The sequence below is a fragment of the Ascaphus truei genome, chromosome 5, assembly GCF_040206685.1.
Source record: "Ascaphus truei isolate aAscTru1 chromosome 5, aAscTru1.hap1, whole genome shotgun sequence".
NCBI classification, from domain to species: domain Eukaryota; kingdom Metazoa; phylum Chordata; class Amphibia; order Anura; family Ascaphidae; genus Ascaphus; species Ascaphus truei.
In genome coordinates this window covers 276,886,904-277,407,828 of record NC_134487.1, presented here as the reverse complement: position 1 = coordinate 277,407,828, position 520,925 = coordinate 276,886,904, and the positions used below count along the sequence as shown (strand labels likewise).

The window sequence follows — 520,925 nt, the reverse complement described above, 5'->3', positions numbered from 1 at the left end:
TTGTCTACTCCAACAAAATAGCTTCTATGCTGGAAGTTCTATAGAGTTTGCACTCACGTGTTTAACGTAAAATGAGAGCGTTGTGGTTGTTCAAAGTTATCAACTTATGTCTCCAGACAGGTACTCCAGATCCACATAGAGGGAGGGAAATTCCATATACAAAAAAGTATAGTACTGTTTTTAATGTTAAAAAAACAAAGTATTCCACTTACATAAGTGCCTTTGTTTATGAGCATTCAGACCATCCTTGGTCATAGGGTCAGACAAGGTATTCACAGCAACAGCATCCGCTCCACGGCCGTCACAGCAGGTACTGGGCTGATTAAAGTTGTCCTCCACTCTAGATGTCATCAACAAGGGCTCCTTAGTAGTCACTGATATCACCCAACACGTGTTTCCACTGCAAAGTCTTCACCAGGGGCTTATCTGATAATGGATAAGTGGTATTGCCATTGCCAGGATGTCTTAATGCCTTAAATTACCTTTGCGGTTAGTACCCGAGAAGGCGATTAAGGGGTTCATTGATATGTTAATGTCATTGCAATGTATTGGCTATGTATTATTTTGGCAACGGACCACAAGGATGATGCTGGCGACGGGGCCTTCTTATTGATGAGGTCAGTAGAATTTTCTTTATTTTAATATGCTAGTTAATGTGTTTAATAATGGCCAAATAATGTATTATCCCTATCTGGATAATAGTTATTTGGCACATTATTGTACTGTATGTGTTGGGGTGGGGGGAGGGGGTATTGGCCCCAAGGGTACGTGGTAGGACTCCCTTGTGGGTAGTGGGGAGGGTGGTTAGGCCTCAGGGGGTGGGGAGGTAGTGGGGGAGGGTATGTGGCTGATGGTGGTTTAACCCCTTAATGACTGTAGTGGTTAATAACCGCTATGGTGATTAAAGGGTTAGGGGACATTACATTGGATGTTTTTATTCTTGTGTCTGTTTTGCAGAAGCAGATGGGGCATTAGCAGGATGAATATGATGATGGCCTTCATCATGGCAGCCGGACATGGGTGAGTGCTATATGTATTTAATATATTTATTGTTCTGTATGTATTTTAAATGGACAACTGCACTATTATCCATTTGTGGATAATAGTAATGTTGCCCATTACTGTATTGTATGTTGTGTATTTCTATGTTTATTGGGGGCAATTGTCCCCAATAAACGTACTATTATGCGTTAACACCTTCATTGCCTTAGCGGCTATCCGCTATGGTAATGAAGCAGCATTAATGTATTTTAATAATATTGTGCGGGAGCAGGGGGTCCCCTGAGCTGAACCGCATTGATTTGTGGCTCAGAGACCCCCTGCTTCCCGAGTTACAGGCCGCGGTTTGGGGCATCGGTTACAGTATCGACGCCATATTTATTGCGGACACGTAGCGTATGGGACGCTATAAACATGGCGGCGACACAGCCCACCCGATCACACATACCGGGGCCTGTAACTCGGGAACCAGGTGGTCCCTGGTCCACAAAGTGATGCGGTTCAGCTCGGGGGACCCCCTGCTCACTGTACAGTATTATTAAATAAATATTCATGCTGCTTCGCTACCATAGCAGATAGCCGCAAAGGTAAGGAACGAGTCTTTATTGATATGTGTGTTTCTGTCATAGTGTAGATGTGCAGAGGGTCTCGCAGTCATGGCAGGTAGGTGAATTTCCCAGCCCATATTTAACTTCCAATCTGCCCCTGGGTGCCTTCTTGCTTGCCAAACTCTCACTCCCCCCCCCCCGCGCTCCCTCCTGACCCCTAGCTATTTGCCCATTCCTATGTATTCTGTCTTGTCCATTTCCTCTTGCTTGTCCCTCCCTCTCCTTCCTAGTTTAAAATCTCCTCCAACCTTTTTAACATCCTCCCCTTAGCACAGAAGATCCCTCTTCATTGAGGTGTAATATATCCGTACTGTAAAGATTGCACCTCTCAGAGATGGACTCCAGTGCTCTAAAACTCCCAAGCCTTGCTCCCTAAACCTCTTTCTTAGCTATGCATTAATCCCTTAAAGCTTCAACTGCCTACCTGGGGTAGTATTTCTGAAAATACTACCTAGGAGGTCCATGCATTAAGCTTTCGACCTAGATCTCCGAAATAAATTTTTAGGACCCGCCATCTTTCTCTAACTTTGTCATTGGTGCCAATGTGTACCAAGACCCCTTTCTCAGTCCCAGTTCCTCCCAACAATCTGTCTACACGATCACAATGTGTCAAACCCGCCGAGCCTCTATTCTGTAATCCATCAGTGGGGGCGCGGATGTTGGAGTCATCCATTATCCGCTGCTGTTTAATCCTGGTGCAAGAGACATGTGGATCTCCAAGACTATGAGTGATGGGAATGGTCCAGAGGTCCTTATGCACCGTATGGCTCTGCTCACTTCCTGCGTCCATCGCCAACTGATCCAGGAGATAAAGTAGGGCCTCTACCCCAACTTGCACACCTTCATCGAGGGACTATTGCACACAAGAATGTCATGACCACTTTCACCCACAGTTCTCCTGATCCATGCGCAAGCCCTAAAACACTCAACCCACTCAGTATCCTCCCATCCCCAACCTTAGCAGATTGGAAGACATGTCCTTGGCATGTTTTCGTGGATGTACTTTCTCATGCTCCAAACAGGGCAGTTCCTCATCACCCACCTAATACCATCTGGAGACGGGTACTGTCAGTCATCAGGGATCTGAGTTGTAGAATCTTTCAAGTGGTGCAATGCAAGCCAATCAGAATAAAACCAATTTAAAATAGACTACTGAATAATATACATACCAAAAATGGTAAGTGCTCAATAAGTCTTTATGTACACAAGAAATAGGATATCATTAATAAATATTGTGTATTAACAAAATTTAGTGATAGTATCCGAATTTGAACTAAAAACAATTGTTTAAACTTAAATGTTCTACACTGTATGTAGATCAGAAAAGTACAGTAGATTATGACACAATTAAAGTGTGTAAAATAATAATGAATTTGAAATAATACTAAGGAATTGGTCTTTATCAGGAGCAACAGAATATAGCTCTGAATCAATTTTCACATTGTATAATGGAGTCATTTGTAGATTGAATAGAACAAAAGCTCTCTGGTTCTTCAAATCATTTCTTTCTTGAAAATGCATTTGAAGTTGACAATGAAGTGAGTGGTTTTCGAATGATTGGGTCAAATCGCTGAAGAAAATGCACTGGTGGTGAAATGTGAAATCCTTCCTCCTGATAAGCTAATGAGAGGATCAGCGGCAGCTCTCCATTCCCAGGTTTTGCTCCCAGCCAATAGATCCACTGATCAAAGTAATTCATTGTCCCCCAGAGGCAGTAGTCTTTCATAATGTTCCTAGAAATAGATACGGTGATAATAACCTAAAGAATCTACCAGTAATTCTAGTCATTCTATGTGCTTTTCGGATGCATATTTTAACATCATACAAGCCATGTGGTGAATGAACGTTTACCATTTATATTTCAATTGAGGTAGCAATAAACCATGATATTTTGTATCAAGGTTGTGTGTTGCTGCTAACAGGGTGTGTACAAGAATGTTTTAAAGCAGCATAACATGTAAAATCATATGGTTTATATATATATATATATATATATATATATATATATATATATATATATATATATATATATATATCAATTATGTAGTATTAGAAAATACTTACTGCATTTATTTTTCAACTTTTAATACCATTAGAATATGTTTTAAATTATCCTTTGATTTCTATAGCAAGTTTTAGCACACCTCCCAAGCAACACACGATCTTTGCAACACTTTCCTGTTTGGGATCATTTGTTGCTAAATTTCCCAGCAGTTTGAGCTGCAAACTGTAATAGATAATGTTACCTTAGTGATATAAGGATACATTGTTGCTGCTGAGTTACACTCACTGAAGCAGCCATTATGTTAGGCACACAATAAGGATTTTGACAGATTTATAACAGGAGCACTAAATGATTGCCAGCGTAGGTAAGAATGTAGAATTATACATTGTCACATGCTTTACATATACAAATAAGAAAAAAAGGGAGGGGGGCGGGGGTGGATGTAGTATTGCTGTTTTAAATGGACAGTCAAACGATTTTGGCTGCGTGTAAATAGAACTTTGCTGTATTGTAACCACACCACACCTTCCCTGTTTCTCATTGAGTGGCATTCCCCTTGAAGCTTAAAGTTAGAATTGTGGCTAAAGCCTTATTTTAATCATTTCAACTCCTTTGCAGCAGGGTAATAATGCGTTGCTGTCCAATCTGTCAACGAATGGATTAATTATTATTGTATTTAATGTTGCACTATTAGATAAAGGGGAAAAAATTATTGACAAAAAAATATTTTCTTGTATAAGTCAGTAAAATGATTACTTACCAATAAAAAAATATATATCGTTTTCAAGGGAAAGAAACTTATTTGAGAAAGATTTCAGAAATCGTTGCAATGAGAAAGAGTGAATAATCCCAGAAGGATATTTAAAAATTCAGCATTAAAAAAATCTAAATATTATTACATTGAATTTAATTTTTGATTTAGTTTAAGAAAGCGGTAACCTTAACACAACACCTCTCTGTGTTCTTGATAACTGGTGATCTGGTTTAGAATGAGAATGATGACATTTTTTAAACATATACTGTAATGTACAGTATGCATTTAGTTACCATGGGATACCAGCCATCTTTATGATGTCAGAGAGTGTGAGAGAGTGAGAGAGAGAGAGAGAGAGAGAGAGAGAGAGAGAGAGAGAGAGAGAGAGAGAGAGTGTGTGTGTGTGTGTGTGTGTGTGAGTGTGTGTGTGTGTGTGTGTGTGTGTGTGTGTGTGTGTGTGTGTGTGTGTGTGTGTGTGTGTGTGTGTGTGTGTGTGTGTGTGTGTGTGTGTGTGTGTGTGTGTGTGTGTGTGTGTGTGCGCACCATCTCGTTTTAAGTTATGGTGGGTGAAAAAGGCAACAAGAAACCTCCACCGTATTGCATATAGCAAATAAAAAGATCACTTGTGAGCAGACATGTCTTAGGCAGGTCTGCAACACTGCCTTTGGCGAAAGGTCATGTTAAAACCAACTAAGAAACGTCAGTCACAGGCAAGCAATGCGCCAGCAACAGCGCCTTCTTCCAATAACAGTCCGACCGTCAGTGAAAACCTGGTGACCGGCAACCCTTGCTGTCTGTCCCCACCTGGATACCTGCAGCCTGAGCAGGATTTCGCGTTCAGATACCAGCAAGCTTGCATGTACCAAAGCGATTTCCAGCCTCATCGCTGTCACCTGTCAACTACGTGTATAATCAAGAGTATTGGACTGGCAGTGGCTCGGCGCCAGCTGATTGGCAAAGTCTATGGTGAGTACGGTTGCCGTATTTTATTCTTTTTTTTTAAATATCAATATCAATGCACAGTCAAGAGATTCTCCTGTAATCAATCGCTTTGCTTATGGTTCTTTACAGTACTTTTATTACAGTAGTTTAGACACAATTCGCGAAAAAGTACTGCAGCAATATCATTGGCTGAGCTGCTTCTACAGTAGATACTGAACAATTGGTGGAAAGCTAGGCGCGTGCGCATTAGAACCTTCCTGAAACGCATAGGCGTCTCATCACATCTGCAGTAGGCGCATGCGCATGTGAACAGGAGACGCCTCCCGAGAAAATGATTGCTGGGACTGACTGACGGTGGGTGGGAACCTCTTTAGGGGACCGACTGACCATTACAGTAAAACTTGTACTTTTATTTTTCCTCAGACAAGAAAACTTTGTCATCTCAGGCGGAAACCGGCAAATGGAGGGATTTCGGTGGATAATGTCGCTTTGTGTATCGATGCCTGCACATTGCTGAATCTGATTTAAAAAACCGTGGCCATTGTTATTGATTAGGCTACAACAACTGTGTGCTTAATAGAAAACCTGAAATACTGTAGTATGCTGTTGTTTTCATACAGTATACAATACTTTTTTATATACAGTACTGTACATACTGTATAATAAACCCGAAAAAGAAAAAGAAAAAGTATGCATTTTTTCGACATTTATTACAGTACTAATTTGAATTATATACCCGTACAGCATGTATTGTTTTAATACTCTTGTGATGTACTGTGCATGCCTACAGTATACAGTACAGTACAGTATGCCTGGACAGTACTGTACAGTATGTTCTGGAAACACTGCATTTTGTTATAAAAGGAGACAATGAAACAATTTAAAACAAAATAATATTTTCTTTTATTGGTGGAGTACAGTAAGTACAAAAACATTTATGGAGTAAGTAAAACATTTATTTCAAAATAAAATTTAAAATACAGTTAAAGTGTACATCAATTCAAAACATTTACAGGTGTATGTTGTGTTGCAAGTAAAAACATTTATTTAAAAATACAAGTTAAAATACATTTCAAGTGTACAGCAGTTCAAAACATTTACAGGTGTATGTTGTGTTGCAAGTAAAAACATTTATGGAGTAAGTAAAAACATTTCTTTATTAATACAATTTGAAACAAGCAACGAGTCAAAAATGTATCAACATTAGAACAGTCACGCAAATTCGATCCCCACCAGATCGTCCTTCCAGGGCCGCTTCCATTAATGGCGTCTCTCACGCTTTTCATTAAAGGGTCGGTTATGGAAAAAAAGCGCCACAATTCCTCCACAATAGTCCTTAAATTTTCAGGAAGCGCCCTATTCTCGCGATTTCCCTCGTAGTTGACATTTTGGGCCCACCCGCAGTACACCAAGAAGGGCACGTGGTGCTTGAAAATTAACATGGTATACCTCTGGGGTACACAAGAACTTATTAGCCTATACTTCTCCCTCATTGGCTGGGACAGCTCGCGCAGGGTGATGTCGGGCACCGTTTCAATGCAGGTGTATGTGGGTTGGATTCTGGGAGCGGGTGTGCTTCTGGCGGCAGGCGACGGTAGGATGTCTGGGAGGATGCTTTCCTTCTCCTGTCTAGGTAGCCTTCTCTGCGTTGTCTCCTGGCGTGGTCTTGACAGGGTTGTCATGTAATCCTCGTCAACGGCATACATCAACACATAGTCTTCTGCTGGAGGGGGTGCGCTTGGTGATGGAAGGTTGAAGGACGCATCCATCCCATCCATGCCACCCTCCTGCTCCTGTTCATGCTCCGGTGCCAGAGAAAGAGGGTCATGAACACCAATTTCTTCTTGACATAATAAGGCTTCTGAAAACCCTTAGCCTTTGGGGTCGTCAGAAGGTTTTCATGATTAGCCTTTCGCTTTGGCCTTGGCTTTGAAACGGCAACCACCTTTCGCTTTCTAGGCATGACAGGCACGGCAGAAGCGAGTGGGTTCTTGCGGCCGTAAAATCGGGGTCGATCCATGGAAGTAGGTGGCACAATGCAGTATCTGGACAAGGGCAAATTCAGATACAGATCATCGAGTTGTGGGCTGTGCAATGTGTGTGACCTTTTATGCATGGCAACGACGGCAGGTATTAACGGCAGGTGTTAAAAGTGGGCGTACTCTAATGTGACTCATTAAAGTATAAATACACGATCCATTTTGTTGATTCACTGTGCATTGAATACACATCGACTAAACATTGAATATACATTCTTGTGCTCGTACAGTATCTCTTTCTACTTGCAGCGATGCCTGTAAAAAAGATTTCCAAGAATCTGAGCCTGAGAATTAAGGATATGTACACGAGAGGACACCGAATTGCAGATATCCAATGCTGGTTAGGTGCTTCCTGCCTCGTTGTGCCATCAACCACCGTGTGCTATCATGTCCACGGTAAGACAAAGAAACGCACGAGGACACCAACGGTAACTACCGCGTAAGTATATTATACTGTGTATCTATCTATTATTAATTATATTGCTGCATATTAATGAAACTACAGTATATATTATAGATATATCGATTATTATACAGTAGTGTTCGCTGTATATTTATATAACTATATACTGTATACTGTATCTATCTATTATTGTTTATATTGCAGTATATTTATATAATTACTGTATATAGAGTAATACAGTATACTGTATCTATCTATTATTGTTTATATTGCAGTATATTTATATAACTACTGTATATAGAGTAATACAGTATACTTTATCTATCTATTATTGTTTATATTGCAGTATATTTATATAACTACTGTATATAGAGTAATACAGTATTCTTTATCTATCTATTCTTGTTTGTATTGCAGTATATTTATATAACTACTGTATATAGAGTAATACAGTATACTGTATCTATCTATTATTGTTTATATTGCAGTATATTTATATAACTACTGTATATAGAGTAATACAGTATACTGTATCTATTATTATTGTTTATATTGCAGTATATTTGTGGCCTACTGTAACTTACAGGATTGTTGTTTTTCTTTACACTGTAGAGTGACAACTCTTCTGGTCGACAAAATAAGTGAAGAGAATGATGAGAAGAGTGCCTTAAGGATCAAAGACACTCTTCTTAAAAATCACAATCTCACTATATCCGAGACCAGCATAAAGAAGATGAGACGCAAAATTGGATGGAAATATGGACGTGTGAGGTTAGTACTGCACAGTACAGGAGGTAAATGTGTTGTTTAAGAAACTGTACTGTACCTAAAACATTATTCCTTGTCATTACAGAGCGTACCCTATGATAAGGGACGTCAACAAGGCCAAGAGAGTGGAGATCGACAGTGGAGAAACTTTTCAGGATTGCATCTTCACTGACGAGTCTACTGTATCCCTGGAGAGATTTGCCACCTTTGCATTCCACAAAAAAGGTCGCATCTCTATGAAGCCGCGTCCAAAGCACCCAGTGAAGATGCATGTGTGGGGTGCCATCTCTAGGCCTGGACCAGGATGCATTGTCATCTTTGAAGGTAAAATATGTCACACGCTTTTGCCTTATGCACTTTTCTTTTCTTGTTATAGGAATCATGAATAAAGCTTTTTTTCCAAGAGAAAATTGTGCCTGAGATAGTGGAATACATCACACGTGAGTTCCCAGATGGTCACCGATTCTACCAGGACAATGATCCGAAGCACACCGCATCAACAGCGCATATTGAAGCATGCGGTATCAACTGGGTGAAGATGCCAGCGGAGTAAGTGCGGTAACCGTGTCTCTTTTTTTCCCACTGTTTACTGTGTACAGTATCTCTTTAACTATTTCTCATTTTTGTCCTCCTACAATGACAGATCGCCAGACTTCAATCCGATCTAAATGATCTGGCATCAACTGAAAGATCATATCAGAAAAGTCGTGAAACCCTCCAAAAAGGATGAGTTGGCGCAAGGAATACTGAGCTTTTGGAATGATGTACTCACCGTGGAACGTTCATAGGGGCAACAAGCAGTTCTTCTCATGGGATGGACTTGATCCTGCATATGTGAAATATCAAGCAAAGAGAACAAACATTGCGCAGTATGTTTGAACAAACACTGGTTATTTGAAAGCTGAGTTATCTAAAATGCCTACTTACTAGAAGTGGCTAGATCACATGCAGGGGAGAGAAACTGTTCTTTGTGCCTTCTTGATCCTGGAAGCCTCGGTTATATCACGAACCCCTCGTGGTATCCGGTGTCTCCGTGGATCCTGAAAAGCTGTCTCTTCAAATCTTGTCTTTGAGGAATCCTCCACCTTTTTCTTCGTTAAGGAACAGAAAAAGGACAGAGGATTGCGCAGCACAATAAAAACTTTTAATGACGCCTTCCTAAAAACATAGATAAAAAATACTCACAAGAGAAGGTGAGTATGCATACAATATAGAAGTGCTCGGCCCAGCACATACAAACACAGCCGCCTCAGTCACTGAGAGTCCGTTCAGGCACCGCGTGTACCTCGCGTGTTTCCGGCGCTCTTGGGTGACGTCACCGTCTTCAGTATGACTGGCAGCCGGGATGTCTGGGACACTGCTTCTTAGGCTCCTCCTAAGCAGTGTCCCAGACATCCCGGCTGCCAGTCATACTGAAGACGGTGACGTCACCCAAGAGCGCCGGAAACACGCGAGGTACACGCGGTGCCTGAACGGACTCTCAGTGACTGAGGCGGCTGTGTTTGTATGTGCTGGGCCGAGCACTTCTATGTTGTATGCATACTCACCTTCTTTTGTGAGTATTTTTTATCTATGTTTTTAGGAAGGCGTGATTAAAAGTTTTTATTGTGCTGCGCAATCCTCTGTCCTTTTTCTGTTCCTTAACGAAGAAAAAGGTGGAGGATTCCTCAAAGACAAGATTTGAAGAGACAGCTTTTCAGGATCCACGGAGACACCGGATACCACGAGGGGTTCGTGATATAACCGAGGCTTCCAGGATCAAGAAGGCACAAAGAACAGTTTCTCTCCCCTGCATGTGATCTAGCCACTTCTAGTAAGTAGGCATTTTAGATAACTCAGCTTTCAAATAACCAGTGTTTGTTCAAACATACTGCGCAATGTTTGTTCTCTTTGCTTGATATTTCACATATGCTGGATCAAGTCCATCCCATGAGAAGAACTGCTTGTTGCCCCTATGAACTGTGAACTGGGTTCGTTTCTCAAAAGCCACTCAAGGTTGTAAAATTGGAACTATCACCTTATCACTTATTCATTTGGGACTTTTTCATTACACACATATGCGCCAGGTTTTGTATCTATTTTTGTGTTTATTGATTATGTTTTGAGATATATGAGATGTCTCAATAGATTACCAGGCAGCTTAGTTATTTTAGTATAATATTGTTAATAGTAGGTTTAGCGCTTGTCACAGTATTTTTGTATTTAATACTCACCGTGGAACGATGTACTAAATATATCGACCATATTGCGACTGTGTTGCCCATTGTGATACAGCGTAATGGGTAAGCATCAGGAAGGTAGTATGTTACAGTACTGTACTGCAGTATGGTGAGTACAGGCAGACCAAGTACAGTATGATACAGGTAAGTATGGCACAGATTTTTTTCCAGTATACAGCATGCACTTAACTGCACTCATTTTTTCTTTCCTGAAACAGCAGCACTAGCCATCTGGTTATAAAGTATTTAACAGTTGTTACAGTATACAGTCGTTCCAGTATAGACAAGTTTGACAGTACTAAATGCATCGTCCAATATGGAGTAGCTATACAGTACCCAATGTCATAATATGCACTTAACTGCACTAATTTGTTCTTTCCTGAGAGAGCAGCACTAGCCACCTGGTTACAAAATATTTCACAGTAGTTACAGTATACAGTAGTTCCAGTATAGACAAGTTTGACAGTACTACAGTAAATGCATAGTCCAATATGGAGTGGCTATACAGTACCAAATGTCATTGTATGCACTTAACTGCACTAATTTTTTCTTTTCATGTCTTTTCAGAGAAACGAGGATGGGCCGGGGGAGGGGGGGTATCATGTGTAATTTTTGTGAACTGTGTGTACAGTAAAGTGTATCTAAAGTGCAGTCATGAATTACACAAAACCTCCCCTCTCTCAATGAACTACAGAATGAGGAAGAAGATAAAGACGGAAAATGTGTATTACTGTTTTTATTATTGTCAATGTGCATTATTCATGATTATCCACCGTCCCTAAATTTTCAACTGACAGAAGAACTGAATAAAGACTGCATTTTGTATTGTTCATTATTACAGTATTTATATTTTTTGTTCCTGATAAAATAAAATAAATATTTCATTACATTCACGATTATCATAATGATTTAACCCCCACCACCCCCCACAAAAGCAAAAATTGGTAACTTGCTGTATCAAAAACATGATATACATTATGTTTTTTGTAACTCTCAATTTCTTTCCTTTTAACTTTACACAACAGTACATTAACTTAACAAGTGGTTAGGGCTACACTAATTACAGTACTGTGCAAATCGGATTTAAATAAAGTGCTGTCCTAATCAGATTTACATAAGGTGCTGTGCTATTCAAATTTACATATTAATTTCGAGAAGGGATTATCACAAGCGTTACCGGGTTGGGGGGGTGGATGGATGAGTCATGTGAATGGTGAACAATAGGTGTCGATTCACGCATGTGCAGTAATCATCAATTATCTCCCTACCCAAAGAGGATCACAGGGACACGCAGGTGCAGAGATATTTAACACCAGACTCCGGCCACAACACGCTGCCTCCTGCCTCAGAACCGCGTGGGAGCGGGCGGACGGGTGAGGGAGCGGCCACAACAGACGGAAGGTTTCGGGGGGTGGGGGGGACAGACGACCGGCAAACAGTGGGGGAAGGGGGAGCAAGCGCCTACATGATACATTAATTGTCACTTACTCCCCCCACACTTCCCCCCCTCACCTAACCCCCCACACCACCACCCTCACCTCCCCCCCTCACGTCCCGCACCCCCCCACTTCCCCTCCCCACCTCCCCCTCTCACTTCCACCCCACCCCCACCTCACCCCCTCACCCCCCACCTCCCCCCCTCACTTCCCCCCCTTCACCTCCCCCCCTACCCCTCCCCCCTTCCTCTTCACCCCCCCTCACCACCCCCCCTTCACCTCCCTTAACTGCCCCCCTTGACCTCCCTTCACCCCCCTCCACCTCCCTTAACCCCACCCCTTGACCTCCCCTCACCCCACCTCCGGTATCACCCCTTCTTACCCTGGTGCTAGTGAGTGCTGCCGGGGCGGCCGCGTCGCCAGGGACTCCCGAAGGTATTCGCTCAGGGCGCCGCCATGTTAGGTTGTGCGCAGGTGCAGGACATAGCGCGCAAACGGCTGGCCAATAGAGAAGAGGCTCTGAGCTAGGACTATAACTCCCTTGAGCCTCACAGGGTCACATGGTGCAAGGCAGCCAATAGGGTGCGGAGCTGCTGGCTGACAGGAGAGAGAAGTGGCAGTTGGTGCTAAGAGAGTGAGGGGAGAGGAGGTGCGTAGTGCAGGGGGTCAGTGCATAGGCCAGGAATTACTCCCAGGCCCCAGTGCAGGCCCTGAGTCACCACCAGCTTGTGGTATTGCAGGGAACAGCCATAGATAGGGACAGCATACCCTTTACTGATAGTAGCAGTCAGGGACACAGTATCTTCCTGCGCTGCCTGGTGATTGGTAGTTTAGGATCAAGCTACTGGATGCAAGTAAAGACTCGTGAGAGATCCTCTGTTAGTGAGGAATCAACTGAGAGAGACAATGCTGGATCGGCGGATCCTTTTCGAAGTACAGCTACTCACTGTAGAATGATGGACTTTAAATTGTTTGGAAATGGCCTTATAACCCTTCCCAGATTGATGGGCAGCAACAATTGCTTCTCTAAGATCATTGCTGATGTCTTTCCTCCTTGGCATTTTGTTAACCAGCAAACTGTTAAAACTTCGGCTTTTATAGAGGTGGTCACACTTGCTGATGATCAATTAATCAAGGTAATTTGATTAGCAGCACCTGTCTGCTACGTAGCATCTTAATTCCTATGGAAGCAGTAAGGGTGTACTTAGATTTCACACATAGCTTCACCATTTTGGCTTTATTTTTGTTAAATAAATCATGACACGGTGTAATATGTCATGTGTTGTTGTTCATCTGAGGTTGTTTTTACCACATTTTAAGACCTGCTAAGGAACAGATGATTGTTATTATGTCCTGATATGTAAAACCATAGAATTCAAAAAGGGTGTACTTTCATATATATATATATATATATATATATATATATATATATATATATATATATATATATATATAAATATATATATATATATATATATATATATATATATATATATAATATATATATATATATATATATATATATATATATATATATATATATATATATATATATATATATATATATATATACTTATATATGTATATATATCTAGCCGATTAGTGAGATGAGAAATATTCTTCTGAGAGTTCATTAAGCCTCTATGGAGGACGTGAGATACAGTAGTGAGTCAGAAATCTCAATTGAAACAGGGGCATGTGATTAAACCTATATAAAAGAAAAAATATAGTCAATTCTAAAATCAGTCTGTAAGGATCTCGGTCACAGAATAAACCGGCACAGCACAAGTAATAATCACAAAAAATGGTTTATTGGGTTCAAAATGCACACATATGCCGGATGTTTCGGTCCCCAGGGCGACCGCCTGGGGACCGAAACGTCAGGCATATGTGTGCATTTTAAGGGATGAGTTTTTAATCAAAAGATCACATTTTTTACAGATACCTTTTTTGAAGATATCCCTATTAGAGCAGACGCCACCAGACCTCTCCAATTGTCGGTTTATGACCAGATTAAAGCCCCAACATACAGTACAGTAGAATTATTTTACTGTCCCTAACTTTAAAGAGGCGGTCAAAAAGTCCTACAATTTCAATAGTTTTGTGTTAGGTGGATATATACTATTTGCTAGAGTGTATACAATATTGTCAAAGCCACAATTCAAAATCAAATATCTGCTTTCTTTATCAGATAGTTCATTAAAAATCTTAAATGGGAGGTTTTTGCTAATTAAAATGGCCACACCACTCTTTTTAACATTTGCTGAAGAAAGAAAACTAGTTGTATGGTTCCTGTCTTGGAATTACAGGGTTTTATCAACTTGAAAATGAGTTTCCTACAGTATATACATGTTACAGAATGAGTTCAAGGCAAGACTTCTTTTGGAGGGTTTATTTAAACCTTTCAAATTGTTAGAGATTATTTTAAAACAAATTCTAATGTTTAGTTTATGTGAGAAATAAGAGGCTGGAACATATTATGTTTATAACTGAAAACCAGATGAGCATATACGTTGTGACGTTGTATCACAGGGAGGGTATATAACGTAAAACCCAAAAAGGTAGAACATTAATTAACAAGTAAGTGTTGACTTACCCCCAAGGGGGTAAGGGGTTAAGGGGTTCAACGAGAAAAGCACTGCTTTCAACTAAACAACTTTTAACAATGTAAAAACAGAATTTTATTTAAATCATTAATATAGTAATAAATATAGCAAGAATATATTCGGGTCCTAACCCAAAGTATGGACTTTGTCTCATTTTTGTCAATAATCTGCAAACTCTCCTCCCTCCTCAATCAATGTTTTTTTTGTCCCTTATATAGCATATCTATACATAGAGCTCAATGGAGTTACCCTGAGATCCAGATGCCCCTCCCATAAAACCGACAAAGGCATTAATCTTATATTCTCCCCAGGGCTGGAGTACCCATTAGGCACTGTAGGCACATTCCATGGGGGCCAAGGGCCCCGTAGACGATGGTCTGATTACTTTAACTGGTGCCGTGCTGCCTGGCAGGGCCTTCGATGACACAACGTTGCAGGAGCAGGGCCCTCAAAGTCTTGGTGTCTAGGAGCGCCAGATGGTCTTAATCTGCCACGGGTTCTCCATTTTGGCCATTTCACCGGTATCTCTCTGCAGTTTAAATGTCCCGGTCATGGCTTCCTATTGGCCCACATTTCCCCCTATGGAGGAAATTATCTCGGGAAGCAGGTAGTCCCCAGAAATGAAATCAATGTGGTCCAGCTGTGGAAATCCCCTGCTTCAAACTATTTAAACAAAAAAAGCATTTTGGAATCAGATTTCAGGTTCTTAAAAATCTGCTCTGACTTTTTTAGTGCCCAATCCATGGGTGTTTTTTTGTGGGTGTTTTTTTTGTGGGTGGGAGGAATTTGGCCTAAAATACTAAAATATCCAGGAAACGGATTTGAACTGTTCCCTCATCTCTAATCCTAACAGATTTATTTCTCCAGCTTGTCTCCCGCTATCGGCTCTGACATTCCCTGGTTAGCAGGAGACGTCAGTGTTGCTATTATTGCTAGAAGTTTAAATTCTGTAAGATAAGAATTTTTATATAATAGACTCTCATTTCAACACACTGATACACAAATATGCTTATACACACACAGACACTGATACACAAATATGCTTATAGACACACTGATACACAAATATGCTTATACATACATTACAAAAACACCTTTATATGCTCATACATAGACTTGGACACATACAGTACTGTATACTCATATAAAGACATACACACTGATACATATGGGGCCACATTTATTTAACATTTGGGCGCAAGGAAACTGTAGCTAAAGGGAACTTGACCCCCGATCGCAACTTCTCCACGCCCCAAAACTCAGTAGACTAATTTCCCATCAGGATTAACACAACAGGGGTCCCTGCTTCTGAATGGGACTCCCACTGCGTTAATCCTACTGTACTGTAAACAGTATTTGAAAGGGCAAACGAGGATTAACCCCTCCCGCAGCGCTCCCGGGAGGCCTAACCACCCACCCTCGGGCAACTACAGTACATCCTTCACCTACTGTACACCATTAAAACACCAGTAGCCCCTTAATTACCTTAGTGACATCAGATGCCGTGTGACGCCACGTCGGTGACATACGCGGCATCATTTGATGTTGCGGTTTTGAAGGAGAAGGAGGGCGACAGCAAGGAGGCGGCCGCAACAGCTGTGACTTCCCATCAGGAGAGCACCCCAAATGTTGACGCCCTAGGCCTAAAGGCCCTAATGGGAAATCCGTCACTGCGGGTGGGTAGCGGGAGGGGTTAACCCTTTAATTACCTTAGCTGTAGTAACCACTAAAGTAATTAAGGGATTAACCCCTCCCTCAATGCTACCGGGAGACCTAACCCCGAAGCCGGGGGCAATTACAACCTTCACCCTCTACCCCCCCAAAAATCAGGTGCTTCTTTTTAACCCATTACCTTAGCTGCTAGCCACTAAGGTAAGGAAGCTACTTTTTTTACATTTTTATTTTATAGGATTGAAGCTGAACCGCTTTACTTTCATGTCCGGGGTCCCTGGCTTCCCAATATATAGGCCCCCCAGACCCTGGGACACCGTAAGCTGTCACGTGGGACATTTAAACTTGCAGGAGATACCGGCACTCGATACGGAGGACTGTACCTCGGGAACCAGGGGGTCCCAGGACCTGAAAGTAATGCAGTCCAGCTCAGGAGACCCCCTGCTTCATGTAATATGTATATGTAATATAATAATGAATTTAAACTGCACAATCACCTGTATGGGCTGTGCAGGGAGACCGAGAGAGGGACCACTTCTGCCTGCTCTCTCTGCGCAGCTCTTTCAGACTGCTGACGGCCCTGTAGGATTAACACAGTGGGAATCCCAGTGGAGATTAATCTAGCCTCATCTGTATGTAGACTCTCATGAGACTTTGGTCCAGATTTACTAACTGCTGTGGTCTGGAAAAGCCATCCCGCCTTATCTACTCATCCATTCTACAGTATGGTAATCAGAGTTTTAGTCCCATAGAGTCCCCTTAATGATGAACTTCTGCAAAAGAGCTGGAGGTACTGTAACAGTATCTGTTAAAGAACAAGTAGACAGAAATTCTAGCTAATGACATACAAATAATATTCCTGCAAGCTTTTTACCTTAATAACTACAGTACAAATGTTTTGAAAACAAGAAGAGAACAAAGCACTGAATATCTCTTTTAATATTCACCAATGATGGAACTGTAGTTTTTGCCAGTACAGTGATTGTCAGCAGTGTATATATATGTTATATGTTACTGTATATATGTAAACACTGTGTACAGCTTTAGCCAGCAAGTTGTTTGGGCAGCTCCTGGTGTACTCGGAAACGATATATGCAGGTAAAGTTCTTATTTCCCCAGTTGTTTAGGATTTTAAGCTGGATAACCCTGTATTCAGTGGCATTTGTATTCTGTAAGTAATAGACAGAAATAAGAAAGAGATGAGGATATAATAAAACTGCCATATCTGACAGAACATGTCTTTCTTACAATATACCTGATGTGCTCAAATGTGTTATAAACTCAGCCCACTTTTCAAAAAAGTTACAGGCATATGCTATTCCAAAAAAGAAAAATACCATTTGTTTATTCATGCTATCAGTGTTACTTAAAGTACAAAAGGTACTTTATCAGGATTACACCGTGGAAACATGTACAATACAGTATGATCTTATCCTATAGGAATATAATATAGCAATAGAAATACAAAATAATGCTGGTTTCCAGAAATGATGTACAAGGTGTTGTAATTATCATCGAAGTCCAACCCACCGTAAGCTTAAAGCTCTGGAGAAGCTGTTTCTCGGGTTCGTATCTAAATTGTCCCAATATTTCACCACTATCTGTCAATTCGCTATCAAAACCCTGGGAGAAAGAAGGCAGAAAAATGTAACCTTGAGCACAATGCAGTGGCAAAAAAAAGAATGCATCCATTTGTAAGCCAGTAAGGCTTAAATATATAGAATTAAAATGTCTTAATCTCTGTTGTTACACTCAACATGATTAATACAGCTCTTCTTTGTTTTTTATTGTCTTTATATAGTTGGTCCTTATATAATTGGTCCTGTCAATGGTGGAAAGAACTGAAGAGCATAAGATCTCTCACAAATTGGTTGGGCCAAGTACAGAAAAATTGGCACATTTACTGTAATTAACTATACAGTATGCAGGAATGTCATGCATTCGATTTTCAGGCCACACAAGCAGACAAGGAATTACTACTAAATAGGAGCATTACAAATGAAATGCACCTCAGGCCAATGGTGGGAAATATATTTTCTTTTGTTAAGTAACTTGGTGTGGTGTGAAGGATGTAATTACAATTATAAAGTGAAGTAAAGATCAAGTGTTGTAAATGATCACTAAATATCAACAAAGAGGAGTGATTAAAGTACTCACATAGACAGCAAAGTCTTGAGGAGCACTGCTGAAATCCTTGGTTGGAGATATGGCCTTCGCTACATGCTGGATGGTGACAGCAGCTGGTATTATCTTACCAGACAATCGGATCAATGCATGTCCTTCTCTTCCAGGAAAGGCCCAGCAGTTACCTGGGTGAACGTTGGGCTGCAATGGAGAAATCAATAATACCATTGTTGCCCATAGGTGCTTGTCTCACAATAGAGCCATGGGGCTATTTTTTACTAAACATATTAGAACTATAAGGCCCAGAATAGGTGCCATAATCTGGAATTCATGTGATAAATATTAACAACTGACCAACGCTTGCCAATCATGTGTCTAAAAACTTCTCTTCATGAAAACGGACATAATAAATATAGTTACTGTATGTGTAAAAAGGCTGTGTAGCAGCTTTAATAATGGATGTGCATTGGCATTTGTTATATATCGCTGGCATGTGGGGCAACAAATAACAGGAATGGAATAGACTGTTGTGTACCGTCACCATGTGGTCAAAAATCTCACCTGGAGCATTAGGTCCGGGCTAGGAGAATAGTTCCAAAGAAAGGTGTCAAAAAGGGTCCACTTTAGGTCATCTGCCTGGTAACTCTGGCTGGTTTTACGTCTGATTATGCTTGCACCTGGTACGAGGAGGAGGAGGGTTATTCACATTGTCAGCAAATCTTAGATTGAGAATGTAGCAGAATGTGTAAATACAATAAAGACACTGCGAGGATAAGTGATTTGTTTATGGAAAAAACAGGAACAATTTTTAATAAGGAATTCTGTTGAAATATGTAAGTAGTAGGGGACGAGCAAATAATTTTGCTAGAGTTTGTCAAACATTGGGGGGTATTTAATTCTAGAAACTGGGCACTGATTATTTGATACAAGGACTCTGGAGCACATTACTCACCTGCTGACTGAAGGGCAAAGTCTGCTACTTGAACATGATCTTCCTCAGTTCTTATTAATTCTGTTTTTATCATGTCCACCACTGCACCTTTTGTGATCGTGCCCATCTCATACTGAGTCACAGCCTTTTTAATTGCCTCAATTTGATCCCGTATTATCTTAATTTGCACTGCCACGGTTTCCGTCTCTCTCCTGAAAGGGTTGACATTAGTTTACTTAGAAATTGCTGACCATTTTCTCAATATCGTACATTATAATTTAAACGCCACAGGGAAATGCAGATTCAAAACAAGGTGTGGTAGAAATACTATGGGGTAAATAAATATAAGGTACTTAATTGCAGTTAAGTTAATGAAGGTTTTAGCAATGCGTACTCATATTAGTGTTTCGGGGCCAACATAATGAGCAAAATGCACTTGAATGGGCCATAAAATATCTTAAGGTACTGACACTGCGCAGTAAATATTGGTCACCATCCCTTGGTTGGATATTAGTTGAGGAATTAATCGAGAAGTTTGGCAACCAGTTCAAAATCGCTTCAGTTTTTAAAGAGCCATAGAAAACAGCTGGCATATAATGAGAATAGAGCTAAAAAGAGCACCGTACAGCACCAAGTACAGGCATACCTCGGTTTAAGGACACTCACTTTAGGTACACTCGCGATTAAGGACATATCACCCAATAGGCAAACAGCAGCACACGCATGCGCCTGTCAGCACGTACTGAACAGCAATACCGGCTCCCTACCTGTACCGAATCTGTGCGCTAGCGGGGAGACTATAGAGCCTAAAGAAAAAAGAAATGGTGATAATAGCGCTAAGAACTAAATAATACTTATTGGTGTACAATAATATAAACACTTGAATACCTTAAAATAATAAGGCAAGGCTGCCAAGAGATGCTGACCCAAAAACAAAGTCAGTTATGATACACAAAAAAGCAAAATACAAACCGGCGCCTAAAATTGTCCAAAGATAGTCTATTGGGGATCCAATTGGACCGGGACACACAGATCCACTTCTAGTCTTGTGCTTCCAAAGTTGTGACCACGACCGGGTGTGACGTGATATGTGGAATCAAGCAGAAAAATAAATCATAGTGCAAACTGCTACCAAGAGGGACATACAGTACAAACACTAAACAAACAACAGATGAAACATAATGCAACCTGCTACTATTGGGGACATACAGTACAAACACTAAACAAACAACAGAGACAGATACAGGCAAGGCTGACTAAATGGAAGAGCTAATTTTAATAAAACAAATATTGGTAAAATACAGTTGAGAACACAACAGCAGGCAGCTGGTCCGGTTTGTTCTAAAACCAAAATCCTACTCACGACAAGCCAGAAGTAAATGCGCGGTGGATTATGGACATGAGAATGTAGCAGCTTGTCCACCAGCGGCGTCTGGCTAATTTGGTAGCAGCTTGTCCACCAGCGGCGTCTGGCTGATTTGGAAGCAGCTTCGGCGCCGCAACACCTCCTAGTTCAATCGTCCGTCGCTGGGGGGTGTGCTTGGGGGCAGATCCTTCTCTCACTGCTACAAACCGGATGCGCGTGGCACGCAGCCTGCAAGCGTTCGTGACGGAAGCTCAGAAGGTAAAATCCAACACGTTTCGTGCGCATGCGCACTTCATCGGGGAGTGATGCGCACAAAACGCACATTTATGTTTGTTTAGTGTTTGTACTGTATGTCCCCAATAGTAGCAGGTTGCACTATGTTTCATCTTTTGTTTGTGTAGTGGTTCTACTGTATGTCCCTCTTGGTAGCAGTTTGTACTATGATTTATATTTCTGCTTGATTCCACATATCACGTCACATCCGGTCGTGGTCACAACTTTGGAAGCACAAGACTAGAAGTGGATCTGTGTGTCCCGGTCCAATTGGATCTACAATAGACTATCGTTGGATAATTTTAGGCGCCGGTTTGTACATTATTTTGTTTTTTAGACTATAGCGCCTGTTACACATGTGTTATTTCCATCAGTTATGCACGTATATGACGATTGCAGTACAGTACATGCAGCAGCTTATCGATATAAGTGGAAAAAAGGTAGTGCTTCACTTTAAGTATATTTTCGCTTTACATACATTCTCTGGTCCCATTGCGTACGTTAATGCGGGGTATGCCTGTATATAGCGGGCGAGTAAAAGATATGGAAGCAAACAAACAAAGAGAAAGATAAGGTGGAATATCTTCCGGTGCAAGAAGGTGTATTATAACTAAATACTGCTCAGTAAATATGGGACCCCTCATGTGATTTTACTATGTTGCCCGTTTCTCTGCATATTTATTTGGTAATGTTATAATTGTCCATACTTTTGAAAAAGCCTGTAGTTGGCACACACTGACACTCAACAGAACATTGTACATATTGTACCTCATTTCTTCAACTATCTCATGAACATTCTTGTACTGTGGAAACAGTAAGGTGCAGTAGTACATTAATACATTAATACGAGATGATTCATGGAATTCATGTTTATAGCATAGTCAAGAGCAGAGGTGCTCAGCTTCAGTTCTCAAGCCCCCCCCCCCCCCAAACAAGTCAGGTTTTCAGGATATCCCTGCTTCAGCACAAGTGGTTCAATCAGTCCCTGCTTCAGCACAGGTGGCTCAATCAGGTGCTCAGTCTTTGACTGAGCCTCTGATTGAGCCACCTGTGCTGAAGCTGGGGTATCCTGAAAACCTGACCTGTTGGGGGGCTTGAGGACTGGAGTTGAGCAACCTTGGTCAAGTGTATTGGTATCCAAATGCCTTTGGGTCTTAAATTGAATTCAGCTGGTCATCGAGCGATGTGGGAGTTATTCATTAAATGGCTGACTGCAGATCAGGGCAATATCACACAGAAACTTCCATCACCTTCAATGCTATTTTGAGTATTATATTGTCCCGCTCAGCACTATCCCAGTTTAATGAATAGCCCCCCTATAACTTACAATTGGCTGAGCATTCCAATCTCGTGACAATAAGCAAAATGCGGTTTTATGTAGAGCAGGGGTGGGTAACTCCAGTCCTCAAGGGTCACTACCAACATATCAGGTTTTAAGGATATCCCTGCTTCAGCACAGGTGGCTCAATCAGTGGATCAGTCAATGACTGTGCTTCCGCAGGGATATCCCTATTACCTGAACTGTTTGGTGGCCCTTGAGTACTGGAGTTACCTACCCGCCTCTGATGTAGAGACTGCATCCCGATCTATTAGCATGTCATAACTGCCCCAATGGATCTTGCAAAACAGTTACCTTCAATTCTTGGCCCAATTCACCTTTGCCGAAGATTCTATACTGTTCAACAATATTATCCACCAATGGGTTGTGCGTTAGCAATATTCCTATAAACAGAAGCCCAATAAATAGAACATTGTGTTACAGAACAACATATTGTAGTTTTACAAATATATTTTGCCAATTTAAATGATTTCAATGTAAATATCTGACAGCTCACCACAAAGAACTAATGCAGCGAGAAAGTAGAATTTTGTTGCCCAAAGGATTCTGAAAGACAATGGGAGAAACAATAAGTGTCTCATTTGATAACAAGTAGAAAAATGGAACAGTTTTTTAGGTGATCAAATTATATAACGCTCTATGAAATGTCCAAATATAAACACTTTCCATACTGATTCTCAATTAGTAGTTGAGCAGGAATATTCCCCCTTGTTTCTTCCTATCAATACTAACCTCACAAATGTTTGCATGAAAAGAAGTGCAGAAGTCAGAAGATAAATCAAAGAGGACCGTGCCAAGACGATGATGTGAGCTGAAAAAACAAAGGGGAGGAAACTTGAACTTGTTAATATCAGAACCCAAGGTTCTGCTTAGCAAAAGCATAACCAATGCAGTGCTGGAAGGCTCAGCTAGGCCAGGAGGAGTGCGCAAACTTCTTGAGCTGCGCCCACCTGCCCGGGAGCTGCAGCGTTCGCGTGCCCCCTCTCCAAGGACTCGTGTCAAATGACGTTGTGGGTCATGTGACGTCACGTGACCCCGCCACGTCATTTGACGCGCGTTGCCATGGCGACGCATCGCCGAAGACTCGGCAGAGAGCAGTTAAGGGAGTTACAGAGGCCTCACGCCTCCCCCAGCATTTAATTTAAATGCTGTGGGGAAGAGCGTGGGGCTGCTGTAACCGCCGCGCCCCCCCTCTAGAAATTCTCACGCCCCCCAGTTTGCGCACCGCTGAGTTAGGGTGAGGTCCCAGTCAGCACTGTGGCACGTGCGGCCAGTGGGGGGGGGGGGCGGGGGGCGGCGCGTGCACAGCGCTGCACCGCGATCTGCGGTCTGAGGGGAGAGGGACCATTTGCGACGGGAGGGGGCGTGGCAGTGGATTTGCAGGGGTGTGGCCATGACCTTATGCAGCTGGTTCGCCTTCATTGGCTGAACCGTCGGCGGGGGCGTGGCCACGCCTCCGTCGCAAACTCTGAACTTAAATTCCCCTGCCTGATTGAAAACCTGTCGCGCAGCGCGGGGGAAATGTGCGCGACAAGGTAGGATCTAGGACCGGCCTGACTGGGGGGTCGGGGGTTGACACGCAGGGCACACTTCGGCGTGACGCGGTGCACCTTGACATGGGGCACACCTCGGCGTGCGCTGTAGAAGTGACTGGGGCTGCCCCCTTAGGCTACGGCCGCAGTGCTCCCTGCTGCACGTGCACAGACTACAGCCGCGATCATCGCAGTCTGTATGGGAGCAAAGGAATGCGGCGAGGGGGTGTGGTCATGATGGGGGGCACGGCCATGGTGGAGCATATCTGCCCTTCCAATGGCTGGCCGCCGAGCATGTGACCACGTCGCAGCACGTGAAGACAAAATTCCAGTCACTTTGACGGGCTTTAAGGGGAACAGTGTTTAGGACATCTGTGTCATCCTATCAATGATTCAGAGCTTACAAATAAAAAACGATCTGTTTATTAAAGAAGTTTTTATTTTCCCATTCAGCCAAACCCAAAAACATTTTTTTGTGAAACTCACCCGCAAATGACCCAGAGCCATGATGCACATTTTCGGATATGTTTCCTGCAACATTTTTTAAATTCCTCCTGGAAAGAAGACTGAATGAGAAGCTGTACATAAAGCAGGGTACTTACTAAAGTCTGGGGCCAAACCAGCATCATATTTATCAAAGGTTTTTTTTTTGTTTGTTTTTTTAAGAAATCTGCTGATTTTTGACTGTAAACCCAAGTTTTGTAGCTGGGAGACTTTGCGAACCCCAAAGTTACAGGCTATTGGTTTGTAAAGTAATAAAAATGCCTTTATTAAGCAAACACATAAGGAGATGAGACATTAAGGAAAAATAAGACTAAAAAAAGAGAGGACTAGCTAAAATGCAAAGTTCTTTTTTCCCACAGGAAGTAAATAAGATTTTTACTTTAAAGGTGACTGGAATTTTCTAAACATGCCAATTACATAAAATTATCTAAATTGTTCGAAAAATGGCCTGCTATTTGGGACTTCCCCTTTAAGTACAGCAGAATATAACAAATAAACAAAATCTCCTTACTGTATATTGCCAGAGGCAGCCAATGGCACAGAGATATTCTCTATGTAGTCGTTCTCATTGCTCTCATTGTCCCTATCACGAAGGGTCTTATTCCGAATTCGATCGCTCCTCCTTGGCATTATTGCAGCTTAGCCAACTTGATGTTAACACTGCAACTGCCAAAGAGGTTATCAAGCAAGATCCTTTTTGTTCGGGGATGCTGTATCTATTTTATATAGCTTAAGTAATGTGTTTTTAATCTTACTTTTTGGCTGGTGAGTTCTGCTCCTTTAAGGGGTGGCCGTTCTTCTGATCATTTGCTTTGCTCAAGGCCTTTTTATACCCTGACCTTCAAGATGTAATAAAAAAAACCATCAGGTCTTTAACAAATAATGGAAATACCCACTCAACTATCTCCTTATAAGGAAACAGGTGAGGTCAGTGGTCTTTAAGGTGATGACATCACAGTAGAGTAGGTACAGGCTGGGGGGTGCTGCCATAGAGGTTTCTTGTACAGTATTAGACAGGCTGGTAGTTAAGCTTATCTGCTCTGGCTGGTGAAACGTCGTAGTCTGAGATAATAGTGCTCGCAAGAACAGACCTTTTCCCTATGAGGCCACCCATAGTGCGCGCGACCGCACTAGCAATGCAGAGCGACCACGCTGCAGATTTTTTTAAATACTAGTTATTTTGTCTTTTCGCGCGACAGCCACGCCATGTGAGCGGTTCAGCCAATGAGGGCGTACCAGCCTGGTGACGCATCTGCCATGCCTCCCCATCGCCTCCTCAAGTGCTGGAAGCTCAGTTCACCCATCGCTCGGACAAGAGGCGCGCGCTATGCCATGTGCTCCATCGTGCGCGCCCATTATAATCTCTGCCTAATATTGCACTACCTTTGTAGTGGATGAACCTGGTTGGAATGCTCCAGTCTCTCCTTGTGACCTTGGTCAAGGTCAAGTCATTTTATATTCCTGTAGCTCAAGCAACAACACAATATTGTAAGTCTTTTAGTGCATTGCGTACACTGTCAGTGCAACATGGAAAAGCTCTTATTATTACTAGTTGACATTTCTGACTGGAGGGCAAAGAAGCAAAGGACAGATGCTATTTGGAAAAAGTCCAGATAAGACAAATCCAATGTTTATCTATGGACTGCCCAGTTCATGAAAATCAGGTATTACGTGAACGCAACCTTAATTCTATTTCATTTTTGGGGGCGCCCCAGTCTCAGAGACACTGGTGTAGTTACCACCATACTCCCACGGAATGTAAATGACCATCCAATAGGAAGTCGCAACCAATGACACTGTGGCATTCTATAGACATGGGGACCCGCATATATTCGGCAGTCATTTTGTATTCCTTGTCAAACGAGTATGCTGGTTCCTACATTTCTGTATATCAGGGGTGCTCAACTCATCCATCCTCATGCTCCCCCCCCCCCCCCCCCCAACTGGTCAGGTTTTCAGGATATCCCAGCTTCAGCACAGGTGACTCAATCAGTCCCTGCTTCAGCACAGGTAATTCAATCATCCCCAGCTTCAGCACAGGTGGCTCAATCAGTCCCTGCTTCAGCACAGGTAATTCAATCATCCCCAGCTTCAGCACAGGTGGCTCAATCAGTCCCTGCTTCAGCACAAATGACTTAAATTTTCGACTGAGCCTCTGATTGAGCCACCTATGCTGAAGCTGGGATATCCTGAAAACCTGACCAGTTGGTGGGGGCTTGAGGACTGGAGTTGAGCGCCCTGCTGTATATTATGCACCCACCGTGCCCCTCATCCATTATCTCATATTTGGAGTGCCTTGATATGTATATATTTATTTTGACCTTTTTTTAACGTTCTACTCACTAAGAAAACTCAGTACTAGAGTGCATGTAGGAACTTAGGGAGGAAACCCATCCCAGACCTACAACTGGGACTTATATAAAATGAGCTGAATTACCCAGCATTGCCCGGGGGTGGCAGTGTTCAAAGTAGGGAAGAGTCCAAAATATATATTTTTTCAATTTCTAACAATAGTTTCACTAAAGCATGTTAAGCTATCTGTTCTCGCAACAGTGTGACCCCTACATACCCCCCAAAACCTGCCTGGACCCTGCTCTTTGCCTCCCTCACCCCCACCCTCCCTATAACAAATCACCTACTCCTTCTTCCTCGCTCTCCTGGGGCGCCCGTCTCCTCCACCGCCTCCTAACCGCCATCCATAATTTCTCGAAGCAAGTAAGTCACTGGGTGTTCTACCTGGTAGGCTACATATCTAGCATGTGACATCATAGTGGTGACATCATAATGAGTTGCAGACATCTTATACAACTTAACCTTCTATTTGGAAACATACCTAAGCCTTTTTATTTATATCTATATACAGTATGTATTTATATATATATTTATATATGAAAACACAAAAGAGAAAGAAAACCCATATGAAGCACTCTGATGAAATGGAAAAGTAATATTTATTTAACCAATAAAGACAGAGAATAATAAAACAGACAGATTAAGATCAGGTGGGGACCTGAAAGAGAAACCTTCTACTATGCTGCAATTAGCACTAACCAGAGCTACATGCATACCCCGCATTAACGTACGCAATGGGACCGGAGCATGTATGTAAAGCGAAAATGTACTTAAAGTGAAGCACTACCTTTTCCCCACTTATCGATGCATGTACTGTACTGCAATCATCATATACGTGCATAACTGATGTAGATAAGGCATTTGTAACAGGCTCTATAGTCTCCCTGCTTGCACACAGCTTCGGTACAAGGAGGGAGCTGGTATTGCTGTTCAGGACGTGCTGACAGGCGCATGCGCGAGCTGCCGTTTGCCTATTTGGCGATATGTCCTTACTCGCGAGTGTACTTAAACTAAACCGAGGTATGCTTGTATTTAATACTAAGGGACATATATAACCTTCTCAGAGAAATCCCTTGCAAAACTACATACTGTAGTAGATAGAAATGTCCAGGTTATTACCGAAACTGACAGTGGGATCAACATTGTTCCCATTGAAAGTATAGACCGGCTGGTCCAGTAAAGGCACAAAAATGCAGATAAATTTACAGAGTACTAGACGGAACAGAACTGAAACCGAGCAGAAGGAATAAACAGGGCCAAATATCAGTACAGGGTAGAAGTACTGAAAGATAATTACAACAATAATTGCCACTTGGACTGAGAAAGAGTCCCGAATAGTACTGTATATTGCAGGCTTGAGCAAAATAAACTCCATACTTCACCAAGTAATCCCTCATGGTACTGTATCAGCAAAGTGGATGATGTGCTGGTAATCATACTCAGAGTGCTAGTATGTGCTTTGATTCTTTTAAGAGCACTTGCACTTTCAGCAAAATTAGACATCCATGGAGTCGCGCAGCAGTCAGCTGATATAGAGAACTATCGGGCATCCACTGGGCTCCGTGTGATGTGATCATCGGAGACACAGACACTCGTGCAGCGCTTAGCAGGGGGGAGGTGAAGAAATGAAGCAGAGGTACAGGTCCCGGCAAGAACAAACACCCCGACGCCCGTTTCGCCAATGCAGGCTTCTTCCGGGAGTGATTCTCTGGAGCGGCGGGAGATTTTTCAATAGTAAGCCAGGTGTGACATCGGCGGTCATGAGAAGAAGTAAGCCAATCACAGCGCAGCAAAAAATGGACACAGCTGATCAATCTCACACTAAGCTGTATAGGCCTGCAACTGAATAGGAACACAGAGTTATTTAAAAGCAAATATATACAATGTATGTTTAGCAAACTATTTGCCAGGCTACTGACATATATGACAACACAATACCTAGCCCCAGACGTTGGTGGAAACAGATGTACTGGGAGTCATTACTGTATATACATAGACTCTAAATAATCAGAGGCAAATGTCTTTCATATAAAACCGAAGAAACTAATATATGTATACAAAAAATCATCCAATACAGTGTTAGGAATGTTGATGGAATCCTCAGGAACATAGCAGACCCCATACAGTCATTAAGGCCATGGGGCATCAATGATCCAAGTTGTGCAATCCATCTACATTCTTTTCTAAGGATCCCTATAGTTCACTCCATCTTTTTTCTGGTAATGAATATGGAATATGAATTATGTATATCTTTTGGAAACAGGATTGATTAGTGTGTCCTTTTTTGGTATATGTTTTGCACTTTTTTGATATATGTATTGTACTACTTTTGCTGATAATTTTGCTGATATATGACACGTCTTATGGCAATATACTGTATATGAACTTTCTTATGGAGCAATTAAACATGGACTGCTATAAAAAGATACCGCTAAGTTAAGGGGGGAACTGCACCCATGCCCCTGAGGAAGAAAGGGGAGTCCTTTCGAAACACGTAGGGCTATCTGTGGACGGGCGCAGGGTCAGCACTGTGTTTCGTGTCTATGTATAGTGGTCGAGGTTACCAATAGAAACCTGCAACGTCATTTCCCAGAGATACAGTAGGGCTGACTTGGCAGCCATATTGTTTTTGCAAAAATTGTTATTGAAAATATATCTAACACAGTTTGACCCCCTCCCCCAATCGCAGATAGAGTGCATGTGAGGGGAATCTATCTGTATTACCAGGTGTGTGGTGCTTTTACCTGTCGGGTTCACAGGAAGCCTGTAACCTCCGCCAGTGAGAGCCTGGGGTGTATCCTCTGGAACGGTACTCATATAAACACAGCACCTGTAGGGTTCTAAGGGTAGAATGACCCTGACACAGGACCCACATACAGCAACCAATACACCAAAGGTATATATCAAACAGGTTGCGGTGAGGATTGTGACTTAGTTCAGGGAGCTCACAGGGGGCGCTTCGTGGCGGGGTGTGGAGCTCCTTCCCTGTGCAGCTTGTCCTGTGCTTCCGCTTCCCCTCTCTATCGGGATCCAGGTTTTGCACTGTGTATGTCCAGTTCACATATATTTTGGCCATTTCTCATACACCACAGATTTGTCATACCCAACATGACATTGATTTACGGTTCCGCCCTAATTAAAGATTTATATACAGCAGTCAACATATATCCTTACAACATTTGGGGGGTCATAAGTCCAAGATACCATGATCTTAAAGGCAGTCTCTGATCTTTTAGATGGAAGATGGGCTTGGTGAAGATGTTTCAGATGGGAAGATGTCTTTTTGGTGTGAATTTTCACAGCATCTGGAATAACAGATAATGGACACACTTGATTGCGTAGCGTGTTTTAACATTCAGTCCCTATCTCTAGCTATGAAGAATCTTACTCACATAATGGACGCCTGCATATTCAGTGGAGAGAATCTGTGCTTGATCCACTTCACATCAGCTCTTCTCACGGACCCCACGTGGGATGATTAGCTGGAGTACACCTCGTTCAGTGGCGGCGTCGGTGGTGGTGACAATGCACCCCCACGAATATGGAATAAGGGATAGATACAATATAGTGTAATACGAACACACGCTTTAATATAGGTTAAAAACAGTAAAAACCACACTCACATGTTCCATGAGTGTGTAGAGACATACACAATGCCGTCCGCAACTTGAAATCTCCTCTTTGCGCGACAGAGAGGATCACTGCACACAGACCCGCTGTCGACTGCGCGTGTGACGTCAGTGATGCAGGGAACTCTCTTCGCGTGTGGAGTACGAGTGCTGGGACGGCTCACAAGGCTAGGCTAGGAGGAGCCTAGCCTTGTGAGCCGTCCCAGCACTCGTACTCCACACGCGAAGAGAGTTCCCTGCATCACTGACGTCACACGCGCAGTCGACAGCGGGTCTGTGTGCAGTGATCCTCTCTGTCGCGCAAAGAGGAGATTTCAAGTTGCGGACGGCATTGTGTATGTCTCTACACACTCATGGAACATGTGAGTGTGGTTTTTACTGTTTTTAACCTATATTAAAGCGTGTGTTCGTATTACACTATATTGTATCTATCCCTTATTCCATATTCGTGGGGGTGCATTGTCACCACCACCGACGCCGCCACTGAACGAGGTGTACTCCAGCTAATCATCCCACGTGGGGTCCGTGAGAAGAGCTGATGTGAAGTGGATCAAGCACAGATTCTCTCCACTGAATATGCAGGCGTCCATTATGTGAGTAAGATTCTTCATAGCTAGAGATAGGGACTGAATGTTAAAACACGCTACGCAATCAAGTGTGTCCATTATCTGTTATTCCAGATGCTGTGAAAATTCACACCAAAAAGACATCTTCCCATCTGAAACATCTTCACCAAGCCCATCTTCCATCTAAAAGATCAGAGACTGCCTTTAAGATCATGGTATCTTGGACTTATTAGCGCTAGGAACTTTATTTTGTATGTATATATGTTTGTTACCAGATTTGGAATAGTCTGTAGTATATTGTTCCTGTAGTCGCTCATTCACTTATCATCACATTGATATCACTATTTATTTGCACTTAATTAATTGAATTTGCACTTAATTGAATTGCACTAGCATTTAGGCATCACTGTAGGTCAGCGCTTTTTAGAGGGTTATTTCTATTTGTTTGCCTATATTTGGGGGGTCATGCAGTAAACGGCGGAAAGGCACTTTTCGCCAGTTTCTCGCCAAAAATGCCTGCTGCGATTCAGTAAGCCCTGAGAAGTTGGCGAGAAAGGCAAAAATCGACGGGTTTTTTTGTCGAAATATTTTTTCCGGCAGACGCGTGACGAAAAAACACTTATCGGTGCTGTTTGACCCTTTTTTAAACTTGCTGAATTCTAGTAGCCCCGATCAGCTTTTTGCCGCTACTCGCCGCTCTAAAATGGAGATTTTCTATCCAAACCGTCCCGGCTCAAAAAGTTGTCAGAAGGTGGGGAGAAGCGGAGAGGAGCGGCGAGAGAGGGGACTTAGAAAAACTCAGGCCCTTTTCCTGCCTCTGATTGATGCCGGGGGTCTCCGGAGCTGATACACATTAATAACCAGTACCGGAGACCCCCGGCATGCATCCGATGCAGGAAAAATGCATTTACAGCCACTTCATTAACTTAGCAGCAAACCACTAAGGCAATGAAAGGGTTAACCATCTGTGCCAGGCTTATTGTGGGTAGTGGGGGTGGGTGAAGGGGGTATTTGGCCCTTGTTGGGGGTTTAGGCCTTGAGAGGGGACTGTGGGGACCCCTTCGCTTCCCACAATAAAAACAATACACACTATAGCCCAACTACCCACCTCCTAGACCCTCAATAAACATTACTATATCAAATACACCCCTCCCACTGCACCCCCAACAACCCCTATACCCCCCTCCTATACAGTACTTTTTTTAATGCACAGAAATTATACTAAAGGCCGGCGGTGGTCCCCGCGGGTGTCCGGGGGTCCCTGCTTGCCTGCAGTACCAATTCTGTGCTCCAAACATTGATTAAAAATACATAAATACTTTTAAATAAATACCCCCCCCCCTCCCACCCCCTAACACATACAGAACAGTAATGGGCAAAATTACTATTATCCACCTTGTATTAGGTTCTACAAAGCATATCTTTTCCATTGAATCATCAAGTCAATATATACGTTTATTTGTAGATTTGATTATAGCCGCTTTTTTCTTTCTGCTCTCCCTCCAATTTCAAAATACACAGATTCCCAACAAGCTCTGAGAATTTTTTTAGAAAATTAATTTCAGCAAGCATTCTTTTGTTGCTATCTACAGATTTTGAAATGGCTTTAGCAAGGAGTGTATGTAGAAATTCTATTTGTTTTTATAATTCAGTTTTTTTAGCTAGTTTTATTTGTAGGATGTTTTTTAATCATGTACTGTATTAAAATAATGTTATTTTATAGTTGTGTTTTGTTTATTTTATTACTAATGTATAACACTATGTTATTGTGTAAACATTTGAAATTGTACCAATGTGATTTAGCCCCATTTCACCACCCAAATGAGACAATTGTGCTTTTCTGAGTCCAATACACATTTAGGACCAATTAGTATAAGAAGCTTTGTGGTTGGACATAGTATTATGATAGACCAGCTGAATCAAGTTGGATTGTGTTGATATCTATATATATATAATTGAATTTTGTGAGGTTGGTGTTAGATGTGGTGAATCTGATTGGTCCTCAGCCTCTAGCCAATCAGATTTCGGCTCTATGACGTCACCCAACTGCCACTCTCTTCTTCTCCTCAGGCGCAGCTCACCTTCCCCCTCGGCCTCACCGAACTGACAAACACACACCTCTTCACCCAGCTAACCTCCCTGCCGGCTCCCCCCCCCATCACCCCCCCAGCTCACCTCCCTCCAGGGATTCCACCAGGCTCACCCAAGCCCCGGTCAGTAGCAGCATGCAGGTAGTGTCGCCGCCGACACAGCTCTGCGCGGGGGGGGGGGGGACCGCCGCCGCCTCCAGCCGCCTCTCCCCCACCACACCGTTTCTCAGCAGCGTGTCACCTCCCCACCCGCCGCCGACAGAGCTCCACATGAGGGAGGGGGAACCACCGCCGCCGACGACACCCGCCTCTGCCCCACCACCTCCCACCCTCTCTCAGCAGCGCCTCACCTCTTCCCCACCCGCTGCCGACACAGATGCGCGCAGGGGAGGGGGAACCATCGCCGACGAGGACACCCGCCTCTGCCCCACCAACCCCCACCCACTCTCAGCAGCACCTCACCTCCTCCCCACCCGCTGCCGACACAGATACGGGGGAGAGGCGGAAGGCCAAGAGCACTGCAGCCGCCTCTGAGCCCACCACCACCACCCCCCTCAGTCAGCTCAGCTGTCAAACACACAGGGGGCACGGAGCTGTGAACAGGGGGGGGGGCGGATCTGTGAACATGGGGGTGGGGGGAAGGGGGAAACAAAGCATTGAATGGGGGGAATCGGAGCTGTGAACAGTGGGGGGAGGGGGCGCAGCTCTGAACAGCTGTGAAGAGGGGGGGAAGGGAGTTGAGAGGGAGGATGGAGGAGCCAGAACATTAAATCATGGGCAACGCCGGGTATATCAGCTAGTAGAGTATAAAGATAAGCTACAGAGAGTATACAGCATGACCCCCGGTCAGTAGCAGCATGCAGGTAGTGTCGCCGCCGACACAGCTCTGCGCGGGGGGAGGGGACCGCCGCCGCCTCCAGCCGCCTCTCCCCCACCACACCATTTCTCAGAAGCGCGTCACCTCCCCACCCGCCGCCGACACAGCTCCACGTGGGGGAGGGGGAACCACCGCCGCCGACGACACCCACCTCTGCCCCACCACCCCCCACCCTCTCTCAGCAGCGCCTCACCTCCTCCCCACCCGCTGCCAACACAGATGCGTGCAGGGGAGGGGGAACCATCGCCGACGAGGACACCCGCCTCTGCCCCACCAACCCCCACCCTCTCTCAGCAGCACCTCACCTCCTCCCCACCCGCTGCCGACACAGATACGGGGGGGAAGCAGAAGGCCAACAGCACTGCAGCCGCCTCTGAGCCCACCACCACTACCACCCCCCTCAGCTGTCAAACCCACAGGGGGCACGGAGCTGTGAACAAGGGGGGGGACGGAGCTGTGAATGGGGGCAGGGGGGAAACAAGGAATTGAATGGGGGGGGGAATCGGAGCTGTGAACAGTGGGGGGAGGGGGCGCAGCTCTGAACAGCTGTGAAGAGGGGGGGAAGGGAGTTGAGAGGGAGGATGGAGGAGCCAGAACATTACATCACGGGCAACGCCGGGTATATCAGCTAGTAGAGTATAAAGACAAGCTACAGAGAGTATACAGCATGACCACAGAGGAAGTCGACATACTGACGAAACGCGTCAGGTTTTTGGACTTTCTTTTAAGCGTATAATATACATTAACACATCCATTAAATAGGCAGTTCTTTGAAGTTTAAAAAAAAAATGTGTCCAGTTTTACAGCGGGAAAACTTTAGTAAATAACCCACTTTATGTTGGGTTTGCTTTAAACAGCACAGTGTAACGGTTTTGTCTGTGTTTACATACATGTGATAAGATCTACCCTAGTTTACTTGAAACATTGATTGCAAAACAGTTTCAAGGTCTAGAATGTTTAAACTATTGTATTGTCAACAGAACTGCAATATCACAGACAACATAACATACAGGTTTTCCTGGAACCAGGGTCACGAATGATGTATGAATGATTCCAGTAAGCTCAACTCATGTCCTCCCTCTTCCAAAGCATGACAAGTCCTTAATGTCTTTCTTAATTTTATTGCTGGATTAGAAAACACAGGAACTTGTAGGTGTAGTGTAGGCAGAGAGTGCTTCTCTATGTGGGATGCTTCTATGGGGTTAGACTATGGTAAGAGAGAAAGGCCTTACCAGGGGTGGATGCAGACAGGTCTGTACTCACTGTGATCTAGGGTGGAAAAGGAAGTGAGGGGCAGGGATCACACTAAAGGTTGAGTGAGACTGCACTAACTGTCAGCAAAAGACAGGGGAGAACATGGGAAAGTCCATTAACTGGGAGGACTGGAGAAGCTGCAGTAGCAGTTCACTGATTACGTGCTCAGAGGCAAGAAATGCAACATTGTTGCATGTTACACAGGCACAGTATGTGTGTGCAAACTCCATGCAGCTGAGAATAAGATCTGACAGGCAGAAGCTGCAAAGAAGAGAGGGGGGTGAGTCAGAAATGTAGTTCGTGTTCCATGACACAGGTCACTGGTAAAGAAATGGACTTGGAAATGAGCAGCACCACAAGTTCTCCCGCTTTAGTACCAAATGAGGGTTGGCATGCCAATAGCCCTTATAACGTACCCTGTACGTCATGGCACTATTTTAGTATTCATGGGGTAGAATGTGCAAAGAAGCGCTGACTGCATTCAGCATGGAAGGGGAGGACCATCTGGCACTGAACGGGTTAAGATGATGGGAGTGAAAACTTCCGACTGACACAAACTTGGACCCACCAGATAAGTAATAATAAAACTGGTAAGAGCAGTTAAGAGTGTACAATAGGATTTCAAGCTAAGTGTATCAAGCTATAAATACGAGCTGTAACCACCCATGTCCTATTTCATATTATTAGACATCTCTCTTTTTTCTTTCTTCTTTGCAATATGATAATGGGGGATTTAGTGTTGTAACGTTGTATATATATATCCACTCAAACGTCCCTCCAAATAAATTATGGAGACATGCCTGTGCTGAAAAAGAGGCACACCTGAGCTATAAATACGAGCTGTAACCACCCATGTCCTATTTCATATTATTAGACATCTCTCTTTTTTCTTTCTTCTTTGCAATATGATAATGGGGGATTTAGTGTTGTAACTTTGTATATATATATCCACTCAAACGTCCCTCCAAATAAATTATGGAGACATGCCTGTGCTGAAAAAGAGGCACACCTGAGGTACATGGCTGGGAGATATGCAAAGTGTACTTAAATTATCCCTTTACAAACTTCCTAAAAGGATTTCCATACCAACAATATAGAGTTCATAATAAGCCTAAAGCACCAACCGACTGACTGGAATGGTGTAAGACCCAACAGGACTAGAACCCACGACCACTACTTTTCTAGGCCACAGTTCTAGCAGTTGGAGCTAAACCAGCTGCTGGGTAGATATAGTGAAAGGGGCGTCACCAAGAATGGTGGGCTGTGCAGGAGGAGGGGCTATGCCAAGCATAGATGGTGTGCATCAACTATTGGCCAGGTCTTGCAGTGCTCAGGAAGCCTGTCCTCGTGAACTTTGTTCTGGCTGCAGTTCTGGGTGTAGCCTAGGAAGACTACAACTCCGAGGGGCATTGCAGCCTAGGACTTTCCCTCTTCCTCCTCTGTCCCCTACTTAAACTCCAAGAAGTTACTCCTTCTTGGCATTTCAACTCTGTTTTCTCGCCCTTCCACATCCCTGTACCTTGTTCCTGTTATTGGCCCAAGCTCTTGTCCCTGCTCCAGTTCTGTCCCTGTTTCCCAGTCCAATTTTACCTTGCCTTTTATCCTGTTTACCCAAGAGTGCTTGTATCTACCCTCAGGACCACCAACAGGGGGGCCGCCAACATGGGGGGACAGCCGGTGCTGGCGTTCCGGGCCCCGTGAGTCAGGGGCCCGGCCTCCTGTGCCCCTTGTGCGGCCATGCCAATTTTATTTTTTTTAAAAGTCAAACAATAAAAAAGAAAAAAAATGGCGGTGAACCCCCTGTGCGCATGCGCAGAGCTGAAGTCCCGGCGCACATGTGCAGGGAAAGCAGGGGGTGTCCAGCCTGTGCCTGTGGGCATGCTGCCCCCCCCCCCCGCCGCTCCCAACGTGGGATGAAGGAGAAGCACCATGGCGGGCCCACGCTCACCAACCCAGCTTCCCCAGTGCGTGCCAACCCAGCTTCCCCAGCATGCGCCAACCTACCTTCCCCTGCACACGCCAACCCAGCTTTCCCCACGTGGCTGCCTTCAGCCACGGAATCCACAGTCTCGCCAGTCACCCACCCAATCACTCAGTCACCTACCCACCCACCCAGTCACTCAGTCAACTACATACCCACCCAGTCATCTAGTCACTCTGTCACTCAGTCACACACCCACCCAATCACCCACCCATCCAGTCACTCAGTCACCCACCCAGTCACTCACCCACCCAGTCAATGAGTCACCCACCCACTCACCCACTCACCCACTCACACTCAGCCACCCAGTCACTCAGTCACCCACTGACTCAGTCACTCACCCAGTCACTGAGTCACTCAGTCACCCACACACCCAATCACTCAGTCAGCCACCCACCCAGTCAAGTCACTCTGTCACCCACCCACCTACCCACTCACCCAGTCACTCACCCACCAAGTAACTCAGTCACCCACCAACCCACCCACCCAGTCACTCACCCACTCACCCACTTACCCAGTCACTCACACACCCACCTTGTCACTCACCCACCTACCCAGTCACTCACTCATCTACCTAGTCACTCACGCACCCACCCAGTCACTCACCCACCCAGTCACTCACCCACCCAGTCACTCAACCACCCACCCAGGCAGGCAGTCACCTGTCTTTTGTTGAAAATTTAAAAATAAACAGATTGCATTGTAATGTTTTTTTCCGTATTACAATAAGAAGAAAATAATTAAGTAAAAGTTGCGTGCTAACAAAATATTTTTTCATGGTAGGGGGCCCTGCTCCTTTCATTTGTCCTGGACCCCATGATTTCTGTAGGCGGCCCTGTCTACCCGAATTAAATCCTATTTGTTATAATTTTCCTTTCTGAGTATCTATAATCCTCAGTGTTCTCAGAGTTGGGTAATAACATGCTCCTAGGGTTAGTGGGGAAATAGATGCAGGGGACAAAAGGATAATAGGAAGCATTACATTGCTTAATCCAGGCTTCTGCCTGCTTTATTTCGTCCCACTAAAGGACTGCAGCTTTAACAGATACATTACTGAGGCACTCAGCATTGACCTTCAGCAGTTGGCTCTTATGTCAGTGACACAATATTTAACACCGCCTGTCACTTTAAGAAAACAAAATCATAAAAATAAAGCCTATCCCTTTTAGGGAAACTAATTAAACAGCAGCATAAGCCGCTCTAATTGTTGCTGGCCAACTAACCTGGTTCCCCAGTTTAAATAACACACTCCCCTATAGGGTTACTACTTACTCAATAATGGTCACCGTCTTTAGGCATACAAAAATACATTGTGTTCTTAACTGATAGATGGGGACAGCATCCCAATAGATTCTCTCTCTGCAGTCCTTTTGGATACTGCAACACATGAAGGGGGAGTCCTCCCCGAACTGGATACAGGGGAGCAGTGTGCCTCCAGGCTCTAGGAGAGAGACTGAAAAAGCAAACCTATCTGCCTTAAATACCTGTTCCTGTAATTAGGTGAACAGGTGAGGGGGAACTAGACCCGTTGAAAACTGTGGCCTGGGCTTTCCATCCACCAGCCTGAGTAAATTTGAAGCAGTGGAATGAATCCTTCTAGACTATTTCTGCACTTTCTGACCTAAATCGGACAGAAAGCTCCCTAATATCCTGGGACTATGTCACACTGCCTTTATAGCTTCTGTTTTACCTTTGCCTTTGTTTTGTTGCACTGGCTCCATTCTGCCCACCCTGTTTCCTGACCTGTTCTTTGTACCACGTTGAGCCTTAGTTATCATTAAAGGTCCTTGCCTGTGTTGGCTTATCCCAGTCCTGTTCCTTGCCCTGTGCTGTTCCTGTATCTCAGTGCCCCAGTCCTGTTCCTGTGTTCCCATTCTGTTCCTGCCTCTTTGCTGCCAGCCTTCAACCTCTGCCCGTGTCCCTGATTATGCCTATTCGCTGACTGCCCTCTGACCTCTGCCCGTTACCCAATAACACTACCTAGCCACCTGCCCTGGACCCCTGCCTGGACCCCATTACATTTTTGCTTCTGCCTACTGTTCCGGCCAGTGATGTCCATCAGACACCTATCACCCCATGAGTCCTTGACACTAGCCTGCTCTGGAGTTAACTTCCTCAGTGCTGTCTCAGGCTCTGTAAAGAAGGTTTCCCCTGTCTCACTATCTGCCAGAGGATATACCCTGTTACAAAGCCAGAGAAGTACCGCCTTATACATCACCTATAATACTGTAAGGGTGTATCTGTAAATTGTGCAATAGATAATGCCATGTTTCCTATGCATCATTTGACAGGGTGGTATTTTTGGAGTGGAGTTGCAGTCCTGGCTCTTTGTTGGCAAAAGTGGACATTGCGTCTGCAAGAGGTAGATGGATCGAATGGACTGCCGGTCCAGGTAGAAAAAATGATGGAAACTCACTAGCGTTTGAAAAATAAAATCAATTTAATGAACTATACATTAAAAAAGAGAACAAAACTCCTCCTCCAACGCCCACTATGGCGCTTTCTCAAGGAGGGTGTAGTTGGGAGAGGAAGGTACAATTTATACCTCCCCCAAGAACAGATATGCAACTGGTGTCAATTAATAATCAAGACATAAAACAATTGAAAAAACCAGCACAGAGTAAAGACAATGAAAAGAACAATTAACAAAAAAACAAACAACAACAAAGCACAAAAACTGAATTGGAAATTGTAACAGGGGAGTTATCCCTGTTCAGGTAATATGCCTCTAATCCAGCAGTGTGGTGGTTAACTGCTGGTAGTCAATAACAAACACCACCTGTCTGATTAGATTGCTTAGGAAAGTCTGTCTTTTGAGACAGGAAAAGAGACTCCTTAGCTCACACCTGAGCTGAACTTGGAGAGAGCAGGGATTGTCCTTGACTCTCACAACTTGTCTTGAGCCCTGCCAGAAGAAACAGCAGAGCTGCTTTCAAGACACAGGGGAAACTTCTAAACCTGAATGCTGAGAAAACCTGAGGAAAGGTAGCAACGCAGGAACAGAGAAGATTTTCCCTTCAAACCACAAGTAACAGATAAGACTTTCATTTATGACACTTTATATATCTGCTTATTTTCATGCTATATGTTTGGGGCTGGAAGACATGCTTATCTAAAGTGGGACTGCATACAGTAGTATTTCATTAGAAATACTCCCAAGTGAATGGAAGCTTTGTTCACCCCTTGTTTGGATAGTTTCCTGATGTTAAGGAAACAGGCGCAATAAAAAGCCTTATTTAATTTCACTATAGCCAGACTCCCTTGCATACCTCTGTGAGCGTCCACCTACAGAGATCAATAATAAAAATAAGCTAAATAGAAGTTAATCAAATAATGAAAATATAAATTAAAAATACAAATATATATATATATATATATATATATATATATATATATATATATACTGTATATATATATATATAAAGAAAAGAAAAAAAGCGCACAATCCTAGTACATTACTGTATAAAAAAATGGATTTAATGCTCCAAAAAACTCAATGGTTAAACTCACAAACAATGAAGATAAAAAAGCATGTATGAGATCAATACTCATGCTCCGATTTGTCAGCAAGAAGCTTCTCCTCTGCTCAGCTGCTCCGCAGACCAGTGTGGTCCTCGTGAGTCTCCGTCCAGTGGTTTCTCAAATTCTTACCTCAGGGAACACAAACCAGATGCCCCTGGGGGAAGATGTTTCTATGAAGGGAAGTATTTTTGTTGTTGAAAATAAATCCCAAATGGGATGTTCTCTTCCTTGTTTTCATTTAGAAAAATGTTGCACATTCCTCGATTCAGTAGGTCAGGGAATGATGGAGTGCTTCCTTATTTAGATTACGTTTTGTTTGTAGGGCAAGCAGGCACCAGGGTTTGCAGAAAGTGATTGGGGCAATTTCGGCACATTGCCGCCAGTTTTTGGATCCCGTTGACGGACAATAAGACGGAGGCTCCGGCAGAGGTGTTGACATTTCTTGGCATCGAAATTGACACACGACAAATGGTCTTGCCATTGCCTCAAGATAAATTGAGAGTACTTTTAGAGAGGGTTATGGATGTCTAGGAAGGTTAGTTTGAGCGTGCTTCAGTCCCTATTGGGCAGTGTTTTTTCAATGAGGCTGGCAGCAGCTACAGCTGGGATAAAAAGTCCCCATCAATTCATAAGGGTATCAAAGGGGATTAAGGGAAGACCTAGAAGTGTGGATAGAGTTCTTGGGCAGGTATAATGAGAGTGTTGTAGGAGGCAGTGGAGGTGGATAACAAAGTTTGCCTTAGGGTCAGTGGGTTTCATGGCCTTCTTTACAGTTGGAGGGTGTGCTAGGAGGTGGCCGCAGGCTTGGGTGGGTACAATGTTGTTAAGCATTACATGGAATTGTTCCTGATATTGGTTGCAGTGGGGATATGGGGGCAGCTACTTCCGTTTTAACAATATTGTGAGAGTAGTGGTGATTACATAAGCTTCTTCTCCTCCAGTGGTTTGGCTTCTAAGGCTAATTTCAAGGTGCCTTTATTTTAGCATATAGTTCTGGGAAAAGCACGCACCAGGGGGGGTATTAAACTGTATTGTTGATGGATTATCAAGAGAACAATGTTCTTTGATTCAGCAGTTGATACCAGAGGTGTAGGAGTTGGGTGGGAGTGCCCGGTCTATCTGTGGAAGCTGGGATGCCTAGACCAGGTGTGAGCAAACTTGGGGGCACAACATTTGCTAGGAAGGTTGTGGTGGTTACAGAGGCCCCACGCCCTTCCCCAACGCATTTAAATTAAATGCCGTGGAGGCTGGAGGCTTCTGTAACGTCCCTTAACTGCTGCCAGCCAGGTCTTCGGCGACGTGTCGCCATGGCAATGCAGCATCAAATGACGCCATGGCAAAGCAGCATCAAATGATGCCGTCGCCATGACAACGGACGTCAAATGACAATGCGGGGTCACTTGACATCACATGACACACAACGTTATTTGTCACCGGGTTCTAACTGAGGGGAATGGGAGGCGCAAACACTGGGGCTCCCATGCAGGGGTGTGCACAGCAAAAACTTTGCGCACCCCTGGCCTAGACAGATGGATATTGTGTGGCAATCCATGGCTCCAGGGACTGGAGCAGCATACGAAAGGCATGGGGCAAATAGAGCAAATAGGTCCACTCCAAACTTGCTGGTAAAAAGGTTTAATTTCACAGAATTGCTGGCAACATACCAGTCACAGAAAAGATCAGTCCTCCAACGCGTTTCACGCACCGTTCGCTTTATCAAAGAGTGAAAGTCACAATGCATGCTATGTTTTTTATTGGCACCCCGGCAGTCTGCTAGACATCTGCAATTCACCTGTCATAGCCAATTGAATCACAGTTAGATGGAAGTCCTCAGGTGGAGAATAATGAATGCCTCAGTGATTTGGGCAGGTAGATTTTGGTAGTACCATGAACTGGGTAAAGGGTCTTGGTTAGAAATGAAAGGTTTGTATGGTGTGTTTTCAAGGATTGCCTGAAGTTACAGGGATTTAATGCATTAGAACTGTTCAGTCTGCGCCACCCAACCTGCTCTCCCCCCCTGTTCGCGCCCCCCTCCCCTACCTTGGCTCTGCATCAAATGACGTCACATTGCCATGGCAACATGATGTCACGTGACCCCAAGGCGGCATTTGATGCTGGGTTGCAATGTCAACGCATTGCCCGAAGCCTAGGTAAGGGAATTTACAGAGGCCTTGCGCGGTCCTCTGGCATTTAATTTAAATGCCTTTGGGGAAGCGCGGGCCTTTTTAACTGCCAGAAAATCTCACGCACCCCCCAGTTTGCGCACCTCTGAATTAGCATATGGGTCCCATTCATTCAGGATTGTGGCTGTAACAAAGGCAGCACATTTGGGTTTGGTTCCACAGGTAATACATGGGTTGCATGTTTTCTTTTCCACGATTCTTGGGGCTGTAAGGTTTGTTATGTATTTTCTTTGCTCACCAGGTAGCAGGACAAATCAGGCCCTGGATTTGAGAGAATTCCTATGTGCACTGGGAGGCGATAAGAGTGGGATCATATCATTAAGGGAAGCTCCTTTGTTTTCAAGGTGATCCTTGGGAGATTTGTTGGATGGGGAGAACGGGGATGCGTTGAATACATAAGCTGACTGATTTACTAACAAGTGTAGCCCCCTGTAAACTGCACAGGCTATACATATCTCTCTCCTACTGTGGTAAGTCCTGTTAAGGGCAGGCGCCAGTAGTAATCATGGGTTTTCCCCCTTCACGCCCTGCCCTGAGTGATAGATGCAGGCCCCTAACTCTGCTGCAGGCATGAAACAGAGGGGAGGTCCTGCTGACATTATGAGGGGTGGGGCTGACACTATTTAGAAGCCAGCTCCTGTGAGTGTCGTTAGTCTACTTCCAGTGAGTTCTCCTCCGGGTCTACTCTGGAAGTCTGTCCTGGGAGTTGGAGGAGAGAAATAGGTCGAGCGCTCTCCTGGGAGCAGGAGAGATACTACAAGGACTCTGGCCTATGATAGTTGGCGAGGAGCAGAGCTCCAGTGGGACCAATGCCTCTCACCCTGATGAGGGGGTGATGGGGAGGATCTACTCCCGCCCAGAGGGGACTCTCTGAGGTGGGCACTGGGGTATTGAAGCCCCTCACAGACCATCCTGTGGAGTACCTCTTGGAGGAAAGGAGAGGAGAGGAGAAAGGCTGTACACCTTGGGATTGCTGTGTGTGCTGCTGCTATTGTTGTTGTGTTGCGGCTGTATGCTGCAAGGCTGCTGTGTGCTAAGTAGAGACAATAAAGAGAGACATTGCTGATCTTACTAAAGACTGTGTTGTGATTCTGGAGCATCCACCCTGGGACCAGGGTCCTTTTTTCTATACTGGCTCTACCCCATACCCTGAGAAGGTATAGAGGATGGAGGCGCTGCACCACCACTAGAAGAATGAGGCAACTACCCCAGAAGCCTGGTCCTGTGTCCCCAACAACATCGCGGGAAGCTCAGGCCCTCCTGTTACCGGCAGGTATGCACCACTGAAACACGTGTAACCAGCCCTCACACACCCTAGATATAGCACTTGTGTCTGGGGGGGGGAACAAGGGTTACACAAGTAAGATGGGTAAGGCAGCTTCAGACATTATACTGATTCACATTGGTGGGGGGGTGTAGAGGGAGAAAGGGGGTGGCCCGGTATTAAAGGGGTTGCACCCCATTTGGCCATCCCTGACCTCACCAGGGAGACAAGGGGTTAACTGGGCAGAGGTCCAGAAATGTGATTTAACCCTTGTTATGACATGAAAATGTATATTCCCCTGTTCCCATGCTTTATTGTAATATCTGGTTTAATCAGTGTCTGCATCACACACACACTAGGATCCATCCGGGAGTACAAGGGTTAATAGTTCTTTAGTGATTATAGCCCTTTGTGTAATTTTCCCGCCTTTTCAGGCACCATTTTGCAGGGTCCCATAGGCTGCCATTGGAGCTCCATGCGTTTCAATGGCGAATCTTGCTGTTTTGGTCCTGTTTCCTGTGAAGACCAGCAGGTGGCGTCCGAGAGGAGGAGCGGTGGTTTCCCATTGTAAGTTAATAGGCCCATTGACTTCAATGGAGATTCCTCGACTGCGCTTTCCAGGAACGAGTTGGCTGCCGTCCAAACCACAAAACCGCAAAGCGGATACTTTTCTAAAAGAGAGCTTTGATCACTTAGCAGTCAAGTTCAATGTTAAGTGGCGTGGGAATAAACAGTTCTAGAGCACCTAGAAATAAAATTCTTTTTGCCCCTAGTTCCTAGACCTCCCCCCACTCGACCATTACCGGGTCCCCAAATCCTGGACACCCGAGAAGGGTCGCACCTATAGAGCGGGTCGCGCCATAGGTTCCGATGGCGGCGGCAGAAACAGCTCAAGAAAACGTCTGTGTGAAAAGCTGAAATCTATGAATCCATATCTCCGGTTCCAGAGGGTCCAGAGGGCCAGGGTTTGGGGTACCTGTAGTCACTGCTCCGGCATCGCTGCAGAACCATCCTTGACCCTCTTGGACCAACCCGACGGAGTATGGACCCCCTTGAAAGTTCGGGACTTTTCCCATAGACTCCGGTGGCGGCCAATCTCCATTGAGCGGCTATGGCGGAAAAACCCCATTGACTTCAACGGCGGCGTTGCCCCGCTGAAAGTCTATGGCGGCGGATTCCCATAGCCGCCAACGGCGGCGGTTTGCCATTGAAAGTCTATGGCGGCAAAGCCCGTTGTTTTCAACGGAGTTTATTGTATTAAAATAGGAAACGGTTTTAGGTGTATTTGTGTAACTCCGGTTCCAGAGGTCCTAGCGGGTCGCAAATTGTACCACATGGTGTCCCAGTTCCGGCATTGAGAACTGGGCAGTTTGGACCCGCTGAGCTAAACAGAACCGGACCTTTTAATATGTTTGTGTTTGTAACACTGTATCCCTAGGCAAGGACAAGACCCAGAGGAAAATCCTTTGGGACAAAGGACAGCAGATGGCCAGGGAAGCGTCCTAATGTCTAGAGTTTAAGTGCTATTCAAAGGAGTTTATCACCTCCACTTTTTACATGAGGGCAGAGATGACTCAAATCAGAGCAGTCCGTAAGTGTCACCTTTAACACCTCACAACAAAGAATATCCTGCCAGAAAACCTATCTGGCAGACTGGCTGGCATTCCTGATGCAAATGTGGGGCTACAGAAATGAGACCCCAGAGTTCTAATGCGCATGTGCCAACTAGCAGGAGGGCATGAATCAAAATGTGTGATATATAAACTGTGGTAATCCCTACACCCATTGTCTTCTGATATCATCTTGATTGTACCTAATTGCTGGAGAATTGCTATGCAACATACTTCTCATCCCCCATCCCCAAAGTAAGTGTACTTCTTGCCTGTTACTGTATTATATTGTGTGTTCACCTATCCAAAGGAATAAATATACTTTATTATATCTAAGCCTCATTCAGTTCAAGAAACAACAAAAGGGTAGGGAGTGATCACAGGACCATACTAATTGAATAAAGTAATTGAGTACATAAATGAGGTAATCAAATGGTGGGTGCAAACTGTGAACTGAAAAGTGAATCAGAAAAAGGGGAAGGGGAAACACAAAATGGATGTGCCCCCTAAAAGAATTCACTTAAATGCACACCAACAAAGTGTAAAAGTTAACTTTTAATAAATTTACTTAAAACATATATTACCAAATAAATATTCACAATTAAGTGGCCGATGGATTAAATATCCAGCTGTCCTGCTAAATTTAACATCACTACGCACTCAAGCAAAGGAGCTTCTTCAGGGACATAAAACTGCAAGGGTATAAAAGGGTTCAGACCTCTCTCCCCCAGTAAAATTTGTCCCTGAAGAAGCTCCTTTGCTGGAGGGAAACACGCGTTGGACGCGCAATGTTGTCAGTCTCCTTCTTGGTTAACTTAATATGATTTGTAAACGGCGCTACCACACCAATTAGGTGAATAAAAGTGCAATATATTACAAATAAGTGAAAAAGGTGATCTCTAATAAAATTCTCAACCTTCCAGGAATGTGTACAGATTCCTTAACGAGATAGCTTGTCCTGGGTGGGAAGGGAGCGACGATATCAGGGATACACCGAATAATAAAAACATATAATAGTGCAATAGGTCTAAACAGCTTGGATAGCTAAAAAACTTGGCTCTTTTAAAATGCCTACTTACAGCAGGTCAGATAAAAAACAGCATTGTCTACACCCTTGGTAGGAATGGATCTTGGTCTTCTAAAACAGGACAGGTTTTCAGCAAGGAGTAAGTTCAGATCAGCTCTCAGATGGGAGATGGTGTTTGGTGGATGTCATGCAAAATAAGGGTAGACCATAGTACAGATCGATAAAATTTATATTGGAAAAAACAATAAAAGCATAGGAATCGGACCGGACGCCGTCACCGCTGTACCGGATGTGACGTCAGACGCCAGCTTCCACACGGTCTGATGCGAGTAGTGGAGAAGAGCAGCTGAGTTGTACCACACGGGTCCGGCACCTCCTTGCCTCAAAGATACCGTTATATGTACATGTCTAATGTACTTATTGTGAGTACGATTCCTATGCTTTTATTGTTTTTTCCAATATAAATTTTATCGATCTGTACTATGGTCTACCCTTATTTTGCATGACATCCACCAAACACCATCTCCCATCTGAGAGCTGATCTGAACTTACTCCTTGCTGAAAACCTGTCCTGTTTTAGAAGACCAAGATCCATTCCTACCAAGGGTGTAGACAATGCTGTTTTTTATCTGACCTGCTGTAAGTAGGCATTTTAAAAGAGCCAAGTTTTTTAGTCTCCTTCTTGGAGCTGTTTTAATGTAGTGTCTGCAGTCTCCTGGTTCTAACTGTGCAGACCCCAGTAGTTAGTTATTCATTTATTTATTTTCATAGTCAGTGTGCCTGCATTTCCTGCACTCCATGTGAGGCGTTTTCACAGTACACCACTGTGAACTCACCCTATTATTGCTGTGATTGGCAGTTTCATGATGCAGTGAATGTACTATCTTTATCACTGTATGTGCCAGCTCTATCACTTAAGCACTCTCATTCTAACACACTATTAATTTTTTATTGAAGTGCGTAGTGATGTTAAATTTAGCAAGACAGCTGGATATTTAATCCATCGGCCACTTACTTGTGAATATTTATATACTTTTTACCATCTGGTCTCACCGTTGCTCCAGAGGGGTTAATACCCTGACTCCTAGCATCCTCTGTCCTCTATATCCCACTAATATTAAGTGGTTAACTGGGATAGCATGATTCTATAATTGACGACACGGATGCCTGATAGCGTTGATTTAATACATTTTTAAATTCACAATACACATTTCTTTGGTAATATATGTTTTAAGTACATTTATTAAAAGTTAACTTTTACACTTTGTTGGTGTGCATTTAAGTGAATTCTTTTAGGGGGCACATCCATTTTGTGTTTCCCCTTCCCCTTTTTCTCGTTCAGTTCAAACCCAGTTATTTGATGTAACTTACAACCTGTCATAACCTATCGTCAAAGGGGGGGAGGGGACAACCTGGGGCATGTTACATAGGTCTGTGGATCTTATTAACAGTATAAGGAAAGATCTGGCTCAGATAGCTATACAGGCATACCCCACATTAACGTACGCAATGGGACCGGAGCATGTATGTAAAGTGAAAATGTACTTAAAGTGAAGCACTCCCTTTTCCCACTTATCGATGCATGTACTGTACTGCAATCGTCATATACGTGCATAACTGATGTAAATAACGCATTTGTAACAGGCTCTATAGTCTCCCCACTTGCGCACAGCTTCGTTACAGGTAGGGAGCCGGTATTGCTGTTCAGGACGTGCTGACAGGCGCATGCGTGAGCTGACGTTTTCCTATTGAGCGAGATGTACTTACTCGCGAGTGTACTTAAAGTGAGTGTCCTTAAAGCGGGGTATGCCTGTAGCCGACTGGCATTCCTATTCTGGTCTGAAATCATTCCTAGGTTGGAATGGCGGGTGGTTGGATGCCAGAGAGCAGTCAATAGATGCCATAGGAAAGTGAATGGGGTGGAGTGGCTTGGAGGCACAAGGAATTAGATGTGTGTAAGAGTTTTTATAGGGTTGCATCCATCTGATACTGCTCTCAATATTTTCAACATGGGACTGCAAGATAGGCTGGAAAGGGCAGCAGTATTCGTGGGAGCTAGGCCAAATTGACGGTTAATTATTAAAAGGCTGCAGCCAGTTGCAACAAGCTTATTGTGTCAGTGTTGATTTAAAAGATTTTTACGGTAAAGGCTGAAAGTGGAGGAGGCGTGAGGCGGGGGTGGTGGCAATACGAGGGTCTACAGTTAATGTGAATAATTAATGAGCAATTAGATGATTTAACTATGTTCAAGTTGCATAATTTTGTCATAATTTCTATGAGTTATAGCGTATTTGTATTACGTAGGCGATTAAACGCTACGATAAGTTAAAGCAATTTTCGTGTATGTAAATTAGATATATCTGCGGGAATTCTAAAAGATATCACTGCAATAGTATTTCTGAATAACGCTAGATTTTATCTACCTTCAGTGAATGTAGTCCCAATAATCTCTTGATTTTTAGCATCAGCAGTCCCATAAATTATTACTTTTTCATTAAAATGCTATTTTTTGGTCCAGCACTCCAAAATCTCACAAACTTTGGTCCGTATAGCTTCACAGCTCTGTGTTTTGTTTGATATAGCACCACTGTTCGGTCCTTTGTAAGTACTGTAGTTCTAACTTTTTTGGGGGGGGGGGTAAGTGAAACCCCTAGCAAATATGTGACATCCTTGTTGACCTTTAGCTATGTTTTTTTAGACTAGTACCGTTTAAAATCCTGTTCTAACGTTCTTTTGTTTGTTTTTTTACTTACACACCACATCTTATTCTTTGCTCATTTCTGTTTTTTTTAATTCAAGTTTTTATTATTTGTATAGCCTGGCCTTCCCGCAGCGACTTCTTTTTCCTGAGCCTTTCCCCTGTCAGTCCTGTTAGTGCAGGCAGTGGAAAGGTTAATTCCTTCTGGGGGCCTATGTGTGCATTAAAGCCTTGGATGATGTAATCAGTATTCAAGGGCGGGCCTAGCAACTTCTGAGGTTGTCAATCTGAGGGGTGGATATTGGTTGAAACACCCCCAGGTGTGCGTGGGCCTATCAGTATCCAGCTCTGGCTTGCTATGAGCCAGAGTTAGAGACACTCCCCAAAGATGATAAATTGTGACATCCTCCCAAAAATAGAGAGTTCTGGAAGAAGTTCTGTTCAGCACAGTTCTGAGAGAGGAGTCTCTCCCTCCCACCCATGAGGGGATGGGGGGAAAGGGGGTAGGCCTGAGTCAGGGCTCTGACCAGGAGGATAAAGAATAGCAAGAGATATGATAAAGGTAACAAGGCCGATAAATTACTAGCCAAAAAGTTGAGGGGGCTGCGGACAAGATCCCATATAGCAGCAATTAAGAATAAGAATGGAAAACTTACATATAAGGAAACCGAAATAGCACAAGAATTTACCAGATTTTATGCAAAATTGTATAATCTCAACCCCCACAAAGGAGTACCACAGCCCTCAAAGTTGGAGGGAATTATGAAATATCTTGACAGTTGCACTTTACCACTGCTATCCGAAGAAGAGACTCTAGTACTAAATGCCAAAATTACACAAGAAGAGACAGCAGAGGCGGTGAAAACATTAAAAATATCTAAGGCTCCTGGCCTAGATGGGTTCACCAATGTCTATTACAAGAAATTCCTAGCGATCCTCTCCCCCCATTTATCAGAAATGTTCAACGCTTTCCTTGAGGGTAATCCGATTCCCGCATCCATGACCACTGCAAACTCAGCGGTTATACACAAAGAAGGGCGAGACCCCATGCAATGTGGTAGCTACCGCCCAATTTCTCTATTAAATAACAACCTAAAAATATATAACAAAATTCTCGCAAGCAGATTGAACCCCATTTTACCCAGACTAATACACAAAGATCAAGTAGGGTTTGTCACGGGGCGACAGGCCTCGGACAATACCCGGAAAATAATTGATATAATAGACCATGTCCAACTTGCCGGTACCAAAGCTGTATTACTAGGCCTGGACGCAGAGAAGGCATTTGACAGAATTGATTGGCAATTTTTAGATAAAACACTCCAGAAATTCGGATTTAAAGACTCTTTCTTAGAAGGGGTTTGGGTACTATATCAGAACCCAACGGCACTGGTCAAACTGCCGGGAATAACCCAGAATTTTTTTTTAATTAAGAACGGAACAAGACAGGGTTGTTATCCTCTCTCCTTTTTGCTCTGACGATTGAACTGTTAGCAGAAAAAATCAGAGAAAACTTGAATATACAAGGTATAGAAAATGGCGAAACAAATGATAAAATTTCTCTGTTTGCGGATGATATCACACTGACGCTAGCGAATCCTCAGATTTCCCTTCCTTACCTCCACAAAGAATTAATTGAATTTGGCAAAATATCCGGATATAAAATAAATAATGACAAATCTGAGGCCCTAAATTTAAACTTATCTGATTTAGAGGTCAAACTACTAAAACTGAATTTTGATTATAGATGGAGTTCCACATACATAAAATATCTAGGAGTGAATATGTCTAGGAACTACCAGTTATTATATTAACATAATTATCCAGCCCTGTTTGATAGAATAAAGAAAGATTTGGCCAAGTGGGAAAAGTACCAAATCTCCTGGATAGGGAGAATGATTTCAGTTAAAATGAATGTTCTCCCTAGATTACTATACTTTTTCCAAACCCTGCCGGTCCGGATACCCGATATGGAATTGAAAAACCTTCAAAACAAAATATTCAGCTTTATTTGGCAGGGCAAAAGACCCAGAGTGGCTAGGTCAGTATTGATGGACGCAAAGACGAGAGGGGGTCTGGGGGTTCCGGACATTACCAAGTACTACCAGGCCGCCCAACTGAGACAAGTGGTAGTATGGAATGCCGAACCAACCCAAAACTGTTGGCTAGCTATAGAAAATCAATACGCTAAAACGCCATCTCTGGTATCCAGTATTTGGGCCACCGGTAAGAGAGACACGCCGGTTAAAAAAATTGAATTAGGCGCGATGAGACATACTTGGGAAATTTGGACAAAATACAAATTTAAATTTAAACTCTCATCCACCGCATCACAACTTGCCCCAATTGTAGGCAATACTAGGTGTCCACCAGGTTGTGATAATAGCCAATTTGATCAATTTAAAAAAAGTTGAATCAGGGTGATTGCTGACCTATTGAGTGAGGGGAGGTTATTGAGCTATCAAGTTTTACGAACCAAATACAACGCACCAGAATTGGATATGTTCAAGTATCTCCAGATCAGACACTTTATTCAATCACTTTACCCAAAATTTGAATTCCCCCCTCTCACGAAGTTTGAAGTGCTGTGTAGAAATACTTCAAAACAAAAGGGATTAATAATTAAAATATACGCTGAATTGGAGACAGCAGTAGATCAACCAGATCATGATTACATGCTCAAATGGGCAGCAGAATTAAATATAGAAATCGATAGAGAGGATTGGGAAGACATTTGGGAATTAGCAGCAAGGACCTCTATATGTACTACGACCAGGGAAAACATATACAAAATATTATTCCATTGGTACCTCACACCAGTGAGACTGAAACAAACTTATCCCCTGTCGTCGGATCTATGCTGGAGGGGATGCGGGCGGAAGGGGGATATGGTCCACATATGGTGGACATGTCCCGAGATTAAGAGATATTGGATCATGATCCAATCCATTGTTACAGAGGCCACGGAACTGATCATTTCTATTGACCCGTTAACCTACCTATTGGCCAAACCTATTGTGGATATAGACCGACCAACCGTGAGGCTAATCTTTTCTTTTCACAGCGGCCAGATGCGCCATCGCAGCCTCATGGAAAAAAATATCTCCCCCCTCCAAACAAACAGTTAAAAAAAGGATAAATGAGGTCAAGTTGATGGAAAGGCTTACTGCCTTCCGAAAACAATCAACGACCGAATTCTATAAAACCTGGGAAAATTGGACGGATCACTGATCAAACCTCCCTCGCTCAAACAAAGAGCTGATTCAACTGAATCTAATAACCTTTTACATCTGCACTCCGGTGACTCATATCTACCCCTCTGGAAATAGGATAGCCAAGGATGAGAGAGTCACTAAAGCCCTAGATGAATTAAAACCCACCTACAGGTAGCAAAAAGTTATCCATAGCATGGTGCCGGGGTGGTCCGGATCCGGCGGCTGGACGGGGGAGGGTGGGGGAGTTATCGTTCCCTCCCCCCCGGCCATGCAACCCACTCCTTCCCTCCCTTTTCCCACCCCCTTTACCTTTTCACCTCCAACCCCTACCCGCCCCCATCCATCTTTTTCTTATATTTCGTTACTTCCCTCTTTCTCCCCTTTGACTGGCCGTTTGATCCCCACGGTTTGGGGCTTGTTAGTTTTTCAAGTTAAGATGAGGGTTCTGTTCCCAATCAATGTAGAAATCAGGTGATAAGACAAAGATTCTTCTCAACCAGTCAAAGGTTCCCTAAACTTTTAAAAAGTCGATTGTATTAGGTATGGAAGAATATTTCTAATGTTGTTTTATCTGATTTTGTATCTTCTACCTAATAAAAAATGTTTATACAAAAAAAACTAAAAAAGAATAGCAAGAGATGTGAAGTTACAGTTATGAAGAATGCTTGTTCTATGTCCTATGTAGCTGCCTGCAATAAACCATCAGAAAAGACCATGCTGTCTGTCAATGTCTCTGTTGTATGGAGGAGTGTCAGTAGGGGCCCATCCCCTGAACATCCACAGAGGATCCCTGCTGGCTGGAGGCGCTGTACCCACTGAGACCAAGGTAACTTGTCCTTCCTGTCCTGTTTCTCACCACACCACCGCGGAACACTCAGCCCTCCTGTTACCTACAGGTCTGCACCAACACCCAGAGTAACCAAGAAAAGGCATACTCACCCCAATCTCACTTGGGGGGGGGGGGTGGAACAAGGGCTACATTTGCAATTATTTTTTTTAATTTAAAGGTATTATATCTTGCTGATTTTTTTTATGATTCCATAATCTCCTGTCTCTTTCCCCTGCGGGTTTTGCTGAGTGAACAATGCTGTGTTGTTCATTGAACCTAATTTTAAAATGAATTTCAAAAGAGTTTTGCTGCTTCATATTAAACGCCTTCTTGTGTTGAATCCACCTCAGCCTTAGGGGCCTATTCTAGTAGCTTTGATGTTATTGCCACTGCCAAATCGTTTAAGACCCTACCTCACGGTCTGACATTTGTGTTATCACGGTATTCTGAAAGACTTATAGCAAGTCACAAACCGTGAAGTAGAAAAATGCGAAACCGCTTGGGATAGTAGTGTATTTAGCTGTGTCATCTCCAGGCAGGTTGCAAATCTCAGGAAGGTTAACAATAGCCTAATACCCAATTTAATAATAATACTTAAGAATCCCATGCAGAAGGTAAGGATCCCATCCCAATATATCATACTATACCATTAAAGGTTATATAAAGCTAATTCGATTAGCTACTATCAAATCACGTATCACACACTCAATTCTCCTCCTCATTTTTAAAGCTTTACACTGTTCTACTCCTCCTTACGTCTCAGCCCTAATTTCTTGCTATACACCATCCCGAATTGCGTTCTGTTCAAGGATGTCTTCTCTCTACCCCTTTTGCGCCTAACGTTCTCTCCCACCTTAAACCTTTCTCACTGACTGCCCCACACCTCTGGAATGCCCTTCCCCTCAATATCCGACTAGCACCCTCTCTATCCACATTTAAGACCCATCTTAAAGCCCACCTCCTTAACGAATCATCCAAGTAGCCCATGGCTGATACTACACACCTCATACATCAACCGCGGCCCCTTGCAGACGCACTTACCAGAACACCTCTACTACTGTCTCTGTACATTCTTCCTACTTACCAATTAGATTATAAGCTCTTCAGGGTAGGGACTCCTTTTCCTAAATGTAACTTTTATGTCTGAAGTGCTTCTTCCCATGTGTTCTTTGTATTATTTGTTATTTATATTATATCACGTGCATTACTGCTGTTAAGCGCTACGTACATTAAAGGCACTATATAAATAAAGATATACATACATGTATACATACATACTGGTATTGTATCATAAAATCTTAGAAAATGAGAATACTCCATGGCCATCCCAAAACCATGTGGGAAGCCTACCATTTATTTATTTATTTATAACAACATTTACAGTATATAGCGCCCTTATCCATAGCGCTGTATATTAGTTAGTAAAACATGTTTGGTTGGTGGGTAGGGGAGGGAACATTTTGGACCGGGCTAGGCGTTTGGGAGCTTTTAAGAGTTTGCTTGGTTGGTGGACAGGAGTTGGGGTAAGGTCTCTGGATTTAATCTGGTCAGTGGCATGGGGATGTCTATGACAGTGAGGACAGTGGTGTCAATTGGATCTATGAGGTGGGTGACTTTGGAGGGTTTTGGAGAGGCTTTAGGAATGTTTAGGAAGGGGTGAGGGTAGGGGAGATCTCGCTCTCCATTGTTCAGGATACATTGAACACATACAGATGTACTGTAGTTAGACTTGCTGTTCTTGTGGCCGCGGAGAAAAATACGAAGACCCGCAGCCCGTCCGCAGGGGGGTGCAAAAATGTCAAGCGCGGTTGCAGAGGCCCTGCGCCCTTTCCCACAGCAATTAGTCTGATTGCCGTGGGAGAGCGGGGCTTCTGTAAGGCCACTTCCAGGCTGAGAGCTTGCTCGCGAGCGGGAGATAAAAACAATTAAAGTAAATTGTTGGGTCTGTGCTGCACGATGCTTGGCGAGACAATGTTTTTGTATTTGTCGCGCTTGCCCTGGTCACGTGCGCGTTTCTGCCAATGAGGGCGAACCGCTTATGTGATGTCACGGGCACGTCCCCCTACACGCGCAAGTATCTGGCCAGGAATCACCCTGGGGTCCACAAGAGTTTAAACCCCACCCCTATATGTGGTCAGCGCTGCCACTATGGTGTGTGTTACTTGCTTGGTGCACTTAGTGATGTAAGTACCTGCCGGGTGCTTCTGACTGGAAGAACGATGGTATCCGCCGATCCAGTGATGTCATCCTCGATTGGTCCACCTCCGCGTGGGTGGTATCCAGCTGGAATGTCCCACATACAGATAGTCTCTAAGCCTTGCAGTGTGATCTAGTCCCAGATCACAATCCTCAGGGTTGTGCAGCATTGCAGCTGTGTCCCTGAACTCAAACAGCTAATGGGGCAGTGTCCCTATCTAAGGGCCTGTCCCTGTAGTTGCCACAAAAATGCAGGGGAGTTGGGGCTTAGCTGGGGCCTATCAGGGGGTCTCTGGCCTAGTGCAGGGACCGCAGACACCCTGCTCCTACACCTTCACCTCTCTGTGTCCCAGCTCCGACTAACGTGGTCCCCCAGCGTGCCAAATGTATCTATTCCCTGCAGGGGAATCCTTGAGCCCTATTGGCTGCTTTGGGTCAAGTGGTGCCTTGCCCATATGCATCCTGGGGCTTGTAGTCCCCGCGGAGCCTATCCCCAATAATAACAACAGCTACCTCCCCTCTCCTCTTGCTAGGAGAATGCACCAATACACCTAGGATAGTGTATGTCTGCCCAAGGTCATATAGCAGGTGTGTGAGGTACAGTAGCGCTACCCCCTTGATATCTTTGGTGCACGGTGGGTATCTTCCTTTGAATCACTCACACAGCAATCGCTTACCTCTTAAGAGACTGGCATCCACGGTGTCCCAAGATGTGGGCCTCCCAATAAACTCCCCTCGTGCCTTACCACCAGCAGCCGCTCATTTCGTCCCAGGTCCTCTGCTGGTATGACTATGGTGAATAGGGTTGCCGGGTGCCCGGTTTTCAACCGGACAGGGCGGTAATTCTGATGACTGTCCGGTAGAAATTTGTAGGTAATACCGGACACTTATGTGTCCGGTATTACCAATTTTGCGGCGGCTGTGGTGGCGAGCGCGTGGGTGGCGGCGGATGCGGTAGCGAGCGCGTGGGCGGCAGTGGCGAGCGAGGCGGATGCGAAAAGCGCGGCTGGAAGAGCTGGCCTGGTGCTGGCCGGTGGCCGGGCGCAGTCAACCTGTACTCGTGCGTGTCATGTGCTGTCTAGTGAAGGAGGGGACAGATTCAGAAACGCCTGGAAGGCTGGAAATAAGGTAAGGACAACATTTTTTGGGGGGGGGGGAATAAGATGATGATCGGGGACAGCCTGGGGAGATGAGATGATAATGATGGTGAGGGTTAAGATGATGATGGGGCATGGGGGCCAGCCTGGAGAGACGAGGTGATGATGATCGGGGGAGATAAGATGTTGATGATGGTAGGGCATGGGGGCCAGCCTGGGGAGATGAGATTGAGATGAAGATGGGGGGCCAGGATGAAAGGATGATGGAGGGGGGGGATAAGATAATTATGATGATGGGTTGGGGGGGAATAAGAGGATGGTGATATGATGACGGGAGTGGGAAATTAGATGATGATGGGGGTCCAGGATGAGCTGAGATGATGATGGGGAGGAGGTGGGGATATATTTTATATGTACTGGGGAGGTGGGGGTATCTATTTGGGGGCGTGGGGATATTTTTTATATGTATTTGGTGGCATGAAGGTATTTTTTATATGTATTCAAGGGGCATGAGGGTCATTTTTATATGTATTCGGGGGCATAGGGGTATTTTTTATTTGTATTCGAGGTGCGTGGGGGTATTTTTTATATGTATTCAGGGCGTGGGGGTATTTTTTATATGTATTCGGGAGTGTGGGGGTATTTTTAATATGTATTCAGGGGTATGAGGATATTTATTGTATGTATTCAGGGGGCGTGGGGGTCCAGTATTATGCCCAGTATTTTTGGACAAGCCACCTTGCAACCCTAATGGTGAAGAGTCCCTAACTTATGGGCAGCCCTACAACACTCAGGCTACTGTGACTGGGGAATGTAACTGGGGCCTATTGAAGTAACACTGGCCTAATCCCAGGCAGCCTTACTGGCTCCCAGGACAGTACAAGCAGCTCGCGTGCTCTGGCAGCACTGACTTGCGCATGTCACAGTCCCAGTGTATCATAGTCTGCTCAGTGTCAGAGTTCAAGGACATACAGTTTCTTTATTCCTCCCTGCCTCCTCAGAGTGAGCATGAGGAGCGGTGTAAATGCCCCTAGTGGTGTGGAACAATACCCTGCTACACACATATATACAGTTTGTTTACTACATACCATGTACATCTGTACGTCTTGGGCATCCCTACTGCTCTGTTTAATGTAACAAGGTTGTGCGAATGTACCTGACTAAAAAACAATTGATGTTGCTTAGCATGAACATTGAAAAAAAAAACATTAGTACACAAACACACAATATATACTTTTTGGGTTCCTCGCGTCAATTTAAATCCAAAAATATGCCTTCGAGGAGTGTAATACACAGACCACATTGTTTCATCAGTGTTTAAAAAAAAAACAAGTTTAGAAAATGTCACATTCTGGTCTTCGCAAATTAAAATGAGGAACAAAAAAGTTTCAATTTCAATTTCAAAATGATCTGGAATTTTAAGAATCGCTCCACTTCTCCAAACAGTTACTGTACTTCCTCAAAACTAAATATGGACTCTCAGTGACAAAGCTTCTTCCTGTATTTCTACTGCCCTCCATAATTTACATTGTGATAGAGGCCACTGTAAGTTACTTTGGACAGACTTTTTACCTTCTTACATTTGTATTCTTACAATAATTATTCACACACAGTTACATCATTTTGTGCGAACACTAATTGGGGGGGGGAAAGTCGCGGTCCCTTCTGACACAAAATAAAAACTAACAAAAATAATAAGCAATCTCTTCCTCTTATTTCACAAGGAAGGGCCAGGATCACTCTGCATGGTCTGCCACGCCTCAGGGTTGCTTGGGTCACTGTCAGAGTGTGGAGTAGGGGATTCTGCAGAGGGAGGAGGTTGACTGGGCAGTATTAAGGACCCCCCCCTGATGTTGGTAGGGAGTCGTTGGATGCTGCCAGCATTGTGAGCATTGAGGGTGTTTGTAGGCTCTCCATGCCTTGCTGCACTGTCAATATCAGGCCATTTACTGCACCTGTCAGTTGGCCAATGCTGTTTGTTGTAGACGAACTGTTTTGCTGCATCAGGTGTGTTAACACTTGAAATGGCAGCAGCAGGTGTGGGAGATACTGGCCAAATGGTGATTTAGTTGGCAAAATCCAGCTCTCCGGATCCTTATCGTTTCCAGTTGACCCACAAGAACCGCCACATCGTATTGGCTATCTGTGGCCACAGCTCTCGTTATAGAGGCCTGACATTTCGGGTGCAGGAATAGCTGGTGGAGGAGCAGGAGTAGAAGGAGCAGCAACAATTGGAACAGTTAGAGGAGCAGCAACAAACCATTCACATTGACCTTCTCCGCTCTGCTACCTCCCCTATCTCTTGTTTACCTTTCTACTTGTACATTTTGTAACAGTTGCCATGCTAGAGTGTAAGCTCTTCTGCAACTAAAAGCCTATATTATTTTCCCCTAAAATACATCTCCTGTTATAAACTTCGGCACACATCTCCTACAGGTCCCATCAGTGTGAGGATGATTACTGGCCTTGCAAAGTGGATAAAAAAATAAGGAAAATGCGATGAAACTCAGATGTGATGTAAAACCAAGATCCACAAAAGGGTGCTAAGCTTTTATGCCTTTACATGGGAGTGCTGATGTATCTGGGTCAATACGTGCTCATTTGCATGTCATTACCCAGAATCCCTGGCTACATGGAAGCACAGTATGCTGTGTGATTATGGGGTAAGGGAGGTTTGGGGATACTGTCTGAGACATGTGAATTTGTTGCTTAATGCTTTTTGGTGTAGGGTTTTTCTCACTTTTTACTCACCAGAACTTATTTGTGTAACTGGTTTGTGTAACTGGTTTGTAGCCACGGCCAGTTTCACATTGCAGGAACAGTAACCAGCCCCACCCTGAGGGGCGAGCTGGCCTGGTGTAGTTTTTTGAGTGTGAAACGCGTTGAGTGTTCTTTTTGGTGACATTCTGAGAGGAGGAAGCGGACTGTGCGGTCTCTGCATTGTTTCTCCATACATCCAGGTGCCGATCTGCCGGGAGCAATGCGGTGACGTCACTGAATAGAAGCTGAAACCAGCGAAGCGGTGAGATCATGGAGATGCTGTCTCCACCCCCTCCACCCCCTCCACCAGTGTCCAAGCTCAAACTGATAAGTCATAGTTGCTCAAAGGGCTATAATCTCATGACACACTGCCCTTATTACAGTTCCTGAAGATCATGTGTTTTTGGATAGCCTGTTCACCCTACACTCCTCAACCTCCCAGATGGTTTCAAGTGTGCTGAATAACATTTTTAATGCATTATAACGTACCAAGCATTTTTGGTTTCCATAGCAACCATTTACAAAGCCACATTCCCTTTCTCTTCTGAAACAGGCTCTGGCACACCCCTTTCTGAGCCCTGCCCTCTTTCTAGCAATGCACAAATTGTATCTAGTGACTGCCTGGTCATATGATCTTACACACAGAATGTTGTCATATTAATAAGCAAATGCGTTAGGCCTGGGACATGGTACAGCAGACCCCGCTAAGCCGCGCTGAGCCGTGCTGAGCAGATGCACTTACCCCCTGCATCTGTAATCAGCGCGGCTTTAGGAGCCGCTTCCGCACGCTTCCGCATGCGTGCGGAGGCTCAGAAAATTTCAGGAGACAGGCAGGATTAAAATTTCGGCGCTAAGGGGAGCGGAGGAGCGGTCACGTGACCGCAACCATCCAATGGGAACGAGGGACTAGCCCCACCTCCCGCCATGCCTCCGCTCCACCTCCGTCACACCTCTGCCCCGCCTTCGCCCCGCCTCCGCCCCGCCCCCAAAGCGCGCTCACTGCCTCGCCTGCCAGGACAAAAAAAGCACCAGCTTGAGCAGGCGAGGCAGAGCAGGAGTGCGGCTCAGCGCGGTCCGAGGCACCATGCCCGGGCCTTACACTGACTGCAGATTACTCCTTTGCGGCCATTTAGTGAACCCCGAGCCAAATCTTCGCCGATCATTCACAGGAGAACGGATCGATTGGCAACTTAGCTAATTACTTATCAATGTGTGGATTGTATTGATGCACATATTAAAGGGAAAAACAGAAGATGAAAACGGCAACTTGAACGGCTGCTTTAAATACTGTACGGGTAAAAATTCTTGCCCTAACCCTTATTTAAAAATAGAATCAGAAAGTCCAGCATCAGTGCTACAGAGCCTATGTGGAAAAAATATTCTGTTGTAGTGGATATAACAATAAATGTTGATTGAGAATATATACAGAGAATATTATCACACACCACCATTAGCCGGAGATTCGAGGATATAATCAATAAATACCTCCGAAATAAGGGTATGGAGTCCTGGGGGTAAGAAAAGGGAAAACGCAACTGTTCCAGTTAATAAAGACAAGCAGAGCTGATCCCCCTCCCCTCGTAGCAGACAAACCAGCCCTGGAGGAAAGGTAAGTATAAGCCACGGTAATAATTCAGTCTTGAGCGTCGTGTCCGGTACAGGTCAATGAAGGGAGTACTCACAGCTTAGTGGTGTGACACTCCAATGTCGTGCTTCCTGCTTTGAAGATCATGGTAATCGTAGAAAAAATATCCACCAAAGTGGAAAAGAACGCAGTGCACTGCAGAAACGGGCTAAGACGAAAAAGGATTAAAAAATGGTTTATAAAAGTTGCGGCATCTGAGGAGTCAACCGGACAGCAAACCCTCTGACGCGTTTCGTGCTCAGTAGCACTTTATCAAAGATATCTGTGCTCCTCGAGCACAAAATGCGTCAGAGGTTTTGCTGTCCTGTTGACTCAGATGCCACGACTTTAATAAACCACTTTTTAATCATTTTTTATCTTAGCAAGAAGCAAAAAACAACTATTACTGTAGCTCCAAAAACAGCAATGATTGGTACTCACAGAGCAAAGTGTAGAGTCCCAAACAGATAATGTCTGTATATGATGATCATAAAAAGAATTTTGGACTTGTATCCATAGCATATGGCAGGAAGAGGAACTCATTAGTAATTGGTCTCACAATGGTGATCGACGGCAGAAAACTGGAAAGGAAACGACAGGCACTATGTAAGAACAAGTGGGGAACGTGAGGCAATAAATGTATGTTACCTCTGTATCCCTGGTCCACATGAAGTTCTTGGCCCCTCTTAACTGTAACCCATACATCCAGTGGTACCAAGGTGAGTACCTGATTCCTGTAGCTGGAGCAATAGAGATCCCGAGTGCTGCGGCCTGTCTCTGCAGGCTTCAGTCCGTCCGGGAAAGCTCAGATGGTAGCTCCAATCACTCGATGCACGCAGAGGTACACGTCTTCATTCGACGTTCTCCCGTGATGCTTGGCGCTTGTCCAAGGAGGTAACCTGCGCTATGGATCAGTGTCACGCCAATACACCAGACAGAATGAATGAAAAAATTGGTAGAACAGCAAAAGTCCGATGAAAAATGCACCGTGGTGCATTTTTCATCGGACTTTTGCTGTTCTACCAATTTTTTCATTCATTTTTTTATCTTAGCCCGTTTCTGCAGGGCACTGCGTTCTTTTCCACTTCGGCGGGTAATTTTTTCTACAACTAACCCTTATTTACAATGTCACAGTAACTGTCAGGCTACGGCCCCGGTGTCGGCGCTGCACGCGCGCCTATAAGGCTGGCGGCGCGTGCAGCTGTGATCCCCGGTCTGGGCAGAGCTGCAGGGGGAAAGACAGGGGGGAGGCATGACGGTGGCGTGGCCATGTCACCTAGCATGTTCGCCCTCATTGGCTGAACCACCGGAGGGTGTGGCCAGCGCGCCGTCTCCAGTTCTGAAGACCGTTTTACTGTCTTTAGAAAAATCTGGCCGTGCCACGAGGCGGCCAAGGCAGCAAGCAGGCCTGGCCCCATTGAGAGGCGGTTCTTGTCCGTGCGCTGCAGCAGGCACCGGGAACCTAGCCTTACAATGACTTATTCATTAAACTGAGAGTTTGGAAATGCAGAATTGCCCAGAAACAAGAACACAATTGAATGCTGTAAAAATCGGGAGTTTTTAGTGTATTCATTGAGAATGATCTTGATCGTCAACATCTTCTATTGGGATTTTTTGTTCTAAATGCTTATTTGTTAAAATGCCTTCAATTCAGATCATCTCTGGAATTTGTGCTGTGATTCTGAGCCATTTCTTGAGCTAATGATGCGATACATTTTTATATGCTTGAGGTTGTCAAATAAGTCTACTGCCTCTTGGCTACTGTATGCCATGTGTTTGAAGCAGAAAATGTCAAAGCAATTAAATTCAGTAGAAAACAAAAGAAAAGCAGACAAAAGAATGAGAAACAAAATGCCCTAAAGAGACAGGAGGACATGGAGGAGAGAGATTTATTTGTCGTTTTGTTCCTGTTGTAATTTTGATGCAATGCTCCATCTAGTGGTTAGCTACGGATATGCGTCTGTATAGATTGTTTTCTTTTTTTTAATGATGATGACATTGGCATGCGACTAGAAATATGAGGACTGGGACAACTGCATGTATGTATGTATGTATGTATGTATATCTTTATTTATGTATTTATGTAGCGTCATCCATATAAATAGCGCTTCACAGCAGTAACGTGACATAATAGGAATTAGCTTCACACATAAAAGTAGACAATAGGAAAAGGAGTCCCTGCCCCAAAGAGCTTACAATCTAAGTGCCGCACATATGAACACCTGAGGAAGCTGAGTACACAGCGAAATGCGTAGGGAAAGTGGCAGAAACAACAGGCGTGGAGAGAGCATGAGGATTGCCATTAGAAGTGATGTCATCTGACTCCATCGGTGGTTGGGCAACCAAACCGAGTACGCCAAGAAAGATCCGAGGCAGTCGGGGTCCAACACTTCCATGTAGAAAATCGCTTTGGAGACGCCCTCCAATTTGTGTTTCTTATGCCCATGTTTTGGATCCATTTGTGAGTTTTCCTGATCTATTTCTTAATGTTTGATAGTAAAATATATCTTTGTACTATGTATGTTCCTTTGTCATTTGAAGCATACTAAGAAGACTGTAGAAAACGTCATGCATCATACCCTATTGAAAAGTCCTGAAAACCATCTACACTTGCGAGTGTATTGATCATCTTCCAGCACTGAGTGTTCGTTCCTCATCCCTACTACACGCAGCTCTTATCCCTTTAGATCGGACTCCAAAAGACGTTCCCAAGCTTCAACAAAAAATCTGGCGGCTCCTCCTTCTCATACCATGAACCTCATGACTGGAACAATAATCTACCTGGGACTCTCAAAGCCGACAACGGTCTAAGTTCTTTCAAGACTTCCGCTGTCTCCCAATTTAATCTTATCTGTAACACAGCGCTTCACCGTGATCTGCGGTCTTCAGAGAGAGGGAGAGATTGTGACAGGATGGGGCATGGTGGGGGTTTTGCAGGGGCGTGGTCATGAACTCGCGCGGCTGGTTCACCCTCATTGGCTGAACCGCCGGCGAGGGGCGTGGCCACGGCTCCGTCGCAAGTTCCCAATACAATTTTTTTGTATTTGAGAATACTTGCAGTACAGCGCGGCTGCCAAATGCGCGCCGAGGTAGGTACTGGGCCCGGGATGATTGGGAGGCGGTGCTTGAAATGTCAGAAAATATCATGTATAGTCTGTTCATTTTACGTAACCATGTATTGTCATCATAACTCTGTCCACAGGACCTACACTTGAAAATGAGAGAAAATTTATTATTTTCAGGTAACACATTTTACAAATAAATTCATAAAATACTGAAGCTTATGAGTTAATTGAACTCTTCTCTGCTACAGAAGCTGTTCAGCAAGAATGTTACTGCACTGAATACAGTGAGCAAGCAGGCAGACTGACTACAAACTTACAGTGATTTATCAGACGGGATACTTTTCATGGATTATTAAGTGTGCTACTTAAAGAAGAAGAGTCTCAGTAACTATTCTCACTGAGTCAATGTGACCATTTCCGGGTTTCCTCTGCACTGTTTGGCCAGTTGTCAATTATTCTGACCCAACTACCAAGACTGTAATAGGCACAGAGACTTCAGTATTGTGCAGAGCCCCAAACATTTCCTACCCTATTTTTAGATACACAGGCAACTAGATGTTTATTTTATTCGTTTCAGTATTGTGGACTTTTTTAATGCAATCAAATAAAAGTCAATTTTTAATATGTATGTAAAAATGTGGTTTTCAGTAAAAGTTCATTCCCACTTATTATCACTCCATTTGAATCCATTTCTTTAAAGTATGTAATTTTCTTCTGAGTTTGCGTTGATTTATACCCAATTACGTACTGCTTTTGCACCTCCCTGATATAGTGGGCATCATAAGTAGCCTCATACTAATTAATATTACTCTGTGTACTGTATATATATGAAAAAAGGGCATATTAATCTTGAGCAAATTCAGCCTTTAGTGCTGCAAGTATCATTCAATGTCCTACATTATACAGGTAACTTAAGTTAATTACATGTTCTGCAATATACATTTATGCTCATTCAATGTCTGCATTATTTCCTTTTGTTCATTCCATTTTCTACATTGTATCTCATGTTTATACAATGTTCTACACTACATTATACTGTGTGCTCATTCTATTTCCTGCATTATATTTGTATGTTCATTCCATTTTTAACATTACATCCTATGTCCGTTCAATTTTCTATGATGTATTCTTATGTACAATAAAGTGCATTGTATCCTTATAATAATTCAATTTTCTGTATTATACTCTTGCTTATTCCATTTCCCATATTATATTCCATGTTTATTCATTATATTCTTATGTTCAATGTCCAACTTATCTTATGTTAATTCCAATTACTTAATTATATATTATGTTCATTCTATTTTCTTTACTATTTACTAATGTTCACTCCCTTTTCTACATTATATTTGTATATTCATTCCATTTCCCCCATTATATCCAATATGGTCACTCCATTTTCTACATTAGATCTGTTTTGTTCACTCCATTTTCTACATTATATTCGTATTATTATTATTATGTTCATTTCATTCGCTTTATTATTTACTGATGTTCATTACATTTCCCACATTTTACCTGCTCATTTTTACGTGACATCTCATGTTAATTCCATATTCTGCATTTTATCTTTATGTTCATTCTATTATCTGCATTATTCGCTCCTATGCATTCCCTTTTAACATTGTATCTCATGTTTATTTCATTTATTATCCTGCAGAAGTAGCCAGACTCACTGTATCTGGAGTCGCAGCGGAAAAAGCAAAAATCAGCGGGCCCAGAGACCGTAAAGGCAGTAGCATCGCTGGGGATGGGGGGGGGGAGGGGAGGAGGGTTCATGCTTTTGGATTGGACTTCCCACAACGGTAATCCTTCGGTATCGGAGCAGCCGTGGTCGCGTTCCGCAGCTTATTGGAGACACGGGGAGATATAGCACCAAATTCTGCCAAACTGTGCAGAAAAAGCCCCTTCCAATCAGATGTGCAGGCTTTCTAACCCCTTCTTTCATGTCCAATCCGTGCAGAAAAGGCTCTTTTGGAAGTGGACTTACTCCGGCTCTGCAAATACGATTGGTTTGAGCAAAAAGGCGCACATTTTTTGACACCTCACTGGAATTCTCGTAGCTCAGTTTACTGCAAAACGTAAAACCGCTCACGGGAGACAAGAGAGCCTCAATAGATGCGGATTTGCATAACTTAAAGCCACACAACCTATTACAGGCCTACAAAACATTAACTGACTTACTTTATGTGTTATTAAGTATTCCTCTTGTAATTTGTGACATTCTACACTACAGTGGGACTCACGAGGTACATTGTCCAAATAATTGGGACCCTTATAGTAATATCAGTACACAACAAAAAAGAACATAGAAAGTATGATCATCCCAAATAATATTAATAGTAATATCAATTAATAGTATAATTAATGATAATTTAAATTATTATCACTAGTAATAGTAATAATATAACAAAAATACCGGTAATGTAAATAATTATATTAATTACATATTTATCTTGTAAAGCACTTACAGTGCACACCGTGCTGTATGTATAATTTTTTGCAGGCGCATGTCCCTGCACTATAGCGGTTTACATTTTTTGGAGGTTAGATAAAGTGACTTGCCCAAGGTCACAAGGAGCTGACAACAGGCAGGCTCCTCTGCAGTGCACCACAGTGATGGGAATCACCTGTGTAGTCATTAACAGCCACATACAGTATCCTAATTAGCTGCCTGTTGACACCCCCCCCCCAGCAAACACTGACGTCATAAACTAAACTCTGCATTTTTGTGCCAATATGGAACACTAATGTTTATAATTGCCAATCGAAAAAGCATTTGTTTAATAGTACAACTGGCATAGTCGTTTAACCTTCTGTAGGTGTTCATTAACCCCCAAACAAAGTAGAAAAACCTTATTGGTAACAATCGTTGCATATACTACATGTATATTGTTGTTTGCTATCCTGCAGGTTGCACGTTATTTTAGAAGATTTTCAGACCACGTCTTTCAACCTAATACATAATTATGTTGCACGTTCTGTTTATGTACAAGGGGAAAACGTCTTAATAGTTAACATTTTTATAAGGAAAATGTGTAACTGATTTGTATTTTTACTTATTTAGGACAATGTTCACAATGGTGGGTGGGCAAATTCATCTTAAACATGTCATGTTGAGGATTGACATTCAGTACATGTTACCCACATATTTTTGGATTCATTTTGTGATTGATTTTTAATGCAGTCTTAATTGTAAGTATAAAATTATACCAACTCTTAATTTATATAGCTACAAATAGCCCCTTGCTCAGCGTCAGTGAAACAATGTTGTGTAATAAGAGAGGTGCGCACTGGCATAAGGTTCATAGGCACATACAGATGCAGCGGGCATTATTCGATCATTTCTCGGCGGATCATTTCTTCCGTGAAGACTGTCAATCACATTTCTGTGATTACTGTGATTTGTTTGGGTGCAGTTCTGCGTGTTTCCGCCAGATGGCAAAAGTGAATCCCTTTGCACAGGGCAACCAGTAAATTGTGTGTAGTCAATTTGCAGGTGTTTAAAAACTAGATAAAAAGAGTGGCCACTACAGTCATCCATTGTAAATTGACCTTGGTCGCTGAAGACGTTATCCAATTTAGACGTTTCAAAATTAAAATCTCCACAGTATACACAATGCTTGTCCCGTTATTCTACATTGCTATCCCTGCACTTGGTGAATGGACATCATGTCAAGTTCTTGTACCAAACCACAATGTATTTATGCATTTCTCATATTTTCTGCAATTAATGCTGGTACAGATAAGAAAGTGACTTTAGCAGAGATATACCACTATATGATTGAAAAATATGAATTCTTCAAATTTTCACCGAACCAACATGGCTGGAAGCATTCTATAACGCAAACTTTAACTAATGAGGATTGCTTTTTTTTGCACAGCCCCTCCTCTGGGAGATACAAGAGGATATTGGTCCGTGCTACCAGCTTTTGCCGGTATGTTTGCTCATGGCGACTTCAAAATAAGAAAGGTCCGGTTTCATCCATTTAAGATTCGAACAGTATGTACTTCCCAACCCTGCATTGTACAGGTACCAACCCCGGCTTCCCAATACTAATACTGCAATAACGGGATGACCGTGACTGAAAACCTGGTGAACCGCAATCCTTGCTACCTGGCCCCGCCTGATTACCAGCTTCAGCAGGCACCTGTCAACTATAATGCTGATTACATGAGCACAAAGCTGTACACCCCTGACATTGGGTCATCTCCACCCGGTTGGCAAGGTATATAATGAAGATACATATAATGCAGACTACATGAGTAACCCCAACTTGTATGCACAATACACCTCTGACATTGGCTCATCTCCACCCAGTTTGCAAAGTTTATAATGAAATTAAATATAATTAAATCACGCGAAGCCTCCATAATAAACTTACAGTACCTTCCCTTCCAGCAACACGTCATCATGGTAACCCGGCATCAAATTACCATGGCAAGTGACGTCACATGACCTTGTGCATCATTTGACGCCAGGGCCGAGCAGGGGGGGGTGGCACCAGGCGCCGAGGAGAGCAGCCTGGTATAGTGTACTGTATGCCTGCAATAGCCCGTCAATGCTTGTACACATGCACACTATAGCGTGACTTGACACATGCGCAGGTTTCTCCACACGCAGCCTGCGCCCCCCCTACATAATCTTGCACCCCCCAGTTTGCATACCGCTGCCCTAGTAGATGCCATTTTGCCGTATCTCTTTTTAATTTATCTCTTTGCCGTATTTCTTATTAGATACTTTATTTTATATGATTTCTGTAGGAAATCCAACCGAGGCGAAGAACTTAATCAGTTCTGTTGCTACAACTTTAGCAGATGTTGTTCTTCAGGGAACCGCTTCCGGGTACAAGGTAGGATAATCTACTATGATGGGTATGTATGTATTGATATTCTCTAGGGGACCTACCATGTCAACACCAATCCTTTCTAAAGGGATTCCCACTATTGTCATCGGTAGCAAATTAGCTCTTATTTTTCCCTTTGGGGCAACTACCTGGTGTAAGAGAAACTTCAACTATATAATACTCAAGAATCAGGTTTGCCGTTCATAACTTTATTTCTTCAATCAGCTCATGGTGTTTTAACATGGATACAGCATATAAGATACTTCTGTTTGATGTAACAAGTATCTAAGAAGGCAGTGACTTATGCCTGCGACAGCTACTTTTTATACGCTTAGATCAAAGAGGTATAAATCACTGTCTTGGCTAACTCACTTTTGCCAACTAAATTCCGTACTTGTTTACATACTTGTTGTTCTGTTATTGTCATCAAGTTCCTTATTTTAAGAACTTTAGGAATTTGCAAAAACAAGTCTTATCATTAAAATGTGCGTCATGCTGCTGGTTTCAAGTTGTCCTCAATAACATTGTATCTTATTAGTTTCAAACTGCCCACAAGATTCCTTATGAGAAAAAACTATTTAAAACATCTTAACCTATTGAGCGCTGAATATATATATTACAGATGAAACAGACGTTATTTGAACAAATTATGGCGCCGTTTTCATGTGTGCTGCTGTACTCCATGCGACATTAATGCCGCCCATCTCCCAGGTATACGTGTTTATCGCGGTTGCTTTGTTTGAATTTCAAGGATTGTGTGCAATTAAATGAATTAATTGTAATATGTACAGTACTGTGCTACTGTGTCATTTTCAGGTGTTTAAAAGCCAGAACACTAAAATGCCATTTTATGCACTCGCCTGCACTCGCGTCTTAAGATGGTACGGTTGGAAGGAATCCCACACCATGACATGGTATTCCGAGGTATACACCGCGTGGTGTTTCAATAACGGCCGCTGCATGTGTATATTATATATTGATTGCTATCCTACAAAATATAGATAATATATAGGCACACAATAATATATCAATCCCCTCTTTGATACTTGGAAGTATCATTTTGATAACCTGATCTTGTCATTTAAAAAATCAAATCTATACTCAGCATTGGCTATATCTTCATTCAATTTCCTAATTGTTCTAAACAGAATAATACAACATATAATGAGTACTAAGATTAAAATAGCAATTATTAGCAGAGGATGGGTCATCCAGTGTAACACTCCTTGGATAGGAGAAGGCATTTTTCCTCCGAACCATCTCTGCCACCAGGACGTATTTTCTTCACTTTAGTCCTTTTTTGATCATAGTTAATGTCCCATCTACAATCTCTAATTGCATAAGTGAAGTATGAAATGATTTGGATAAATCTGTGAATATCTGTTGTAATTTTGAATGATTTCTTAGTTCATTATAAAATTATTTTCTGTATCCCAATACCACTGGACATACATACCTCTGGTAGTTTGTCAATGTAAAATTTACAGTACTAGGTATCATTGGTTTTCTGAATACATAACACCATTGTGATTATACATTTTAACTTCAATAACAGATCTCTTAGTACAGTAGTTTCCTTGAGTCAAATGCATGGTAACCAAAGAATTTGCACTATGTATGGGGACATCCCTCATAAAATGATTCCAACATACCTTTCCATCATTGAGTATTTAACTCAACTGAATAGGAATAGGATCTACATGTAATAAACAAGTATTCTGACCTTCCCAGCACCAGTCAGTTACCTGTTTAATTTTGCATCATACCCTAGGAACTGTGTATTGAACAATTTGCCTTTAATCCTACCTTTAGTGTGCCAGGGATAGCTTTGACACTTAATATAACATGGTTTACCTTGTTCCCTCTCAGCTTCCATTATTATATCACCAAAACATCTACAGTGTTCCAATATTTAACGGTACTGCTACTTGAAGCAAACATCCTTCTCCTGGCCTTACTATATTTTCCTGAGTGGAATTCCGTACCTTAAGGGTTGTCACATCTTTTCGTATATCCAAATCTTTCATAATAGTATTGTCAGATAATACTGCCATACATTTTACTGTATTAATAAATACCATACCTTTTATTTTCCATTTTAACCAACCATTCCGATCAGTATGAACTAGTACAACATTTTCTACTTCTGGTGACCACCTTGATTCATCATTTTTCATTTTATACCCCATATTTTGAGGAAGGGTATAGAAATTTGGAACCCTTCTAGATGGATGCCATGTGTAACTATTAATTGTTGCTAAACACTTTGTTCCTTTAATTTGATTTGTTATATGCCTTGCTCCTGTTATTTATGATGGCATTATTATACTATAGTACTATATAACATCTGGCATTCCTATTCTGATGTTACCTGTACATCAATAGTTAATGTATTATACATATTGCTGGGTACCAAACAATTTACTTGAGAATAATAGTCTGCCCAAATTTTAGTATTTGTTTTTTCCATGTTTAACCTGATTATCACTAATTGTGTTCTATTAAATCTCCAACATTCCATATTATTTACTCTTACTACTCCCTGTATTATTTGATAAACTCCTCCTATCCTTCGGCAAAACCGGGTATCATGGCTATTATCACTTAAAACACACTCATAAGGATATTGCATACATTTAACAAGATTACAGTCGTTTGTTTTTCACGATCCATTGCTGTCTCCAAGAAGCTACGGTACAGAAAATAATAATAAATATCATTGTTCTGTACACTGAAATCCCTCCGTTCCAGATCTTTCGTCGTCGTGCTTCTTTCCTGAGTAAAAGTTTATTTGAAAGGGGTTCACCCGAACATTGTTCTGAATCAGGTATTGACCATACCCTTCCTGTATCATGGATGCTTCATATCCAACTAGTCGTACAGTCAATCCTCCAATGTTAAAAGACATCTGTAACATAAAAAACTGAACAGTACCATTGTCCTTTAACCTTTAGAACTAGCTTGCACTGATCAATGTGTACTAACATTGAAGCATTTGTTTGGGTTTGGCATTAACACGTTGTATTTGCAGAACAGTTTGACCCATCTTCTTGAGAATAATATAAGGTCCTTCCCAACCAGCATACCATGGGCCATCTTTCCCGAAGTTTTTACCATACAGTAACTTTCATTCCTGGAAGAAACATATAAGATGGATTTACCTTTGCATCCCCTTTTTCTGTAGGGGCCATGTTTTCTGCTGCAAAATGTAATAGTTTAGCTAACTGATCTTGCAATATAGACAATCATTGAGTATACTCGGTGGCCATTTTTAATGGTCCCAAAACTTGAGATTCTGATGGAAAAACTAGAGGCATCCACCTTCCAGTCATTAACTCATGAGGGGTTAACTGCGTTTTCGTATTGGGTGTTGCTCGAATAGACCTAATAACTCCTGGTAAATGATTAACATTGGGTTAACCATATTCTGCTAGCATCTTTTTAAATCTTGATTTCAATTTCCTATTCATCCTTTTATCTATCCCAACTGACTGTGGATGATATATGACATGAAACCGCTGCCAGATCCCCAGCAGAGAACACAAATATTAATAACAGTATTGCAGAATTTCTTTAACATTTCTGAAAGGACTCTCTTTACTGAATATTTTAATAATTACCAATCATAACTAATCATAACTATCATAAATATATCTATTATATCCCCCCCAACAAACATGTATATTCTATAATCATGTTTGTTGTAGTAAGATACAAATTTTTCCTGCAACTGTTTTTGTAGGTGCTGTAACTCCAAATCTCTTTTTAATTGCTGCTGCTCAAAAATCAGACAAGACCGGTTCATTTACAAAACAAACAGTTTCCTGACATGAGTCTGAAAAGAAAAACCTTAATAACAAAAAAAAAACGGAACAAAAACATCTCTAAAATCTTCCCACTAAAACTAAATAAAACTGAATCTTAACAATTAATAACTATTTATTTCTAATATAAAAATACTTTTCTAACTATTCCTTCCATATAAACCTTTGAACACAAGAACAAATTCACTCATCTTAGTAGTATCCTGGCCACGGATAGCTATCAATATAAGGAACTTGTTTTTTGCACAATCTTTCTCTGCTTACCACGCTATGCTGAGATGGGTGTCATTAATATAAAAGATGTCAAAAATCTTTAAAACAAAAAATTATTCCTAGAAAAACTACATGGTAATGTTAAACTTCTACAGTGATTCCATAATCTGACCTTACTCTGTATCACTGTTTTTTAATAATATGTTTAAAAAAAAAAAAAAAAAACATTGGCATAAAATTTGGACTTATTGCCATTTGTCTTTAAACTTCTCTATATTTCAGCAAAATAAAATACTTTATTTAAAACTTCTACTTTCTTTTGTTCATGTCCATAGATCATCCATATATTATAACATAGTATCTCCCAAATCTAGGGGTACAAAAACCCATACTAAAATCTGGTAAAAATATACTGATGAGCTACACAGTACAATCATTTAAACAGCGTGCAAAAGAATCTTAAAATAATATTCCATACCTCTACTAGGTATTTCATATACTGTGCTGCCCTGTAGAACACAGACAATATCTTTGCACAACTGCCAAATTGCAAACATTTTCTTTTAAAATATTACATTAATGGACTTAAAATGCAATACTACATATGTTCATTTTAACCCTTATTCTTCGATTTGTAAATCATTAAATGTTAGAGTGACATAAAAACATTTCACTCCATGACATATAATAATTACTACAGTATAATCTTTCTAAAACAAAAACACAAACAAAAAACATTTGAAAGGATGTCCCCTTCTTCTTTCTTAGCGCAGAACACAGAATTATAAGACAACCAGAAATTATACTCTTCTGATTTTGTAGCCAAATTATTACATATGATCCTAAAAAATTATACCTTGTCATTGATACCACAATCTATACTAAACAATAGTATGTCTCTACACTCTTGTTGAGAAAAACAAAACAAAAAACTGTTTGATTCTTTTTCCTGCACAAAAAAACCTAATTTAATAAGAATTTCCTTTTTCATTCTTATAATTATAACTAATCTGAATACTTTCATAATATGCATTCATTTGTTTAAAAAAATAATCGAAAACAACTTTTTTGAATTTGAGCAAACTTCTTCCTGAGTCAATGTTCCGACTGTGAAGCGTGTAGCTGCTTGCATTCCTGTGTAAGGGCAGGAGCACACGTGGCGCTCTGCGGAGCTGCGTACACGTGTGCGTACGCCTCCGTCTGCTGGGCAATGGGTGAACATCCCCAGTCGACGGAATGATCCGCGAGCAGGCGGGGGGAGCGAGCGGGGAGGGGGAGCGGGCGGGCGGGGGAGCAAGCAATGGCGGATAAATAAATAATATAATAATAAATATGGAAGAATAAATAAATGAAATAATAAACCCCGTCCCCCCCCGTCACCTGTCCCCCAGCAATTTCAGCAGCCAATCAATGAAAACGTCTGGACATTGATTGGCTGCTGAAACTGGCGTCGCGCTGTGGCAGCCTGGAATCACACTTTTGAAAGACTCCAGCTACAGCAGCGTCGACGACGCCGTGCTTTGCAGCCAATGGTAGTTTTAACAATGAACACTACCATTGGCCGCCAGGGGTCGGTGACAAAAGCGCATGCGCACGAAAGCACGCACACGTCGTGTAGAGCTGTGTGTGCTCCAGCCCTAACTCTCAATGAAGCTTTCAGTGTAGCTTTCAGTGAAGGGTGGAGAGGGAGGAGGCTATGTGCTGCAGTGAGTTGCAGGAGGGAGAGAGCTGAATTGATTTTTTTGTTCAGTATCAATCCCTACCTTTCATTTTCCTTGCAATTCCTTTATATTTCTGCTAATCTCTTCTCCAGCTTCTCTTTCCATAAAGCATACTCTTTATATTGTTTTCCTGATACAGTTCTAGGAACCCTAACACTGCACATTGCTTACAATTTAGGTCAATTTCACATGTCCTATCCTGACATTTAACTATTATCCTTTCTTCATCATGTATCAAGACCTGCTTGTTCACAAGCTCAAACTTTCTTTTATCTTTAAACATTTCAAACTTCCTTCCTTCTACTTCTTTGATCCTGTCTAGGACAAACAACAAATAATCATCCCAAATATCCAATGGAATACCCCCCGAGATGTTGGTATCCAATGAATAAGTGGAGGCTTTCCTCTTAAGACAGTCCATTTTTAAACAACAATCAATATATGGACTTACAAAAAAACTTTCAATATCATTATCGTGACTACCTTCTTTCAAATATGTAAGTAATGAAAAACATACCATTACAGGTTGTCAGAAGTAGAGGTGACTCCTCTATATCACCCCTTTTTCCTATATTCTTGCTCTGAGAACCCCGTGTTTTTCTGAGCCCGTCAAGTGAAGTAGCCAGCCAACCTGGGTGCTGATCCTGTCTCCCTTCGTGGTCTTTAGTACTTCTGATAATTATGGACGTCCTTTCTTTATCCTCACGGTTAACCAAAATTTTTCCTCCTGAACTGGAACCGATATCTTAGAAGTCTTTCAATTCTGGATCAGCATGAGCAAAGTTGACAACCTGGAATAAGGTATAGAGAAACAACTCTATTTTTGGGAGACACGATAACTCACCACCTTTAGATGTTAGTCCGTGCGTGCATTCTCCACCATTATGTTACAAATACTCAGGAATCAGGTATGCGGTTCAAATCTTTATTTCTTCAACGAGCTCAGTGTTTTTAGCATAGATACAGCATATAAGATACTTCCTTTCGATGTAACAAGCATCTAAGAAGGCAGTGACTTATGCCTTCGACAGCTACTTTTTATACCCTTAGATCAAAGAGATATAAATCACTGTCTTGGCTAACTCACTTTTGCCAACTAAATTGCGTGCTTGTTTACATACTGGTTTTTCTGTTATTGTCATCAAGTACCTTATTTTAAGAACATTAGGAATTTGCAAAAACAAGTCTTATCATTAAAATGTGCGTCATACTGCTTGGTTCCAAGTTGTCCTTGATATTAATAAAATTGTATCTTATTATTTTCTAACTGCCCACAATATTCCTTATGGAGAAAAAAAAAACAATTTAAAACATCTTAACCTATTGAGTGCTGAATATATATATTATATTATTTATTGATTGCTATCCTACTAAATATAAATATATAGGTATACAATAATATATCACCTGGCACTCTCAGCATGAAGAACCGTTAATCGCAACCTCTTTATAATTTCCAGGCTAGAAGAACCATGCAAGTAAGCTTGCTAAGAGTTTCTCCCTTCCCAGATGATTAGAACATGGAAGAGTATACGCTAGGTGTAACACCTTGTTCCGGTACGAAACAGGAATTAAAAATTGCATTTGTTCCTCTTTGGTTTGCTCACCTTTATTTTCTCGATATAAGAGAGGGATAAGCGAGGGAAAATATTTGCCAATTGGTGTTTTATTATTTACTTGTTTACCACTGCCACCTGATCATACACCCGGCTCTAGGAATTGCCATTCCTTTGCTCCACTAGAAAGATTGAGAAACCGGTTAACATCTCCGCCTCTACCAAGGGAGTGTTATTTATTCACCGTTCTCCACGGTTAATACACATTGTAAAGTATGTGCAATATTCATTTTAGATTCTCATTGTGCGGAATCATACCTTTTTTGGGCTGTTTGTTTGATATAGAGATTGCTACTGTATATAGTTATGTAGTCATTCAAGAGATGTCTGTGAAGATTTTCTGTATGAACATCCTCTGTCCAATGAGAGGAGAGTTTAAAGTATTTAAGAGCAGTTTGATAGCTGAGGAGGATACTCTTTTATGAAGCCATAGAGTGAGTGTACCAGACCACGTCTAGGAAGAGGAGAGAGCGACGCGTTCTCCTTTGTAGGCGAACATCCGGTGATCCAACGCTGGAGTGCGGAGACGTCACTGTGGGACGCCGATGTCCATGAGAGAAGGAGAGACGATGAGCGTGAGAAACCTCCGATCTCACAGAGAGCATTGCTGATTTGATATATGTTTTAAAGAATATACACAATGTGAGTGTTCATTTTTAAAGTGTTTACAATATATAACGAACCGTTTGTACCGCCTTCACTATTGTTCTCTTTTCTCCACCTCCCCTAGGAAAGGTCCCTAAATCCCCAGACTACTTTCACAGAAATTTGCCACAGTTCTGGAGATGTCTGTAAAATGTGGGAATATGTGAGTAAGACTAATATCACCAGGTTATAAGAATATTCCTTAGTGATTTATTGCACTATATTTTGTCCTATTACGTCTATTTTTTTTGGTTATCACTTTGCGCTCCCCTCATCTGGACCACGAGAGAACTTTGGAAGAATTGGTGGAACAGGGTTTGAGCAGCAATTTGTATTTACTTTATATAAAAGTTGTTGTGCGCCATTATCGCAGTGCACTGTGTATTTAATGGTATGTCCTATTTGGGATTAGATTTCACTCTATACATTTTTTATATATGGACTTGATAAATTATATTTTGTTCTCATTCTGAGGACGCATTGTCTAATTTCTTAAGTAGTTTAAATAGTGAGGAGAGCCATGTGTAACACCTTTTTGCACCTTTGATATTTCTAGGCCTGAACCAGGAAGGAAATAACTCTTAAAGAGCCAATCAAAGCAATTTTTTTTTTTTACATTTTTGTTTTCATTTTTTAAATACAGGAAGGAAGCAGGGGTCTCCGGTGCTGAACCCCATTAATTTCAGCTCCAGGACCCCCCTACTTCCAGATATAGAGATCTCAAAATGGGGTGCTGGTAGCCACTCCAGAGTTCACTATACAGTATGTCTGCTTTTCAGAGCCTGTGGGCCAATAGGAAGCCATGATGTCATCAGGTTTGTCTTCCTATTGGCCCATGTGACAAAAAGACTGAAAACTGCAGGAGATACCAGCACCACCTTCGGAGACAAGTATCTCCAGAAGCAGGGGGTCCCCAGAGCTGAAATGAATGGGTTCCGCTCCGAACACCCCCTGCTTCAATCCTGAATTAAAAAAAATGAATTTTAGTTGTTAACAACTCATTAAAAAATTCAGAATAAAAGCCCAATATCACAGGATATGTCAAGATAGGAGAAAGGAAGAGGCACACAAATTGTAGTGGAATCAAATGATTTCAAATGTATTGATGCATCAGAGCTAACAATAGTAACGTTTCATGACAAGCAGTTCCTTCCTCAGACCAAACACCTCTCCTATCTTGCTATTACTTTGGATCCAGCTTTGGGACGCCTGGATCAACGGAAGGTGAGCACCAAATGTAAACTCCTTAAAAAAAAAAAAATTCTTTAAAACAGTGGTGTGCCACCTATAATCTCCTTTGTATCACAGGATATGTCAGCTCTTTGCTGACCCCCACCAGATTAGACCACTAATGCTCGCCCACAGTCACTTTTTCAGTAGCACTTTTGTACGCTTTGATATCACCATGTGCACATTCTATATATATCAGGCCTCTAAATTTTTCTGCAGTAGTCAATTCTTTCCGCACTACTGTTTGACTACAGCCAGAATCCACTAAATCCTTTACAGTTCCTTCTGTTTAGGGGTACTAGGAACTTGGTTCTGGCTGGTTGCATTTCCCTTTTCAGGGTTGTATAGTAACAAGCATAATTACAGTCCATTTTTGGACATGACCAAGCCAACATATTATAGGGTTTTTGATGGTCCCTGGTTCCCTTCCCCCTTCTTCCGCTTTACCCATAGTTTGGATTTCAACTGGGACTCCTTGGGAAGCCCACCAGAGGCCTCTTGTCTACTAGACACTTCATCCAGTAGAGGGTGTTTGTTTGTTCCCAGAGCCTTTTCCGTCATTTCTCCTAAAAAAAAAACCCTACACTTCCATAATACAGGTCTTCAGGACTGGAGTTTGTCTCCTATTGGTTGATCTCCATAGTGGTGCACAGAGGGAAGAGAAGGATGAGAAACCTTTGTCTGGTGAGTTGTAGAAAGGCAGTGGGCCATAGCAGACTATTAATATTTAAGGTAGCCTAGGCTACCCAGCAATAACCAGGAGGGTGAACTGGAAGCGCAGCCGCAGACCATAGGTTGCGTCTGAAACTGGTGCACGTGCCGCCAGATGCTCCGGCGCGCATGCACGCAGTGACGGGCCGTAGCCTAAAGCCTGAACACCAAGCAAGTAGCACTGATACCTACTGCGGATATGCGTACAGTGTGTGTGCTTGTATGTAACTACTATGGGTGTATACTAATGTGGCTATGTCAGTAAATGTGTGTGTAATTCTGTATTTACTATATGAATATCAGTTTAAATGTATAGGTCTATGTGTCAGTGTGTGTCGTGTAGGTGTACAGTGTCTGTGTAAATGTGATTTGTGCATGTACACTGTCAATGTGTGTGTCATGTATGTGTAAATCTGTATGTCAGTCACAGTATATATATCAGTGTACTGTTGTGCACAGTACATGTCAATATGTGTATCTCATGGTGCATTCACAATACATATATACTGTAAGTGTATGTATTCTTATCACTGTATATTTATGTGTGTGTGCACCGTATGCATGGCAGCGTATGTGTAATCGATGTGTGCATGTGTCACATTACTGTATGTATGTGTGCAGTGGGAGTGACCAGTCCAGTCAGCACTATTTGATAAGTTATCAGTTCTTGCTGGGTCTCCCAAGACACTCTGTCTCTGCCAGTGGTAATGATGTGTGTCCACTGCAAGGAGCTGCTCTGCACTGCCATCCTGCTGCTCTGCTCAGGTGAGAACTCTGACCTGAATGTGCTTTGTGCAGCTCTGTGTCTGAAAAGTCTAATAGCATCAGCTTTACCGTCTTCACCAAATGACTCAATTTTTGTCGCATTTAACTATTTGACAATGTTAATACAGTATCTCTGTCTCTCATTTCTTTTCATAGAAAGAGTAAAAAGGTGCTAGAGGTGCTTCATGGCTGGGCTGAAATGATGCTATTTGCATTATCTGATGTTCATACATTTTTTTTTCTTTATTTATACTGTAAAGCAAATAAGAAACGGTGTAAATGTGCTTTATCAATAGGCACAGTGCAAAATGAAGCAATCTATGTCCTGTTTGTGTTCGAAGCTTTGTTGACACCCTTGTAAATTAAACCCAAATTATTGATTTCTTGACTAACTGTTCTGATGTATATTATTAGCACATTGCTATGCCAGACATATTAAGAGGCAGTTAAGTGGTAATAAGGTTTAGAAAAAAAACACACTTATTATTCACAATGCTACAATTAGGTTCTTTAATATGGAAGGGAGAGCATTTTGTTTAGTTATACCAGCACGGTTTGGTTCAGTCGAAAGGTAATCAGTAGGGAATGTAAAAGGCGATATATGCCTCTTGATGGCAATGGATTTACAGTACCAGGAATGGATGGCTAAATTAGAAAGTAGATTAAAGGGTATCATCTTACTGCTTAGACCAGGGGTGGGCAATTCCAGTCCTCAAGGGCCACCTACAGGTCAGGTTTTCAGGATATCCCTGCACAGGTGGCTCAGTCTAAGACTGCACCTGTGCTGAAGCAGGGATATCCTGAAAACCAGACCTTGAGGACTGGAGTTGCCCATCCCTGGTTTAGACATTCAGTACCAGTGGAGGGGTCTTGTTTCTCCTTATAATGGTCTGGTTGAGGATATAAGCTGAGCTGCACTCCTATAAACCAGATATGAAACATATTGTTCAAAATTATCACGGTCAGGAGTACTACAGTATAACCCAGCTGTCTTTGTATATCTTTTTGAAGTTTAGGACAGGCAAATCTATAGAGATAGGGTTATAAAACTAAGATTGGCAGGGCTGACCCTAGTAATGATAAATCTAGTGGTAATCTACTATGTACACAGCAGCGTGGATTGTATCATCTCTATTGTCCTTTTATAACGATGCCTTGACAAACACTGCTTGGCACTATATACCTGAAATCAAGGCATTGATGATTAGATGCAGCCCTGAACATATTAATAGTAAAAGATAAAGAACCTCCAACATAAAGAGGGCTACACGTTATTATTATTGTTTTTTTGCAGGGACAGTGCAAGGGTATTCGTCACCCTAGGCGAACCTTTAACCCGGCGTCCCCACCACCCCCACTGAACTTTCAGATAAAAAATAAATAAAAGTGTTATTATAGCCCCGTTATCGCTCCCCTCATCCTCCCTTGTCTCACCCCCACTCCTCCTCTGACCCCCTCTCACTCCTCCTAAATCTCCTCCATCCTTCTCCTCAATCACACCCTCCACCTCCTCAATCACCCCACTACTCCTCCTCTTTCACCCCCTCCTCCTTCTCTTCCTATCTCACCCCTCCCCCACCTCCTATCACCCCCTTTGGAATGCCTACCTGGCTTCAGTGGAGCAGGGCAGCAGAGGAGGATGGCGGGTGGGTGACAGTAGGAGAAAAGGACAGAGGAGGAGGACAACGGTGGTGGGAGAAGAGGACGGAAGATGGCAGGAGCAGAGCAGGGAAGCAGAGGAGGAAGATGGCAGGAGCAGAGCAGGGAAGCAGAGGAGGAAGATGGCGGGAACCGGCTGTGGGAGAAGAGGGCTGAGAACCGCAGAAGCAGATCATGATGGCTGGAGAGGAGTTTCGCTGTAGCAGCAGAAGACACCCGAAGTCAGTGAAGACTTCGGTGTCAGACCAGTGGGGCGCTCTCCTCCCTGCCCATCCTCCTCTGCCGCGATCCTCAGTCCTCTTCTCCCTGCTGCCGTTATCCTCCTTTGCCGCCATGCTGCGCTCCTGCCATCCTCCTCCTGTCCTGTGTCGCCCACCGTTCTCCTCCTCTGCTGCTGCCCTGCTCTTACCACACTCTTCCACCACCACTCCCACCACCCCTCAAAATGCGCTGCCCTAGGTGACCGCCTAAGTCGCCTAGTGGTTGTACCGGCCCTGTTTATTTGTAATGTGGTAACATATTCCGCAGTGCGGTACAAGCACAAAGCCATTGCCATACATTTAAAGGGCTTCAGTCACCTGGTTACTCTCAGGGCTTTTCTTTCTGACTCTTGTAGTTAAATATCACCATAAATATGCAATACCAAAAGCATTACCTTATAAAACTTACCCACACTTACTGTATGAAATGTAAACATACACTCTTGTTCTGGTCTGTGTGGATGCTATATACATATCCAAGTACTTTTATTCTAAAACCAAAACTCCTAAATTGACACTAGATCCTCTTTGCTGGGACCCTAAAGGATGGTTCAGAACAGCGGTTTCACCAACTTCCCTTTTCTGCTCCATTGCTCAGACGTTGACCGGAGAGCTGTGGTCTGCCAGGCGACAACCATTTGAAATCTTTCCATTTAGATTGACAGAAAGTAGACCTCTGTGAAAATAACTGAGGAGCCCTGTTTCTTCTTATTATCAATTGTGCATGGACAATTGAGCACAAGCAACCACATGCCCCAAGAAGACAGTGTGTTATTAGATACACAGGAAGGTCTATATTTGGTATGCACAACTGGGCTCTGGGGGATGTGGCAAATTCACATTTGAGGTTTGTGGAATCTTTCACTTTTTGGAACAGTCAAAAGGGCAGCAATAGTTAAAGGAAGTGAATGTGCTGAACCGCCTTTTCCTACCCCTCTGTAACCTCGGGGGGAAGTAGCATTGCATTGGGATGAAAGTCAAATGTACCAGGATTCTGCTATCTTTGTCAATTTTGTTCATGCGCTCTTAGTTTCCTGTTTTTTTTAGCAAGCTCATGTTAGTAGCCTAGGTCATCTATCTTAAGCAATTGTTTTGACTTCTTTCTATTATGTCGTTAAGTGTATTGGGTCCAACCAAGGGGCACTGTGTGCTTTTGTGTATAGGGTCCAACCAACTTTGCAAGGTGCACTGTGTGCTTTTGCTATCCAGAGTTTTAGCATCCTCTGTTATAGTCCTGTAAATACAGCAGCTACATTTGCAGGGCTTTTTCTGCGGCATTTACAGAGATGCAACGCACAGAAGCAAAAAAATACAGTACACAAGCATACAGGCCTACCCCGGTTTAAGGACACTCACTTTAAGTACACTCGCGAGTAAGGACATATCGCCCAATAGGCAAACAGCAGCTTGTGCTTGCGCCTGCCAGCAAGTCCTGAACTGCAATACCGGCTCCCTACCTGTACCGAAGCTGTGCGTAAGCGGGGAGACTATAGAGCCTGTTACACATGCGTTATTTACATCAGTTATGCACGTACAGTATATGACGATTGCAGTACAGTATATGCATCGATAAGTGGGAAAAAGATAGTACTTCACTTTAAGTACATTTTTGCTTTACATACATGCTCTGGACCCATTGCATACGTTAATGCGGGGTATGCCTGTATTCACCTTCAAAGGTTATGCATATGCTTTATGTACCGGATGGTATGGAATACTTTGCTTCTGCATATGCGTACACATTGATTCAATTTTGCAATGGACAACATGTCTGATTAGCATGCAAATACTCTGTTATCAACTTTATTCCGCATATCGGTTTTTAGAACATACTAAACTATTTAACCAGTACATATAGTGGGTACTTTATGGGCAAGAGAACATATGCCCAAATTCACTACTTGATGCTAGACTTTAACACACATTCATTTGAGACAGTGGGGCCTATTCTAGTAGCTTCGATAACCAACTCATCGAGGATTTTCTCGCAATTTATGGCTTCTGGGCAAAACTAACGCGCGGGAGCTGTTGGGAAGCGCAAACTCGCATTTTTTATAAATTCATGCTATTCTAGTAGTCTTGATAATCTCATCGGGGCTCTGATATTGCGGTTTTATCAAAGATTCTTCTTGCCTGCAAAGGCTGGTGAAAAGGGATGTGAGAGAGGGACTTAGGAAAAAAAATGCATTTTCCTGCATCGGATTGATGCCGGGGGTCTCAGGAGCTGATGCACCAGCACCGGAAATCCCCGGCATTAATCCGGTGCAATAAAAATACATTTACAGGCAGCTTCATAACTATAGTGGCTAACCGCTAAGGCAATGAAGGGGTTAACTACCAGTGCCAGGTTTATTGTGAGTAACTGGGGTGGGTGCAGGTGGTATTTGGCCCATGGTGGGCCATGCAATGTTTAAATGTCCTGCGTCACGTGACCGGGACATTTAAACACATAGGACATACTGGCACCCAATAACGGGGCCTGCATCTCAGGAATCAGGGGGTCCCCGGACCTGAAATCAACGCGGTTCTGCTCCGGAGACCCCCTGCTCACGCACAGAGGTATAAAAAAAATATTAAAACACTGCGATCACCTACGAGAGCTGTGCAGGGAGAGGTGGCTCTTCCTGTGCAGATCAGACTGCGAGCAAATCGCAGGCAGAAGAACTTAGAAAAAAATCTCAGGTGACTTTGCTGCTACATCGAACAGTTTGAGCATTTCCCTATCGCACGGCTTGAGAAGGGGTTCAGATTCTTTCTGAATACCGTGATAACTGAAATGACAAACCGTTGGGCGAGAACATGCCAAACCTTGCGATGCAGCAGCAAACTCATCAAACCTACTAGAATAGTCCCCCGTGAGTGACTGGATTTGTTTACTTATGGAGGCTGATATTAAAAGCAATTCATTTTGTATGTTGAGTGCATTGGGTATTAATGAACATGTACAATTTTTGCTTAATAACAACACCCTCTGGTCACTGTCTCACGGATACACCACCTCTTTGTATCTGATTTTTCTTTCTCTTTCTTCTACAGTAGTCCCTTTGGCATGTGGATTTGTGGTGAAAGGAGTGGAAGGCCGTTCTGTTACTTTACCTTGTACCTACAAAGTTACAAACGCCAATGACATCACGACCATGTGCTGGGGACATGATAGCTGCCCCAACTCGAAATGCAATCAGCCTCTCATCTGGACAGATGGGCTTCAAGTGACCTGGAGGGAATCTCAACGCTACCAGTTGAATGTGGACATTTCCACGGGTGATGTGTCTTTAACAATCCTCAATCCAAGCCTGCAGGACCAAGGGGCTTACTGCTGTCGTGTAGAGCATCAGGGCTGGTTCAATGACATGAAACTCAACATGCAGCTGAAGCTGGACAGAGGTACCTACTGTATATCTATATATACATTACTAACTTTAATCAATGTGCTTTGGAGCTGCTCTAGATACGTGATAGGCGTGGGGTTTTTGTCCGTTGCTAATAACTTTCTGTGTGCTTTTGGAAATGTTCTATTACAGGCTTTGGGTCTTTTTAAATACACATTTAAATACAATAAATACAGCTAGGAAAAAAATATTTGTTGGTGATCTGCTTTAAAGAGCATCACATGGATTATTATATTTGTAAAGCGTAGTACAGTGGGAGGTACAGAGTGACATCAATCACATAAACAGAGTGACATACAAATAAGGACAAACGAGCGCAAACAGATACCGAAGGTTATGAGGGCCCTTTGTATGAGAGTTTACAATGGAGGGAATAAAGAGCAATACTCAAACAAAAAGTAAAGTGGCTGCTCAATGTGGGATGGAGTACAGTAAGTCTCAATATAAACCTGACATTTTTCAATTAATTTTTCTCAAACATCCAGGGGGAGCATAAGGGGAAAGAAATACAAATTTAAGTGCAGACGTTTCTATAAAGTAGAATGATATTGTCTTGGCTCGTATAAATGTGTTACTCACAAGATGTATGAGTTAATCAGGCAATTGGCAAATTGGGTTGCCACCCATCTGTGATCTGGACCCCCCTTGTTAGAGATACCGTCAGCAGGATGATGTATATATAATAGAGAGAGAACTACATAGTGCGATCAAAAAGGTACAACTTTATAATTTAAAAAAACGGGTCAATAAAATGCGCACTTACAATGTGCCAGTAAAAATCATGCATGTATCTCACAAATGGAGAAAATGGAAGCTCCCCGAACTGCTCACCGCCTCCCTCGGGTGTTTGGCTGGCTTTCTCTCACGGATCTGTGTGCCGGTTTCAGAGCCTCCCTCACGGCGCCCGTCCAGGAAGATGACGTCACGGCTGCAGAGTTGGTCAGCTACGGGTCGCGTTTGAGTCCAAAATTGGTGTACCAATTTTGGACTCAAAGAGTGTACCAATTTTGGACTCAAACGCGACCCGTAGCTGACCAACTCTGCAGCCGTGACGTCATCTTCCTGGACGGGCGCCGTGAGGGAGGCTCTGAAACCGGCACACAGATCCGTGAGAGAAAGCCAGCCAAACACCCGAGGGAGGCGGTGAGCAGTTCGGGGAGCTTCCATTTTCTCCATTTGTGAGATACATGCATGATTTTTACTGGCACATTGTAAGTGCGCATTTTATTGACCCGTTTTTTTAAATTATAAAGTTGTACCTTTTTGATCGCACTATGTAGTTCTCTCTCTATTATATATACATCATCCTGCTGACGGTATCTCTAACAAGGGGGGTCCAGATCACAGATGGGTGGCAACCCAATTTGCCAATTGCCTGATTAACTCATACATCTTGTGAGTAACACATTTATACGAGCCAAGACAATATCATTCTCCTTTATAGAAACGTCTGCACTTAAATTTGTATTTCTTTCCCCTTATGCTCCCCCTGGATGTTTGAGAAAAATACTTGAATCTTTGGAACCCGTGAAACAGGTCCCACCAGTGAGGTTTGAGCTGGGTGGTTGGACTTTAATCATCATACATCACATTTCATAGATTTATTCACAATTGTTATTATTTATAGTTGTTTGCGCCTTATATCACTTATTTCACAATACATTTTTCAATTAATGACAACTCTCTGCTGTCTGTCCTTCAACCAGTTTTCAATTCAGGTGCAAATATTTTTACCGAGTCCAATTTGCTTTATTTTGTACACTAACCTCTAGTGTGTAACCATATCAAAAGCCTTTGCAAAATGTAAGTAGACCACATCAACTGCATTACCCTGGTCTAAATTCCTACGTACGTCCTCAAAGAAACTAATAAGGTTAGTTTGGCATGACCTATCCTTCATAAATCCATGCTGACTAGCTCCTTCTGTTCTAGCTCCTACAACAACTCGACCAAATACTGTGAGAACCAGTCCAGCCAAGACCCTACCTCCCTCTGCAAGGTCTACTACTTCTGTTTCCCACACTCAGCCCCTTCCAACCACACTGGATGCCAGAATGGAGGCAGACCCTGTAGACCCTCTCAGCACAGGTACAATTTTAATTTTTTTTTTAAACTGTATCCTTTGTATCTAAGAATAAACTGCTCCTATTAGACACGATCTATAGTGCCAGGCGCACGCTACGCCGCGCACGCGGAATTTTAGTTGGCTGACGTGAGTTAGCCCTTCTATACGATGGCCGCGCGCGCGCGGCATGGAGAGGGGGGCCGACAGGGAGCGGGGAAGACGGGGAAAATAATCTTTCGCGCCGCGACCGGTGCTAAATGTATATATGTATGCATGTGTATGTATGTATGTGTGTGTATGCATGTGTATGTATGTATGTGTGTGTATGTGTGTGTGTATGCATGTGTATGTATGTATATGTGTGTGTATGTGTGTATGTATTTGTGAGTCTACACAAACTTAATAAATATTTTATTTTTACCAATTGTTTTTTTTTTTAAATAAATAATAAATTACACATGCATACACAAACACACACAAACACACACAAACACACACAAACACACACAAACACTGTACCTTCCCAGTATACTGCCCCTATCACTATATTTATGAAAAGCATGCGGCACATGCACGCGCGGTCGCACGGCCGCATGCTCTATATAACAGCCCTTACATTTTAACATAAACACTGTACTTCATCCACCCTTGGAGAGCTGTAGCGATGTACAGAAAGTTTTGGTTTGATTCATTATATTCTTCTGGTGATAGTGTCAATGTGAGAAGCTTGTAATGTATGACCACTTTCTCCATGTACCCATATCATCATGACATTTTAAGAATGTTCTTTTAATGAAATCCTAATCCCATGGCACTGGGGCTCAGAACTGTCCTACATTTCTCTGAAAAACTTGGCGACACACACACACACACACACACACACACACACACACAATATAAATATATCTTTATACTATATTAGTGAAAGCACTGTATGCCTGCATGCATGCCTGCCTGCCTGCCTACCTGCCTGTCTGGATGTCCGGTGTCCCTAGGGGAAATCTCATTGGTCCCCTGGGCCGCCCCCGCACACCTCTCATTGGCCTGAGGCGGAGTGACGGGCCAAAGGACACACAGGGACACACACAAACACACACACCACCCTCCTCAACACACACACACACACACACACTCTCTCACACTCTCTCTCCACCCTCCTTAACGGCTGCCCGGCCTTGACCCCCCCCCCCGCCCTTCCCGGCGGCTGGCCCGCAACAACGGAACCACCCCCTATCACCACTCCGCGGGACCTCAACATCACCCTCTCTCCCGGTGCTCACCCTCTCTCCCGGTGCTCACCCTCTCTCCCGGTGCTCACCCTCTCTCCCGGTGCTCACCCTCTCTCCCGGTGCTCACCCTCTCTCCCGGTGCTCACCCTCTCTCCCGGTGCTCCCTCTCTCCCTGTGCTCCCTCCCACAGACCCCCCCCCCCCAGAGCACGCTCTCGCTGCTCTCACCTTCAGGCCTAGAGGCCGCGCCCCCAGCTCACCATCCCCGGGAGCGCTCCTCCGGCTCTCTCAGTCGGGAGCTGTACGGGCCGGCTGCCCACACCACCTCCTCACCTGAGCATCTCAGCTCCGCCTCGCCGGGGGGAACGGAGACCGCCGAGGAACCCGAGGAGGAGCGTGGCCCGGTGCGAGGTAAGTAACCGCAGGGGAAGGGATCTTTCACCCGGCCCGGCCCTTCACCCGACCCGGCCCTTCACCCGACCCAGCTCTTCACCCCCCCGGCCCGGCGCTTCACCCGACCCGGCCCTTCACCCGGCCCGGCCCTTCACCCGACCCAACCCTTCACCCCCCCCCGGCCCGGCGCTTCACCCGACCCGGCCCTTCACCCGACCCGGCCCTTCACCCTGCCCGGCCCTTCACCCTGCCCGGCCCTTCACCCTGCCCTTCACCCCCCCTGGCCCGGCCCTTCACCCCCCTTGGCCCGGCCCTTCACCCCACCCGGCCCTTCACCCCACCCGGCCCGGCCCTTCACCCCCCCCGGCCCGGCCCTTCACCCCCCCCGGCCCGGCCCTTCACCCCACCCGGCCCTTCACCCCACCCGGCCCTTCACCCCACCCGGCCCGGCCCTTCACCCCCCCCCGGCCCTTCACCCCCCCCCCCGGCCCGGCCCTTTACCCTTCCCGGCACGGCCCTTAACCCCCCCCCCGGCCCTTAACCCACCCCCTGGCCCTTAACCCACCCCCTGGCCCTTAACCCCCCCCCCAGCCCTGCCCTTAAACCCCCCCCCCCCCGGCCCGGCCCTCAGCCCCCCCCGGCCCTGCCCTTCACCCCCCTCCGGCCCTGCCCTTCACCACCCCCCTGGCCCTGCCCTTCACCACCCCCCCCCGGCCCTGCCCTTCACCACCACCCCCCAGCCCTGCCCTTCACCACCCCCCCCCGGCCCTGCCCTTCACCACCCCCCCCGGCCCTGCCCTTCACCACCCCCCCCCAGCCTTGCCCTTCACCCCCCCCCCTCCCGGCCCTGCCCTTCACCCCCCTCCGGCCCTGCCCTTCGCCCCCCCCGGCCCTGCCCTTCGCCCCCTCCCTCCCTGCCCTTTGCCCCCACCCTCCCTGCCCTTCGCCCCCACCCTCCCTGCCCTTCGCCCCCACCCTCCCTGCCTTTCGCCCCCACCCTCCCTACCCTTCGCCCCCACCCTCCCTGCCTTCGCCCCCACCCTCCCTGCCTTCGCCCCCACCCTCCCTGCCTTCGCCCCCACCCTCCCTGCCCTTCGCCCCCACCCTCCCTGCCCTTCGCCCCCACCCTCCCTGCCCTTCGCCCCCACCCTCCCTGCCCTTCGCCCCCTCTCTCCCTGCCCTTCGCCCACTCTCTCCCTGCCCTTCGCCCCCTCTCTCCCTGCCCTTCGCCCCCTCTCTCCCTGCCCTTCGCCCCCTCTCTCCCTGTCCTTCGCCCCTCTCTCCCTGCCCTTCGCCCCCACCCTCCCTGCCCTTCGCCCCCACCCTCCCTGCCCTTTGCCCCCACCCTCCCTGCCCTTCGCCCCCACCCTCCCTGCCCTTCGCCCCCACCCTCCCTGCCCTTCGCCCCCACCCTCCCTGCCCTTCGCCCCCACCCTCCCTACCCTTCGCCCCCTCTCTCCCTGCCCTTCGCCCCCTCTCTCCCTGCCCTTCGCCCCCTCTCTCCCTGCCCTTCGCCCCTCTCTCCCTGCCCTTCGCCCCCACCCTCCCTGCCCTTCGCCCCCACCCTCCCTGCCCTTTTCCCCCACCCTCCCTGCCCTTCGCCCCCACCCTCTCTGCCCTTCACCCCCACCCTCCCTGCCCTTCGCCCCCACCCTCCCTGCCCTTCACCCCCACCCTCCCTGCCCTTCGCCCCCACCCTCCTTGCCCTTCGCCCCCTCTCTCCCTGCTCTTTGCCCCCTCTCTCCCTGCCCTTCGCCCCCTCTCTCCCTGCCCTTCGCCCCCTCTCTCCCTGCCCTTCGCCCCCTCCCTGCCCTTCGCCCCCTCCCTGCCCTTCGCCCCCTCCCTGCCCTTCGCCCCCTCCCTGCCCTTCGCCCCTTCGCCCCCTCCCTGCCCTTTGCCCCCTCGCCCCCCTCCCTGCCCTTTGCCCCCTCGCCCCCCTGTAAGCAGCTCCCCCCCCACACATTCCTTCATCTCCAGCCTGATCCCTCCGTACACACACACGCACACACTATATATATCTCTACACATAAATATATATATATATATATATATATATATATATACATATACATATACATATACATACACAGAGACACACACACACACACACGTACACACACACACACACATGTAGACACACACACATGTAGACACACTGGTGTACACACACGTACACGTACACAGACACACACACACACAGACACACACGTACACAGACACACACACGTACACAGACACACACACGTACACAGACACACACACGTACACAGACACACACACGTATACGTAGACACACACACGTACACGTAGACACACACACACACACGTAGACACACACACACACACGTACACACACACACACACCTATACAGACACATATACAGACACACGTATACACACACACGTATACACACAGACACACGTATACACACAGACACACGTATACACACAGACACACGTATACACACAGACACACGTATACACACAGACACACGTATACACACAGACACACGTATATACACAGACACACGTATACACACAGACACACGTATACACACAGACACACGTATACACATGTATACACAAACACACATACACACACACACGTATACACACACACGTATACACACGTACACACACACGTAGGCACACGTATACACACACGTAGGCACACGTATACACACACACACACATAGACACACGTATACACACACATGTAGACACACACGTAGACACACACACGTACACACGTGTACACACACACGTAGACACACATATGCACACACCCTCCCTGCCCTTCGCCCCCACCCTCCCTGCCCTTCGCCCCCTCTCTCCTTGCCCTTCGCCCCCTCTCTCCCTGCCCTTCGCCCCCTCCCTGCCCTTCGCCCCCTCCCTGCCCTTCGCCCCCTCCCTGCCCTTCGCCCCCTCCCTGCCCTTCGCCCCCTCCCTGCCCTTCGCCCCTTCGCCCCCTCCCTGCCCTTTGCCCCCTCGCCCCCCTCCCTGCCCTTTGCCCCCTCGCCCCCCTCCCTGCCCTTTGCCCCCTCGCCCCCCTGTAAGCAGCTCCCCCCCCACACATTCCTTCATCTCCAGCCTGATCCCTCCGTACACACACACGCACACACTATATATATCTCTACACATATATATATATATATATATATATATACATATACATATACATATACATACACAGAGACACACACACACACACACGTACACACACACACACACATGTAGACACACACACATGTAGACACACTGGTGTACACACACGTACACGTACACAGACACACACACACATACACAGACACACACGTACACAGACTCACACACGTACACAGACACACACACGTACACAGACACACACACGTACACAGACACACACACGTACACAGACACACACACGTATACGTAGACACACACACGTACACGTAGACACACACACACACACGTAGACACACACACACGTAGACACACACACACACCTATACAGACACATATACAGACACACGTATACACACACACGTATACACACAGACACACGTATACACACAGACACACATATACACACAGACACACGTATACACACAGACACACGTATACACACAGACACACGTATACACACAGACACACGTATACACACAGACACACGTATATACACAGACACACGTATACACACAGACACACGTATACACACAGACACACGTATACACATGTATACACAAACACACATACACACACACACGTATACACACACACGTATACACACGTACACACACACGTAGGCACACGTATACACACACGTAGGCACACGTATACACACACACACACATAGACACACGAATACACACACATGTAGACACACACGTAGACACACACACGTACACACGTGTACACACACACGTAGACACACATGTGCACACACCCTCCCTGCCCTTCGCCCCCACCCTCCCTGCCCTTCGCCCCCTCTCTCCCTGCCCTTCGCCCCCTCCCTGCCCTTCGCCCCCTCCCTGCCCTTCGCCCCCTCCCTGCCCTTCGCCCCTTCGCCCCCTCCCTGCCCTTTGCCCCCTCGCCCCCCTCCCTGCCCTTTGCCCCCTCGCCCCCCTCCCTGCCCTTTGCCCCCTCGCCCCCCTCCCTGCCCTTTGCCCCCTTGCCCCCCTCCCTGCCCTTTGCCCCCTCGCCCCCCTGTAAGCAGCTCCCCCCCCACACATTCCTTCATCTCCAGCCTGATCCCTCCGTACACACACACGCACACACTATATATATCTCTACACATAAATATATATATATATATATACATATACATATACATACACAGAGACAAACACACACACACACGTACACACACACACACACACACACATACACAGACACACACGTACACAGACACACACACGTACACAGACACACACACGTACACAGACACACACACGTACACAGACACACACACGTATACGTAGACACACACACGTACACGTAGACACACACACACGTACATGTAGACACACACACACACACACGTAGACACACACACACACACGTAGACACACACACACCTATACAGACACATATACAGACACACTTATACACACACACGTATACACACAGACACACGTATACACACAGACACACATATACACACAGACACACGTATACACACAGACACACGTATACACACAGACACACGTATACACACAGACACACATATACACACAGACACACGTATACACACAGACACACGTATACACACAGACACACGTATATACACAGACACACGTATACACACAGACACACGTATACACACAGACACACGTATACACATGTATACACAAACACACATACACACACACACGTATACACACACACGTATACACACGTACACACACACGTAGGCACACATATACACACACGTAGGCACACGTATACACACACACACACATAGACACACGTATACACACACATGTAGACACACACGTAGACACACACACGTACACACGTGTACACACACACGTAGACACACATGTGCACATTCACGTAGACACACGTAGACACACACACGTAGACACACGTATACACACACGTAGGCACACGTATACACACACACACACACGTAGACACACGTATACACACACATGTAGACACACACGTATACACACACGTATACACACACACGTACACACACACACGTACACACACGTATACACACAGGCACACGTTCACACACGTATACACGCAGACACACGTATACACGCAGGCACATGTAGACACGCAGACACACGTAGACACGCAGACATGTAGACACGCAGACACACGTAGACACGCACACACACGTAGACACGTAAACACGCAGACACACGTAGACAAGCAGACACACGTAGACACGCAGACACACGTAGACACGCAGACACACGTAGACACACATGTACACACACGTAGACACACACACGTAGACACACACACGCACGTAGACACACACACGTAGACACACACACACGTAGACACACACACACACGTAGACACACACACCTACACGCAGACACGTACACACACACGTATACTCACACACATGTACACGTACACACACACACATGTACACGTACACACACACACATGGAGTCATACACACACATGTACACATACACACACACACACACGTATACACACACACGTATACATATACATCATGTATACACACACACATGTATACACACACATGTATACACACACACAATGTATACACACACATGTGTATACACACACACACATGTATACACACACACAAACATGTATACACACACATGTATACACACACACATGTATACACACACAAATGTACACACACACAAACGTAGACACACACAAATGTAGACATACACACACACACACACACACACATGTATACATACACACACTTATACACACACACACACATACAATGTATACACACAAACATGTATACACACAAACATGTATACACACACACGTGTGTATACACACACACACACATGTATACACACACACACTATCCCCAGCACCACCACATCAGCACACCGGTATCCCATGCCCCCCCAGCACACTGGCATTCTCGGCTCCCCACCATTCCCAGCCCCCATCAACACCATCAGCACCCACACATTGCCACCTTCGCACCTCCCCCATCGGCACACCCACATCCGCACCCCCACATCAGCAACAAACCCTCCCAAATCAGCACACCGATACAATCACCATCAATACAGCCACAGCAGCAGTACCACCGCACACCGCCATGGGCCGCGTGGACCACTCCCCACCCAAATGCCACCCCCACACCACAAACATCCCGGGCAACGCCGGGGCTCTCAGCTAGTATATATATATATATATATATAAATACAGCTCAACCCCGTTATAACGGATCGCGTTATAACGCGGTGTAAGCGTGACTCCCAATTTTCATATATTTGAATACTTTACTACATGATTATTGGTATCGTAAATACTTTATTCTACAATGCATACAATTGTACATTATTTCTAACGCGATCCGCTTATAGCGCGATGTGATTCTTTGGACCCCAAGCTCAGCGTTATAAGGGGGTTGAACTATATATATATTGCATTTTAACTCATGGCAACACAAGACAAATGGTCTATTCTTATTAGAATCTAATGATTTTGGTAGACGTATATGAAATTATAAACACAAAAGGAGAAAAGAAAGGGTCAAAACAAAGGAGCATTCAAAAAATATGTAATGAAAAAATAGAAAAATTGACTTTATTAGCAATGCAAGAATTCAACACAAAAGACAGACTCAAACACATACCCATATAAAATTAACTGCTGTAAAATAAAACTTATAATAACTAAACACAAATAAACCCCAAACCTGGAATGACCAAATAATAAGAGTTCTAATAGAGCATAACAAAACCAGGGGAAAGAAAATTCCCCTAGTAGTGTGACATATGAAATTATATTAAAGATTATTTTCACAATATAAATAAACTATATATAGACACCGGGCAAAAATATAGTGGGAGGTCTCTAGCTTAGGGAACGCTTTTAAAGAATTATATTATACTGAGGGGTCTAAGGATCAATCTGTTCCCACACAAAAGCATGGGAACAAATTATTCCTCGCTGTTCAATTGATTTGATGCATCTACTAACAGATCATGAGAAAAATAAATTAGAGACAACTAATCATGATTTAGAGACACAACTATAATAAGTCAATAAATGGTAATCTTTCCCTGAGTTTAATCAAATGTAGTGTAAACTAAAAAAATTACTTCAATAAATTTATACTGGAAGTTACGGCCTGAAAACACCAGAAATTTTATGGCGATCCCAATGATTTTAAATCTGGGAGAATTTATAAACACAGCTTCCAAAAGAGTAAGTTTAGCCCAGGAAATAACGAATCATCAACAGAGTGGGATACAGTACCTCTGATAACAATGCAGACAGACACATAAGATTAACTCAAGACAGATCAGAAGTAGACTTTAGACCTTTTTTTAGAACAATGAAGGCAAATAACCAGTATCAGAGAAAGACCTGCAGGAGCCAGAGGGGGTCTCGGGACAGAGATGTGTGGAGCTATCGGAACAAACAACGGAGATAGCTCCATGGAGTAATAGCTCAGTCCAAAACACACAGTTAGTGAATTTATCCTCCCTCTCCCTAAGCACACATGATAGCAGCCTTCTAGCCAAGGGTTTATCTTTTCCATCCAACACTGTTAGACTTGTAATATAGTGCGTGCTGGTGTGTGTGCGGACGCGCGCACGGCGTTGCACATGCACGTGGGGCGGGCATTTCGTTTGTAGAGGGTAAGCGGTGATGCGTGTGGCTGGGGGAGTGGCTATGACATCACAGCGCAAGGCCGCGCTGTGATTGGTTCATAGCGTCACATGGTGCGTCAACAGTGCAAAAATACAATTCTCTTGTACTTTCTCTGGTCTGCCGCGCCACCACTCACGGCCGTGATCGCACTCGTCTCAACTGTATCAACGTCAGCCTCACACAGTCAATTCGCTCACGGTAGCACAACAGCGCGCTCTATATTACAGGCCTAAGTAACGTTTTGGAATGGGTGGGAGACACCCATTTATTCGCAAGATGTCGTTTGTTACACAAATTCTTCAAAGGAAGAGCAAAATCATGAATTCTTCGAGGGAAAAAAAACTATTATCACTATTTAACAATGCAGTGTGATCCCCGTGAGGGTCTGTTTACCTAATCAAAACCTCAAACCAAGTTTACACCGTCCAAATATGGAGGTTTTCACTACATTTGTGACAGAGGATCTCGAGAGAATGTTACAGGGCAGTATCGTGGAGAATGTGAGTAAGGCCTGTAATATAGTGCGCATGTGTGCACTACCGTGCGCGTGTGCGTCAATTATAATTGGCTGTGTTAGCCAGACGTTTCTATGCTAGGATGTGCGCACGGCCATGAGCGGTGGAGCGGTGGAGCGGCAGACCAGGGAAAATACAATCAAATTGTATTTTCACTCTGTGGCCGTGCCGCGAACCAATCACAGCGCGGCTTAACGCTGTGACATCAGAGTCACGTCCCCTAACCGTGCACGTCACAGCTTGCACCCTTACAACTAAACGCGCATGCCACGTGCACGCTCAACGCCGGGTGCACGCCTGTGCGCGCACCAGCGCCTACTATATAACAAGCCTAAGGCTAAGGCCCCGCTCCCTCAGTCAGCGCGCCCGCACTGCAGACAGGCGGGGCGCTTACAGACATAGACCGCGATATGCGGTCTGTAGGGAGCGGGAGCCGGAGCGGGAGGTGGGCGGGAGTGGGAGGCTTGAGCGGGAGGGGGGGCGTGGCTTGAGCGGAGGGACCCGCTACTCTCCCCCCCCCCTCCCTCCACGGGCTCGGGCTGGAGCTGCTGATGGAAGGTAATCAAAAGCAACACACACACACACACAGGCACTCATATACACACACACACACACACACACACAGAGGCAGGCACTCACGCACTCAGGCACACACATACACAAACACAGATAGGCACTCAGACACACACATACACAAATACAGATAGGCACTCACGCTGCTTTCCCTCCACACTCCTCCCCGCTCCCCAAAGCCTCTCCTCCTCCCGAAGCCTCCCCTCCTCATTGGCTCACAGCCACACCACGTGACGCGTCGACGCTAGGGATTACAATTCTCTTGAATCCCCTAGCGGCTGATGCGTCACAGCGTGTAGTGAGCTGTGCAGCCAGGGGGGACCGGGACCGGCTCGGGAGGATCCCCTGCTGGTGGGGAACTCTCGTGTGGCCGCCCGCGCCGCCGGGCGCAGCGGGTCCCAGCCCTAAAGAGGAACCGAACTCTCTGAAAAAAGTGCAAAATAATAAATCCATCATAATCAAACCAATCTGATAAAGGATATAGTCATTTCAAACACCACAGATTACATGAAGGAAAATCTCAGACTATTATCTGATAGGGCATGTACAGTATATAGGATTCTGAATAGTGTCATATAATAATTAATTTAATTAGGCCTATGTTCTATTTGACCACTCAAGTAAACAAAGAACTACAATAGAAATAGATCAAAATATCAATTTTAATGTCAAATCAAAGCAAAGAATAATAACAAGCATAGTGATTACAGCACTTGTTGATACACTAAAGAATATAGAATTTACATATACTGTAGGTAGAATTAATTATTTATTATTATTATTACTATCCCCTAACTATGAAGATTACTCCTAAATATACTTTCCAAAGATTAAACCATAACTGTTACCAATTGTTGATGTGTATTTTTCAAAAATGTAATATATTACATCATGATTCATTTCATATACCGTAGATGAATTTTGGAACAAAAATCGGATAATATCTATTTATAGAAACGGCATTGAATAATATTGTAACAATCTCCATATATATATATATCTATATCTATATATATATATATATATATAGATATAAATATATCTATATATATAGATATATATAGATATATATATAGATATATATATATATATTGGTATTTCAGCTTCTCAGAAGCAACGGCAAATATGGTGGTTAATCAATCGCGTTAGTTACTATGACAATGCATACACTATTTAAACTCCTGCCTGATCGTTGCTTTGGTGACCCTTGAAAAAAAGTCCTTTCGTGACGCGAAACTTACGTTGCTTATTTATACGTTACGGTTTTTCACCAGTATTATTACAAGTGTTGTTGTTATTAAAGATTAATGACAATTGTTTATATCCACGATGGTGCCTTGAGTGCAGATATAGCAGTGATCTTTTCACCTTACATGTTTCCCTTTAGTTATCTGTTTTGCATCACCCTAAAACTGTAGGCTGAGCAAGGGTGTTTCTTTAACTGAGCACTAAAAAATGAAGTGGACGCACTAGGGTCGGTGTTGGATAACGAGGAGTTGGTAGAAGTCCCATGATGGCATGGAGTCAGGGTAGATATTTTGTTTTCATTCTGTTTCAGCTTCTACAACAACTCGATCAAATATTGTGACAACCAGTCTAGGCAAGACCCTACCTCTGTCTGCAAGGTCTTCTACTTCTGTATCCGACACTCAGCCCCTTCCAACCACACCTGATGCGAGAATTGAGACAGAACCTGGAGACCCTCTGAGCACAGGTAAAAAAAAATTGAAATGTCCCCTTTGTGTCTAAATTTACACTGCTCCACTCACACTTCAACATACACACTGAGTCCCTCAGGCTGCGCTTATAGTGCCAGCGACGCAGCTTTGCGGCAAAACAAATGCATTGCGGATTGGTCGCGATCGCTGGAAGTCTTCTCTATTTGATTTTCCAGCGACCGTCGCCTGACCGTCGCCGTCGCCGGCACTATAAGCGTAGCCTCATGCACCATTGGAGAGTTGTAGCAATGTAAAGAAAGTTTTGTTTTGAGCAATTATATTCTTCTGGTGATAGTGTCAACTGTGAGAAGCTCGTAATGTCTGACCAACCTTTTCTATGATTACCCCATATCATCATGACATTTTAAGAATATCCTTGTTTTCTTAAATCCTAGACCCATGTCACATTGCTTCAGAAGAGTCATACATTAGGCTTCGCTTATAGTGCTGGCGATGGTGACGCGACCGATGATGTCACCCGTCGCCACCCGCGAAAGTTGTCATTTTGTTTTTTAGCGACGGTCGCCCGTGACGTCACTAAAGGGGGCGGGCAGCGCTCTCTGATTGGTTTAGAGACAGTCACATGTGGCGACTGTCTCTAAAAATCAAATAGACCCGGCTACCAATTTTCCAGACGCTCCGTCGCCATTGCGCTTACTATAAGCGCTGGAGTCAATTGTTTTGTTTTCGAGCGACGTCGCCGTCGCAGGCACTATAAGCGCAGCCTACTGTAAGGCCTCGGTCCCGCTGCGCTCGTTGGCGCGGGCGGCAATGTAGCGAGTTCCCCACCAGCAGGGGAATCCTCGCGAGCCGGTCCCCACTGGCGGCACAGCTGACTACACGCTGTCGCGCGTCAGCCGCTGGAGACACCAGAGAATGGTGTTTTCTAGCTTTGACGCGTGACGTGTGTGGCTGTGAGCCAATGGGGAGGGGAGGCTTCGGGAGGAGGAGAGGCTTCGGGGAGCGGGGAGGAGTGTGGAGTGAAAGCAGGTGAGTGCCTTTCTCTGTGTGTGTGTCTGTGTGTGTGCGTGCCTGTAAGTGTGTGCCCGAGTGCGTGAGTGCCTGCCTCTGTCTGTGTGTGTGTGTGTGTATGAGTGCGTGAGTGCCTGCCTGTGTGTGCGCGCGTGTGTGTATGAGTGCGTGAGTGCCTGCGTGTGTGTGTGTTTAATACTTACCGAAGCTCCAGCTCCAGCCCGAGTCCGTGGAGGGAGGGGGGGGAGAGTAGCGGGTCCCTCCGCTCAAGCCACGCCCCCCCTCCCTGTCAAACCGCCCACCTCCCGCTCCGGCTCCCGCTCCCTACAGACCGCATATCGCGGTCTGTGTATCTCAGCGCACCGCCTGTCAGCAGTGCGTGTGCGCTGACTCTGGGAGCGGGGCCTTAGCCTTAGTCTGAAACAGTTGGAGACCCTGTTCTGGACCTAAATCTAATGCTGATATAGAGTTAAGATGACAGAATGGTAGGATTTGGGTATTTCATTGATTTTCATTGTCATATAGCTACCAACTGATGTGAGCAGCACTATAGCAAGCACTGATCATGCTCCTGACATATATTCTACCGTCTCCCACATATTTCAATGTTTCTGTTGTATCCTCCTGCTCTCTTCTTTCTTCATTTTAGTAGCTCTTTCTTTAAAAAGAAAAGCATGTTTACTTAAAATATATATATACCATAATGTAGAGCAGGATGTCTGTTTTACCTTTACAGTTTTTCCTCTGCTCGCTTATTTTTTAAACTGTGTATCTTATTCCTACAAAATGAACCCAAAACCTACATTCTGTCTGCTAATTCTCACTCACTTATCGACATTCATAGGCCTCATAGAACCTTATCTGGGACCTTATCTGGGAACAATACGATATTGTTTTGCTGATAAGAACGTTTGTATGGTTGTCTGCATGGAGCACCATGGCAAGAGAATAAACAGCAGGAGTTGCCATGTGCACACGCTGCTGTTGGGTCTTTTTAAAATACAAATTTAAATACAATCAAAAACCGATACTGTTGGAAAACAAATTAATTATTTCTGGTAATCTGCTTTAAAGGACATCACATGGATCTCACTTTCAAAATAGGTCATATTATGGGCAACTGCACGTTTAACATTGTCTAGCAGTATAACATGTTATTGGTTAAATTGTCAGGACTACAGTAGTAATATATACATGTGTTTTTGCGATATATATATATATATATATATATATATATATATATATATATATATATATATAAAATAAAAAAATAAATAGATGATACCGTTCTGTGGCTAACGAAATGCTTTTATATACCAATGTGTTACATACATGTGCTTAATATTTGTTCTATGTCTGTATTTCATGAGTATGTAGATGTGCTACAATATGTTTACACGTTGGGAATATAATGTCTACGCATATTTGTATTTATGCAAAAGATATGGTTATAACATGTCTCACACATACACTTAGAAAATCTATAACATATACGAAGCATAATAGAAAACATTAGGTATAAATGATACATTTAGGGTTGTGACTTTAGGCAAAGTTGCTCTCAGCACATGAATTGTTGTTTTTTTGATACTGTACATTAGTACCATTTTGTGTATCACCTACTTATTTATTTTGGTTTATAAGGCTTTGTCCTTTCATTCACGGCATTGCTGCTGAGTTACATGTTGCAATATCTTGCTCAGTCACTCACTATTTTGGGCTTAAAACCTTTTTGAAAGTTTACAGTCTTACCAATGTATATCCACAACATTTTATTTCACTATTTGGTGCATAGCATTTCTTCCACCTTCAGATTCCAGTAGAGATTTTCACCTAGGGACAATTACACCGATGGCAGAGGGTTACGGCATACCAGCGTTACACGGCACCATGGTTGGGAATCACTGCTTTTTACCCATACATTTGTGTAAATGTTTAAATTATGTTCACAATTTAATTTCAAACTTAAACCAATTGGACTATGCCATAAGCAACAGGGCCGCCTACAGGGCGGGACAGCAGGTGTTCTGGGCCCGGTGTCTGCGGGGGCCTGGCCAATGCTGCAAGTTGGGCTGACCTCTGGCCAGGCCCAGCTGCCGGACTTATCGCGGCCCCGGCTCTCACTCAGCTGCAGGCCTTTTACTTAGGCTGCGTCCAGGGTGAAGCTGAGCGTTTGTGCGTGCTCATGCTCAGCGCGATTAAACACATTATGGCAATGTGTGGGTCGAAAGTGCGCACGTATGTGTCTGTAAGTGCTCTGCGCTCAGTTGCTTGCAGAGACAAATATATTTGAATTTGTAGCGCGATGGCTGCGTCACGTGAGCAGTTTGACCAATGAGGGTGAACCAGCTTTGTGACATCACAGCCACACCCCCAACGTGCCCCCCCACCCCCGCACATGCAACTACACATTTTCATCTACACGGTAATCGCCCCTGCTAATTCAGCGCCTAACGTCACGGCGTACGAACGAGAGTGCGCTCGCTCTCAGCCTTGACGTGGCCCTAGGGGGCGGCCCCAGTAACTTCTACAGTGCACGCCTCGGCGTGCGCTGTGCGTTCAAACTCCGCCGCCCCAGTAAATCCAGTCCCAGTAACTACCTTGTCGCGCACCTTTCCCCAGCGGTGTGCAACAGGTTTTCAGGCAGGCAGGGGAATTTAAGATCGTAGTTTGTGACGGAGGCGTGGCCATGCCCCGCTGGCGGTTCAGCTAATGAGGATGAACCAGCTGCGTGAGGTCATGGCCACGCCCCTGCAAACCCACCGCCATGCCCCCTCCCATCGCAAATGCTCCCTCTCCCCCCCCAGACCGCAGATCGCGGTGCAGCGCTGTGCATGCGCCACGCCGCGCCCCCCCCAGCTTCCGCCGCGCGCACCAGTGTTGGAAGCACGTGGGACAGAGAAGCCTGCAGCTGAGGGAGAGCCGGGGCCCAGCCACAAGAGGACCGGCAGCCGGTCGCATTCTATAATTCGGTCTTTGTTCTCCAAGTCATTATATATTTCATAGGACTCTATAAAAGTAGGAAGCAAAACTGAGTGAAAAATAAATAAACTAAAGTAGGAAGCACTGGGCTCACTGTTAGATAACAAGGACTTGGTACACAGCCCAGGACGGCATGGAATCAAGTTGGGTTTTCTGTTTGCATTTTATTGCAGCTCCTACAACAGCTCGACTAAATATTGTGAGAAAGTCTACCTCTTCTGACACTCAGCCCCTTCCAACCACGCTTGATGCGAGAAATGAGACAGACCCTGTAGACTCTCTGAGCACAGGTAAACAAAAACTGTCCAGTTTGTATCTAAATATACACTGCTCCTCTCACACTGTAACATAAACACTGAGCCCCTCATAAACCATTGGAGAGTTGTAGCAAAGTGAAGAAAGTCTTGCTTTGATCCATTATATTCTTCTGGAGACAGTGCCAAATGTGAGAAGCTTGTAATGTATGACCACCTTCTCCATGACCCCATATCATCATGACATTTTAAGAATGTACTTGTTTTATTAAATCCTAATCCCATGGGACAGTGGTTCCGAATAGTCCTACATTTCTTCGAAAAACTTTTCATTTTCTTATAGTTACCACAGTGCCATCACCTGGTGTGAGTAGCACTATAGCTGGGACTGATCACTCTCCTGAGATATCTGCTCCCTTCCCCACATCCATAGTATCTTCTAATTCTACCACACTCAAAGATAACATATCTATAGAGCCAGAGCCAATAGACACCTTTAGCTCGGGTATATGGCTGTACCAGCTACAAAGTACACAGAGCCATCCACATCATACAGTATCTGTGACATACACTAAATACAGTACCTCTCTAGTACTCTCTAGAGCAGGGCAGGCCAACCTTTTTTTCAGGTGTGCCAATAAATGGGCACATATGCCCTACTGCGCCCCCACTGCCCTACTGCCACGGTGCCACTGTCCTACAGCACCCCCACTGTCCTACTGCCACTGTACCACTGTCCTACTGCACCCTCACTCAATTCACCCCTCCCTTCTAAGAATTTTACCTTGGGGGTGGTGGGAAGCTTCCAGTCACGTGGCAGTGGGGAGCTGGGGACTCGGTGGATGCAGAAGTAGGGTGGGGGAGAATGGCATGAGAATGTCCTGCATCTGAGGAGAGAGCTGGCTGCCTGGGCACGGGGCAGCAGAAGAAGGTAGCAGAAGAAGCAAGTCTCTTGATTTACGGGGGGGAAAGAGCAACAGGTAGCCGAGAAGGAAACCGGTGGAGCTCACGCCTCCCAGAGAGGCTGTTCCCCAAGCATTATCATGCGGGCCATTCCAAATGCTGTTAAGGGCAACTTTGAGGCCCATGGGCCACGGGTTGGCGACCCCTTCTATAGACCAGAGGTGCGCAAACTTCCTGTGCTGCGTCTCCCCTGCCTGCATTCCTCGGGTGTTGTGCCCCCCTGCAGCATCAAATGACGCCATGGGGTCACGTGACGTCACACCACATGACCCGCCCCATCATTTGACGCCATGTCTCTATTGCAACAGGCGTCAAATGACGGCGCGTTGCCATGATGACGCGTGGACTGAAGCCGGGTAAGTAAATTAGAGAGGCCGTGCTCTCTCTGCGCGGGGCCTCTGTAAACGTTGCGCCCTCCCCCAAAAAGTATTGTGCCCCATAGTTTGCACACTCCTGCTATAGACCTTGTACCTCTCAAAATGTCAGCAATAGAGAGCAACATTTTCACTGAAGTTTGCAAACCAAATTTCACCCCCCCCCCCAAAAAAAAAATTACCGAGCATGAAAAGTCCATTTTCAGGTCGCACGACCCCACATTTAGGTCACATACTTCTTAATATACTGCCATTTTTGCTACATTCTGGCAAAAGTGGCAACATTTTGCAAAACACATTTGAAGACATTTACATATCTCTAGCCAGCAACACACAATGATCAAAGTGTGAACCTCAAGCTTGCTCTATACATGAAAAAAAATAGTTTAGACCTTTTTTGTTCTTGAAACCAAAACCCATAGAAATGACCCTTCATTAGACAGGGATCTCTTTTCCATAAGCATATAACTTCATTTCCCCCTTCTCTTATTCTCTCCTCTTTCCTTGTTTTCTATTGTTCAATGTACATTACAGTAAAAAAAAAAGGTATGTTGTACCCTGCAACGACAAAGCATTACCGTGTTAAACAAGCAGATTAAATGCAATTACCCAACCCATGAATATAACAGAGTGGAAAAGATACTTTTATAATTGGCTTTCTTCCCTAGAACAGAGATATGCTAGGTGGGAAAATATACAGAAAAGCATTAATATTCAGTACCTCACTTTGAACACGGTGTTTTATCCGCTCCTTGCGTTAATATCTTTTTGTGGTGTCTCTGCTTCAGAATTCCCACCACACCATCCCAGTTGGTTGCCACAAGTTACCAGTTCATCTGCTGATCTTCCAGTGACAGAAACAGAACGGGAGTCAGACATCACAACTCATGCATGGCTGGATATGAACTATTCTTTAACTCTCACTGACCAGGAGGAGGTCTTCAACAACAATGGTACAATAAATAATATAGTGTGCAATATATAATCAGAATAAGAAAGCGTTCGTACTGATTTTCTCTGAGTCTCGCTGATTTTTTGCACCGGCGTCCCATAGTATTGTCTATATTTTTTTTTAAATGAAAATACAATTTTTGATCTGGAACCTCCAACTTTCACTAATTTCAGTCGTTGGTCGTTGATATCTTTGCAGTGGGATTTTGGGCAAGTACTGCAGCTTTCTCCCTGTATCTAAGGTACCAAACATTAGACCTTTGTAGAAAATAATTTGTTCTCAGATAAATCTGCCTACAGTCTCAGTAGTATGTAATGTAAATGAATAAATAAAAATAAGTACAGTATTTGTCCATCTATTCACATATTCACATGTAACTGATAGAGTGCTGTTCTCCTAAAGTCCCCTAGTGGGCAGCATTGCTTTATATGATAACTAGAAGGTACAGTACCATTTAAAATAAATAACACTGTAGCAGACTGAATGCCAAGTATATTTCTGGGGACCAGAATTCTGCATATGTTTATTCATGACAAATTACATGATAAAGGAAATATTATTTCTGCTTAATAGCGGATGATATGACACATAATGCATAATGCTTGTGACCTAATAAGTCAGTAAAGAATCTCAGTGTAGCCATAACTGTGAATTTCCTGGCATTTTCACGCCTTGTTTTGTAAGGCAGCATCGGGGATAGCCTAGCTTTGCAATGCTTTGCACTGAATCGTCGGCGTACAGGTAAAAGTAATTAACTACATTCTGTGACTGCTGAGGAAAAGGCCATTAAATGTTATTTTTGACAGGAACAATTCTGTTCCTGAAAAAGGAAGGTATTTTGACATGACACGTTCTGAAGATTAGGAGCCTTCAATGAGTCCTCAGAATTATATTTCTTTACTAAGCCTGTTTTCGTGAAAAAAAGTAAACAAATGCAAATAATGAGTCTTACCTGTACAACGACGATATGTATATCTGCTGTGTGCTGGGTGATAATGGTGAAAGGCGGGGTTGCAGACCTGCCTAAGACATGCAGATGAGCATACAGTTGTATTTACATTTGCATATTTGCTTTGCTGTGGAGGGTTTTTGTCACTTTTTTTACTCACCATAGCTTAACTCAGTATGGTAAACCCCATCCTTTAGCTTCTCTGCATACCCAGTTAACCAACCCCACACTGATGAGACCCATTAAGGTCGAAACAGCTGTCTGTGGGTGGGTTTTCTGGGTATGCACCTTAACCCTGGCTGTGCTCAAAGCTGTGACCATGCAGCAAGCTTAAGCCTATAGGGAACCATGTTAAAAATGGTTTTTGAAGCAAAAAGTGGCACTGTGTGCTCATTTGCATGTCATTTCCCAGAATCCCTTGCTGCAGTGAAAGTGCTGTGTGCTGGGTGATAATGGTGAAAGGCAGAGTTGCAGACCTGCCTAAGACATGCAGATGAGCATACAGTTGTATTTACATTTTTGTATATATATGTATATGTAAAAATATATATATATATAAAATATATTTTAAATATATATATATATATATATATATATATCTCGACAAATGCACGCGCTCACTCACCTAGGGCAAGTGTATTTTGCCCGCTGGCAAGTCTTACCTGCTGGGGGGTGTGGCGGCGTGGTGCGGGGTCTCCCAGTATTCTCCTGCTTTCCCCTGCAACTTGTGAGTGTCTCCCTTGCAGCTCCTGTGAAAATAGCTGCGTGGCATCAAAGGATGCTGCGTTGTCATGACAATTGGACTTTATTGGCAAAAAGTATAAAAACACATAAAACAGACCCACACAGATCATATAACAAATCGCTATGTGACACAACATAAAGACACCAAAGAAGTACAATTAGTCTGGTGAGAACCAAAACAGAGTAACAATATATTATTGCAGATTAATCATAACAAAACCAGGGGAAAAATTAATTTTTCCCCAAGTAGTGTAACTAGGATCGGCCGATCCAAAGCAATAAGTAATAATTAATATGAATGGTAAGTAAGTCCAGACCACAGAAAAAATATATAATAAATATGCATAAACCTCTTAATAATGGTGAAAGATAATAAGACACATAGCTAAAATCACATTTGATTGTGACCCTATAATGTGCTGCAAGTCAGCTCTGTATGCTGATGCCCGGACTAAGCTGCACATATGTGCAATTAATTTCCCCCCTGTTTTATGTGTTTTTATACTTTTTGCCAATAAAGTCCAATTTTTTCTATTTTTCAATATACAGTGTTTGAGTGCACCTTTTTGACCCTACTTTTTCTCTTTTTTAGTTTTATATATATATATATATATATATATATATATATATATATATATATATATATATATATATATATATATATATATATATATTACAGAGTTATTTATAAGGATATTTACATTGTCCACAACTGATACTCCACTCACATCAGCGAAGCAAACATTACACAGCATTGCTTAAGTCTTATAGAGGAAATTGTACGTGAGCCCAAATACATAGAATAGTTAGTAGTTAAACTATTCTCTGATTTCTCTTGTTTCATTCCTTTGATTTCTAAGGAGGCATATCGGATCATCTGCTAGATGAAAACACCCCCTTGCAGAAGAGAGAGGTGAGATACCCTGTTCCTCCCTAATTACACATGCTAACCCTACTGCCTGATTCTACCGACCACTTCAAGGCTCTTCAAAGTTTGGCTTGTTGCTTTAAGTAAAATGAATAATTGTATGGTACAGCAAATAAAAATACCACGTGTGAGCACATTCACGTCTCAGACAGGTCTACAACCCTGCTTTCCCCCTTTATCTCTTAGCATACAGTGCTTCCAGTGCAGCCAGGGATCATTGTATGGTAGACGTTTATAGACACTTATCAGCAATGTACAATAGCCGATTGTACATTTCCACCCTTCCCCTTTTTATTGGGGCTTGCACACCAACATCAAATCTAACAAAACAAAAATTCAAATACCTGATTCAGTTTTTTTTTTTTTCCTTTTTCAACTCAGCTGCTACTCATTCTACTTTTTGCATTCTTCTTTGCATTTTGTACACCTATAGAAACATGGGCAAGCAACTCCTGATAATCCATAACAAATGCATTTCCTTAATGATTACCTTTTATTGTATGTTTTGATATCTTATAGCACTTCATCATACATCCAGTATTACATGCATGACCAAAATAAATAATTTCTGAGAAAAATTATTGTCTAAGTGCACATGCAAGATCTCCCCAATATTCTACATTCCCACCACGCTGGTGATGTCACTGCGTCTATAAATGTCACGACATCATTCTGATGTTTGCTGGTCTTGGCACTCGGAACACTCAGATTTCAGCCATGGCATTTGTATTCAACACACTACTGTCGTTTTACTTCTTAAGCTATTGTACTCCCAAATTACTGGCAGTAACTCCTCCTACCGCAGCACAACCACCCAAAAATTATGCTTCAGGTATTCATATCCGACTTCAGATTTTTAAGAATCCGATCTCGGAGTCCAGTTTGAAGCCAACTTCGGATTCTTAAAAATACGCTCGGATTTTGGTGTGCGGATCAGATTGGGTCTTAAAAAACCCAGAAAATTCCATGGAACAGATTTAGATAGTTGAACCTATCACTAGTCCTTGCATGCTCCACTGGCATAACACCTGGAGAAGTCAGAACAGACGGCACAATTCCACATATTCTGCTTCTCATATTTCTCTCAGAGACACGTATTTCCCCAGTGGATAGATTGACTTACAGTAAACAGTACTGTGCCTGACTTACTCCTGATGAAGCAGTGTTAGCTGTGAAACGTGTAGAGATTTCCAGTCAATGAGAGAGGACAGAAGCTGTACCGCTGCATGCAGACACTACCAGAGACGCGCAGAGCGAAACCCGGAAGTGACGCGATCTAAGCACACCAGAAGTGACGCGGACTAGACCTCACGGAAGTAACGTCAAACGCTGTGAAGCCCGCGAAGGCAGCCCGTGATGGACACCAGCTGTGACATACCAGACGCGGAGAAGCCCACGAAGGGGGCCCATGAGGGATACCAGCAGAGAGACGTCCTGACCAGCTCAAATCCAATGGGGAAATACAGAGATACAGACCCCAAGGACATTTCTCCAGCGCTATTGTAACAGGGACATATCCCTGTTTAAATAAAGCAGCCTCAGAGCTCTAAGAATCCAGCAGAGATAGTTAATTGCAGCCACTCAATTAACTAGTCTCCACCTGGACTAATAAGAGCTCTGTAAAAAGCCTCATGTGAAACATAGGAGAGAGATTTCATTAGCTCACATTTGGGCCGACAGCAGGAGAGCAGAGAAGCCTGCGCACAGACACTGTCTGGAGCACAAAGGCTGTGTTGAGATCAAGACATCCAGAGACCTATATTTCCTGGACACAGAGGACCCAGGAACCTGCCAGAGATTGACATGGAAGGCCATCTGCTTAAGGCACCTCCTGAGACTTTGGGGTGATAGGCTGGTAATGGGAATATCCCTCCAGTCCTGCAGAGAGGGTCAGGGGAAGTAAGTTAGCCCTTACAAAGGGATAGGGCTTTGTTATTTTGTTGTTTTTGTATGTTTTGCCTGGATAAAGGAATAGGCCATAAAGGAGTAAAGCCAAGATATAATTTCACCATAAAACTGTCTCCATTATGTGTGCAGAGGCACATATCGCTTACAGCTATCTCCAATCTTCCTCATCTATCTCTATGTGCACTATATTCACGTTTAAAATGTGTGTATGTTGTGTGCTTGCTTTTTACATAACTTTGATACATTTGATCTGCACTGCGTTTGCTCTTATCCTTTCACCCTGAGGGAAAATCTATAACTTCATCATATGAAGAAGCACCAGTACCCAGTTGGGAGAGAGGCTATATTGATACTTACACACTGTAAGTAGAACGCCCACATGAGCCAAGATTCCACTCATAAGCCAACTCGTTACAATCACAGTGTACTATATTATTTCTTCTTATTTGGGTTGATCGTGCTCCCTCTGGATTTCGTGGAGAGCCATCAAACCCGGAGAAGCCAGAACAGACGGCACAATCCGCATATTCTGCTTCTCATATTTCTCTCAGAGACACGTATATTATAATGAATAAATAGGGGTGGTGTTATCTCCACTTTCACATTTCCCCAGTGGTCAGATCGACTTAAACAGTACTCTGCCTGATTAAAAAATTTCAAATACTTTCATAAACATTGTGGAAAAGCTGAGCTGTCTGAACTGTAAGTTAAAAAGATGTAAGCATTGCTTTAAAAATAGGGAGAGTAGAGGCTTCATAAAATGTGTTTTTTTAATAACTTGTATTTTTATTAAGATTTTCAACAGTAAAATGAGAAGGGGGCAGGGTACAAAAAAGAAAAAGAGGGGGGGGAACAACCATCTTATACATCATTTTTTTTTTATACATCAGCAATGCACATTCCTTATCATACAACATTTTAAACTTAACAATTCCAATCTTAGTGATAAAATGCTCCTCATGCGGCCTTTCCCTCATATCCCTCCTCTCCCACCTATGGGCAACTTCTCGTCTCCCATCGCTCTCCACTCAATCTGCTTGCCTATCTCAACTATTTTCTTACATCCCATGGTTCCCATACCCTATAAAACTTCCTCGCAGTGTGATTTAGGAATGAGGTAAGTTTCTACATTAGCTGAACTTCATTTATTCTTCTAATGACTTCTCTTCTGGAGCAGGGGAGTGTTTTTTTCCACGCACTTAGCTGCCGTTAATATATATGCAAAATTAATTTGAGCGTGCAGGTGTCAACATTTTCCATAGGTTTGGCTTGGATTATTAGGATTGGATCTAGCGGGACCGTAATACCCACCACATCCTTTACCAATTTCAATATTTTTTCCCAGTAGATCTGTATTGCCGGACAGAACCACCAAATGTGTGCTAAATCTCCTGTCTGTCCACATCTCCTCCAACACCTACAGAATTCCGAACCGATACATCTGCTTTAATCTCTTGGGGGTATAATGCCATTTTGCATAATTTTATATATGTTTTCTTTTGTTACTGTACATATGGATGTTTTACCCGCGTTCTCCCTTATATCGTCCCAGTCTTCTCTCGTTATTTCTGTCTAAAAATCCAAAGACCACTGTTCCATACATTGATGGGCAGGGGTGTCTCTCATTAGAGTTAGACCTTGGTACAGGAATGGTATCAGACCTTTTTTTGTATTTTCTTATTTTATATAATTCTTCGAATAATGTGGGTCTAGGAAATTCTATTCCTCGGTAGCTCTGTTTTACAAAGTGTCAGGCCTGCATATATTTAAACATCTAAGACTGTGGGAGATTGTATTTTTTCCTCGGTTCCTCAAACTGCATTAGTTTGTCCCTCTCCAGTAAATTTCCCACCTCTAAAATCCTCCTATCCCTCCAGCTATCGTATCCCTGTCCTTGCATGCCAGGGAGAAATCCTGGCTTACCAAACAAAGAGGTCTGCCAGATTTTCATTGTAAACTGGATCACCGCTGGTTCATATTGCCTCCCCTTCCTGGGCCCAACACCCGACCACTGCAGGGAGGGCAACCCAATCATTTTTTTGACTGAACTCTCCAGATCCACCCAGCCATGCAGTACATCCTACTCGGAGAGTGCCAATAGATCATCTGTTTCATATGCAAAACTATATAGTATTTTAGAATATTTGGGACCGCCAAGCCTCTCACTTCCCTAATTTCCAACATAATTGACCTAGCTATTCTTGGCTGTTTATTTCTCCAGATAAATTGCATGATCCGATTTTGGATTTCCTTTATACTTTTATACATTATAGAGATCGGGAATGTCTGGAAATAATACAGAAGTCTGGGAAGAATATTCATTTTGACTGCTGTTATACGTCCTACCCAAAAATTTGATGGGAGTTCCAGGATTGTAGATCTTTCTTAATTTTAGAAAATAGTTTCGGGTAATTATATTTATATAATGAGTGATAATCTCTTGTAAGATATATCCCTAGGTATTTCAAATTAGTATTTTTTCCATTTATAATTGAAATTTTACTTGAGGATCTCAACCTCATTATCTGATAATGTTAGATTTAAATCTTCTGACTTCCCTGTGTTTACTTTATAACCAGATAGATCACCAAATAGACTGTAAATTCGGGAGAGATGTCAATGGGTTAGTTATCGTGAGAATAATATCATCTACACTCAGTGATAATTTGATAGCTGCCAAAGGCTCAATTGTTAGCACAAACTGTAGGGGCGAAAGAGGACACCCCTGTCTTGTCCCATTCTTGATTGTTATTTGATTCCTATCCCCGCCTGGTAGTTTCAGCATGGCTGACAGGAGTCTGATAGATAGCCTGAACCCCCTGAAAGAACGCGCCTGAGAACACAAATGCTTAATGTTTTATCTAAAAAGTCCCACCGTATCCTGCCAAATGCCTTTTCCGCATCAAGGCCCAATAACATATCTTTAGGTTTTACATTGTTTACATGGTCAATAATATTAATAATTTTTCTCGTGTTATCCAACGCTTGGCGTTCACTCACAAATCCCACCTGCTCATAGTGAATTAGCCTGGGAAGTATTTGATTTAATCTGTTTAAGTAAAGAATTTGACTGTTAATTTTCAAGTCTGTATTTCGGAGCAATATTGGCCCATAACTACCACAGCAAATAGGATCTTTCTCCTCCTATAGAATTACTACTCTATTGGCCTTTGCCATTTGTGAGGGGATTTTGATTTCTTTATAAAAAAACATTAAATAATTCAAGCAAACATGGCCCAAGAATCCCTATCAAGTTCTTATAATGTAAATTTGAAAAAACAATCCGGGCCCTGAGCCTTTGTTGGCTTTAGTGATTTTGCATTTAAACTCCTATGATCCTCCTGTGACAGCTTGGGGATATTGCATTTACTCAGATATTCATCTATCTGATCTAGATCAGCTTTTTTAACTGTTGTAACTGACGAATCATAAAACGTTATGTAGAAATGAACAAATTCCTCTGCTATCGGTGAGGGATTATATGTAAAATCTCCCACTTTAGTCTTGATAACTGGGACAACGTTCTAGATTTAATCCCTTTAAATTTGTTTGCCAGGATACGCTCTGCTTTATCACCGTTATCGTTTGTTTAGGTCATTTAAGTGCCTTTTCTACATCCTCCAATTACAACTTTTAAAGATCTTCCCTTGCTTGATTTAAGATCTTATATACTTTTCTCGATGGATTTTCTTAATGCTTAATTTCTAGTGTTACAATTTTATTTGTTAACCTTTTTTGCTTTTCCAATTTCCTTCTCTTTCTATATGGCGCTATTGAAATGAGCTGTTCTCTATTCGTGGCCTTATGCGCTTCCCATAGGGTTGCGGAGGACTACACTGACCCGTTATTTATGTGAAAATAATTTTCTAGTGTCTCTCCTGTTTGCCCACTAATCTCCGGGTGGTTCAGCAGTGAGTCATTCATCCTCCAATGGTATGATTGAATTCTGGCAAATGAGGGGGGTCAAACATTATAGCAACCGGAGCATGGTCCGACCACGTAAGAGATCCTACTGTATATCAGAATGAACCAATACTTCCAAAATAATGGGGTTCGCAAATATATTATCAATTCTTGAGTACGAATCGTGTGGGGGCGAGTAAATGGAGTAATCTCTTTGTCCTTTATGTGAGTGGCGCCCGGCGTCTATTAAACCAATTTCTTTGCTATATTATATGTCATTGCAAAATGTGGTTGTTCTGGGTGTGTAGTTTTATCTACATCTGGATCCAGTACCTTAGTAAAGGAAAATGGGTTTGTCATTTGGTAAATATGGAGTAGTGGTGCGTTAGAAGTAAAATTAAAAAAAGGTGTGTTACTCTGCCCCCCTTAGTGGTACCAAGCATCATTAGATTTAAGATGTCCATAAAAGTTGACGCCCACATGAAGGTCGTTGGAAATTCTATTATTTTCTGGATACATCTGTACTGTGTGTGTGTGTGTGTGTGTGTGTGTGTGTGTGTGTGTGTGTGTGTGTGTGTGTGTGTGTGTGTGTGTGTGTGTGTGTGTGTGTGTGTGTGTGTGTGTGTGTGTGTGTGTGTGTGTGTGTGTGTGTGTGTGTGTGTGTGTGTGTGTGTGTGTGTGTGTGCCCTGTTGATAGGAGGTTCTTCTGCCTCTGCAGGAATATCTGTTGAACTTTACTTCACCACCTATGACTTTTTATTGATACAGGAGTATAATTGTTAGGGTACTTAGGCAGGGCAGAGTATGATTTTTTGTTGGATGGTAATATTGAATACAGATTGAGAACATTGGCAGATGCAATAGATATCTTCAACAACAAAAAAGTTGGACATCTTTTTAGAAAGGAAATAAGTAAACATGGGAAGGATGTTGATCCAGGGAGAAATCTGATTATTCCATTGTTGGAGTCAGGAAGGAAATAATTTTTTCCCTTTTGACACATCGTTGGACAATCTGTCACTGGAGTTGTGTGTTTGCCTTCCTCTGGATCAAAATACTGTAAATAGAAATATAGGAGAAAGTATCTGTCATCTACATTTAACATAGGTTGAACTCGATGGACATACCGGTAGGTCAAATGGAACTTCTCTGCAATGTCATCTTATGTTGTTAAAATGAAAGGGACACTTCCCCTAAACCCTGACTTCATATCCCCGCATCCTAAAATATCTTCCTCTTTTTCAGAAAGCGGATGGAATCCCCGTCTACATCCTGCTCACTGTGATCAGCGCATCATTGATTGTTGTAGCGTTAGTGTGTCTGCTGGTGCTGAAATTAAGAGGTGAGAGATTGTCCAGTAACTTAGGGGTGGGGGGCCCAGAAGTGCCAGATCAGTGGGATAAAATGATTAAGGGATGTGCAAATGAAACAGTCAATGTACTCTTCATGAATCAGTAAGTGCAAAAGTTATACTAGGTAGTTGTGGTGCAAATAACTGGCAAGCCTCACAAGCCATGTAAGACTGTAGAAACTGAAATACTAAGACCCGAAAATACATATTATTTATTGGAGAGAAAAAAACCATTGGCAAGTAGTGCGCATATGATAAATGAGTCACAATCACATTTTGTCAACAGTGTAACATAGTTATCAATAGACTGTTAGAAGAAATATGTCTTAAATGTGGTCAGCAAACTGGGACGTATGTCATGGGGTCATCAGTTTTTTGTACCATTTTTGCTTGCAACTGCTTTAAATCAAAAACTAAAAAATGCCTTTGAGAGAAGCAAAATTTGATATCCACAATTATCATACATTCATCACTTAGCTTTTCTCTACCTTCTCCTGTAACAATCCCCAAATTACAAGCTGGGGCACACAGGTGAAAATAGGAGTAAAGTACTTTGATACCAAGCGTTGTAGGATAAAGCTGCCAATCCCCTGGGCTTACAGCCTATATCCACCGAAGCAGCCGATCGAGACGTTTTTGGTTGAAATTCCCCGTTGCTTTCAGCTTCAGCACTCCCAGCTCTGGGGCCCCTCTGGGAAATTAGACTTTTTTTCCCCAGTTTCTAGCAACAAAAAAAGCCTAATATGGCTGCAGGGTCACCAATACAAAACTGCAATGTCATCTTCCAATTTTATGCCCGCAGGCCCCGGGGGCGAAGGTTTAACGCAGGTTGTCTCAAACTCACATGACTGAGAAAGGCGAAATTTCCATTCCGTTGCGAAACGCAACAGTGCAGGACATTTCCACCGCGTTTGGATGTGTGGGAACTGTGTAGTGAATACACTGCGAGGGATGCATTTCCATGCAAGGTTGCCCCTTTTCACTCAGAAATGCTATTATTGAAACTTAATGAATAAGCTTTTTAAACGCTAATTAACTAGCAACTGGGGGTGTCCTAAGAAGGGGAAGCATAGCAATATTACCACTGGGGGGGGGGCAAAAAGGACCCTAATAACTTGAGCATTATTGCACAGGGTTCCCTATGAGTTCATGAAGGGTAGAAAGGAAATGGGACAGTAGTAATTATTTAGTGCCCCTACTGTTCATGCGGTGGAATATGTTTTCGCTTTACAAATAAAGAATAATAACAGTAACGGCAAAAATGAGTTATACACATCTGCCAATCTCCTTTTTCTAAACATATTTATTTGAGCATTTTTTTTGTACCTTTAATTACGTATACGCAGCAACTGATGTTGAATGCTGGACATGGGTGGAAATTTTGGTGACACATGCTGCAGCTGTACCCTATAGTGTCACTGGTTTGCAAAGTAATGATTAATGCCAATTTCAGTGGAAAGCTAATTATAACAATAACAAAATAGCAAGTGTAAGCAGATGCAGAAAAAGGTCAGATGTTGGGTCCCAGACAAGAATGAAAGGTTGCAGCTGCAAATTCTTGGCCCAATACCTACCCAACTGGAGGGCTTCCAGCAGATATAATTACACAATTGTAATAGAGGCTGTAAGTTAAACTTTATTTTATCCCTCTCTTCCTCCCCCTGTCCCTTTCCCCCCTCTCTTTTCCCCCCTTATGCTGCGGCCATGTTCGGGTACCCAGCATGGAGGCGTGCGCGCACGCGATCACAATGCCTCAAGGCAATGATCGCAGCCATGGACCTTGCATGTGCGTGTGTGACAGTGCGAGGGGGGCGCAGTGCGCGAGGAATCAGTTACACTTGATTCCATGGCGTGATGGCCAGGTCATGTGTGCGGTTCACCCAAGGGCGAACCAGCTCTGTGACGTCACTGCCACACCCCCAGACATGCTCCCAGACACGCCTCTCCATCACGTCTAGCATGGCCACAAAACGCTAGTGCTAAAACCCAGGTGACGTCACACGCACGCACGTGAGCGGGCAGTCACCATGGACGCAGCCATACATTCTTCCCCCTCCCTTCCCCCTCACACTCTCCGCACTTACACTCTCCCCCCTCTCTCTTGTCCCCCTTACACTCTCCCCCTCTCTCTTCTCCTATTACACTCTCTTCCCCCCCTTACACTCTTCCCCCCCTCCCCTCACTCTCTCTTCTCCCCTTGGACTCTCCCCCTTCACCACACACACACCTTTTGGGCAGCAAGCCGGTCCGCATCTCCCTCCTCGGTCAGCCGGAAGTTGTACACGATTTCCAGTGCCGACAGGAGCAGCGAGAGGAGGGATCACAGTGACAAAGCTGAGCTGGGGAGCTGCCGGGTCACTTCTGCGTCGGGTGCCGCCGTACCGGGGACAGCTAGGAGAGTTCTCCCCGCTCTGTTTCCCTGGCAGCCACGAGTGCTCAGTTGCATGTCATTACCCAGAGTCCCTGGCTGCAGTAGAAGCACTCTATGCTGAGCGATAACGGGGAAAAGCAGGCTGAGACCAGCTGCACACAGCACTCCTTTTGACACTTATATACATATATATTATGTGGTAATGGTTGGGGTTTCTCAGAGCTTGTTGGGTATCTGTGTGTTTATTAACTGTGTGCAGCTGGTCTCAGCTGCTTGTGGGAGGGTAGTGGCCCCCCCCCTCCCCAAGGTTTAAGCTTGCCCCACCCCACTTTCCAAGTTGGCAGGTCAGTTTCATTTTGTCAGGTTACAACAGATCCATTGTGATAATTCTTCCTGTAATTTACAGGTAAATAAGAATTTGAACCCAGGGAGTGTTAGGACCTGCTACGGTCATGCCTTGAAAGTGGCAGCAGGCTTAAGACGCTTTGGCCAAATTACCCTTTTTTCAAGAGAATATATAGGTATTGCACTGTGTATTTTTGTCACATTGGAAGTAGCTTTGGGCATCTTTGTCTGTTTTTTGTTGCATGTTATTACCCAGAATCCCTTGGCTGCAGTGGAAGCATTGTATGCTAAGAGGTAGTGGGGAAAGACAGGTTTGTAGATCTGTAGGACATGTGAATATGCTCACAAGTGATATTTTTATTTGCTGGAGAAAGAGGTAATTTATCTTTTTTTTTTCTTACCACTAGGCAAAGGAGGAGGAGCGTACCACTTTCACACGGATCCTGGGTGAGTCCTAGGTGTACTAGTGAATGACCTCCTGCACTTAAATTAACCTCTGATGTTTCTGTTTCCCCTTCGATTAGAGTGAGACCCAAACTTCTTTTCATTCCTCACCTTACACTCACCTCCCCTTTTAGACACATGGGGGGGGGGTCAGTTACTAATGTTTCCACGCTGCAAAACAGGGGGGGAATCCAGGGCAATACAATTGCCCATATTAATCAAAGGAAAAAAGTCTTATTGATTTCGATGGATTTTATTTTCTTTGAAAAATATGGGGCTGCTTTTCACACTTGGTTTTCCCCCAGCTTCGAAGCCAGGAGTCTTTAGAAAATAGACCCCCTAGCGGCCTGCTAGGACCACACCGGCCTGCTTTGTTAGCAAAGGTGTTACACTTTAAAGCACTATGGTAGGGGTTCTCAACTGCAGTCCTCAAGACCCCCCAACAGGTCAGGTCTTAAGGATATCCCTGCTTCAGCACAGGTGGCTCAATCAGTGGCTCAGTGGAAGATAATTCTTGAGAAAGCCTATGCGGAACATGTTGAATTTATGATCCCGGGAGGACTGGAGACTAAAAGGACTGGCAGTGCATAGCTAGAGAAACCGAAGAAGCCACTTCCGCCCATAGTTGGAGTACAACCGGAAGTGTCCCATGCGGATGCGTGCGGTGTGTAGCGGTGTATAGCGGTGTGGCGGTTTGATCCGTGAGACGTGCATCAGACCAGTGATCTCTTCAGCAGTTCTCTCCCACGTATTTTTTAACATTATCAAATTTATCTGATGAGAACAAGTGGCCTACAACAGAGGGTGTATTACAACACAAACCCTTACCGAGAGACACACAAAAGGGCTCCCATCAGAGAGAGATGAATCTCTGATATGCTGTATTACATCAGAAGAATATTGTGAGTGAGACCAACACTGAATTAATAGATTGGAATATTTTTATCACAGACTACACTATTATTGGTTTTGTCTCTCCCCTTTTTTTCTTTATATATACTGTATCACTCATCCACCAAGCGCTCCCCCCTTACCTGGAGGAAGAAAACACGACAACAGGGACAGCGAACAGTCTTAATCAAGGGTGTAGAGCAGCTATTTACTTCATATATATATTCACCATTGTCACTTTTTTTCTGTTTTTGAGGTGATGGATTTGCACTGATTGAAGTATTTTATTATCACACTATTATTGTAGTTTTTAGAAATTCACTTGACACAGTTAACTTTATTTATTACTTTTTGAGAAGCCCCCGATCCATCCCCTTTTTCCCTTTGAGCTCAGTGAAAGAGCCTGCTTAGTCGCTGACTGAGCCACTGATTGAGCCACCTGTGCTGAAGCAGGGATGTCCTGAAAACTTGACCTGTTGGGGTGTCTTCAGGACTGGAGTTGAGAACCCCTGCACTATGGCGTAAAGCTGAGAGTACTGTGAGAAGTAGGAATAAATTTAAAGGGGTAAAAGTAGGTCATTGTCCTCTTTCCCACATACAGTAGGCGTCTCACTTTGATTCAGCATGTTGATGGCTATCATATATTTTAAATACAAGTCATGTTGTCAATGTCATGAGGGGGTCTACGTATCAAAGTCTCATGGATGCAAAACCGTAGCCAGTAAACGGCACCATGTTTACCAAAGCAAACAAATCCCATGGTAACCTCTGGGAGCTTTTCTCTGATTAAATCTGATGTGTGTTGTGTGCTCGAGATTTTGCATCTGGGAGACTTTATTATATAAGCCCCATTCCCAAGAGCTGGCAGCGCTCTGATTTGCGGTTGACCTTGGAGTGTGGTTCTTCTGACATCTCCTAACCCGCAGCTTCTTTTGTCCAGTTTAGAGCTGGTCACACACGAAGAGAAACTAAAGGATGAAATATAGACAGAAGCAGACGAAGAAGATAAACAGAACGGGCTGCAACCTATGAAACACTAGGTTATGTAGCAAATGTATGGCAACTAGCAAAAGTCTGGCAACAACCTTATTCTTGTGTTTGTTACACACTATTTATGATACATTCAATTTTTTACATGCAACTGCATGCACACCGAGCTTGAGGCTTCTTAACCAATTTGCTGATACAGTGCCAGTGCCCTGGCAGAAAAGGGTATATTGGCAATTTGGAAAAAACAATTAATCTATGGTAGTTTAATGAAAAGACTCTATGGATTTGGTAATATGTTTGCAGGCAACCACACAAAAAAATGTATATTGGTCCAAATACAAGCATGCCTGTCACTGCAATCATTTGACACATACTGTAGGATGGTATTCATTCAACTGTGCTAGTGCCCCAATCAGCACTATGGCAGTCTGGTGAACAAACACTGATAACATTACAGGGGGAGATTTCATAAACCCGATAGCCACATTCACACCACAATCACACTGCACCTGGGCTGAAACTGACCCGGAGGACAGATAATGCATGGTGGTAGCTTAGTGACTCCCCAAAGTCTCCCGGGGGTTAAAACGTAGCACTAGATTTATCAAAGGAAGAAAAAAAACTCTATCACTTTCACACTCTGGTACTATTTTTGCTCCAGTTTTGTACAGTTTGGTACTTTTACTAAAGTATCCTGGCTGCAAAACTGGGGCAGGACCATTGTTTTAAATGGATTTTAATTTATTTGATTAATAGGCTGCTGTTTTTTGCACTGGTTTTGCCCCTGGGAGACTTTAGTAGTTATACCCGACAGTCCCCTATGCGTTAAAACTGATTTGTTTCCTCTATACACATATTAACATTTCTTTTCCATCTGATCCAATACCCTGACACAGAGCAGTTTTCCCATAATACCCATGTGAAATAATCACAATACTTTACCAATGCAAAGTTGTACGAGCGTGTGGCTGTGTTGTTATGGATGCTAATCCTTGGCTTTTAAATGTCCTATTCTGAGCCGGAAAAAACAGAGATGAATAAGAAATGAACCTGACACAATCAACGCCCCTGGGGATCGATTATACAGCATAGCTATCACTTGTACAAGGTGTTAAGGCTTTGGTAGACCCTGTATAATGATAGCGGAGCTGGGTCTTGCTTGCACAGCTGTTTTACCAGTAAGCTTCAAGACTGCAGAGAGTGGTGATTTAAAGATGCAGCTCCTGACACTTGATTTTATTGATGCAGCCTATTAACAAGAGTTTTAATGCTTCCTTCAGTAAATATTTGTTTTGTTTTATAGCATGCTTGTAATCTCAAGGTTTATGAGGAGTGCATAAAATATTAGCTGCTTTGTCTTAAAGCAGCAGTCCCAGCTGAATGCATGAATACAATCCACACAATTATAAGTAATTGGCTAAGTTGCCGAGATCGATCTGGTCTCCAGTGATCGAAAAGTGAAGATTTGGCTTGGGGGTTCACTAAATGGCTGTCAGTGGAGCCGAAGAGGACCAAAGATGCAAAGTTCTGTGGGGAAGATCATGTGACCAGGCAGTCTCTAGATACAATTGGTGCACTGCTAGAGAGAGGGCAGGGCTCAAAAAGGGGTATGCGAGAGCTTGTTTCTGAAGAGGAAGGGGATGTGACTTTGTAAATGGTTGCTATAGAAACAAAAATTGCTTGTTACATTATACCACAAAAAAATGCTACAAATATTTTCTCATAGTACAGAACTGATTTTTTTTTTTTTTTAAATCACATGTAGGATATTGCTTGGTCGGCAGCTTTAAAGGAAGTTTCTACTCTATTGATTACACAAATCACCTTATCTGATCAGATTAACTAATGCATACATTAAAACAAGTTAAAACAGAATGATGGAAATCCTGTGATTTGACTTATTTTGTTCTTCTCAAACCACTTTGTGGACATATTGCACATTTCCCATGGACATTGATGGAGCTCACCGTAATATGCATAACACTTCAGTTCATGACTGAAAATGAGAACATGTCCAGAAGAGGCACACAGATTCCGGAGGTTGCACAAGAATGCTTCACCTGTCTAAAAAGAATGAGTAGTCTTGAGGTAATGCCAGTTGCCTTTCATGTTGCAGTAAAAACAGTTTGGGACCTTGGACCTTATTCACAATGCAATGGTATCTGTATATGTGGTTAGGCTATTTACTTCCATTACTGAGCGCTGGTCAGCTACCGACCACTTCATGAATGAAACCCCATGTGTCTTCTGCTTGTGAGCTTGTACAAGTCACCTCTTCCAGTGCTTTGGGCACTAAAGAATTAATAGTAAACTATTCATTGGCTGTTTATGGATATTTTCTACCATATAGTTTATATTTTATATGGATGTAGGCAATATTCTTCCCAGAAATTTAGAACATTTTTATTAACATCTTCCAGAATCAGTTCACAATAATTCACATACTTCTGTTCATTAGATTCTACTTTTGCCTCCCAATGTTTATTTTTTAATTTTATTATTATTATTATTATATGCTAAACAACACCATAGAATGTACAAGCAATATAAAATGCTGGGGAATAATGGACTGCTACTACAATAAATCAAACGTAATATTAAATTTTTAGGAGAATAATAGAGATTGGGCTTTTGTGGATATCTACTGGATAAACATCTGCAGATTTGTCAGAAATCATTGCAATGTAAATATAAAGAACCAATGAGATTCTCCATTCTACATGTTAAGATCAAGCAAATTGTTCCAACTTACCATAGACAGGTTCCCCAACCATTTATGTTTTCTATAGAGCTCACTGAGGCTTACCCATTAGAAAACCAATGTTCTTTAATCTTAAATTATAGAGCTCTGAATTAAAGGAAAGCTACAAAAATGTTTGAACGTGTTTGAGAAACAGAGAATCGTGTTTCTGTTCTATATGTACAGTACACTATTTGTATCTTCTGATTATCCATGGTTGGCCCAAAGTCATTTTTTACTCTTAATCTAATACAGGGTTGGCCAACTCCAGTCCTCAAGGGCCACCAGCAGGTCAGATTTTAAGGATATCCCTGCTTTAGCACAGGTGTGATGTGCTGAAATAGGGATATCCTTAAAAACAGACCTGTGTTGGTGGCCCTTCAGGACTGGAGTTGGCCACCCTTTCTCAAACACATTCAACAACCTTTAAACTTGGGCGTATTATTGGTTGCTTCACACTTCCCAGCTGCACAATTCTATTGTGCCATTATTATGATATTTTAAGGCTGGACATCACATTATAATGCTGCATAGGAAGGAAGTGCCAACTCTTGGTCTGGTCTTTGGATCCAGCTGGAAAAATGTAAGGGACAATCCTTAACTACTGTAATGACCTAATTAAAGTCACAGCAAGGGTCAAAAACAGGTGTACCAAGCTATACACATTTCTGATTTTACAAGTTCTGTATCCAGGGTTTGAATATTGTTCTCCAAGAGCAGATGGTATAGAAAGAATGACAAAATCAATGTGCCCATACACTGTGACAGTTTATTGTAAACAAGATTCTTTGCAGGTTGTGAAACCTTATGATAACAACATAAAATATTTATAGGTGTTGTTCATGAGCTTTCCAGACCACAAATGCCCCCTCTTCTGCTGTGACCTCCAGTTCTCCTTACTATAATCAATTGACGGACTAATGATCCCTAGCCTAAACTTCAGACACAAGGCCCAGTAATAAACTAGGACTGTATTACACTGTACATCAAACTCTAAGCCGCGTCTCCTGTAGTAGTGTGTAATGATGACCAAAGGAACCGAGTATACTCTTTCATTAACAAACATAAACTTGTAGGTTTTTTTTAATGGGAAACATATATTTTTTAAACTTGTGCTCTTGTAGCATAAATATAACAGGAACCTTTTAAAAAATAGTGTTCAAAGAACTTATGCATAGAACTAATACTGGTATGACTCTTCTTCCATTGGTACTATCCACGATTATTGTTTTTCTATGTCTATTTTCAAGGAACATCTATGTTTTGAATTTGAATTTGAAACTTTTTGGTGATTTTTTTTTTAAGCTTTTCTAAAGTGTAACATGGACAAAGCCTATGAGGCAGTAACAGTGAGAGCATATGCACAGACAGCTGTCGGAGAGGTTCTGTTGATATATTTACTAGAGGGGTTGGCATGAAGCTTTGAATCCAGGGAATACACCTTCCATTTGTAGAAGAGGGCATTTAGATTGTATCCCAAGGGAGGTAATTACATGTCAGATAGAAACACTTAGAGGAAACGCAATTGGTAATGGTAAAATATCTTGCAGAATGTAACATCTGCAGGACCGGCACATATTCCTACAGTATGTACTAAGAAAGACTTCTCTGCCAAGTAGGGCAAAATGTCAGAAAACTCAACAGCAAATCAGCATCCTTTAGCAATAATAATATATGCTCCTAATACAGTAGTTTGTTAGATTCAAAAGGTACCGGTACTAAATGTGTGTTTAATGTTTGTCAATGGAAAGGTGGTACAATTTCACCTGTGTGACATCGCCGGGCTGGTGCACTTCCAAACCCTGTTTGTTAAACAATCGCAAACCCTGTTTGTTAAAGAGTCGCAAACCCTGTTGGTTCAAATGGTCGCAAGCAGCAACCCAGCTAAAGTAAGAGGTTAGAGGCTCACATGCTTTGCGGATTAATCAAATCTAATTTTTAGCCCTCCAAAGAGTCTGCAGCCATATTAACCTACTGTACATATGTGTATTATAATCAATGTTTCTGTCCTCTTATTGGATCATCCTTGTATTAGCATGTCTGTGGTTATCAGATAGAGATCAGCCTCATTAAATTGTTTGTGGTTTTATTGCTGCAACTATTATTTTTTTTCCAGTTGTATCTTCATGTTAACTTTTTGTGCCATACAGTCCTCGGTTATCCAACGGAATCCGTTCTGGGAGTAGCGCTGGATGGTGAAACCGTTGTAAAGTGAGTCCCATGTTAATCAGTGGCGGTGAGCGTTGGATAACGCATCCAGGCGTCGAAACACGGCCCTTAGGGTTGCATTGTAAAGCGTTGGATATGTCATCCGTTGTAAAGTGAAACGTTGGATAACGAGGCCTACCTGTATTGTAATCTTGTTCTTCCAAAGGGAATGTCTTCACACGGAATTCCATTTCAGTCTCCCCCATTAAAGTCTTCACATGTCATTGTTTTTGTATTCACTTAACTGTGGCTTCTTATGATCAATGTTTTGCTTCTACAATGGGATCACTGGTGGGATGATGCAACAAGACATAGGTCGCAACAAACCCCCTCAATGTGGAAACCGGTTAATAAAACAGGTAATGTCTGTACATTCTTATACTTTAGATCAGAAAAAAAACACGAGTGTTACATTACAAAGCAATATACTGTAGGAACAGTATCTTCACCATAACACAGAATGAGCACCCCCATATTCATATCAATCGTTATTTTATTAAGAGGTCTTACAAGATTGCAGTTGAAATCATTTAAATACAAATCACTTTTTTATTCTTGTACAGAAAGTGTAATAAAGTTAAAAGATTTCCTTATTATACTGAGCATTATTGCAAATGCTTACAAAATTTTTGCATAGAGTGAGTAAGGACTCACATTAAACTCCAATACAAAACCCCCAAAAAGCTGAATATATTTCCCCCAAACTCCCGAGCACACACACAGGTATATATCATCACTCACACCAGCGCACACACGCGCACACACGCGTCTCCACTAAAGGTGCAACCACTGGTAAAGATTATAGGACATAACACAGCCTTTAATCTTTATTTAGACACAGGGGGCTGATTTCAAATGGCAACGCAGCTGCACAGATGTCAAATGAGCCAAAGTGCATTCAGCTACATTTTGAAGGTGGGAGCTGCTTACTGCTGCTATGGTCAACCCCTTCTCTGCTCGGGGGTCACTCGGGTAGCAAAGGGGTTAGAAAAATCCTGCGTCGTTCATTCCCACCAAATGAAATTGTGATTGCATCCTGGGGCCACACATGTTAACATTGGCATTTGTGCTCAAAGACACGTACAAACTCACGTTCCAAGGTATGAACTTGCCACTCTCAGTTATTTCTCCAATGATTGTTTGGCTATGCACAGCACACAGGGCTCCCTTAACCCGATCAAATGACCTATTAACAAAATCCCATGCTGTGCTCCCACAGCATCGCCAACACATACTGGCTTTGTCTAGTAGAGATCAAGACCAATAAGATATTAGATCATATGCACTTTAGACTTTCCAGCTGATATGTCCCCATAACCAAACTCCTGGGTGCTTTGTCGACAGAGCAGCATCTCTTGCATGTTTACAGACTTTATTCGTATGGTTGTATTCGCAATGCAATAGCCATTAATGCTCTTAAATAGACAAATGGCCATTCATGAGCGATAATGACCATGACCGTTTAGTAAATGTACCCGATAAGGGGCCAAATTTGCCAAGCGGTGCTAAGCTTATTAGAATGTATAGGCCGCATGGTAAATTATGACTTGGCACCATTAAGTAAATTAGGTGCGGAACGTCAAATTTATTACTCAATGCTTGAGAGTTCTTTGCGTTAGTTCCCAGCTGCAAAATGGGGGAGGGGGGGGGAACAGAGCGTAAGATCTACTAAAAAGGAAAAATCCTCTACAGCAGGGGTGGCCAACTCCAGTCCTCAAGGGTCACCAACAGGTCAGGGTTTCAGGATATCCCTGTTTCAGCACAGTGCCATTTTGTGTTCCCGGGCTTGTTCCAGTTTCTTACATCAGACCTGGCAGATTATTTTTTTTTGACGCAAGAGTTTTCACCCCTTTTTAATCAAATTTAAAAAAAAAATGCTTTTAATGGGGTTCCTTGTTTGATTTGTACACTAAAAGGCCCGACATTAAAATTACGCTCTTTGCTCCAAATTGATTTAGTACATCGGTCCGCAATTGCTTTCAATTGGATACTTTTTTTTAAAGTTTAGCTTGTGGAAACTTTAATAAACCTGCACAATGGAAGGGCCTGCCCGTCTCTTCTCAGCTCAAGTACTGTAAAGGGGAACACTTCTTTCACCAATCTACCTCTCAGCGTTTCTATGGTATAATGTTAATTCAATGATAACAGTGTTGGTTAAGCATGTTTTAGTATCACGATTTAGCAGGTATAACATGGTATATCCACAATGGCACTGTGGATATACTGTGGCACATTGCAACATAGTACTAAAAGAGTGGGTATGGATAATGTATTAATGGTAATAATACTCTGCATTTGTATATATTGATGGTGTATCAGAGATAACACTCTGGATACACATTGTAAAGCCCATGATAATGGTCACATATAGGCCGATATATTAATGGTAATGCATGGAAACACTCCAAATTTGGGATGTTAAAGCACGGTTTAGCAATAGCGTCACTCTAAGTTTAAAGCCCAGTATATAAATCGCTGGTAATGGGTATCACTGATGCAACCTGAATATTATGATATGTCCATTGTTCAGCCGTGGATTCAGCAATCAATAGCATATTAATGCTCTGAAAATGATAATGCTGTTTATGTTTCATGTTAACAAGTTGGATTTATTGCAAGTTGTTTGCCTGATGCTACTCCGAGTTGAGTATGCTTTGTGTTTTTGCCCGCTTTTTACATTCCTGTGATACTGGTGGTATCTTTTTGCATCAGTATCTAAATACTGGGGGGGGGGGGGGGGATTTTTGTGCTGATCATTCTCACAGCAGCTGCATTCTCACCAATCTTTGGTTTGAGATTCGCTCACGCGCGGAACTTAAAGCAATGTGCAAAACCCATCACACAGACACATGCAGTCACAGAGAAGGAGACACATTCAGACATGGCCAACCACAATCTGGGAAGAGTACTGCTTTCTATTTACTGGGCAGCATGCTGCATACCTGCTCTATACAAAGCATTGTCAATCCTGTGCAGAGTACATTCCACCGCACAAAGTACGGCCTTCCACAGCTCATGCACTGTAGTGTCATATCAAAGCGGAAACACAGCAGCACAGCTGAACGTAGTACACGGTGATAGCTCCAAGCTCGTGGTGCTGTTCTCTCGCCCACTGCATAGACAACTCCAAATCCCCCTCCCACAAACTGGGTGACAATCCAATGTGAAACAGACAACAGTCGCTCTCTCTATAAGGGCTGCCTGATGGGATGCGCATGGATTCCTTGGCGGCTTGTAGGACAGACATAGCAAGAGGTAAGAGAGGGCTAACCCAAATATTTCCCTCAATTAAGAACAGAGATTGTGATCATCTCTGACCATATCTGGATTACCATATCACATGACAGGAACCCAACTCCTGAGTGCTGTATTGCCAGGGTAGTGACATGGTAGCAGCATACTGAAGTAACAACCTGTAAAGTTAACGATCATATGGAAATGGCATTGCACCTTGTCATTAGAAATCATACCGCTCCCACTCACACATCCCCCAGTGCTCACAGCCTCACTCATCACACTCAATACCCTCCCCAACCCCAACAAAAACAAAACAAACAGCAAACAGGTAAATCCGATGCTTCCCCGCTGTGCTTTTCCTTGCAGAGTGCATTGTCTTAAGGCATAGGCACATTTCCCCCTCTTTGATCAGACATGTTTCAGTCCAGTGTCCCCACACAAATACTGTTCAGGGTGACCTTATGCATCATGGATCTGATTGAGTTTACTACAGGAGTGAAGGTGAGAGGTGCTACAGAAGCAGCAAGAAGAAGGGAACCAAGAAACAAGGTTCTCTAAGAGTTGGGTTACTTCTTCATCTTATGTTATAGCTTAGCTTTGTAGCCTGATTGAGGTAAAAAAAATAAAAAAAAGGTACTGCTACACAAAGACCCATAATAATAGGGTCAGACATGTCCTTGAGAAGCAGAATCTAAGCAATGGAGTGACCCTTTTTGCATTAAATCTTGTAAGCAGACTCTATCTAGTATGTTATCAATTATAGTGTATAATAATACTGCTAGTGGTACACAGTACCTTGACATTACCGTGCAAGTAATTTGAAGATGCATTGCACACAGATGTAAGTCAAGAGGAGCCAAAACGCAGGTTATCCATTCTGATTTTCATTGATCCAAGTCTAAGGAGCTTATTGTATATCCGCCTAAGTGTTCGAAATTCCCCATCGACTTCAATTGGGAATTTGACCCGGAAACAGCCCGATGGCTGCTCCGGCAGATGCCCTTGAGTGAGACATGAGAGTAAATCAGAATGAAGCATTCTTTTAGTTACTGTCCTAACCCTGATTTATAATTGGTGAATAACGAAATATGTGTCTTTGGGTTACATCTTGGGTGTCGAAACTTCTCCTCCCACATGGCATTATGTTCTGAGAACAGCTCCTGGGAGGAGAATGTATTGCATTATTGGGGTAGGGGAAAGACAAATGAGGGTCACCCTGAGCTTCTGGAACTGAAACATCTCTTACACAGGAGATTTATAGATTTACATATATATATATATATTATATATATGTGTATATATTCACACGCACACACATATTGTTTCTGAGGCTTCCTGTGTTCTGCTAAAAGCAATACTCCTGGGCCTTGGAGCTGCCCTGCCAGTCTCTTACAGACAAACAATTGTGTTTATCTGGCATGTGGATTTACTGCCCGCTTGTGACAGGAACAGTCTCCCGTTGGGGCACACGCAGATCTCGTACACCTTCTGACTGGAGCCAGTGGAGGAGGAGTAGGAACCACGGGGTAGCCTGGGAAGCTTTACCTTTGCGGCTTGCAACAGTATCTAGAAACGAGAAGAAGACTGTGACACAGAGGAACACAGGAGACACATGTACCCAATCCCTGTGCATGCATGGCATTAAAATGTGTGTTCTGTGCAATATACTAGTCAAGGGTGGAATTGGGAGAGGGAGGCCTATCTTTCTTTGTCAATTGATTATCCCCATCCATAATCATGTTTTGTAGATGACCAACCAATAACTAATTCAGATGTAATTGAAGTGCACTTTGGCTATTTCTAAAATCTTGCCATTATTGGGTTCTCTGAGGAAAGGGTTAAACCCCTATTTAATATAGGAACTTTTATTCAGCACTGTAATGCCCATTCTGGAATGTTAATATCCCTGTGGCAGGAGGGATAGTCTAGATAGGTCATAGATCCCCAGCTGTGCCTCCCAGTAACAAGAATTATTCAATATGCTGTGAAGTTGCTTCCCTGTGGTGGGGAAAACCGCACTAAGGAGCAGCCTCACAGAATACTGAAACAAAAACTAAAAAAGGAGCGCAAACAGAATATTGCACAAAACGGGTTAAAAAGCAAACATTGGTGCTCCTCAGTGCTGCCTATATAAACAGTCTCTAGTACCGTGTGATAATGTGATACAGAAAAAACAAAGCGCAATTGAGTGTGAATAAATTCAAATAGACATATCAGATAAAATATGTGCAGTGCTCAAAATGTGAAATAAAGCACTCACAGCAGGTAAGTTGTGGTTGGCTAACCAAATGCAGTGGTGGATGATGGTCAAGCTGCAAACCAAGGTTCTCCTCAAAAGATAAACATGAGAAGAACATTGCATCGTTTTAATGCACAATGACAGAACTGGGAGGGTGGGGAATAACACTCACATTCTCCCAGACTTGTGGTGCAGTAAGTGTATTAAGGGTACACTTATACCACTCAGCATAGTCCTTTAGTCACAGCATCAATGCCGGAAAAGTTTTCTCCAGTCTTCGTATCGGCAACCGCGATCACGCGATGTCCCTGGTTGCCGGTGTGGGAACTTCCGCGTCTGTGCGCACACTCAGTACAGAGTCTCACTGGAGTCAGGCAGGCTGTTACGATATCCTTGGAGGGTTAAAAACCCTACGCGTTTTCGTCAATAAAGTCAACGTCTTCCTCAGCGTAGGGTTTTTGACCCTCCAAGGATACCTTAACAGCCTGCCTGACTCCAGTGGGACTCTGTACTGAGTGTGCGCACAGACGCGGAAGTTTCCACACCGGCAACAGGAACATCACGTGATTGCGGTTCCCGATACGAAGATTGGAGAAAACATTTCGGGCATTGATGCTGTGACTAAAGGACAATCCTGAATGGTATAAGTGTACCCTTAATACACTTACTGCACCACAAGACTGGGAGAATGTGTGTTATTCCCCACCCTCCCAGTTCTGTCATTGTGCATTAAAACGATGCAATGTTCTTCTCATGTTTATCTTTTGAGGAGAACCTTGGTTTGCAGCTTGACCATCATCCACCACTGCATTTGGTTAGCCAACCACAACGTATCTGCTGTTAGTGCTTTATTTTGCATTTTGAGCACTGCACATATTTGATTTGTCTATTTGAATTTATTCACACTCAATTGCATCTTGTTTTTTCTGTATCTCACAGCATACTGAATAGGATCCTTAGCCAGCATAGACCTTACATTATGTATGCCTTGATGTCACTAGGTCGCCCTATTAGTGGTGGAGACAGACTTGGTTGGCAACCCACTCCTTGTTTCACCCTCCATTTGGAAGTCAATATTAGAAGTATGCTGGTCCCTTCTCACTTCAGCCAAAATGTCCTTTTGGGGGTTTTAGACACACCATAAGCTTTCAGGTCTCTGGGAGAAAGTGGGCCATATATACCTCATGTCATCTCTCACAATGTTAAACTGTAGTGTGATATAAAATATGTAGTTCCTGTCTCTATGTAACCATCCAATATTAAGGGCTTATTCCATGAGGCATTTCATCTTATGTGAAACAAAGAGCTCTCCCTACCTCTCCATCTTTAGACTCTAGACGTAAGTCTGTTCTACAGGATGCTTCCAAACTCCCGGCTTCTGCATTGATCTCAATCCCTTTTGGTGCCTCCATCACCAGGGTCCGGGTTGGTGACTCCAGCCTGCCAGAAACATACACAAAACACTCAAATGCAGCATAAAGTGAACAGCAGAAACACTGGCATCACCTGTGAGAGGCACAGGATCCCCTGCCTTCAACATAACATTTAATAAAAACCTGCCACTGTTACTCAAACACTCAAGAAGTCATTTAATGTTGAGGTGGTAGGTAATGCATTACATTTCTGTAAACGTGGTGTGTGTTTGTATACATAATTTGTATCACACGCATACAGTAAATGTCAATGGTATAGACGTAGCCAATGTTATTGAACCGGCTGCAGGTAAAATAGTAGAGCAGCACAGCCACCGTCTCACGTGTGGCTGATTCAAAACAATGGCCGCTTCTCTCGCTGCTGCGCCGTGTCCTGCTGCAGTGCGCAAACGGTTGCAATGCTGTTGGCTACAACTGTGCAGTCATTCACAGGGCACAGCAATTCAATGGGATTTCTATTGTGGACCGACATTCCGGTCCCCTCAGTGACCTTTCTCAAGATCCAAATGGTGGAAGATATAACATTGTTTTATATGAACACAAAAAGAAAAAAAGAGGGTTTGTTGAAAGCACACGAAAAATATGTGAAAGTACAAAATGGATTTTATTAGCAATACAAAACACAAAAATAAGATTAAAATATACCTAAACACATACTAAATGAACACTGCTGAACCAAAGAATCTTATACTATATTAGTGAAAGCACTGTATGTTTGCCTGCCTGCCTGGATGTCCGGTGTCCCTAGGGGAAATCTCATTGGTCCCTTGGCCCGCCCGCCCCCGCACACCTCTCATTGGCCTGAGGCGGAGTGACGGGCCAAAGGACACACAGGGACACAGGGACACACACACACACACACACAAACACACACACGGACACACACGGACACACACGGACACACACGGACACACACGGACACACACGGACACAGGGACACACACACACACAGTGACAGACACACACACAATGACAGACACACACACAGTGACACACACACACACACACACTGTTACATACATTAGCGGGGCTCACAGTGTTAGCAGCACCCCCGCGCACCTCCTCCTCTCCCCGTGTCTCCCGCGCTTTCACCCCGACCCCCCCTCCCCCGGCGCCGCTACAGTCAGCGGGACACACACACTATTATTACCCCTTCAGCGCCCCCCCTCCCACCCAGTGTCAGCGGCCGTGCGAGACCCCCCCTCTATATCTCCAACCTCTCCCCCCCCCACACATATACATGCCCCCCCCTCCCCGGCGCTACAACTCACCCCTCCCCGGCGGGGGAACAGCCAGTGGCCAGGCAGGCTGCCTCGCGGCGCCGAGTGCCCAAGATGGCGGCGCCCGGGACACAGCGGGGGAGCGGCCACAACACGCTCCCTCCCGCCTCAGATCCACGTGGGACCTGCCGGATGGGTGAGTGAGCGGCCTTCACCTCCCCTCCACCCGCCCTCCCCTCCAGTGTCAGTGTCTCCCCGATAGCCCCCCCCCCCCCCCGGCGCCGCTACATTCAGCGGGGGAGCGAGCGAGTGCCCGGGACACAGCGGGAGAGCGGCCACAACACGCTGCCTCCCGCCTCAGATCCACGTGGGACCTGCCGGACGGGTGAGTGAGCGGCCTTCACCTCCCCTCACCCCCCATCACCGCCTTTCACCTCCCCTCACTCCACTTCTCCCTTCCACCCCCCTTCACCTCCCCATTTACCTCCCCCCCTCCACCTCCACCCCCCCCTTCACCTCCCCTCCACCCCCCCCCTTCACCTCCCCTCCACCCCCCCCCTTCACCTCCCTTCCACCCCCCCCTTCACCTCCCTTCCACCCCCCCCCCCTTCACCTCCCTTCCACTCCCCCCCTTCACCTCCCCTCCACCCCCCTTCACCTCCCCTCCACCCCCTCCTCCACCCCCCCTCCACCCCCTCCTCCACCCCCCCACCTTCACCTCCCCTCCACCCCCCCTTCACCTCCCCTCCACCCCCCCTTCCCACCGCCTCCCTCCCCTTCCCACCGCCTCCCCCCCCCTTCCCACCGCCTAAACCCCCTTACCACCGCCTCCCCCCCCTTCCCACCGCCTCCCCCCCCTTCCCACCGCCCCCCCCCTTCCCACCGCCTCCCCCCCCTTCCCACCGCCTCCCCCCCCTTCCCACCGCCTCCCCCCCCTTCCCACCGCCTCCCCCCTTGCCCCCCTTCCCACCGCCTCCCCCCCCTTCCCACCGCCTCCCCCCCCCCCTTCCCACCGCCTCCCAGCCCCCCTTCCCACCGCCTCCCCCCACCCCTTGATGGAAAGAGCAACAATGAAAATGTAATGAATGAATACTCTAAATGCTGTGTAGCCAGAAGGTGGTGGCTAAACCCTGGCAGTTATAATAAAGAGCCAGAGAAAGACAGAAAATAAATGTCTAAAATATGCAGACGTGGGGTCCCCTCAAAGACTAAAATGTAAACAATGAGTCAGCAGAGAAAACAAGGGAGAAAAACATGAGAAAATAACTCCCTAATGCCAAAGCTAGGTGTTACTGATATAAGCTGTGGCAGACAAAAATGATAGTGTCCCAAAGGCTACCGTGGAGCAAGGAAATGTCCAGATACTTGCTATGCCGCTGCACAAGACATCCAGAGGAGAAGGGGAGTCCAAGACAGAGGTAAGTAAGAGGCAATGAAAGCCCCCGGCATCCCGCTCACTGTTAGCATTAGGCAGCGATCATACAGCAGTCACAGAGACCGGACAAAACAGCTTCAGCAGTAAAGCTCCAAACAAGGAGATGGTCAGCACGGTGCAGCAGTGGGACACAGGAAAGTGAGTGGTATAGATACTCCGACGGCCGTTTCGCCGTAAGGCTTCTTCCGGTGTGGGTCACTGTCTAACTGCCCGTGTGTTTTTACCCAGTGCCTCAGTTAGGGTATAATTTAAAGAAGTTTTTTTTATTTATTTATATATATTTTTTAAATCTTGCACCTTTTGTATCTTGAGAAATGTCCCTCAAAGGACCGTTGTCGATCCACACAAGAAATCTTCTTTCCTATTTCTGGGTGCCTGTGCCTTCAGCATTGGCACTTGCTGCTTCTCTTCAGTGCACACAGGCAAGCTGGGCTGTTCGGTTGGAGTGCCACCTACCACCGTACTTCAATATTCTTACACATACAGACATTTTAATCAGATCTGCAATGTTAATTTACTGCTCGTTTTCTTTCTGAACCCTTTATTCCCAGACGTGGGTTCTCTATTCGATTTGAAGGACAGACAGACAATGGGTCTAGGTCAGGGATTCTCAACTCCCATCCTCAAGACCCCCCAAAAGGTCATGTTTTCAGGATATCCCTGCTTCAGCACAGGTGGCTCAATCTGAGGCGGTCATTGATTGAGCCACTTGTACTGAAGCAGGATCTTCAACTAAGCCACTGATTACCTGACCTGTTGGGGGGTCTTGCGGGCTGGAGCCGAGAACCCCTAGCCTAAGTAGCGGTTATTATTGCGGAAGCTCCTCTGCGTGGAACAAGCTTTCAAAGGATGAACCATGGTAGTAGTCATACTCAGTACAGCATTGTGAGAGCGCACATTCATTATCAGGATGGTGGACCTGCACATGAGAGTCTGCTATGATACTGAAGTCCTGCTCGTCTGCAGTCAGTGAGCCCAGGAGCACGTTCCACTCTTGCGCTTGGCTGTACAAGGAACAAGACTATTTGTATCTCAGTCAATTTCCCAGGGACGAGGGGGCAGATGCTGGCACTATAATCGTTAATGTTATTTATGAGGTCACTGGTGTCGTTTTCTTTTATTAGGAAACACAACATCCCGATGAGTCTTCATCAAGTAAATTAATGAGCCCTTCGCCCCTCACTGCTCTGATCCCTTGTTCATTTTCAAGGTTCCTTGTTATCTGCATTTGTTATACAAAACGTGAGTCGTCTGATTGGAGAGGCAGGGTCCCCTACTCCCAAACTGAAAAGGAACACAGGGCAATTAACCCCATCACTGCCAGAGAAGCCTGCAAGGCGCTGAATGGCGCACTCACTCCGAGGCCGCTAGTCAATATGCTGAAAAGGCGTCTTTCTCGTGCTGGAAAATACTTCTGCTCCATTTAAATGAGCAGGACTAACTTCTTAGCCAGCATGGGGAAAACATCTTCGTAGGATATCGAATAGGACAGCTTTGATATAGGCTTTCTTTTCCATTGTCTTTTGACTTATTGAAATTGCTTATTACAATAACACATCCACAAGTTTAGTGGAAGTCTTCTGTCTGTTTTCTGAAGTCATCTACTCAGATGGCGCCTTTATTAACTGTAAGAGCACTATAAAGTTGCGAGAAAACCTTGTTAACCCGAATGATAATTATGGAAATTCCATAGTTTTTCTATGATAATCTTCGTGAATCAAAACCAGTCTTTTCTTAAATATCCAATAGGGTTTATATTAGCCAATTCCATGTCAGGGGATAATTAAAATCAGGTGTTTAAATAATTAGGTAGACCAGGTATGAGTTTGGGAGGATCCACCCAATATTAAGAATATAAACTTTGTGAGTTTGGACTTCACCATACAGGTGAGTGGAAACAAGTCATACCACGATCAAAAGAAATCTCCGAGGACCTCAAAAAAGCCGTTATTGATGCTCATCAGTCTAGAAAGGGTTACACAACCATTTCTAAGGATTTGGGGATCCACCAATCCACTGTCAGATAGATAGTCAAATGGAGAAAGTTCAAGAACACAGTTACTATACCCAGGAGCAGTCGTCCTATTAAAATCTCTCCAAAAACAAACCAGCAAATCATCCAGGAAGTCATCAAGAACCCCAGAGTAACATCCACGGATCTGCAGGCCACTCTCGCCTTGGCTAATGTGAGTGTTCATGACTCAACAATCAGAACAAGAATGGTGTTCATGGAAGGATAGTAAGGAGGAAGCCACTGCTCTAAAAAGAAGAAGGACCTGGGCGGCTTGCCATCATTAACAGAACCATGAATTCTGCATTGTATCAGAAGTTTTTAGGGAGAATGTCAGGCTGTTTGTGAGCTCAAGCTGAAACGAAAGTGGGTCATGCAGGAAGAAAATAATCCTAAACATACAAGCAGGTCTGCATAAGAAGAATTTTAGAATGCCCTAGTCAAAGTCCGGACCTAAACGACATTGAAATGTTGTGGCAGGACCTGTAGCGAGCTGTCCATGCAAGGAAGCCCTCAAATGTCAATGAGTCGAAGCAGTTCTGTAAGGAGGAATGGGCCAAAGTTCTTCAAAACCGATGTGAGAGACTGACCAGCAGTTACAGAAAACACTTAGCTGAAGTCATTGCTGCTCAAGGGGGCGCCATCAAGAACTAAATATAAAGGTTCACTTACTTTTTCACATGGATATTGAATGTTGAAAAAGTATCATGTTTTTGTGTCACTTGTTTGATCAGGTTATCTTTATCTACAGTATTATTCGGACTTAGATTAAGATCGAATAACATTCTAGGTTTGAAATATGTGAAAATCCTAAGTGGTTCACAAGCTTTTTCTCGCCACTGTAACAGCGAAGGTAAAGGATGAGTACGTTTTACCTGACATATACATACTGTATGACTAGAGTAATAATAATATTAATAATAACTTTATTTCATATAGCACTTTTTTCCCCAATGGGACCCAAATACAGCATAGTGCAGTCCGCAACACACAGGAATTTTACAGACACAGTCCCTGTCCAGATGAGTTTATAGCCTATGTTTTTGAAACCTGAGGCACAGGGAGAGAAAGTGACTTGCTCAAGGTCACAAGGAGCCGACACCGGGAATTGAACAAGGTTCACAACTCAGTGTTATTGCCCCGTGGAGTATTTCATAGCGTATTTCATTAAATGGTGTCACAATGTCTTGTAAAGAGACTTCCTGAACACAGTGCGGCAACTGAAGACGTTCTCCTTCTAGCATATTTCATAGCGTATTTCCCACCACACAAAAAAACACTCAAAGGTATCTTACGGTCGCATACAATTAGCAGCATGATTAAGAAATAGCAGGTAATTTACAAAAGAAAAAAAAGAACACATCTTGAGCGTGTGTGCACTCATTTAAAGTGTAATTAGAAAATTAGCGGCTCCGTGCCTGATCTTAATCCTTTGAGAGGCAGAAAAGAAACACATTGCAAAGCATTCGCGTTTGCCCAATAAGAAGCAGAACTTGATTTCCCAAAAAAGTTTACGCTAAGAGAATAGATGCTTTCAAAATAAATTGCTAGGTTTTGAAGTATAAGCAAATGTGGAAGCGTAAAAAAAAAGAAAAAGTTAACATGGTCAGCATCTCTGCGTATCGCTGCTGCGCGGGGCTGGCGCCCGCTGTGCATGACGCAGGTGGGTAGCTGCTGGCTTTCGCGTTATAAGTCAGGCGTCAGTGAATGTTCTCCTACTGTACAATACATAATCACTGAACCTCCAGCCTGCTTTCGGAAAGAGAGGCTACTTGTGTAGGCATTCTAATTAAACAGTGAAAGCTTTTAATTAAAAAGCATAAATCACAGGCAAACATTTCAATTTGAGTAGAGGACACGGGGACGAGAACGGGAAATGCAGGCGTGGGGCGTGTTTAAATACACGTCTTCTGGATCAGACCAATTACACGGGTAAAACAAACAAATGTGAGGCGCTTCTAATAAGAGGTAAAATAAACTGTGAATTACACTGTGAACAATTATTAAAAGTGCTCATATGTGATAAAAGATAATAAATGGTGAACTTCGCTGCTCAACCCTCTGTGGAGGAGATCCAATTCCTCCTGTCATGGAATGGTGGAGAGAAGCTTGTGGGGAGCGCAGATATTACCACATACAGGGGAAAAAATATATATATATAGTGTAGTGTCTTTAAACAAATTCAGCACTAGAAAAGTAAATCACGATTGGGGACTCGCACTCTCCCAGTGATGTATAGGCAATGGATACAACAATGCAGACCCAGTCAGTGGATGGTAACAGGAATCAGCAGCATATTCCCTCGGTGTGAAAAGATAACACACTTAGTGCAACATTGCATGTACCAGTTAAGTGTTTATCAAGGCAACAATCATTGCACTTACATTTGGCACCATGTGCTTAGACACATAACATGATGCTGGATGATGTCTCAGGCTGCTACAGGTTCAACTCTACGCGTTTCGCTGGCTTAGCAGCTTCGTCAGGACCTCATCCAGCATCTCCCCTGCTACCCGGTGATCTTACCGTCTCGATCGAGCGCGACCGGAAGTGACGTCACGGAGCGACCGGAAGTGACGCGACGCCATCTCGGGAGCAGGGCTGGTGACACGAAAGAGCTGCGCATCGATTTTGTTATGTGTCTAAGCACATTGTGCCAAATGTAAGTGCAATGATTGTTGCCTTGATAAACACTTAACTGGTACATGCATTGTTGCACTAAGTGTGTTATCTTTTCACACCGAGGGAATATGCTGCTGATTCCTGTAACCATCCACTGACTGGGCCTACATTGTTGTATCCATTGCCTATACATCACTGGGAGAGTGTGAGTCCCCAATAGTGATTTACTTTTCTAGTGCTGAATTTGTTTAAAGACACTACACTATATATATATTTTTTTCCCTGTATGTGGTGATATCTGCGCTCCCCACAAGCTTCCCTCCACCATTCAATTACACGGGTGTCAAGGAATGTCACCTCTAGATTTCATAATGTCTAAACTATTTCTGTCCCCAGGGACTGTTCTGCTTTCTAGTTCTGGTCGATTTTACACAGTGATGCTGCACCAATGGGTTGGGTTATCCTTACAGATTAACACTGGAAGAAGAGACACACTAGGCTTATGCAAGGCAGTTATGGGACCTCCAGGACACCAGCCACTCTCTGACAAAAGAACATGAGTTTTCACTCTCCCTCTTCTTCTGTATATATTGCAGCCTCCTCAGGGTATGCCTTTCATACTTACTGCATTTATATCTTAACTTGTTCATTTAGCATGATACATTTGTATTGTTATTTAATACCCATGTAGTGCGAAGTGGAAGATTTGGCTAACTAACACCATCAATAATAAATTACAATTGAGATCATATTTTCTTAAGGCCGCAGTAATATTATTTTTGCACTAGGTGTTATTACATCCTCTTTTAAATCCGGATCACAGCATAATACATCATTAAACTGGGCCATTTGATTCGGGAATCAATGTCAGTCTCGTTTGCTACACCCTTTTGACATTTAGTAAGGCCCACTCCGTTTTTGAGGACCAATTAAGAAATGGGACAATGATAAGAAAGAGATAAGGCAGTAACACCCTTGGGCTATAATGTTCACAAACATTATGATAACATATTTTTAGAAATGATTGTAAAAAAAAATTAGGCTGATAAAAGCATTTTCAAAGGCAACATCTATATTTACTGGATTAAAAATATCACAGTTTAGCTCAATTCTGTCCTAAATGGGCACTTGTAGAAATCCCCCTCTAGAGGGAGCTACTGCATTAGACGATAACTGAATGAAGTGATGATCAGTAAAGAGGTCCACTGTCCTGTTCTGTATATGTATTTGTATTGTGCATACTTCGATTTCCCTCCTGACCACATTCTTTACTATGAGATGCTCCAATAGTTTCCTATATTGGAGAAATATTAATGTCCAAAAATATTATAGGGAAACAAATAGCCACCACCGAATGTTCTAGGAAGTACTAACACAGCTCAACCCTGACCACTGCACATCTAGAATCACTGCTGCTTTATTTCCTCACTATACTCAAAGTACAATACTTGTTGTTACCTTTACCTGCATCATCACTACCTCCACATATCTGGTGTCCTCCTCTGTTAAAGGTCTGTAATACTGTAGTGCCGACGAGTATTCTAAAACAAATCTGGGACAATCACCAACAAGACCCAGGTACATCCTGGGTACATGCTGGGTACATGCTGCAACATTTCAGTGACATTTCTGCAGACAGACTAATAGCCCATTGGATTAACAGCCAGGGTCCCTGGCAGTCCCATTCAAACTGAATGGGACTGCCAGGAACACCTGCTGTGTTAATCCGATGGGCCACTAGTCTCTGCAGAAATGTCACTGAAATGTTTGCAGCATGTACCCAAGGCACGTTTAAGGCAAGTTTTAGAATACTAGTTGGCGCACCTGTAACTCCCTATAAGTCCTCCCTGGGTTGTGTTGGGAGTGTAAACTTTCCCACGTACCTTAGATGGTGAAAGGGTTCGGCCCTGATGTATGGTGTTTCAAGGGATTTAGGAAACACAGCTCCTTCTGCGCCTGCAACAAACAGAAGGTGGGATAAGTTAGAGAGTACAGTAAGGGGTCCAATTAAAGGAATAATCCTGCTTGAGGTTTACGCACTCCTTGTGAACTGGGAAAAAGCAATCCACCACTAACATCCATTTACATTACAGAATTGAAACCCTGGGGAGGAGGGGCAGGGAGAGGGCTCCTGGTTGCTGAAATGTTTGCTGGTAAAGTTACCGGTATTACTTCCTGGTTTTTAAAGTTGGCTTTAAATGGCCGTCCAATAGGAAGCTACAACCGATGATGTTGCAGCTTCCAATTGGGCCGAAATTTGGCAGCCATTTTGTTTCCCCGGAGCGAGATTTAACATTCACCGGTAAGTGTCTCATGAATAAGGGAGCGCAAAATAGTGACATCTGACTCCAGGGAACACTCGAAACCCAGTAAGAAAAAAAAGGGGGGCGGGGTGGGGGGGAATATTAAATGAAAAATCGAGTAGGCGGAACAGCTCCATGAATATGACCTACAGTATAGCCTTTTATGCAACCTGATACATTGACTCTGAGGGTTATTTATCAGACTGTTGACTGCAGAACCACGGCAAACAAAACAGCCTCAGTTTAATCAATAAAAAAAAATTTGTTGCAGGATTTTTTTCTTTGATAAATTGGGGGCTCTTTGCACCTGTTTAGCAGCTAATAACCTGATTAAGAGTCCTTTAATATATGCATTTTGTCAAAAGACTCACATAGGGGGGAAGGGGGAGCTGGGGGGGGGGGGGGGGGGTGACATAGCAAAGTTACCCAGGAGCAAACAAAGGCAATTCTTCAATATTCCATAAAGCTGCTTTTTTCCTGACTGGAACTTCCCTTCAATGGAATTCAGAGGCTTCCCTGTCTTGGATTAGCAGCATGTAGAATTAGGGGCTAAATGTACAGTATCAATGAAAAAATGTCATAGCCTTCTATTGGATTTGTTTCTTTGACACATCTGGTGCTGTTTTATGACACCCGTTTGAGAGCTATGCGATTTCGATACATAAACCACCAAAAAGCAGCAACTCGATGCCAACGCTCCCATTTTTCCAGCTTTATGAATATACCATCTAGTGTTCTTTAAAACTAATATGCTATAAGCAGGACAAGAGTACATGAGATATTAGGTGTCATTAAAAAGAGTAACAATGAGCATGTCTGAGCTGCACAAAAAAAGTCCACCTACATACTTTACACATGCACAGCGTCTCTGCTGCGCTCTCGACTAAACAATGTCAAGTGCACTTAATTCTTACACAAGGCTACAGACCAATTTCTGTAAGCATACAATGAAGTCAATGAAAATTTTCTCTTCACCCAATCTATTTTTTATTCTCCCCAGGCTAATTCTTATCAACTGGAATAATGTTAAATAAATATGGAAACTCCTATGGGAATTGTAGAATGAGTCATTCAAACAGAAATCAAGATTGCTTTAGAGTGTGCTTCTCTGCAACATGAGAGCAGGTCAATGTATGGTGGCAAATTATACCGAAGCTTTTGACAATCACGGGCTCCACAGCCAATGTGGCTATGCTGATTTGGTATAAATAAGTAGCAATGCAAACGGAACTCGAGCACACAAGCATTGAAGGTCCAAAGGAGGGGCTCATTCTAATTGAAAGTGGTGTAATGCAGGTGGCGGTACCTTTAAAGAAGTAATGGTACTGTGTCAGGAAATGTGGGAAAGGATAATCCTCTTAAATGAGGACAATGCCCAGTTTCGGAAAAGCCACTGCAAACAATGAGATGAAACAAAGAAACAAAGAGTTGAAATAGATGATGAAGTTGAAATGTGCATGTGTGCATGATTGACAATGGTATATTGGCTGCTGTCTGCAATGTACTTGAAACGTGTTTCAACAAGGGCACAGTAACAGGAGTAATTATAAATGAGGGGTTAGCAGTGACATGTACGTGTGGAGAAGGGGTAGTGGCATTTCTGTTGCCGGTCCTGTGCAGGGGATCCCACTGGCCAAATCTCCATGTTTCCCAGGGAGGCTTACAAAATGGATCATCTTTCTACAGTCTGGTACTTGTTTAAATTGTTTTCTTTGAATTAAGGGCACGATACTATCACAGTGTGTTTTGTGTGTGCCTCCAACTCCATAGGATTGATTAGTTTTGCAAGGAGTCTGGAAGCTCAGCTTCTCTCTTGTGAACCACCCTCTTGTGAACACCGATTCGTGGCCTTTGTGGACTTCTGAATAATATTATATATAGGTGTATTTTTGCTATTCCCTCTTTCTAATGTACTTTCTCCCCGATAATTTAGGTTTCCATGTCACCATGCAAGTCACCTCACTCACTTTATACCTTGATCTCTCAGACAGGAGAAAATATATAGGCAATGTATACAATAAAGAACTTGCGTAATAACCGTTGAGCGTTTCCGCAGTCTCCGGAGCATGTTTGTGCTGTGTGTGGGGTAGGGTGTTTTGCTATGATGTTACTGTACTGTTTTTATTATTTGATTTATAGATAGCCTGCCACAGAAGCAGCAGTTGAGAGAAAAAAAGAAGAGATAAATGAAAGTACATGTACAGTATATACAATACAGTCACTGCCTGAGGAACTCACACTCAAGGTGCTATATTTGTAATGTGTCCAAACACTATCCTGTTATGTATTGCACATTACCAGATGTTAACATGCATGTCACATCCCGCAGGTAATAAATAGTTACTTAATAATTTATTCTCTATTCCGCGGACTCCTATTAAACTGTCAGTCTGAGCCCAGCTCTGACACTAAGTAATTTACTGACGATAAATGTTCATAAACAGCTTGAGTAAAAAATCCATACAGTTATTCTGGCTTTATTTTACATTCCATTTAATACCCCTCAAAAATGATTTCGTCAATGTGTTTCCATTAGCAGCTTCCCTGGCCAGTGTCCTCCCCTCTCAATGATATGTCAGGGAGCCAGTGAGCGTGTGACAGAGCCTCAGGCAGGGCCGCGGGCAGTGAAGAGAGATGTGTGAGCCGCAGAGGTTGGGGGTTCGGCTTTATAAGGAATAAGGGAACACTGTCAAATGTCATGCATGAGACCGTATCTCACACAGTGCAGGTATCAACACACACTTGCAGTCCCCTATTCCAGGGGTGCTCAGCTCCAGTCTTCAAGACCCCCCACCCCCCAGGTGGGGTCAGGTTTTCAGGATATCGTTGCTTCAGCACAGGTAGCTCAATCAGCCACCTGTGCTGAAGCAGGGATATCCTGAAAACCTGACCTGTGGGGGGGGGGGGAGTTTTGAAGACTGCAGTGGAGAACCCCATACCCTATTCCTTTTATACACCCATACTTACACTATACTCAAAACGTTTTCCTCTCAATGGAGCTTATTCTAGTACAGTAGCTTCGATGTTATCACTGATAACCGAACGGTTTGGCATGACCCTACCTCACTTTCTGACATTTGCGTTATCACGGTATTAAAGAGTTATCGCAAGTCAGAAACAGTGAGGTAGGAAAATGCCAATACCGCTCGGGACAGCAGTGTCCTTATCTCAGCCTTTTGCGGTCTGCCTGCGGTCTGTAAGGCTGGGGACCCGCTGCGGACGACCGCGCATGCCACCAGTCCCTTACCTCCTTCCTGTCTGTCACCGCTGCCTCCTTCCGGCGAGGCTCACTACGCGCTGTGACGCCAAATTGCGATCCCGAGCAGTGACGCGTCATGTGGTGCGCTGGTGAGCCTGTCAGCGCCGGGGGCTGGAGCATCAGAGCTTTCCCACCTTCAAAAGGTAGAGGGGAGGGGAAGTGTGTGTGTGTATGTAAGTGAATGTATGTGCATATGTGTTGTGTGTGTTGTGTGTGGGGTGGGGTGGACAGCACGGAGAGCGAGCAGCAAAGGGCATGTGTGGGGGCTCGCTGCACCCTCTTGCAGCCCGTGAGAACCCCGCTCAAACCACGCCCCCCCACGCTCCAGCTCCCTACAGACCGCAGGTAGCGGTCAATTGCCTCTCAACGCGCCACCTGCATGCAGTGCGGGCACGCTGACTGAGGCAGCGGGGCCTCGGCTAGTAACTGCACAGAGAGAGCTGCATCTCCATGCACAGCTCTTATAGGCGATCACACTGTTTTTATTTGATTTTTATATCGCAGTATTGAAGTAGGGTTCTCTGGAGCTGAACCGCATTTATTTCAGCCCCGGAGACCCCCTGCTTCCCGAGATACAGTTTGGGGTGCCGGTATCTACCTGCATTGTTTAAATCTCCCGCGTCACCTAACCGGGACATTTAAACTATGCAGCGATATCTGCATCCCATACCGGGGCCTGTAACTCGGGAAGCAGGGGGTCCCAGAGGCTAAAATGAATATGGTTCAGCTCCAGAGATCCCCTGCTTCAATACTGTTGACACAGGAGACCAGGTTATTTACACCTTTTTATCGGGATCATTCATTGAGCAAAACAAGGTAGAGAAATAAATTGCCATTTATTTGGCATAAATTCGCTTACCACAGTGAAACACAAAATACAGACAAAAAGACACACTTACTTTGGGGCTGGGGTTGAAAACTAGACTTTCCTAGGTGCAGGGAATGTATTATTATTACATAGGATGGAAGCAGCGGGTCTCCGGAGCTGGTATTAATGCGGGTCAGCTTCAGAGACTCCCGGCTTCAATCCAATACAGTAAACATACATTTTGTTCTTCCGAGTCACATCGCGGATCCCAGCTCGCCACCCTTAAGGTGACGAGATGAGAACCTGCGCGTTGCAGCCACTGTACTATGTGCATCTCAGAGCTACTAGAATAGCTCGATTTCACAAGAAAGTTTGAGTATTTTTTGAGCTCCCGCGACCGATCTGGGAGAAGCCCTTCTTGGGCGATTGGCACGTTATCGGAGCTTTGTGAATAGCCACCGATACCAAATCGTTCGAGAAGTGCCCCAAATTCTCGATAAATCACTTATCGAGACTACTAGAATAGGCCCCAATGTAGCTTAATTGCATGTCATTACCCAGAATCCTTGTGGACCATTTATCCTCTCTATGACATGTAGTTGTGGAGTGAAAGAAAAAAAACAAGGTTTTGGGGATCCGGGGAGGGCGTGCAGAGGTATTCATACATTCCTTGTCGTTACTGCAAGCTAATTAACTGCATATTTTAGGACCTTTAACTCATTTACTGCCAGAGGGGCCAGCAACTCATTGCTGAAGCATCTAAGTGGAGAGTTTAAGCAGGAATAATAATACAAAACCAAAAAAAGAATAACACATTGTGAGGTCCATTTAAAAAAAAAAAGTAATTCCCTAGGCTTTTCTAGAGGAAAAAAAAATGATTTCACCTTTAAAAACAAATTTATAATGCAATAAATTATGTTGTACTGTAAAATCCACCATATGTCAGATTTACAAGTTATCTGTTTTTTTTTTTACCACATACCAAGTAGCTTCTAAGTGTGTTTTCCTCATTACCACTATGGGCCTCTCTTTGTGGCCACTATCTGCATTATGTGTGTGTCTCACGCTCCCCTAGTGAGATATGGATTTAACTTCAGCACTCCTTCTGCCATGCAAACTCTGTGCATAGCACTGACCTGTGAAATATGGATTTATCCTCATTGCTCCATGTCAAATAGACTCTATACATAGAACTGGCCTATAAAATATGGATTTATCCTTAGCTTTCCAATCTGTAATACAAACAGCACTTATGGAGCGGGGCTGTGAGATGTGGTGTTTCTTTTCAGGCAAACAAGGAGCTTAAAATACAACACAAATGCCATACTAAACTGATTTCTATAGCATTTATACACACTGCCCTACAAGGCATTCTTACAAATCTCTGGATTACAATTTTACAAGCATAACTTCACTGCAGTATAGTGAAATATGTGTTTATCACAAGTGCTACCCTATGGTAACAAGGTATAAATATAATCACAAGGAATTGCAGGTAGTCAGGTTTATCCTCCGCGCTTCAACTCTGCTTCATAAACACAATGCACAGCAATAGTGCTGAGCGCTGAGATATGACTTTGCCCTCAGTGCATCTCTCTGTGTGGTACTGTATGTATACTATTCATAGCACGAGCTGACACATGAATCTACCCGCAGCGCTCTGCCTATCTGTATATAATATTTTAGAAGCACAGGGCCTTTATTGAAACTGCTGAAATAAGATTTCACAGGCCCCTCATTATAACTAATGCTTGCTCGGTGTTTGGGAGTGCTGACGCAGCCTTATACCCCTACTCATATACTGTAGGTCCCAGATCGGGTTCCAGCTCACCTGCATCTTCTATCTATGTCAATGATTTCCAACCTTTTTTTGGTTAAGGTACCTTATAATTATATTGTGAATTTCTGCAGAACCCCAACCCTCTCTAATAGCGCGTCTGAGATCAGATACAATGTAAGGAACCCCAACCCTCTATAATAGCGCGTCTGAGATCAGATACAATGTAAGGAACCCCAACTTTCTCTAATAGAGCGTCTGAGATCAGATGCATTGTAAGGAACCATAACCCTCTCTAATAACGCGTTTGAGATCAGATTAATTGTAAGGAACCCCAAACCTCTCTAATAGTGCGTCACAAGGGGAACGTAGTGGGGAGGGAAAAGAGGGACATTAGGGGGGAAATGTTTTGGGGTAAAAATCCCTTCCTCAGGCCCGTTCCCTGAGGTCCAATAGGACCAAAAGGTACATCCCTAAACCCTGTGTCCCCAAAAAACTATGCAAACCAAAATGAATATAACTGGTTGTATAGATATCACTGCAAACAAGCAAAGGCTAAATGCACAGAGTCCAAATGCAACAAGAGGATGTATACTGCACTTGATATGATTGAATCCACTGTCCTTCTCTCTCACTCCTGCTGCTCAGACTGGGGTTGCTGTATGAGTAGTCGCTTAACCCCGGTAGATGTACAGTAGGCAGATGAGGATGACATCATCAGAGGGCGCGAGGTGGGAAGCCGTCCATATAGCTATACACTGAGATCATGTGACCGTGCAGGTCCGTCTTGGTCAGGAAGAGGAGACCCGAATCTAACCCACTGTGGCTGCTGGAAGCGAACTAAAGACAGCGTCTGGGGAAATAAACGTTGCGTGCATCAACATATAGGAATGTGCATGCGCGTACCACGCAACCAGTCTGTGTGCGTCCTCCGTAGTCATGGCAACGATCGCGGAGGAGATACAGTCAACAGCGTTGGCAGCAAAGCCGAACAAAGGGCGGCCAGAAACACCAGCAAAATTCAACGGGGCATAGGTAGCAAAAAGAAATAGGGAATAAAAGATACTGCTTGATTATCTGTTTAATTTTTTGGTCCCTTAGATGGTCTGGTTGGTGTACTTGTACATGCTTAGTGCTTGGATCTTCTCTACTTTGCCCATTAACCCGTTCACTGGTTTTACAGGTTGATCCACTTTCTGAACTTTGTGGCTTAGCCCTCCTGGATCTCCAGTGGCAGTTTTTGTGGGGATCCTTCCTTCATATGCTGTCTTCTCTACCCACCTCTCTCCGTGAGCATCGTTTTTGACGCAGATTTTTTCGCTTATACAAGACAGGATATGAGGTCCAAGGAGTACTCTTCTGATCTATCAAGGTTATCAGTACACTAATGATATGGTTACTGGGGATACTTACACATTTTTCATTAGACCCTTATTTGCTTAGACATCAACACACTTACCGTCTTATATAGGGTATGTTTTTGGTGTTTTTCTTTCATATTTATTGATGTTATTAACTAGTATTTGTCTTTTATTCCCTATTTCTTTTTGCTACCTATGCCCTGTGGAGTTTTGCTGGTGTCTCTGGCCGCCTGCCCTTCGTTCGGCTTGCTGCCAACGCCGTTGACTGTATCTCCTCCGCGATCGTTGCCGTGACTATGGAGGACGTACACAGGACTGGTTGCATGGTACGCGCATGCGCATTCCTGTACGTTGACGCATGCAACGTTTATTTCCCCAGATGCTGTCTTTAATTAGCCTCCAGCAGCCGCAGTGGGTTAGATTCGGGTCTCACAGTTCTAATCTCCACTTCCTGACCAAGACGGACCTGCACGATCACATAATCTCAGTGTATAGCTATAGGGACTGCTTCTCCACCTCACACCCTCTGATGACGTCGTCCTTGTCTGCCCACATCTACCGGGGTTAAGCGACGACTCATATAGCAACCCCAGTTTGAGCAGCAGGAGTGAGAGAGAAGGATATTACGTGCATTTATCCTTTGCTTGTTTGCAGTGATATCTATACAACCAGTTATATTCATTGGGGTTTGCATAGTTTTGTGGGGATGCAGGGTTTAGGGAAGTACCTTTGGTCCTAATGGACTTCAGGGAACGGGCTTGAAGAAGGGGTCTTTACGCCGAAACATTGCCCCCCTAGTGTCCCTCTTCTCCCTCCCTCCCCCCTATGTTCCCCTAATGGTTTTCCTTGTCTTTCCCCCGTCCCCTGTGTTGTTCCCCCGAATCGCTTTATTTAGGGTCATTTTTGTACTTTTTTACTACTCACATATATGACAATGTTCCATTTTGCTATACTAAAATTACATTTTGCATTTGGCATATCCCTACGTTTGATACTTTTTTTATAAGTCAGTGAGTGCTGGAACATCCTATTGTGTTTCCAGTTATTATTTTGGAGGAATTGGGGTACTCCTTGTTCCTTTGGCACTCTCATCTAGTCTCCAGCATTTATTTCAGTGCTGTCTATCCCTTCTGTTTTTAATATAAAAATATGGTTCCTTCACCCAAAAAAGGTTGAAAATCACTGGTGTAGCAAGTAGTTCCAGCACAGAAGAGGTTAATCAGTCCTAAACAAGCCAACGCTTTAATTAAGAACTGCCGCTGAACTGAGATGAGATACAAATGACGGTAATTAAGATCAGGTGGTATCTAGAGGGCAATTTTATTATTAATCTGAAAAATACCTCTGACTAATTAACAGAAAGAAAATTACCTTGTGGCCTGCTGTTTTTGTCAATAACACAACAGTAAATACATTGGAAGACCTAATTCGTTATTAAAGGTCTTTTATTAGGTAAGGTCAATTGGAGTTATCTATCCGTGGCTCCTGGCTGCAAAACTGGGGTACACAGCAACATCAGATCGGTAAACATTGTTACGATGGGACTTTTTAATAAAAATCTGGTTCTGCTTCACATCACCAATTTTAAAATAGGATATTTTAATAGCCTCTTTCTTTCAAATGTGTAGCTACAGAGCAAGACAACTTATTTATATTTGCCACCTCGATTGTGCCTCCCCCACCCCCCCAAAAAAAGTATATTTCAATATAGCCTGAAAAGCTTATTCTGTATGGTCATGACTATGCAGTCTGTGGCATTGACACCATCAACAGGACCAGCTGTCAAGGGGGGAATACAGTACATGCAGTGGCTCCCTCCGTGGTTCAACTTTCAGTCCCACTTAAGTTCTATTTGGGTTACTATCCAGTTGAAACACTGATCTTTGCAACATTTCCATCACCAGTAGTTTAACACTTATTTCATAACTTAAGATACGTTTATTAGATTGATACATTGAAGCTTAAAAGTCGAACTGTAAAAAGCACACTAGCAAACATCACTGCATATGCAATACATGCTGCTTTTTTTTATTGACCTAGTCAACTTACCCACGCCAATATTCCTTCAATTATAGAAAACTACTGAAGGATTTTACAGTGACACAGAAAGGTCTGCTTCCAAAAAACAGAATTCAGTGACATTTGGGGAGTCGGAACCCAAAATAACTGGTTTTGTAATGGAAAAACACTGACTTTTATTATCAAAACTCCATTGAAACCTCATATATATTTTTTAACCAATTAAGTGGAACCGTACCCAAGATATTGGCCTATGAGTAGAGTAGCCAAAACAAGGGGTGTTATGCACGAACAGTAAATCCTGCAATCGTTTCCAATACTGCAGCAAATTGCTTGAAATACTTCCTGACGTCTCCTCCGCACGTTTTACTAAAAGTTTTGCTATAATATTTGCAGCAGCAGCTTTTTAATGACATTTTATTCATGCAAATTAACAGAAGAGGTCCTTGCCTGCTGTAAAAATTAAGAGCAATTTATAGTGAATATGCTGCAGTTTTTTTGGCTTAATAAGGTAGAAGTTTGGATGCTTTTTACTGCTAGGTATGTGGTCTACAAAGCAGCAGAAACCTCTCAAGCTGCTTCATTCATTCATTATTCATAAAACCAGGGCAAGCATGAAAAACAATTAACAAGCGAAGGAATAGATGGGCTTATTTAACTGTAGCGTTTGTACACGACACCCAAAGGGAACTAATGTTAGTGATATGTTTAATAAGTTAAAACGACGTGATGGACGCCTTTCCAAAACAACATTCAAAATAACATTTAAAAATGAAAATATACATATATTGTTCATTTATTAGTAATGCAATAATTTTACGGAAGCCAATCACATTGGCAAGTTCCTTCTGCACATTTATCTATAACAGGGGCGCGCAAACTTTATTTGCCGCACCCCCCTGTCTGCTCTCCTCAGTTAGAGCGCCCCCCCACCTTACCTCGCACAGCGTATCATATTTGTGTGATGTCATGTGACCCGCGGCGTTATTTGACGTCATGTCACTGTTGCAGAGGCCTCGCGCGGTCCCCCGGCATTAAATTTAAATGCCTTGGGGTACAGTGTGGGTCCTTTGCAACCGCCTGCGTCCCCCCCCCCCCCAAAAAAAATCTAGCGCCCCCCCCCAGTTTGCGCTCCGTTGATCTATAGTATGTGACTTGGAGCCCCCACTGCCCTTACTGCTGTAGTTCACCCAATCTAATTTAGGCAAACAATGATACACAGACAGACACACACGAGGAAAGAGACACAGCGACAGACAGGCCGACACAGCGACAGACAGGCCGACACAGCGACAGACAGACCGACACAGCGACAGACAGACCGACATAGACAGACACAGGTACAGACAGACACAGGTACGGACAGACAGACACAGGTACGGACAGACAGACACAGGTACGGCCAGACAGACACAGAGACAGTGACACTAGAAAACACAGACACAGGGACACTGGGAAAGAGACACACAGACAGACAGACAGACTGACCCAGCGACAGACAGACCAACACAGCAACAGACAGACCGACCCAGCGACAGACAGACTGACCCAGCGACAGACAGACTGACCTAGCGACAGACAGACCGACACAGACCGAGCGACAGACCGAGCGACAGACACAGGGACAGACACAGGGACAGACACAGGGACAGACACAGGGACAGACACAGACACAGACTGACACAGACACAGGGACAGACTGACACAGGGACAGACAGACACACACTTAGGTACACATTCACAAAGGCAGGCAGATACACATTACAAGATCTATGTGACTGGGAACCATGTTTAGAACATGCAGAATAATATTTTGGGTATGAGTAACAGTTTGCGGGAAATCCTTCAGAATGTGAGGGCTGAGGAGCACCTTTATAATATGTGCAGAGCAATATTCCAGCAATCACTGCATTTTCTATGCACTAAATCCTAATATTATGCTAGGTTATCTAATTTTCTGCCTCTGCAGGACACCTCGTTTTTACTTTGTAATGCAACATCCACTCAGTGGGTGCCTTATATTAATAAAGCAAATGACTTGTGCAAGTTTTTTTTCTTTTTCTCTTTACCTAAAACTCGCAACCGATCTGCACCAACAACCACTTCATTGTCATCTGCTGAAAAAAGCAGCTTTCCTTCATTGGACTTCACCTCCAGACGCTTCCCGTATGCTTCTATAGCCTGTGGTCCTGTGAGGAAATAATAATGATCATTATTAGCATTTTACATGCTGCTAACAGGTGCAGAGAGGACCCTCTCCAGTCACACTGCACTCCAACATTCGACCACCAGATCCTTGTAGAATAATAATACATGTGTATGTATATATAGCATATACATTTTTTACTTGTGAGCACATTCACATGTCTTAGGCTGTGTCCATGGTACGCTGAGCGAACAGACTGCCTTAAGGCAGTGTTCGCGTACATGAGGCAAGCGGGCGCGTGCGTAGGCAGGAGGGGGCACGCGATGCGCGAGAAATCAGCTAAAACTGATTTCTCGCGCGACAGGGCAGTCATGTGAGCGGTTCGCCCAATGAGGGCGAACCAGCTCCGTGACGTCACTGGGAACGACCCCAGGAATTCCCCGAGTACTATAGCCAGGGAAAGCACCCACTTTCCCTCAGCCTCAGCGCGTCTCTGCACGGGCGGCGGCACTATGTCCGCAGCCTTAGACAGGTCTGCAACCCTGCTTTTTACCATTATCACCTAGAATACAGTGCTTCCACTGCAGCAAGGGATTCTGGGAAATGACATGCAAATGAGCACACAGTGCCACCTTTTGTCTCAAGTCCATTATTACATGGAGCCCTTAAACCAATGCTCGCTGTTTTAAACACAGCTTTTAAACATTGCATCCCAGGCTATGTAAAGCCAGTGAACCCACTCACAGACAGACTGTTTTGACCTTTTGGGTCTCATCAGTGTGAGGTTGGTTGTACTGGCTTTGCAATTTGAGACTTTGGGTAGGTCTTCACCACACATTATTTAGGTTATGGTGGTGAAAAGGTGACTAAAAACCCTCCACCGTATAGCATATAGCATATAAAAATGTTACTTGTGTGCACATTCACGTCTTAGACAGGTCTGCAACTCGGCTTTTCGCCATAATCACCCAGCTTCCACTGCAGCAAGGGATTCTGGGAAATGACATGCAAATGAGCACACAGTGCCACCTTTTGTCCCCATTTGTCCACATTTTAAGTTATGGTGAATGCGTATGGTAAATCCTACAGCCTTGAAAATTGCAAAGCCAGTACAACCAACCTCACACTGATGAGACCCATTAAGGTTGAAACATGTCAGTGAGTGGTTTCTCTGGTTTTGCATCTGATTACCATGCTGTGCTTTAAAGCTTTGTCAACAGCAAGCATTAGCTTAAAAGGGTTCCATGTAAAATGGATTTCAGGCAAAAGGTGACACAGCGTGCTCATTTGCAGGTCATTTCCCAGAATCCCTTGATGCAGTGGAAGCACTGTAAGCTAGGTGATAATGGTGAAAGGCAGGGTTGCAGACCTGTCTAGGATATGTGAATATGCTCACAAGTGATCTTTTTATTTGCTATATATATATATATATATATATATATATATATATATATATATATATATATATATATATATATATATATATATATATATATATATATATATATATATATATATATATATATATACACACACACACACACACACACACACACACACACACACACACACACACACACACACACACACACACACACACACACACACACACACACACACACACACACACACACACACACACACACACACTAACTTTCCAAGTGCAGCCCTATATACTGTATGAATATTCTGTCCTTCTTACCTGTCACTAGTTGAGTGACAGCCTTCATATCCTCATTGAGAATGTTTATGGTCACGTTTCGATCTGACTGGAAGTACAGCGGGTTACCCTGCAGGGGAGACAAAGGGGGAGGACAGTTTAGATACTGTGAATCAGTGTGGGTAGTGACTACATCATACATTCCAAATGACTCGCACAGTTTAATCATTTAAATACCCTTGAGGCAACACCATCTAATTCCTACAATCCAAAATTATCTGCCACATTCCATCAAGGCAAAAATGCCACTTACACACAGGCAGTTGAATTTTAAATATCAACTGGATAACTTTGTGTCTCTATTTTCAGATTCTTTTAAAATGATGTTTACATGTGTCCTGTAAAACCTTTAAATGTGTTGGTGCCCTTTACTAGGTTTTATTTTATTCTAATTGTATACATAATGTAATTTAAGGTTTTAGTAGTGGTGTTGTTGGTCTTGGAGTGAAGTGTAGATTTGTTAGAGGTAGTAATACAGGCATACCCCGGTTTAAGGACACTCACTTTAAGTACACTCGCGAGTAAGGACATATCGCCTAATAGGCAAACGGCAGCTCACGCATGCGCCTGTCAGCACATCCTGAACAGCAATACCGGCTCCCTACCTGTACCAAAGCTGTGCGCAAGAGGGGAGACTATAGTGCCTTTTACAAATGGGTTATTTACATCGATTATGCACGTATATGACGATTGCAGTACAGCACATGCATCGATAAGTGGGAAAAGGGTAGTGCTTCACTTTAAGTACATTTTCGCTTTACATACATGCTCCGGTCCCATTGCGTATGTTAATGCGGGGTATGCCTGTACTCATTCTAGCAGAGCTACAGAAGAGTTCTTCATGCAAGAAAAAATAGCATACAAAGCGTTCAATACCTCAGAGGTCTCTTCTTCACAGTTTATCGGGGGGGGGAAAAAGACCTGTGAGATTTCCAAAGCTCTGTACACCATCATTTCATTCATGAAGAACTCTCATATTGGTATCACAACCCACAACCAATCTGCATATTGGAAATAATACAGTGGGTGTTCTGGAACAGGTTTTTATTTGTACTTTTTCTGAATATGGGATAGCTCCAATCTTATGAATGGAAGTCAAACCTTTGACTCTGCAACCTAGGCAATAAAGCTGTCCCCCAGCTGTGACAGTGAGTGTTCCCCATTGGCTCAACAGCAATCATGGTACTGGCAGTCAAGGTTTTCTCAGAGTCAAATAGCTAAAATGCTATGGAACCAAGGGTAACCTGTGGTAAGACGGGCACAAGCCTGCCCTGTTGGGACTACAGCTACAGGTCAAATAGAAAAAAAAAAAAACTTTATTTGGGGTGGTGGGGGGTTGTTTATCCTTCATATTGGAGATAACAAGACTTCCTGTGGCTCAGACTCGCAGTCACACTTTGTTTCTCTGACTCCCGGTAGAGAGCAGATGTCTATGCTGCCGAACGCAGTATATCAGCCAGAGACACGGGTGCCGCAGCCACAGATGGTGATCTCTGTGACCTACTCTGTCTGTGTAAATCTTTATCATTAACCTGCCAGTGAGGAAGCTGTAAAGACAGGGCGCGCTCTGTTTATGCACACGCAGATCCATAGCATATGCTTCCTGTCTTTTCTGTCTTGCGAGCAAACTCCTACAGCAGTGTTTCTCAACAGGGGTTCCCCGAGCATCCCTAAAGGGTTCCCTATAATCTTCAGGTCATTTGAAAATTATGCCAAATACAGAAGAATTTACAATGCATCTGATCTCAGACCTCAGGGTTAGGGTTGGGGTTCCTTACAATGCATCTGATCTCAGACACGCTATTAGAGAGGGTTGGGGATCCTTACAATGCATCTGATCTCAGACACGCTATTAGAGAGGGTTGGGGTTCCTTACAATGCATCTGATCTCAGACGCGCTATTAGAGAGGGTTGGGGATCCTTACAATGCATCTGATCTCAGACGCGCTATTAGAGAGGGTTGGGGATCCTTACAATGCATCTGATCTCAGACACGCTACCTTACAATGCATCTGATCTCAGACACGCTATTAGAGAGGGTTGGGGTTCCTTACAATGCATCTGATCTCAGACGCGCTATTAGAGAGGGTTGGGGTTCCTTACAATGCATCTGATCTCAGACGCGCTATTAGAGAGGGTGGGCCTGCCGGGGTTGGCGTCCCGGGCCCGGAACTCAGGGGGCCCGTGTCAGGAAAAATAATAATAAAGTGTCTGAAAAAAAAAATGTCCGCTCCGCCTGCAGTAGGGGCCTAGGCAGCCGGCCCCTAACCCGCGCTCTCCCAGAACCCCCAGCCATGCTCCTCAGCCCCCCCCCCCCCAACCCCAGGCCCCTACCGGCATCCCCTCACTCCTCTAGCCAGGCCCTACCGCCTGGTATCCTTCCCCACTCCCCAGTCCCAGACCCTACGGATTCTTTCCCCTCCCCCCCCCCCCCCCCTTTCTGGCATCCTCCCCGCTCCGCCTGCAGTTGGGGCCAGGGTGGTCGGGCCTTAACCCACGCTCTCCCCCAGTCCCCAGTCACGCTCCCCAGGCCCCCCCACCGTCCCCAGCCCCTTCCGTCCCCAGGCCCCTACCGGCATCCCCTTGGCTCCCCCAGCCTGACCCTACCGCCCGGCATTCTTCCCCACCCCTAGTCCCTACTAGGATCCTTTCCCCTCCTCTTCCCCCCCACCGGCATCCACCATTCTCCACGGCTCCAGGTCCGGGCGGACCCACGTGACCCGGGCCTGCGCCCAGCGCCCTCCCCAGCTAGGCGGCTCCTCAGACCCCCCACCAGCCGCCGGACACCGCAGTAACCGGTCCTGACCATCACCAAGGTATGTCTACATTTTTATATATATGGGGGAGTGGGGGTCTTTTTATATGTATTGGGGGGAGTGGGGTCTTTTCATATGTATTGGAGAAGTGGGGGGTCTTTTATATGTATTGGGGGGAGTGGGGGTCTTTTTATAGGTATTGGGGGATTGGGGGTCTTTTTATATGTATTGGTGGAAGTGGGGGTCTTTTATATGTATTGGGGGTCTTTATATGTATTGGTAGGAAGTGGGGGCTTCTTTATATGTCTTGGGGCTTTTTTATATGCATTGGAGGGATTTTATATGCATTGGGGCTTTTTATATATGCATTGGGGTTTTTTTATATACAGTATGCATTGGGGTTTTTTTTTTATATACAGTATGCATTAGGGTTTTTTTTATATGTATTGTTTTTTTTTTAAATATGTATTGGTGGTCTTTTTTATATGTATTGGGGAGGTGGAGCTTTTTTGTATGTATTTGGGGGGGATTGTATATATTTGGATGTTGCGGATTTTTTTGTATGTATTTGGGAGTGGGAAGTTTTTTGCATGGGGGGGTTTTGGTATATATTTTGTGGGGGGAATTATGTGAAGGGGGAGGGAATTAAGTGACAGTGGTGTAATTGAGAGGGGGGAGAGGTGAGACAGAGGGGAGAGAAATACATGGGAAAATTGAGGGAAATAGAGGGGGCTCGCGAGGTATAAAATAGGGGGCATCGTGAGGTGTGAAATAGGGCTCACAACATTGCCATTTAAGTAAAAGTTGCACCCTAAAAATAAAAATTCATGGCAGGTGTGCTATGGGTGGGGGGGGGGGTGCCCTGCTCCCCAAGATTTCTGTTGGCAGCCCCGGGGGTCCTTACAATTCCTCTGCTCTCAGACACGCTATTAGAGAGGGTTGGGGTCCTTACAATACATCTGATCTCAGACGCGCTATTAGAGAGGGTTGGGGGTCCTTACAATACATCTGATCTCAGACGCGCTATTAGAGAGGGTTGGGGGTCCTTACAATGCATCTGATCTCAGGCGCACTATAAGAGAGGGTTCTGTAGAATTTCACAATATAATTATAGTGTTCCTTAACCCCCCAAAAATATTGTAAACCACTGTCCTACATGCTCCACCAGCATTCATGAAGATAACTGTAGGTTCTCAAACCTATCCTCAGTCCACAGCGGGTCATTAATTTAAGTGTGGTCCTTCAAAAAATTAAACAGTATATATTTTGAGAAAATACAAAAAAATCAAAGCAGTCTTAAAGTATACTGCCTACTTATTTTCCATAAAACAAGCATTTTAAATCACAGGAATGATCTATTAAACCGACAAATTTACAATGATGTCTCTGGGTGCTCCAGTGGGAAAAGGGAAAGAGAGGGTCACTGTGGAACGCATAAAAAGGCTCGATGAAAGGCCGTGTCAGCAAAAATGTGCATTATAAAACCAAGTGGAAATGGCTAAAATGAACCCTTTCATTGCACAGGGGGCCACGGCCCCATCCGATCACATGACCACTTCAAGAGGGGATCACGTGATCAGTTCTGTCACTGATAATGGAACAGAACGTGGAGTCATCCCCCTTCCATTCCCCATTAATCCAAATTGCATCCAGCCCGCCAATGCGATCAGCCTTAATAGAATGAGGATTTTTGAACTTAGCTACTACGTCACTGGGCCTCCCGAGTGCCAGATCCTACGACATCATAGTTACCGCCTCAGGGCACTCATAGGGTCAATTGAACTCTTAGTGCAGTCACGTGAGAACATTCCCTTGGGGTTTTGTTTTTTAAACCTGGTGTGACTTTGGATCCCCAAGGACACAGCTGGCAAACGTGTTAGCTCATGCAGCTAATAATAATTTGAAAGTGAACCTTAATATATTGATTGATGCCATTCTGTGATGGCAAGAGAGCAATATTTTTTCCACCCGTGGGGGGGAAATGTAACCCTTTGGGTGCCAGAGGGCCTGCTGCACCAGAATGCCACGGCCCTCACGGCAAATCGCCATCCCGTGACTGCTCGTTAGAGTGATCACAGCATCACTTAATCCGGAAATGGAGGAGTTCCTTTCTTCCATTTCCCGGCATGTCAGATAGCGTTTTGCGCTCCATAGAGCGCCAAAACACACTCTCCCGGAACACGAACACAAAAAGGGCATGGCGTAGCCACTATGTCATAAGTGGCCAACTCCAGGCATAAGGGCCACCAACAGGTCAGGTTTTCAGAATATCCCTCCTTTAGCCACCTGTGCTGAAGCGGCGATGTCCTGAACACCTGACCTGTTGGTGGTCGTTGAGGACAGGAGTTGCCCTCCCCTGCTCTTTGTCCTGGGGCTCCCGAGGGGTTAATATAAATGTGTGAATAGGAGTTAGCCTATTTAGCAGATTACCTATTGAGTTATAGACCTGTTAAAACACTCTTCTATACAACATGTGGAGAGATACCTGGTAAGTAAGGTCATTTAAATATGCAGACTACCTTAGCTTAACCCAGGGGTGCTCAACTCAAGTCCTTAAACCCCCCAACAGGTCAGGTTTTCAGGATATCCTAGCTTCAGCACAGGTGACTCAATCAGTCCCTGCTTCAGCACAGGTGGCTCAATCAGAGGCTAAGGCCATGGGCATGGTCAGCGCTTAGCTGCTGACCCGCACTGAGCCACGCTCACGGTTGTCAGTGAGTCCCTGCAGCCGCAATGAGAGTGGCTTTAGCAGGGGCTCACGCACGCTTCCGCAGGCGTGCGGAGGCATAGCAGACAGAAAATTTTACGTTTCAACGCTGAGGGGAGCAGAGGGCCGGTCACGTGAGTGGTTAGCCCAATGAGGCCTGCCCAGATGCCCCCGGATGGCGCTCGTAGTAAGGCCAGGGAAAGCACCCGCTTTCCCTCAGCCTCCGCACGGCTGCAGTCTCTATGGACTCAGCCTAAGGCCTCAGGCATGGTCAGCGCTTATGCGCTGACCCGTGCTGAGGCGCGCTCTCACTTACCAGTGAGCCCCTGCAGCCGCAATGAGAGCGGCTTTAGTAGGGGCTCGCCTACGCTTCCGCAAGCGTGCGGAAGCGTAGGTCTTATCCAAATTTTAGAATTTGCGCTCATGGGAGCGCAGGGCCGGTCACGTGAACGGTTCGCCCAATGAGGGCGAACCAGCTCCGTGACGTCACTGCCCCGCCCCCCCGACACACCCCCGGACAGCGCACTAACCAAGGCCAGGGAAAGCACCCGCTTTCCCTCAGCCTCAGCGCGCCTCCGCACGGGCTGAGTCATCATGGACTCAGCCTAAGTCTTCGACTGAGCCTCTGATTGAGCCACCTGTGCTGAAGCTGGGATATCCTGAAAGCCTGACCTGTTGGGGGAGGTTTGAGGACTGGATTTGAGCACCCCTGGCTTAACCCACATGTCAGGATAGATTCTTCTGTGGCGAAATCCGACTTGTCAATTTCGCCCAAACTTTTTGACCTGAAACATTGTAGCAAACGTTTTCCAAATGTTGTTAAAAGTTCGAGCGAAACACAATTTGGGCAGGTTCACAAATGTGAACTGATTTTTCTCATATGTAAACATGTCTTTACCGAAGAAGCTATTACTTGCTGTAATACACAGCTACAGAGGGAGTTTGTCTTTGTTTATATTATTAGTAATTATTACTGGTTTGATTTTTTTTAATGTAATACTCACCACAAACCTTAAGAATATATTCTAAAAATATGTATTCAGATGACTTACTGGCCTGGAGCGGATTTCTTTGGCATACAGAGGCTTCAAGAATTCAGAATCTCCCTCCAGCTTTAAACCCTTTTCTGTGATTCTCAAGTTCCCCATTCCATCCTGAAACACAGAGAACAGAAACACTGCAGTGTCAATTCAGAGAGCTCTTAAAGTTCAAAGCTGCAAACCACCAAGCAATAGCCTACATGTGTTTTTTTTTTAACATAAATCAACTATTCTGTACTAATAGAAAATACTTGTAGTATTTAAAAAACAACAAAAAAAAAACAACTCTGAATTACATTTTTATTGTATTATAATGTAACAAACATTTTTTGTTTCTATAGCAACCATTTACAAAGTCACATCTCCTTCCTCTAGTAAAACAGGCTCTGGCACACCCCTTTGTGAGCCCTGCCCTCTCTCTAGCAGTGCACCAATTGTATCTAGTGACTGGCTGGTCACATGATCTTCCCCACAGAACGTTGCATCTTGGGTCCTCTTCTGCTGCACTGACAGCCATTTAGTGAACCCCCCGAGCCGAATCTTCGCTGATCGATCACAGGAGACCTGATTGATTGGCAACTTACCTAATTACTTATTATTGTGTGGATTGTACTGATGCACATATTAAAGGGAATTTGTATTTTTATTTAATTTTTTTAACAGCAGCTTGGACTGCTGCTACGGCAGGATTCGCTAAGTGGCAATGCAGGGTATCAAACTCTGATCCCACATCCGCCATTGACTTGATGGGTGCAATTCCTTGCATAAGTGCTTAGTGAATTCCTTCCCCCGTAGATATAGTTAAATTATTTATCAAGCACAAATTAGGCTTTTGAGTGGTCATTGGACGTCGGCTCCTGCTACATTCAGTGCCATTTTTCCGCACAATTCACATGGTACGCGTGTTATAAATGCTCGCAAAATGTAGAAGTATAATAATGTTTGTCTCTAAATGACCCAAAATGACATTGCAATACACTTGTGACCTTCTACTGCTATTTTTTTCTCTTGATCCCTTCCCCCTTTGAATAACTAGTTGAAGCCAAGCATAAATAATACAGAAGTATTTGTGTTATGTGAAACGCGTAGGAGGGTTTGCACCTCCTTGTTTGTCATGTGTGATAGACAATAAATATTTTTCTATTTGTATTCAACCTGGGCAGTGCGCTGCTTTCCTTTGCATATTTTGCTCTTGCAGGAAATATAACACATAACGTAGTAATGGCAAAGTATAGTAACTATTGGAAGCAACTAATCCCTGTTCTGAAGATCGTACCCTCCATGGAGTAGTGCATGTGAAAGAGATTTCAAAAACCATACCAATTATGGGCACTTTTTGAGTGCATTAAGGGCAGAGCAGAGAGGTGAGTGGGTGCATTAGGTTAAAGTGCCCAGTAGTAATTATTGTACCCCAGGCAACTAATATGTGTCTTTGTAAAGGTGGATTTTCTTCATCAGGAACAATGATTCTTGATATTTTCAACGTGGAGGCGGATTTACTCGTCTTGACCATTAGCAACATTGTGCAAATGCTAGACCAGCAGTGGGCCAATGCCTGTCCTCAAGGGCCACCAACTGCTTCAGCACGGGTGGCTCAATTAGTGGCTCAGTCAACGACTGAGCCACCCGTGCTGAAGCAGGGATATTCTTAAAACCTGAGCTGTTGGTGGCCCCCGAGGACTGGAGTTAGCCACCCTTGTGCTAGACCTTAAATAAGAGTTTTGTACTAATCATTTTATACCAAGACCTGCCAGCAGGCTGCAATGTATTACTGTAAACTTAGTCAACAATAATATTAAAAAAATAACAGGAGCTAGCCTTGTCAGGCTGCCTTATACATTTTAATTTAAGGTTATTTTCCTCGTCCTCCCTTTAAAAAAATAAATAAATACATTTTAGACATTGATATTATGTTGTGTGTTATTATGAGGAAGTTGCTGTCACAAGGCTATGGAATTTGTTCTAGCTCTGTATAAACAGGGCCCTTTGTATTCCTCTTGGCTGAGCGAGACATTGGTATGAATTGGTCTCCTCCCCGTGCATAAGCGTGGGGTGACCACATAATGGAATCTGTGGGGGTCGCTAGCAGACGCATGTGGAAATGTTACATAGTTGTTGAGGATGAAAAGAATGTATGTGTCCTCATGGTGAATGAACAAGGGGGTCATTTAAATATTGCTGCCTGATTCCATATATGACCAAAGCATTTTATGGCGCTGCTACTGTATGCACAGGCCCATCAACAGCTTTGTTGGGGCCGAGGACAAAGTGTTTCAAACTAGCTGAGGGGGGTTAGTGAGGAAACCGACAAGTGGGGGGTAGCTCTGGCCCTGAGGCCTCTGGAGGCGGGGAGCGGAAGTTGGGCCTGACTTACGGGTGAGGTGATAGGGGAGCCCCTGCTGCTGCCTCAAAGAAAATGAACGGTGAACGGTGCTCTGGGTATACACTGAATAGGTAGAAAAGGTAGAGAAGAACCCAGTGTAGCACTCAAGTTCACCCTCTGGTGATGAGTGTATGATTTAAAACATAAACTTTATTAAATACAACACATATATAAAATAATGGGTATTAAAATGACGTACTAGAGTGGAGTGGATCATGATACTGACAGCCGTGAGGCTCAGGATCAACATAGTATGTGTGTCCTATATGTATCAATTATTACACAGGAAACTAAGCAGAAATCCTGATATGGACCTCTGTGAAAGGTGAATAAGTAGGGTGTGCTCCGTAGAGTACTATGTCTGCAGGTCACAATGGGCAATATATGCATAGACCATAAATAAAAGTGGTGTGACTAGTAGTAACAGGTGCACATGTAAAGCAAATATAATGTGCACCAGTAGATCTCAGTGTGCAGTCAGTAAAGATCCTCCTCAGTGATATAGCTGTAAGCACAGGGCTGTGTGAAGCTGACCTCAGGTAACCTCCTGAGGTCCACAGTATGGAGGTGTAATACCCTGTAGTGACCTCAGCGGCAACGTCACAGATAGCACTAATGAACACTGTGCTAATAGTATGGTGGTGGGCACCCTTATCAGGTGAGCTTAGCATATAAATAGACACTGTACATGAGGAGGGGGTGGCTGCGTAAAGTGAAACAGTGGCTGTGGTAGCTATGAGTAGTAATATACTCTAAGCACATAAATCACAGAACTACACTCAGTACTAAGTAGAGAGCACTAACCCTATCAATATTCAATAAAACGAGGCTCTAAGTGTCCATCCTGGCACTACAAGCCTATATATCAGCGCGAGCAGGACACCTCATCAACTCGCGGTATGAGACATGAGAGCGGAAACAATAACAGTCCTGCGCGTGCACGTGTGGGGACGGAGCCGACGCGCGCGTTTCGCGAGAGGCTTTCTCAAGGCGAATGGTAAGTATTACTGAGGGTACCCTGCAGGTGAACAGGTATATATAGGAGCCTCCAGAGTAGTGACGTCATGCCTTAACCCTTGAAGTGCCCAGCTATGCGTGGAGCTGCAATGTGGACGCAGTGAGTATACCACAGTGTGTGACTGCAGAGCTGGCACAATAAAGTTTTATCTATCTGACTCTTGATTATTACTTATATTGTTGTAACTGGTAAGTCAGAATCTGACACACATAGAGCTGAAATACACTCTATTTGGTCTACAAGGGAAATGTATAACGGATGCAGTATCAATAGTTATGTTGGTAATAGAGTAGTATACTAGGGTCCAGAGATGTCCTAGATCAATAATATCTAATGATTAAATAATTAATTAATAGCCAGGATGTGGGGAAACCTGAGATAGGCATGGCAGAATTAATAATACATCTGTGGTTAATACACATAGAGGGAGATGTATATTGTGAGCTTAATAGGAGATAGCCCAATGTGATAGCTGTTACAGAAAAGGAGTATACATGCATCCCTCATTGAGACCTCTTGGAGAGAGTGTCCCAAGTGTATAAATCCATCTAGACTCTTTCTGGAGTAGGACCCTGTCCCAATCTCCTTTCCTCTGTCCTCTGGTAGGGTGTTCAATCCCGCAAAAAGAGACCGCATTGAGATCACCATCATGACATAGATTAACATGTCTCGACAATGGTTTGTCCGCCTTATTCCTGATGGTGCTAATGTGTTCCAGCACCCTTAGTTTGAGACACCTATTAGTTTTTCCAATGTAGACTTTCCCGCATATACACTTGCCCTGGTATATGACACCGGTACTCAAGCAGTTGATAAAACTGCGTATAGGGTACCACTTGGTGTCATCCCAGTTACTAAATTGTTTAGTAGTGGTCATATATTGGCATGCCTTGCATCTCTGGCAGGTGTATGATCCAGTTGGTTTCGGGGGGAGCCAGGTCCTGGGTGTCTCTTGCACATAATGGCTATGTACCAGTAGATCACGCAGGTTCTTTGCCCGTCTACTGGTCATAGATGGGTAGTCTCTAGTGACCCCTTTTAGTAGGTCATCTGCTCTAAGGATATGCCAGTGTTTCCTCAGGATAGCTCGTGCTTTAGGCCATTCTCGATTAAAAGTGCCTATGAAGCGAATCACTTTATCCCTTGGGCTAGGTGGTTTGTCCATAATGAGTGCTCTCCGTCCGGTGTATTTAGCTCTCTTGTAGGCCTTTTTGATACTCCTTCTACTGTAACCCCTGTCCTCGAAACGTTGTTTCATATTGAGTGATTGACGTTCAAAATCTTGGTCAGTGCTACAGTTCCTTCTCAATCGAAGGAACTGGCCTGTTGGTATCACATTGACCTGAGCTTTCGGATGATGGCTACTTGCTTCCAGAAGGTTATTGGTGGCTGTCACATTCCGGTAAATGGTAGTATGGAGAAAACCATCATTCCCCCTTGAGATCTGTAGGTCTAGAAAGCACATGGTATCCTTGTTGTGTTCCAGAGTAAGATGTAAGTTAAACGTATTAGTGTTCAATATACTGATGAACTCTTTGAGAGCTCTCTCTGGGCCCCGCCACAAGACAAACACATCGTCGATGTAGCGGACCCAGAGCTCAATATGCTCTGTATGTACCTCCATTTCTTCAGTAAACACTACCTGGGATTCCCACCATCCCAGATAGAGGTTGGCATAAGTAGGGGCACATTTAGTGCCCATTGCCATGTCTCTCAACTGGTGGTACACTTTGTTGTCAAAGAGAAAATAGTTTCTGGTTAGCACAAACTTAAGCAGTTCCAAGGTGAAGATGTTATGTTTCATGTACCAACCACCCCTGGTGTTGAGAAAGTGGGATACTGCTTTAAGGCCATATTCATGGTCAATACTAGTGTAAAGACCTTCTACATCTAAACTCACTAGTATCATGTCTTCGCTGATGCAGACATCATCCAGTCTTTTAAGGACATCTTTGGTGTCCTTAAGGTAGGATGGTAGGGTCACAACGAAGGGTCTCAGGATTTTATCAATGTAGGCACTGGCCCGTTCAGTTAGGTTGCCTATACCTGACACAATTGGTCTACCAGGTGGGGGGACCTTATTCTTGTGCAGTTTGGGTAAACTGTAAAAAGTGGCGATTCTCTGTGTTTTAACCCAAATGTAGGCTAATTCGTTCTTATCGATGACCTTGTCATCTAGCCCTTTCTGGAGGATTGTGTTAAGTTCTTTATTGAAGGTATTAGTAGGGTCCCCTCCCAGTACTTCATAACACTTGGGGTCCGCTAGGAGTCTCAGATTCTCCTTTTTATAATCGCTTCTGTGGAGGATCACCAGATTCCCTCCCTTATCCGAAGGTTTAATAACTATAGTTTCATTGGAGGCCAGATCTTTGAGTGCCTTTCTTTCCTGTATAGTCAGGTTGTCTAGTAATCTACCCAAGCTGAGATGTTCCAGATCAGTGGTGACCAAATCAATGAATACATCTATATTAGCGAAGTTCTCGCTCCTTAGTACCCAGACCTTTTCCTCGTCTTGTTTTCCTCTTCCTCTTGGGCCTGATGCCGTTCTGTGCTGTTCCAAAAGGGATAAAGTGATTCGCTTCATAGGCACTTTTAATCGAGAATGGCCTAAAGCACGAGCTATCCTGAGGAAACACTGGCATATCCTTAGAGCAGATGACCTACTAAAAGGGGTCACTAGAGACTACCCATCTATGACCAGTAGATGGGCAAAGAACCTGCGTGATCTACTGGTACATAGCCATTATGTGCAAGAGACACCCAGGACCTGGCTCCCCCCGAAACCAACTGGATCATACACCTGCCAGAGATGCAAGGCATGCCAATATATGACCACTACTAAACAATTTAGTAACTGGGATGACACCAAGTGGTACCCTATACGCAGTTTTATCAACTGCTTGAGTACCGGTGTCATATACCAGGGCAAGTGTATATGCGGGAAAGTCTACATTGGAAAAACTAATAGGTGTCTCAAACTAAGGGTGCTGGAACACATTAGCACCATCAGGAATAAGGCGGACAAACCATTGTCGAGACATGTTAATCTATGTCATGATGGTGATCTCAATGCGGTCTCTTTTTGCGGGATTGAACACCCTACCAGAGCACAGAGGAAAGGAGATTGGGACAGGGTCCTACTCCAGAAAGAGTCTAGATGGATTTATACACTTGGGACACTCTCTCCAAGAGGTCTCAATGAGGGATGCCTGTATACTCCTTTTCTGTAACAGCTATCACATTGGGCTATCTCCTATTAAGCTCACAATATACATCTCCCTCTATGTGTATTAACCACAGATGTATTATTAATTCTGCCATGCCTATCTCAGGTTTCCCCACATCCTGGCTATTAATTAATTATTTAATCATTAGATATTATTGATCTAGGACATCTCTGGACCCTAGTATACTACTCTATTACCAACATAACTATTGATACTGCATCCGTTATACATTTCCCTTGTAGACCAAATAGAGTGTATTTCAGCTCTATGTGTGTCAGATTCTGACTTACCAGTTACAACAATATAAGTAATAATCAAGAGTCAGATAGATAAAACTTTATTGTGCCAGCTCTGCAGTCACACACTGTGGTATACTCACTGCGTCCACGTTGCAGCTCCACGCATAGCTGGGCACTTGAAGGGTTAAGGCATGATGTCACTACTCTGGAGGCTCCTATATATACCTGTTCACCTGCAGGGTACCCTCAGTAATACTTACCATTCGCCTTGAGAAAGCCTCTCGCGAAACGCGCGCGTCGGCTCCGTCCCCACACGTGCACGCGCAGGACTGTTATTGTTTCCGCTCTCATGTCTCATACCGCGAGTTGATGAGGTGTCCTGCTCGCGCTGATATATAGGCTTGTAGTGCCAGGATGGACACTTAGAGCCTCGTTTTATTGAATATTGATAGGGCTAGTGCTCTCTACTTAGTACTGAGTGTAGTTCTGTGATTTATGTGCTTAGAGTATATTACTACTCATAGCTACCACAGCCACTGTTTCACTTTACGCAGCCACCCCCTCCTCATGTACAGTGTCTATTTATATGCTAAGCTCACCTGATAAGGGTGCCCACCACCATACTATTAGCACAGTGTTCATTAGTGCTATCTGTGACGTTGCCGCTGAGGTCACTACAGGGTATTACACCTCCATACTGTGGACCTCAGGAGGTTACCTGAGGTCAGCTTCACACAGCCCTGTGCTTACAGCTATATCACTGAGGAGGATCTTTACTGACTGCACACTGAGATCTACTGGTGCACATTATATTTGCTTTACATGTGCACCAGTTACTACTAGTCACACCACTTTTATTTATGGTCTATGCATATATTGCCCATTGTGACCTGCAGACATAGGGCCTCATGCAGTAAGCGTTGATAAGGGAAATATGGCCATGTTATAGCCAAAATTGGGTTTGAGATTCAGTAAGCGCCGATAAGTGCTTCATATCGCCAGGTTTCGGAGCCGATAATTTGGTTATGGCCAGTCGCCTGCCGATAAGCCTGTTTTCGACACTGATCGCCACTTTTTTAAATCGGCTGGATTCAACAAAAAAAAACAGCTTATCGGGGCTGATCGGCACTTCGAAATTGAGATGTTATGGCCGATTTCTCCCGCCAACTAAAGTTGGCAGTTTGGACGGGAGAACGATCGCTAAGGCTGCCGGAACGGCACTTAGAAAAAAAACATCTTCTGTACATCAATGGAAGTCAATGGAGCGGGGACGTATAACAGTATAGTACTGTTTACGTTTCATTGCTCACAATACAAACGTCATTTGCATTACAGTGTGGGGGCATTCCCTGCATTGTGTCACAGCTGATGTGTCTTATTTGCATAACATTCGACTTTTACATGTTTTCAGCATTTGCGGGTCACATTACTCATCATGTGATGATGTGGCAAGGGAAAATACTATACTACACTCTTAAAGGAGAACCTCACATCATATCACACATTTTACTCAACTCAGCGACAATTATTTACATGATGTCACACATGTCACACATGTCACTCATACACAGTATATTCATCTTCCTTTACATTACACAATGCTTGTAATGTGACACGCATCTTTAAACGTTCATGTACATCTGTCTTCTCATGTTTACATATACTTTTGGGTCCTCCCTATTTTCATGACGTCACTTATTGGACGCGCAATCACATTGCATGTTTACATTGTAACCGTTGCATTACAAGCACTTCAACCTAACTTATACACACATGTACAGTAATTCATCATTGGGACACCTTGTAAACTCATTCTATACCAACTATCCTCCTTACACAAATGCATGCATATGCACACGACTATTCATTGTTGCCAACATGTCACAATAACATGGATAATTACACATGTTACACAAAACTTTTCCCACGTCAATCTCAGCCTTTTTGTCTCATTACATGACTGACTCTTGCGTTCACAAGTGTTACATGCATTGCACATGCAACTATTTATTTGCAAGCAATCTTTGTACAAAGCTTCACGTCACATCATTGCCAAATATCATCATTCCCTGCAGAATACACACAACAAATACTTAGAACAACAAGTGCACACAGCTTGCCACAGAAGTACTTTATTATGTTAATGTAACACCTTGCATTTTACTATGTCACCTGACATCATCACATACCTATTTAAAGGACGCACATTACCTGCTCATTCACAGCTACTCATTTCAAAATGTTGCGAATGTTTAGGAGACGGAGGAACATTCTTTTCTATGACATGCTTGATGATGAAGACAATCATATAGGGCAAGGGAGGGACACACCGAGGGACAGTGACAGTGACGCGGATACGACAGGGACAGGGAGAGGGACAGGCCGAGGGACAGGTAGAGGGACAGGAGATCAGAGGAGAAGACAGAGGAGACAACTTGTGCCTCGTCCGCGTCTGTACAGGGAGAGAACCCTGTTAGATGGGATGAGTGAGGAGGAGATTGTAAGTCGCTATCGTTTGAGTTCAGCAGCAATCTTAGCTCTTTATGAGGAGATAAGGGGGGATTTAGATTTTTTCACAGCCAGAGGTCGTGCAGTCCCTGGGCTTGTTAAAATGCTGTGCTCATTACATTATCTTGCTTCCGCGTCATACCAGACAACTGTGGGCATAGTGGGCGGGGTCTCGCAATCTACATTCTCGCGGGCCTTGACCCAGTTTCTCTATGCACTCAATAGACGCGCTAGGAATTATATTCATTTTCCTACAGAGGCGACAGAGTGGCTGGAAGTCAGGACTGGCTTTTATAATATAGCAGGGATACCATGTGTGCTGGGTGCAATCGATTGCACACATGTTGCTTTGATTGCACCTAGTCAGAGTGAGCATGTGTACCGCAATCGGAAGCACTACCATTCACTCAATGTACAGGTGGTATGTGATGCCACGATGAGGATAATGCATGTGGTACCCAAGTTCCCTGGTTCCAGTCACGATTCCTCTATCCTGAGGAACTCTTCAGTCTTCCATGCGTTCGAAGAGGGACATTTTGAACCTGGTTGGCTGCTGGGTGAGTACATATTTACATGTTCTAACACAAAACACATGTTGATTTAGGAATGTTGGCATTGTACAATTTGATCACTAATGTCAGCTTATGTGTGCTCCATTCATTATAGGTGACTCAGGATACGGAATTAGGCCGTGGCTCTTGACTCCGGTGCTAAACCCTCAAACTGAAGCAGAGGACAGGTACAATGCAGCCCATATATCTACAAGATCTGTTATAGAGAGGACATTTGGCCTACTCAAGACCAGGTTTAGGTGTCTGGACAGAACTGGTGGGGCTCTTCTATACAAGCCTCAAAAAGTGTCTGATATTATCCTTGCCTGTTGCATTTTGCACAATGTTGCACTCAGGCACAATGTACAGTCAGACCTAGCTGAGGCTTTGGTAGACGAGCATCCCACCCATGTAGCTGCTGAAAATGAACAAACAGCCAGTGGTGGCCAGACACGACAGAATCTCATCAATTCATTTTTTTCTTGTAAGTACAAACTCATATGTTCCTAGTACTACTTTTATAGTTTAATTATGTTATATTAACAATAATGTTTCTTTATATAACCTTCTGTTAGGACACAGATGAATATGGGTTGCACACCTTTCTTTTCTCTGCTGTGTGCACAAAGGGATGTGGCACCGGTATGTTATTGTTGCACAGGTTATATAATCCCTCTTCAATTGTACTTTAGTTGTGTGTATGTGAATACAACTTGGGTAACAAAGCAATAATATTTTAGCATTGTGTTATTCCTTATGCTAAGACAAAACACATATTATGCCCATAATCATTCATGCTTCTAGTATGCTTACATACAATGTTATTGGTGCAGTGTAACATGTACATCCATATGATGTGTACACCAGGCTGATTTACATTTTGAATGTCATGAAATATACATGGTGTTGTACATTTAACACCAAATACACACTTTGCTGTGTTGTTTACGGTACTGAAGATGGCATGTCAATGTTTGCAATTTATATATTGTTCCTTTGCATTATAGGTATATCTCCAGTATGACTGATCATGGTATGTATATTTGCTGACATCTCTCATAAGATGTGGCTACCTCAATCTTCCTATAATTATTGGAACTAAAAACCCAACATATTGGTATAAACACAAATGTAACATATATGTACTTTCTGTATCATGTATATGCATTTAGCTACTCTTGAGCTTTCATGTGCATTGTATTACAAAATGATTACTCACATTTCATCACATTTTATGTATGTTTCCTTATAATTTCCATTAATGTAATATAGAGGTGGTTGGAGAAAAGGGGATAACTGTACTTATTTGTTTACTTACGGGAGCACATTCATCACTAGCATAGACACACTTTTTAAGACAACTGTTTGTGTCTCTATCAATTGGTGTAGGATCCATGTATAACACCGACAAATGATAACACCAGCTTTATTATGGTAGCTTATATCATCATATTGACTATACTATGTATTTCTAAACGATTAATAAACACAGTAAACTATAGTTAGTTAGGTTAATGAAATATACACAGAAACGTACTTCATAACATGATGGTGATGTCATATTCAGAACATCATGCATTGGAGGGGACCATAACATCTGGCCAGTAACATTATTTGCTACAGTCCCAAACCATTTTATCTACATACCCATGTAACAAGAGATTTTAAAAATAAATGGCTACTTGGTTGTAAGTGTCCTTTACATTGGGAGAAGGAGTGGCTCACTGAGTAAAAACACACACTGGCACTGATAGTTTGAAGCAGGGGAGTCTGGTTCAATTCCCGGTGTGGGCTCCTTGTGACCTTGGCCAAGTCACTTTATCTCCCTGTGCCTCATGCGGCAAAAAAACATTTGTACGTTCCACGGGCCAGGGACCTCAGGCTGAAACATGTGTCTGTAAATCGCTGCGTACAACTAGCAGCCCTATACATGAACATGCTCATATTATTATTATTATTGTTACATAGTTTCGACAGTCATACGTTCCATTACATATTAGAATACACAAATGTGTTAGCAGAGTGGGAATGGTTGTTATATATAAAACACACCATGTCATAAAATGTTAGTAGTCATTAAAGAACACTCAATAAAAATTCATGAGGCACTCTTTTGCAACATCATTATGTTAATTAAGTGCTTATGCAATATAGGCATAAGGGTATCACATTTTTAATTGTTTGTTAATAAGCGCTGCAAGCAATATAAAATTAGTTCCATATGTAGTATAGTAGTCGGTGGCTCCTCCTCACAATCATATCATATAAAGGTAGACTCTTCTGAAATCATACATTGATCCGATTGTATCTTCCCCGACATCTCTGAAATACAGCAAACACATGATGGTCAAAGATGGCACCTTACTAGATATGCATCCGTGACAACGCGTTACGCAGCTCTATATGATTGTGTAGATACACACGTCACTCACTTATATGTTAGAAGTAAAACTGTTCATCAGTATGTAATGTTTCTTTAAATTTGTAGCAGGCATAACTATGTATAAGAAGTGAACGTTGCCTGTATACTGAAAGATGTGCGCGCACATCTTTGTGTGCGCACGCACTTCACGCTTGGCTCCACTAACTGTTAGCGCATGCGCAAAACAAAGCGTACGTTGTGCGTTCAATACATGTTGAAAATACCAGTAAACATAACATCTTTATTTCAAATACAATGAAGACGAAACTACATTCGTTCTAAACGAGTACATCTGTATTCTTTTTAAACAGACGTGTTTGAACAGAAAGCACGGCCGATAACACAATGCGCAAATGCAATACGTGTGACGTCATGTTAAGCCAGCGTGAAACGCACGCTAACACTCCTCCCACTCAATTAACATTCGGCTAACGCCCAGGGTACGCCTACAAACACTGAGCCGCACGCATCACACACTGCAGTTACCGTTACTATAACAAAACATGACAGCCAATAGGCTTTGAGGCGCGCACGTCGCTTGGGGGCGGGACTTACATCACTAATCCTTTTTAAGGACGCCTTGGCCCATGACAAGGGTCCCACGTCATACGTGGTGGACCCGGTTTTCAATGTTGTAGATGTTGCATGATAACAAAACAGGTATGTGTTAGAGTAATGGTAAAATGTTGCTAATATGTTTAAAGGGATAGGAAAGTACGTATATTTATTCCGTCAGCAATGTGTACTACTCTTTCAGGTCCTACTATATTGTATTAGGAAACAATTTGTTTGTGATCGCTACATGTTATGCAGTCTGCAATGTTACGCTGTATCCACGCATTGAAAGTGAAAATGGTGGTTACAAAAAAAAAAAAAATTTAAACGCAGAGTCAACGCATAACGATTGTTATATTTACCATTCTTCTAGAATTAACTCTTCGCCTGGCTGCAACTGGTCGCTCCAGAAATGCAAGCCATTTTCATCCACACTTAACCCAACCGCTGAATCCAGTATGGCACATATCTCCTCCAGGATGCGCTCATAGGAATCGCCACTGCTTTCTTCAAATAATTGGTCGGGAGGTAGGTTCATTTCTTCCGGTTCCCATTCCAATGCAATTTCAGCTGAAAGGCTTGGTACATAATCATAGTACTTTTGTTCTTGTACAATGTGGGTTTCAGGAATGGAGGCTGCAGATATTGCAGCACGTATCGATTCAAACGGATCAGTAGTAGCGGATACATTGCTATTGCCATTAGGAATAAATATGCCTTTCACGACAATATAAGTGCCGTCTTTCAGGATAAATTGTTTTTCCGGGGCAATCTTCCAGAAACCATAGGTGTGTTGTAGCTTATCCTGGTCACGTTCAAAAAAGTCATTACTTGATAAAGTGAATCTTATTGAGGAATTAAAATTCCGTGCATGCTTACGGTCTTGGTAATAAGGATATTTTGCTCGAATGAAATCATCGATTTGGCGTGTGCTTGCTTTCTGTCCGCGACTGTTCAAGATGGCTTCACAGATCATGTACTTATACCCTAAAAGGGGATTAATATTGTTAACGAATTCATCAGCCATGTCTGAGTAGCACAAAAGCTGTGTGCAGGTCTGTGTTATTTGCTCATCAAAATGAATGTGCTGAATGGCTAACAAACTCCTGTTTTTCCTTGTCAAGGTCAACAAAAGTAACTACTTTGACTCCTTATTTCAAACGCCAATTGGATTTGTTTGTCTAATTGGGTTAACAGTTGTGGTTCGTGATATGGGACTGTGGGAGAAACATTTCTCCTTCTTTTATCTCGTTTGTGAAAAACATCCCTAGACTGTGAATGCGTTCACATAGTGTTTTTTTGAAAACTAACAAAGATCAGTGTGTGAAAATATTTCTTAGCCAGGCATATCAGTAAAAACACACCTGCAAAAAGAAATGTTTTTTCCCCGCTTACATTTCTGTGTGTATGTGAAAGTCTGGTTAACTCCCTGTCTGCATGAGTTTAAATACGTGTGTATATATATATATATATATATATATATATATAAATATATCTCTTATAAAAATATATATATATTTATATATAATATTTTTTTTTTTTTTATATTGCAGGAGTACACACAACATTGATGGCATTAAGTATACCTTGTATGAAACCTATTTAAATGGTGAGAAACATGATTGAATGAAGTAATAAACATTTGTTTAAGCACAATACTGTTAGAGTCTCATACTTAGGATATTTCTCAAACATTAGGCCTGTATTATTAAAATAGTGTTTTCACAAGGAAGCATGAAGTGTATTAGTTTGTGTATACCAGTTTATATAGTACTATATATATATATATATATATATATATATATATATATATATATATATATATATATACACACATATATACATATATATATACACATATATACATATATATATACACATATATACATATATATATACACATATACATATATATATATATACACACTCACACACTCACACTCACACTCACTCAGTGTGTGTGTGTGTGTGTGTGTGTGTGTGTGTGTGTGTGTATATATATTATTATACATTCTGAGATGTTATAGAAACGAACACACAACTGATTAAAGGACAAAATTACAATGGCCAAGCAAGGCAAAGGTAAGTAATAATTTACACATAATCCTGCTGTACACGTACAAGAAAGATGTTTGCACTTACTTAGGTGTTTTAATAATTGCATGTGACTAATATGCATATGCAATTCTTACATCAATTAACACACCCAAATGCAATGTTTTGCTGCAAAGTCAATGGCAGCTTCTCTAAACTTAGCAACTGGCTCCTGGTGGACCATTACTGAACAGACGATTACAACATAAATATTTATAACACAATTAATTATGAGTGTTAACATTTCCAAAACTTCACGTGTACAAGAACATAGTTGAAAGTTTGGAAACAACACAGTCTTCAGCATACATACAATAGTAATTAGATAATCTGAAGTCAACAAAACAAGGCCAAAGACATATTTTCTGAATTATAACATTTATTTTTTTTGTTCCTTTTGCGAGCGAGTAACAGGCCTGCTTGTTGTCTCTTGAATTTTCCTTTTTCTTTTGCCACCAACTTTAGGCACAACAGAGCCACTTTGAGTGGCCTCTGGCACTTCACGGGCAGGGCTTGTGGCCAGTGACTGTTCACCTACGGGGCTTGTGGCCAGTGACTCACCTACAGGGCTTGTGGCCAGTGACTCACCTACAGGGCTTTTGGGCAGTGATTCACCTACAGGGCTTTTGGGCAGCGATTCACCTACAGGGCTTTTGGGCAGCGATTCACCTACAGGGCTTTTGGGCAGCGACTCACCTACAGGGCTTTTGGGCAGCGATTCACCTACAGGGCTTTTGGGTAGTGACTGTTCACGGACAGGGCTTGTGCCCAGTGACACATGTGAGCAAGTTGGTATACACTGCACAAGTGATGGTTGGTCTGTTTCATGTGTGTCTTGTTTTGTTTTTGTCGCCTCCTTTGTAGGTGTCTGCTGCTGAATTTGTACAGATGGCAGCGGTAGGATGTCATCAGGAACCTGCACAGCAATGTCTGCTACTTGACCGGTAACATTTGGGCCTGGTGAATGAATATCAGATGAATGTGGTGAAAACTGACCTGCATGAACAGATCCTGGCTGGGAGGTGTTGAATTGTGGTACATTAGTCATTCTCCAGTAATTAGCTTGTGTTTGCTGAACAACTAATGCTTCGAATGAGGTGTTGATTTTTTGCAACTGTTTAGGCACTTCAATGAAGACTCTGTGGAGATGTGCCAATTGTGATACTGTTTCTTCCTGCAGTCCAATCATCCTTTCCAGCACTGTCATCATGTCTGAATGGCGACGATTTTCTGCGTCCACTATTTTTCCCTCTGAAGCTACAATTGCATCGTATGTGGAAGTTGATGGACGATTTGGCGGTACAACAGTTTCTATTGGCACCTCTTCATGGTCACATGATTGTATTTCAGTCTCTTCTGTGGCGTCATCCTCATCATACTCATCATCCTCATCACCATGATGTTCTAAAAAGAAATGTACACATTATTAAATGGCATGTTAATGTATGCTGTGTTACTATGTAATTGTACTGTGTCCTAAGTAACACCTAACATGTTAGCATACGTTTTATAACCTCATTAAAAACTACCTTGACTTACGAATAATGTTTGGACTCAGTATGAAATATGAATGAATGAAAAGTTGCTCTAAACTCAGAAGTCCTACATGATAATTAACATCACTAACACAATACATGTTGCCTTACACTTAATTTTCACTGACACTAAGTAATCCTATTTAAAGAAGATGTGCAAAACAAATAATGCACATGACAACATAACATATAGAAGAGCACATATTATATGGCCAGCAAATGATACACTCACCTTCTAGTAGTGTTGAGCTGGCTGACCCAGGTGAAGACACTTGTTCCATCTCAGGTGACACATGTCCTCCAGGGGCAACTATATATAACAATAACATAAGTTTTACATTTACATGTGTAAATATTGAACAAACACTTATTGTATGTTCTGTATTTATGATTACAACTAACTAACAACATCAGTTCCTTAACCGAAAATGTGTGTGAAAGTGAACATAAATAGTTGTAATAACACTGTACATGCCTGTGTACTTAGAATTTTTGAGTTCCCTAACATACAACATACTATGTTTCTGCAGTAATGCGTGAGGATAAATAGATTAAATGAGTACATAAAAATCATATGTTGTGTAGTGATATCAGTATCATAATGTACATAACTATCATGAGATGACCATTCACAATGGTTATCATGAAGGTGGTCATATTGCAAAAAGTGTTGTTTTTGGTAGAGGATATGTGTGGTACATTAATCGAAGATGTGGCACACCTGAATGTGGCTGTGACTCAACAAGACAACACATGCAGTGTGTGATAATGTGTCTTTCATAGTAGTTCAACTATAGATATGAGTGAACTAATGTGTGACGTACGCTTTGATAAGTAATGAGTTGTTGGGGCATTTAGTAGCTAGAGTTAAGCTTTCAAATGAGTGTGATTAACTTCAGTTGTGCTATTCAGGTTGTAAGAAAGGTATTCCCTTCCCCAAAAAGCCTAATCAGCCACACCTTTCAATGACTTGAAACAGGTGCAAATGGTGTGAACTAAGTTGACCGTGAAATGAGGCTGTAATTAGTGTGTGTGCTGAACCCCACCCCCTCTGTTGAAGTGTATGCTGTGATGAGATATTAATTGCAGCTGCTTTAACACAATGGTAGATGAGCTAAGTAGTCATCTGCAGTGTTTAAGTTATGAAAACAATGACATAACATATGATACGTGTGCCTCATTATGCTGTCTGTATATGACATAAAGCAAAAATGGACCTTTTCATAAGCAACTATAGATGTGTTAGTGCAAGTGATGTTTGTAGGCCGTTGCATGCAATATATTTGATGCATGCTTAAAATAGGCAGTAATGTCATGTTTGTCGGAGTAAAATAAATAAAATACACAATAATATTCTACATATTTATGTTCTGTACCTGTAGCTAGTAATAATTTCTCATTAACATGTGTTACACATGTGTACTACCCTGTTGTTCCCCATCTTCGCCCACCATCAATTGCTTCCACTGCAGCAATGCATTTTGGGAATTCACATGTAAATGAGCACGCAATGGCACGTGCTATATTAGTTAGTGCTTTTAGTAGGACTACAACATATATGTCTATTTAGATATATATATATATACAGAATCAGACATATACATATATAGATGCAGGTATGCTTATATTGTGAAGACAGTATAAAAAGCAGTGTAAATATGCAAAATAACTGTAAGCAACGACACGCCTAGTACAGTAATATTTATCACCTGCTGGAAATTGTGACGGATAAATTCCAATGTCACGGTCACCAGCCAAGCCTTCCACGACGACGGTAAGTAATTTTGGCCGAAGCAGCTCCTCCAATGGAGTCAATATGAGACGTTGTGGTGTGGGCCCACCTCCAGTGCCAGTAGCATGCACGCGTTGGTCTTGTATTTTCTTTTTCAATTTGGACCTAATATCATCAAATCTTTTCCGACAATGATACTTGTCCCTGACACTATTCCCACAGGCATTGACACCAATGACTATTGTGTCCCACATTTCTTTTTTGCTTGCTGCACTTGTCCGCCCTTGAAAAACATATAAAAGATATGAGGTAAATTAATAATAATATAAGCACCAGTTTCCTACACTGCTAGCTGTTCCAAGAGATAGCAAACATGCTGTTTTATGTGTAATATGTGCAGCACATGAGCATTCACTACTAAACCTATACATGTAAGCAAGGTTGCATTCATATTGTATGCAGTTCTGGCAAATTGACCGCCTGTGTTTATTTGTCCTTGTAAGGCATGATAAAAAGCTGTGTTTCCACACTAATGAACATAGAAAGATATTGTGTACCCATATTTGCATATGAACAAAACTCAGATGACCTAGGATCACATGTATTTGAATAATAAATGTAAAGTTACACTTACCTACTAAATGTCCATAGAGACTGTCATAGTGCTCCAGAATGCCAGTGACAAGAGCCCTATTTTCCTGGTCATTGAAGCGAGGATTACGTGGCTTCTCCACACGTTTTTTCCGAGCAGGTTTAGGGTCAGAGCTTGGCTGGTGCTGACTGGACTCTCCTTCTTCCAATGGAAGAGCCTCCAAAAGCTGGCCACCAGCAAGCACGCCACCACCAGACACCCCATCAGCAACTGCGCCACCAGCAGCACTCCCAGCACCAGCACTCCCACTCCTAGCACCAGCACTCACACTCCTAGCACCAGCACTCACACTCCTAGCACCAGCACTCACACTCCTAGCACCAGCACTCCCAGCACCAGCACTCCCACTCACAGCAACAGCACTCCCACTCCCAGCACCAGCACTCCCACTCACAGCAACAGCACTCCCACTCCCAACAACAGCACTCCCACTCCCAGCAACACCACTCGCAGCACCAGCACTCCCACTCCCAACAACAGCACTCCCACTCCCAGCACCAGCACTCCCACTCCCAGCAACACCACTCGGTGCACCAGCAACATCACTCCCCTGAACAGAACGTTCACTCCGACGCGTACTCGCACGAGTAGCACTCCCACTCCCACCAGCATCACTCTTCCCACGCTTTGCGGGCATACTTCCAGCACTCACAAAAAACAGACAAGAAATGTACAGGCAATCACACGACCCACTTCCACATATAAAACAAGACAAAGATGTAAACAAAACAACAAAGGACAAAGCTCACCCAATACACAACAAGTCTCTCAGTCAATATGCAAATCTTCAATCGTCCAGCTCTGTGCGTCTCTCTCTCTCTCTCACTCCCAACAACACAGAGAATGATTAGCAGTACACGTTGCCTTTAAATATGGCGCGCAATCAAAAACATGCTTGTTTCGCCTGATTCAGCAAGATTTGTGATTGTGCAACCTAACAGCACCCCGCCACGCACGCCGATACACCTGTGTGTGATCGGCTCATCATCGTGAGAGTGGGCGGATTTGTTTTCTGGTTGATTTTGAATGTATTCGGCACTTACTGCATACGGAGAGGGAAAAACGCCAATAACATGACTAATCGATAAGCTTGCCGATTTCACATAATCGTCGCTTACTGCATGAGGCCCATAGTACTCTACGGAGCACACCCTACTTATTCACCTTTCACAGAGGTCCATATCAGGATTTCTGCTTAGTTTCCTGTGTGATAATTGATACATATAGGACACACATACTATGTTGATCCTGAGCCTCACGGCTGTCAGTTTCATGATCCACTGACCTCTAGTACGTCATTTTAATACCCAATATTTTATATATGTGTTGTATTTAATAAAGTTTATGTTTTAAATCATACACTCATCACCAGAGGGTGAACTTGAGAGCTACACTGGGTTCTTTACCTTTTCTACCCGACTTACGGGTGGCCTCAACTTCCGGCATGTGCCGGCGGTGTCCCCCGCAGCCACCGGTAATGAGAGACTTGTCCCAGATCCTCCCTCTCCCCTCCCCCCCCCCCCCCATCCCCATCGGTGGCCATGGTTGTGCAACCGGATGACACCTACACTGCATGTTTAAAATGGTTAATTGCACTTGCTACTAATATGCACTGCAGGAAAACAGTCCCGTAATAGCTTCCGGCAGAAAGAGTTAAGTGATAAAGGGGTATATGTATCAAGGCAAATGTGATGCAATCATGGGGCAAAACATTCTGCACCAAATGTTTAAAATAAAAAAAATCCCATGGCAATTAATCATTTTTTCCCCTTTGATACATCTGTGCAGTTGGACTGTCCTAAAATTGCACCACTTGTGCCTTGATACATAGACCCCAAAATGTATTTTAAATCACTATGTAGGATTACCCAATCCGAATGTTCTACTCTGCAAAGTTTACAAACCATATTAACCTTCTATTGATTAGAAAGTTCAATTAGAGCTTTCCAAAATGGAGCATTCTGGATACAATACAACCTGTCTCACCACTCAAATGTCTAAAGAGTTTGTTGAATGTTCTATACCAGAGCGCTAGACATGAAGGGCATACGTGGTCCATTCAGTCTGCCATTCCCGATAGGCCATGTGCCCCTCTGGTCTCTGTCACAAGATTCTAGCTACCAGAACTCAAAAAGTGCCACCTTGACGCCTTGCTTTCCTTCCAGCTGTATTCTTGGTTAGTCTCTATTTCAACACACTGGAGATCTAAGCGTATACTGTAGCAAAAACTGGATGGTGCCTAAGTGGATCGTCCTAACTTCGCTATGTCAGGATTCATCCTGGCCAAGTGATCGTAGTCTTAAAAGGGCATTTTCCACTTACTTGTTAACTGTACATAATACAAACACACAGGCTTGCAATACACAAACAATGTTTTGCTTGTGCAGATGGCATTTCAGCACAAGGTGTTACAGACCTGCCTTCCCCAGATGCCGTGAAACATCTGACAGCCCATAATAGCAAACAAAATACCTGTCATTATTTCCTATTAGATTCCGTACCGTTTCCTTATCCGTCTAGACAGGTGCGGAGAGGATGTGATCCCAGAGGTTGTGGAATTTGGATTAAAAGCTTTCAGCTTGAAGGTATGTGTTTGTGCGTGTGTCAGTGTGTGCGTGTGGGGGGCGAGGGGGGGGGGAGGCATCAGGAACTATTGAGAAATCAATATAAAAATCTAACCTTGTTCAATGAATACAAACCATGCAAACCTAGAGAACAGCCCTCAGAACCACTGCAGGGGAGCGAGAAAAAGAAAAGACCTATAAGTCCCTTAATGCAGGGGTGCTCAACTCCAGTCCTAAAGCCCCCCTCCCGCTCCCCCTCCCCCCCCCCTTCCAAGTCAGGTTTTCAGAATATCCCAGCTTCAGCACAGATGGTTCAATTAGAAGCTCTGATTGAGCCACCTGTGCTGAAGCAGGGATATCCCGAAAACCTGACCTTTTTGGGGGGGGGGGGGGTGGGAGGCTTCAGCACTGGAGTTTAGCACCCCTGGGTTAATGCATGTTATAGCATTTTCAGAAGGGGAGCTAAAGGACTTGGTAATGGTGGGAGGCTGCAGAAACAGCCAGCACTGACACTGCTCCTTACACAATAAAATGACAAGGTAAGTTAGAGGCAGAAGGTAGCACCTGACATCTGTCCCTTGCTTAACTAGGTAACATAGTAACACAAAGACAGAAGGTCCTTTGGCATGTCATATCTGTCTCTTCCGCTACATGTTGACATAATGATACAGATCCAGAAAGGAAATACTGTAGGTTTCACTGACTGCTCACTGGCATAGCGCATAGGGCCAAGAGGATCTTAGCATTGAGGCCCTTTATGGCCCCTTGAATAGGCTGCAAGGTGCCTTATTGCTTGGCACCATTTAGTAAATCTATGGCAAAGTGTCCTCCCCCACTGTAGACTAACAGGGTCACAGATATAATAGAAGTTAAACTCAAGGGATATAGCCTTTCCATCACAAGCTGCCACAGTCGCAGAAACAGGAGGTTTAACATAGTATCAAAAAAAAGCTTAGTCATTTTATTCTTTTGCACACAATGTGGAAGCAGTGCAGGCAGCTGACGCTGAAAATTAGACCACAAGGTATCAAGATTAAGGCTACGGCCCGGCTGCCTGCACTGCACGCGCACCTGTGAGGCTGGCGGCGCATGCAGACGAATTCCCCAGTCTGCAGTGAGCTGCAAGGAGAAAGACGGGGGGGCGTGACGGGGGAGTGGCCATGACGTCACCCAGCAGGTTTGCCCTCATTGGCTGAACTGCCGGGGGCGTGGCCTAGCGCTCCGTCACCCGTGTCCATCTCAATTTTCGGGTCTGGAAGAAAAACTCGCCGCACGGCGGCCCCCCCTCGCAGCGGGCCGTCCCCATTGAGAGGCAGCTCTTGTCCCCGCAGCACCCGCCATAGCGAGCGCTGCAGTAGCCAGTGGGAACCAAGCTAAACTATACCAGGGGTGGCCAACTCCCACTTTTAAGGGCTACCAACAGGTCATGTTTTCAGGATATCCCTGATCAGCACTGGTGGCTCAATCAGTGGTTCTGTCATTGTGACTGAGCTGATTGAGCCACCTGTGCTGAAACAGGGATTTCCTGAAAACCTGACCTGTTGGTAGCCCTTGAGGACTACAGTTCGCCATTCCTGCACTATACATTTCTGTTCTATCAGGCATATCCTTCCAACCAGACACAAAATGAATGATGGTCAGGGGTGTTGCTATAGCTCGGGAAAAGCCCTGGGGCCCGCACCCTTGGGGGGCCCGTGCTCTTAGGGGGCCCACTCTCCCCCCTGTCGGCAGCCCATTGCTCTCTTCAGACAGGTGGGGGAGATGGTATGCAGTGGCGGGCCCCCAGCGTTAAACGGAGGACGGCAGAGGAATCAGCAGCTAACACAGGCCTAATGCTGTGACATTAGAGCCACGCCCCCTAGCCACGCACATCACCGCGTACCTTATAGAAACTAAACGCGTGCGCCACATGCAACGCCTTGTGCGCGCGCACTATAATACAAGACTAAGAATTGCTGTCTTGCTCTGCCTGTGTCACAGCTGATGATTCCTCTGCCGGCTTATCCTATGTTTAATGCTGGACCACCCACAGATAGGCATTGGGGAGGAGGGGGGGAGATAGTTGATGATGGTGGGTGGTGATGATGGTGGGGGGAGATAGAGAGTGGTGATGATGGTGCGGGGAGAGAGAGCTGATTATGGTTGCGGGGAGAGAGAGCTAATTATGGTGGGGGGGAGAGAGAGAGGTGATGATGGTGGGGGGAGAGACAGGTGATGGTGAGGGGGAGAGAGAGGTGATGATGATGGGGGGAGAGAGGTGATGATGGTGGAGGAGGAGACATGGGGAAGGGGAGAAATGGGGAGGGGATAGATGGGGAGGGGGAGGAGGGGGAGAGATGATGAGGAGGAGGGGGGGAGATGATGATTATGATAGGGAAGGAGAGAGATGATGAGGAGGAGGTATGAGGAAGGATGATGAGAGCGAGGAACAGGGAGAGGATGGGGGGTAGGGAGAAAAAAATTGCAGTCAGTATTAATATTAATGGGGCCCTGAATATTTTTTTTGCCCAGGGGCTTGCGCATGTCTAGCTACGCCAGTGATGATGGTGTTTGGTCAAATTGTGACAGTACGAGGGGGGTCCAGAGTACCTATATTTTTTTATTTACAATCCTTAACCCCAACCTTTTTTGTAATTCCCCTTCTTTCTGTTGCGATAGCATTAATAACAAACATTTTCAAAATGGTGTTTAAAAGAGCCTACTAGTTCAACGAGAGTATGCTCTTTGGCAATCAACCACAGTACTACTACTTTTTTTAAATAGCACGGAGTATGAGCATATGTTTAATCGAGTGTGTCCTTCCATCTACCCTAATGTAGTAACTCAATGATGGAAAGTTTCTACAAGGTGACTGCTCCGAACACCCAACAGTGACATAGTATCGCAGGCTAATATTCCATGTCCGAATGAATGAATGGAGCTCGGAGCTTCCCTGACATAATGAATAGCTGCCACAGGGAACGTGTGCCATGTGATTGCTACTCATTGTAGATGCTAACAGGAATTCCTTCGCTGCTTCCAACATCTCACAACATCCCTACAGCGTCCTCCGCTTGTGCTATGGGTGTCCATCTGTGTGCTCATCCGTCACACAGCGTAACGAACAAAACCCAATTATCAGCAAATTTAATCAAATTAACCCTGAGAAAATCTCATCTATTTTAATGTCGGAATGTCCATCTACCATGAATTATTCAGAAGCTGCACGGGCATCAGCACAGGAGCCCGATCCCTTATTGCTTCTATCAAAGTCTGCACTGACATCTTAACCTCTTCACTGCCATGCTATCAAAGCAACTCATTGCTTTGAGGATAGGAAATATATACATACCCTCTGGCAGTGGTAATGATTGCATGATTAACAGCGTACGTGCATGCAAATATAAACAGTGTAGGGTACTGATTCATTTTCATTTGTTTGGGGGTATAATATAGGAGTACCTGCTCCAATAGTTTGCATACAGCGGAGACAATATAGCGGTGAATATGCTGACAGCATTCTGAAAATGTCTTGGACGCAGCTGCCAGTAGAGAACACAAACTGCTTTCTTTTCATCTTCATAACAGGTCATATTTTATTTCCACAGACAACCAGAATCACACACCCTCCTTTCATATCATATTGTGAGAAATATGCTGTCAGGATTCCACTTCGGAAGTGGCTGCAGCAGTGTCCCAGGGGTATCAGCGCATGAGGCTGGTAATAAACCAACAGGCTTAACCACAAGGTATGAAAACTGCCATAGTAACCACTGCACCCACCGCACTTACGTTCCCACGTCTCAAGGACATAAAATTCCCTTCTGGCCTAATAATTGGTTTTATATGGATCTCATTGGAACTTTGAATGAAATTCCACATCAATTATCGGTTTTAGAAGACAACGTAAGCATTAAACTTTGCTAAATAAGCGCGCAAACCAACAAAATCTGTCACAGAGGGAAGCAAGGGTGCCAGCTTCTGGCTGAGTCTCATTAACACGGCAATGCGTAAAGAAGTGGAAAATCAGCAGTCTTGTACATCATAGCGCTCACCCATTAACGCCTTCGATGCCTGAGGGGCCTGTAACTACTGTACATATTGCATTGCAAGACGACAAAGAAACAAGCGCAAATACCAACTAAATTAATCAGGTGATCAGCCTTGTGAAAGTGAATATAAAACACAAACACAAAGTAGATGGAATTTATACAATCCTCTAGATGGGTGCTGCTCCTAGGATGGACTCGATCCAAGTCATATAAGAATGTAGATGCAAGGGGTTACATCCAGGAGTATATAAAAAGAAAGAACATACACATATAGTGCAAGAGAGTGTGGAATAAGCGTAACTGGAATAGATTATATAAAATATCACTCACATTCTCCGTGAGTAATTTTCGGTTATCAGGAGTGACCGCCTCAGATATTGGTTGCAACAGTGGTGTCCGTCAACATACAATCGCGTAGGGACAGGGGGGAGAAGGTTCTCGTGTGTGTAGATGGAGGACACAGAAAATAGTTTCAAAATTGCTTTATAACACAATAAAAATATATAAAAGTTTACACTCACAAACAAATATAGGACTCAGGCAATGGGACCACCCAGGGTCAGACACTGGCAGAGAAACAGCTCTCCCTCCTCAGGTGTTCCACCCGTGGTGGCCGTCCACAGTGGAAATGTGCAGGAAGAAGGAACGTATTCTATGCAGAATATCACAAGAGTATACCAGAGCCAAAAGTCTTTCTATTATCCGTGTTGTCCACCCTACGCGTGTCCCTCAAGGTTAGAGCTTCCTCAGGGGGGAAGCAATTTTGCACTATTTTCTGTGTCCTCCATCACCACAAATGGGAGCCTTCTCCCCCTATCCCTGCACGATTGTATGCCGACGGACACCGCTGTTGCAACCAATAGCTGAGGTGGTCACTCCTGATAACCGAAAATTACTCACAGAGAATGTGAGTGATATTTTATCTCATCTATTCCAGTTACGCTTATTCCATACTCTCTTACACTATATGTGTATGTTCTTTCTTTTTATATACTCCTGGATGTGAGTGCGCTCCTGACCCCTTGCTTCTATATTGCATTGCAAGCCTACTTTTGTTAGAGAAGTGGTGAAAGATGCAGTCTCTGTATATCTGCATATTACCTGGCATTCAGAAGCAGTCGTAGTTCTGCATAATAGAAAAAAAACCTGAAAATACGGTTACAATTAAAGCATTGTCTATAAATTATTGTGGGTCATAGACAAGATTTCCACATCAACTCAGCCTAGGTACGAGTATTTCTAACAATCTTTATTTCTCTAGTTATAGAACAAAGAAGAACCTTGAATGAAGGAGACTTAGGGAGGCACTCCATAGAATTTCACAGTTGCCACAGAAACAGCTAGAGTCAAGGTTACAGCCTAAACTTTAACAAACAAAATACCTAATTATGCAACAATAAATGGTAACAGAAAATGAAATGGATGTTCTACTTTAGTAGAGTACACACACAAAAAACAAAGAACTACAATCTCCGTTTAAACCTATTACTGAATCCATATATAGCCTAGTCTCCGGCTGCTATTTATTTCCCTAGGCCCTACCAGCGTAAGCCCTGTTAGGTACAGGCAGTGGGTAGGTTAATTCCTCCATAAGGCCTTGTTTGCAATTGCAGCCTTAGATGCAGTAACTATATCGAAGGGTGGGCCTAGCAACAGCCAGAGATTGTCAGCTTGGCGTAGGTACTGTCTGGGTGTCACGCTGGATTGTGATGACCTGTCAGTATCGGACCTGCCCTGCTATGGGGCAGGGTTACAAGCCCAACCCCAGGGTATAAATACTACCTCTCTCCCAAAAGTGGGTGTGTCTCTTTCCTCCCTCTGTGGAGTGAGCAACAACTTCCCTCTATAAAGGAGCATTAGGAGGAGCACCATGCAGGAGGAAATTTGGATGGCCTCAAGCCTTGAAGTGACCTTCTTAGGGAAAGAAAGTGATGTACCTGCGGGGTAAAATCTTAAACACTGCAATAAATTCCATGGAACCATATACCAGTGTGATTCACTGTCTTGGGCTAAAGAAAGGTGTCAGTCTGGACCATCCTACTATCCAGAGGATCCAGGCTGACTGGAGGTGCTGCAACCAATGAACAAAGTACCCCGTAAATCTTGTCCTGATGATTCCCCACACCACCGCGGAAGTGCTCAGCCCTCCTAATAACTCAAAGGTATGCACCACACCACAGTAAATACAGTATGGAGTAGCAAACCAAATCTCACTTAGGGTGGGGGTAAAGGGGCTACACATATTATAGGAAAGAAAATGCACAACGTTTAACTAAATACCAAATATATTTGGAAACTCTGTATGAAGCAAATGTTCTAATTTTACAACATTTCATTGAAACGTCCTGCATTCCCATAGATAAGGGGTCTGCAACCTTTCAAGGAAGGAGAGCCATTTTATAAAAAAAAAATGTAATTGGCCAAAATATTCAGAAAGCCGCAACACATGCATGAATATTACACCCACACAAACACATACATATACTGTACACACACTAATAGGTACTATATATATATATATATATATATATATATATATATATATATACACACACAGTACCTATTAGTGTGTGTCCGGACTCCCCTCGCCCGCATTTGTTGTCGGGTGGGAGGGTTGCAGCAGGGCAGGAAACGCTCCGGTATATCGGAGGTTCCGCGATATCAGGGCGCCGCCATGTTGAGGGTTGGTGCAGGCGCAGAAGGTGTGGAGCAGGAGGTCGCGCATGCACGGGGGATAGCTACCAAAGCCCGCGAAGGAGGAATAGTTCCTATAGGGTGGAGCATAGGGAACTACGAGTCCCAGCAGCCCCGCGTGACCATGTGACGCCAGGGAACCAATCGGGTGGTTGAGATAGAGGAAGGAAGATATAGGGTCGGAGGGCGCGCATGTTGCTCAGAGCTAGCGGGAGGAGGAAGGAGACGGAGCTCCAGGTGTAGGGAGGCATTCAGCCCTACCTAGGCCTTATACCCCAGGCCCAGTTAGGCCCTGAATCCCTGTTGAGTGGAGCAGAGATAGGGACTGGCCCTAGACAGGTTCCGGTTGCCCTTATTGTGCCATTCAGTGATCACTTAAAGAGACAGTGTCTACCTAGCGGGAGGTCTGGGCTCAGACCCTGCTACTGTTGCTGCCGTTCATCTGGGTGGGATCGCCCCGGATCGGACGCCTATTGCTGGAGCCACATCGCGTCTGACCCTTTGTGAAGATCCTTGGCAGGCCCGGGTACTGGAGTGCCCGGCAGGTAATCAACATGTGCACCAACTATATCACCATTCATTCAGGACATAGTAGCTGCACAGTCACCCATACATATTCGTTATCTCACTTGAGGGTGGGGCACATATTGTGTTAGGGATTGGACATAGGGTGGGATCACCCGGTGAAGGACGGGAAAGAAGCGTCCTGCGAGACGCAGTAGATAGTGTCTCCTCTAGGGAGGGACACCTGTTGATATATATATGAGCCTATGCAGACAAGTAAAGTCATTCGGTTGTTTATATTCTGTGCGTGTGTGTATTGATATATATATATATATATGTGTCCTGCAAGGAACCACTCCCCCTCTGGCGGGAGCCATCGCAGGTGGAGGCGCTGCACCAAGTACGAGGTATTATCTATTACGCGTGCCCCAGGCTCTCCGTGGCGGAGGATTAGGCCCTGTGAGGCTACAGGTTATACAGCATATGGTAGCGGTCTGTGTTCACTAGGAAACAGGGCTACATTTGGAGGCGCATCTGAGATCTTAGACCTGGGGTGCCCCACGGCTATACACACACAGGCACCTGTCCACCATGGCCCTCCCCTCGCGTCAGAGAGTGCGCGATTGGGCGTGGCAAATGCAAACGCCCGCCGCGTGGTGGCCGTGACCCAAGTACCTATGGCCTTACCATTAGAGACATTGCAAACGGCCCTACGACAACTACCTGGTTTTGACAAAGCCCGCCTGGTAGACGTCCTCATAAATAAAGATGCTAAGTGGAACACCTTGCTAGTTGATTGTCGCCGAAATTTGGTGGTTCTTGAGCCCACCGTTCCCCAATACCTGTAGCATCCCAACTCCCCACCCGGCGGAAGCCCCTTTGTCTACCCACTTCGAGACCCCCCCTTGGATGGACTGGGTGATGACTGCCCTACCCTCACCTCCGCTCCCTACCCGGCTAGTGAAGCGGGCAGCTGTCAGTCAGGATTTAGCTATCAAGGATCTAGCGTATCAGAAGAAGCTGGGTTGTGTAGTGAGATGTTGCAGAAGCTCAATGACAAGGTAGGTCAGTTAACCGCCCCAACCAGCCTTCTCCGGGACCCTACCCATCCCGACGGGAGAAGATGGGATAGACCCATGGAAGGAGCACACCTGGGGTGTGATGGAAGAATGGTCCTGTACAGACGCCGTGAAACGTCAACGCCTCATGGAATGCTTGAGGCCCCCGGCGTCCACTCCGATCAGTATACATCGAGAGCAGCATCCTGACCTGACCTCTTGGATGATGGTCGAATTCTTAACCTACGGCGTGACCGAGGATGATGGAGCCCTGTGGGCCAAATACTATGCCATCAACCATAAAGATGGAGAGGACTTGTCGGCCTACATCCACCGAGTGCAAATTGCGTTAGGGCCCTTGCTTCACCATATGTAACAGCCTCGCAAATGGATGAATACCTCCGCAAGCAATACCTGTGGGGATCCAGTCCCAACCACCCTATTGCTAACATGATCCGCGATAATCTCACTCGAGGGAGCCCCCCTTCGTTCACCAAACTGTTACAACAAGTCAAAGAACATGAGGCCCATCTAATGCTCCATTCTCCCCAGAAAGTTAAAGTAACCGTCAACTCCAAAACCAAAGGGGTTAATGAAAAAAAGGAAGACCCCCCGGATAAACCCGGGCCCGAGCAACCGAAATACACCGGACGAACCTCGCCTCAGTACAATCGCCGCATGCCACCGAGGGATCTGTCCTGCTACAAGTGCGGGAAGAAGGCATATCTCCTATGACTGCTGGATGGGAGAGTCCCGTGACCGGAGCCCCTCGCCCAAGAAGTTCATGCCTAACGCTATGGTATGTGGTGTCTACGCGGCCAGCGGAGAAGACCCCATTCCCAACCAAAGTGGCGAAGGTCCCAAGGACGAGAATAACCGAATGGGGCCAGTAGCCCTTATACGGGTACTAGTAGATGGCATCTATTCCTCCGCCCTATTGGACACTTGATCTTAAGTGACCATCATATATCGAGGGTTCTATGATCAATACCTCCAGAATCGGCCACTGAAGTCGGCCGAACATTTCAAAGTAATGGGGCTAAGCAACGAAGACTACCCTATCGATGGCATAGTGACGGTGTCCCTGGAAATCCAGCAGCTCAACACCGGGAAGTCTCACCCCATGAATGTAGATGCTCTTGTGTGTCCGGAACCCAAAGACCTACATAAATACCCGATCATTCTGGGCACTAATGCGGACATTGTACAGGCAGTTATCAGGGCCTATTTGCAAGAAACCAATGAATTGCCCATGTCCAGTTTCCAGCTGCAGCTTGTCCAGACGAATCCGGGCCCCCCTCCTTCAGTCTCGGAAGACTATGGGCTTTTGTTCTGCGGTCGAGCGGGCCTAACCAAAATTTCGCCCGGGGAGATACAGAGGATGCCCGCCTGGTGCGCATACGCTGAACGGGCAGACACGGAGCAGCTCTTTTCCCTAGAGAGTACGCCGGAAGAAGACGCCAGTAGAGGATACCGGCTAGTACCTGAATTCCGGGGTTGGCCGGCCGCCATCCCTCGCCGCATCTATGTGATGGTTCAGCATCTATCTCCCTTCCCCATGGCCATCGATGCGGGACAAAGAATAGGGAGAATTTGTCCCGTCAGCTCAGTGGACGAAGCTGTGCAAGTCAATACCACCCGAGTGGAACGCCCCACCGCGGGACTGGACTTCGACTTCGGCTCGTCCGGGTTACCAGTGGAATGGAAGGAGAGACTGCGAGTCCAATTGGAAGAAAGGCGAGATGTATTCTCTACCGGGGAGATGGATGTGGGGTGCAGCCGCAGTGCCCAACACACTATTCGGATGAATGATACGAAACCGTTTAGGGAACGTTCCCGCCGGCTCGCTCCTAGAGACGTAGATGATGTACGGGTCGTCCTCCAAGAGATGGAAGAAGCCGGGATCGTCACAGAGTCACGAAGCCCTTACACCTCACCCATAGTGGTGGTGAAAAAGAAGAATGGGACAGTGAGGCTATGTGTGGATTACAGGACACTGAACAATCGAACGGTGCCGGACCAGTATAATCTTCCCCGCATAGAGGAAATCCTGAACGCCCTCCATGGAAGTAAATGGTTCAGTGTGTTGGATCTCCGGTCTGGATACTACCAGGTACCCATGAGTCCGGAGGATCAAGAGAAAACGGCGTTCATTTGTCCACTGGGGATATATCAATTCACTTGCATGCCCCAAGGTATATGTGTGGCCCCCGCCACCTTCCAACGGCTAATGGAGAAGACATTAGGGGACTTAAACCCCCGAGAATGCCTAGTGTATTTGGACGACATCATCGTCTTTGGCCGTGCACTAGAGGAACACGAAACTCGGCTCCTGAAGGTGCTTGACCGGTTAGCTCGAGAGGGGCTCAAACTCTCTCTGGATAAATGCCGATTCTGTAGAACGTCTGTGACCTACGTGGGACACATAGTGTCCGAGGGGATCGCCACTGATCCCACTAAAAAAGAAGCCGTAGTAAGCTGGCCCCGACCCGATAATGTGGTGGAGTTGCACTCGTTCTTGGGGTTCTGCGGGTACTATCACAGGTTTGTGGAGGGATACTCCCGTCGGGCCAAAGCCCTCAACTGCCTCCTCAAAATATATCCCGAAGACACAGGCCGGAAGGCCACCCCTGCTCGACAACCCTTCGGGGACAAATGGACCGCAGAGTGTGAGCAAGCCTTTGTGGACTTGAAGCAGAGTTTGACAGCGGCCCCAGTCTTAGCCTATGCCGACCCTGAACAACCTTATATACTACATGTGGACGCTAGCCTAAGTGGATTAGGGGCGGTGTTGCATCAAAAGTATCCAGAAGAATTGCGACCTGTGGCTTACATCAGTCGTAGCCTGACAGCCAGTGAGCAAAATTACCCAGTGCCCAAGCTCGAGTTCCTTGCCCTGAAATGGGCCATCGTGGACAAACTTCATGACTATCTCTATGGGATCACTTTCGAGGTGCGTACAGACAACAATCCACTCACCTATATCATGACTTCAGCTAAACACGATGCGGCAGGACACCACTGGCTAGCAGCCCACTTCAACTACAACTTCACGTTGAAATATAAACCGGGTCCCTTGAACGTCGGGGCAGATGCTCTGTCTAGACGACCGGGGCTGGCCGCAACCCCCGACGACGACCAATGGGAAGAAATACCGGGACCAGGGATGTGGGCCCTGTGTTGCACTGCCGCCATAGTAAATGATCAGGTGGCCTTCTCCGAATTAAGAGTGGCCGACTCCCTAGGGTGCGCGTCCAAAGCCATCCCGGACGCATATAGGGACCCCAGTGGTATGCACGTTACCCCTGACAAGATCATAGCCTGGAAAGATATGGTGCGCTATCAGGTTCGCGACCCGGGAGCCATCCGCTACGCTATTCGGAAAAACTGCCCCGGTCTCCTCAAACATGCCCCATGCGATGTGGGGGGCATTCTGATGCGGGAAGCCGATAAATTCGAAATACGGGACAATTTACTATACCGAGTTGTAGAATACCATAACCACCTGAATAGGAGACAGCTAGTACTACCCAAAATGTTACAATACCTGGTGTTGCGGTCCCTACATGATCAACATGGCCACCTGGGTGTCGACAATACTTTTGGATTGGTGAGGGATCGGTTCTTCTGGCCCAAGATGAGAGAAGCCGTAGAGCATCACTGTTGGTGGTGTGTTCGGTGCATTCAACGAAAGACACTGCCCACCAGGGCCGCCCCAATGGGTCACTTGAAAAGCACTGGGCCCATGGATCTAGTATGCATGGACTTCCTATGTATTGAACCAGATAGCCGGGGCAATGGCAATGTGCTGGTCATCACTGACCATTACAAAGATATGCACAGGCCTTCCAGACGAAAGACCAAAAAGCCATCGGTTGCCAAGGTACTCTGGGAAAAATACTTCATACATTATGGGCTTCCTCAAAGACTACATTCTGACCAGGGCAAAGACTTTGAAAGCAAATTAATAAAAGAATTACTAAAAATCTTACACATTACTAAAGTCCCGAACCACTCCCTACCACCCGGAAGGGGATGCATTGCCTGAACGATTCAATCGCATGTTACTGGACATGCTGGGTACGTTGACGGGAGTGCAAAAGGCTGAATGGAGCAAACATGTGGAAACATTAGTGCACGCTTACAACTGCACTAGACATGATTCCACCGGATTTTCCCACTACTTCCTGAGAGGCTCGACTGCCCGTGGACATACGTCTGAGAGTCTCCACTGACGGAGTTCATAATGCCACTCACTTCAAATATGTACAGAGGCTTACAAGAGAACCCGCAATAGGCCTATCAGCAGGCAGAAAAATCTACAGAAAAACTGAACGCAGGAAACAAGAGGCGTTATGATCACAAGGTCAAACATAGAGACATTCAGCCGGGAGATGCAGTACTCCTTCGCAATTTGGGAGTACCTGGGAAACATAAGTTGGCTGACCGGTGGAGAGGAGTGTATGAGGTAGCGTCACAAATGCCTGGTCTTCCGGTCTATCGCATCAAGGACTCGGAGGGTCGGGTGAAGGTATGGCACCGAAATCATTTACTTCCTATCCCACAAGTAGAGGAGGGGGAAGTGGAATGGCCTGCAACCTCATTGGATGGTGAAATGACACAGGGTGAGAACGGTCCCGAGACCGACAATACAATTCATTATGAAGACCCTCAAGAGGGAACCTCTCAAAGGGGCCCTCAACAGCGAGCATCTCCCGGTGGAGCTACGGGTAAAGGGCTCGGGGAGCACACGCCCAATGGGGTGGCTGCGGAAAACTCTACGTTGGACCCGCAGAGTCCATGTTTTGTACCGTGTAATGATCATGTAGAGACTGTAACCCCCACAAGGGAAGAGGCCGAGCCACAAGACCAGGACAGTCATTCTTCCGAGGGAGTGACTGTAGAACAGTTAAGTCGAAGTCAAAGAAATGGGCAAACTAAAATGAGGATGACCTATGATCAGTTCGGGGTACCCCATTATGAGGCTCAGCAGTGGGCTCGCAACCGAGTAAAGTCAGTGATAGTGATGTTCAGTGAGATGTATAATCTTATCTAGAGTGTGGAGGATGTTGGTATGTTATGCAGTTTTTTTATTATATAATTGTTGTACCAGTTCAAAGGTATCGTCCAAGCGGGGGGTTGGAATCCACAGAGGGGAGGATGTAGCCGGGCTCCCTTCACCCGCATTTGTTGTTGTCGGGTGGGAGGGTTGCAGCAGAGCAGGGAACGCTCCGGTATATCGGAGGTTCCGCATATCAGGGCGCCGCCATGTTGAGGGTTAGTGCAGGCACAGAAGGTGTGGAGCAGGAGGTCGCGCATGTGTGGGGGATAGCTACCAAAGCCCGCGAAGGAGGAATAGTTCCTATAGGGTGGAGCATAGGGAACTACGAGTCCCAGCAGCCCCGCGTGACCATGTGACGCCAGGGAACCAATCGGGTGGTTGAGATAGAGGAAGGAAGGAAGATATAGGGTCGGAGGGCGCGCACGTTGCTCAGAGCTAGCGGGAGGAGGAAGGAGACGGAGCTCCAGGTGTAGGGAGGCATTCAGCCCCTACTTAAGCCTTATACCCCAGGCCCAGTTAGGCCCTGAGTCCCTGTAGAGTGGAGCAGAGATAGGGACTGGCCCTAGACAGGTTCCGGTTCCCCTTATTGTGCCGTTCAGTGATCACTTAAAGAGACAGTGTCTACCTAGTGGGAGGTCTGGGCTCAGACCCCGCTACTGTTGCTGCCGTTCGTCTGTGTGGGATCGCCCCCGATCGGACGCCTATTGCTGGAGCCACATCGCGTCTGACCCTTTGTGAAGATCCTTGGCAGGCCCGGGTACTGGAGTGCCCGGCAGGTAATCAACACTGCACCAACTATATCACCATTCATTCAGGACATAGTGACTGCGCAGTCACCCATACATATCCGTTATCTCACTTGAGGGTGGGGGACATATTGTGCTGGGGATTGGACACGGGGTGGGATCACCCGGTGAAGGAAGGGAAAGAAGCGTCCTGCGAGACGCAGTAGATAGTGTCTCCTCTAGGGAGGGACACCTGTTGATATATATATGAGCCTATGCAGACAAGTAAAGTCATTCGGTTGTTTATATGCTGTGCGTGTGTGTATTGATATATATATATATATAGCCCTGTTTACTAGTGAACACAGACCGCTACCATATGCTGTATAACCTGTAGGCTCACAGGGCCTAAGCCTCCGCCACGGAGAGCATGGGGCACGCGTAATAATAGATAATACCTCGTACTTGGTGCAGCGCCTCCACCTGTGATGGCTCCCGCCAGAGGGGGAGTGGTTCCTCGCAGGACACTTATATATAAAGTACGAGGTATTATCTATTATTACGCGTGCCCCAGGCTCTCCGTGGCGGAGGCTTAGGCCCTGTGAGCCTACAGGTTATACATATATATTAACATACAACAAACTTACTTTAATCAGAATTAGGGAAAAGAAAAAATATGTGGTGGGAATAAAATGCATCTCGCAAGAATAAGTCCTTTTATTTAATTTTTTTTCCCATTGTTTTTCCGTGCAAAACAGTTTGTCATTTTCAAATACATACATACACATTCACTATCCGCCCCTCCCCCCAATTACATGTGCACATACTATCCTCCTGCTGCCTCTCTCCCTCACTGTGCTGCTCTTGGCTGCAGGAGGGGGGGGGGGGGTCAGGCCAGGGCTGGTTGGGCCTCTTGTTGCCATCTATTAATCTCCCACAGATGATGGTATGCCTGCGGCACTGTCCCATGCCAGGCTTCTCTGATGTCGGCGCTCACCAGCTTGAGAGTGGCCCAGCGTGGGGCAGTGCTGGAGCCATGCCAGCAGCTGGGGAGATGCTGGATGGCAACAAGAGGCCCGACCAGCACTGGCCTGACCCCCACCCCCCCACCTCCGCAGCCAACAGCAGCACAGTGAGGAGACACAAGGTTGCCTACCCCTGCCATAGACCAAGTGGATCCTCCCTGGTTAGTGGGAAAACTTCTGCAGTCTACCCATCTATGGTGACCAATTGGTCCTGATTTCCAGGGACAGGCTCTGTCCCTGCTCATATCTGCTATCTGAACAGTTTCCTTAACATGATATGCTAGAGAACATTTCTGTCAAAAATGGTTCAGACAATTAAAAGGTCGAAGTCTGTATTTGCTGTGTGGTGAAAAAGGGATTCCTGTCCAGGCTTCCCACTAATTGCTTTCACCGGACTCCCTGCCTATAAATCTCTTAGCATTGTTCTCCGTAGTTGTTGATCTCAGCTACAGATGTAGCAAGACTTACTGTCCCCGGAGCCGTGGCAAAAAGCCGCAGCTCCAGAGAAGGAAAAAGCCACAGTGGCTTGGGGGGGGGGGGGGTTACTTCTGTATCGGATCTTACCTCTGTATTAACCCGTTATCAGGGGTGCCGCTGTTGCAAATCTGTGGCTTTCGTCTGCAACATGGACAGTGAGTATGGCTACATCTGTAGCTGGACGCCGAGACAGTTTGAGTACTTATTCCCAGCTCCGCCTAAAGGGAAACAGAGCAGCATCCATGGATCCTCACCCTGATTGCGTTCTGTTTTGCATTCTGGAAAAGACTCCATCTCCTTCTTTGGGCCTTCATATACCGTGTGCCACCCAAGATAATGTACTGTACTCTACTAACGTGGTGGCCAACTCCAGTCCGCAAGAGCCACCAATAGGCCAGGTTTTCAGGATATCCCTGCTGTTGGTGGCCCTTGAGGACTGGAGTTACCCACCCCTGACATAGCAGCTACTTGTGCTGAAGCAGGGATATCCTTAAAACCTGACCTGTTGGTGGCCCTTGAGGACTGGAGTTGGCCATCACCGTTACACAGAGTAGAGCTGTGGTCACAGTGTGGCGATACGGAGTAACACTGCCTTTTCATTTTCACATCCAGAATACTACTACTTTTTATCTTTCATTTACAAGCTTACAGTTTAATTCTATTTTTTATGGGAAAAAATGGATTTATTGTAGAAACCCTTCCATTCTATTTAAACAGCATACGTATTGTTTAAATTCAAATACAGCCCCAAATGATGTGCCGCAATGTTTAATAAACGTAGACACAGTACCACTACTATTTTTAGGCCACCTCCACCACTGGGTTAGAGAATAGTTCAAGCTATCCTATCAATACACACTTTAATCAAACCTCTCCATCTGTCCTGCCACTACAGATGGGTGATTTGTTTTGGCCATATTTGGAGGTAACAATTTCGGGGGGGGGGGGGGTGAAATCTAGAGACACTTTGAAAATGCAGAAAAAATTTTGAAACAAAAGAAAACAGAGAATGTGGAAAACATTTAAAAAATAAAATCATAACAAAAAAATGATGTGAACCTTGGACTCTCTGCTCCTGCTAATTTCATACTAATTGCTTATGCAGCTGGGAGCAGTTTTTCACACTGAAACTCACCATGTTAAGTTAAAGTAAATAGATGTTAGAACTGCTTGGAAAATGTTTGAAACCTAAAATGGCATCACAGCAAGCTTGTGGCCCTTCTACGCCGAAATGTCTTTCTGATCTGGCCCTTTTGAGAACTAGTTGAAGAACTGCGCTGTAACCCAATGAGGGGAAACAGAGTATGATGGTTCAATAGAAAGTGAAGTGCATGAATTAATGGGTATGTGGTTATGCCAACACTGGTGGTCCTTCTCCCTATCGCCATATTAACTGCCTTTTATGCTATGTATAAGACAGCGGTGCACAAACTGGGGCGGCGCGGGCTGTTGCAGGGGTCCCGCGCTCTTCCCACAGGCATTTAAATTAAGTGCCGGGGGATCGCGTGAGGCCTCTGCAACTAACTTACCGGGATCCTGAACAGCTGCTGGGATGTGTTGCCACGCGGAGTGATGTCACACGTCCATCTCCATGGCAACGGGGTCATGCGACGTCACATGACCCCCGCTGCGTCATTTGACGCCGCCGAGCAAGGTGAGGGGGGCACGAGAGCAAGGTGGAGCAGGCAGGGGGGGAGCAGCTAAAAAAGTTTGCGCTCCCCTGATATAAGACACAGTCTCTTGTTTTCTATGTGTCTCCAGGAAAAAATACAGGTACTTTGCAAGGAGGAGATTGTGGGACTCACTGTATGAAAAAAAGAGGTACTTGCCTATTTCATCCCACAAATAGGGTTGCCAGGCGGATTCTCCAAAAATATTGGACAATGGTGAAACGTGCAACGCGCTCGAGACACACACACACACACCTCTCCGTTCCATGCTGTTTCCTCATCTCATTGGCCCCACTCCCAGGCTCCTGACACCTCCTCCCGATTGGCTGCATTACCCGGTAGCAGCCAATCAGGATGGAGGATGCTGCCCAGCCCCCTAGCAACAGCTGCGTTCTCTCCCTGCTCGGGGAAATCCCCCCCCCCCCCCCCCCCCCCCCCAAGCCCGTCAGGTTACTATGTCAAGAGAGGTAATACCAGACACATACGTCCAGTATTACCTCTAATATTTTACTAGACAGTATCCAAATACAGCTCAGTCCGGTTCAATACCGGACACCTGGCAACCCTACCCACAACTGTGCCATTCTGAGAATAGCACAAGCCCCAGCATCTACATGGCGCATTCTTTATGCTCTTTAGTAGCATTTAATGCTTAGTGCTGTTGCAATGTGAACAAGAGATGAGGTCTTCCTCTTCCTTTAAAGGCATTGGAGAAGGGATGCATGTTATTGCTAAAGCAGCAATCAAATAACTAAATGGAGCCAAAATGTCTGTTGCACAGTAACCACTGTAGCAGCAAAAGATTTTAACCCCTGTGTCTGCAGAGGGAAATTGCACTAACCTACCTGTATTTTACAAATACTGTATGTGTTGCAAAACCAGAGCGGTTTGAAGCCAGTCACTGATCAACAGAAACACCTCATTCCCAGATGGGCGCCAAAAGGAGCAGGGCTCCTTTAATTCACTAAAATGCTTGTTATGGAATAAAAAAAAAAAAAAGAATTAAAAATTAATACTTCGGAGGGACCCAAATAATTAAAAGACAGACCCCATCGGCATTGTTAATATGAGAAAGTGATTTTTCACTCGCTAATGCTTTAATGAAAGAAATGAGAACAGGAAAAATAGACCATTAGAATGATAACTCGTTAAAAGAAAACTGTCAGGGGGACGCAAAAGCTCGACTTTATATTTCATTAAAAAAAATTCTGCGGCTAAATACAAGCCCTATGAGTTTCTGTTCTAAACTATTTACAACCTTTCGTTATTGGCTAGAGGAAATTAGATTTATAATACAGGATCACAAGAATCTGGACCCGGAACTAAAACATATATAAACTGAATTTACTGTACTTTCCCTTTTATTTTTATCATGGTTACAACCCTTTTCTCTTCAGTGTATTAAATCGCTAATGCAATTTTACTGTCTTGAAAATGATTCCTTTGATTACTTCAAGTTCATGTCTGCAGCTCCAGTAGTCTCTTATACTGAGAGCAATTTCCTTTATCATCAGGCCCCCCTTTCCATTATAACATCGGCAACACATCTTAGTGATTGATTCTTCTCTGGTTTCCAGTTTGATTCTTTGCAGTCAGTGGTTCGCAACAGCGATTGACTTTACAAATAGGCCAACATAAGCTTACAGTATTGTACATCTCTGTTTCGAAAGGGTCTTTCCATTGTGCATTGAGGAAGCCACTGCTCTAGGCAGTACAACTGCAGTAAACAAGAATTTTCCTGGCATATGAGTTGCACCTAAATCATACTTTTGCAATTTTATTATTCTTTAAATACTCAAAATGCCATTGTTTAGCAGTTTACCAAATAAGGCAATATGGGGCTTGTTTCTATTGCCACTATCTAGCCGCGAGTACTATTGGTCTGGCCAGAAGTATTGATTAAATTGTTTACAGACAAACAATAAAAGTTCCTTCTCCATCCGTGCATTCCTGTTTTCTGCATCAGTTAATGATCTAGAGGCATACGCCACAGGTTGCCCAAAATAAATTTGCTTCTGGAGAATTACTACACCCAGCACTGATTGTGATGCATCTTCTGAAATTTAAATAGGCCTCTGTGGTGAATAAAACTTCAACACTGGCTCCTGCACGAATTGTTATTTCAAAAATTCCCATGATTCCTCAAGCTCTGGACCCCATAGCTATTAATTCTTTATTTCCTGGAGTGGTGCTGTCTTTTATGATAGATTAGAAATAAACTTTCCAAGGTAGCTCTCTGTGCCCAGGAACTGCTGAATAACACTGTACAATATCAGGAACCATCTATAAATTATACCATATTCAATGTACATATCTCCACAAGCGGCTTCAGTGTTTATAGAACAAGGACCTGAAAGGTCATTACAAAGTCACAGTGCCAAGCAGATTTTGGCCAAAAATGTGCTGCAATTACTTCTACTCAATTTGGCAGAAGTCATCTGCTGGTTGAAGGGCATAGGGGAAAGCACAATATAAAATTAAGATGGCAGGTGTAGCAGAGGTCTAATCTAGCCAATTTAAATTGGACGATTAATTTGTTTTGTTTTTTTTTGTAATTTCTTCTTAAAGCAGAAATCTAAGCCGACAACGGGTTTTTTGCAAATTTTTTTTACCACAGCATTGAAGCATGGGGTGTCCGGAGCTGAACCCCATAAATTTCAGCTCCAGGGACCCCCTGCTTCCAGAGATGCTTACATCTGTATTAGGTGCTGGTAGCCGCTTTGCTCCTCTAAAAAGCAAAATGTGAATTCAAGCAAAACCATTACTTCCCAAGGATAAAAGGCAGCCACTTTGTTCTATCCCCCAAAATATAAAAAGGGCAAGATATGAAAATTTGGGGTGCTGCATTGAATAAATAATGTTGGGGATCACTGTACAGATCTTAGAAAGGTTGTTGTACAGACAATAACAAAACAAATATTCTAATATACAGTAAGTGCACCTTTAAACCCATCGCAGTAAGGAGCTCTCAGGTGCATATAACATGATACATATATAGTTGCCAAATAATGGTTGTAAAATGCAGTCTGTAATACGATCCAGTTCATGTCAACTGGAAAACAATTTGTACTATCTGATAACACCCACTAAAACATCAAAACACCTACATTGTTTGCTATAGGTTTGAAGCAAGAGGTCTCCGGGGCTGAACCCCACTAATTTCAGCTCTGGGGGACCCCATGCTTCCACAGATACTTAACCTCGTAGGAGGTGCCGCTATCCCTGTGGAGTTTAAATGTCCAGGTCACGCTGGCCAATAGAAGCCACAATGGATGACGTCACGGCTTCCTATTGGCCAGCGTGATGTGGAATATTTAAACGCCGCCATTTCGTTAGGCGCACACGTTCCCTGGCTGCAGAGCACACCCTACGGAGGTACGTATCTCTGGAAGCAGGGGTCACCTGAGCTGAAATTAATGGGGCTCAGCTCTGGAAACGCCCTGCTTCATTTCTACAACAAATAAAGCTGTAGTGCAAGGTGTTTTGCTGCTATAATGTGATGCTAATTACTGCGGCACACCATCAGCCTCTGCAAAATCTTTAAGAAATTGAAGCTTAAAAGTAGCAAATCTTTATGCCTGACATTATGATTTTGTCTTGTACTTCCTCTGAATGCTATCTTATCCACAGTAATAATAAACAGAGTATTTACTGCTGCTGTTTATACAGTAGAAGATTATGGGAAAATAGACCCTGTAAAAAAAGAAAATCACAGCTAAAGCCCCTACTTCAGTGTAACCACACTGCATTGCTGCAAAAAATAGCATCATGCCACCTGCGGAAGAGCCCGGCATGGCCTAAAATGTTGTGCTTTGCGACTGCACCTGCCTGAATCAGGGTGGGCAACTCCGGTCCTTAAGGGCCACCAACAGTTTAGGGTTGAAGGATATCCCAGCTTCAGCACAGGTGGCACAGTCAAAGATTGAGCCACTTGTGGTGAAGTAGGGATATCCTAAAAACCTGACCTGTTGGTAGCCCGGGGTTGGCCACCCCTGCCATAAATGCTCAAGAACCAGTAAGGCGTGCTTACTTTATTTCGTTGTGTATGGGACGCTTTTTTTTTTTTTTTTTACTTTTTTCGACTTCTCTTTGTTTCAGAGGATTATGGGGCATAAGGAGGGAGCAATGGGGTAAGCGGCTATTATTATTATTGGTGGTTAATGTTTGGGGGGTATTTATCCACTAAGTACAGGTAGTTATATACTCTGTAATGCTTTATACTAGCACACGTGTATTTGTAGAGGTGGGGACCCAAAACAGAAGCAGCAGCAGCTTTATATTTTGCTTTTTGTTTCCCCATTATTACAATACACAGTTCCCTTCTCTGTCCATATTTTATTATGTGACTGTGAGACACAATTCATACGTTCAGCTGCCCCTTCATTGCTGCAATGCATTGCAGGACCTTATAGTAGCAAAGTGGTTAAACAACCTGAGGGCCCTCATTCCTCTTTAGTGAGATCTAAGCCACCTGATCAATCATATGCTCTACCCTATCTATCAAGGTGTCCATGCAATTGTGGCCTAAGTGACTAATAGCCGGATGCAACTATCTCAAGGGTTTAAACCGTATTTATCGCAGTTCTCACCCATTAATAACCCAAAGTGCTATGTTTGACTACAAAGAACTTTTTTTTTTTTGCAGACATATGCCAGTTTCTGGGATGTTTAGATTTATTTCCTTTCCACGAATGGAAATAGAGCTGCTAAGTTTCTTGGCCTGGTTCCAGTCTGTGCAAACAAACCATATCAGACCAGTCTTTGGTTAGGATTGCCTTTAATAGGCCAATATCGTAAAAAGCGCCATAGGAAGGTCCTACATAGTAATAAAATATTATGGGTAGATCCGCAGAAGTCCCATAAATCGGGGCTACTAACGTTTAGGTTATTTAGGCAAAACAGGTAATGTCCATTAGCTTCCCTGAGTTTAACGGGTATCCACAAAGCTAAATAAATGCAAAACACAATGGCTGTTAGTGATATCCTTAAAACTTGACCTATTGGTGGGACTTGAAGACTGGAGAACAACTGACCTAACCAACGTAACGTTAAATCTGTGCATTAACTGCAATGGAGCTCTGAGGATATGCGTTGTTAGAGAGCAGGGGCGGCCTTAGGGCAAGAGGGTTGCCTTGGACCGTGTACCTTCTGCGGGCCTCGTGCTCCCTCCTCCTTGTGCTGGAATCCAACTTCCGCCTGACTGGAGGAGTGTCCCTCTGCCAGCATGCCACACATCCTAACAATGGCCATGGTTAAAGGGAACCCCTCTTTTGCATACCATTAGCACAAACATCCATTACTGAGCTTTGAAGATTCCCATTAGCACTTAAGACGTTGACCTCCATTAAATCTCGTTAAGTCATTAACAAACCTCTGAGGATCTACCCCTAAGTTCCACGTTTACTTCACTTGAATGGGACATAAGGTCTCTTATGGTATAGCACTATGAGTCTAATTATTTATATTCACATACTCTGTTGTGATACTTTTTAGGGCACCAACATTAGGCTTCTTCATAGATTAAATTACTGATGCAGCGGCCGTTATTCGAACACTTCATGCGTCATGTACATCGGAATCCCGATTTTAAACCGCGGGATGAATTCCAGCCTCCCCGCACTAAGATGCGAGCGCGGCGTGTGCAGAAAAACGAATTTTAGTGTTCTGGCTTTTAAAAACATGAAATTGACACAGTAGCGCAGTACTGTGCACATTACAATTCATCCATTTTATTGCAAACAAAGAAACAGAATCCATGAAATTCAAACAAAACATCCGCGATAAGCGCGGGTGCCTGGGGCGATTGGCCGATTTCATGCTGCGTGGGGAACAGCAGAGAACTCAAAATCGGCGCTGAGATGTGTTCGAATAACGTCTGCTGCATGAGTATAGTGTACAGAGCTTTTGAAACGTCATCGTTTTCATCTGCTCCTAACCTATGAGGTTTCCATAACTCTGCCCACTGTAATTTTATCTTGCAAGAACTCTTATGTTGGACTCCCAAAAAGATATCACAAAAAAATCTACATTTCTCAAGAACCAAGACATCATAGGACTTTGAATCACATATTTTAATTCACATACTGTACTAAATATAAAACCTGTATCATTGTCCTGATAACATCTCTTAGGCTGGGGCCATGGTACCGCAGACCGTGCGGAAGCATCCGCCTGCTGAGCGAACAAACTGCCTTAAGGCAGTCTTCGCGTCCATAGGGCGTGCGGGCGCGTGGAAGCGGGAGGGGGCACGCGTTGCGTGAGAAATCAGTTAAATTGATTTCTCAGCGAGACAGACAGGTCACGTGAGGGGTTCGCCCAATGAGGGTGAACCAGCTCCATGACGCCCCTAGAAACGCCCCCAGGAACGCTCCCCACGGCCCGTCCACCATGGCCAGGGAAAGCACCCGCTTTCCTTCAGCCTCCGCGTGCCTCCGCACGGGAGAAGGCACCATGGCACCAGCCTCAAGTGTAGTATTCTTTTGTGTATGCGCGTGTGTGTGTGAACATGTACTGCTACTGTAAAGTGTCCTTCCTTTATCTGGGATTTTACAGAACAAGTACAATATGACTTTTTATCTCCAGTGTTACAAACTGTTCCCCAATAAAAGCTGTTGTCATTAAAAAAAAGGGAGAGAAAATGGGTTTTATTTGCTTTTGGCTGCATTTTTTTATTGTCTCTCTATTACAGCTCAGTTGTTTCTCTCTGGTAATAGATGGTGGCAGAACCAATTTATAAAGTAAGGACTACCAAGAACTGTATTTGCGTGGAGCCTTTATAACCTGCAGGTAACGTAGGGATTGAAACCTTCGGCACAGAACAAGACACAACAGTGGGCAGTGCCATTGCTGAGAGAGGCTGGGGGGTAAACATGATGCTGTTTCTTGCCTTTAGCCAGCATCTATCCACTGAATTAACGATTATGTTGTCTATGTATCAACATAGACGCAATACAAAGGAGATTATAGGTGGCACACCACTGCTTTAAAGAAAAAGGTTTTCAAGGAGTTTACATTTGGTGCTTACCTTCCGTTGATCCTGGCGTCCCAAAGCTGGATCCAAAGTAATAGCAAGATAGGAGAAAGGAAGAGGCACACAAATTGTAGTGGAATGAAATGATTTCAAATGTATTAATGCATCAGAGCTAACAATGGTAACGTTTCAGGACAAGCAGTCCCTTCCTCAGACCAAACACCTCCTTTAATACATTAAATACACCTGCATTAATACATTTGAAATCATTTGATTCCACTATAATTTGTGTGCCTCTTCCTTTCTCCTATTTTAACATAGACGCAATGCTCCATTTTTTGAAGCAGAGGTGCGGCATACTGTATGTAAGAATAGATTCTTACATCTGATGCAGTATGTTAGACTTGCTCCACTTCAGATGTGGAGGATTTCGGGGGCAAATAAAAAGCAAAAAGTGTGGTGCAAAGAGACAGTGATACATTTCATTATAATCTGTATTCCATGTAACTCCTCCCCAATTCCTAGGGCAGATGGGAGAAAATTGGAGCAAAATGCTTTGTTACCAAGGGACAGGGTGAACATGCCCCTGTTTTGCTCCAAAATCACACAAACATAGAACCCTCTGTCCACAATAAAGGAATACCCCACCTGAGTGAGCACTGTCAATGAGAGACAAGTCAGTGAGAACTTACTACTGCTACACAGTTTAATTAACAAGCAGAACAAAGCAGTAGTTTCTCCAATAGAGATGTATTAATGTATCTGCGTTCAGTTTACACATGTTAATGCATTTTGCAAAGATTACTGTGAAAATGTACTTTACATACTACGCACTCTTGGCAATAAATTTCACAGACTATGGTCCCAATCCACAAAAGAGTGCTAAAGTTTAGTAAGCCTTTACTCCCATTCATATCAATAGGAGTAAACGCGTGATAAAGCCACACTGTTTATCTAGTGGTGAGATATATTTTATTAAGGATTAGACAGAAATATGTAAGTAATATATGCCAAAATAAACAAATATATGTATACTGTATACAATTACTTAAATACATCTCAACAAGGGAGAGGGAGTGGCTCAGTGAGTAAAGACACTGACTGGCACAGAGTTTGAAGCAGGGGAAGTCACTTTATCTCCCTGTGCCTCAGGGATCAACAAATAGATTGTAAGCTCCATGGGACAGGGACCTGTGCCTGCAAAATGTCTCTGTAAAGTGCTGCGTAAAACTAGCAGCGCTATACAAGAACATGCTATTATTATTATTATTATCAACTTGAGTTGAATAGATCCACAAGCGTTATTGGTATATTTTGAGATAAGAATGTTTGTTTTACATGGAGTCTAACAGGAAAACATTTGCCAATGTTAACTATTTTGCAAAGTTGTCATCAGTTTTGGGAACTTGGGACAAACTTTTCCACTTCTCTACTCTTTAATCCCCGTGTATCTGTAGCCCAAAAGACTAATAGGGCCGAGGTGGGCAACACTGTCGCCAATCGCCACAAGTGGCGAATTGGCCATGAAAGTGTGGCGAATTTGAGTTTGCCAGCTCTCACAGTAAAATAAACTTTTTCCTGACGGCGTGTGTTGGTTTCCACTTTCTGAATGAGTCAACGAAGTGAAGCAGCCTATTTTGATCTGGTTTAATACTGATTGGCCAGCAAAGCCGGCCAATTCAGTTAAACAGCAATTCTACTTGTTGCCAAGTAGAACAAAGAAAAACCAGTCAAACAAATATATAAGGGAACCAACAAGTGCACTATAAAAAGTGCACTTAAAAAAGAAGGGTTAACTCAAAAGAACCCATGATGGGGGATACCGAGCAGAGCACCCCGCCTAACGCCCACTGGGAGGCAAACTCCGAAACCGTCCCAGCGGACTCGGCGTACGTGAACTCTGCCCAAATACGGGAGTGCACCAGCGCCCGGAATACTGCCACGATGTTCGTTGGGACCCCCCTCTCCAAACACTGCCTCCTGGTCTTGTAAATGGCTACCTTAGCCACTGCCAGGAGCAGGTTGACTAGGAGATCCCTAGGCTTATTGTCTCGGGACACTGGGCACCCAAAAATAAAAAGATGAGGGGAAAAACCCAGCCAGAACTGCAGAAGAAGGCTCCTCAAGGTGGATAAGAGGGGCTGCAGTCTGGCGCAGCTCAGATAAATGTGGAATACGGACTCCCGCTCGCCACAGAAGGGACAGGCAGCGGGGGAGTCCGTGAAGTGTGCCAAGTACTCTCCTGTGCTCAGTGCACCGTGGAGGACCCTCCAACTCAAATCCCCGGCGGGACGGGGAACCAAAGCTGAATAGAGCTCTCTCCACCGGGGTCTCTCGCCCTCGTTCCCAAGAAATACCCGCCTCCAGATGGTATCTGGGCGGGTGACAAGGGCGAGGTAGTGCACTATATGGAGCACCAGAGAATACAGGACTTTCCTCGGCATGCCGCGAAAACATGCCGGGGACATATCCCCCAACCTGCTGAGGCTGGGGGAGATAGGAGCCCGAGGGGGTTGCCGTGGTTTGGGTTCTACGCAAAGATCCGGAGAGCTGAAGTTGATAGGTTGACAAGGCTTCCCGGTCTGCAAAAACCCCCTCGATGAAGGTGCGTGAGTCGGGGTGGATTGCATCTTTAATCTCCCGGATCAAACGACGAGGGACACGGCCAGTAAGCATACCCATACGGGGCGCAAGCATCTCTGCGCTTACCCAGTCCCGCCGCTCATAGTCCAGGAGATCCCCGACTCTGGTCACCTGTGCCAGGATTAGCCGGCAACAAATAGAGGGTGAATCCAACATCCGAGCCGCCACTGCTGGATTATACAGCAGGGGCTCGGCGAGGATATCAACCCCCGCCGCCTGTTCCTTCCTGGTCGCGGAGACCAGTTTCCAGGCCTTTAATAAGTCCTGGTAGTATGCCGGCAGCTCCGAGAGGTTTCTACCTAAACCCTCGGGCCTGATGATAAACAGTTGCCGGTCATACCTCATACTGCGCAGCTGGCGAAAGAAACTGGTCGCCAGCTGGCACCACTGCGGAGACGGATCTGCGAATAGGTATCTCTGCAGGTATTGGAGGCGGAAAGTGTGTAACTGGGAGCGGACACACACCACTCCCTGTCCACCCTCCTCCAAAGGAAGGCACGCAACCCCCGCAGAGACCCAATGCTTCCCCATCCAGAGAAAATCCATCAATCTCCTCTGGATCTTGTTGATAAATTCGGGGGGTGGACCCATGGCTATCAGCCGGTGCCAAAGGTGACTGGCCACCAGCTGGTTGATCACTAGGGTTCTTCCCCTAAGGGAAAGCATTCTCGACAGATACACCCATGACCCCAGATGAGCAATGACTCGTTCTTCAAGTTCACTGAAGTTTTCTGGGGCTGGGTCCTCCGCAGCAGACAGGTAGACTCCCAGATATTTGAGAGTATCGCTCCCCCACGAGATATTACGAAATGCAGGGGGCAAAGAGTCCACCTGTAAGGGACCCACCAAAATGCCGGAGCACTTGGACCAGTTGATCCGAGCAGAAGAGGCCGCGGTGTAGACCTCTTGGCACGCTTGTGCCCGCTCCAGATCATCTAGGTCCTGGGCCACGAGGAGCACGTCATCGGCATAAGCCGACAGGACTACCCGCATGCTGGGTTCCCACAGCACCAGCCTAGTGAGCCTCCTTCTCAGTAGGCAGAGGAAGGGCTCGATGGCCAGCGCGTATAGTTGCCCAGACAGGGGACACCCCTGACGTACTCCCCGACCAAACACAAAAGGTGCCATCAGGGACCAATTAATTTTTACCAGACACTCTGCAGAGGCATACAGCCTCCGGAGAAAGCCCACAAATTGTGGGCCAAAGCCAAACTCCCACAGGGTCTGCATGAGGTAACGGTGATCCACCCTGTCAAACGCCTTCTCCTGATCTAGGGGCAGGAGGGCGAGTGACAGATCAGTCCTCTGCGCGTGGTGTAGCAGGTCCCGGACCAGAAAAATGTTGTCATGAATGCTCCGGCCCGGGACAGTATAGGACTGGTCGGGGTGAATCACCTCTGCCAGCATGGACTTGAGCCTCAGCGAGAGCGCTTTGGCTACGATCTTATAATCCGTGCTGAGCAGTGAGACCGGTCGCCAGTTAGAGATCTGACGGAGAACCCCCTTCTTCGGCAGCAGAGACAATATTGCCCGCCGACATGAAAGGGGCATCTCACCAGTCTCCAGGGCTTCGGCCAGGACCTCGGTGAAATCAGGTCCCAGCATCTCCCCAAAAAAACGGAAGAACTCCACAGCCAGCCCGTCTAGCCCTGGCGCTTTTCCGTGGGACATGAGATTAAGAGCTTCAGAGAGCTCGCCCAGAGTCAAAGGTAACTCAAGCCGCTCTCTTCCACCCTCGCTGACAGTGGGAAGCCCCTCCCATAAGACCCTGCACGCATCCGGCTGGATGTACTCCGGAGAGAAAAGATCTACGTAAAACCTCCGGGTTCTGTCCCGGATGCTCTCCGGGTCAGTCAGAGGGGTACCGTCCTCTGCTAGCAAGCAGGTGATATGTTTACGGTTTCCCCTCTTTTTCTCCAGCGAGTAGAAGAGGCGCGACCCGCGATCCTCTTCCCGAAGGAAGTGGATGCGGGATCGCACATACGCCCCCCGAGCTCTCCGATCTTCCAAGTCCCAGAGAGCGCACTTCCTCTCCACGTACGCACACTGCAGGAATTGGTCTCCTGCCACAGACAGCCGCCTCTCGAGATCGAGCACCTCTTCCCTAAGGGTCTCGATCTCAGCATCGCGCCTTCTGCTGGCACCTTTAGTGTGCTCTTGACAAACGAGGCGCAGATGAACCTTGCCCACGTCCCACCACTGCTCTAATGTGGCAAAGTCTGACCTGCAACCTCTCCAGGCCATCCAAAAGTCTCGGACCGACGTCGCAAACACCTTGTCCTCCAACAACATATTGTTGAAATGCCAATAGGCGGCTGAGGGCGCTGCTGGTATTAGCGCCACCGTCACGGACACACAATTGTGGTCCGAAAACGGCGCTAGCCTAATGGTACTGGACTGAGCTCGCGACAGGCTGTGGCTGGATATGTACAGCCTATCGATCCGGGACCAGGATATCCGTCCACCTCTAAACACTCTAACATAGGTGAACTCAGTGGATACCCCAGGATGTTGTTCTCGCCAGACGTCTACCAAGGAGTAGCGGGTGATGACCTCCCGCAAGGCCGACGCAGAACTCGGGTGTGGCTCCGGACCATTCCGGTCCCTCAGAGCCTCGAGGGTGCAGTTAAAATCACCCCCAAGCACCACGTGTTCGTCCGCGTCGACTGTCTCCAGGTATTCGGACAATCTGATGAAGAACTGCCTTCTCAGGGGTCCGGTGGCAGGAGCATACACGTTCAAGAAATTAAACGTGTAGTCCTCGTGCCGGACCCTGAGATGCAACAGGCGACCTGGAACAACAGTTTTGGCAAACAGCAGCCCAGGTTGAAAGGATTCGGAGAACAGGGTCACCACCCACAAGATGTCGAAGTGAGGTGGCTGAAAAAGACCTTGCCTCGCCACTCCAGATGCCAGCTGGCTTCAGCCTCTGGAGTGGTATGGGTTTCCTGCAGGAAACTCACAGAATACTTTCCCTTTTGTAAAAAGGAGAGTACCTGGAACCTGCGAAACCCGTCCTTACATCCATTTACGTTTAGCATACCGATGCTCAAAGCCATTGGTAATCAAGAGTCTTGCTTCCCATACGCGCTCAGGATACTATACCCCGAGAAGCCTTTACGTGCTCTCGCAACACTTTGTTAAACTTTAGGACCCGAACATGTTCGATAGTCCCGGAAAGTTTGGCCTTGTGGTTAGCCTTGATATATACTCTGAGAGAGTGGAGAATGACCGAAGCATCCTTCCACCTCTCAAGGGCCAACAGCACCTTCGTATGTCCGTGTCTACAGAGGGTATCATCCAGGAAACTATCTAGCTCCCGGGCAGTGATAACGGGGATCGAGGAGTCCACCGACTCCATGGTGCCAGAGGACTCCCCTCTGAGCCCCAACTCCCCAGGCTCCTCTTGGCTGGAGAATTCAAGACCCCCGTCCTTCTCTGCGGGGGCCTCTTTCAGCCCTAGATTGGATCCCCGCCTCGGTGTTTCCACGAGGGGGTCCACTGTGCTCTCCACCTCCATCCCCGAGTCAGGATGTTCAGGGGCAGCTGGTGGCGACATGGCAGAGGCAGTGGTTTTGTAACAAACTTTTGAAAAAAAAAAAAACAAAAGGCTCTGTCCTGGATTCTTTTCTCATTTATTGTGCTTTTATAAAAAAAAAAAAAAAAAAAAAAAATTCCTCCTTTTTTAAAAAAAAAACCAATTTCCTGAAGCCATCGAGTTCCAGCGAAATCAAACCTGAAAAACCTCCAAAACTAAAAATACGAAAAGTGCCTATCCTTACTAAGTAATATTGTTGGTAGTAGATCTATAGTAGGTACTGTAGGTGAAAAGATTCAATTATTTCATTATCTGGAGGTAGGAGGGTTGCCTATACCAGGGGTGCTCAACTCCAGTCCACCCCCCGAAACAGGTCAGGATTTCAGGATATCCCTGCTTCAGCACGGGTGTCTCAATTAGTTCCTGCTTTGACCGAGTCTCTGATTGAGTCACCTGTGTTGAAGCTGGGATATCCTGAAAACCTGACCTGTTGATGACTTAAGCACCACTGGCCTATACGTACATTAATAGTGGTACTGTAGATAAATCCGAGTTTCTCGTCATTATTTTGCTGAAAGTGTAACAGATGTAAAGTTTTTAGCAAATTTGTTTTGACATTCATTACACAGCACAAGACTTGCAAGCAGACCAGGTTTATGCCAGCACAGACCTTAATTGGCAATTTATTTGGTGCACAAGACAAAAACAAAGAATCTATGACAAGGGATACGCTCATCTGATATGTGCTCATAAAAACTCCTCCTATTTCTCCATACAGCTGTATTTCTTACTGAAACAAAGTGCAGGCAAATGCTTTAGTACATAATTCCTAGATTTAACGACTAACGCTCACTTCTGTAGCTTGACACATAGCTCGTGGTGATTTTTGTCAGCACGGTTGTCGTTGCAGAGTGACGAGTCATTTAACCTAATGTCATTGTCATCACTATTCAAATTCTAGTCCATAAACTGTGATGCAAACTGCGCATTCAAGCGCTGGTGTAATGTAAAGGTGGGAAAAGGCGGAAACCCGATTAGCATCTTTATCTCTAGTTCTCAAAAAGGACAGTAATGTGAGAGGTTGTCTTCAAAGTCAGACTCCCCACCAAGTGAGAAAATTAGACCAGGAGGGTGAGATTGCCTTTCAGGTGAATGACACTACCAACCAACTGAATTCAGACTGCCTACTAGGTGAATGAGACTGCCTATCAAGTAAATAAGATGGCCTTCCCAGTGAATGAGACTGCCTACCAAGTAAATAAGACTGCCTTCCCAGTGAATGAGACTGCCTACCAAGTAAATAAGACTGCCTTCCCAGTGAATGAGACTGCCTAGCAAGTAAATAAGACTGCCTTCCTAGTGAATGAGACTGCCTAGCAAGTAAATAATACGGCCTTCCTAGTGAATGAGACTGCCTACCAAGTAAATAATACGGCCTTCCCATTGAATGAGACTGCCTAGCAAGTAAGTGAGATTGCCTTTCTGGTGAATAAGGCTGCCTACTAGGTGAGACTCTCTTCCCGATGAATGAGACTGCCTACCAAGTGAGTGAGACTGCCTTGAGAATCCCTCCGAGACTGCCGCATCTCCGGACGACAGCACCAAAAGGGTGAGATAGCGACACAAGAACCTGCAAGTGATCGGCAAATGCGATTCATTAAAAAAAAAAAAAAAAAAGATAAGTGACCACCAAATGACTGAAAAAATATATTGGCTTGACAAGCTCATCCTCTGATCTGTGCAAGGAAATGGGTAAATGAAAAAAAAAAGAAAAAAAGGAGGACGCGAAAAGCAGGGAAGAGAGTGACAGAAAGACAAAGTCCGTGAAAGAGAAACATTTTTCTTTTAATTCCAGCGCTATAGAAAAAACATGAAAGGAACTAATGAAGTGATACATGTTTCTTCCTGTATTTTAATGTTGTACGCGCATTGATTTTGGCAGAACCTTCTTTTTTTTTTCTTTTTTTTTTTTCTTGAGACGGCCAAAATCTGAAATCAATTTGTAGAACAAGCAGTCATCAGTCATTAATGGATTTCTTATCACGTATTCTCTGGGGGGTCAGATAGGGTCCCCTCTGGGCTCCCCCGATACACGCTGCAGCAGCAGCTCCGTGATGTAGAGGAGTTGCCGGCAGCAACCACGTCAATTGCACGGAGGAAGACAAATCTTTAGCTGGACCCGCAAGCTATTCGCGAAGGCGTGGGGCAAATGTGTATTTTATCTTGCTAAGAGCATGATATATCTGAGGTCTACACAATCTAAGACTACGTGCCAAGGTTTGGTTAACCCCTTCCCTGCTTTGGTGGCCTGCCGCTCAATGAGTAAATGGATTCTCCAAGCAGCCACAAGGCTTAGGGAGAAACGGTACAAACGTCTTTTAATAATAATCGTTTTATTTTTTTTATATATATATATCACGGATAGGGGATGCAGTGATGTGCATGGAATGTAAAAGTACCACCTTTCCTTGCTCTGGGGATTTTATAATCTAATTTTCTTTGCATGAAGAACAAGGAAATAACAGTACATATCCTAAGGTTACAAGAGTTGGGTGTTAAACCAAGTCTACCCGCTTCAAAGACAGTATCATTAATAGTAGAATACTTATTCTCCATCAATTTCAATTCATATGATATAGTTGATAAGAGTAACCCTGGTGGTTACAGCTGAATTATTATCTTGTATTCGTACAGCACCAATATATTCTGCAGTGCAATACTGCATTTTACTATTGTATTGTATGTCTTTATTTATATCGCGCCACTAATGTACATAGCGCTTCACAGTAGTAATACGCGACAATCATATAAATAACAAATAATATAAATAACAGGTCATGGGAATAAGTGCTTCAGACATAACAGTAACATTTAGGAAGAGGTGTCCCGGCTCCAAGGAGCTTACAATCTAATTGGTAGGTAGGAAGAACGTACAGAGACAGTGGGAGGGCATTCTGGTAAGCGCGGCTGCAGGGGAGTAGGAGTAAGGACAGTACTATTGTAAAACAAAGAGAGTACATACTGTATACGTTAAGACAATCAAAAAAGGTGGGGTGAGGAGGAGAGAGCTGTGGTGTAGTATTCACTTCAGGACACTAGGCATGCAGTTCCAAGAGGAAAGTAAAAGAACGATGTCCGGTCTGATTGTGCATGGCAGAGAATTCCAGGGTTGGGGTGCAGCACTGGAGAAGGCTTGACAGGAGGGAGAAGACATAATGAGGCAGGCGGGAGAGATGAAGATCATGAGTTGATCGTAGATTACACATGAAAGGGTACTTGGAAATTACATTAGAAAAGTACAGAGGAGTGGTGTTGGATATAATATTGTAGGTGAGAACAAGTGTCTTGAATTTGGCTCTGTGGGGTATGGGTACCCAATGTAGTGTTTTGCTTAGTAGGGAAGATGATGAAGAGTGGTGGGTGAGGTGAATGAGCCTGGCAGTGGCATTTGGACTGTAAAAGGCACACACGGCAGAGGGGGAGCCCAATTTGAAGCAGGTTGCAATAGTCCAATTAGGATCGAATGGGTGACTGAAGAGTAATTTTGGTGCATTGTTCAGTGAGAAAGGGGAAGTATTTTAGCAATAAGGAGGAGGATACACTTAAGGAAAGTAAGAAGTAAACCAGAAGAGGGCAGTGTCACGTAGGTCAATGGAACTAAGGGTGTGCAGGATGAGGAGATGGTCAACGGTATCAAAAGCAGCATAAAGGTCCAAAAGAGGAGGACTTCCCTTGTGATTTAGTTGCAAAGAGATCATTGGTGACTTTGGGGGGGCAGTCTCAGTGGAGTAGTTAGGAGAGAATCCAGATTGCACTGCATCAAGAGAGTTAGAAGAGAGAAAATCCATCATGTGGTTATACATCGTTCAAGTAATTTAAAAACATTGGATGCAAATGGCAGAAAATAAATCGGGTGGTAGCTGGAAGGGGGATGCTTAGGTACCCTTCCATCCCCTCCACGTCGGCTCTTCTCGCACATCCATGGACTAAACCCAGAATGTCAAGTCATCCGTATAAATCTTCTAGTCCACAGATAACAGACATTCACAATTACATGTGTACGATGAACCATGTTCATTTATATGTCTTATTCCATATAACAGTTTCCGGTACTGGAAGACACCTTCTGGTTTATTAGGATTGCTCTGGTGGTGGGAGAGGTCTAATGGCATAGTACTGCTTAGTAAATATGTGCTTTCACCTTAAGTGAATGGGCGGTAAGGTGCTTTATGGCATAGCACCGCTTGGTAGATATGGTCCAATATCTACAGCAATCATTGATTTAAAAGCCCATTTAGGAAATGAGAGCTCTGCAACACACTGCTATATAATGCAGTGCTCTCTCCTGCAGCCCTGGATGTTTCAGTGAGCTAATTAAAGGGAACTTTATTTTACCTATTGTTTTTGTGATTATGCATCAAAACAATTTTTTGCAAATCTCATCTAAAATAGACTGGAAATGCAATAACAAACATGATAAACAGTGTCGCTCTTGCCTCTTATCACATGCATTGTTCGCAAGACAGCAGGATACTTCCTCTAATCATTATTGGGTATATGGAGCACAGTCAGTCAATCAAGCTTGGCATAGCTCGATACAAAAGAGCATTACAGTTCGGTCAGACCTACTGTAGATTCCATACACTGAAACACTGGTATAATTGTACCATAAGGCAGGGGTGTGCAAACTGGGGGGTGCAAGATTGTTTCCAAGGCCCCGCATTCTTCCCCAAAGCATTTTAATCTTACATTGACTTAGACGGCTTCGGGCGACGTGGTGTCAAATGACGCAGCGGGTCACGTGACGTGACCCGCTGCGTTATTTGACGCTCTAGAGAAGGTAAGGGGAGGTGCGAGCACTGGGGGAGAGCAGGCAGGGGGGCGCAGGGCAAAAAGTTAGCGCTCCCCTGCCATGAGGGTTAGTTTTCTTGTGTTGAAAACTCAAGACTATCATATTGTAGATTGAAAAGGTACAATCCCTGATATTGTATTTTTAAATACATATTCCTACTAACCTGCTTCTGTGACTCTCACATTTCACTTTGTAGGCTGTAGCACTCGACAGCCATCTGCGATACTTCTAACGCAGGGGTAGCCAACTCCACTCCTCAAGGACCACCAGCAGGTTGGGTTTTCACTATATCCTTGCATCAGCATAGTGGGTTCAGTTGAAGACGGAGCCACTGCTTGAGCCCCCTGAGCTGAAGCAGGGATATTCTGAAAACCTGGACCTGCTGGTGGCCTTTGAGGACTACAGTTGAACACCCCTGTTCTAAGATTTATGTTTTGGGGAACGAATAATCTGCCAAGCCCTCTATAAGTTGTAATGGTCTTATAGGCGTATGATTTGAGGCCATATTTACCAAGACTTGCTACTCAATAAGACACCTTCCTTACTGGAAGGCTACACATACTAATTGGTGTTACTCCATATGACACTTCCATGGAGGAAGACAACTTACACCACATTCACTTGAATATGTTGTTATTAAGGAGTGGTGGAAGGTGTGTTATGGAGAAGCACTATTCAATAAATATTCAATGTTGTAAAAGGAAAAAAAAATATATATATATATAGTCCAGAATAAATGAGTTCTTCAGTATTAGGTGATACCTTTTTTATTTGGAATAACAATTTATGTCATAGGACAAGCTTTCAAGAGTTTTCGTCTCTTCCTCAGGACAGTAATACTGATATACAAAGGATTCTATGACATTTATTCTGCACTATCGCAACTGGACTAACACGGCTATTTCCGTTATATATATATATATATATATATATATATATATATATATATATATATATATATATATATATATATATATATATATAAAAAGCTATGGTGGGTGAAAAAGGCGACAGAAATATTTAAAAGCACGTATAAACCAACCTCACACTGATGATACCCATCAAGGTTGAAACATGTCTGTGAGGGGTTTGTACTTGCTTTGCTAGTCCCTGCTGTGTTTAAAAGTTGTGTGAACGGCGATACATCAGCTTAAATGGGCTCCATGTGAATGGATATTCCAGGCAAAAGGTGACACGTTGTGTGCTCATTTGCATGTAATTTCCCAGAATCCCTTGCTGCAGTGGGAGCACTGTATGCTTGGTGATATTGGTTGAAAGGCAGGGTTGCAGACCTGTCTAAGACATGTGATATATATATATATATATATATATATATATATATATATATATATATATATATATATATATATATATATGTATATATATATATATATATATATACACACATATACACACACCTACACACACACAAGGTGCCGATTATGTTTAAGGAAAAGTAATTCACTATTAAATTTACAATTAACCAGTTTGCTGGGGATTAAAGAATTTCATTAGCAGTACTGCTGTTGCAAGGGTTTAACAAATTCCTACGGAGCCCATTGCCAACCAACCAACTGCACTGCAGTGAGGACCTAACAGACTCATTCAAGGCTCATTCCCTGGGTTACTGTGGAGAGACCAATTAAATGCGAGATCAGCGGAGAGAGTCTTTCCCCGAGATGCGAGCTGCTCTTCTTACCCAGGGCACAAATCTTAATTAAATGCAAATAATCTTTAATTTCACAGGCACTAACAGGTTGCAGGCATTTCCCAGTACTGCATCAGAGGGAGAAGGAAGCGAGGCTGTGTAAGGAAGGAAAGTTAAAGCATGCCGAGTATTTCTCTACTGGGTGAAGGGAAAAGCTTATATTAAATATATTTGGTCAAATAAAAAAGCTTTTTGTTTAGCAATTAGTGAAATAAAAACATATATTTATATCACTGTTGCAAGCTAATTAAATATACCTAGATGGCAACAGCATACTTTACGTTCACTAATACTCACAAACATTGTTGAACCTCTTTATTATCAGGGAGACTGAAACTCTGGTGGTTTATTAACGGGGTAATTCTACTTGCATCACTTATCTGTGCAATTGGTTTTCTTGGAAAGCTTCAATCACTGTTAAAGGAACTGTCATATTTATTTCTATCTCGCAAAAAAATGTACAGTATATTACTCACTTCTTGTCGGCAACACTGAATTCCAGCGTGTTAGATACCTACGGTTATTTGTTTCACTAATGATGGCAGCATAATTCATTTGTGAACAAAGGTAACAATGTTGATGGCTAAATAATGTGGACGATAAGATCATTTCCCCAGACTATTTAAAAACCTTTCAGACCAATTGTTTAACATAGAAATGTTAAATGATTTTAAAGTACTTGTTTGATTTTTCTTTTAGGTGCCAATCAGCTACATTAAACCTATATAGAGCCGCTTTCCTGTACAGGTACCTTCTTTTTTTAAATTTTTTAGTTAACTTGAACCTGGTTGAACTGGTTTTTAGGAACTGATTGGGGGTCCTCCGACATCCAGGAACCCCAGGTTTGCTGACATAATGTATATATATTTTTAATGTGACCGTTTTGACACACAAAAAATGACAAATATGACACCAAACTACAAATAGCGTCACACATAACAAGTTGCAACATCAATGCTTTTCTATAGGCCGCAGAAGCGAGCCCTGACACCATGGCTACTTTGGAGCTTTCAGTTTGCCTGGTGGACCCCGGGAGCTTACCGCTCTGGAACAGGGATGGCCCGGATGTCTGGGGACCACCGATCAATGTCAGGGTATCCCCAGGTTCAGGTAAGATTTAAAAAGAAAACAGGTAGATAGAGCGATGCTCAAATACAGTGTGAACACACCAACATCTTCAGATATAAGAGCATAAGTCCAGAAAAGGAACACTGTTTAAATCCTTAGGGTAATATTTATAGCTTCATCCTATGCGGGGAGGCAAACATAAAGACCTAGTGGTCAGTCTGTGTGACTACCGCATATATAGTCAATATTGCACATCCCACCAAATTAGCATAAGCACCCCATAGAAGTAACCGGTAATAACATGAGGGCTGATGCCCATTACCTGTCCTGAGGGTGAACTGGAATCCAGGAAGCCAAAGCCCAATGAATCCCAATGATGTAGTAGAAGCATGATATGAAGGAGAGCAAAGGAGAGCAAAGTCCTGCATAGGACGAAACGCGCTGGTGCGGTTGCTGTACATATCCATGTGTGAGTTTATGATTAAATAACCCTCGATTTTATCCTGGAGTTTGCCCCATATATTTTTTCATTCAGTTGTCCAGTTGCAGTGCATCCTTTGCTCTCCTTCATATCTAAGATTTAAAAAGAAAAGAGATTATAGGTTTGCTCCTTTCTTGGCACTGCCCTTAGTTTTCTTTCGTCCTAGGGTGCACTGCCCACCGATGCCTTGGCCCATTGGTTTTCAGACTGGCGCCTGGGCCACTGGTGAAACCCTGAAGAATTTAGTGATGGTCACACAAGCCTTTCCACATATAGGCAGCTTCCTCCTTTACTGACACATTATGTACAGGTCTAGTATTTTTAAAATATGTGGACAAAAAGGATAAGGTGTTAGTGTGGTGGCCTCCAAACGGATTATTAGCTCTGAAGAGGTCCACGGTATTATAACGTTTGAGAGCTCCTGCCTTAGAGAACAAGTGGAATGACTACCAGAAAAGCCTTTATCTTCCATTCAATTAAATATTTGTGTGGCTTCAGATATACGGTTAATATGGATTCTAGTGTCCGTTTAACTTTTACATTAAAAATTCCTCTTTCTTTTCTAAAGTTGTATTTTCCCACTGCGCAAACTTGCACAGAAATAAGTAAATACACAAGCGATAAGCAAAGATTGTGATCTACTGAAGCCCTTGTTTTGGATGTTTTTTTTAGCTCCATTCAATTAAACAGAGCCCACTGTGTCACACTATTTAAACTCCCATAACTTTGGCCTTCTCCCCAACAACACCACCTCTACCATGTTTTGCAATGTGGTGCTGCTCTTATTCCTCAAAAATACATCAAGAAAGTTGAGGGCCAGGAGACTTTTTAAAAACTATTCTATGAAGCTACTACCTACTGTAGTGCTGGAGAAGAGATCAGCTCCAGGACATGTCTGCACAGCACACTAATTAAGGGCCCCAGAGAGTGGTGGAGGAAAAGAGACGGTCATGGACCATCTTTTTAAAAACATAACACACATAATTAGGCAAGAATGGTAAGTAAATCCAGCATCTATGCATAAACTAATAATAATAATAATAAATATATATATATCGCCGGAAGAAGAGATCAGTGTATCTCGAAAGCTCGCACAAATAAAAGCATTTCGTTAGCCACAGAACGGTATCATCTATTTATTTTTTAATTATATATATATATATATATATATATATATATATATACAGCTAAACCCCGTTATAACGCGGTTCTCTGGGTCCACCCCGAGACCACCGCGTTACTAACGGGGTCGCGAGAAAAAAAAAATGGCCGCCGCGCTTTAGCGCATATTCATCCCGCGGGACAGGAGATGGGAGCGTGCATGTCCCTCCGCTCCCCGCTTCCCCCTGTCACCGCGGGACAGGCCGCGGGGCAGGAGATGGGAGCGGGGATGTCCCTCCTGTCCCCGCTTCCCCCTGTCACCGCGGGACAGGCCGCGGGGCAGGAGATGGGAGCGGGGATGTCCCTCCTGTCCCCGCTTCCCCCTGTCACCGCGGGACAGGCCGCGGGGCAGGAGATGGGAGCGGGGATGTCCCTCAGGTCGCCGCTTACCTCAGATCCCGCTGCCTGCATGGAGGTGGTAGCGGGGGGTTTCTTCTCCCCACCGCTGTCCCCGGTGCTCCCGCTGCCTGCGCGGGAGGAGGGGGGGGAGCGGGTGGTGGTGCTGGTCGCGGCCTTTCCTCTGCTCCGACCCCACCCCCCGTCTGTGTAGAGTGAGAGAGTGTGTGTGTGTATGTATATATGGGAGAGAAAGTGTGTGTGTGTATGTGGGTGTGAGTGTGTGCAAGTGTCTGTGAGTGTGTGTAAGTGTCTGTGAGTGTGTGTAAGTGTGTGTAAGTGTGTGTAAGTGTGTGTGAGTGTCTGTGAGTGTCTGTGAGTGTGTGTGAGTGTGTGTGAGTGTCTGTAAGTGTGTGTGAGTGTGTGTGAGTGTCTGTAAGTGTGTGTGAGTGTCTGTAAGTGTGTGTGAGTGTGTGTGAGTGTCTGTAAGTGTCTGTAAGTGTGTGTGAGTGTCTGTGAGTGTCTGTGAGTGTCTAAGTGTGTGTGAGTGTGTGTGAGTGTCTGTAAGTGTCTGTAAGTGTGTGTGAGTGTCTGTGAGTGTCTGTGAGTGTCTAAGTGTGTGTGAGTGTGTGTGAGTGTGTGTGAGTGTCTGTAAGTGTGTGTGAGTGTGTGTGAGTGTCTGTAAGTGTGTGTGAGTGTGTGTGAGTGTCTGTAAGTGTGTGTGAGTGTGTGTGAGTGTCTGTAAGTGTGTGTGAGTGTGTGTGAGTGTCTGTAAGTGTGTGTGAGTGTGTGTAAGTGTGCGTGGGTGTGTGTGAGTGTGTGTGAGTGTGTCAGTGTGTGCAGTGTGAGCAATGAGCAGTGTGTGTGCAGTGTGCAGTGTGTGTGCAGTGTGAGCAATGAGCAGTGTGTGTGCAGTGTGCAGTGTGTGTGCAGTGTGTCCAATGAGCAGTGTGTGTGCAGTGTTCAGTGTGTGTGCAGTGTGAGCAATGAGCAGTGTGTGTGCAGTGTGTGTGCAGTGTGTGTGCAGTGTGTGTGCAGTGTGTGTGCAGTGTGAGCAATGAGCAGTGTGTGTGCAGTGTGCAGTGTGTGTGCAGTGTGTCAGTGTGTGCAGTGTGAGCAAGGAGCAGTGTGCAGTGTGTGTGCAGTGTGCAGTGTGTGTGCAGTGTGTGTGCAGTGTGTCAGTGTGTGCAGTGTGAGCAATGAGCAGTGTGTGTGCAGTGTGCAGTGTGTGTGCAGTGTGTCAGTGTGAGCAATGTGCAGTGTGTGTGCAGTGTGTGTGCAGTGTGTGTGCAGTGTGCAGTGTGTGTGCAGTGTGTGTGCAGTGTGTCAGTGTGTGCAGTGTGAGCAATGAGCAGTGTGTGTGCAGTGTGCAGTGTGTGTAATATTCTTTACCATTGTCGACCTAGGAGTAAATGCATATGAACGAAAATCGGCCACAGGACACTGATAATTGGCAATTCTGTGTAATACATTGGTTGTTTTTATCTAAATGGAATGAAGCAGATGGAGATCGGCATCAGATATACAGTATGCCTGTTCTCTCTGGTTTTAACTGTATTAGGCCACGCTTACAGTGCCGGGGATGGCGCGGCAAAATAAATGTATTGCCGCCGTCGCGTGCGCTTATAGTAGAAGCGACGCGACGGCTTTGTCGCAATCGCTGGAAGTCAAGTCAATTTGATTTTTCCAGCGACTACAGCATGACGTCACCGTCGCGTCGTTGTCGCCAGTGACGGCACTACACGCGCAGCCTTAGAATGAATTTAGCGCCTACAGCCGGATCAGTGCAGGAACCGAAGGAAATAAGTCTTAAAGCATTATTGTGAGTTAGGAGCACACAGATTACTGACACTTTGACATTGTTAAAAACTTGGCCACTAAGTGCAGTATATGTAGGGTGACCATATGTGCGCTGGCAAAACCGGGGACAAATGCAGCGCATGCACAGTCGCGAGTGACTGCGCATGTGCAAATGGCGAGTGCTGACCCCGCATGCGCAATGAGCACTTGCTGGCTGCGCATCCACGATGGGCACTTGCTGCCCGTTTGAGTGCATGCACGACTGGAGCTTGCCAGTCGCACATTCTCGGCTCGACAAGTGTCAATCGCGCACAAGCAGCCGACAAGCGCCGATCACACATGCGCGGCCAGTGCACAGAAAAACTGGGACACTGGGCAGAAAAGTTGGGACCCTGGACAATCAGCCAAAAACCAAGACTGGCCCAGCTAAACCGGGACGTCTGGTCACCCTAAGTAGGTAACAGTGTCTTCAAAAGTAGTAGTAACATGTTAGATACTAGGGTACACCTTGTGTTTCTTGCTGTGCTACAGCTCAGTTCTATAATGGCTGCAGAGTGCAGACTCAACAACACTGTGGTAGTAAGCAGTCTGCATGTACTGTTCTGTTTAATTGATATGTTGTATGTTCAATAAACATCACAGTTTAAGAAGTAACAGGTTCCTGGTGTACTGACGTGTTCCTGAGAATCGCCCAGAAAGATCAGACGTTTACATTCTGGGGAAAAGATGGGGTTAAAAATGGATTGCGTATAAATATAAACACATTTACAGGATTGAGGGTTCACCGGTCCTTTGCTAATAGTGCTGCTGTCTTCCCGGGGAAGGGGAAAAACCTCAACGCATTTCTTTTTTCTTTCCTCATTTACGAAATACCCAATGTTTTGTTTTACCACTGACCTGATCCAAAATGTGTACTCTAAAATTTAGAGGGTCAGTCCCGCCCTGGGCCAAAAGGGACATGTTCTATAGGTTAAATGTACTGTAAGCTGCCCGCTGACACCATTTTATATACAAATCAAGAAAAGTATTAAATATATATATATATATATATATATATATACAGTATATATATATATTTTATTTTTTTTAACTCCTAATGTCTCCATAGTAACCAAATGCTTGGAAGTATTTATACAATCTTCACCTAATCTCTTTTGTAATAACACTGTGATCTGTTGTGTATGCAGGGAGATTGTTCCTCCAAAATCCTTTTCCCTTTCAGGTTTTGTTTGGCGAATGGTGGCAGCATAATTTGTTTAAAGAGATTAATGGCAAACGCCAATTACCACTTAGCATTCGTATTACAGAAAGGTGGATGTGGGAAAAATAGTAACATTATTATTACACAGGAAGCAAATAAGTGAAAATGTGAATGTAGTGGGAACTCTTTGGAAGCTAATTACATGAATAAGTTGTTTTAAGAAAATAAACGTTGGTCCATTTTTTGACTGTTCCTTCAACCCTTTGGGTGCTTCAAGATGTAGGCACAACATTACGGGGTCTGGCACTCTTGGGGCGCCGTGATGTACGGCTACATCATGCCTGCAGAATGCTTGTTTTCTACGGGAGATCGTGTCTTGCCTCCTATGGAGTACTGGACACGATCTGTAATACAGGCATACCCCGCATTAACGTACGCAATGGGACCGGAGCATGTATGTAAAGTGAAAATGTACTTAAAGTGAAGCACTCCCTTTTCCCCACTTATCGATGCATGTACTGTACTGCAATCATCATATACATGCATAACTGATGTAAATAACGCATTTGTAACAGGCTCTATAGTCTCCCCGTTTGCGCACAGCTTTGGTACAGGTAGGGAGCCGGTATTACTGTGCAGGATGTGCTGCAAGGCGCATGCGTGAGCTGCTGTTTGCCTATTGGGCGATATGTCCTTACTCGCGAGTGAGTGTCCTTAAAGTGAGTGTCCTTAAACCAGGGTATGCCTGTACAGGGAAATGGAAGATGAGGACTCCATAGGACGTCTTTCAGCATCGGAAAGGTGTCTTATAGAGTAACTCTGCTTCGTAAATCGGGTCCTGGGTCTTTTAACCCCTTATGTCTGCAATGACCATGGCACCAGACTGGACTAAATATTGGCGAATCTGTCGAAATTAGGTTGACAAGTGTTTTGTTTTTTTTTGCTCGAAAATGCAGAAAAATACCAAATTTGTAGCAAATTTTAATTTTACCGAAAAATGTGCCCATCTCTAGACCAAACCAGAATACAGCAATCACATGGTCCAGACCATTCCCCGATGTCGGAGGAGAAGCCCTCTCTTTCTGTACTAATTGTAACTACAGCTCTCATTGTGACCACAGCTCTCCATACCACTAGCTAAAAGGGAGGACACTGGGGAAACGTCACCGAGTCACTTAATAAATTGCATCATTAGGCACTAATTACAGTAAGTTATTAGTGTTAAAGGGTTAAGGGGATCTTGCCTCTTAATGAAGATTCTTTTCATGGTGATGTTGGCATGAGTGTTTTGGGACTATATTCTTCAGACTTAATTAATACAGTGTGCACAATGGCACTTTCATTTTAGTTGAAATATATTGGTAATAATACTAATAGGTTTTTAATAGATTTTTTTTTCTCATGTAGCATTAATAGTGCTGTACGTAGAATTGTTGCTGATACAATGAATCCCTGCCCCACAGAGCTTACAGTTTAATAAAGAGACTTGCCCAAGGTCAAAAGAGCAGACAACACGGATTATGAAGCAGGGGAGCCTGGTTCATTCCCATTTTCTTGAGAGCAAGTGACTTTACTTTCGAGCCGCTCTGTCAGTAGGAAGGCACTGGCCATTTCACACATACAGGCATTTAGATAAAGCAAACAAATTAAGCCACATAACATTGTCTTTAACATTGTTATCACATACCAGCAGATACTGCAAAATATACAGTATATTGCATTACTTTTGTTAGAGACCCATAAAATGAAATGAGTTCAAAAACAATTTTACCCATTGCAGACCATTTAAAAGGTCTCACACACATGCAAGCCATAGCAATACATCTGGCAAAAAGAAAACGCCAAGAGAATATTTATCGACATTGTGTTGCAAAAAAAAAAAGACACACACACATATACTGGATTAATACCCTGGGGTACATGTTTAAGGCTACAGTGTTATTTATTTTGCAACTTTGAGACATACCTTCAATCCAGCAGTAGTAGTGCTTTGGGCTTTAGAGAAATACAATTTCCTAATGATCAATATACTATGTAAAGGACTGCGGGAGAGGAGCGGGCTCGCGGCTCCCGGGAGGGAGAGGAGGGGGCTCGCGGCTCCCGGGCGGGAGAGGAGGGGGCTCGTGGCTCCCGGGAGGGAGAGGAGGGGGCTCGCGCTCCCGGGCGGGAGAGGAGGGGGCTCGTGGCTCCCGGGCGGGAGAGGAGGGGGCTCATGGCTCCCGGGCGGGAGAGGAGCGGGCTCGCGGCTCCCGGGCGGGAGAGGAGGGGGGGCTCGCGGCCGGGAGAGGAGGGGGGATAGCGGCTCGTGAGCGGGAGAGGAGGGGGGGCTCGCGGCCGGGAGAGGAGGGGGGGATAGCAGCTCCCGGGCAGGAGAGGAGGGGGGGCTCGCGGCCGGGAGAGGAGGGGGGATAGCGGCTCGTGAGCGGGAGAGGAGGCTCAGGAGAGAGGAGGATGGGGAAAGCCGCCGCGGGCCACACAATGAGTGCAGGCGGGCCGCATGCTGCCCGCGGGTCGAGTGTTGTGCAGGCCTGTTCTAGAGTATGTTGATGGCAGAGGATCTGCAGTTTTAGAGGTGTTTACCAGGTAAGTAAAGAGTTATCATGGCACGCCCTAAGGCTGGGTTTCACAAGACCCCCCAACAGTCTTCGACTGTGCCACTGATTGAGCCACCTGTGCTTAACCTGGGATATCCTTAAAACCTGACCTGTTGGGGGGTCTTGAGGACTGGAGTTAAAAAACCCTGCCCTAAGGTAACCCTATTGCAACTTATCTGCAGTAGCCAAGGTTTTGCTTGTGCTGCCTTATGGATGGAGATGCACAGATGGCAACGAGCATCAGAACGCTAGTATATTCTCTGCCAGTTAATCCAGGGCTTGCAGTGATGCTGAGCTCTTATAGTGAGGTCCCTGATGATGCAAACTGGAAGGGCTATTTGGGGCTCAGAACCTTCTGTACCTCTTAGCACTCGCAAAACATGGAATTGTAACCAGCTCCCATAAACGAGAGGTAACTCTCAATGTATTACTTCCTGGTAAGTAAATAGAGGATCCAGGGCACTTCGGATTTGCAAAAAAGAATTTATTCTCTTAGTGGCACACACTGTGTGTGCCACGAAGAGAATAAATTATTTTTTGCAAATCCGAAGTGCCCTGGATCCTCTACTTACTTACATGTATCCTGAGAATACACCAGACAGATTTTTTCCTGAACCACGGAGCACCGGTACTTTAAACGCAAGTATATTGCTAACATTATAGCATTTAAGGTGTGCAAGACTAAAACCTCTGACCATATTACTTCCTGGTAAAACATTTTATAAATAAATAAATACACACAGTGACTATGAAAGCTGCCAGTGACTTGGCTGTCTGCAGGAGAGGATGCTTGCGAAATGAAGCCACTTTGTTCTCAATACATCCGCACAAAAATCCTTTAATTACAAAGCGGTGCGTGCTCCCTGCAGAGACACTAGGATTACGGAGAAAATGATGATATTTGCACAAAATCCTTCCTGAATCTCATTCCTAGTGCACGTTTCCACGTCCCTCTGGGAGGGATGTCAAAATATCACCCTGGTTTCATACAGCGTTTTCTGTAATGTGATTTAACTCATTACCTGGCATACAAGAGTCCTAATCCTTTAATGTGTTACCATTGAAAATCTCTATCTACAATAAAGCCCCCTGAAAATCCTGATGTGTGATAACCTCCAGCCTGTTCTCCCTGCAGCTCCAGATGTGTGATAAGCTCACAACATTGTTCCCTGCAGCCTCTGGGGTGTGATAACCACCTGCCTGTTCTCCAGGTAGTTTCAGATTTTTAATAACATCGTGACTGTGCTCCCTGAATCTCCAGATGGGTGGTAAGCGCAAAACAATGCCACTTGCAGCACCTGCTCTGTTTAATAACCCTCTGACTGTAATTCTGCAATTCCAGGTGTGTGATAACCTGCAGGCTGTGCTTCCTGCAGCTTCATATATGTGAAAACACCAGGCCCATGCTCCCTTCAGCACCTGCCATGTGATGACCTCCTTAGCGCATGCCCACAGCTCCTGCTTTGTGATATACCCAGGTCTATAATACCTGCAGCCCACTACATATGATAACCCTGTGCCTGTACCCCCTATAGTTGCAGATGTGTGATGCCCTTATGCCTGTGGTCCATGCATCTCCAGATGGTAAGTGCCGAGCAATGCTTCTTGCACCTCCTGATTGTGCAACCTGCCGTTCCAGATGCATGATAACCAGCAGGCTGTGTTTCATGCAACTTCAGATGTGTGTTAACGTGAAGACAGTGCTACCTTCAGCACCTGCCATGTGATGGCCACCTTTGTGTGTTGCTCACAGCTCCTGCTTATGGATAATCTCAGGTCAGACTTCCCTGTAGCTCCTCATGTAAATTAACCCTGAGACTGTGCTCCTTGTAGCCTCAGATGCGTGGTACAACTCTGACTGTGCTCCATGCAGTTCCTGCTGTAAAATAACGCTATGACTGTGCTCCCTCGTGTTCCAGACATGTGACAACTTCTGCATGTGCACCACGCAGTTCCTGCTGTGTAATAACCCCATAACTGGGCTCCCTGCAGCTGCTTTTCATGGCATGAAAAAAAAAAAATCACACCTCTTATTCTATGCTTACAATGTGAAGGCTCCCTTTTTAACTTGCTCTCTTACAGTTATAGCTCCATCGGCTGGTTTCCATGGTTACTTACAATAGTAAAGTTCATGACTTTGAGGATCCAGATGGTCATGGCGAGGTTCACCAGGATGAGTATCATGAGGAGCAGGACAAAGAAATAGAGGCATCTCTTCCTCCAGCCGTAAATCCCGACTTTATACACATGGGGTCCCTCGCTGTTGGAGAGCGTGCTCCTGTGAGTGTACTGTTCCTGAGGCATCTGTAATCAGCACAAAGAGAGACACTTTCTGAATGCTACAAGAAAAATCTCTGCATGAGTGTCCCTGACATGACCAGAATGCATTGCAAAAAAATATGTACAAAGGAGGACTGCTGCCAGGCGCATTCTAAATCAGCATTTTATTCAATATAAAATGAGATCTCTACAGGTTATATTTTACAGGGCAATATATACACGAGGTGTCTTACCACAACATGAAAAGTGAGGGGTGCAATGTGTTTGCATCCCAGAAGAAAATTCACTTATATGCACACTACTCAGGAATAAAATATAACTTTTAATATTTGATACTTAAAACATATATTACCGAAAAGAATGGTATATTAAACATTAAAAATGGATTAAACGGTTGTTAACAAACAAGCACCAAAATGCAGCTCTCATACATCTAAATAATCCAGTCAATAATTGATACTGGAATCTTAGAGGCTGATTAGGGTGCAACCAGCACAGGTGAGCCCAGAGGCTCCACAGTTGCACACACTAGCACACTAGATGTATTTATACGTGCAGCAGCATGGGTTAATCGCTACATGCATATGAATCCAATTTGGCAACACCAGCAGAGTGAAGCCACAACCTAGCTGCTACACTATTGTGGTATATCACAGTTGCACACACTAGCACACTAGATGTGTTTCCACGAGCAGCAACTGAGGTTGATCACTATATGCATGTGAATACAATTAGGCAACACTTGCAGAGTGAAGCCAAGAGATAGCTGCTACACTATTTTTATATATATGACTGCGCTAGTGGGCTGCTGGAAGAACACTATGTTAAAACAGCCCCATAACGGGGACTGATGACATGATCACGCGTCCAACTCGCGTTTCCCTCCTACTATGGAGCTTCGTCAGGGACAATTTTCAAATTGTCCCTGACGAAGCTCCATAGTAGGAGGGAAACGCGCGTTGGACGCGTGATCATGTCATCTCGATTAACCCTTGCTGCTGCACGTATAAATACATCTAGTGTGCTAGTGTGTGCAACTGTGGAGCCTCTGGGCTCACCTGTGCTGGTTGCACCCTAATCAGCCTCTAAGATTCCAGTATCAATTATTGACTGGATTATTTAGATGTATGAGAGCTGCATTTTGGTGCTTGTTTGTTAACAACCGTTTAATCCATTTTTAATGTTTAATATACCATTCTTTTCGGTAATATATGTTTTAAGTATCAAATATTAAAAGTTATATTTTATACCTGTGTAGTGTGCATATAAGTGAATTTTCTTCTGGGATGCAAACACATTGCACCCCTCACTTTTCATGATTCACTTCAATTCACAGTTGCACCTATTTACTGATAATTATCGATTGGAAGTTATTATTTTTCCAAATTACAATTTGTATGATTTAGTCGATCACTCCCTAATCCCTGTCTTCTTTCGTCTTACCACAACAGCCTGGCTATTTTTTGAGTCTGCTTTTATCAACAAAGCATCACTGGGATCTCCAGAATGAAAACCTCCTACACTTACTGTACATTCCTAATCACTCAAATCCCCATCAAACATCAATAAAGAGACTTCTAGTGAAGGACTCGTTACTGAGTGATGGAGAGCAGGAGCAGCACTATACACGCACAAAAAAAACACATCAACATTTTCGGTAGCTTGTTACTCTGCAGATTTTGACAGCATTGCTTCTATTTTCTCTAAAAAAAAGATGAGCTATGTGAGATTGGAAGTATAGTTCTGTATTCAATGTAGCTACACGCTGTTATTGCATAGTTAACAATGTATGGACTTCTCTTCGAGTTTACAGATCATAAACTATACCTTAAAGGAGCAGTCCTCCACGCCAGACCCCCCAACCCATTTTTGTAACCAGGGTGCCAAGTAGGGGGTCCCTGGAGCAGAACCCCGTTAATTCCATCTACGGGGTACCCCTGAGTTTCTGAGATACTTAGCGGTAAACGTGCTGCCAGTACTTCTTGGCCTTTAAATCCCCCGCATTGCGAGGAGTAAATCGGAAGCCGTAATAGAAGACATTTGCAGCTTTCCGCTGGCCCCGCGTGACGCTGGAGATTTAAACTGACATTTTTATCTCCTGGAGGGGACGGTACCGGCGCTACCGTCAGCGGTAAGTACCTCCAGAATCAGGGTGTCCCCGAAGCTGAATATAGTGTATTTCAGCTCCGGAGACCTGCTTCCCATCAGGTACAAAAAAAAGGAATTGGGGGGTGGGGGTGGGTGCTCTTTTACAGTCTTTGGATTATATTGAGATACAAACATCATACCTGCCAACCTTAACAAAAAAATGAAAAGTGTGATCGTGAAAAAAAAAAATGAACATTCAAAAACCCTCCTCACAATCTTTCAGGGCTCTTCTTCAACTTTTTCTCCAAAGGCGCCAGATCAGAAAACATTTAGGAGCAGAAGGTCATAAAGCTTATTGTAATGTCATTTTGGTACATTTAAAGACTTCAAAATACATTTATTTCAACATTTTGCAAGCAAATATAACATCTTTACCCTACATATTTACTTTACCTTAACTTAGTGAGTTTCAATGTTAAAAACTTTTCTTACTGTAGTTGCCTAAGTATGAAATTAGCTGGAGCAAAGAGTCCAAGAGTCACATTAAGACCCTTTGCTGGCCACATTTCGTCTGTGGGTCGCCAGTTGAAAAGCTGTGCTAAATATACAGCTCATCCCCTTTATAACGCTGTGCTTTGGGGTCCAAAGAATCACATCGCGTTATAAGCGGATCGCGTTAGAAACAATGTACAATTGGATGCATTGTACAAGAAAGTATTTGACACCAATAATCGTGTTGTAAAGTATTCATAAATACGAAAATTGGGAGCCACGCTTGCATCGCGTTATAAGCGGATTCGCGTTATAACGGGGTTGAGCTGTATTATCAAAACACACTTTGGCAGTGAGGAGTTCAACACAATCTAATTAGGGCCACCAACAGCTTTCCCAGGGGCCCAGGACCAGAGTTTCCACCTGTGTTCCTGGGTTTTTGGAGGGTGAGGGAAGGAGGGTCCATACCAGAACTGTCTGCTCCCCCCATGTTGGCAAGTCCCCCTCCTCTCTCTCTCTTTTCTCCACCCTCTCTTTCACCCTCCCCTTGGCCAAACCTGTAGAGCGGGGGTCTGTCCAGGTCCTACCTGGTGTTTAGGTAGAGGCCCACCCAGGTGGCCAATAGCGGAAGATGGGCCTAACTTTAATTTTCAGACTGTCGGACCCAGGACAGATGTCCCTGCGCTCCCCCTGTCGCGACCCTGCGTATGATACCGTGGGTTGCCAGGTATCTGGTATTGAACCGTACTGACCTGTATTTGGACACTGTCCAGTAAAAAATTAGAGGTAGTACTGAACATGTATGTGCCTGGTATTACCTCTTTGCACATAAGGACCTGACAGGCTTGGGAGGCCGCGGAATTTCCCTCGAGGAGGGAGGAAGCAGGGCTGCTGCTAAGGGGCTGGGCAGCTTCCTCCATCCTGATTGGCTGCTGCTGGGTAATGCAGCCAAACAGGAAGAGGTGTCAGGGGCCTGAGGGTGTGGTCAAGGAGCGGAGGAAACAGTATGGAGTGGAGAGTGGTGTGTGTATGTTCCTCGAGCGTGTGTGTGTATCGAGTACATATCACCTTTCACCATGGTGTACAGTATTTTTGGAGAAGCCACCTGGCAATCCTAATGATACCCCACCTCTCCAAAGAGAAAATGCCTACTTAGGAGTTACATGAAAAACAATTATAACTACTGTTTGGTTGCAGTTTAAACAGCAGTGTATCAGATCAAGAAATACCACCACAATAGAGGTGAAAATCTACTATATACTGTCCCATTACAAAATATTGCAAAATACACAACCAATGATTGCGCTATGATGTCAGGAAGACCTAATAAGGCAATATAAACAGCATCACGTTCTGTTTAAGGCCTACAAGTTCCAGAATACATTGCAATAAACTACAAATGAGGATTCCTACCTGATAAATCTTATTATATGAATGTTGGTCTCTTTGTGGGATAGGATCGTTTTAATGTAGAAACATTTTACATTTAAGTCAGAACAAACTGTAATTCTGCATTATTAATGTAGAGTACACATAATAAATTATTTCTGTCCGAAGACAAAGGAAAATAAAAAAAGACCACTTCATTTTGTTAATAAATAAAGATTCCTAAGAACCAGCAGAACAAATGAGGACAGCTACAAACAGTTCAGTGTCAGTTGTTTTGTTAGGTATTTAGTGTCTGTTTGTCTAGTTTGAATTGTATGTCTGTCCTATCAACAGTTTTATAGTTACACACTAGGATTGGTCTCTGGTTTTATCTCCACATATTGTGAGTCAACCTTCAAGATCCATCTGAAGACCCCAAGTTTGACTGGACATTGTACTGTATATGCTCAGATTGATCTATTTTATACTTTGGACTTGTTTTAGACTCCAGATTATTATTTTTTGTTTCTTTTTTATTTCTATACAAGGCCAATTACCCCAAACTCCTACAGTCATTGAAAAGAGAGATGGGGGAGTGGTCGTCATACAATATCTCTTGGACTGGGAGGATTTATTGCATTAAGATGAACCTATTGCCCCGTATTTTATATCTGTTTCAGACTCTTCCGATCCCAGTAGTAAAATCAGACATATTGTGCATGCAATCTCGAATATCAAAATTTATCTGGAAAAATAAGAAACCACGCTTTAAAGAAAAATTCACCACAGACCTACTGCGGACGGGGGACTGGTGGTACCTTGCTTGGTCTCGCACTACAAAGCAGCTCAATTATGTCAAATTGTGTAATGGCACACAGACCCTGCTTTACGGAGATGGGTGGCACTAGAGAGTGAACTATGCGCCCCTCTAGAACTCTGTAACCTGATTTGGTACCCCAAAATTAGGCATAAAGCAATAATGAAACTGCTCTCCTCAATGCTCAACTCACTCGCAATCTGGGAGGCCACCAAATTTAAATGCTCACTGACTTCTAGGCAATCCGGATGACTCCTCTTTATGGAAACCCGGATTTTGCTCCAGGTCTGGATAGAAAAAATGTCAGGGTTTGGAAACAACATGGGTTGGGAAGATTGAAGGATCTGGAGGGTAGAATCACAATTAAAACATTTGATCAGATTAAGTCAGAAAAAGACATCCCTAACAGAGAATTTTTTTAGGTACCTGCAGATCAGGGCATTTTACACCAAACACACGATACGTCCACCGTTTACGAATTTTGAAACGCTCTGTGTGCTGGGTAAAGACACACGGGGACTAACATCTAGAATGTACAGAGAGGTGATCGGTTCAGGAAGGGACTACTCCCAGAAATTAGTTAACGCAGCGGCCAAGAGTTTCATATATATAACATTAAAGGAGAATGCATGTAAGGTACTAATGAGGTGGTACCTCACCCCAGTAAAACAATCTAAATTTGTCCCGGGTTACTCCTTGTGCCCTAAACAATGCGGAGAACCAGTGGACGTCTTACACCTGGTCCTGCTATCGAATAACCCCACCGTGGGAGTAAATTCGTAATTGGCTACAGAGGATTTTGGGGCCTCGAAATTCAGTTGAACCCCTGTCTCTTTCTGTTAAACAAACCAGAGCAAGAACTAGCCAGAGCGGAAAACAAATTAGTTATTCATTTTGCAACAGCCACGAGGTGCACGATAGCAGCACTGTGAAAATAAAACATAATTCCATCCATAGATAAGATTCGGAACAGAATTTGGTTTGTCTGCCAGATGGAAAAGTTAACAAGTTTGGTTAACGACATTGGCACAAATTTCCAAAAAGTCTGGCTGCCATGGCTGTCCCAGCCACACATCCAGCGGGTGAGCAATGCCACCGCCTGGCTATAATAAGATCAGGTGCATTCTCCTTTGATCAATCAACATTAGAGGACATGGTGTCGGACTGTCCCCTTCTAAGATACACATAGGGAAATATATTAGACCCGGAGATAAGCCGGCGGGACCTTTGGAAATGGGCTGGATAGATTCAAAAAGCTTATCCATGGTTGAAGAAAAGGAAAAATCGCAACTCACCCCCCTCCCCCTCCCCTTCATCCTCCCTAGTTAAATGTGTTGTATGTGTTCTATGTTATGAGACACGGTTCAGACATATATGTGAGGAGCTCATGTGATAAACTAAATAAATGTCTGTAATGCCTTGTGAAAAAAAACAATAATATTTTAAGTTGATAACAGGACATTACCTGCCGAATAATGTCACCAACCTGAACAGTTGAAGTTGAAGGTGTACAGTAGCAGATGGCCTTAAGGCTTCACCCCCCCCCCCCCCCCCGCCCCCCTCCAACCCAAAGACTATATGAGCTTATATAATGCAATGTTTATATAATATAAAAGCTGGTAGTCATCATAGCACAATCTGCAATAAAGTTAATGGCATATAGCGCCAATTCAGGCGCCAGAGCGCTGATTGTGCTTTGATGACTCCCGGACATTGTTAGTATCTTGTCCCTTGAGCATGTCCTGGTCTTTTTTGTTTGTGTTTTGTTGGTGTTAAAAATAAATATTTTTCCATAACTACTGAGTGGTAACCATGGTAACCCTTCGATCACACTGGGCTCTTTGGAGAGCTGTGTTTTAACCTGGCTGACACTTAATATTTCAGATGCTTGTACTGTACTGTATCTCCTGAACAGAGCACCAGATTTAAACACAAAAAAACAGAGCAGGACAGGGCAAGAGGATATCTAAAGAAAAGCAACATACTGCTGCTGTAATCTAAGACAGGGAATTAATGTCCTATTCTACAGGGAATATTACTATATTTTTAGTTTCAGATTATTATTATTATTATTATTTGATGTTAGCAGCTGTTACTGGTTTGCATTTCTGGACATTCCCAATCCCAGGCAATTAATAGCAAGAATATCAAACATTCAGCAATCTTGGATTCTGAATGTTCTAATGCAGGGGTTCTCAACTCCAGTTCTCAAGTCTGTGACCTGAGCCACTGATTAAGACACCTTTGCTGAAGCAGGGATATTCTGAAAACCTGACCTGTTGGGGGGATCTGGAGGACTGGAGTTGAGAACCACTGTTCTAAAGCTATAGGGCACAGAAGCTAGGTACAGTGTTAAGAAAATATTGTTTAACACCAAAAAAGAGCAGAACAGGCTCGCAGGGAAAGATACCAACATTGTGTCATATAAATGTAGCGGACATGTAAAATGGCTACAGTCATCTCTCCTGCTGACAGTAAGGCCTGGTAAGTTGTAGGCATGCCAGCAGTAATTATGGAGGTTTGCCCTCACACCCTGGTGGGGTGCCCTGTGTATGGATGGGAGTAGTCACATGCTCTGACTCCATGGTTAGTGATGTCAGAGGTGTGTCAGCTTCCAGAGTATACATAAGGCACAGCACTGAGTCTAAAGTTAGATCTACGTTCAGCTCTGCCAAGAGGAGGAGTTCTGGCAGGAGCCCAAGTTCAAGTACTAGCCTAAGAGACTGAAAGTTATGTTATAGTAACCATAGAGGAGACTGTGTCCAGGGACCTGGCACAGGGCAGTGCTCCCTGCGGGGATAGGGAATCCCTATCTAAGGAGAGATACACCTTTTAAAGGGAGGCACTGACTGCAGAATGAGTGGCTAAGAATATACTGCGAGGGGCAGCTAGCCCACATCACCCAATAAAGATGTTCTCATTCACAAACCCTCTCGTGTACATGTGTGGAGTGAATGTACAGAGAGGAGCACCACGGAGGAGTTCCTCAACAGGATCATCCCCTTGCGGACGCAGGGACCCTGATGAGGTGGAGGCGCTGCACTGGAACTAGGTGAGACTCAGCACACTACCTCAGCTGCCTGTCTGGATGGGTCCTCCCCACACACCATCATGCGGGAGACTCAGGAGTCCTGTTGCCAACAGGTGCACCACCAGACACTACCACACTGTAATGGGGACCGGTTAGACCACAGGGGTCAATGTGAGATTGGGTGGGTCAGGCCGGTTCAGAAAAACCGTTACATTTGGAGGCGAGCTGCTGAGATCAGATCTGTCATCAGGACAGGCTCTAGCTAGGCACACTGGGAAACAGGGAGAGAGTCTGCTGCCACTCTGTGCTGCGTAGGGACGGACCTAGGGGTGGTCAGGGGGCTGACGGGATATTGTCAGTTCGCAGGGACAACCTAGGGGCCTGAAAGGAGTGAGGGGTTTGGAGCCGGGCTATAGCTGACCGAGTCACCTTGAGGCAGTGCTAGTTGGTAGGACGCCAGAAGGGATAGCCTGTAACTTGGTCAGGAATCCTGGAGAGGGTCTGCGCTAGGCTGACCAAGAGAGGTAGACGCCCCAAGTACTGCATGGCAGAGCCAGAGTACCTAGCCCATTCCAGACACTTACCATAGGGAGCACAGACTGGGAGGAAGGAGACACAGCAGACACTAAGAGAGTGAGCCTAGCCTGAGGTAGTGCAACATGAGTCCAGCCTAGTTCAGGTACACATGTGGTGGTGTATCTGAGCAACTCTTTATTGTACTGATGTGGAGGCTGCCCCGCAGAGCGGAGTCCCATGTACGATAACTGTTACGAGAGAATGGAGGATCCGCGTGGTGCGGAGAACACAAAATGGCGACCAGAGGCTGATGGGGAGGGCACCCGTGGCGTGCACCCCACTGAAGAGCAAACTGTCGCCGAGTTATCGTTAACCAGTCTGCTCTGGAGCGGAGCGAAGGCCGTGGCTGCCCCGTTTTTATCCTGTCTGGGACACCGAGGGGCCACCCTTGAAGAGTGTGAGGAAATTGTAATAATTGGGGGAGAACCCCGCGAGGAGAGCAAACAAAATGACTTTTTGGGCTTAAAAGCCAACCAAAATGGCGGTTCCCGCTTGCTAGGGAAACCGCATGGGACAGTCACAGAAGAAATGGCTGATGCAGAACTTGCAAAGAGCTGGCCGGGAATGGCGCGAACAGCAGAGCCCCGCCCTGATGGGGGGCATGGCGCGAAAGCTATGGCTGCGCCTTCATGGACAGTGACTCACTCGGCCCCTGTGCTGAGTCAACCGCTTAGTCTATGGGACCCTCCCCTGATTTCCACCAGGGGGAGTGACTTTCAACTATGGCCTGTGGGAATGCACCCACTGGGCCCAGGTACTGATATCCAGACGGCGCCACTACCCAAGGTAGTTCCGGCCGCGGAAATGATTTGCAAGAAAGAGGGATATTTTGCACGCATAGCTGCTGCAAGGAGAAGGCGGGAACTAGCCGCGGGAAAAGAATCCAGCTCTGAGGAGGAAACTGGCGCGAAAACGCAGACCGCGCCCACCAGGACTGAGAGAGGCGCGGCCTTAATTAAGGGGCATGATATTCCCCTGTGGGACCCGCCCATAATTGCAACTCCTGGGGGCGGGTTCCAGCTATGTCAGCGGAAGGAGGAGCCGAAGCAGGAAGTGGCTGGCCCAGAAGCTTCTACCGGTCAGTTGCGAGGAACCACTGACCTGGAGAGACCCACACTGAAAGTGGTCCCTACAAAAAGAATGGCTTGCCCCTCCGCTGTGGGAACTATGGTCTCCACTCAGCCCTACTCAGTACCCGGCGGGTTACTAGTAGTAAGGGTGGCTAATACCGAGATGGTGGTCGGGCTCTGCCTACAATGCGGGCTGCCCGGAGGCACGGTCAACACGGCGGCACGTTGCCCACATTGCGGGACACTGTACTTATGGCCTACTCCGACATTTATACCGATACAATCGGCTGACCCCCCCGGGGGACCAGGCTAAGCGAACCGCCGAGTCCCCTGGTGCACTGTGGATAGGACGTGCGAGTCCCGGAGAAAGGGGACTGGAGCCGGTCAAGTCGGTTGGGTCGGCCGCAACCGAGACAGTCGGGTCGCCTCCTGACCGCACCGAGAAGGGAGAATACTCGGACGAGGATCTCCGTGAACTTGCAAAGGTGACAGCGAGGCCCAGGATAGAACCGGGGAGGACGACACCCCGTGGTACCAGCAGCTGTCAGAAAGACAGGACGTCCCCCGCAGATCGGCGAGCCGAGAGACGGAGTCCCTCCGCCTCAGAACGTGGCGGCAACGGACGAGAGACACCGACACCCCTGCGGACGGGTAAGAGGAGTCCCTTCACTTACCTTGCCCCAGCAGACGGTGTAGGAGCGGAGAGGCCATGCCAGGCCGCAGGCGCACGTGGAGAGACGGCATCACTTCCGGTGAGGACGACGGCGGAGCTTCCGGATGTCGTCATTGAAGAAGAGATCCCGAATGGGGGTCCAACCCGCGATGACGGTGTTTCCGGTTCCGGGGAGGACATCACTTCCGGTGGCGACAGCGGAACCCCGAGGAAGAATGCAGCGACGCTTCGGCGATCGGGGGAAGGTCCCCGATCACCTACAAGGCCCAGGAGTTGGATGGGCGATCCAAGGACTGAGGAGGGTGAGATATCCTCATTGGACCAATCTACGGACAGCCAGGAACGGGTCGTAGCCCCGTGGGGTCCCATTCCTTGCCCATCCGCCCAATCCCCCGCCCTAGCTAAAACCCCTGCCCCAATCACACGGTCCCCGGGTTCCCCGCCTAGTTTGGAATCTGTGGACATATCATCAGGGGGAGAAGGGAGACGGACTGGGGAAAGACAGCGCAGTGGCGCTACGGAGGGCGATTCTCGGGGAGGGGGAGAATTGAGAGTGGTTACGACAGCACCCGAGCCAGTGATAAAGGCCCCGGGGTCTTCCAGGTGGTCTCTACCGCGATCGGCACGGTCATCGGGGATATTTTCTATAGACGATGATAGGGAGTCAGGGCGGTCAAATAGATTCAGAGAGAACCGTTGGTGGGCCCCACTATTCGAAGGGTACTCCGCCTGGATGGACCGCACTCGGTTCCTCATCCGGCGAGAAGATGTAGTGGATTACTGGTGGGCTGTGGGAGAATTCACACCTGAACAGAGGGACAGAGAGTTGCAGGAGCGGTGGCTGCAGATCGAGAATAGGGAAATAGAACCCATGGGTCCTAGCATCCTATCAGACCCCGTGGACCCTGATGAGCCCCTATCATGGGTGTTGCCTGGGAGGGCAGGTAAGGCTGACCTGACTAGGATAAGTAGGGCCGAGAGAACCATAATGGCTCGGTATAAATCTTCCCATGGGTTGGAGTACCCGTATGTCCCTGAGCCTCTCATGGATGAGATAGAGGACAACCGGGATAGGTGGCTTAGGGAGGCCATTGAAATGCACCTAGTGGGAAGAGGGAGTTCCGTGATAGGGAAGAAGGCCGAGGAGCGCATAGAGCACTTAGTGCGGGTATGGGGCATTGGCCGAAACATTTATAAGCACAGGGTGACATATAGGCCTGAGAGGGGACTGCCTAGGCACTATCACGTCACGGTCATAGACATGGGCGGAAGAGAGGTCAAGAAACCTGACCCAAATCACTATTTTTAGGGGGTACTGATACATTACGCGGGTTCGTGGCTGCTGGTCGGGGCGGGCTTGGCGGAATGTACTGTAGTCATTTTTGTTATACACCATGAAGATTTGTATGAAAAGTTAACCAATTATGTGTTGTATTTCAGTGCTTCCTGGAAAAGGGTATACAAATTTAGGTCCCAGCGAGGACGATGGGATTCACCAGGGGGAGAATGTAGCGGACATGTAAAATGGCTACAGTCATCTCTCCTGCTGACAGTAAGGCCTGGTAAGTTGTAGGCATGCCAGCAGTAATTATGGAGGTTTGCCCTCACACCCTGGTAGGGTGCCCTGTGTATGGATGGGAGTAGTCACATGCTCTGACTCCATGGTTAGTGATGTCAGAGGTGTGTCAGCTTCCAGAGTATACATAAGGCACAGCACTGAGTCTAAAGTTAGATCTACGTTCAGCTCTGCCAAGAGGAGGAGTTCTGGCAGGAGCCCAAGTTCAAGTACTAGCCTAAGAGACTGAAAGTTATGTTATAGTAACCATAGAGGAGACTGTGTCCAGGGACCTGGCACAGGGCAGTGATCCCTGCGGGGATAGGGAATCCCTATCTAAGGAGAGATACACCTTTTAAAGGGAGGCACTGACTGCAGAATGAGTGGCTAAGAATATACTGCGAGGGGCAGCTAGCCCACATCACCCAATAAAGATGTTCTCATTCACAAACCCTCTCGTGTACATGTGTGGAGTGAATGTACAGAGAGGAGCACCACGGAGGAGTTCCTCAACAGGATCATCCCCTTGCGGACGCAGGGACCCTGATGAGGTGGAGGCGCTGCACTGGAACTAGGTGAGACTCAGCACACTACCTCAGCTGCCTGTCTGGATGGGTCCTCCCCACACACCATCATGCGGGAGACTCAGGAGTCCTGTTGCCAACAGGTGCACCACCAGACACTACCACACTGTAATGGGGACTGGTTAGACCACAGGGGCCAATGTGAGATTGGGTGGGTCAGGCCGGTTCAGAAAAACCGTTACATAAACATTACATTAAATCAACTCATATTGGCTTCTTTGGTAAGGGTGTTGCTGCTTTAATGACCTCTGCTACAGTACGTCTTCACATTCAACTCTTGCAGTTGGGGTATTATTGGGCAGGTAATGTTCTCCTGTACCCCACAACAGCGGCACCAGCCAAGCATGCTACAAATCATTGAGAGTTGCATATCAAAGGGGCCTTTTTAATAAAGTGATTTAGAGCCATTTTGGCACAACCACATGAACTTGAATGTAAGTTTCCGCGCTGTAGTGCCGAATCTGACGTAGCACACTTCATTAAATAAGCCCCACAGTTTCCCGGCTGTAAAACTAGGCAAAAAAAAAAAATCGCATCACATAGTAAAGAAACTCTCCATTCATTTTAATTACATTTTTGTATGTGCTATATCTGGTGCTATTTCTGGTTCCACTTTATATCCCCCTTTTGCAGCCGGGAGACTTTTATACGTAGTCTCAGAACATCAAAAGAGCTTAAAGGCATAGAACTGGGAAACATTCCTTGTAGTTAAATATTTATTAACCCTTTGGGGTTGGAGTGGTCATGGCACCTGAAGGCCCTTTGGCCCAGTGCAGTCACGTGACCACGGGGAAAAATTCAGGAAGCAGAAGAGTCCTCCTCCGTATCCTCACTGGGCAGATTGCGTCATAATATCTTGATTTACTTCACTATTTGCGTCTTGCGCTATTTCTTTTGTTTCCATTGCTCCATGGACACGCAGGACACGTTCTAAGCGGCAAAAAAAAAAAAAACAACCTCCGTTCGGCATGCAGGCCGTTGTGCCTCAGTGCCAATCCCCATGACATAGTGACTACGCTCTGGGGTACCCCAAAGGGTTAAAGCAAAAATCCAATTGCTCCCAATGACATTCCATTCATTTGTTACAATAGCTCAGTTGTTTGGGTCAATTCTTCCTTAGTTTTGCAATTAACATACTTTAATAAAGAGACCTGACAAAGTTTTGCAATGTGCTTACATGTTACTTGGTGGTACCGTTTGCCAGTACTTGGTGCAACAAGTATAGCTCCTGTGCTTAACAAAAACAGTAAACCTGCTACTGAATCCCTTTGCTGTTACTATTGTAATAAGGTTGGTCATTATGCAGTATGCGCATTCTTGCCCTGTGTTACTCACTGAGGTTACTAAACTCCTGGAGTCTCTTATTAGAATCCAACATGTTACATTTCCCCCTGCAAACAGGATCATGACTGGAGCATACATTGTCCTGCCATATACCCCTACTACAGATCACTATCAAGCAATGCCGTTATCCTTCAGATACCCCCTACCTTTCAACATCCAGACAGCCAAATGCCCCACCAAGGCTTGGAAACCACGAGGAAGAAAAAGCCGTACGAGATCCCTCCGTACTCAGCCGGCGGGCCTGAGCTCAGATGCTTTCATTGCCGGGCTCACATTTTCCAGTAACAAACTTGCAGCCAAGCCCCTGCCCTGCCCCTAAGAATTTCCTGGACGGCGTTCTCCCTTCCTTTTGAAGCCTTGCGGCCTCTGTATTACATGGGACGCTGCCAGACTGTGTCAGAGCTCCTGGCCTGCGCTCCCTGCAGCCGGGGAGGGGGACCATGTGTTTTACATTACTGCATTTCCTCTTTCTTCCGCTACATAGCCAGATCCTCCAACATTTGGCACATGGAAATAGGTACACTTTATTCCCTACGTCAGTGCGGGGTAGAGGAGATTCCAAGTACGTGGCACCTTCTGGGATTTATTATTTGTATATACTAATATACACACACAAGTGGTATTAAAGTACTCTAAAACAGTCCATTAACCCGTTTGACATGGATACTATGTCATGGGGTCTGGCACTCAAGGGGCCCAATGGCGTAGTAGCTACATCATAATATATCTGCTCATTTTTCTATGGGAGATCTTACCAGGACAGGAACAGAAGGAGAACAGTGGCAGCCCCACTGGCACTCCAAAGGCTAATAGGTCAGAAATCCCAGGAGTGGCCAACTCCAATCCTCAAGAGCCAACACCAGGTCAGGTTTTAAGGATATCCCTGCTTCAGCACAGTTGGCTCAATCAGTGACTCAGCCAATGACTGAGCCACCTGTTCTGAAGCAGGGATATCCTGTTGGTGGTGCTTGAGGACTGGAGTTATGTCAAACTAGATTGAAAATCTCCTGGTGCAAGATCAGTCCTATACTGGGGTACAAAAGAGTATCAGATTCCATTGCTATCAATGTTACATTGGTGCTGCGTGTTCACACTTGATTTGATATAAACCCCAAACGTTCTTTGGAATCAGTAAGGCGTTACAATATCACTAAATAGGCAATAATGCCCTCATTGGGTCACCTTCAGCTGATCTTCTTTTTGCTTGCTCCTCTTTATGTTACAGAGGGGAGAAAAGTTATTTTTATCGTCGGAGTCTCTGCTTCTTCCAAAAATAAACAGGGATGGTGACAGCAGAGGCTCTCGTGTGTTTGTGTCCTTGAGGTCTCCGCGTTCCCTCTCTCTAGTTCAAGTACAGAGTTTTACATGCACTAGAATAATAATAGCATGTTCTTGAATAGCGCTGCTAGTTTTACATAGCGCTTAACAGAGACATTTTGCAGACACAGGTCCCTGCCCCGTGGAGCTTACAATCTACAAGGAGCCGACACCGGGAATTGAACTAGGTTCCCCTGCTTCAAACTCTGTGCCAGTCAGTGTCTTTACTCACTGAGCCACTCCTCCTGCCTGCTGCTAATTGTTTTATCTTTAACCGTTTTCTGAGCCTTCCATGCATTACTCTGCAAGGAATTGAAGGGGTTAGCTAGAGATTGGACTATTGCACACAGTCAATTTCTATGCTCAGATACAGCAAATAAAAATACCACTTGTGGTGCATTTGCAGGTCTCAGACAGGTCTGCAACGCTGTCTCGCCATTATCGCTTAGCAAACAGTGTTTCCACTGCAGCCAGGGACTCTGGGTAATGACATGCAAATGAGCTCTCAGTGTGTCACTCTTTATTTCTTATCCATTTTAACGCGGATCCCTAAAAGCTTAAGCTTGCCATATTAGACAGCTTTTCAGCACAGCCTGGGCAAAAGATGCTCAGATACAAACAAAATATTTTATTTATATAAACAGACAAAACTGCATTCATGTGTTCATCACATGTCCATAGGTACTAGCTTTCATATACACATTAATCTGCCACCCAAAAACACACTAAACGGTAAAGGGTAGGTTCATCAAATTCCAAGACAGGCGATCGGGCAGGCGGTAACTTTCATGCAAAAGATGCAAGCTGCAGTATTGTTGCAAACTGCGTCATTTGACTTTGCCACTTTGCGCTGATGTTTTAAAAGCTGCCGTGTTCAGTTTTATTCTCCACTTGCACCAGTATGGGACCTATTCTAGTAGCTTCGATAACTTTGCTGCCATCTCGAACGGTTTGTCATTTGTATTATTATCACGGTACTCCGAAAGAACCTGAAACCATTTCCACGAGTCACAAACCACGAGGAAGGAAAATGCCAATACTGTACGGGACAGCAGCGATGTGATCTCAGCCTCTCTCAAAGTTCTCGCCCGTGCGATCTGGCCGCGGTGTGCAAAAAGCTGCATAGAAAGCTGCATAGAGAGCCGCATAGAGAGCCGCATTTCCCTGCACAGCTCTCACAGGCGACCGCACTGCTTTTATTTACATTTTAATTACAGTGTACTGTAGCAGGGGGTCTCCGGAGCTGGGCCGCATTGATTTCAGCCCCGGGGACCCCCTGCTTCCTGAGTTACAGGTCCAGGTATGGGGTGCCGGTATCTCCTGTGCGTTTAAATCTCCCGGTCATGTAATGCGGGAGATTTAAACATTGCAAGGGAATACCGGCACCCCATACCGGGGCCTGTAACTTGGGAAGCAGGGGGTCCCCGGGGCTGAAATCAATGCAGTTCTGGTCCTGGAGACCCCCTGCTACTTTTATTAAAATGTAGATAAAAACTGCTTCATTACCTTAGCGGCTAGACATGGTGTACCACTGTGCCAAAAAATGGGTAGAGGGTGGGAATAGTTGCCCCGGGGAGGTTGGGTAGGCATCCTGGGTGGGTAGCAGGAGGGGGGGGGGGGGTTACTGTAGCGGTTACTAACCTCTAAGGTGATTAAGGGGTTTGTGGCCATTAGTTTGTTTTTTATTGTTATGTTGCTGCCACGGAGGACAGTGAGGTTGATGAGGATGGCCTTCATCCTGGCAGGGGTACGTGCAACTTTAATTATCTTTATGCTGGCTGGATAAATGTTTTTATCCAGATCTGGATAATAGTAATTTTGTCCATTATTGTACTGTGTGTGTTGGGGGGGTGGGGGTTAGGGGGGTTGTTGGGGATATAACATTCATTGTTATGGAGGTTCTCTTTGCTCCCATTGAGGGTATAGGTAACGACACTGGCAATCAATGAGTGTATGGGTTAGTATTGGGTTTTAATATTTATTGTGGGTAGCAGGGGTGGGTGAGGACCCTCCAGCACTTCCGCATCACGTGACCGCTCTTCAGAGTGATCGCATGATGGGGTTTCTGTTCCAGCAGTCGGACCGGGCTGCACCTATTGTGTACAGCCCCTAAAAAAAACAAGCAGAGGCCTGTCACGTACGTTGTATGTCATGAGTGCCACTGGGGTGCCACTGAATAGTGTAATTCATTAGGGCTCTGAAGGGATTAATGCCGGTAAGGGTGCGATAACCCACATCGGTACCCGATAGATGTGCTCCAAAATAAGGAAAACTGCACCCGTTACAATGTAGGTGCAATGTTTGAAACATTTTATTAGAATCCTACATGGACTATCTCCTCCCATACTTATATTCCCTAAAACTCATAGGTGCCTATTCTATAAACTTAGATAACTATCTCATCAATGATTTTGAGCAGTTCCCGAACAATTTGGCAAGGTAGCTATTCAGTAACGCCGGAACGGGTGCGATAACCCGTACCAGCGCTTGATAAATATGCCTCCATGTGTCAAAAAAAAAAAAACAACTCACCAGGACTCACGTTGGCTCTTAAGAGATCTGCACCCAATGTAAGAAGATTCATAGATATGCCTCTGGCACAAACGTACGCAGATTTTCCCATGGTGGATGGTTATGGCTACCGAGTGGGTAGCAGAGGGAGGTTAACACCTTAATTACCATAGCGGTAGTAACCTCTAAAGTAATGAAGGGGCTAACTCCTCCCAAAATACCACTTTCACCCACCCCCGCTACCCACAATAAACCAGTGAGCATGCAGCCGGCCGACGGGGGGGAAGAGTAGGAAAATAAAGATTTCGCACCGCTACTGCTGCTGAAAAGTGTGTGTGTGTGTGTGTGTGTGTGTGTGTGTATGCATGTGTATGTATGTGTGTATGTGTGTATGCATGTGTGTATTTATGTGTGTATGTATGTGCGTGTCTGCACAATGTAAAAAATATTTTATTTTTACAAATGTGTTTTTTTTTAATACTAAATAATAAATTACACATACATACACATTTACAACACACATATATACACACACAAACAGTACCTTCCCTGCCTGTCGGTTCCTGCAGCACGGACTGTATACCCACAGAAAGTGTGCATCACGTGCACGCGCGTTCGCACGGGCATGCGTGCGTTTGCACGGGCGTGCACGGGTGCACACACTATAGAACAGCCCCTAGCGGTTAACCGCTAAGGCAATGAAGGGGTTAAATACTAGTGCCTGGTTTATTGTGGGTAGCGGGGGTGGGTGAAAGTGGTATTTTGGGAGGAGTTAGCCCCTTCATTACTTTAGAGGTTACTACCGCTATGGTAATTAAGGTGTTAACCTCCCTCTGCTACCCACTCGGTAGCCATAACCATCCACCATGGGAAAATCTGCGTACGTTTGTGCCAGAGGCATATCTATGAATCTTCTTACATTGGGTGCAGATCTCTTAAGAGCCAACGTGAGTCCTGGTGAGTTGTTTTTTTTTTTTTGACACATGGAGGCATATTTATCAAGCGCTGGTACGGGTTATCGCACCCGTTCCGGCGTTACTGAATAGCTACCTTGCCAAATTGTTCGGGAACTGCTCAAAATCATTGATGAGATAGTTATCTAAGTTTATAGAATAGGCACCTATGAGTTTTAGGGAATGGAAGTATGGGAGGAGATAGTCCATGTAGGATTCTAATAAAATGTTTCAAACATTGCACCTACATTATAACGGGTGCAGTTTTCCTTATTTTGGAGCACATCTATCGGGTACCAATGTGGGTTATCGCACCCTTACCGGCATTAATCCCGTCAGTGCCCTAATGAATTACACTATTCAGTGGCACCCCAGTGGCACTCATGACATACACCGTACGTGACAGGCCCCTGCTTGTTTTTTTTTAGGGGCTGTACGCAATAGGTGCAGCCCGGTCCGACTGCTGGAACAGAAACCCCATCATGTGATCACTCTGAAGAGCGGTCACATGATGCGGAAGTGCTGGAGGGTCCTGGCATGACCCCCCAGCACTAGAAGGGTTAACTCCCATGAAAAGTAACGCCGGAACGGGTGCGATAACCCGCACCAGCGCTTCATAAAGGTGCCTACATGTGTCAAAAAAAAAAAACAACAACTCACCAGGACTCACGTTGGCTCTTAAAGCTGCAGTTCAGTTTTTTTTTTTAATTTTTTTTTTACTTCAATAGTTTCATGTTGGCAATCTCTACTTACCTAAAGAACTGCATAGCTGCCGGTCAATTCGTTCTCCGTCTATTGATCGGCAAAGTTTGGCGACATCTTTAAATATGGGGAATGTAAATCGTTGCTATAGGAACAAGCATGCTTGTTAAAATAGAATATAAGAAAACTGGTCTTTCAAAGTTGTTTTTTTAAAAACAGAAAATGCTAAGAATATTTTTTCTTACTACAGAACTGATTTATTCAAAAAACCACACATGCAGGATATTGCCTGAACTGCAGCTTTAAGAGATCTGCACCTAATGTAAGAAGATTCATAGTTATGCCTCTGGCACAAACGTACGCAGATTTTCTTCTTAGCGTTTTGGAGCAAATTGCATCATTTTGTTACCCATCTCCCTTACCGGCTCATGTAAAACCATTTCCTCGATGCAGAATGGGTGCATGAGATTTAAGGGGGAAAAAAATCTTATTGACAGCACTAGACTGTCCTCTCTCCTTAACACACACGCACATTTCTGTCATATGTACACTCTGTTATGAACAAGCCTTTGTCTTCAACACCCGCACATCTGTTTCACATTCATATTTAACCCCTTTAGTGCCAGGGGAGCCTGCAGAGTTCTCTGGCTCACATACACAGCCCATTCCACACAAGCATACAGTCACCGCCATACTCTCATCCACAGAAAGCCACGCAGACACACATTCGCCCAATATTATTTCTAATAACAGAACAACCCCACACCATCTGTCAGCTACACTAAGATTCCCAAGCGCACGCGTTTCTGGAGAAACAGACAAGGTCCGAACTTGGACCAGCCAGGGGGTGTTGACCTTTCTAAGTGGGAGAAGGTCTCCTTTGGAAAATTTGTGCTGCCTGGCATAGAACGTGGCCTATCCTTTTACCTTGCATCAATTAAATAAAGGGCCTACAGTATGTAAGCCTGAATCAGTAGCTCAGTGATTAATCTGACTCTGTCAACAATGACACTGAGTTTGAAGCAGCGGGAACCTGGTTCAAATTCTGTTGTCAGCTCCTTGTGACCTTGGGCAAGTCACTTTGTCTCCCTGTGCCTCAGGCACCAGAAACATCGACTGTAAGCTCATCTGCGCAGGGACTGTGTATGTAACAATCCTATGTACTGCTGACCACGAGAACAGTCTGGTCTCCCAAGTGGTACAATCACACATAATATATATTATATATACACAATATATACATATACACACACACTAACACACACACATATTCTGTTTAAAAAACAAAAAACTCCCCAAAAAGGTCAGCACTCCTAATAATCAACCTTTATAATAAATTAGAAACTGGTGCTATAACCTTCAAATCCCACCTCACTTAGATCGGTCAACAATCTTAATAATAAAGAAAATATAAGAATGACGCACTCATACATTTAAAATAATTGGTATTTATTGGCTTGGCTGTAAGCCATTAATTTTCATTTTGTTTAGAAAAACTATTTTATAAAAAATTCAAAGTAGTGCCATATTAATTTTTTTTATAAAAACATTATACAAAATATAATATAGTGCAAGATACAGAAACCTTCCCCAAAAATGATCAAAATGAGAAAAAAATCCCCAAAAATCCACACATAAAAAAATACATACAAACAAGTCCTTCTAAGATATGAAATAACATCCAGCATCTGAGTTTTCAATTTTATTTTACAATAAAGTCCAGTATATAGGTCTAAAGAGTAAGAAACTGAAAAGTATACTTAGAAAGCTCCCATAATTATTCCTCAAAATGAAGAGAAAATATAATAATGTTTATTGGACTATCTCATCCAATCAGTAGTTTTTATAGGTCATCCTCAAGTAGGCTGCAAATATCGTAACCCCTATTTCAACGTTATAAAATGTAATTGTCTTCCCTGGGCAACGTGACGTTTCGGACCCTACTGAGCCTGTGTAGAGTCCATAACACACCTGCACCTCTTACATACTCCTCATGGTGTCCCTGGGTTCCTTGTGGTCTGGCGTCATATCGCGACCTCTCTTTCTACATGTGCTCAATACATTACTTTGGTTTTCTGTGCTCCATTCATTCCGATTTAAAAAAAAATGGTATTCTATCACCATGGAGACAAATTTCAACGCAAGCAGGCCTTCCATATGTTCAAAATTACCAAAAGAGGGGGGGAGGGGAGGGAGCCATTTTGAACATGCACACTGCCTTGTGAAGTTAATTACATTTAATTTCTTCATCCATGTCATGTCAGACTTTTGTGTGGTTTTGAACCCATTCATTATTTTCTGGTCTCTTCGGGTAAAACATAGCATACATCTCTTCATATTTCTTTGAGTTGCCTGAATCTTCTGAATTATCTTCGCATCTAGGGTCCAAGTTTCCCATCCATAGGTGAGCATGGCAGACTACACTGGTCAAAAACATTGCCCTTGAGGCACAGTGAAAAGTTCCCTTGAAAGTTCGTCTTGTTTCTTCCAAATGCGATACATCCCATCTTCATTCTCCTGTTGATTTAATTCTAAAGGTTCCCCATCCATTGCTAGTTGACGTCCAAGGTAGACATAGTCTTCAACTAATTCTAGTTCTATTCCATTTATATTCTATACATTTATTGAACATCACTTTGGTCTTGCCGAGATTCATATGGAGGTCCACTTTCTTGGTTGCTTTGGCAAGTTCTTTGATTTGATGCTGGAGGTCTTCTGGACTTGTGGCAAAAAATAATGTCATCAGAAAATTGTAGGTGATTAAAGTATACACCATTGATTTTGAATCCTTTTATCTCCCAATTCAATATCTTGAATAATTCTTCAAGTGTTAGTGTGAAAAGCTTTGTTGACATGGTATCTCCCTATTGCACTCCCTTGCTGATCTTTACCTTGCTTGTATCTTCATGTAATCTAATGGCTGATGTGTCTTTCTCGTAAATGTTCCTGATGACCCTTGACGCTTTGTCTTCTTGATGCTTTTAAAACCGCAGAGGTGTACACTCAATCAAATGCTTTTTCCGTAATCTACAAATTCCAAGATGAGTGGTAGATCGTATTCATTACTTTGGGAAATCACATCTTGTATGACTTGAATGTAGTCCATTGTGTTATACAGTATATATATATTGATGAGTAAATTAGGCACTCACCGGTCTTGTCAAGTGTAAAATAATAGATGTATTCATCAATCAACGATTCAGTTCAGACATGTACCTTTTATCAAGAAAAGTAGTTAGGGGGTAATTCTATATCTCCCGAAACCGCTGTTTGGTTTGTAAATCACCATAGACAAATGGGATTTGTGGCTGAAGACGCCTTCAACGGCTGCTTCGGAAAATATAGAATAAGGTCCATAGAAAAGTGTTTTGGTATTGTATGACCCCTTCATTTGCCTGTTGGGTCAGCAACACATTGGACCCTCTATGAGCAAAATCGTTAACCCTTTGGGTACTTACCATAGTAGCTACTATGTCATGGGGTCTGGTGCACCAGGGGCTCCATGACATCATCTTATTCAGGAGTGGCCAACTCCAGTTTACATTTTTAGAAGAAGTGGTGACGTGATCGGGAGTGCTCAGACATTCACAGAGTTAAAACCCGCGCCTCTCACCAAAAACGAAAAAAATAATCCGCTTTCTTTTTAACATTAGCACCGACAAAAGTTGTTGGAAAGGAATAAAGAGGGTTTATTCCATAGAGCACCAAGTATGGAATAAATAAATCCTCTTTATTCTTTACCAACAACTTCCTACTTTAGGTTTAGTACAGGATCATATTCAGGAATACCTAATGGATAACAAAATTATTAGTTATAGTCAGCATGGATTTATGAAGGATAGATTGTGTCAAACAAATCTTATTAGTATCTTTGAGGAGATGAGTAGGAATTTAGACCAGGGTAATGCAGTTGATGTGGTCTATTTAGATTTTGCAAAGGCTTTTGAGAACAAAATAAAGCAAATTGGCCCAGTAAAAATATTTGCTCAGGACCGACAACTGGTTGAAGGATGGACAACAGAGTTGTCGTAAATGGAACCTTTTCAGGTTGAGTAAAAGTTGTAAGTGGATTACCCCAAGATCGGTATTGGGACCCCTGATTTTTAACTTGTTAAATGACCTTGAGCTTTGCTCTCTATGCCAAGTCTCTATCTTTGCTGATGTCACTAAATTGTCTAAGGTGGTACAATCAGAGCAGGATGTAATTCCTCTCCAGAAGGACATGGAGAGACTGGAAACTTGGGCAGGTAAATGACAGATGAGGTTTAATACAGATAAATGTAAGGTTATGCATTTGGTAAACAAGAATACATAGGAAATAAATAATACAATGTGAAGTAGACACACACATATATACATATATACACATATATACACATATATACACATATATATACATATATACACACACACACACACACACACACATACATATATATAGTGATGCCCACACCACATTGCAGTCTCTTTTAGTCCCAATTTAAGGCCGGAAACACTGTATTTCTCTGTATGGGGTTTATTTACAGGGAATAAATCATACAGCAACAACAGGTCCACCGTCCCTTTAAGTCCAAACAAAACATAAAAATAACACCTATTCCCTTTAGGGAAAACTAACTACACCGTAGCTTTCGCCCTCCCTAATTGGATGGCCAGCTAAGCTGGTTCCCACCCCCAAAATATGCCCTGGTATATGCAACAACGTACACAGTCTCTGCACACAAGAATAAAGGGTTTTCCTTATCTGTTAGTCCAGGGTTTGGAACAGACATTCCCGCTTCAGCACGGCCTTGCGTCCTTCCTTCCTAGGGGAACTTGGCCCCACGTGAGCTCAGAGAAACTCTGCTCTGTATGTCCACTATCAAGGACAGGATATTCCCGCTCCAGCACGGTCTGTCATCCTTCGTTCTTCTTCTCTCTGGGATTCAAACCCAGGCAGTCCCCGCAGACTCGGCGACCACCGTTCAGCGGTTCTAAGGATCGGTGCCAGCCTTCCTTCTTTAGCTGGGGAGCACTTTCTCTGTCCCCTTCTCTAGGACAGCAATCTCTCCCTGGCTCACTCTCTGGCAGCTTCCTGTGTCTTTTTAAAAAAACTTCCTTGTCCAGTCAGACCTGGCTGATAAGGTTAACTCTCTGAGAGGTGAAAAGTCCCCTAGCTGCCCTATTCCAGCACCTAGAGGACAGTGGTATCACAATATACACAGGCGGTCCTCGCTATCCGTCATTTCACTTTACGACGGACGGCATATCTGACGCGTCACAATGAAATCCTATGGGGCCGCTGATTAACACGGGTCTCGCTTTACCACGTTTTTCACTATTCAGCACTACTTTCTGGAACAGTTTACGTTGTATAACCGAGGACTGCCAGTATATATGTATATAGTGAACAAAATGACTGCACACACGCTACAGTAGGTGTGGATACAAGCCGTGGATACATGGGAGACTTTGCTCTCTACATTCCAGAACCTGCATGTTTGATCATATTGGCTTGTTCCCTGTCTAAGCATTGACCTGTTTGCCGTGGGAATCTGCTTCATTGATGTGATTTGTCATTAGTGATTTTCACCATTGAATTTAGTGATTTACCCTGTATGTGGTTTGAAACACCGATCAATGAGACTGGTTTACTTATACTTTGGATCTCCTGATAATGTGTGCCAATTTGTGATTCCTGTGTTCTTCACAACACTCATACACACACATCCCATTACAGCTTATGGGCTAGTACAGGGGTGGCCAACCTGTGGCCCAAGGGCCTCATGCAGCCTTTCAGTGCTTCATGTGTGGACCCTGAAGGGGAAAAGTAAAAAGCTGGGGGCTCTGACTGCAGACCGTGCAGAGAGACATGGATGAGGAGAAGACAGCGAGCCACCTAACCAGCAACTCTCCTGAGCTCCTATGGACCAGTGGCCCCTGCTGGGCTCCCAAGCAGCACAGGGTACAGTGAGTATACACCCTTTCTGCGGAGAGCTCTATGTGGTGATGGTTTATGGAGACTGGAGAGCAAGGTAGGGACAATCACCCCACTGTCCCTCCTGTCCCCCCTTGTCCTCTCCAACTGACCCCATCCCCCTTTTCCCCCACTGCCTCATCTTCCCATTTCCCCCTTCCCATGTGTCACTCTCCCCACGTCATCCTCTCTTCTCCCCTTTCCCAGTTTGTCACCCCCACTTCCCCCCCACCCCACCCCCTCGTCCGGTTATAAACTGTTGGTGTATAGTGCCGTCAGGTCATGTCCTTTGTCACTATAGACTGACAGAGTATAACCTGACAACACTACACACTGACACAAAGCATAACCTGATGGCACTATATACTGACACGGTCAGGTTATGCTCTGTGTCAGTGTATACAGGTATTAATTTGAATTATTTTCTTATTCTGCCCTTTGATGACAATGAGACATGTAAATTCTGGCTTCACGTCGCGACACTTGTGGTAGTAAGACACTATTGCTTTTACATGGAAACTGTTTCCATTACTACCCAGGCACCATATCTCATTCTGGTGCTCTCCCCACAGCAAGCAATGCTAGAAACCACACAGGGAGATATATTACATTTGTATTCTTTATTTCTGCATAGTAACATAGGCATTGATAGTTTCCTCTCCATTTCTCTCACTCCTATCTAGACAAGCAAGTTAACTACTCCGCCCTCTGATATCATTTTTTAGCTGTCACTCACTAGTTATTGCCTAGCGACACCTCCAGAGCCGGTCCTAACTCTTCCTCTACTCTCTAATGGAGCAGAGGGTATGGTTCTCACTCCCACTCCCCTAGGGGAGAGGATAGTAGGTGACAGAGCCCTGAAAACCTCTTCCGTGAGACCAGTCTCTCTCAAAGGGTAGAGACAACTAACTCAATTTAGGAAGTGCAACCCCTTAAGTCCCTGGGGCAGGGTTCAAGGTCTGAGCCCAGGATTGGGCAGAACACAGGCCTTGTCCCGCCTCCCCCTGTCACTCAAGGAGCTGCTTTATGATGGGGAAAACCCTGGATTGGGACTAACACTGCCTGCACTGATACCAGGACTTACATGTCAGACAGGGTAGATTAGTAGCCAACCAAGCATGGCTACACACATATATATATATATATATATATATATATATATATATATATATATATATATATACTAGCTGAGAGCCCCGGCGTTGCCCGGGATGTTTGTGGTGTGGGTGTGGCATTTGGGTGGGGAGTGGTCCATGCGGCCCATGTGCGGTGGTAGTGCTGCTGTGGCTGTACTGATGGTGATTGTATTGGTGTGCTGATTTGGGAGGGTTTGGTGCTGATGTGGGGGTGCGGATGTGGGTGTGCCGATGGGGGAGGTGCAAAGGTGGCGATGTGTGGGTGCTGATGGTGTTGATGGGGGCTGGGAATGGTGGGGAGCCGAGAATGCCAGTGTGCTGGGGGGGCATGGGATACCGGTGTGCTGATGTGGTGGTGCTGGGGTGTGTGTGTGTATACATGTTTGTGTGTATACATTGTATGTGTGTGTGTGTATACATGTGTGTGTGTGTGTGTATGTGTACGTGTGTGTGTATACACGTGTGTGTGTATGTGTATACACGTGTGTGTGTATGTGTATACACGTGTGTGTGTATACACGTATGTGTGCGTATACACATATGTGTGTGTATACACGTATGTGTGTGTATACACGTATGTGTGTGTATACACGTGTGTGTGTGTGTATACACGTGTGTGTATACACGTGTGTGTGTGTGTATACACGTGTGTGTGTATACACGTGTGTGTGTGTATACACGTGTGTGTGTGTGTATACACGTGTGTGTATACACATGTGTGTGTGTATACATTGTGTGTATGTATATATTGTGTGTGTGTATACGTGTGTGTGTGTATACACATGTGTGTATACACGTGTATACATGTTTGTGTGTGTGTATACATGTTTGTGTGTATACATTGTATGTGTGTGTGTGTGTGTGTGTACATTTGTGTTTGTGTACACATGTTTGTGTGTGTATACACATGTGTGTATACACATGTGTGTGTGTGTGTGTATACATGTGTGTGTGTGTATACATGTGTATGTGTGTATACATGTGTGTATATACATGTGTGTGTATATACATGTGTGTGTATACACATGTGTGTGTATACACATGTGTGTGTGTGTACACATGTGTGTGTGTATACACATGTGTGTGTGTATACACATGTGTGTGTATACACATGTGTGTGTATACACATGTGTGTGTGTATACATGTGTGTATGTGTATACATGTGTGTGTGTGTGTATACATGTGTGTATACATGTGTGTGTATACATGTGTGTGTGTATACATTATGTGTATGTATACCTGTGTGTATACGTGTGTGAGTGTATAAGTGTGTGTGTGTGTGTGTACATGTGTGTGTGTGTATGTCTCCATGTGTGTGTGTGTATGTCTCCATGTGTGTGTGTACGTGTACATGTGTGTGAGTATACGTGTACATGTGTGTGTGTGTACGTGTCTACGTGTACATGTGTGTGTGTGTGTGTACGTGTACATGTGTGTGTGTGTGTGTACGTGTCTACGTGTACATGTGTGTGTGTGTGTGTACGTGTACATGTGTGTGTGTCTACGTGTACGTGTGTGTGTCTACATGCGTGTGTGTACGTGTGTGTGTGTGTACGTGTGTGTGTGTGTGTGTGTGTACGTGTGTGTCTACGTGTGTGTATGTGTGTGTGTGTCTACGTGTGTGTGTTTGTGTATACGTGTGTGTGTTTGTGTCTACGTGTGTGTGTTTGTGTATACGTGTGTGTGTGTATACGTGTGTGTGTATACACTTGTGTGTGTGTTCACGTGTGTGTGTGTACACGTGTGTGTGTGTACACATGTGTGTGTGTACACATGTGTGTGTGTACACATGTGTGTGTGTATACACATGTGTGTGTGTATACACGTGTGTGTGTGAGTATACGTGTGTGTGTGTGTGTATACATGTGTGTGTGTGTATACATGTGTGTGTGTGTATACATGTGTGTGTATACATGTGTGTGTGTGTATACATTATGTGTATGTATACCTGTGTGTATACGTGTGTGAGTGTATACGTGTGTGTGTATGTGTACATGTGTGTGTGTGTATGTCTCCATGTGTGTGTGTGTATGTCTCCATGTGTGTGTGTGTATGTCTCCATGTGTGTGTGTACGTGTACATGTGTGTGAGTATACGTGTACATGTGTGTGTGTGTACGTGTCTACGTGTACATGTGTGTGTGTGTACGTGTACATGTGTGTGTGTGTGTGTACGTGTCTACGTGTACATGTGTGTGTGTGTCTACGTGTACATGTGTGTGTGTCTACGTGCGTGTGTGTACGTGTGTGTGTGTGTGTACTTGTGTGTCTACGTGTGTGTCTATGTGTGTGTGTGTCTACGTGTGTGTGTTTGTGTATACGTGTGTGTGTTTGTGTCTACGTGTGTGTGTTTGTGTATACGTGTGTGTGTATACGTATGTGTGTGTGTACACGTGTGTGTGTGTACACATGTGTGTGTGTGTACACATGTGTGTGTGTACACATGTGTGTGTATACACATGTGTGTGTGTATACACGTGTGTGTGTGTATACACGTGTGTGTGTGTATACACGTGTGTGTGTGAGTATACATGTGTGTGTGTGTGTATACATGTGTGTGTGTGTATACATGTGTGTGTGTGTATACATGTGTGTGTATACATGTGTGTGTGTGTATACATTATGTGTATGTATACCTGTGTGTATACGTGTGTGAGTGTATACGTGTGTGTGTATGTGTACATGTGTGTGTGTGTGTATGTCTCCATGTGTGTGTGTGTATGTCTCCATGTGTGTGTTTGTATGTCTCCATGTGTGTGTGTACGTGTACATGTGTGTGAGTATACGTGTACATGTGTGTGTGTGTACGTGTCTACGTGTACATGTGTGTGTGTGTGTACGTGTACATGTGTGTGTGTGTGTGTACGTGTCTACGTGTACATGTGTGTGTGTGTCTACGTGTACATGTGTGTGTGTCTACGTGCGTGTGTGTCTACGTACGTGTGTGTGTGTGTGTGTACGTGTGTGTCTACGTGTGTGTCTATGTGTGTGTGTGTCTACGTGTGTGTGTTTGTGTATACGTGTGTGTGTTTGTGTCTACGTGTGTGTGTTTGTGTCTACGTGTGTGTGTGTATACGTGTGTGTGTATACGTGTGTGTGTGTCTACGTCTGTGTGTATGTGTGTCTACGTGTGTGTGTGTGTGTCTGTGTCCCTGTGTGTCCTTTGGCCCGTGACTCCGCCTCAGGGAAGGGGGGGGGGGGGGCGTGGGGGGGGAGGTGGTGGGAAGGGGGGGGGGGTGGGGGGGAGGTGGTGGGAAGGAGGGGGGTGGGGGGGAAGGGGAGGTGGGGGGGAAGGGGAGGTGGGGGGGGAGGTGGTGGGAAGGGGGGGGAGGTGGTGGGGAGTTGGGAAGGGGGGTGGGGGAGGTGGGAAGGGGGGTGGAGGTGGTGAGGAGGTGGTGGGAGGTTGTAAGGGGGGAGTGAAGGGAAGGTGAAGGGGGGGTGAAGGGGGGGGAGGTGAAGGGGGGGGTGGAGGGGAGGTGAAGGGGGGGTGGGGGGAGTGAAGGGGGGGTGGGGGGGGGTGAAGGGGAGGTGGGGGGTGAAGGGGAGGTGGGGGGGGTGAAGGGGAGGTGGGGGGGGTGAAGGGGAGGTGGGGGGGGTGAAGGGGAGGTGAAGGGGGGTGGAGGGGAGGTGAAGGGGGGGTGGAGGGGAGGTGAAGGGGGGGTGGAGGGAGGTGGAAGGGAAGTGGAGTGAGGGGAGGTGAGGGGTGGGTGAGGGGAGGTGAGGTGAAGGGGGGTGAGGGGAGGTGAAGGGGGGTGAGGGGAGGTGAAGGGGGGTGAGGGGAGGTGAAGGGGGGTGAGGGGAGGTGAAGGGGGGTGAGGGGAGGTGAAGGCCGCTCCCTCACCCGTCCGGCCGCTCACTCATACGTCCGGCAGCTCCCTCACCCGTCCGGCCGCTCCCACGTGTATCTGAGGCGGGAGGCAGCTTGTTGTGGCCGCTCCCCCGCTGTGTCCCGGGCGCTCGCTCGCTCCGCTGACTGTAGCGGCGCCGGGGGGGGGGGGGGGTGTGGAGGGGAGGTGATTTGAAGGGGGGTGAGGGGTGGGTGAAGGCCGCTCACTCACCCGTCCGGCCGCTCCCACGTGGAACTGAGGCGGGAGGCAGCTTGTTGTTGCTGCTCCCCCGCTGTGTCCCGGGCACTCGTTCCTCCGCTGACTGTAGCGGCGCCGGGGGGGGGGGGGGGGTTTGAAAGCGCGGGAGACACGGGGAGAGGAGGAGGTGCGCGCGGGTGTGGAGGCTGATTTCGGGGAGGAAGAGGCGGAGGCTCCGGCGGGTATGTGAGCCCCCCCCGGTTATACATGCTGCTAATGTACACCCCCCCTACTGTGTGTGTGTGTGTGTGTGTGTGTGTCTGTGTGTGTGTGTGTGTGTCTGTGTGTGTCCCTGTGTGTGTGTGTGTGTGTCCCTGTGTGTGTCCCTGTGTGTGTGTTTGTGTCCCTGTGTGTCCTTTGGGCCGTCACTCCGCCTCAGGCCAATGAGAGGTGTGCGGGGGCGGCCCAAGGGACCAATGAGATTTCCCCTAGGGACACCGGACATCCAGCAGGCAGGCAGGCTGGCATGCATGCATGCAGGCAGGCATACAGTGCTTTCACTAATATAGTATAAGATATATATATATATATATACACACACACATACACCCACCATGTTTGAACGGAGTGAGACTGCTGTTTGAATGTATCCAAGGAGATAGCCCTTTTCCTACGTGTTCGACTGTGAAATCTGCAGTCGCTTTGCAAGAGATCAAACAGAGCCTGACAGGGTCATGGGAATGAAGAAAGGCAGCTCTTATAATACAGGCCACTCATCTGACATTAATTACTGGAGACCGCAGGAACATGGGGTAAAAAAAGGTTGGAGCGGGAAGAAGTAGAATAACAAGGAGCAAGTGAATCCATTAGAGACTACTGATAAGCCTATCTGACAGCTAGCCGCTATCATTTCTTTAATACCGTTCTGTACAAGGTAGAAGTATAAAGGGGCAGTGAAATTCTATCCTGAAGAGCTTAAAATTTCATTTCGTTACATAAGGCTCAGGGAGATAAATAAACTTTGCTTAAGGTTACATGGAGCTAAAGACCAGAACCTTGGTCACGCTGCTTAGCTCCTGCACTCCTCCTCCTGCAGCTCTTGTACAAACAGCATATCCTATTGTGCCTGTGATACGAGGATCTCAGTTATCAGGATTTCATGTGCAAACTCCTCAATCAGGAATAGATACTGAATGTTAAACCAGCTTTCATCGGCGGCGGAATGGTACATTTGGTGGCGCCCATCTCCCCCCGCGTCACAGCGTTTCACCGCTGATGGACTATTCGCCTCGGCCACTCCGCCGCTGGCCACTCCACCTATAAAGTAAGTTAATTTAAGGGGTTTTAGCGGTTAGGGTAGGGGGGTAAGGATAGAGGTTTTAGGGGTTAAGGTTTTGTCGGGTGAGGGGTTAAGGTTTTATGGGTAGGAGGTAGCGTAGGTTAAAATTAGGGCGTTTTAGGCTAAGAGCTAATGTTAAGAGCTTACCATGGCGGCGAAGCGGCCAGCGGAGAGATGTCCCAGCGGGGAGGTGAGTGGCGGCTAAAATTTGGCGATCATATGGTTGTGGCAAAACAGCCGCGACCAAATATCCTATTCCGCATCAGCAGCCCTAGTACCTCTAGGTACAATCCCACGTAGCCGACCAGTTTAACTTCTTAGGGATCTCTGAATGGGGAACTGTTTGTGAATCAAGTGATTTCTTTACCTTTATCCCACCTTGTCCTGGTCAGTGAACCAATAAAGTTAATGGGAGGTGGGGAGGGGGACTCTGGCAGTACCAGCAGTTGTTGAACACACAGTAACATCACACAAAAGAAAAGAAGATGGAGGAAATCAAACCTTCCAAGTTTAACTACCAAAAAAAAAAAAATACTTGTAGGTGTCAGATTTATCACCAAAATTAGTTCACTATGGTCCTAGGAGTGATTGACCCTTTAATGAATCATACAGTATCACTTATCACTTCCCACATGCTGACAGTACAGCCATGGTCCACACATCATCACCACTACCCATACAATATTGCCATTACCCATATCCAGGCATCTGCACCACTGTCCACCCTTGAATACAACCAAAGGTACTGAATATACTACACTGTACCTCCCATCATTCCTACTCTAGTTACTCCTAATGAAACAGTCAGAACCATTTCACACAACTATACTTCACCCCTACTTCCCACACTCGAATAGTGCTAGCAATGCCCCAGCCAGGCAACATTTCCACTTCCCACACAGCCCATCCACTACGCATACATTACCTATACAGCACAACCACTGCCTACACTCATGCAGCTTGGAAAATGCAGACACCAAGGTACTGTAGCATCATCACTGTCCACACCCAGCTAGCCAACTACTTTCCCCAGTTATATATTACCTCTGTCCCCAGTCAGACAGTACTATTGCTCCCAATCAGAGCTGATCATTGCCAGCAAAACGTCAGTGTTGCAGGGTACATGCAACTACACACGTGGGTTTCTTGACAAGCCTTATTTATTTAGCCTTAAAAGATATACAGCACACAAAACAAAAATAGCTTTTCATCAGCAACAAATGAAAATGGCTTTTTCTTCCGCAAACCAAACAAAACAGTTTCTCTTTAGCAGACAGTCTATAAATCAGGCAGTTACCCTTTTCCTATGCAGGGGACAGACCGTTCACAATTCAACTACCTTGCTACTCAGACCTTGTTTCAGGAATCTCATTAGCAATCTCTCTAGCAGCTTACTCCTCATTCCTCAACAGACAGCATCCATGTGTCTACAGCCTGGGTTTTAACACACCTTGATTAGGCAGCTGGGATCCAACTAATTGTCCTGAGGTTCCCAGCTGAAGTTAACCTAATCAGTGCTGCACTGCAGACTAGACATAGGTTTTCCAGGCATATAGCTGGTGGCTTTTGTTTACCCTGTCACAGTCAGCATAACATTTGTTCACAGTATGATATAGAAACATACAAACTGATGACAGATGAGGAACAAGTCAATATTGTTTGAACCACCTCCACCCTGTCGGACAGCATCAATGCCCACTGTCAGGCAGCAGAGAAACCCCTCATAAGACTAGCTTTGTTCATATCAGTACATAGACTACAGTTGTACATGTGGATGTCACACTGTACACAGGCAGATAGAATGGAAGGCATGACATGTAATGTATATAATGCGTCCAAACTGGAGAGTGAGAGGAGGCAGAGAATAGCTTTTGCATAAGCAGCTAGGGGCCTACATTCTAAAGCAGATAGACACTGGAGTCAGCTGGGGACATGGATAACTTTGGCATTGCCTCCTCCCAGACAGCGCGCTTTGCATGTTGATTACAGCGTGATGTCAGACTGTGGGCTCCTCTCTCCCTCGGTGCTGCTATCTGTATCAGTGACAGTAACCACTGGAGACAACCAGCTGCTCAGAACTGGTTTCACTATGTAAGTCTCACTGCTTCACCTGCTATAACTAGAGGAGACAGCTGGGGGAAAAGTGCAACAACCTCGTCACTGTTAGGGAGCTCTGTAGAAGTAAGTCACAAAGATATGCTTCGATGTGGATATGACATACACTAAAACTGGAGTTACATAGTTATAGAGTAGACCAGTGCCCAGCGTTGCCCGAGGAATGCAATATTGAATACATAACCCGGCCCCCCCACCCCCGCTACTGGCATATGAATCGCAGCTCCCCCACTCCCGCTGCTGAGTGTAGTGTGGAGGTGAGATTTGTCTCTGTCTGTGTGTGTCTGTGTGTCTCCCCCCGCTGCCAGAAAATGTCCCCGGTCCCCATCTTCCCCCCCCCCCCCCCCCGCTGGTGCAACATCTCCCCGCGCTGCTGTGGCATGTCCCCGCGCTGCCGGCACATCTCCCCACCACCCCCTGTTGGTACATCTCCCCTTGCTGGCGGCACATTTTCCCGCCCCCCCACGTTGGTACATCTCCCCCCGCTGCTGGCACATGTCCCCACCCCGCTGGTACATCTCCCCCCCACATCTCACATCACACACACACAGCCCCGAGACACACACACAGCCCCGATCCAGGCTAGGACACGCCCCCTCACTTAGTAGCCACGGCCCCCCTGCACCCCGCTCCTGCTCACACAGATTTGCTGGACAGTCGAGGGAAACTTAGAATGTCCATAATTTGGGAGGTGAGTCACATTGGATGCTCAAAATAGTTGCGTTGACCTACAAATCCGCAGCAGAATACCCAGTGAAAGTTTTGTTGTGCTACGTGGTGCCGTTTGAGATTTCGATGCTTTGGACATACAAAGAAACAAACAAACGGAATCCAACTTAGAATTATAGTACAGATAAAGTTAAAAAAAATACGTATGTCCATCAACTTTAACCTGTGTTACACTGTGTTATGTTAACCGTCCTTCTTTTAAAAACAATCAGATATCTATAAAGTGGAAGTCTACACCTGTTGAGCATATGCAATCATAATACTTTGGCAGCTAATCAGAAGAACCACATTTGAGGCTTTATTCTACCAAATATCTTAAATGATCGTATAAGTCAAAAATGGTTTCTTATTATTATTGTTTCCTTGAATGACTACTATATGTCAAACTATGTCTTAACGATGGTGCAGGGCACTTGGTGGCAGACTTCTGTATACCGCTTATGTTAAAAGATGAGGCGTGTGAGGTTTATTGCAATAAAAAGGTCTCATATTAATCCATAAAAGGTACTTACCTGTAAAATACTACCTTTGCTTGGAGGGGATTACATGAAGCGTCATGTGAGATGTTAAAATATAAGCATGTCATGTTCTCCCAGGCTAAAAAGAGTGCCACCTACATGCTTCACCCGTTATCTAAAATATGGCAACAATATGCATGTAGCTGCTTAAAAGGGGATTGAAAAGTGATTGTTAGTCTCCTACAGACTCTGAAAGCTGAGTTGCGTGTTCTCCCTCACAGGGAGTACAGTCCTGGCCGGTTTTAGTGGCAGTAATTATTGAGCTGTCCCCTTGTTAGTACTGTACGTCCATGCAAGACTCAATAAGTGATCTGCAGGCTTTGCAAGTTACATATTTCTTACTGATGCGCAATAAGCAACAAACCAATTGCAAAACTGCTGTGGAGTAAAAAGTGGTTGTGTGAGCTGTCTTACAAGGCTATTTTTGCCAACAATGCTGAACAACAAAACACGTACAACATGACTTGGCGATTCATGATAAGAGCATTATTGGAGACCAGAATCACTGCCCCAAAGTGCTCACAATACAAAATGTAGGATGGTAGATATACAGAGAGGAAGAGTAAATAATTTATTTATTTATAAAATATTTTACCAGGACTAATACATTTGAGAGTTACCTCTCGTTTTCAAGTATGTCCTCGGCTTAGAGTTAAGACAAATAATACATGGTTACAAATACAGTTACATAAGTGAACAGGGTACAGTATACATTATATACAAGACATTGCCTGCACAGTTAAAGAAGGTGTATGTAAAAGTTACAGACCAGATTAAAATGTGAGACAGCCTTAGTTTTGAAAGAATTTAAACTGGTGGTGGATGAGAGAGAAGGAAGAGCAGCTGGATACTTTGTTGAGCCTTGGGACCATGAACAGTCTTTTGGAGTCTGATCTCAGATGATAAGTACTGCATGTGGTAGGGGTGAGGAGCTTGTTCAGATAGGTGGGTAGCTTGCCCAGAAAGTATTAGAAGGCAAGACAGGAAAGGTGAACGTTGCGCCTAGACTCAAGTGATGACCAATCTAGTTCTTTGAGAATTTCGCAGTGATGTGTGTTGTAGTTGCATTGAAGAACAAAACGGCATATTGAATTGTAGATGGTGTCAAGTTTACCAAGGTGGGTTTGGGGTGCCGAGCCATATACTAGGTCTCCATAGTCGATAATTGGCATTAGCATCTGCTGTGCGATACGCTTTCTGACCAGCAGACTTAGGGAGGATTTGTTCCTGTAAAGTACACCTAGTTTGGCATAGGTTTTGGATGTCAGGGTATCAATGTGCATTATTAAAGGATATATATCTATATCTATATATATATATAAATGTAAATACAACTGTATGCTCATCTGCATGTCTTAGGCAGGTCTGCAACCCCGCCTTTCCCCATTATCACCCAGCACAAAGCACTTCCACTGCAGCAAGGGATTCTGGGAAATGACATGCAAATGAGCACACAGTGCCACTTTTTGCTTCAAAAACCATTTTTAACATGGTTCCCTATAGGCTTAAGCTTGCTGCATGGTCACAGCTTTGAGCTGCAGTGGAAGTGCTGTGTGCTGGGTGATAATGGGGAAAGGCGGGGTTGCAGACCTGCCTAAGACATGCAGATGAGCATACAGTTGTATTTACATTTGCATATTTGCTTTGCTGTGGATGGTTTTTGTCACTTTTTTTACTCACCATAACTTAACTCAGTATTATATATATATATATTATATATATATATATATATATATATATATATACCTTATATATAGCCTTAACCCTGGCTGTGCTCAAAGCTGTGACCATGCAGCAAGCTTAAGCCTATAGGGAACCATGTTAAAAATGGTTATTGAGGCAAAAAGTGACACTGTGTGCTCATTTGCATGTCATTTCCCAGAATCCCTTGCTGCAGTGGAAGTGCTGTATGCTGGGTGATAATGGGGAAAGGCGGGGTTGCAGACCTGCCTAAGACATGCAGATGAGCATACAGTTATATTTGCATATTTGCTTTCCTGTGGAGGGTTTTTGTCACTTTTTTTACTCACCATAACTTAACTCAGTATTATATATATATATATATATATATATATATATATATATTCATATATATTCTCAATTCTGATGATGGAAAGGCTAGCTGTGTTACAACACCTGCAGAAAACTGAGAAATTCTTCTACAAAATCGAAAAGATATATAATAAGCCTTAACCCCCCCATATTAAAGACACGGTTATCACTTGTTTTATTAACACCAAATGGTTTCTAATCAGACAAATGAGAGAACATTGATTAGACTAGACTTACATCTCTCATTTTATGATGATTTAGTTGATAATTATTCTATATTGCCTATGTGTGGAAGCGTAATTACTAGATAATTTGTGTCTCATAAACTGTAACTATATTAATTTCCGTTTGTAATTTTATTTTCGGTCATAGTCCTTATTACGTATATATTATATTATTTCTCTTTGTCGTATACATGTCCTGATTTTATGTTACATATTTTAATATGCTTTGTATAGTTTCATACTGTATTTTACCCTTTAGTCTTTTTGATGTTAAAAACGTAAACATACAGTATCACAATTACATTATTTTTTTAAGGCATAAAACAGGTTACGTATCTGCGTTTGGTAAGTGCGGTGCAGGTACTTTCTCCCCTCCAGGCTACTGGAATGCTTTAAAAAATACATACATATAATAGACTTTTATTTGAGATCAAAAAAAGGTTCATTGCAGTTTGTGATCATTTATAACGGACACACATGAACCCTTCATGGCCTCTTCGTTATTAATCTTTTTCATTCGTTATGACATATTCAAATTTGCCGTACCTACAGCGAACCTACAGGGGCTCTGCACTACACTTGAGATTAAATACGAAAAGAGAAAGCTCTGTGAACTCTGGTAGGGTTCAATTCCATAGGAGGTAGTGGGCAGAATGAAGACTGTGTTTAACAGCCATGCAGGGGAGTAGTGAGAGATTAGAGCTGAGATACAAGGAAGGGCAGAGAAGCGTTGGGACTTGGAGAGTAGGAAATGAAATTCTGAAGGAATTCATTATTCTGGCCGCGTTGCGCCTACAGTATATGACTTTTTATAATTGTCCCTTTCCTTCTACAATATATTAGCAAGGCATTCTGATCCCATTCTGTATAATGAGCTACACAACACCCATGCTGGGCTCTATCTGTATATTCTATGAATGGCCTATGCGAGTATATCTCCTTGCTACATAAATGGCTGACCCGCGATATAACACTTTTTATTCCTAAAGGAATGTATTACATTCTCGCTGTCCCTTTATAAAGCACCAAAGACATGAATTTCATAAACATTGTATATAATGACTGCGCCCTGATATAACACCGAGACTGGCCCTCATCATGAATTCTCCCTGATAGGACAACATTCTTCATTCTTTAAATGATTAACAATTCCTCTTCTCGATATGTCAGGCAAGGCAATACACAGCCACACAGAAAATGGCTTTCTCATGGATTGTTAGCTGTTCAGAGCAGGGCATCTTCATAGTATATGCATTCAAGTCTAGAGAACTTGCCCATATATATATATATATATATATATATATATATATATATATATATATATATATATATATATATATATATAGCTGTACCAGTGATAGAAATATAAAGTAATAATACCTATGATAAGAATAGCCTACTCACTTCTCAGCTGTGTCACTGCATCCAGCGTCTCAGGCCGTCTCTCTGTTTATTCAGCCTAATAGTTATTACTGCTCTCCATATGGAGCAATGAAAGCATACTAATGAATAGTGCTCCTTCACATGGAAACTGCAAATGGCAACAGGCAGCCTGATTATGTGCCATGCTTGCTGGCTCTGTACAGAGATTTGTGACCCTGGCATGGCTGCACACGCAGAGTTCTGCTGGCAGGCTGATTATTGCTCTTTTACCATGCCGAGGTTTTTTGTGATGAGCATCTGCATACCCATGGTTCTACAATAAAATTAACCCTTAGATCAGGGGTGCGCAAACTTTTCAGTCTGCGTCCACCTGCATGCTTTCCCCCCCCCCACCCCTGCTCGCGCCCCCTCCTTACCTTATCTTCGGCGTCAGATGACGCGAGGGAAGTTGCAGAGGTCTAATGCAATACCCCGGCATTTAATTTAAATTGCCTTGGGGAAGAGCGCAGGGCCTCTGTAACCGCTGTGCCCCCCCCCAGGAAAATGTTGCACCCTCCAGGTTGCGCACCCCTGCCTTGGATAAACACATGGCAGCAGAATGCAGATAATGACCTTTTGACCCACTAAGCCTATGGGGCCTATTCTCGTCCGAAGTGTGACAAACTGCTTTTAGGCTTGTTATATAGTGCACGCTAGTGCACGTGCTGGCCTGTGCCTGGCGCTGCTTGTGCACGTGGCGTGCACATTTAGTTAATATAGCTACGGCTAGGGGGCATAGCTCTGACGTCACAGCGTCAGGCCGTGCTGTGATTGTCTTGCAGCGCGAAAATACAAATTTCTTGTTTTTGTCCTGAACTGCCGCGCCAACGCTCACGGCCATGCGCGCCTACGTCTGAAGTATAGCAACTGCAGGGTCATACCCTGCAATTAGCATTGACGCACGCGCGTATGGTAGCGCACGCTCGCGCACTATATTACAGCCCTTAAAGTGCCCTTTAGCAGTGGATTGGCATGCTTTGCTATTCTGTAAGCCCTTCTCACATATCCAATCCGTGTCTAAAAGGCTTGTTTACAAACAGTTTCACTCTGTCTCTGGCAATCCGATCGGTTTGTCAAAAACAACTCAAACTCCTTCCGTCTCCGACTTGCGTCTGCCACGCTACTCTCGTCACTCCGTCAGATAAGCTCTGAACTTTCCCATTCAGAGCTCATCTGATGGAGGGCAAAAGGCAAAGTTCAGAGCGATCTCTCAGTCACCCGCACAATTACTATTTATGTTGTTTTATCTATAAAATTAGCTTTTATTAATTTCAGCCTTGCTACTGTCTGTTATATTTGTTGGGTAGTGTCTTGTTTTGTATTGTGTGTCTTGATTGTCATGCAAGTGTTTTGTTTGTATCTGTATATGTGTCAGTTATAGGGTGACATTTGTTGACATATTGAACTATTATTCTTTTTGTGTTTTCTTCACATATCATTGAACCCACAGCGGAAGCCACATCAAACCATCTAGTACTAAAGGATCAGAAGGGTCTATATATTGGGACACTTTTCTTCACTTATTTGATTTCCAAATTCACTCGATTGGACTTGTAAGGCGCCGTTTTTTTCTTTTGTTTGTATCTTGTATTCTGATTTATACTAATCAGTAGTTTACCAGGCAGCCCAGCCCACAATTAGGGGGTACTCTTATAGAGGTATATCATTTATTATTCTTATGCGCTTATTTCACACCGTCTTTTTTCTTGTATGTTCTTGTATAGCGCTTTACAGAGACATTTTGCAGGCACAGTCCCTGCCCTGTAGAGCTTACAATCTATGTTTTTGGTGCCTGAGGCACAGGGAGATAAGATGACTTGCCCAAGGTCACAAGGAGCCAACATTGGGAGTTGAACCAGGTTCCCCTGCTTCAAGTGTCTTTACTCACTGAGCCGCTGCTTCTCCCATAAATCAGACCGGGGATGGAGTTAGCACCACCTTAGGTCATTCTGCTTCTAAAGCAACTACAATCTGGGCAGTTTGGCTGTGAAACCAGGTGGTTTGTCACTTTTTATAGAAGCGGCTTAGAAGAACCCATTTGCAATAGAGAATAGGCTTTTTTCTCACATCTAATTCCGCTTCTTGTGAACATGCCAAACTGTGTGGTTTGGCAACGACAACTTCGGAGCTACGAGAATAGACCCTGTTGAAACCTTAGACTTTACTTCCTGCTAGCCAGAGTGGCCTGCAGTGGCTCCAATTCAACTCAACTACCGTACAACTTAATATTAGAATTTGTTTATACCCTTCAAGAGATGGATTCAAATTGTCATACTAACGGCAAACAGAAATACAAATATCAATCTCTATGAATTTTGGAGAAAGCGGAAATGCATCATATTATTGTCTGCATTTTTATATCACGATTTCCTTACCTTGTGTTTATCCCAGAACTTCCTAACCTATTTCTAATACTTGATTAGTCCCAGCGCCTGTTTTTGGAAGGGTGTTCCTTGCATACCTTACTCTTTCAGTGAACAAAATGAACCTCTTTAATTTCTCTGGTTAACCTCTCTTTCTGTCTTAAAGCGGAAGTCCGCCATCGTCGGCTTGTATTTTGGCAGTATATTGTTTCACTTATTAGCATTTTACATATTAAATGTCCAGATTAGGAGATTAGGAAAACCATGCTTTTTAAGACAAAAAGAAAACATTTGTATTTGTTGATTTTAAAAGAGCAAAACATGCTCAGGGGTATGATAATGACATGGGCTAAACTTTTGGGGGGACTACGGCTCTAAGGCCGCGCTTATAGTGCCGTCGCCGGTGACGTTAGGCTGCGGTCGCTGGAAAAATCAAATTGACTTGACTTCCAGCGATCGCGACCAAGCCGTCGCGCCGCTTCTACTATAAGCGCACGCGACGGCGGCAATACATTTGTTTTGCCGCGACATCGCATCGCCAGCACTGTAAGCGCAGACTAAGATTACTTATATACAGATGTAGTGGGACTGCAGTTTCCCGCTGCTGCTGTTTTATTAAAAAGGGAGAAAAACGCAGATAAGAGATTTTGCTGCCGAGTATTCCCTTGACGAGTCGCACTCCATCTGTATCTTTAACTCTGAAAAATGTGCCCTGTCAGTACTGTGCATTTGAAAAAAAGACAAATTCTAGATGATTGAAAATCCAGGAGCTTCATGGAGTCCCATTAAAAGTGTTCCCCTTCCGTTTGTTACTCGGACAATGTGATGCTTTGCTGCTGGAACCTCAACAGCCCTCATGTGAGGTTCATATAGAAAGTTTGGTGGTATACGTGCTCTAGCGCTGAATCACTGTAAAGTATTCTAAAAATTAGAGAATGATCAAAAGGCACAGGGTATGGTGTTAATAATAATTAGATGCTGAGTTCTCTTCTGAAAACAACTCCCAGGTGGTATGGAGTCCTTGAAAGAGACAAAATATAACCCTGAAGGGAAAGAGTAAGGGGGTATGAGGCCACTCCCCAATACCTCATTGGGATTGTCCCAGGACCACTATTAAACCACATGAGTTGAACAATTATAAGTGTACTCACATGTTAGAGATGCCACCATCCTGTGTCTTGTGTACAGTAAGTGTGCTGCTAGTAATAAACTGAAGAGAAGCATGGTAGGAAGTACAGCGCACAACCAAGAGAGTGGGTCAAAATGTGTATCAAAAAAACGATGAGCTTTATTTGTCCATTAAAAACAGGAGGTCTGACAATCCACCTACATGTTTCATGCAATAGCACTTTATCAAGGAGTGCAAGGAGTGATATAGTGCTATTGCACAATACATGTAGGAGGATTGTCAGACCTGTTTTTAATGGACAAATAAAGCACATGGTTTTTTTGATACACATTTTGACCCACTCTTAGATGTGCGTTATACTTCCTATCGTGCTTATCTTATGTGAGGTTCATCCTTTCACTGGTAGTAGGGCCTGCAATGCATGGCAAAGCAATGTGTCACAGCCTCCTCTGCATAGGAAGGGGTTATCAAATGGTGTTACTATTTGTTACTTTGACGTCTTATTACCATTTCAGACAACAGAGGATGCATCCTAGGTATGAAGTCTTCATATATAGGATGCACATTGTTTGAAGGTTCGCATAACTTTGGACCCCTTGCTTCCTGAGACACTTCCCTCCAAAGGGGGTGCTGGTTCATGTAATTGCAGATTTTCAAAGCTTCCACATCCTGCTAGCCGTGATGTCATCCGGTGCAGGTTCCTATTGGCCCACGTGATGTGGGAGCTTTAAACTTTGATGAAATACCCTACGGCAGCGGGGCGCAAACTGGGAGGCGCGAGACTGACTGCAGGGGGCGCGTGGTTTACAGAGGCCCCGCACGCTTCCCGAAGGCACTTCTCATTTAAGCGCCGGGGAAGCGGCGAAGGCCTCTGCAAACCTCACATACCTTGGCTCTGGCGGCTTCTTAGACGCGTCGCCATGGCAACGCAGCATCAGACTTCATGACGCCGATGATAGAGCCGAGGTAAGAGGGGTGGGAGGTGCGGAAAGAGGGGAACTGCCAGCAGGGGGGCGCAGGGAAAAAAAGCTTGTGCTCCCCTGCCCTACGGCGGTAAGTATCTCGGAGCTAAAATTAATGGAGTTCCACTCCGGAGAGCCCTGCTTCAAGCGTGTGTAAAAAATGAAGAAAAAGACGCTTATAAGCAGATATAAGAAGCTTCATCAACAGGTGTATTGGGTATAGCCAGAAACCACAGGGGAAGCAATCCGTGTGTAAGTGGCTCAGTGTCAGTCCATCACCATGGGTAGCCAGACTTTGGCCTCGGATATAGTAGGCATGCTCGATGAAGCGCAATGGCGTCACGCGCGCCTGTGGCTTGAGTGAACCGTAGCTTTTGGGAATAGTATGATGTTTACGACGGGGAGGCGTGGTGGAGGAGTGGCCTCTCACGTGACCCGGCCGTCGTGCGACAAAAAATAAGTAAAAAATGGCGGCTGAAATCGCTGTCGCGTCAACGCACTTCCTCGCAGTCACGCGGTCTATGGCCTGCCTCATAGAGGTGCGTGTTGTTCGCACCACGAGCACGCGGTCATCCTCAATATGGACACGGCCTTAGGGCCCACAGACATAGATATGGTCTAGCAAAACTGATTAACAAGGACAGAACTGACATTCCAATTTCTTAAATTTAAAGTTATAGAATAATTTTAACTGGTACTTCTGCTAAAAAAAAAAATCATACAAAAATTTCTATAAATAATAAGACTGAAAAATCCAATTTAATATGCAAATATATGTTCAGACTAACTAATTACTATAATAAAGAACATTTTCATAATAAAACCACGTTTACATTTTAAAAAATTGTTCATTCTAGTAACAAATTTCTGAATTATTTTCACAATTATCTCCGCAATAATACAAGTAATGGCAAGTCATTATTTCTATAAAAACAACAGATTCAAAATTACGCTGTCAATGAATATTGAAATAAACATGTGCCAATTAAATATTGAATTATTCATTTTAGCAATAACAAGCCAATAATTGCCATAATTATGTAAAAATAATACATTTATATTGAAAAATGAAATACACGATCTGATACACCAGGGGTGGCCAACTCCAGTCCTCAAGGCCAGGAGGTGTATTAGGGATATCCCTGCTTCAGCACAAGTGGCTTAATCATTCCCTTTCTCACTACCTCTCTCCCTCTTTATCTCCCCTCTGTCACTACCCCTTCTCTCAATCTCCCTCCCCTCCCTGCATTCTCGCTTTCCCCTTTCCCACCTCTCTCACCCCCCCCCCCCTCCCTCCACCCCTCACCCGGGCTTTACCTGGGAAGCCAGGGTGGAGGGTTTGTCTTAGGCCTACCCGGCTGCTGGGGCAGGCTCCTTTCCGCCGCCAGACCCAGGACACACGTCCCCCACCCTCCCCCGCCACGGGCCTGGCTGCTGGTTCAAATTTAAACCATTTGCCCCACGTATTGAAACATATCCCCTATGTCTAAGACATGCCACAGACATTCATTATTGAATGGATGCCTCGCACTAATTATTTCTGCCATGCAGCATACTCTATTTACCAGGAGTGGGCAACTCTAGTCCTCAAGGACCACCAACAGGTCAGGATATCCCTGCTTCTGCGCAGGTGGCTCAATCAATGGCTCAGTCATTGACCTGTGCTGAAGCAGGGATATCCTTAAAACCTGACCTGCCAGTCGCCCTTGAGGACTGGAGTTCTATTTATTATAATACCTGTATTAGTGGCAAAAAAACACTAAAAAACAAAACAAAAAAAAAACACAATAGAGCAATCCCATTGGGTGGATTGAATCATGTATATTATCATACATATATATATATATCAGTTCTGTTCTATGCTCCTGACTCATCCAGAAGTGAAGAAGTTAATAACACTGCGTCTCTGTATGCTGCAGGCGCTTTGCTGCTTTCTCATACAGCTTTCAAGGACCCATTTGCCTTGATTTTCCTGCCTCATTTAGCAATTTACAGGCCTTGGCTGCATCTTATGGGACCAACTAGCAACTACTGTCATAGAATATGTTACTCTGCAGAAAGCCCGAAATAGTCACAGGGCTCCGATCTTACCCCGCTCACTGCTACTATAGCAGGAGTGGGCAACTCCAGTCCTCAAGGGAGACCAACAGGTCAGGGTTTAAGGATATCCTTGCTTCAGCACAGGTGACTCAGTCAATGACTGGGCCACTTATTGAGCCACCTGTGCTGAAGCAGGTATATCCTTAAAATGTGACATGTTGGTGGCCCTTGAGGACTGGAGTTGGCTTCCCCTGTATTATGGTCTGTAATACGCTGCGCTGTTGGTAAGAATATCGTAGGTTCAATCCCAGCCTTAGTCACTTACACTCTCTATGGGGCTATTATAAAAAAAAAAAAAAAAAGTTTACTGACAGGAGGGTTACACACAGATCTGGGTGAGCTGAGGAGCTTTAAATGTTAAGCAAAATGTTACTTGTTTCTCTCTTCGATGAGCGCATCTAAATAAATACCACACTTCATCTTTCCCTCCCAGCTGTGGCTGCCAGCAGGGCTTTGTAGCTCAAGGAAGACAACAGCTGATAGTCTCACGGACAGTAGACAGAAGCAATTGGCCCCCTGTGGGCTTAACCTTTTCTTACAGCCAATGTGTTGCAGAAAGCCCCCCCCCCCCCTCTGGCAATAAATGGGCTAAACCCCAATTAGGAATAAAATTAATCTGAATGTTTACAAGTACGGTAATAACTGTGTGTGTTTAAGATATCAAGAATGATCTCAATGTCAATACAATAATCAGGCTAAATCATCCCAAGTAATGGACTTCATGGTGTCCCCCTGTGTGCTGCCATGTTCAGTGTTCTGCGCCTCTCTGCTGTCCGACTGTCACTACTTGTGATGTCATTAATGACTCTGCCTGTGACTGGGACCGCTTCCTAACAGCAGGAGGGAGGGTTTGAGACCATAATGTACAGGCATCCCTTGATATACGACAACTCGATATACGGAATTTCGCTATAATAGAATTGATCAATTAGGAAAGAAATTTGATATACAGATTGTTAATTGCACATTTACGGAATTTGTCATCTCTAAACTATGCGTACATAGATCGTACAATGCAAGGTTTGCCGTTTGTCATAGCGCAGTTCATAAGGTGATTTGCGCACGCTTTTCATATTGAATTGTTTAGGCTACGATTTATAACGTGCATTTCTTTCTCAATACAAGCAAGTGTGGATTAGGAAGCAGAAACAGAAGAAATATAATTGTTCCCATAACTAGGGTTGCCAGGTGTCCGGTATTGAACCGGACTGTCCTGTATTTGGATACTCTGTCCAGTAAATAATGAGAGGTACTGTAATACTGGAGATGTATGTGTCCAGTATTTTCCTCCCTGGACATAGTGACCTGACGCACCTTTCACCATTGAGTCCAGTATTTTTGGAGAAGCCACCTGGGAATCCTACCCATAACTGGAGAGGTGACTACATGATGCTTGGCTTTCCCCTTCTTCATGGGACGGTACCATGTTATTCTCCAGACAATGCCTGAATCATCAGCAACAAATGGGAGGAGGGGTCAAGGATGATGCCCCTTCCTGGTACCAGGTTCTGCAGGGGGTGCTCTTTTCATACAGGACACTACAGGATCTATAGTTAATTTTGTCTTCGTGGCATTAATGTATTACGATCCAATTTGGTGCCATGTATGTCTCATTGTGATTTGGGTAGTGTCAACAGGAGGAGTTATATTGAGATGTGCATCTTTGTACAGTACATCACTTTTTCCCTTTTCTTTTACGTTTAAAAGCTTTAGGTGGAGTTAAGATACTTAAATAGCAATCTGCGACAATTGTACAAAATGTGATAAACAAGCTTGTTACACGGCAGATTGGAGAAGAAAGCAGAGCTGCATGTCAAGACAAATTTTTCTGTGTGTTGATAGAACGCTAAATTACCTCAATCCAACGTTGTATTGTAAACCTGACACCGTAGTTGCAGATAATAACAATAAAAAGAGAGGCCGTGTAACTTTGCTTTAGAACACAAAAATAATTAGGAACAAGTAAGAATTAACACCATCAACTAAAAAAGGAATTTCCTACCCTCTGGTTAATTAAAGAGGCAGTGCAAGCAGCTTTAAAAAAAAAAAAAACATTTGTTTTAATATACTGTACTGTATGTAGTCTTTGATGACATTTCTGAAAACGAATTACCTAAGTTGCCAATTGATTTTTGTTCTCCCGTGATCAATCAGCAAACACCTGCTTCGCAGGGTTCACTAAATGGCTGCCTTTCAGTTTCAAATCAATCCTTCAGTCAGTGCAACACAGCAGCTACAATGTATTCTTATATTGCTAAGGTAATACTATCTATTGTTACAGTTTGCAGCTCAAACTGCTGGGAATAATGGCAACATATGATCATAAACAGGAAAGTGTTGCAGAGATCTTGCACTGCTGGGGAAGGGTGCTAAAGCCTGCTATAGAAATCAAAGGAGGATCAGTATACTGTAGTATAACTCATTAAAAATGGCATTAAAAAGTTGAATATATTCGCCTCAGGCCTTCAACTCTTCCAGCCAGGGCAATATTAGCCAGTAATGCCCTGTTCTGAGGGAATTATTACTTAACTACAGAACCAATTTTTTTTATTTTTTAAACCACACGTAGGATATTGCTTGGATTGCTCCTTTAAGATACAGGTATAGCAGGCTTCATTGCTCCCTCTTTGGCCCATATTCACTAAAGGGTGCTAAGTAAATGGGAGTTAGGTCATGCTAAACCTTCACACCCTTTACTGAATATGGTCCTTGGTGGGATAATTTGTGATATTTTGCACCATTGAATCCTATGGAAAGTACTGTATGTTATATCCCGTGTTATCACGGGATACGTTGTATTACCACTAGGAACCATGAGGCTGGCTTCATCTGCACCTCAACCAAATACACGGTGCACTTAGCTAAACACACACACACACTCTGCTTAATGGATTTGCCCAATAGAAATTTGTCTAGAGGGTGAGTGAATAAAACTGTTACCAAGAGTGACATTTGACAAAGGCTTGTATCAGAACCGTACCTTGCAGCTAATAACCTTTGCTGGTGGTAAATCATCTACTTACCATCATTCTGCGTTTTGCTGACCATAAGGTTTTTTCCCTGACACTTACATTATTGTCGTGCCTAGGAAATCACACCCAAGTCTCAGGTTCTGCCTAGAATGCAAGGTTTGTTCCCAATCACCTCCTAATTAGGCTTTGGGGTTAAAATGGGAGCCAGCAGACAACCTGGCAGAGAGATTTACAACCTGCAAGAAGAGAGCAGGTTCCCAGAGGGCTTATCTGGGGGGGAAAGTTGGGATGGTTCATTTGTTTGGCAGAGTTGTGCTATTTTTGTTTGGTTGTATTGCACTAATGATATAAGTGTATTGCAACCTACTTTTCCCTCATCTGGGAAAATAAAAAAACTATCTTTAACAGAGGTTGATGTGTGAAACTCCTTACTGACCCTACCTAGAAGGCTGCTTTGTCACAACTGTCCCCCATTTTAAACACACACACACACACATTACAACAAGACAAACTGCCTGCAACAGACTAAGCAAACAATGAGTACTTAAATTAGTAATATAATAACCACTAACGGTGCTAGGGACTAGAAGTAATATAACAACGAAAATAAAAAGAAGAAAAGAAGAAGAGCGTCCCAACTCAGCAATCAAGTATAGTCAGAACAAATAGCAAAGAAAAATGTGATTTATTAAACGGCACAAATAATCAAACATAAAATACAAAAAATATTAAAACAAACCCTGACATCCTCCTGTGATAGAATATGTATCAGGCAGGGGAAATCCCCTATGAAGATACTGATGGACCCCTAATACCCAGGGCAAGGGGGAAAAAAAGCCTATAAGCACAAAATATATGTAGAACAAGGGGTTAACAATAACCCGTTGAACCTACAAGGCCGGCCTCACCCCTAGTTCATATAAAACCACACAGCAAGCATAGATAACACATGCACCAAATTGCCTAATACATGCTGATGTCAAATACATATGTTATATACATACACCGTACACCGCAGTTGGTAAAATCAAGGCAAACCAGGCACAGTGCCAAAAGGAGACTGTTAGTATGGGATCAACAATGGTTAACAGTTCACATCAGTTACCATAGTCCATGAGACCATCCACGCCACACTGTGATAGTAAAATGTCCAAAGGGTAAAGATCTTCCAATTAAGGGGTCCACCCGCAGGGAGTCAGGGAAAAACAGGAGCTCCTGTTTTGCACTTTGAGAAAGTCGCCGTCTGGTGACGAAACGCGTCAGGGAACGACATTGCGTCATCGCGTCATTACGACTTCACTCATGCGCACGAGGAGGCCGCCTTGAGCGCGAGTTTACATTGCGGCCATTTCAAGTGTTGGAGGCAATTTCTGGGTCTCATAGAGATGAATTTAACCTTTGATGACATCTCCGGTTTCCTGGGAGCAGTCCTACAGCCCTGAGGGAGCTTCGATCTGTGGACTTCTATGCAGAGTGACCGGATGGTGGTGAATTATTCACAAATTGCCTGAATTGTTTTTACTCTTGTGAGTGCATTGCCTCCCCCCCCCTCCCCTTCCTTTTTACTATTACATGTACAATTTTACGCTATGGGGCGTGCGCTCTCTCCTCTTTTTTTTTATTATATATATATATATATATATATATATACACACACACACACACACACACACACCAATCTCTTTTAGTGCAGTGGTTCTCAGCGCCAGTCCTCAAGACCCCCAAACAGGTCAGGTTTTCAGGATATCCCTGCTTCAGCACAGATGGCTCAATCAGTGGCTCCCTGCTTCAGCACAGGTGGATCAATCAGGGGCTCAGTCAAAGACTGAGCCCCTATTGGAGCCACCTGTGCTGAAGCTGGGATACCCTTAAAACCTGACCTGTTGGGGGGTCTTGAGGCTGGAGTTGAGCACCCCTGCATTAGTGATACCATGGCACCCAAAAACAGGGTCCCATTGAGGATGTATTCTAGCCACTAGGGATTAATATGGAAACACAGAAACCAAGCTCAAACCCAAACAGCACAAACGCCATCATCTTTTAGAGCTACTTGACAAATGTATTTTTGAAAATGAAACGGTTGTGTGCCGGGAAAAAGTCTGCATGCAGTTATGCCTAATATATAAATTTGGAGGGGAATGCTGCTATAAATGCAATCTCGGATAAGAAAGGAATGGTAGAATAGAACAGGATGCAATGATTGACAGATGGGGTCGCTGTAATGCTAAGACACTATTCCAGGCACTGTTGCACTGCAGCATCCAGGCAGAGCTCCCCATGCCATGTCCACTAGGGCAGTTGCCGAATTTAATAAGGGTTCTTTTAAGCTTCACTTTCATGGTTATTTTAAGCTTTACTTCCCAATTTAAGTGCACTGTTAAGGTTACACTGACTGGCTCTCATCTTTGCATGGCACTTGATATCTGTTCTGCTTATGAAGTTCTCCGATCAGATCATGAAGCTCGGCTCGTGTTTCCAAGGCGAGTTTAATAAATGTATCTTATAATATATTAAGTGCTCCCAAATTAACAAGGGCGATTAGTGGACCTTATGAACACAGCAAATATTCAGATCTTTAGTTTCTAGGGTACCCAACGCGCTTGACGCCGTTAGAGACACATTAGGCAGGTCAATGACTACTTTATTTAATGAGATCATTATTCTTTTTTTAGGTGCCTTGTGGATCACAGGTTTAGATGAGATCCCAGTGCTATGATGAATGGGGGCAGCTAAGCACCAAATGAAGAAGCATATGAGAAAAAAAGTGGATTGATCCAAATGTATTACTATTTACACAACGTGACAGCAAATGTAAAAGCAGCGATGTGTCCTGTACCTTTATCAGACCTAATCAGCTGAGCTTTGGACAGGATTCGTATCAAAGCATCGGAGATACAGGGAGGTTGCAGATCCTCAGATGCTGGCAGAGTTCTTCTACAAGGCTCGTCAGTGTCCCCGAGGAGGGACAATATCTGTGCCACCTGCAAATCAAGAGAAGATTTATTGGGATGAGCGATATAAAACCTTGGAACAGGGAGATAGGTGTCTACCCTAAGGCTACTTTTGTTCTAACTTGTGGGAATTAAATACCTTTGCATACAAAATAACTTCATTCGACTAGATGAATGGTATAAAAGTTAAAGACACTCTGGGGGAAAAAAGTACATTATATGAATTTCCTGTGGGGTCACCTTTTAAAGTGTTTATTTTATACTCTTCATAAGATCCACACGTTAATTATATTGATCTGTATAGTGGGTGCATTTCTGAGAATGAACATTCATAAAAGTGTAGGAAAGAAGAATGTTAAGAAGGCACTTTACATTGCATTGTATTGTAAAACTATTACGTAATTGTGAAGTGAACAAATTTATCAGGTCAAAAAATATGTATTTATTTTTTGAAGGTTCTGTGCAAATTTTAAATCACTCTTAAAGAAGGATATTTACTTATTTGCTTTTTACGAAAAGAAAATATGGTTCTATTTTCTTTAGGTCCTATATAATTTTAATCTTATCGGGAAACAAAATATTCTTCCCCTATCTCTTTCGGGAAATGACGTAATGATTGCGGTCTAATTACTGTACTTTAAACAAAACAATAAAATACACAAATGTGTCAACAATTTACATGTATGTAACCCCCCTTCTAAAGTGTTACTAGCAGGTTAGTGTATGCTGGGCCCCACCCTGTGTTACAATAGGGATTCTGACATCACAGGAAAGTATTTAGGATAGGAGGAAGGTTTGAGAACCATAAGGTTCCGGCAGGACAAGAGGAGTCTCGGGAGAAGGTATAGAGATGTATTTATAAAGTAATAGAACAGACCAGGCTCCCCCTTCATTTGTTGTGTTATAGATAAGGACCATTTCCCATTAGGACCGCGCCTAGGATGGCAAAAATGTCCGCCCCCATATACATTTGCCACGCTCTCGGGTCAATCGGGCCTAATGGGAAGGTACTTAGCTGTGGTGTCCGCCTCCTTGCAAAATGTATGTTGTACTACAAAAGGTTCCTGGCATCCATTGTTTTCTATCCTTGCTATCTCATTACCCAGCTGCCTGTATCCAGCACCCTAAATGCTGAGTAGCCAAACACTGTATACCGATGTGATCTCTCTTGAAGCCGGGCCGGGAAGGTTACATGTATATGCAACAGTTACTGTCTTATTACAAAAGAGATTAGATAAAGATCAGAGATGTGCAAAGTTTTGATTTTGTATTTCAATACTTTGACACATTTTTCCAAAACTTTGCAATTTCATGAATGCTCAAAAATTGTGATGTTTCCCCATTTTCCTCAACGTCTGGAAAAGATCATAATAACACTCCAAAGCAGTTGGCTATCATTCATATTTAACCAATAAACATGCCTGTAAGAGATGTGTGCAGAGGTATGCAATGGAGACCGTTTTTAAGGTGAAATTAAAATAAGGCTTTATTGCACCTGTCCCTTTTAACACAGCAAAACATATGAAAACAACAAACGCCTATCCCTGTTTAAGGGCTAACTTACTTCCCCAGTTCCTTTCTCCAGGGCTGGAGGGATAATCCCATTACCACCCTATTCCCCAAAGTCTCAAGAGATACCTTAAAGCAGGAGTCCCTTCATGTCAGTCTCTGGTAGATTCCTGGGTCCCCTGTGTCCAGGAATATATGTCTTTGGGTGTCTTGATCTCAGCAGAGCCTTTCTGCTCAAGACTTCTTTCCTCTTGTCAGCACACTTGTGTATTGAGGAAAATCTCCTTCCTGTTTCTGGGAAACTGGCTTTTTCAGAGCTGTGATTAGGCAGGTGGAGTGGTTGATTGCAGGTGTGCAATTAACCAGCACACTTCTGGATTAGAGGCAAGCCTGTTAACAGGGATAAGACCCTGTTACATACCTCCCCCTGTTTGTGGGAAGCTCGAGCTACCATGGCCGAAGCCCATCCTTCCACTCTCATTCAAGATATCTCTGTGACTTGAATGAGAGTGGATGGAGGAAGAGAACCCTCAGTCCTGCTGGGATTGGAGCCCTTTCTCCAGTTTATTTGTGTCTCCTCCCGAAGGTGCTTGAGATCAGCATTCCTCAGTCGCTCGAGGAGAACTTTTTCCAAATAAAGTCTTTTTACTGAGTGCGCGGTCATGAGATATCCCTTGCATCGGGCGCTCCTCTTTTTGTAGGCAGATTGTATGGCGACAGTTGTAGAGTGTTTGAGAGTAACCCTTTGAGTTTTCCGCTCTTGAAGCTGTCCTTCTGCACTCTTTCCACTCCATGGTGTTGCCAGTTCAGCTTCTTTGGGCTTGAGTTGCAATTCCACCTCCACTTTCAGAGAATGTCCTATCTTTTCAGCTTCATCCGCTAAGGATTCTTCTGGTTTTGATTCTGCACGTATACCTTTTTTTTGTAGCCTGTTGGGTGGCTGAAGGTTTAGCTAGTGCTTGTTTAGGTGGTTCAGACTTTGCAACCTTATTTTTCAGATGAGCGGTGTTCCCAGCTCTCACTGTACCCTTTTTCCTTTGGGTTTTTGTGGCTGTGGGATACTGACGCTTGGTCAGGGTCAATACTTGTCCTTGTAGTACTGTAATCTCATCCGCGAGAGATCCCTGTTTTTTGAGTGCATCTTGCAAGTCTCTTCTCAAGGAATTAATCTGCGCACTTTGCTATCTCTAAATTTGTATTAGTGTCTCCTTCATATTCTGGAGCTCTGTAATTTTTGTCGTCAAGGTTGCTGCTGCGTCTGTTTTCTCCTTGATGTACTGACTCAAGGGGATTGAACAGACTCTCGGTCTCTCCAGCTCTTGCTCCAGTTTCTGGGCCTTCTCCCGCTCCCTCTCATACAGAGTCACCTGGTATTGAAGCTCCGCCTCTAACAATGCTCTGGTGACATGCAGCATGGCCTTTAGCTCCTCATACTGCTCTGTGGGGACACACTGGGTATTCAGACGTTCCTGCAGCGCTTGTACCTCTTTAGCAGCCTGCAAATTTTCTTCCTCCAGAGCTCGCTGCTTCTCCTCGGCATTCTGGAGGTGTGTATGCAGACCTTGTAGTTGGTTCTGCAGTCGGTGCTCTGCTTCAACCTTTTCACCTTCCAGTAGTTTCTTTATTTTTTCCAGCTCATGGAGCTTTTCATTCTTTCTATTGACGTGGTCTGTCAACTCAGAATTTTCTTTTTCTAGTCTTAAATTTTCTCTTTTTCCAGTCTCTGTAATATTCAGGGCCTCCTTGTAGTCCGTCTTCCATTTTCGCACCTCTGCTTAGAGACTGACTGTCTCCTGGCGTGAGACTTCCATCTCTAGGTTGAGGGTCTGAAGCTCCTTCTGAGAGACTGAGATCTATATTAAGATTGACAATAGTTTTTTTTTAGAATTGTCCAGCTCCTCAGCGAGACTGTGAAGTTCCTTTTTGGAGACTTCCAGTTTTGTGCGGCAGCTGCCGATCTCGTGGTGTGAGGCATCCAGTGCTGTGCGGAGAGTATAAACCTCTTTCTGGGATATGTCCACCTCTGTCCGGACACTGTTGACCTCCTGGTGTGAGGCATTTAGTTCTATGCGGAGAGTGTGAACCTCATTCTGAGAGACTTCCACCTCTCTATGGCACTTGCGAACCTCTAGCTGAAAGACTGTAATCTCTTTCAGTGCCTCCTCATATTTCTGCTTCAGATTAGCAATCAGTCTATCAGATTTGCTCTGTTTTTCATCCATGGCGGTAATAGTAGCGTTTGCTGTATCTAGATCTGTCCTTAGATCCTCCAAGTCGGTCCCGGATTCAGAGTACATTGCGAGAACAGTCTTCTATAGCTCAGCATTATCTTCCCTCTCCAGTTTCAATTGTTCCCGGAGCAGATCAGTCACGCCTGGCAATTTTCAGCATCTTCAGGGCTGGTCAAGGGATCGTCACTCATTGGTTTCGGCTCCGCTTCCCTGGTATGGTTGGTTGAGGGTTTCTCACTATTAGCACCGGACAGACACTTCTTTGGGTTACCCGACTTCTGCCTTGGGCCCTCTGGATATTCAGTCATCCGCGGGACGAATTCTCCATTTTCTCTAGGCTGCAGGGCATCTCTGACCCCCTTTTCCTCCGTGGGATCTGCAGATGTGTCTGTTCCTTCCACGGTAAGTGAAGACCCTTTTTTCGTTTTCCGCCTTTTTGTTTTTGACGACTCCGTCCCATCAGGGATACTGGGGTCTTCGTCTTTATTTGAAATTTCAGCAGCTTCACTGTATCCGCCAGGTTTTCCTTGCAGTTGCGTTAGGTGGCGTAAATATTCAGCGATCTGCTGTTCCCGCTCTTCCTCCTGCCGATCACATTCGTCATCAAAGAGAGTGGTCTTTTCGGTTCGTACCGAATTCAGGCACCCCCCACCATTCTTGGGGTGTTCTGTGAGTGTGATTCGATTCCGCATAAGAGATGTCTTCCTCCTTATCGGCCCGGAAGGGCCACTCTTCCGTGGTGTAGGGTTCATTACAGGAACGCTGCATCTTGTCCTCCATTTTGGGCGACCAGGTGTATTTTTCTTCCTGACCTCAGGAGGCGCTATTGCAGCTGTTATCACTGTCTTTGCTGGAACCTCAAAGTGTGGTAGTCCTACAGGTGGGCATATTTTGCTTGTAGAGGTCGTAGCTCTCACAGGCATCTCTGTAGACTTTTTCTTCCCTTGGGTAAGTTTTACAATATTAGCAGTACTGTGCATTCATTCACTCTCATCAGCTGAATAAGGCCTGAAGGGACACTGCTCCGTGTGGTGGGGTTCTTTACACCAGGAACACATTTTCTTCCCCATTTTTGCAGAGTCTGTATTTGACTTCAGCTGGGCGGCCAATTTAAATTTCCAAAATCAGTACCTTGCGTCGGTCACCGTCTGTAAAAGTTTCCCTGCTTCAGCACAGTCTTGCATCAATTTTCCCACTTCTGCATATACTCCATTCCCAGCTGGTAGTCCAATGCGGTGTGGCAGCCTTTACTTCCAGAATCATTACCGCTCGTGGGTCACTGTCTGTATTCACTGCTTCAGCGCAATTTTTTTTTTTTTTTTTAAGAAAACAATAAACAAAGCCTAGCTCCTCTGGAGCGCTAACTCACTTCTTGAACCCTGACTACGGCTGGAAGGCAAAGCCCCTTTTTCAACAACCATATTACACATTATTGTGATAGGCAAGTAAGGTTTACCTGCTTCAGCAGTCTCTCTCTCCTCTTGGGATTGGGGAAAAGAGTCCATCTGTGGTATTGTGGCTTTCTTCAGTGCAGTGTAGATTTCCTGCCTGGATGTGTATCCCTTTAATTCTGGTCCCTGCTGCATGAGATTCTTTGCTTTGTTGCTCAGGCTGTTTGCAGGAACTATTTGCAGGAAAATAAGCAGAACATTTTTCACAATCAGTGCAGTTTTGCTGCCTGGATGTGTTTCTTTGGTTTTGTTGCTCAGACTGTTTGCAGGAACTATGCAGGTAAAAGCACAACATTTTTCACAGGCAGTCTCCGGGGCCCCTTTGAACTTCAAGGGCCACCTCTCATCCCAACTTCTGACACCATATGTAAGAGATGTGTGCGGAGGTATGCAATGGACACCGTTTTTAAGGTGAAATTAAAATAAGGCTTTATTACGCCTATTCCTTTTAACACAGCAAAACATATGAAAACAACAAACGCCTATCCCTGTTTAAGGGCTAACTTACTTCCCCAGTTCCTTTCTCCAGGGCTGGAGGGATAATCCCATTACCACCCTATTCCCCAAAGTCTCAAGAGATACCTTAAAGCAGGTGGCCCTTCATGTCAGTCTCTGGTAGGTTCCTGGGTCCCCTGTGTCCAGGAATATACGTCTTTGGGTGTTTTGATCTCAGCAGAGCCTTTCTGCTCAAGACCTCTTTCCTCTTGTCAGCACCCTTGTGTATTGAGGAAAATTTTCTCCTTCCCGTTTCTGGGAAACTGGCTTTTTCACAGAGCTGTGATTAGGCAGGTGGAGTGGTTGATTGCAGGTGTGCAATTAACTAGCACACTGCTGGATTAGAGGCAACCATGTTAACAGGGATAAGACCCTGTTACAATGCCCCTGACATTATTTACAGCACCAAAGTTTCCACACAATGGAGATGCAGACGTATGAAACATCTTTGGGTCACCTCAAAGCTGATGAAGTCCCAAACGCTGCCAAAACATTTCCTTTTCAATCTACTGTAAAAAAAACATTAGAGCTGCTTTAAAACATGCCACACAGTTTAAATTCAAGCAGTAACCCTACAGACTGTACTGTATGTAGCATACATATAGGTACATATAGGCTCAGATACACTAAATTCTGTAAGGCTATTTAACTAACCTAAATTAACATTAGGTTAATATTAACGCTTATCCAGTAAAGAAAATAACATTGTTTAATTTAGTTTTACTTCTTTAGAAATCATAGGGACATTTTTTCCACCTAATGATATGCAAAAGAGGTGTTCCCCTAACATTGCACATTCGCTTAGCGCTGTTCTGGTTAACGCAGGCAATTAACTTTTGGTTCTGTAGTGTAGGCCATTCCTAACGGTGGCATTACTCACATTCAAAACACTGAAATATAGGTTTTGCTTGAGAGCGGAAAGAGAGGAGGAAGAGAGCTCTGTTTTTGTGAAGTACCAAGTGACTTATATACCTCTCCAAACCCTCCTGTATACAACATGTGGAGAGATACCTGTGCATACAGTACATAAAAACACCTGAGATACCTGGGAAATATGCAAAATTAATTGGTTTTAAACACTTTGCATATCTCAATTAGCATATTTTCCAGGGACCCCTCTGTCTTGCCAGCCAAACTTATATTTCTGGGTCTGGGTGGAAGGGATGACACCTTTGGGTAAGACATGCTTAACGCCAGGCTATTTCCCGTTAACGCAATGTACACTGGCGACACACTTTATTCGAGCTCGGCTAGTCCCACGAATTCGGGTATACCCGGGTGTATTGAGGTTTGTGACTGTTTTCTGCCCGAGTGCATTGCGTTATTTTCCAGGCAGGGATTGAAGCATTTTATTCCCGCTGGCTGCAATACTGCACAGTATATATATATATACTGCATTACAATTCATGAATTTATGCCATCTGGTAGACACGCAAAGCATTGCAGCCTATTAAATCCTAATCATTATCATTTAACAGATCAGCCGCCCGTCAGCCAGGCATGAACCCAGGCTGGGAAGGCAAACGCAATGGGGCTTGTCAGAGGTGAGGAGCGGCGCATTCCAGGTATATGCCAGGTACATACTGGGTATTTGCTCGAATAAAGTGTGTCGGTGCAGTAGTGCTAACTTAACCTGATGTTAAGCCTATGCTAATGAGAATGGCGGTTGTTTTTGCATATAGTTAGCTTTGGAAATAAGCGTTAAACTCTGGGAAAAGAAAGTCTGTCACTATGTTAGGTAATCTAAAACACTTGGATGCCTATAACATGCCTGGGACCAACCCCCCAAATTTACCCTATGCACGTTTACAGGTACAGTATATGCATGAGGCTCTTTTCTGTGTACAGCAGATGGCGTGCTTGCAAACCCCACCGAGGCAGAGCTGTCAGTCACCGACCAGTCTGCGCTACGAGATCCCTCTTCACAATGCATTGCGTAGCGATATGCACTATATTATGGGATGCGAACTCGGAGAGCAGAGCGGTGACTGACAGCTCTTTCTCCGTGGGGGCTGCAAGCTCACGGTCTCTCCTGAAGTGGACCCTCCTGGGTAGTTTATGTATGTGTAATATTTGAGGATGTGAGCAAAATCCCCAAACCTAGTATAAAGATTATTTTGAGGCATTCCCTACATGGGAAAAGGGTTAAGGTTAAGTGTTTGTTTACACCCTCAAATATTACACATGCATACACACAGGTGTATGTGTATATATGTGTATGCATCCATGGCTGCAACTGTACCCTGAGGCTGAACTACTGGGGCAGGAAGAAGCAAGAGGGTCCTGGAGGAAGGAGGCCTTTGGAGGTCCTTGTACCTCTCTTTGCCATCTCCTTGATCACCAGGGCCAGTTGGCTTGTCTCTCGATGGTTCAAAATTCATGGTAATGATTGAGTATGTGTCAACTGCCCCCCACCTGGGTAGGGTATATCTTCCTCCAGATTTGGATTGGGTGGGGTTTAAATTGAGGGTTGGCAGGTTGGATGTGATGGGGGATATTGAGGTTAAAAAGAGAAAAGACTGAAGTAGAGAGACCAACAGGTGTCCCGGGATCAAATCCACCGACGGAATGACCAGACCCCAGGATTGCAGACATTTGCTGGGCCATGTGCGGGTTTGTGCTGGCATGCCCAATGTGCCGAGTGAGAGGGAGGTTGTGCTGTGTTACTGTTGTTTAGTAACCCCAAAAGGGGTAAGAGATATTAATAAAGTTATTTTATATTTGATCAAAGTCTGCACCATCTTTCACGTTGCACTTGAATAGTACATAATAAAAGAAGAAGGGCCTTCTTGTTGCTGACAAGCACCAGTGGAGTTAAAAAATGGTGGTGCTTCTCACTATATCGTTTACAATTATTTAAAGTGTGTCAGTTATACTATTTTAGTTATCTAATTGTTATATGATTTTATACTCATGTTCCTGCTTATTTTGAGCTTTTGCTCTCATTTTGTAAAAATTCAAAACATCGAGATTTTACAAAACCAAATCCAAACCACACAAATAAAATGTGCCAAAACCATGTCCAAAACACCATTGCAAGTGCCCACCCATATTCAGTGGGCATCATAAGGGCCCTTGTGAAAGTCATTAAACATTACACGGGCACAGTCTGCTTAATACATAGCATGATAGGGATTCTTTACTAAATATTCTGAAAGATATTCTTAAAATGAAGAAATAAAAGGAGCTGAAAGGGGTTTATTTAGGGACAACACGAGCATCAAACTCATTGATAATGCCTTCTGTAGAATAATTTCCTGCTTCTTTTCTTGCAATAAATCTGACCACGGAAAAACCAATTATTATCCTATCTCCTCGTGTTACGCAGGCGTCTCGTTTGATGCGGAAAACCTGCAGTTTAATTGCTTGATTTAGATTTCGCTGGCAAAAAGCAGGCTGAAACATTACTTTTAATTATGTTAATTTATATCTGAAAAGCCAAATTTACAAAAGCAATAACATTAATTATTTATTTGCCTATTAAAGTTGAGTATACATTACTGGGCTAATTGACTCCTTAAGACTGACAGCATTTCTAAAATATGCTTATGAGCTTATACATGCTGTTGTGATAAGTTCAAGGCTCCCTTGCTCCCTGCTTAGCTGTCACTGTGTCCCTATGTCTGTCACTCATGTACTTAGAGCAATAGAAAAATAAGAAATGCAGCACACAGGAAAATATTCACATTAACATAAACCCACTCTTGTTAGTAATAAATAGCAACAACAAAAAAAGATATGCTACATGTAATAAAAAATATATTCTAGCTATACTGTCATTTGTACTCATAACATATTTAGTTACAAAACCTATGTTACCATCAAAAATCTTGGAACAGTGTTTTTCAACCAAGGTTCCTAGGAACCCTTGGGCTCCCCGGGCATTTCTAAATGCGGCTCCCTGCAATTTTAAGGTCATTTGAAAATTGGACCAAATACAGAGGAATTTACAATGCATTTGATCTCAGATGCGCTACTAGAGAGGGTGGGGGTTACTTTTAATGTATCTGATCTCAGACGCACTATTAGAGAGGTTTGGGATTTTTACAATGTAACTGATCTCAGACGTGCTATTAGAGAGGGTTGGGTTTTTTACAATGTATCTGATCTCAGACGCGCTATTAGAGAGGGTTGGGGATCCTTACAATGCAACTGATCTCAGACGCACTATTAGAGAGGGTTGGGGTTCCTTTTAATGTATTTGATCTCAGACGCACTATTAGAGAGGTTTGGGGTTTTTACAATGTATCTGATCTCAGATGTGCTATTAGAGAGGGTTGGATTCCTTACAATGCATCTGATCTCAGACGCGCTATTAGAGAGGGTTGGGGATCCTTACAATGCAACTGATCTCAGACGCACTATTAGAGAGGGTTGGGGTTCCGTAGAATTTCACAGAATAATTATAGGGTTCCATAACCAAAAAAAGGTGGGAAACCCCTACCTTAAAGAGATAGCAGCATACTATTTTGGGGGTGTCAAATGCTGCAAATTGTCTTTTGTAAATACTAAGCTGCTTTAACTCCTTCACTGCAATGTATAGCAAAGCATGGACTGTTCCTATGGCAGCAAAGAAGTAGGACAGTGGTAACTTCCCAGTCTTCTTAAACTGTGTTCTCCCCTCCCCCCCATTCTGAATCCAGTGGGAAAAGAACGATGGCCAAGATGTGGTTGGGACTGCTCAAAAATCCCATTAAAAAGAAAAAGGATTCCATATCCTAGAATATATTAAATGGGTTATTGATGCCGGAAATCTGCCATACCTTCTACCTGTCACTCTTCCTGACCACCTCTTTCTAGCTGCTTGTCACTGCTTCCTTTTTTCCTTTGCCACTTTACTTCTGCCTTGGTAACCCCTCTCAATTTGAGCCCTCTTAGGGGCCAGACCCCAGGTTTGGAAACACTGGTTAGAGTATCACTGACATTTCCAAACTTCAATCTCCCACATGACGCGGGCCAATACGTTACTTTTTTTTTATTACTTACATTTTTTATTAATCATTTATTCAAAAATTTAAAAAAAGGGTACAAAAAGAAAAAAGGAGGGGGAAATACAATGGTACAGTGTTGCAAATAATCCGGTGTTTACACATTAGGAAGGGAGGGGGATTAGGGGAGGGGGGAAGGGGACCGCATTTGAAACCATATAACATAGTAAATAATAGGTTAAATACAACATAAATCACTCCGTTCAAAATAATCTAATTATGGGGATATACCTGCAGGTCGAAACCAAGGAGCCCAAGTTTCCGAACATTGCGAAGTGGAACCGTTTAGGTAGGCTGAGAGTTTTTCCATGTAGACTACTGTATATACCAGATTTGGTTTAAAGATGGGTGAACAGATTGTTTCCAATTTTTGTCGATTGTGCATCTAGTAGCATTTAAAATACGTTACTTTTATTGGCTCGCGTAACGTGGGAGATTTATTCTGCCATTTTGTTTGGACGTTACCGGCTCACCTTCCCTGGTATAAATCTGGGGACTCGAGGTGTCCCCAGAGACAACAGGAACACTGTTGAGCTCCGGGGACCCACTGCTATCCATCTATGTAAAAAAAACATAAGGGGGGATTTAAATTATGGAGATATGTTGCATGGGGTTACACAAATGTGGTGGATTGTACTTTTCTTAACATCATTGTAGACGGACGTTCACAGAGGTATGCAAGAGAGACTGATTATTGTGAAATTAAAGAAGGCTTTTTATTGCGCCTGTTTCCTCAACATCAGGAAACCATCCAAACAAGGGGTAAACACAGCTTCTATTCATTTGGGAGTATTTCTAGTGAAACATTATGCAGTTCACAACTCCCCTATGTCCACAACTCCTGGCATGTCTCCCAGCCCCAAAACATATAGCATGAAATAAGCAGATATACGAAGTCTCTTAAGAATGAAAGTCTTATCTGTTCCTTGGAGGGAAAATCTTCTCTGTTCCTGGTTCAGCTCCCTTCCCTCAGGGTGTGTCAGCATTCAGGTTTAGAAGTTTTCCCTGTGTCTTGCAAGCAGCTATGCTGTGTCTTCTGGCAGAGCTCAAGACAGGTTGTGAGAGTAAAGATAATCTCTCCTCTCTCTCCAAAGTTCAGCTCAGGTATGAGCTAAGGAAACACCCTTCCTGTCTCAAAAGACAGGCTTTTGTAAGCAATCTAAATCAGGCAGGTGGTGTTTATTAATTGACTACCAGCAGTTAACCACCACACTGCTAGATTAAAGGCACATTACTTGAACAGGGATTACTCCCCTGTTACAATCATTCTTTTTTGCTATCATTATTATTTGGGGACTCAATAGTTCATTTCCAGTATTTTGTACCATAATGTTAGAAAGCACAGGAAAAAAAGTATATATATATATATATATATATATATATATATATATATATATATGTAGCGGTATCAGTACCGTGTTAGCCGAGCTTCAATAATCAAAAAAAGGTGTCAAAAGGTTCCTGAAAATAAGTGATGTAAGAGTGTGTGTGTGTATCTGTGTGAATATAAATGAATGGAGAGCCCACAGTGTATACAGTGCTTTACAAAAGGTGTGTGTGGAGTCGGAGTTGATATAACTATCCATTCATTTATATTCACACAGATACACACACACACTGTTACATCACTTACTTTCAGGAACCTTTTGACACCTCTAGACATAAATCATATCCACACCGGGGGAAGGACAAGCACAGATAACATTCCAAGAGACACTGTTTTTAAGTATACCCTTTGCTTGCTTCATTCATTGTAACATCGCCGGAAGAAGAGATCAGTGTATCTCAAAAGCTCGCACAAATAAAAGCATTTGTTAGCCACAGAACGGTATCATCTATTTATTTTTTGATTATATATATATATATATTTATATATATATATATATATATATATATAAAACAAAAAGAGAAAGCGCACAGCCCATAGCGTAAAAACGTAATAAATTTAATAGAAAATTAGAGGCGAGTGAATCAAGCTCACTCACTAACGAAATTGTAAAAAAGGCATGTATATATATATATATATATATATATATATATATATATATATATATATATATACATGCCTTTTTTACAATTTCGTTAGTGAGTGAGCTTGATTCACTCGCCTCTAATTTTCTATTAAATTTATTACGTTTTTACGCTATGGGCTGTGCGCTTTCTCTTTTTGTTTTATATATATATATATATATATATATATAAATATATATATATAATCAAAAAATAAATAGATGATACCGTTCTGTGGCTAACAAATGCTTTTATTTGTGCGAGCTTTTGAGATACACTGATCTCTTCTTCCGGCGATGTTACAATGAATGAAGCAAGCAAAGGGTATACTTAAAAACAGTGTCTCTTGGAATGTTATCTGTGCTTGTCCTTCCCCCGGTGTGGATATGATTTATGTCTAGAGGTGTCAAAAGGTTCCTGAAAGTAAGTGATGTAACAGTGTGTGTGTGTATCTGTGTGAATATAAATGAATGGATAGTTATATCAACTCCGACTCCACACACACCTTTTGTAAAGCACTGTATACACTGTGGGCTCTCCATTCATTTATATTCACACAGATACACACACATATATATATATATATAGACCATACGATACCGGTTGCAACACGACATCAAGGAACAGCACGCAGGTAAGTAAATCATACATTTTCTATATTTGATAGAAGACACAAAAACCGATGTTTCGGTCCCCCAGTGGGACCTTTCTCAAGGTGGTGAGGTGGTTGAGAAAAGTCCCACTGGGGGACCGAAACGTCGGTTTTTGCGTCTTCTTTCAAATATAGAAAATTTATGATTTACTTACCTGCGTGCTGTCCCTTGATGTCGTGTTGCAACCGGTATCGTATGGTCTGTTATTGCTTTATGGGATAAGCACCAAAACTTATTTACTTGCAAATGGTGTGCCGGCTGTGCATTGGTTTATATATATATACACATAATATATATATATATATATATATATATATATACACATACACAGTGGTCGACAAATCACCAAAAAATCTACTCGCCGAACAAAAAAATCTATTCGCCGAACAAAAAAATCTACTCGCCACCTAGGACCATACGTGTGCTGCTTGGCCCAATAGGAGCTCACCATGATGTTAAATCCACTCGCCCGGGGCGTGCAAATGTATAGGTTTGTCGAACACTGTATATATATATACAGGCATAACCCGGTTTAAGGACACTCACTTTAAGTACACTCGCGAGTAAGGACATATTGCCCAATAGGCAAACGGCAGCTCACGCATGCGCCTGTCAGCACGTCCTGAACATCAATACTGGCTCCCCTCCTGTACCGAAGCTGTGCGCAAGCGGGGAGACTGTAGAGCCTGTTACAAATGTGTTATTTACATCAGTTATGCACGTATAGGATGATTGCAGGACAGTACATGCATCGATAAGTGGAAAAAAGGTAGTGCTTCACTTTAAGTACATTTTCGCTTTACATACATGCTCCGGTCCCATTGCGTACATTATTGCGGGGTATGCCTATATATATGTCACCGCCACGGGAACAGCACGGCAAAGCCTCCGCAGCAAGAATGTTGAAACCGCTGTCAGCTGCTAGTCCAAAGCATCAGACCTCGTGGATGATGGTGATATTATGAACACAGAAGTCCTTCGTTATCAGTCCCTTCAATCCAGAGGTTCTCGTCTGAACCAACACTGGGGCTCTGTGCAGCAGGGATGGAAGTTCGCCAGTCTTTCCGTCCCTCAATGATGACGTAGTGTCGGCGCTGTAGTCCTGACGCGTTTCGTCAGACACACTAACTTTTTCAAAGGCTAATGGAACCTTCACTTAGACAGATATATATATATACAAAGAGCGGGATGCCTAGCAACCATTAACCTATCGAAAAGCAGAACACATACACAGATTCACATGGATACGCTGACCGAACTAATGGGAAGAGAATATAAACGTTAAATGCAGTAAATGATTGCCATAAAAGTCCATATGTAATACCCATATAGAGATTTGTTTGGCAGAATAAATAAATATGAAAATGCAGGATAATATAGATTGACTAAGTGTAACAGACTAATCTGCTGCACATTGCTGATATAACAATGACCAATCAGTAGTATCCATATATGAATTAATGGCATATGTATATTAATAACAGGGGTAGTGAGAATATAATTACACCACAAATATATAACAGATCTTTATACATAAATACCATTATTCTAGATGTATATAATAATTGTTTCTTATACTAAACTATATTGGTCATTATTCAACAATGAACCGGCAGGAAAGAAGGAAGCATAGGGCTGAGGACTCGGGGAGGAATAGGGCAATATCCCTGAACATGTTTGATACAGAAAACAAAGTTCACACAATAGTATTTGTGTCTAGAGACTCATTGAATCCACCAGGTGCTAGCGTCGCAAGCTGGTAGATCCAATAAGTCTCACGCTTGCACAGTAATTTGAACCGATCACCCCCCCCATGAAAGAGGTGATATATATTCCAATCCCATGATTTTTAATGAATTTGGATCCTTTTTGGGAATTAAATCAAAATGTCTGTAAATACCATGACTGCTAACACTGTTAATGATGTTCCTTCGATGCTCGAGGAACCGAGCACATAAAGGACGTGTGGTGCGGCCCACATATTGTTTGCCAAAATACATAAGCATAGCCACATCTTGACCAATGACAAAGTGATTGGCAACAACTGTATCAAACCACCCAGATTCTGCTATCAAAGGGGCCGAAACCTGGGCGACTACCTTACAAAAGCAGATCCTACCGCCAAGTATGCTGCAAAACCAACGTGGCTATCCAGATCAGCAGGCGTGTGTAAATGTCGCGGTTGCATCAACTGCCAGCACTTGATATTGGGGAATTCATATCCACACCCTCACACTGGCATCCGCCAGAAGATCAAGGATACAATGAATTGTGAATCTAAATACGTTGTATATTTTATACAATGCCCATGTGGCCTTTATTACGTGGGAAAGACAATGAGGATGCTTAAAGAGAGATTAGCCCTACATCGTTCTGCCATACGGAAGGCACTGGCTGATACTGAAAACAAGGAGGATTTGTCACATCAACCAGTAGCAGGACATTACAAAGAGAAGAGGCATGGGCTCACCACCATGCGTTGTATGCCAATTGCCCAGACACGGACTTCGGGGAGAGGAGGGAATCGCAACAGGACACTACTACAGCTTGAAGCCAGACTCATCTACAGTTTGGGCACATTGAGCCCACGGGGTCTAAATGAGGACTTCAGATTAAGCTGTTTCCTGTAATCTCCGCACCTGGCCCATTGAGCTGCCTGCTGATACTAGGATTCATCTTCAACAGCAAAACCAGCGCATACTGCCTTCGGTTGTCAGCCAGTTAGCCGCATTTCCTCCATGTAACTAATCCCTAATGGGTATTGCGAAGCACAGTCCCACTATGTTGTTTGCTGATACTAGGAATCTTTTCCACAGCATATACTGTACATGCTGATCATGGACATCAGCCAGCCAGATACTGTTTAACACAAATAATAATTCACTACAGAAAGAAAAGGGGTGATATTGGCCTTCATTTTCATTGGATGATATTTCACGTAGTTGCCACATTGTTTGTGCAAATTATTATGCTTTGATGCATTGTTTCACTATCTATGGATGTTGTTGCATTAACCATATGTATTTTGTGCATTGCTGCATGTCAGGCACCTTAGGTCCCTTGCAGTCAAGATCCACCTGTGTCAATGTTTGCTGAGAGCGAGACACACCGCATTTATTCTGCCTTCAATTTATTACTAGTTTCTCTATGTGACAGTGTCTGCATTATGTGTTTATGTTGGTATTTAAGGTGTCGCTTCCTGACAGGATACATAGTCATCAATGCATTATCATTTCTTACACTACGCATTATGCGTTCTATGGCGGAGTGCTTTTAGCATTTATATACGGACTTTTTTGTTTGTGCAAATTATTATGCTTTGATGCATTGTTTCACTTTCTATATGCTGTTGCATTAACCATATGTATTTGGTGCATTACAGTGTGTCAGATACCTCAGGTCCCTTGCAGCCAAGAGCCACCTGTGGCAATGTTTGCTGAGAGTGTGACACAGCATTTATTCTAATTTATTACCAGTTTCTCTATTTGACATTGTCTGCATTATGTATTTTTGTTGGTTTTTAAGGTGTCGCTTCCTGACAGGATGCATAGAGTCATCATTGCATTATCATTTTTTACACTACGCATTATGCGTTATATGGCTGAGTGCTTTCAGCATTCATATACTGACATAGATTCCAGTCAGCAACGTCATCCACACGTGTGTATATATGTTTTATTCCCTCACATTTTTTTTGCACATTTACGGTGAGCACATCAGGTGTCTCACATGTTTCGCTTCACTTGCAGTTACAATGTGTATTTTGCACATCCCTGCAATAGTTCATCTATCCAGGTATCAGCTCCAGATCAGTTTAGCCCATGTGCACTCTCTCCGGTTATCCAAGATATCGCTGGGTCTGGCAGACTTATTTAGTCTCTCAGCAGTAACATTATGCAATTCCTGAGCCTTTTGCGCATGCCCAAACACATATATTAGGTAAACAAATATAGAGTTAATATATTCAAATGGCCGCTCTTTACCTGCTGATACTGTGGATGCATGTCACAGAAGCAGGTGAGGCTTATTAACTATGATTGGTTTTGTTGAATTGCACTGGGGTTTGGGGTATATATGTATTGTGCACTGCATTCAATTGCACCACCTTGAGAAAGGTCCCACTGGGGGACCGAAACGTCGGTTTTTGTGTCTTCTAAGTTATGGTTTTTGTGTCTATCAAATATAGAAAATTTATGATTTACTTACCTGCGTGCTGTCCCTTCATGTCGTGTTGCAACCGGTAGTTATGTCCGGAAATAATTGGACACTGATACAAGTTTTGTTATTTTGGCTGTGTACCAAAATAAATTCAAGTTACATAATGAATATGGTCTTAACGTGCAGTCTATCAGCTATAATTTGAGGGTATTCACATCCAAATTGGAGAAAGGGTTTAGGAATTACATCTCTTTAATATGTAGCCCCCTCTTTTTCAAGGGACCAGAAGTAATTGGACAATTCACTCAAAAGCTGTTTCATGGACAGGTGTGGGCTATTCCTTCGTTATTTCATCATCAATTAAGCAGGTAAAAGGTCTGAAGTTTATTCCAGGTGTGGCATTCACATTTGGAAGCTGTTGCTGTGAACCCACAACATGCGGTCAAAGGAGCTCTCAATGCAAGTGAAACAGGGCATCCTTAGGCTGCAAAAAAAAAAAGAAAATCCATCAGAGCGATAGCAGGAACATTAGGAGTGGCCAAATCAACAGTTTGGTACATTCTGAGAAAAAAAGAATGCACTGGTGAGCTCTGCAACACAAAAAGGCCTGGACGTCCACGGAAGACAAGAGTGGTGGATGATAGTAGGATCCTTTCCATGGTAAAGAAAAACCCCTTGACAACATCCAGCCAAGTGAAGAACACTCTCCAGGAGGTAGGCATATCATTATCCAAGTCTACCATAAAGAGAAGACTACACAAGAGCAAATACAGAGGGCTCACCACAAGGTGCAAACCATTCATAAGCCTCAAGAATAGAAAGACCAGATTAGACTTTGCCAAACAATATCTAAAAAAGCCAGCCCAGGTCTGGAACAACATTCTTTGGACAGATGAAACTAAGATCAACCTGTACCAGAATGATGGGAAGAAAAAAGTATGGAGAAGGCTTGGAACGGCTCAAGATCCGAAGCATACCACATCATCTGTAAAACACGGTGGAGGAAGTGTGATGGCATAGGCATGCATGGCTTACAATTGCGCTGGGTCACTAGTGTTTATTGATGATGTGACAGAAGACAGAAGAAGCCGGATGAATTCTGAAGTGTATAGGGATATATTGTCTGCTCAGATTCAGCCAAATTCTGCGAAGTTGATTGGACGGCGCTTCACTTTACAGATGGACAATGACCCAAAACATACTGCAAAAGCAACCCAGGAGTTTTTTAAGGCAAAGAAGTGGAATATTCTGCAATGGCCGAGTTAATCACCTGATCTCACCCCGATCGAGCATGCATTTCACTTGCTGAAGACAAAACTTAAGGCAGAAAGACCCACGAACAAACAACAACTGAAAACAGCTGCAGTCAAGGCCTGGCAAAGCATCACAAAGGAGGAAACCCAGCGTTTGGTGATGTCCATGCGTTCCAGACTTCAAGCAGTCATTGCCTGCAAAGGATTCTCGACAAAGTATTAAAAATGAACATTTTATTTATGATTGTGTTAATTTGTCCAATTATATTTGAGCCCCTGAAATAAGGGGACTGTGTATGAAAATGGTTGCAATTCCTAAACGTTTCATACGATATTTTTGTTCAACCCCTTGAATTAAAGCTGAAAGTCTGTATTTCTCTTGCATCTCAGTTGTTTCATTTCAAATTCATTGTGGTGGCGTACAGAGCCAAAATTATGAAAATTGTGTTAGTGTCCAATTATTTCCGGACGTGTGTGTGTGTGTGTGTGTGTGTGTGTGTGTGTGTGTGTGTGTGTGTGTGTGTGTGTGTGTGTGTGTGTGTGTGTGTGTGTGTGTGTGTGTGTGTGTGTGTGTGTGTATAGAGATTTACATAGGTATCACAAAGTGGTAATAAATCTAGGATAATTATAAGTTTAGGATAAATATAAATAATATATAATTCATAATATATACAAAAATAATAGGATAATAAATAATATATAAACAATCAATAAATATATATATATTAATAAATAATAGGACACTAAATAATAGGATAATAAAAAATAGGTTATGTATAGAATAATTATCCACAAAGTCAGAAGACTTTTGAAAAGGTATAAAAAAAAATTGGCTGAATCGAAATGAATGAATGATCTTTTCTTGCACTGCACGCTGTGGGGGCCTTTCCAGCCGTGAAGGGTTACGGAATGAGGTTTTGTATTCTAAACGATTGGAAGTAGTTCATGAATATTCCATGTGATATCAGCAGTGTAATCATGGGAGGATAAGCCACAATGCATGCTGAGCCTAAATAACGTTGGGAGAGGTTACTAATGAGAGGCGTGCTATTACTTCGTGTGACAGAACTTCTCAAGTTGGGAAATTTCTGTATAAGGACCTCATATCTCAGAAGTGAGTGTGAAAGTCTAGGGGAGATACGTTTCAAGGCAAAAGTGGTGCAATTTGGGGGCAAAGTATATGCACCTCCCCCCCCCCCCCAACGCACCACTGGGAGCATTAATGTCTATTACATCTGTACTTCTCTCCTTGAGCTGTGACTTGCAGCCCCCTTTGTGTGCTTATGTTTCTTATATATACACCTCAGTGAGGGGCAGGCTCATTTCCCAGCAGGCAGCGGGTGCAGGTAGCTGGGAGAATGTGATAAATGTGTGTCCTTTGTGCACACGAGGCAAGTTGCCTTCGAAACAGTGATTACAGACAGAGGCGAGAGAGGCTGGGAGGAGCCTCCTGGGAGACACAAACCCTCCAGTGAAGGGTTCTCACAAGGAACCTGCTGACTCCACAAGAGGGATTAACAAAATGATGACAACGGTGCTATGTTGGGCTCGGCATAGAGGGGTGGGGGGTGATTTACTATCTGAGCTTTCAGAAAGGAAAAAAAAAAAAAAAAGATCCAGAGAAAGCTGCATGTATTGTAGATAATAAAAAAATAAAAAGTCAAATAAATGAAGTATCCCGTTAACTGTGAGGTGCCCAGAGACAATGCAAGAAAGTTACAGGTTCTTGGAAGGATTCTGTTTAAAGCTACAGACCACTGTTAATTCACCTATGTTCACCTCCCCAATTTTGTTTTATATTATTTTCATTTTTATTTACCTTACCAGAACCGGTGAGTCCCTCAGAACGAAACCATGGACCCCTGACCTCCCAGTTGCTGGTAACAAAAAAAAAACGTACATTTTTTTTGTAGTTTCTGTGAAAAATCAACAGACGTGGCCGATCGGATAAGAATGTCGTCTCCCAATGACATTGTATCTTCCTATGGCCACCGGAGCAAGCCTGACCCTGCTATCATTTTGTGACCACCAGGATTCTGTCCCGGTGGCACTATCTTGGAAACCCTGAGGGCCCAGGAGGTCACAGAACCATAGATCCATTCCGGGGACCTGCCAATTCAGGCAAACCCCAAAAAATATTGAGCAGGCGGGGCTGAGGTTTTAACCCTTTGGGAGCCCCAAGACGTATCTACATCAATGTTATTGCTTGTTTTTGTAGAGGAGGACGCATTCTAAGCTCCACATGATCCATCGGCGGAGGAACTGAAGAGGAGGACGTCTTTTATAGTTCATCATTAGTGATAGAGCAATCACATGATCGCTTTGGAGAAGCAGTCACATGATCGCCAGTGGGCACCGCTACTGTACCTAACAAAATATTATACCTCAACTTTACAAAACAAAAAAAGTACAGCAGGGCCCCAGTCATGTGGCGGGTTCCGTTCTGAGGACCTGCCACAAAGCGAAAATCGCCGGAAAGCGGAACCAGCGGTTTTCGTTATGTGCGCATGCTCAGATCGGCAATGCGCCGTTATACGCATGCGCAACATCAGCAAAAAAAAAACATTCTGCGCATGCGCGACCCCGGACCGGCCTGTTCTGCGCATGCGCAGAAATGGCGGCCACCTTCTCGGTATCGCCGTATCGGCGGAATCGCCGATAAGCGGGGCGCCGAGAAGCGGGGCCTTCCTGTATTGGGATCCACAATCACCACAATAAGACTGTTGTTTTATAATGCGCACTTCTGCCTACATGCTGTATACTGGTTGTTAATTAACCCCTTCAGTGTCAATATTTAACCCACCTATGGGGTTCACAATAAGTTGGGAACCCTTTGATTATGCCATTGACAGATGCTGGCTTGAGGCTAAGTGACTTCAACGTGTGACCTTGAAAAGTCATTCTTATCACGTAGCGCCTTAAGCACCATTCGATCGCAAGCTCTTCAGGGCAGGCACCTACTATCTACAGCAGGAAAACAAGTGTTAGCAGTGAAATTCCCCCGCAGAAACTGTTAGAATATCTTTTGTTCATGTTGATATTGGATGTTTATTCGTACAATAGGATTTCGGTAACATTTATTTAACCCCTTGAGTACCAGAAGGGACTGCACAGCAATGTGTTGCAGTCCGCTCTGGTACTACGGGGTCCATTTAAAGGTGTCAAGAAGACACAGCAATGTTAAGCACTTAAAAACATGGTGCCAAATAGTTTAAAAAAATATATATATTCTGGCAACTCGAACTGAACCATTGAATCAAAACCATTTCCCATAGAGTAAATTATACTATCCCTCAAAATGTAGACATTACGAGCAGATATCTCTGAGTGCTAAATCATACAATAGACATGTTAAGGTCACTACACAGAGCTTACATTTGTTTTGCTGATGGGTGTCAACAAGAAAAATGGTTCTCTTTAAATAATGCAGCCTTAACCCTTTGAGTGCCCTACGGCATAGCGACTACGTCACAGTTCTTGCACCCTGGGTGCCCCATGATGTAGTAGCTACGTCCCCCCCAAAACCTCAGGACGCGATCTGAACTGATGGTGGACGGAAGGGGGATGACCCCTCTTCCGTTCCGTCATCAGTGGCAGAGCGATCGCATGATCAGATTGCCGTGGCCCCTCCAGCACGCAAAAGGGTTAAAGCTAATGGAATGCTGCTTGTGTGTCCACTCAATCTACAGTGACTTACAAACAGTGAGTCATCAAAACAAGATGGGTCAAGTCCATTATTCCCGTACAGAGACCCAGAACACAGATCAGCTGGTGCAGGAGTTTGGGAAAGGTATAGCCCACGTCCCAACACTGGCTCCATGTGCAATAGCTGGATTGCAAGCGACCAAACACCGCTGCACCAAAACCTGCTCTAAATTCAAACGTTCCCCCGTCGTGCGAAACAAAGAAGTCAGAGCCTGTGCAAATTTCCATGAAAGTCAGTCATATCAATATTATTACTTTGTTATTGCTGGAGAGACCTCCAGGATATTGCACTTGCAACAATGACACGCCGTACTGATTCTGTTAAAGGTGCTACGCTTGTTTTTTTTTAAAAAGAAGTCTAGCTAACCTCTGGCTGGAAAATGAATAGTACGGAGTACAACATGTTAATCAGAGGGTCCTCCACCGCAATGGAGGTCCCTGAGGAGTTGGAAGGTAGCCCAACGAATCCCTTATAATTCACTTCAGGTAGCTCTCTCCTGCAGTGTGCAGAGCCAGCATGTCGGTGCTTCAGGCTGGTTCTTGATAGACTGCTTTTCAAATACAGATCAAGTATTTGAAAGCAGCAATCCCCTCCAGAAGCCTATACTAGTTTAACTCATATAATGTTAGTATCTTACCCTCTGAGCATATCCTGCTCATTCAAAAGTATTTCTAATGTTGACACTTAAAACTCTCAGACATTAATATTGCAAATGAAAATGGGAAGAGGATTGCTCTTAAAGTAAAAATGGTGATCAGCGCGGAATGAATATCTATCTGTATAGATAGATAGATAGATAGATAGATAGATAGATAGATAGATAGATAGATAGATAGATAGTGAATAGATGAGAACAATGCACTCCGTCAGGTAGATAAAGGTGGGTGCAAATCCTATATGAATCAAATAGGTGATACGATACCGTGTAAGCGAATATCAGAGGCAGCACTCCAAGAGGTTGTCAAAAATGTTTTGTATTTAGTGAGACATAATAACCAACGTTTCGGTCCTCCACACGGGACCTTTTTCAAGGTGATGTATTAAATACAAAACATTTTTGACAACCTCGTGGAGTGCTGCCTCTGATATTCGCTTACACGGTATCGTATCACCTATATATATATAGAAATATATATATATATATATATATATATATATATATATAGCAAAAGCAATGGCCATTACTCTTAGGGTTTAAACAGATATGTGCATAAACTGTGTGTATGTATATATATCTATATTATCTATCTATATCTATATTTATATATATATATATATATATATATATATATATACATATATAGATATCTATCTATATATAGATATATATATATATATATATATATATATATATATATATACATACACACACACACACACACACACACACACACACACACAGTTGTGTGAAAAAGAAAGTACGCCCTCTTTGAATTCTATGGTTTTACATATCAGGACATAATAACAATCATCTGTTCTTTAGCACGTCTTAAAATTAGATAAATACAAACTCAGATGAACAACAACACATGACATATTACACCATATCATCATTTATTTAACAAAAATAAAGCCAAAATGGAGAAGCTATGTGTGAAAAACTAAGTACGCCCTTCCTGCTTCCATAGGAATTAAGATGCTAAGTAGCAGACAGGTGCTGCTAACCAAATGCCCTTGATTAATTGATCATCAGCAAGTGTGACCACCTCTATAAAAGCCAAAGTTTTAGTAGTTTGCTGGTGTGGAGCATTCAGGTGTGTGTGTTAACACAATGCCAAGGAGGAAAGACATCAGCAATCATCTTAGAGAAGCAATTGTTGCTGCCCATTAATCTGGGAAGGGTTATAAGGCTATTTCCAAACAATTTAAAGTCAATCATTCTACAGTGAGAAAGATTATTCAAAAGTGGAAAACATTCAAGACAGTTGCCAATCTTCCCAGGAGTGGACATCCCAGCAAATTCACCCCAAGGTCAGACCGTGCAATGCTCAGAGAAATTGCAAAAAAACCAAGAGTTACATCTCAGACTCTACAGGCCTCAGTTAGCATGTTAAATCAAAAACAAATAGTCAATACCGTTCTGTGGCTAACTGAATGCTTTCATTTGTGCGAGCTTTGGAGATACACTGATCTCTTCTTCGAGCGATGTTACAATGGATTAAGCAAAAAAAAAATTACTTTGAAGCAAGGCAGCTTGGAATGTTATCTGTGGGTGAAGCTTATACAGTTTTGGGTGATGTATTTTATTAATTATTCCTATGCGGGTACATGTCATTAAAATCCTAGTTGATCAACTATACTAATGTGTGCGTAGTTTTTAATTTTGTATATATATATTTATATACTGTCCAAATAAACACCCCCTACCATGAGTGATGGAAGGGATCTTATTTTGTTTAAAATCCTTGCACCAAAAAATGGCCCCTGTTCTTGCACATTGAAACCTTCAGAGCATATTGAATAGGGGCGAATGTGACGTAGGAGAAGGTCACTGTTGCTTGTTACTATCGGTTAAAGCAGAAGAACCCAAATATAAAAAAGAAGTAGTAAAGACATCAATTATTTAATTAGTAAAAACAAATTAAGGAAGCAAAACAAATAGCATGTTACAGAACGTGCTATTTATAGACCTGTGTACAGTACTGCTGAGACCCAAGCCCGGGATATGGGAGTATATTAGCCGGGAAGCAGCGAGTGGGGGAATATAAGCAGGTCTTGATCTAGATGGAGAGAGCTTTCCCAGTGAACAAAATTGCATTAGCATATCAAAGCTATAAGACAGAAATCCAGCAGAGAGTAACAGGCAGAGGTATAACCCTTTCAGTGCCGGAGGGGACAGCAACAAAAGGTGCGTGGTTGGCCCCTCCAGCTGAAGTGATGGCGTGATGTCTTGGCAATTCCCCCCTCTCCCCCCCTGCTTTGAAGTACTGAATTTTAATCGTTGGGAGGAGATTTTTTAACATCCAGAGCTGTCAATCAAACTGCCAAATATATCACAGTGCTTCCATGGCTTTAGAGAAGAAAGTACCCATTAAGCCTAAAGGAATAAAAGAGGGCATAGGACAAAGTGCCATATCTACTAAGATGTGCTACTCCATAAGACACCTTCCAGCAGAGCTTGGTAAATATGGCTCTTTACAGCACATACGGTTGCGTCTGGCCCAGAAGGGGTGCCTTATTGAGTAGTACTTCTTAAAAATACCTTTAAAATGTTCTGGACTATAGGTACACCTTACCCTCAGGTACTGTACATCCCACTTTGACCAAAGCCACAAATTAGTAGGCAGCCTGAAGTGTATTTAACCTCCTCCTTTATAGTGATCATTTCATTTTCAAAGGGGGATGCTGAATAGACAATAGTAGGAGATATCTCTGATGTGATTATTGATACTCAATGATTTCTTCGTTTAAGATTTGTTGTACATTGCAATACCTGTCAGAGAATGAATAAGTGAGCTTGTCGCACATGAAATTAGACTGTGCAGAGCTTTCCAAACCTCACAGGTCTCTTCCTCTTGCGTACTGAAAAGCAGTGTGTTGAAGGTACCCTGGCGTTACAAGGTTAAAATGAAAGAGAAATATAATACTCCTTGCACCCAATTATACTATGTCAACAAGAAGATGCATGATGCGCTCATATATATTTCATAGATCTGCAAAAGCAAGAGTGCAGATTTTGTCTTCTGAATCTGCAAGCAAACTGGTGTGGAGGTTAGAGGATGCGTGTCAGGGGTTTCTCTTTCACTGGTGCTGCCTTTGGTTCACAGATTGTGTTATAGTCAACACACTGGGAGTGAGACTACGTATTATGTTTGCATGTAGTGCCCAAGAGGTTACAGAAAAGAAGAATAGACTGTGCTGAGCAAAGTAGAAGATTGAAAAACAGAGGTGGTAGAGACAAGCACAATGGAAGAGAGAAGGATGGAGACTGATGGATAGAATGCATGGAGGGGTACAGGGGGGCGAACAAAAAAAAGATGTGCAGAGATTGAGAAAGATATCTATTGGAAGTGGGGATTGTGCAGAGAGACAGATTCATAATCAATGTGCTATGAGACCGTTTTCCCTCGGCTGGTGAACATTTCAAGTTTCAATTGAATAAAGCTCAAATCTTCATAAGCACGGGGACAATTGTGAAGCTATAATAAGCTCCCTTTACTCTGGACTGGGAATCTACATGAGTAATATGTAATGTGCTATGCGATGTGCACAGAAGCCGTTTCACAAGCCTAAACAGGGATTTCTGCCATTTGGCCAAGATCTAACTAAACCGAAATGAGGTCCTGATGCTTGTTGGCTCAATGTACCAAACACAAGATCATGATGATAACAAATGCTTCATTGGATGTTATTAAAGACCGTGAGAACATATTTCAATAGCAGAGAATTCTTACCCACTGAAACTGTGCAAAACAATTACACACAAATAATGTGGATATGACCATTAAAATAAACGGTCAATTTGACCATTAATGTATAACTACACAAGCCAACTGTGACTATTCATTCTGCATAGAGATGTGCAAAAACCTCTGTGCAAATGAGCAAAAACGTCACAACTATACGAATTTCACCAAAACCACCAACCCCTAAGATTTTACTTAATCCAGTAGTGTCAGATTAAGGCATAGACAAACAAAAACATTGGCTGGTACCCAGTGTATCCCAGTGGTCTCAAACGGAGGAGGAACACGTCACGTAGAGGTACTTAACACACATACAATAATGGTTTCTGTGAATTTCTACCTTTCTCATCTCATTTCCTCTTTTGCTGTAATTTAAAACCCCTAGGTTTGAGTTAAACTGTCTAAAGACCTTGGCATGGTTCACAAGCTCAAGGAGTGCACTTTTATTAAAGGTATTTTGAACATGCATCAATGTATTCTTTAGGAGAAGCTTGGATGGAGTCACTTGATGGGGTATTATAATAGGGTCTATCAAATCTGCCACAGGGAAAAATATATGTATGCTCTGACTTGCAGTAAACGTTTACGGATAACAATCTGCATCAAATGTAAGAACAATCCTATCTGTACAATTATTGTTAGTAACCATTTATTATTTGACACAGACTGAGAATAAAGACAGAAATACTGTATAAGGAGCTGGTTCTATGACAGATCTTGTATGAAATGTACAGAAATGTATTTAGTTTGACTAAGTCTCCAGTAGAGTGAAATACTGAATAATGTTCATACTACACTTTGGTAATAAATTACAATCCACTTGATAACAGTCCACTCAAGAGTTATAATTTAAAATCTGGGAGTCAGTAGCTGGTCTATTAAGCGAAAATTATTCAACAGCTTCTCCTTGTAATTATAAAGGGAAAAGCTCTTGATGAATAAGGCATGTCTGAGCTGTTCTGTCCCATGTAAAGTGGATATAATTTGATGCACTCGTTTCAAAGTTATGCATCAAAATGTCCTTTCTGACGTCATTTGAGTATTAATGAAAGCCGCGCCAGCTCAAAGTGATAAGAAGATAATTATTCCCCTTGCAGGGCTTTTCTGTTGATTTTAGGAAGGTATTAGAGGACATTTGGGACAGGCAGTTGTGATCAGCAGCGGTAATTATTGCAAGGAACCAATAATGTTTTCTGTGCCTCAGTTCCCTATGGGGAACAAACTAGTGCTGTACAAGCTGGGAGCGTGTGGATCAGGGGGAGCCAACGCTAGTCCTCAAGAGCTACCAACAAGTCAGGTTTTCAGAATATCCCTGCTTCAGCATTGGTGGCTCAATCAGTGGCTCAGTCTTCAACTGAGCCACCTGCGCTGAAGCAGGGATATCATTAAAACCAGACCAGTTAGTGGCCCTTGAGAACAGGAGTTGCCCACCCCTGGGTTAGCGTGCATCATCAAAGCCCGACAACGTAACGTTAAGTCCAGTTCCCGTACGGAAAGAGCATTTGAGCTGCAACAGAGGCGTTCCCTCTAATTGTGCATATCCAATCTGGTAGATTAATTTATAATGTGACGTAATCAACTATTGTCTCTCTCGTCTGGATGGGAGCCATGCCATGGTTTAAATAAATGCGTAAAGCCAATGCAATGTAGTGCTAAAGTAGCATTCCACCTATGCCAATGAGTTAAACCAGGGCAGCGCAAACTTTTTCAGCTGCGCCCCCCTGTCTTGCTTGCCCCGGTTTTTGCGCGCCCCCCCTCCCCCCTACCTTGCATCCGCGATTGCATTGCCATGGCGACGCGTCACAAAGTCAGCAGAAGCAACGTAAGTGGTGTGTTGTAGGGTCCTCACGCGATCCCCCCGGCATTTAATTTAAATGCCTTGGGGAAGAGCGCGGGGCCTCTGCAACCGCCCGCGCGCCCCCAGAAAAATCTCCCGCCCCCCAATTTGCTCACCGCTGAGTTAAACAACGGCTGTTGTTTTGTGGATATGCGTCAACCTCAGGGAAAATAATGTAACATTACCTTTTTAGGAAATGTTACGAGCCCTTACTTATCGGTGGAACGAGCCCTTACACTGCCCCCTCTAAGTAGGATATTTTCGGAGGTTTCCCACGGCACTCTCTGGATCTCTCATTGTTAGAACCCATTTTTATAGTGCTAATCCATGTGGAAAATCAAAGTACACAGAATAGTTACACAATAGAAGGTAACAGCACCAGAGAGATTACTGCCTTAAGATCCTAATAACACTCATTCTCATGTACGATAATGAAAATTGCCACAGTAATAGCTCTGACTATATTGTTAACCCTGTCTCTTCCATTGCAACATCAGAACCAGAAAGTCTCACAAAGCACAAGCGCCTCACTCACACCCTCTAGATACGCCGTTATTTGCATCCATTCCTCAGGTATGAGCGGGTGGATTAAATGGCCGCCAGCAATGTCAACAGCCAGAACCCTGAGATGATGTTCTTGATTGACTGGGGCTGGGCTATTTCAGCAGTCACTCTGGCACATACGCTGTAATTCCATATCGGCTGGAGCAGCCGTTCGGCGATCTCTGGCTGAAAACATCCCGAATGGCCACTCCTGCAGAACAAGGCCCATAGGGAGGCGAATAACAGCAGGACGGGGAGGTTTGGGCATTGGGGGAAAAGATGCCAGGTGCCTCAGCAAAGCCAAATGTATCAAACTCCAAAGTACGACGTCTACCCACCTTTAAATAAATAAATGTGGTATACAAAGCATTCAGAACAGCTCCCCCCAGTCAGTATTCCTGAAATTTTTGGAATCATAATGGAGTTTCTTGGTTATTTCTAAAAACTAAACAGGTGACGGAACTCATTTTCTGTGAGATTCTCCCCACACAAAAAAACTCTTGCTTTTAGGGATCCCATTTATTAGTGACGATTTTTAATAAGCAGTGCTAAGGCCTCGCCTATAGTGCCGGCGACAGCGACGCGTGACGTCACCCGTCGCCATTGCCGCAAGCGAAAGTTGTATTTCGCTTTGCGGCGGCGGCGTGGGCGACCAGGCTCCTGATTGGTTCAGGGGCTGTCACATGAGGCGACAGCCCCTGAAAAATCAAATAATTACAGCTACCAAAAATCGCTTACTATAAGCGCACGCGGCGGCGGCGACAATGCATTTGTTTTCGGCACTATAAGCGTGGCCTTATGTGTAAGATAAGAGCAAGGGAGACTGTGTGCAAGCTCAAGATTGGGTGTTTTATACTGTAGGTATTTGAACACTTACTTGAAGGAGTCATAAACTTAGCGCCGCTTAGTAAATACAGCCCTCTGCCGCCCCTCATTCTATGTTCTACCTTTGCTGCTTCCCTCCAGCACTGCGTTGCAGGCCCCTCTGGCAGGAGGAAGAGCTCAGGGCCCCCCAGGGAAACACAAGATTATGGGAAACTGCACATGTGCAGAAATTAAGCTGCTGGTTACAAGCCTCTCAGTTCCAGAGGATTATACTGTGCAGGGGGGAAAAAAAGGATCTTTTCAAACCGTTTCCGCGCCCCCGGAGTCAGACGCACGGAAGCGCTTTCCTCGGATTTCCTGCGCCTGCAGAAGCACGCAGTGGGCTCCAGCTAGCAGTTAGTGTAGCAGCGGGAAGATAAGCCAATTCGCCGACACAGACCAGCAGAAACAAACCCTTCTTTTGCTGGAGGCTCCTATGACAAAAGATGAACCTTGTATTTAAAGTTACATATATTCTCCTAAACATGCAAACAAACACCGCTCTCTCTTACCACTTGATGTTGGGGGGGGGGGGGGTTGGTTGGGTGGGGAGGTTGGGGGTGGGGTTGGGGGGGGGGAGGTTAGGAGGGGGGGTTCTCTTATAGTTGACATTTTTTTTGTAAAGTAAAAATTCAATGGAAGAAAAGAGCATCTTGTCTCACTTTGCATTTCAAGAGAAAATAATTGGTTGGTGAGCATGGCTGCACTGCTTTGTGATGTAAAGGCATTCATAATTGTAATGTCGGTTTTTCACTTATTCTACATGAAAAAATACATTGTGTTATATTCGCTACCTCCTGGGAAAACATGTTACACATACACGTATGCATACAGTATATACACACACTCATGTCCACACACACATATCTCTGTTGGTAGCACAAAAAAGGCTTACTGTATCTGCCCTTTCACAGCCAGAAGTCAATATGTCTGTTGTCTTAGTGCAGGAGTGGCCAATTCAATCCAGTCCTCAAAGGCCAGCAACTGGTCAGGTTTTAGGGCTACCCCTGATTCAGCACAGGTGGCTCAATCAGTGGCTGAGTTTATGGCTGAGCCACTGATTGTGCCACCTGTGCTGAAGCAGGTGTATATTCTTAAAACTTGACCTGTTGGTGGCTCTTTAGGACTGGAGTTGTCCACCCCTAGGCCCAAGGCCCGTAATATAGTGGGCGCGCTTGCTGTGCCCTGCACGCTCGCAGCACTTATAGTTGGCTGTGGTTAGCCAGTGAGCGTGGAGGGAAGATTCAGAAAAGTAAGTATTCGCGCCGCTACCGCCACTGTAATGTATGTGTGTATGTATGTATGTATGTGTATATATATTTATCAACGTTGCACAATAAAAATAATTTTTATTCATACTGTACGTCTTTTTTTTAAATATTAGTTAATAAATTATTAACTCACACAATCTATACACAAAAATATACACCCACACACATACACACACAGTTACCCAATGACACACATACACAAACACACAGTACCTTCCAAGACTGTCGCTCACAGCAGTATGGGCCCGTACACACCAAAAGTGTGCGGCACATGCACGCGCGTTCGCACAGGCGTGCGCGCCCACTATATTACGGGCCTTAGTGTGTGCAAAGGGCAGTGGCATTTTAATTTCCCTTTGAGACACATTTTCAGCGCTGGTCACCTCCAAAAAGTTACTTGCGTTTAAAAAGGCGAAATGAAGTAGAAATTGGCAGGTTCGGGGTTTCAAATACAAATCCCCCCCATCCCCCCGCTCGCTTCTGTTAACTCAGGGCCACATAACTCAGGGCCACAGCTCGGCCCACCCCGACCGTGATATTGCCCTCCGTCAGTACCCCTGTAGGGTGGGCATTCATGCAAGGAGGGAAACAGACAAAGAGCAGAGACAGAGGCCAGTATCGCGAGAGGAGAACGTGAGATCATGTGACACAGACATAGACTTGGTCAGACGCCACGGTGATGAGATCTATTCGCCTGCTACTCTAAGGCTGCGCTTATAGTGCGCACGACGGCGCCGCCACCCGCGAAAGTTGTATTTCGCTTTGCAGCGACGTCGCAAGCGACCTGGCCATTGATTAGTTCAGAGGCTGTCGCATGTGGCGACAGCCTCTGAAAAAATCAAATTTGACCGGCTTCAAAAGTTCGCGCCGCCACGTTGTTCCCGTCACGTCGCGCTTACTATAAGAACACGCGACGGCGGCAATACGTTTGTTTTGCCGCCACGTCGCATCACCGGCAATATAAGCGCAGCATTAGTCTGTTGTGCTCCCAATGCGATTTTAGCATTTTTATATTGTAAGTGCGCTGTGCATATCTTACGTACTTTTTATTAGACATTAAACTATTATACTATGTGCGCCGTCTCCCACTTCCCAGCTCTTACATGATCATATAAGCTCCAGGATCGTAGCTGGAAGGAGGGGTATCCTGAGGCTGGTCCCATTGATATACATATACACCTATACCAGGAATCCATCATCTCCAGAATCGTACAAGGAGGGGCGTCCAGAGGTTCATTCCACTGGTCTATGTATACACAGGTTTATAACAAGAAATTATCTTATGAACTGAATTTAAGTGGGGAAGTGTTGTATTCTACCACAGATCTCACATTGGTTTTTTTTTTTTCTATTTCCCTTTTCACTTCACTATTGAAAGCAAAAAACAGTTCTAGCTTTTTATCCCATCAAATTCACATTTTAACCCCATCATCCAAGACCTACAGTACCCACTTTAGGCAAAACAAAAATACGGAACATTTTTAGTGGTAGATAAGGACCGTCTCGTCTGTCCATTTTCCTAACTCTTGTGAAACCTCAGACCCAATATGAACCCTCGTTTTTTTTGGTATAACCTTGTGTCTACCCCAAGCATTTTTTTTTTAACTCTTCTACTGTATTAGTCTCTACCACTATTGGGAGACTATTCCAGGAACCCACCACCCATTCCTTGAAGGACTTCCGCCCATTTCCGCTCAGCATCCCGACCTCCAGCTGTGGAGGATCAACTCTTCATTGATTCTCTCTCTAAAATACCCATCTCCTCCATGCTGTACATATTGAGGTCCTTCTGTCCTGATAAGTTTTTAGATGCAGAATATGCACCATTTTAGAAGCTCTTTTTAGACCATCCTCCAAGTTATTTGAGCTATTTTTATTTATTTTCGCGACTTTTTCGCCATTGGCGAATCTAAAATATGCAGCAAATGCAAATATGCAAGCATGTTCCTCGCATCTTTGAACTCTTAGGGGGTAATTCTATATAGTGAAAATCCCCATAGACTTCAATAAGGATTTTTGGCCAAATATGGACTATATACTTGATGTACTTAAACTTAATGGACGTATGTCTTTTTTCAACCTCATTTACTATGTAACTATGTATAGATTTGACCTCTTAACTTACCACTGAAGAACCCACCACTCTCATCCCACTGAGATGTAAGAATCTTATCTCACACCTCTTTCATGTCTAACATGGATATCAGAAACACATAAGGTAACTCACTTCTTCCATAGACAGAAACACCTCTTTTTCTTCTTAGGCTTGGTATATTGTCCTCACTGCTGCGCGTGCGGGCGCCCGGCGTTGCGCGTGCGCGTTTAGTTGCTAGGGTGCAAGCGGTGATGTGTGTGGTTAGGGGGCATGACTCTGACGTCACAGCGTTAGGCCGCGCTGTGATTGGTTTGCGGCGTGGCAGCAGCGTGAAAATACAATTTTATTGTATTTTCCCCGGTCTGCCGCGCCACCACTCACGGCCGTGCGCGCGCGCGTCCCAAGGATATAAACGTCTGGCTAACACAGCCAATTATAATTGACGCGCACACGGTAGCGCACGCACGCGCACTATATTACACGCCTACAGAGACATCAGGCCCAAATACCTTCTCCTTTTCCTCCCCTCTGATTACTAACACACACACGCTTGCACTGCCCTTCCAAACCCTTGTATTTATACACAGGTACAGTGCAGACAGCAGAAAATAAATTGTCTGCAGAGACAAATAAGGTACATTCTTCTAAATGGCAGGCTGATCTTTGAAAAGGTGTGCCCCTCTTGCTTGTTCTTTATAAGCCCTTTAAGAGAGCAAAGATAGACACACTTCCTGCAGACAGTGATAAATTCCCCCTTGTGGAATGCTAACACAATATATAAATACTTTTACACCTTTTCCCGGGTGTCTGCTAAATTGCAAAGATTTGTTCTGCACAGAGTGAAGTGTAATGGCTCAATTTCACCAACAGAAAAGACCACATTAATTCAGTGTGATTGAGCAGGGTTTACAGCCCTGCTTAGATATAGGGATTCCCCTACCTGGATAGACAATCTTTGAGTCTATCTATCAAGCTCATAAACCGGTCCTTTTGTCATTAAAGTAGCTCTGATGGGTACATTCACTATCTTGTGATAGGCTTTATTACTCGCTAATGGCTGTTAACAAATGTTAAGGGGTATCACACTTTGGTGAATGTATCTATAATAGTAATTTAGAATAAGCATCTCTTAGCAGAGTGCTTATCAGAGGGGCCTTCAACACACTTTTGGTAATAAAAGTGTTAAAGGATCCATCAGTCACCAAGATTGAACTCACACAGAGATGTCCCAGAGCAGGACTGCCCTGGGCTTACATCGACGACCCCAGTTGAAAAAAATCTATTCCTTCAAAAGACCCTACGTTATTTAAAAGGTACAATCCTGGCCAAATGAGACTTTGATCTGGACATATCATTTGGAAAAGTGGGCAGTTAGAAGTAACCAGTCTGTGCTGGAAAGCGGTGTAATCCGGGTTGCCACCTCTCCGGGTTTCGAGCACTTACCTCCGGGCTACGGGTTTAGCCTGTGAACCTCCTGGGTGGCGGCGGGGTGTGATGGGGGGTGTGATGGCGGCGTCTCCGGCATTCTCCGGTATTCTCCTGCAATTCACCCTCCAACTGCAGTGAACATGGTTGTGCGGCCGCAGCGTTGCCATAACAACGGGACGCTACGTGATGTCATGATGCTACACACGTAGCGTCACAACGTCACGTAGCATCCCGTTGTCATGGCAATGCGGTGTCATTTGACGCCGCGCAGCCATGTTTACTGCAGTTTGAGGGGGAGTTGCAGCAGGATGCTGGGAGGCGACACCGCACCACGCTGCACCACGCCGGACCACGCCGGACCAAGGAAGGAAATTCTTTTTACATTTTCTCCGGGTTGGCCTTTAGTAGAAGGTGGCAACCCTGGGTGTAATGCAGCAGGCATAAGCTTATACAGTATGAATCCATGTAAAATCGATTAGAAGCCAACAGCGACACACTCTGACTGCTCATTTGCATGTCATTACCCAGAATCCCTGGCTGCAGTGGAAGCATTGTATAGTAAGAGATAATGGAAACAGGTCGGTTTGTGGACCTGTCTGAGACATGTGAATGTGTGCACAGGTGGTATTTTTATTTGCTAAATTCTACTTCCCTCCAAAATAAACCTAGAACATATTTATTTAGAAACAATGTACATGTTAAAGGTTTCCTATGTATCAGCGAGACTCCATAATTGCCATTTCCTTTCCCAGAATCCTCTACATGTCAACCTCATCGTTTATTGTCTCTCCCTATTGAGGCCAGTGACATCATTTATGTATGTATATCTTTATTTATATAGCGCCCACACCTGTATAACGAGACAATACAGTTCAGGGAATTATAGTACAATAAGTGGAACAAATAAGATCAGACAATAGGAAAGGAAATCCCTGCCCCACAGAGATTACAATCTTAAGTGGTATGATGGGAGGGTTACAGAGACAGCAGGGGAGGGAATAAGTGCAGTGGATGGCAGTGCTTGGCCACAATGGTTGGTAGGAGCGACTGTGGGTGTGGGACAGTAGTCAGGAGTCAAGGGGCTATTGGGATGTTTCATTTAAGAGGTGAGTTTTAAGGTTAGTCTTATAGGTGGGGAGAGAAGGTGCTTGGCGTAAACCGAGTGTGAGGGAGTTCCACAACGTTTAAGGTGAGAGAGAGAGAGCAGCTTCCATGGACATTTGGACAAAGGATTTTTTTTCAGGGAAAAATGAAAAAAATATTTTTATGCGATATGAGGGAGATTTCCACGTAAAGGGAAGAGAGAATGGTTTAAAGATTTTGAAGCAGGGCCACCTGGTTAAAATCCAGCTGTCAGCACCTTGGCCAAGTCACTATACCAAGATTTGGAGCGCACACTCCAATCAGGAAAGCAACCGGGTCTATACAATATCTAATGTAGTTCCAAAAGGGTCACCACGTTTACTGACATGGTCATGGGAGACCTTGAATCCTTGGGGGAAAACTTTAGGAGTAATAAACACAATTTAACGAAAGATGAGCAAGAAGCGGTTCGCACTCTATCAGACAATAAGGCAATTGTAATCAAAGCAGCTGATAAGGGGGGAGGACTAGTCATTATGGACACCAGTTACTATAAAGAAGAGTCTCATAAGATTCTCAGTGATGTCGCCACTTATAGTAAACTAGGTAAGAATCCAACCGAACAGTTCAAAAATGAACTAGTATTGATGGCCAATAGGGGCTTGGAGGATGAAGTAATCACTAAAAAGGAGTTAGACTTCATATTAGAAGAAGAACCTAGAATACCAGTATTCTATTTCATCCCCAAACTCCATAAAGACCCCATCAAACCTCCGGGGAGACCGATCATTTCGGGGATCGGCTCCCTCACATCCAACTTATCATAGTTTCTTGATTACATCTTACAAAGACATGTAGTACAGATCCGTTCCTATCTTAGGGATACCACTCATGTGCTGAATATTATTAAAGAACTCCCTTGGGATACCAATCTCATCTGGGTAACATGTGATGTGGTATCCCTTTATACCATCATCGAACATGAAGCAGGACTCAGGGCCATTAGACTAACTTTGGAGAAAGATAGAGATGTAGATGAGAAGCTGAGATCATTTGTCTTGGAGGGGATTAGGTACATCCTTCAGCACAATTACTATAGCCATGAGGGCGAGTTCTTTCTCCAGATGCGAGGCACCGCGATGGGCACCAGGTTTGCACCAAGTTACGCGAATATTTTCATGGACATGTGGGAACAGGACCACATTTGGGGAGACAACCCATTTGGTGCAAACCTGGTGCTCTGGAAAAGATATATCGATGATGTGCTGTGCGTCTGGAGGGGCACCCCGGACACTTTAGCCCTCTTTTTAATCTATTTCAACCAAAACCCATACAATATTAGGTTCACTTCAAGTAGTGATCCAACAGTTATTAATTTCCTTGACCTCACCTTGTACGTAGAAGATGGGGTGGTGCATACTAAAACATATTACAAAGAGGTTGACGCCAATACGTACCTATTGGCGTCTAGCCATCACCACCCCAAGTGGATTGACAATATCCCACAAGGTCAGGCATTACGAATAAAAAGGAACTGTTCCCAGAAGCATATTTATGACCAACAAATATGTGAATTAAAAGACAAATTTAGGGAGCGTGATTATAATCCGTTTCAGGTCAATAAAGCTATTGCAATGGTTAATAATGTAGATAGAACTGCACTAGTTAGTATGGATAAGAAAAATAAAAAAGATAAAGAGGGAGAATTTATGCCCTTTATCACTAGGTATAATAGTATGGCTCCTGAGATAATGAAAACTTTTAAAAAGCATTGGGGAATTCTCCAGCGAGATCCCATTTTGAAATCTGTACTACCATCTCACCCGCAAATTGTGTATAAGAAGGCTAGGAACCTAAAAGAATCTCTAGCACCTAGTTGTCCCTTAGGTGGACCCAAACAGGGTAACAGTACATGGTTGGGTGATTTCAAAGGATACTTTACATGCGGCAAGTGTATTGGGTGTAATTACAGCAAAAAAGGTGACAAGTTCCATTCTACAGTCACCAACAAAACTTATGTAATTAACACCTTCATTAGCTGTAGAAGTACGTATTGTGTCTACTTATTACAATGTCCCTGCGGTCTCCAATACGTGGGGAGAACAGGGAGACCCCTCAAACGTAGGCTAGCTGAGCACGTGTACAATATTAAAAGAGGGTTTGAAAATCACAGTGTCTCTAACCATTTAAAAATAGTTCACGGCCAAAACCCTGAAGGATTAACATGTAAAGGGATAGAGTGCCCTAAAATTAACTGGAGGGGAGGTGACAGACTTATGAATTTGTCCAGAAGGGAAAGCTTCTGGATATATACACTAAGGACACTGACACCTAAAGGCTTAAATATAGCGTTTGATCTAGCCTCCTTCCTAAGGGATTAGAAATCACTCTTTATCCACTATGCATTTAATATCTTTATTAACTATCTGTTTCCATTATACAAGCCATTGAATCCCAGAATTAATCTCTTTTGACTTGTAGTAATGTATAGCATCTGTATTAATGAATTTTATTGTGTTTTAATACGTTTCTGCCATATGTATATGCAATGTAATTTGACACCAAGGGGTTAATTACTTCTTGGAGGTATAAATAGGGCTTATTGGCAGTAGCTCCTTATCCTTTGAAAAGTGACGTCCCGAAACGCGTTAGGGGGGAGGAGTTCTAGAGGCACTGTCTGCAGAGGAGGTTCCCAGTTGTTTGAACGGCGCTCAGGCAGTGACATCAGCGGGACCAGCGCCGGAACACACCAGGGAGGACGAAGAGAGTCCTGGGCACTGACTTGCTGCTGAGAGGAGCCGTACAGCTGTACTTGATTTGTAACAAGCAAAAGGGACACCTTAGCAAGCTGCGGACGGCATCCTAGTATTGCACGTGTTACTGCATCCATATGTGAGTTTCCATTTGGCTGTTTTTATATATTTTAATAAATTGTGTTGTACTTTCCACACTATCTTGCTGTATTCTCTCCTTATCATGCCTTCCGAATATCTACTTGGGAGAGGCTAAAGAAGAGGAGGATTGAGAAGATTCGCGTGGGATTCGTGATCACAGCAAGGAAGAGGTTAAAGCACAGATCCTCTCAACTGAAAGTTGCAAGATTGATCTTGTAAGTAGTTCACTGTGGTCGTACTGTCCTGTATGCACCTGTCCAGATATGCTGCGCAATTTGTGTTTTTTCTTTAACCCTTTATTAGGGGGGACTAACGAATCCAACTGCAATCGTCATTTTGGTTGGGAACATCATTTGGACATTTAAAGGACTGCACTGTATGGACACTTTCTACTGTATTAAGCGCCAGGTATCCCATACGGTTTTTGTATGAGTTTTGTGTGTAGGTTGAGGAGATAACCTGCACTGTGGGACAACTTAGGCTGCTTTATTTGTTTGTTTTTTAGTCATCACGTTCACTTGATATTGTATGTGCACTTTATTATATTGTAGGCGCAATTAAGTATGCACACCATTTAATTTAAGGCACATTTTTTAGCATTAGCTCATTATAGGTTAAGCGCTGTAGTTTTGGTGTATTAGTTAGTTATTTACATTATTGATACCAAGATTTGGAGCTTACACTCCAATCAGGAAAGCAACCGGGTCTATACTGTACAATATCTAATGTAGTTCCAAAAGGGTTAAATGAGGAACTTGTATTTACGGGCTTCATATAACATCAGCACGGGATTACCTTTCTCTGTGACTGGGATTCCTCAGTATGAGATATATAGATATATAGATATATAGATATATAGATATATAGATACACACATATATATGTCATTCTATTGGTGGCTATAGAAATTTGGTATAGATTTGTTATTTTTCATTTATAGTTTATGAACCGTTGGTAATAAATAGGTCCTTTAACAAACTGTGATGGGACATATATATCTTCCATCTGTGATTGTATGTTTTACTTAAAGTGTCCCATATGGCTACATTTCAAGGTTATCAGCATTTTATATATATGGGTAGATATTAGGTATTGCTTAGTGGTGGAATTGTATAATATATATATATATATATATATATATATATATATATATATATATATATACAGTGGTTGACAAATCACAAAAAAATCTACTCGCCACCTAGTACCAAACATGTGCTGCTTGGGCCAATATTTACTCGCCCGGGGGTTAAATCCACTCGCCCGGGGCGAGCAAATGTATAGGTTTGTCGAACACTGTATATATATATATATATATATATATATATATATATATATATATATATATATATATATATATATATATATATATATATATATATATATATACAGTGTTCGACAAATCACCCAAAAATCTACTCGCCCAACCCAAAAATCTACTCGCCACCTAGTCCCGCCCCCAACCCCGCCCCTAGTCCCGCCCCCAACCCCGCTTTAAAATAAAATATATAAATAAAATACATTTAATAAATTCCTAGTCAGAACAACATTCGTTTTTGACATAAATGTATTTATTGTATTACATTATACTACAATTAGTCCTTGTTACATGTGTGTGTGTAAATGTCGGATCTAGAAATAAAAGCCAGGTGTGAATGACTAGTTTCCTGAACCCCTTAACCAATGTCTGGATGTCCCCTCTTCACAATATCTAAAGCAGCAATCCCACCTGGGATCTTACCTGATCCGCAGTCCCTCAATGTGCAGGTACGCTCATTCCCGCAATGTTATACATTGGGGAGGTGTTCATTACCTGTCTTCTGGGTTAGGGGGGGGGTTCCGATGTCTTCCGTGTGAAGCTTGAGCCAGATCTGGAAGAAAGCAGTATAGGGTAGTTAAGATTTCGGTGTAGTATAGGGCAGTTAAGATATATAGGGTAAATAAGAGATCCAGAGTGTGAGTGACAGAGAGAGAGAGTGTGGGAGTGACAGAGAGAGAGAGTGTGGGGGAGAGAGAGAGAGAGAGTGTGGGGGAGAGAGAGAGAGAGAGGGAGAGAGAGTGTGGGGGAGAGAGGGAGAGAGAGTGTGGGGGAGAGAGGGAGAGAGAGTGTGGGGGAGAGAGGGAGAGAGAGTGTGGGGGAGAGAGGGAGAGAGAGTGTGGGGGAGAGAGGGAGAGAGAGTGTGGGGGAGAGAGGGAGAGAGAGTGTGGGGGAGAGAGGGAGAGAGAGTGTGGGGGAGAGAGGGAGAGAGAGTGTGGGGGAGAGAGGGAGAGAGAGTGTGGGGGAGAGAGGGAGAGAGAGTGTGGGGGAGAGAGGGAGAGAGAGTGTGGGGGAGAGAGGGAGAGTGTGGGGGAGAGAGAGAGAGTGTGGGGGAGAGAGAGAGAGAGAGTGTGGGGGAGAGAGAGAGTGTGGGGGAGAGAGAGAGAGAGAGAGAGTGGGGGGGAGAGAGAGAGTGTGGGGGAGAGGGAGAGAGAGTGTGGGGGAGAGAGTGTGGGGGAGAGAGTGTGGGGGAGAGAGGGTGGGGGAGAGAGTGTGGGGGAGAGAGGGAGAGAGAGTGTGGGGGAGAGAGGGAGAGAGAGTGTGGGGGAGAGAGGGAGAGAGAGTGTGGGGAGAGAGGGAGAGAGAGTGTGGGGGAGAGAGGGAGAGAGAGTGTGGGGGAGAGAGGGAGAGAGAGTGTGGGGGAGAGAGGGAGAGAGAGTGTGGGGGAGAGAGAGTGTGGGGGAGAGAGGGAGAGAGAGTGTGGGGGAGAGAGAGAGAGTGTGGGGGAGAGAGAGAGAGAGTGTGGGGGAGAGAGAGAGAGCGTGTGGGGGAGAGGGAGAGAGAGTGTTGGGGAGAGGGAGAGAGAGCGTGTGGGGGAGAGGGAGAGAGAGTGTTGGGGAGAGGGAGAGAGAGTGTTGGGGAGAGAGGGAGAGAGTGTGGGGGAGAGAGGGAGAGAGAGTGTGGGGGAGAGAGAGTGTGGGGGAGAGAGGGAGAGAGAGAGTGTGGGGGAGAGAGGGAGAGAGAGTGTGGGGGAGAGAGGGAGAGAGTGTGGGGGAGAGGGAGAGTGTGGGGGAGAGGGAGAGAGAGTGTGAGGGAGAGAGTGTGTGGGGGAGAGAGAGAGTGTGGGGGAGAGAGTGTGGGGGAGAGTGTGTGGGGAGAGAGGGAGAGAGAGTGTGGGGGAGAGAGGGAGAGAGTGTGTGGGAGAGAGTGTGGGGGGGAGGGAGAGCATGTGGGGGGGAGAGAGAGAGTGTGGGGGAGAGAGGGAGAGAGAGTGTGGGGGAGAGAGGGAGAGAGAGTGTGGGGGAGAGAGGGAGAGAGAGTGTGGGGGAGAGAGGGAGAGAGAGTGTGGGGGAGAGAGGGAGAGAGAGTGTGGGGGAGAGAGGGAGAGAGAGTGTGGGGGAGAGAGGGAGAGAGAGTGTGGGGGAGAGAGGGAGAGAGAGTGTGGGGGAGAGAGGGAGAGTGTGGGGGAGAGAGAGAGAGTGTGGGGGAGAGAGAGAGAGAGAGTGTGGGGGAGAGAGAGAGTGTGGGGGAGAGAGAGAGAGAGAGAGTGGGGGGGGGAGAGAGAGTGTGGGGGAGAGGGAGAGAGAGTGTGGGGGAGAGAGTGTGGGGGAGAGAGTGTGGGGGAGAGAGGGTGGGGGAGAGAGTGTGGGGGAGAGAGGGAGAGAGAGTGTGGGGGAGAGAGGGAGAGAGAGTGTGGGGGAGAGAGGGAGAGAGAGTGTGGGGGAGAGAGGGAGAGAGAGTGTGGGGGAGAGAGGGAGAGAGAGTGTGGGGGAGAGAGGGAGAGAGAGTGTGGGGGAGAGAGGGAGAGAGAGTGTGGGGGAGAGAGAGTGTGGGGGAGAGAGGGAGAGAGAGTGTGGGGGAGAGAGAGAGAGTGTGGGGGAGAGAGAGAGAGTGTGGGGGAGAGAGAGAGAGCGTGTGGGGGAGAGGGAGAGAGAGTGTTGGGGAGAGGGAGAGAGAGCGTGTGGGGGAGAGGGAGAGAGAGTGTTGGGGAGAGGGAGAGAGAGTGTTGGGGAGAGAGGAGAGAGTGTGGGGGAGAGAGGGAGAGAGAGTGTGGGGGAGAGAGAGTGTGGGGGAGAGAGGGAGAGAGAGTGTGGGGGAGAGAGGGAGAGAGAGTGTGGGGGAGAGAGGGAGAGAGTGTGGGGGAGAGGGAGAGTGTGGGGGAGAGGGAGAGAGAGTGTGAGGGAGAGAGTGTGTGGGGGAGAGAGAGAGTGTGGGGGAGAGAGTGTGGGGGAGAGAGTGTGGGGGAGAGAGGGAGAGAGAGTGTGGGGGAGAGAGGGAGAGAGTGTGTGGGAGAGAGTGTGGGGGGGAGGGAGAGCATGTGGGGGGGAGAGAGAGCGTGTGGGGGGGAGAGAGAGAGTGTGGGGGGGAGAGAGAGAGTGTGGGGGGGAGAGAGAGAGTGTGGGGGGGGGGGGAGAGAGAGTGTGTGGGGGGGGAGAGAGAGAGTGTGTGGGGGGGAGAGAGAGAGTGTGTGGGGGGGAGAGAGAGTGTGGGGGAGACAGAGGAGAGAAACGGTGGGTGACACACACAGAGGGTGGGTGATACACAGAGAGAGAGGCTGGGTGAGTGACTGGCTGGTTGAGTGGTTTGCTGGGTGAGTGGCTGGGTGGGGCAGGGGTGACTGGGTGGGTGAGTGACTGACACTGACTGGGGGTGGGGGGGTGACTGACACTGACTGGGGGTGGGGGGGTGACTGACACTGACTGGGGGTGGGGGGGTGACTGACACTGACTGGGGGTGGGGGGGTGACTGACACTGACTGGGGTTGGGGGGGTGACTGACACTGACTGGGGGTGGGGGGGTGACTGACACTGACTGGGGGTGGGGGGGTGACTGACACTGACTGGGGGTGGGGGGGTGACTGACACTGACTGGGGTTGGGGGGGTGACTGACACTGACTGGGGGTGGGGGGGTGACTGACACTGACTGGGGGTGGGGGGGTCATTGACACTGACTGGGGGTGTGGGGGTGACTGACACTGACTGGGGGTGGGGGGGTGACTGACACTGACTGGGGGTGGGGGGGTGACTGACACTGACTGGGGTTGGGGGGGTGACTGACACTGACTGGGGTTGGGGGGGTGACTGACACTGACTAGGGGTGGGGGGGTGACTGACACTGACTGGGGTTGGGGGGGTGACTGACACTGACTGGGGGTGGGGGGGGTGACTGACACTGACTGGGGGTGGGGGGGTGACTGACACTGACTGGGGGTGGGGGGGTGACTGACACTGACTGGGGTTGGGGGGGTGACTGACACTGACTGGGGGTGGTGACTGACACTGACTGGGGGTGGGGGGGTGACTGACACTGACTGGGGGTGGGGGGGTGACTGACACTGACTGGGGGTGGGGGGGTGACTGACACTGACTGGGGGTGGGGGTGACTGACACTGACTGGGGGTGGGGGTGACTGACACTGACTGGGGGTGGGGGGTGACTGACACTGACTGGGGGTGGGGGGTGACTGACACTGACTGGGGGTGGGGGGTGACTGACACTGACTGGGGTTGGGGGGTGACTGACTGACTGGGGGGAAGGTTACTGACTGGGGGGTTACTAACTGGGGGGGTGACTGACTGGGGGGGAGGTTACTGACTGGGGGGGGGTTACTGACTGGGGGGGACCTCTGGTGTCACACACATACACATACTCCCATACACACATACATTCATTCACACACACACACATTCTCCCACACACACACACATACACATTCTCACACACACACATTCTCCCACACACACACACATACACATTCTCACACACACACAGGGGAGGAAAGGCCGCGACCAGCACCACGCAAATCCCCCACCCACCCGCGCCCATCTCCCGCTCGTGTGGGGGGCAGGCCGACATCCCCCCCCCCCAATCAGCAGGGTGGGTGGGAGGCACGTGGCGAGGTATCCCCCACTGGGCGCCCCAGGTGACAGTCAGCCCCGCCGTGGCCGCCACTGCCCTGCTCCCCTCGCCGGCATGTCACAGTGCACGGCCAAGCTGCAGGCTGCTTCTTCCCCCCCAGCCCGCGGCGGCATGATGCTCGTGGCGGGGGGGGGCCAGGCCGACATCCATCCACCTCATGCGGCGGCTGCGCCATCATGAAGGTAGGGGACGCATGGGAGGCACGTGGTGAGGGCCGAGCCCCCCCCCCCCCGCAAGCCAACCGGGCTGCAGCAGCGGGGACCTCCCGCCCCTGACATCGATCGGTGGATCGAGGGGAAGGGGACAGGAGGAGGGGAAGGGGACAGGAGCAGGAAGAGGGGAAGGGAGCAGGAGGAGGGGACAGGGGACAGGAGCAGGGGACAGGAGGAGGGGACAGGGGACAGGAGCAGGGGACAGGAGGAGGGGACAGGAGCAGGGGAATGGGACAGGAGCAGGGGACAGGAGAGCTTCCGCGGTGGGGAGTAGGGAGCCATGTGGGGACCAGGGGGATCGCAGGGAAGGAGCAGAGGGGCCGCAGCATGGAGAATACTTACCCTCCAACAGAGCTCCAGGCAGAATGGCCGCTCGTTGGGGGCGGGCTCATATAGAGCCTGGCCGCGCGCCCACAAAGCCTGGAGCGCGCGCCAATCAGGAGTCAGGTAGGGGAGTTTTTTTTTTTTTGTTTTTTTTCAGCGCGAGCAGGGAAATTTCAGCGCGAACGGGGGAATTTAAAAAAAAAAACACGTGTGCTGCTTGGGCCAATAGTTACTCGCCCGGGGGTTAAATCCACCCGCCCCGGGCGAGTAAATGTATACAATTGTCGAACACTGTATATATATATATATATATACAGACGGCAAACGGAGCCCCTGGTACCTGGTTCATGGTGATTTCGTTTGGCAGTCCTGGAGGAGTCCACAAAGACGTTATCCTGCTACAGAACCGGATCGTGGTGATATTAATTCACAAACTGCCTTTTATACATTTTAATCTTGTGAGTGCGTTTCCAATCCCCCCCACCCCCCACCCTCCTTCCCCTTTTTTACAATAAACATACAGTGTTATGCTATGGGGCGTGCGCTCTCTCTCTTTTTCTGTTTTTATATATATATATATATATATATATATATATATATATATATGCTAAAGTGTAGGCAGCACTGTAACAATTATAAATGTGTGAAATTTTAAGTGATACAAGTGTTCAAGTCATGTGATCAATATATAATAAAGTGAAATATTTACTTGATCAAAATTGAAAAAAATGTGACAATAGTGCAAAGAACAATATGTATATAAAAAAATTGCCAAAAAATAATAATCAAATAGGGATAAAAACAGATAATGGTGGAAGAAAAATAGAAAACAAAACTCCAAAGAGACTAATAAATGGAGGCAGCTTCTCCAAGGAAAACCCCCATCAGGAAAATTGAACAGCAAAGATGAGAAGCACTCTCTACAAAGTACAGTCAGGTGTAAATATATTTAATAGCTAAAATAGAGCTGATAAAAAAAGCTCACATATACTGTAGCTAATCATGAAAACATGTAAACTGGCATGTAATTGACCAGATAGCAATCCCTCTTGAATATTTCACAAAGTACCATAAGTAAGCAATAGCATGCAGCAGATGGAATAAACATACTGTAGCAGATATTATGCTTCTTTTATGAATCCAAGGTAGTGGAAATTTGCGGATTACTTATCCAATTGTATTATTAATGTGCATGTTCCTAGTTTCAAATATATATATTTTCTACAAACATATTTTCACGATGTTCTTTACCTTCCTCCATTCTCTCTATGCTGTGAATAGGACTAGTGTCCAAAACTGGAACAATCTACAGGAGACTCTCACAGCCGCCACCAGTCTAAATTCTATAAAACTAAAGATGTCTCACGTTTTAATCTGGTCTGCAACTGTTTCATTCGCCTATAATATATATTATCTTTAACTGTGTATGCAAAGTCTTGTATATAATGTATACCCTGTTCACTTATGTAACTATGTATTTGTAAGAATGTATTATTTGTCATCATAACTCTATGCCCATGACATACTTGAAAACGAGAGGTAACTCAATGTATTACTTCCTGGTAAAACATTTTATAAATAAATAAAATAAATCGTGTGATGTCACATATACATAGACTATACAAAGGATGCCTCTGTCTCGTCTCCACTGCCGTGACGAATGCTGAGGTGAAACGCACGTCGGACGTCACTTCCAGTTGGATTGTTCCCGTATTCTCCCGGGTGAACCCGGAGGACTAGAATGGAAATGCCATACAGCCTGCTATATTTGCTTCTGAGACTATACATACGAAATATCTATTGATGGGGTCTTCTCTATATATGAATAACTCATAGACATAGGATGCATTTTTATATCTGTACTTCTCATTGTAACCTCCTAATAAGAGCCTCACATATATAGCGATTTTCTCTTACTATGACTACATTCATATATGTTGAGATGTGTGTACTCATGGATGCTGTGTTCTCCTAGGATTCACCCAAGTGATTTTTTTTATTATAGGGTTTTACTACTGACGTTATACCCGGGTACTATTTGGGTTTTAGTGAGGAACCTTGGAACCTTACAGAATCCACACTACCCAGATGTGACCGGTTTATTATGTCACTGAATTTGTATGTATGTTTATGTATTTGGATTAATTTACCTGGCTGGATTGTGATTGTTTTATTACATTGTTTCCTTTTTGTGCTCACCTTTTAAAGATTTCTTTCCCATTCTTTTTTTGGGGGGAGGAGTGGGTTGGCTTGATTTTAACAATATATTTGATGGTTTATTAGACAGTATAAACACTAATTTATTCCATCTAAACCACAGAGATTTACATATATCAAACAATATTTACATTTAATAGATTCCTGGAGAATTCTAAATCCTTCTGGTAGAGATTTTTCTTTCTTCCCAGCAGCATGCAAATCATATTCTACAATTGATTACTTATTTTTATCAACATATCTTTTAAATAGTCTAAATAATGCTGTTATTGATCCTATTACAATATCTGACCATGTTGCCATATGCTGTATGTAGGTTTAGAAAGAATCCAAATTATTCACCAAACAGGTCTGTGGAAATGTAATACTTCCATAACTAACGACTGCATCTTCTTAGAGAAAGTACTACAGAAGTCAATTTTTGTTTTTTAAATTAACGAGACTAACGATATGCCTTTTAATTTAATTTAGGAAACTATTCGTAGCTTTATTATTGGATATTCTCCTGGCAAAAGAACAGACTTCTTTAGAACATGAGATCAAATTGCTAAGAAAGTCAGTTCAGTATGTACCAGGTAAGAAAATCAAGAGCCTCGTTTACTCAACACACTATTATCTCTCAAATATAAATATTTACACCGAAATAGGAAAATTCTGTATAAATGCTCTAAACGCAAAATTTTATTTGAATACAAATACACCTGGGAAAATGCTTGCAACTTATTTAAAGTGGAAGAGAAATTGAAATAAAATAAATAGTATCAAGGATATTTCTGGAAAATTGGTAATTTCTGATAAATAATTCTACGGTCTCGCACTGCGGAGACCTCCGCTCTCGGCGCTCCCTTACCTTCTACTGCCGCCGGCCCGAATCCCCGGCGGCGTTCCTCTGCCATCGGTATCCTCCTCGTGGCTGCTCTCCCTCTTCCGGGTCACACGCAACACCATTACAGGGGCGCGCGGACCCAGGCAACTCATACCCGGCACCCTGTACTTAGTCCCGCCTCCTCCTTACGGGCCTGCGCACTAACACGCTCCTCAGCCTCAGGTCTACTCGGGCCAGCCCCCAGGTCCCTGTCCCCTATCAGGATGGATCCCTGGACCACACCTCCGCTCCTCCCTTCCCCTGATAGGTTACTGCCCACTATTTAGCTCTGTCTCCCCATTCTCCCAGTGCTCTGCATAGCTACTGTACCTTGGTGCTGTCTGCTTCTGCTTGGCTCTCTTGTTTTTTAAGCCCCTGTTCCGGAACCCGGATTCTTGGCTGACTTCCCTGGATTTTGACCTTGGCTTTAGATACTCGACCACGCTGCTTTCTGGACCCCCGGACCTGGCTCCCGGACTCTCTTCCACGCTGTCTTCTATATCCCTTGGACTTGGCAAACGGACCTTCGACGACGCAGCTCTCTCATCTCCACGACCTTGGCTTACGAACTCTCTACGACGCAACCATCTCTACGCCTTGACCATTGGCTTACGGACTCGACCATTCTACGCCGGATTTGGCAAGTACCTTACTACACCTATTTTTGTCCCCGGACCAGCTACGCTACTTACCACACTCCGGTCGCGTCCCCGCTTGCTGTTAGGTGCGTAGTGTTCTTCCGTTCCACCTCAGTACCGGAGTCTCGTCTGGTTTGCGGGCAGGCCGAGCGTTACAAGAAATTAATGAGGTCTTTGCTCATTTTTATACAAACCTTTACTCTTCGGAGCAAAAATCAAGCTCTAGAGAAATAAGTAACTTTCATGGGAATCTCACTGGTAAATAATTATTATCATCTGATAACTTTAAGGCTGAGTCCCCGCTGGCGCTGAGCGCGCTCATGCTTGGCGAGCGCTCCAAGCATGAGGGCCGGGTGTCCTCTGATTTACGCAAGCGCGCGGGGGGAGAGAAGGGGAGCGGCATTGCGGGCCAGCTGAGCGCGCGGGGAAATCAGATTTTTTTGTTTCGGTAAGCACCAAGCGCGGATGAGCGTGTGTGCCCACACACGAGCGCACGCGGCGCGTGAGCGGCAACTTACATATTTATATATATGTAAGTTAACGTGGCAAACGCCGCCCACTCAGCGCTAGCGGGGTCGCAGCCTAAATTAGAATTACCCATTTCGGTCAAAGAAATCTTCAATGCTATTAATTTGCTCGAGTCCTTTAAAGCACCAGACCCTGGTGATTTTTCTGACAATTTTTACAAAAGTATTAGTAAGTTTATCGGTCCAAAATGTAAATATTTACATGATGATTTATTGTTGGGAAGATCAAAGAACTGTTCTTTTTCTGAAACATTAATCATAATTTTAGAAAAACCAGGCAAAGCTGTGTCTTTTTGCAGTAGTTATAGACCTTTACTCTATCTCTCGTAAATGAGGATTGTAAAATCCTTGCTAAAGTCATTGCTTCTAGCTTAGAATATGTTGTTCCAAAATGGGTACACAAGGATCAAGTTGGATTTATAAAGAATAGATTAGGGTACAAGAAAGTTTTGCAGCATTATTCAGTTTAGTATTAGCGCTTTCTTTAGATGTAGAAAAAGTGTTTTACGGGGTAGAATTGTGATTTATGTTTTCAGATGTTACAATGGTATAGTTTTGGTAGTAACCGAATAAAATATACACAAAGCCTATATACAACACTTACCCACAGCTAGAATAATGACTTAATAATATTATTTCCTGTTCTATTTCTCAATTCAGAGGAACACCTCACGGTTGCCCCCTTTCTCCCACTCTTTTTGTTTTAGCCTTAGAGCAGGGGTGCGCAAACTTTTGCCACTGCGCCCCCCCTGCCTCTTGTCCCGATGCTTGCGCCCCCTTTGTTCAATGCGGTGTCAAATGACGTGCAGGGTTATGTGACACCACATCACGTGACCCACAGCGTCATTTGATGCTGCATTGCTATGGCAACACACGTGTGCCGTCATGCTGCATGATCCTGCAGCGTTGCCATGGAGACGCTTCCAGACGCCGGCTGAAGCAAGGTAAGTTGAGGTTGTAGAGGCCTCACACGATCCCCCGACATTTAATTTTAATGCCTCGGGGAAGAGCGCGGGGCCTCTGCAACCGCCCACAGTCCCCAGAAAAATCTCGCGCCCCCCGATTGCGCACACCTGCCTTAGAGCCATTTGCTATAAGGACAATAGCAAACATAATGCCATAATGAACACATTAACGGTGTAACTTTCCACAACATGCATTCAAAACTTTCTCTGTATGTAGATGTTAATTTATTTAGATCTCAACCAGAAACTGCAATTTAACACCTGTTTAATTGAATTGCCATTTTTTTTTTAAATTATCTGGATATAAGATAACTAGGGACAAAAAAACGTAGGTACTTCCATTAAACAAAATATCTTTTGAGTGTTTTGCCTTCTGTTAAACAATTAATCTCAAGTGGAATTCAAAATCAATTAAATATTTGGGCATCGCCTTTTCATCCTATTTGATAAGTTAAAAGAGAATTCAGAAAATGTTATCTATTCCTAAAGCGTGTATTGAGAAATGGTCTTCCTTTAAACTAACATGGTGGGAAGGTATAGAAACTCTGGAAATGGTAATTATGCCTACAATTAATTGTATTCAAAGTATGATACCTCTTCCCTTTGACTAAAGCATTGGTTTAGCCAAATGAATACACTAGTTTAGGGTTGCCACAAATCTTTCCATCTGTAATTAAAATTCAACTGGAGAAGCTTCCCCTCGTGCCTCGGTAAAGTTAGGTTGAGGGCTTCTGATCTGTTCAGAGTTTATCTTGTAACCCGAAATTTGTCCAAATTCTGTTAACAGTCTGAAAATTAGGAAGTGAACGGATTTGCCACGGTTAAGATGATATCGTCAGCAAATAGTGACAATTTATCATTTTCTTTTCCAATTTGAATGCCTTGGATATCAGGATCATTTTTAATGGTGCATGCAAATGGTTCTACTGTTAGGACAAACACCAATGAGGACAAAGGGCATTCCAGCCTGTTACCATTTGTCATGTTTATTACCTCTGTGCCTGCTCCCGGAAGTTTCAGGGAAGCCATTAGGTTTTTATATAGCGCCTGGATGCCTTCGAGGAAGGGGTCTTCAAATCATGAAGCCTTAAGATTCGTATTTGCCAAATGATCCTGTTAAACCCTTTTCAGCATCAAGGCATAGAAGAATCGCTTTAACTTTAGAGAAATTTACGTACATGGTCAATAATGTTAATGATTTTCCTGGTGTTATCTGATGCCTGACGCTCGTTAATAAAACCAACTTGGTCGGTATGAATTAATCTGGGGAGAATAGAGCTTAATCTATGTGCTGAGATTTTACTATAAATCTTTACATTTGAATTAAGAAGTGAAATAGGTCTATAATTTTCGCATCTAAGTGGGTCATTTCCTTACTTGTGAATAACTGTAACATTTGCTTTTGACATTTGATGAGGGATATTATTGCCTTCTAAGAAGGAATTGTTTAACCTTATTGATCGAACCAATATTGATATAAATTTTTCTCTAATATATGTTTGACAGTCTTTCAGGGCCCGGTGCTTTAGCTGGTTTCAGGGATTTGACTACTTCTCTCAGTTCCACGTCTATAATTTGGGCATTTAGGATTGTGAGGTCCTCCTGTATGAACTGTGGAGGGTCACACTTCTCCAGATAGAACTGTAAGTTCCAAGACTTCAGTCTAACAGAATGGATGGATACCCGCATCTAGATGACATCATTTGGGAGTAAATGTTGGTAAACTCCTTGGCTATCAGCGAGGGGTTGTATGCAATCTCCCTCATTTGTTTATTTAATGGCTGTAATGCTAGATTTGTATTGTACCTCTCAGGTTATTAGTCTGTCAGTTTTGTTATCTTTATTGTAATAAAGCTGTTTCATCCATTTTATTGCTTTTTCAGTATCTTCTAAATTGATTTTATTGAGCTAATTTTAAACTGAAAGTAATTATTGGTATCGTTTTTTGGAGGGGTGGTTCTTATGTGACTGCTCAGGTTTTAAAATGGTTTCTGTTATCTCCTCTCTAGTGCGCAGCTTAGATTTTTTTTTATGGTAGGCTATACTTCTGATATAAGCTTTGTGTGCCTACCACAAAGTAGACAGAGAGTGTACACACCCTTCATTAATTTTAACATAGTCTTCCAGTGTTTCTCGTACTCTCACCAATTTCCTTGAAACTTTAGCAGAGAATCGTTAATCCGCCAATGGAATTGTCTAGCGGGAAGCCGAGGGGTTCTAAGTGATGTGTATTGGAATGTGATCCAAACATGTAATGGGACCTATTTCGGCTTGAATAACAGCTGACATCAATTCAGGGCTAACAAAAATGGGGTCTATTCTGGACTGGCTTCATGTGGGGAGGAATAAAAAAGTGTAATCCCTCAGATTCTGGTTCTTAACCCTCCAGGTACAGTATATAGTAGAGGGAATTCCCTGATTAAAACTCTGAAGACCCTCGCTTTGGTTATAAAACAAGAATGTGTCCGGTTTATAGTATTTGATTTGTCTACTTCTATGTGCTGTGCCATATTAAAGTCTCCCCCTATACAGTAATTAGCAATCTAAAAAAAAGGCCTTTGAGAAATTCAAGGATCTCTTTTAAGAAATCCAAATACTGCTCATTATGGTATATTCGCTATATTGTAATATCTACCTCTGCTCGGGAGCCATGAAAAAAAAAATATATATATATATATTCATATATACACACACACACACACACACACACACACACACACACACACACACACACACACACACACACACACATCTCTTTCTTAACTTCTTGAACCTGAAAGGGGATATTGTTTTTGATCAATATGGCTACTCCTCTTTTTTCTGGTATGCTTTGGGTAGAATCTACAAAAGGTATTTGAAGGATCTTGTCTACTACAAGAACATAATGTCCCCATTTTCTTTTTTCTGAGAACTGTATCTATAAGCAAAGATTAGCGCTAAGGCTTTACAGATTAAGTGAAATCAATTTTAATGTTGAATCATTAGCCATCATGGAATTGTTCAAAGTGGATCTCTCTGTGATAACATTTTTTGGCCCCATAGGATTTGCAGACTAGACTCCCTGCTCTTGACCAGGCTATCAACGCTGAGATTTTTTGACCAGGTGGGTATTGATGGTGGTGGGGGATGGAAGATATATATAAATAACAATTATTGGAAATAACAATAATTGGGTAAGGAAAAGGGGAGAGGGACTGGTACATATAATTGTAACCCATACTGGATTAGGAGTCGATCAGTACTCAGGGCATAAAGCCCTAGGAGAGGGGGAGGGGGGAGCAGACACTAGACATTGACGATTGTTGACACAGGTGAGGGTAGCCTACATATTGCTTCATTTGGGCCCTGTAGGGTGAGGGAACAGAGGAAGAAAAAGAGGGCCTAACCGTCAATCCCGACCCTCCAGCACCTGCTACCACTCAGAACAATTGTATCCCACAAGCAGTTTTGTTTTAAAACATTCAGCATATAGTATAACACATTTACTTAAAACTTTTAACATACATTGATCAAAAAAAATCAGTAACAAGTGACCCATATTTTACTTCTCCCAAACTTCGGCCTCTAACAGCTTACCATCAGGGGAAAATACCTCTTGTAGGCTTCTTAACGTTATCTTAAGATCTCCTGCTCTCCAACTCTTTAAATTATAGGTTCTTCAAGATAATCTGTTCCATTTCTCTATGTAATCTAGGGATATCTTCTCTCTGGTCCTCCCAATCTCAATCCTCTCTCAGAAGAAGGAAAGCTCCCTCTCACAAATCTTCTGCTCTACGAGACCTCCGTTCCCTAGAGTCCCGAAGGATCAGCACTCTCCTCCCCACGCCTGGGTAATAATCTTTAATTTCCCTTTGTTGGTTTACTTCTTCTCTTGGAGATGAAGATGGTGCAGTTGAGAAGCTCTCAAGCCATTGAAGGTGCTGTATGGCAATATACTCAGGGCCTGTAATGTAGTTATCGGGTTCGGAGACGTCAGGTCATCCAACAAATCAAAGGAAATCATAGTGAAGCTTTCAGGTTTGAGAAACTCCACATGACACCACCCTGCAAGCCCATCGCCACTCCAGACTTGTCTTGTCTCTTGCGTCATCACGTGGGTCATGTCTTAATTGCTTCTCTTCAGGCTCGGCCTATCTTTTCCAAGAATTTATATGTCTCTAATCAGGATCTGATGGAGACCTGTTTTCCATCCTTATTTACTATGAGCTTAAAAGGGAAACCCCGGTGGTAATTGATTTCTTTATCTCTCAATGTGTTGATAACTAGGCATAATTAACTGCATCTGAGGATGTTGATCCTTGCAGGATCATTAAAGATTTGTATGGAAGTGCCCTCAAAGTCGATATCTGTGCACCCTCTGGATCTGCATCCATTAAGGATATTCTCCTTAGTGGTGTAATAGTCTAACTTCACGATGATATCCTTGTTTCGATTGCTGAATCGAGGGCCTACGACAGGGGTACGCAATCTTTTCCCCCTGCCTCCTCTCCTCCCCTGCTCGTGCCTCCCCTCCTGCCCAGCTCCAGCATCAAATGACGCTGTGGGGTCATGTAACGTCGCGGACGTCACTTGCCGTTGGGTTACCACGATGATGCGTGGCTTAAAGCCAAGGTAAGTTAGTTACAGGGGCGGAGGCGAAGAGCCGCGATTTTGGAGGAATCGAGACACCTCTTGCAAAGCAGGTCTTTTAGAGTTCGGAGGCATTCTGAAAGGGAAGGCGAGAAAATGATCTTCTGGATTCACCATTTTTATCCGGTTCTGTGTGGTTTGCCAAGCTTTAATTATGTGGAGTCATGGAGCTGTGTCTCTATGCGACCATCTGCATTGGCGTTGCGCATGCGCCCCCAACCTGGCCTCTTTTAAAAAGAAAACGTTGGATCATCTAATTTTGCGAGCCATAAGATTTCTTTTTTTATAAATTGGAAAGACAATTCTATTCTCTCGCCCCTGCTGGTTAGTGGAAATTAGTGTTTTTAGTATACACTTATACTGTATTAAAAGACAAGCTGCAATTAAATCCTCCACATTAACTAAAATTTCAAGAAATGTTGTCCATTATTGTGAATAATTTACAAAATAACTTTCTAATGTAAATCTGCCACATGTTTAATTTACTTTTTCTAGGCCGCAGCCTGCCTATTGTTTTTATCTCCAAATTGTACACCTTTATATACAGTCACTAATTTTCATTACATGCAGAATACTTTTAAGCACATTGTTTTTATTTTTCTTATCATATAGTTAACAGTATAAAAGTGTATAATCTATGGGGGGGGGGGGTTAAATATCGGTTTACATATATATATTTTTCCTTAATTTCTGTAAAACCAGTATGGCACTGTGCCTGATTTTAACATTTGTAATCACTTAAACATTGGGCTAATACTCCTTTGACTCAGTTTTAGAACTGTTTATATTATAGTTATGTTCTAATAACAGAAAAGGTGTGAACTTTTGTTTTTAAACATAATCACCATAAATTAGAATGGTAAATTCCAATGCAATGATGTTGCAGAGACTATGTATATTTCATGAATTTTCCTGGGATTTCTAAGGGGGCTATATCCTGAAATGGGAGGATCCGGCTAATAACACTGATGGGCTGGTCCTATATGTGGAGAATTGTGGCCCGAAAACGTCCCGATTGGCTGCCTTGGCACATATAGAATCAGGGCCTGGGTAATTTCTGTCAATATGAGCCACCAGTTCAGATACTAAAAATAAATACAAACTAGAATATTGGGTAGCAGAGATTGCTACACTCACAGCAATATACCAAAGTACTTGTTGGAACAAGTTTGTAATTTGTACAGTAGGTCCATTTAATATATTTTTTTGTTTCTTGTTAACTTGACAACTTAATTTTCCCCTTGTTGTCTAAGTGTGATTGTATTAACTACATGTTTCTGGAATCCAACTGAGAATAAACTCACATTTGTAAGACTGTCTGCTGGTAATTTTCTTCTATATGTGTGACATCAATCCTAGCTTCGTCATCTGAGATTTTAATTACTAGTACTGCATCACTTGTCAGATATATAATAAATACATACATCCCCACTCTTCTAATAAAATACTTGTAGAACTGTCTTATGTGGTGATTTAAACTCAATTCCAACAGCATTGTTGATTTTGGCCTGATAGCAACGTGGGGAATAGAAATACAAGAGGAAATCGGAAACAAAAGTCACTTGATACTCCAGTAAAAATGAGATATATCAATTTTAGTATATTTTGCTACCATTTCTCTCCACTTGTTATGCTGAAATTGATCCACTGGGATAAACTGGCATAAACCTATGCTGGCTAGGAAGGTATGAAATGTATCATGTTTGATAAAATGACTACACCTACAAGGTTAGAGGTGAGACATGGCTTTCAAGTTATGATGTCACTGTTTGCTTCCTAGTGGAGCTGAACATTCTAAGTTGGACCGAACATTCTATCTGGGATCAAACATTTCCCAGGCTGCTCTACATCAGCATTCTACTTGGTTGTTTTTGGAAAGGTGGCCTGCTCTCTTCCTTGGTCTGACCACCTCTTTAGCAGGCACAAGCAAAGTGCCTCAAGAACAGCCCTGACATGATGCCCCAACCTCCCTCCCCTACCATCCCGAGAATATTTTCTACAGTTATGGGAACACCCCGTGGTTTTGCACCCATGCCCTCATGTGTTTTCCCACGGCCTCTATGTTCAGTAGCAGCGGGGAACATTGCTAAGTAATTACCCCTCTGATAAGCAATGATTCCACATCTGAATGTCGAACCCTATTCAATAATGTAAGAAGCAGGATAATGCACCGTTAACGGTGCATTAACTTCCATCCACTTGAATGAAAATGAATGCATCATCAACTGCTGTGTTACCATGCGCCAGAGTGTGTTAAGAGACAAATGGGATTAATTACTGTTCATTATTCACTAAACAGTAATAACCATTAGCAACGGTTAATGGATATTTACATGGATGCTATTGACCTCTTTACTCCCAGAGGGGCCAGAAACATATTTGTAATTCATTGCTTTCCCCACCCTGGCACAAAGGGGTTAATGAGGGGGCAATTATTTCCATGTTTGGAGATGAGCCCCCCTCTGTTCTATCAAACATGGCAGAGTCTAACAAGGTGTCAATCGGATGAGAAAATACATCTTAAGCTTCGGACATGGTGCCTCCAGCCGCGCTCCTCCGCGCTCCTGCTCAGGCCCACCTGCTCAAGCAGGAGCTTTTTAGGTGTCCTGGCAGGCGAGGCAGCGAGCGCGCTTGAGAGGCGGGTGGGAATTGGAGCAGGATGTGGGGCTAGCGCACCCCGTCACGGCACCGACGTGACGGGGTGCCACTGGCTGTTTGCAGTCACGTGCCGGCCCTCCGCTCCCTTCAGCGCGCAAATTTTAAATGGAGCCGTCTCCTGCAATTCCACACGCCTGCGGAAGCGCCTGCTAAAGCCGCACTCATATCAGATGCAGGGGGTAAGTGTGCTGGCTCAGCGTGGCTCAGCGCTGTCTTTTTGGCGATGGACCCGGCCTTAGAGGCAGCCAATCGTATTGCATCCATTGGCACCCTCCCGCAGGAGCCCCGCCCCTTTCTCACATGCGGCAGACACAAAACAACAGTCGCTCCTCTCGCTGGTTCGTTGTGCATGTCCAGCGGTAACGTGCCAGCGGGAGTAATAACATTGGCTACATCTGTATTTCGTGTTTTTGACATAATGCAATTTTAGAACAACCCTTATTTATTTTTTTACAATATTCAGACTTTTTTTTTAACCAACTGAAAGTTAAATATATAAAAATGTAAAAAAAAAAAAAAACTAAGTGGAAGATTACCAAGCTTGGCAGAAATACAGAGGACAAACCAAGGTATGCACTTTTGTAAATTGCAGCTCTAAACCTTGGACAGATTTCAAGACATTAAAGGTTAAAATCTGCCTTTCCGAGCATGCACAGAACATTTTCCCTGATCATTAAAATCAATGTTGAAATGTTGTTAGACCTGCCTCCAAACTGATCAGTGCAACTCTGACACGTAAGAGAGTAAACTAAAGGCAGTATAACATATTGTATCCCTACTGAGGTACTAACGCCACGTTAGCAAAGTGATTGTACATATGCCTCTTCTGACATCAATTTATCAAAGAGTTGCTTTGCTTTGGCCCCCTTGCATCAGCCAGGGATATGGAGCGGTAGGAGGTATATGATTATGGTAATTATCAATTTGAGCGCTTCATGACACTATTCTTCTCTGTCATTTATGCATGGACTAGCCTGTTTGTGAAGAAATCGGATGCGGGCTTCTCTGGTGATGAAAGGTTTTAGGCAGGAGTTCTAAACTCCAGCCCTCAAGACCCCCCCCCCCCCCCCAACTGGTCAGGATTTCAGGATACCCCTGCTTCAGCACAGGTGGCTCAATCAGTGGCTCAGTCAAAGACTGAGCCACTGATTGAGCCACCTGTGCGAAAGCAGGGACTGATTGAGCCACCTATGCTGAAGCAGGGATATCCTGGAAACCTGACCAGTTGGGGGGTCTTGGGGGCTGGAGTTCAGAACTCCTGGTTTAAAGGTTTACATCTTCAGGTTCAGTTTAACTATAATTTGTGCATCAAATACTGTATCTGCAAAGATGTTTAAGTACCAGAACAGTTTACTTTGATGCATGGTCAGCTTACAGCTGTGCCAAGAAGTAAAAAGTTTATTCATGAAGTTTCTTACATTTAAAACACATCAGTTGCCAGTTTATACCTGCTGGCGTTTCTTTGATACACCCCATTATAATGTGCATGTGAGTGCCATGATTTGCTATGCTTTATGTAAATATGTGCTTTTACTAGGAATGGTAATGATTATGAAACATACGACCATTGATACAGTATATCATTTCCTCCTACTGTGTCCATTGTTACACGTTATTATGAAACTGTTGTTCTGCAGCAGCAAGAAGCACAGTGGTCTCTCTCAGTCCTGGATCAGCAGCACTGTGAGACCGGCCCTCTCTGTGTGACACTGATTGAGCTGGGCAGGTGGCTAGCTTGTCAGAGTATGTCAGGTATGATTGATCAGCACCTGGTGAAGAATGTCCGTAAAAGCCAGTTCCTCCCAGCACACAGCTCAGATTGCATAAGGGAGAAAGGGAAATCCTCTTTCACCTTTTCCAGTGCTAGATAAAACTGTAAAGTAGAGGTAGGCGACATGATATACTTCGAGGGCCACATGTGCACCCCTTGAGCCCTCAAAAAATATATATCTATAGTCTACAGGGAATACTGAGCCTCTTCTTATACAAGGAACCAGTGATTAGCACAGGAAAAGAGCGGGCAGTACAGTATCTGTCAGTGCCCTGGACTTAAGCAGCTGAAGTAGTGGGGAGAAGCTACGATCCATGCCAACAACATCTCCACTACCTCTGTACTGAGGAGGGTGGGTTGCTGGGTTGGGTTGGGCTGCTGGGTGGTTGGCCGGAGGTTGGGGGCCGCAGGTGAAGCTGTTGCCCACCAATGCTGTAAAGCAATGTATGGATATTTGTCCATTTAAAAAGAAACACATGTAAAAATACATGTAAAGGTACATTTGCAAGCTCTTAACATCCCTCCCATATGAATGAAATCCTATTAAATTAGCAATACTTAAACTAAATGAGTGCAGTTATTTTCCAAATTCAATTAGCCTTACATGAGAGTGGGACTCAAGCCGCATAGCAAATGAATAAGGCAGCCTTCATAATGTGACACTGTGTTCCACATAAATAAGCAATCATTCCAAGTGAATGAGCTAGCCTTCCACATGAATAAGCTAGCCTTCCTATTGACCAAGCTTGCCTTCCATGTGAGATACTGTATCCAGCTTTCCCTGCATGTGAGTTAGCCTTCCAGAAAAACAAGCTAGCCTTCTAAATGTGAACATTCCCCATGAAAGTATCCAACCTTTTCGCTTTGGCCCACTCTCAGGATGTCTCCTTATACTGTTGTAGGTGTGGCTGTCATCTCTGGCCTTCCTTCCAGTGCTAGTTTGCTTAGGCGTCTTGTCTCCATAAATCACAAGGGAAAAAAGGTACAGCAGCCCCCAAAATGTTATGCTCACGTTGTCTCCGACATATGTTCAAGATGAATAAAGCAAAGTACATTGGAATAATTTGCCTGTGGTATCTTGTTCCTGTTGTGGCCACTGTATCTTTTTCTCTTAAGATTCCCAAATGAGCAAGACAGTCTTCAAACTTTCCATATAAGCAAATGAACGCTAAATGAATAGAAGAAACACGTTCCACATCCAAATGAGCAAGGCAAGTGTCCAATGAGCAAGACAGTCATCAAATGTATATTCCCTCTGTGACCCACTGATCATGGTGGTGGCAGTACTGGCAGGATTATGCTATCAAATGTATACTTCCTGACAATAAATTAGACCAGGATATGTCTACCTGTCTAACTGTTCCAATGAAAGTCACTTAGAGTTCAGCAAAAAGAAATTGTAACCATGGCAGTCATTACTTTTCAAACCTCCCTAACTTTTATTTTGTATTTTTTTAACTTTTTCTAATAACACCACTCTATGTGATTATCTTAAACAGTTATATAAGTATGAGATATTGTACACGTTATACGAGTTATATGTATGATGATGTAACAAAGAAAGCATTCTGTGAAAAACTACTGAATTAGACGATTTTCTTACAATCCCACAGGAGTGATTTGACTGGCCTGTCTGGAAGCGATTTCATCAAAACATGCTACTCACAGGATCACAAAGTCTCAAACATTGGAATGAAATGCCCTGAGAAATTAGCTTAGTGGTAATTATAATAACCCCTATAAGTGACCCTGCTTTAAATCGGAATGCCAGCTCTCCTTGTGAACACTGTCGAGCCCCTTCTACCTGCCTGTACCTCCCGGCCAAAATGAGATTGTACGGCACCTGCACAATTCTGTGCACATCGCTGTGTACATGGTCAGTGCACTATTATAGTAATAATAACCATAACATAGACTTTGATGGCAGATAAGAACCACTTGGCCCACATAATCTGCCCATGTTCCTATCTGCTGTAAAACCTTAGACCAGGGGTGGCCAACTCCACTCCTCAAGGGCCATCAACAGGTCAGGTTTTAAGGAAATCCTTGGTTCAGCACAGGTGGCTCAATCAGTGGCTGTTAATGACTGAGCCACTGTTTCCGCCACCAGTGCTGAAGCAGGGATATCCTTGAAACCTGACCTGTTCTATGTTAGTATATGTATGTATATATACATGTTTATTTCTATAGCGCCATTAATGCACATAGCGCTTCACAGCAGTAATACACGTGACAATCATATAAATAACAAATAATACAAATAACACATCATGGGAAGAAGTGCTTCAGACAAGAAAAGCCCAGAAAAGCTTACAATATAATTAATTGTTGGTGGTCCTTGAGGACTGGATTTGTCCACCCTCGTTTTAGACCCTATTTGATCGTTGGCTTTCTTTCGTATCTAGAATAGCTTTATGTCTATCCCAAGGATGTTTGAATTCCCTTACTGAGGCACCGGGAGGTCAAGTGACTTGTCCAAGGTCACAAGGAGAGCCAGCACTGGGATTCTGGAATTCCAACTGGGTTCACGGTCCCACTTTAAAGGCAGTGTTCTAACCATTAAGATACTTTTTCAGGCTACGATAATCTGGGTATCAGAATATTCAGCTTCCTCTGTGTAACCCTTTCCTCAGCAGCACTCAAGCTATGATGGTACTTGATGGCACTGAGTGAAAGTACTTAGAAGAAAACCCAACAGTTTCGAATGGATTATACCTTTTAAAAAGGAATTTCAAATAGCTCTGCTTCCTGATTCAGCAGGATTATCTTCCCCTGCATTTAAGCACAATGGCACCACTTTAATGCTGTGCGCAGAAATAATGTTTTCCTTATATGATATTAATAAATCCAACTTTATTGCAGCCCTTTACGCAAAAGAAGGCCACCGGTCTGTTCCATTCAATTCTACTTATGAGAAAAAGCGTGACGCACAAAAGAACTGTTGGATGTGGTTCTTAAAGCCATTGCATCGTGATGAAAACTCCAGGAAAATAAAGTCTAAGCAGATCCGCATGGTAATAATGATGTGTACAGAGGGTGAACTGTGATGAAATGGGGAAGAGTACGCAAGAGCACTACATTTTATAGCCCCAAAGTTAAACTTCAACTTTTTTTCCTTTCTAAAAATGCAGAAAGGGCCAATTGGAGTAGCTCACGTAACACTTATGCCACATCCATGCTAGGGCGAGCGCGATGGAGCGTGTGACATCACATGCGCCTGTCGTCTAAGCGATCTGTAGCCTGTGATCAATAGTGATGGGGAGGCGTGCCAGGGGTGTGTCAGAGGTGTGTCCATGACGTCACATGAGCGGTTCACCCTCACCGGCCGTTGCAATACAAAATCAAAACATTTTGTCTCGCGAAAAACCAGCCTCCCCGTTGCTTGCGTGCGCACTATGGACATTCGCATAGACTTAATGTGTTTGATCGTGCCGCTCGCGGGGTCGCTCTAAGCATGGGCGCGGCCTTAGGGAGTCAAAATGTCAAAAGGTAGTGTCTTGGCTCTAGGATTATGTGGTCGCTATCGCAGTGATCAAACGGCTGGATCCTGGACTAGATGTCCAGAAGAGATAATGAAGTCCTACCTCTCCAGGTCAGATAGCTCTTTCAGCCCCAGATTTCCTAAATGGTGCTAAGCTCCCATTCAATAGGAGTTACGGCAGTCTACAAGTGACCCGCTGCAAGTTCACTGCTGAAATTATACTAGCTGAATGAAAAGGTTAAGGGTTAAATCTGAGTGATAGATGCATTGGAAAAATATCTGACACCTAGAAGTACTTTTTAAACTTACTTTGTAAACAGTCTACTGAAACTTAGAAGGAGGTATTCCTTTAGAGCAGGGGTGGCTAACTCCAGTACTCAAGGGCCACCAACTGGTCACGTTTTCAGGATATCCCAGCTTCAGCACAGGTGGCTCAATCAGTGGCTCAGACCTTATGATTGAGCCATCTGTGCTGAAGCTGGGATATCCTGAAAACCTCATCTGTTGGTGGCCCTTGAAGACTGGAATTAGCCACCCCTGCTTTAGCGCCTCTCTTAAGTCTGATGTTACCATTTGTTAAAGCAGCCGTCACGCCTGGCTGATTTTTTATTTTTTTATGTTGACTTTCCTTTCACAACATGGTGCTGAACCGTGTTATTTTCAGCTCTGGGTTCCCTAGCTCCTGAGGTACGTAACGGTTTTGTTACCAGTGCCTGTGCTCATTCCAGAGAAATCAAAGTGGCCACCAAATCCCACAGGTTCCATGGGCCAATAGGATGCCACAACATCATCAATTGTGGCTTCCTCTTGGACTACCATTTAAACCACTTAAAAAACAGGATGCAACACCGGTAACTTCACCAATCTCGAACAAGAGGGATCCCTGGAGCTAATAATAATGCAGTCCAGCTCTGGAGGATCCCCTGTTCCCCATGATGTAAAAAAAAAAAAGTGGGGGGCGGGGGTTAGATAGACAGGATTGCTGCTTTACGCAGGATCTACATTACTCTGTTTCCCAAAGTGCTCTCCTCACTGGTTCCAGTCCTATTATTATAAGTTATTTCTCAGGTGCGAACATATATTTCACTGTACTGTACAATAACAATAGAACATACAGAACACATGGCATTATTATTCAATGATACATAAGGTACTGTATGGTGCACCTTGCTCCAAAGAGCTTACAAGTGTAGCCATGCTGGTTTCCTTGGCTACTAAGTCTGCCCTCTCTGGCAGTAAGTCCTGGTAAAAGCAGGCCTGCCAGGAGTTATCATGGGTTTTCCCCACTCACAGTAGCTTCTTGATTGACAGGGGAGGCGGTGGGACCAGGTCTGTGTGAGTCCAATCACTGGATTCAGACCTGGTACCTACTTCCATTGTACTTAAGGAGCTGTACTTCTAAATTTAGTCAGTGCCTCTACCTCCTTGAGAGAGGCTGGTCTACCCTAACAACTGTACAGGGTTCTGCCAAGTTTGTACTCCCTCTCCCAGGGGAGTGGAGAGGGAGACTATACCCTTTACTCCACCAGTGAGTAAGGGAAGAGCATGGACTGCTTCAGGTGCCCTTGGCCTGGAATGGAGGTCCAGGGTACATCCTGAGGGTGAATCCTCACAAAGTGAAGTATGCTGTGTATGCTTTCCATCTGCCAGTGTACTAAATAAAGTGATCTTGTTCAAAGATATCTTCATGCCCGAGACTACAATCTATCAGGGGGAGGGAAAGTAAGTTCTTCTGCAAGGATTGTCCCCACATCCCTGGGGCCTGCAAGAGATGGAGGCGCTGACACAGAGAGTGAGAAGCAGATTCTACCCCGGAAGCCTGTCCTGTCTTCCTCCACAATACCGCAGGAGACTCAGATCTGTAAGCCAGCAGATATGCACTACACCACACCGTGTAGTAGTGAAATCTCCCAGAGGGTGGGGGAAACACTGTTACACAACCTATTAGCAAAGTGTTGTATACCCATCCAGCAGCAAAGTATTAAGGGTTAAGTATCACTTCCGGCTTTGGCCATAAATGGGATTGCACCTTTAAGATGGTTCAGAACATCGTTGTTTTTCAGGGGGGGAAAGCTTTGTTTTTTCCAAGGTTGTGGGCCTTTAATTGGAACCATCAAAGTGACATAAGTATCAATATCAGTATTTTCCCTGTCCATAAATCATGAGAAGAGAAGGTGAGAGGCGTACAGGGTAACATGAAACCTCTTTAAAGAGCAATCAGTCTGCAGATCCATGCTCCAAGGAGCCTTCACACCAGCATCAGGATCACATTCCAGCTTAATCAGCTAAGAAAGAGAGCAAATTAACTTGTCCTACAAGGAGGAGGGTGTCTGTGGGAAAGAAAACAGCCAACGAAAGCAATACAATACCCAGTAAAGTCTGATAGACACTATAGAGCGGAGGGAGGCTGGGCCTAGGACAGCAGTCTCTGTCATTAATAGCTATTTAGGTATATGAGGTATATGATCATTAATTATCAATAATCACTTTTGCACTTTAGAGAATAAACCTCATAGAAGATGATTTTAACAGAAAAGTTACATTTGACCTTTACATACGCCCTTCTTCAATTTGCTGCAAAACGGCTTCCCTCTGTTAGACAAGGTTTTAGTCCCGTTAAAAGTTAACTGGAATCCTCTCCAGTACATCAAAGTATCTTCTCATTATATTAATTAGGGCATAACACATGCGCTTTAAACACTACAGACTAAGCAGAGTTTGATGTGACTGTACTATACTGTATATGTCAGGCCTCACTGGGTATTGTATTGCTTCCATTGTTTTAATTGACTGTCTGTGAGTATAATGCCGTTCATCCTATCCTTTGGGACTCTGTCCCTGCTGGCCCAGCCTCACGCCTAGTTACCCACCAGCCTCAGACCCTCTAGGGCCCAGCTGCTTCCCGTCGACCCACCTCTGCTGCACAGGCCCATCTGCCTCCATGTATGTTCCTGTATTGCAGTGACTTGGTGAGTCACTAGTAGTGTGGAGTCTGTGCAGACATGCAGCGGAGGGCCCTACCCCTTACATTTGTCTTGTGACCAAAGATTTCTGATGCAAGATAGAGATGTGAAAAACTGACCCAGCTGAGCAAATAAGCTTATATACTGTAAATAATCAAATGAGCTTAGCTCCCAGGTATCTCAGGTGTGTCCACATGTATATCTCCCCATGTTGTATACTGTAGAGTAGTGTTTTGAAAGGTCTATATGTTAATCCAGGGGAGCGCAAACTTTTTTTCCTGCGCCCCCCTGTCGGCAGTTCCCCTCTCTCCGCGCCCCCCACTCTCCCCCTATTACCTCAGCTCCGGCGTCATGACGTCACGTTGCCATGGCAACGTGATGTCACATGACCTCGCTGCGTTATTTGACACCGCATTGCCATGGCGATGTGTCTAATAAGCCGCCGAAGCCAAGGTAAGTGAGGTTTACGGAGGCCTTCACTGCTTCTCCCGGCACTTAATTTAAGTGCCTTCGGGAAGCGCACGGATCCTCTGTAAACCCCGCGCCCCCCCACAGTCAGTCTCGCGCCCCCCAGTTTGCGCACCGCTGTGTTAAATCGATACTCTACTAAACTGAATCTCTCTCCCTCTCTTCTTCCGTGGGTCAATTGTACATAGTTTGCAAAGTGTTGCACATTTCTAATGGTGGCCCTGATGGATATTAAGCTTTAGAAAAAAAGAATTGAACCTGTCAAGCTGTTTCATGGGACTTTTTTGTGCTTAAAGCTGAAAAGCTCTGGTAAAGGTGCAGCCCCACATAGGCCTGAACGTAACCAACGATACAGATGTGTTCAGGATGTCTATGCTATTAATAGTGTTCACTATTTATTATTCTAAGAAATATTATTAGTATACTGTATATAGGCATACCCCGGTTTAAGGACACTCACTTTAAGTACACTCGCGAGTAAGTATATATCGCTCAATAGGAAAACGGCAGCTCATGCATGCACCTGTCAGCATGTCCGGTTCCCTACCTGTACCGAAGCTGTGCGCAAGCGGGGAGACTATAGAGCCTTTACACATGCGTTATTTACATCAGTTATGCACGTATATGACGATTGCCGTACAGTTCATGCATCGATAAGTAGGAAAAAGGTCGTGCTTCCCTTTAAGTACATTTTCGCTTTACATACATGCTCCGGTCCCATTGCGTGCGTTAATGAGGGGTATGCCTGTATGCGGTTGTTATGGTCTTTCACATCCCCATTGCACTGTAATGTGGAATATGTTGTTGTCTTATAAATAAAAACAATACAGTAATAATATGCGTTCCACGCAACATGGACAGTGAAGTGGTTAAGGTTTATCAGCAACCATCATACATAAGGCCCCACAACCGCCTGAGATCACACAAGGTGAGCCATGTAAGAATACTTCTAAGGGGCGTTATAGCCATATCGCTCATGGAAGAAAATTCAACTCATACATCCAAATGTATATTTACACCAGGCTGGATATAAAATTAAGCCTCTTAGTTCTGAAGCTGCACAGCACTCTGGAAATGATCCAGTTTGTTCACGCACCATGAGAATACTTTTGAAAGCTGCAAATCAGAGTCCTCTGCCCTTGCTACCTTTGCTGGGGTGTGATCACAAAGGCAATGAATGCAGTAGCAATCATAAAAGCTACGCTCCAGCTTTTTGGTCACGCTTGAGGGGGCTCATAATGTTCCCCTAGCACAGAGCTTCATAATAAACATGGGGCCCTTATCTGCATATCTTGTATATAGGCGTTTTATAAAAGTGCTGTTATCTCAGTGGGTTTATCTCTTTACATCCCCTCCCCAATGCAATGTTGTGAATAACAAGGACACGACACGCACAAGATTTCAATGCTGCAGCCCATTAGCTGCAAATAGCCTGCAATGCATTGCAAACGGAACTAAGACAACATTCCCCTGTGATGAAATATGTTCTTTTTTACTTGGAGGTCTTAACAGTTCAATGTAATCTGTCTAAGCCAGGGGTCTCAAACTCAGTCCTCAAGGGCCACAAACAGGCCAGCTTTTATGGATATCCCTAAAATATCACAGGTGGCTCAAAAATATCACAGGTGGCTCAATCAGTGGCTCGGGCAAAGACTGCACAACCTGGGCTGAAGCAGGGATATCCTAAAAACCTGACCTGTTGGTAGCTCTTGAGGATTGGTGTTGGCCAGCCCTGGTATAGAGGAGTATCAATATATTTTCCTATTTACAAACATACCGTTATATCGGAATAAAATCACATTTTTATTCTGTTCTTACGGCTTTAACCTTTTTGAGAATTGTGTACACAGAGTAATGTTTATCCCAATTCTGCGTCGGATCACTGTTTTTTTTTTTATATTTGCGCTATTACCAGCGTGTGACACACATTTTGGGAGCAAAGGGGTTAAGAGAGAAAATTGCTCAGGTGAATTCTCAAGCTCAGCTGGCTGGATTTACACAGCGAAGACAGAGATGAAGGAAATTGCAGCAGAGGGGGAACATTAATTCAATTTCAGAGTGGGATGGAATCAGTGGGTGAGAAGTATCTAATAGAAGCTTATCTTCTTTGTCTGATCAGGAGCCATCAAGCTGTGACTGGCAGAGAAAGTGGCAGAGGGAGATGTGAGTAGAAGGGTCCAGCTTAAAAGCAAACTCTTATCCAAACACACACACACACACAGGAAGGTTACTCTTTAGGAAACAATACAAACTATGATTATCCTTCCAAACTTAATACAAGATAACAAAAGCTAAACTCTTGTCCAAACATATTAAAAGTTAGCTCTATTTCTTTTGAGATACAAATTCCTTCTGACCATCTAAACAAAAATATTTTTTCATTAACAGTGAAACGCCCCAAAAATGAGTTGCAATTTAAAGTGTAGAGTAAATAAAAAATGCCACTTCTGGTGCATATGCATGTCTGCAACGCCGTCTTTCCCCATTATTGCTTAGCAAACAGTGTTTCCACTGCAGCCTGGGATTCTGGGTAATGACATGCAAATGAGCACAGTGTGTTACTCTGTACTTCTTATCCATTTTAGCATGGGACCCTATAAATGTATATCTGCTGCACTACACAGCTTTTCAGCACAGCCTGGGTGAGTTGATGTGAAAACTCTGAGCTCTAAAAAAAAAATACTGGTCTCCAACATTAGCAATGTTTGTATGCTATAAAAGCTTTTACACATTGAGGCTCAGAGAGCGGAGAAGCGTTTTAAGAATATGATCAGTAAACATACGCCATAGACAACGGAAGTACCAGGTCAGAGCCAGATCCAGGGGGGAGGCCGGTGCATTTTATATGTGTTCCAGGGCAGAAGCACTCGCTATAGAAATGTACATTAGCATTTGAGAGACCGGTTTCATTTCAAATAAATACTGGATTAGCAGAGCATAGAGGGTATTATATGAGAAGATGATAGTTAGTGTAAGATATGGCATTAGGAGGGATAGATGAAATTAATATGAGATAATACATTAGCAGGGAACAGACGCCATCGCTATAATATATTGCATTAGCATAAGATACACACTGATATTGAACTAGCAGGGGACAGACACAGCTAGTAAAAGATTTTGAATTAGGAAGGGATAAACACAGCTAGTATAAATATTACATTGTACGGGACAGACAGTTATATAAGGTACTAAATTAGGAGAGTAGGAGATATGCACTGTTAGTATGATCCATATTGCTTAAGCACCTAGAATACACAACTGGTATACATTATAGTGGCAGGAGACAGACAAAGCTGGAAGAATATATAGCTACAGAGCACATATACAGTACATTAGTAGAAGACAGTCCCATTTACACACAGTTAGTATAATATATTGGATTAGTAGAGACAGACACAGTTCATATAACATAATGAATGGTGGTATAGACACAGTTGGCATAGGATAATTAATAAACAGAATCTTTTGAGTTAGTAAAAGATCATGCAATAGCAGGAGTTAGATACATTTAATATATCTGATTTTCCATTAAGGGGATAAACATAAATATCAGATATTATTGTAGCCAGGGGAATATATAGCTAGTAACATATATCACATTAGCATGGTACAAATACAGTTAGCATTAGATATTGAATTAGCATGGGATAGCTACATCTAGTAAAGTATATCGATTTAGCAGGGGTTAGACACAGTGACAGTAATATAATACTTACATTATAAGGTAACGAAGTTACGAGTGAAACGCGCATTGGGCCGATGTCACGCGTAATCACCCCACCATCACAGAGAGCCTGTCGTGTGATGTGACACCTGGCGAAATTTCTATTTACAACTGAACTCGCACATTTTTACATTGTATCATTCCCTGCGAGGGCATGTGGTGATGTCTCTGTGATATATGTGACTGCTGCCCTTGAGTTCATGTATGTCATGTGCTGAGTAATATTCATGTTTATATATTAGATGTGTATATACTAGGATTCCTTCTAGTTTATCATATAGTGCCTGAGTACTTATATACTCTAAACCTCTTGAGAGGGTCCTTGTGACCTCCTCTCTTGAGTTATAGCTTTATAATACAGGTAACTATATGGGGGCATTTATTAGTGTATACTGTTTTGTATGTGGTTTTTTTTTTTTTTTTACTTTTTTTACTTTGTGATCATCATTGTGTATAATGAATGAATAAATATTTTTATATTTTTGCACATATCTAAGAGTGCCCATGGCTCTGGAGATTTCTGGACCCGTTTATTTTGAGGTTGTCCCTTTGTATGTATGTATGTCTTTATATAGCGCCACTAATGTAAAAAGCGCTTCACAGTAGTAATACACGCGACAATCAGATAAATAACAAATAATACAAATATCAGAGCATGGGAATAAGTGCTTTAGACTTCAAAATTAACATTTAGGAAGAGGAGTCCCTGCTCTAATTGGTAGGTAGGAAGGACATACAGAGACAGTAGGAGGGCATTCTGGTAAGTGTGTCTGCAAGGGGTCAAGGCCGATGTATGAGGTGTAAAGTATCAGCCACAGAGCTACTTATATGCTTCGTTAAGCAGGTGTTTTATGGTGGGTCTTACTGTGGATAGAGAGGGTGCTAGTCAGGTGTTGAGGGGAAGGGCATTCCAGAGGTGTGGGGCAGTCGGTGAGAAAGGTTTAAGGCGGGAGAGGGCTTTAGATACACAGGGGGCAGAGAGAAGACATCCTTGAGTGGAACGCAAGAGTCGGGATGGTGCATGGAAAGAAATTAGGAATGAGATGTAAGGAGGAGTAGAAGACTGTAAAGCTTTAAAAGTAAGGAGGAGAATTGAATATGTGATATGGGATTTGATAGGAAGCCAGGAGAGTGATTTCAGCAGGGGAGACACAAGAGACCCCCAGTAAGTGTGTATTTCGTCTGTATTTTGTGTATTCATTGTGTGTACACAGGTTTACCCGAATAAACTTAATTTTGCTCTACTACCTTGTTTTGCCTAGTGAATGTTCTCGGTATAAATTTGTCAAAAGTCCTGGTCTCCCGTGACAGGCTTTTTTCTGGTATTTTTGTGTGTGCTTAGTTACTAGAAGGTAATAGACACAGTATAAAATACATTAACAGAGAAAGACTCACTTACTTCCAAAATTATTTAAGTGCCTAACATTGTTTTCTAAGTGAGGAGAAAGGTTGGCTGCCACTTCTCACACTCCTCCATAAGCCTACAAAATAAGGTAAGTATCTGCTAGGTCAGGGGTGCCCAACTCTAGTCCTCAAGGGCCACCAACAGGTCAGGTTTTAAGGATATCCCTGCTTCAGCACAGGTGGCTCAATCAGTGGCTCAGTCACTGAGCCACCTGTGCTGAAGCAGGGATATCCTGAATACCTGACATGTTGGGGGGGTCTTGACTTCTGGAGTTGGCCACCCTTGTGCTAGGTGTATCAATTTAAAGAGAGAGGCTGATACATGGGTTATTAAACAATGATATTTAAATCAAATGCGATTTTTTTTTTTAAAGCTTCGTATCAAACGTTGTGCTTTAAAATATTTGGAATTAGTAGGGGATTAAAAAATAAATGGGAAAAAGATGCGTAGTGGGCAAGAGATACCAGAATACGGTAGTTCATTACATGCATAAAAGTATTGTTTGTGTCAAATACGTCACTAAAAGGCATAGATGGAGTTAACACAAAAGCATGAGTCAAGGAATACATATACAATTCATATAAGTTGTAGATCAGCGTTGCGCAGACTGGGGGGCGCAAACCCCAGGGCGGCGCGAGGCTGCCCTTGGGGGGGGGGCACGGTTTACAGAGGCCCAGCGCGCTTCCCGAAGGCACTTAAATTAACCTTGATTCCACATGCGTCGCTTCTCCATTTTGGCTTTATTTTTGTTAAATAAATCATGAAACGGTGTAATATGTCTTGTGTTTTTGTTCATCTGAGGTTGTATTTACCTCATTTTAAGACCTGCTAAGGAACAGATGATTGTAATAATGTCCTGATATGTAAAACCATGGAATTCAAAGAGGGTGTACTTTCTTTTTCACATGACTGTGTATATATACAGCTCAACTACGTTGTAGCGCTGTCCTCGGGGGCCACCCGATCCGACCGCGCTATAACGGGAGTAGCACTAATTTAAAAAAAATGGCCGATTGGGAGGAGGGGGGAGAGGGGTAGAGGGAGGTGGAGTAAGGTGCCGGCAGCCCTACATGGCCCCTAGCAGCCACTGTAGTTCTCCCAGCATTCCCCGCACTCCCCTCAGCAGCTCCGCACCAGCCAACCATCCTCCAGCCTCGCACCGATCCCCCCCACCTATTCCCCCCCAGCCTCATGCCGATTCCCGCAAAAAAAAAGCCCCCCCCCCCAGCCTCGCGCTGATCCCCAAGCCTCGCACCGATCCCCAGCCTTGCACTGTTCCTCCCCCCCCCCCCAGCAGCTCCACGATGCCCCCAAAGGTGGGCTGTGACACCAAAGGTAGGGGGGGGCTGTGTGGTGTGGTGTGTGTGTGGTGTGTGCTGTGAGTGTGTGCAAGGTGCTGTGAGTGTGTGCTGGTGCTGAGTGCTGGTGCTGTGAGTGTGTGCAGTGTGCAGTGTGCTGTGAGTGTATGCAGTGTGCAGTGTGCTGTGAGTGTGTGCAGTGTGCAGTGAGTGTATGCAGTGTGCTGTGAGTGAATGCAGTGTGCTATGAGTGTGTGCTGTGTGCAGTGTGCAGTGAGTGTATGCAGTGTGCTGTGTGCTGTGAGTGTATGCAGTGTGCTGTGTGCTGTGAGTGAATGCAGTGTGCTGTGAGTGAATGCAGTGTGCTATGAGTGTGTGCTGGTGCTGTGAGTGTGTGCAGTGTGCTGTGAGTGTATGCAGTGTGCTGTGAGTGAATGCAGTGTGCTGTGAGTGAATGCAGTGTGCTATGAGTGTGTGCTGGTGCTGTGAGTGTGTGCAGTGTGCTGTGAGTGTATGCAGTGTGCTGTGAGTGTGTGCAGTGTGCTGTGAGTGTATGCAGTGTGCACTGAGTGTATGCAGTGTGCTCTGTGTCTTGGTGCTGTGTGTGCTGTGAGTGTATGCAGTGTGCAGTGAGTGTATGCAGTGCGCTGTGAGTGTGTGCATGGTACTGTGTGCTGGTGCTGTGTGTGCAGTGTGCAGTGAGTGTGTGCAGTGAGTGTGTGCAGTGTGCAGTGAGTGTGTGCAGTGTGCAGTGAGTGTATGCAGTGTGCTGTGAGTGTATGCAGTGTGCAGTGAGTGTGTGCAGTGTGTGCTGGTGCTGTGAGTGTATGCAGTGTGCAGTGAGTGTATGCAGTGTGCTGTGTGTGTGCAGTGTGTGCAGTGTGTGCAGTGTGTGCAGTGTGTGCAGTGTGTGCAGTGTATGCAGTGTGCAAAAAAAAATTTGAAACATTTTTTTTTTAATTCGGGGTTCATGCTCAAAACGCGTTATATGCGGATCCGCATTATAGCGGATCGTGCTATAACGGGGTTGAGCTGTATATAAGGGATGCACAGTAGCGCATCCATAGTTAAAGTTTGATCGAGACTTCCATTATAAACCTCCCCCCCTTTTTTTCAGTTGCGCATAACACTCAAAAATTCACCAATCCATCGGAAATTTTGTGTGATGGGATCGTCATTTGTGATGTCATATGTGATGTCTGTATGATGACATCACCAAAGCATGGGGGTGGGGGGTTAAGGTATTGTGTCACCTTTACTTTGAAATATCCAGACTTTTTAAGGGTTCGTTTACAAACCTTAACTACACTTTAACGAAGGTTTTTCAATTGAATATATATATATATATATATATATATATATATATATATATATATATATAAATCGAATGGTTAGTGCTATCTGCGGTGAATGTGATTGGTTCTCAGCCTCTGGCCAATCAGATTGGTGGGTCTGACACACACACCTCTCCCTCCCGGTGCTCATCTCTCCCTCCCGGCGCTCCGCTCACCTCTCCCTCCCGGCACTCCACTCACCTCCTCCCCTCCCTCCCTGGCGGCACTCCAACTCACCTCCTCCCCTCCCTCCCCGGCGGTGCTCCACTCACCTCCTCCCCTCCCTCCCCGGGGGCGCTCCACTCACCTCCTCCCCTCCCTCCCCGGCGGCGCTCCACTCACCTCCTCCCCTCCCTCCCTGGCGGCGCCCCACTCACACCTTCCCTCCCTCCCCGGCGGCACTCCACTCACATCACCTCCCCGGTGGCGCTCCACTCACCTCCTCCCCTCCCACGCTCCACTCACCTCCTCCCCTCCCTCCCCGGCGGCGCTCCACTCACATCACCTCCACGGCGGCGCTCCGCTCACATCACCTCCCAGCCGGGTGAACAGGCAGGCTGCAGCTGCCACGCGGCGCCCAAGATGGCGGTGCCCGAAAGGACCCCCTTCCTCCCTCGCGGCGCCAAGTGCCTAAGATGGCAGCGCCCGGAAGTAGAGGTAAGTGTGTGTGTGTGTCCTTTGGCCCGTCACTGCCGGGGAGTTGCACTGCCCCCCGGGGGGGGGGGGAGATGGGGGGTGTTTTTTCCCCCTTCTGCCCGATCACGGTGGCTTCTGCCACTGCTCCCTTTACCTCACAGACCTCAGGGGCGCCACAGCCGCACCACCCTCTCCCGCCTCCTTACCGCCTGAAACACACCTCAGCGCGCACTTCACCCTCACCGCGCCCTTAACTTGCCGGCGGGGGGAGCAAAGCAGCAGGGCTGACTATCCTCACTTCCCACCCCTCCCCGTGCCTCCCCCCGTCCCCCCCCCGTGACTCCCACCCACCCCTCCCCATGCCTCCCCCCCTCCCCCCCGTGACTCCCACCCACCCCAACCCGTGACTCCCCCCCACCCGTCCCACCCACCCAGTTACTAACTCACCCACCCAGTCACTAACTCACCCACCCACCCAGTCACTAACTCACCCACCCATTCACTAACTCACCCACCCATTCACTAACTCACCCACCCAGTCACTAACTCACCCACCCAGTCACTAACTCACCCACCCAGTCACTAACTCACCCACCCACCCAGTCACTAACTCACCCACCCAGTCAATAACTCACCCACCCACCCAGTCACTAACTCACCCACCCAGTCACTAACTCACCCACTCAGTCACTAACTCACCCACCCAGTCACTAACTTACCCACCCAGTCACTAACTCACCCACCCAGTCACTAACTCACCCACCCAGTCACTAACTCACTCACCCACCCAGTCACTAACTCACTCACAAACCCAAGTCACTAACTCACCCACCCAAGTCACTAACTCACCCACCCACCCAGTCACAAACTCACTCAAGTCACTAACTCACCCAGTCACTAACTCACTCACCCACCCAGTCACTAACTCACTCACCCACCCACCCAGTCACTAACTCACTAACCCACCCAGTCACTAACTCACTCACCCACCCATCCAGTCACTATCTCACCCACCCACACCGTCACTAACTCACCCACCCACCCAGTTACTAACTCACCCACCCACCCAGTCACTAACTCACTAACCCACCCAGTCACTAACCCACCCAGTCACTAACCCACCCAGTCACTAACCCACCCAGTCACTAACTCGCCCACCCAGTCATTAACCCACCCAGTCACTAACTCAAGTCACTAACTCACCCACCCAGTCACTAACTCACTCACCCACCCAGTCACTAACTCACTCACCCACCAAGTCACTAACTCACCCACCCAGTCACTAACTCACTCACCCACTCAATCACTAACTCACACACCCACCCAGTCACTAACTCACCCACCCACCCAGTCACTAACCCACCCAGTCACTAACCCACCCAGTCACTAACCCACCCAGTCACTAACTCACCCACCCAGTCACTAACTCACCCACCCACCCACCGAGTCACTAACTCACCCACCCACCCAGTCACTAACTCACTCACCCACCCAGTCACTAACTCACTCACCCACTAAGTCACTAACTCACCCACCCCATCACTAACTCATTCACCCACTCAGTCACTAACTCACACACCCACCCACCCAGTCACTAACTCACCCACCCAGTCACTAACTCACTCACCCACCCACCCAGTCACTAACTCACTCACCAACCCACCCAGTCACTAACTCATCCACCCACCCAGTCACTAACTCACTCACCCACCCACCCAGTCACTAACTCACCCACCCACCCAGTCACTAACTCACACCCACCCAGTCACTAACTCAAATCCAGTCACTAACTCACTCACCCACCCAGTCACTAACTCACTCACCCACCCAGTCACTAACTCACTCACCCACCCAGTCACTAACTCACTCACCCACCCAGTCATTAACTCACTCACCCACCCAGTCACTAACTCACTCACTCACCCACCCAGTCACTCACCCACCCAGTCACTAACTCACCCAGTCACTAACTCACTCACTCACCCACCCACCCAGTCACTAACTCACCCACCCACTAACTCACTCACCCACTAACTCACCCACCCACCCAGTCACTAACTGACTCACCCACCCATCCAGTCACTAACTCACCCACCCACACAGTTACTAACTCAAAGTCACTAACCCACCCAGTCACTAACCCACCCAGTCACTAACCCACCCAGTCACTAACCCACCCAGTCACTAACTCACCCACCCACCCACCCAGTCACTAACTCACCCACCCACCCAGTCACTAACTCACCCACCCACCCAGTCACTAACTCACTCACCCACCCACCCAGTCACTAACTCACCCACCCACCCAGTCACTAACTGACTCACCCACCCAGTCACTAACTCACCCACCCACCCAGTCACTAACTCACCCACCCAGTCACTAACTCACTCACCCACCCAGTCACTAACTCACTCACCCACCCAGTCACTAATTCACTCACCCACCCAGTCACTAACTCACTCACCCACCCAGTCACTAACTCACCCACCCACCCACCCAGTCACTAACTCACCCACCCACCCAGTCACTAACTCACTCACCCACGCAGTCACTAACTCACCCACTCACCCACCCACCCAGTCACTAACTCACCCACCCACCCAGTCACTAACTCACCCACCCACCCAGTCACTAACTCACTCATCCACCCAGTCACTAACTCACCCACCCACCCATCCAGTCACTAACTCACTCACCCATCCAGTCACTAACTCATTCACCCACCCAGTCACTAACTCACCCACCCAGTCACTAACTCACCCACCCATCCAGTCACTAACTCAAAGTCACTAACCCACCCAGTCACTAACCCACCCAGTCACTAACTCACCCACCCAGTCACTAACTCACCCACCCATCCAGTCACTAACTCACCCACCCACCCAGTCACTAACCCACCCAGTCACTCACCCACCCAGTCACTAACTCACCCAGTCACTAACTCACTCACTCACCCACCCACCCAGTCACTAACTCACCCACCCACTAACTCACTCACCCACTAACTCACTCACCCACCCACCCAGTCACTAACTCACTCACCCACCCATCCAGTCACTAACTCACCCACCCAGTCACTAACTCACCCACCCACCCAGTCACTAACTCACTCACCCACCCACCCAGTCACTAACTCACCCACCCACCCAGTCACTAACTCACCCACCCACCCAGTCACTAACTGACTCACCCACCCAGTCACTAACTCACCCACCCACCCAGTCACTAACTCACCCACCCAGTCAATAACTCACTCACCCACCCAGTCACTAACTCACTCACCCACCCAGTCACTAACTCACTCACCCACCCAGTCACTAACTCACTCACCAACCCAGTCACTAACTCACCCACCCACCCACCCAGTCACTAACTCACCCACCCACCCAGTCACTAACTCACTCACCCACCCAGTCACTAACTCACCCACTCACCCACCCACCCAGTCACTAACTCACTCACCCACCCAGTCACTAACTCACCCACCCACCCAGTCACTAACTCACCCACCCATCCAGTCACTAACTCACTCACCCACCCACCCAGTCACTAACTCACTCACCCACCCACCCAGTCACTAACTCACCCACCCACCCAGTCACTAACTCACCCACCCACCCAGTCACTAACTCACCCACCCACCCAGTCACTAACTCACCCACCCACCCATCCAGTCACTAACTCACTCACCCATCCAGTCACTAACTCATTCACCCACCCAGTCACTAACTCACTCACCCACCCAGTCACTAACTCACCCACCCATCCAGTCACTAACTCACCCACCCACCCACCCAGTCACTAACCCACCCAGTCACTAACTCACCCACCCAGTCACTAACTCACTCACCCACCCACCGAGTCACTAACTCACCCACCCACCCAGTCACTAACTCACCCACCCACCCAGTCACTAACTCACTCACCCACCCAGTCACTAACTCACTCACCCACCCAGTCACTAACTCACCCACCGAGTCACTAACTCACTCACCCACCCAGTCACTAACTCACTCACCCACCCAGTCACTAACTCACTCACCCACCAAGTCACTAACTCACCCACCCAGTCACTAACTCACTCACCCACCCAGTCACTAACTCACCCACCCACCCAGTCACTAACTCACCCACCCACCCAGTCACTAACTCACCCACCCACCCAGTCACTAACTCACCCACCCACCCACCCAGTCACTAACTCACCCACCCACCCAGTCACTAACTTACCCACCCACCCAGTCACTAACTTACCCACCCACCCAGTCACTAACTCACTCACCCACCCAGTCACTAACTCACTCACCCACCCACCCAGTCACTAACTTACCCACCCACCCAGTCACTAACTCACTCACCCACCCAGTCACTAACTCACCCACCCACCCAGTCACTAACTCACCCACCCACCCAGTCACTAACCCACTCAGTCACTAACCCACCCAGTCACTAACCCACCCAGTCACTAACTCACTCACCCACCCAGTCATTAACTCACTCACCCACCCACCCAGTCACTAACTCACCCACCCAGTCACTAACTCACCCACCCACCCAGTCACTAACTCACTCACCCACCCAGTCACTAACTCACTCACCCACCCACCCAGTCACTAACTCACCCACCCAGTCACTAAACTCACTCACCCACCCAGTCACTAACTCACTCACCCACCCAGTCACTAACTCACTCACCCACCAAGTCACTAACTCACCCACCCAGTCACTAACTCACCCACCCACCCAGTCACTAACTCACCCACCCACCCAGTCACTAACTCACCCACCCAGTCACTAACTCACTCACCCACAAAGTCACTAACTCACCCACCCAGTCACTAACTCACCCACCCACCCAGTCACTAACTCACCCACCCACCCAGTCACTAACTCACTCACCCACCCAGTCACTAACTCACTCACCCACTAACTCACTCACCCACTAACTCACCCACCCAGTCACTAACTCACCCACCCAGTCACTAACTCACCCACCCAGTCACTAACTCACTCACCCACCCAGTCACTAACTCACTCACCCACCCAGTCACTAACTCACTCACCCACCCAGTCACTAACTCACTCACCCACCCAGTCACTCACCCACCCACCCAGTCACTAACTCACCCAGTCACTAACTCACTCACTCACCCACCCACCAAGTCACTAACTCACCCACCCACTAACTCACTCACCCACTAACTCACTCACCCACCGAGTCACTAACTCACCCACCCACTCACTAACTCACCCACTCACTAACTAACCCACCCAGTCACTAAACTCACTCACCCACCCAGTCACTAACTCACTCACCCACCCAGTCACTAACTCACTCACCCACCAAGTCACTAACTCACCCACCCAGTCACTAACTCACCCACCCACCCAGTCACTAACTCACCAACCCACCCAGTCACTAACTCACCCACCCAGTCACTAACTCACTCACCCACAAAGTCACTAACTCACCCACCCAGTCACTAACTCACCCACCCACCCAGTCACTAACTCACCCACCCACCCAGTCACTAACTCACTCACCCACCCAGTCACTAACTCACTCACCCACTAACTCACTCACCCACTAACTCACCCACCCAGTCACTAACTCACCCACCCAGTCACTAACTCACCCACCCAGTCACTAACTCACTCACCCACCCAGTCACTAACTCACTCACCCACCCAGTCACTAACTCACTCACCCACCCAGTCACTAACTCACTCACCCACCCAGTCACTCACCCACCCACCCAGTCACTAACTCACCCAGTCACTAACTCACTCACTCACCCACCCACCAAGTCACTAACTCACCCACCCACTAACTCACTCACCCACTAACTCACTCACCCACCGAGTCACTAACTCACCCACCCACTCACTAACTCACCCACTCACTAACTAACCCACCCACCCAGTCACTAGCTGAGAGACCCCGCTCACTAACTCACTTACCCGCCCTCACTAACTCACCCGCCTGCTCAGTCACCCACCCACTCACTAACTGACTAACTCACCCGCCCAGTCACTAACTCACCCACTCACAGAGAGAGGGCAATGGGGAGCAGAGATAGGGGGTGAGTGGACAGAGAGGGGGAGCGGGACCATTCAATCCCGGGCAACGCCGGGTATATCAGCTAGTATATATATATACACACACACACCGTGTTAAGAAAAACAGGGACCCCTTTAGTTTTTAATCTGATGTTATATATTTCTCGCTACATCACCATGAACATTTGCACAATTGTAGGTCTGTTACGTAGAGTAACACTATACAAGAAGCACAATATATATATTATATATATATATAATATACAGGCATACCCCGGTTTAAGGACACTCACTTTAAGTACACTCGCGAGTAAGGACATATCGCCCAATAGGCAAACGGCAGCTCGCGCATGCGCCTGTCAGCACGTCCTGAACAGCAATATCGTCTCCCTACCTGTACCGAAGCTTTGCGCAAGCGGGGAGACTATAGAGTCTGTTACATTTACATCAGTTATGCACGTATATGACGATTGCAGTACAGTACATGCATTGATAAGTGGGAAAAAGGTGGTGCTTCACTTTATGTACATTTTCGCTTTACATACATGCTCTGGTCCCATTGCGTACGTTAATGTGGGGTATGCCTGTATATATATATATATATATATATATATATATATATATATATATATATATATATATATATAATATCTAGCAATAGAATAGCAGATGTGAGAAGTGAAGCGCAGTCCTTTCTGGATTGCATATTATGCAGTGCATGCATGCGATGCCATGTAGCGACATTTCAGGTGCTACATTATATTGGAAGCTGTCATTTCCCTTGACTTCACAGTCAATGACGTTTTCAATTTGCATAAAAGAAATATGTCTCATCAGCAATAAAGGGCAGAGCTATCAGCAGAGCTCATCTAAGAAATGTGTGATGGAGCAGCAGCATACACAGTCCCAATATACACAAAGTCTATTCTGACTGATTTATGCATGCAACAGTAACGTGCATGCTATCGCAGGGGTAGGGTGAACCTCTGATTCTATTTACCAGGTACTGTTTCTACCAGGAGAGAAGAAGTGATCAATCGCTCAACCTTTTGTTGCGCTCTACCATTAATAATTAGTATGGAACAATGAAATGTCTTGATATAAACGGAGTGTTCAAGATTGAATTCTGAGAAGGGTAAAATCTAAAAAATAATAAAGTTGTATTAATCAACTCATCTAAGTGCATAGTACAGTAGGTGATAAGATAAAATAATTAAAATATCCCAAAAGTGGGATAGAATGCCGACTTGGTATACACAGAGGGGTATGCCTAATTAGTGTATCCAATAAGTTCACAGGATGCACAGATCTTGGCAATAGCTATGTAAAATAGATTGTGATAACAGTGTATACACCCTCAGTAGGGTATCGCATTAAATATGGGTTCAATAATCCACCAAATCCTTTCTTTAGGCTCTCAGCTCATACACATTATACACATGAGGAAGCTTAGACATCACTAGCGTTCACCCAAGAATTCTCCTCTAGATCATATCCCCTCCAAGATACAGGGTACTGGAGAATGCCTTGAGACCTATGGGAATCTAGGAATCTAGGAGTTACATACTCCACTTTGCCATCTACTGGAACTGGGCCTGGGAGGGTGGGAGCAGAAGAGGAGTTGTTTCAGGCCACCGCCTTGAGGAGAGACACATGAAAGACTGGAGGAATCTTTAGGGCATCTGGTAACTCCAATTTAAACGTGACCGCGTTTACTTGTTTTGCAATCTTATAGGGGAGTTCCAGGCTATGTTTTGCAGTGTACACACTGAGGAACCCAGAACCCATATCTTGACAACTGACTTAGGGTTACCTGCATGACAGTGATAAGACATGCTCTCCACACAGGTGGCGTGTATGTTCACACCTGCAACTCTTATGGAAGGGTTGGGTGCCCAAATCTGAGATATTGGTCTGGGATCAGAACACTGTTAGGCCTTAGGTGATGACCCAAGACTGGTAGCCACAGTCTTAACCATTCTTACTTTTGCAGCTCTCATTTTCCTTGTAGCTAAGCGCGGCCTCCCTATGAAAACTGTATTGTAAAGTAAGATATAAAGGCAGACTTGTCTGAGCCTTTCACTGGCAATTAGGGTTGCTGATCCTACATGATGAGACAATTAACCCCTTGTACCACTATGTGCTGAAGGTCCTGATGGCCTCTTTGCACTTGCAGAAAAGGGGTTAGCCCTTTCATTGTTAGAAATGCAATAACTATAATGTGCTAAGCTGCAGGCCAGTATTCCAGCAGCCGGGGTGAAAAGCAAACAGAATGTCACCTGTGTCCCTGCACCATTAGATGCTTCATTGTCCTGAAAGAAAATAAATAGAAAGGAGGGAAAAGAAGCTCATCAACGCCGTTTATCTTCTTCCTGTCTATATACCTACTGTATATTACTCAGTACCAGGTCTCTGTATTAGTTAGGGTTTAGCGCTGTCACCAGCTGGAGCAGAGTAAGGAGTGCGGTGACATTATATTAAGAAAGAGTCCATTTATTTATAACACCATTTATATAATGCCCTTACCCAGGGCGCTGTACATTAGTTAGTAAAGCAATGTTGGGGTTCTTTATGTAACATTTGATGTGATGGGCATAGAATCATTGTTAATATGTCTTTGTGGTGGGCAGGGATAGGAAACTTATGGTCAGGTTATGGGTTACATGAATTGAGAGCTTACTTGGTTGGTGGGCAGGGGTTTGCATTAAGTCTCTGGATTTAGTGTTGTCGTGGCATGGTGAGGGGTCTGACAATGGGGACCATGGAGGTGATTGGATTGGTGAGGTGGGTGACATTTGAGGGTTTTGGAGGGACTTTAATAAGGTTTAGGGAGTTGTGAGGGTAGGGGAGATTATGGGCATTGGGTGGGGTAAAGAACGGGAAGGGAAAGAAGGTTTAACGGGTCTCTGTATTAGTTAGGATTTAGCGCTGTCACCAGCTGAAGTGGAGTAAGGAGTGCGGTGACATTATATTAAGAAAGAGTCCATTTATTTATAATACCATTTATATAATGCCCTTACACAGGGTGCTGTACATTGTTTTACTAACTAATGTTAGGGTTCTATATGGAACATTTGATGTGATGGGCATAGAATCATTGTTAATATGTCTTTGTGGTGGGCAGGGATAGGAACATTATGGTCAGGTTATGGGTTAGATTAATTGAGAGCTTGCTTGGTTGGTGGGCAGGGGTTTGCGTTAGGTCTCTGGATTTAGTCTTGTCGGTGGCATGGTGAGGGGTCTGACAGTGGGGACCATGGAGGTGATTGGATCGGTGAGGTGGGTGACATTTGAGGGTTTTGGAGGGACTTTAATAAGGTTTAGGGAGTTGTGAGGCTAGGGGAGATTATGGGCGTTGGGTGGGGTGAGGAAGGGGAAGGGATAAAAGGTTTAACGGGGTATCATGGAATGTGATGAAGAGATGAGTTTTGAGTCGGCTTCTGAAAATAGCTCGGGAGGGGGCAGATTAGATGTGATAAACCTTGGCCCCCTGCAGACGCATTTCCCAGAACACCCTCCTACTGTCTCTGTACGTTCTTCCTACCTACCAATTAGACTGTAAGCTCTTCGGAGCAGGGACTCCTCTTCCTAAATGTTACTTTTATGTTCTTCTCATGATGTGCTATTTGTATTATTTGTTATTTATATGATTGTCACGTGTATTACTGCTGTGAAGCGCTATGTACATTAATGGTGCTATATAAATAAAGACATACATACATACATACATACATAATGATGAGATAACCCCTTAACTACAGAAAAGCCATCTACACGTTGCTTTGCAATAGTTAAAAGCGTAAGGCAACAGTGCCATTTAGTAAGCAATATTGGAGTTGCAATAAAGTGGAAGGATGTGTCCAACATGTTCTATCATTAACCTCTGTTTCTTTATTTTATGATCTATTTAATAGCTTTTGGAATTTAGGTGCGAAATAAATACTCTGAAGATCAGCGTGGCAGGTACGGGGGAACATAAATCTATAATCATTTAAGAAAATGAAGGGAATGTCAATGTTCAACCTCAAATGTGCTAAAATGTGCACGTGGGAAGCATGACATAACCCTGCAATCCTTCAGCTGTGTCAATTTTTATATAGGTAACGACAAGAGAAAGAACCCCAAGGAGAGCACTCGTCCACTCAGGATCACAGAGACACTAGTGGATAGACTTAAATGTATGTAATGTGTGAGGAATGAATTAGTTAAAACCCTTTATTAGGAGTCAATGGCTCAAATAAAATAAATTGGAACGCTAGGGAATCAGGATAGTATGACTCTAGGGAGGCCAATATAGCAGTGTAACCCGTGTTCAGATAGCTGTGTAGGTAAAATTAGCACAGATCTGATGTATATGCTAGACCTGGCAAATGCTAGGTGGCAGGTACAGACTGTAGGTCTGCCCGTCAATAGATAGCACACAGTAAGAGTAGAATACTTAACTGAACAAAATAACAAACAGGTGGGTAGGAACCGGAGCTAGTATAACAGTGCACAAGTAGTGCCTGTTAAAACATGATATCCGTTACTGCAGATAGTAACCTGCATCCAATCATATGCAGCAACCCTGGTAGTGAAGCTTAATAGCATTACTCCTTCTGTATAATCACACTTATAGACCAGTGGATGCCTCGAAAGAGTCCTGTATTGTTATTTTTCTTCACTACCTCCTTTACCTGGTTGATCCTGCCAGTAGCATATGCTTGTCTCAAAGATTAAGCCATGTACGTGTAAGTACACACGGCCGGTACAGTGAAACTGCGAATCGCTCATTAAATCAGTTATGGTTCCTTTGATCGCTCCATCTGTTACTTGGATAACTGTGGTAATTCTAGAGCTAATACATGCCGACGAGCGCTGACCTCCCGGGATGCGTGCATTTATCAGACCAAAACCAATCTGGGCTCGCCCGGCCGCTTTGGTGACTCTAGATAACCTCGGGCCGATCGCACGTCCCCGTGACGATACATTCGGACGTCTGCCCTATCAACTTTCGATGGTACTTTCTGTGCCTACCATGGTGACCACGGGTAACGGGGAATCAGGGTTCGATTCCGGAGAGGGAGCCTGAGAAACGGCTACCACATCCAAGGAAGGCAGCAGGTGCGCAAATTACCCACTCCCGACTCGGAGAGGTAGTGACGGAAAATAACAATACAGGACTCTTTCAAGGCATCCACTGGTCTATAAGTGTGATTATACAGAAGGAGTAATGCTATTAAGCTTCACTACCAGGGTTGCTGCATATGATTGGATGCAGGTTACTATCTGCAGTCATATGATTGGATGCAGGTTACTATCTGCAGTAACGGATCTCATGTTTTAACAGGCACTACTTGTGCACTGTTATACTAGCTCCGGTTCCTACCCACCTGTTTGTTATTTTGTTCAGTTAAGTATTCTACTCTTACTGTGTGCTATCTATTGACAGGCAGACCTGCAGTCTGTACCTGCCACCTAGGATATGCCAGGCCTAGCATATACTGTACATCAGATCTGTGCTAATTTTACCTACACAGCTATCTGAACACGGGTTACATTGGGACTAAAGATTAGCCCTATATAGACTAATCTTTTATCCAGATCTAAGTGAGCACTTTCTATAGACAGTATAGATTTCACTCAGTGCCCTATACCCTGGAGGTTAAACCACTCTATGGTATTAGATAACCATCTAGACTAATAGTGTCAATACTATACCATATTGAGTGGCTACCCTATACCCTATTCAGGTGGGAATTAGGACATACCCAGAGCTAAAAATTGCCATAGTCACTGTACTAACACTACCCTCCTTTCTGTGAGGGTAGCCCATTGGCAATCACCAATGCTGCATCCGACCGATTTTTAAATTCGTTGCTATATTGGCCACCCTAGAGTCACACTATCCTGATTCCCTAGTGTTCCAATTTATTTTATTTGAGCCATTGACTCCTAATAAAGTGTTTTAACTCATTCATTCCTCACACATTACATACATTTACGTCTATCCACTAGTGTCTCTGTGATCCTGAGTGGACGAGTGCTCTCCTTGGGGTTCTTTCTCTTGTCGTTACCTATTTATATCACCCCTGATTGTAGCAGCGCCACTCTCATGCACCTCCAAAAGCAGTAGCGAGGGTTCCCCTCCCCTTCCCAAGCCCCCATTCCCTCCCCTACGTTCGTCATTTTTTATATAGGAATCTATGAGGGGGTTATTTCAAAGTCTCCCCGATGAAAAACCAAAACACACCAGATTTATACAGAAACTAAAAAAACACATTGATTCCTATGGGACTTTATCAATGATAAATTGTTGCATTTTTTGCCCCAGTTTAAAGGAGCGATCCAAGCAATATTCTACGTGTGGTTAAATAAATCAATAAATAAATCAGTTCTTACATAGTATTAGATAATACTTACTACTTTTTTTTTAACCTCTTAATGCATTTTTTATTAGTTTCTATAGCAGGTTTTAGCACAAATTCCGCAACATTGCAAGATCTCTGTAACACTTTCCTGTTTGTGATCATTTGTTGCCAATATTCCCAGCAGTTTGAGCTGCAAAACTGTAACAAAAATGTTACCTTTGTAATATAGAAATACATTGTAGCTGCTGTGTTACACTGACGGAGTGATTTGAAACTGAAAGGCGGCCATTTAGTATACCCTGGGAAGCAGAATCTTTGCTGATTGATCACGGGAGAACGAATCAATCAACAGTTTAGGTAATTCGTTTTCAAGAAACACTGCATATATTAAAACAAAAACATTTTTTTTTGTAATTTTAATTTGCTTGGACTGACTCTTTAAATGTAAAATTCCTAGTAATGTATTTGAAAAAATGTACTCATTGGTAATGTAGTATTCCAATGAAACTTTATGCACTTTGGTGTGACTAACATGACACAGAATTGTTTATAATCCTTAGTTTTTTAGGGGGGGGGAATGAAATAACTGGCCATTTTTTATTAGCAAATAATATGTTTTTGGAGTTCTGATTTCTGATTTAAAGACCCTTATGTAATATATTTTGAAGCTGTCTTCCCCGTGCTGGAGAAGACTTTAGCCCCATTCATTTGAATGGCGCTGGATTATTCCTCCGCACATGGAAGACGTCTTCTACGCATATTGAATTAATTGGGACCAATGAGTTCTAACACTAAAATTGTACAGTAAATAAAAATACACCTTGTGGTGCATTTGCAGATCTCAGACAGCTCTGCAACTCTGTCTTTCCCCACACAGTGCTTCCACTGCAGCCAGGGATTCTGGGTAATGACATGCAAATAAGCATTGTCTCACCCTTTACTTCTTATTTTAACACGGAGCCCTATAAATGTATGCCTGTCGTATTACACAGCTTTTCAGCACAGCCCGAGCTAGAGAAGTGCTTAGCCCGGGGGCCTGCAACCTTCCAAGAAGAAGAGACATTTTATAAAAAAAAATGTCATTGTCCAAAATATTCCGAGGGCCGCAACACTTGTATGAATATTACACTCACACAAACACATACATATACTGTGCACACATACTAATAGGTATATACTGTATAAGCATTAACATGCGACAAACTTACTTTAATCAGATTTAGGGAAAGGAAAAACTATGTGGGGGAATAAAATGCATCTCACAACAATAAGTCCCTTTATTGTTTTTTTTTTTAATTGTTTTTCCCTGCAAAACAGTGTCATTTTTAAATACACAATACTGTAAATACACATTCACTACCCACCCCAAATACATGCACACACACTACTCCCCAATACACACACTAGTACCCCCCCAATACACACACACTAGTACTTACCAAATACACACACTACTACCCCCTCAAATACACACCCTCAAACACACACACACTACCCCAAATACACACACACACACTACCCACCAACTACACACACTACCCCCCAAAATACACACACACTAACCCCTCCAAATACACACACACACCTCCAAATACACACACACACACACCCCAAATACACACACACTAACCCCCCCCCAAATACACACATACACAACTACCCCCACACCCCAAATACATACACACAGACACTTACATTGGGCTGCTTCTCTCCGCACTGTCCTCGGTTGCCGCTCCCCTGCTGCTGCCTCTCTCCCTCACTGTGCTGCTCTTGGCTGCGGGGAGGGCCAGGCCGGCGCTGGTCGGGCCTCTTGTTGCCACCTGGCATCTCCCCTGTTGCTATCCTGCCTCCTGCACTGTCCCACACCGGGCCTCTCTGACGTTGGCGTGCACTAGCTTCAGAGAGGCCCAGCGTGGGACAGTGCAGGAAGCATGCCAGCAGCTGGGGAGATGCCGGCCGGAACCCTCGCGCAACCAAGAGCAGCACAGCGAGGAGAGCCACGTGTAGGTGCGGAGAGAGCCACATGCGACTCGGGGGTCACAGCTTGCCTACCCCTAGCCTAACCAATAAACCTACTCACAGACAGCTGTTTCAACCTTTTGGGTCTCATCAGTGCGAGATTTGCACTGGGTCTCATCAGGTGGCTGCATAGGCAACGTGAAGCTGGTAACGTGGGTATCATTAAATTAACATTAAATCATAACATTCAGGAATACGTGTTGTGACAAATGAGATTTCTTCCCCTGGATCCACGGATACTATATGTACTATTGAAATTTGTCATGTTCCTCAAAAAAGACTAAATGAAGACATGGCCCCTGGACTATTTCGGTTCTGGCCTAATGAGAATATGTGATGAGTTTCAATGTAGCCTCATGAAAGTGGCAGATTAACATTCTCTTTCTTTTTTTTTTAAATAGGTATGAAGCGGGGGGGGGCTCTGGAGCTAAAACCCATCAATTTCAGTTCGAGGGACCGTCTGCTTCCTGCGATATTAACTTCGTAAATATAGCAGCCCCGGCTGAGTATTCAATATGGTGGCTTCCTATTTGCCCACATGCCGTGGGACATTTAACAAATCAGGAAGCATGAGCTTCTCCGGTAAGTTACTCGGGAACAAGGGGGTCCCCAGAGCTGAAATTAACAGCGTTCAGCTCCGGAGACCCCCTGCTTCATACCTATATTAGATAAATAAATAAAAACAATTCGGGAAATGCTGCTTTAAACACATACATACATAGCACGGGACCTGAAATTGGCATTGCATACCAGCTGAACAACTCCAGGTCAACAGTGCTTCGACGCATCTTTGTCATACCAAAGCAGACCAGCAAAGGAGAATATACAACCAGGACTTGATCACTATCGCACTGCTGCTTGGAGTCAGCTGGCAGCTGTGATTGATATGCTGAGAAAACCACAGGCTGCAGGAGAGAGCTGCCTGCAATGAATTTCAAAGGGTTTTTGGGCCCCACAGTTTAAGAACCCCTGCTCTGGCATACATGATTGTACCTTTAGCATTCCAAAAGGATCTCAGCTGTTTGATGCAGTTTCTCACTCTGCGCGCTTTTGGTTTTTATCTCCCATAGCCAGATGTTTGCTGAGAGAACAGATGTTTATAGGAGAATGAATAAGAATACGCTAACAAATGTGCATTTATCATGGGGGGAAAAAAAACCCACTATTAATCTCCTCCCAGTCAGAACGCCAAAGAAGATGCTAAAAGAGAATGTTTTTATAAACGCTGTACCATTTCCTCTCCATCCCAGAGCGCACGCACAAAGCACTCTGTATGCTCCATACCTGCAAGGTTTAGGCAGAAATTACTAGGCCAAGGACAAACAAGGAAATTGCAACCAGCGGAGAGATTCCCACGCATGGCTCTTATAGCAGCATTTTACCCTCTAGTGGAAAATGTAATGGCTTCTAAAATGTACTCACTGCAGTACATAATGAAGAAGAGCATCCATACCCCCTTTCATCTCCAATAACCTTGCTTCCCTTAACCCTGCCAGAGAGGCCTGCAGTGCATTGCACAGGTGTGATCCTCAACGTGTACGTTTCCCAAATCCAGAGCACTATGGATAATATTCAGCACACCGAGGGAACAGGCTCTCTCAAATCTCAAATAACAGAACAAATGACAAATATGTTGCTTATTGGGTACTTTTATTGTACCTGGCAACTGATTGTCAGTCACCTATGAGCGACAGATTCAGACCGGTCTTTCTTCAGATCTTAGGCTGAGATTATAGTGGGTGCCAGTGTGCATGGTGTCGTGCGCAATTCTCGCCCAAGTGATGGGTGAACTCAGCTTCCAGCGATTCGGGAGGTGATGGGGAGGTGTCACCAGGCTGGTTCGCCCTCATTGGCTGAACCGCTCACGGCGTGCGAAAAGACAGAATAATTTGTCTTTTTAACAAACTGCCGCGGGGTCGCTCTGCATCGCTAGCGCGGTTGCGCACACTCTGGGTAGCCTCATAGGGAAGAAGTATAGTGTTCTTGCCGCGCGCGCCGTCACGAGCACTATAATCTCCGCCTTATTTATACACTAAAGGGAAAAGGAGCGGCTTAATGAGTAAAGACACTGACTTGTAAACAACAACACTGAGTAAGAGTCAGATGGACTCTAGTTCAATTCCCGGTGTCGGCTCCTTGTGACCTTGGGCAAATCACTTTGTCTCCCTGTGCCTCAGGCACCAGAAACATGAAGTGTAAGCTCATCTGGGCAGGAACTGTGTCTGTAAAAATTCCTATGTGCTGTGTACTGCACGCTATACTGTAATTGTGAAAAGCTTTGAGTCCCATTAGGAGAAAAGCGCTATATGAAATAAAGTAGTTATTATTAACAAATAAGTGTTTGTTGATAACCTTCTGCCCCAGACACCCAGCCTTACCAGATTTTAGAAATAGTAAATGTTTTCACAACCACATACAGCTCAACCCCCTTATAACGCTCTGCTTGGGGTCCAAAGAATCACATCGCGTTATAAGCGGATCGTGTTAGAAATAATGTACAATTGTATGCATTGTACAATAAAGTATTTAAGATACCAATAATCGAAATATAAAATAATCGAAAATGAAAATTGGGAGCCACGCTTGCATCGCGTTATAAGCGGATTCGCGTTGTAACGGATCGCGTTATAACGGGGTTGAGCTGTATTTGCACTCATCTTAATGCGGAAATTGGCTAGTTACCCCTAAAACATGGCCTGGCTGGGGTGTTAAAAAATGACTGCTTTAACTACAGGGCCCATTACAAATTGCCTTTTAGAACATCCCCCTCTTTCTGTGGCCTTAGTGGGGCAATCAAAGGAAAGGTTGGTGGTGGAGGGGGAGGGTATTCAATTACACATGCCGTTACATGTGATTGATTTTCTGTGCTGTGATTGCTGGGAGCCTCATGGTGATCATACAATCAATGAATCCTTCATTACCTGGAATGATATGCAGTAACCCCTCTCAACCACAGCTACACAAAGACAAGAGCGGCACGATCAGGATGAATGGGGTGTAAACACTGGCAAGTAGAACACTACCAGATTACACAGCATCTCATCAGCAGAACGGTTATCCAACATTATGTGTGTATATGTATGTAGAGGTATCAGTACCGTGTTAGCCGAGCTTCAATAATCAAAAAATAAATAGATGATACCGTTCTGTGGCTAACGAAATGGCTTTTATTTGTGCGAGCTTTCGAGATACACTGATCTCTTCTTCCGGCGATGTTACAATGAATGAAGCAAGCCAAAGCTATACTATAAACAGTGTCTCTTGGAATGTTATCTGTGCTGGTCCTTCCCCCGGTGTGGATGTGTTTTATGGCTAGAGGTGTCAAAAGGTTCCTGAAAGCAAGTGATGAAAGGGTGTGTATGTGTTTAAGTGTGAATAAAAATGAATGGAGAGCCCACAGTATATACAGTGCTTTACAAAAAGTGTGTGTGGAGTGGGAGTGGATATAAATGGTGTGGGTGGGTGTGGAAATGTGAGAGTTAGTAGCACAACTAAAAGTGTGTGTGGATACTATGTGGTCCCTATTAGTGTATAGGGATGGAAAAACAAGGAGTATAAGTATGTGTGAGAGACAGCTGTGTGTGCATACATATAGCACAGTATGTACATACATATAGCACAGTATGTATAGACATGGCCTGTAGCCCTCATGAGAAGAGAGTTCACTTGTGTCAGTAATGACTCATAAAATTTCGATCTCTGTTTAGGCCACTGCTAAGTGTCACGAACAGTTGCATAAATTTGTATTCATGCAACCGTCTCTCTTTCGTGTATATATATATATCTATATATATATATATATATATATATATATATATATGTGTGTATCTCTTCTGCCGGCGATTATATATATATATATATATATATATATATATCGCCGGCAGAAGAGATCAGTGTATCTCACAAATAAAAGCATTTCGTTAGCCACAGAACGGTATCGTCTATTCAATATATATATATATGTATATACAGTATATTGAATAGACGATACCGTTCTGTGGCTAACGAAATGCTTTTATTTGTGAGATACACTGATCTCTTCTTCCGGCGATGTTACATTGAATAAAGCAAGCAAGGGTTTTACTTAAAAACAACGCATCTTGGAATGTTATCTGTGACGGGGATAGGTTTCAGTCACAAATAACATTCCAAAATGCACTGTTTAAGTAAAACCTTTGCTTGCTTTATTCAATGTAACACCGCCCGAAGAAGAGATCAGTGTATCGCGAAAGCTCACACAAATGAAAGCATTTAGTTAGCCACAGAGCGGTATCGTCTATTCATTTTGATTATTAAAGCTCGGCTAACACGGTACAGATACCTCTACATCAATACACAGACACACACAACGGAAATAGCCGTGTTAGTCCAGTTGCGATAGGGCAGAATAAATGAGTTCTTCAGTATTAGGTGATCTAAGTCATAGAAACCTTTGTATATCAGTATTGCTGACCGGAAGAAGAGAGGAAAACTCTCGAAAGCTTATCCTATGACATAAATTGTTAGTCCAAATAAAAAAGGTATCACCTAATACTGAATATATATATATATATATATATATTTTTTTATATATATATATATATATATATATATATATATATATATATATATATATATATATATATTCTCTCTCCATGCCAGAAAGGCCTACAAATCAATGTATTGCACATCCTCCCAGGCTCTAAAAGGGTTAACCCCCTTGACAATGGAAGAGCGTGCTAAGCATTGCTATTAGCAGTATCCAGAGATCGGCGACTTAGGAGTTCTGAAAACCCGCAGCAGGGAAGTATTTGTAAGAATAATTTCGTGCTCTACCCCTTCCTGGAAAATGATGCTCAGTATAATGATAATGAGCATCCCCATACACATCCAGGTTATGCCTCCACCTCAAAAGGTTGTTCTTTTGCTTTACTTTCAGTGTCAGAGGAACCTGGGTCCTGTAATTCAAAGCATTGCAGGACCACCCGGCAGTAACAGGTTAATGTCAGACATGTACCAGGCCCGGTATGCTATGGTGTTGGTGCCATCTCCTCTTACCCTTTTTACCCACAGTTGTAACCAGCAGAAGAGAATTTTCTTCCAACAGCAAGTTTAAAGCTGCAGTTCAAGCTGTCGTTTTTTTTTTTTTTGTTTTTTTAAATAATTTCTTTTTATTTAATATGTGCATCAATACGATCTACACATTGACAAGTGATTAGCTAAATTGCCGATCGATCGGCGAAGATTTGGCTCGGGGTTCACTAAATGCATCTTGGGTTCTCTTCTGCTGCACTGACAGTCAAAGATCTGTGAGGAAGATCATGTGACCAGGCAGGCACTACATTCAATCGGTTCAAATCTAGAGAGAGGGCAGGGCTCAAAATGTTGATGCTGTTTCAGAAGGGGAAGGGGATGTGACTTTGTAAATGGTTGCTATAGGAACAAAAATGCTTGTTACATTAGAATACATTAAAAATGTCTTTAAATTGTTTTATTTTTTATTTTTTTTAAATGCTACAAGTATTTTCTCATAGTACAGAACTGATTTATTTAAAAAACAAACAAAAACATGCAGGATATTGCTTGAACTGCAGCTTTAACGTATGGTGGTGTTCACTCCTTTCTGCATAGTGCTAAACCCTCAAAATTCCTTCTAAGGCTGCGCTTATAGTGACGGCGACAGCGACGCGATGTGGCAGCAAAACAAATGCATTGCTGCCGTCGCGTGCGCTTATAGTAAGCGCGGCGCGACGGAGTGATGAATTGGTTGCGATCACTGGAAGTCATCTCTATTTGATTTTCCAGCGACCGTGCCGTTGCCGGCACTATAAGCGTAGCCTTAGGAGAACAAAAATATAACCTTTCAATGGTAAAGTGTCTATTGCCACAAAGTACTGCGCATATATTGGCTGCAGAATTACATTTTTTGGGGGTTCAATATGAGCTTGTAGGTGTCCTGTATGTTTTGCAGCATTACATGACTGACACCCTCTCCTTTACACAGTAGGAAAGCTACAATACTAATCAAAGTCTCCAAGCTGCACACACACACCATAAAAGCAGCTTTAAAGTATTATTTTCAATTGAATTTGCTTTTCCTTGGATCAAGAAACTTTGGTGAATCCCCCTACTCCAAAGGGTGTGTGTGTGAGCATGTGTGCGCGTGTGTGCGTGCGTGCGCATCAGCTATAATGTAGACAGTAGGATCTTCTGCAATGGGATTCATTTCTTGTAATGTTTTAGTCCAACATTTCTATTACTAACTCTGTAAAGGGTATATATAATGATGTTATGCTTTCTTCGTAAAGCATAAATCAGCTTTGGGGGTGCTGCTTGCTCATATTATACGGGACTGAACCCCAGCCCCTTTATGCCCTGCCTAACAGAAATGCAATCCTAGCCATAGGATTAATTGTGTATAATAGAGAGAAATCTGTTTGCTGCGTTATAAAGTGAAAGACATCTGTTCCACTCCATTATACACAATGTACTGTAGCAAAAAGGGACATCAATTCATTAGATTACATTCAGGAGTGATAGTCGTCTGTTTTACTCCATTATACACAATGTATCAAACGGAGATGTTCGCTATATATGTATCCTGACGTCAGTTTGCATATAATGGATAAAAGCTAATATCAAATTGAATCAAGACTGTACAACTCTTGTCTTTTGACTCTAAGTAGACTCCTTTGTCATTACCAGGTCAGGAAGAACATTAGACAGAATTAGAATAGTCTGAGCACATTCAGTCTACACTGTCCCTCATTCATAACATTTGTTTGTCTATCAGTATATATATATATTCATTAACCACAAGTTCTCCTTCACTTATTTTACACTGTCCCAACAGGTTATGGTGGGTTACAGAAAAAAAATAGACAAAGATATTGACCCTACAAAGCAAATATAAGAAATGAATGTGTATCTGGATGTCTTCCACAAGGTCATAACTCTTACTTACCCCACAGTTAAATCATACAGTAACAGATTCTGAGTGAGAGCATGCAAATAGACAGTAAGAGACGTGTTCAGAGGTACGCAATGGAGACCGTTTAAAGTGAAACTAAAATTAAGCTTTATTGCGCCTGTCCCTTTAACACAGCAAAAACATTTAAGCAAAAGAAAACCTACTCCGCTTTGGAGAATATCTACACATGTAGTCCAGCCCTCTCTAACTGGGTGGTTAGCTAAGCTAATTATCAGCCCCAAATAAATATGCATATATACAGATATATAACAGTCCCATAAGAAAGTCTTATCTGTTTATTGTAGCTGTAGGGGAGGCCTCTCTGCTCTCCTGGGACCGCACCCTTGTGTGCTATAGAAATATCAGGATCCAGGTTTACAAATCTTATCCCCTTTGTCTTGCTGTCAGCCTGCAGTCTCTTTGCAGCTCAAGACATCTGTCCTTCCTGGGTCAGCCCCAATTGTGAGACTAAGGAATCCTTCCTTCCTGTCTCAGAACAGGCTATTTCTGAGAGAGCTCTAATCAGCCAGGTGGAGTTGGTTAATTGCTGCTATGCAAATAACCAGCACAATGCTGGATTAGAGGCAAGTTTCTTTAATAGGGATAAGTCCCTGTTACATAGACACACGGCACGTTACATTATACATTTCATAGATACTTTTCCTGCAGTATTACATCATTCATAAAGAAAAGTCTAAAATAAAGATGTACACAATCCAACAACAACCCGACAGCTATTTTTGCCCATTCGGCTTACATTTCAGCTTGGTTATTGTTTCTGCGTTGTAAAACTGGCAGTGGTTGCCAAGTCGGCGCAGAAAGGTGGAGGTGAGCGAACATAAATGACTAAACCTCCATTGTACTAAGGGCAGCCAACAACTAACAAGCTCATGAGGGTATTTGTGTGTCTTCCACAAGTCCACAAAACCCTGCTCCATGCCACTGGCACATGCCATCCAGGAGCATGTTTACTAAGCAATGCTATGCCATAGGAAATATTCAAGTGAATAGGTCTTGTCACATTACAGAACCAGGTAGTAAATATGACCCACACTGTGTAAGCTGCAGTTTGGGCATTGATATGCAGATGGGAACAACACACATATGTTCTACACTCCAGAGTCATATCCGTTTTAACCATGGATGCTTCCCAATCACCTTTGACTGTTACTTTACACAGCTTGTACAAATAGGTAAGTACACACAGATAACCTCTGAATAATAATATCTTTCATCCTTTAGATGTCAGCAGTTGGACCTTGATTACAGCACCTGCATGGTGAAGCTGGTAGTGTCGCACATGGACACAATAAGGTTATGATTGGCAAGAAAATAAAGTGACATTTACGTCATTTCCCATAACCAGTGTATGTAGTTTAAACACGGAGTGACATATTACAATGGGGTGAAACTGGTTTTGGGGACCAGAGAAAACCAGTACATTCCCTTATGAGTGTATTAACTTTGGCGCAGATAGTGGTAGTGTGTATGGGGGAGGGGGAGTTGTCACTTACTGTGCTCATCATAACCTTATTATGTATGATTTGCAGCCACTAGCACATTCACATTGACTAACCAATCACATTAAGCAGTGCAAAGAGTTGAAGTTGCTGGATGTGAATGAGATTTCTAAGTAGCTGCTTGCAAAGCAATCTGCATACTATTGTGGGTAAAGCTGTCGGAACTCATTTGTGCATGAGGTTTTACTAAATGGGCAATATTCAATGTGCTTATCTGAATATGATTATCCACAATACAGTGTTACCCCTGTATGATATTTGACAATAGGGTTGAGTGAGGAAAGGGGTTCTGTGGACACCTCCAAATATACATATTTTTGGAATATAATTGATTTTTTTTACCTTGAGAAAGCTGTAATTAAATCTAGTGCAAGCTCTATTTCTGTATACAACAAAAGACAAAAATACCCCATGCTACATCCAATGTGACAAAATACATAGTTAAATACTTCAGTGTTAGTATTCTCATGAGTAAGGGTCATTTAGTTAAACCCTTTGGCCAAAGCGTTATAACCCTGCAGCCACGTCACAGCATGACCAGTATGCAGGTCCTAACACTACCTGTGAAAATTCTCATTTACCGCTGCAGTGGAGGGAGAATGGCCTCAGTGGACCTGCCCTGTCACATTGGGTGTAGCACTGGGTATTTTTGTCTTTTGTTGTCCCTCCTCCTAGGGTTTAAGCTCACCCCACCCCACTTTTTAAGGTTTTTCCATGGACAGTATGTATGTATGTCTTTATTTATATAGCGCCATTGATGTACATAGCGTTTCACAGTAGTGCAGGACAGGTCCACTGAGGCCATTCTCCCTCCACTGCAGAGGTATATGAGAATTTTCACAGGGAGTGTTAGGACCTGCATACTGGTCATGCTGTGAAGTGGATGCAGGCTTATAACACTTTGGCCAAAGGGTTTAACTAAATGACCCTTACTCATGAGAATACCAAAATTGAAGTATTTAACTATGTATTTTGTCACATTGGGTACAACCCGGAGGAAGCTTCCGTTTGCAGGAACCGAAACATTGTTTTTTGTGTTTCAATACACCTTTTGAATTTTCAACCCGTGTGTGCTCTCTCCTTACTGGACCATCATCTGGTAATATACATCTTTATTATCTTCTATGGGACAAGCATCTGGATTTTCTCTTTATATGTGTGTGCCGACTGCTGTGACAATTATATATATATATATATATATATTAAAAAAAATTAAGACTTAAAAATGTTTACACTTCAACATTTTTAAGGCATTTATAACACATGCTCCACACAGTATGTATTTACAGTACCTTACAGTAAAAGGCAGTTTCAGTGTAAAAATTAGACGTAGGGGGTATTTCAATATGTGCCGAAGTGGCCCCCATTCCAGTCAATATGGGTTTTAAGCCAATTGCGGTAATTTGACCACTACGCAGTTTACTGAATTACCGCCTTAGCAGCTTGGGAGACTGCAATAACGCCACCAGTACCAGACAGCCCTGATCTATATATTAGGTCAAACGACCTGCTATTCCTAGTAATATCAGACAACACAATCCTGTCCATTACTTTAAGGAGAAGTCCCTCCAAAAATGTAGGTAAAACCATTACTGCGCTGTTGCGTTTTTAAGAGTTCTTCCATTTCAACATTAGAAGTCTAATTTTTAATTTAAAAAAAAAAAAAAAAGGATAATCAAATAAGACTTGCATCTGAAGGCTTTTATTCCCGTTGCTTTTATGAGAAGGAATGGCCAAAAGTCAACCAAATTACATGATGATATCTCTAGAGTTCTACATCTTAAAAGCATCAAAGAAAAAGTTAATTGTAGAAAGCATGAAAAGGCTTTTCCTGTTAGACAACATCAATAAAAAAATATGTATTTAACAGAGGAGTAAACGCATCGGCGCTGAAGAGGCCTGTTGCATATTGCTCTGTGAGGCCAGGCCCCTGCTGCCTGCTGCAACGCCCGCCACAGGGACAAGAACTGCCCCTCAATGGGGCCGGGCCCGCTAACTACATTGCCCACCACGTTGTGTGAACAGATTTCCCTAAAGACAGGAAATCTGTGCTCACAACTCGCGACGGAACGCTGGCCACGCCCCCCGCCGGTTCAGCCAATGAGGGTGAACCTGCCGGATGATGTCATGGCTGTGCCCCCGTCCCACCCCCCCCCCCCCTGTCTTTTCCCCTGCAGCTCACCGCAGACCGGGGAACTCGCAGGCGTGCGTGCAGCACCGACACCGGGGCCTCAGCCTAAGGTCCAGTGCAAAAGAAGTGGACAGGAGGATGAGTGCAAGACATGAGGCAGAACAAATACTACTATTGTCCCTTTGACATTCACTGGTCTTAGACATCCAGAAATAGGCTCTTTATAATGTGGAGGCAAAGCTATAAGGTTGATATCCCAGCAGTGACAGCAAGCAGCAGAATCCAGTCAGGAACCTCTCTCAGCCTCCCAGGGAATGTGACTGTCAAATAGGCCGCAGGAAAATGAATGGTCAGTGCAAGAGACCTCTGACCCCATGTTGCACCATGTGTAAAAAGCCATTTGGAAGAACTTGCAGGGTCTATGACCTGCTCAGCACCTATGTGAAGCCAACTCAAAGCAAAGCACTTGCCAGGCTTCTCATACAGCCAAAAGTAATCTATAATAAAAAATCATATTTTATGTTTATTGAGCACTGGCAGGTTTTACCATACTGTGACCTCTGCCCTGGTGAGCTTACAATCTAATCTTTTAGTGCTTGAGGTTCAAGGCACTACAGTGACTTTCCTAATTGTCTTATGGAACTCGTTTGACATAAAGTAAATCAAGCACAAGACGCCCCCCATCTCTTTTCTGGGCTACATTCCCAAGAGCAAACGGTCTAAGTGCAGGATCTTGATAGAAACGGCAATCAACTTTGAAAATACCTATGGGTCAACATACACAGGCAAAATAAAGTATATCTGATGTTAAATGCCATAATCAATAATATGATGTAAAGCTTGCTTTCTTGTGGTTTGAAAGATTTAAGCCCCATTCATGAATTCCAATCTTTCCAAGCACCAGGAAGATACCCGTCACAACTTATTCAATAGGTGCCAGAGATTTCTCCCTACTGTGTCTCTTAGGGCCTGATTCAATATGATGTGAAGCTGCTTCCCGGCTTTGTAGAATACCCGACTCAATCCTTAGGCTAGGTCCCCGGTGGAGGCTGCTGCACGCGCGCCTGGCAGCGCATGCACAGCTTAAATCCACGATCTGCAGGGAGCGATCGGAGGCGCAGGGGGCGGGCCCAAAACGTCAGGCAAAACACAACACAAAGCACAGCCCTGCAGCTCAAAGCACTGCCCCAAGCCCCAGAAGCATTGAAGTGGAGTGCCTTTCTACATGCAATACAGTGAAGAACAGTTTGAGACGAATTACTCAACTGAAGCAGGACAAAGGAAGCAGCTCCCATGTTAAACTGATAAATATAGCTTATAACATTGCCTTGCATGCTGGTTTTTGCATGTATGGATAATTTGTGTGTTACATATAGATGTATATATTTTTTTAATCCATGAGGAACATTTACTATGCACGTATAGTTGAAGTGTCCAAGATAAGTTAGATAGGGTATATTCAACATTTATTTACTCAATAGATATATTAGACCTCTTTATGTATGCATCTGCAGAAGAGGCCTAGAGGAGTGTCTCCGCTAATCCTAAATCTGGATATAGTGATTTTCCTTGACAGCCTAGAGTCAAAGCAGCACACAAGGAGCAGTTACCAATAGGCTGTCTTAAGCCTACCTAAATCTTTGACCACGCAGATAAATTATTACATTCGCTAGACCCAGGGTTGCAAGAGGTGTCAGCAATACTTTACATCAGATTTACCGGTGAGGCAATGTCTCAAAACAAAGTGCAGCAGCAAAGTGGTCCATTGGTCACAGCAAGAAATATATGTCCATTCACCCCAAATATGCACGCGTGGCATCTTCACTGTGAACCATACCTAATGGGATGAATGAAGTATTAATATCACATGAATGCATTGCCAGCCATTACGCTCCCATTGGTCAAAGCGATCTGCCCTCGTATTAGCTCCCGGCGCACCACGTGACCGCGTCACCGCACGGAAACACAATCAAGTTGTATCTTCTGCTGGCTGACGCGTCACAGCACCGCGTGAGCCAACACACAAGCAGACGCCGGGGCCTGCCACTACTGAGGTGAGTGATTGATGAGCGGCACGGGCCACCAGCACCACCGCGGACCTGGCCTTAGTCTGCAGGCTGAAGTCTTCTCCTTTAAAAGAAGTGGCTTCATAGCGTGTTGAAAAAGGCCTCAGGCCCGTAATATAGTGGGCGCGCTTGCTGCGCCGTGCGCGCGCGGCACTTATAGTTGGCTGTGGATAGCCAGCCATTCTATGCTAGGGCCGCGCACACAGCAGTGAGCATGGAGCCGGCCGATCGGGGGGAAGACTCCGAAAACTATGTTTTCGCGCGTCTATGTGTGTGTGATTCCTGTATGTTCATTTGCATGTCTTAGACATGTCTGCAACCCTGTCTTTCAACATTATCACCCAGCACACAGCACTTCCACTGCAGCAAGGGATTCTGGGAAATGACATGCAAATGAGCACACAGTGACACCTTTTATCTCACGCTCCTATTACAGAGCAACCCTTAAGCCAATGTATGCTGCTTTAAACACAGCTTTTAAGCAAAGGCTGGGGTAAGATGCAAAGCCAGTAAACCCACTCACAGACATGTTTCAACCTTGATGGGTATCATCAGTGTGAGGTTGGTTGCTCTGATGATCTCTGAGATTAAGAGTAGGTATTCACCACACTTATTAACCAGCAGAGCCAGCAACCAACCTCACACTGATGATACCCATCAAGGTTGAAACATGTCTGTGAGTGGGTTTACTGGCTTTGCATCATACCCCAGCCTTTGCTTAAAATCTGTGTTTAAAGCAGCATACATTGGCTTAAGGGTTGCTCTGTAATAGAAACTTAAGATAAAAGGTATCACTGTGTGCTCATTTGCATGTCATTTCCCATAATCCCTTGCTGCAGTGGAAGTGCTATGTGCTGGGTGATAATGGTGAAAGACAGGGTTGTAGACCTGTCTAAGACATGCAAATGAACATACAGGAATATTTACAGTTGCTATATGCTTTACTGTGGAGGGTTTGTGTCACATTTTTTACCCACCATAACCTTAATGTGTGTGTGTACCCACGTACGTACCAAGTACGTACCCACGTACGTACCACGTACGTACCCACGTACGTACCCACATACGTACCCACGTACCCAGTGATACACACACACACACACACACTGACAGCTTCCAAGTGACACACACACACACACAGTGACTGCTTCCCAGTGACAAACACACACACAGAGAGACGGCTACCCAGCGACACACACACACACGGTACCCTTCCAATCCTGTCGCTCACAGCAGCACGGACCGCAGACACAAAAAGTGTGCGTCATGTGCACGAGCGTTCGCACAGGCGCGTACTCTATTACGGGCCTCAGAGTTAAAGATAAAAATGTCCTGACCTTGACATGAGTGAAGTCTGCTTTAGGGATTTTCAAGATAAGGCATTAGAAAGGAGTTCTGATATGCTCAAGTTATATAGGGATGTATTACTTTCTGCATCACTAGCTGTCACTTTCCTTTATGTTAGTGTCACAAAACAATGTTTGATTAGCACTATTCTTATGTTTGACACAATCGCAAGAACAAAAATGAAAAACAAAAGTGACACACCATTTTAGTCACCGTTACCACCTAAATATCTTTTTTCAAAAGATATGAAAACAGAAGGAAAAGCTGCCTTAGAGCAGAAAACATGTGAAAACGTATGGTTTTTTTTCTAAATCGGTTCTGTAGTATTAGATAATAGTGACTGTTTTTTTTTTTTTTTACATTTTATTATTCAACTCTTAATGCCATTTTTAATGAGTTTTAAAGCATCCTTTGATTTCTATAGCAGGCTTTTGCACACCTCCCAATCAGTGCAAGATCTTTGCAACACTTTCCTGTTTGTGATAATTTGTTGCCAATATTCCCAGCAGTTTGAGCTGCAAGCTGTAACAATAGATAATGCTACCGTACTAATATAAGGATACATTGTAGCTGCTGAGTTACACTGACTGAAGGATTGATTGAAACTGAAAGGCGGCCATTATATTAGGCACACGGTCAGGATTTTTTTTTACAGATTTATAACAGAAGAACCAAACAATTGCCAGCTTAGGTAAGAATGTAGAATTATACATTGTCACATGCTTTACATATACAAAAAAAAAAGGAAGCTATAAAAACGGGGAAAGTAGTATTGTAGCTTTAACTACTTCACGTCTGGGCAAGCTGCTAACTAGGATACGAACCCCTTTACTTTCATGCTATGCGTTACAAGAACCTTTGGCAGCAAAGACGTTTAACAGGATGATCTGAACGACTGCTCTCCATCCTTTCTGCGCCCTTCATTCTGTGCATTATGGAACTCACTGCCTGCAACTTATTAGCTTAATTAAGCACGCTAGAGTGGACCATGCTTTTCTGCATTAAGGAACCCAATAAATCTTTCTCTTTTTGACATGGTGATACTACTTGATGATTTCTGACTTACCCATATGACCCGGACTCCCTTTAAATGTCAGAGACAAACTTGCTGATCAAAGTTCTAGTAGCTGGAATGGTCCTGGAGAAATGTAAGTTTGTCATAAATTATTGCAGTATAAGGGATTAGAATGAATTCTGGTTTTCAGGCTTTCTTTCCTTTCTTTTTTTTGTAAAATCTGTGTTTATTTGAATTGTTTTCTAATTTTTCTGATAGGTGGGGGGGAATCTGTGTCTAAAAAAATATATACTGTAACAATCAAAAATGGCAAAATAACAGTACAGCTTTTCATTTTTTACCACACACACATCAAATAGCCAGATGTCACCTGACATTCTGATGGGGGGGGGGTTGGTGTGTTTAGGGCAGGGGTGCTCTGTGTACCATGGCAAGTGGTTCAATACTGTGGGGCTCGGTGTACTGAAGCAACTGGTTCAAGTGCGTCTAGGACCTTTCGCAGCCGCCACTCCGTCACTATTTAGTCGCCGCCAGCTGTTTCACCCCCAAGGTAATATATACCGTAACCCCCTAACCTAAAACCCCTAGCCTTAATCCATTATCCTAACCTTACCCGTAACCCATAAAGCTTAAGCCCTTACCTTAAAACCCCTAATGTCAAACGCTAATGCTAATTACTTACTATGGGGGCAAAACGGTCGTCGGCAGCGTCACATTCCAGTTCAAGCAGTGTGGGGTTCGGTCTTCTGGGGGCAGGGGCTGCAGTACCTGGTTGCCTCACTCCTGGCTCCTTCTCCTCCCCTAGTCCGGTGTCATCATATGGTGCTGCTGTGTCCTCTCAATTCGTCATTCGTGTTCCTGCACCCCGCACAGTCTTATTTATAGGACGCCGGAAGAGCATCGCACGAGGGTGCTCCCCCAATCAAAATAATCGGTGGCTATATTACATTTCCCTTTTTTTTCCAGTTCTATATCTGTTTTAAAACGAAAAAAACCCCACTGATTGGTCGCAATCCCCAGTTATGATACCTTTTAATTGATCAACAAGATAGTTCTTCTTAGATCAAATTACACTGGCCTTTTTCATGCGTGCAGCGCACATGCAGAAGGAGCTGGAATGTTTTGAAAGCTCTGTACAGAATAATTTCCTTTGTAAAGAAATCTCATGTTGATAAAAAGAAATCTCACAACTGGTTGTGACAAATCTACACTTCTTGCTTAAAACTCAAATGTTGTATTTGCATTTTAATTAACTGCTTGTTTGCCATAGGGGCCTACAATACACTACATTAACACGCTGGTGGATAACATTGCAAAACAATGCCCTGAAGGCCCTGGCAGTGAATCATTTCAGTTTAGGAGTGAAATAGACATTTTCCCTGCTACTTAAACATTTGTGAATCATTACTGCACCCTGGCTAAGGATTACTACGATAACTCTTATGTACTCATAATAGACATGTACAGTGCAATGAATCCAGTTGAGGTTTACATCAATAACCAGTTAAGTACTAGGTACACTCAAAGTGCATTGCAATGACACCCTGATTCTACTGATTAACCCCATTCAGTGTCAGTGACACCTATAGTGTATTCCAATAATTAACAGCCGGGGATTTGTATCAAAAATTGTGCAATGTGCTCTAAACATGGAGCAGGTTTGGAATCTGCGTCAATTTGCGTCCACAACTACAGTATGAATGGTTCTAATCTTGCTGCTTACATTTGGTGCAGATCTCATAGGAGCAAAGATTAATGCCAGCTAAACCTGATGGTTTTATTTGCTGCACAGAGAGAGGAAAAACTGCACCACTTATAGGCTCTACTTTTCATACATCTCATTATCATATTGAGCTGAATCTCTCCTCGCCTAGCTCCTCCTCTAACCAATCCCCAAAATGCTCATGGCGCAAGTAGAACAATTTGGAGCAAAAAATGGAGCAAAGCACTTTGATACAGTCGCATTGACTCACGTAGTGTTAAAATGGCGCCATTTATACCGGGTTTACAGCACTGCTTCCATTCGTGACAACTGATACATATCCCCCAGAATCTCCTGTTTAACGTTAGATTAATAGAAGGAATTCATTTATTGGCTACATTTTCCTTTTACGGGAGTATCAGACATATTATGTTTTCTATTATCACAGCGGGGTGGACGGGGGTGGATTCAGGGCATCCTATTTTAATAGGTTTTGAACCACTGGACCTATATTATACTTTGGGTGAAGGTGTCCATGTTTATATTTCTTTTAACCTCAGATGATCGCCACAGGTGACTGAGACAGCAATAATTTATCCTAGCGATGCAAGAGAGGCATGGAATGCAAACAGTATGCTACTCTAGGGTAGATTTCTTCTGTTTTGCAGTGTATGGGCCCCTCTGGTCCTGTAGGGGTTAATACATATTCATTCTCAGCCACCCCTTTCACAGCCATTTATCTCAGGCCAAGCTACTGAAAAATGTTCCTCATCCCACCCCATAGGAGTAGGTCAAGGGGAGCTGAGACCAGTAGCTGGTCTCCTATGTGACAGGTGATGAATGGATCTCTATCACAGGATGAAGGATGTTAGGAAGGTGAGCTGCACAGATTAGGGGGCAGCCAGGCAGTGCAAACATACACAGGCTGTGAGCTAGCTTTGTCCTTACCGACATCACACGGATACACAGGAAATGCATTCTGATATGATTCACTGAAGAGAGCATCAGCAGTCCCGGCTCCATTAGACTACAAGCTTTTCCTGAGTAGAAATATCTCTATGACAATTACATAAGAATGTGAACTGGGAATATGTTTTTATAACTCGTTATATACTTCAGATGTAATGTATTCTTGGTTATCTACCATATGTATATACACAAACACACACACACACAAGAATGAATAGATGATACCATTCCGTGTTTAACTAAATGCTTTTATTTGTGTGAGCTTTCGAGATACACTGATCTCTTCTTCCGGTGGTGTTACATTGAATAAAGCAGACAAGGGTTTACTCAAAAACAGTGCATCTTGGTATCATCTATTTATTCTTGATTATTAAAACTCGGCTAACATGGTACAGATACCTCTACATCTATATACAGCTCAACCCCATTATAACGCGATCCATTACAACGCGAATCCGCTTATAACGTGATGCAAGCGTGGCTCCCAATTTTCGTATTTATGAATACTTTACAAGACGATTATTGATATCTTAAATACTTTATTGTACAATGCATACAATTGTACATTATTTCTAACGCGATCCGCTTATAACGCGATGTGATTCTTTGGACCCCAAGCACAGCGTTATAAGGGGGTTGAGCTGTATATATATACACACACATAATATACAGTATATAGATAGATAGATAGATAGATAGATAGATAGATAGATAGATAGATAGATAGATAGATAGATAGATAGATAGATAGAAGGAGATAGAGAGAAGGGGGGAGAAAGAGACAGCACACTGAAAAAAAGGCCTCAGCGATTACGCATTGCGATTAATCGCATGCTGAACAGGGGGGAGGGATAGGCTTCAGTCACAGATACATTCCAAGATGCACTGTTTTTAAGTAAAAACCTCTCTTGCTTTATCCATTGTAACACCACCGGAAGAAGAGATCAGTGAATCTCGAAAGCTCGCACAAATAAAAGCATTTTGTTAGCCACAGAACGGTATCGTCTATTCGTTTTTGATTATTAAGCTCGGCTAACATGGTACAGATACCTCTACCCCTCTCCACCCCCACTCTCGGCTCCATCGTCAAGTGACGATGCGGGATCATGTGACGTCACGTTGCCATGGCAGCGCAATGTCACGTGAACCCCACGGTGACATTTGACGTCGGGTTGCCATGGCGACACGTTGCTGGAAAGTTAAAGTAAGTAAAGTTACAGAGGCCTCGCGCGATCCCCAGCATTTATTTTAAATGCCTTCAGGGAAGCGTGGGGCCTCTGTAACCGCCGCTCCTCTCCCCAGAAAATCTTGCGCCCCCCCCCCAAGTTTGCGCACCCCTGCTCCCAACCCCCTCCAATTTTCCACAGAATTAGAAATTCACTTCTTTCCCATCTCTACCCTTTCCTGTCCTGGCCCCCTCGCTATACCACAATACACTTTTATCAGCCATACACAAGGCAGCAACTGTCGCCACATGTCACCTTTGACAAAACCCCACTACCCACTACCTCCAAAAGTGCTCCAGCACTATTGCGCATGACTGGCAGGATATCAAGCTCTAAAACAGATTTCCTCCACTACAAGTGTATACTTTCCAATAACTTGCCATGTTTAATTTCCTTTTCTGCCTTACTCCCCCAACACCCCCCACCCACCCCACCTTCATGAGAGATATCTCATCACATCAGACTCCACCTGAACAACCTACCTCCCTGTGTACATCCAAACCCACCATCGGCTAATTTTTCCCTATGACCGAGGAGGAGGTCTCAATGCTACTCTCATTTTCCCACCCTACAAACCTGCACCATTGACTCTATTCCCTCACATGTTCTCTGCTAGATGTAATCCCACCTTAACCAACCTCTTCTTCCTTTCTCCCGCCACTAGCACCTTTCCAACTTTCTTTAAGCACTTATCACACCCTCTCTTCACCCAGCCTCTCTCGCTAAGTAGCATTCTAGTTCTCTTCTCCCCTTTCCTGTATACTTTCCACTCTATGGGTCTCTGTGAACCATCCCTCTCCTAGTTCACATCCTACCTAACTAACCGTTCCTTTAGTGTTTCCTTCTCTGGTTTCTCCTCCTCTATGCTCTCACTTTCTGTTGGATCCCACAATGCTCTACGTTTCTCACACAATACTTCTCTTGGTGAACGAATTTGCCTTTCAGTATCATCTTTATGCTGAGGACACCCAAATCTACATTACCTCTCTTCCACTGACCTCCCCCTTTCCTTCCAGTCTCTTGTCATCTTTTTTCTCTCAGCTACTATTTCTTCTTGGATGTCTCAAATACTGTACTATTCCCCTGTTGTACAGTGCTAAGGAATATGCTGGTGCTTTAAAAATAAATGATATTAATAATATATATTTTATGCAATATTAAATATTTATATTTAAAAAAAAATGCTGAATATATTAACCCACATTGTTGAGCAGGTAATAATGAAACCTTTAATAATAAAACAGGTATTAAACAGTTATGAATAATGAAATCGACTATTGCACAATGAATAGCAATAATTATCACTATACATTATATAAAAAAGGACAGGAGCCACACCGTGGTCAGATCACTCCATTGTAGAAATGTCCCTCATAGATCTGCCCTTAAGAGGTCCACGTGGCATCTAAACGACTCACTGATTAAAGTCCATGAAATCCTCTCCGCATATTGCACAGGAAATTAAGGCCTACTTCCAAATAAACGATGGAAGTATCATCTTTCAGCCAATTCTTTGGGAGGCCCAACAATCTGTATTAATAGGGAAAGTAATAAGTATTGCATCCTTTAGGTGCCCGCCTAGCACAAATCACCGCCTCTACAGCACAGATACAGTAGATAAACTAGAGACATCTCATAACCAAAATAATTCTGAGGAAGTTTTGAAACGTTTGAGAACACTGAGTGGTGAATTAAATGCGTGCTTAACCTCAGCGGTGGAGAAGTCATTACTGTGAACCAAGCAGAAGTGTTTTGAATAGGCAAACAATTTTGACTCACTTTTAGCAAATAGACTAAGGCCGCGTCCATGGTTATTGCGACCCAAAATGATGTGCTTCTATAAGGCTGTCCTGAGAGAGCACCACTGGGCGCGCGACCAGAAGTGCTGGCGCTTGTGATGCGCGAGGAACATTTGTTTACTTGCGCAACATCCGGGTAACGTGAGCGGTTCGCCCAATGAGTGCGAACCAGCTCCCGTGACATCACAGCCACGTCCACGACATGCCCCCTCATCGTGTCCAATTAGAGTGCGCAAATCGCTGAAGCTAGAGGCAAGCGTGAACCCACTAGCACGGTTGCGCACCCACCATTAACTCGGCCTAAAGCAGAAACAGTCTTCACTGGCCATTGAAGCCATTAGACAGAAACCAGGTTCAATGAGGTATATCCACAGAGCTCCCTTAATGAATTAACGAGACGTTAACTTCAGTTAACATCTCGTTAAGTGGTAACAGGGATCTTCAAAGCTCAGTAGCGATGCGTTAAGTGCTGTTTTCTGCCATAACGAGTCCTTGAGTTAGTATGACGGATGTTAGTGCTAATGATATGCTAAAGAGGTGTTCCCTCGAACAACGCATATCCACAGATCTCCGTTATAGTTACCGCAGAGATTTAACGTTACGTTAGTTAGGTCAGAGCTAAAGGTGGCGTTACTGACATCCAGCCCCTGAGATCAGTCTGTTACAGGGTCTGGCTGAGTGTAAGACCACAGTTAAGTAAGATATAACCAGGCCTCGACAAATACACTCGCCCACTCGCCTGGGGCCAGTACATTTTAGCCACAGGCAAGCTGTCACTCTCCCGAGCCACACACAGGTCTTTCATGCCGGGCACGTCATGTAGTTTTTTTAAATCCTCTTGGAAGTTCTAATGCGCGCCAAAAAAAAGCATGATGTGGGAGCCAGGAACAGATTTACCAGCATGCGTCAGCTATTGTCTCTCCCTCCTGCACCTCCCAGCGGAGCAATGAATACCTCAATCAGTCCTGCGATAGAAATCTTCTCTGCCGGTATGTTTGCTGGGTCTGGATAGAATCACTCTCCTTTGAATAGAGTAGAGAATGTAGTAGGAGCCGGTATGCTGGGCATGAGGTATCCCCAGTGCAGTCAAGCATACTGGGCTTCTGACTGAGTGAGTCTATTTTGACTTTCATCATCCTAACTGGATAAGGGATTTCTCAAGTCATAATCTGTATCTCTTGTATTATTCTCTGCTATGTATGTATTATTTGTATATTGTTGCCTTATTTATTAATAAATGTACAATTTTTATTAGCATATATTCCCCTTGAGGGGTCTAATTCAGCCTGTTCCTGCCCCCACATACCCCCATATAATAAATAACATATAATAAATACATCACGGGGCGTGGCCAGGACGTGGAGCAAATAAGGCGCAGGCTAGCTCGGCTCTGTCCTGAGGATAGGGTTAGGGGGAGAAATACCCCTTAAAATCCAGAAAAACTAATAAATAAATAGCTGCATAGACAGCTGGATCCCACTCCGCAAATAGCCTGCAGCACTAACGAGCGTCGGGAGACCCGCAGCCACCAGGAGCTTGTAACTCTCCGTCCCTGACTCCAAGATGGCCGCCAGAGCCGTGCGGTTCCCCTGAGAAGCAGCGATTCTAGGCGACAGCTGGGGCGGACGAACGAGACCCCCCCCCCCCTGCTGGTGATCGGGAGATCCCCCTTAAGTGCACCTAAACGGGGGTACAGAGACTCTGGCCCGGCAGGAGTGAAGAGGGGCGACGACGACCCCCCACCCCCCTAAAATGGCCGCCAGACTTGCCCGACAGCCCTAGAGGAGGCGGTGAACTGCCACACTACCAGAGCTGCAGGGCTGGAGGTGAAGGGGAGGAGTGCCAGCCAGATTGTGTGCCAGGTGGACGTCGTTGGAGCAGAGGTAGGGTAAGGAAGGGGCAGATACTTGAGGGTTAAAGAAGCCCTGTTGCACAGAAGCCCTTAGAGACACCCTGCTATTAGCCTGCTGCAGTGCCTAACAAAAATAAAGCAGAGGAAGTGGGCGCCCTCCTTCCCCCCCCCTTGTCTGATATAGAGCTACATGGTGGGCCTTCGCCCTCCCCTCCCCCTTCCCCCCACCTCCACCCAAGGATACAACTACAGACACAAAAGACACTGTGGGTGCCAAATAGGAACAGCTGCCAGAGGTTGCCGATCGAGACATGCGAGCCTAATCAGCGGTCCAACTCCAACCCGGCATAAAGCCCCCTGAGCAGGATAACCTGCAAATTCACTCAAAACAACAACATACCCCTAAAATGGCTGCCACAAATTTCTGTGACTAACATTGAGGGTCTGAAAAGTCACACTGCCACGCTCCCCATCTCCCTCTCCCCCCCACACAACCTGCGAACACCTAAATAAATCCATGTAACAGTGGGAACCTTCTGTGAAGGGGTGCAAATGTGGTCTCGATAAAACTGAAAGTTCGCGATTAGGACCCCCCCAGGGGACTATAGATTAAAGCAGTTAAATATATAGCTCAACAAGAGCGACCTTGGGCTAACAACTTCTAGTTATTTGTACAAAACAGGTCCGAGAAATGGCTCCGCCAAAAAAGCCACCAAAACCAGATGCTTCCTTGTTTTTTAAACAAAAGTGTGGCACACCGAAACTTCCAAGAAAAGAAAAGACCTCGCAATCTCAGGACCACGAAGAATCCGAGTCAGGCTCAGACTCGGATCACGGGACAAGTATTAGAAACGACCTGAAGGCCTGGGTCAAGGAGATCAAACAGACATTCCATGAGGAACTGCAGAGCGCAATGAAGGGACTACGCTCCGAAATCGCGGCGGTCGAGGTGCGCACTACGGGCCTTGAAGAAGCTATGGAGGCCTCCACCGCAAGACAGATCGAGACAGACTCAGATATAGCCCAGCTGAAAGATCAGATATCTCGCCTCCAAGACGCGCAGGAGGAAGCCGAGAATCGATCAAGAAGGAACAATATCAGGATTCGGAATGTCCCAGAGTCGGTCGCTGCAGAAGATATTAAACCTTATCTCCATAGGCTGTTTCAAAGTATACTTCCAGAAGCCACCAATCCTAAACTGGAACTTGACAGGGCCCATAGAGTCTTCAGACCCAAGGCATTTGAGAACAGAGGACCCAGAGATATAATTACCAGGTTGCATTACTTCTCAACCAAAGTAGAAATTATCACCAAAATCAGAAACCAGGATAAGCTCCACTTTGAAGAATCGTAACTACAAATCTTTTCCGACCTTGCGCCCGCCACACTGGCTAAAAGACGGGAGCTTAGAGAGATAACGAGATTTCTACGAAGTAAAGACATCAGATACCGCTGGGGTCTCCCATTACGTTTACAAGCATCGCACAACGGGAAACAAGTAACACTCAAAAATCCAGAGGAAGGCCCGGCATTCATGGCAGCCCTGGGTCTGGAAGTCCCACCGGAAATTGAAGCCCAGGCGAGAGCTCAACTACAAGGAAATTAGAGACAATGGACTAGAGTTCAGGCGTCCTCAAGGAGGACTTTAACAACTGTGATTTAGTCTAACTATTTTCAATATTGGATAATAAAGTTTATGTTAAGCAGAATCTTTAGATCATTAAGAATTAAGTGAGCTATAAGAACAAGTCCAGAGTTTTAAGTATATAGACTAACTATAATCATAAGATTTGTTGTGTATTCCACAGTATTATATAACTGGTTAACGTTTGTCTTTTCATATATATGTTTTAGCACTGACAAAAATTTTATGAAGGACAAGAAGATTGGAGGCCATAGAACCTCAGCCAAGCTCCCAAGTTGAACGGTTACCTGCAGGTGTCCAAAATTCATCAGAATGCAAGTACCACAATGCACCCCACACACTTCCCCTCCCTTATTTTAGACTCTGCGTGCTCCAAAAATCCCCAGAGCAGAGTCAAAGGCCCAAGTTAATAGAGGGCCCGATCCCACACCAAGTTAACGACCCCCAAGTCTACTTTTGTTTTCACCCAATTACTTTTCCCCCGCATCACAAATGGAATCCATACAAAAACAATGAGCTCAGTATAATTAGAAAACAGGGAGAGGTACACTCCCTGAAACAAAATCGCCAGGAAGTATGTAGACCCAAAAAACCCAGTAACAAAGAAACTTTGTATAAGTCAATAAATGACAATGCTTGGCTAGCCGCTTAAAAATAATCACACAGAATATCAAAGGGTTAAACTCTCCTATGAAATAGAGGCTTATGTTCAGAGATTTTAAAGCTAAACAAGGAGATATCTACATGATCCAAGAGACACACTTGGTTAGAGATGATATAAATAGACTGAGAGATAAAAAAAATTCCACCAAATTTACCATTCCCCAGCAATAAAAAGGCAGGAGTATCAATATTGATTAAAACCGGTGTCCCCTTTGCTATAGATAAGATAAAAAGAGACAAAGTAGGACGCATGCTAATTATATCTGGCAAATTAGGACCCGCAGACCTAACCTTAGTCTGTTTGTATGCTCCTAATAAAGACCAGGAAATGTTTATTTGCGAGGCATTTGATATAATCAATCAATATAGAAGAGGCCATTTAATAATTGGAGGCAATCTAAACACGATCATAGACAGCAACAAAGACAAAGCGAGAATACCAGGTAGGGAACAACACATATATTTGAAAAATTCAACTGCCCTCAAACAAAATATAAGAACAAGCGGACTGGTAGATGCATGGCGGCTGATGATCCCTATAACAAGGGGGTACTCATTTTAATCAGCCCCGCACAAACAGTATACGCGAATAGATTATATTTTTATATCTAGAGAATTGGCTAACCGTATACTAAAAGCAGAAATAATAAATACATCACAAGTCCAAGCGAGCTAGTGTAGCTGTAACATCATTCTCTGCATTAATTCAAATCAATAGGATGGATAGACTATGTACAGTAACCTATACATGTATCCTAAACAAATACATGCTTCCATTTAATCTGGAGCAATGCCACAGCCATATTTATTTTCCTGCCCCCCAAATTAAAATACACATAGTGCTTGCATTATTGATGACAAACACACACACACACACCCTGCTCTTCTACATTTCCAAAATGGATGTGCAGTATTTCCTTGGAGTGTGTTGCGGGCTTCAGGCAGCAGGAATGCATAGGAGAGAGGATGGGGGAGAAGGGGATAGGGTGAAAGAACCCCCCATGCAACCCTTGAACCATCCAGGGCACGGGGTATTTCATGGATATGAGCTGTGTGTTAAACACCAGTGATGAGCATCGTACTGCTCTCCCAGCCTCTCACTGCATCTCCCAGCCTCTCACTGCATCTCCCAGCCTCTCACTGCATCTCCCAGCGCCTCACTGCTCTCCCAGCTCTCCAAACATCTCACTGCTCTCCCAGCCTCCGTGCATCTCACTGCTCCCAGCCTCTCCGTGCATCTCACTGATCTCCCAGCCTCTCGCTGCATCTCCCTGCTCTCCCAGCATCTCACTGCTCTCCCAGCCTCTCCCAGCCTCTCCCTGCCCGTCACTGCATCTTACTGCTCTCCAGTCTCTCCCTGCTTTCCCAACATCTCACTGCTCGTCCAGCCTCTCCGTGCATCTGACTGTTCTCCCAGCCTCTCACTGCAACTCCCTGCTCTCCCGGTCTCTCACTGCATCTCCCAGCCTCTCACTTCTCTCCAAGCCTCTCCCTGCCTCTCCCAGCCTCTCCCTGCATCTCCCAGCCTCTCCCTCCATCTCCCAGTCTCTCACTGCATCTCACTGCTTCTCACTGCTCTCCCAGCCTCTTACTGCTCTCCCAGCCTCTCACTGCTCTCCCAGCCGCTCACTGCATCTCACTGCTCCCCAGCCTCTCGCTGCTTCCCAGCCTCTCGCAGCATCTCACTGCTCTCCCTGTATCTCACTGCTCTCCCTGCATCTCACTGCTCTCCCTGCATCTCACTGCATCTCACTGCTCTCCCTGCATTCCACTGCTCTCTCAGCCTCTCACTTCTCTCCCAGCCTCTCCCTGCATCTCACTGCTCTCCCAGCCTCTCACTGCATCTCACTGCTCTCCCAGCCTCTCCCTGCATCTCACCGCTCTCCCAGCTCTCCAAGCCTCTCCCAGCTCTCCAAGCCTCCCACTGCTCTCCCAGCCTCTCCCTGCTCTCCCAGCCTCTCCCTACTCACCCGGCATCTCACTGCTCTCCCAGCCTCTCCCTCCTCTCCCAGCCTCTCCCTGCATCTCCCCTCCTCTCCCAGCCTCTCCCTGCATCTCACCGTTCTCCCAGACTCTCCCTCCTCTCCAAGCCTCTCCCTACCTCTCCCAGCTCTCCAAGCCTCCAACTGCTCTCAGTTCTTATTAAAATTTATTCCATTTAAGAAAAAAGAAAAAATGGGGGCGTGGCCGGGGGCGAGTAGCTTTTTTGGTCTGGCGAGTAGCATTTTTTGCCATTTATCGAGCCCTGGATATAACTATCATATTGTTATTTACAGGGTTCTTTTCCTCTCCTGTCTTCTCTTTTTTTTACTTTAATTAAACACCTTTTCAGGGTCTACATGGAAGTAACTCCACCTTTGGGTAAGACAGGACATGTTATTTGAAGCTTACGCGAGGCAGCGCTAACTTCACATGGCGCTAAGCCCATGCTAATGAGATCACTAACAGCCGTTGTGTTTTGCACATATTTAGCTTTGAAGATACCCGTTAAACTCAGGGAAACTAATGGACGTTACCTATTTAGGAAACATCACGTTAGTAGCCCAGATTCAACGGAGTTCTGTGGATCAACCCAATGACCTCTAACCCGGAGCTGATCACTAAAACGTTTACCCATTTCCATACATGCTTATATGATGGTAAGAAAGTAGAGAAAGGGAAGAATTTTGATTCCACATTAAAAACATCTCATAGGGGCTACACTGGCCAAATTAAGCACAGCAAAGAGAAGTAAAATAAATGAACCAATATTCCAAACAAAACTGATGGATACAATAAAAACACTTAAATACCCAAAACCTCCAGGTCCAGGTGGCTTCACGAATCTGTTCTACAAAAAAATGTGCGGCTCTTTTTGCCCCGCATATGCTGAAGGTCTTCAATGCGATCATGCGTGGTGACCATCTCCCACCCTCCATGATGCAGGCCAAAATCTCTTCAATCCATAAAGAGGGTAAAGATTTATGGAAGTTATAGGCCGATATCCCTGATTAACTCAGATATTAAGATCTTCGCCAAAATGTTGGTGACTTGGTGGAATGAGGTGATGCTGAAGTTAGTCCACACGGATCAAGTAGGTTTCATCCTAGGCAGACAGGCAACCGACAACCCCAGAAGAGCAGTTGATTTAATAGACATGTCAAAACTTTACAATCATCTGTCGCTGCTCCTGGCACTGGATGTAAAGAAGGCTTTTGACCGGGTAGGCTATATATGTGTAACCTAGTGCCCCAGGCTATACCTTTCATTGGCCTTAACATTATAAGTCCTGATGGGAACAGGCAATGTTGGGGTTAAACTCCTGCACAGGGGCCTAGCTTGTGAGTTACAGACTGGATAGATACAGTGTTATTATATCCAGGTGTAAGCATAACGGCAAGTTGGAGTGTCATGCCTAGGAGGGTACTGACTGGGTCACAGGCAAAATAGTGTGATGCCTGTCAGTACCTAGACCTGCCCCGTTATGGGGCAGGGTTACAAACCCTTCCCCAGGTATAAAAGTTGTCACTCTACTAAATTGTGGAGGTACCACTGAGGTGCCAAGAAGCAGAGGTGCTAAAATCAAAAACCTTTGGGGTGCAGAGAAAATGCTGACCTTTGACGAACTCGTTGAGATATAAGACTCATTTTATGGGTTTTTTCAGGTATGAGATTTTATATAACCACTTCTGCCCATCCCAATCTCTGTCAAATTTTGAAGGGTTATGTGTGTCAACTGCAGTAATGAAAAAGGGTTAATCTCAACGCTTTATAACTTCTTTATTAATAGTAACCACGGCAAATTTAATCATACAAAGCAGTGGAAGACAGACCTGGGTTATGTTCTGGATAATGATGACAGGGATGACATTTACGAGGCTATAGCTAAAAGCTCAATATGTACAACCATTCGAGAAAACGCTTCTAAGCTTCTTATGAGATGGTATCTCCCCTTAGGCTTTCTGTAATGTTCCTAGGATCTTTCCCCCTTTGCACAAGAGGATGCAGACAATGAGGCGATCTATTTCCTATGTGGTGGTTGTGCCCTAAGATCACACCTCTACAGGCCAACATTAACAGACAGGTAGCTGATGTAATTGGAGCTAATGGGACTTTAGACCCAGAGACTGTGTTTCCAAACAAGCCAATTCAGGCCATGAGTAGACACTTCAGTAAGTTAGCAGTCCACATATTTACAGCCACAAGATATGCGTCTTCCAAACTGTGGAACAAAAACAAATCCCAACAGTTCGACAGATCTGGTACGTGAGCCAGATGGAAAAACGCACTAGTCTCCTGAATGACACTAGCGCAAAGTTTCAGAAGACATGGGAAGCCCTGGAGGAGCTATATTAAGGAACCCAGATTTCATCCGTCCCGTTTGCTCTTGTAAGTCACAAGCCAGATTTGCTCATAGTCGATATCGTTAAAGTGAAGGAAGCCTTGGCCTCCCCATCCTCTTATTAGGTTGCTAAGGAGCAATGGTGTTATGGGTGGCTAGAGCAATAGGAACAATGTTTTGTTGCCAATAATAGATGTATGTATAAATAACATCTCAGTTACAGTATGTACTGTATAAAGCATGCTTAATTGTACCCTTTGTCTACCCCCTCCCTCACCCCACCCCCCTCTTCTTCACTTTTTTGTATCTTCTCCCTAATTTAAAAAAAAAAAAATTGTACCTAGGGGGGTAAAGCCTTTGAAGTTGAATAGCGTGGTAGATTGTAAGCTATTTAAGTCAAGTAATTGTGCCTGCTGCATAGGAATATCTTATGACATAAAAATCCTTTGTCAATTAGCAGCTCAAGCTACTAATTGTATGCTGATCACTCTGTCCAAATTTGTATGAACCTATACATGATCTAGATCCCATCCATACACTATGAGGGGGTATCACAGTAAACCCTACAACATACAGTATTACAGGCACTGCCGGTAGTGAAAAGGAGAAGCAGCAGCCCCCCTCATCCCTTCCTTTTGTGTGTATGTACGTGTGTCTGCGTGTGTGACGGGGTCTCCAGAGCTGAACTTCGGTTATTTCAGCTACTGGATTTCCGGAATACTTCCCCTGGAAGTGCCGCTGGTTATTTCCTTGTTTAAATACACGGACCAATAGGAAGCAGCGACACACGACATTGCGGCTTCCTACTGACACGCGTAACGCAGGAGATTTAAACACCGTTTTTGTTTCCCCTGGAGGGGATGCTACTGGAAGCACCTTCCCCCGATAAGTATCTCACGAACCAGTTCAGTGGTTCAGCTCCAGAGTTCCCCCTGCTTCCCACACACAATTTTTTTTCTCTAAGCCAGACAGGAGGAACTGCTCCTTTAATCCGGACCAAAAGTTGTGTTAGATTCACCGACTCATGTTCCCTTAAGTAAATCAGACCTGGCCTCTTTCCATTTGTGCGGCTTGTTTTATTAGACAGATTTGCAGCTGCTGAGCACTTCAACTTTGTCATGTTTTACCTGCCCAAAAGGAGGGATGTGCTTATGGAATCGGCTTAACTACACTTGCAGCCTGATTTAAATGTTATCCAAGCGGCTTTACCAAGTGGCAGACATTGAGTAACACAGCAGAGAAAATCTACATAACCTGATACAAGTCATTACTGTGCTTTTAATAGCATTGCATGGGCTCTCCAGGAGCATTTTTATGGAGCTGGTTCTTCCTTTTCCCGCCCCCTGCTCTGTATATAAACTTATCTCCAGCGCCTCTATGAATCACAAAACCTTCCCACCCTCCAGTCATTCAAGTTAAAGCGGCAGTTCCACTGAGCAACATGTACTAGCAGCGCTAGAGTTACTAGGTGTACGGTATTGAACCAGACTGTCCTGTATTTGGAAACTCTGTCCAGTAAAAGAATTAGAAGTAATACTGGACATGTATGTGTATACCGGTATTACCTCTCTGGATATAGTGACCTGACCGGCTTGGGGGGCCGCAGTATTCCCTGAGCATAGAGAGCAGGGCTGTTGCTAGCTGGGCATTACAAAGCAGCAGACAATCAGGAGGACGTGTCAGGAGAGGAGGTCCCTGAGGTGGGGCCAAGTGGAGGAGGAAACAGCATGGAGAGGTGAGAGGAAGGTGTGTGTCTCAAGCACGTCACACCTTTCACCATTGTGCCCAGCATTTTTGGAGAAGCCACCTGGCAACCCTAAGCAGTGTTTTAATAAAGTGAAAGGCGCTCATTTACGTAACACCTTCTCTGCCCCTCCACTGTCAGTGATGCTTCAAATATGTATATATAAATAACGCACGTGTTTAAAATACAAATGTGTCAAATAATCCCTCACTCAAGACAGGCACAACAAACAGGCCTCCTATCTTCCTCTCTTCCATTGTCCTTGGTTCAGAATCAAGAATTGAAAATGTAGTGGTAATGTAAAGCCTCTCGTACCATTACACTTTGATTAACTGTATATACTTAAACACATATAATATAGTGTGTATAGTATATACAAATATTAACACACATATGCATTCTTATGTAGCTCTGTTTACCCCTCTCTGGAAACATGTTGCTGCTACTACTGATGTCTTGGTGCGTGCATACTTGTGCTGTTTCTTTTGCACACTGAGGAGTTTACTGTTCCAGCTTCATTTACCTTTGGACTGTTCCTGTGTATGCTGGTCACAAGTCTACTTCAGTGGGTCATTAACCTTGTAGCACCATAATTTGCCAGTTATATTCCTTAGCCGTCACTGTGTTTACAGACACTTTTGCATGAGATTTGTGCTTTCCAGTTTACCTGTATTTTGCACGGAGAACTAGCAGTAACTTTTTATATCTTTGGTATTTCACTGTTACGTTTTCCTTTGAAATCTATTGTCAGTGTGTCACTGTGTATTTCAGGGACCTAGTCACAGGGTAAGGGAAGTACTAGTTGACTTCGGTCTACCTGGGAACTGGCCAGAAGAAGGGGTCTGTACCCCGAAATGTTACGTTGCCCCCCCTTGCCCTGCACTTTTTATTTCTCGTGTTTTTTTTCTTCCTCTCCTTACCTCTCTTTCCTTCCCCATCCCTGTCTTTGTCCCTGCCCCCCTTATATACACGTTGTCCCTTTGTTGCTGTTTGACCTTATATGCATCATATATGTTTAATTAAATTTAATTTTTGGCTGATCCTTCATTAGTTTATTTTTCTTTGGTGTGCTGGGAACATTTATGTTATATTGCATACTTGTGAGGACCCAGGAGAGCCGAGATGTCCGCGATGGAGTGGGGACCAGGACAGGCTTACGGTGATCCTTATATTCTTTCCATGGTGATACAGCACCTCCAGTCACGGCAGGCAACAGCAAGGCTGCAGGCAGTCCCTACCATGACAGTTCTTTCTCTCTAATACCTCTGGCTAATAGACCACAACTCAGCCAGGGGTATATAAATGAGGTCTTTATTTGTGGCAACCACAGCAGATGGTAAACAGTGTTGCATACAGTAGAGAAGGGGTCTCAGATCCCTGGATGGTGCTGGTCGGCAGATTATGGTTGAGACCTTGTGCCATGCACAGATCTTGCTCTCCCAGTCCCAGGAGGGGCTGAACTCCTCTCTCTTCCATGGGAGAAGGGCGACTCCCACCTCCTCTCCCCAGGAGTGGTTGAGAACTGACTCACACTACAATTCGGAAAGCTTCATGCAAAAGGGGAGGACACTGGGTCTGCACCAGGATTGGCTGTAACACAGACCCCATGACACCACCTCTTTGGCCACTCAGGGAGGCTGCGTGAGGGGGGATAAACTCCACAGGATAGCCTGTCACTCACTGCCTGTAGCTACTAGGATTTACGTGACAGGAGGGGCAGAAAGATAGCTGGACCAGCCATGGCTATAATATATATAGGGGGGATATATATATATATCAGAGTGAAATTATCAGCGCTAACATTTTCACTAAACAATTGCTGATACAGTATAGCTTCTCCATTTTGGCTTTATTTTTGTTAAATAAATCATGACGGTGTAATATGTCATGTGTTTTTGTTCATCTGAGGTTGTATTTACCTAATTTTTAGACCTGCTAAGGAACAGATGATTGTTATTATGTCCTGATATGTAAAACCATAGAATTCAAAGAGGGTGTACTTTCTTTTTCACACAACTGTATATAGCTGCATGTGTGAATTTAGTTTGTAAGTACATTTGCACAGCATCAAAGTGCCAATCTTACTAGCGGTTAAGGGGTTAACTAGGTGCCTCTGCTACCTGTCACCACGTCACCTCTCTGCACATCACCGCAGCAAAACAGACTCTGCTTGTGGCTCCTCGTGGAACCCGCTGACCTACTTCTACAGAGCTGTCAGGGGCTCGTTAATTAAAGCCTTACATACTGTACAGTGACGTACAGCATGTCCAGAAAGCAGGCAACTTCAAACCCTTTGCAACCGTCTCTCCCAACCCCTGTGCCAATGAGGCTATTTGCATCTCATCATGCGCCTTCAGAAGCCATAACCACGAAAAAAAAGGCTTCTGTCACGGCAATACGGTACGATGCAGTCCGATTATCAGCAATTATAAGCTCTTCTTCATCACAACCAACGTAAACAGTCCCTAACGGGTGAGTGGGAGACATTAGCCTCCAGGAAAAAAAAGTGTGTATGCGTGCGCGTGCGTGTGCGTTGATATTCTGTGTTAGAACTCAGAAGAAATTATTTCTGACCGCTTATTTTTTTTTTTTAAACTCGATATAGATAGTATCAATTGATTAGGATTAGGGCTGGAACACAATCTGGGTGGGGAGATGTGCTTTTTCTACCACGTTTGTTTATTAACTCCTACAGCGCCTTTATGATGTACGTCAAGATCCCTACTGCTGTACCAGGCTTCTCATTACAAAAATGCTTGCTATCAGGCTTCTGATCAGGCTAACTTGGAAGTCAAGCCCCCACCACTTCCCTTTCTCAGCCCCAGTTTCATTTTTATTTTTTTTATTAATTAATTATTAACAATAAAGTGTAAGCCAACCAGTGCAAGGCAGAATGAGCAAATTCACTCAGGTTGAGGGTACAATGATTGGCGAACATTTGGTGAGAAGAGCATACTAGAGATTTGATGAGTGTGAGTAGAGTCTCAGTTATGAGAGTGGTAGAGACACGTGGGGAAGAAAGAAGAAAGCTTAGGGCAGAGCGCAAGAGGTAAACTGGTGTGTAGCAGGACCTTAGAAATGAGATATAAGGAGAGTAGGGCCCTGACAATAATGAGCTTGTTTGTACTTAATTATGGCATATAATAAATAAGTCAGCACAATGATGTAAGTAGATGATAGACTGATCTATGACACAAGGAGATGAGTCTTAGTTTAGATATCTATAGAAAAATAACATCAGTGGCAGATTTTCCATTAGGCTGTGTCCATAGAAGGACAGTCAGCGCTGAGCCGTGCGGACGATCCGCGATGAGCCCAGTCGTCATCCTCAATGAGGATATCTTGAGAGGGGGCTCCCGCGAGCGTCCGCAGGCGTGCTGAGGCGCAGGGATTTTCAGCCGACAGCAGAACCTGTTTCTGAGCGCGCTGTCGGCTGAAAACCTCCAATCAGAGCGAAGCAGCGTCAACGTCACGCGCCGTGACGTTGATGTCAGCGCTTCGCGGGCTATTGGCATAGTGACGTCAGTGCCCCGCCTCCCCCCACCTCCCGATCGCGCACGCTGGCTCACCTGCTAGTTCATGCAATCGTTCCTGATTGCACAGATGAGCCTCAGCGTGAGCGCGGAGGAGCGCTGACTGCTAAACTATGGATGCAGCCTTAGGCTCGTTAGGCCGAGCATAAAAATTTGGGGGCACCAAAAATATCCGCCCCATATACATTTGCCGCTCTCTCTGGTCTATCGGGCCTGATGGGAAGGCACTTACATATGCCAGGCCATCCTCCTTGCTGTCATCTGCCGTCATCTTTCCGATTCGCAGAGTCAAATGATGCAACGTGGCGTCACACGGCATCTCGTTGCCATGGCAATGTGACATCGCCGCGTCAAATGATGTCATGCCGTCACGTTGCCATGGCAACGAGCCACCGTGTGCCGTCACTTTGGTGATATCCGCGGCGTCATTTGACACTGCAAATCCCAAGGATGAGGAGGAGGGCGGCAGAAAGGAGGCGGCTGGCATATGTAAGTGCCTGGGGGCGGCGTATTTCGAAATCCGCCGCTGATAACACCTCATAGACAGGGCAAAAATCTCTCACTGGTTCTCAAATACACTCCTTTTATTTGCTCATTTATACAAACTGCTTAATAAAGCAGATTGAAGATTAGAGGAGAGTCCCTGATTCAAAGAGAAGCGCACTTAGCAGTGTGCTCAGTTTCATGACCACGACACGAAACTAAATATATGCAAGTTAAATGCGGTGTGAATTTTAAGACACAGGGACAGAGTTGAACCTGTGAAAAGTACAATACTGTACATCCATAGTCTCTAAGTGTTAAACAATAACCAGCTATAAAACACTGACAAAATACATTGGTAAATTTGACATCCTCACCACTTCTGCAGTCTCTTGTGTTGCTGTAAAATTGGAAAGACATCCACTAATAATGCTGAAACTTAGTATATTGTGCTGTTCCAGATAAAGCAGAAACTATTCAACTATTTTGCTAAAGAGATTAAAGTCTAACATTTTGCTACGTCTACACCGGGTGATAATGGTGTGAGGCCGGCAATCATTAAGTCGCGAGGCGGACATTGCGCCCGTTCTTGCGGTAACTGCCACTGACTTGAATGGCAGTTACCGCCACATCGGACGCAATGTCCCACAGCGCAGCTTAATGACTCCTGACCTACATTTACTATCCAGTTTCGCGCCTTACGCACTTATCTAGTATGCTGTCCTGTGCTGCAAAGCAGTCTGAAGCCCCTTGGCGACAGGCTATTTGAATGCCGGGGATAGGCTCCATCCCCCCTCCCCCCCATAACCTAAACCTTTGGCGGGCTGTCTTCCCCTCCCCACATCCTCACCGTGTCAGGAAGGGGCGTGACTTGGGGATTCAATGAAGGACAGGCACGGGAAAGCAGTCAGAATCAGTGATATAGACGTGTGCAGAGAAGATTCTTTGCTTCCCTATGTGGATTTGGAGCAGTGAGTCCTGCTCCTTCTTCTGACCAAGCACCGTATTCAAGGATTTAAAGAAATATAAAGGGTGAGTGCAGTTGCACCTGAATTGCTTTTGAACTGTGTACTACTATTCTTGTTTGATTTGTGGGGGACTCATTGTTAACCTCTCAAACATGCCTCTTCCGTAAGGTCATCTTGGGCCTAGGTGTGACTAACCCTTTAAATCCCATTCACTGAATGAACTATTACATGTGCTTAAGGTGAGCATCGTTCCACGAATCTGAGTCAAAGTATCTTGGCCACAGTGATACCAAAATCTCCTGCAGCCACAAGGCATCTCCATGTCCTTGCTTGCCCTTGCTTGGTATTGAATAAGTTTTGTAATTTTTCATAAATATCACGTTGGCACCGGGAAACTCTGCTGGTATGTGGAAATCAGCCTGAAATTGTTCTGTCCTGTCGCAGAGCCCGTGAAATGCTTTAAAGCTCTATTATCTGTGACATGAAGGAGTGAGCGAGGGAGGCAGGGGAGCAAGGGAGGGAGGGACGCTGAGCAGCACAGAGAGGGAGAGCATGAAAATAATCCACACAGCAGCTGGGAAAAGGATCTGCGTCTGGATGAAAAGCTATAAATCCTGCAGACTTTGTCTGCGGGAGGAGGAAAAGATGGAGAGGAGTCACTTTGTTGGGGGAAATGGGAAAAACGTCACAAAGAGCCAGGCAGCGGAGATGAGATTACAGACCAAAGCTTCCCCACATCATTATTTGCTTTTCTTGTGCCTGGCAACAGGTGCTTAACCCCTTAAATACCAAAGAGTGCAACAGCATATTATATCAAATGTATTGCACTGGCCTCTTGCACAAAAAGGGATATTCATTTATTTTAGCACAGGGCATTTTTGTATTGATTTACCAAACAATTAGTTTGTGGGGGAGTATGGCAGGATGGCCTGTAGGCGAGGTCTGACAATAGTCCACACGTGCAGTTTCAGGGTAAACCAAATGTTGAGTGGTTTTATTTCGCCACAACACAAATAAACATTTGGGCACATTGTCCCTTTAAGGCAAAACAAAACACATAAAAAGAATACCTACTCTCCAAAGGGAGATCTTGATAAACATTCCAGGCCCCATCTATCGGGCTGGCTGGCTTTGTCCAGTTCCAAACCCCTAAACATACCACAATAGTCATAGAACAATATTAAAGTCCTTACTGTATCTTTGTTTGGGAATCTCTGTCTCTGGAGAGAGTTTACACTGGCGACACACTTTATTCGAGCTCGGCTAGTCCCACGAATTCGGGTATACTCGGGTGTATTGAGGTTTGTGACTGTTTTCTGCCCGAGTGCATTGCGTTATTTTCCAGGCAGGGATTGAAGCATTTTATTCCCGCTGGCTGCAATACTGCACAGTATATATATATATACACTGCATTACAATTCATGAATTTATGCCATCTGGTAGACACGCGAAGCATTGCAGCCTATTAAATCCTAATCATTATCATTTAACAGATCAGCCGCCCGTCAGCCAGGCATGAACCATGGCTGGGAAGGCAAACGCAACGGGGCTTGTCAGAGGTGAGGAGCGGCGCATTCCAGGTATCTGCCAGGTACATACTGGGTATTTGCTCGAATAAAGTGTGTCGCAGCAGTAGGAAATCCTTATGGATAGAAGCTTGCACAGGACAGCTCTGTTGTTTGAGTCAGGTACCTACTACAAGAAGTAGCCTCCTTATCAAACTGGTTCTCAGCTGTCTCAGCTTACTTCCTGATTGTCCAAGTATTCTTATTGGGTTAACCTTTCTGAGTGCTGGATGAAGGGCTCAGATGTATGTTTCCCAGGCATAATTATCAGTACCTGACTTCACCCTATGACATACCTCCCCTGTTTGTGTGTGACTAGGGCCCCACACGGCTAAAGCCTGACCCTCCATTCCTCGCGACAAAAAAAATCGGCATTTCAATGCTCCTTCCCAGGCCTATATTGGATATCAAAAGAGAAGGGCAGGAGGGCCATATACCACCGTGTCAACCTCGAGTTTGTGTCCTTCATGGTATTTAACCATTTTAAGGGTGCATGGTCAGTGACCAGGGTGAAGTGCACCCCAGCGACATAATGCCTCGGGGCCTCAATTGCCCATTTTACGGTGAGGCACTCCTTCTCAATGACGGAATACCTCACTTCCCTTGGGAACAGCTTCCGGCTGATGAACAATATGGGGTGTTCAACACCTTCAAATTGTTGGGACAGAACTGCTCCCAGTCCTACCTTGGAGGCATCCGTCTGAATTATGAAGGGCTCCTTAAAATTTGGGCTCCGAAGAGCGGGCCCTCTGACAGGCACTTATTTAACGTATCAAAGGAGCTTTGGTACTCCCAAAACCATATAACTTGGGTCGGGCACTCTTTTATGTTAAATCTGTTAGAGGTGCTGTAATCTCTGAAAAATTTGGTATAAACCGCCTGTAGTACCCTGCTAACCCCAAAAGGATGCAGAGCTGAAACCTTCTCTGTGGTGTTGGGACTTCCTTTATAGTGGCCACCTTGGTGGCGAGTGGCCTTACTATCCCTCCCCCCACAGCATAGCCCAAATATTTGGTAGTGGCTTTTCCCTGGGCGCATTTTTTTTGGATTGGCAATGAGACCTGCTTCTCTTAAGGACCTTAGGACTGCCCTTAACTTTTTGATATGGGACTGCCAGTGCGTACTATAAATGACCATGTCATCCAAGTAGGCCACGGCATATGTCCTATAAGGTCATAACACCTTGTCCATTAATCTTTGGAACGTGGCTGGAGCTTCATGTAACCCAAACGGGATAATGACGAATTGGTATAAACCGAGATGGGGTGAAGGCAGTTTTGCATTAGGATTCCTTCGTTAAAGGTATCTGCCAATATCCTTTTCATGAGGTCTAGGGTGAAGATATACTCTGCTTTACCAAGAAAGTCAAGCAATTCATCTACCCTTGGCATTGGGTATGCATCGAATTTGGATACGGCATTTACCTTTCGGAGGGCCACGCAAAACCTCACCTTCACATCTGGTTTAGGAACCAACACTATTGATCTACACCATTCTACACTATTGATCTACACACCTCGATCACACCCAATTCCAACATGCCTATTATCTCCCTCTCTGCAAGGTCTTTTCAGCTTTCTGGCAATCTGTCGGGACGGGACCGTACTTTTACGCCAGGTTCCATCTCAATCCTATGGGACACTAAATCAGTCTACTCAGCAGCTCGGAAACTACATCTGGAAACTGGTCACATAATTCCAGAAGGTTTAACCTTTGTTCCGTTGTTAACTGACTTCCCATAGGGACCTGATGGTCATTGTATGTACTACCCTTTGGAGGCTGTGGACCCAAATCATCTCTCCTTCAAGAGGGTGGATGAATAGCGATCTTATTGTTTCCCAGGGTTTCAGGTGGTTTACGTGGTAGATTTGTTTACCTTTCCTGGACCCTGGTTGAGAGATTTCATAGTTCACCTCCCCAGTGTGGTGGAGAACTTGGAAAGGACACAGCCACTTCGCTAGGAGTTTACTCTCTGAAGTCGGTAATAGCAGCATCACTTGGTCCCCAGGTTGGAAGACCATTATGCAGGCATTTTGGTTATACTGCCTCTCTTGATGTTCTTGAGCAGACTTAAGATTTTCCCTAACAAACCGACCTATCATGTCTAGGCGGTTTGTAAAGTCTATTACATACTGAAGGGTATTCTTGGAGGGGGAGGGCTCCTCCTCCCAGGATTCCTTCACTAGGTCCAGAATACCCTGGGGCTGGCGTCCATATAGGAGTTCAAACGGGAAGAAACCTGTGGAGGCTTGGGGAACTTCTCGTACCGCAAACAATAGGAAAGGGAGAAGTTCATCCCAAGCTCGCTTTTCAATGTCCACAAACTTCCTAAGCATGGTTTTTAAAGTTCGGTTAAACCTCTCTACCAATCCAACAGTCTGAGGATGGAAGACTGAGGTCCGGACGGATTTAACCTCTAATAACTTCAGGACATCCTACATTAACTTCGCCACAAAGTTTGTTCCCTGGTCGGTTAATATTACCTGGGGCAGTCCTACCCAAGAGAACAGCTCTAGCAGCCTGTGAGCCACCTGTTTAGTAGTGGCTGATAGAGGGAAGGCCTCAGGATATCTGGTGGCATAATCTATGTCAACTAGTATGAACTTATGTCCCTTCACAGAGGGGTCTAAAGGTCTTACCAGATCTACACCAATCCTCTTGAATGAGACCGAGACCAAGGGCAGAGGAACCAAGGGAGCCGGCTTCTGACCCTTTTGGCTAGTTAACTGGCATTCAGGACATCTCACATAGTTTCATGATATCACCATGTATGCCTGGAGAGTAGATCCAGGACGAGATGCAGTCCGTGGTCTTATCTCTGCCCAGATGACTACCCCATGGGAGAGTCTGGGCTAGGGTAAATACTATTTTAATAAAAACTTTAGGGACTTGTCGAATGACCTCGCCTGTTTGTGTAACCTTATTCACACGATATAGGATGTAATTCAGTAGTTCGAAATATGGAAACACCCTTACACCTTGTTCAGTCACTATGTTATTATTGACCCGTACCACCTTCTCATATTGTCTAGCCAGAGCTGGGTTTTCCCCCTGCCTCTGACAGGTGTCAGGAAGAGCCAGGTCTGGCAAAATTCCCATATCTGTCTGTTCCCCATCCTGGTCATTTCCCACCATGACTTACAGTCTATTGGGCTGACTAACGTTACCTAGAGTCCCAGCCTTTATTAACCAGTGCTCTTTTTCCGCACATCTCTGTTTACGCATCTTTAGGATGTGGTGTCTATGGGGAAAGATCTCTGGGGAAAAGGAGAACAAGTCCCCGTGCTTCTCCGTTAACGGAGATGTAAGCTCCACATGAGTAGGGGCCAACAATATTCAGAAGTAGGGCCAGTCTTGGCCAAGTAGAACAGAGGCAGGTAGCCAGGGAGCAACTCCTACCTAGCCTCTCGATCATTGATGCGGAGGAGGATGTTCGCCGTCGTGTATTTCTTTGTATCCCCATGATACATTCGATATTCCATGGAGAGTCATAGATAGCCGGTTGTTTGGAATTAGGCCCTCTAGGATCAGTGTTTTTCCAGATCCCGAGTCCACCAGGGCTTTTACTGTTTTCCCCTCCACCAATGCTGGGACCAACCACGGATTGTGGTCCCCTCGGAGAGAAGCCGTGGCAGTAGTTCTGCCATAGCATCAGTCCATCTCATCCTCTCCTGAGTCAGCAAACTCGGTCGTTAGCCAGGCCTCTCGACAGGGATTGGCGTTCGGACCTCTCCACTGTGGGAAGAGATCCTCCCTTCTGTTTGGTGGTGGAATACTCTTCAACAGGTGGGTGATGGGAGACCAGGGTCTCAGGGGATACTGTAGGTGGCGTCCTCCCTTTGGTGATCCAATGACCTCAGATCCAGGGTGGGCGTGTCTGCGAGAATTTGTACCAGGACCCCTCCGAGATGGGAAAGGGTCTTCCGATCGGGTTGACTGGACATCCCGAGCTGATGGGTGGTAGACACCTCGATTGTCTGCTCTCCTGCCTCTGGCATCACCGGAAGCAGCTGGTGTCTGCGTGGGCCAATCCCAGCTACTCTCTTGGCTGTCGTTCCCAAGAAAGTTTTCCACCAAGCGGACTGCTGAATCTAGGGAAGTTACAGCATGCCTTTTTACCCAGGAGCGGGAGGAGGAGGCCAGTATCTGTATGAACTGCTCAAGCACAAACTGTTCAAGGATCTCTGCCTTTGTATGCTTCTCTGGTTGTATCCACCTGGTACATAAGTCTACTAAGCAGTGGGCTATGACCCGGGGTCTGTCTCTGTTTGTGTATTTGACCATCCAAAACCACTGTCAGTAGGACTCTGGGGTGAGGCCTAGGCGATCCAGAATAGCAGCCTTTAGTCGCTGATAGTCCATGGCCTCGTCTGCCGGAAGAGCCTGGTAGGCTGCCTGAGCTTCTCCTATGAGGAGTGGAGCCAGAGTCATTACCCAACGATTAACTGTCCAGCTGTGGGCCGTGGCTACACTTTGTGATGAGGAATGCCTCTCAGTCTTCTGTTGGCTTCATTTAGGCAGAATCACCGGTGGGTTATTTGGAATCTCTGGTCTGACTGAGGCTGGACCTGGAGTCAGCATTTGGAGGAGCTTTTCTGTTTGCGGAGCCTACATCTCATCTCGCTGGGCTTGCTGGTGCAAGAACTGAAAAAAAGTTTTTTTTCATGTGTGTGCCCTTTGGATACAGGGGCCATCCGATTCCACTTCTGACACCACCTGTGGCAGGACGGCCTGTAGGCGAGGTCAGACAATATTCCACACATGCAGTTTCAGGGTAAACCAAATTTTGAGTGGTTTTATTTCTCCACAACATGGACGTCCTTGTTGGAATCTTGGTGCCTTCCATCGCCTGTCCTCTCTTTGTAGCCTTCTCCATTGCCAGTTATACACTCTGTTACTGGAATACTCACGGGCATCTCTTAGGAATTTGCTTCTTTTCCTAGACTCTATCTCTTTACTCAAGGTGGCCAGATTCTCATCTAGTTCTTTTTATAAATTATTACGGTCAGATGCTGATAATGATATTTTCAAAGCTTCTTTTTGTATTTGTTCAATAGTCAGAATAATCAGATCATGGGAGCACTTGTACAAAATGCCCTCCCACTTCTCACAATAATCCTTTTGATCAGAAAATAAGATGGCCAGACTTGAAGAAGAGCAAGTCTTTTCTCATCCTCAGTTTGCTATCCATGGGCGTATTGTATGTGGGTGCGTTACATTGATGACGTGTTTATGATATGGGATGGGAGTGACACATCACTAGAAGGCTTTATTTCAGATATTAATAATGCTCATAGTACCATTAGCTTTAGCTGTGTCAACAGCACAACTGCTATTAATTTTTTAGACACAACCATCAGGTCAGTTGGTCATAAACTTGAGTTGGACATTTTTACCAAACTCACAGACAGGAACAAACTTTTACACTATACCAGTTTTCATTCACCAGGTACCATCAGAGGTCTTCCATTTAGTCAATTCTTAAGGGCAAGGAGAATTATTAGTACTTCTACAAGTGGATGTCCTACTGCACCGACACACTTTATTCGAGCAAATACCCGGTATGTACCTGGCAGATACCTGGAATGCGCCGCTCCTAACCTCTGACAAGCCCCGTTGCATTTGCCTTCCCAGCCTGGGTTCATGCCTGGCTTATCGGCGGCTGATCTGTTAAATGATAATGATTAGGATTTAATAGGCTGCAATGCTTCGCGTGTCTACCAGATGGCATAAATTCATGAATTGTAATGCAGTTTATATATATATACTGTGCAGTATTGCAGCCAGCGGGAATAAAATGCTTCAATCCCTGCTTGGAAAATAACTCAATGCACTCGGGCAGAAAACAGTCACAAACCTCAATACACCCGGGTATACCCGAATTCGTGGGACTAGCCAAGCTCGAATAAAGTGTGTCGCCAGTGTAATTTGGACATTATGCAAGATAAATTTAAGGATAGGGGGTATCCTAATGAATTACTAAGGACCCAAAGATCAAAGGCAGAAGTCCCACTGAGGAGTAGTCTCCTTCATGGAACCTCACGTGCTAATGGCACTACTACTGCCATTTTCAATACCCTTTGTGTCTATAGCACACAAAGTGGACAGATTAAAAACATCATCTTGTGCCAATGGCCTTTATATCACTCGTTAAAACCCCTTTTTTCATACAAACGGGGTAGAAATATACGTGACCAATTAGTTAAAGCTGATATTGCAGGAACAGTGCTTCGACAGACATTCTTGGGGACACCAAAGTTGGGATGCTACAAATGTTATGGTTGCAGTCAGTGTAGTAGCATTCAGGAAGGGGTTATATTTCATCATCCGCACACGGGACAACAATATTCTATTAAGGATTTTTTTTACTGCCTTATCCAAGTATGTCATTTATCTTATCAAATGCTTGTGTGGTCTGGGATATGTGGGTGAGACCACTCAGTCAGTGAAGGACCGGATTCGATAGCATAAAGCTGCCATCCGCAGATGAGAAGCCGAGGCCCCCACTGGTGCTATTTCACACTAGCTGGGCACAATGCCAGTCAATTGAGATTCCAGGTGATCGATGGCATGAGGAAGAAGCGCTGTGGTGGTGGTGATGTACAAAGATTGTTATTACAAAAAGAAACTCAATGTATCAGATACCTTGGGATTATGGCCCCTAGAGGCATGAACAAAGTTGGATCTGAGCTGCTATTTTAAAATCTGTTTGATAGCTTGTCTTATTATTTGGTCCCCTTGAAGGTCTGGTTGATAAAAATGTACACGCTTTGCGTTGGGATCTTCCATACTTTGTCCTTTGACGTGTTCACTGGTTTTACAGTTTGCTCCTCTCTCTGAATTTTGTGGCTTAGCCCTCATGGATCACCATTGGCAGTTTCTGTGGTGATCCTTCCTTCTGTTGCTGTCCCCCCCTCTATCCCTGGACAACGGGTTGACTGGACATCCCGAGCTGACGGGTGGTAGACCCCTCGACCTGGATGGTGGATTCACTCATTTCAAGTGCAGTATACATCCTCCTGTTGCATCTGGACACTGTTTGTTTGGCCTTTGCTTGTCTGCATTTATATCTTTATGACCAGTCTTGCTTTTTGTTTTTTGCGTAGTTTGTTGGGGACGCAGGTTTTTGGTCCTATTAGACCTTAGGGTACGGGCTGGAGGAAGGGTCTTTACCCTAAAAGTGACTGCTGGAACATCCTATTGTGTTTCTAAATATTAAAGTCCTTACTGTATCTTTGTTTGGGAATCTCTGTCCCTAGAGAGTTTAGGAAATCCTTCTGGATAAGAACTTGCATAGGATAGCTCTGTAGTCTGAGTCAGGCACCTATTATAAGCAGTAGTCTCCTTATCAAGCTGCTTGTCAGCTGTCTCAGCTTACTTCCTGATTGCCCAAGTATTCCTACTGGGTTAACCTTCTGAGTGCTGGATGAAGGACTCAGATGTATGTTTCCCAGGCATAACTATCAGTACCTGACTTCTCCCTGTCACAGGGAGTAAAAAATAAAATACTGAAACCCTTCACAGTACAGTTTACAGCAAAGATGAAGAACTCATGATGAGTTGTAAGCAGGTCCTCAAATCGGCTTCATTCACCCTGTTGTCACGTTATACAGTGGTCAAGGATTCTGGGTAGTGATATGCAACTTAGTGCACTTGGCTTCAATGAAGCAGCTTTGTGAACCTGTGGGATCCGTACACGATGGCTTCTCTATCTTTGCTGTATTGATTTACCAAACAAGGAAATTGAGTTGCTTACAAGAGCTTTCAGAAGGTTTGAAGTGAAATATGATTAAAACCTTAACCTTCTGAGAGCTCTAGTGCTGTTCTGAGGATGCATATGGTCCTTATGCAATTCTTGTAATCTCAAGCCATTTTCTACCATAACTGGGGCCGATCACAGCTGTGGCACTAGGAGAGCCGTGGCAGTGATCTGAAGACAGAGAAGCAATGGAGTGCTGTGCTGCATTTAAATTCATTACTGATACTTTCTGATGTCTGCTTCTTCTTGGACAACACAAGCCTGTCATTGTTACTGTATCTCTGCTTCCATCCCAAAAAATGTAATTATCAGGTGAAGAAGAGATGGGGTAGACATGTTTATGTTGTTCCAATGAAAGCAAAGGGCAGTAGAAGAAATTATGAATCTCAATGTACTGCAGCCTTTCAGTATAATAATGTAACCCTCCCTGCCGGACTCTAAAAGAGTTTACATTGAGTTGGATATATACATGGCTGTGCCCAGTCTCTCAGAACTGTTCAATGTGCTGGGTAGGTGCAGGCTGGGTCTGGATATGCTGATAGAATAATCAAGGGCACCACGAACATGTATAGTATAAAGAAGAGCTTTATTCACATCTGTTTCTAATGCTCGACATACAAAAAAACAGACTTCACTTCAGACATTAACTGGTGGAAAACAATGTGGCTCCTCTGCGCTTCTTCCCCTGGTTACTCTCAGTTTTACACTGGGGAGGTACTTATGCTTGTTTCCCTTAGCCTTGGTTAAATTGGCAATCTCCCGCAAAGCTTCAATACTGCTCCTTCTCAGGTGGATCCCTGTTGAGGATACACACTGCTTCTCTGGGATCAGTATCCCATTACTGTGTACGGAATACCTCGGCCACACATATTGCATAAAGAGTTTACTTAGGACCTTTTGTTGGGGCCGATCTGATTGTGTTCCAGAGCTTATACTCTAAGAACTCCCTCCTGAGCTCATTCTCACTCCTCTTCCTGCATGAGAAAAATCCTGGGCCATTACTATTGGCTCTAACTATATATGGCACGTTCCTTAACTGAAAACAATAAATGGTGACAGGACATCCTTAATATACATAAGCATAACTATACACTTAAACCTACATACAAGACTCACGGTGAGGTCCTCATATTGAACTCCAGGGAACGTGCTTCTAGAACATTGGGTGGAGCTATATATATATATAGCATTATATCTCTCTGCTTCATGAGGGGGAGCGGCAATACCATAGTGATCCCACCCAGATAATCCCTTAAAGCCGTTAACCCCTTACACTAATTAGTAATCCACAGAAGGAGCTACAAGAAACTTTATAAAAAAATCAAACATGTCCTGACAAAATCATGAGGATATACATCTCAATCATTTTATTTTCTATTTTATTTATCTTTGCTCTGCCTGTGTAGAAATCCATTTTTTAGCATTGGTGGCATGTTTATAGCCTTTGGGTGCCCATGGCTGTACCTACGACGTCATTGGATCTGGAACCCCAGGGGCCCCACGATGTAGTAGCTATGTCAGAATATGATTGCTAGTTTTTTGTAGGGCAGATCACGTTCTGCCCTCCACAGAAGATCTAACAGGAAGAGGATGACTCCTCGTCCTCTATTCCATCATCAGTGATGGAGTCTTTACGTGACTGCACCAGCACTCAAAGGTTTAAAACGTTTGCCACCTGCCTTAAAGTAGTAAAACCCCCTCCCATTACATATCTGAACTGGTGGGGGAGGGGGACCACCCTACTTACCTCCTGGTTCCAAAGATATTAGCACTTTTGTCCCCTGATCAAAAAAACCTGGGATCGCCAGTAGACTTTAAGCCATATTAAGAAACATTAGGTCATGTTTTGTGCCGTAAAGAGCATAGCGTTAACTAAACCACGCACTAGGGGTAATGACCTTCAAATGACATTGCATATCCCCTAAAGTCCGTAAAGATTAACGCAAGGACTTAACTACTTTAGTTAGGTCATACCTATACTTGGCATTACTCACATCCACACCTTGAAATATGACTTTTGTAGGACTGGAATATGGTAACACCCCAATGGGGCATGATTTAACTAAGAAATTATTATTTCCCTCTCCTCTCTTTCTCAATTTGAGTTAAAGCCCTATTTCAGTCTAGATGGAAGTACCGCTAAGAACGTCACGTTATTTAAGTAATAATCCCCGAAGAACAGGGCAATACTTAACCCTAAACATGCCCTGGCTGGAAGAGTTAAAGGCCCAAGGCGAAGCCGAGGGACTTTATCCCAGCCAGGGCATTATTGGCCAGTAATGCACTGTTCTGAGGGGATTATTACTATGATAAGCTAAATGTAGGCTTATTTCATAAATAAAGAGAGGTGAAGGGGAGAAGAGGTGAGGGGGGAGATGTTAGGGCGAGAGAGATAAGGGGGAGAATAGAGAGGTGAGGGGGGAGAAGAGAGAAGTGAGTGGGAGAAGAGAGAGAGGTGAGAGGGAGAAGAGAGAGGTGAGGGAGGAAAGAGAGAGAGGTGAGGGAGGAAAGAGAGAGAGGTGAGGGGGGAAAGAGAGAGGGGTGAGGGGGAAAGAGAGAGAGGTGAGGGAGGAAAGAGAGAGAGAGGTGAGGGTGGAAAGAGAGAGGTGAGGGGGGAAGAAAGAGGTGAGGGGGTGAGGAAGAGGTGAGGTAGAGGTGAGGGGGGAGAAAGGGGTGAGGGGGAAGAAAGGGGTGAGGGGGGAGAATTGGGGAGATTTGGGAGAGTGGAGGGGGAGAAGGGGGTGGGGAATATGTGGGTGGAGGAGAGAAGTGGCAGAACAGTGATTTTAACTACAAACTAAATAAAAAAGAAAATAATAATTACCTCAGCACAAGCTACAGTATACAAGCGGTGGAAGAAATATTACGAGAGAGAGAGAGAGACTGAGACTGACTGCTGTGTGAGGAGAGGAGCGAAGGTACAGCTGTGAGAGAACCTGCATATGCTGCCAAGCTGTGTGAGGAGAGGAACGGGCTGGTAACAGTTTTTAATTTTAAATTCTCAGCGCGCTCCCCTGTATCTCTGAAAGGGAATTGGCAAGATGCCAAAAATTCCAGCCATTACTGAATGATAATGCCCGGAATTTTAACCAATCAGAGAGCAGGCATTTCAATAATGCCTAGAATTTTACATCTTTGCCTATAATAGGAGATAATGCAACATTTTGCTAGAATAACCTAATATTAGGCCTGTGCTAATCGGATATAGGGTGACCATTGTTTTTGCATACAATTAGCATAGTGTATATGCATTAACCTCAGGGAGCATAATGTCTGCTCCTGGTTTAGGTAACGCCACACTATGAGCTCTGATTTACTAGAGATTTGTGTTTCTAGCCCTGAATATGTCAAGAAATACTGTGACTGCAGAGTTGAAAGTAGTGCGATTGATCTCCAGAGGACTCTCCAATCAAGGATGTGTAAAAAATATATATATACATCAAAAAGAGTAGCTGATTTAAGAAGGTCTAAACAAAAAAAGTCTATATTTGAGCAGCAGTGATTGCTGCTTTTAAGTCTAACGTGTGATGCCAGATCATTACTTTTGCAACAGATCCTCATGTATATAGCCTCTACTAGTCATCATGAAGGACAAATATACAGAGCAATCTCCGCTCAGCCTTTTCAAGTAGTCCGAATCAGCCAATCAATGTTTAACATGCATAGAGGCAAGAACACGAGGTGGTCACGTGGCATGTTGGGTTCCAGCGGCATCAATGACAGAGCCGCCCTCTGTGCGCATAATCTGACGTTGTTGAGTCCCTAGAAGCATAGCATGGGATAGAGCAGCCGACACGTCCCACATAGATGATGAATGTGGAACCCTGGCACCCAGCACTCTGCTTGATTGTGTAATCTACGGAATGATTTGCTTTATTCCGGGAAGTGCAGCATGGCAGGTGACAGGTGATTTCCCTGCCATGCGGTTGAGCTTTTTCCTTGAACAGAGAGATCACAAAATGCCATTACATCTAGCTGTGGAAAAGCTTGAACATTTTCTTCCATTTGGGTTTCCCACTCCTCTCTATCTGTCAAGGGCTTCAGACAGCAGCTGTGCACAGTGTTGTCAACAGCAAAATATACAGTGGATGACAGACATCCTCAACCCACTGAGTTTATAATATTTTGGAACTGGGGTCAATAGGAGGTAAAGACCCAAAGATCCCAATTATTTACACATGCATATCCTAGTTAACCAGCACTTTCATCACTAATGCCCCTATTCAATATGTTGTGAACAGACAGTGTATTCAATTCCAATATTAACATGCTTCTATCTATACTGAATAGAAGGTACATCTTTACTTCTCTATTTAACTCTTTCAATGTTGCTCTCTGGACAAATTACAGCTCAACCCCCTTATAACGCTGAGCTTGTGGTCCAAACAATCACATCGCGCTATAAGCAGATCACAATAGAAATAATGTGCAATTGTATGCATTGTACAAAAAATTGGGAGCCATGCTTGCATCGCGTTATAAGCGGATTCGCGTTGTAACGGATCGCGCTATAACCGGGTTGAGCTGTACAACCATTTCCCCATTCAGCCTAAATATCCCAGGTCACTTACATTGTAAGCTCTTTGGGATAGGGATCGAAATGCTCCGCTGCCTGCTTTGGGTTACCATTCCTCTGTGGGTGGCGTGTCCCTTTATGCTGTCAAGCTCTGCCTGCAAGCTCAGCACTATATTAGAATAAAGTAATAATAATCATAATAACAGTCTCTTTCCCATTTCCCTTTCTCAGTTGCCGGAGCCCTGGTAATAAAGTCCTTCCAGTGAGCCGCAAGGCCCTGACAGGGTGACGCGTTTGATAAATGCATCCTGTTATTTCTGTCTGTTATATCCAGGGGCACGGCACGCTCTGCACATGTTTAGCTTAATACAGTGTTGAGAGGGGCCACGAAGGGCTATTTGGAGTTTGCTGGAGAGGAAGAGGAGTGATAGAGATTTCAAATGAAACAAGGAGGCGTAGTGGGCAATAAGGAATTATCCTTTCAGCTGTGACCCTGCTTATTCCCATCAATTTGGGTCCATTAAATTAACATATTATTGTATGTTTCATTAACTCGATGCAAAGGAGGTTTGGCGTGCGGTTAACCCTCTATGTACTGTTGGAGCACATGACCACCCTCTGGTTCCATTCCGCAAAGAGAACTACAGCACTCTGTACTCTCCTAAGACTGTTACGTTAATACAGGGATTCTCAGCTCCAGACCTCAAGAACCCCCCCAACGGGGTCAGCCTTTCAGGATATCCCTGCTTCAGCACAGGTGTCTCAATCCGTGGCTCCCTGCTTCAGCACAGGTGGCTCAATCAGTGGCTCGGTCAAAGACTGGTTGAGCCACCTGTGCAGAAGCTGGGATATCCTTAAAACCGGACCTGTTGGGGGGTATTGAGGACTGGAGCTGAGAAACGCTGCCTTAATAGATTGTCACAGATTGTTCCATGATAAAACGTCGTCTTTATTTCATTTTTGCCTTCCAGGCCATAATTATGTAAACACAATTTGCATCAGCACTATTTAAAACTAGCTAGCGTTTGCAAAATATTAATATATTTCATTTTCTCCTAATTGACTTTTACTTTGCCATTACGATCATAAGCATATATTTCATTGTAAAAACCTCCAGCAGTTACCTATAAAATTGTGGGGAAAAAAAGGAGAAAAGTGACCTTAAGTACCGTTTATGGCCCTGCATTTTGTACAGGGATGTGTTCTCAAGTGACCATCTGGCACCCAGCTTAGGCCGAGGCCCCGCTGCACGCGCCCGCACGGCCGCCCTGCTTCCCGGCGACGCGTGCAAGTCACTGCATCGTGATCTGCGGTCTGCAGCTGACTTTTTTCAGCGCAGGGGGGGGTCGTGGCCAAGAAGGGTCAGGGGGGCGCGGCCATGACAGGGGGTAACGTCCCTCTCCAGGCTGTGCGGATGTCACAGCCCCCGCCCCCCCTCGGGGAGAGGCAGTGACCGGATCTGTGCCCCGTCACCCCCTCAGCGGGGAGAGGGTAGCCGCCTCCCTCCCAACCGTAGCCCCTTCCCTCCCTTCCATAGCCGCCTCCCTCCCCTCCTCATTGGCTGACTGCTGCACCACACAGCACAGCACGCAGTCAGCCACGTCGAAAGGAGCCAGTGGGGACCTCCAGACTGGAGGAAAGGAGCTGGTGGCCCGCGGCCGCACGCGCCGCCGACCCCAGCAGGTCCTTAGCCTTATAGTGCCGGCGACGGCGAGAGCGACGTCGCATAAAAACAAATGCATTGCTGCAGTCGCTTGCGCTTATAGTAAGCGCGATGCGACGGCGTGACAGAGCGACGGCTGGGTCGCGATCGCTGGAAGTCATCTCAATTTGATTTTTCCAGCGACCGTCGCCTGACCCTCGCGTCGCCGGCACTATAAGCGCAGCCTTAGTGTTATCTGGGACAGGCTCAGGTAGACAGCCTGAGATAGCCCTGTTTTTTCTTAACTCCCTTTTCTTAAAAGGAGACCCAGGGCTCCAAATCCCAAAATGCTTTGAGAATCAAGTAACCCAGGAGTGGGGCCACTGATTGAGCCACCTGTGCTGAAGCAGAGATATCCGGAAAACCTGACCTGTTAGTGACCCAGTTGAGGACTGCAGTTTGCCCACCCCTGAAGTAGCCAGACACAATTAATGTTGCTCCCAATGATCTGGGGCAAGTGAGCTGTTGTATTTACCCTTGGGATGCATAACGTCATGTACTTTTGCTTCATGGCTCTTTTCCAACAGGATATAGTGGTTTCAAGTCGTGTGAATTAGGCTGCGCTTATAGTGCTGGCGATGGCGACATCGCGTCAAAACACCTGCATTGCCGCCGTCACGTGCGCTTATAGTAAGCGCGACGCGATGGAGCGACGGCTTGGTCGCAATGGCTGGAAGTCATCTCAATTTGATTTTTCCAGCGACCGTAGCCTGACGTCGCCGGCACTATAACCGCAGCCTTAGTTGGTCTGCGGTTACCATTAGCGGAGGAGAGTAAGGGCTGGTGCGTAATGACTTCGCCACCTCGGGCGTCCTCCCTGTAACTTAGTGAATGAGGGAACATGCTTTTCTGACTCAGAAACTGCTCAAGATGGTTAGCTTGAATGACAGCAAAACGCAGAGCACGAGTGCGAAGCTGCCGCCATCCCACGCAGCCGGCACGGAGGAGTTTAACAAATAGGCCCCGCTGCCGTTGAGCACATTCTGCGCTGACCTTGTCTATTCCTCTCAAGTAGACGTTTATGTTTTCAGAGACAACAGGCTGGATGCATTAGAGAGAAGCCCTGTAAAAGGAAGGTGACCATCTGCTTATAAGTCACCAGGAACCGGCACAGCCAATAATGATCCCTTTCCCTGAAATCATTTCAGTCGTTCAGCTATAACTACACCGCCATCCCACTCCACTCCATTACTCGGCGTCACTGATACACACTGCTATCTCTAATGAACTTACATTGGCTACCTGCTACATATATGCATCTTTTGTTGTAATCTACCATCAGTATTTATTGGTGCGTGTTGGTAAGAGTACAAACAAAAATATAGTTAGGGCAACGGTCCTGGCTAAAAAAGAAACCCACAATTGCACTCTATGGGGGCAACAATAGGTAGGACACAATATATAATCCCAGAACAATAGGTAGGACACATTATATAATCCCAGAACAATAGGTAGGACACAATATATAATCCCAAAACAATAGGTAGGACACAATATATAATCCCAGAACAATAGGTAGGACACAATATATAATCCCAGAACAATAGGTAGGGCACAATATATAATCCCAGAACAATAGGTAGGACACAATATATAATCCCAGAACAATAGGTAGGACACATTATATAATCCCAGAACAATAGGTAGGACACAATATATAATCCCAGAACAATAGGTAGGACACAATATATAATCCCAGAACAATAGGTAGGACACAATATATAATCCCAGAACAATAGGTAGGACACAATATATAATCTCAGAACAATAGGTAGGACACATTATATAATCCCAGAACAATAGGTAGGACACAATATATAATCCCAGAACAATAGGTAGGACACAATATATAATCCCAGGCGTGTGACCTAAAAGATGCCAAATGACGCAAAACAAAAAAGTTTATTAAAGCAAAATAAGAGGGATATAATGGGGGAAGTGCAGGGTATAAATACACAAGTGTGTTTAAAAATACAAGTACAAGGTACCCACTGTGGGTTTAGGAGGAGCCTTACCCCCTCTTTAACACTGTGTCACCACCACCTATTTTTAAACACACTTGTGTATTTATACCCTACACTTCCCCCATTATATCCCTATTATTTTGCTTTAATAAACTTTTTTTGTTTTGTGTCATTTGGCATCTTTTAGGTCACACGCCTGGGATTATATGTTGTGTCCTAACTATTGTTTTGGGATTATATATTGTGTCCTACCTATTGTTGCCCCAATAGAGTGCAATTGTGAGTTTCTTTTTTAGCCAGGGCCTTTGCCCTGACTATATTTTTGTACTCTTGTATACCTTATTCCCTATGCACCATGAGAGTTTATGTTCCCTTAGATACTATTGGAGAGCGATAGGAATTTTTTGTGTTTATATATGCGTATTGGTACATACTACATACAAGATCAGCGCTGCAAAAGGACAACATGATAATCATCAATAATACAAGAGCTCAGTGCGGGGTCCTCTATGGAAAATCTATTGGTATTGGAAGATAAAAACCAGCATTGATTGTTGCATTTGGGTTCTTATCACCCTAACCAAACAGCCAGTCGAGATTTTTAATGTAGGGTTATTGGCCGTTAGATCTGGATCAGGTTATCTTGCTATTGGAAAGGAGGAGGCTCCGAGGACCATGTGAGCCAGTTTGGACTTCGAAATGTTCCCCTTTTAATTGAGCAGCCAGAAAAGCCATGCTTGTCGACTAAAACATTGATTTTGCCATAAACCATTCCTTTGCTGGAATACTGCCTGCCATTTTTCTTTATGCTTTGGAAGGCTTGTGTTTTTCCAAGCAGATAGCAGGGTGCCAGTTAAGACGTAAAAACACATCTATGGGTCTCACGCATGTTTTTTTTTTGTTTTTTTAAGTCACTGATTGAGCCACCTGGGCTGAAGAAGGGATATCATGACAACCTGACCTGTTGGCAGCCCTTGAGGACTCCAGTTGGCCACCAACATTACCACCCAGTGCTCAGAATGATACATTTTGTAGGTACTGGCTGAATTCAACTGGAAAGTTATTTTCTGCTTTCTCGCCCTAGGCTGCCAGCATCTGTCCTCAAAGGGCTGGAACAGACCTGCTGGACCTGGGTTTATGGTGACATGTAGAACTAAAGTGAAACTGGACAGAGAGGCAGAGCTGTTCAAGCGAGTCTTGATGAAGCCAATGCAATGCTGAGCAGCCTCAGGCTCAAAGTCTGCTCTGCCGGCTTCTATTGTGGGAGGGAGATAATAAGAAGTGTTGAGTGAGATCTCCTAGACTGGTGCAATTAAAAAGGCTGATTTCAGCTGCTGGGAACGGCAAACACAAGCAGGGGAGAGTGAGACTTATTAGAGCGACACAAGGCAATAAAGCAAGTGAATCAAACAGCAGTCTAGCACTAATTAGGGATGTGCACGGAGTGAATTGCTGAAGGGATAATCCGATGGGTTACACCATCAGCATCTTCGCTGTGAGCCAAATAGGAAAGACTTCTTCCCAGATTCAGAAATCTACAGTAGCTCATTATTGCAGGCAGATGAAGTCCAGGCAGGCAGTGAAATGCCTGCACTGATCATGCGTCACAGAGACAGAGAGAGGGAGCGGGGGTCACTTATTCTTATGCTCTGGGGAATGAATACATTTCAGTCTAAAAAAGACAGAGTGACGCCTTTTAGGAGAAAGCATTAAGCCATTGGGGAATACAGTATGTTAACCTCATGTACTAACATGGCCATTTTGTTCCTCTTAATTGTACAGTCCCTTGAAGAAATATCTAAAACAACTACTCTTAAAATACAGAACTGTGATATGACTCAATGGGGAAAAAATATAGGAGTAGAAATGTCTAAAAAAGATTGGGCAGACATCTGGGAGGCAGCAGCGAGCTTATCTCTGCACCATTAGCAAAGAAAACAGGTATACAATGATGATGAGATGGTATTTAACACCAGATAGGATTGCACACATTTATAAGGGAGCGAGTGCGCTATGCTGGAGAAATTGTGGCTGTAGAGGCACATTATTTCATATATTCTGGACCTGCCCAAAGGTTGTATTGTATTGTATGTCTTTATTTATATAGCTATCATATGAACAAAGATAATGCTGCACACCACTGTATAAGTATAAATACAAAGGATACTTTTTGGCTGTTTAAAGGGTGCAAGCAAAAAAGACAGAGCTATCATATGAACAAAGATAATGCTGCACACCACTGTATAAGTATAAATACAAAGAAGTGCCTCTTCTATTAAATCCTTTTTTGAAAATCCGTAGTGCCCTGGAACCTCCTTTATTTGTTTATTTATATAGCGCCATAAATGTACATAGCGCTTCACAGTAGTAATACACATGGTAATCAAATAAATAACAGATAATATAAATAACAGATCATGGGAATAAGTGCTTTAGACATAAAAGTAACATTAAGGAAGAGGAGTCCCTGCCCCGAGGAGCTTACAGTCTAATTGGTAGGTAGGGAGAACATACAGAGACAGTAGGAGGAGTTCTGGTAAGTGCGTCTGCAGGGGGCCAAGCTTTATGTATCATGTGTTCAGAATATCCACAGTGCTATTCATATGCTTCTTTAAGCAAGTGTGTCTTAAGGTGGGTCTTAAAGGTGGATAGAGAGGGTGCTAGTCGGGTACTGAGGGGAAGGGCATTCCAGAGGTGTGGGGCAGTCAGTGAAAAAAGTTTAAGGCGGGAGAGGGCTTTAGATACAAAGGGGGTAGAAAGAAGACATCCTTGAGAAGAACGCAAGAGTCTGGATGGTGCATAATGAGAAATTAGGGCTGAGATGTAAGGAGGGGCAGAAGAGTGTAAAGCTTTAAAAGTGAGGAGAAGAATGGAGTGTGAGATGCGGGATTTGATCGGAAGCCAGGAGAGGGATTTCATGAGGGGAGATGCGGAGACAGATCTAGGAAAGAGTAGCGTGACTCTGGCAGCGGCGTTTAGGATAGATTGTAGGGGAGACAGGTGAGAGTCAGGAAGGCCGGACAGCAGGAGGTTACAGTAATCAAGACGGGAGAGAATGAGGGCCTGAGTCAGAGTTTTAGCAGTCGAGCAACAGAGGAAAGGGCGTATCTTTGTTATATTGCGGAGGAAAAAGCGACAGGTTTTAGAAATGTTTTGAATGTGAGGGGCGAATGTGAGAGAGGAGTCGAGTGTGACCCCTAGGCAGCGTGCTTGGGCTACTGGGTGAATGATCGTAGTTCCAACAGTAATGTGGAAGGAGGTAGTAGGGCCAGGTTTGGGAGGAAGTATGAGGAGCTCTGTTTTAGCCATGTTGAGTTTAAGGTGGCGGAGGGCCATCCAGGATGATATAGCAGAGAGACATTCAGAAACTTTGGTTTGTACAGCAGGTGTAAGGTCGGGTGTTGAAAAGTATATTTGTGTGTCGTCAGCATAGAGGTGATAATTAAACCCAAAAGATGTTATTAGGTCACCTAGAGAGAGTGTGTACAGAGAAAAGAGAAGAGGTCCCAGGACAGAGCCCTGGGGTACCCCCACAGAGAGATCAATAGAGGAGGAGGTTTTAGCAGAAGAGACACTGAAAGTACGATGGGAGAGGTAGGATGAGATCCAGGATAGAGCTTTGTTCCGAATACCAAGAGTATGGAGAATGTGAAGGAGAAGAGGGTGGTCCACGGTGTCAAATGCTGCTTAGAGGTCGAGTAATATGAGCAGAGTGTAATGACCTCTGTCTTTGGCTAGGTTGTTCCCTATTGGAGGAAAATTATAAGAAAGATCACCAGGATGTTTGAGGTTCCTATACCAATGGATCCTGTAATATTGATCCTAGGGAAACCAGTGCCCAATGTGTTGTACGCCACAAACAAATCTATCGCACATCTGTTTACAGCAGCCAGATGGACAATAGCACTTCAATGGAAGCAAACTAATATATCATCATATCAAGTTTTGCAAGAGAAGGTGCGACATGTTTTAGAAATGGAAACATTGACGGCATTTATAAATAATACTACGGATACGTTTGAAAAAATCTGGAACCCTTGGTTGAGTGCTTTTCCAGAAGACATATGGTCACAATAAGACTTACAAATGTAAACTATTTGGACAAATATTAAAAATAATAATTAAAATGTATGCGCGTAATGGATAAGTTGGCTGGGAGTTATAAACTAAACCATATCAAAAATCAACGAATCAGGAAAAATAAAAGGACTATTACCAAAGGAACCTCTTGCCTACGCCTACGCCTCCACCCAAACCCCCCTACCCCCCACTCCCACCTTGGTTGTCTGTTTATATTGTTCTTCCTCTCTGACTATAATCACTAAGATATTATCACTGTTGTTTATTGTTTTGATTATGGTGGGGGCTGAAACCCCCTTCCCCCCCAAACCTTTCTTTTTTCTATACCCACATCCCTCCCCTATGTTATCCAAAAAGAAATAAAAATAGTTTGAAACAAAAACAAAATACAGAACTGTGTTTTGTTTCACTGCAATTTTCATTAGAATTCCTCACTAAAAAGGCATTTTGCAAACAGCCCTTGTTCATTTTCATTTCTATTGTTTCGGGGAACTGGCTTCACCATGCACCCCATAACCCACACTCGCCGTCTGCGTGGCCCTCCTTTTGTGTTACAAACGTGCCCCCATCCCTATCTTCTCTCGACAACTGCGCAATGCCCAGAACCCCACCCCCACTGGACAAGGGTCCTATAGTCGGGGTCCCTGGTGCACCCTAGATGACCCTATCTGACACAGCACACACGGAGATGCAGAAAATGACATAAGCAGAATGCCAACAGGCAGTGACACATAAAAAAAATGGCAGTTTCCTGCAAGAGGAACCCAATTAATGTCCCTTTAAATGCAATCCTGATTTTAAATGGGATTTTTTGAGAGCCCATAATCCCAAATCTTAGGTCATCTAGTTTTGTGTAACCAAAAAAGAATCGGGGCCCTAAAGGCAAAACAAAACAATTTAGGAAGATTGGAAACCACTGCATTGGGATGTCCTGTGTGACTACAGAATATACAGTACATTGGATCACGTCACTAAAGACAGCAGCAAATGGACTTCACAGAAATTACAAATAAATTAAAAGGCTTTTTTTGTCAGTGAGAAGAGGGGCTCGTGGTTTTAGAAAATCATATCAACAACGCATTTTTATGTTAAAATTAAGCTTTGCACCGTAAGCTCCTAAAATGTAAAAAGGCTCAGTCTTTGACTGGGGCCACATGTGCTAAAACAGGGATTTCCTTAAACCCTGACCTGATGGGGGATCTTGAGGGCTAGAGCTGAGCACCACTGCTTTACACAATATAACTCAAGCAGCCCTGTCCAGCTTTGTGACTTCTCTAAGAACATCCTTACATCTGGTCCCCAATCACTGTAACTTTGGAATTACCAAATGATTCAGTATTGTACGTTACATGATGTGTTTGGTTGGGCTATTCAGAGTTTAGCTTTCCAGATAGAAACCGCAAAATCTAAACGTTTTTGGAATGATAAAGTAAAGAATGTTGTTTTTTTTAATCAGGGTCCACAGATTGAGCCACCTGTGCTGAAGCTGAGATATCCTTAAAACCTGACCTGTTGGGGGGGTCTTGAGGACTGGAGTTAAGCACCCCTGCTGACCAGGCAGTAATGCACCTTGGGGCCACACTCAATTCTAGTGTTATCATGGGAAGCAGTGAGGTGTCTTGAGAGCCAGGCTAAGCATCCAGCAGCTGTCTCAGGACTGGCTTCCGTACCTGTTTTGGTTTGTCCTACTAACTGTGGCATTGACCTTTTGGTGGAATAGAACAGCTTTGGAAAGTCATTGAAAGTCAATTAACCACTTTGTCAGTTGGGAAAGAAGGGAGCAGTAGGGGAGATCAGCATCCCACGTTGCAATCCAGCACATCCCGCAATCTTCCATCCAACCACCAAGAAGGAGGTCATTTTTAAAGGTCACATCAAAATTATTCCAGACCAATATTTCTCCAAAGTGGAGAACTACTGGAGGATTTTACAGTGAAGTATGTGATTGGGATGTCTATTAACTGCTCTTTTAATAAGCACACTGCCTTCCCTTATGGATAAACTGAGGATATGATTTAATCGGATCTTTCATCATCTTTATTGCAGAAATTGACAAAATAATTCATTCACCAAAAAGGTAATAAATGACCCACATTTAATAAGCAAACACTGACAGTCCTAATGATCAGAGGCTAAATATGTCGCTTAACCCCTCGTATAATGCACACTGCCAGCGACGCTATCCCTTCTCTTACTGCATTCTCTTATTGATGATATGACAATATGATTTAACATAATGTTTTACCACTTTCATTGCATACAATTGATAGAATAATTAATTCACAGGAGGGGGTGGGAGGGGGATATAAATGACAAGAATTTCATAAGCGAATCCTGCATTGACAGTCCTAATGAGAAGATGCTGGTTAACGGTGCAGACTCGCACAGGGCCAAATCGATTTAATGATGGCGATATGGTTAATAAGTCAAATTAGGCGATTGACTGATGCCTTTATTTTTTTTTAAGAAATCGTACCATTATCTGTCATTTCAAATCATTGTCTAAAGTTGATTACGTTTGCATTTATTAACATTGTAACTGGGAATGTCGGGTGGCTTTAAGTTCCCTTATTGCTCGTTTACACCGTTCTTTTTCCTAATAGATCCTATAACATGGAGGAGACACCAGAAATCTTATTAACCTATCACCGACCGGGGTGCAGCAAATATGATTGAAATTCTCCATTTCCCCCCATTCAGAGGCTCCAGATGTCAAATGATTTATAAGGACATATGCATGCCTGATAGACTAATCCCCAATATTTAGTCTAAATATAATTGCCATTAGCTCACTATGGACCTAGATGGACCAGTCATGCCTTTTGCTGCCAGAGGACAATGAATGGGGTTAACTTCAGAACGAGCAGCAAAAGGGTTATTCTCTGCTCTCCCTCTTCCTAATGGCTGCTGACGGCTTTTCATTGAACTAAAACGTTTTTATCCTCTTGTATAGGAGAGCAGCTCTGATAATGCTTTCCACAGGTCACACGAGAAAGAAACCCTCTTCTGAATGAATCTCCTTCTACCTTGAAGAATGCCAATTGGATCTGTGTCCCCAGGGAGACAGTAATGAATCTGCTCCAAGTTCTCCAATCAACGCAAATAATTCACTCAAATGAGCTTGGCGCTGTCACTCTGGGTTCAGCTCTCACTATCCCTGCACACTGGTGACCTTTACGGCAAAGGTCACTTATTACAGCATCACCCCATGGGGGCCAGTACAGTGTTCTTATGAGAACATTGCGCTAATACAAACTTATCAGGGTCCAGTTTCAGGGCAGCTCCGGCGTTATAATAAATGTTATTAATTCTGTTTATTACAGTGCGTTTTTTCCATTATCTGTCGCGAGAATCCGATGCTCTTATGAGAAGGCGCAGGAGAAGCCGTACACGACCTCGGATCCCCGATCTACCACATTAGCCAGCATCTCTTTTATAAACTTGCAATACGGAACCCAGGTTATTTTGGTGTTCGTGATATTACAAATGGATGTGGACAATATCAACGCCATGCATGCTTTTCACAAAAGTACAGTTTTTATTTTTATTACAGTATCTAGACTTGGAGTGACACTAAAACAGTTTACCCAAGATTTCTTATAGGAACCATAAGGTTTTAATACGTCTTTGAGAGGTCACCAGTAGCTTCCATAATAATATGTTTTTGTAAATAATGCAAAATAGCAAACAATAATATTAAAATATAACAGTTTCCCCTTGAGAGAGGCCATATTTGTACACAGTGGTTCTATAGAAATAAGGAATTGTCCCTAGCTGAAGTGTGGTGTCCATGAGCATTGCAGAGTACCACTGATTTTTTTACTGTCACATCCCGAGTAGCAGAACTTTCTTTATTTACTGTACAAGGCGACAGTTACAATTCCCCTTTAAAGAGAAGGAGAATTACTTAATAAAGTCTATCTGCACTCTTTGGATTTTAAAGAAGTTCAAGGTTCTTTGAGCCTTATTGGTCCTGTATTGTAAGTCTTTATTTATATAGCGCCATTAATGTACATAGCGCTTCACAGCAGTAATACACGTGGTGATCATATAAATAACAAATAATATAAATAACAGGTCATGGGAATAAGTGCTTCAGACAAAAGTAACATTAAGGAAGAGGAGTCCGGGGAGCTTACAATCTAATTGGTAGGTAGGGAGAACGTACAGAGACAGTAGGAGAGCATTCAGGTAAGTGCGTCTCAAGGGGCCAAGCTTTATGTATCATGTGTATAGTATTAGCCACAGTGCTAGTCATATGCTTCTTAAAGCAAGTTTATCTTAAGGTGGATAGAGAAATGTAGATTCATTGACGGTTGTGATAACTTTTTCGGGACCAACTTGTTGACTCACCGTAACTTTCTTTGTGTCTGGTTATAGCCATTACCAGTTCACATTGCATTGCCAGTAAACCATTATCACACTCATCAGATCCACATTGAATTACTTATTCATAGCTGATATAGCATTTCAGCGCACAGACCTATTGAAGCCTTGTCAGTTTCTTCTTTAAGTATACAGTGACGTTACGCTTGAAGAAGAAACCTTAAAGGTTTGGAAAGCTCTGTACACTATAATTACATCTATTAAGAGCCCTAATGTTGGTCCACTAAAAGGTATCACAACATACAACTAATCCAATTTTAGAGCAGGGGTGGGCAACTCCAGTCCTCAAGGGTCAAGTCAGATTTTCAGGGTATCCCTACTTCAGCACAGGTAGTACATTCGTAATGACTGAGCCACTGATTGAGCCACCTGTGCTGAAGCAGGAATATCATGAAAACCTGACCTGTTGGTGGCCCTTGAGGACAGGAGTCCCCACCCCTGTTTAAGAGAATTCATTTCGTATGAAAATCAGGCAATAAAATGGCAGCATGACTCTAAATTAAGTTATGGCTAGTGGTGATATAGTAGTACATGTGACTTCTATTAACTTTTACCCAATAGGCATTGCATTGGGGCAGGCACCATGTAAAATAAACGTGACAGATGTCATATATGCAACTTTAAAGCAGCCGTCCATACCCTCCCCGTTAATTTTATTTTTTTACATGGGAAGTGCCCGATTCATGGGAATGGTGCTACTGCCCGAACTGCAGGGGATACAACATGTCCGTTTAAATCCCCCTGCATCATGCAGGCCAATAGCAAGCTGCCACAGAGGACCATGTAGCTTCTGTTGGCCCGCACAACACAGCAGATTTGAACAGTACAGTACCGGTCAGGAACCTTTCCAGGTATGTATCTTGGGAACGAAGGGGCCCCCACGGCTGGTAATAGCCCGATTCAGCTCCAGGGACCCATGTAAAAAAGGGGGGACAAAATAAAAACCGAGCAGGGGGAACAGTTCCTCTAAGCTATGGTTCTCTCAAAGTGGCCTAAATATGTATGGCTGCTATAATGGAACAGTCCTACTTAGCTCACAAATCCAAACCCTTTCCATACAACTTACAGATATAGAGGGATTCATCGTTCCCCCTTGCTGGGACTTGGTGGGATACGTTGTGATATTAAGTCCAATCCTATGGAAACTCTATGATATACTGTACAGGCAGCCCTCGGTTATCCAACGGAATCCGTTCTGGAAGTAGCGTTGGATAGTGACACCGTTGTAAAGTGAGTCCCATGTTAATCAGTGGCGGTGAGCGTTGGATAACGCATTCAAGCGTCGGATAATGCATTCCGGCATCAAAAAACGTCCCATATGGTTGCACTGTAAAGCGTTGGATATGTCATTCGTTGTAAAGTGAAACGTTGGATAGCGAGGACTACCTGTATTAAGATGGGATGTTGTGTTATGTGAGTGAACAATGGCAGGCAGACATCTGCCTGCCATCAATGTAATTGGCTTCCACAAGTAAACATTCTACTCTTTTAGCTTGTAGATATGCATGCGCCATTGCTTTAAGATGACCTAACTGGAGAAGGGTGGGAGAAATTAAGGACACTTTGCCTGTGGAACAAGAGTTCATAACCACTCATTGGGGCTTATTCAATATAGTGCAAAAGCACCAATTCACGTCATATACAAGTCAACTGAACTTTCTATTTGGTTGCACCAAATTGGTACTATTGCACATAATTGACCCAACCCCATGACATCACAAGGAGAAATTAAACCCGCTATCAAGATCATGTTATTATGTTTAAACATTGACACCGGAAACTACTTACAGTGATAACATTCTGCTTTAAAACAACCCATCATTCACTTACATTTAACCACTATACCATGCCACTGTTATTGGGTCACTTTGGTTCTAGGGAGGACTGCTCCTAAAATATATAGTACTACCCATCACTTTCCCCATACAGAGAGCTGGAATGTAATTTACTTTTCCATCTGGTTCATGATAAGAGATAAATGGGAGCTATGCATCAAACAGACTGTTGTAACAACATGTAGCCCATCAATTATTTAATTTAACTTCCTTTTGTTAGTGCATCAAATGTAATAAATGAATTTTTCATGCGTGGTACATTCGATTCAAGTTTCATAGAGAAGGTTAACTTTGGCTTAGACCTGCAGGATTACAGCAGCAATAGACGTTGTTCTTGTTTCATTCTCTCTCTTTTCACAACAACATAAACTGGCCAGGTCGCCAGGAACACAGGTAGAAATGTGCGAACGTGTCCTCTGGGGGGAATTTTTTGCAAAGTTTTTAAGGTTTTCCCAAAATATTTTATTTAAGATTTGCCCAAAATATTTTATTTAAGATTTTCTCAAAACACAAGACACTGTGCGGAATTCAAACACAAATATTATTATTTCATACAAATACAACAGATGAAACCATCGCTTCTGCCCAATACCTGGATTGCAAATAATTGCAAATGTTGACAATTTAGCAAAATTCTGGTGAGTGGCAAAAGTCTATTTGCTGGTTTCTTGTAACTGTATGAAACTTTCCCATATATCTAAACATCCGCACCAAGCCTTACCTCCCAAAGACCCCCTGCACTGTGACGTTTTCCAGGATTGCCACTCTTGAGCATAATATGGTCACTATAAATGAGTCCTCCCTGATAAGAACACCGCTACGATACACGATTTCCTTGGCTGATTTGAGTGCTCCTGAAGGTGGTCATATTAAAGTTATTTGACTCATTCATTAATTTGTAGTCGTTTGTTTAATTGTACGTTTTTATTGTACAAGAGCATAGTTTTGAGACTCTGATGTGAGCCTCTGATGTCATGCAATAAAGCACATGACATCAGAAGGATGATAGAGAGAAGAATGGCAGATGGAGACAGTGAGTGGATCACTGGTGTGACATTTAAACTCTTGCTGTAGCATGGTAACACTGCTCCTTCTCTCCTACTTCCATGCATAAGATAAATGAGATGGTGAATGGGGGGTTTAGAAGTAGTAAAGGGGCACAAACATGGGCATGAAACATAGAATTTGATAGCAGATAAGAACCACATTCTCCACAAAGTCTGTCCATTTTCCTATCTGCTCTAAAACACATGACCCTGTTTGATCCTTGGCTTTCATGTGTAAAATAGCCTTATGTTTAATCCAAGCATTGTTTTTTGTTTTTTTAATCCCCTTACTGTATAAGCCTCTATTACCTTTTTGGGAGACTATTCCACAAACCTACCATCCTTTTCCCACCATCTCTTTGTCTGAGATAGGCTTCCCTCCTGTACTTCACTAAAACCTTTAACGTATCTGATACTTTCAATCCTCTAAACTCTACATATGCTGCAGACCAAGCAATATCCAATGGGTGGTTTTTTTTTTCTTCATAAACCAGTTCTGTACTATAAAAAAATACTTGTAGCATTTAAAAAGAAAAAAATAATAACTCTTAAAGACATTTTTAATGTATTATAATGTAACAAGCCTTTTTTGTTTCTATGGCAATGATTTACGAAGTCACATCCCCTTCCTCTTCTGAAACAGGCTCTGGCACACCCCTTTTTTAGCCCTGCCCTCTCTCTAGCAGTGCACTGATTGTATCTAATGACTGCCTGGTCACATAATCTTCCCCACAGAACTTTGCATCTTTGGTCCTCTTCTGGTGCAGTGACAGCCAATTAGTGAACTCCTGAGCCGAATCTTTGCCGATCGATCTGCAACTTAGCTAATTACTTATCATTGTGTGGATTGTATTGATGCACATATTAAAGGGGGGGAAATCATTTAAAAAAACGGCAGCTTGGACTGCTGCTTTAAGGCCTGCAAAACCGCTATAGTTATTACCGTCTTCAAAAGTGATGAAACATTGTCTCAAAATATAGACCTACCTCTATTCATGGGAAAATATGTTAATTCCCAACTAAGCAACTTTTATAAGAAGTCAACATTTCTTAGTTAATTCCAATCTGGCTTCCGACCCAATTACACAAAAACCATACTGGATCAGCACTCAAAATGTAAATCAAAGAAAATTAAGGACTTACTCACCAGGTTTCTTCTCTAATGTATCAAAAAATGCAGCAATACAGACCAAATCAGCACACGCAGGGAGAGGAAAAGTGAGCAGACACTGTTATAGGCACACAATAGAGCAAAGTTTCAAGGCCTCCTGCCCCTTCATCAGGCTAAATCATCATGTCCATCCTAGGAGGTTTAACTAGTCGCAGTGGACCCACATGTGCCCCTGGTTAGGAGGCCTTGAAACGTTGCTCTACTGTGCACATACAGTATAATAACACTGTGTGTCTGCTAACTCTTCCTTTCCCTTGTGTGTGCTGCTGATGTTGCTGCTTTTTTGATACATTAAAGAAGAAACCTGGTGAGACCAAAAGGAAAATGTAAGTCCTTCATTTTCTTTGATTTACTTTTTGAGTGCTGATCCGGTTTGGTTTTTGTATAGTTGCATGCACCTTGTGGTACAGATGCAGGATCATAGCACCTCAAGCTGAATGATAGTAGACAGGGTGAGTGCTAGTTCATTCTATTTTTTGAAGTGAAACATCTTTACAGGCACCAACAGAGTTGTGATGGGAAAAATCTTGTGTTGTAACGAAGAAACATGTGCAGAAGAGGAGGTTGTAAGCCATGCATGCCTCGCCGCGCATGCGCAGAAGCCCATAATTATCTACCCCTCTGTATGCGCTGTAATGGTGTGGCCGACCCTGCGCGCGTGACCGCCTGGTGCCACGCATGTGCCCGCCCGGCACCGCACACGTGTGTATGCCCACCTGGAACTGCGCGCATGTGCAGGACTGCCCAGCGCCGTGCCCATGCCAGGATCCCAGAACTCACACCAAACGCTCTGCTGCACAGGTGGGCCCACTCCCAATGCTATACAGCAGTGTTTCCCAACTCCAGTCCTCAGGGAACCCCAACAAGTCTGGTGAAATGACTGAGCCGCTGATTGACCCACCTGTGCTGGAGCAGGGATATCCTTAAGACCTGACCTGTTGTGGTTCCCTGAGGACTGGAGTTGGGAAACACCGCTATACATAGTCACACACAGTCACACACAGTGTCACACACAGTCAGAGACACACACACACAGTCACGCATGCACACACAGTCACACACACACACACCCAGACAAGGAATTCACAATTAGGATAAATATAGATGTGTAAATAGCTAAAACAAGGTGGGTGCCGAGCACGCGCGTTCTGTCAAACTTCTTTGCGTTTTCTCACTGAAATTGTGTTTTGATTTTAAATAAACACATCACCATCACAAATACAATTTCTGTGACAAAACAGGGACAAAAGACAAAGAAGTTTCACTTAAAATGCGCGTGCTCGGCACACACACCCTTTCTATTCCGACCAAATTACTCTACACTACAGTAACAACCGTCTTAAACATTTGTAATGAGATCCAATGTGGTATGGAACATGGACAGTTGACTGGTACAATACTGCTAGATTTTGAAGAAGGCTTTTGATACTGTTGACCAAGCCATTATGTTCAACTGGCTCCTGTACTCTGGGCAGAAAAACAGTAGTTTCCAACACCGCATAGTCAGGAAGTCAGGTTGAGAGAATAAAATTGAGTTTATTTAACAACTATGCATCACCAAAGGGGTGTGAAAAAGTACCTCCTACATGTTTCACACCATTGGTGCTTTATCGAGGAGAAACAATGTGTCCACAGTGAGTAGCTTTATATAATGAAAAATCTTTCAGAATTTGTAACAACTTCCCCCCCCTCTCTCCCCCCGATCCACACACCAGAGGTGGTACTCTGGCATTGGACCATATGCTCTAAACTGGTTTAACTCTTATTTATCAAGAAGATCCCAATATCTCAGGCTCCAATTCTAACCATTTGGATATTACCGGTGGGGTCCCCCCAAGGCTCTGTTCTGTGGCCCTTACTTTTCTCTGTCTTTATAAATGACCATCCCACAGTTTGTATGATAGCTTCTCTGGATATGTATGCTGATAATACAATCCTACTGTATATGGAGCAGCTTCTCTTCCATTGAAAATGTACTGCAATCTGATGTTTCAAAGGTTTTTAAACACTGACAAAACAGTAACTATGGTGTTTGGGACTAAAGCTAAATTGTATAAGATTTCCTTGATACAGCTACTGATTAGAAGCAGTTCTAACACTAATCTTGCCTCAGTTACAAGCTTTAAATATTTGGGTTGTGGCTTGACTGCAATTTAACATTTGGTTTGCATATTGACAAACTGACATCTAAAATCTATCTGAAACTGGGTGTACTTTAGAGAAATAAATCCTGCCTAAGCCCATTGGTCAGAAAGCGCATGGCACAGCAGATGCTAATGGCAATTATCGACTACAGGGAAATAGTGTATGGTATAGCACTCCAAATTCACCTCAGCAAGCTTGACATTCTTTACAACTCAATATGCCGTTTTGTCTTACTATGTAACTTCAACACCCACCATTGTGATATGTTAACTGAACTAGATTGGCTATCCCTTGAGTCCAGACACAATGTACATCTTTCCTGTCTTTACCTTCAAATACTTTCTGGATAAGTTACCCAATTATCCGAGCAGGCTTCTCTCACCCAAGGTTCAATAAAGTATCTGATCGCTCCTCCTCCTCGTATTGATCAGCCCACTGCTGGAATAATTTAGCCCAGACCCTCAAATCTGCTTCCTGTCTACATTCCTGTATGGAACTTGGTACTATTCAGTAACTTTTTATTCTGCACATATCCTTCTATTCCCCTTTGGGGACACTTACGTCACCTTACAACTCTGGACTTTTGTTTAGTTCCCCCGTCCTTTTCCATGGATGTTGTTCTGTCCCAAGATCACTGTGGCAAGTGAGTAGAGGCACTCAATCCCATATACCAAGCAAGGAGAAGCTTTTTATTTGCTGAAGTGTTTATTGGGCACAACATAGAAATAAAAAGGGGGGAAAGGTACTGAGGGAAACAATGGGAGGAAAGGAGGCTAGAGAATGGCAAATGGGATAGTGCTAGGTATAGGGACAGGTAAATAACATTAACTTTACCAGAGGACTGATGGGAGAAACCCGAGCAGCATTCAGGCATGGACAGAAAAGGGAGGCTATAAAATGGGTCATGGGGGAAATATCAGTAGGGCTGCACCAAAAGACAAGGGGAGGAGGAGCAGCCCAACTCACTGGAAAGAGAAGTGGGGTTTCCATGGCAACAATGGGAAAACCAGGAAATGTGACACAGGAGGTAGAATAGACATGGACAAGAGGTTTTACCTTCATAGTCTCTCTGTTAACTTGTGTAACCAAGTGCCCCTGGCTATAGCCTTCTACTGGCCTCAACACTATAAGTCCTGATAAGAATAGGAAGTGTTGGGGTTAATCTCCTGAGTAGGGCCTAGCCTGTAGTTGCAGCCTGGATGGGTACTATGTTGCCTTATCCAGGGGAAGGCCTAAACTGTCACTTGGAGTGTCATACCTGGGGAAGGTACTGACTGCGTCACATGTATATGGTGTGATGCCTGTCAGTGCCTAGACCTGACCCTTCCCCTCGGGTATAAAAGCTGACACTCCACCAAATTGAGGAGGGCTATGGGCTATGAGTAAGCTGTATGGTATGGTGTGATACCCTTTTCCCTGCAAGAGGGTAAAGGAGATTAGGAGGGACTCTTGGGGCCTCAAGCCCCTGGGGTCTGCTCTAGGAAATGGAGATGATGCCATGCTGTCTGCACAATAAACCTGCCGTTGAACCAACTATGATGTGTGGTTATTGGGAAGAATTGTCCGTGGGGACCATCCTGCTTCTAGCCCGATCCTCATGGGATGCACTATGCGAAGGCGAAAGCCTGCCCAGTTGCTGTTTCCATACAACAACCATGGACCAACTCAGACCTCCTGTACCACCAGGGAAACACCCATATAGTGGCCAGGTCTTCCATGGCAGTGGGGAACAGGTGCTACACTTGTATCATTCCATCTATTGTCAGGGACACCATCCACCTTGTAGTTAGTGACATCCATCATCACTTTTGAGAGGATTGAGAGTGCACCGCAATTAGAGGCTTTTTTGGAGATTCTCTCTTGCATCTCACTCTGTACCTTTCGTATTTCCCTTAGGTGCACCCGAATCCTTGGCCATTTTACTTTACCCGTGCGTTTATGGGTGGAACGAGTAGTTATGTTGGGTTTAGCTTTCTAAGTTCCTTCAAGGCTTTGTCTCTTTCCCCATTTCAAACATGTTTGTAACTGTAAATTGTAATGTTGTCAACTTTACTTTGTGCCCAGGACAGACTTGAAAACGAGAGGTAACTCTCAGTGTAATTTTTTCCTGGTAAAATATTTAATTAACAAATAAAAATCTATAAAGTCATCATTACCTCTCCATATACAAAGGGAATGGAAGAAATAGTGTCTCAGTGAGTAAAAGCACTGACTAAAAGCAATGACACTGAGTTTACTCCATGTGACCTTGGGCAAGTCACTTTATCTCCCTGTGCCTCAGGCACCCAAAAATTGATCGTAAGCTCTACGGGGTAGGCTCTCATGCCTGCAAAAAGTATATGTACAGCGCTGCATACACTGTCAGTGCTATACAGGAAAAAACAATTATTATAAGGGTGAGGTTTGTATGAGAGTGCAATCATGTCTTTCAGGAGGGTGAAGTCATCTTTGTAAGATGCTGAGGTTCTGTCAACATCTCTCTCATGATAAATTGTTCCTGTTTAGTATCTCAATAAATGTGATAGCCTTATGTTCTAATAAAGTTAATGCAGAAATACTCTATTCCTACAGTCACAATCTGACCAGCAATTGTGCCTCAAATGCTGAGGATGAGTAATCACTGGCAATATAATTGTGGCTGGATACTTTGCCCCGTTTGTATTGGTGGAATCTGGAGTTTTTCAGTTTGCTTTGGAGAGTTTGCGTTAGGTTTGGAGGGAAGTCTTTGTCATGGGGCAGATATATGTGAATAAATACTGTTGTCCTACTAGCCTATTGATCTTTCCCAATATGTATAAAGGTTTTTCTGGTCCCACTCTTTTTATAAACGCTTGCAATAAAATATATAACTGGAAAACTAAAGTGTTATTTTTTAAAAGTGCCCCACATGACCCCATGGAAGGACCAGCAGTGAAACATTTACGCTGCTATTGCAAATTTCCTCTTCATGGCTGTGCTTCTATCTTTGATTGATAAAATGACAATATAATTGTCCTTCTGCTGTTAGAGGTGCTTTGAGGCTGCTCTGGCCACGGAAGAGTTAATGAGATATTTTACAACATTCATTGAATGAATGAAATCAACTGCGTCATGAATGATAAAAAAAAAAAAAGATGTCAAGTAAGACAAGAAGTCTACAAGCAACTGACAGCCTTAAGGAGCAAAATCTAAAGATCCTGTTACATCCTTAAAGCAGCAAATCCCCTGACCACCAGCCTACGGTTCCTGAGATACTTATGGTGGTTACCTGCATTACTTCTTAGTTTTTAAAGAGGATTTAAATGGTTGCCCAATAGGAAGCCGCAGCAAATGATGATGTTGAGGCTTTCTATTGGCCCGAGACTTGGCAGCCATTTTGTTTCTCCTTTGAGGTAAAAAAAACCGGCGACTTCCCCCGTAAGTATCTTGGTAGCCGGGGAGAGCCACCGGTTAATATCCTGTGAAATAAAATGAGAGGTAAACAATTTTAATAAAAACAGTAGGGGAGAGATTGCTGCTTTAACACTTTCGAAGAGTCAGTGGAAACAGAGGAATAAATATATCCCATGGTGCCTGGCAGCTGCATCCTTGTGCAGACTTCCAACTCTGTTTTAAAAATATAAGCAAACCTATTAGTGTTTATTTAGAAGGCGTCAGCGTATTCCACAGTGCGGTGTAAGCTGGAGATGAAACACACAGACATAAAAAAAATAATAACAAAGCAAATGCCATGACAAGTTATTACACACTGATACAGTGAGTAGAGAGGTCCCTGCAAGAACCCACATCCTATCAGATGAAAACACCCATCTTTAATGTGGCAATTTTGTTTTAGACTGTTTGAAATCTATCTATCTACACCTGCAAATACTAATAGTATCATTGGGACACCATTTGATACATATAAGGATTTATTTTAAGATGTGGGCCATCCTTATAATTCCCAGGACGATATGTATTAAAGATTGCAAATATACATTTCATGTTGCACCCGCTTGTACCAATGTAGAACATGTTCTTACCTGTGTCAATGAATGATTTGGGAAATGGCTATAAGAGCAGTTAGGGTATAAGGTGCTTGAGGCAATATTATATTGAGATATATCAAAACCTGTGTATGTACAGATGTAGCATGCATTATTACTCTTGTTAACGTCTTGAGAATGTCCTTCTCATCTTTTTGACCAGAGATTTGGCAGCCATTTTGTTTCCCCTGAGGAAGATTTAAACTCCGTACTGTAACTTCACCTGTAAGTATCTCGGAAACCGCAGGTTACCCGTAGCAGAAAACAGTAGCACGTGGCTCAGTGGGACCACCCAGTTTGCCACGGTCCCTGTAAAAACTATAAAAAGTAGGTTGAACTGCTTCTTTTTAGAGTGCCAAAAGAGGTTAGAAGGGGTGGCCAACTCTAGTCCCCAAGGGCCACCAACAGGTCAGGTTTCAGGATATCCCTGCTTCAGCACAGGTGGCTCAATCAGTGGCTCAGTCACTGAGCCACTGATTGAGTCACCTGTGCTGAAGCAGGGATATCTATAATACATGGCCTGTTGGTGGCCCTTGAGGACCATAGTTGCCCAACCCCTGCGTTAAACTGTGTGATCGAAAAATCAGCATCAGGTCTAAGAGCAGAAATAACTTTTATACATTAACTATTAAGAGCATTAACTATGGAAGAGGAACGTGTGCAGTGCAGTGCAGAGTGTCTGTTTCTCCCATTTCTGGGAAATGGCAACCAAAAAACTCCCAATAAAAACATCTAAATCTGTCTATAAATAAAAGACAATACATGGCTTACTCTATAAATAATAAAAAATAAAACATCCTGCAATATAAACTAATCATGTGCATCACAGCGCACTTCAAATCGTCTGCACAGCTCTAACAGCATTAGTGAGTGTTACTATAGCGCCACCGGTCCCTGTTCTGCCTTCCTCTGTCCCATCCAAATACGGGTTTCATCACAGTAGATGGATATTATGATACCCGGCATGATTGTTCAATGTAATACAGTGTGTTCCTTTTTCAGAATGGAGTCCAAATAACCAATACAGTCACCCTTTGGGGAGAACCCTCTTTGTTGGTTAGTACTGTGAGCACCACACAAAATCATGCCATGTCTGTTAAGGTTCCTGTGTGCTGCATTATCCTTCAAGGAAAAGAAAGATTTGCTTTTATGTTTTTACTTTATTTTGTTTACTTTGTGCCTGCATCGGAATAAAATGTAAACATCTTGTAAATCAGATTCCTTACATATGACATTTAAGGAGCAATCCAAGCAAAATCCTACATGTGTTTTTTTTTTTTTAAATAAATCAGTTCTGTAGTATTAGATAAGACTTAGTAAAAAAAAATATGGTTTAAAATTCAACTCAATGCCAATTTTAATGCATTTTAATATACTAGGCATCCTCTGATTTCTATAGCAGGCTTTAGCCACCTCACCAGCAGTGCAAGATTTTTGTAACACTTTCCTGTTTGTGATCATTTGTTGCCAATATTCCCAGCAGTTTGAGCTGCAAACTGTAACAATAGATAATGTTACCTCAGTAATATTACAATACATTGTAGCTGCTGAGTTTCTCTGACTGAAGAATTGATTTGAAACTGAAAGGCGGCCATTTAGTGAACCCTGAGAAGCATGATTTTGCTGATCGATCAAGTGTGAAATAATCAATCGGCAGCTTAGGCAATACATTTTCAATAAAGGTAATCAAAGGCTGCATATATTAAAACTAAAAAAAGATTTGTTTGTTTTAAAGCTGCTTGGATTGCCTCCTTAATTAGTAGTCTGCATGGGTTGGAGCCATTTCCGTCTGGAATGAGTTTAGACAAATAAAAGCACAGAATTTGATCTTATTCTAGCATCTGTGTCTCTAAACTTCCCCTTCTCACCTTGTGTTGACAATCCCTAAATTGCAAGCAGACGCCACTTTGACATGCCTGGGACACAATGCTAATAGAAGGGTTATTTATGTTCATCAGGGCACTCTCACAAAACAATCGTCCTTGCAATTGTGCCCCGATCGGCACTGTGGTAGCACTCGGGGTGACGCATTGTTTTTTATATAGCTTTGAAGCAGGGGGTCTCCAGAGCTGCATCGTGTTGATTTCAGCTCCAGGGACCCCCTGCTTCCCGAGATAGTTACCTCGCAAGGCGGTGCGGGAATCTCTGCGCGGTTTAAATGTCCCGCGGGCAAATAGGAAGTCACAAGGGATGACATCACAGCTTCCTATTGGCCCGCAGGCAGAAGGACATTTAAAGCCGCTATTTTGATAGCCCCTGACTAGCCCTGCCTGAGTTGCTACCGGCACCCCCTTCCCAGGTACTGTAAAATGAAATTATCCCGGTTCAGCTTCGCAGACCCCCTGCATCAAACCTATTTTGGCGTGCCTCTTTAATGAATGAGCCCAATAGGGTGGCAATGCCTTTCTTAGGTCTGTACTCAATCCGCTGTAAAGCTGCTTCCCTGTGCTAGAAAAGAGACCAATTCATTAATAGGACTACAATTGTCTCCAGCGTTAGGAAGGAGATTACCGGCATACTAAATACAGGCCTTAGCTTCAATCCAAAGCCAAAACTATGTTAATGCAGAGGCCCCGGTGTCTACAACAGTGCAGTGATCTCTTCTGTAATTAACTGAAGCAGTCTAATGCTAAAAACTCTGACTTCCACCACTGAAGAGCTTAACCCAAACACATTGCTTTGTCGACCCCCGCTGGCAGTGAAAAGGTTAAAACAACATTTCCCTCTCCTCCACCCCGAACCGTGTTAATTACAGCTCCGCAGACACCCTTTTCCCCAAAATCCATACCGCCAAAAGGTAGAGCCCGTACTTCCTAGTTACTTAAATCCTCCGTCAATGGGAAGCATTGGCCTGTGGGATGCAGGAGATTTACACCTCCATTTTGTTTCCCCTGGAGAGAACGGTACCGGCGCTACTTTCAGTGATAAGTGTCTGGGGAACCACGATGTCAGCGGAGCTGAAAACTGCACGTTTCTGCTCTCCAGAAACTAGAACAATTCAGGCAAGGATCATGGGGTGTTCGGCACTTCCAACCCCCCTGAGAATGTAGCCCTTCTCTCAGCAGCCTCATCCTGTGCAGGTCCCCTGGCGTATCGCTGGCACCACACGCACATCTAATTAACAGCAGCAGGCTTTTGTTTGCTGTCATAACAGCTATATTGAAAAGCAAAATCTGTTTTTAGCACTGTTAATACAACTATTAGAGCTGCTGGCTTTCACACTAACCTTTTTTTTTCTTCCAGCAGCAGTGGGAGTATTTCCCAGATGTTACAGTGCGGAGAAGGGAAGATTAGTTGGGAGTTTCATCATGAAGAGGGAGACAAAGAGACCACATCTGACAATGGCATTTGTCACAGTGTCCCCACAATGGGGGGCATAACCATTAGGAAGAGGGCAGTTCTTCTGCCAATGCCTTTTGACAAAGTGATGAAACACTCAAGCAGGCCACAGTCTGCTTAAAAGTGCGGTCCCAGCCATGAAACAGTTCCTCTAACATACACAACAGTTCTGTAGTTAGGGTAACATTTCATAGGCAGGGTCACCTGGGCTGCTCAATTCAACCTGAAGGGTTTTCCATTGGGAAACTACACATGATTTAACGTGAACTTATTGTTGACAACTGTTGCTGCATCATATTTGAATTTAAAGGCAGGTTACACCCCCACAAAATAAATACTTTCCTTGTTCTTCTTATTATTATTATTCCCCAATTTTTTTTTTAGCATTCTTTGTTTTCCTAACTTTTCTTAAAAGCACATTGAAATAATCAACATTTCGAAATAGTAGAACAGGGAGCTGTCGTGTTCGCTGAGCATGAAAACCTTGTATTAAAATTACACTCAAACCCTCCCTCCAGCTGTTAGGAAGCGGTCCCAGTCACAGGCAGAGCCATTAATGACATCACAAGAAGTGACAGTCGGACAGCAGAGAGGCGCAGAACACTGAACATGGCAGCACACAGGGGGACACCATGAAGTCCATTACTTGGGATAATTTAGCCTGATTATTGTATTGACATGATGTTTTTTATATAGATATGTTTATATGAAACACAGTTATCTTACATGACAGCAATCAGATTGCCTTTTTTCCCGTAAATGACTGTGGTATCAGAGTGTCAAGAATATCCCAGCTTAAAGGTCCTGTGATTGCTACTTTTGGGAAGCTATGGTGGGTAAAAAAAAGTGACAAAACCCCTCCACTGTAGAGCAAATAAAAATACCACTTGCGGTGCATTTGCGTGTCTCAGCCATGGATTCTGGGTAGAAAATGTCTAGTTATACCCACTTACCTGCTTCACGTTGTATAGTCAGCAACCAAACTCACACTGGTGAGACCCAAAAGGTTGAAACCGCTGTCTGTGAGTCGGTTTTACTGGCTATGCACTTCTTATAACCCAGGCTGTGCTGAAAAGCTGTGTAATGAGGAAGGCATAATCTTATAGGGGTCCATGTTAAAATGGATAAGAAGTAAAGAGTGACACACTGTACCTGCTCATTTGCATATCATTACCCAGAATCCCTGGCTACAGTGGAAGCACTGTTTGCTAAGCGATAATGGGGAAATACAGGGTTGCAGACCTGTTTGAGACATCTAAATGCCACACCAGCGGTATTTTTATCTGCTCTACGCTACTTATGAAAAGAATACTTGGTAAAAGGAGCAATCCACCCTAACTAACGTTCATTGTTTTACAGTATTGGAAAGAGGGGTGGGGGTCCTTCGGAGATGAACCGCACTATGATATGCTATGCTGATTACTGGTGAAGTGCCCGGTATTCATTTCGGGTTTTTAAAAGGGGATTTAAATGGATGTCCAATGGTAGGCTACAACCAATTAATGTGCAGCTTCCTATAGGTCAGGGATTTGGCAATATCACAAAAAAGAGGGATATTTTAGGCTGAAATGGGTAATATTAGAAAAGGGTACTAACCTCTAGCAGTGTGGTCAAAAAGAAGAAGTAATGGTAGCACACCTAAAAAATACATGGACGCTGATCTTAGGATAACATATTTCAAGGACGGGTACTGTATTCGTTTGCAAATTCCCATGCTGTTTATTGTGGAGTTCTGTTGATCAAAGCAATAATGTTACGAGCCATGCAGGGCAAACGAATACCTGTCCTTGAAATATGTTATCCTAGGATCAGCACCCATGTACTTTTTAGAAGTGCTACCTTTTCTTCTTCTTTTTGACCGGAGATTTGGCATGCCATTTTGTTTCCCCTGAGTGACATTTAAACCCTGTAACTTCCCCGGTAAGTATCTCAGAAACCGCGGGTTACCGGAGTTGAAAACAGTGACGTTTGGCTCAATGGGAGCCGCCCGTTTCCCAAGGTTACCAGTAAAAAAAGAAGAAAGAACAAGTAGGTGGAACACTTTTTTTAGGAGCGCCAAAATGTGTTAGCAGGGGGTGGCCAATTGCAGTCCTCAAGGGCCACCAACAAGTCAAGTTTTTAGGATATCCGTTCTTCAGCACAGGTGGCTCACTTAGTGGCTCCGTCATTATGACTTGAGGACTGGAGTTGGCCACCAGTGGGTTAATGTATATTAAACAACTGTACTCATTTAGACTAGAAAGCCTCCCAGATAGGACTAGTTGGCTTCCTAAACGCGCAGGGATGATCAGGACAGAATAAAATAGATCTACGTCAATTTTTCCCAATATACAAACAGCACCACGTGGTTGATCCCACGATTAAATATATGGTTACTATTATACTTTTGACAGTTACATTTGTGGATAGTAGTTAATTGAGCACATAATAAGGAATAGCAGCATAGATATAGCTCAGTAAAATACTTCATTATGTGATCAACATTAACTGAATGCACATGGACAGGTGGTAGATAGCCAGGCAGATACTTCTTATCTTTACATTTCCCCTTTGTATTCTGATCGCATGTTCCCCAGTGAAGTTACGGCATCTCTCCGTTGCCTGTTTTGGAGGAATATTGATGTCCAAGCACTTCTAGTTTAGAATCTGCTTTACAGTTCAACTTTAATCACTCAGCATGATCACTCAACATGCATTACGTGGCGCTCGGTTGCCTCAGTCAGGCATGAGCCCATAATAAAACCAGTATATGTTTTATATTCAAGATAGTTAGGTTATTAGGTTCTCATATAAAGGTTTTTTGAATGGATGTTAAATTATTGAACCATTATTTTGCGTGATAACTTAGAAATGACATGCTTTCACTTAAAAGGTCATTCCAACATGTTGGTAAGTTGTACCATTTACAGTGACTCAAAGTCAAATCTGAATTAAACAAGATTCCCTTAACCCCTTCATTGTCAGACAGCAAGGCAATGCTCCCTGGCAACTGAAGAGTTAGATCTGCCCACCCTGCCTCCAGCAAATATTGTGAATTAAAGCGTAAGAGTGCAGAACACGACCACAACAAGGGACAGCTTTCAATAAGATGTTTTTCTGTGATTTACTCACATCTTCTAACTGCCTGAGACCTCTGCATCTCCCTGTGTAGCAGTGCAGATAAGTGGAACAGCTCTCAGCTTAAGTATCCGAGTGACAAGGAATCCCAGAGGACCGTGATAAGGAGGGCACTTCTCTCCCATCATCTCCAAAACATCAACTGTCTTTCTTCCCAGCGCTGACATGACCATTCATTCTGTGCTGTGCTTAACCATATACTGGGGTTAGAATGCAGCGAAAGCACTCAGCAGTGCAACCCCCTCTCCAACATTTGTAGGCACTGCTTGCTAATGATATCAAATGGCTTTGTCAATTTGAGAGCCCACATCTCACTATATCAGTTTCTTGTTAGAAGGAGGGATGTTGTAGAAAGCTACGATGTAAGGTTGAGTTTGAAAACAGTTTGCAGAAAATCACAGTGGTGATCATTTAAAGCTGCAGACCAAGCATTATCCTACAGGTGTGTGTTTTTTTTTTTTAATAAATCAGTTCTGTATTATGAGAACATATTTGTAGTATTTTTTTAAAACAACTTTAAAAGACATGTTTCATGTATTATAATGTAACAAGCATTTCTTGTTATTATAGCAACCATTTACAAAGTCACATCCCCTTCCTCTTCTGAAACAGGCTCTGGCATTACACCCCTTTTTGAGCCCTGCCCTCTCTCTAGCAGCGCACCAAATGTATCTAGTGACTGCCTGGTCACTTGATCTTACCCACAGAACTTTGCATCTTTGGTCCTCTTATGCTGCACTGACGGCCATTTAGTGAATCCCCGAGCTGAATCTTCGCCGATCGATCACAGGAGAACAGATCAATCGGCAACTTAGCTAATTACTTATCATTTTGTGGATTGTATTGATGCACATATTAATGGGAATTTTTTTAAACAGCAGCTTGGACTGCTGCTTTAAGAGGCACCACTTGGCCTGCGTTTTTGTGTTGGTTTATTAAACCCCATAGAATGAATTCACTATTTATTATTCTGTGAGCTCCAGAGATACATATGTAGCATGTGACAATGTCCCCCTGCTGTAACACAGAATATCACAGCTTATATAGCATTCAATTGCAGTGTTGGTTGCAGAAAATCACAACGTATCCCACAATAATGCATCAGAGGAAACAATGGGGCAACTTCACTAAGCTCCAGTACAGATTAGCACACCTGATCTGGAGTTTACGCTGGATTTGGCGCTCTAACTCAGGGGCAGTCCACAAGACCCCACCCCGACAGGTCAGGTATTCAGGATATCCCAGCTTCAGCAGAGATGGCTCAATCAGTGGCTCAGTCCAAGGCTGAGAATCTGATTGAGCCACTTGTGCTGAAGCAGGGACTGATTGAGCCACCTGTGCTGAATGAAGAAGGGTCTGATTGAGCCACCTGTGCTAAAGCTGGGATATCCTTAAAACCTGACCTGTTTGTGCGGCTTGAGGACTGGAGTTGAGCACCCCTGCTCTAACTCACACTGGAGTTTGGTGCATCTGCCCCAACATCATTTCCAAATAGGCACTGGAGGGATTTCCCGGTAGTGAAAATATCAGCCGTCAACTTCCTTGCCTGTCGTCATTTTAACCTCCCAAACCCACCGACATTTAAAATAATATGACCTTCAAAAAAGCGGGTGTCTTGAAAGCATGCATATCTGCCAACTAACTCCAGGCTAACAGTGCGATGACAATCCAGTCCTGGCTTTGCATTTCCATTTGCTGGACAGCTGCAACATAAGGGACACTACCATGCAGAAATAATGGACATTTCTGGTGTGGTAACGCCCAACTGGCACTATTGCACTTTAATGAATTATCCTCATAAGCATACATGAGAAAGAGAAGAATGGATTACCGGTTTCTCCGTGATGAGAATGACTGGTGGGGAGAGCCCACCCAATTCACACTAAATTTAAAAATAAATGAAGAACAGTTGGAAGCATTGCTTATTTCTACTGAAAAGACCCCCACTAATTGTATTGTCATTACTGCGCCTTCAAAAGGGAAACCAATTGTTCAATGTGCCTCTTTTGAGCTGCATAATCAATGGCCATCAGTCTGGTGATATCATTGAAAATGATGCACCCAGGAAAGGAAGCAGAAGATGCTCACTCCCAAGTGATTGTCCCTGTGATGTTTTGTGCAAAGTGGCTCAAAAATAAACAGAGATATTAAGCAAGCTTAAGTTATACATTGAATGATTAACATGACGTAAGAAGGAGTTATTGGAATGAGTGCTTTCATTTGAATAAAGAATCAATATATAGTATCTTAAGTGGGTCTGGTGCATTTTAAAACTCCGCTTGAGTGCTTGGCAAAGCTACTGTATGGGTTGCAGGCCTCTGGTCATGAAGAGGTTATCAACGTGATGTTATCAACAAATGGAATACATATGTCCTGGAAGTCATAAAGCAGCCAGATAAAAGCACATAACCCCCAGTGCTCATTTGTACAAGGTGACCTCTTTCAGGAAAGAGCCACTTTAGCAGCTGCAAGGATCAAACGAGATAAGGAGTGTATTAGCTGCTGCAGGTTGGGCGCAGTGAGCAAAGAATGGGAATCAGATGGCATATGTCTACCTCCAAAACATCAACTGCATAATAAAGTATGGTTACCGGCAACAGGACCTGCGGTTCTATGAAATGGAAGCCATTAAGAGCCTAAACATACCCGCAGGTATCTCAGAAGTGCTATTGTGTTAAAAAAAAGTGTGAATCGTGGTAAAAGTGTACAAAGAGTCAGCTACAGCAGAAAAAATGGTTTGCTTTTAGTGCGGCGGGTTGTGGCATTTAAACCTTATCTGTGCTACGAGGGCGTTTTTGACCGCTGCAAATTCTTTAAAAGAAATAAATATATACATATACTGTATATCTCAACTACTGATAAGCGTGTTTATGCTATTTGCAGTGGCTGTTATGTTTTTACGATGTAGAAATCGGCACTATCTACTTATTTTGTTTTATTGGGGAGGGCAGGAAGGCAACTGAATGGTAGTTTCTCTGCAGACAGGTTTAATGTATATAATATGTATAAAATTCAATTTAAAAAAAGGTGTGTTGAATATTTGAATTACTCTTTTATTTAAGTGCTGGATATTTGGGCCCTGATCCACAAAGCCCTGTAAAATCAGGACATAGAACATGACCTAAAGGAGGAAAAGGCATGATTGTTCCCTGAGTAGGTATCCTCAAAGCTCATTATATGCAAAAACAATGTCCAAACTACAGCTCATTATCACAGGCCTAGCATCACGTTATTTTAGCATAACATTGCGCTATCTCCCAATAACGTCACATTAAGTACATCTTAGTGTTACTCTCATCCAGACCCTGAAATAGCATTTTAGCTCAAGTTCAGAAAGAGAGAAGAAGAGAGGGAAATAACATCAGGGAGAAAATGCTATGTTAGTTAAATCCTGCCTAATTGTGGTGCAGTCCCTGTAAAATCCCTGTTTTTGGGTCTGAATGGGAGTAACGCCAAATTTCGCTGTGACTTAACTAACGTAACATTAAGTCCCTGCGTTTACCTTAACACACTTTAGTGGATATGTAGTTATAATGCCTTGTTTGTGGGTCATTATCACTAACTCTGTTATAATGAAAGCTATGCTCTTTATAGGAGAAAGCATGGCCATTGTGTTATTATCCTCTGAAGATACATTGTTGGTCTTTAAGGCCTCGGCCATGTTCCCTGCTTGTTGGCGGAAGCGCGCTAACGCGCACTCCCGCTCAGCACTGAGCCCCTACAGTCGCAATTAGAGCGGCTTTAGTAGGGGCTCGCCTATGCTTCCGCAAGTGCGCGGAAGTGTAGGTCTTAGGGGAATTTAAAATTCCCCCGCTTGCCGGCGCGACAGGCCGGTCACGTGAGCGGTTCGCCCAATGAGGGTGAACCAGCTCCGTGATGTCACTGGCCCGGCCGCGGCCAGTGACGTGCCCGCCCCCGGCCCGCCCCCTGACAGCGCGTGCGGTAAGCAACCGCAAGGCCAGGGAAAGCACCCGCTTTCCCTGAGCCTCAGCACGCCTCAGCGAGCAAGCAAGGAGCCTGGCCGAGGCCTAAGTCATGTTAACTAAGGTCACTGTCACGATACGTGCTCTAACAGAGATTTGTGGACCTGGACCTACTTTACTTTCATTTCAGATGGGATTTCATCTGCTACCTTATGCTGAGTCCCCGCTGAGCGGGTGGCGCTTGCCGCTGTTACTTACATATATAGATATATGTAAGTCCCCGCTCACGCAGAGTGCGCATGCTCGTGCACAGACACACAAGCTCACCTGCATTCATGTAAACAAAAAAAATTAACTTTCCAGTGCGCTCAATGCCCCCCCCCCGCCCCCCCAGCGTGCGTAAATGCCAGGACTCCCGGCGCTCGTGCTTGGAGCGCTCTCCAAGCACGAGTGCGCTCAGCTCAAGCAGGGACTCAGCTTTATCGTGACAAGCACTGAAATTGCTTTATAATGCACGACACCGGGGGTGGGCAACTCCAGTCCTCAAGGGCCACCAACAGGTCAGGTTTTCGGGATATCCCTGCTTCGGCACTGATGGCTCGAAGACTGAGCCACCTGGGCTGAAGCAGGGATATCCTGAAAACCTGACCTGTTGGTGGCCCTTGACGACTGGAGTTGGCCACCCCTGCTCTACACCTTTGCCAGTCAAAAATAACCAGTAAGAGGGCTATATAAATTACCTGTTCTAGGCACAACGGTTCCGTTTAAAGTTTTGCTCCAGTTTCACGACACGTTCATTCCATTGAAAATAATGCCTTTTTTTGTTTGTTGTGCTGGTAACAAAACCGTTCTGTTTGCTCAAGCGCACAACTGAAGTTAAACTGTTTATTCTTCACTCTCTGAACATCCAATTACAAATTCTCAGCAAATCACAGGCTTCCCAGTTTACAGATCCACAATGTCTGTAGTAGACACTGATTTTCTGTATCTGACAGGCTCACGGTTACACACGGCTTCCCAGCTACAAAGTATATTATTACCAGAACAAGCCGAGGTTCTCATATTCCAGTAACATAAAAGGTTTTCCCAGCTCTGGGTGCACACAGTCTCAGATAGAAATGCTATTTCTGAATAGATACAAGTTATGTGTTACAAATGTTACACACTATTTACAGAAACGTATTCCATTCACATGCAAACAAGAATATAAATTCCCAGTAGCAAATCCAGGTACAGGCAAGTATTCTATGTTCCTGATAGTGATTCTAAGTACGATCAACATATTACCAATAACACACAGCCATAGTTTTCTCAGAGTCTGCTCTCCATTAATATACAGTAACCTGGTTCCACGTTATTAACACAGATTACCAGTAACATTACTTTTACATATTGCTCCTAGTAAATATACACGAATTACAGAAACATGTAGATATATGTGCAATCCAAGTAATATATATTGCTTCCCAGTACACATGCACAATTTCCCAATTACAGATACTGTTACCCAGTAAACATTGACGGTTTCCCAATTAAAGATACTGGTCCGAGTAAACATGCGTAGATTCCACGTCACACATAAACAGTACTGGTTCCAGTAACCATGCACAGCTTCCCAGTTACAAATATTGGTTCCCAGTAAAATTCACAGATTACAAACGATATGTAATGGTTCTCAGTAAATATGCACAGGTTCCTAGATACAGATACGGTTCTCCATTAACAGACACAAATATCCAGTAACGGAAATGGGCTTCCAATTAGACATACAGGTTCCCTAGTAACAGCAGGCACCTCCAATTTGCAGAACAATAATAGATCCAAAAACTTAGTTACAAATACTGCTCTCCAGTTAAATCAAAGATTATCCGTTACAGATATTGGTCCTCAATTAAAGATAAATTCCCACTCACAGCTTCATTGGTAGATTGATAAATTCCCAGTTCCACATACCTATTCCCAGATAAAGATTTGGATTAAAAAGGTAAACAGTTTTAAATTTAGAGATGCGTATTCCCAGTTAGAAAGGTTCCCAACTACAGACACGGATTCCCAGTTCTAAATATTGGACCCCAGTTACAGGCATAGATTCCCAGTTACAAATACTGAACCCTAGTATTAGTTTCCCAGATACAAACACAGATTTCCAGTTGGAAATACTAGTCCTTAGTTACAGACACCTACTCAAAGTTACAGATTCAGATCCTGGTATTTAAACTATAGATTCCCAGTTACATATATTTATTCCCAGTTACAGATTCAGATGTTCAGTTTGATAGATTCCTTTTACAAGTGATTCACAGTTAGAAATATTTCCAGTCAAAAACACTGATTCCCAGTTACAAATACTGGACCCCAGTTACAGACATAGATTTCCAGTTACAGACATAGATTTCCAGTTACAGACATAGATTTTCAGTTACAAACACTGGACCCCAGTTACAGACATAGAATCAGAGTTAGAAATACTTGACCCCACTTACAGACATAAATTCCCAGTTACAAATACTTGACCCCAGTTACAGACATAGATACCCAGTTACACATATTGGACCCCAGTTATAGGCATAGATTCCCAGTAACAAATACTAGACCCCAGTTACAGGCATAGATAACAAGTTACAAATACTGGACCCCAGTTACAGGCATAGATAACAAGTTACAAATACTGGACCCCAGTTACAGGCATAGATAACAAGTTACAAATACTGGACCCCAGTTACAGACATAGATTCACAGTTACAAATACTGGATCCCAGTTACAGGCATAGATTCCCAGTTACAAATATTGGACCCCAGTTACAGACAGAAAGTCACAATTACAGGCATAGATTCACAATTACAAATACTGGATCCCAGTTACAGGCACAGATTCCCAGTTTGAAATACTGGTTCTTAGTTACAGACACCTACTCCCAGTTACACATATTGATCCCACTTTGAATACATACTGTGCGGTAGATTCCCTGTTAAAGAAACTGTTTACAGCTACGAAGTCTCAGTTACAAATGCAGATTCCCAGTTACAGATCCTGGTCCCAATTACAACAATCTATTTCCAGTTACAAATCTCTTTTCCCAGTTACAGATACTGGTCCCAGTTACAAATCTCTATTCCCAGTTACAGATACTGGTCCCAGTTACAAATCTCTATTCCCAGTTACAAGCAAAGGTTCCCAGTTACATACAGTTCCCCAGTTACAGACACACATCCCCGGTCTCAGACAGCAGTCCCCCCCGGGAGGGGTGTCCGCCGGTCCCGGTACTCACCGCAGGCTCCGGACACGCTCTCCCCCCTTACGGTCCTCTGGTCCAGCGGCGGCGGCCGGAGGCTCCGGGAAAGTCCATGAGGAGCCCGGGATCAGGACGGCCTCTGACCACTCTCTATCCACCTCCCTCCCTTCTCCTCCCCTCTCTCTCTTCTCCTCCCCTCTCCCCTCCCTCCCTTCTCCTCCTCCTCTCCCTCCCTTTCTTCTCCCTTCCCTTCCCCTCCCTCTCTTCTCCTCCCTTCTCTTCTCCTCCTCCTTTCCCTCCCTCGCTTCTCCCCTCTCTTCTCCTTCCCTATTCTCCTCCTCTCCCTCCCTCGCTTCTCCCTCCCTCCCTTTCTTCACCCCTTTTTCTATTTCCTATTCCTCCCTCACTTTTCCGCTTCGTTTTTTCTTCTCTCCTCTTTCTCTATTCTCTCATTCCCCCCCCCCCCCCCCCCACCCCCCACACCACCACCCTTCTCCTATCCCTCCCCCTCTTCTTCTCCTCCACTCCCGTTATTCTCCTCTCCCCTTCTAGGTGCCTCCTATAAAGAGGGATAAGACTTCTTAAAAGACCCCTGTCCTTCCCTGGATGGGGGAGCTGAATAAAAGAGGAAGGGGGGGGGGGGGGAAGAGATGGCAAATTAACACGGTATTAGTTCATTTCACGTGGAGTGGTATTGGGAGGATGTTACCCCTCTATATTAATGGTCTTACTCCCAAAGTCTTGGGGCAGTTTAGTGAGGCACCAGCCCCTCTCTTGGGGTTGTAGAATACTAAGGGGTCTGTCCCTCTGCTGGGGAGAGTCATTATAAAGTCAAAGACCCTTTCCCTAAATTAGCCTCCCCCCCTCCAATCAACTGCTTCTACAGTCAGATAAGTCCCTGTATGCAGCACTGTATCCCTTATCGCATACTATTGGCGGTATATCAGGAGTCCTCAGGATGTGCCTCTACCCACCACTGCCATTACCCCCACCCCTCAGGATGTGCCTCTACCCCCCACTACCATTCCCCCTCACCCCCCTTTCCCTGCATCGCACCCCGATCTCCAATACCGGGGGGGGGGTGGAGGAGGGGTGGGTGGCTGGTGTTGGGGGAATCCCGGGGTGGGTGGGGTGGAGGAATCCCGGGGTGGGTGGAGGAGGCCCATTGACCGTGCTGGCCCCTTCTGCGCTCCCAAACTACACCTCATCCTTCCATCCACGCGCGTACACGCGCCCTGGTCCCTATCCAGCACGCGCGCTCACGCGCCCTGGTCCCTATCCAGCACGCGCGCTCACGCGCCCTGGTCCCTATCCAGCACGCGCGCTCACGCGCCCTGGTCCATCTCCAACACGCGCGCTCACGCGCCCCGGTCACTATCCGACACGCGCGCACACGTGCCCTAGTCCCTATCCGACACGAGCACTCACGTGCCCCGGTCCCTTTGGCGCCACGCGCGCTCACGTGCCCTGGACCCCTATCCACTACGCGCGCTCACGTGCCCTGGACCCGATCCACTACGCGCGCTCACGTGTCCTGCGCGCTCACCATGCTCTTGCCTCGGTTCCTTATTGCGTTCCAATTCTGCTGTTAACCTCTTAACTACCGCTGGAGAGACACGACAGACACATCCAGTGTACCATATCTATACAAAGTTCATGCTGCAGTTCTCAAGATTTTTCTGGGGAGCGGACAAATGGAGTATTAGATATTAATATGTTATTATATAATAATTTCAAAATATTAATATGTTATTATATAATAATTTCAAATGGAGTAAATATACACACACATACGCATACAGGATAGACGTTTCAGTTCAGTCTAGAACATTTCACAAGTCTAGATTGAACCGAGACATGGATCCTTTATTAAACCCTTTATATTTTTGCTAAATCCTATGATTGTCTGACTTTTTCCTCTATGACTTAATTGTTCATGAGCACCCCGGGGATGTGACCCAGTATTTCATGTGTGTGTATGTGTATATGTATGTATGTATGTATGTATGTATGTATGTGTATATGTAAATAATTTTAGATTTTAATTTGTATATATATAATTAAAATCTAAAATTAAATATATCATTTTTATATATATATATATATGTTTCCAGCAGTAATGGTCAAAGTGTCAGGGTTCACTTATAATGTGTACCACTTCAGTAGAGGAGAAAATAAACCAGTTCAGGGGTTAAACAGGCTACTTCTTTCCCTTCTTTATAGTTGAATAACATCATAAGTGTGACACCATCTCCTTTACCCCCTTTTTAACCCATGCACCAGCAAATGAGCCTGCAGTACGTATCAAAGCAATGGAAGTAAGGGTTAATATATGATTTGGCTGTGTTGCAGATATTTGCACAGTACCATTGGTTTTTAATGGCACTTGAACCAGTTGCTTCAGTTTGCTTCAACTCCAGTACAGGTTTAGTATCACAGACACTACTAGTCTATTCTTGAGGTTTACTAGGGGTGGGTGATGCCAGCCTTATTAATTAGGGTGAATGTTGCTTGTGACTCTAAACCATATATGTCCTGTGTTGTTCATTTGTATAATTGTAACATCAGTGCAGTAACACCCAGACTGTAGGACTTGAATGGCACTTTCACCTACTGAGTCTACTCAGATACTCAGGGGCCCCATTTTTTAACCCTTTCGCTGCCTGAAGGGACAGCAGCACAAGGCTGTCCCTCTAATAGTGAAGGTGTTAAAACAAACTTTTACGCATAAATAAAGTAGTACTGGGTAACCACACCGCTTCCAACAGTCCAACTATTCCTATATGTGAAGGACACAGCTTCAAAAACCGTATTGGAAGCCTAATAATAATCGTGTTTTTCTTATGTAACACTGCCAATGTACACAGCGCCATACATATTTTTTCAGACACAAACTCCCTGCTCTGAAAAGCTTACAATCTAATCTCAGTGCACAAAGAAGAGGGGGGTTCAGTAAGTGGCCCAAGGTCAATGGAAGAACTGACAACGAGATTTCAACTGAGCTCCCCTCGCTACAGACAGTGACATTCCTTCAGATTACGATCGCTATGAATGCTCACCCCACAACATGCAACATGTCACTACTTCCGATACTCATAGGAAACCCTACTTTTGGGAAGCACTAAAGGGCCATTGGAGCAGGCAGCGTATTCAGTCAGGATTGGAACACAGTTGGGGCCACTAATTCTTGTGAGGAGTTTTATGGAACTGGAAAATAAATGTCAGGTATTATTATATATGTTCTGCCACGCGTGAAATGTTTCTTTTAGTAACTAAGTAACAGTCGATATACACAAACCTAAAAATACACATGCTGAAATAGCACTACAGTTTAGAAAAGAGGTAGCCAACTCCAGTCGTCAAGAGCTACCAACAGGTCAGGTTTTCAGGATATCCCTGCTTCAGCACTGGTGGCTCAATCAGTTGAAGACTGAGCCACCTGTGCTGAAGCAGGGATATCCTGAAAACCTGACCGGTTGGTAACTCTTGACGACTTGAGTTGGCTACCCCCTGGTTTAGAACAAATTGGTATTCCATTTCCACATACTAAAGTTCACCCCCTTTAGGGGGCGACCCCAGTCTCTTCACAAGCGCACGCCCTCGGCGTGTGCTGTGCATTCAAGCTCCGCCCCACCAGTCAGGCCGGTCCCAGTTACTACCTTGTCGCGCAACTTTCCCCAGCGGTGCGCGACAGGTTTTCAGTCAGGCAGGGAAATTTGAGCTCTGAGTTTGTGATGGAGGCGTGGCCACGCCCCCGCCGGCGGTTCAGCCAATGAGGGCGAACCAGCCGCGTGAGGTCATGGCCACAACCCTGCAAACCCACCGCCACGCCCCCTCCCGCCGCAAACGCTCCCTCTCTCCCAGGACTGCAGATTGCAGTGCAGCGCTGTGCATGCACCGCCCCCCCTTCCCCCTGCCGGGCACACGTGCAACAGAACACACTGGGACCAAACCCTTAGTATGAGCTTCCCAAGACTTATTGTATAAGTTCCATGCAATGATATAAGCCTCATAGAATATAAGCTATATTTAAAACAAGTCCTACTAAATACTTATACTGTACACGTAATTAACATGAAACACTTATTAGAAGTGTACTTTTTATGATAATCCTTCCTTAATTCTGGTCATGTCTTTATCACAGATTGACCAGTGGTTACTAGAGGATAGAGGAACTCCTGCAAAGCCATATTACTATTATTGCCAGATGTAACTGATATAATCCTAATAATATACCAGGCACATTGAGATCTTAAGATTGAATTCTTCTACAAACATGGAAGTTTTAGGCAGCTAAGGTGGTAGAAATCAAAAGGAGCCTTGTTCTTGAGACTATCTAGGAGATTTATTTTTTATAATTTCAGGGGTAGGTGCACATCATCCTGGACCTTGTTCTGAGTCCACCTCGACCTCTCTAGGCCTCGCTTTTAGAGTTTCTAATAGGGATTCAGTCGTCTCTTGGCTAGTATTGATTGGTGCCCTCAAGTGGAATTGATTATTCCTCACTCCACTATTAAAATGTCCTCTGAGCACATCAGATGTTTAGAATTCTACACTGTCAACTGGCTGACAGGCTCTGGAGAGAGCAAGGCAGGAAGGGTCCCTTACACATGAAGTCGGCATGGGGTGGCAGGATTAAGGAAGGATTGTAGAGAATGTTTTAAAAAAACGAACAAATAATGAAAACTACTGGTAGACAGAGGATATAAGAACTGATATATTATATTTCCCCATACATCTCAGCCTCTGAGCAAATAGACATGGTAGTTTATGAAGACAGAACAACAAAAGTCTAGTGGTCCATGCAATATATGTCAGGCAGTAGTAGGAAAAGCAGATTGAATTTTCCACAGCTCCTCTGGTTCACTCCTCTCAGCCTGTGTGAGTATATAATCCTTCGACAGTCGGAGCAAATTAACAGGGTGATAGGTCACGTCAGTCTACAGGTCATCTGTGGTGGGAGGCATGCAGTCAATGTTATAGTTCCCTCTGTCAATGTCACCTTGCAGTACACATAACAAGTTCAATGGGCCATAGATCACTTCTTTCTCAGTTCATTGTGTCACAGAAGGTGAGCTACAGGTCACTTGTGTCTGTTTCTCTGGGCCACTCAGGTAGTGACCGTAAGGCCAAACTCTGCTACAAAGGTCACTGTTGATTCTTAGCTTTTGTATTATGTCCTGATGACTATAAGAAAATATGTTGTTCTAGCAAACAGCCAAAGTATATAGGAAGTGATACATATGCGAGAACACAGCTGATGACGCTGATCTGCAGATGGCAAAATTCAATAAAACATACAGTACACTGTACATGCCTTTTATCTCTGTGTCACTGCACCTTGTTTTGGGTGGGAGAAACATAATGGAACACAGGTCCGCTTGACTCTGTCACCCTGCAATGTTGATACAGATAATGTGGTAATCATCAGATGAGGGATAATAATAATAATATATATTTTTAGTTTTTATACAGCGCTGACGCTATATGCAGCATTGCACATAGAGAATTGTGTGGTTACAATAACTTCCTGTCCAGAAGAGCTAACAATTTAATAATGGTGCCTTGGACAAAGGGGTGATCAGGTGACTGGATCAAGGTTATATGGCAAACTGATACTGAGATTTGAACCCTTTCCACCTGCTCCAAATGCAGTGACACTAGCACTAACCTCTCTCCTTCAGCCCTGCTCTGAGCCACCCCACTGCAGTGGTGATACAGATAGTGAGGTAATCATTAGATGAGGGTCAGTAGATTATGCATTTTCTTTGCTTCCTCTTCTTTGTTGTCCTGCTTAGATTTACTTAGTGTATTGACACTGTAAGGATCTGAGTCCTCACAGAAGCAGTTAATGAGCCAGATGGGAATTTCAAATGCCTTAAAAGAGCAGAACACTTTCGAGCGACCGAAGGCTTCGGAGTCCATGCAATACCTGATGTGAGTTCATTCTCACCAATTATCCTAATCAATAAATCGACCACAAGAGTGGAATTACTGAGCAGAAAAAGAGGTTGAAGAGGAGGGGACAACAAAGGGGATGTGATGCCAATAATAAGCAACAGTGATGTGTTTAATAATGTTAAAATACAGCCTCTCATCTGACACATGTATCATCAAAGAATACTGTGCACGTCCCAATCAACCTTCTTCCAAGGTCTAGAGAGTCCAAGGAACTCTGGCTATGTCTGAATTCATGATATTTAGTATCAAGTCTCACACCTTTTCAGACACCGCTACAATTGCACATCTAACAACAACAAGAGCACAAGAACACATTTACAGATATTGATAAATGTGCTTCAGTGTGTTTAACACTTCACTTCACGAAAGCCTTTCTGTCTCTGTTGCTGTGTTTACAATGATTCAGACTATATAGGACAGTTACAACAAATGATAATGTCAGGGCCCAAATAAGTGGTGTATATAACAAAATGATCAGTTTCAAAATTAGAATGTATTTTGCAGAGATATATAGATAGATAGATAGATAGATAGATAGAAAGATAGATAGATAGATAGATAGATAGATAGATAGATAGATAGATAGATAGATAGATAGATAGATAGATAGATAGATAGATAGATAGATAGATAGATAGATAGATAGACAGATAGACAGATAGAGAGACAGTATATAACATTTCCCATCCCATAATATTAGGGATTATAATCAGAAATACCTAGATTTGCCTCTATTTATTGTACATAAAAACATTATAAAGTCGCATACCAGATAAACATAAAACATAAATTGCCATAATCCTATTTGCATAGATAGACTATGCGATGGGTAGCCATAAATATGTCGTTATGTTGACATATGTTTCTAATTAAACAATGTATTGATAATAGATAGTGAAGTGAAGTGATGTTTGTTTGAAGATTAATATGTAGACTGGGGGCGCTGCTTTCCGGAACTGTTCCTCTCCCTCGAAATGTGGCTTCTTTGTACATAAAAGACACACAGCATGCTGTCAATAAGCACCAAGGAATATAGGAAGGAAGTAAAAAATTAGGCCGACTTAGTGAGGCGTTCTATAATTAAGACTGGCTCAGGCTCATCAGCATTGTTAATTTGAGGTTATCAGGTTTCACTGACTATTATCGATTGCTGTTTTAAATCCAGAACTTGTTGCAGCATCAATATGAGAATCCTGCGACATGTCATTTGTAATGATCATCTTTTAGTTCGCTGCCTCGCAGACACTATGCAAAAGATTTCTGCAGCCTGGGAGAGCCAAAAACACGGTTGAACAGAGCCAGATATAGCGTGTTGTTTTTATTGTAATAGTAGTATTTTATGCTATTCTGCAGAGCGTTCGGTGATTAACCCTTCAGGGTAATGTGTGGCTGGTCCCTTTTGACACAGTTAAGCACTGATTAACCGTTGAAGATTTAGTGGGCCGTGGCATGTATCGCAACCCAATCCTCTTTGGCACTAGAAGAGTTAGCAAATGAAATTGACTTTAAATCAGTATCGTAACGAGCTGAGAAGTTCAACAGCACTCTCCAGAATGGATTGAAGAATCCATGTTAAGAAGGCAATGTTCTGACTTAGCCTTGCTAATCACATTGAAAATAGCCTAAAAACAAAGCAGAAAGCATAAAAAAGCAAAACTGTGTGCCCTACCGTAAGAAAGTGGTCTTGGGTAAAAGCCTTTCCTGGTAAAGCCTGCCTGGGTGTGTCAGGACTATTTTTGGCTATTCCTCAGATACCATATATAGAGACATGGCCCTCCCATCCTGCCTCTGCCCCACGCCCTGTGGATTCTCCGCCTGCAATGCTAGCACCTGCTGCTGTCATGCATGGCTTTCAATGCAGCTGGAATAGAGAACACAGAGACACATGCTTTACCCAGACTCTGTCTTGCACATAAAGTCACCGTTTTTATGCTGTTATGTACATAGCAGAGTAACACAGACACAATAAAACCCTGCCCTGCTTACAATCGATTGTTATTACCCGGGATGCAAAACCAAGGCATTGGGTCTCAGACAATGATCTTCGGTTTCAGTGTTCAATGCCCTAACTGCAAAACTACTGCTCTTCCATTACCCCAGAATAATTAAAGATGCTTCATTCCTATATCCTCGTTTTCTTTGTGCAGTTATACGCATGAGATTTCCAAGTGCTGGAATGAGCTGCAGGGCGTGCTAAGGCTGTGCTCCATTTGGTGTCGTATCACTTCTTTCATTCAGACTTTTTAATTAAACCTAAAGGGCCATGTTTACTAAGTGGCGCTAAGCCGCAGGACACTTTACCACTTCATAAGACAATGAATGGGTCATTCAAATAACACCGCCGTATTGGTGCCACAAAGGTGTCTTATTTCTTTTTGTAAATATGACCCAGCATATATTACAGAAAAACAGACTTTCTTTGCACATTGTAATGCGCTAACAGATGTGATCTGCGCCATTGACCCTGCTGGCTATATATATATATATTAGATCAGTGATATTTAGCTCTATATTGTGGCACCCTCATCATGGCCAATGTGGGACAAGTCAAGTCTGGTTTCTCTGTTGGTACATCCTTTCCCCCTTTTATAGTAGCCCTATTTGGCCATTATCATTCTGCAAATAGTTCTGTTTTTTTCTGCGTGTCATCCCTTCTTATTACTAGTCGGCTGTGACAACAAAGCTTTTTTGATTAACGAAAACATAGTTTTATTGCTTAGAAGAGGCAAGCAATGTCCCTTTCTAATCTCCACTGTCATCTGTGCTTGAAGTATGATCATGCGCTAGGTGGTATTGTGTACCACTATTTTTTTATTACACTCCTGGGCATACCAGTACCACTACTTTTTATTGACAAACAAACATGTCATTTTATTTTTTAAATAAAACTCATTTATTTTTCAATACCCCCTCTCCCTCTGTATTGTGTGTGTGTGTGTGTGTGTGTGTGTGTATGTATGTACATAAAGCAGATAATAAACTTGTATAGTTATCAGAGTAGCCAGAACTGGTCCGGTGGTCCGGTAGTTCGGTGGTCCGGTGGTCCGGTGACATAGAGACAGCACACAGTGGTATAGAAAAAACCTGTATTAAAGATAACGCAGGACACCAAAACCTCGAGGACCGAAACGTTGGTTTTGGTGTCCTGCGTTATCTTTAATACAGTTTTTTTCTATACCACGGTGTGCTGTCTCTCTGTCACCGGACCACCGGACCAGTTCTGGCTACGCTGGTAACTATACAAGTTTATATATATATATATGCACACCACACATTAGAATTAGAATGTGAATGTGCTCACAAGCGATATTTTTATTTGCTATATGCTATTTGCATATCATTTCCCAGAATCCCTTGCTGCAGTGGAAGCACTGTATGCTAGGTGAAATGGTGACAAGCAAGGTTGCAGACCTGTGTTAGACATGTGACTGTGTTCACAAGTGATATTTTTATTTGCTATATGCTGTACGGTGGAGGTTTTTTTGTCACCTTTTTCACCCACCATAACTTCTCTAATGTGTGGTGAAACCTACCCAGCCTTAGATTGCAAACCAGAACAACCAGCCTCACACTGATGAGACCCAAAAGATTGAAACAGCTGGTTATGAGTAGGTCTACTGGCTATGCATCTTAACCCAGACGGTGCTGAAAAGCTGTGCAATGCAGCGAGGATAAGCTTATAAGGTTTCCATGTAAAAATGGATTTGAGGATTTTACACTGTGTGCTTATTTGCATGTCATTTCCCAGAATCCCTTGCTGCAGTGGAAGCACTGAATGCTAGGTGAAAATGGTGACAAGCAAGGTTGCAGACCTGCGTTAGACATGTGACTGTGTTCACAAGTGATATTTTTATTTGCTATATGCTGTACGGTGGAGGGATTTTAAATTGCAATGCCAGTACAACCAACCTCACTATGATGAGACCCAAAAGGTTAAAACAGCTGTCAGGTATCGCTTCTCAGCCTTTTGACTAAGATAATGTGTAGGGTCTGTCCTGTGACAGCTGGGAGGGCGCACAATATTTTTGTACCTGCCCGGCCTTTTGGTTGGGATGCACACTCCTGCAGATTTTTTGTGTTGTTTGTTTAGAGCACTTCTGCACTGCATTACACAGCCCACTGAAGCCCGTACACCATGGATTTGTTTTGGTGTTGGGTTATCAGTCACCTTACCGTGGATAGAGAAAGACTGAGTGCTGGTCGGTGGTCGCCCCTCCTTTGGGAAAAGACTGTGTTGGGTTAGTAAGCCTTTGGACAGAACATACTCAAGACTTGGACCCCCCCCTGTCTGGCCTTCTGGCTGAGAAGGGAACAAGAAGGACGTCAGAATATTTGGATGAAGAGGTCAAGTGTAATGTCGGGACTCATCATGGTCTTCTGGGTGAAGAGATACTGATAAAGTCATGGACTGGCCTGATCTGCGGAAAAGACAGTCACGAGTGTAGTGCATCTGGTACCCTTTGTGGACCATGAGCACGTTTTTTTAGGTTGAACACTTTCACCATCCGGGCTTCAAAGAAACAAAAAAAAGCTGCCTGTGAGCAGGTTTACTGGCTATGCATCTTAACCCATGCTGTGCTGAAAAGCTGTGTAATGCAGTGAGCATAATCTCATAAGGGTCCATGTAAAAATGGATTTGAGACAAAAGATGACACTGTGTGCTCATTTGCATGTAATTTCCCAGAATCCCTTGCAGTGAAAGCACTGTATGCTAGGTGATAATGGTGAAAAGCAGGGTTGCAGATCTGTCTAAGACATGCAAATGTGCTCACAAGCAATATATATATATATATATATATATATATATATATATATATTAACATGAAGTTGAATGATTGAAAGAGCTTTGCCACATTGTTGAACAGGTTGGCACAGTACCGCTATTTTCTTTGAACTCAACTTGACCTCCGACTATAACTATCGTAACACACTGCACTATTATTCTGCACAGTCAGATAAGAAGATACTATTGAACCACCAATCATTGGCTCAGACCCTTGATTACCAGCCGCAGCCCATGTCTTTCACTTTTCTACTAGACAAACAAGTCCTCTGCTATCACTCATTACAATTCTGGAGTTATGTCTCTCTATCCCTTGATTTACAGTACAAGGACAATGCATAGATTTTTCCACCCCGGTGAAGTTTACATATTTACAGCATGTCTAGTTTTACTGCTGCAGTGTAATTGTCTCCCTGCTAAGGATCATAGCAGAGAAGTAAGTCTGTCTACCATTACGGCTAATTATAGCCTGACTCTGGAGTTAAAGAGAACCCCTGCACAGTCCCGCCTCCATTCTTAGACATAATAGTGCTGGAGTACATTTCTTCCAACTGCAAATATAATTGAGTGGAGCTGCTCCATTCATTACATAGATAGCACTGTGCTGTGACTGTGTCAATGTGCGATTTTGTATACACACACACACACACATATATATATATATATATATATATATATATATATATATATATATATATATATATATATATATATAAAGCAGAAAATAGCCATGTTAGTCCAGTTGCGATAGTATATATATATATATATATATATATATATATATATATATACATACATACACGTATGTATGCTTGTTATTTGAGCAATTGTACATTTGTTTGTGTATAATTGCATGTATAATTATATCTCTATCTCTAATTGCATGCCTGTGCATAATTCCATATATAATTATACCTGTGTTTGATTGTATATCTGTGTATAATGACTTGTGTAATTGTGTGCTGATGTGTGATTGCAAACCAGTGTATAATACTTTGTGAAATGGTATATCATTGTGTGGGGTTTAATATCGCTGTGTTACTGTGTAATAGCTTATATAGTGGTATATGTGTCAAAATATCTCTGTGGGTATGCATATGTGCCTCATGCAAGTATTATGTATCCATAAATGAATGTGCAATTTGTGGAAATGATTGTATACCGATCATAATCCTGATTCATGTGGATGAGCTGGCTGCATGATATCATTTGTGTGTCACTCATCTAAATGAAACTCATAATTGAAGCACATTAAGATGTCACATACAGAGTTTTGGGGTTGTTTCTTTTATCAAAATTGAGGTTTATTTTGTTCTTCTGTGAGCCTCATACGTCATGGGCAACCTAGGATTAAGTAAGGTGGTTTCAGGGACTTCAATACTTATGGGTCACTGCTATTCTCAACTACTCTTTGCAGCATAAACTGTATGTATTCCAGGTATGGCGATATTTCATCTTAAAGAATCAGCTAATTTTTTTAATGAAAATATATTCAGATGTTAGCCCCAATGAAAGAGTTAGCCCCACCGAGTGCTGGAAATCTGGAGTTTATTCCATGTCATATTTCACAGAGTTCTTTGATGCATTACAAAAATCTTGATTAGAGGATAGACTACATGGCCCAAATTCATTGGGGGCTAAACTTTAGAACACCTTAATTCATATTCATTTGAATGGGGTTAACGGCATATTAGATTTTAGCACCTTTGGTTAATCTGGGCCATGAGCCCAAGTCTAAAGGTTTCGTTAAAAAAATATTGTTTGTTTATTAAATCTCTTTCTACTTAGATACAACAAGACACCTTAAGACTTTTTGATTTAATGCATGGTTTATGCATACGCAATTTAGAAATTAGTGCTCTGGAAACCTTTGTATCTGACGGAAACGATAAAAGTCTGGCAGCCCCAATAAGCTGCAATAATAAAATAGCAGAAATAAGGTTGTAGATAAATACCCGTATATACACATTATATCCCTATTTTGTAAAAGGACATTTGATCACCATCCGTTGGGGGCTGCATGCCCAGCCATGGTCTCAGTTTGTGATTATTCTGCGAACCCTATTGTTTATTGACATATTATTTTACAACTTTCACAACTTATAACTTTGAAATGTTGTAAATGTTCTTTGCAGAAGTGTTTTTTAAAAAAAATGTTTTATGTTTTTATTTAAAAAAAATTGTAGACTGCTTTTAAACAACTGCCATCGCCTCCAAACCAGCAGGCTTACAACTTTGCTTTGTCCCAAATCTCACTTTGTCAAACCCCGCTGTACTGTATTTGCTGTGATTATGTGGTCTTCAATAAAAGACTGTAAAAAAAAAAAATATATATATATATATATATTGATTGAGCCATGAGAAGAGTTTGGTACGCAGAAGAGGCAAAGTAAGTTAAAAAAATACCTTGGTGCATTGATGCTAAGAGGCGCATGATCAAAATGCTTCTCCAATAATGTCATTTCTATCCATACATAAGACTGAGATGTGCAACATTGTTGTTGAAGTTCATGAACCAAGAGAAATGTGCCTATTTTTATAGAAGGTTAGCAAATTGGGAAAGCTTTGCAAAAAAACAAAAATTACTTGAACTGGCTTTGTGGACCTGAGTGATACAGGTGTAGTGTGGGATCTTGAGTGTTTCCTTGTTTTGTCTTTACTGGGTCCTGTTAAGATCAGACATACTGTCATGTATCTCAAGCTCAGATGAACCAGCTGAAGGACACCAAAAAGCACGACGCCTACATTTGAGATTCTTTGCCATGACTGGAGGGGCATCCATCACATTGTGAGCCCCATCATGCCATGTTAAAGCACCTGTGACCTTCAACCATCAAATATGGACCTTCAAAGAGAAAAGTCCATTGGTGCCCTCTAGAGGCTGTATTTAGGACCAACACTCAGATAATGAGCTGCTTTGTTGTTCTGGTGTTGGGGAGATTTGTGGACTCCAGTGCTACAGTATATAGAATATAAGGCACCTTACAGTCAATTCACTTCATTGGACTATAAGGTGCCTTACGACTTAGTACCGTGCAGTAAATTTGGCACTGTGTGCAAGGAAGAAACTGCATGGAAGATGGAAGGCCACAAGAGTGCAGCATATGTGAACATTTAAGTAGTATCTCAATGCCAAATATGGATGTGGATTAGCAAGATGGCTCTGAGGTTTTTTGTGATATTCACAACAGCCTTGCGTACCGTCAGGCAATGCAACCTGGAGATTAGGGGTCCTTTCATTTGTCAGTGCAGTCCCAAATATATCTCTCACATAGATATGTATCAACAGGCTGTGCCATACTTAATCCCCCATTTTGAAAATCTTATCAAGAATATAAATTAGGAATGACCTCAAATTCATAGGTTATAATTTATTAAACATAGACCCCTATTTAATATGCTGCAAATATGTCTTTATTGAATAGATGCTTAATCTCTCTGAGAAAGGGGAAGGCGGCCTGCGATGTGATTCTTGGTTTTTTAATGAATCCAAGTGAAGCAGGTTTCTAACTGTGCATTTCCAAACTTTTATCATGTTGGGAGGAGACCTATTCGTTTCTCATTGTTCTTTTTATTGCTTTTCTAACATTGCTGGTAAACATGACAGATTTCAACACATCTTTACAGTTTTCCATGTTTAAATTATACTTAAAAGAAAAAAAAATGTATAAATCAGATGCTCAAACGTAACTCAAAAATACACAATCTTTAAATTAAATAATTAACTCACAGAATGTACAAAACATAACTTTAGTCAGACATATTACAGACGTTAGGTTCAGATACTCTGTTCTCCTGTCTTGATACCTGTTTAACCTGGTTCTTTTCTCCTTCTGTTTATCTCATCTATGACCTTGAGCAATTTGCCGCAAGAGACACCAGAATGTGTGGGCGAAAGCCTGATATATTTGGTCTTTTTCACTGTGTCGTAGGGAGTCAATAAAGGGTTCCAATTTGTAAAGAAGCTCTCAGTTTTTTGTTCCCTTTTGGTCTCCGTTTCCATTTTATCTAAGGTCATTAGCTGAGTGAGATATGTTTTAACCGTTTCCAAGTTTGGAGGGTCATTCTTCACCCATTGCACCATTATAGACTTTCTAGCTGCCAGGAGTATAATTTCAGCAATCCTTCGGATTCCTGAGTCCCCATTAACTTATTTCCACCCCTCCATGTTCCCAAATAAAACCGATAGAGGTTCCTTCACAGTTACCAATCTTGTCATGTCATGTATATATATTAGAACCTGGTCCCAAAAATCTGATTTACATGGGCATTCCAACAGGCAGTGTTTTAGATCAGACCTATTCTTTTGATGACATTTCGGTTTATAATAAATACAATTGTATGCTTTTTGGGGCAAGGATTACTGTGTCTCTGACTGGCATTCACAGGTATCCCCGTGTTGTATGATCATTGTCTTTATTCTAATGGGTGTTGCTGTGTTGAAGTTTGGCACTTTAAAAAGTCAAACTATTTACAATGAATAATCTTCGACAATATATATTTTGGAAAGCTGTTTGTCTGTTTGCTATGTATTTGGACACGTCATACTGGACACCTAACAAGCTCCAATTAAACCCCCAGTTTAGGGACCCCTGATATGTGGTCTGCCTTGGCGTTGGCTCAGGGGCTTACAACAATTTTGGCCAAAAATGTCAAACTAAAAGACCATTTACTTATTAGCTAATCCATATATATTTAGGCACTGTACCGTGTATGAGTCTCACTAGATGTGCTAAAAACTGAGCTCTGTCTGTGTTTTATGTTATGTCTCTGGTTTTATTTGGACACGTCTTAAGATATCGTAACCACATTTTGCATGATGGTTCCTGAGATCAAGGAGCAGATTTTTGTCTGTTTGGATACAATTCTTATGACATCACAAATGACATGATCCCGTCCCACAACCCTCAAGCTTCCACCTAATCTTGGTCACTCTTAAAATCCAATTTGCAACATTAGCAAAATTACAGAACCAGCCAAAGTTCTTCAAGAGCGCGAGATCATTGTTTGGGACGAGAGTACAATGTCCCACAAACACACATTAGAAGCTCTCGGTCGAACACTTCAGGATCTCAGAGGCAATTAAACTATTATGGGTGGCGTTGTTGATGTGTTTTAGCAGGGAATTTCACATTAAGAAAGTATTTTTTTAAATTTATTTTTTTAGAATTCCTGAGCAATGCCGGGTACTTTCAGCTAGTAATCGATAAGTTAACTAAAAAAAGGTGTCTCTGTAGTCGCTGTCCATAGTACTGATTTTTAGAGCAGTAGATACATTATGCAATGATTGTATGCTCTTTGGGGAAGAGTCTTCCTTTACCTTATGTTATTTACATGTTGCTCTTTCCCACCATTGTTTGTACTTTTCCCACCCCTTTTTGTGTCTGATGCGTACACTGTTGGCACTATATGAATCCAATGATACATACATGATAGTCCATTGCCTTCAGGTAAACAAGCACCAGATATAGGTACATACCAATATCCATAGTCTATAGCAGGGCTCTCAAACTTAGTCCTCAAGAGCCACCAACAGGCCAGCTTTTATGGATATCCCTGCTTCAGCACAGGTGGCTCAGTCGAAGACTGAGTCACTGATTGAGCCACCTGTGCTGAAGCAGGCTAACCATAAAATGTGGCCTATTGGGGGCCCATGAGGACTGGGTTTGATACCCCTGCTCTATACTGTTAACTCATACACAACTACATTTTTATGTATATACATAAAATGGCAGTGGTCAAATCACAGGTATGATATTAGTAAGTAAGTACTGTATGCTCCTTGGCCCATGCACAATATCTTCCCGTGCCTCTGTTCCTTAAATCATGTTATCACTAAAAAGGAAAACTCTCAAAGAATGGATATAAATAAATCAGCATCAGTCATTTATCACCACTGTGCCTACATGTGCAATCTGGAAAGTTTCTAAAAGCTCCAGTCTGTCACAAACGATCAGATGTACAACCTGTTCCAGGGATGTTCCTCATAGTGCCACAAGGACACAAGTCGGATAAGGTTGTTAAAAAAAAGTGACCCAAACCCTTCCCATACAGTAAAGAATACCTATGAGTGTATCTGCATGTCTTCCACTGGTCAGGTCCACATACCATATGTCATCCAGTGGTTAGGCAGCAGACAAGTATTCTGGGTAGTGACATGCAAGTGAGCACCCAGTAGGCATGTCACTATCTACTTTACTACGTGGATTCCCTGCATAGACCTTTTGCCTGCTGCAGCATTAGAGCTTATACAGCTAAACTTGGGACAATAAATATGCAGAGGACATGCAAACATGCTCATGCGTATTCTATCATTGCTGTATTTTGAATGTAGTCACTGGTTCTACATTGTGTAGCTGGTATCTTTCATAGGCAGTAGTGTGCATGCTCTCTGTCCCATTAACGTATGCGCCAGACTACTACTGAGTGCTGGATATTGTGTACTGCGAAGGCTAGAAAAGCATCCTGTCCTGTGTCCTTTACCTTTCTCATGAGTCTCTTGTCAATCTTGACTGCTGATCTTCCTGACATTACTTCTCCCTCTCAAAGGATGTCCTCCCGATGATCTCCCTCTAGACTTTGTATAGTACCTTCTGTGGAAGGCCCTGATCAGCTCTGAGCTCCCAAGACCTGTCTTCGGGACTGTAGCCCATCCACTTGACCAGGGCTACTGTAGTCTCTCCTTATATAACCTGGTGTCCATGATCTTATCCACTATTAACTCCTCCTCGCCATCAGGGTCAGGAGAAGGAAGAGTGTGCTCAGAATGGCTTCAGCAGGTAAATGTGGAACACCAGGTGAATCCCCAACTGGATGGGGATCTCTAACTGGAAAGAGAGTGGGTTAATTAGGACAGCAATCTTGAAATCATTTATTTTAATTGAAAAGTCATAGCGAAGAATCTAAGGCTAAGGCCCCGGTCACGGCGCTGTAATGCGCGCCCGCGCTTTTGGCTGTGCGTTCCGGCGATTCCCCAGTCTGCAGCTCACTGCAGGAGCACAGACCGGGGGGGGCGTGGCGGAGAAGTGACGGGGCGCCACCATGACGTCACCCGGCAGGTTCGCCCTCATTGGCTGAACCGCCGGGGGGCGTGCCTAGCCGCTCGACGCGAGTTCCTGCTCTCAATTCTATTGAGAGCAGGAGTAGCTCTCGCGCGAGCGCTGCGGCCCCCCCTCGCAGCGGGCCCGGCACCAATGCGGGGAGGGCTCTCGTGAGCGCAGCGTCCACCACAGCGGACGCTGTAGCAGGCAGCGGGGGCAAGGCCTTAGGAAGCGATGTCAGCGGTTTGGTGATTGTCATGATTACATAGTCCGCAAATAAAGATACCTTATACTCTTAGTCTCCTGCCTTAATTTATGATATATTGGGGTCCCATCTGATTGCGGCCGCCAATGGTTCAATGGATTGGGCAAGGGAGATAGGGGGCATCCCTGTCTAGTTCCTCTGCCACTGTTAAACGGACCAGACATGTGACAAGCATTCGTAATCTTCGCCGAGGGAGAGTTATAAAGGCCTTAGACTACTTTAAGGGAACTGCCACTGAACCTCATGTGATGTAAGACACTAGTGAAAAACTTCAAATCTAAAGATTGAACGCTTTCTCTGCATCCTGGGAGAGGAGCATCATTGGGATATTTTTAGTGTTAGCTGTGTGGGTGATAGCCACAATCCTCTCGTACATTGTCAGAGGCTGACACAGGGATAAATCTGACTTGGTAATGATGAATTAGTTGGCCCATAAATTTGTTGAGACAATTAGCAACAATTTTTGAGAATAGTTTTAATTTAGTGTTTATTAGGGAGATGGGGCGGTAGCTAGAACGGCAAATGGGGTCCTTGTCCTTTTTTAGAATGAGGACTATATTGGCTGAGGCCATGTCAGTGGGGATCAATACCTCTTCTAGAAATTTGTTACACATGATGATCAGCCTAAAGAGGAAGCCCCACGTGTACCGGGCCCCGCCGTTCTTCAAGGCCTCTGTGACTGGTCTCATGTTTCCTCTCCTCTGGAGTGTTACTGGCAAGAAGTTGGAAAAAAGCTGTAGGCTGTGCCCTTCGAAGTCCACCTTGTCTTTGTTTTGACCGGCTTTCATAATCCTTTCCTTGCTTTTGAAGAAGTAACAGCAAAGGACAGCATCTCTTGTCTGATCTGGAACAAGTACTCTTGGACCCAGGGCCTGGTAGACTCTGTCCATCTCGAGCTGTGACTCGTGAGATCTAGGCACAGGAACAGATGGTGTCGATAGTGATCTAGACCTACCATGCCCTCGGGTATCCCCTTTATGCGTATGTTATTCTTTCGCTGCCTATTCTCCTGGTCTTCCTGGCTCTCTGAGAGCTCAACTATTTGTTTCTTCATGGTCTGGATTGTCTCCATATAAGAGCTCTGTAGATCAGTGACATCAGTGACGAGTCTTTCCGTTATGTCCAGAATGGGACCAGGATCCGGATGGCGGAGAAGGAACGTAGGGTGATAACCATAGTTAGAAAGGAAAGGGCTTTGCTGCATTGAACTATGCTGAGCATTGTAATATGAAAACTCAGCAAGTGGTAAAAAATTGGACAAGTCGTTCTGAAGGTGGTAAAAAAAAAGCAGTGCAGATACTGCTCCAAAAGTCTGTTTTGTCCTCCCTGTCTGGCCATTGGATTGGAGGTGATAGCCTGAGGACAGATTTAGGCTAACTTCCAGGGTAAAAACGCCCCTGATGAAGCTCCGTAGTAAGAGGGAAACATGTGTCGGGCACATTAATTACATCATCAGACCCGCCAATGGTCTGATTCAATGTTGCATGGCGGAACATAACTTTTAGAGAATTAGGTTAAGAATAATGTTCCACTGATAATACTACACTATATTAGATTGTTAAATATCATGAGTTGTTGAGTACATGTGTAGCCAGTGTGGCCTGATCCATTCTCTATCAAGCCAGTTTACTCGGCAAGCAATGCCACACAGCCATTTTGGCTACTTTGTTGCTAATAATTTTGCAGGCTCTCAGTATCTCTAGTTAACTGTGCCATATAATGTTACACAGTTACCATCATCCTTCAGATAACTTACTTATTATGAAGTCATCTGCATCTAATATATATGGTAAATAGTATAATGTTGGATTGTCTATACTAGTTGCTGATCTTTGTGTCAGCCAGCATACAACATTTGTTTAAGTGTCTACCTGCTTTCCAACAGAGGTTGTTAACTCCATCTTAATTATGGCAATTATCTCTCTTATATTGGCTATTAAATTGGGGTCACAATATCACTTCACTATTTTGGTGATTCTTGTGACCGGAGCAACAGTACTATAGGTTGTTTTGCCACTTTTTTCACTCAATATGATGGTATTATTATACTGACATCTATGCTGTTAGCTGCCTCTAATTCTGGAATTATTTCAACCAGTGATTAATTAGAGGCTTCTTGGCCCTGCCGCTCTTCGGTATACATACTTTTTAATCACTGCTTATACTATTATTACAGTGATATATGTTTTATGAGTCCTTCATTTTTGTATTAAAGGTTACATTATAATTTAGGTGGTGCGCAACCAATTGAATTCTTTGTGAGAGCACTATCTTGTGCTCTCCATTTTTCTTTTTCTAACTCCCAGGGTGGAACAAAAAGTCCTTCAGAATTTCGAAGTGAACTGCACCCACCTGTCAGATACGATCTCGTCCTGGACCCCGCGAAGGAGGAATATCTCCCATATAGCCAGTTCGGCAGTCTGATCTGCTGTATGGAGGTTCTGGGCAGCAATAAAATGAGACATCTTCGTGAGCTGATCCACTACTGCCAGGATGGTATAATTTCCCCTAGAACTACTTCTATGATGAAGTCAATAGAGAAGGACCCCAAGGGTGTGTAAGCACCGGGAGTAGCAGTAGCAAGTTCAGAGGGGAGGTACAAAGGGTTTTAGTCCTGGGCATAGGTTTAGCAAGAAAGAACTTATTTACAGGCATCTTGTGGCAGTTTAGGCCACCAAAAAATATATACTCAAGTAATGTCCAGATACAAAAAATATAAACCTGATCCAAAATGTTTCGCCCCTTGGCTTTGTCCGGGACATATGTTGGGGCTGCTGTTTGTACTCCCTGATACTCTTCTTTCATCTACTACTGATCTGACCTGTGGCATTTTGGTTCAGGTTTATATTTTTTGTATCTGGACATTACTTGAGTATATATATTTTTTCTTATATGCAGGGATTTCGCGTTTTGCTGTGCAGAGGAGCAGCACTTTTACATCAGTGCTGATTCCACATCACCTCCCTTATTAATGACTCCCTTCACTGTCACCTCCATGTTTTATTATTTTCAGGGAGCTGTTCATTTTTTCCTTATATGATTTGGTATATGGGGGAGAGAAGTGTAATCCTTTTATATCAGGATACATGGGGATGTTTGGTGTGTTTCTTTTCTGCCTGCACTAGCATTATACATGTCAGCTTATGTTATTCCTGCATATATAATTTTCTGGATCTTCGATATTTTTTGGCTGGCCAGTCAAAGTGGGCGGAGGGTTTATTGCAAACCCTTTTGCTCCTTAACATTTTATTTTTCCTTTTTTATACATACATACATACATACATACATACATACATACATACTATATCAAGTGCACAAATACAATAAAGTGAACCTGTTAAATCTATGTGCAGCCACAATGCTGGTTTTAACACCAAAAAACACAATATTTATAGAAAACAATGCATTCGGAGCAAGAAGACAACTCCTTGGATGAGGATCCCAATATCAGAAAAAGGCTGAAGAAATGGTCAAAGATAAAGTATATAGTTAAATTGAACCAATAGAACAAATATATTAATAGAACTGAGTGATTATGTCTAACTGGTAAAAACCGTAAATCACATACTGTAGGTAGAGAGAGTCAAACCACGTGTTGTATCTTGTGTCTTCTCTTCCACCATGAAAAAACAGTAGAAGAGAAGACACAAGATATATACTTGATGTTGTTCTTGTTATTAAAAATAGGCAGGCTCTTGTGGTAAGACACTAGCACTAACTTATCTGCCCTTCTCCCCAATGAAATAGTAAAAGAGTTTGACCTTTTTTTTTCTTCTCATCTTTGTCTCCCGTGGGGAGCTCTTTGTATGAGCTTGGTTCTTCTTTCCACGACTGTTAGAGATCCAGTTTTGCAGGGGGTGTAAATGAATACTGTTCATGCTGACTCATACTGTTTACTTTGCTGCACCTGTACTGCTTTGAATTGGAATTTCTCAGCTGTGAATCTCTAAAGAGCAATCGTTGCCACCATGTTTCATGCCGAGTACGCTGTGTAGTAAGTAAGAGACTCCATGCTGGCTTTAGAAACAAACTCTTTATTGAGATAGCAAATCGTACAGACTGAACTCCTAGCCTTGGGTTCCCGCCTGTATCTTCAGATTGCCTCCTCTAAACCGTTCCCCTCTACAACTCCTATGATCTCACCCTGTTAGTTCCTAGCAGTAGTGCCGTCTAACCGCATGGGCACGCTGGGCAGTTGCCCGGGGGCCCCACGAGCATAGGGGCCCCATGCTAGTCTATGCACAGACCAGAATTTAACACTAATTTTCCGATCACCCGCCTCAACATTCAAATCTCCCGCTAACTCGGTAGAAGGAGAAAAATTACGACTTGCAGCGGAGAGTTGGCATGTCTGCATTCGCGAGAGAAATGTCGCCGTTTTTATTGCTTGCAATGTTATGGAAGCAGAATATTGTAACAGATTCGCGGGAGGCAATTAACGGTTTTGTTGGAGGTACCAATAAATATAAGTTTATTTTATTGATAATTCACATTTTTATTCCTGTGAGTGGTTGTGTAGGCAGGGCCCAGTGCACTGCTTTGCCCGGGGGCCTATAATGCTGTTAAGACGGCCCTGCTGTTAATTACACCAAAACTTGCTTTGATTCACCCCACAGTCACGTCATAGGCTGCGGCCCCACTGCCTGCGCTGCACGCGCGTCTGCGAGGCAGGCGGCGCGTGCAGCCGAGTCCCCCGGTCTGCAGAATCTGCAGGGGGAAAGACAGGGGGGGCGTGATGGGGGAGGGACAGGGCGTGGCAGGTTCGCCCTCATTGGCTGAACCGTCGGGGGGCGTGGCCTAGCACTCCGTCGCGACTCCTGCTCTCAATTTTCTTGAGAGCAGGAGTTTCTCTCTGCGCAGCGCTGCGCCCCCCCCCCCTCGCAGCGGGCCCGGCCCCATTGGGGGCGGCTCTTATCCCTGCAGCGTCCGCCACAGCGGGCACTGCAGTAGCCAGTGGGGACCTGGCCACACAGTAGCTACGCTGCAAACAAGGATTTGTCATTATTTTACCTACCATAACCTAATTGTGGGTCTGCAACCACTACGAGCTTCACAATGTAGAATCAGTGATCGAGGTCAAAATGATGAATCCAATAGTAGGATCCAGTTGGTTTTGAATGGGTCCACTGATTCTGCAGTGTCGTTGACCCAGGCTTAGCTGTTTAACAAGGCAGATGAAGGCTGTAGGGCATTATGACTGAGTCACTGATTGAGCAACCTGTGCTAAAGCAGGGATATCTACTGGGAGAACATTAGCTACTGTAAACTTCCCCAACCCCAATGGTGCCATAAGGGTCCAGCAACACATTGCTTCACATGGAACACTCAAATAAACCCCATTCAGAGGTCACCTAGTTTCCAAAACCACAGTATCAGCTAAGCTTGGTAATACATTGAATGGTAGTAGCATGCAATACATAGTTGGCCCCTCTGGCAGCAAAGAGATTAAATCAATTAGATTTTTATGGTACCTTTAAACCCTTTGAGTGGCGGAGGGACTGCAGTCATGTGATCGTTCCGTCACTGATGATGGAATGGAAGGGGAGGAGTTATCCCTCTTCTGTTCTTCATCAGTGTAGATTGCATCCTGTGCTCCTAGCAAAATGAGCCGCCATTTTGTGATGTAACTGTGACGATGGGGAGGATTTGGCCTGGGATTAAAGGGGTTACACCCCAATTGGCCACCCCCTAACCTAACCAGGGGGACAAGGGGTTAACTGGGCTGAGGCCCAGACATGTGATTTAACCCTTGTCCTAACCTGAAAATGTATATTCCCTGTTCCCCCATGTTTTATTGTTAATCAGTGTCTGCATCACACACACACTAGGATCCATCCGGGAGCACAAGGGTTAATAGTGGTATAGTGATTATAGCCCTTTGTGTAACTTTCCCGCCTTTTCAGGCACCATTTTGCAGGTTCCCATAGGCCGCCATTAGGGCTCAATGCTTTCTAATGGTGAATCTTGCTGTTTGGGTCCTGTTCCTGAGAAGACCAGCAGATGGCGTCCGAGAGGGAGAGTGGCGGTTTCACATTGAAAGTCAATGGGCTCATTGACTTCAGTGGAGAAATCCTCGAGAGAGCTTTCCAGGAACGAGTTGGCTGCCGTCCAAACCGCTTTACCGCAAAGCGGATACATTTTCAATAGGAGACCTTTGATCACTTACAAGTCAAGTTCAACGACAAGTGGCGTGGGAATAAACAGTTCTAGGGCCCCTAGAAATAAAATTCTTTCTGTCCCTAGTTCCTAGACCTCCCCCCACTCGACCACAACTGGGTCCCCGTATCCTGGACCCCTGATAAGGGTCGAACCGAGAAGAGCGGGCCGCGCCATAGGTTCCAATGGCGGCGGCAGAAACAGCTCAGGAAAACGGCTAAGTGTCAAATGCTGAATTTTGGTAATCCATAGCTCCGGTTCCGGAGGGCCCAGAGGATCGGGGTTTGGGGTATCTGTAGCCACTGCTCCGGCATCGCTGCAGAACCATCCTTGACCCTCTTGGACCAACCCAACGGAGTATGGACCCCCTTGAAAGTTCAGGACTTTTCCCATAGACTCCAACGGCGGCCAAACCCCATTGACCGGCTACGGCGGAAAACTCCCATTGACTTCAACGACGGCAATGGCGGGGATTCCCAGCGGTTTGCTATTGAAAGTCTATGGCGGCGAAGCCCGTTGTTTTCAATGGGGATTTAGTGAAAAACTGTGATTTAATTTACAGCGGAGATTTGTGTATTAAAATGTAAAACGGTTTTAAGTGTATTTGTGTATCTCCAGTTCCCCAGGTCGTAGCAGGTCGCAAATTGGACCATAGGGTGTCCCAGTTCCGGCATTGAGAACTGGGAAGTTTGGGCCTGCTGGACCCAAAGGAACCGGATATTTTAATATGTTCATGTTTTATCTATCATACTGTGTTTCAAGGTATGGGTAAAACCCAGAGGAAATTCCTTTGCATACCAGGGTAGCATATGGCCATAAAGGCGACCCAATGTCTAGGGGGGCATGGATTAAAATGTGTGCCCAGGTTAGTGAGTGGCTGGAGGTAATTGAAAACCAATCACCTGTACTCAAGGTTAAGGATAGGACCCCAAAAGGTATATAACCTGTGGTCAACCCTTTATCCTGTGTTCAGTCTGTTCTATACCATCTTGATTGCTGAGAGAAACGCTATGCACTGTCTTCCTGCCAGAGGTCTTTTCATGTCTTTGGTGCCTTGATGACTATGAAGAGTGCTGTATGAACTGCCAGTCCAGATATGACTGCTTCATCATTTCCATTTTAAGTAAGTGTCTATATTTTGCCTGTTATTTGTACATTTTTGTGTGTTCACCTTTATCAAGGAATAAATTATATTTTATCATATCTAAGTCTCGTCCCAGTTCAGACCCAGTGATAAATATATATCATCTGTTATATATATTTATGTGTGACTATACAGCCTGCCATAATCTCACCGTGACAGTAACTACTAGAGTTAAATTGTATTCTCACAACCCAGGGGGAGCATGTGGGAAAAAACAACAGCAAGAAAAACAATCTAAGTGCAGACGGTAGAATCAAGTGTATATTAGTTCACTAGATGTCTTGGCTCATATGTGCAGCCTACTCACAAGATAACAGTAGTGTATGGGCAACAACAGGTTACTGGAAATGTGTCCAATCTTATACACACCGGCATAGATTCACTCCAACCCGATTATCATTAGGATGATGGAACATGAGGACAGAGAAAAATACCCTTGGTGCAGATCAGTGATAAAATGGTATTCCTTTATAAAGAGACTTAAGAATGCGCACTTACAATAATAAAATGTTAAAACAGCATGTATCACTCTCAAGTAAATAGAACATAAGTCGATAGTGCCGAAGCTCACCCCACCGCCTCCGTTCTGTGTTGTGATGGATTCTACAGCATTCCACTGTCTGCTGCAGTCCTCTCAGCAGCGTTTGGTAACTCGGCTTCGCTCGCAGTCTCCGATGCGTTACGTCACTTCCGGCAAGGCTTCTGTGATTGACGGCGGCTCGGCACCAATCCTCTCCAGCTCTGGGCAGTCCTACTCTACGCGTTTCGCCAATAGAGTATTCGGCTTCATCAGGACTACTAGAGTTAACACACACATTCCCAACAAGCTCAAACCCCAACACCCACCACATCATACGTGTGTGTGTGTGTGTGTGTGTGTGTGTGTGTGTGTGTGTGTGTGTGTGTGTGTGTGTGTGTGTGTGTGTGTGTGTGTGTGTGTGTGTGTGTGTGTGTGTGTGTGTGTGTCAAAAGGAGTGCTACTGAGCGTGGCAAATGTATACAACAAAAGACAGGGGGGCCCAATGCTACATCCAATTGCCAAAACATATATGGTAATAATAAGTCTAAAGTTAAATACTTCAATAATAATATTATCTTGGTTATTTAGTTAAACCTTTTGGCCAAAGCTTCATAAGCCTGCATACCAACGTCAAGGTTGACGTTGGTATGCAGGCTTATGACGCTTTGGCCAAATGGTTGCACTAAATAACCAAGAAAGTATTATTATTGAACTAACTAAGTATTATTATTGAAGGATTTGGCAATTGGATGTAACTACTAGAATGCCAGCCCATGACATAATATCTATGTCCTGGGGCACCCAAAGGGTTAAATGAGCGAAGGGTGGGGATGAGACTGATGGAGATGTATTGAGGTCCCAGGGAAGTTTGTGGCAATCTGCCTATCTGTTGGATTAGCTGGAGGTCACACGAAAAGCTTGGCCATGAGTCCTGCCAGCTGTCACTCTCCCTTATTCATTATCAGGTCGTCTCCGAGAATAGATTTTCACAGAAAGATTGTAAACAGAGCTCTGCCTATCCAAACAACCCTGCCCCCTCGTCCCTCCTAGCTGCCAGTTCTAATAATCGGCACAGGGCTGATAAGATCAATTATAGTTACATAGTTACATAGTAGATGAGGTTGAAAAAAGACATATGGCCATGAAGTTCAACCTATGCTAAATTTAGACGACAGATACTTTATCCTATATTTGTACTTACAGTATTTTGATCCTCCCAGAGTTCTTCATCAGATTTAGACTAATACTAAATCTAAATCTAATACTAATAACAATCAACAGTTGTAGGTTCACCACATTTGTGTAGTGTTATGTCTAAGGCTGCGTCCCCGCTAGCGCTGATGTTAACTTACATATATATAAATATGTAAGTTCCTGCTCACGCGGCACGAGCGCGCTCGTGCGCGGGCACACACGTATCAAGCCAGCAACCCAATATATGTAGATTTGATGTGCTGCGTTTCCTTCTCTGTTTAACAAGAATGAATCTCCTAATAGAAAGACGAGCGTGGCCTTCTCCTTTTCATGTAATTAGAAAAAAATAATTGTTATAAATGAGGGAAAGAGGAGTCATTGATTTTGAATAAATTAACTTATGTGTTTCCATTCAACATGTAATCTATTTGATTTTGGGCAGATCACTTCATTGCGCCAGTTTACCCACCTGTAATTGGACAATAATAATAATAATAATAATAATAATAATAATAAAGGTATCCAATCCATCTGGAGCTATATTAATACAACATATATTATTGTACTATTATTATTATTATTATTATTATTATTATTATTGTGACCAATAGTGATAGCGATGGCAGTTATATATTAAAGTCACTAAACTCCAAAAGCAATGCAACACTGGAGCAAAAACACTCTACACCAGATTTATCAAAGGAAATTATTCCATTGCTTTCAGCGGGATTCCTTTTGTTTGATACATATGTTGATATATATATATATATAGCCCCGTTTTTGCAGCTAGAAAACTTTGAAAGTAGACCCTTATATGACCCCCTTCCTATTGTCTCAGTTGTCTTAATTTATATGTATTTTATTTGTTATTGAATTCACAGGTGCATTCAACGTGAACCCCTTCAGTGTACATCTGCGTCGCCCCAAAGGCGGACGCCTGATGGGGTTTCCCAAGAGCAATGTGGAACGTCAAGCCCACCCACTGGATTGTTAATGAGCCAAGAGGACAAAGGACTTTGAATTCACAGCTGCATTCAATCTGAATTCCTTCCATGTACATCTGTGTCGCCCCAAGAGCAGACAGCCTTTGGTGCTGCCAAAAGGCAGCTTAAGGTGCATAAGTCGTTTGCTGCCATCAGCTGATGTTTGGGGATGTTAAAGCTTCTCTATTTCAATCTTAAACTCACCAGCCCTTTTATCCCCTGTACCCAATTTTCCAACTCTAACTGTCCATGAAATGTCTGTGAATTGACTATATAACGCGGTTCATTTAATGTAACTATGTATTGTTATAACTCTGTGCGCCGGACATACTTGAATACGAGAGGTAACTCTCAATGTATTAGTTCCTAGTAATGTAAAGGGGGTTTAAGGCTGCACACCACAATATAAATAAATACATACAGTTTACCGGTGCTGCTGGTTCAAGGAAGTACCTGCCAGGCAAATTCCAATGTACACTGAGGAAAAAAGAGAGATCCAGCGCTCCACGGATTTCAAGATAAATGAATTGAGTGTGGCACAATAAATTCATTTATCCTGAAATCCGTGGAGCGCTGGATCTCTCTTTTTTCCTCAGTTCCTAGTAAAACATTTTTATAAATAAATACAATGTTATCATCCTACCTCCCAATTCCCTGGACTCATGGCTCTTGTCCCATAGTCGCTCCTATGGCCAAGCCCTGCCATCTACTGCACTTATTCCCTCATCTGCTGTCTCTGTAAGTTGCTCAACATACCATTTAGATTGTATCTGGGGCAGGGATTCCTTTCCTGTTGTCTAACTTTGTTTCACTTATTGTATTAGATAAGTAGAAAAAATAGGGTGCTCAAACCCAGATGAAATCCATCCAACTCAGTGGATCACAAATCATTTAACCTTGGAGATACCAATGGGAGTGGGTGGGTGCAACATAGACTTGTAAGCATTAATGACAAATGTCAAACTTAACCATGATGGTCTATACCCATAAAGAAACCCACTCACGTCATCTCCAGGGGTGTTAAGCAGGCGTGCCAGCCATGAGGGATCCACAATCCAGGTGAAGGCAGAAGAAGAAGACGAATGGCGCACAGCCAGAGAGCCAGGTGTAGGATAAAACTGCTATTCTTTATTGGTGCATGCAGGAAGACAGGTAACCCCCTTGGGGGACAAAAACAGGAACCTCCTACGCGTTTCGGACCTGGGGTCCTTTATCAAGGAGTATGGGATGTGTTAGGATAAGGCCCCTTATATACCTGATTGATAATTGGTAAATTTAGAAAATCTGTGCGAAATCGCCGCCGCTACCCAGTGCGCATGCGCGTGACGTCACCTGAGGCGCCGCACCACCAAGCCAAAGGATTGTGGGTAAGTACCGCCCCCTGTCCCTGTCCGCGCATGCTCACATCGGAGCGTGAGGCTGACAAGACTCATCTAGTCAGTGTCTCCGCTCCTGCCAGTAGTGACGTCACTTATTGTATTACACAGGAAGTCCGTTCTGGAAGTAGCGTTGGATAGTGAAACCGTTGTAACATGAGTCCCATGTTAATCAGTGGCGGCGAGCGTTGGATAGCACATTCCGGCGTTGAAAAACGGCCCTCAGGCTTGAATTGTAAAGCATTGGATATGCCATTCATTGTAAAGTGAAACGTTGGATAACGAGGACTACCTGTAATTCCCTGTACTCTACTGTATTGTCTTTGTAAAGCACTGAGTACACTATAGGTGCTATATAAACCAAGATATACATACATACATAAAGATGAATAATAAATAATCATAATGACGAAGTCATGTTTCCATGACTAACCCACTGCACTCACGCTGTGTTAAAAAAAGAACAAGACAATGTAATACAGTGTTTACACAGATCTCTGTCTTTATGCTACATTATCATCCCAGAAAGGGACAATCTGGGTTATCTCAGCAAGCAAGTACAGCATGTTCCTTCTGCCCCTGGCAGTGTTCAGAGCAGGACGACAGATGTGACAAGCCCCGGAGCACTGACTCAAATGGATACTTTGCATTCAAAAAGAAAAGATTAAGGATTATGAATATTTGAAGCTTCCACTTATCTGGCACAAAAACCATTTAAGGAAAAGTTGCTGAGCTCCCCATCTCTGTGAATAGGAGACAGGAGCAGAGGGGAGATGTTCTATTGCAAAGAGATGATCCCTTTGGAAAGATTTTTTTGTGTGTGTTCACACAACTGTGGTAGGGGGCACCTTCATGTGAAGGGAGCCAGGGAAAATTGCTTGAGGATAAAGCACTTCTTCATACCATACAACTACTTGTTGCAAATTGCCTTGCTGTTTGACTTTCTCTCTGCAGGGAGAGTTGTTAAATTATCTTGTTTTTGCTTGGTTTTAAATCAGCAGTCCAAGCGGCGGTTTTAATTTTTTTATTTAATTGTTTTCCCTTTAATATGCGCATCAATACAATCCACACAATAATAAGTAATTAGCTAAGTTGCCAATCGATCTGCTCTCATGTGATCGATCGGCGAAGGTTTGGCTTGGGGGTTCTCTTATGGCTGTCAGTGCAGCAGAAGAGGACCAAAGATGCCTAGTTCTGTGGGGAAGATCATGTGACCAGGCAATCACTAGATACAATTGGTGCACTGATAGAGAGAGGGCAGGGCTCAAAAAGGAGTGTGCCAGAGCCTGTTTCAGAAGAGGAAGGGGATGTGACTTTGTAAATGGTTGCTGTAGAAACAAAAAAAATGCTTGTTACATTATAATACATGAAAAATGTAATTCATAGTGGGTTTTTTTTTTTTTTTTTTTTAATGCTACAAGTATTTTCTTATAGTACAGAACTGATTCATTAAAAAAAAACACGTAGGATATTGCTTGGTCAGCAGCTGTATCAATTTTATGTTGGAAATTAGGACTTCTACAAAATGTTTCTTGTTAACATGTGACAAAGTGAGAATATGACGTAAGGGGGGGGGCGGTCTGACATAACAGCACTGGGATCTATGCAACCATTTTAAGTCAGCATCCATCTTAGCTTTTGTCTGAGTGAACGGGTTATGAGATGGACGTTTTTGAATGAGGTTTTTGCTTTCAACTTTCAAGTGAGAATAAACCAAGCAGCTAACTGACAAAACCTTGAGAAGAAGAGCACAGTGCCAATGTTATGAAAATACGAGACAGATAGGCACTGTCAGAGGGGGGGGGGGCAATGTGTTCTGTATGTAGAGTAAAAGTCACCGGCTTATAAGGAATATTAGCTGAATCATTTCATTTCTAATATGCATCCCATAATAATGCTTTAACTCGATGTGTTCGTGTGCATAGTTTGTTTACCTTTTACGCTTACGTAGTGACAACACGCAACCTTGTAGAGGGGGCGTGGGTTTAGTATTTTGTGTATAAATAATGCCTGTATGCTACCATGTCTTTGGGAGAGTTTTATTTTGAAACTCTCCTCTGCGTGTGCACCGCACAAGCAATAAACTTATCTGTCATTCTGCAAAACATATCCTCAGACTTGTGTTTCTATTCACAACTTTTAACACATGTTTATCATGCCCTGTGTATGTTGGCTAATGTCCTTGGGGGTCATGATTGTAAGGATTTCCCACATTGTAACATGGTTTAGTTGGAAGGGCTACAAACAGTTATTATGTAGTACTGTGGCGTTGGCTGAGCACAGCTCACCATGAGATATTCTGCTTTCTGTTGTTCGCTTGACCTGCTCCCAGGTTGTGAGATTTTTTTCACTGTAAAGTTATGGAATCAGGTGCCAGGCTTCAATAGCTTCCTTGGGAATGCCCTAATTGCCTGTTGTTTCTCAAATTCTGTGAATGGAATCTTGCCAAAGTAACCACGTAGAAAAATAAAGGAGGGAGATGGAGTAGGTGTGACACCTTTTAATGGACCAGCAGATACAAGTAGTTGATACGTTACACGCTTACGAACCTCTCAGGGTTCTCCATCAGGTATGGCAGAAATATAGAAACAGAATATATTATACACAGTATTGTAGAGAGATGGTGAGTATGGGTGAAGTGCGCTAATACACAATAAGAGAGCCAATTAAATCAACAAAAAAGTGAATCAATAAATAAAAAGATACTGTTTCTAAATATTTTTACATATAATGTATGTGCAGGTGATGATATAAATATAATGAACTAGCTGAGAGACCCGGCGTTGCCCGTGAGTTAAATTTCCCGCTAGGAAAGGGGGGGGGGAGAGGGGGGGAAGAGGGAGGGGGGGAGAGGAGGGGAAAAGGGGGGGGAGAGAAGGGGAAAAGGGGGGGGGAGAGGGGGGAAAAGGGGAGGGGAGGGGGGGGGACAGTGGACAGGAGGGGGGGGGAAGTGGAAAGGGGGGACAGTGGACAGGGGGGACGGACAGTGGACAGGGGGGACAGTGGATGGGGGGGACAGTGGACGGGGGGGACAGTGGATGGAGGGGGGGACAGTGGATGGGGGGGACAGTGGATGGGGGGGGACAGTGGACAGGAGGGTGACGGGACAGTGGACAGGAGGGTGACGGGACAGTGGACAGGAGGGGGACGGGACAGTGGACAGGAGGGGGACGGGACAGTGGACAGGAGGGGGACGGGACAGTGGACAGGAGGGGGGTGACAGTGGACAGGAGGGGGGTGACAGTAGAAGGAGGGGGGTTGACAGTTTACAGTAGGGGGGTGACAGTGGACAGGAGGGGGGGTGACAGTGGACAGGAGGGGGACGGGACAGTGGACAGGAGGGGGACGGGACAGTGGACAGGAGGGGGATGGGACAGTGGACAGGAGGGGGATGGGACAGTGGACAGGAGGGGGAAGGGACAGTGGACAGGAGGGGGGGTGACAGTGGACAGGAGGGGGGGTGACAGTGGACAGGAGGGGGGGTGACAGTGGACAGGAGGGGGGGGTGACAGTGGACAGGAGGGGGGGTGACAGTGGACAGGAGGGGGGTGACAGTGGACAGGAGGGGGGGTGACAGTGGACAGGAGGGGGGTGACAGTGGACAGGAGGGGGGGTGACAGTGGACAGGAGGGGGGGTGACAGTGGACAGGAGGGGGGGTGACAGTGGACAGGAGGGGGGGGTGACAGTGGACAGGAGGGGGGGGTGACAGTGGACAGGAGGGGGGGACAGTGGACAGAAGGGGGGGCAGTGGACTGGAGGGGGGTGGGTTGCTTAAAATTTGCGGGTCCCTCCTCTTCACTCCCCCTGTATGTTTCTTTGCTCCCCCCTCTATCTCCGCTCCGGCCCCCCCCATGCGTAGCTCCGGTCTCCACCCTACAGTGTCTGACACACACACAGTGACACACACACACACACACACACACACACAGTGTCACACAGTGACACACACACACGTCACCTCTCCTTCTGGCCGCCGCCATCTTAGTTACTCCGCGAGGGAGGAAAGGGGTCCTTCCGGGCGCCGCCATCTTAGGTGCCGCGCGGCAGCTAAAGGCTGCCTGCCCACTGCCTGTCCAGCTGTCGGGGAGGGGGGGAGGAAAGTGGAGCACGGGGGAGGTGAGTGGAGCACACCGGGGAGGGGGGGAGGTGAGTGGAGCACACCGGGTAGGGGGGGAGGTGAGTGGAGCACACCAGGGAGGGGGGGAGGTGAGTGGAGCACACCGAGGAGGGGGGGAGGTGAGTGGAGCGCACCAGGGAGGGGGGAGGTGAGTGGAGCACACCGGGGAGGGGGGAGGTGAGTGGAGCACGGGGGAGGTGAGTGGAGCACACCGGGGAGGGGGGGAGGTGAGTGGAGCACGGGGGAGGTGAGTGGAGCACACTGGGGGTGGGGGAGGTGAGTGGAGCACACCGGGGAGGGGGGGAGGTGAGTGGAGCACACCGGGGAGGGGGGAGGTGAGTGGAGCACACCGGGGAGGGGGGGAGGTGAGTGGAGCACACCGGGGAGGGGGGAGGTGAGTGGAGCACACCGGGGAGGGGGGAGGTGAGTGGAGCACATCGGGGAGGGGGGAGGTGAGTGGAGCACACCGGGGAGGGGGGAGGTGAGTGGAGCACACAGGGGAGGGAGGGAGGTGAGTGGAGCACACCGGGGAGGGGGGGAGGTGAGTGGAGGGAGGTGAGGAGTGCCGGTGGGGTGAGGGAGGTGAGTGTGATGGGGGGGGGGGAGAGGACAGAGAGGTGAAGGCTGCAGTTGAGGTGTGTTGGGGCCGGAGGGTAAGGGAGCGGGAGGTGTGTGTGTGTGTGTGTGTGTGTGTGTGTGTGTGTGTGTGTGTGTGTGTGTGTGTGTGTGTGTGTGTGTGTGTGTGTGTGTGTGTGTGTGGTCACTCCGCCTCAGGCCAATGAGAGGTGTGCGGGGGCGGGCGGGCCAAGGGACCAATGACATTTCCCCTAGGGACACAGGAAGATGCAGACAGGCATACAGTGCTTTCACTAATATATAATAAGCTACACGTGTCTCTTCTAAAAATGTGTTAAGTGATACAGTAAAAATAAGAAAAAGAAGCAAACAGCACACTGAGAATCAGTGTGAAAAGAATATATTATTTCAACAATAAAACAATCATGAACATGATTCAAAATAGAAACAATAAAAACAACCAACAACATTCAATAGTATAAATGAATTAAACTTACAATATAGGTAAAAATATGGCATAAGCACCACAGGGACCGTGGGATAGTTGGCCGATGGGATAAGCAGAGGCACAATCACCGCCAGCAAGATGTAACACTGTCCCAAAATCAACCCGGTTTCCGATACTGCTGATATGGACGCATTACGCAACATCATGTGACCTCTACACGGTTTTCTACTTACGGGCTTCATCAGCTGCAATCACAGGGTTAATCGTGCTGAAAGCTGCTTGGAAAATCTGTGTACACCAGTGCCTCAGTGACACAGGTACGCACTTGTACCTTTGCAGGATAACATCTGGTTGCCTAATTTATTAGATTTTTTGGAATCTTTAAAGATGGACTATTGCCCCTTTAAGAGGGCCTCTATAAATGCAGCCAAAGAATTCATGCACAAACCACCCCTGAAGAAGTGGCCGGGAGCTACGAAACGCGTAGGGTCATTTGTACCAAGTTACTAGGTAATTACACCCTTGAACAGCTGAAGAGGCGGAAGGTAACGAGCCACATCCGGGACTCTGAGATTGTGTGATTCACTGGGGCCCTGGTGTACCCAGATTTTCCAAATGGCTTTCAGTACGATCAACCCTGTGATTGCAGCTCATGTTGGAAGTAGAGGTAGATATCCTCTCGGGAACGGCACAGACGCTGTGCAAAATCCAGTAATCCCAGCTGATCAAATTGGACATCTGTGGATTGGAGGCCGGCTGGCTCGATACGCAGTCTGCACGTTCTTAGGCTGAGGCCCCAGTACCTCCGCTGCACGCGCGCCCATGAGACTGGCGGCGCGTGCAGCCGATTCCCCGGTCTGCAGTGAGCTGCAGGAAGAGAGACCGGGGGGGGGGCGTGGTGGGGGAGTGACGGGGGCACAGCCATGACGTCACCCGGAAGGTTCGCCCTCATTGACTGAACCGCCGGGGGGCGTGGCTTAGCGCTCCATCGTGAGTCCTGCTCTCAAATCTATTGAGAGCAGGAGCAACTCTCGCCACAGCGCTGCGGCCCCCCCTCGCAGCAGGCCCGGCGCCATTGAGGGGAGGGCTCTCGTCCCTGCAGCGTCCGCCACAGCGGGCGCTGCAGTAGCCAGCGGGGACCAGGCCTTACACCGGTGCTTTGTATGACTGTAGCCATCTTATCCAGCTATACTGGCATACTCATTAAGGTTGGAGGAAGTTTTGCCTGGACGTATTCATTCAGCTTAGTTTCAGAGGTTGCAGATACGAGCACCTGGCAGGCGATTCCACAGGTACTATCCACAATTTATACTATCTCCACTAGGATTCCAGGGGATTAGGAGTGTCCATTGATTGTCATTTGCTGACATATGAGAACATCCCATTCTTGTCCAGTCAGCGCTACCAATTTGTGCATTTGTATCAACTCTACCCTGGATTCTAAGGGTATGCCAAACCTTTATTAAGATCTATCATCAGTAACTAATTACTAGAAAGTCTGAGACCTCTTGCATCTGTTCTATTTGCCTGCTCAATTGGGAACTTTACCAGTAAGGTACTTTGAACTGTGCACTCCAATGTGTCAGTGTGTACTTACCTGGACATCCTTTTTTATACATGTTTTTATCTATTCGTTTTTAATATCAGAAATATAATTTATTTTCACATGTGCATTCGGGGCGTTTTTGCTTGTTTTTTCCACATATGTTCCCTTGTAGAGAGATGGTATCTAGGTACAATGGATATGGAGAGGAAGTGAGATATTATGAGAGGGTGGACGCTGGCAGTTTAGTATAAAAATCAATACAAAATGCATAGCAGGTTACTCTATTATACTGTAATAGTGACCTACGCAAACAGGAGACAAGAGTGGAATAAAACAAGACAACCAACACACACACACACACACACACACACACACACACACACACACACACACTGATACACACACACACACACACACACACACTGATACACACACCCACCCACTGATATACACACACACACACACACACACACACACATTGTAACTAGATACCATCTCTCTACAAAACTGTATGATATCTCCTGTTTCTATACTTCTGTCTGACAAAGAACCCTGAGAGGTTTGACGACTTATAACGTATCTGTGAGTCCAATAAAAGGTATCGCATTACCTACTCTGCGTAGTCCCTTCTTCCATGTAGAAAAATAACAAACACAGCTACCCTTCTGTGTCTAAGGCCTCGATTATACTTGCTCCGGCTGTGCGCACGCGCAACCTTGTGACATCACGCGTCCTGCACTGCAGACGGGAGGTGACAGTGAGGCGACAAGGAGGCGTGGCCATGATGTAATGTGAGCGGTTCGCCCTCATTGGCTGAACCACTCACGTGACGCGGCAATACCAATTTCAGAAGCCTGTTAAAAAAATGCGCGCTTGGACGCGTCGTGCGCACTCAATTGAAACCATTCATGTGTTTTGGCAGCGCGCAGTGTCGCACGTGCTCCGCGATTATAATCACGGCCTAAGTAACCTTACATGTAGGGAAGGATTCACGGCAGAATTTAGTGAATACTTCACTGAAAACTAAAACAGGACTAAATAGACTAACCCTCTTTGTCTTGGTGAGGTTGTACATTCTTTGATAGACAACTTTTGGCTTAGTTTCGGGAAAATAAAGATTAGTTAATTAACATGGAAATTGTTGGATGCGATCCACAGTGGAGGTATAATTCCATTATAAATAGGATCAAATCAGTGTTTGGAGAAATGATACAGTATGTATCTTAGGCAGGGCCGGCTGGGATGTTTGCGGGGCTCGGTGTAGGGACATGTGCGGAGCCTCGGCTCTTACCTTCTCCAGCATCATCTCCTGGTGTCTCCTCCTGCAGGGCTCCATCATTATGGCTCAGTAACATCAAATGGTGTTACCAGGACAATGGGGCGTCACGTTGTCATGGCAACATGACGCCACATGGTGTCACAACATCACTTGACGTTCCGTTGTCACAGCAACATGACGCCATATGATATCGTGGAGCCTGATGACGGGACCCTGTGGGAGGAGATGCGTCCAGAGAAGGTAAGAGACTTACAGAGGCCCCGCGCTCTCCCCCCGCAATCAGTTTAATTGTTGTGGGGGAGAGTGCGTGGCCTCTGTAACCGCGGGGCTTGGTGCAGTGACACCGACGGCACCGCCATCAAGCCGGCCCTTTTCTGTCATTCATCCCTGAGGCATAGGCTTGGAATGTCAAGAGATGTTTATGGTCAAGAGTGATAATATCCTCGTAATGCACCTGGCACGGTTGCCCATCTGCTTCAAACATTCCCACAACAATGCATGTAAGAGACCCCCAGTAAGAGAAGGAGGAGCGACCGGATTCTTTGTTGAACTGTGGGACCATGAACAGTCTTCTGGCGTCAGAGCTCCGGTGATAAGTGCTGCATGTGGTAGGGGTGAGGAGTTTGTTCAGAAAGTATCTGAAGGCAAGACAGGAAAAATGTAGCTTGCACCTGGACTCAATGGGAGAGCCAATGGTATCAGCAGAGACAGTGCAAGTCGCTCAACGGTGTGCTCTTAGCATAAATATACTAGCATGGCCTGTGAGGTGTATTCTGAGATGGGAAATGTCTTGTGGAACTCTGCTTAGTAAATATGACCCTTTATGGTCCATTCATTTGAATAGGGCCACCAGGTGCTTTTCAGTATGGAAAGTCTTATTGAGTAGCACTTCTTAGTAAATATAGCCTTCCCTGCTTGTGAGATTTATCGTCCCATTCCCACATCGGAATGATCGTAGATATAATAACAGCAGTATGTTTAGCACACAAAAAAATGAAGCGACAGAGCTCATTAAAAATGTCTACCACCATGATCATGCAACATTGCTTCCTATGCACTGCGGCAGTTTTTATTTCGGTGTGGCATTCATTGGGAGTGAAAGCGGTGTGGAAATATTCTCTTTAATAAAAGTGTCAATGGTTAATATTCTTTTTGACAGGTAGTACTTGTTGTCCTGTCCATAATCATACAGTATAATACATTACTAAACAATGGTTTAAACAATACTCACTAAATGTTTTATGGCTTTGTGTTCTTCATGTTACAGCTCTGGTATACCTGGCTAGTAGCCGTCTTTTGGAAGCTGCGAAAAGATCGTGCTATTAAATTCTCCTAGGGTTCTCCTGGCTCAAAGCAATAAGAGATATCCAGGTAACATTTACACATAGGACGCGTGGTTAACAGGTCAGCATAAAAGGGTATTTGCTTTTAGTTATAAGGTCACCATCTCAACCAATGGGGAGTTAAGGGATCTCAGAATGCAGGTACATATACACACATACAGGTTATACATTCATATTGATACACACACATAATACTGTATCTGTACCTGCACACATACACACATATGTACATATTTAGATTGTAAGCTGTAATAGAGGGACATAGTAAATCTATGAGATATGTATATATATATATATATATATATATATATATATATACACTTTTCTTTTCAATATTAGGACTATATATACTATATATGTTAAAAATGGTTTTTGAAGCAAAAAGTGGCACTGAGTGCTCATTTGCATGTCATTTCCCAGAATCCCTTGCTGCAGAGGAAGTGCTGTATGCTGGGTAATAATGGTGAAAGCTGGGGTTGCAGACCTGCCTAAGACATGCAGATGAGCATATAGTTGTATTTGCATATATATATATATATATATATATATATATATATATATATATATATATATATATATAGTCCTAATATTGAAAAGAAAAGTGTTTGGATCGGCGATCCTAGTGTTAACGTGAAAATGCAATAAAATAAGTACAAAATATTCAATATAAAGTGAATAAGGTGATATATTTCAAAAATAACATATACAATAAAATGTGTGACTATAAAACAAATAATTAAAGATATATATATTGTGATGTCTGCATCACGTCACGGTATCTTTAGTCCCAGATTAAGGCTGGAAACTTTGTACTTCTCTTCACAGGGTTTATTTACAGGGGTTAAATAATACAATAACAGGCCCACCGTCCTTTTTTTTCTTCCGTACAAATATTTTTATTTCAGCCGAGAGCTGAAGAAACGCGTAGGGAGTTTCTTTCTGTTATTGCCGAATTACATGTCACGACGCCGGAGGGGAAGGTCAGACGCTAACCCGGACCAGGGTTACTTTCCTTTATAAATATGATGCTGTTTTTGTTATCAGTTTTGCAACAAGAAAAGTAGATGACTAAAACTAGTGTTAAGGTCATTTGTACCTATTTAGCGAATGGTGAGTCACTGAGAAATGTAAAATATTTTTTTGTTTCAACTAGTTCATTATTTATTAAAATACACACATTTCTTTGAGGTAACTTAAAGCTGCAGTTCAAGCTCCCGCTTTTTTTTTTTTTTTTTTACTTCAGTAGTTTCATGTTGGCAATCTCTACTTACCTAAAGAACTGCATAGCTACCGTTCAATTCGTTCTCCGTCTATTGATCGGCGAAGTTTGGCGACATCTTTAGATCTGGGGAATGTAAATGGTTGCTATAGGAACAAACATGCTTGTTAAAATAGAATACAAGAAAATTGGTCTTTCAAAGTTGTTGTTTTTTAAAACAGAAAATGCTAAAAGTATTTTTTTTTACTACAGAACTGATTTATTAAAAAAAAACACACATACAGGATATTGCTTGAAGTGCAACTTTAACAGTCAATGGAGCCCTAGAATCCCTGCCCACTGAGAATGCAATTTTAACTATGTAAATATTGAAACATATAGGGTGTGTGCACTTGAATGAGCCTTGTGTCTTACAGCTTTGCACCGTTTACTAAGAATGGCCAATAATGAGATTGCCTTACAGTCAGTTGACATGGGGTATCAAACTGGGGTCTTCCACTACAGAGGAATCACTTCATTGCAAGAGAGACCTACAAGTCATTGCAAAGTAATATGTTGTAGCCCACTCTGGCAAGTAATAGGTTAAGCACAAGTCCACTCTTCCTCCAGCAAATGGGTTAATAAATATCCTGCAGAATCTATACACAATACAGTCACCATCTCAAGGGTGGCTGGGAGTATTTGCGAGGCTTGTGGCTCTGTGTGCGCGCGGGGTAATTATTACATCACGTGACGCGCGGGGCCTCTTGTCCGCCCTCGCGTCACGTAATTTAAACTGATTACGGAAGTTGAGATAGGAGAGAGTGCGGCGCCTCTGTAAGCGTGGGGCCAGGTGCAGTCCCACAGATAGCACCACCATCAAGCAGTAGTGCTCTTATCCAGTGATTGGGGTCTTATTACCATGAAGAGCATATTGTATTACACATGGAATGATTGACTTCACAAAGCCTCCATTGTACAGCATATGGCTGTTACTCGCAGTCATTATAGCTCTACTCTTTCCTAAATCTGTCTCAGCGTCTCCCTGCTGAAATCACTCTCCTCACACTGAATTCTCCTCCTCACGTTTAAAGCTTTACACTCTTCTGTCCCTCCTTACATCTCTGCTCCAATTTCTCTCTATGCACCATCCCGACTCTTGCGTTCCGCTCAAAGATGTCTTCTCTCTACCCCCTTTGTATCTAAAGCTCTTTCCCGCCTTAAACCTTTCTCATCAACTGCTCCACACCTCTGGAATGCCCTTCCCCTCAGTACCCGACGAGCCCCCTCGCTATCCACCTTTAAGACCCACCTTAAGACAGACCTGCTTAAAGAAGCATATGAGTATCTCCGTGGCTAATCCTATACACCTGATACATAAAGTTTGGCCCCCTGCAGACGCACTTACCAGAACTCCCTCCTACTGTCTCTGTACGTTCTCCCTACCTACCAATTAGACTGTAAGCTTTTTGGAGCAGGGACTCCTCTTCCTAAAAATTTACATTTAAGTCTGAAGCACTTATTCCCATGATCTGTTATTGGTATTATTTGTTATTTATATGATTGTCACAAGTATTACGGCTGTGAAGCACTATGTACATTAATGGAGCATATAAATAAATACAACCTAGAAGTAAGTGCCAGGTGCAAGGTATGAACTAAGGCTGGGGGCGCAAACTTTTTTCCCTGCGCCCCCTGCCGGCTGTCCCCTCACTCCCGCGCCCCCCCCCAATCCCAACTTACCCGCGCTCCGGCGTAATGACGTCACGTTGCTATGGCAACGTGACGTCACATGACCTCGCAGCGTCATTTTGACGCTGCGTTGCCATGGCGACGCAGGGAGGAAGCCGCCGGAGCCACGGTAAGTTAGGTTTACAGAGGCCCTGCAGCTCCCCCGGCACTTCATTTAAGTGCCTTCGGGAAGCGCGCGGGGCCTCTGTAAACCCCGCGCCCCCCAGGGGGTCGCGCCCCCCAGTTTGCACACCGCTGAACTAAGACATGATAAGAAATCTCTGTCTGGCCATGTACAGGACAATTAGTGCTTGAGACCTGCAGAACAGATGACCCTGGACAGCATGTATAGGTTCATCCAATAGATGACATCATCGGAGTCAGTGTTAGTCAAGACAGTGCCCTCAACATAAATATTCTAAGGGGGTTCTATTGATGAAACTGCGATAGTGCTGGGGGTACTGCCACACAGAAACTCCCATGGAAGTCAGAAAAAAAAGGCTGGATAAATGATGTCAGATTATCTCCTACGTATTACATGCTTCACCAATTAGAAATGTCACCCCTCGAACAAAGGACTCGGAGTCCACACAATCTGTGGGTTTATAGGTGCAGCCTTCCATAGGATTACATTGAACTAATGACAAAAATGTCTACCAGGTAAAAAAAATAAGTCGTTTGCCAAATCTTGATCTGGTTTGGGATTTTTGAGAGTTTGAAAAAACCCAATATAAGCAGGAAAAATGCTTACATAGCACAATAGTCTTGGTTTGGGATGGGAAGGGAGCGATCAGGTCAGGAACACATCATGTGAATAAAAAAACATAAAAACAATAATTGTGCAGTATGTTAGTGCAGTGAGGACTAGATGCAAATCTTGGCTCTTTAAGATTTCCTACTTACAGCAAAGCTAAAAATATAGCGCAGTGGTCTGACTCAGTCAGGAAGTGTGGAGATGGTAGACAATTCTCTTGTTATATAATGGCCCACATGGATTCTCATGTAAAGGAACTGGTTCAGCAGTGTTGGTACTCAAATCCCAATGTAGTTCATGCAATGAAAAAGCAAAAACAGCCCAATGGTGTAGGTTGCAAAACAAATGGTTTATCTCAGGTAAAGAAATAGGAGATGTACTCACAATAAGTACAAATGAATTGTACATATATTGGTTTCTTTCGGCGATACAATGCTCATTCAGGCAGTAGAACTTCTCAGGATCCTCCTGTATCCCCAGCCTCGCCGCCGGCGGTGGCGTCTGACGTCACTTCCGACTCGCGGGTGACCGCATCCGGTGGAACTGGATGGCGACGCGCTGGGAGAGGGTCTGTATTAGAACTCTGGCATCCGGCGTCTTCTTCTATAAGCAGCTGCAGCAACTATGTCGGCTCTACGCGTTTCGCTGTTGAACATACAGCTTCCTCAGGAGCATAATGACATCTCATATGGGTGTTACATATTTATATGGTATCATTTAATTGGCTGCACATTGGCAATTAGTTGTTAGCCTATCAGCACATATTTAACCCACAGGTTCGCCTCTACACAGGCACATAAGCTCTGTGGTTCAAAGATAATTTACATACAAAAATGTTTAGCATAATTAAAACAACATAATTTTAAAATATAACTTTAATAAATTTCAAAAAAACAATATAAATATAAATAATTCATTAGATGCTAAAAACTGAAAACTAAAAACTAAAAAACTTTATCACAATAAGAATAGCTCTTGTAGCATCGTGTGGTGAAAGAGAGAAAAGACAGAGAAAAATATGCATTAGTCATCTCATGTATTGTTACAATAAAGCTAAAATACATTAAATGAGTTTGAAAAAACCCAATATAAGCAGGAAAAATGCTTACATAGCACAATAGGCCATAAAAAAAACTACTTCCAATTAGTATAAAATCACAGAAACGTTTATGAAATTACATGATATAACTTCAACTATTTAAAAAAAAGATATGTCGAGAAACACATGGAGGTGGGCGTTCGGCCTGGTGTTCTGGTTTTGGTCTAAATAATTGTGGGGGGGGGGGAGAGTTTTGGGGGTTCTAAAAATCCTAAGGATTTTGTTTTTGGAATGTAAGGTTCTAGTAAGTTCTGATTTCTAACACCTGTTTTTGCCTATCTCTAATAGTGTCAAAATGGTCTCACTTTATTGAGGATTTGTAATAGAATAGCAAGAGTGGCTACAGAGCAGGAACAAGGTAGTCGTACGGTTGTGTCTGTGTGTGAAAGAGGTGATACAGGAGTTATTGTTAGTGCTGCAAGACAGAACTATGGTGTGAAATCTGTATCTGTGTATGAAACGTAATAGGGGTGCTGCGAAATAGGACTGAGGTACAGAACTGTATTGGGCAGTAGCAGAACTAGAACGGTATATGTGTATTATATTGCCATTAATAAGGGGATTACACAACAGTGCATTCATTGTTTTTTTTATATTGGGGCACACTAGCCAACTTTTCATATTGACCAGTTTCTGATATTGAGCTAAAAAGTATATAGCACGTTGCCAGCATTCACAAGCATTTTCCTACTTTATCACTGATATAAGTCCTCCAACAAGTGCAAGTCATTGCAAAAACTGAGGCATCTTGTTCATGTTCCTCTCCCCTTTGATAGGAGCTTCATTTGTTGGTTGTTGGTCAGTACAGAATTACAAAGGTGCTTGCTGGTCAAGTTGTATGTGTATGTATGTATGTCTGTGTAACATGGCTGGACCAGATTGCCTCCCTGCCTCCTGTCACGTAAGTCCTTATAGGTACAGGCTGTGGCAGGCCATCCTGTGGGTATTCAACCCCCCTCATTCTGACTCCCTGAGTGACAGAAGTGGTGGTGTCATAAATATCTGTGTGCAGCCTATCAGGGTGCAGATCCTGTGCCCTCCCCTTCTGAATCTCAGGGAGGAAGTGCAAATTTGTGAGTTAGTGCTGATCCAACCCTCCAAGTGAGTGGAGGTGTGTGGCCGGTCCTCTCCCTGGTGGGGATGATGTGCAGTGGTAGAGCTGTGCCTATGTGTGGTATGGACATAACTGGAGCAGTACAAGATGCTTTTGGGGTTGGAGTAAGATGCAGTGACAAAACCAAGTCTGTATTTGGTGCTCAGGGAAGCTTACATCTTTGCATGTAATGTTATTTTACCATTTGTGTTTTTCCCATTAGACAGTTGCTTTGCAATCTTCCCCCTTCATTCCATGACTCTAATTATATAATTGAACAGCCCAAATCTCATTTTTCCAGGAAGCACTAAAAATTAGCATCTTAATGAAATCCTTAATGAGCTGCCTTGTGTGCATTCCAATCATGAGCTTCATTACAGTCCATGGTCAGAGACAAGCCCCCTGTGACTAGAGATGCCACCTGGCTCCGGATAACCCTGAGATATCCATCTAGCCCAGGTGTCAAGGAAGCTGGGAGTTTAAACACCTGAATTGGGTGATACCCCCCTTTCAATGTGGTGGGTTACTTCATGGACACCTTCCGCCAATTTGGGCTATTTATTTATTTATAAAAAATGTTTAACCAGGAAGTAATTGAGAGTTACCTCTCGTTTTCAAGTATGTCTTGGGCATAGAGTTATGATGACAAATAATACACGGTTACAAATACAGTTACATTAAGTGAACAGGGTATACATTATATGCAATTCATTGCATGCACAGTAGAGATAATATATATTATAGGCGTATGTAAGTTACAGACCAGATTAAAATGTTAGACAGCTTTAGTTTTGAAAGAACTTAGACTGGTGGCGGCTGTGAGAGTCTCCAGTAGATTGTTCCTGTTGTGGGGTGCACGGTAAGCAGAGTATAGCTTTAACCATCACAAATAAGGCAAATATACAATACAAATATAGAAAATAAACCTGGCGCAAAGTGTACAAAGGTATTAGTAAATAAACAATTGTGAAACAATAAAATACTAATGTGAGTAAAAGGATATAAGTGATGAGAGTGGAGTCCTTTCTTTCAGATGTTGAATGGTAAATGAATAGAAAATGGACTCAGTTCCCAAAACACGTTGAAAAAGGGGGATTTTTTTTCCCTTCTGCTGCAGGCTGTTATCCTGTGATGTAAGACAAGAACCGTGGACAAAACAGTATTGTTTTTTTCAGCAATGAAATTCCCCCATGTATAACTTCAACAAATGCCTACTTACTAGATGCAAGGTAGGCAGCATGCAGAGGAGAGAATCTGTAATCTTCTAAATCCAAACGTTTTCAGGCTTACACGAACCCCACGTGGTGCACCTTCTCCCGATGGACATAAAAAAGATCTCCTTCTCAGGGTAGTTTCTCCTGTATCTGCTCCCGTTCTCCTGTATGTGTGTCTCCGACAAGGGATAAGAAGAAACAGAGGATGGCGCAATATCTAAAAAAATATTTTAATAACTCCTCCAACACTCGAACAGACATATACTCACAAGAACCGTGAGTTTTAAAATCAAATTAGGAACGCCCGACCCGGCTGTCCAGCAGCAAATTTCAAATTTATTTGTTGAGCACAGCACTGTTTAAAAATAGGTCTAGCGCTGATTGTAGTCAATTTGTTGACAAATAAGGCAAAGGTGGGCCCCAGTGAACGCGTATATTTAGAAACATAACATTTGTTAGCAGATAGGACCCACTTAGCCTGCTCATTTTTCTCTGTTGTAAAACCTCAGACCCCAGTTGATCATTGGCTTTTTATTATGTAACGCTGTTTCCCCACCCTCTGGGAGATTCTGCCATTACATGGTGTATGGCGCTGGCTACCTGCAGGCTCACAGGATGCTGAGTGATCCGCCGGTGGTTGTGGGGATTTCTGGACAGGCTTCTGGGGTACATTACTGGTCTTTATCTCTGGTGGTACAGCGCCTCCATCTGCTGCAGGCTCCAGGAAGATGAAGGCAATCTCCTGCAGAAGAACTACTCCACTCCCCCAGACAGATTTCACACTAGACAGGAGTATAGTTAACAGGAACCTTTTATTGCTCTTAGTGAGGATAAGTATGGTTCTTTTTAAAGCTTGAACTGGCTGAAGCCCTCTGTTGTGTAACCTGCCCTGTTACAAAGGCATTTTCAGCCAGCAGCTATCACAGATTCATGACAGACTGGGTCAAGGTGATCAGGTTGCAACTCTACCTGTGACATGACTACAGGCTGTATATTAATGGGGCAAAATGCATGGGGAGTAGATGGGATTTCTAATGCCCATAATAGGAGCATAATAGTAACAAAAAAAAACCTGACCATTTTATTACCAAAAGAATATGCAACTGCGGAGAAGTAGACATGGACATATAGTTGGCCACCTCTATGACTTGGCATTTAGGGAAATATTACATAGGCATATTGCCTGATACCTCTAGGATTGGGCATCCATGAAAATAGTACAGGGACAGAAAGTGTACTACAGCTATGACTGGGCAGCAAGCAAAAGTAGTACATGGGCACTTAAATAGCGTATAAGGTGTATTCCAGCAGTGGAAGGTATCGTATACACCAGCACCACTTAGTGAATGTGGCCCGTTGTCTGATTTTAGGAATGGACAGCCAGGAACATATCAAATGGAAGATACAGTGCCAATTCCAAGGCTGGACAGCCAAGAAAAGAAGAAGAGAACATCATATGGACACATAACCTTTAGTGTCTGATACAGCCGTGTCCCTTTCTGCTCTGCTGGCACTTGTCAGTCTTGATGTATGAGGTAATAACAGATTTCGGGTGTATAAAACCCTCCTGGGCTCTTCCTTCCCTTTAGCGGGTCATGTCATTAGGATGCCATTATCACACTAATGGACACAGTGTGGAGCTCATCTTGTGACTCCTTGGCACATCTGAGTGTCTTTAACCTCGTTACTGATAAAAGGCAATCCTCCAACAAAGGAGGTGTTAAAGGTACACTGCTAGCTACATGTGTCATCTGTGCACCAAGATGTCATTATGTATAATAGCAACGTTGTGCATGACCAAAACATTCAAGTTAGCAATTACAGTAAACACTTATGCTATGCCATGACATTTTGGTACCTGCTATATGACAAAGCCCTGTGAAGGCCCAACATAGCATTAATCACTACTGAATCCATCTACTACTAAGTCTTGGGTCAGATGCAGATACGCCCTTATACTGAGTCTTTATGTGCTCTACATCTGTTATATAAAAGGCTCCTATGAGCTTTCTCGTTTCTTTCCGTTTGTCCTGATGGTTTGCCAGATGCTCAGTATCTGGGAAGTAACCATATGTATATTTGTTTTTTTTTTCACTCCTGGAGTAATTGTACTTTCAATATGGTAGAGTACTTCTGTTCTTTAACAACATCAATGTATATCGATATGTCTATTTTGATGAAGGTGAACCACCTGACTCCCTTGGCAACTGCCTTTATTGAAAATACGGCTTACATTTTTAGGGTAGTGCTCTCTGAAGTAGTTGACCAGGGACAGAAGAAAATGGGAACCAACTACTTTCTGGTACCCAGAGTGGAAGTCATAGGCTTTTATCATTATCCTTGGGTGTTCCAATATACTCAGACAGGAAGGAGTATAATATCCATGTCTAGGTTCACAAATCAGTGAATTTTTCATTGTAACTTCTTTAGTGTTTTTCCTGGTGGGGGGAACGCAGGATTTTACAGTCAGAATATGAAAAGATAAAAAACACACAATAGTGCGACCAATGTACAGGAGGTATGGAAAGCTCAAAAATATGTCAGTTCCACTCACAGATTGACAGAAAGTATAGGGCGTATCAGATCCTAGATCTAGAACACATCTAGTAGGATTCCTGAAGAAGCGATTAGCGAAACGCGTAGAATCAATTCCTTTGCTACCTGTTCTACTGCGCATGTGCATTCTCTGAAGTCCAGGCTGTGAGACGAATGGCGTCATACCATCCTTGCTGTCACCAAGGACTAGACGTCACTTCCGGGACCGCGCTGAGGGAGCAGACGTACTACTCACAGAAAGACCAGGGGAAAGACAAGACCCTGTACATTGCGCCAACCACACTTGTGGAATGTGAGTGTATTTCTTACCATTTTGTTGGGCAATACAATATTGTAAGCATACTGTGCCATGAGTTTCCTCTATCATTTCATGAATGGATTCAGAAGTTTCTTGTCCTATCTGCATACACTCACCTGAGTTCCAGAAACCATAAGCTCCCATCAGAGAGAGATTGGATATCTGATACACCCTATACTTTATGTCAATCTGTGAGTGGAACTTACACGTATTTTTGAGATTTCCATACCTTATGAACATTGGTCGCACTATTGTGTGTTTTTTATCTTTTCATATTCTGACTGTTAAATCCTGCGTTCCCCCCACCTGGAAAAACGCCAAGTACTCTAGAGACCAAAAGAACGGTCTTATCAGGGGTTTTTTTAGCTGTTTTTCAATTATATATCACTTTATTCACAATAGAAAATTGGTGGAGATTTTTCAAATATTATTTAAATACTTTATTCACATTTTTCACTTTGTATGTTTAATATGATTGTGTTATAATTAATCACTTGATTCCCATTTTATATATATATATATATATATATATATATATATATATATATATATATATATGTAGCCCCCTGTAAACAGCTCAGGCTACACCTATCTTCCTTCTACTGCGGTAAGTCCTGTTAAGATCAGGCGCCAGTACTCATTATGGGTTTTCCCCCTTGAACTGCAGGCGTGAGCAAGAGGGGAGGTTCTGCTGACACCAGGAGGGGAGGGGCTAGCTCTATATTTAGCGGCCCACTCCGGTGAGTGAGGAGTTGTTCTTCGTCCTTGCTGTGTGCCGTGTTCCTCTCTTATTGATGGTCCTTCGATAGAGAGAGTAGCTTAGGAAGAGTTCGAGTGAGCAGTGATATCAAGAGTCTAGAGCTGCTGAGTATTATGCCGTGAGCCACGAATCCTGCGGAACGGTCCGAGGAGTATCAGGAGGCTACGGGCTCCCCGGAGCAGCATGCCAGTTGAGAGCGAGAGGAACCAAACCGATCAGCGTCTATAAGTAGAGCTGATAGAATTATAGACCGGTGGACCAATGACCTCACCCCGCTGCCAGGGGTGATGGGGAGAGAATTCAAGACCCACCTCGGGGGTGGGCCTCGGGGTATTGCAGCCCTAGCTCAGACCATCCTGTCGGCAGAGTGACTTGGAGGGAAGGAGAGGAGGAAGTCGTAGGAGGTGAGCGGGTTGTATCTCTCCCCGGGCGATTGTATTGTGGCTGCTGGAAGCCTTATCGTTGGGATATCGTTGCTCTGTCAAATAAAGAGACTGTTCTGTATCCGTAAAGACTGTGTGTGATTTGGAGAGTATAACCCTGGGACCTGGGGGTTTCTTCTATACCGGTCCTGTCCCATTACCCTGGGAGTATAGAAGATGGAGGCGCTGCACCACTAAGATATCATGGAGGCTATCACCCCAGAAGCCCGGTCCTGGCTCCCCCACAACATCACGGGAAGCTCAGGCCCTCCTGTTCCTCACAGGTACGCACTACACCGCATGTAACCAGCCCCCATGCACCCCTCACACTCCCGGAGAGACTGGGGGGGGTGGGAAACAGGGTTACATTATATATATATATATATATATATATATATATATATTATATATATATATATATATATATATATATATATATACCCACACACACACACACACACTCTTTTCACCAAATATTTGTGGCACTTGCACTTAATGAAATTGTATGTAATTTAATCAGCTAATATAGAGCGCCTGATTACATCTTTTTCACATTTCTAACCTCTTTAGCATCAGAGAAGCCAACCAACGCTTTGCAAAAAATTAAGGGTCGTATTCTTTGTACATATAACAGGGTATGTTCCATAAGTACCTGTTTCTCTCCACATAGTGTATCTGCTATGCAAGTCCTGTTAAGTTCCAGGCATTAGCAGGTTAATATATATGGGCCAGTGACCCCCCTTCTGCTTCCCTGGAAAGTGAAGGAAGGTGGTGACTCATGGCCTGTGTACAGCCCCCTTGTAGGTGGGTACAGTCCATGAGTCCGCCTCTTCCAGAGGTTTCTAGGGGAGTAGCCAAACGTTAGGGTCTTCCTCTTAGCCCTTGAAAGGAGGAAGGAAGTGTTTGCCCCCTGCTCCTCAGGGAGTGAGGAGGGAGAGATTGTCTTTGTCCTCTGCTCCCCAATGAGAGAGGACAGAGCTGTAAGCCTTCCCCATGGCGGGGCAAGCTTGCTGACTTTAGGCCGTCTGGCCTAGAAACCACCAGAATCAAAGCCATTTTGATGGGGATGCACCATCTAGAAAGCCTGGGGCTAGGGGAGGATATGATGGGCCTCAGAAGGAGAGCTGATTCAGAATGCCCTGCAATAAAGTATGTTCAAAGATACCTCTGCCTCTGGTGTCAGTTCCTGGGCAGGAGGGATATGTTTGTGCAGTGATGGGGGCTGACACCTACACACCGTGGGCTCCATCACCGCTGGAGACGCTGACACCAACCCAGAAGAACCCAGAAATCTGTTCGAGCCAGCCCTGTTCATGTCTCCTTACCATCTGGCAGACCACTGGATTATGCACGATGTGGACTTTGTTTTACAGTAGGGGGGGGACCGTGTTACATACACAGAGCGGCCGATCAGGCCATTTGGGGCCCAAATTCCCCATATTGAAATCATTGGGGAACATCGGGCAAAAACAGCTCGATTGCCTCTAAGAGCCTTATTCTACAGTATATCCTCCAAAGCAGCTATTTGGCTAAAATCATCCCCAACTGCTTTTTTTTTTGGTGAATATAGAATTATCCCCTAAAGGGGCTTAATTTCTTTACAAAAAAACAACAATAAAAACCAAATAAACACCTGTTAATACCCTTTATGAAAATTTCCAAAAAACTAAGTCCTGTGTGGGTGTCGTTTCAACTTTTTAGCAACGTATCATATTCTGCACCACTATACGATAGCAGAAAAACAGAACGAGAGAGAGATATTAAAAACTGTTAATGCCATTCCCCTAGTGGAGTTTTGATAGATTTATGGTCATATCCGGCCATGTTTAATTATATCTTAGTCTCCTCTTCTCTCCTTCCCATCCTTCTGTCTATATACAGTACATTGTGTAGCGCTTTACAGTCGAAATATCCTACAACATGGAAGATGCGCAGCACACATAATAACAGTAATTAGGAAAATGTGCACTCTACCAGCAATCATTTCTTAATGTATCTCTATCATACATGCCCCCAAAATGCAGTATGACCAATCTGGCCTACACAGACCTCCCCCCCACACACAACGGGAAAGGTGGATGTTATTTAACCCCGTTGGTGTCATTTAGCTTTTTCAATGCAGGTTCTGATTCGGCATGGGTTACACATTTAAAATGAATATAACCTGCTGTGTTGACGACAAGCATGGGAACGCAGGCTGTGTTATTTTCAGTATGTGTGTCTGTCTCTATGTACCTCTCCCTTCTTTATTTGTCGCTTACCCAGCTCCTGCTCCCTGTCCCTTTCTCCTTGACACTGCTCTAGACAGTATTTGTCATAATACCTCCTGCTGTTCTTGGTTTCTGGGAAGATGCCGATTGAAACGTAACTTAATCTGCGCTCCGACTAAATGCATCGTTTTGTGCATGTGCTTCGTGCTGCTTGAATAAGTGGAGAACAATACACCTGACCTGCTACCCGCATCTCTCTCACCTGCCCTCGTTTTGTGTAAGAGTGGTCATACTTTAACCGATTCGCTGGCAAACGGGCTGGCCACGCTAGCTGGTAGTAAAGCGATCAGAAGACAATTTCATCAATGAGATCAGGCACAAAAAGATGCAATGAAGCTGATAGTGGCTCATTAATAAGCACATGCTAGCTATCTATTGTTAAGATACTGACACTTTGCATTTGAGCTTTCTTTGTCGTGTGCTCCTATTAATTATATCAAATAAAAATACCACTTGTACGCAAATTCACGTCTGAGACAGGCCTGCAACCAGGGCTCGCTTGATGGCGGTGCTATCGCACTGAGACCCGCGCATACAGAGGTCTGGCGCTCTTCCCCACAACAGTTAAACTGATTGCAGCGGGGAGCGTGGGGCCCCTGTAAGTGCCTCTTATCTTTTATCCGGCTTCTCCTCATCTCTGCGCATTGCCGTGACAACGTGACGTCACGACAACGTCATATGACACGCGACATCGCTGAGTTGAGGAACAGGAGGAAACGCCGGAGCAGGTAAGAGACCCCGCGCTCTTCCCCGACAACGAGCCCTGCTAAATTTGAAGTCGGCTCAGTCTGCAACCCTGCCTTTACCTGTTATCTCTTAGCATCCAATGCAGCCAGGGCTTCTGGGTAATGACATGCAAATGAGCACTCAGTGTGTGTCACTTCTTGCTTTTTGTCCATTTCAAACATTTATTATTATTTTTTTAAATGAGTGCTCAATGCACTAAAGAAGCCACGTTAGATATTCTCCAAAAAGCCAAATATTTGGTATCTTCCCTTCTCGATTTGTGATTAGTTATTTATACAAAGACATAATAAAACGGGGTATTACAGTGAATGGTAGAATGAAAGGATTCTGTAGGCAGTCATGATAAAGGTGACCTACATAAATGCAATATATTTATAGCTAGGCAGCTTTTGGTATCAGTTATTGTAACAAATAGAGTTACTTAGTGCCTTAGTTTACAAAGCGCAGTGTTTGCAATAAAAAAAAAGTACATTTAACTGTTTTTGCTCCAGAAACCCCAGAAGCACAGGACCATGTGGTAGCAAAGTGGCTTATGTTGCTGTTACTAGAGACATCTATAAGATAAGGTTACTGTAAAATGCCACATATGGAACAATGAGGCATCACATACACACACACGGGATGCAGAGTTATATACCCTTATAATGCAATGGGAGGCTACAATGTGTTTAGCATTAAAATGTAAGCTGCCATAGTTTTTATTAATGGAACATTCCAAAGAGTTGTTTTACCCCATTAGAAGGGTTATTGGTTCATTGCTTTAATGTACACAAAACAATACAGCTCAACCTCGTTATAGCGCGATCCGTTACAACGTGAATCGCTTATAACGCGGTGTAAGCGTGGCTCCCAATTTTCTTATTTATGAATACTTTACAACACAATTATTGGTATCTTAAATACTTTATTGTACAATGCATACAATTGTACATTATTTCTAACGCGATCCGCTTATAACGCGATGTGATTCTTTGGACCCCAAACACAGCGTTATAAGGGGGCTGAGCTGTAACTGAGCCAATAGGAATCATCTGCTCTTTAAATGTCCATGTGTGAGATACCCCTACTGACAACATGATGTGCACTATGAGCCTCCCTGAATGAAGCCATTTGATTTTTATGATGTGTATGTTACATAACGTATGTAGCGGTGTTTCCCCACCCTCTGGGAGATTCCCTGCTAAGGTGTGCAGTGCCGAGTACCTGCTGGTTCACAGAAGCTCTGAGGTTCCGTCGTTGTTGTTGGGGAAGTCAGGACAGGCTTTTGGGGTAATGGCTGGTTCTCTGTCATGGTTTCAGCGCCCCCGTCTCTTGCAGGCTCCAGGGAATGCTGGAGGCAATCCCTGCAGGAGAACCCTCGGATACTCCGCCTGATAGATTGCAGACTAAGGCTGGAGTATATTTTCATAAACAGGAACACGTTATTCTCTGCAGTATACAGCATACACTTGATTCACTAGGCCCCCAGCCTCAGGATGGTCCCTGGACTCAACCCCCAGTCATGGGCCCCAGAGGTCGGTCCTAGCTCGTCCCCCACTCCCTATTAGAGTAGGGGGTATGATCCTCACTCCCACTCCCCTAAGGGAGGAAGATAGGAGAAAGGAAGAGGCATACAAATTGTAGTAGAATCAAATGATTTCAAATGTATTAATGCATCAGAGCTAACAATGGTAAAGTTTCAGGACAAGCAGTCCCTTCCTCAGACCAAACACCTCAAAAGGTGAGCACCAAATGTAAACTCCAAACAGAAGGTGAGCACCAAATGTAAACTCCTTGAGAAATTATTTCTTTAAAACAGTGGTGTGCCACCTATAATCTCCTTTGTATTCCCCTAAGGGAGGGGACAGAAGGTGACAGAGCCCTCACACATCTTCTGTGAGACCAGTCTCTCTCAGGGGAGAGACACACTGAAACAATTTGGGTGTGCAGCCCCTTAAGTACCCTGGGGGAGGGTCCAAGGTCTGAGCCCCTTATTGGGCAGAACACAGGCCTTAGCCTGCCTCCCCCCTTGTCACTCAAGGGAGCTGCTTGCTGGTGGGGAAAACCCTGGATTGGGCCTAACCCTGCCTGCACTGTACTAGGACGTACATTCCATATTCCTATATGAAGAAATAATTTTAAAAATTGGCGGTGAAAGTGATGCTTAAAGATGCATTTTAACCCATTTAGTTCCGGAAGGTATTCCGTGAGCACAAACACGAGATCGCTTGGGATCACCACCAGCCGCCCAGTGAATGGAACAGAAGTGGAGGGGGCTCTAGTACTGACTGCTCCGATCGTGTTCATGGAGAAGTGACCGTGATCTACCTCTAGAAAACGAGCCAGTATAGCATGACATTCCCTATATGTTATAAAGGCCCCTGGCGTGCCAGCCCTTATAACATACAGAATATGTCATTAGGGCAACCTAAGAGTTAAGAATGTGCCCCTAAGCGTCAATGTATCAAAGTAATTTTCACCTCTTTTGCATGCCTGTGTCACCTTGTGTTTTGGGGGTAGTAATAGGAGTTACCAGGTACACATTTAATGAGATGTACTGTATACTGATCTGCATCTAGGTACATTATTTTTTCAATTTTACGTGCATCCAAATTCTCCACCAAGTCTTTTTTGCATTGAAGTCAATGGGGGATTTTGGTCGGAAATGGCCCATTTGGCTGCTTCAGCTTATATAGAAAAAGCCACTAAATACTTACATTTGGCACAAACGCAGGGAAAGGTACTTTCAGTACTGGAAACCAAGTCCACATAGTGCATAATCCATTGCTTTTTTAATGGCAACATGAGGTGCTTGGGCAGATAGCTCAAGTCTAGTGGGGTTATTCTCTGCACTATTGCCATTTAATAAATAACCCCATTAGTGTGATCCTACGGTATAACATGCAAGAATACATTTTCATGTTTGCCAGACACAACCAGAGAATACCCATGAGCAGGGCCGCAGACAGCTTTTCCAGGGCCAAGGACTACAGTTTCTACTGGTCCCCCGTTGTGTCGGTGGTCCCCTTCTCTCTCAAGTCCTCACCTCTCTCCTACTGAGGCCCCCACCTCACCCCCTTCCCTCTTCCTCTCCCACCAACAAGCCAACACAATAATCCCCCAATAGCACAATAAACCCCATCCATCCAACACACCCACAATAACCCCCCAGCAAACACAAGCGCATGCACACGCACACGCACACCCCTTACCTTAGGGGGGAGGCCTCTGGTGCTGCTCCAATCCGAAAGTTGGGCCTAACTTCTGGCGCATGGGGACGAGTCTTGCACCGGAGGCCGGGCCCGCAGTGGGGGAGAGAGCTGGGCCCCAGCAGCTGGACACGGATGTTGGCCCGACCTCTGGCCGGGTCCAACTCCAGTGCCGGCAAGCAGAGCCCACGCTGCCCTCGGGACAGTTGTCCCGGCTCTCCCCCCCCCCCCCCCCCCTGTCGGCGGATCTGCCCAAAAAATACTGGTTGTATGAGATGCTTATTTCAGACACCTTGTATAAGGAAGTTCACACAATATGTACAATAACAAAGATCCCACTGCAGAAGGAGTAGGTGTTAGGAAAACAGATTGCATGTGCTGGGGATAGTAAGTTGGGGTGGTGGAAGGTGAATGAAAAAAGTTTCTACATTTCTACAGCTGAGGCAGGCACCTGATCTGTGATATTCCCTTCAGGGCACACAGTGATCTCATGCACATGGCTCCTTTATTACAGCTGATTTATAGTCTGACAGCAGCTAACCTTGAACTTTGTAAATGGAACACAGGATAATGTACTAACTGTACTGCTCTGTTCCGGCTTTAGGCTGCGTCCCCGCTAGCGCTGAGCGGGCGGTGCTTGCGGCGGTTGCTCACACATATATAGATATATGTGAAAAAATGTGATTGTAACGGCGCTTACTTATAACAATGTCCTAAAAAAGTGAAATATGTATAACAATGTGTTTAAAAGCAAATGACAGAAATAATATCTATAACTTCAATTGCAATGTGAACTGTGATCTATTAGTTAATTATGTGATAAATCCACCACCCAGTGTAAAAGGTGCTAATAGAAAAGCTACTCAAAACCCTTATAAAAGACTGTTCTCTTAGCCTTTTTGATTGCAGAATTCCTCAAAGATACAGGGGAGCGCCAATGTTCACGTGATTATATGAAAAAGAAAGATAAAAGCAACATAGTGTGATACAGTCTCAGTTCTTTTCTTTCTAGTGAAGAAGGTAATCCACTCACAATTATCCTTTCAAAAATCGTACAATGACTGTACCTATTATTACTTATGTGAGTGCATAGCCATATGTTTAATCTGTGATGATCTCCAATACATTTTAAGACGTTATTGCGCAATTTTGGTATTTCTTATTCTTTCTGGGTATTCGTGCGGTGGTGGAGAAATAAGTGAAAGGGATCTACACCTGTGGATATCCATGCTCATTGCTCTAAACAGAGAGAGGAGTGTCTCTGTAATGCCTGATTTTTGAAAGGAAAATTGTGAGTGGATTACCTTCTTCACTAGAAAGAAAAGAACTGAGACTGTATCACACTATGCTGCTCTTATCTTTCTTTTTCATATAATCACGTGAACATTGGCGCTCCCCTGTATCTTTGAGGAATATATAGATATATGTAAGTCCCCGCTCACGCTGTGCGCGCGCTCATGCGTGGGCACACACGCTCTGCGCTTAGATAAACAAAAAAATCATACTTTCCCGCACACAACTACCCGCAATGCCCCCACGCGCGTGTATGCAGGACGCCCGGCGCTCATGCTTGGATTCCACAGGTGCCGTTGCACAGGGCCCCGTGCTTTTAGGCCCCCCCCCCCACGCTGAACACTTGCGCCTGCCTCCGCGCTCTTCTCTCAGCCCTCTTTGCTCCCAGATTTAAGAGCATCCATGTTTTTTTGCAGATCTGTCTCCCTTCATTTCCTTGGCGTCTCTGAGAGCTAATGGTGCCTGAGGGGAAAAAAACACAATATACCAATATTTTACACAGCATTAAGTGCATGTAATTGCATGGATACAATTCATGCACCATAATACTGATAATGAGCTGAGCTCAGAGCTTCCCTGGCATGGAAAAGCAGCGCTATGTGCCAGACGATTGCACCTTCCCGCATCCCCTCACTAGATAATTGGAAACAAACAACAATTTAATGGCAACACTATATATTAAATATCTAATAAAAATATACATATTAAACCTTTTGAAAACTATAGAGCACTTAGGAGTTGCTTCAGCCTAGATTTTTGTATCTAACTGTATATCACTGTATCGAGTCCCGCTCCCCCCACCTCTCCAAGTTGGGAATTTGGTCGTGACACGATCATGGAAAAAAATGGAACAAAGATAAGGCCACGTTCATGGAATTTGCGTGGTCGTTTGAGACGCGAGGGAGATGACTCCTCCCTTTCCATTCTGTCATCAATGATTGAAGCGCTCACGTGTCCGCATCTCGAAGCGTTCATGTGATCGGAGTGACGGAGGGGCCGTGGCACTGAAATGGTTAACACGATGCACATTCCATTCACTGCATTTTGTTCTTATGTTCAGTCCCCTTCCTACAATATATCCTCTGTTCACTCAATTTCATTCATTAGATTCTGAGGCCGCATTCACGGTTATCGCGACCGCGCTCGCAGCACGGTCAAAATGATGTGCCTCTATGATGCTGTCCTGAGAGCGCGACCAGAAGTGCCGTCCGGGTCATATGAGCGGTTCGTCCAATGAGGGTGAACTAAGCTCCCGTGATGTCACGGCCACACCCATGACACGCCTCCTCCTCGTCTCGTCCAATTAGAGGGCACAAATTGCTGAGGCTAAAGGCAAGCGTGAAGCGTCTCAAACGACCGCGTGCGCAAACGAGCAGACAAAGGTTTAAAGAAAAAAAGGATGAATGAAATATATAATGCAGCAAATGGAATTAAGTAAGGAATAATGTAGGAGATTGAATGAATATAGAATATAATGTAAGGTATGGAATGAACATCAGTAAATAATACAGAAAATAGAAAGAACATAAAATATCAGTGTGACAGGGTGAAGTCAACCCCTATCAGTTATGCCTGGGAAACATATGTCTGAGTGCTTCATCCAGCACTCATAAGGGTTAACTCAGGTGGAAGCTAGCTAATCATAATGTAAGCTGAAACCTGAGAGCTAGCAAGGTAGATAAGGATCTTGTTACCAGCAGTAGCTGCCTGTGTCAGATGAGAGCACATGGATAAATGTGCTGCTAGCCAGAAGGATACTGCACACTAATTACTGCAGCCAAAGTAAGATTTCTTTCATTTGTTTGCATGAAAGCTCAAAAAGACTCTTACGGTTTGGGTATGGTTTAGCCAGCCAGCCTGCTAGCTAGGACTGCTGTGTTAGTCAGTTTTCTCCCAACGTGGAGCAGGATTTATTTGCTTAAAGGGACAGTGTACCCGCATGTTATGTTGCTGTGCAGAAATAAAGCCACTGAACGTTTTCATTTATCCTGAAACTACACGTGTGGACTGTTCCCTGATCTCGGCTACCGGCCGTCCTGCCACAGGTGGTGTCAGAAGTGGGATGTTGGGCGGGCCCTGTATCTGAAGGGCCACACACACACACAGACGGGGAAAAAAAATGGAGACAATTTTTTCTCAGTTCCTTGAGCAACAGCTCCAGCTAGCAGAGAAGCAAGCTGAGCGACAAGCCCAGCAAGATGAGCAAAAGGCCCGGCGAGAGGAAAAGCTACTCCAATTGCTGGCCGAAGGCCCAGCCCCAGGCAGACCAGGGATTCCAAATAATCCACCGGTGATGCTGCATAAAATGAAGCCAAACGAAGACCCAGAGGCATTTCTCCTCACTTTTGAAAGGGTAGCCACGGCCCACGGCTGGACAGTTGATCGCTGGGTAACGACTCTGGCTCCACTCCTCATAGGGGAAGCTCAGGCAGCCTACCAGGCTCTTCCAGCAGACGAGGCCATGGACTATCAGCAACTAAAGGCGGCTATTCTGGATCGCCTAGGCCTCACTCCAGAGACCTACCGACAGCAGTTCCGGACAGTCAAATATACAAACAGAGACAGACCCCGGGTCGTAGCCCACCGCTTAGTAGACTTATGTACCAGGTGGATACAACTGGAAAAACATGACAAGGCAGAGATCCTTGAACAGTTTGTGCTCGAGCAGTTCATACAGATACTGCCCCCCTCCTCCCGCTCCTGGGTAAAAAGACACGCTGCATTTTCCCTGGATTCAGCGGTCCGCTTGGTGGAAAACTTCCTGGGTGACGACACCCAACAGGATAGCTGGGAATGGCCGGTGCAAACACCAGTTGCTTCTGGTGATACTAGAGGCAGGAGAGCAGACAATCGAGGGGTCTACAACCCGCCAGCTCGGGAGATCCAGTCAACCCGATCGGAAGACCCTTTCCCATCTCGGAGGGTTCCTGGTGCAAACTCCCGCAGAGACGCCCGTCCTGGGTCCGAGGCCACTGGATCACTCAAGGGAGGCCGCCACCCACAGTATTCCCCGAGAACCTGGACTCCTGTCACCCACCCGGTGGAGAGGATAACCCCACCAACCAGAAGGGAGGATCCCATCCAACAGCGGAGATGTCCAAACGCCGGGCCCCGTCGAGAGCTTCCACTGACGATCGAGGTTGCGGATTCAGGAGATGATGAGATGGACTGTTCATATGGCAGAACCACTGCCACAGCTTGTCTCCGAGGGGACCACAATCCGTGGTTAGTCCCAGCATCTCTGGAGGGGACAAAAGTAAACGCCATGCTGGACTCGGGCTCTGGAAAAACCCTGATCCTAGAGGGCCTAATTCCAAGCAATAGACTATCTTATGACTCTCATTGGAATATCGAGTCTATCCATGGGGATACAGAGAGATACCCGACGGCGAACGTTCTACTGCGTATCCAGGATCAAGAGGCTAGCCTACTAGTGGGAGTTGCTCCCTGGATACCTGCTCCTGTTCTACTTGGCCGAGACTGGCCCTATATCGAAACATTGTTGGCCCCTACTCCTACGGAGCCTACTTCAATGGTACCGGAGAAGCCTGGAGAATTGTTCCCTTTTTCCCCAGAGATTTTTCCCCGTAGACACCATGTCCCAAAGACATGTAAACAGAGACGTGCGGAAAAAGAGGACTGGTTAAGAAAGGCTGGGACTCTTGGTAACATTAGTCAGCCCAAAGGACTGCAGGTCATGGCCGGGGATGACCAGGGTGGGGAACAGATAGATACGGGAATTTTGCCAGACCTGGATCTTCCTGACTTCTGTCAGAGGCAGAGGGAGGACCCAGCTCTGGCTAGACAATACGAGAAGGTGGTACAGGTCAACAACAAGATAATGGATGAACAGGGTGTAAAAGTGTATCCACATTTTGAACTGTTGAATGACATTTTATATCGTGTGAATAAGGTTACACAAACAGGGGAGGTCATTCGACAGATGCTAGTCCCTAAAGGGTTGATTAAAACGGTGTTCACCCTAGCCCATACTCTCCCATGGGGTGGTCATTTGGGCAGAGATAAGGCCACGGACCGCATCTCGTCCCGGTTTTACTGGCCAGGCATACATGGTGACATCATGAAACTATGTGAGACATGTCCTGAATGCCAGTTAACTAGTCAAAAAGGACAGAAGCCGGCTCCCTTGGTTCCTCTGCCCTTGGTAGCCGTCCCATTCGAGAGAATTGGGGTAGATCTGGTCGGACCTTTAGAACCCTCTGCGAAGGGACATAAATTTATACTCGTTGTTGTAGATTATGCCACCAGATATCCTGAGGCCTTCCCTCTGAGATCAGCCACTGCTAAACAGGTTGCTCACTGGCTGTTAGAACTGTTCTCTAGGGTAGGACTTCCCCAAGTAATGTTAATTGACCAGGGAACAAATTTCATGGCAAAGTTAATGCAGGATGTCCTAAAGTTATTGGAGATAAAATCCGTCCGGACCTCAGTCTACCATCCTCAGACTGATGGATTGGTAGAGAGGTTTAACCGTACTTTAAAAACCATGCTTAGGAAGTTTGTGGACACTGAAAAGCGAGCTTGGGATGAACTTCTCCCTTTCCTGTTGTTTGCGGTACGAGAAGTTCCCCAATCATCCACAGGCTTCTCCCCGTTTGAGCTCCTATATGGACGCCAACCTCGGGGTATTCTCGACCTACTGAAGGAATCCTGGGAGGAGGAGCCTTCCCCCTCCAAGAATACCCTTCAGTATGTCATAGACCTTAGAAACCGCCTAGACATGATAGGTCGGTTTGCTAAGGAAAACCTCAAATCTGCCCAAGAACGTCAAGAGAGGCAGTACAACCAAAATGCTCGCTTGAGGGTCTTCCAACCTGGGGACCAAGTGATGCTACTACTACCGACATCAGAGAGTAAACTCCTTGCGAAGTGGCAGGGTCCTTTCCAAGTTCTCCGCCGCATCGGGGAGGTGAACTATGAGATCTCTCAACCAGGGTCCAGGAAGGGTAAACAAATCTACCACGTGAACCTCCTGAAACCCTGGAAAACGATGAGATCGCTGTTCATCCACCCTCGGGAAGGAGAGACGGATTTGGGTCCGCAGCTTCCAAATAGTAGTACGTACAATGACCATCAGGTTCCCATGGGAGGGCAGTTAACAACGAAACAAAGTTCAGACCTACTAGAATTATGTGACCAGTTCCCAGATGTTTTTTCGGAGCTGCCAGGGCAGACTAATTTAGTGTCCCATAGGATTGAGACAGAACCTGGCGTAAAAGTACGGTCCCGTCCCTATAGATTGCCAGAGGGCCGAAAAGACCTGGTAGAGAGGGAGATAATAGACATGTTGGAATTGGGCGTGATCGAGGAGTCCCACAGCGAATGGTGTAGCCCTATCGTGTTGGTCCCTAAACCAGATGGGAAGGTGAGGTTTTGCGTGGATCTGCGAAAGGTAAATGCTGTATCCAGATTTGATGCATATCCAATGCCTAGGGTGGATGAATTGCTTGACTCGCTTGGGAAAGCAGAGTATATCTCTACCCTAGATCTCACAAAAGGATATTGGCAGATACCTCTAGCGGAAGAATCCAAATGCAAAACTGCCTTCGCCACCCCTCTCGGGTTATACCAATTCGTCACTATGCCATTTGGATTACATGGGGCTCCAGCCACATTCCAAAGGTTAATGGACAAGGTACTACGACCCCATAGGGCATATGCCGCGGCCTACTTGGATGACATTGTCATCTATAGCAGACACTGGCAGTCTCATATAAAAAGGTTAAGGGCAGTCCTAACGTCCTTAAGAGAAGCAGGGCTCACTGCAAATCCAAAAAAATGTGCCCTGGGTAAATCCACTACAAAGTACTTGGGCTATGCCGTTGGGGGAGGGATAGTAAGGCCACTAGCTAGCAAGGTGGCCGCCATAAAGGAAGTCCCCACCCCACAGACAAAGACACAGGTCTGCTCCCTTTTGGGGTTAGCAGGGTATTACTGGCGGTTTATCCCCAATTTTTCAGAAATATCTGCACCCCTAACAGATCTGACAAAAAAGAGTGCCCCGACCCAAGTTAAATGATCTTGGGAGTGCCAAGACGCCTTTGACATGCTAAAAAAGTGCCTGTCAGAGGGCCCTGCTCTTCGGAGCCCAGATTTTAAAGAGCCCTTCATCATCCAGACAGATACCTCAGAGGTAGGACTGGGAGCAGTGCTGT

The 520,925-nt window shown here is 44.2% G+C and overlaps 4 protein-coding genes and 2 long non-coding RNA genes across 14 annotated transcripts; 2 read left to right on the top strand and 4 right to left on the bottom strand.

Moving 5' to 3' along the window:
* Positions 1–17,387: 17,387 nt before the first annotated feature.
* LOC142495983 (SUN domain-containing protein 3-like) lies at positions 17,388–25,358 on the bottom strand. Of its 2 annotated transcripts, XM_075602178.1 has the most exons (12): positions 25,275–25,358; positions 25,031–25,185; positions 24,502–24,569; positions 23,216–23,294; positions 22,980–23,029; positions 22,778–22,866; positions 21,913–21,947; positions 19,527–19,717; positions 19,136–19,251; positions 18,608–18,775; positions 17,981–18,073; positions 17,388–17,619 (listed from the first exon to the last, which is right to left on the bottom strand). In XM_075602178.1, the coding sequence occupies exons 2-12, from the start codon at positions 25,147–25,149 to the stop codon at positions 17,494–17,496; spliced, it is 1,134 nt and encodes a 377-aa protein (XP_075458293.1). In that variant the 5' UTR covers positions 25,150–25,185; positions 25,275–25,358; the 3' UTR covers positions 17,388–17,493. The 2 variants fall into 2 exon arrangements, with proteins under 2 accessions (XP_075458293.1, XP_075458294.1); XM_075602179.1 differs by lacking the exon at positions 17,981–18,073.
* Positions 25,359–69,398: 44,040 nt separating this feature from the next.
* Positions 69,399–75,999, bottom strand: LOC142495984 (uncharacterized). Its single transcript, XR_012801877.1, has 2 exons — positions 75,481–75,999; positions 69,399–72,338 (listed from the first exon to the last, which is right to left on the bottom strand). It is a non-coding gene; the product is annotated as an uncharacterized LOC142495984 (long non-coding RNA).
* A 1,309-nt stretch (positions 76,000–77,308) lies between these two features.
* LOC142495980 (uncharacterized) lies at positions 77,309–122,768 on the top strand. Of its 5 annotated transcripts, none has more exons than XM_075602173.1 (10): positions 77,309–77,387; positions 84,889–85,233; positions 87,171–87,326; positions 99,404–99,559; positions 103,691–103,807; positions 105,897–106,061; positions 108,614–108,666; positions 115,738–115,834; positions 118,967–119,006; positions 120,835–122,768. In XM_075602173.1, the coding sequence occupies exons 2-10, from the start codon at positions 84,987–84,989 to the stop codon at positions 120,878–120,880; spliced, it is 1,077 nt and encodes a 358-aa protein (XP_075458288.1). In that variant the 5' UTR covers positions 77,309–77,387; positions 84,889–84,986; the 3' UTR covers positions 120,881–122,768. The 5 variants fall into 5 exon arrangements, with proteins under 5 accessions (XP_075458288.1, XP_075458284.1, XP_075458285.1 ...); XM_075602169.1 differs by lacking the exon at positions 77,309–77,387 and adding an exon at positions 79,829–79,930; XM_075602170.1 differs by lacking the exon at positions 77,309–77,387 and adding an exon at positions 79,830–79,930 and having other exon boundaries at positions 84,886–85,233; positions 120,840–122,768.
* Positions 122,769–126,307: 3,539 nt separating this feature from the next.
* On the bottom strand, positions 126,308–465,097 carry SGCD (sarcoglycan delta). Of its 4 annotated transcripts, none has more exons than XM_075602174.1 (9): positions 465,025–465,097; positions 282,243–282,387; positions 231,122–231,307; positions 161,938–162,039; positions 155,405–155,492; positions 153,626–153,745; positions 141,913–141,985; positions 132,625–132,748; positions 126,308–130,635 (listed from the first exon to the last, which is right to left on the bottom strand). In XM_075602174.1, exons 3-9 carry the CDS (start codon positions 231,305–231,307, stop codon positions 130,459–130,461), a joined length of 870 nt encoding a protein of 289 aa, XP_075458289.1. In that variant the 5' UTR covers positions 282,243–282,387; positions 465,025–465,097; the 3' UTR covers positions 126,308–130,458. The 4 variants fall into 4 exon arrangements, with proteins under 4 accessions (XP_075458289.1, XP_075458290.1, XP_075458292.1 ...); XM_075602175.1 differs by lacking the exon at positions 465,025–465,097 and adding an exon at positions 457,431–457,572; XM_075602177.1 differs by lacking the exon at positions 161,938–162,039.
* On the top strand, positions 175,207–178,444 carry LOC142495982 (uncharacterized). Its single transcript, XR_012801876.1, has 3 exons — positions 175,207–175,356; positions 176,382–176,437; positions 177,787–178,444. It is a non-coding gene; the product is annotated as an uncharacterized LOC142495982 (long non-coding RNA).
* LOC142495979 (uncharacterized) lies at positions 177,291–180,450 on the bottom strand. Its single transcript, XM_075602167.1, has 3 exons — positions 180,167–180,450; positions 178,690–178,767; positions 177,291–178,326 (listed from the first exon to the last, which is right to left on the bottom strand). The coding sequence occupies exons 1-3, from the start codon at positions 180,441–180,443 to the stop codon at positions 177,302–177,304; spliced, it is 1,380 nt and encodes a 459-aa protein (XP_075458282.1). The 5' UTR covers positions 180,444–180,450; the 3' UTR covers positions 177,291–177,301.
* Positions 465,098–520,925: the final 55,828 nt, after the last annotated feature.

Bases quoted from the DNA above. Each gene is read 5' to 3' on its own strand.
- LOC142495983 (XM_075602178.1), bottom strand. From the start codon at position 25,149: ATGCCAAGGAGGAGCGATCGAATTCGGAATAAGACCCTTCGTGATAGG. The intron at 22,867-22,979 runs GTGAGCTGTCAG...TTCTGTTTATAG, and splicing joins CGCTGCATTAGTTCTTTGTG to GAATATTGCTAACGCACAAC. The intron at 19,252-19,526 runs GTGAGTAATGTG...TCCTCGTACCAG, and splicing joins CTTTGCCCTTCAGTCAGCAG to GTGCAAGCATAATCAGACGT.
- LOC142495979 (XM_075602167.1), bottom strand. From the start codon at position 180,443: ATGTGGGACACAATAGTCATTGGTGTCAATGCCTGTGGGAATAGTGTC. The intron at 178,768-180,166 runs GTGATAAATATT...TGTTATATATAG, and splicing joins TCCGTCACAATTTCCAGCAG to TTGCCCCTGGAGGACATGTG. The intron at 178,327-178,689 runs GTGAGTGTATCA...ATTTCTTTTTAG, and splicing joins CAGCTCAACACTACTAGAAG to AACATCATGGTGATGAGGAT.
- SGCD (XM_075602174.1), bottom strand. From the start codon at position 231,307: ATGCCTCAGGAACAGTACACTCACAGGAGCACGCTCTCCAACAGCGAG. The intron at 155,493-161,937 runs GTAAGTCATCTG...TCTCCCCTGCAG, and splicing joins AAGAAATCCGCTCCAGGCCA to GGTAACCCGCTGTACTTCCA. The intron at 132,749-141,912 runs GTACGTGGGAAA...TGTTTCTGGCAG, and splicing joins GAACCCTTTCACCATCTAAG to GCTGGAGTCACCAACCCGGA.
- LOC142495980 (XM_075602168.1), top strand. From the start codon at position 79,873: ATGATGTGTGTCCACTGCAAGGAGCTGCTCTGCACTGCCATCCTGCTG. The intron at 106,062-108,613 runs GTACAATAAATA...TTGATTTCTAAG, and splicing joins GGAGGTCTTCAACAACAATG to GAGGCATATCGGATCATCTG. The intron at 108,667-115,737 runs GTGAGATACCCT...CCTCTTTTTCAG, and splicing joins CCCCCTTGCAGAAGAGAGAG to AAAGCGGATGGAATCCCCGT.